This window comes from Harpia harpyja, chromosome 21, assembly GCF_026419915.1.
Source record: "Harpia harpyja isolate bHarHar1 chromosome 21, bHarHar1 primary haplotype, whole genome shotgun sequence".
Classification (NCBI taxonomy): Eukaryota; Metazoa; Chordata; class Aves; order Accipitriformes; family Accipitridae; genus Harpia; species Harpia harpyja.
The window spans coordinates 31,693-587,236 of NC_068960.1; the positions used below are offsets into that span (position 1 = coordinate 31,693).

At 45.0% G+C, this 555,544-nt stretch overlaps 12 protein-coding genes and 6 long non-coding RNA genes across 52 annotated transcripts; 5 read left to right on the top strand and 13 right to left on the bottom strand.

Moving 5' to 3' along the window:
• Positions 1 to 28,734: 28,734 nt before the first annotated feature.
• LOC128135008 (uncharacterized) lies at positions 28,735 to 39,199 on the bottom strand. The gene is made up of 3 exons (XR_008232891.1): positions 38,990 to 39,199; positions 38,190 to 38,224; positions 28,735 to 28,791 (listed from the first exon to the last, which is right to left on the bottom strand). It is a non-coding gene; the product is annotated as an uncharacterized LOC128135008 (long non-coding RNA).
• A 1,210-nt stretch (positions 39,200 to 40,409) lies between these two features.
• Positions 40,410 to 42,766, bottom strand: LOC128134863 (uncharacterized). Of its 2 annotated transcripts, none has more exons than XR_008232859.1 (4): positions 42,654 to 42,766; positions 41,901 to 42,171; positions 41,618 to 41,723; positions 40,410 to 40,502 (listed from the first exon to the last, which is right to left on the bottom strand). It is a non-coding gene; the product is annotated as an uncharacterized LOC128134863 (long non-coding RNA). The 2 variants fall into 2 exon arrangements; XR_008232860.1 differs by lacking the exon at positions 42,654 to 42,766 and adding an exon at positions 42,285 to 42,391.
• A 1,148-nt stretch (positions 42,767 to 43,914) lies between these two features.
• Positions 43,915 to 49,477, top strand: LOC128134864 (uncharacterized). Its single transcript, XR_008232861.1, has 3 exons — positions 43,915 to 44,287; positions 48,492 to 48,581; positions 49,446 to 49,477. It is a non-coding gene; the product is annotated as an uncharacterized LOC128134864 (long non-coding RNA).
• Positions 49,478 to 63,611: 14,134 nt separating this feature from the next.
• On the top strand, positions 63,612 to 69,115 carry LOC128134862 (uncharacterized). The gene is made up of 2 exons (XR_008232858.1): positions 63,612 to 63,943; positions 64,044 to 69,115. It is a non-coding gene; the product is annotated as an uncharacterized LOC128134862 (long non-coding RNA).
• On the bottom strand, positions 65,928 to 126,243 carry UNKL (unk like zinc finger). 18 transcript variants are annotated; one of them, XM_052773068.1, is made up of 16 exons: positions 126,125 to 126,243; positions 124,031 to 124,240; positions 117,617 to 117,793; positions 114,619 to 114,752; positions 112,527 to 112,662; positions 111,676 to 111,793; positions 105,959 to 106,043; positions 100,381 to 100,535; positions 90,356 to 90,544; positions 88,100 to 88,162; positions 83,168 to 83,333; positions 80,358 to 80,450; positions 74,205 to 74,435; positions 73,338 to 73,540; positions 72,250 to 72,504; positions 65,928 to 69,986 (listed from the first exon to the last, which is right to left on the bottom strand). In XM_052773068.1, the coding sequence occupies exons 1-16, from the start codon at positions 126,202 to 126,204 to the stop codon at positions 69,831 to 69,833; spliced, it is 2,451 nt and encodes an 816-aa protein (XP_052629028.1). In that variant the 5' UTR covers positions 126,205 to 126,243; the 3' UTR covers positions 65,928 to 69,830. The 18 variants fall into 18 exon arrangements, with proteins under 18 accessions (XP_052629028.1, XP_052629027.1, XP_052629026.1 ...); XM_052773067.1 differs by having other exon boundaries at positions 74,205 to 74,393; positions 100,381 to 100,625; XM_052773066.1 differs by having other exon boundaries at positions 100,381 to 100,625.
• A 2,703-nt stretch (positions 126,244 to 128,946) lies between these two features.
• Positions 128,947 to 129,306, bottom strand: LOC128134976 (protein CCSMST1). The gene has a single exon (XM_052773381.1). It carries the CDS (start codon positions 129,304 to 129,306, stop codon positions 128,947 to 128,949), a length of 360 nt encoding a protein of 119 aa, XP_052629341.1.
• A 336-nt stretch (positions 129,307 to 129,642) lies between these two features.
• GNPTG (N-acetylglucosamine-1-phosphate transferase subunit gamma) lies at positions 129,643 to 139,858 on the bottom strand. Of its 3 annotated transcripts, XM_052772670.1 has the most exons (11): positions 139,744 to 139,858; positions 139,601 to 139,655; positions 139,258 to 139,325; positions 137,073 to 137,127; positions 136,875 to 136,958; positions 135,726 to 135,819; positions 134,066 to 134,180; positions 133,404 to 133,486; positions 133,005 to 133,133; positions 131,515 to 131,596; positions 129,643 to 130,410 (listed from the first exon to the last, which is right to left on the bottom strand). In XM_052772670.1, the coding sequence occupies exons 1-11, from the start codon at positions 139,856 to 139,858 to the stop codon at positions 130,286 to 130,288; spliced, it is 1,005 nt and encodes a 334-aa protein (XP_052628630.1). In that variant the 3' UTR covers positions 129,643 to 130,285. The 3 variants fall into 3 exon arrangements, with proteins under 3 accessions (XP_052628630.1, XP_052628632.1, XP_052628633.1); XM_052772672.1 differs by lacking the exon at positions 136,875 to 136,958; XM_052772673.1 differs by lacking the exon at positions 131,515 to 131,596.
• Positions 139,839 to 144,297, top strand: TSR3 (TSR3 ribosome maturation factor). The gene is made up of 6 exons (XM_052772674.1): positions 139,839 to 139,953; positions 140,252 to 140,456; positions 141,308 to 141,501; positions 142,291 to 142,464; positions 143,884 to 143,947; positions 144,024 to 144,297. The coding sequence occupies exons 1-6, from the start codon at positions 139,857 to 139,859 to the stop codon at positions 144,169 to 144,171; spliced, it is 882 nt and encodes a 293-aa protein (XP_052628634.1). The 5' UTR covers positions 139,839 to 139,856; the 3' UTR covers positions 144,172 to 144,297.
• On the bottom strand, positions 141,675 to 161,062 carry UBE2I (ubiquitin conjugating enzyme E2 I). Of its 5 annotated transcripts, none has more exons than XM_052772681.1 (7): positions 160,919 to 161,062; positions 155,441 to 155,519; positions 155,117 to 155,200; positions 151,691 to 151,763; positions 149,996 to 150,105; positions 149,743 to 149,822; positions 141,675 to 141,771 (listed from the first exon to the last, which is right to left on the bottom strand). In XM_052772681.1, exons 2-7 carry the CDS (start codon positions 155,504 to 155,506, stop codon positions 141,702 to 141,704), a joined length of 483 nt encoding a protein of 160 aa, XP_052628641.1. In that variant the 5' UTR covers positions 155,507 to 155,519; positions 160,919 to 161,062; the 3' UTR covers positions 141,675 to 141,701. The 5 variants fall into 5 exon arrangements, with proteins under 5 accessions (XP_052628641.1, XP_052628642.1, XP_052628638.1 ...); XM_052772682.1 differs by lacking the exon at positions 160,919 to 161,062 and adding an exon at positions 160,536 to 160,724; XM_052772678.1 differs by lacking the exons at positions 141,675 to 141,771; positions 160,919 to 161,062 and adding an exon at positions 146,180 to 146,836.
• An 82-nt stretch (positions 161,063 to 161,144) lies between these two features.
• LOC128134667 (uncharacterized) lies at positions 161,145 to 175,355 on the top strand. The gene is made up of 3 exons (XR_008232805.1): positions 161,145 to 161,380; positions 162,491 to 162,872; positions 170,810 to 175,355. It is a non-coding gene; the product is annotated as an uncharacterized LOC128134667 (long non-coding RNA).
• Positions 165,028 to 204,358, bottom strand: LOC128134664 (BTB/POZ domain-containing protein KCTD5). 4 transcript variants are annotated; one of them, XR_008232804.1, is made up of 9 exons: positions 203,878 to 204,358; positions 191,439 to 191,547; positions 190,215 to 190,306; positions 188,961 to 189,056; positions 185,717 to 185,833; positions 179,230 to 179,355; positions 176,450 to 176,508; positions 166,993 to 170,914; positions 165,028 to 165,672 (listed from the first exon to the last, which is right to left on the bottom strand). XR_008232804.1 is itself a non-coding variant. In XM_052772675.1 (8 exons), the coding sequence occupies exons 1-7, from the start codon at positions 204,118 to 204,120 to the stop codon at positions 176,464 to 176,466; spliced, it is 828 nt and encodes a 275-aa protein (XP_052628635.1). In that variant the 5' UTR covers positions 204,121 to 204,358; the 3' UTR covers positions 165,028 to 170,914; positions 176,450 to 176,463. The 4 variants fall into 4 exon arrangements, 3 of the variants coding, with proteins under 3 accessions (XP_052628635.1, XP_052628636.1, XP_052628637.1); XM_052772675.1 differs by having other exon boundaries at positions 165,028 to 170,914; XM_052772676.1 differs by lacking the exon at positions 185,717 to 185,833 and having other exon boundaries at positions 165,028 to 170,914; positions 203,878 to 204,353.
• Positions 204,359 to 204,463: 105 nt separating this feature from the next.
• Positions 204,464 to 241,062, bottom strand: PDPK1 (3-phosphoinositide dependent protein kinase 1). Of its 4 annotated transcripts, XM_052772349.1 has the most exons (16): positions 240,843 to 240,948; positions 232,999 to 233,064; positions 232,755 to 232,902; positions 226,602 to 226,871; positions 221,285 to 221,327; positions 220,948 to 221,085; positions 219,546 to 219,690; positions 216,916 to 217,013; positions 216,068 to 216,143; positions 214,519 to 214,587; positions 213,934 to 214,030; positions 212,537 to 212,710; positions 211,868 to 212,085; positions 211,159 to 211,216; positions 210,093 to 210,245; positions 204,464 to 209,528 (listed from the first exon to the last, which is right to left on the bottom strand). In XM_052772349.1, exons 4-16 carry the CDS (start codon positions 226,812 to 226,814, stop codon positions 209,421 to 209,423), a joined length of 1,590 nt encoding a protein of 529 aa, XP_052628309.1. In that variant the 5' UTR covers positions 226,815 to 226,871; positions 232,755 to 232,902; positions 232,999 to 233,064; positions 240,843 to 240,948; the 3' UTR covers positions 204,464 to 209,420. The 4 variants fall into 4 exon arrangements, with proteins under 4 accessions (XP_052628309.1, XP_052628310.1, XP_052628311.1 ...); XM_052772350.1 differs by lacking the exon at positions 232,755 to 232,902; XM_052772351.1 differs by lacking the exons at positions 232,755 to 232,902; positions 232,999 to 233,064; positions 240,843 to 240,948 and adding an exon at positions 241,041 to 241,062.
• A 12,049-nt stretch (positions 241,063 to 253,111) lies between these two features.
• LOC128134930 (interleukin-9 receptor-like) lies at positions 253,112 to 267,004 on the bottom strand. 2 transcript variants are annotated; one of them, XM_052773252.1, is made up of 9 exons: positions 266,753 to 267,004; positions 259,616 to 259,706; positions 259,113 to 259,221; positions 257,497 to 257,690; positions 256,650 to 256,786; positions 256,123 to 256,297; positions 255,763 to 255,877; positions 254,618 to 254,702; positions 253,112 to 254,122 (listed from the first exon to the last, which is right to left on the bottom strand). In XM_052773252.1, the coding sequence occupies exons 1-9, from the start codon at positions 266,909 to 266,911 to the stop codon at positions 253,574 to 253,576; spliced, it is 1,614 nt and encodes a 537-aa protein (XP_052629212.1). In that variant the 5' UTR covers positions 266,912 to 267,004; the 3' UTR covers positions 253,112 to 253,573. The 2 variants fall into 2 exon arrangements, with proteins under 2 accessions (XP_052629212.1, XP_052629213.1); XM_052773253.1 differs by lacking the exon at positions 266,753 to 267,004 and adding an exon at positions 261,137 to 261,243.
• A 3,271-nt stretch (positions 267,005 to 270,275) lies between these two features.
• Positions 270,276 to 296,957, bottom strand: IL21R (interleukin 21 receptor). 2 transcript variants are annotated; one of them, XM_052773129.1, is made up of 10 exons: positions 293,914 to 296,957; positions 293,336 to 293,426; positions 283,955 to 284,029; positions 280,615 to 280,720; positions 279,762 to 279,958; positions 278,263 to 278,414; positions 277,671 to 277,848; positions 276,409 to 276,505; positions 275,486 to 275,567; positions 270,276 to 272,361 (listed from the first exon to the last, which is right to left on the bottom strand). In XM_052773129.1, exons 3-10 carry the CDS (start codon positions 284,007 to 284,009, stop codon positions 271,447 to 271,449), a joined length of 1,782 nt encoding a protein of 593 aa, XP_052629089.1. In that variant the 5' UTR covers positions 284,010 to 284,029; positions 293,336 to 293,426; positions 293,914 to 296,957; the 3' UTR covers positions 270,276 to 271,446. The 2 variants fall into 2 exon arrangements, with proteins under 2 accessions (XP_052629089.1, XP_052629088.1); XM_052773128.1 differs by lacking the exons at positions 293,336 to 293,426; positions 293,914 to 296,957 and adding an exon at positions 289,190 to 290,243.
• Positions 296,958 to 300,418: 3,461 nt separating this feature from the next.
• Positions 300,419 to 317,312, bottom strand: IL4R (interleukin 4 receptor). Of its 2 annotated transcripts, none has more exons than XM_052772915.1 (10): positions 317,183 to 317,312; positions 311,922 to 312,035; positions 308,145 to 308,289; positions 307,117 to 307,268; positions 305,878 to 306,032; positions 305,112 to 305,268; positions 304,214 to 304,313; positions 303,524 to 303,593; positions 303,310 to 303,386; positions 300,419 to 303,205 (listed from the first exon to the last, which is right to left on the bottom strand). In XM_052772915.1, exons 2-10 carry the CDS (start codon positions 311,989 to 311,991, stop codon positions 301,006 to 301,008), a joined length of 3,126 nt encoding a protein of 1,041 aa, XP_052628875.1. In that variant the 5' UTR covers positions 311,992 to 312,035; positions 317,183 to 317,312; the 3' UTR covers positions 300,419 to 301,005. The 2 variants fall into 2 exon arrangements, with proteins under 2 accessions (XP_052628875.1, XP_052628876.1); XM_052772916.1 differs by having other exon boundaries at positions 311,922 to 312,022; positions 317,183 to 317,305.
• A 464-nt stretch (positions 317,313 to 317,776) lies between these two features.
• On the top strand, positions 317,777 to 332,637 carry NSMCE1 (NSE1 homolog, SMC5-SMC6 complex component). Of its 2 annotated transcripts, XM_052772466.1 has the most exons (9): positions 317,777 to 317,897; positions 318,830 to 318,973; positions 326,156 to 326,170; positions 327,501 to 327,622; positions 328,861 to 328,938; positions 329,636 to 329,782; positions 330,730 to 330,846; positions 331,778 to 331,898; positions 332,386 to 332,637. In XM_052772466.1, exons 2-9 carry the CDS (start codon positions 318,856 to 318,858, stop codon positions 332,466 to 332,468), a joined length of 801 nt encoding a protein of 266 aa, XP_052628426.1. In that variant the 5' UTR covers positions 317,777 to 317,897; positions 318,830 to 318,855; the 3' UTR covers positions 332,469 to 332,637. The 2 variants fall into 2 exon arrangements, with proteins under 2 accessions (XP_052628426.1, XP_052628427.1); XM_052772467.1 differs by lacking the exon at positions 326,156 to 326,170 and having other exon boundaries at positions 317,777 to 317,901.
• On the bottom strand, positions 326,290 to 332,914 carry LOC128134589 (uncharacterized). The gene is made up of 2 exons (XR_008232789.1): positions 332,643 to 332,914; positions 326,290 to 331,910 (listed from the first exon to the last, which is right to left on the bottom strand). It is a non-coding gene; the product is annotated as an uncharacterized LOC128134589 (long non-coding RNA).
• Positions 332,915 to 334,878: 1,964 nt separating this feature from the next.
• KDM8 (lysine demethylase 8) lies at positions 334,879 to 340,576 on the bottom strand. The gene is made up of 7 exons (XM_052772465.1): positions 340,044 to 340,576; positions 339,556 to 339,722; positions 338,050 to 338,182; positions 337,108 to 337,149; positions 336,206 to 336,355; positions 335,304 to 335,396; positions 334,879 to 335,205 (listed from the first exon to the last, which is right to left on the bottom strand). The coding sequence occupies exons 1-7, from the start codon at positions 340,551 to 340,553 to the stop codon at positions 335,041 to 335,043; spliced, it is 1,260 nt and encodes a 419-aa protein (XP_052628425.1). The 5' UTR covers positions 340,554 to 340,576; the 3' UTR covers positions 334,879 to 335,040.
• Positions 340,577 to 555,544: the final 214,968 nt, after the last annotated feature.

Consider the following 555,544-nt stretch of genomic DNA (forward strand, 5'->3'; position numbering starts at 1 on the left):
TAGAGGGAGGCATAGAAAGAAAGTTTGACAAGAAATGAGGTAAAGAGCAGAGGGAGTTTCCTGGTTTTGGCTAGAATAGAGATAATTTTCTTCCTAGTAGCTGGTATAGTGCTGTAGTTTGCATTTAGCATGACAATAATGTTGATAAAACAGTGATGTTTTAGTTGTCACGAGGCAGTGTTTATACTAAGTTGAGGACGTTTCAGCTTCTCATACTGCCCTGCCAGTGGAGGCTGGGAGTCCACACAGCTGGGACAGCTGACGCAAACGAGCCAAAAGGGTATTCCATAGCATATGATGTCCTGCCCAGTATATCAACTGGGGAAGCTGGCCAGGGGATGCCGCAGCCAGGGGATTGGCTGGGCACCGGTCGGTGGGTGGTGAGAAAATGTTTATTTGTTAATGCGTGTAAGTCCTGGGAGTGAGTCTGCTCCGGGGCTCGGTGCCCGTACGCTCGCCCTTCCCCTGGGACAACTTGGCAGTTGTTACTGCGGCAGCAGATACAGAGAATGAAAATACAGCGTTGGGGAGCAAGAGAGAGGAACAGAAAGAGAAAAATAAAATGAGGGAGAAAGGCTGAGGAGCAGAGAAGGAAAAGTACAGGGAAAAGGACAGTGAGATGGAGAAATCAATAAAAAAGGGATGAGGAGCCCCGCAGGGACGTGGCAGAAGAAACACAGGGTCGGGGAGCATCACGCAGCCCCGCTCGCCTTCTCCCTCGGCGCAGTCGCGGCCCGGCAGAGCTCGGCAACTGCTCCGCTCCTCCCTCGGCCTCTCTGCAGCCAGCCAGGGCAGGGCAGTGCTGGCCCCTCTGCAGGCAGCCACCCCATTAGAGGGAGGGGCTGTCACCATCATCCTCACTGCCTGCACCTGAGGCTCCTCCAGCCCTGGCCCACAGCTGGAGCCCAGCAGGACCACCAGGGGGCCATCACCCGACCCCCACAATGCATCACCTCCTCCCCTGGACTCCCTCACAGCCCCTCGCTCTGTGCAAAGGGAGCACAAAGGAGACGGCGAGTGTTTATGCAGTCATGCGTGTAATAAGTTCTGGGAGCAAGTCTGCTCAGGGCCGCCAAAGCTCCCCCTGCCCCTGGGACTCCTTGGCAGTCAGTTGGTTGGCTCCTGGGCTGATGAGCTGGTGGGCAGAGGTGGAGGCTGCCAAAAATGACCGGGGTGCTGCACGCTAGATGAGAGGATAAAAGTGGCAGCCTGCTGGAGAGTGGGGGTGTAATCAGAAAGCATGAGGCAGAGAACGGGACAGCGAGCCCGACAGGGATGGAGAAAGACGCAGCAGGGAGAGGAGGAAGAGATAACGGGACAGTGACTGACAAGGAAGGATGGGGAGCAGGATGGAGATGCAGAAAAAAACTGGTGTAGGCAGCATGACAGAGAGGGAGTTAAAAAGAACAAGGGTGCGCAGCTGGACTGAGAGAGATGAGGAAAGAAAAATTGACAAGAAACAGGGCACAGACAGAGGAATGAAACAACAGGGACTCAGGACAGCAAATGATGGAGGGAAGGGGCAGGGGGGTGGGAAACAACACAAAACAAACAACATAGCTACACACACTACAGGGAAGAATTAAGAAGGGGTAACAGGGAGGAATTAAGGAAGAGGGACAGAGAGCTTGCCAGAGAGAGGTGAAGAAAGGCAAAAGATCGTACGTGTGACAGGGCAGACAGGGAGGAATTGAGAAACCAGGGACAGGGAGCTGGACAGAAAGAGAGGAAGAAATAAAACGGGAAAAAGCAACAGGCCACAGGGCAGAGAGAGAGGAATTGATAAATAAAGGACAGGGGACCAGACAGAGCATGATAGAGAACAGAAAAAACCAGCAGTGGGCTACAGGGAGGAGGAAGGAATTAAAGAACAGGGAGTGGGAGCCGGACAGAGACATAGAGAAAGCAGAGGGGGAAGCAATGGGCTAAAAGACATGTAGGGAGGAAGTAAAAACTAGTGTCAGGGAGCCAGGCAAGAGAGATGGGAAAAGACAAATACTGTGGGGCTATGAGACAGAGACTGTGGAGTTAAAATGCAGAGAGGGAGCCCAACAGAGAGAGGGGGAGCCCAACGGGGGGGGGGGGCAACAGAGAAGAGGGGACCAACAGGAGGCAGGGGGCAACGGGGAGGGGGGCAGCAGAGAGAGGGGGAGCCCAGCCGAGACAGGGGGAGCCAGGGGGAAGTCCAGACATGCTATGGGGGCCAGAGGGAGGAATTAAGAACTGGGGACAGGGAGCCAGACAGAGAGAGATGGAAATCGCGGGGAATAGCTCTGGGCGCAGGAAGGAGGAGGAATTAATAAATAGGGACAGGGAGCTGGACAGAGAGGGTTAGAGAAAGGCAAAAATATCGGCATGGTACAGGGCAGAAAGGAAGATTTTAAAAATGGGGGCAGTGAGACTGACGTAGAGAGATGGAGAAAAGAAAAAAGCGACGAGCTATGCGGAAGAGAGGGAGGAATTAAAAAACAGGGCCGGGAAGCAAGAAAGAGCAAGGTGGAGAGCAAGGTGGAGAAAGGCGAGGGGGAACCCGAGGGTCAACAGGACAGAGCGGGAGGAATTAAAAGTGAGGGACTGGGAAAGGAGAGTCAACGAAAGAAACAGAATCGCAACGTGCTGCAGAACCGAGAAGGAAGAAACTGAACAACAGGGACGGGGAGCCAGAGAAAGAAAGAATAGCGATGGGCTACAGGACAGAGAGGGAGGAATGAAAAAATAGAGATCGGGGGTTGGACAGAGAGAGATGGAGAAAGATAAAATAGCCAGGGGCAACAGGGCAGAGAGAGGGGAGGGAGGAAGGAAAAAACAGGGATCCAGAGCCAAACACAGAGAGAGACGGCACAAGAAAGTTATAGCGATGGGCTACAGGGAGGAGAGAGGAATGAAAAGATAGGGACAGGGGGCCAGATGCAGGGCGACACACACGGGATGTATAGCAACAGCCAGAGGGTGGAGAGGGAGGAATTAAAATGGCGACAGGGAAGCAGAGGTGGTGGTGGTGGGACAAATAAGGGGCAGGGGGAAGAAAGACAGGCTGCGGGGAAGAGAAGGAGGAATTAAAAAAATTGGTATCCAAAGCTGGACAGAGAGACAGAGAAAGAAAAAAATTGAAAAATAGTAAGAGGGAGCCAGCTAGAGATACGGAGAAAGGACAAAAACGCGATGAGCACCAAGACAGAGAGGGAGGGATTTCAAAACGGAAGGGACCGGGAGCCATGCAGAGAGAGACAAAGGGAAGATAGCGGCAGGCTGCAGGGCAGCGAGGGAAGAATTAAAAAGTAGGTACAGGGAGCTGGACAGAGAGCAACGGAGAAAGAAAGAAAAAAACCCCAAACCACCCTGCAACAGGCTACAGGGCAGAGAGGGAGCGATTAAAGACTCAAGCCAGGGAGCAGGATAGAGAATGCAAAAATAGCAACGGGCCGCAGGGCAGAGAGGGAGGAATTACAAAACAGGGGCGGGGAGCTGGACAAGAGAGAAATGAGGAAAGATCAATAACAACATTGTGCTACAAGCCGAGAGGGAGAAACTGAAAAATAGGGACCGAGAGCCAGAAAAAGGAGAGACAGAGAAAGAACAAATCACAGTAGGCCACAGGGCAGAGAAGGAGAACTTTAAAGAGCGATGTGTACAGGGCAAAGAAGGAGGGAATTTTTTTTTTTTAAGTAAAAACAGGGAGCTGGACAGAGAGACACCGAGAAAGAAAAAACAGCAATGGGCTACAAGACAGACAGGGAGGAATTAAAAAATCCTGGTAGTGAGCCAGAGAGAGAGAGCGCGCGCAAAAGAAATGAAATTGCAATGTGGCACAGGGCAAAGAAAGAGAAAATTGAAAAACAGGGCCTGGGAACTGGAAAGAGAGAGCCGGGGGGGGGGGGGGAAGCTGCTCTAGGGCAGAGAGGGAGGAATGAAAAAACAGGGGCAGGGAGCCAGAGAGAGAGAGATACGAAGAAAGACAACTTGAAAAGCGGTGCTCTGCAGGGCAGAGGGGGAGGAATTTTAAAAAAGAAATCAGGATCTTGAGCTGGACCGAGAGAGACAGAGAAAATTAAAATGTTGATGGGTACCAGGGCAGAGGTGGAGGAAACAAAAAACAGGGGCAGGGAGGCAGATGGAGAGACTGAAAGGGGCAAAAGTCCTGACAGGCTTCTAGAGAGAGAGAGAGGGCTGAAATAAAAATGAAAAAGAGGAGAGTTGGACAGAGAGAGACAGAGAAAGAAAAAAGGCTACAACGAGCTATCAGGCGTGTATCAGGCAGAGGAGAAGAGTTTAGAAATGGGGACAGTAAGATGGACAGAAAGGAAAGAAGCAACGGGCGATGTGGCAGATAGGGCGGAATGAAGAAAGAGGAATAGGGAGCCAGACAAACCGAGATGGGGATAGAAAAATATAGTGACGGTCTAGGGGGCAGAAAGAGAAGACTTAGAAAAACAGGAACAGGAAGCAAGAGAGAGTGACATGGAGAAAGGAAAAAATACTGATGGGCAACAAGACAAAGAGGAGGGAATTCAAAATGAGGGGCTGGGAGCAGGATAAAGACAGATGGAGAAAGAACAAGATGCGTGATGTGCTACAGAGCCAAGAAGGGAGACCTTGAACGACAGGGAGCCAGACAGAGTGAGCCAGAAACAGCAAAAATACCGATGAGCTGCAGGACAGAGAGGGAAGAATGCAAAAATAGTGGCTAGGAGCAAGACAGAGAAGGAAAGAGTTAGCTATGGGCTACAGGTCAGAGACAGAGAAGACCTAACACATGGGGACAGGGAACTGCTCAGAGAAAAACGGAAAAAGGAGGTACAGGGGAGGAAAAAATGGGGTAAGGGAGGGCCCGGGACGCCCAAGAGGAGTGACAGGGCCCTGAGGGCCCAGGCCTCACCGCAGCTTTCGCTCTTGACGCTGCCGGGAGAATTTGCCAGTTCAGCTGCTTCTTTCTCCTCCTCTCCTCCCTTCCTCTTCTGTTAACTCCGGTCACTTGGCTATCCTCCACCTAAGAGAATACGCGGGTGTCTGACAGCTGTTACGAGACAAAGCTTCCTAGACGCGTAGTCTCGCTCCCTCGTGCGGTACGCGCAGGAGTAGGACGGAGGGAGAGAGAGAAAGAAGGCAGGAAACAAGCCAGAAAGATTGAGGAAAAACGAGACGGCAATCATGACAAAGGGATGGAGAGATAAAAACCAGTTCCGGGATGAGAAAAAAAGCCAGGGAGCGGGACAGAGGGGTATAATGCAACAGCGAGCTGGGCAGGGGCATATAGCGAGAAACGATGGAACAGGCAGTATGGGCATGTGCAGACAAAAAGTTAGGGGGAGGATGGAAGACAGAGAGAATAAGAGAAAAGGGACAGGGCATAGATGGAGAAAGGAATATTAGAGACAGGGAGAGGCGGAGAGTGATAGGACCGAGGCAGAGAGATGGAGAAAGAAAAAAATTGGTGATGGGCAGCAGGCCAGAGGGACAAGGAAAGACAGGAGGAAGGACAGCTGGATATAGAAAATAGGTAAGAGACAGAGAGCCAGAAAGTGGGATACTGCAAAAGAGAGCGGGATGGGGATTGGGACGCTGGCATAGGGAGGCAACGAGAGCAACAGAGAAAATGGGGACGGAGAGTGGGACGGAAAGCGAAGCAACAAATAATAGGGCCGGGGAGCAGGATAGAGGGAGAGAGACAGTGAGGGGGGGACAGGTAAGACAACAGATCATTAGAGAAAGAAAATGAAAGGAACAGCACAGAGGGTCACAGAGAAAAAGAGAGGGAGAGCAAAAAGGAAAAAATAAGATGAGGGAGAAGGACTGAGCAGCAGAGAGAAAAAGGATGGAGACAGAGAAAACAAAGACTGGAGGCAGAACAAAGGGAAAGATTGACAAGGACAGGGAGCGGGATAAAGGGATGGAAAATGAAGAAATAGCGATGGGCAGCAGGATAGAGGAAGAGAGAAGAAAAGAGCAAGAAGAGCAAAATAAGGACTATGACAGAAAGATGTAGAGAGAAAGACCAGGGCACGTCATAAGGGTAGAAAGAAAAAAAGAGGGATGGGGAGCAAGACAGCGTGATAGGGAGGGAGAGGGATGCGAGGATACGGCACAACACAGGCACGGGGAAGAAGAAAGAATGACACGAGAGAAAGTGGGGGATAGGGAGCAGGAGAGATGGAGAACGAAAAAATGGCAACGTGCAGAAGAACAGAAATATAAAAAATTAAAAAATGCTTATAGGGAGCAGGACAAAAGGACAAAGCAAGAGGAAAAATCAACGGGGAGAAGGATGAATAACACACAGCAAGATACTGGGGGAGTGAGAGCAAGGGAACACGCAGCAGGACGCAGGGATGAAGAAAGAAAAAATAGGGAGAGGAAGAAAAGCTGAGTAATCAACAGAGAAGGGGGGAAAAAGGGAACTGGACAGACTTGGGCAGCAGGACAGAGACATGGAGAAAGAAAAAACAGAGACAAGGACAGAGGGATAGAGAGGCAAAGAGAGGGAGGGGACGGAGACAGCGGGGTGTAAACAGAGAGGAACGGCATGTGGTACGCAAGATAGCAGAGCGAGAAGTACAAGGAAGCAGAAAGAATAACAGAGAAGAAACAAGGGGGATGGGGACCAGGTCAGAGAGCTGGAGAAAGACAAAATACTGATGGGGAGCAGGATGGGAGAATGGAGCCAAAAGAGATGAATGGGAAACAGGGCAGTGGGATGCAGACAGCAAAAATAATGATACGTACCAGGACAGAGAAATGAGGGACAGGGAACAGGATAGAGGAATGGAAAGAAAAAATACTAATGAGCAACAGGACAAAGGATATAGAGCAAAAGGAGGAAAAAAGGAAGGGGGAAGGGAGAAAGTAATGGGGATAGAAAGCGCGATACACAGAGAGACAAAAAGCAGGACAAGCAACGGGACTGGCGGCAGTGGAGGGAACCAGATGCAGATTAAGAAAGAGATGGAGGGGGGAAAAAAACTGACAGAGATAGAGGAAGAAAAAGTAGGGGCAGAGTAGGGAAAAGAGAAAAGAAAAAAGGGACACCTAGCTGGACAGGCAGCTATAACTAGAAACAAGGAGACAGGCAGCGGGACAGAGGGATAAAGGCAGAAAAAACTGTGAGAGGAAGCAGGATGGACAGTGAAACAAAAAAAGGGGCAGGGAGCAGCACTGAGAAATGGAGAAGGAAGCATTAGGGGCAGAGGGAGGAAAAGGCAGGTTGGAGGAAGGACAGAGAGCAAAAGAGAACGACAGAACTTGGACAAAGAGTGGGAGAAAGAAATACCAGTGACGAGCAGCAGGCCAGAGGCAGAGGTGGCACAGGGAAGGAAGGACAAGAGGAAGGAGATAGGGATACCGAAAACAAGCGAGGGACAGACAAGCGAGGGACAGGGTGCAAGAAAATGGATACAGAGAAAAAGAGAGGGATGGGGAGAAGGACACTGGGATAGAGAGAGAACGACAGGAAGAATGATAGGGAGATGGAGCCAGAGGAAAAACAGGGACCAAAATCAGGACAGAGAAATGGAAACATAAAATGAGGAAAATTAGGGTTGGGGAGCGGGACAGAGGGGTGGAGAGACAACAAAGGACTCGAGGATAACAACAGAGAAAGAGGGAGGGAGAGAGGGAAGGAGGGACGGGCAGCAGCACGGTGGGATGGAGAAAGAGAGGCAGGGGGAGTGGGGCAGAGAAATGGAGAAAGAAAATACAGTGATGGGGAGCGAGATAGAGGAGTAGAAAGAGAAAAATAAGACAAGGGAGAAGACCGAGGAGCAAAGAGAGAGGAAAGGTCAAAAGAAAAGGTCAGAGAGGTAGAGAAATCAAGAAAGAGAGAGATGGAACAAGAAGATGTAGGGTCAGTAAACAGGACAGAGATGGGGGTAGAAAGAGAGAACAAACAAAGGAGGAATGACAACTATGACAGAGCACAGGGCATACAGACAGAGACAGAAAAAGGACAGGGAATGAGAAAGAAAGAAAGGTTCAGATCTGTACAAAGAGATTAAGAAGTGGGGGGGGGGGAAAGCAACGGGCTAGAGCAGAGAGAGGTGAGGAGGAGAAAAAAAGGGCCAGGGAGCGGGACAGAGGAGGAGAGAAAGGAGAAAAGGGAGAACCAGGTGGACAGGGAGATATAGCAAGAAACAACTGGGCAGGCAGCAGGATAGAGAAATAAAGATGGAAAAAGATGGGGACAGGAAGCGGGACAGAGGAACAGTGAGAGGAAACAAGGGGCAGGCAGCAGGACAGCGGTGGAGAAAGCAGCATTGGGGCAGAAGGCTAGAAAGAGAAAAAAGAAAGACAGAAAGCAGAATGCGGGATGGGGTGAGGGGGAAAGAAGGACAAGGAGCAGGACACAGCATCAGACAGGAACAGTGAGCGAGACAAGGTGATACAGAGAAGAAAAAAAGGGCCAGGGAAACAGGACAAAGTGAAAGACAGGCAAAATTAAAAGACATGGAGCAGGACAGAGACAGAGTGAGAAAAGATAGCGGCAAGGAACAGGACAGAGCATCAAAGAATAAGAAAAACTGCAGAGGGAATAAGACAGAGAAATGGAGAGGGGAGGCAAGGAGAAGGACACAGAAAAGGGCCAGGGTGGGTAGGATCCAGGGAACTACAGGCCTGTCAGCCTGACCTCAGTACCGGGGAAGATTATGGAGCGGTTCGTCTTGAGTGCGCTCACGTGGCACGTGCGGGACAACCAGGGGATCGGGCCCAGCCGGCGTGGGTTCATGAAAAGCGGGTCCTGCTTGACCAACCTGATCTCCTTCTATGACCAGGCGACACGCCTAGTGGATGAGGGAAAGGTTGTGGATGTTACCTACCTTGACTTCGGCAAGGCCTTTGACGCTGTCTCTCATGGCATACTCCTTGAGAGGCTGGCAGCTCATAGCTTAGACAGGTGTACTCTTCGCTGGGTAAAAAAAACTAGCTGGATGACTGAGCCTAGACAGTTGTGGTGAACAGGGTTAAATCTGGTTGACTAACGGTCACAAGTGGTGTTCCCCAGGGCTCGGTGTTGGGCCAGTTCTCTTTAGTATCTTTATCATCAATGATCTAGATAAGGGGCTTGAGTGTACCCTCAGTAAGTTTGCAGATGACACCAAGTTGGGAGGGAGGGCTGCTCTACTTGAGGGTAGGAAGGCTCTACAGAGGGATCTGGACAGGCTGGATCGATGGGCCAAGGCTAATCGCATGACGTTCAGCGACGCCAAGTACCCGTTCCCATGCTTCAGTCGCAACGACCCCGTGCGGCGCTACGGGCTTGGGGAAGAGCGGCTGGAAAGCTGCCCGGCGGAAAAAGACCTGGGGGTGCTGGTTAATAGCTGGCAGAATATGAGCCAGAAACAGTGTGGCCAGCAGGAGCAGAAAAGCGATTGTTCCCCTGTGTTCGGCACTGGTGAGGCCACACCTCGAGTACTGCGTTCGGTTTTGGGGCCCTCGCTATGGGAAAGACATTGAGGTGCTGGAACGTGTCCAGAGAAGGGCAACCGAGTTGGTGAGGGGCCTGGAGCATAAGTCTTATGAGGAGCGGCTAAGGGAACTGGGGTGGTTTAGTCTGGAGAAAAAGAGGCTGAAGGGAAACCTTATTGCTCTCTACAACTACCTAAAGGGGGGTTGAAGTGAGGCGGGTGCTGGTCTTTTCTATCAAGTAACTAGAGACAGGACGAGAGAAAATGGCCTGAAGTTGCGCCGGGGAGGTTTAGATTGGATATCAGAAAAAATTACTGAGAGGGTTGTCAGGAATTAGAACAGGCTGCCCAGGGTAGTGATGGAGTCACTATCCCTGGAGGTGTTCAAAAAACAGGTAGACGTGGCATTTTGGGACATGATTTAGTGGGCGTGGTCATGTTGGGTTGATGGTTGGACTTAATGATCTTAGAGGTCTTTTCCAAATTTCATTATTTGATTCAATTTGATTCTATTCTAGGGAGCAGAACAGAGATGTAGCAAGAAAGGAAAAAAGGAAGGGAAGGAGAACAAAGGGAGAGAGAGACAAGGACTGGAAGAAGGACAAAGGGATGGAAGAGGAAAAAAATAGTGATAGGCTGCAGGACAGAGATGGAGGAGTTAAAAAAAAGACACAGGGAACATGACAACGAGAGTGAGAAAAAAGGGACAGAGAGCAGGACAGCACTGGAGGAAAAAACAACTGTGGTTGATAGGCAGTGAGAGAGATATAGAGGAAGAGAGAAAAAGAGAGAAGGGACAGCTAGCTGGACAGGGGATACAGTTAGAAAGGATGTAAGAGGAAATAAAACAGAAATACAGAAAAGATAGCAAGAGGAAGCAGGGCAGAGGGACAGCAGTAGAAGAAAAAAGGGACAGGGATCTGGACAGATGGAGAGAAAAAAGCAGGAGGAACAGATACAACATGATACGATGGGACAGGAAGTAAGACAGAGTGACAGATGAGAATAATGACAAGAGATAGAGAGAGACTGTGAGAAACGCAGGAGGTTGGAGAAAGAGAGGTATTAGGACCCCTGCAGAGAAATAGAAGACATGAATAGAAAGAGTAGGGAGCACCACAAAGGGTTAGAGAAAGAGAAGAGCAGGAAGAAGAATGGGGACATGGAGATACAGAATGAAAAAAACCCCAGATATTATACACATATTATCCAGTAACCGAGCCCATTTTAGTGCCGCACCCGAGCCCATTTCAAAGTTACACACTGCCCGAGCCCATTTCGGCAATGCACACTACCCGAGTCCATTTCAAAGTTACACTGTAGCCGAGCCCATTTCGGCACCGCACCCGAGCGCATTTCGGCGACGCACACTACCCGAGCCCATTTCAAAGTTACACTGCAGCCGAGCCCATTTCGGCGCCGCACACTACCCGAGCCCATTTCAAAGTTGCACCGCGCCCGAGCCCATTTCGGCGACGCACACTACCCGAGCCCATTTCAAAGTTACACTGTAGCCCGAGCCCATTTCGGCGACGCACACTACCCGAGCCCATTTCAAAGTTACACTGTAGCCGAGCCCATTTCGGCGCCGCACCGCGCCCGAGCCCATTTCGGCGCCGCACACTACCCGAGCCCATTTCCGCAACGCACCGCACCCGAGCCCATTTCAAAGTTACACTGTAGCCGAGCCCATTTCGGCGACGCACCGCGCCCGAGCCCATTTCAAAGTTACACTGCAGCCGAGCCCATTTCGGCGACGCACCGCGCCCGAGCCCATTTCAAAGTTACACTGCAGCCGAGCCCATTTCGGCGACGCACCGCGCCCGAGCCCATTTCAAAGTTACACTGCAGCCGAGCCCATTTCGGCGACGCACCGCGCCCGAGCCCATTTCAAAGTTACACTGTAGCCGAGCCCATTTCAGCGACGCACCGCGCCCGAGCCCACTTCAAAGTTACACTGTAGCCGAGCCCATTTCGGCAGCGCACCGTGCCCGAGCAAATTTCAAAGTTACACAGTACCCGAGCCCATGTCACAGTGACATAGCTACAGCACCAGCTTCAAAGTTGTGCAATTACTAGAGCCAGTAATGCACACCCTTTCTATTAACCCATCCGCAGCTACATTTACCTCGAGGTATCTACAACTCTCCCTTGGATACCTAATTCTAATGAACACTTTCACTTACTTAAACAGCTAAGTTGACCTATGGGCACTAAACACACATGCTTCGCTCTGCACTTGCTTTTGTGATTGCCATTAGTACTGTGACTCTCACAAGGAGACCTAATTACCTGCCTTTTTTTCATTTTATTTTTGTTTCATTTGGTCCATTACTGACTCCACGTACATTCAGCTGTGTCAGTATTTACAGTCCAATTCTACAATGTACTTTTACTACAATGTATAGAAAAGAGTTATGGCCGCATTGGTCAAATATTTGCCACTATTAGTTTCATTCCTCTTTTAATCATTATTTTTACAAATACATTTAAACTCCAAAAATTTAGCATTACCTTAAGAAGAATTGCCACTATATAGTGCCTGCAATTCTCTACGGAGTGGTCTTTTCCACATTCCTCGCTCCCATTATGTCTGTCGCTTCACGTCCAGAGGTTTTCCTCCCCGAGGTGACGTTACTTCCACGATCCCTGTTCCCAAGCTGAAAACGAGTGAGCTCTGCTCATCTTGACAGACTGTCCACTTCCACACCTGGGCACAAAAATAAAAATTGAAAAATATCATTACATCACAAACTACAAAGACCACCCAAAGATTTGAGAAACCCACCACAGAAAAATACAGTTACACTCACCCACTTCACAACCCTGGCCTACTCAATGCTGGCTATCTACTCCAACTCCACCCCCCCCCCCCAAAATCCTCAGCTGTCTTCCAAAGACCATCTGCTGAACAAAATAATTCCCTGTGCTAAGTGGCAATTACCACATTCCAGGGCAGCGCTCCATGGGAACACTATTCCCGGGAGCCTTGAAAAAAATCGCCCTGCCTGTGAAAACCCTGGCCCGAGCCGGACCCCGGTCCGAACACTGGGGATCAGCATCGCCTCATGGAGCGGCTAGGACCAGGGGAAAAAAAAAGTGGGAGGGGGGGCCGGAACGGGATGGGACGACACCAAAAACCAACCTATATCGCAGCTGGGTTTTTTTAATTCTAATTTTTTTTTTCTCTAATTCCCTGAAAAACATCTCAACTCTACATCCAACCTGAAAGGAAAAAACATAAAAAGGCTAAACCACATAACCCTACAAGGTTACACATGTTCGCAACACACCACTCATTCAGATCGCATACATGCCAGCCCTCACTCTCAAATCATCCATGCAACTGCCCACCACCATCAAAGGGCCATCATCCTGTGCCTGCGGCACCGGGGGACTCAAAAATCGCCCTACCTGCAAAAACCCTGGCACGAGCCCACTCCCCTTCCAAACTACCCTTCCGTTACACAAATGTTTCAACACACACCATCATCTCCACCATCCGTGCATTTTCAACCCGATACTTAGCTTTCACAGTGCCACGTGTCACAGTCCAACCTCCATAGCAGCCATGTCACCTAAACACAAGGTTCATTCAAGCACCTTGTGCCCTGTCATCACCTGCAAAAACAACACACAAAGCTTTTTATTAAGACACTTCATCCTTGAGAGAGAAGTCCTCCACCGCTCCCCTCCCCTGCTTCCCACCTATTCCAAAAATAACACATTCTCACAGTCAGTGTCCTCCATGGCACTTGAAAAAACAGAGCATCACAAACACAGAGCTGTCCCAAAGTTACCGATCGCTCCGAGGCCCGTCACGCTGCTACTCGGACCTCGAGGCCTTGACCGTTTCTAGAGGCTTGCCACAAAGCATCCGCATAAACAATATGAACCATTGCCCAGTTACTGCCTTACTCTATGCTAGTTCACAGTCCAATTGCGATCCACTCAACTCCTTGCTTGCAAAGAACCCAAAGTCATTAAGCTTTCTATGCTGTCTCTACAATGACATACGATACACACACAAACATAGAGCCATGCAATTCGCGTGCAAATATAATGCCATACAAGGCAGTACTCTTATCTCAGTCAAGACAAAAAAACTCAGAGCACTGCCATACCAGACAAAACAGGACAGGGCCAATGCAAGAGACTCTCAGATGACAGTCAATACGAGTACAGACCAAAACAATACAAAACCAATACAGACCCATAGAATGCAAGGCAGTCTCAGATGACGCTCAATACAAGTACGGAGCACTGCAATACAAAACACAATGCAGGGCCATGCAAAGCGAGACAGTCTCAGATGGCAAACAATGCAAGTACAGAACACTACAACGCAAACCAATATCGAGCAATACAACGCAAGATAGTCTCAGATGATAGTCAATACAAGCACAGAGCACTACAATATCAGAAAAAAACACAATAAAGGTCATACAATGCGAGACAAGTCTCACGTGACAGTCAATACAAATACAGAGCAAAACAACGCAAGACAAAGGCAAATACGGATCAATACAAAGCAAAAAAACCCGCAAAGCACAGCAAAGCAAAGCAATCTCATAGAGCCACCGGCCGCATCTTCCCTCCGACTCCACTCCCGGACCCACCTCCTTACGGTGCTCCGCTGCCTTCCCCCGTTGCTCTGTGGCACACATCTTGTCCCTCCGCATCTGGAAAAAAACCCCATATTGAACAAGTCACCTGGATGCAGAGCAAGAGCTTAACCACTCCAGAGGTCTTGATTCCATCTACGAAGACCATCTGGAGTCCAACTACAGCCTGCCATTTTAAAAAAAAAAAAAAAAAAAAAAAAAAGAAACCCAACCAAAAAAAGACCAGCGCCAAACTTTAAGCTCATCACGTGCAAGACTTAACACCTTAGAGATTCAAATCCGCTTCACTGCCCCTCAACAGCCCCTGCCACACGGTTCCAATCGTCTCGGTAAAACACTATCGGCACGGCTGCCCACACAGCCCGCCGACGGCTACTCGAGCTGAGATGACTGTACAACCCTCACCTGGACGGTCTAGGCACATCAACATTTCACCCATAGACTCTTATCGCTGTTCCACCTACCCCTGACTCTACATCCCCGGGCAGAGCAGCTCCAAGCCAAACACGCCTGTGCGCAGAACCTCGCCACGTGGAACGCTACCAACGAGGCGATTCAAAGAGAGAGAAAACTCTCAGCAAAAAGAATGACCTCCAGACGGGAGGCGCCGTCGGGCAAGACGACCTACGGGGCCCGCAACCGTGAGGCCGGGAAGCAATACGGCAGACCCCGAGGAGTCAAACGTAACGGCCCTTACAACATGGCACTGTCAAAACCCAGACGATGGATGCGCCAGAAGCCAGGCGTTTTAGACGTAAGGACGTCAGGATGTGGGGAAGAAGTCCCAGTCCGAGAAAATGGATGGCAAGAGAGTGGAGCTGCCGACGCAGCCCGGAAGAACGCCGCAAGAGAGGACCGACCGGAAGCTGCCGAGACCAATCCACACTTTAGAGCTCCGAACGCAAGAAAAGAAGCACCTGATTGGCACCGGACTGATGAGTACGAGCATTCGAGACCCCAGGGACGGCGCCCAAAGCGCATGCCACGCTCCTCCGGCGCCAAGCGTGACGAGGACATCGAGACCCGAGGAAGGTCTAAGCACAGAAGACAGACTACACAAACTACACACCACCGCGGACACAGGCTGGAACTGCCCTGCCCGGCACACGCAGGTCTCGCGCTGAAAAGCAACCCGGTCCCTTCGCCTGCTCAGGGGGGACTGCTTTGGGACAGCCCTCTCTCCTGCACTAACTTTAAAACCCCTCCCTGCAATTCCCAGCTTCGTCCCTTCCTCCCAGCCTCTCCCCAGCCCTGGTCCCTCAACTTAGCTTGCAGAGGGCCAACGGTCTGAATCCATTATCCAGAAAAACCACACGGGCTAACTGGGATATTCCTGCAGTCGCCAGGCTCCTCTTCGTCATCTGCAGGTAAAAAAAAAAACCAAACAACCAAACCAACCAACCAACCCAGCCAAACCAAACCAGAAAAGGGAGTAAGCATCCCATCGGCCAACGCCAACTGCTTCCCTGACTTCCCGCTCCTCACAAGTGCCACCGCGTTACGCTTACTCGCTCATTGCGGAGTCGGACCCTGCAGCCGTCGTCGCTCGTGGTACCAAAGATACAGAGACACACGAACGTGAAGAGTCACCAGCCCCACGCTCCTCCTCCCTAATCCACAGCTCACCTCAAACGCTCATCCCATTCCAAAGGTGGCCTGCACAGCGCCTCCAAAACAAAAAGGAAAAGCTTAACCGAGGGGCCACGTAACACTTTGCTATTCAACACCGACCCGGACGACAACCGCCTCACCTTCTCGGACCGCTCGTCGGCCTGCGCCTTCGCCCCTCCGAGGCTGCGTGCGCCACCTGCAAAAACCAAAGCAGAAGACGCATGCCGAGACACCGCCCGAAACCTCAACCCGCCCGCACCGATTCCCATCTCCCTCTCCTTTCCCTCGCCCGCCCCGCCTCTGCCGTCGACAGCTTGCCACGTCGAGCCCTGCGTACCGCCTGCAAAAGGCAAACGACAAGGGACTCTTCCAACTCTGCCAACGATACCACACCTCAAAAGGAACTGTTGCTTCACCCCTTTAGTCATGGCTCAGCTTGTCCAAGTCACCTCTGGTGCCGAGATCCCGCTTCGCACCTTCAAAATAAAAGAAAAAAACCCCAAACCTATAAACTAGTCATAGAGCCACCGGCCACATCTTCCCTGCAACTCCACTCACAGACCCACCTTCTTGCAGTACTCTGCTTCCCTCCTCTGTCACTCTTTGGCATGCATCTTGTCCCTCCGCATCTGAAAAGGAAAATTACTGAACAAGTCACCTAGATGCAAAGCAAGAGCTTAACAATTCCAGAGGTCTCGATTCCATCTAGGAATACCATCTGGAATCCAACTATAGCCTACCATTAAAAAAAAAAAAAAAAAGGCCAAACTTTAAACCCATCACGTGCAAGACTTAACACCTTTAGAGATTCAAATCCCCTTCACTACTCCTCAACAACCCCTGCCACATGGCTCCAATCGTCTCCGTAAAACACTATCGGCACGGCTGCCCACACAGACCGCCAACGGCTACTCGAGCCAAGATGACTGTACAATCCATGCCTAAACGGTCTAGGCACATCAACATTTCACCCGTAGACACTTATTTCTATTCCACCTACATGACTCTACATCCCCAGGCAGAGCAACTCCAAGCCAAACACACTTGCCTACTCACACGCAGGGGGCAGGGAAGAATGGCCAGCGCTCGCCAAACAGGGGTTCAGGGAGGAAATGCCCACACCCACCGACTTGGGGGGGTATGGGTGAATATAAACCACTGCAGACAGGCAGGAGGAGCAGAAGAGAGGAGACACCGACCGACGGACACGCCGGAGCGGGGATCAGACACCGACCGATGGACACGCCGGAGCGGGGGTCAGACACCGACCGACGGACACGCCAGAGTGGGGTGGGGGGACATATGGACCAAGGGACAGGCGAGGCAGGGGGAGACACCGACTGATGGACAAGCAAGGGGGGGGGGAATTTAACAACTGACAGACACAAAAAGAGAGAGGAGAGACACTGACTGATGGAACACAAGGAATGGGGAGACACAGACCGACAGACAGGCGGGACGGGGCGAGACACTGACTGATGGACAAGCAAGGCAGGGCAAAACGCTCACCGATGGACACGCGAGGTGGGGTGAGACACCGACTGACGGACACACGGAGCAGGGATCGAGAGAAAACCACTGACAGAAACACTGGGGGAGAGGAAAGACACTCACGCACAGATGCATGGGGGAGGAAAGACACCAACCCACGGACAAGTGATACCGAAAAGCCGGTCAAAGAAACTCTCCAAGACTCGTTTTGGACTGCTAGAAAGCAGGCATTCTTTATTGCAGCGCTGGATACACGGGGGATAATTCCACCTAGCGTGCATACCACAGCTTTAGCACAAACAGGTTATATAGAATAACTAATTGCATAATAACCAGATTAGTATACATATTCATAGAAATGATTATAACTGATTATCATAGCACTGCCTACATCCGACCACACGTAACGAAGGATCCATTTGAGTCGAAGGGCTGCTTTTACAACCACTGACCCATTTGAAGTTCTCGTTGGCTGTCCTCCAAGTCTTTATTCTTGTCCTTGTTCTTTCAACATTGTTCTCATCTAGCGCACAGGAACATCTACTCCTAAGTGCAAAGAACGGCGAAACTTAGGAGTAACTACTTCTACTAGTTAATTGCTCAGCTATACTTTTGTCTATTGTTTCAATCATAGTGTTAGTATAAGATTTCTAATCATTATTTACCAAATCTCACTTTTACAGTCACCTAGCAGCAAACCAGTCTCCATGGCTGGTACAAAATATTAAAACCATCAAAATATTTAGACATACCATACAGAACGTACGGAAATATGCTACCAATTCCCCCCCCCCTTCCCGCTTGAGGCTACTAATTCTTTTAGTAGTCTCGCTTGAACAGAGATCGTGCCACAGCTCGTTTAAGACAGCTAAAAGCGACACAGATTATAACAATGATGATAACTACTTCTCTTGCTTCGTTGGGGCGACAAGGGAAAGCTTCAGGCTACCCGGTAAAGGTATCGACTAGAACTGGGATATATCAGTATCCCTCTTTTTGAAGCAATTCTGTAAAATCAATTTGCCAATATTTTCCTGGAGAATTTCCTTGCTTAGTCATTCCAAAAAGGATTTTATTATTGGTTTGGGGATTATTACATATACAAACCTACTTGTAATTATTCAGATACTTTTTATCATATCTCTATTCAAAATACACGTTTGTAAATGTTTAACAAGGTTTTCTGTTCCCCAATGTACCTTGCTATGTTCGGCCGGGGCAATTTCTCTCATTGTTGCGGGTGGGACGCTTATTTAACCTGTTGGTGTTAACGGCCCATCCTGTTTCATTTTTGTTAGCCTGCAATTTAATAATTAGTTCTTCACCTTTTTCATTATAACTTGGAGCACCTTTAGGTAAATTTACACTTGCTCTGGAACTAGTGCTAGGATGCCTTTTTCTGCAGCCTCTTTAGCAGCTCTAGCAGTCAACTGGTTACCTGTTTCAGGGACGGTCCTACCCGACCGATGTGCTTTACGGTGCATTATCACGACTGCTGTTTGCTTTGGAATGGCTTCGAACAATTTCGGCATTTGTTCTGCATGCTGAATGGTGGTTCCTTGTGCGGATAGCAGTCCTCTTTCTTTCCACGCTGCTCCACGCGCATGTACTACTCCAAAAGCATACTTTGAGTCTGTCCCAATGTTGATTTGCTTTCCTTGACTTAGTTCCAGTGCTCGAGTAAGAGCTATCAATTCAGCCTTTTGGGCAGATACATTTGAAGGCAAAGCTCGCGATTCAATTACCTTCTCGGTAGCGGTTACCGCGTATCCTGATAAACGTTTTCCTTCACGGATGAAACCGCTTCCGTCGGTATATACTTCCCAATCCATTTCTTCCGGTGGCGCATCTCAGAGATCCGGTCGGCCGGAGTAGACTTCTTCAGTTGTCTGCAGGCAGTCATGTTACGGTTCTCCTTCAACCTGATCGGTTGTTAAAAACACAGCAGGGTTAACGATAGGAGTACTTTTTAAGGAAACATCATCTTGCTCCAGCAACACCACTTGGTATTTCGGCATTCTACTAGGGGATAACCAATGCCCCCCTTTCTGTTCGAGCACAGCGATCAGCATGTGGGGAACATACGCTGCAATTCTCTGTCCTAGGGTGAACTTACGAGCTTCTTGGATCAATAGCGCAGTTGCAACGACGGCTCTCGGACGACCGGGCCATCCCAGACTCACGTTGTCTAATTGCTTTGAGAAGTAGGCCACAGCTCGCCGACTTGGTCCCAGGTGTTGGGCCGGGACACCCAGAGCTATACCTTTTCTTTCACGAGTAAAAAGTTCAAATGTCTTTGTGAGATCTGGCAGGCCTTGGGCTGGCGCCTCCACTAAAGCCCGTTTTACTTGTTTGAAAGCAGCTTTCCTGGCACCGGTCCAATCTATAAATCCGTTGTTTGAGGTTTTGAGCTGCTCCTATAAAGGTCGGACCAGCAAGCTGTAATTTGCAATCCACAGGCGACACCACCCGACCGTTCCCAGAAACGCTCGCAATTCTTTCAGAGTCTTGGCCTCGGGGAGATGACAAATTGTCTTCTTTCTCTCGGTTCCTAATTGTCTCTGTCCTTTCAGGATTTCCAAACCCAAATAAGTTACTTCTCTCTGGGTTATTTGGGCTTTTTCTTTTGACACTCGATAGCCACCGATTCCCAAAAACTTCAAAAGGCTAAGAGTTAACTGGGTGCATGGTTCTTCTGTCTCAGCTGCAATTAATAGATCACCCACATATTGCAACAAGATTCCTTGATTATTGTCTTTCTTCCAAATCTCTAATTCTCATGCCAATTGACTTCCAAAAATGGTAGGGCTGTTCTTAAAGCCTTGAGGCAAGACTGTCCATGTAAATTGGGGTGCTTCCTGACACCTCCTGCCCTCCATTTGCACCCCTGAACCCCCTTCAGTGGCTGCCCCTCAGGAGCCGCTCTTCTGAGCCACATCCCAAATTCCAGGGACACCTCCTAACTCACAACTTCCCAGAGAATCTGAGCTCTGCTACATGCCCACAAAGTCAAGTCCCGAGGCTTATAACCTACGAGAGGCCTGCCACAAGCTGCAAAGTTTCGAGGGACAACATGGCATTCTGTGGGCAATGAGGAAAGGCGACGAGGCATCCCAGACCCTAAAAGACACTATGCCTTATGGCCCTGCTGCCTTCTTGAGAACTACTAAAACTCCATAGACCCATGCATACAAGACGCTCACCCTAACCCCTACTAAATAATGTCACCGTCGGTCCTATTAAGAGAGATAGTATCAGCAACTTACACAGAATACAGCAAAGCTGGTGAAAAAACCAAGGTTCCATTTTCAATAAAGTCAGGAATTCCAGGAAAACACAATGCATCGAGAACTAAAAAAAAACCCAAAACAATGCATACTATTAAACCATCTCACCACCCCTGAACACTCAAAACAAAATTACTGACCTGAAAAAAAAAGAAATAAAAGCTGCATACAAGTGTTACTTTCTACCACACATGCTGCTGAACCTTGACTGGTCCTGAAGCTCTTACCTCAGGCAGACACCTCTTCCCAAAGAGCTGAGCCAGCTCAAAAGCTGCAAAGGACTCAAGAGCTGAGCACCAACACCAGAGAAACCCAGGAGCACAATGAACTCCCTCAGCAGAGGCTGTGGTTCATACACCCTGTGGCCCTGCCCACCACCCTTCCCACATTCACCTGGGAAAGGGGAAGGGCAAACCACCAGAACTTACAATGTCAGCTGGAGGAGCAGCAGGAGTGTTCTCACCTGCCTTAAATTTACAGCAAGCAAAGCCCTGAACAGAGAAAGCGATCCTTACTAGCAAAAACGATACCTGCTTTTGTACTACAGCTACAACTATGGCATCGGCAACGTGACCGGGTAGGGAATTAAACTTAATTTTTCTGGGGCGTAGATAGAAAAAGATAGATGTCCCTCTAAACGATGTAAGAAACTAGCTCATTAAATGCAATAACAATGCTGTTATCAAAATTGAAGTGCTTGAGTTTCCTATAAAAAAAGCCAAAATGCTGTAGGGTTACGCTTCATTTCTAGCAAGGCTGTGCATACCAATTTCTAGCAAGGCTGCACGTACAGCCTAACTTCTACCAGAACTACCTTCTGGATAGGACTGAATCACAAAGCAGAATTAGATTCCTTAAGAATCCCTTCTCAAAAATATCTCTGGTTGCAAAGTAAGTTATTTACGGTAAATCGCTGACATTTCAGAGTCGCTATGATCGTCTCTCTGACTGACTCCCTTAAGAGAACTAGATGATTCCCAAAGGACAGAAACCACCAAAAAAACAGGGAAATTCAAGATACGTACCAGGAACTGTATGAAGCAGCCTAATTAATACCTAACTAGCTAAAGCAAAACTAAATTGCAAAACACAATAAACACCACCACGGGAGATGTGTCGATAAAAATAGATGAAGGCTATTGCCTCCTCTGAAAAACTCAAGAGAAGATCTAAGCTGACCATAGACATCTTTGGGGTACCAGACACCAAACAGAAACATACTGTAAGGTGGGAAAAAAAAAAAGACTCCTTTGGACCACAAAGATGGCTTTGGAAAAGGCTCCAGTAGAGCAAGAGGCATCGTCGCAGGGATTAGAGAGATCCAGAAGGGGCCAGAGAGACCAAAGAAGCCTTGGGGGTGCAAGGAGCTCAAAAGGGAATTGAACAAAGAACAGGTGTCCTCAGGGGATCGGGGACCAAATGGAGGTGCACCAAACGGATGACAGGACAGAAAGACCCACCGGGGTACCGGATATGGACTCAGCAAGGGTTTTTTACAACACAGTTTTTTACAACACAGTTTTTTACAACACAGTTTTTTACAACACAGTTTTTTACAACACAGTTTTACAACAGCAACTTCCAGGTTTACAATAGGTTTACAATACAGTTTTACAACTCAGTTTTACAGTAGCTACCCTAAAGCTTCACAACACGCGTTTTTACACCACGTGTTTTTAAAACACATTTATTTTACAACACAGTTATTTCCAACACTGTTTTTTCAACACGTTTTTTACAACACTGGTTTTTACAACACAGTTTTACAACAGCAACTTCAAAGTTTTACAATAGTTTTACAATTCACTTTTACAGTAGCAACCCTAAACCTTCAGAATACGTTTTTTACAACACGGTTTTTCACAACACGGTTTTACAACAGCAACTTCAAAGTTTTACAATAGTTTTACAAAATGGTTTTACAATACAGTTTTACAGTAGCAACTCTGAAGTTTTACAATACAGTTTCACAATACAGTTTTAGAGTAGCAACCCTAAAGTTTCACAACATGTTTTTTCACAACACGTTTTTTTACCATACTTTTTTACAACACAGTTATTTACAACACTATTTTTGCAACAAGATTTTTTAGCAACAGGGGTTTTTTGCAACACGTTTTTCACAACACGTTTTTTCACACCACAGTGTTACACAACACAGTTTTACAACAGCAACTTCAAAGTTTTACAATAGTTTTACAATACGTTTTTAAGGTAGCAACCCTAAAGCTACACACCACACTTTTCCACACCACACTTTTCCACACCACACTTTTCCACACCACACTTTTCCACACCACACTTTTCCACACCACACTTTTCAAACAGCAACTTTAAAATTTTACAATACTTTTACAATACAGTTTTACAACTCGGTTTTACAGTAGAGTTTTACAGTAGCAACCCTAAAGCTTCACAACATGTATATTTACACCACATGTTTTAAAAACACAGTTTTTTACCACACAGTTTTTCAACACGTTTTTTACCACACAGTTTTTCCAACACGTTTTTTACACCACAGTTTGACAACAGCAACTTCAAAGTTTTACAATAGTTTTACAACACAGTTTTACAATACAGTTTTACAGTAGCAACCCTAAAGTTTTACAATACGGTGTTTCAATACAGTTTTAGAGTAGCAACTGAAGTTTAACAATACCGTTTTTCAACACGGTTTTAAGGTAGCAACCCTAAAGCTTCACAACACGTGTTTTTACACCACAGGTTTTTCAACACGTGTTTTTACACCACAGGTTTTTCAACACGTGTTTTTACACCACAGGTTTTTCAACACGTGTTTTTACACCACAGGTTTTTCAACACGTGTTTTACAACACAGCTTTACAACAGCAACTTCAAAGCTTTACAATAGTCTTACAGTACAGTTTTAGAGTAGCAACCCTAAACCTTCACAACACGTTTTTTTACAACATGTTTTTTACAACACGGTTTTACAACAGCAACTTCAATGTTTTACAATAGTTTTACAATACAGCTTCACAACGCGGTTTTACAATACCGTTTTAAGGTAGCAACCCTAAACTTCACAATGCGGTTTTACACCACGCGGTTTTACACCAGCAACTACAAAGTTTTACAATGCAGTTTTACACCACGCGGTTTTACACCAGCAACTACAAAGTTTTACAATGCAGTTTTACACCACGCGGTTTTACACCAGCAACTACAAAGTTTTACAATGCAGTTTTACACCACGCGGTTTTACACCAGCAACTACAAAGTTTTACAATGCAGTTTTACACCACGGTTTTACAACTCAGCTTTACAATACCGTTTTAAGGTAGCAACCCTAAAGCTTCACCACGCCGTTTCTTCACCACGCCGTTTCTTCACCACGCCGTTTCTTCACCACGCCGTTTCTTCACAACACAATTATTTACGACTCAGTTTTACAACAGCAACTCCAATGTTTTACAATACTTTTACAATACAGTTTTACAACTCGGTTTTACAATACAGTTTTACAGTAGCAACCCTAAAGTTTTACAATACCGTGTTGCAATGCAGTTTTAGAGTAGCTACCATAAAGCTTCACAACACTTGTTTTTACACCACGTGTTTTTAAAACACAGTTACTTACAACGCAGTTTTTTGTCAACACGTTTTCCACAACGCAGTTTTTTGTCAACACGTTTTCCACAACGCAGTTTTTTGTCAACACGTTTTCCACAACGCAGTTTTTTGTCAACACGTTTTCCACAACGCAGTTTTTTGTCAACACGTTTTCCACAACGCAGTTTTTTGTCAACACGTTTTCCACAACGCAGTTTTTTGTCAACACGTTTTCCACAACGCAGTTTTTTGTCAACACGTTTTCCACAACGCAGTTTTTTGTCAACACGTTTTCCACAACGCAGTTTTTTGTCAACACGTTTTCCACAACGCAGTTTTTTGTCAACACGTTTTCCACAACGCAGTTTTTTGTCAACACGTTTTCCACAACGCAGTTTTTTGTCAACACGTTTTCCACAACGCAGTTTTTTGTCAACACGTTTTCCACAACGCAGTTTTTTGTCAACACGTTTTCCACAACGCAGTTTTTTGTCAACACGTTTTCCACAACGCAGTTTTTTGTCAACACGTTTTCCACAACGCAGTTTTTTGTCAACACGTTTTCCACAACGCAGTTTTTTGTCAACACGTTTTCCACAACGCAGTTTTTTGTCAACACGTTTTCCACAACGCAGTTTTTTGTCAACACAGTTTTACAAGAGCAACTTCAAAGTTTTACAATACCATTTCTCAATACAGTTTTAGAGTAGCAACCCTAAAGTTTCACGTTTTTTTACAACACGTTTTTTTGCAACGCAGTTTTTTTACAACACGGTTTTTACAACACAGTTTTGCAACAGCAACTTCAAGGTTTTACAATAGGTTTGCAACACGGTTTTACAATACTGTTTTACAGTAGCTACCCTAAAGCTTCACAACGCAGTTGGTTGTTGTTTCCAACGCGGTTTTGCACAACGCGGTTTTGCAACAGCAACTTCAAGGTTTTACAATAGGTTTGCAACACGGTTTTACAATACTGTTTTACAGTAGCTACCCTAAAGCTTCACAACGCAGTTGGTTGTTGTTTCCAACGCGGTTTTGCACAACGCGGTTTTGCAACAGCAACTTCAAGGTTTTACAATAGGTTTGCAACACGGTTTTACAATACTGTTTTACAGTAGCTACCCTAAAGCTTCACAACGCAGTTGGTTGTTGTTTCCAAAGCGTTTTTCTACAACGCGTTTTTCTACAACGCCTTTTTCTACAACACAGTTTTAGAGTAGCAACTAAAGTTTTACAATACCGTGTTTCAATACAGTTTTACGGTAGCTACCCTAAAGCTTCACAACACGTTGTTTTTACAACGCAGTTATTTCCAACACGTTGTTTTTACAACGCAGTTATTTCCAACACGTTGTTTTTACAACGCAGTTATTTCCAACACGTTGTTTTTACAACGCAGTTATTTCCAACACGTTGTTTTTACAACGCAGTTATTTCCAACACGTTGTTTTTACAACGCAGTTATTTCCAACACGTTGTTTTTACAACGCAGTTATTTCCAACACGTTGTTTTTACAACGCAGTTATTTCCAACACGTTGTTTTTACAACGCAGTTATTTCCAACACGTTGTTTTTACAACGCAGTTATTTCCAACACGTTGTTTTTACAACGCAGTTATTTCCAACACGTTGTTTTTACAACGCAGTTATTTCCAACACGTTGTTTTTACAACGCAGTTATTTCCAACACGTTGTTTTTACAACGCAGTTATTTCCAACACGTTGTTTTTACAACGCAGTTATTTCCAACACGTTGTTTTTACAACGCAGTTATTTCCAACACGTTGTTTTTACAACGCAGTTATTTCCAACACGTTGTTTTTACAACGCAGTTATTTCCAACACGTTGTTTTTACAACGCAGTTATTTCCAACACGTTGTTTTTACAACGCGCGGTTCTTTTTACAACGCAGTTATTTCCAACACATTGTTTTTACAACAGCAACTTCAAAGTTTTACAATAGTTTTACAATTCAGTTTTACAGTAGCACCCCTAAACCTTCACAACACGGTTTTTTACAACACGGTTTTACAACAGCAACTTCAAAGTTTTATAATGGTTTTCGCAACACGGGTTTTAGAGTAGCAACCCTGAAGTTTTACAATAGCTTTACACAACAACAACTCAGCTTTACAGTAGCAACCCTAAAGCTTCACAACACGTTCCTCCACAACACACACGTTCCTCCACAACACACACGTTCCTCCACAACACGAACTACTTTCCCAACCCCCCACTTAATGACACATACCACAGTGTTATGCTTACCCGCTCATTCCAGAGTCAGAACCTACGACCATCATCACTCATGGTACCTGAGATAGCAAGACACACAAAATTAGCATAGCACTCGTGAGAAGTCACCAGCCCCATACTCCTCCTCCCTCATCCACAGCTCACCTCAAACGCTCATCCAATTCCAAAGGTGGCCCGCACAGCGCGTCCAAAACAAAAGGGAAAAGCTTAAACCAAACTGCCCCATCATACTTCGATATACAACACCAACCCAGCCCACAACCACCTCACCTTCTCAGACTGCTCATCGGCCTGCGGCTTCGCCCCTCCAAGGCTGCGTGCGCCACCTGCAAAAACCAAAGCAGAAGACGCATGCCGAGACATCGCCCGAAACCTCAGCCCGCCCGCACCGATTCCCAACTCCCTCTCCTTTACCTTGGCCGCTCAACCACCCCACCTCTGCCATCGACAGCTTGCCACATTGAAGCCTCCATACCACCTGCAAAAAACAAATAACAAGGGATGCTGCCAACTTCACCAACAATACACCACCTCCAAAGGAACCGTTGCTTCAACCCAGTAGTCACGGCTCAACTTGCCAAGTCACCTCCGATGCCGATAGCCCGCTCCGCTCATTCCTTCGCACCTTCAAAATATAAAAAAAGTAAAAACACTATCACCTAATCATAGAGCCACCGGCCACATCCTCCCTCTGACTCCACTCACAGACCCACCTCCTTACGGTGCTCCGCTGCCTTTCCCCGTCGCTCTCTGGCACGCATCTTGTCCCTCCGCACCTAAAAAAAAAAAAACCATATTGAACAAGTCACCTGGATGCAGAGCAAGAGCTTAACAACTCCAGAGGTCTTGATTCCATCTACAAAGACCATCTGGAGTCCAACTACAGCCTGCTATTTAAAAAGAAAACAAAACAAAAAAAACCCAAAACCACGCCAACCAAAAAAAAACCAGGGCAAAACTTTAAGCCCATCACGTGCAAAACTTAACACCTTAGAGATTCAAATCCGCTTCACTGCCCCTCAACAACCCCTGCCACACGGCTCCAATCGTCTCCGTAAAACACTATCGGCACAGCTGTCCACGCAGCCCGCTGACGCCTACTTGAGCTGAGATGACTGTACGACCCTCGCCTAAACAGTCTAGGCACATCGTTTCACCCAGACTCTTATCGCTGTTCCACCTACCCCTGACTCTACATCCCCGGGCAGAGCAGCTCCAAGCCAAACACACCCATGCGCAGAACCTCACCACGTGGAACGCTACCAACGAGGCGATTCAAAGAGAGAAAAAACTCTCAGCAAAAAGAATGACCCCCGGACGGGAGGTGCCGTCGGGCAAGACGACCTACGGGGCCGCCACCGTGAGGCCAGGAGGCTCTACGGCAGATCCCCAGGAGAGGAGTCGAACGTAACACCCCATTACAAGACGGCACTGTCAAAACCCAGATGACGGATGTGCCAGAAGCCTGGCGTCAAGACCTAAGGACGTCAGGATGCGGGGAAGAAGTCCCAGTCCGAGAAAACGGATGGCTAGAGAGCGGGGCTGCCGACGCAGCCCGGAAGAACGCCGCAAAAGAGGACCGACCGGAACCCGCCGAGACTGATCCACGCTTTAGAGCTCCGAACGCAAGAAAAGAAGCACCCGATTAGCACCGGGCCGATGAGTACGGGCATTCGAGACCCTAGGGACGGCGACCGAAGCGCATGCCACGCTCCTCCGGCGCAAAGCGCGACGAGGACATCGAGACCTGAGGAAGGTCGAAGGCCTAGAAGACAGACTACACAAACTACACACCACTGCGGACACAGGCTGGACCTGCCCTGCCCGGCACACGCAGGTCTCGCACTGAAAAGCAACCCGCTCCCTTTGCCTGCCTAAAGGGGACTGCTTTGGGACAGCCCTCTCTCCTGCTCTAACTTTAAAACCCCTCCCTGCAATTCCCAGCTTCGTCCCTTCCTCCCAGCCTCTCCCCAGCCCTGGTCCCTCAACGTAGCTTTCAGAGGGCCGAGGGGCTGAGTCCATCCTCCACAAAAACCACACAGGCTAACTGGGATGTTCCTCAAGGTGACGCATTGGTCTTCAACATCTGCAATAGAACAAGCACAGAAAAAAAATAAACCAGAAAAGGGAGTAAGCATCCCGCCAGCCAACGCCAACTACTTCCCCAACTCCCCCCTCCTCACAAACGCCACCGTGTTCACTTCCCTGCTCATTCCAGAATCAGACCCTGCAGCCATCGTCACTCGTGGTACCTAAGGTACCAAGACACACCAAATTAGCATGGCACTCGTGAGAAGTCATAAGCCCCACGCTCCTCCTCGCTAATCCACAGCTCTCCTCAAACGCTCATCCATTTCAAAGATAGCCCACACAGCGCCTCCAAAACAGAAGGTAAATGCTTAACCAAGCAGCCGCATAATACTTTGCTGTTCAACACTGACCCGACCGACAACCGCCTCACCTTCTCGGACCGCTCATTGGCATGCAGCTTTGCAGGAGACCTTATAGCAGACTTCATGGTATGTAAAGGGTGCCTATAAGAAACCTGGAGAGGCTCTTTTTACAAGGGCGTACAGCAATAGGACAAGGTGGTAACAACTTTAGTCCTAAAGAGGGTACATTTAGTTTAGGTGTTAGGAAGAAGTTTCTCACTATGGGTGGCGAGGCACTGGAACGGGTTGCCCAGAGAACCTGCGGATGCATCCTCCCTGGAAGCATTCGAGACCAGGTCAGATGGGGCTTTGAGCAACCTGGTCTTGCGGAAGGTGTCCCTACCCATTGCTGGGGGGGTTGGAACCAGAGGATCTTTATGGTCCCTTCCAACCCAAACCATTCTATGACATCCAAATTCAACTGCAAAACTCATCTGAGAAAAGCTGGTGAACCCTCCTCCCTTTCCCTATCAGTCCCAAAACTTTAGAAACCCCTTTTCTTCTTCTCAACTGTCAGGAAAGCAACCCCACTGCTTCCTGACACCTCCTGCCCTCCATTTGCACCCCTGAACCCCCTTCAGTGGCTACTCCTCAGGAGCCGCTCTTCTGAGCCACATCCCAAATTCTGGGGGCACCTCCTAACCTACAACTTCCCAGAGACTCTGAGCTCTGCCACACGTCCACAAAATAAAGTTAAGTCCTAAGGCTTATAATCCACGAGGGGCCTGCCACAAGCTGCAAAGGTTCTAGGGACAACATGGCATTCTGTGGGCAATGAGGAAAGGCGACGAGGCATCCCAGGGCCTGAAAGGCACTGTGCCTCCTGGCCCTTCTGCTTTCTTCAGAAATACTAAAACTCCATATACAGATGCATATAAGACGCTCACCCTAACCCCTGCTAAACAACGTCACCATCGGTCCTGTTAAGAGAGATATCAGCAACTTACACAGCATACAGCAGAACTGGTGAAAAAAACAAGGTTCCGTTTTCAATAAAGTTGGGAATTCCAGGAAAACACAATGCATGAAGAATTAAAAAAAAAAAAGCATACTATTAAACCCTCTTTCTACCCCTGAACACTCAAAACAAAATTACTGACCTGAAAAAAAGAGAGGAAAAAAAAAAAGCTGCATACAAGTGTTACTTTCTACTACACATGCTGCTGAACCTTGACTGGTCCTGAAGCTCTTACCTCAGGCAAACACCTCTTCCCAAAGGGCTGAGCCAGCTCAAAAGCTGCAAAGGACTCAAGGAAGAGCTGAGCACCAACACCAGAGAAACCCAGGAGCACAATGAGCTCCCTCAGCAGAGGCTGTGGCTCAAATACCCTGACCCTCCGCCCACCACCCTTAGCACAATCACCTGGGAAATGGGAAGGGCAAACCACCAGAAGTTATGAAGTCAGCTGGAGGAGCAGCAGCACTGTTCTCACCTGCCTTAAATTTACAGCAAGCAAAGCCCTGAACAGAGAAAGTAACCCCTGCGGGAAATGACACTACTTGCTCCTGTACTACAGCTACACCTATTGCATCAGCAATGTGACCGGGTAGAGAATTAAACTTAATTTTTCTGGGGTGTAGATAGAAAACAATAGATGTCCTTCTAAACTATGTAAGAAACTAGCTCATTAAACGCAATGACAATGTTGTTATCAAAATTGATGTGCTTTAGTTTCCTATAAAAAAGCCAAAACACTCTGGGGTTATGCTTCATTTCTAGCAAGACTGTGCATACCACCTAACTTCTACCAGAACTACCTTCTGGATAGGACTGAATCACAAAGCAGAATTAGATCCCTTAAGAATTCCATCTCCAAAATATCTCTGGTTGCAAAATAAATTATTTACTGTGAATAGCCAATGATTCAGAGTCCCTCTGAGCGTGTCTCCAACTGACTCCCTTAACAGAGGTACAAGAGTCCCAAAGCGCAAAAGACACCAAAAAAACATGGAAATACACGGGGGGGACCAGGCAGCAGCCATGCCCCACAGGGACAGGCTGGGGGGGGTGGGGCAACAACGCCCCCTGCAGTCATGCAGCAAAGGGTCGGCAGCAGCCACGCCCCCCGCAGTTTACGTGGGGACAGCAGCCGCAAATGACACCGAGAAAACATGGAACTTCAGGGATACACGGTGGGTGGGGGGAAGGGGGTGACGCCCCCACCAATCGGCATGGGAAAAAACTCGCATGGAAGGTGGGTTAGATGGATAGTTTGGGGTGGAAAGATATGTGCGCAAGAACATGCACAGGCTGGGGGGGGCATGCATGAGGTTTACCTTCACCAGGGGCTCCACCCACGTAATCCACAGTAGGTAAACTCGTCTGGGATAATCTGCAACAGCAATTCCACTCTGGGTTCTTGACCCAACGCCAGATAATCCACACTGCCTGCCCCATGGAGGGGGTGCTTCCCACAGGATGGGGCATCTGCTGAGCATCACCACACCCTTACGACAACACATCTGAAAAATTAAAATCACAAATTGTATTTCAGCATATTAAAAAAATAACACCAAATGAGTAGAAGAATGCCAGCAAAGGGAGAGGCTAGCAGGTGCCCTAATTAGGACTCGAGCTAAACAGGTCAGCTCACAATACGACACATCCTTTAGAAGGTAGACTGATGAAAACTGGTTTGCTGCTAGATAACTGTATAAGTGAGATTTGATAAATGATCATATATTAACATTATGGTTGAAACAGTAGACAACGGGTAGCTGGGGACATAGTTACAAAAGTGTAGTCAAGTGATTAACTAGTAATTATTCATAAGTTTTGCAGTTCTTTGCTCTTATGACTAGATGGTCCTGTACACTAGATGAGAACAATGCTGAAACTGACCACATGTGATTGAAACTGCATTAAGCTTCAAGATCAAAGAACAAGGACAAGAACAAAGACTTCAAGGACAGCCAACAGGAACTTCAAATGGGTCGGTGGTCGTAAAAGCAGCCCTTTGCCTCAAATGGATCCTTCATTGCGTATGATAGGATGTAGGCAGTACTAAGATAATCAGTTGCAATCATTTTTATGTATATGTATACTAATCTGATTAATATGCAATTAGTTATTCTATATAACCTGTTTGTGCTAAAGCTGTGGTATGCACGCTAGGTGGAAATATCCCCCGTGCATCCAGCGCTGCAATGAAGAATGCCTGCTTTCTAAAACTCCAAAACAAGTCTTAGAGAGTTTCTTTGACCGGCTTTTCAGTATCAGAGAGGTGCAATTGCAACAAAATGAGTCCAAAGGGGGCTTACAGAGCTAAAAGTGTGCTGCAGGGAAAATCTAAGACCTCGGGAGACATTGTGACAGTAGCAGAGGGCTTCTGAGAGGGACAGGCAAAAGAAGGCTCGAGGCCATGATGAAGAAGTCCAGAAGGGATTTGAACAGACTACAGATGTCCTCAGGGGACTAGGGACTGAACAGAGGTATGCTAGCTAGCATAGAGGACAACATGAGCATTCTGGAGATGAAAGATGGCATCAGGAAAGGTTCTCAGGGAGGGAGAAGGGTGCAAAGTGCACAACAGAGCCAAAAGAGGGCTGTGGGGCACAAGGACGGCCTCAGGAGGCATGATGATGGGAGAAGAAGGGTGCTGAGAGTGAAAGACAGAAGGCAGCTCTGGGACACAATGCAAAACTCAAGAAGGTGTCCCAGCAATGTACAGATGTCCTCAGCACATGAGCAACTGAATGGAGACATCCAAGATGGCAGTGAATAAGGTAAGAGTGCTCTGGGGCACAATGAAAGCCTCAGGAAGAATTGTCTCTGAATACGAAAGAAACAAAGCCTGCTACAGAACTCAAGGATAGCGATGGAACAGAAGGATGCTCGCAGGAAGCATTGTGACAGAAATAGAGGGGTGCCGAGGTAGACAGAGACACAGAAGAAGGCTCGAGGGCACAAAGATACTCGGGAGGAGATTTGAACACGGTACAGGTATCATGAGGGAGACTGACCCACTGGAGGCAAGCGAGATGGAAGAGAGGACAAAAAGACTGCTCTGAGGAAGAGGCAACGTTCTGACAAACCAAGGGGGGTGCAAATTACACCCAGAGATAAAAGCATGCCGAGGAGACCCTCTAAAGCCTGAGGATGAACCAAGAAAAGAGCCCCCCAAAAAATAAAAGTAGACATAGAAAGAAAATTTAAAAAAAATAAAAGGGTACAAGGCACAGGAGAAAAATTTAAAAATAGGGACAGAAAACTACATAAAAGTAGACATAGAAAAGAAATTCAAGAAGGAAGGCATTAAAGGAGGAAAAAAATTTAAAAATAGGGACAACAAACTAAGTAAATGGAGACATAAAGAAAATTCTAAAATTGACAACCTACCCAACTGTTGTGGTTTAACCCCAGCCAGCAACTAAGCAGCCGCTCGCTCACTCCCACCACCACCCAGTGGGTTAGGGGAGAGAATCGAGGGGAAAAAAAAAAAAAGTAAAACTTGTGGGTTGATATAAAGACAGTTTAATAGGACAGAAATGAAGATAATAATAAAATAATTGGAGATAATAATATACAAAACATAATACTTGGGAGATAATACACAAAACAAGCGATGTGCAATGCAATTGCTCACCGCTCACCTACCGATGCCCAGTTAGTTCCCAAGCAGCGATCTGGGGCCCCTGCTCCCCACCCCCAGCCAACTCCCCCCAGTTTATATACTGTGCATGACATCATAAGGTACGGAATATCCCTTTGGCCAGTTTAGGCCAGCTGTCCTGGCTGTGTCCCCTCCCAACTTCTTGTGCCCCTCCAGCCTTCTTGCTGGCTGGGCATGAGAAGCTGAAAAATACTTGACTTGTTTTAAATACTACTTAGCAACAACTGAAAACACCAGTGTGTTATTGTCGTGGTTTCAGCCCAGCCGGTAACAAAGGACCACGCAGCCGCTCGCTCACTCCTCCTACCCCCTGCGGTGGGATAGGGAGGAGATGGAGGAGAGAAAAGAAAAAAAACCTGGAACCTCGAGGGTTGAGATAAGGGCAGTTTACTGGGACAAACAACAACGGTACTAATGAAAGAATATACAAAAAGTGTGATGCACAGTGCAACTGCTCACCACCCGGAACGTGACGCTCCACCACTTCCCCCACCGAAAGTCCAGAGCGCTCCCCGCAGCCCGCTCCCCATTTATATACCAAGCATGATGTCACATGGTATGGAATAGCTCCTTGGCTAGTTCAGGTCAGCTGCCCCAGCTATGCCCCCCCACCTCCCAGGTTCCTGTAAAAATTAACTCTATCCCAGCTGAACCCAAGACAGTTATCAACATTCTTCTCAAAATAAATCCAAACCATAACACTATACCAGCTACTAGAAAGAAAATTAACTCTATCCCAGCCAAAATCAGGACACCAACAGACAAGAAAGAATTAAAAAGTAGGGACAGGAGGTAGATAAAAGCAGATGTAGAGAAAAAAAAAATTAAAGCGCAACAAGATTAAGAAAATAAAGGAAAAAAAAAACGGGAACATCAAACTAAAACAAAATTTTAAAGGTGACAGCATTTTTAAATTACACAGCACAGACTAGAATAAAATATAAAGACAGTGAACTGGATAAAAGTAGATAAAAAAATAAAAGCAACAGGACACAGGAAATAAAAAAATAGGGTTAGACATCTTGATAAAAGTAGACATAGAAAATTTTAAAAGTCATAACATAGAGAACAGATAGGAAAAAAGGAAACAATAGAGACAGAAAAATACATAAAAGTGAACAAAGAAACAAAATTTAAAAGTGAAGGCATTAAGAGAGGAAAAAATTTTAAAATAGCAAAAACCCCTAAATAGACGGTGTGAGAGGCTGAAAGAGTTAATGTCTCAAACATCATGGTGGGGCAAGTTCTGCTTAACAACAAACTCTGCATAACAAGGAACCCTGCATAGCAAGGAACCACAGGTGAAAAGCAGCAGATCAGCACCCATCAGCAACAGGAGGGGAAGGGCATGCCAGAGGGTACACAGCTCCCTGTTCCGATAATGCTGTTCTGATACGCTGAGCAGGACATCTCACCATGCATGACAAAAGATCACATCTGCAGGGAAGGGGAAGTTACCCCCCAAACGACCCCCAAGTCCCAAAGGCTCACACACCGCTCACTCATGACACCTAATTAACCTAACAAGTTTGAGTGCCTGCCCGAAGGAGGGGCAAGGACAATAAAAGGACACAAACTGAAGCCCCAGGTGTGCAAGTCCAGCAGGACTGGACCCCTCAGTTGACTGAACCAATGCTGCACCCAGGACTGGTGAAATCTTTCTCTTCTCTCTCTCTCTGTCTTGTTTCTCTCTTTCTTTTTCCTTTTCTATAATCCCTACATTTTATCCCTGTAAACATAAACCGTTGACCAAGTCTGGGACTAGGAGTGAATCCAGCTGCCCCAGGCTCCTCTGTGAGAAGGAGTCTAGAAAGCAAAGGGGTCCGCTCTGAACCTCGTGACTCGACCGGAGGGCTCTCCTTCTTGTCTTCCCTGAACCGATCCCAAAATAAGCAAGGCCTGTAGTATATGTTTGGTGATGTAGGGTTAGCACAGGTTACACAGTTTACTGATGTAGTTTCATGCCAATTTTTGTGGTGAGCGAATAAAGTTGAGTTTTGTGAGTTAAAGGATCCCTAGTGTCGTTTCACTTTAATCCTGACCTGGGAATGAGCAAACCTGAGTTGTCATCCTGAGAAAGTGAGATGTGACAGACAAAGGCATAGAAAGAAAATTTTAAAAGCAACTGGGTATGGGACATACTAGAATGGATTAAAAACTAAAGACAGCACACTGGCTAAAAATAGACGAGGAAAGAAAATTTAAAAGAGATGGGGTACAGGACAGACAGGAAAATTTAAAAAAAGGGAGTGACATCTTGATAAAAGTAGACATAGAACGGAAATTTTAAAAGTGACAAGATACAGTAAACAGGAAAAAATTAAAAATAGGGACAGAAAACAAGATAAAAGTACTCCTAGAAAAAAAGATTTGAAAAGTAAAAGAATTATGAGAGAAAAAATTGAAAAATAGGGACAGTGAACTACATAAAAGTAGACATAGAAAATTTTAAAAGCAATGCAGTTCATGACAGACAGGAAAGAATTAAAAAATAGAAACAGTTACTGGATAAAAGAAGACATAGAAAGACCATTTTAAAAGCACAGCATTAAGGAATTAAAGGGAAAAAAATAGGGACAGCAAACTAAAACAGAGACAGGAAATTTTAACAGCAATGGAGTCTAAGACAAAGGAAAAAATTTTAAAATATTGATAGGCTGAAAAAGAGAGAGATACATAGAAAGTAAATTTTTAAAGCGATGCGGTATAGGACAGACAGGAAAGAATTAAAAACCAGTAATATGCAGCATCATAAAAGTAGACATAGAAGGAAAATTTAAAAAGTGATGGGGTACAGGACAGGAAAGAATTAAAAAATAGGGACAGAACTGGTTAACAGAGATAGAAAATTTTAAAAAGTGATGGGAATAAGGAAAAATGGAAAAGAATGAAAAATAGGGACAGCGAACTAAAGAAATAAAGATGTAGAACCAAAATCTAAAAAGCAACAGGCTACAGGACAGACAAGAAAGTATTAAACAATAGTGACAGCACACTAAATAGAGAAATAGAAAGGAAATGTAAAAGTGATGGAGTGCAAGACAGCGGAAAAATTAAAAAACAAAGTGAACTGGATAAAAGGTGACACAGAAAGAAAATTGTAACAGTGACAGCATTAAAGAAAGGCTAGGAAAAAAAATAAAAAATAAGGATAGGGTGAATAATAGAGAGACACAGAGAAAGAAAATGTAAGAAGTGACAGGGTACACGACAGCCAGGAAAGAATCAAAAAGCTGTGATACACTGCTTGATAAAAGTAGACATAGAAGGAAAATTTAAAACATTATGGCATACAGGACAGGAAAGATATTTAAAAATAGGGAGAGAAAAATAGATAAATAGAGATATGGAAAGAAAATTTGTAAAACAATGAGGTGCAAGACAGATGAAAAAACTAAAAATATATAGACAGTGAACTGTATAAAACTAGCCATAGAAAGAAAATTTAAAAAGCAACTGCTTACAGGACATACAGGAAAGAATTAAAAAATAGGGACAGCAAACAAACAGACACAGAAAGAAAATGTTAAAAGTGAGATGGTACAGGACAGAGGATAAAATTAAAAAACAAAGACAGTGAATAGGTTAAAGTAGGCATAGAAAGCAAATTGGAAAAAAGTGACAGGTGTCATGGTTTAACCCCAGCTGGCAACTAAGCACCACCCAGCCGCTTGCTCGCTGCCCCCCTGCAGTGGGATGGGGGAGAAAAACCAGAAAAAAAGTAAAACTCACAGGTTGAAATAAAGCCAGTTTAATAGGTAAAGCAGAAGCCACGCGCACAAGCAAAGCAAGACAAGGAATTCATTCCTTGAAGCGTCCCGTCAGCAGGCGGGTGTTCAGCCATCTCCAGGAAAGCAGGGCTCCATCATGCGTAACGGTTATGTGGGAAGACAAATGCCATCGCTCTGAATGTCCCCCCTTCCTTCTCCTTCCCCCAGCTTTATATGCTGAGCATGACATCATATGGTCTGGAACAGCCCTTGGGTCAGTTGGGGTCAGCTGTCCCAGCTGTGTCCCCGCCCAGCTCCTTGTTCAGCCCCAGCCTGCTCACTGGTGGGGCAGGGTGGGAAGCAGAACAGCCCTTGACTCTGAGCAAGCACTGCTCAGCAATAACAAAAACATCCCTGTGTTATCAACACTGTTTTCAGCACAACTCCAAAACGTAGCCCCATACTAGCTACTGGAAGGAAAATCAACTCTATCCCAGCCCAAACCAGCACAACAGGGTACATGACAGAGACAAAAGAATTAAAAAATAGGGACAGCTAACTAAACAAACAGACATAGGAAGAAAATTTAAAAGGTGATGGGCTACATGACAGACAGGAATAACTTAAAGACAGTGAATAGGTTAAAGTAGACATAGAAAGAAAAAGTAAAAAGCAACGGGGTACACAATAGTGAGGAAAGAATTAAAAAACAGTGATACACAGCTCGATAGAAGTAGACATAGAAGGAAAATTTAAGAAGTGATTTGGTACAGGACAGAAAAAAATTTTAAAAATAGCCACAGTGAACTAAAACTGAGAAATATAAAGGAAATTTAAAAGTATCACAGGGGCACAGGACAGAGAGATAAAAAATAAAGACAGTAAACTGGATAAAAGTAGACATAGAAAGCAAATTTTCAAAGCAACAGGGTACATGACAGGAAATAATTAAAAAATAGCAATAGGCAGCTTCATAAATGTAGATGTAGCATCGTGGTTTAACCCTGGCTGGCAACTAAGTACCATACAGCTGCTCACTTACTCCCTCCTACAGTGGGATAGGGGGAGAATCAGGAGGGTAAATGTGAGAAACTCATGGGTTGATATAAAAAGTTTAATAATTAAAAAGACTTTTTTTTAAAAGTTGTAACAGAAAAAAAAAACCAGCAAATGAAAACATTTGCTTACCACCAACTGACCGATGCCCAGCCAGTCTCAAGCAACTGGGTACAGGACAAAGAGGGAAGAATTAAAATATAGGGTCAGGGAGACAGAGAGGGGAAAACATAGAAATTAAATTTTAAAAGTAATGGGGTACAAGGCGGTGCAGAAAAAATAAAAAACAGGGAGAAGCAGCTGGTTAGAGAGAGGCATATTAAACATTTAAAAGGCAACAGGGTACTGGGCAGAGTTGACAGAAGAATAATAAGTTTTGAGGAGCCATACACATAGGCGGGCAGGCAGAGAGGGAGACGGAGGAAGGGAGGCGGAGGTGGGCCAGGATGTAGAGGAGACGATGTGCGACTCACCACAGCTCCTGGTGCCGGCAGGAGACCTTCACTGCCCCGACGTTTCTCTCTCTGCCTCTGCCCCTTCCTCCTCCCCAGTGCCGGCTGCCTGACCCTCACCCACTCGGCAGCACGCAGCAGACGCCTCAATGCTCCTCATCCACAAGGCTTCCTTGATACACGGCAGCTCACGCGTGTAGCCAACAGAGGCCAGGAACAGAGGGATCCTTCCTTGCCACGGGGACTGGCCATTCCTTGCTGCAGGCACCTACCAGCCAGACCCCCTTGGACTCCCTCCTCAGCCAGTTCCCCTGCCCAGGCAGCCCCCTTTACAGCTGGAGCCCCTTCACACAGCAGGGCCAGCCCCATCCTCAACCTCACTGGCCACACCTGGGGCCATCCCAGCCCCAGCTGGAGCCCATCACGAACAGGGGCCATTGCCAAAGCCCCACAGCATATTATCCCTGCCCCTGCACCTACCCACATCCAGGGACACAGAGGAGGCAGGAAAAATTTATTCATTAATGCATATAAGAAATCCTGGCAATGAGTTGGCTACAAGGCTCAGTGCCCAAAGGCAGCAGGATGGGGTGATAAAAGGGAAGAGTAAAGCAGGAGGAAGGACAGAGGGACACAGAGGTGCAAGACAGGGAGCCAGAAAATGGGATGCTGGGAACAAGAGAGGGACGAGAAGCAGGAAAACAGTGTAGAGAGAGAAGCGCAGAGAGACTGAGCAAAACAACAGGGATGGAGATGTAGGAATAAATAATAGGAAGTGGGGGAGAGAAGGTGAAGGGACTGGCAGGACAACAAGATAAAGACAGGACAAGGCACAGGGAAACATTCTCAAGTGATACGGGAGAAGAAACATCAAGAACTAGAAAACAGAAACAGGGAGCCAGGTAGAGAGAAAATTTTCAAAAAGCAACAGCATACGAGAAACATAGGCAAGAACTAACAAATAGGCACAGGGAGATAGAAAGAGGGAGACGTAGAAAGAAAATCTAAGAAGTGACAGGGTACAGGACAGAGAGGGAAGAGTTAAGAACTAGAGACAGGGAGATGGATAGAAGGAAACAGAAAATTTTGAAAGCAACAGGGTACAAGAATCAAAAAGTAGGTACATGGAGCTGCATAGAGGGAGACATAAGAACGAAATTTGAAAAGCAACAGGGTACAAGAAACACAGGTGAGAAATTAAAATAAGGTCAGGGAGACAAAGAGAAGGAAAAGTAGCAAGAAAATTTAAAAAGCAACTGGGTTTAAGAAACATGCAAGAATTTAAATAAGGATGGAGAGGTAGAAAGTTTCAAAAGTGACGACATACAAGAAACATAGGCCAGATTTAAAAAATAGGGACAGGGAGCCTGAGAGAAGGAAACTGTGGTGGGTTGACCTTGGCTGGCTGACGAGCGTCCACCAAGCCACTCTACCATTCCCCCTCCTCAACAAGACCGGAGGGTAGAAAATACAACAAAAAAGCTTGTGGGTCAAGATAAGGACAGAGCAATCGCTCACCAATTACTGTCACAGGCAAAACAGACTCGACTTGGGGAAATTAATTTATTGTCAGTCAAAATCAGAGTACAATAATGAGAAATACGAACAAATCTGAAAAACACCTTCCCCCCACCCCTCTCTTTTTCCTGGGCTCATCTTCACTCCTGACTTCTCTACCTCCTCCTACCGAGCAGCACAGGGGGAGAAGGAGCGGGGGGTTGCAGTCAGTTCATCACAAGTTGTCTCTGCTGCTCCTTCCTTCTTTGTGCTCTTCTTCTGTTCCAGTGTGGTGTCACTCCCATGGGGCCGCAGGTCCTGCCAGAAAACCTGCTCCAGTGTGGGGCTCCTCTCCACAGCGTCACAGCCTCCTTCGGGTGAATCCGCCTGCTCTAGCGAGGGGTCCTCCATCGGCTGCAGGGTGCATATCTGCTCCGCCATGGACCTCCGTGGGCTGCAGGGGGACAGCCTGTGTCACCATGGTCTTCACTGCAGGCTGCAGGGGAATCTCTGCTTTAGGACCTGGATCACCACCTCCTTTTTCTTCTTCACTGACCTTGGTGTCTGCAGGACTGACAGCTTCTGCACAGCTTTTTTTTAGCCCTTCTTAAATGTCACAGAGGTGCTACCAGCGTTGCTGGTTGGCTCAGCTTTGACCAGTAGCAGCTCTATCTTGGAGCTGGAACTGGCTGTGCCCAACATGGGGGCAAGTCCTGGTGTCTTCTCACAGAACCCACCCCTGCAGCCCCTATCCACTCCCCTGCCCCAGTTTGCCACACAAACTCACTACAACAGTGATCGGCTACAGGGCAGAGAGGGGGGATTGAAAAGTAAGGAAAGGGAGACAGAGAGAGACAGGGTGGGGAAATAGCAATGGGCTACAGGACAGAGAGGAGGAACTAATAAAAAAGGAGAGGGTACCAGACAGAGAGATGGATAAAAACAAATATTAGTGATGAGCCACAGGGCAAAAGGAAGAATTAAAAAACGGGACAGTGAGGTAGATGAGAGAGACTGAGAAATATCAAAAACACTGATGATCTAAAGGGAAGAGAGAGGGGAAATAAAGAATAGGGACAGGGAACCAGACAGAGAGAGAATAATAAAGACAAAAATGGGCTATGGGACAGTGAGGGAAGAAGTTAAAACATAGGGACAGGGACCTGGAACAAGAGAATCTAAGAAAGTAAAAGTGTATCCAGAATACAGGGCAGAGAAAGGAATTTAAAAATAGAGACACAGCATCAGACAGGTGAGAGCGGTGGGAATTGTGAAGGGCTAAAGGGCAGACAGGGAGGAATTAACAAGATTGGGATAAGAAGACAGACGGATAGATGGAGAAAGACAAAGTAGTGATGGGCTGCAAGGCAGAGACAGAGGATAAAAAAAAAGAAGGATGGGACAGGTCAGAAGTGCAGAGAGAAAAAGAAAACAGAGAGGCAGAACAACAGAGAAAGAGGGGGACTTAGAGAACAAGAAAGGGAGAGGTACAGAAAAAAAAAAACAAACCAAAAAAATTAAAGCACTGAGAGAAAGAGAAGGTGGGGGCAGGGAGGGACTGGGATGCAGAAGACGGGTGACACAGCCCCAGGGGTCCAGGACTCACTGTACCTCCCGCTGTTGGAGCTGCTGGGAGAATTTGACAGTTCAGACATGTCTGTCTCTCTCTCCCTCTCCCTTCCTCCTCCGTAGCTGCACTCACTTGACTGTCATCCACCTAAGAGAATAGATTGGTGTCTTCCAGCTCTTACAATATGAGGCTTCCTAGAAACACAGCCTCACATGCACACACACTACATGCCTGTACTGTGGTTTTGGTTATGCATACAGACCCTGCCGTGCACACTGGTGATCGGACCTGCTGAGTACTACACTAGGAAGGATCCATCCTCACCTGGAGAGGCAGGCTATCTCCTGTCTGCAGCTGGTGGCTGGATCCTCTTTATTTTATTCTTCAGCAGCTTTACCATTCTGTGGCCTCTCCAGCTTCAACGTCAGCTTCAGCAGCTCCTGTCCACAGCCAGTAAGCGCTCCGCCTGTCCCTCTGTGCTCCCGCGCCGCAAGGAGAGGGAGGCCAGGCAGAGACAGCCCATGCAAGCCTGAGGCTGCTGCAGTCAACGGCATCCCCAGGGGACGAACGGACAACCGCACCCACAGCGTGGCCTCTGGGAGAAGGAAAGAGGCAGCAGTGACCGTTATTACCGCAGCTCGACCCTGGCCGGAGCCCCTCCTTCCGCAGACGCCGCTCATTCCCCACGCCGCTGCTAACGGCACCCACGTTAAGGGAGACTCGAGAACACCGCAGGACCAGCTTGCTGCCCTCGCGACAGGGCTCGGGGGCTGCCTGCGGCTACAGCGCAGGCTTCGGGGGAGGGGCTGGAGCTGGGGGCAGCCACACGGGCCGAGCGGGGCCGGGGGAGCTCTGGCGACTCGGGCAGGCGCCCGCTGGCCGCGCCTGGGGGTGCCCGCCTCCGTCCCCTCTTCCCTTCTACCGGCTCTCGAGGAACTCCCCGGCGCTGCCCTGGCCCGGCTCGCCTCCGGCGGACCGGCAGCCTGCCGCGGCGGCAGCTTCGCAGCTTCCCATCCCGCCAGCGGGCAGGAGGCACCCCCTACCCCCGCCCCCGCTGAAAGGGATCGCTCGTCTCACCCGCAGTCCCGGCGCTCGCCCGCTGCCGCCGAGACCCGCGCCCTGCGCGCCGCCACGCTGCTCCCGGGAACCGCGCATGCGCCGGAGCGGCCGGAGCCGGCGCGCGAACGCCGGGCTGCCCCACGCGCAGGACGGCGCATGCGCCCGGGAGGGCTGGTCGGGGAGCGGGCGCAGCGGGAAGCCCGCGGAAAACCACGCGAAACCGGCAACGCTCCTGCGTCTGACCTGGTCGGACTCCGGGGGCCGCGGCGGCAGCGAGGACTACGCCGCGCCCGAGAGCCACGGAGCTGCCCGGCCGCCGAGTCCGCGAAAACTACAGCTCGCGGCATGCCCCGGGAGGCAGCCTGCCCTGCTGCCTGACCCCGAGGGGACGCCGCTTCCGTTTCCGCCCACCCCCACGCCGGCGCAGCCGCAATCCCCGCCGGGCACCCAGCGCCGCTCCGGGCAGCTCCGGCGCGCTCCCGCCGCCGGCTCCGGACAGTCCCCGCCGCCGCCGCTCCGGCACGGCGCGGCACCCCCCGTCCGGCTCGGGGCAGCGCCCGCCGCCGCCGCTCCGGCACGGCGCGGCCCCGCCCCGCTGCCGCTCCGCGCGTCCGGCACGGACCCCGCCGTCCTCCTCGGGGCTTTCCCCGGGACCCGCCGGGCGATTGCGCAAGCCCCGCCACGGGGCCCGGGCCCCCCCCGGCCCACGTGCTCCCGGCCCCCCGCGAGCCCCCAGGGCCCCGGCCCCCCCCCGGCCTCGGCACAGGCGGCCCCCCACCTCCCCCGGGCCACCCCCGCCTGGGACGTTCGCGGTCCGAGGGGCGCCCGGCCCCGCTCACCTTCTCCCGAGGGGCAGCCGCAGCCCGGCCACCGCTCTGCTCCGCTCCGCTCCTGCCTGGGCTCCCACCGGCCCTGCCGCGGCCCCTCCCCCGGCAGCCCCCCCTTTCCAGGGAGGGGCCGTCGCCATCAGCCTCACTGCCCGCACCTGGGGCTCCTCCAGCCCCGGCCCGCAGCTGTGGTACCGAAATCCGGAATAAAACTCCAGAACACCCATGGGATGTTCAGAAGCAGGCGCTTCGTTTATGGAATGAAAGATGTCAAAGTAAGATGACTCTTGACGAGCTGTTCACTGGGGTAAAAATACAGATTTTAATACCCGTCTTATTTTAGTTCTAAGACTTGGCAATTGCCAGATATCATCTTTTCGATTTACCCAGGTCCACCGCCGAGGCCACAAAGGAGATTTCTTCCAGAGAGAGGATAGAGTTATCAAGTCTAAAGTCCATTATTTGCTTTTGTCCTTCAGGAAAAGGTGAGTGGATCGTATATCATCACTATTCACCCAAACAGTTAACCCTAAACTTTTCACCTGTCCTTTAATACAGTCAATTCCAAGCTAATTTTTTTCCATTATTAAGAGGGGACCCAGGATCATTTAAAATATTATTCTACTTTCTACAAATACATCCCCCATCTTAGAGCTTTAGCTACTAGAGAAAGTCTTTGGATTTTGGGGTCAGAGGAGTTGCAAGTCTAAACTTTCATACCCTTCTCTTTAGGATGTGTGATTTTTCTCTCTTTGTCTAAACCAATCTAAATTTCCATAGATGGTCCTGACTCTGGGTGGATCTAACAAGGATCCTGGAACTCCAGTAAATTCCAAACATCGTTTTATATTTTAAATAGGATCCCAAGTTCCTTTTCGCACTTGTCTCTACGGTTTTGCCAGCTGACAGCCCCAAGGGGTGTTTGTACAAGTCTCTCCCGAAGGGTGATAAATTAATTCTTTTGTCCGTGAGGTGGATGGTTTGGTAATGTTATAATTCAAAATGCTATAATTCCTTCTTTCAAATTTAAAAAAATAATTGCCTTTTAAATCCATCCAATTTAATTTGCTAAAATGATTCTCATTGTTCTATGTCTTTTCTCAAGTTTTGGTTAAATTCAATGTCAGTATTCTCCACGGAACTAGATTTTCATCTGACTTTGGAATCGGAAGGCAGGCTGTTATCGAGGTTAAATTTTGTGTCTTTACAAAACTTTGAATCAATTCCAAAACTAGAATTTTTTTTTTTAATCAAAATTACAGAAACGGTTAATATCAAGATTAATAGCTCAAACAATAATTGTTTCATTTTGTTTATCTTGTGTTTAGAACCGCTCAAAAAAAATACTTAAACCCTATAACACACAAAAAGATTACTGCCCTCGACAATATTCCTAATAGCAACCCCAATATTATAAACTTTACACAATTGTTTTCCCAAATAGATAACGTGAAACTTACTTACAGGTTTTCAGTTTCAAAGGGCCAGTTTCTTTAGACTTCCAATTTCCTGTTGGTGCTTTCTTTAGTCTTGAATAATGAAGCCAAGGTTCTTCTCCCAGACCTTTACTGCTGTAAGTGTTCTTAAAATGACTCGATACGGTCCTTTCCACTTCTCAGTGATTTTATATATATTCAATCTCCTGGTCGGAAGGGATGCGCTGCTACGTCCAATTCTAAGGGTCCAGCTGCGGAGACATACTGACGAAGTTCTTGAAAAGAATTTCTTCAAGAAATCATAACACCTTTTAAAAACATATCTCCAAAGCCACTCAAGATACTCAGAACATAGGTCTCTTGATACGGTCTTTCATATAACATTGCATAATGACTTAAATTTTCTTTCTCTTCTGGCTATACTCTGATTCTTAATAGAGCCATGGGTAAGGCTTTAACCCATGTGAGTGAGTGAGGTTTCCTGACAAATTTTACTCAACTGTTGCTTAAGGGTATAGTTCATTCTCTTTCTTCCCCCCCCCCCGCCCCCCCTTGCTTGTGGTCTATATGGGGTGTGATAGTCTCAATCTATAGATAATACTTTGCTCAACTTGTCTCATCATCTTTGCTATAAAATGAGGGCCATTGTCAGATGACATTCTTACAGGCACCCCATATTTTGGTATTATCTCTTTGAGCAAGACTTTAACTACTTCTCTTGCTTTGTTGGTGCGACAAGGGAAAGCCTCGGGCCACCCAGTAAAGATATCAACTAAAACTAGGATAGATCCTTCTTTTCAAGGCAATTCTATAAAATCAATTTGCTAGTATTCCCCTAAAAAATTTCCTTATTTAATAATTCCAAAGATAATCTTATTACTGATTTGGGGATCATTTTATATATAAATTTCACATCCGCTTATAAATGTTTAAACAATCTTTGTCATATTTTACTTTCTGTTCCCCGATAGCCTTTGTTATGCTCAGCTCGGGCAGTTTCTCTTATTATTGTGGGCGGGACTATTATTTGACCTGTCGGTGTTACAGCCTGTCCTGTTTCACTTTGTTAGCCTGCAATCTAACAATTAATTCTTCCATCTCTTTCATTATAATTTGGAGTTTCTTTAGGCAATTTTATACTTTTCTCTGGAACTATGGCTAGGATGCCTTTTTCTGCAGCCTCTTTAGCAGCTTTATCAGCCAGTCGGTTACCTGCGTTAGGAACAGTCTTACCTAACTGATGCGCTTTACAGCGCGTTATCGTGACTGCTGTTGGTTTTTGAACGGTTTCTAACAATTTCGGTATTTGTTCTGCATGCTGAATGGTGGTTCCTTGTGCAGATAACAGTCCTCTCTCTCTCCATATCGCTCCATGCGCACGTACTACTCCAAAAGCGTACTTTGAGTCTGTCCAAATGTTGACTCGCTTTCCTTGACTTAGTTCCAGAGCTCGAATAAGAGCTCTCAGTTCAGCCTTTTGGGCAGATATCATCGAAGGCAAAGTTCGCAACGCAATTACCTCCTCGGTTGTTATTGTCTATCTCGATAAACGTTTTCCTTCACAGATGAAACCGCTTCCGTCGGTATAGAGTTCCCAGTCTGTTTCTTCTAGCGGCACATCTCAGAGATCCAGTCAGCTGGGGTAAACTCTTTCGATTGTCTGCAAGCAGTCACGTTCCAGTTCTCCTTTAACTTGACCGGTTGTTGAAAACGCAACAGGGTTAACGGTGGTAGTAGTTCTTAAGTAAACATCATCTTGTTCCAGCAACACCACTCGGTATTTCAGCATTCTGCTAGGGGATAACCAATGCCCCCCTTTCTGTTTTAGCGCAACAGTTATCGTATGGGAAACGTACAGCGATCCTTTGTCCTCAGGTGAACTTACGAGCTTCCTGGATCAGTAGCGCAGTTGCAGCGACGGCTCTCAGACGACCGGAGCATCCCAGACTCACGTGATCTAATCGCTTCGAGAAGTAGGCCACAGCTCGCCCACTTGGCCCTAAATATTGGGCCAGGATGCCCGGAGCTATACCTCTTCTTTCGTGAGTGAAAAGTTCAAATGTCTTTGTGAGATCTGGCAGGCCTAGGGCTGGCACCCCTGTTACAGCCTGTTTCAATTCTTTGAAAGTAGCTTTCTCGGCATCAGTGACGTGCGGAAAACAGACTCCACAGTCAGTGAGATTGTAAAGTAGGTATGTTCATCCGGCGCTGGGCAGCACGGGGGGTAGTCCCACCAAAGTCATGCGCACCCGACTCGGCAGTTTGTCTCAAGTTTATACAGTCAAGTGTTACATAGTCACAATACGCCTATACATATGCATGACCTATCCCCGCTTCCTATTAAAATTAGCTCCGAGAGGTCATTGCCATAGTCTCCTCTCAACTGCGCTTGCGCAGTGCCTCTTTATGGTGGTCGTCTGGTGGTCGCCGAGATGAAGAGAGATGACTCCTCTTCGTCACCGCTAGTAACCTTTTTTCTTGCGCAGCCTCAGTGATTTCTTGGTATTCACCCAAGCCGCAAGACCGGTCTTAGCTGGCTCTTGGGGCCTGCTCCTGCTTCTTATCGGGAGCTGTCTCTACCTCATTGGCTGGTCCTTGGGACCAGCTCTTCTTATCAAAGACTGTCTTTGCCTCAGCTAATTTCAACAATGTAAGCGCTAAACATCATCTCTCATCCCCCTTTATTATGTCTACTGAGATTCTTTTGAATCCCCTTGTCTCATCAGTCCAATCCATTCTTTGAGGTTTTGAGCTGCTCCTATAAAGGTCGGACCAGCAAGCCACAACTGATAATCTACAGGTGACACCACGCAACCATTCCTGGAAATGCTCGTCATTAATTTGTTAGTCTTAGGTTCGGGGAGACGACAGATTGCCTCTTTGCTCTCAGTTCCTAATTGTCTCTGTCCTTTTAGGATTTTAAAACTCAAATAAGTTTCTTCTTTCTGGGTTATTTGGGTTTTTTCTTTTGACACTCGCTATCCACTGATTCCCAAAGAGTTCAAAAAGTTAATAGTTAACTTTGTGCATTGTTCTTCCATCTCGGCTACAATTAACAGATCATCCATACATTTCAACAAGATTTCTTGATTATTTTCTTTCTTCCAAATCTCTAATTCTCGTGCCAATGGATTTCCAAAGATGGTAAGACTATTCTTAAAGCCTTGAGGCAAGACTGTCCGTGTATATTGTGTTTTTCTCCCAGTCTCAGGATTTTCCCATTCAAAAGCAAAAAGCTCTTGACTGTTGGGATCCAAGGGAATACAGGAAAAGGCATCTTTTCAGTCTAACACTGTGAACCGTTCTCGTTTCTCTGTTAGGGTTGTTAACAAAGTATAAGGATTTGCTACTACCGGATGAATATCTTGTACTATTTGATTTATTGCTCTGAGGTGTTGAACTAATCTATATCTTTTTCATTAGCCTTTTAACAGGCAAGGTCGGGGTGTTATATTTGGATTCACATTCTGTTAACAATTTATATCTTAAAAATTTTTGTATTATCAATACTAACCCTTTCCGGCTTTCCAGTTTTAGGGGGTATGGCTTAATTCTTAGCGGATTCGATCCTGGCTTTACATCAAGTCTCACAGGTTCTGCTTTTTGGATTTACCGGGAACTTCCCAGTCCAGACGATTGGAATTACAGCATTATACTTTGACTGGTATGATCTTCTGCTTTCGGTAACCATCCTGTAACAACAAAGCCACTGCTTCGATACGTTTAGTTTCTGGAATTAAAATTTTAATCTCTCCATTTTTTAATTTAATTTCTGCCTCTACGTTCTCCAGTAGATCTCCCCTTAACAGGAGTTTAGGAGAATTTGGCACATAGAAAAACTGCCGAGTGACCCATTGCTTTCCTAATTTCATTGTTAAAGATTTAAAGAAGGGTCTAGTTTCTCATTCACTTGTTGCACCAACACCACCAATTTCTTCAAAACTTAACTCTCCCTCTAAGGTATTTAAAACTGAAAAGGTGACTCTAGCGTCAATTCATATTCAATTTTCTGTTCTCCCAGTTTAGCTGTAACCAGAGCTTCTGCTGGGAGACTCCCCTCCGGTCCCCGTCAGCTACGTTCACTTAAAAAGAACAAATCTACCTATGGCACTTCATTCCATTTACTCTCTCTCCTACAAAACAACAGTAATTGCAATATAGTATTATAACTCAAAGTTCTGTTTGTTTCCCATTTTTCCTGCAATTCACCCCAGTGTGCCAATAAACATCCCAACGGTGATGGTTTTGGTATCTTTTCATCAGCAGTTCTATTTCCTGCACTCTTATTCTTAAACAATTTTGCTAATGCCATTATACCTATATACATTCAAATCCCAAATGCCAAACAAACGCAAATGACAGTTGTCCCAAATAATACACAAAGTCCAACCCAGCAAGAGCTTTCGCTTACGACTTAGGGGCAGACGCCTAGGCTTCCACTGCAAACGGGTACCCTCCAAGCCCCAACCCTGCGAAGCTTTCGCCGCGCCTCACAGGCAGGCTTTCCAAACAAATTCCAAAGAAGCAGCGCCTTACCTTTTTTCCAGGGAACGCTGCGAGGAGCTTTGTGAGTCGAGGGCGGTGGTTCTCCCCGAGAATACCTCGGCGCCGGCCGGAGTTTGATCGACGCTCGATCTCGTCCGGTCTCACTCGCAAGGTCCCGTCTGGGTCGCCAAAACCGTTACCGAAATCCGGAATAGAACTCCTTAACACCAACGTGCAGTTAAGAAGCGGGCACTTCGTTTATCGCAGCGCTGGGGACACGGGGGATCGCTCCTCCAAAGGCGTGTCCCACTTGGTATCAAAATCCGTCAGTTTTTACAGACTTTTTCTGTTGGGTCATTGTTACATAAGCTCTTTCCATAAAAAGGCATACTATGCTCGTTCTTAAATTTAACCTTTCTAAGGATTGGTCCTTTGATTATATAACCTTATCAATATTCTTATTTAAAAACAATCGTTGGTCAGTTACACTTAGCTCTACTGACTGGAATCTTCGGTACTCAAATCAAGATGGGAAGGGTAAGGGGGTTTCCAAGCAGCAAACTGGCGTCCACGACAGTTTCCTTCGTTTCTTGAAACGGAACATAGAAAAACCTGTAACTTCCTGGTGAGGTTTCTTGGGTTAGCTATTTCCAACCTTAACAATATTAAGGTTCCGATAGTCACACGTAACGCAGTTCCTAAAGTTTCTATGGCTACGTTTCAAACGTAACGATCCTATACGTTACGCTTCACAATTTTACTTCTTAATCAAACCTAACTCTTCTATGTGATTAAATTTTGATTTCTTTACCAGAATATTTGCAACAGCTGGAGCCCAGCAGGAACAGGGGGGGCATGGCCCGACCCCCCCCCAGCGCCTCACCTCCTCCTCCCCTGGGCTCCCTCACGGCCCCTCGCCCCGTGCAAAGGGAGCGCAAACGCAGCCCGGAGGGCAACGGGGCCGGCCGGCCGGTGTCCGTTCGGTCAGTCGCGCGCCTAACGAGTCCTGCCAGCGAGTCCGCTCCGGGGCTCGGGGCCCCCCCCGACGCTCCCCCTGCCCCTGGGGCACCTCTGATAGCATATTTCCATACATTCTGTATGACACGTCTAAATATTTTTGGATGGTTTTAATATTTTGTACCAGCCGTGGAAACTGGTTTGCTGCTAGGTGACTGTAAAAGTGAGATTTAGTAAATACTTATTAGAAATCTTACACTAACACGATGATTGAAACAATAAAGTATAGCCAAGCAATTGACTAGCAGAGGTAGGTACTCCTAAGTTTTGCAGTTCTTTGCTCTTATGACTACATGTTCCTGTACGCTAGCTGAGAACAATGCTGAAACTGACCGCATGCGATTGAAACTGTGTTAAGCTTCAAGATCAAAGAACCAAGGACAAGAATAAAGACTTCAAGGACAGCCAGCAAGAACTTCAAATGGGTCAGTGGTCGCAAAAGCAGCCCTTCGTCTCAAATGGATCCTTCATTGCGCGTGATCGGATGTAGGCAGTGCTATGATAATCAGTTGCCATCGTTTTTATGTATACGTATACTAATCTGATTCATATGCAATTAGTTAGTCTATATGACCTGTTTGTGCTAAAGCTGTGGCACGCACGCTAGGTGGAACTATCCCCCGTGCATCCAGCGCTGCAATGAAGAATGCCTGCTTTCTAAAACTCCAAAACGAGCCTTCGAGAGTTTCTTGGACCGGCTTTTCAGTATCAGAGGTACAAGGGAGGAAAGGAAAAAAAAAAAGCAGCGGTGTGGGAAAGAGAGGGGGCCAGGGGAGGGGCAGGGAGGGACCGGAACGCAGAAGAGGGGAGAGACAGGGCCCCGAGGGCCCGGGGCTCACCACAGCTCTGTTTCTTGGCGCTGCCAGCAGACTTTGCCAGTTCAGACGCTTCTTTCGGCTCCTCTCCCGCTCCCCTCCTCTTCCGTAACTCCGGCTGCACGGCCGTCCTCCCCCTAGGAGAACACGCATCTCACAGGTCTTGCAAGACGAGGCTTCCTAGGCACGGAGCCTCGCTCGCCCGCACGCCACGCGGCCGTACCGCACCGTCGGTGCTGCATACGGACCCTGCGGTGCACCCTGGCGGTCTGACCTGCTGTGGACTACGAAGAGGGATCCTTCCACACGCGGAGAGGCAGGCTCTCTCTTGCCTGCAGTGGGAGGCAGCTGCCGGCCGGGCGGCCGGCCGGCCTTCCATTTCTTCTCTACCTTTCTCTGGCCTCTCCAGCTTCAGCCGCAGCAGCTCCTGCCCACAGCCGGTAAGTGCCCTGCCTGTCCCTTTGTGCTCCCGCGCCACGCCACACCGCGCCACGCCACGCCACGCCGCGCGGAGGAGGAGGCCAGGCAGAGACAGCCCATGCAAGCTTTCCTTTCCGGCGGCGTTTCCTTACCGGGAGGAAGCAACGAGCGCGGCGGCACCTCCCGCCGGCGCCGCATTGCCGTTACCGTCGGACGGCACGTGCGGGACGGGGGCAGCCCCGCGCACTCGCAGCCTCCGAGCTGCAGTACCGAACATTGGTCGCAGGGTGGCAGCGGCGAGCGCTTGGCACGATGCGCCAGCGCGGCTCCCCAGCGGCAGTACCGAACATTGGTCACGAGGTGGCGGAAGAGAGCGGCGGCGAAAGGCGCCGCCAGCGCGCATGCGCGGATCCCGAGCGCCTGTGCCGCGTTCTGGTTGCCAGGCAACAGCAGGAGGGCGGCAAAACGCGCCACCGCGCATGCGCGGCTCCCGAACGCCAGGACCGCCTTCTGGTTGCTAGGCAACAGCAGGAGCGCCGTAAACCGCGCCTCCGCGCATGCGCGGTTGCCGAGGCGTTATGTCGCGCTACGGTTGCTAGGCAACAGCGGCGAGCGCCGTAAAAGGCGCACCGCGCATGCGCGCCTCCAGCTGCCGTACAGCTTCTCGGTTGCTAGGCAACAGCACGAGCGCCGTAAACCGCGCCACCGCGCATGCGCGGTTGCAGAGGCGTCGTGTCGCGCTACGGTTGCTAGGCAACAGCGGCGAGCGCCGTAAAAGGCGCACCGCGCATGCGCCCCTGCCCATCTGCCGTACAGCCTCTCCGTTACCAGGCAACAGCGCGGGCCCAGCCACACGCGCCACCGCGCATGCGCGCCTCCCGAACGCCAGTTCCCACCTTCGCTCGCCGGGCACCAGCACCCCCGCAACGATCCTCTTCAGAGCATCAGCTGGATGAGATACCACTGACAGCTCAGCCCAGTAGAGACCAGCCACAGGCGGCAACTACTTACTGGGGGCACAGGGCTTACGTTTCCCTGCCCTTTCCCCACTCGCAGCCCGGGCAGTCCTCTTCATTGCCTCCGTTCCAAAAAGCACCCGAGTGGCTGGAGCCTTTACAGCAGTCAAGCGCAAACAACAGACAATGCGGGCGGTCGCTTCTGTCCCTGCCCCCCCACCCCATTATCTAGAGAGGAGAAGCAGCACAGGGAACCTGCAAACGGCAGGGGGCAGGGGGGGTTGCCCTGGACCAAGCCCCAGGGACTGCTGTATCCGTCTGCACGTGGCATCAGGGTTGTGGGAGGGACAGCAGCCAGTCAACAGATGCTGGCGAGAGATTTTAAAAAAAAAAAGAAAAATAACGCCTGGTTCAGGTGACAGCCTGAAGGCAGGCCACGAGAGACCCAAAGCTGCTTCGTGCCAGAGGGGCAGCTCTGTTCAGCAGGAAACGGCGCGTCCCAGCGGACCAGATGCGAGCGGCCGACCTGCAAGTGAGCGATACCCTGGCGATCCTGGGGCTCTCTTGGGGTGGGCGCACCTTTCCTCACCTCCGTGCTATCACAACTCTGCTCTCCTAATCCTGCACGCACGCAAGGCTTCTTGTGCGGGGCTCGTCTCTTATCGAAGAGACGCTGCACGGTGTTACTTACCGCCCTGCCCTCTGGCGTGCAAAGTAATTAGACGGGAAGCAGGGAAAGCAAAAGAGGCACGTCGGGATATTAGATGTCCTCAGCAGATGACCGTAGAGCCCTCGAGGTTCCATCTTTGCTCCCTACAGGAGCGTGGCTCCGCACTCCTTGCCGCTCCCGCCAGCAAGCGTCACAATTGCCCTTTGCTGCCTGCAACGCGCAGTACCTGCACGGCCCGAGTACTGCTGCTTACGGAGCAAGAGGCGCTCGCTATAAAGCGGCAATGAAGAACAAGGACGGCCCGTCAAGACGGCAGGAGGAACGCAGAGAGCCTCCAGCATTAGCCAGGCAGGGCTTCCAACTCACCTCGTGTCGTGGTTTAACGCCAGCCGGCAACAAAGCCCCACGCGACCGCTCACTCGCTCCCCCGCCCCCAGTGGGACGGGGAGACAATCGGAAGGGCGGAAGCGGAAAAACTCATGGCTTGAAACAAAAAAAGTTGAATCATTAAAAAGAAACAACAACAACAACTTGTAAGGAAAAGAAGAAAAAAAAATGACAGAGAATGGGGTGCAGGCAGCATGCCAGGGGTCTGAAGCCTGACGGATGATGGGGGGGTGGGGGGGGTGGAATACGGAGGAGGGAAAGGGGGGGGGGCAGGAGATAGGAGAGCAGGGGATGCGAGGGGAAACAACTCGTGTGGGTTAAAAACTCGCATGGGTGAAGGGGGCGGGCCGGAGCAACGGGGGGCATTTGGGGGAGAAACACACACGGGGGGAGGGTACAAAGGTGCACAGGGGGACACGGGTGGGGATGACCTACCCCAGGGAGTCCACCCGGGATGATCCACAGCAGGTAACTCACCTGGGATAACCCGCAACAGAGAATCCACACCGGGAGGACCCCCAGCAATGCCCCTCAAACTGCCTGTGCTTCACCCCCAATCTTCCCCAAACTGGGGAGTTTTCTGCTTTTTCAAAATACTCAGTTTGGGGTGTGTTTCAGTGCTTTTCCACAACATAAAAAGGGGAGATCTTTTGGTTGTGGTTTTGTGCATGAAAATGGGGTGGGTTTTTTGCTTTCCAGCTGCACAAATCCAGGCGGATTTGGCTTTCCCAGGAGTCCCAAATTCGTTTGGTTTTTTTCCGTTGCAGACCCAGAATCAGGCGGTTTGGGGTTGTCCTGGTTTCGGCTGGAATAAAGTTAATTTTCTTCTGAGTAGCTGGTACAGGGCCATTTTGGATTTAGGATGAGAACAATGCTGACAACACACCGACGCTTTAGTTGTTGCTAAGCAGTGTTTATACTAAGTCAAGGACCTTCCAGCTTCTCATACCGCCCTGCCAGCGGAGGCTGGGGGTGCACGAGAAGAGTCGCTGAGCTAAAGGAGGATTCCAGGTAAACAGGTCAGCTCGAAATACACCACCTCCTTTAAAAGTTAAGACTGATTTGAACACTTAAAATCAGCACTTAGGCTAACCCATACGATTTTGAACACCTTCTTAGCATACAAGCAAACACTCTTGCCGGTGCTGGAAAACGTCTCCTCCCTTCCTTACATCACTGCTGCAGGGAGATAACCCCAGGAGGCTGCGGGACGAGGTTGTACACAATCAGAATCTACACTTACGGATCCACCACAACAGCTACAGCCCTTGCGCTGCTGCTGCTGCTGCGCATCTTGCTCGTTTGGTGAATAAAGCTGAAAGTGAAGTGGAAAACTTCAAAGAGCAAAATGAAATATAAAGAATAATTCTCAATAATTCACTTTATACTAAAAAGGTGTGCCCACTTTTATATACATCCAGTAAAAATACTTATACTATAAAAGTATTTGATTCTCCTTTTGCATTACCTTAACTTGCACAGCTGTGAATTCATACCATAAAATTATCTATCTCCAAAATACACAGTTATATTTTGACTAGGGGGTTTTTGTGTGTGTTACATAATGAGGAGGGACACCTGGCCAGCTGCGCTGCCCAAGAGAGATGCTACTGAACTGCCAGGGAAACGCACCATTGAAAGCGAGACAGAAAGAAAGTACTTCAGAGCACTCCGTCAAAGTATCAGGAAAAAAACCCCATAACATTCAGTTGCCTCTCTTGTTAAATGTTTAGAAAAATACCTAACCGCTTACACACACCTAATAAATTATATACTACAGCTATTTGGCAGTTACAGTTTAAACAATGCAAGTCAATTTGTAAAATCCCCAGTGCTGCAATACCTCAGACTACCAAAAAGGACCGGCAGATTTCCTAATGCTTTTGGCTGTACTGAAGCATGCAGAGCAACACATTTTCATGTTATCTTGACTGTTACAACTGAGAAACCAAAGACCAGTGATGCCATCAACTTTAGGAAGATGGGCTGTGCTTGGGTCTTTGGAAGGAAATTGACTTTTTTTTTTTTCTTCTTTTTTTAAAGAGAGTGAAAAGTCTTGTTACTGATGACTTCTACTGTCAAGTCGATCACCTCTGAAGATCCACTCTGATGGGAATTTCATAAAACAAAATTTCTTTGAGTGAGAAAGACTTCCATTTTGGGAAATCTCTTTCCAACTGAAGTCAAAATGACACACTGTAGGTTAAAGGAAAAAATACATTACTGAAGCAGTAACTCATCAAAAACACCTCAGGACTCACCATCACTAGTTACAAGGCTGCTAATGCTTCCTGGGAAAGCCTGGAAAACACACAGATGCGACACCAATTTGTCCTGTTTTGCCCACATCTCTTCTTTGACCTTGATTACTTTTAGCACAGATGCTAATTATCTCACTAAGCTTTTTGAGTACTACTATATTTTAAAAAACTCATTGACTGCAAAAGCATAAAGCTTTTATCACGAAAACAAAGTCTGTTTCTTCTGAACAGCTGAACTCTTACGAACAGTTTCTTCCCTCTTTTAGTACAAAATTATTTTCACTGTATCATTTACTAGCAAGCGCACAGAAACAGAAGATTATGCTTTCAGGAAGAGAAAATAAACGGAGGGAAGTAAACTTTGCATAGGTATCACATGGCTCCAGAACAGAACTTATTTTTAGTATTTGTGTTAAAATATTTCATGTAAAAAAATGTAGAAGGAGAGTTGACACACTCTTAAAGTCCGTACTGCAAGTACGTTTGGAAAAATGCAGACACACATCATAGACGTACCTTGTATTTGCAGACCGCTATGGATTCTTTCCATCTGTCTCGTACCGTCATGGCAGAAGAAAGGGCAACCACGGCGAAACGGTGCCAGCTGACATCCAGCTGAGAGAAGAAAAAACCCGTTAGCATAAAGCTGGGTAGGAATCCAAAGCCACCTTTTTTTGTGAAGGTTTGTGAAGACAGTACGACTGAGCAGAGGAAAAAGTATTTTTGCATCATCTTTGGTACGGTTGTTGACACCGGCCACTAGAGCTTTTGCATTTTTAGACAACCGTGCCTTTTTTTTTTGTTTTGTTATTGACTCATTAGCAGGTTTAGTTTCACTAGAACTCACTTTCTTAGATACATGCAGAAGACAGACATAGGTGTATCTACATACATTTTCTCAAGCCTAAGTATAGCCAAGACTTCCTCACCCTATACGTCACAAGTTGAGTATTTCTGTTAAGAGCACAGCAATGCATCTGTCCTTGCAAACTCCCTCGTTGCAAAAAAGGAATGATTTTTTCCAGGCCGCTGCTGCAAACGGTCAAGATCTTTTAAAACCGCAGTTGTGCCACCAAACCTGCTCAGGGTCTCTCCTAGCTTTTGACTGCCCTGAGATTTCACAGGCACACACTCCATTCCATCTTCCAACAGCAAAAATATGTAACGCTCTCGGACCCAGAGCGCAACCCTACAGATGTCCACACACACACCTTGCCGTTTTGATGAGGAGCCACCGAGCATCCCTGCGAGCACAGCTGCACGTGCCAGATCAGCTTCACCTACGCTGTGAGTTACCATTTTCAGTGAATGTAGTTTCTGACACTTTAAACTAGAACGCTACAAAAATGCAGTAACACAAATTGCAAACCCACAGCAGCAACAGCTCCAGAAATATTTAGACCAGGAACAAGGGAGAAAAATAAAACAGCTTCATCTCACGCACAGGGGAGCAGCAGGCAGAGAAAAGGGTAGGCATTCTGAGCCCTTACAGAAAACGGGCATTCTCCTTCCACTCCTCAGCCCGTCCGTTAAGGTCTCAATACCGCAACGCTACTACAGCAACATCAAGAGTAGGGAACAGCAGCCCTGCCGCTGGACTTGCCATTGACCCATGCTATTTATGTGGCAGGACGCATACACAGAGGGACATGTTTTGCCACACACAACCCTGAACTTCCTGAAAATTTACGTTTACCAAAAAAAGCCATTTGGAATATATTGCCAAACAACATTTGGCAATAAAGCTTTGATGCGTTTGACACACATAAATTTTTGGTCACTTGCTATTTGCTTCCTGTTGCTGCTGCTGTTCTTCCTTCAGAAATTCTACTTGTAGCCAAGTTATTCACTACTGGTTCAAGCATTTGCCTTCCTAGTATTACCAGCACATTCACAGAGGCAAGTAACTTAATTGCTCTTCTACAATTATCCAAACGACAATTACAGCCATGAAAGAGGAGGAGAGGTCAGGCAGCAGAAGAGCTCTGCAGGCTGGCACCTGTCAATATTGCACTCTTTAAAAACAAACAACAACAAAACAAAACCGTGACCCTGTATCTTTTTTTTTTTCTTTCAGAGCTCATCCCTGCCTCAGCATTTTGTCTTGTCAGAGCATGAAGTGCAGGTGATCTGTACCCTAATGACTTTTGCGTGTGATGAATGCCTGTTCAGAAATAGTCCAGATCTGCAAGACTGGTGTCATTTTTATGGTTTTAATCATCATAACTCAAATTTTATTTACTCACGCATTTGTGAGGAAACTAATTAACTTTTAGACATTGCCTCTCCTTTTTGGGGGGAGGGGGGATGTGTTAGAGACTGAAAAAAATTACAATTCAGAGCTCCCAACCATGACAGAATGGTGGAGAAATCAATGAAAGCGAAGACCAACAGCAGCAACATTAAGTGAAAGTTGGCTTTAATTCCAAGCACGTACTTAAGCAACTCTCCAAGTCTATGCCTCAGTCCTATGAATGACTAGTCCTTTTTTGGAAGGACAAACTTTTTTACTTAAAAGTCCTAGACTGAAGACTCCACTGAACAGAATGGGGATTGTGCCACGGGACAACATGCCATCAACACTCTAATGAGGACAAAAAAATCAAATAAAAATGTAGTTTAAATACCAGTTTCCATCATGTTTCACTCATTACATTTCTACTGGTATCTAGGTGCTCAAAAAGCAACTACAGGGACACCACATATTCCTAAAAATTCAGTTATACATAAAAAAAAATAAAAGGCTATTTCCAACTTGCCCATAAAATCAGTATGAACAGAGGGAAGAGAAACACTTGACCCTAAAGAAGCTAACAGGCAGCTCTAAATTTACCACACATAAAATTTTGTTCTTTCACCTGAAAGAAAAACATATCAAGGGACCAGTTCAGGAACAGGGCACAATCTGTTAACAGCAATTTTTCCATCAGCTTTTCTGCACTAGCAGCAAATTTGCCTTTTCTGTGCATTTGATGTGGAGCATCTGTAGTGCCCTCGAACTCGCAAATGTTTCTCTCCGCTCCCCCAGCCCGATACGTGCGATTACCTGAGCAGCAAGCAGAATCAACCACGCAGGATTTTCTTCGTGTGACGCGGAAGGTGACACTGGGAAAAGAGGAGACAAAAAAAATGAACCTGTTTGTCACAGCCAGCCAACGGTGAAAAGACAGGGGAAGATTCTGCCGGAAGGGCTCTGCACCCCAGGAGCTCCCACCGGCCAGTTTCTCTCCCCTTTGCCCGGTACCGAGGGGACGATGACACCTCGCCCATGCCCCCTCGCAGGGGGGGCTGCCCCAGGAGAGCCGGGGAACCCCCACCTCGCTTCTGCCCACGGGAACAGACCGGGCGAGACCCTCCACGCAGAGAGAGGAGCGTGGCGTGGATTGCATCCCCGAGGGAAGAGGCCGGGCTCCCCGCTGGCAGAAGGACAACTCACCTCCCTGCCGCTCGGAGCTGCTTGCTGCGGACAGCCCTGCCTGCGCCCGGCCGCTCTTCGGCCGTGCTGGGAGCGCAGTCCGGCCGACGGACGCTCCAGCGAAAAGACGCTCCAGCTAATTGCAGGTCCTGCTCGTTACAGCCACAGGTAATTTTGCCTCTGGCTAATGCACGCTCCAGACAGCGGACACCCCACCTCGTTCCAGCTCCTGCTTGCTACAGTTCTGGCTCATTGAAGCCCCAGCTCCGCACTGAAGCTCCAGCTGATTTCAGCTTCTTCTCCTTACAAGCTCCAGCTATATGCAATGGTCTGGGCTTTTGATAAGGTTGTATATCAACTGCTGTCAAAACTGGAGCATTAGGATTAAACATCAGAGTTACACGCTGTATAAATATTCATTAGTTTGTGCAATTAATTACTTAACAACTATTCTGAGCAGCGTAGAAAGAAGAGCTGGACTCAAAGAGGGCACGTGGGGTCTGAAAAGCACCTTTCCCCCCACAGACCATCGCAGATGTTGAGTTCGGCCTGCTGCGTACCGGCCTCCCGAACTTAGGTGTCCGACACAACCAGACCCCCATCTCCGGGGAGGGTCCACGCACCCTGCCCACCCCCTGCTTTCCCCCACAGCCCCCAACACCCTCCCACCCGCCTGCCTCCTACCCGCCTGCAAAACCAGCCAAGCCGGCTTCCACTTTTGGCCCCCACACCAGCGGGCTTGGGGCCCATTTGGGAGCCAAAAAACCCGGCTGCCGAGCCTGTTCTCAAGGCCCAAAAACGCAGGGCCGGACCTCTGTTTCTGAGCCCAAAGCCGCGCAGCAGCTCGGTCTGTTTCCGAGCCCCAAAATCAGCCAGGCGAGCCTGTTGTCAAGCCCCAGGAACAGAAAACTCGTTCTCCATTTCTGACCCTGCAGCGCCCACGGGCGACGCCGAGCGTAGCCACCCCACAGCCCTGCACCCCCGGGGCCCCACGCGCAGTTTTGGGGAGTGCTCGGGACCTCGGAGGGCCCAGCCCCAGCACAGGCAGGGCGTCGCTTCACGATTGCCGTTTCAGGCTTTATTTCCCCGCCATCACCGGCACAGCCAGGCCCGCACCCCAAACCCCCCAGCCAAAGCACCCCCACGGGTAGCCAGGCCCAGCCACCCGGAAAACAATAAAACCAAAGAGGGAACAAGACAGAGAATGTGGAGAAAGGCAAGGAGAAGGACACAGAAACAGAGAGCGCGAGAGGGATAGGGAGCAGGACAGAGAGATGGAGCAAGAAAGGAAAAAGGGACAGGAGGCAGAACCAAGGGAAAGAGAGACAAGGACGGGGAGCAGGACAAAGGGACGGAAGAGAAAAAAAAATAGTGACGGGCTGCAGGACAGAGATGAAGGGATTAAATAGACACAGGGAGCATGACAGAAGGACAGAGAGAAAAAAGGGACAAAGAGCAGGCCAGCACTGGAGGGGAAAAAAAACAACTGTGATATGCAGTGGGAGAGAGATATGGAAAAAGAAAAAATACTGAGGAACAGAAAAAAAAAAGAATAGACAGCTAGCTGGACAGGGGGACACAGTTAGAAAGGACGGGAGAGGGAATGGGGCAGAGAAAGACAGACAGAAAAGGTAGCGAAAGAAAGCAAGGCAGAGGGACAGCAAGGTGGGGCAGGGGGGAAGGGACAGGGGTCTGGACAGAGATGGAGAAATAAGCAGCAGGGACAGAGGAAAAGAGACAGAAAGAGGGACAGGGAACATGGCAGAGAAGGAAAAATCAGGACAGCGGCAGGACGGAGATAAAAAACTGGGATGGTCCACAGGACAGAGAGGAATACGAATACAAGTAGGGAGTGGGACAAAGGGATACAGCGAGAAACCACGGGACAGGAAGCAAGACAGAGCGACAGACAAGAACAATGACAATGAGAGAGAGAGAAAGACAGAGACCATGAGAAGCACAGGGGGTTGGGGAATTTAGAAAGAGAGGTATCAGGAGCCCTGTAGAGAGAGGGAGGGTGAATAAAAAAGGGGCAGGATGCAGCACAAAGGGTTAGAGAGAGTAAGAGATGAACAGGAAGGAGGATGGGGACAGTGAGATCCAGAATAAAAAAATATACAGCAACAGTGAGCAAGACAAAGGGATAGAGAGAGAAAGAGAAAGTAGGAAGAAGAGAGATAGGAAGGCAGGGACACAGAGTGGCACATACAGGCGCAGAGAGGAAAAGAACGCCAGGGAGCAGGCCAGAGAAATTGCAGGGGGAAAAGAGGCAGAAGCAGATCAGGACAAGGAGATGGAAAAGGAAAAAACAGCGACTGGATGCAGGACAAAGACGGGGCGGGGGGAGGGCGGAGAGGGAGAGGGAGCAGGACAAGAACACAGAAAAACAAAAGGGGGCAGTCAAACAAGAGAGAGAAAGGGGGAGAGGAAGAGGGAGCAGGACAAGAGAATAGACAGAAGAGGAGAGGTACAGGGAAGAAAAAAAAAAAACAACAAAAAAAACCCAAACCCACAACCAAAAAAAAACCCTCACCAAAACCCAAACATCACAGCAGCATGGGAAAGAGAGGGGGCCAGGAGAGGGGGAGGGAGGGACCGGGACGCACAAGAGGAGCAACAGGGCCCCGAGGGCCCAGGACTCACCACAGCTCCCGCTCTTGGAGCTGCCAGGAGACCTTGCCAGCTCAGACACTTCTTTCTCCTTCTCTCCTCCCTTCCTCTTCTGTAACTCCAGTCGCTTGGCTGTCCTCCACGTAACGGAATACACGAGTGTCTCACAGCTCTTACGAGATGAGGCCTCCTAGACACGTAGCCTCGCTCACTCGCTCACTACGTGGCCGTACCGCGCTGCTGGTCATGCATACAGACCCTGGCGGTCTGACCTGCTGTGGACTACAAGGAGGGATGCTTCCGCACACAGAGAGGCAGGCTCTCTCTTGCCTGCAGCGGGAGGCAGCTGCCAGCCGGATGGCCTTCCATTTCTTCTTCTTTAACTTCCTCTAGCCTCTCCAGCTTCAGCAGCTCCTGTCCACAGCCAGTAAGCGCTCCGCCTGTCCCTTTGTGCTCCCGCGCCACGAGGACAGCGAGGCCAGGCAGAGACAGCCCACGCAAGCCTAAGGCTGCTGCAGTCAACGGCATCCCCAGGGGACGAACGGACAACCGCATCCACAGCGTGGCCTCTGGGAGAGGGAAAGAGGCAGCAGTGACAGTTATTACCGTAGCTTGACCCTGGCCGGAGCCCCTCCTTCCGCAGCAGCTTCCGCAGACACCGCTCGTTCCCCGCGCCGCTAACGGCACCCACGTTAAGGGAGACTCGAGAACATCGGAGGGCCAGCTTGCTGCCCTCACGACAGGGCTCGGGGGCTGCCTGTGGCTACAGCACAGGCTTCAGGGGAGGGGCTGGAGCTGGGGGCAGCCGCACCGGCCGAGCGGGGCCGGGGGAGGCTCCGGGGGAGCTCTGGCGACTCGGGGAGGCGCCCGGTGGCCGCGCCTGGGGGGTGCCCGCCTCCGTCCCCTCTTCCCTTCTATCGGCTCTTGGGGAACTCCCCGGGGCTGCCCTGGCCCGGCTCACCTCCAGCGGACCGGGAACCTGCCGCGGCGGCCGCTTCGCAGCTTCCCGTCCCGCCACCCCCGGGCGGCCAGCGGGCGGGAGGCACCCCCCGCCCCCGCCGGAGGGGATCGCTCGCCTCACCGGTGGTCCTGGCCCTCACCCACCGCCGAAGATCGCGCCTGGCACACTGCCGTGCTGCAGCAGCAGCGAAAGCGGCACCGGCGCTGCAGTTCCGCGCTTTGCGCTCCCAGCGTCCGCCGACACCGCGCACGTGCGTCGGCAGCGGCGTTTCCTTACCGGGAGGCAGCAGCGAGCGCGGCGGCACCATCCCGCGGGCACCCCGGCCTCGCATTGCCGCTACTGGAGGACAGTAGCGTGGACCGCAGCGGCACCTCCGCGCATGCGCGGCGCCCCACACACAGGACCGCGCTTCGGACGCTAGTCGGGGAGCGGGCGCAGCAGGAAGCCCGCAAAAAAAACACACGAAACCGGCAACAAAACTACACCTCGCGCCGCGCCGTACGCGCCTGAGAGCAACGCTGCTGCCCGGCAGCCGAGTCCGCGAAAACTACAGCTCCCGGCATGCACTGGTAAACACAGCCCAGCAGCCCGGAAGACTACGTCTCCCGGCATGCCCCGGGAGGAACAATGGCCGACAGGCAGCTCCGTGCCCCAGGACTACAGCTCCCGGCATGCCGCGGGAGGCAGCCTGCTCTGCTTCCTGACCCCGCGGGGACACCGTTTCCCTCCCCCCTGCCTCCCCCCGCCGACGCACCCGGAATCTCCGCCGAGCCCCCAGCACGGCTTCGCGCTCGGGGCCCCGATGCCCCTGGGGCACCTCGACAGTCTGTCCTGGCGCCGCGCTCGTCGGTCCGGCGGGGAATGGTTGGTCGGTCGGTCGGTCGCCTCCTAGGGCGATGGTCTGCAGGCCCCCTTTCAGGGGCACAGAAAGGCAGAGGAGGGCCCTGGGGCAAACCAAAAGGAAAAGAGCTGATGGTGGATGTCACGACCCGGGCTGGACAGACCAGGGAGTCGTGTTGCGTTCGGAATTCCCTCGGGCTAAACTAAGGTGAAACGACACCAAACGATCAGTTAAACATTTTATTCATGGCAGAAGCAAACTGAACTTCGAAGCCGTTAACAGTAGGTGGCGGGGTTTCTCTCTACAGGAACTGCCATGAAACTATCTCAGCGACCCGTGTAACCCATGGTAACCATATACCTCAATTCAGGGAATAAGGAAAGCCCTCCCGTTGCGTCACGAGGTTCAGAGCGGACAGCGGTCCCCCTCTGCTTTCTAGACTCCTTCTCCGAGAAGTGCCGTGGGACGGCTGGATCCGCTCCTAGTCCCAGACTTGGTCAGCGGTTTATGTCTAAAGGGATGAGGTGTAGGGATTATGAAAAAGGAGAGAGGAAGAGGAAATGAAAAGAGAAAGATCTCACCGCCCCTGGGCCCAGCGTTGCTCCAGTCTAAAGGTCCAGTTCCAGAAGGCGCGCGCGCGGGACTTCCGTTTGTGTCCTTTCATCATCTCCTTGCCCCTCCATCGGGCGGGCACTCTGACTCATTAGGCTAATTAGCTGTCATGCGCGGTTTGTGCTTTCAGAACCTTCAGGAAATGGGTCGGTGGGCTTGGGGGTCGTTTGAGGAGTAACTTCTCCCTCCCTGCAGGCGTGACCGTTGTTTGGTCCTTGGCCGCACAGGGTGAGCTGCCCCGCTCAGCGTATCGGGACACGGACGCCCTCCGCGTCCTGCCGCAGACGTCCTGTGCCGGTCTGTGCTGATCGGCTTCTCACCTGCGGTTCGTTGTTATGCCGGGTTAATTGTTATGCAGGGTTCGTCATTAAGCAGAACTTGCGCCACCCACAATGCTTGAGACGTTAACTCTTTCAGTCTCTCACAGTGGAGAACACCAAAAAGCACCCAGAAAACTGTGGGAGAGGGGAGAAAGCTGAACGGAGAATTTTGTTGCCCACTGCAGGACAAACAGGACCCTGAGGCTCACCAGAAGGCACATGGAGGGCTCGGGGGCAACCCAGACCGTGAACTGAGGGTTCTGGGGCACACCAACATGCAAACAGAGGCTGCAAGGTGCCTCAAAATGTCCTCAAAATCTGAGGACATCAGAAAGCAAACTGGGGACACAATGGCGTACCTAGGTGAAAAAGGTTGTTTCTGCCAGGCAAGTGCAAGGCCTTGGGGTGTATGGGAAGCCAAGTGGAAGACCGTAAGGCATGTGTCTCTACAGCTTTATTACCTAGTATACTTGGGAATAAGTCACCATGTAAGACTCTGTGTGTGTCTGTCTTTCCCTTCCACCTTGTTCGGATTGCTCCCACCACTCTATCCTCACCTTCATTATTGAATTTCTCATGCAAGGACAGCATGTAAGCTGAGACTTTTTAGTAACCGACTTTCATTTACTTGCCTTGCCAGATGTGCAGCAGCTGTGGGGGGGGGGGGGGGGGGGGTGTCTGAAAAAGTCCTGGGCATTACCAGGAGGGATACAGATGACAAGACAAAAAGCTCCAGAAAACCTTGGTGAATCCACATCCTCAGTACTGTATGCTGTCACATTCTCTGCATCTTATGAAGGACAAAGTTTTGAGTTGGAAAGGTACAAAGCTACCATCTCGTATAAGGTGAGCCTGAATAGGCTGCGGTTTCTAACATCCGCTAACACTGGCGGGGGTATGAGAGGCATGAGAGGCATGGACTGTGGAAAGAGGTGGGACTTACGTGCTCCTCCTAAACTGCATCTCCTGTTGCCCCTGTTAGGGACAGAATAACAGTATAGACTTACAACGATAGCTCCAGCCCAGCAGGACATTTTGTATGTTCTTAGGACATGTGGTACAGAGAAGAATGGAATGGAAAAGTGATTAGTAGACCACTGTGCTGCATCAGTTTCTTTGTATCAGTTAGACCTCTTTCTCCACTGAAAGAGTAAATGCCAATCCCAGTGGTTGAAACCCTGAAATTATTAGGAATGCCATAATTGGCTTGCAGAGGAAAACATATCTGTAAATTTTTGAGTCTCTAGACACAGTATAGCTCAGAAATAAAGATCAAAATTTTATTTCCATGTTGGTAATAAAAATAATTCCATGACTTCTGTAAACCATTGCATAAACGCTATAGTGTAGAAAAGTTTTAACAAGTGTTAACAATTTTAAACAGTTCACTACAAGTAAATGAGTATGCATTATAAATAATACGTTTTGTATTAAGAACAATTTCATTCACAAAATCATTTCTGTCTGTACACTCAAAACATTAACGGCTTCCATAAATTAATATGACTAAAAATTCCGTATTTATTTAGGGTCTGATGATGACCACAGTTACACAAGCATAGTGTGACAGTAATAATATTACTACCTATATTTAATACTAGGATACTCTGAATGGCAATATAGAACAAAACAAGTATGTCTTTAATAATCTGCTATTCAAAGAAGACTAATAATAAGCCTGTAACATGCAGCTTGGGATCTATCTGTAATTAGCATACTTCTGGTTAAATTACAGCTCCTAACTGTAAAAACCCTGAGAAATCACATTTTTAATCTATTATTCCCCAGGCTAAAATAATTGTGACAACATTATGGCATTCACATTTAAAATTATATTCTTACATAAATTAACACAGAACTTTGTCAAATACCAAAATGAATCTTGAAAATATATGTAGTTTGCTTTTATGTATTTTGTGAATTCAGCAAATTACCATATTGTAGTCTCGCTAAAATATAATTTTAATGTATCCAGTTTCTAGATAATGTATGTAGTACAAGGATGAATACTTACAAAGGTCAGGTTTCACTTCTGACTTCTTCCAAATAGTCGTCTCTAGTCAACTGCATGTATTTTATTATCCTCCATTTTAAAGTAGTGGTGTAAAAGTGCATACTTACTTGTTTTTGCAGTCAACTTGCTTAATAAGATACAGAAAACTTTGCTTGTAATTCCTCACAAAAAGAATTTTGTGAAGAACAACTGTATTATTTTCATATGACTGCTATGTTATGATGATGCATGGTTCAAGTGATTACCTAAGGATTCATCTATAATTATAGCAAGCCATCCAGTCTGAGAATTTCACATATAGGTATGTTTCTTTGGTATGTGTTTTTTCCTTCTCCACAAAATGGTTTGTTGACAGTTTTTAAATGTGTCTGTATTTCAGCACCAAAGAAACTTACAGGGAACACCTGCAAAATTTTCAGTACTGATATTACTACAGGACACACATAATTATTTTCAAGATTCATCATTGTAAAACAACAAAACATACAACTTAAAAAAGCAACAGACTAAATATATTAGTTAATTTCCTCTAAAAATGCAGCACACATAAACTATGAATGTCAATGTGATGATTCACACTGCAAGTGCTGTTTACATTCCTTTTTTGTTGGTGTCATGACATTACGAAAATCGCCTGTTAGTACCAAAAAAAGGGACCACAAAATAGCCCTAGGACATAGGCAAATGCACTAAAATACACATGAAGAACGATAAACTTTGACAAGACAGCACAAAACCAAGCTTCCATATCTCGTCGGTAACAAATGTCACATAGCTGCATATGGGCAGCACAACGTGGCCCGAAGCTGGTTTCTTCTAAAATACCAAAGCAAAAATTTTCACTAAGATATTTCTGAATGTTTTTGTGAGCACAATGGTTGCAGAATGCTGTTCCACACTAGATAAATATAGTAGACTGGTGTCCAAAACAAATGCTTGTTTGAAAAATATGTAACATAATTTCAAACTATAATTACATATTATTCTTTGATTTGCTCACTGTTTGAAAAAACAAAACCCTTACATAACTAAGTTTGCTTTAGTCCAAAATGCTGTTAAAGTTCAAAAATCAGTCTTTGTCATAGACTGCACAGATGCAAAAAATACATTAATACCTACAGCCAAACTTGGTGATACAAGTTCCTTTTTTTTAAAAGTCCAAAGCTGGCTACACCTTTAAAATGGCAATATCTTATTTTAGGACAGAAAAGTGTGTTGGAAAATGCAAATACAGTCCAATTTTATACTTTTCTCAGTACAAACATTTTAGAGAAACTGTGTTAAAGTCAACAAAATCACATTATTAAACCCAACTTTGGTCTTTAAAGTGATCTTCAGACAAAATTTTGAAACAGAATCAAGTAGAAATGTATTTAATATTTTATCCTACTTCTCCCTTCCCAAAAGGTCTCAAATGTTCCTGCAGATCAACATGTCTTAGGAAAGCAGTGACAAGCCTGTACATTTAGTTCTCACGGAAAACGTGTAATGATTTTTTGCTAACTCAAGCCTTTGTACAAAGAACGCTAAAACCCAAAGGAGATAGTTATTTCAGTACTATTGGCTTGGGCCCTTTATTTAACGCTGACACAGTTATAAAAGCTCCATCTTGACAATAATAATTTTAGTATACATCTTGTTTTTTGTTTTAGCATGACTGAACTTTAAATAGATTAACTCTTTGCTGCCTATGTGAACTCACTTTTTGTACTAAATACAGTAATACTGAGATAGAAATCATGTAACACAGTAGTAGGTCATTTCAATCTAAGTTGTACTAGTGTCACACCTTAATTTAACAGTAAAAGGAGTAATGCAGGCAATTATTCCATGTAAGAAAAGTAAAAATATACAGTGTTAACATGCCGTAATTAACTAACTACTCCTCCTGAACTGCATGTTCCCAACTACCAGGATGAAGTAAGGATATTACCACCTTTTAAAAGAATCACTGTGTCAAAGTGTCACTGCCTGATTACATAGTTAAATAATTTTGTAGTTTCTTTCAAACATGCATTACTTCATTACTGAAAAAAGTGTGGTTTTAAATATTTATAAAAGCAAGAGACATATTCTAGTTATTGTCAAATTGTTCAATACAAAATTAAGCAATAGAAATTATTTGCAAAATTCTTTTTTTATGTCTTCTGCCATTTTATAGGATATTGGGCATAGGCACTTGGTAATATTTTATATATCATATCCGTTCCCAATGAGTACCACACAGGTTAGATGTACAAAAACTTAAAGACTACAAACACCCAAACTGAGGGAAATATGCAAATGCACAGTTGTTTACTAAAACTGATCTGTTTCTCAAATTGAAAACATGTCTTTGAATATGAAAGCGTATGTGCCTCACTCGTTTTTTCTCCGCTGGTACATTTATAAATACTACAGTACGCAGTTAACTTATAAATTGTAAAAAAACTAGCTAAGTTGTCATTTCTATTTAATCATATTGTGATTTAACACTAAAATCATGTGAAATCTTTTAAATTCACAGTACACATATAACACGTCATATTATTGCATATTAAAAAATAAACGTAAGACCTAGAAAGCAGCTTGAAGCAATTTACAACATATCTTCTACCAAAACACAATAATTAAAAAGTGCTTTTATATTAATCAGAGTTTTTCAAACATCCAAGTAAACATAGTGTTAGACCGATTCCAAAATACTGGGTCTGGTGTTCTACAAACAACAGACATGGCAAAGGGACCATTTGTACTATGGAGTGTGTAGTTACTGTATCTATGTATCCATCTTCTGTTAATGAAAATAACAGGTATAAACACTTCATTCAGGCATTATGGTAAGATTTATACAAAGTGATTACAGTGCAAATGAACCAAGTAGCTTGTAAACTGGGAATGTAAGTGGAAGTCAGAAAAGGCTGCAATGGGATTGCGGGGGAATGAACGAACCTCAAGACTACAGAACCTTATCAAATGACTGAAGCTGATATGTAAAGGTGAGCAAGCTTTATTCTCTATCTTAAAGTAACTAAGTTTCTCACATCAAAATGGAAATCAGTCTAGCACTATTAAATGGATTAATTATGAGTGATATAATTCTTACACAAAATACAAACCCATAAAATTATTTAATTCATGAACATGATACGAGTACTATGCCTGTATGCTACCACAGATTTTTTTTTTTCTTGCAGCAGGGACATTCTTCTTGTGCAGCTGCACAGTGATCACAAAGTACATAATGTTGACATGGATTCAGGATAATGCTACGATCACCTTCCTGACAAACGATACACTTCTTTGACTGAAGCTGAAAAATCACCTGTAAAAAGATTATTGCACTCAGTAAAAACGATTCCAAAGTATACAGTTGCATTCTAGCAGCTTTACACTTAGCTGTCCTGAATAAACTTCTAATTTAACAACACAAAGGACAATGTTTTTGTATGACAGATGCTGAACTGAGGGTCATAAGATCAGAGCATGCGCAACCTTTAAAGCAGCAGCTGGAGGAGTATAGGTGCTTTTGGAAAGGAAAGTATCTAGGATTGAACCTCTGGACTGAAATTTTCCTGCAACATTGGGATGAGAGATGCAAACAAGCAAAACCAAAAAAACCCCAGGAAATGAGCCTTTTTCATTTTCATATACTCACTCATTTTGCCACTTCAAACCACCATTACATTTTCTCATGCCATGGGAGATGTTCGCATTAGGACAAAATGGAAGCATCCCAAATGTGCGATACTTTGCATAAAGCTACTGATACAGTCTTTGGGGAGTATGTTACAACTGCAAATAAATGTCTCCATGTGATAAGGCATATCAACCCTATTAAGGAACAGGAAGAATTGAAAAGCTAGATGCTTTTTGATGCGTGTTAATTTTTGAAGAGCAAGACATGGTTCGGACTAAGAGAAGAACCAAGAATGCTATGTGTGGCACTGCCTAAGATGGCAACTTTCTCTTGGAAGGAAGAGCTAGGTGAGAAGAGGCCACAGTGGTAAAGGAAAAATGAGAAACTGAGGAGCTGGAAAAGGTGGTAATGGTTCTGATCACTCCAGCCTGGCCAAGATGACTTCCATTCCAGGATGTAATGACTTTTTTGGTAGGAGAACCCAAGACTCTTTTGCTCCTCTTTAAAATCCCTTAGGAGAAAAACAACAGTGGTCCCTAATCCAATCAAGAGTCCTGTAAATGTACTTGATAACAGGAGCCTGGTAACTAGCAAGTCTCATCCTCATCCACCTACTTTATTGACAAAGACTTAAATTATGTTTTAAACTCTTCTAAAGAGAGCCTGGCTTTTTTTTCCAAGGCTGTAGTTCATACTGATACAGACAACACTGGACAGGAGGTGAACTGAGACAGAGAAGACACTGTGGAACTCAAACAGGTACTAGAATATGGCAGACTGTCCTGGTAGCGAAAGGAAATCTTTTTTTTGTCTGGACAGTCCCGTCACAGCCAAAACAAACCAGCAAGAATTGGTGTCATATGTGGTGTCATTGCCCTTTGACATTTCAGGGGAGAAAGCAATGGAAACAAAGTTGTGTCCAGCAAGGTTTGAAGTATGGTGCCTGGAGCAGTGCATGGTCACTATTATCTTCCTTGATGTGCTCAGAGGAGTGGCACGTGCTATTCTCGGCTTTGAAACCCCTGAGAAATGCCCTCAATCTGGCAGTGAAAGAGCATCCTAAATTTTGGCAGAAACTGAGTCTGGATTTGAGAGAAGGTGAAATACAGCAATATGCCACTAAGGTGATTAGGGGACTGAAGCATCTGACATACGAGGAGAGGCTGAAAGAGCTGGGATTGTTTAGCCTTGACAAGAGATGGCATCTTACTGGTGTTTATTAATACCTGATGGGAGGGTGTAAAACAGATAGGGACAGACTCTTCTCGGTGGTATCCAGTGAAAGAAGAGGCAAAGGGCACAAACTAAAATACAGAAAATTCCACAAAGACATAAGAAAAAACTTTTCTTCCTGTGAGGATGGTCAAAACACTGGAAAAGGTTGCCCTCAGAGGAGGTAGACTCGCCATCCTTGGAGATACTCAAAACACTACTGGGCAAGGCCCTGACCAACCTGCTCGAGTTGACCCTGCTTTGAGCAGTGGGTTGGACTGGATGATCTTCAGAGGACCCTTCTAACGTCAATGATTCTATGCTCCCAGTCTGTACTTGCCTCTCTGACAAAACAAACTCCTAGCAGGGAACCTCACCACCTACCTTCTAAACAAGTGAAAAGCATGTAACTATTTTCATTTATTGAGGGCAACTATTTTTATTTATTTAGGTAGTGCCCAAAACGTTGGGAGTAAAAGCTGACTTTAAATCTTTTTTATAATCACCCCAAGAATTCTTGTGAATCACTTGTAATTTGTTCTGATAGCTGATCAAAAACTTAGAAGAATCCATTAGGCTGAGAAATCTGAACCATCCTCTATTCCAGAAAAGAAAGAGTTAACACTGAGAGCAGTGTTGTTCTTTGAAGTGAAACCTGGCATAAATATGTCATTGAAGGTTATTGAGCTGCCAGTTTCAGTTAATCAAAAATAGTTATGCAGATGAAGAAACTCACCTCATCTATTGTTTCTAAGTCTAAGTGCAGCCGATTTTGTAAGGAACGAAGCTTTGGCAAAGATATCTTTTCTATATCTCCATAGTTTTTCGTGTAAGGTAACGTAGTAGATAAACAAGCAGCTAACTGCGCCTTCAGCTTTTTTAATTTATTTTCCACTTCCTCCTTCTTCTGAAGAGCGAGTTGTTTGTCCGCATCTGCGATGTTAGCACGTTCTTTTGCTTCTTGAGCCTCCTTCTGCCATGCATCACACGCCTGGGCGAAAGAGATTTCCAGAATATAAAAAACAGGTTTTTTAAATTAACAACAGAAGAGCAAATTCAAAAGCCTTCAAAGATGCAGGCAATCTCTAATTTTAGACATAACAATGCATTCACTGTCAATTTAACACTTCTCCCTACTTATCCTACCTTCTAATTAACAACTCTTCTTGTTTTGTCTTAATGTAATTTTTAGGTATGTCACTGTTACTGGTCTGTAAACAGCAAGAAGCCTTTTTGGAGCTCTATAAATGGAACACATTTCAAATGTTAAATTCATAATTTAATGTAGAGAGACATCAGAACCAACCAAATTTAGTACAGCTACTTAACTACTCCTCATCACAGAGAGAGCCACATGAGGGGAAGGAAAGGACCACAGAAAATGCACTAGACTGGCAGTTAACAACAGCCTCAGTTTGACTGCTGAGATGGCTAGATACTGTCCAGGTACACTAGACAACCACAGCTGCTGGCAAGCCTCTACCTTTTTTGTGTGTTTATTATCTGAAAGTGGTACAGGAGGAAATGTACATCTTTAGTTACTTAAACATCAAGATATGTTGCTGTTCAGCCCTATCCTGAACATGTGTAAGTCTCCCTGTCTAGAGAGGCAGATTAACTTTCAGAAAATTAATTGCTCTTTAAAAAGCTCAGTTTCCTTTATGCTGCTAGCTCATTTTGAGGATGGAAAAAATATTCGTTTGAGAGACTGCAATAAAACTCTGGGTCCAAGGATAAGAAGATATGTAAAAAGGAAAAGCAGTAGGAGCTGCTTGTTTGTTGAAAAAAATATATATAATTTAATATTACCATAAATTAGCATACCTGTTTTACTTGTTGCCAAGATTCTTCCCATTGTTTTAGTTTTCTCTTGGCATCATCAAGTTCTTGTCTAACTCGAGTTAGTTCGTTCCCACTGGTATTTGAACTTATTGAGGGGGTAGTGCCACCGCTTAGTACTGGGGATGGACTAGGAGAGAAACTCCCAGTTACAAAGTCCCAAATACTCCCTGTAACACCATTTAAACCTGTAAAACAAAGGCAGAAAAAAAAAAAAATTCTGCATACACTGCTGCAAAATGTTTCACATGCAGAACAAAACACGTGCCACATCGTAAAACTTACACTTTCATCTGCAAGACTCATTATTTCACTACCTTCAGAAGTGTGACAGTCTGGAAAATGTTTACAGTATTTAAAGCAATTCAGGAGACTTAACACATGGGTTTTTTCTTGCTGCTTTTAATAAAAGACAGTACAGTCCAAAAAAGGAGAAGGAAGAGTGGGAATTCACATATACAAAAAGCTTTGTTCCTAGCAGCTCATACATAATTTTAATTCTTCCTCTTTCTCTGTTTTGCATTTTCCTTTAGCAAAATGCTGCAGCTAAAATGCATTCCTGCTGACTGTATGCCAACTGCTCTATTTCATGCCTTTTAAACGCCTCTGTAAATATGTCCTCTTCCAAGAATTCTTTTTTTCCCTTCACTAGGAACAGAAGTTCACTCCTTGAACTTCCTCCCACATACCACACATATAACTCCATTATCAGTAGTGTTATTAATTACAATAGCTAGGCTTTGTTGTCCAGATTAAGTCATAAGAAACATGCAAAGCCTTGAACTGAACATTTCTTACCTGCCATTGAGTTCCCTCTTACCATACACAAAGTGCAGCCTTCAACTTACTTACCTAAAGAGTTGTGAGAAGAGGCTGAGGTGCCTAACATACTATGTTCTGTCTTCAAAAGCTGAGGCTGCTGGTGGTGAGGAGCCGTAGTGGATGAAACAAAAGACTGAGACAGTGATTGTGAAAGAGAACTGAGTGGAGAGGTCGAAAGGGATGATGATGAATGTAAAGATGAGGAACGAACAAGAGAACCTGGAATATTGACAGGTGCTGAACTTCCCAGTAATCTTTGACCTATGTATACATTAGGGGGGGAAAAAAAAAAATCATTCCAAAGCAGTACACAGCTCTCTCTAAGTATTTTTCTGAAAAATGTATCAAATGTAAATTAAATTATATATTCAAATACCTTCCATTAAAAAAGAAAACTTTATTTATCTCCTATTGCAAAAATATTTTTTTAAGTGAACACTTGAAAGTAGTTTTCCAAGTGCCTGAAAACAGAATTTGTAGCTTTATACAGCAGTGGCCTCATCTGCAGCTACAAAGAAAAACACTTTTCAGATCAAGTTATTCAACTTACTCATTTTTACAGCCAACAACTAATGCAAGTGGAGAAACTGACTGAAACTTAAAGGATTAAGAAAAATTTGGGTTTTATTTTAATATATAGAGTTAAGCAAGTGAGACTACATACCTTGAAAATCATACACAGCATAATAATCAGACATAGCTCAATGTCTTTCCTCTACATACTTTTGCTTCTGTTCAGTAGATTTTAAATGTCAACTGTACTTAACTCTCTATGAAAACTGAGTGTGAAACAAATTAAAAATTAACAATAATTTAGTCAAACAAATGCATTGTTCATAATTTCCCAAAATAATGATAATAATAAAAAATAGGTATTAAAAAAAGGATGTTCAATCATGCAATTACTTAAATAAACACGCACAGATGCAGTGCATTTTCCTGGTCAGGAAACAGTTCAATATTTACTGTGAAGATTTTAGTCATCAATATGTTTGAATAGCAACTAAAAATGACATCACTTTTTCTTTAAAAAAAATACAGCTGTCAAATGATGATACTTAAAGCAAGGGTCATGATTCTAGTTTTCTTGTTTTGCTTAAAACAGGTGAATTCATGTCATCAGAGAAAACATCATTCCTTTTGGAAGTATTTCAAAACAAAAGGACAGGGATGCTCATTATAAGCTGCATTGCCACAATGTCATCAAAAATTATATCTTGAAATACTCAGCAAACGTTATCACAGTCAGCCTCAAGACCCAACTGTATAGGGAAGATACAGGACAGACATATAACCACAGACATACATAATATACCAGACAATAAATGTACACTGCTCTTTGCAAGAGGAGCAAGGAAGCAACAAAGTAAAGGGAGTTTAGTTAAAAAATCTGGCCAAGTAAGAATTCTCTTAAAAATCGAGAGCCAAAGTAAAGCCCCCAAACAAACAATGTATGAAATGGTAGCAGAAGAACCATCTCTTTTCTGGTTCTTAATGCAGTCTTCAAATCCAGTTGAGTTTTGGCAAATACAATCTGCCTGCATGTCTTGAGTTTACGGGGCAAGGGTTTGGTAGCGGACGGGCAGGGCTGCAGGGGTGGCCAGGAGAGGCCAGGGGCTGTCCCGTGCCGGACACAGCCGGTTCCAGCAGACCCCCTGCAAGACACAGCTGTGCCCTTCAGCCACACAGGTGGTGCCTCTGGGAGAAAGTATTTTAAAAAGGGCAAAAAAATGCCACACAGGCAGAGGAGGAGGGAACAAAAAGTGTGAGAAACAGCCCTGTGAACACCAAGGTCAGGAAAGAAGGAAGGGGAAGAGGTGCTTCAGTCACCAGAGCAGAGATTTCCCTGAAGCAGAGATTCCCCTGAAGCAGAGATTCCCCTGCAGCCCATGGAAGGTTTGGAAGAGACCACGGTGGACCAGGTATTTCCGTGCACCCCGTGGAAGAGACTATGGTACAAGCAGGAATTTCCCTGCAGGCTGTGGACAGGACCAGGTCAGAGCAGGTGGATATTGCCTGAAGGAACTGCAGCCTGTGGAAAGCCCATGCTGGGGTAGGTTGTCCTGACAGGAACTGCAGCCCGTGGAAAGGACCCACACTGGAGCAGAGACAAGTGTGAGGAGGAAGGAGCAGGAGAGAGTTACTGTTATGAACTGATCACTACCCCCCATTCCCCATGCCCCTGTGCTACTCGGGACAGGAAGGGAAAGGTAGAAGAGTTGGGAATGAAGTCAAGCCTGGGAAAAAGGTGGTGGGGGGTTGTTTTAGTTTTTCTCTTTGTTTCTCACCATCCAACTCTATTTTAATTGGCAAGAAATTAATTTTCCCCAAATCAAGTCTGGTTTGCCCATGACAGCAACTGGTTAAGTGATTTCCCTGTCTTTATATTGACCTACGAGCTTTTTCATCTTATTTTCTCCCTCTGTCCTGTTGAGAAGGGGGAGCAAGAGAGCAGCTGGATGAGTGTCTGGCTACCCACCAAGTTCAACCTATTACACTGCATGAACTATCCTCCACATACAAATAAAATTGGTTACAGTATTTCCTTCCTGTTCCATACTTCATGGTACTTCCAATGAAGCATAATCACTCCTGCAGCATAGAACAAGGCAGTAAATGAAATACCAAACAAACTATAGCATCAGGAGAACTGTTGAGCCTGACATCACTAGCAGATAAATAAATTTGAAACTACACACATTATCAGTTTCTTTCCGGGTCTGTATGAAGGGGAATATCATGAACAATAATGGAAAATGTTAATAGATAACATATAAACTCTTCTGGTGAAGGAACAACCTTTTAGCATCATCACTGGACAGAAAATTGTAAGAAGTCAATCAACCAAAATAAATAGAAAGCCCTAAAACCTCTGAAGATATTCCCACTAATATTATTGACAAGAATCTACATAAAACTAGATGATTACCTATTGAGACTGTAACATTTTGGGTCATTCTGTATGGACCCCTTAATAACCTTAAGTATACAGGTACCACACTGTCCTGGTTTCAGCTGGGATAGAGTTGTCTTCCTAGTAGCTGGCATAGTGCTATGTTTTTGAGTTCGGTATGAGAGGAATGTTGATAACACACTGATGTTTTCAGTTGTTGCTAAGTAATGTTTAAACTAAGTCAAGGATTCTTCAACTTCTCGTGCCTAGCCAGCAAGAAGGCTGGAGGGGCACAAGAAGTTGGGAGGGGACACAGCCAGGGCAGCTGGCCCAAACTGGCCAATGGGGTATTCCATACCATGTGATGTCACATGTAGTATATAAACCGGAGGGAGCAGGGGAGGAGGGATTGCTGCTTGGGGACTAGCTGGGTTTCGGTCGACGAGTGGTGAGAAATTGCATTGTGCATCACTTGTTTATTCCAATCCTTTCATTATTACTATTGTCATTTCATTAGTGTTATCATTATCATTATTAGTTCTTTTTTTTTTTCCTCTGTTCTATTAAACTGTTTTGTCAAGTTCACAGGTTTTATAGACTAGCAGTTTGCACAGATACCAGTATTGCTATCGATTAGCTGAATGTCTAGTAGTACAGGAATCTAATGTTTTGGTTTTCCGCAGCATCTTTATCTTGCTATGAGCAAAGGTTTTATAAACACGAATCAGTTGCACTCTGTCATTTTCTGAATAGATAACTGAATATTCACTATTAATCTTACTAGAATGGGCCGCTTGTAGCATCCAAAACAGGCTGCAGTTATGGGGTTTGTCAGTTTTGGACCCCAGTCTTTGCTGGAGTTCCAGTAATGATGGTTAAATATCTGTATTTCTTTTTAAATTTTTTCCGATTCTCTCCCCCATCCCACTGGGTGGGGGGGAAGTAAGTGAGCAGCTGCGTGGTGCTTAGTTGCTGGCTGGGGTTAAACCACAACACACACATACAGCCCTAGTAACAAAGAACCACCTTGGGAGAAAACAGAGTCAAGGTGGGAGGGGCACTAGGACTTGTAGCACTGTTGTCAAGATCTCAGAAATTAATATTTGGTTTAAGAAACTTCTTAATCAGTGCGATCCAGAACTAGTTTCTTCTAGCTCTTGCTATCAATAACAAAGCCACTGCTACAATCTGCCTAGATCTACTTGATGCCAAAACATCACCACCACCGAACGTGAATTGTAAATTGCCTCCCCAAATGCTCTCCTCAGATCTGAAGACAGAAGCACGACACCAGTCACTTTATGTGAGGCGTCTTCTGCCCACCTTCAAACAACTGAGCTGATGAAGTGAAAAAGTCCATTTCAAACCAAGTGACTTTCCTGAATTCTCTGTTTGCTCTGAAGCTTCATGTATCCGCACACTACTGGGGTGATAAAATTAGTGATCTTGCCTAGAACTGTCCACTTGCACTGCAAAGGAAGCACCCAGAGGAGGAAAAGTTTCAAGCAGAATCTCTCTGGACATCTGTGTTATTTCTGAAAAGAAGCAACTTACAGTTGCTTGTAATATATGCTTTCCCAAGGGAGTGAGGGCACTTGATGTTCACTTGGGTCAAAACGATTTCCATGCCTTACGAAAAAGTCTTGAATCTGTAATACCTGGGTACTGTCCTATTGTCCTGGGTTCAGCTGGGATAGAGTTAATTTTCACAGGAACCTGGGAAGGGGCACAGCCGGGACAGCTGACCTGAACTAGCCAAGGAGCTATTCCATACCATGTGACATCATGCTCAGTATATAAATGGGGAGTGGGCTAGGGGCTGGGCTCTCGGCTTTCAGTGGGGGAAGTGGCGGAGCGTAGGGTTCCAGGTGGTGAGCAGTTGCACTGTGCATCACTCGTTTTGTATATTTCTTTTATTACTACCGTTGTTGTTGTAACTTCTCTTTTTGTGTTGTCCCAGTAAATTGTCCTTATCTCAACCCTCGAGGTTCCGGTTTTTTTTTTTCTATTCTCCTTTCTAATTCTCCTCCCCATCCCACCGGAGGGGGGCGGGGAAGAGTGAGCGAGCGGCTGCGTGGTCCTTTGTTACCGGCTGGGCTGAAACCACGACACCTATCCACTGCGATCCCAGTGACAGCTTACATATTCCAACAACATCAAATATATCTGTATATTTGTTAGAGCCAGTGGGCTAAGGATGTAATCATTAAATTGCATAATGTATAGACACCAAGTGCAAGCTTTTCTTCTTGGAGCAACAGTCAGCAATAATAAACTAGGGCATAGCTATAGGTGTTTTACCCTTTGCATCTAGAGCCACAGGGCAAGAAGGACATAGGAGGAACACGTTTGCCATCCAAGAATACAGTTTTATTCGCGCAAGTGGAAGCTTAACACATATGCACAACCAACTTAATAATCACTGTAGACCTCCTTCAAAGAAATGTTAGCAAAACAGGTATCAGAAAATAAATGAAAGTGCTGTAAAAACCTGTCTGTTCTCTTGCTCTATCACTCTCAAAGGAATATGATAACAAAATTATAGTTCCTCAGTTTTCACTTCCTATTTTTCTGGGTTTTTTCTCTCGATTATTTTCCCTTTTCTACTTTCACAAAGAAAAGGTGGCATTTTAATTTCTTGATGCCCCCTCCCCCCCATACTTCCTCTCTGCTGTCTCTTCCCTGCACTGCTCTCCTTTGCTATGTCTTCCTCTCCTGTCCTTTCCCAGAAGAGGTCAAATGGCTGAATACTTTCCAACAGACCTTCAACTAAATTGCTCCTTCCAGGTTAGATTTATAGAAAGATTAAGTCCCTAACTTGCAAGTATTAAAGTCCTAAAGGTTGCTAGCTCCTTCTCCTCAAGAATTGTCCCTGCTCCCCCTCTCAGCAACCACCTAACCATGGAAGTACTTGTCCGTCCCCACAGCACATACTGCCTGCTGTCAGACATTTGCAGCATTCAACATGCAGGCAGTCAAGCTCAAGCGTAATGCCTTCCTGTAAATGCATGTAAGTCCTTCCATCAGCTGTTATGCCCATGGGCCCAAGTCATGAAGCATGTTAAAAAAAACCCAAACCAAAATGTTTAACAGACTGATCCCTCGCAAAATACAGACAGTTTGATAGAGGTGCAATCCCTTTATGCCACAAAGTTAAACAGCTGGAACAAAACTGAGGACTTTTCTTCAAAGTCTTTGCTGTCTGTAACTATTTTGGTGAGTAAAAGTTTAGAAAGGTAAGAAAGAAAGATATTTTAAATTAGTATAATTTTACGAATTGGACCTCTTACTTGCTAATCCAAGGTCACTGCCTTCTTGATCTTCTAATTCTCTCTCTATGGACGCGACGTTCACATCATTAAAATGCAAATCTAGAGCAGAACCTGTTAAACAAAATATTGTATCAATGAATTATCCTTGAATTATCCATAAAACTATCATGATGGCTGAAATGAGGAAACTTTATTTGACTATTTTTGTTAGTGCTTCCATCATAGAACTCTTTTGCATCTAGGTCATAATCTTAAGCATACTACAGACACACAGTGAAGGATATCCTCTGTATTTTGTAAAAGGGAAAACTTTCATATATATGCCATTACAGCTCTTAAAGCTGGTGAGATGAACACCATGCTGAATACTAGTTCTAACTGATTGGTATGCTTATTCCCAACTCCCCTGCACCCTTCTCTTCCCCAGCTCTTGGGGACTATTACTCAGAGAGCAGACACAGAGGGCTTGGAGCTCCCTTTGAGATTGAGATAAAGGGCCACAGAAAGGGCTACAGACCCCACTGTCTGACTAAGCTTCCTCAGTCCTTGCTAACGTAACTCTCCTGCATTTCCCCTAATCCTTTATCCAAACCCATTCATCCCCTTTTCCCATAAACACCTAGCCCCTTCCCTCGCTGCAGCTCTTTTTCTATCCCTTTTTTTTATGATTCTTCAATCCACCACTTCCTACAAGAACACTATGTATTTATTTTCTGTTCTACAATAAGGTCTTAATTTTCTGCTCTATTCAGATTATGTGCAGCACTTTATTTTCAATGCCATCCTGTATATCCATGAAGCAGAACTCTGGAAAAAGGATTTATATATAGATGAAATTCTTTTAAGGAAAAAAAAAAACCAAAACAAATCTACACAGTTGCCATGAAGTACATTGACTTATGCATACATGACACAGGTATTTTAAGATTCATATTTTGTTAACAAACATAGCATACTGAAAACTTTTAGAAAACCATCCGTAGACAGCAGAGGCATATTCTAACTCAGAGGAATCAAGAGTCTCTTATGCTCAATAATATAATCACACTGGGACATGGGAAACATAGCGTATCACTGTTTAAACGACTTTGCAATACTTCTTCAGTATATCATGATTTAAACATACTGAATTAGCAACACATCTACTATACAGAAATTAGACCATGGTTTTTATTGTTGTATGAGTAACTTGTTACAGCCAACTAGCCTCTACTTATTCCAGAAGCAATGTTTATCCTGAGAAAAATGTGATTTCATTCCATAATGCACCTTAAAATATTAACTGTAAGCCGATGAAATTACATTATTTGCATAGAATCAAAACTAAAATTCTGCTCATTCTAATTCTGAAATTTAAAAATAATTTAAAATTTATTCTGTTCTAACACACAGATCATCAAACAAACCTTTAAGGAAAGCAAGCTATACACTTGTGAGACTGCAGAGAAAGATCCGTCATTTAATATTCTGCATAGATTTTTTTCCTAAAAAAATTAAAACAGTGAATGCCTAACTTACCATGCTGAAGTGCTGACTCACTCTCTGCAGTCTCCTCGTTGCTGCTACACATCGATTTAAACACAGAAAGCTTCAAGTACACCAGCTAATCACAGCAACTCCCTGATCATGTGACTTAGACCACAGAACGTGAAATACAGCACCTTTCAAATCACAACATTCCCTGCCATGGCCTCCTCAATAAACCACATTTAGTGTAAAAGTGCCACAAATTTCAATGAGTTTGTGAATAACACTAAATTAAGGGGAGCAGCTGATACACTCGATGGCAGGACTGCCATTTAGAGGGATCTCAAAAGGCTGGAGAACTGGGCTGATGGAAACTGCATGAAGTTCAACAAAGGCAAATACAATAATGCTGCACCTGGGACAGAATAATCCCTTGCAAGAGTACAGGCTGAGGGCCAAATGATCACAAAGCAGCATTGCAGAAAAAGATCTAGGAATTCTGATGAATGGCACATTCAGCATGTTCTGTGGCAATAAAAGCTAACAGCATATTGGCCTGCGTTAGTAAACGTGCAGCCAGCAGGTTGGGGGAAGCGATTATTCCTCTCTATCCAGCACCTGTCAGACCATAGCAGGAGTACCACGACCAGTTTTGAAGTTCCCAGTGTCTAATTATTATTGAAACATTTAACTCCTTTTATCATTTTTCACATAAACAACCTAGCTGGTTGGAAGCATGGGAAAGGCTCCGGGCTAACGACAGAAATTTCAGAAGTATTTCCCAGAATCTGTCTTGTGTACCCAGAAAGTAAGGGCTCCTCCTCTTTGTGTCCTTTCAGATCTGGTCCACAGACTGTGAACAAGATTTTGTCCTTGAACACACAAATAACCAGACTGGAGAATATGCAGTCAGCCAAAGAAAAATGTCCCATTTTCATGTGAGGATGGTAAGATCTGTAATCGCACCTGCTATGGCAACATCAAAAAAAAGAATCAAATCTCATCAGCCCATCAGAAGAAGTTGAGGAGACAGTACTTCTACTCCTAGCAATACAGTGAGTTGCATTATGAAGGTTTTACACATTTTTTAAATCACTGGCCAATACCAATGCCAAAATTCCAGTTTAAATTTCCCATTCACTCATTCCTATGCTCACATTGAAAACCTTGTGAAAAATAATGATTTGGGGTGAAAACATTTAAATTAAATTTCAGATATTGCTTTTAATTACATATAATAAAGCAGATGTGTACAACATTACTGTCTTCAGCAATAAGCTCTTTGAACCTATGCTGAAACAAGCAGAACTTGAATAATGCAACAAAACATGTACAATCAGAGATTAAACGTTAAGACTTACCTATTACCGATTCAACTGTGTTACTGCCAGAATAGAACGGGGGAGCTTTGGCACTGATAGCAGAGACAGTTGTAGGAGATGAAGTATCTGATCCAAGACTGGAGGCCAGACTGGAAGTTATACTTGAAGCAAGTGGGTTAACCGCTGAAAAAACACTGAGATGGTTCTGTTAAAAAAAACCAAACAACATATGCATACACACACAAACACACTTACATGGATGTATGTACAAACATATAAAATAAACAGAATGTATTTTTAAAAGTAGTTATTTTAAGTCAAACAGAAAGAAATCCAGAAGAACCCTCTGAATGAATAGATGAGGATAATTTTCCTTATCATTTACCAGCAAGTGCATTTCTCCAATGTGGCTGGACATCACTACCATACAAGGGAATTCTGCTTTCAGAAAAAAGGTATTTAAATACTTGCAAATAAGCTCTACAAACATAATTAGTTAGCTGAAGTCTGATGCTCCTTTTCAAAAGGAAAGTATCTATGGAGGAACTGTACCATTTCATTATGCATTCATACACAAATTATATTCTATATTATTTTTCTGACCTGCAAATTTTCTCATTTAATCTAAATGTAATTGGTACATAAACTGATCTTCGGTTTAGGTAACTGAGAAACATGACTGCACTGCACACACGTATCACATTATATAATGACCTGTACCTGTGCTACTTCTTTCTAGCTGAACATTTTTTTAATACAAATCACACATTTAAATTATAAAATGTAAGAAATGCAAACAATATGTAACTATGTAACATTCTAAACTGGAAAATAACTTTACAAAGTCTACAGGGACTTGGTGCAGAGTTTCCAGTGTATTAATTCCTTTTATTGTTTATTGTTTATTTATTCCCTCCAATCTTTTAGTTAATAAAAACAAGATTTAACTGTGAATCAATCCACACATCCTCTCATCGCCTTCTGTGTCACAAGCAGTGATTGTGCAGTATCTACTCTCCTGATTTCTACCAATACCACAGAAAATTTCTATTTCAAAGCCAGATAAAGCGCAAGATTGAGGGCGATAATGACCATGAGAATGAATAATTTTTTCTTTAAAAATGGGCACAAACTGAAATACAGAAAGTTTCACTTACACACAAAAAATTTTTTACTGCGATTGTGGACTAACACTGGAACGTGTTGCCCAAAAAGGCTGTGGAGTCTTCACTTTTGGAGATATTCAAAACACCACAATAGAAGGCACTGAGCAACCTGCTCTAGCTGACCCCACTTTGACAAGGGGACAGATGGACCACAGACCTCCAGAGAATCATAGAATGGTTTGGGTTGGAAGGAACCTTTAAAGATCATCTAGTCCAACCCCCCTGCCATGGGCTGGGACATCTTCCACTAGATGAGATGCTTGAAGTGATGCTCAAAGCCCCACCCAACCTAACCTTGAACACTTCCACGGATGGGGCATCCACAACTTCTCTGGGCAACCTGTTCCAGTGCCACACCACTCTCACAGAAAAGAATTTCATCATTATAGCCAATCTAAATCTACCCTCTTTCTGTCTAAAAACATTGCCCCTTGTCCTGTCACTATGGGCCCTGACAAAAAGTCTTTCTCGGTCTTTCTTATAAGCCCCTTTTAAGTATTGGAAAGCTGCAACAACATCTCCCCGGAGCCTTCCCTTCTGCAGGCTGAACGACCCCAACTCTCTCAGCCTCACTTCATAGCAGAGGTGTTCCAGCCCTCAGACCATTTTCATGTCCCTCCTCTGGACCCACTCTAACAGGTCCATGTCTTTCTTGTACTGGGAACCCCAGAGCTGATGCAGCACTCCAGGTAGGGTCTCACGAGAGTGGAGTAGAGGGGGAGAATCACTTCCTCGACCTGCTGGCCACGCTTCTTTTGACGCAGCCCCGGATAATTGGCTTTCTGGGCTGCAAGTGTACGTTGCTGGCTCACATCCAATTTTTCACCCACCAGTATCCCCAAGTCCATCTCTGCAGTGTTGCTCTCAATCCATTCATCACCCAGTCTGTACTGATACTGGGGACTGTCCTGACCCTGGTGCAGAACCTTGTGCTCAGACTTGTTGAACTTCAACAGAGGTCCCTTCCAAGCTCAACTCTTCTATGATTCTGTGATACGCTTTTCCAAACTTTGTTCCAATATTGTAAATTTACACTGAATTCAGAACACATTCTCTAATATCCCAATGCAATATGTTAAATGGAACATTTCTTTGCTGGTTTCTGTTTTCATAAATGTTTGAGCCGAAAAAAAAAGTAATCTCTGAACTAGCAATACATATAAAACCATAAAGAACAGCTGTATAATTAGAGAAGTAAAATGAAGAAATGACAAGGCATAGGATTCTTAGGTTATAAGCCCGATCATGATCCCTGTCATTGGAGAAACATCATGTCAAAGTCAACACAAGTAGGAGAGGCAATACAGGCTTTTCGTATTACTGAAAAATTATCAGACTCAAAATAAATCTCCTTTTGGCCTGTCCCATCTTAAGCTGAGGCCTCTTGGTGAGAGGGAAGTGAAGAAATTTCACATACCCACACAAAGCTGATGGATTTCTTCAGTTAGTTCTCTTTCTCCCCAGCATAAACACCTACATCTACTAGACTATTTAAGTCTCTTTTTCCTGCCTAACATACTTACGAACAGCAAGCTTCTTGTCCCACCCTATACCTACAGACAGAGGCACTCATGCAGCTCAAAGATTCCTTTCCTTCTTTTGTTTTGACAGACCAAGACTATCCCTATCTGTGGCTTCAAAACTCTGTTCTAGGGGATATCTAAACAGAACAGAGAGATAAAATAAACAGAAATGAGACAGGATAGAAAAGTTATTAAAAAAAGATGTCAACAGCTTTATAATTACATAGCAGAATTTCACACATTCTGCACTATTTAAATGGAGATTAAATAACACTTTTTTAAAAAAGAAGAGAATTAAAACAACTTGCTAAGTATTCTTAGGATCACCGGATAATAGGAAAATTCAGGTTGGAAGGAACTTCAGGAGGTCACCTAGTCCAACCTCCTAATCAGAGCTAGGTCAACTATGAAGTCAGATCAGGTTACTCAGTGTTTTAGCCAGTCTGGTCTTGAAAACTTCCAAGGATGGAGACTGCACAACCACACTCAGCAACCACTGCTTGACTCTTGCCATGGTGAAAAAAATTTTCTTATACCCAGTCAGAGCTTCTTGTTTCAATTTATGCCTGTTCTCTCTTGTCCACCCACTGTGCACCACTGCGAACAGGCCGGCTCCATCTTCTTGATGACCTCCTCATAGGTATTGGAAGGCTGCTACTAGGTCCTCCGGAAGCCTTCTTTTCTCCACGCAAGCTCTGCTTTCTCAGCCTCTCCTCGCAGGGCAAGCGCTCCAGTCCCCTCACCATCTTGGCAGCCATGTGCTAAGCTTGCACTAGTTTACTGATGTAATCCCAGTACTGTGAGCCCAAAACCAGATGCAGTATTCTAGACATAGTTTAGCAAGTGTTAAGCAGAAGGGTAACCCCTTCTGTTGATCTACTCCATGCTCCTGTTAATACAACCGGGGATAACGTTGGGCCTTCTTTACTGCTAGAGCACACTGTTGGCTCACATTTCAGCTTGCTGTCTATGAAGAATCTCAGGTCCTTTTCCGCAGAGCTGCCTTCCAGTTAGTTCTTGTTCTCAGCCTATATTGTTGCAAGAGGTTCTTGCTTCTCAGGTGCAGGACTTTGCACTTGTCCTTAATGAATTTCATAAAGATCTTGTTGGCCTATTCCTCTAGTCTGTCTACATCTCTCTGAATGGCAGCCCAGCCCTATTGACTGGTCCCGCCAATTTCATGTCATCTGCAAACTTGATTCCCCCACCAGGTCATTGATAAAGATGTTAAACTGGGTATGTCCTATTTACTCTGTTACAAACATTTAATAGCAGTAGAAAGTCATGCAAAAACTACTTTTTAGGGCAGATCACAAAAAATTAAAAGCATTTCCAAGGCTGCCACTCTCACTAATTTATAGATGTGTAAAGGAAAAAACCCAATGTATACTTTTAAACTGGTTCATGTCCTATCACTCTTTTACACAGAACTTATAGGATCCACCTCTAACTATCTTGTGTTTTCTCTCCTTACCTATTCTGCACCATTCCTCCTGCTTTTTAAACGTAAGATACATTTTAACCCTCCAGTGGTTTTTTTTTTTTACACTCCTGTGCAGCTGCATGAATGGCAAATGGTAACACTTCTGTTCTTGTTTATCTTGATCATTAAGATAGCATCAGAGTTCTTGTTCTAGCAGTGCAAAGCTGGCAGAGTTTTAAGCTCCTTTGCATATATAGAATGACCTCAAACACCTGATGGATTTATAGCTTCACGACAGGTCAAAGCTATGCCCTCTACCCTGTCACTTTAACTATTTTTCTAGTTTTGAGCATCTGACACTTGAACAACTGTATCGTTATCTTCATTCTGGCCATCCTTAAATTTTATCAACCCATCCCCAAATCAAGTTAATCCAAAATTTCACTGTGAAAACTCTGCCACAGAATTGCAATAATTAAAAGCATCCTCAAATTGCCTCACATTCTTCTCGTCCCTGGTACTCCCTGCAGCACACATCTATTGCACATATTCACAGAACCTAGAGCCAGCTGTCCAGAACCAGGTCCAGCCGGCTTTTGCATAACTCCAAGGAGGGAGACTCCACAACCTCCCTGGGCAACCTGTTCCAATGCTCAAGTCTAACACGTGCAGTAAAAAAGTATTTCCATACATTTAGATGGAACCTCCTGTGTTTCAGTTTGTGCCCGTTGCCTCTTGTCCTGTCACTGGGCACAAATTTTCCTTGGACTATGTTGTAAAGCACCACATAACTTTGATACTGCATAAATAAATTATCAAAAAGGGCAAAATATTTACAGCGTTTAGCTTTTGGCAATACCTGCTTGTTGTCTTGTTCATTTATTTTCTGCTGATTCTCAGCTGGGAAGCTTCGATGCTTTGCCTGAAAGAAGAAAAATCTCTGTAATATATGAACTTTATGAGTCATTGCTGTAAAATACATGATTAGTTTGTGAAGGGTCAGTGGTATCCCTATAATGGTATCTTCAACAGGCTGACTTCATTTCCCTCACTGCAGTCCCATATGGAGAATTACATTTCAATGATCATAGAGTAAATCTACATGGAAAAGGAGCAGCAGTTGCAATTGTTCCACTTATATGCATAATTGAGCACATGCAAGTTATTTCTGGTCCAAAAATTGAGTAGCCATGTTAGCATTATGCTGTGACACAAATAACATGTCCCAAATGCTCACCAGCTGGGGAATACTTCTCCAAGAGGCTGGTGGGATAGAAGCCTGAAGTAGCCAAAAGTTTTGAGTGGAACTGCCCAGATTTTCCCTTAAACTGATCATGCTACAAATAACAACAACAACAAAACAATAAAATCAAATATAAGGGCAGATTTTCTTTGAACACCATTTTATAATAAGGTAACTTTTGAAACAAGTGAGACATACTTAAATAAAAGGGAATTCTAAGCAATTTCTCTTTGCCCCCTGTGCTGTTGCAGAACAGGATCAAAGGATCTCTCTTCTTTTCAGGCCAGTACTTTTCAGTGACTTCCTGAGCTCCAGTAAACTCTGTAAGGTGCTCTCTGTCTCCTTAGGAAAAAGTGGTTCTTCCTGCTGCCTTAGAGCAGTCTTGTTGTGTCTGTTCTTTGTTTCCTTTGGGAGATTCCTAATATGTCTTGTAGTGAAAGCTCCCTAGCAGTAACAACTCTCCTCCTCTTTATATGCCTCCCACCACTCTAGATACTTTTTTATCAATTGCAAAATCCATCACTGCTTTCTCTCTAGACAGGTTCATTGTGGTCACTAAAAGGCAAGCACATGACGTTTTTGCTGCTGAGACACATTCTTTGTAGCACTACATTACTCACTAATTGTGACCAAAACAACAAAAGAGATCTTCACCAACAATTACATAATTTCTCAGTTATTGCTGCCTAATGTCCAGAGAGCAGCCGTTTGATACTGTAACTGCCTTGCTTCCATGACATTTGATCAATGATTACTTGATCCCCATATTGGGAGATGGAAATCCTTCCTGTCACAATGACCACCTCTCTAACCTATAGTCTGTCTGAACATCTACATGTAAGAAAGCAACCCTGCGTGGAGAACTTTACTCTAGAGTAATGACCTTGCCATCACCTATAACAAGTTACCATTTACAAAAACCACTTTCCTTCCTTTCATTATTTTTCTGTATTTTACTTCTGCACTTCTCTGTGCATCTCAGGTTATAGAACTTAATTCTGACAAGTCACAGGTTTGCAAGAAGACTGATCAGCTTGGCTGCAGCTTATTTAAATGTGCCATCGGAGTTCCTTTTTTTAAACAGTTCCTTTCTGACAATTTAGAACTGTAACCAGTATTATAATAGAGCAAGAAAAATTTAGCTTTAACAGGTAAATCCTGGGCTTTCAGCTTTTTTCTCACAGGCCAATAGACCTGCTTCATATCCCTGAAATATAGTCTTCCCTTCTCCCAACTGTCTCTAGCATTGCCTGTTTTCTCCCCACTCCCCGACTAAAGGATTGTAACTCCTCACCAACTTCTATTTCAACCACTTTCCTCTCACTGCTAATGCTACAGATCTCTCTCTCTTTCTTCAAGAGGCTTGTTATATTTTATCACCTATGTCTGTCTCAGCAATGAACTTGTCCAAGGAGAGAGGCAGCTGCACGTGGAAGAAGAAACAGTCTGAAATTAATCAAAGATTGGAACTGATAAATAGTATCAAGTCAGACATTAATGGCTCTTTTCACCATCAATTTTCAACAATAATTAAAACTGAATCCTACCACGTCTAGCTATGATTTTTTTTGCATTGTTATCTTGCTCTGTTCTTGGCAACATGGGCTCAAAATGACAATCACAACATTTCTGCAAAGTTACAATTTATCGCATGTCAGCTGAGCTGCAGTGACTGTTTGCGTGAGTGTTCTTGGCCTGTGACAACTGTAAAGTAATTTGACGCAGTTTAGCTCAGTAAAGAGGAGGGTCCAAACTCTTGTGTCCTAAATTATCAAAAACCAGTGCTGATACACAAGGCAGACAACATTTTCTGCTGAATCTAACTCAACTTAAGATTGCGTTTGTACTTCTAGACCCATGTTATGCACATACCTGATCTTCTCGTTCAAAGCCTGGTGCTTTTGGATAGCTAGATGTCGGTGAAGAAACACCTGACGTGCTAGACTCAGAACACAAAACGCCGTTTGCTAATGATCTCTGTCTACAAAGAGGTCCAAGGGGTGATAAAGAACTACTGCTACCAGAACTTGATGTTACAGTTGGACTTGAAGAACAGGAAATCTGTAGAAGACAGAAAACAGTGTCTAATATACTCTATGATTTTTTTTATGTTTACAGCTAGTCTCCCTCTGTAACACAATCAGTTGAAATTATAAATTAATTTCAGTCTTATGTAAATACAACACTAACTTTGTTTTTTTGGTATTAGCTTAAAAAAGTAGCTGATGACAAAAGTAACAGGGAGCTATTGTACATATACAGACTTCAAAAGGAGATGCATTTGTACACACCAGAATATAGCCTTGTTTGGTCCCTATGCACAAAATTAATCACAGGTGGAGATTACTCTACTTAATGGATATTAATTTACAATAAAGGAATACTTGCTTTCTGACAACCTGATTTCCACTCTTTCATATATTTCTTAATTTACAGTTTAATGCAAGCATTATACAACATTTCACTCTTTTAAAAGAGCTCATCTAGATCAAGCCAAGCAGTTCAAAAAGAGACATGTAGAATCTTGGCAAAAAGCATCTCAATGCTTGTTTGTAAATCTCAAAAGGCTGGTTTCTGAGATTCTTGAACATTAAAATGTTTATTGATTAATAAATTAACATTTCAATATTTAAAAACATTATTGAAATTATAATTTTTTAGTTCTGCTGTACATTTTCCAGAGAGTTTTAAACTTCTAAAGTAAAAGGCTTAGGATGAAGGTACAATCTGTAAGTAGATCTGGACAATTTTTTTGCTAAAAGTACAATTCTGATCAACCTGAAATTTATGAACTCAGGTGTCAGCATCCTACAATAACATGTTTGAGTGGAATTGTGGGCATTGCTTGTTTCTACATTTTTTAAGTAAACCGTTCAATTTTTGTAAACTAGATTTATAACTAGACTCACAAAGGCAGTATGGAAATAGTTGCATCCTAGATTTATGTCTAACAGCCCAGTGGTGAGAACACTCAGTGGTGATACACATTTCAATCCCTTCTGTGCTTGTTTCAGAACGGAATCTGCCAGCTCTCAAGGGAACTGAACCGGTTGATACAATAATGGAGTGAAATTCTGCTAAAGTTGTTTTGGATTGCTTAAATACAAAATACACACCGGATCAGACAGGCTAAGCAAGAATAACTATACAGTTTACTGTTAAACTTTCAAATTAGGGCTAAGCCTAACCCTTAATTTTACTTTATGCTCCAAAGAATGTGGAAGTATTTTAAGCAAATCAGGATTTTAGCAAGAGACACCTCTCTCCCCAGAATAGTATAAATGTCCCTCCTCAGCTGCAGGAACTTCAGATTCAAATTCCTGTGAATCAGGTAGAGGACAGGCATGACCCTAGATGAGGTCTTAACCCTAGACAGAAAAAAAACACTTCCAACACATGTAAGCCCTATACTTGCTGAAGATTATTACCTATGCATTCACTCACTCCTATCCCTCCAGAAAATGTCCCACCACGAACCTTACCGTGGAGGTCTGTAATTAGATTGCTTCTGAAATCCAAAGACAGCTTCTCTACACAACAGTCTGAAATGTATGTATACCCTGAGAGCTGACAGAAGTAGAAGAGTGGGCACCACAGCAAAAATAATTAAATTGATAGCCAAGGTTTACTCAGACAAAATTCCTTCTGAAGTCAAAGGCTGAAGAATTCATGTTTTGACCACAAGCTTGTTACAACATGCAAGGTTTCTCTTTCTGTTACCGTTTACTCTAAATCCAAAACTGAGGATTGCCCCTGTGCCTGGTGATGCTAAGTTTGCACATTTTTTCACCTCTAAAATACTGAAATCCTTTCTTTATGCTAAAGAGGAAAGGAAAATAAAAGGACACTGCCAGGAAAAAAACCCAAACATTGCTCTTTAAGTGAAATTTAATTTTTTTTTTTTTGTCAATAAAAATGTGCTAAGGTATTCAGTTCCATATCAAAATATTTTGAAAACTTTTTATGAATAACATAGTTACATCTTGTAAGTATACTTAAAAACATACTTCTGGTAGCACAAGGCTGCTTAATGCAGCAAATATGGAAGATAAAATGACTAGACAGTGAAGGCAGACTAACACCCGAAGTAAAATACTAATTTAGGTAAGCTACTGACTCAATTAAGGATGAGTTCCCTAATCTGCACAGAATGTTTCTCAGGTGTGTATTTCTTGTCCACTCTTTCAGCTAGGCAGGCAACACAGATTATTTTACCAACACAGGAAGATGTACATCATGGTTGCTCCCTACAATGTGACCTAATGAAGATCGGGGAAGAGCGAGGAATTAAGATAGCCATTATGGATTACTTGTCCTGGAGGGCTACCTGCAGACAACAGAGCCATAAATGGGGAACCCAGAAGGAACCCAGAACATAAATGTTCACCCAGAAGTACTGGGCTTGAGGTACAGAGTTACTGGTCAAGATCAGATGATACCAGGTATGTAGTCCATTACGTAAGACCATAAGGCGCTGCTCATGTGATCCTTCTGTTTACAGTAGGTATCAGTGGTAGCATTAACATATATATATAACTGTAAGCATCGAGAACTTACAATACAATTTTATGTAGTTTTGCTCTGAAAAACTAAACTAAACTAAAACAATTGCTCAACCCCCTAAGATGCAGGCAGCATTATCTGATTACATTAATGTTTAGGCTTTTGCTCTTAATTTCTGAAGAGTCCACCAGGATGACAATAGACATAGATAGCCTCTACTCTGTCTTTTGTATTTTTCAGAAAAGAAAAGTTAGTTAAGTTTTAATAACTGGATTACACACTACCACAAATTTTGTGTGACTCAACTTGCAAAGAAAATACAAAGAACTCATGCAAATGAAGCAGGAAAAGAAAATGGGTCACATAACATCCACGGTAGGTTAAATACACAAGCAAGAAAAAAAAAAAATTCAAACCTAGCCTGAATTTACAAGGCAACTACATCGAAAAATCACTCTTTTTGGTCTCAAGTTACTATTTAGAATTTATTCCTCCTGGCAGAAAAGTACCTGGGAGTATTGGTCGACAGCCAGCTGAATACAAGCCAGCTGTGTGCCCAGGCAGCCAAGAAGGCCAATGGCATCCTGGCTTGTGTCAGAAATATTGTGGCCAGCAGGACTAGGGAAGTGATTGTTCCCCTGTACTCAGCACTGCTGACGCTGCACCAAGAAAGACATTGAGGTGCTGGAGCACGTCCAAACAAGGGAAACGAAGCTGCTGAAGGGTCTAGAGAACAAGTCCTGTGAGGAGTGGCTGAGGGAACTGGGGTTGTTTAGCCTGGAGAAAAGGAGGTTGAGGGGAGACCTTATCACTCTCTATGACTACCTGAAAGGAGGTTGTAGCGAGGTGGGTGTCGGTCTTTTTTCCCAAGTAGCAGGTGATAGGATGAGAGGAAATGGCCTCAAATTGCGCCAGGGGAGGTTTAGATTGGCTATTAGGAAAAATCTCCTCACTGAAAGGGTTATCAAGCATTCGACAGGTTAAGTCACCATCCCTGAAGGTATTTAAAAGACTTGTGGATGTGGCACTTAGGGACATGGTTTCGTGGTGGACTTGGCAGTGTTAGGTTTAAGGTTGGACTCAATGATCTTAAAGGTCTTTTCCAACCTAAATGATTCGATGATTCTATCTCCTGTCTGCCCCTATACTGTATGTTTATCCCCCTAGTAAGAATGTAAGAAATGTCCTGTTGTGTTAGACCCAGACTAATATCCTGTTGCCAAAAGAGGCAAGAGGAGATGATATTCAGGGAGAATACCCAATCCTGGTTGTTATCTATGGCCATCAAAGATAATTCTTGAGGCAGAGAAAGTAAATGGAGGACTTTCTGGACCATCTCCCTCCCTCTGCGAGAGACTCCTCCAGGTCTGGTGAAGATACTCTGGCCAAAAATGTCAACATTGATCAGGACCCTCTTCCTTTTTGTCCAGGGTTGTAAGAAGCATCTCCTCTACAACTCAAGGCTAGGTGGACTCCACAGAGAAACCATGATACAGGTTACACTGCCACTCACGTGAGAAGAGAGAATTTATTCTCAAATATCAATTCATCCCTTATGGCTTGCTACACAATACCCGCAAGACCACTGCTCCTATATCTCTCATTTCTCATGCTCTTTGCACAGAGTAAGATACAAAGAACATCTGAGAAATGTCAAGAAACCTATCACTAGAAACAGCCATACAACTTAGTGCAGTATTGACGCCAAGATGGTGAGCTAACATGTATTTTGTATCTAGAGGGACGTGTGTTTCACAGTTAACATGAAGTCACATGTCAGTACTAACACAAAATGAGTGTGATATCAGTATTAGAGACAAAAAGAGTGCAAGAGGGGAGAAGGGAAACTATCAATGCTTACTTTTTGTTTCTCGATGCTGCAGAATTTACATTTTGGCATCAGTGTTGGCATGAATAGCAATGTCCTCAGCACTACTGATGCTAGGAAAATCTATTGCCAATTGTTAGTCTTTTTTTTTTTTTTTTTCAGGCTTTTTCTTCTTTATTAAGACAGAAACACAAACACCAGAAGCTAGAATTCATACAGTTGCCTCAACGCTGGAAGTCTCCAACATGATCTTTGGAAACCGCTCGACAAATGTAACTTAAGATTTGTGGCATTTGATTTCCTGTGTGTGGGATAAAGAGGCCAAACAGGTTTAAGTACTCTTCAGGAATGTGTCCCTCCTAAAAATGGAAATCTGCTGTGCTGTGTAGTCAAAGACATAAGCACAGCAAGGACACAGTTCAACCCCTAAGGATTTAGAGTCTGCTTTAAGACCAGGACTCGGTGACATTCCTTACTTTCCAGAGGCTCAGCTGTATATCTTCACAGGTTCATTTTTAAGCTTAAACACTGCAGCTGGATACATTTCAGATTACCTCTCACTTTCACAGAGGTTACAAAAGAACAACTTCTTCAATTTTGCGTCTTTGCTCAAGGTGATAGGAGGACGCCTGAACATTTCTGACACACCACAAGTCAAAAGATTCCAAGCTTGCCTTAACAAGGGTCACATACTCATATTGTTGTAACCACACAGACCTTGGCCTCTTACATTCTTACAAAGAAATAATTTGTCACTCTGACATTCTTACAAAGAAATAATTTGTCACTATTCGTCACTGCAGCTAAATTACTTAGAAAAAGAGCATGCAGAACAAGTGATACATTCTTTCCCTTGGTTCTTGCCTATGCTAGGTCTCTGCTTACAGCTGATCTTCTACAAAGAAAATGAGGAAATATATACCTACAAAACTAGTTGTATTTCCCGTGAAAATAGCAGCTTCTTGAGCTTCTTGATTTGTGTTATATTTTGTGGGTTTAAACGTACTGTTATATTGCCTACATTTGTGGGGGGTGGCAGGGAAGATGACAGGAAGAGGAAACATGTAGGTATTTTTAAGCTGTAAAACTAATTTTGCCTTCAAGTAACTTATTTCCTTCCTACATCCCTGTCTCAGAACACTAATTCCACAGTAAAGGAAGCATGATTCATCACCATTGTTCGCACTTAGATTATGCACACGTAATCAAACTCAGTTGCATGATCACAGCTTAATAAACTATTATTTACCAAATGAGTGTGGTAACTGATCATGTGCACGCAGTCAAGCCATCTCAGTTACAAAGTAAAAGAGAAAACTTGAGGCTTAACGAAGGCAGCAGAATATTAGCACTAAGTCTGCAATCAGGACGAGCTATGAAGGCACACAATCTTTGCCGCAACTGAGCTGACAAGCACTGACTTCTTAACTGTGCTAACTCAAACGTGATCAAGTACTTACACATCTTTGATAAACTTGATAAAACAAAGAAAGATGGTGCTGATTATCCTGTCTTCATCCATTGTGATCAACATATATCCTACGCAAATATTCAATCTTTTAAATACATCACGGACTCCGGGCATAATGACATCATGGCCAACATTTCTATCATTTTATTCTTCAAAAGGAAACTATGATTTATTGCTCTGAGCCTAGAATGGCTAACATAAATATTCTGTAATTGATAAATGCAATTAATCTTTGATGTATCTCCTATTTCATCTCCAGAATAAACAGCAAGTTTTCCTATTAATTTTGCAGTGCCACAAACTTGAACAATATTTACAGACAAATTTTATCATACAGCTAGGCCTTTGGTCTGTATCATCACCTAACTTAGGTACACTGCAGTTAGTTACCAGTAACAGAAAGACCTGATATATGGAGATCAGCAGCATAATCCTAAAGTGTGAGCTGAGCGTGTTTTAAGAAGTAATAAGATTCTTGACATTTTTTGGCTGAAAAGCTGCTCAAAGGAATATGCATTTTGTATTGATACAATAACACTGGAAAGCTAATCAACCAGCTAGAGAAAGCATATAAAGCAGCAACTATGACTATGGTTGCACACACTGAGACAGCCTAGTTAATCCAACTCTCATGGCACTATGAGAAAAATAAACAAGACATAGGAGAACACCATTTAGGTATGTTAAATTGCAATAAATGTGCAGGATATAAATGAGAACAGTTGAAATGAAGGGATGAAATTCAGGTGAGGCAGAAGCTCATGGCTGAGAACAATGCATATGTACGGGATGCAGGGGACTGCATGCCAGAGAGATTATTTTAGCAAAGGTGACTGAGGAAAGAGTTAGATAGCAAAAGTGTCTGAGGAAAAGGGGTGCATAGCATACTGGATGATGAAACAATACATAGCTGAAGATTCATGGAAAGACATGCAAGGAGTAATGGAAATCTGACTAAACACGAAGATGTGGTAACATAACCAACTTCATTAATGAAGTAGGGCATCAAAGTTTAAACAGTGCAAGCAATGTATCTGAAACATGGATCAAGCTATTTCAAGACTTGTATGCACAGAAATATTCAAGAAACCTTGTCTACTATAATTTCCCATAATTGAGGAGTTCAGACACCTGAATGTTACCAGTGCAACAGAAGAAACAATAAGGAAGACCCTCTTAAAGTTAAATAAAGAGTGAAAGAAAATAAATTTATGTCATAAAAAAAAGAGCAGTAGGAGAATGAGTAAAAAGGAGCGTTCCTTCTGGCAATTAGATGACACTGAACAGAGCACAAAAGAGTAGTAATGGTTAAGAACCAGCATAAGAGCTAAAAGTAAAAGTTGCTGGTGTAAATGCAGCTCCTAAAGAAGACACATAGGGCTGGGAAAAGGATGAGTGAATTTGTTGCTACAATGCATATGAAGACTCTGAATCTTACTTAAGGCACTTCACACCTCTGATGCAGTATGAGAAAAAATGGGTATGCCAAGAAAGCCAATCTAGGACTTGCTAGAGCAACACAACAAAAACAAAGATAAGAGGTGATGGTAAGTGTGGAGAAACAAGTAGTACTAACTGAAATGAAAAATTACAATCAAGGGAAATACTGTACCACATTGGGTAAACTGCATTGTGGAGGTTAAGTACCTTTAGATGATACAACTGGTGGAGTATAAAGCAAAGGGAACTGCAAAGACAGACTGGAGAAAAACAGTGCTATCCCGGATCAGGTGAAGGGACTGACAAAAGTATAATGTTAGATGCTTCAAACCAGAAGGCAGAACATGGAGGTAAAGAAACATAAATGTAGAAGCTCTCCATGGAAACTGAACTCACCAAAAAAGGCTGAAGAGTAGATTATTTTCTGACTGAAATGTTACGGAAAGATACAGCAGAGGAATGACTGATGACAGTCCAATTGACAAGACAACTTAGATAAAGACATAAGAACACAGTATAGGCGAGATAAGAAGGTATATATTTAAAAGTTATGCAGTCTCCCTCACTATCAACCTGGATCATACAGAATCTTAATGGACTCATTCTTCCAGTAACATTTATAGATAGGGCAATAGTATTACCACATTCTAGAAATGGGGACCTAAGAAACTTGCTCTCAGAGAGGAATTTTATGATCGAGCAGAGAACTGAGTTTAGGTCTCTCAAGTACTACATCATCCTTTTCCTCTAGAAGCAAACGGAACAGTAGGATACTCTCCCAGCGTACTATAACAGGATACGTGAAAGAAGTTTTGGAAGATGAATAGGGAGATTTTGTTTTGAAGACACAAAGGAAGATAGCTTTAGAAAGCCTAATTTCATCATGATAAAACCCACTAAAATTAAGTTTACTCAGGGCCAGTGTCTAACAGTGATGAGAACAAAGATGAAGGAGGGGATAAAGACAGAGAGCTTATTAGAACAGAGAGAAAAACACAAAACACAAATGTAAATAAGTTGCTGCGATACAGAAAATGGGGGGAGTCAGCGAAACAGACTGACTACTTAAATACTAAAAGTAAGCAGTTTACAGCAGATGGAGAAGGTGAAAGCAAGCAAGCAACAAAATTCAAGAATTAAACACGGAAAAACAGAAGACCAACCTGCTAATGAAAAATCAGGAACTGGATATTCAAAAAAACCAAATAGTGGCAGTGCATCAAACAATGCTGCAGGTAAGTAGTCCAGTGAAAGAAAGACAGAACATTTTGCCAGACATCAGAAAAAAGGTGGCTACTTGCAATGAAACTTCAAGTACAGGGAAGGGAGTGGGGTCACCTTTTCCATTTTCACACTTGAACAGTAATACAGGCAGAGACTCAGTGAGCAAGGAATGGAAAATGTACACAATGTTCATCAGATTCTTAATGACTAACAGAAAAATGCATGTATATGGAAGAAGATTCCACATAGCTGGAAGGCATATCAGAATTGTTAGGGTTTTCAGCTGTACCTAAATCATTCAGGAAAGGCTAAGAAGCTTCTGGGAGAAGAGGTGCTTTTACGGGTCTCTCCTGAAAGCTTCAGAACCTTATCAACAACAAAATCAGCTTCCTAAATAAAAAGGCAGAACCTCTCTGAGAACCTCTCATATACAGAAGCAGACTTCTGCACTGGGAACCTAAGATAAAATGTAGGCATATTGGTATCTTTATCCTCAATCTACAGTACAGCAATATGAAGCTACATGAAAGAAACCCAGGAGTTTCAATAACTGCACTATTTATTAGCAATTCTTTTTAAACATTATTTAAAATATGTCCTTTTACCTGGTTTCTAACCAAACAGCATAGATAAACAGTGCTGGAAAGTCAGAAGTGAAAATTCTGGGGATAAATGTGTATATACTTTTGACTCTGCACTGCAAATGAGGTAAGAAAAACGCAAGTCAGGAGAGAACAAGAGAGATGTCACTATCTTTATATAGTATTTTACAACAAACATAAAACCTAACAAAAGGATCTGTTCCAACTGGTACTAAAAGGAAGATAATAAAAGCTCTGCAATATATCTTTCTCCCTCCTCTCCCCCATCTTTAACTGATCAAAATTGCTAATATGAACTACATTTATCACCCTCATAATCAAACACCTCTCCACTACCAAACACACTGCATGTACTGCACCACTGTAAGAAGCCTTAAGTATAAAGCGTGTTCAGGTAGGACATCAATTCATTCCTAATGTTAACAAATTAGGGCAGAGAAGAGGGCTGGGATCAAGCAAGATCTTCCATGAATGAAACCTTTCCTATAGAAAAAAGAGACATATGTAAATTAAGCTGTCCTGTAGTTGTGTATTTGATTAAAAATTATGTTCCTCACTGTAGCATTCAAAATATCGCATCTAAAGACAAAAAAAAAAAGAACAGAAAACACAAATAATACATAGTTAAATCTGGTGCTAAGGGCAGACATTCCATTTAGGCTTACAGTAACAGTTTAATATTACTGCCTGACATTACCATAGCTGTGGTTTTTTTCTCTTTTGCTGAAGTACAAAGAAATAAAAAACAGACGTTTAAGAAATAAAATAAACATTGTATATTGGTACAGTAATTATTATTAGTAACTTTTCCAGAATTATTTACACTTACATTTCCAGACTGCCCACTGCTATTTGTAATGCTGTTTGTGGAGTTAAGACTGCTGCTCCATTCATTTGCAATTCCTATGCTGTCTGTTGAAAACAGGTGAGCGCCTGGCTTTGATTGACAACCAGTTTGCAGTATGACTACATTCATGGTGTCCTCTGTTGAAGGAATCCCCAACAAATTACACACAGATTTGATACTTAGCTGTGTGAATTTAACAATTACATACCTAGTACCAAACACAGCACCTGTCACATGGAAACATCAATCACACACAAGAAATCTCTCTCTTTTTCTTTAAATATAAGCACAAAGGCAAGGTAAGAATAATATAATTCACCATTATGTATTTGTGGCTACTAACAAATGCGATACTCTTATTTACTTGCTCCATCAAAAAATGGTGGGAGGTAGATTGAAATTCATATATTTAAAGTATTCTAGATTTTGCTTTATTTTCCAGAATCTCTATCACACCAGGGTTTAAAGGCAACATTTTTAGAACTCCTGACTGGAAAGGTAACAATGGTATCGTAATTACAGGGTTCTTTGTTCTCTTTTTCCAGTCTAGAACCAATTGACTTAACCATAAAACAATTTGAAGAGAATATGGGACTTGTACTATTTAACTTAAAAGGAACAATAACCTTTGAGAAAGTTCATTATTAACTTACACGTAAATTGTGACCAATGACTTGTTAATTTTCATACCAGAAAATTCAGCTCAAGGTGACTGAACAATTACTTCGCAATTCCCCAAGGGCTACTTTGTTAAACTATTAAACATCTTAGATATTTGATTCTTTACATGTGCGATGTATTAAGGAGATTTAGACTTCTAGCTTTATAGGCAAACGATGAGTTAACAAAAAATGTCTACTTCAGTAAGCAATTACAGTTAATAACATTCCTCACCTCATAATCCATGCACACAAGACATCAAAGTAAGGAAGTCAGGACTGAAAACAAAATCTCTTAATAAATTCTATAGGTATGGCAAGATTTTTTTCATGTCTAGCCACTAGTGCATTTCTGAAGGTGTAGTGAAAAACTACAGTTAAAAATCAAATTTAAACCTTTCTCTCTACTAGAAACAGTAAGTAGCTCTGATAGAGTGTATGAAAGTACAAGCCATAGTAGGAAAGAGAATGAGTATGAGATACGTAGACACCTCTCTTCAGTGGAGATTGCATAGCTGAAGATTGTTTCTAATGATGTGGGGTTTTTCTACCTAGCATTTGATCTATCACAACTCTGCGGCCTTCTTACTATATGGTCCAATGCTTTACCAAATATTTCCACTATTGTACAAGTTACAAAAATAGGGACGTGGCTCACAAAAGAGAGAGGAAAAAAGCTACTAGTAAGTACCACTATACACACAAGTCCAGTCCAGCCACACCCAAAGAAAAGAAAAGGAAAAAGAAACCATAGGGATGGCAAAGATGATGTCACTAGACCCTTGCTGTTCCTCCTACAGAATGAGAGTGCAAAGAACAGTTGGGAAGACAGAAACAGATGCACTGACTTTTTGTAATTTACTCTTACTTTCACTATGTATCATCTCATTGTATAGCTGCTTGCCCAGAGCAAGTCCAGTCAGCCATCTTATGTCCAGTCAACCCTCACACTGTCATAGGAAAAGCACTATCTGATTCATGCTCTCTCTTAAATCTTCATTACCTTTTTTCCCCTGACACAACCACATACTCATCCAACGTTCTACAAATGAGTGTAAGTAATCATACCACCCTAAAAGGGTAGTATAAGACTGCTTTCCAAACACTTCAAAGAGAAATAATCTCTCCTTTCTCTTTCCAAGGTATTTAGGGAGAATAATAACACGACTAGTTCTTGCTATTCTGCTTATTAAGTCAAACAGGCACATTAAATTCAGAATGTGTTCTTCTACATCATTCTAATTTCTTCCAAGAGTGAACATCATAGTTTGAGGCCAGCTGCACAAAAGTTACAAATTCTACAGTGTAAGCCTGCCCTAGTCTAACCATGTTTTCTCAAAGACGGTTGCAACTGGCAGAAAAGCAACAGTCTCATGTGGTGGCTTCTCTCATGGTCATCACTGAAGCTTGTGGAGATTAGGATAGAGCCCTCAAAAAGAACTTCAACTACCTAATGCCAGTGCAGTGGTGCTTCAGGGATTATGTATCAGTAGCCTAGGATGTTATGTAGAAATAGGGTTGCACTCTTTATGAGATACAACTTTTTCAGCTACATAGCCTCCTTAGAATTTGCACTAACAAGGCTTGGGTATTACAAATGTAAGAGTTACCACAGTCAGGCTAGGTCTGGCCTGGGGAATCCCATCTTTCATGAAGTCAGAAGTAAGTTTCTTCACTATTGCAATCTTGGCACCAGTAGAAGAGAACAGTCTTGGACAAACAATCTGAAGACAAATGCCTTCGGTAACAGAAGCTGTTATACAGGAGATGTGTTCTTTGAAGTGTTTCCAAATTCTTGCCAGCAGAATTTCAGCCTGCCCATGTTTGTGTTTAAAAAAAATCTATTTTTGTTAAGGTGCCAGTTGTAGTCAGGCAGTCAGTGGACAAATGAGTGCCACAGAGAGGTGTTATTTTAAGAGAGTCCTTTACCGAAGTGTCCCAACATACCCTGGCTACTCTCTGTTTTGCAGAGGGTGTCAGGGAGATATGCCAGATCCCACTACTTCTCCACTTTTCAGGATCAGGTGCTCTCCCTCCTGTCATCACAAAGTGTCTTTGGGACTACAGTGGACCTAGGGCTTCAGCCAGTGGGGTAAAAAACGAGTGACATTTATAAGACAATACTGTCTGTAGCCAGGGCCTCAAGGGAAATGCAGTCTTGGAGGAACAGTAATATTCCTCATGATCTTCACAAAGAAGGGAAAAAATGGGAAAAAAACGGCCAGCTGTTTCTGAGGGAAGACCGGGAACGCTATTATAGAGAATGTGTGCTTCCACAAATTATTTCACATAGAATGATAAAAATTGCTGACATACATGTATGAATGGTGGAAAATCTTCCTCTACCTGTTCCACATAGCTAGGGTTTCACTGAAGTTAGGTGGGGAACACGCATAATTTGTGATTCAAAGAGATCCATGAACCAAGAGTTTCAGGCTTTTCATACAGATGATATCTACAGCCCTGAAACCATTCTCTCCTCCTTCCCTAATATATGGAAGGGACAGAAACCATTTTATTCTATGGACATAGGAGGCAGAATTTCAGAGCTGCTGAACTAAGCTTAAAGCTGTTGCTAACAACAGAAAGGCACTCTTGCTGACAGTAACCAAACATCTAACTTTCGATGGACTGTTCAGACTACCAGAGACAGAGGGTAGGTACTGTTGCAAGATTTGAAGTTCATGTGTTGAGACTTCCTGCTTACACAGTCTTCATTCCAGATGATACAAGCCGAAGAGTTCCAGAGCATGCTGGCTGAGCCACATAAGTCTATTCTGATGGACATAAAATTATTTCTAATGCAACTATGTGGAGAAAATTAAGCTGCTGCTTCTCAATTAGCACTGCTAACATGTTCAAAGTCTCAGGAATTCTCTCAGAGCTCTGGAGATTTTTAAAGAGTACAAGAATTCATCCTACAAAGTAGAAGAAAGAACAGGTCTGGGGTAGAAGGATTAGCAACAGATTAGAAAGATATCTCTTAGGGAGAATAACATCAGCAAATTGTTAAAGTTTGGACTTCTCTTCAGCCCTCTTTATCTTCAGCCTGGGCAATGCTTAACTTTTCTTTAGAGATGGAAATCTTGTTTATTGCCAATGACAGCTTCCTGCGAGAATGATTCCTCTCAGGAATCAAGCGTCAACTGGACTGTTAAAGATACTAATGATCAAGACACACAGAAGTAGATCATAATGGGGTCTCAAAAGAACTCCAATCTCCAAGAGCTCTGCTGAGTTTATCGTGTACACTCTCCATGCTGGAGAGGCAAGAAGGGAGGCAGCATTCAGTATGCTCTAAGGAAGAAAACAGAGAAAATGTAGTCTTCTCCCACAGAAGTTTTGTAGCATGTCACAATTATACCACGCTGCATGTATGCAATTAATTTGTTTAAATCATACTCTTTCAGCTGTTTCAGGACCGAAAAAACTTATATCAGATAAACAGAACAGTAAACCCAGTGCCATAAATCACTTCTGTAACAAAATGTGTATTTTCAGACTTTCCTGAGTCAAAGAAGTACTTGCCAACACTGACAAACAGTGAAGGACTTGATTTAGGAGATAGCCTCAACAGCACAAAAGCAAAGGCAGTGAGCTACTTTTGATGTGAAGAAACAGTCAATACTGATGTCACTGCCATAATGTTTTGAAGAATTGCTAGGTCTTAGAATAATGGGCTTCTTGAAATAAATACAGGAGGTTATTTATCCTTCCTCCTCTTTGAGTAACAAAACCATGGAAAAGTAAAATGGATCATCCCACAGAAGTTAAAAGACAAGTTGACCATACCACAGATTCTCAGAAACAAGAGCTGTGGGCAGCAAGAATGACTCTATTCACTGGAAGTCTTCTAGGTAAGCAAGTGACACAATAAATGGTTGTATAGAACATCACATTTGCCTAGACAGGTTGGACAGAGAGAGGAGACTGCCATTACTTATCATTAGAGAATCATAAGATAAATAGTACTGGATTGCAGAACTTTGGAGGTTTCCAAAATTGGTAGGGTCTCTCATTTCTTTCCAGCTGTAGAAGCAGAAGGCAAAAAGTAAGATAGGAGGAGACCTTTTTTTTTTTAATTTTTGAAGAATAAATATGAGGTTTTACTGATTACATAATCAAGCAAAAACTACATAATCAAAAAAGAAAAGATTTATCACCTATAAGAAACCAGTTACACAGAAACGCTTCAAGTTCTGCCTTGCATCACAACTGAAAAGAAGGCATGAATAGTTGCAGCAACTGCATGCTTCACATTCTGGAGTGCAGGAAGCGTGTAGGGGTAGCCTAAGTTGACACTACTATTAAAAAGAATCTGATGATGCATACCCAGAATTAATCTGTGTAGATGCATACCAAAGAATTGAGTGCTCTCTTGGAAAAAGTGGTCCCTCTTCCCTTTTTCTGTATATAACAGTTTGAGCTCAGTGAAGATGTAAGTGGGCTACGGAGGAAAAAGGACAGGTGACGTAATTTTCTCTGTGTTCTTTTTCAGTTTAGCTAAGGCCCTAGTTCTGCAAATACTTGCAAGGATGTTTACGTTTTACCTGAGATGTTTACTATAGGTTTCAATAGGACATCTAATATATTTTAAAAAATCAAGTGTGTGTGTGTGTAGCAAATTGCCAAATCAAGTTCAAAAAGTTACAGGGACAAGCTGCGTTTGTAAAGAAAAGCACCTCCTGTTTTACTGCTGATGCAAATTTGATGCAAATGCAGCAAGGTCCCATAGCAATGTACGGTATTAGAAAACATGAAATAAATTTCTAAAAACAAGTGACATCAAATGCCATTCATGCATTAAAATTAACGATGTTAAGTCACTTCTGTTACTGATGCTTAGAAATTATGGTTCATTTTTGTGAACACTGATACAAAATAACAGTTCTCTTACTTACTTTCAACATGTGCAAAGGCACAAAATGGACCACGAGGGCAGTAACCTGTTTGGCGCATGTCATTGCACTTTGTAGATTTATATATCTAAACGAAACAGAAGGGTGGTTAACCTAAACATTGTTATGTAACGACAAAATAGTTGGAAAATTTTAAAACCTTTAAATGAAAATTTCTTTATCTTTACTAACAATATGTATTACACAGTTTCCTCAGAAAATCCAGTTCTTACGATCATTTTTAAAAATCAAATAGAAGAGCAGAATTTTAAGAAAAGCAAACCCGAGACAAGAGCATCTTAACCTTCTTCTGTGTAATAATAAATAGTAAGTAACAATAGTATTTAAAAAAAGCAGTGTTTAAACTACTTTGGTTTTCCATGTCGTACAGAAACAAGTCAAACATTGGGAATAAAATTTTCAGTCTTTTACACCACTTTTAAGAAATCTCGCAGGAGAAATGATGTATGTAGTAGAGCAGCTTACACAGCCAAAAAAAAAAAAAACCCAGTATGTTTTTTTCAACACAGTTCCTTCATTAGGACACCTCTAATACTCAAATCATCCTAACATTCAAATGTCTTTCTCTAATCTGACTGGGTGTGTGAGAACCAAAGTAATACAGATTGCTCATGACAGTAATGATTATATAAGTAAGCTGCTAGTAAGATCCAGACTCAGTTTATTGCTCTGCCAGGATCTTGATGATCTTTGGATCTCACAAGGCTGGGAAGAGGGGCTGACATACTATCATATTAGAACAATATTAAGAAACTATTTAAAAGCACGTAAGTTCTTTAGAAAACTAATCCTGGTGATTTGCAAGTCTGTGGCAAATAGCAGAGGGATCTTTTTGGTTCCCCAAGCCTTGGTACTGTGGTCTTTGGCTTTCAGTGTCAGTCGAGAGATTCATGGCTCGATACGTAATAATTCTTAGTTCAGAATGCTACTTCTTGGGCACTTTTCCATATGCTGTGTAAAAAAATGTTTACCTTGGACTCCTACCTTAGAGCAAACATGAAAAATGAAACTATATATTTAAAAAAATCAACAACTAGTTCTGTAAGCTCTTTAATTTAGAGCCATTTCAAGCATTTAGATAAATTTCCCTCTCATACATGATTTTGAATTGAGGCTGAAAATTTGGTTGCTATATTCACTACTAGTTCATGCATAACCCAAAGATCATCCAAGAAACCACAGCAAAACGCTAAATCACAAAATTATTACTGATGCTTAGCACTCTACAAAGAATTTATTTTTCCTAGAACACTGAAAAAGCAACAAAACGTCCATGCTGTAGACAAGTATTCACCCAAATGACACACTTAACAAACAAAACAGCGGGACTGATCTTGCCACCAATTTCACCAGGAGCTAACACAGACATTGCAAAAAATGAAGGAGTCATTTGTGGATACCATACCCTGTCCTGGTTTCAGCTGCAATAGAGTTAATTGTCTTCCTAGTAGCTGGTATAGTGTTATGTTTTGGATTCAGTATGAGAAGAATGTTGATAACACACTGATGTTTTCAGTTGTTGCTAAGTGATGTTTAAACTAAGTCAAGGATTTTCCAGCTTCTCATGCCCAGCCACCAAGAAAGCTGGAGGGGCACAAGAAGTTGGGAGGGGACACAGCTGGGACAGCTGACCCAAACTGGCCAAAGGGGTATTCCCACCTACCATGTGATGTCATGCCTAGTATATAAACTGGGGGCAGTTGGCCTGGCGGGGATCGCTGCTCGGGAACTAACTGGGCATCGGTCGGCAAGTGGTGAGCAATTGCACTGTGCATCACTTGTTTTGTACATTCCAATCCTTTTATTATTATTGTCATTTTATTATTGTTATTATTATCATTATTAGTTTCTTCCTTTCTGTTCTATTAAACTGCTCTTATCTTAACCCACGAGTTTTGCCTTTTTCCTTCCGATTCTCTCCCCCATCCCACTGGGTGGGGGGGAAGTGAGCGGCAGTGTGGTGCTTAGTTGCTGGCTGGGGTTAAACCACAACACACCCAAACTAGGAAATGAAGCTGGGCCCATCTCCTTTCTTTCCTGTTCTCTGTATATTGGTTAAATATAAAACCCCAATGCTGTATTGTTGTGGTTTAAGCCCAGCCGGTAACAAAGATCCACAAAGCCGCTTGCTCACTCCTCCCTCCCCTGGGCCCAGTGGGATGATGAGAAAATATAAAGAAAAGCTCATGGGTCGAGACAAGGACAGGGAGAGATCACTCACCACTTATGGTCACAGGCAAAAGGCAGCCTCAGCTTGGGGAAGAAACAAAATAAATTTAATTTACTACAAATCAAATCAAAACAAGGATAATGAGAAGTAAAATCAAACCTCAGAACACCTTCCCCCCACCCCTCCCCTTCTTCCCGGCTCAACTCCACTCCCAGTTTTCTCTACCTCCTCCCCGCAGTGGCACAGGGGGACAGGGTTTGCAATGAGGACTCCTCACACTCTTGCCCTGCTCCAGCGTGGGGTGTCTCCCACGGGAGACAATCCTCCATGAACTTCTCCAGCGTGAGTCCTTCTCACGGGCTGCAGTCCTCCACAAACTTCCCTGGCGTGGATCCTTTGCGCGGGCCAATCTTCTGTCACAGACTGCTCCAGCACGGGCTTTCCCATGGAGTCACGGCCATCTTCGGGGGCACCCACCCCCTCCGGCATGGGGTCCTCCATGGTCTGCAGGTGGGCATCTGCTCCCCCGCTCACCTCCATGGGCTGCAGGGGGACAGCCTGCCGTCTCACCACAGGCTGCAGGGGCATCAACCTCCTCCGGCGCACCACCTCCCCCTCCTTCACTGACCTTGCGGTCTGCATAGCTGTTTCTCTCACATTCCAATCTCCTCCCCCGCTGCAGGTTCCCCTTCTTAAATCTTTTATCCCAGAGGCGCTACTACCGTCGCTGATGGGGTCGGCCTTGGTCAGAGGCGGGTCCGACTTGGGAGCTGGGGAAGCTTCTAGCAGCTTCTCACAGGAGCCACCCCTGCAGCCCCTCCCCCACTACCAAAACCCCACCACACAAACCCAAAACATGTATACACGATGCTAACGATGCAGAAGAAAACAAATGAGAAGAGCTGACTTCCAGATGGTTTAAACAGAAGAAAGTGGAAGTTCGGTCTTAGTTTGAGGTCCTAACCAAAAAACAGCCTTCCTGATCCTATGAGCTACCCAGATGGTGCAGAGTGCCTTCTGGTAAATGCTACAGCTACAAGAAGTGATAATATAGATAATATCAAAATACTACTGGGGCAGAGCTCGCACCTCAAAGACTGATTTGGGAGATGGCCACGTCATCTATACATACTGATATTACAAGACAGACAGCAAACTCAAAGAACTAAATCATTACAGAAGACTAACTTCCCAGCTACAGACAAGAACACGGCTGCTATCTATTAACAGTATAATCAAGCAATTCCTGAATGTGATAACCAAGAGATTTCTTAAAAAAATAGTCACTGAGCCAAGAGGCAATGACAATATTCTTTATTTTAATTTGGTAAAGAACAAGTACATGAAAACATCCAATAAGAGAAGATAATGTTGGATAAAGTGAGTATTAATTCAACTTAAATTAAACGACATAAAAAAGGAAGGCTGAACTAATGTTAATGACATCAAATAAGTTGACTGAGGAATGAAGGCAACTGATGACCACCATTAAATAGACTGAATTTCATTGTGAACTGAATAAAATGAGTGCTTTGAATCCTCAAGTCAGAGGTACAAAAGCTGTATGGAATTTCCATTCTAACCACACAACTGGATGAAGTCAGAGCTGGAGCAAAGGAGGGAAAGGATCACAGGGTATGATGTTGAATGAAAACTCCCTTTTTGGTGCAGGGACATTGCTAGTTTCTGTGAAATTAAATACTAGACCAAAAATTAGGTGAGGCGATAACACTATGCCCACCTTGATTATCAGTAGGAATTATGGTCAACACTACAACAAAGGCAGCACAGCTAATGGAAGCAAGTAGACAAAGACTGAGGTGACTACAGCTGATGTGGAAGCAAAACACCATCAGTTCAGGAACAGGAAATGCATTAGGCAATTGTTATGTCATAATTTTTAAAAAACTGGCAAATAAGACAGATGCAGTTAGCAAGTACTTTTAATAAAGCCATCACATCAGAAGTAGCACATATAACTGAGGTATATTAAGTATAGCTCACATATGTTTGAGAAGAGCAAAAGTAGCTGATTCAGGCCACTGCATGTCCACTAATTATTCTGTCTGTCACCATTTAAAGACAGAAAAAAATGGGATAAAATTAGAAGTACATTTGGCAAAAGCACATCATGGTAGACTCACTGTATAACTTCGATAAATCAAAGGTCATTCTCTAAAATGGAAATGCAGTCTTTCTAGTAAGGACTTCAATAAAGGATGTGGTAAGATTCATTAATTAAGATAATGAAGAACATAACTCTTCCCAATGTCACATATCTGCTGTTAAATTGACTAATGGAGAGATGACAATGGATGGTATGAAAGAGGAAGGCAGCAGACAAAATGAGTAGCAGAACTCAAGGCTCAGCCTTGTGACTTATTTCAGCACTTTCATTTATAGCTTTGTCATAAATAAAAGTATGGTAGCAATACCAAGCAGGAAGACACCTTTACTACAGAAAAGGGCTGGAATACGATGCAGAAGAAATTAGATGATCTGAAATAAAACTGGACTGTAAAACCTCTAGTCATCAGGACAGTGAAATTCTGGAGCAGCATCTCAAGAGTAGAGATAGGTGACACCTATTTAGTATAAAGATGTAGCTGGTCAACTTATGATAGAGAATGTATGATATGAAGCTTTCAACAATCCTGGAGTCAGTATTCTACGAATTCCTTTCCCAGTATAGTCTTGAGATGCCTTCAATAATCTTCGTAATTGGAAGAGAAATTAGCAATTGCTTGAATGGTCTTTGCTTATACCTCACTAAGTATTGAGCTTTTTAATACAAGAAATTACATCCTGCTGTGAATTCTTCATGTCCATTCAAAGGTCCCCAAATGAAAACAGATATCCAATGTTGTACAGGCAGCTTCTAGCATAACATGTCTTTTCAGCATCATGTTTGTTTCCATTAACTGGCACATTTAATATTTTCATAGTGTCGCATAAGAATTAAATCTCAGCAGATTGCATGGCACTGCTCTCTTCCCTAGCACTTCACCGTTACCCTCAACCATCCAACAAAATTACAGTGACTGCCTACAGAGGAATATAAAATCACCTTGTTTTTTCTGGAGTGTCTTACTTCAGCCGCTAGGAGAGTATTCTGCTCTTTCCACCTCTTCCCGACCTATTCAGTTTCTCTTAATTATTTGCAATAAAGCTTTTTCAACTCTACTTAAAATAGAAATTTGTCCCAAGTTACTGAGTATCAATTACTACTGTGACTTCACTACCAATCCAAGAAGTTAGGTAAAAAAGAGAACATATTTATTTATGCCCGAATCCAGATAATATTACTTAATTTTTCATAAGCAGTACAACAAAAACGCCTATCAGTGAAAACCACAGCAGTACAAATAACTATTTCTTAACAAATTTTTTTTTGCTTAAGCAAATACCTCAACGACTAGAAGTGTTGAATGGAATGTCACATGTTTTTTCATAAATAATATCTTCAATCAATAATCTAATCCATAATAAATTTGAAATTGCTAAAAATAAGTAGAAACGTAGTTCTTACCTCTGGATGAAACTGCTGCTCTGTACGAGAATGACAATATTGACAGCTATCCCCACTTTCACACCTTGAAGGTTCACCCCATTCATCTGCATGTTTTACATTGGGGCAAGGAGTGGACCTAGAAAAAAGTGATGTCCAGAGCATGTTTGTATCTACTTCCTAGCAGAAGTCTCAAACAATTTCCCACTAAATCTCAGAATCTTAAGATTCTGGGACCTATTAAGTTGCAAAATCTGCGAGACTGACTTTTTGGAAATTCTTTGACAGAAAGATGAGCTAGTAGGATTCTATCTATCTTCTGTCTAATGACATTTATTCACAGTCCTGAGGCTGTCAAGCAAAGCCCATCAATTCTAAACCTTGTATCGCTGCACAAAAACCACCAGAAACAATGAAGAAACCACAGTGTATGAGAATGATGTAGAATGATGTAATGATGAAAAGTAGGAGAGGACATGCATTGAATTTAGGTCCTAAAAATACTGCTCAGAAATGGAAAATTATAGAACAAAATCAGAAAAAAAAGACAGAAATTATAATTGATCTTTTCATAATGAAGAAGGTTTGACCTAGTGATTCCAATTTTTGCTAAGAATTATAGAAATAGTTTTCATTCTTCACAAGAAAGAAGGATATTTCCATTACAGCTTCATATTTTTTGTCTTCAGAACTGTCTGATCATTCTGAACAGATGCTTCCCCCCCCACCAAATTTCAGCAAGGCTATTGGGAAAGATGTGGTTTTATTCCATTAGGAATATGCAAGTGCATTATAGAAGAACCCAAACAGATCAGTCCATTAACAACTGTCTGACTGACCAAAAAGTCTATTCTTAGTATGTATTTATGTACCTGTATTTGAATTTTCTGGGATTTCGTCTTCTATCTCGACTATTGTGATAGTGTGGACATGCATAACCCTGGCGGCAGAGCCTGGGTGGCTTGGTACATTGTTCTGTCTTGTAGCCAGCTAATACAAAATTTGTGTCTGTAAAGAGGTCAACAATTAAGAGAAATAAACAACTAATTTTTGCATTCAGAGTGTCTTTAGTGAGCTTAGGCATCACACTGCTTTTTGTAAAAAAATTATGATTCACAGACCCCTCCATTCTTACAAACTTAGACTGACTCCTGCATTTTTTTTAAATAAAAGTCTAACACATTTACATGCAAGGCAATCTTCATTGCTTTTATATCCAATAGCAATATTACAATAAAGTACACAAATAAAGCACTAGCAATCTACTGGTACAGAAACTATCTGGAAATTCTCATTATATACATCTAACATTTTGAAAATGAATACCTGAAAATACATTATTCATTTTAGTAAAACAAACAGTAAAAACTTATACAATTTTATATCTGGATTTCTCCTAAGTTTAGTGTTGAAAGTCCTCATTTCACCAAAACTGCTTTCATGTTAAGGCATGTTAAGGCTGTCCAGTAAAATCTTCCTGGACAAATTCTAGAGCCTCTTCTCTACCTTTGCCTCTGTCTCTACATCTTTGGTTCCAGGAAGGAGGAACTAGGAGATGACAAACAAGGTTCTGTCTAGAAACAGAAAAATTCAGAAGAACAATGAGGCAAGTAAATAAATTAGAATGTACAATTTAGCTAATGGCAAGCATGGGTTTGTGAGGAGTAAATCACGTCAAACCAATCTAACTTCCTCCTAAGGTGGGAAAATGGATGTAGGTAAAACAGAAGCAGTCGATGTCATGTATCTTGACTTCAGCAAACCTTTTAGCCTGAGGTGTTCTCAAAAATGGACTGCACAATACTACAAGACTCCTGTAGGATTTGTGGAAAACTAGCTGAAGAAACATTAATTATTTACTTTCAAATAGCCAAAGATTATTAATCAGAGTATCACATGGAGCCTATTCTTTGTTCAGTCCTTTTCAATAGTTTCATTAAAGGCTTAGGAAAATAAGGCTGAAATCACTAGTTGGATGATTTTCAATCCCCAGAAACTATGTGCAATCCCACCATATTTACAGGGATTGACAGAAGCCATACAACATTATATAACACAGACCTGTCACAATGCAAGGAATGCAATAAAAGTGCTTGTAGTTGGTCAATTTTGTTGTCTTTTTACGTCAAACATTCAATATTTTTTCATCTAGAGCTGACAGTTAAGCCCTACACATTATTAGTACTTAAATACTCACCCTATAGTACATTTAAAAAATATAGAGGGGAAAAGTATCATACAATTATCTCCCCTTGAATTCCTTAGAGACAGCACCTTCACGTGACCTCTTCCTGTGTTACTGTCCCCACATGAATTTTGTGGAAGTAATTGTACCCAGCAGTCTTTTCTAAAGAAAAATTTGGGCAAGGGCTCTAACAATATCCAATTGATACTAACATCTTTGGCTACATAACAAGCAAGTCTAAACCAAAAACATAAGAACCAACTTTGAAAGCCTTAACAAAACTAGGGCAATTGGATTTTCTTTAAGAGATCTAATATAATGCTTTCAAGACATTCTTGTATTTTAATATTCTGCTCCAATTTTCTGTTTAAAATTCTACTTCATTCCTGTTCGTTAAGCTCAGCAAAGAATAACAGTCCATTAAACAGACTATTAATGACTCAAAAAATGAAGACTCTAGTCATTACTACTTAGCACAAGACAGAGCTCCTACTGACTTTTAAGAACATTTATTCAACTGACACAGATTAGCACTTGTATCAAGTAAACTGAAAAAGACGTATTAAAAGTTTTCAAAACAAAACATTTTCAAAATGCAATCTGAATATAGATGTGACAGACAGTGCAACTTGTTCACAAATATCCATACTACTTATATAAACCAATTCTTTACTCTGTTAAAAAAGGCTTTTGAACTTCTCCCAGATGAAGACCCAGGATCAACAAATCAGGTCAAACACCAATAAAGAAACGGAGAAAGGAGACCAGGGTAACATTACCCTGCCATCTTGGATCTTCACTAAGGATCTTCTCAATCATTGCCTGGCTTGCTAAAATTCCTGGTTGCAGATCTGGAATGCCTTCACCACATCCTAGCTGCCCATTCTGTAAGGTTTCCTGTGCCTGAAGTTCTCTGGAATGGGGAAAAGAAAATAACACTGCTAAACTGTATAGTTTCAGTAACCCTACCTGTCGCAGGTATAATCCTGTCCAACTCTATCAAAATTCTGTCATTTAATCCAGCTCTTAACAAGCCTAAATTGTAAAAAAAAATTAAATTGACTGTATTTCAAAACAATACTCGCGCTGAAGCTGGCAATCGTAAGGAACAACCATGCCACACAAACCAAACAGAACACATGAAGGAATGCTGGCATTATACACACAGACAATGTTTGTACCAGCAATGCCCATCTGTACCTCTGTATGCTGGTGTGCTGACATTTTGAATAAGCTATTAATTTCTGATATTCCACTGCCACATAGGACATGGTAGAATTAAAAAAGATATAGAAAGGGCAATAAGAAATACAGAACTCCTCCTCTATAACAGAGAATTAAATACCATAAGACTCTTTGCCTTGGAAAACTTATCACTGAAGGCAGGTACAAAATGCAGCTATTGAATACTACGTCATATAAAAGTAGCCAAACTACTTTTGGTTCACTGTAAGATTTTGCAAGAAAAGTTTGTCAAGACATTCGGGAGACCTAGTAACAAACAACAATCATTATGAGGAAATGGAATCTCTTCTGCAAGAATTTACAACTGCTTTGCAAGTAAGCAACCACAAGCTTGCTGAAAGATCAGAACGACTACTACCAACCTAAAAGGTATCGTATCAGTGGTATGAAATCTCCACCAAAAATCTGCAACAATTTTATTACACCATTTTAGTAAAACTAAGCTGTACAGAGATTCAACAATGGCAAACCAGTACAAAAGATTAAAAAAAAAAAATACTATAGCATAATTATATTAGGCAGACTTTGAAGCAATGGAGAAACAAGGTGAGGAATCAAACACCAGAGGTGGATGTATAGTACTCTATGAGAATCAAAGGCCTCTACCTTCAATTGGCACTTTCTCTAGACACAAATATTCAAGGACCTTACCTCCTATACCAAAATATTCCTACTCAGGATCTTTGAAGAGGAGTTTGAAAGGTGTGGTCGTTTATAATGTAACTAGTTATGATATCATTTACATAGTATTTCAAGAACTTCCCAGACCCCAAGTATCCTCCAAGAAAGAAAATCTCAAAGGGAAAGGAGGAAAAGACTGAGCCAAAGACAAGTCTAAAACCTTTCAAACAGTCAAAATATTTCTTTTACAGATTCAGAAAAGGTGCAGGCAATGAGAAGGAAAACAGACGGGTCCTAGAGAGTGCTTTTTCTTTAAGGTGGATATGTAGAAGAACAAGGCTATTAAGGAGAATACAGTTAATGCCTGTATCAGGGATTGTACTGTTATTTATCTGCTCTTTACTTAAAATGAAGAAACCCTAATATCTGTGTCCATCGTAGAGCAAAAAGACCATCAAAGAAAAAATAAGACCTGATTGTTTGCACTTCCCTATGAATGCTGGATGCCTGAAATCAGGAGAAGCAATGGCACACGACTGTTTTTCACAAACACCAAAGAAGTTTGAGGCAGCCTACTTGTAGGTCCAAGCTGTTAAACATAGACTCCTACCACAAATGCCTTCAGCTCTTCCTGATGCTTTATATGTAGCCAATCACCAATAAACAATCATGTAACACATTAAAAGACATTTAGAGAACGGAGCGTGGTTTCAGTCTTGCTATACATTGGTTCCTCATTCTAATACAATACGGAAGATTACAAAGATACTACACATTCTGTATTCAGACTGACATGGCATCATGCTGCATATGCTAAATGAGGAAAGTTAAAAAGAAGAAAAAGAAAATGGACAGATGTGTTGCAGAAGAAGCATCAGCTAGCTAACTGAAGAAAGTCTTCTGGAAAGAAAAGCTATAAATAACTAAACAGTATGTGACCAGGCAATGCAGCAGTGAATTCTGTGGCAAAATGTGGATTTAAATAATTATGAAATTACTGAAAAGGCACTAACTTTACTAAAATTACTGTGAAGGGAGAGCTATCATAACCCAACAGATGGTTGGGAATAAGGGATAACAAAGGTAAGAATGTAAGATAGCAGCCATACCAGCTCAGATCAAAGGTTCATCTAGCCTGGAGTCCTGTCTCCAACAGTGGCCAATAGCAGATGCCTAGGGAAGAGTATAAGAATAGGGCAAGCGTATAGTGATACTTCCCCAGAATGCTCTTCCAGTGTCCAGTAAGAGATACTTGTGACCCTCCAAGGCTTCAAAGCTCTCTAGGAACTGGTATCCTTTCCTACTGAGTATACAGACCACTTTCTGTGGCAAGAGCTCCCCTTCCACCCATTTATAATACCTCCCAACAACATGCTTATCTCCCAGCTTTGGCCACAGGTAAAACTCATACCCACCACTACCCTGATTCACAAAGCACCTTCTTTCGACAGTAACTCGATTATACATTACAGAGGCAGAAAATAATACTGACATCTTATATAGGAAAAAATATAACATAATTTAAAAAAACACAATGTCAGCAGGCAAAATGTCAAACATACAAGCTGAGAACCTGGAAGATGGCTTAACAAAATCATAAATTTGTGAACGTAAAACCCACCTACAAATTTACAAGGCATAAATGACAAAAGGCAGGGTATCTGCTCTTCTATCAGTCATAAGGACTACCTACATGGCTCTTGAAATTGCAGGTTACAAAACCTTAGTATTTTTACTTCCCAGTGTGCTTCTATCGGCTACTGTGATGCACGGTGAATTGCATTCTTATGTTTACAGTTACAGAAGCAAGTATATTTTTCATGCAAAGCACACTGCATTTTCTGGTATGTGCTGATAACAGACATGTGGTATTTCCTGCTAATTAGGCTGAAGAATTTGAAACAAGACTACCTTATATCATATACTGGTGGTCTAAGGTCATGCTGACCATGAGCAAAGGCACAGTGAATTCCATTCTTCACACAGTGACCCCGGGCATCTGTTTCATGAATGCATGTTCCAGTCTTGTAATATCTGAGATGATACTTCCTTTCTGTATCCCCTGTTGTTCGATGCAGGTAAGGGCAACTACATAATAGAAAGAGGAAAGTTAGAGCACCGCTTTGAGTTTTGTTTTTAATAATTTAATTCTGAATTATACTATATCTCTTATTACCTTATAACAAGTAACTTTGTAGGATTCTTCAAATAAAAATTGTCCCAAACAAACCACCATCACAGATCAGCTTCAAAATGAAGAACATTAATCTATTTCTTAGTCTCTGCTAAAGTTATAAGAATTCATAGCAGGCTGGCTCACAAAGATATTATTAATAAATCTAGTAAGCACCCCTGTAAGCAACAACATCATCTGAGCTAAGGAATGACATCTTCCATACTGATACAAGCTCAAATAATTTCTACACTAAGAGGTACAAGAATTTTTTTTTTTTTTAATGTTATCAACATCTAAAATCAAGGGGTACTTGAAGCACAGTGATTTTTTTGTCCAGCCTGCTCTTTATAGACATGGAACTTATTGAACAATCTCAGGGGAAATCTAAACTGACTCTTCTATTAAAAGGAAGAGAACAATTTTTACATCAGCAGTACATCTTTGTACATATACTAACAATTTTTCAGACACAGCTATGTGAGTTACGGTCTGTACTTTAAAATGGCTAGCATCATGTATGGATTATAATTCCAACTACCAACAGTAAACAAATTTAAAAAAAACCCACAAAAACATATACACAGGGATGTCTGTTCTCTGCCAGTTTATTTCAGTGTAATTATTTTTGGTCTCTGCTGGTTTTGAAAAAATACTAATCTCCAAAAACTACTTTCCCCCATCCCAAAGTAAAAAGAAACTGCACCAAAAAGCTTAGAGAGTGATACAGAACAACAAATGAAAAGTCCCACAGAAATGTTTTACTTTGAATGGAGGGAGAATAGTGAAGCACTAAGTCGACTTTGACACTCATAAGAATTCATGCTGGCTTAAGCTTTATTTACTATATTCTAAAAGGGTTATTTGGAAACTAGACTAAACAAGTACAATTGTTTGCAAACATTTACATCAAATTCATACATTTTTCCTGCTGTGTTAAACACCTGCAATTTGTGCTGACTTCCAGGAATTGATACTGTTTATGATTTCTGAGAATCAAGTTGCTTCCTTGTAGGAATTTGAAACTAGCATTCTGTCAAACAAGATAAATGGGCTGCAGCCAGTGATTTGTACCTATCTCTTTAAATCCCAGCAGAATTAATTAGTGGGAAGACTAGGTATACCAAATTCAGTGCTACATCTCATTTTGTCAGTGTAAGATGGAGCACAGTCTACACTCAGGATTTGAAAGTAGTTCTTTCACACTCCTTGGCTCTACACAGAAAGACAGACAGGATGCAGTCTTTGTTGGACCCATTACAGTGCCTCAGCTGAAGTTTGTAAGAAATTCTTTGTGATGTATGAACAGCACTGATGCAGCCCTCCTGTTCTGCTAGAATTGCTACAGATACGGAAAAATAAGAAAACCCACAAGAGTCAATCACTTTTGCCAGCACTAGTCCTGTACAGAACTCTAAACAAGAGGAAATGCAGTCTGAGGCTATATTTTTGTTATTGGTGTCCCACCACTACCAGAATCTTTGCAGGGGTCAAATGTTTCCATTTTCCCAGCAGACTGTTCATTACAAACTCTCAATCTTTCACTCATATATGGGCACCTCACAAAGGTGAGAATACTCTGTCATATTCTTATGCATAATGTTCACGCCTCCATTTTCATCTACTTGAGCTTGCTCGTTCCTGGTGGAAACAAGAATCAAATGTCTTCCATGCAGGAAGTGTACAGGTGTTTACATCTCGTTGCTTGTCTCTAAGCCCACGGCTCCTTATCAGAGGCAAATGTTTTGCTTAAATATCTGCAGTTTTTCCCTAGCAAAATCACCTTATCAGTGGAGGTCCCCCCCAAAATGTTAAAGCCTTCAATTATTTTTAAATTACTGTTTAAAAAAAAAAGGTGAGAATTCAATGAAATATTTAGACACAGCTTGTCAGACAAGCGAGGCACAACTTGTTGTATGCAATGTGAGAGAGGGATAAATACTCAGGTCACAATTTTTTCCCACAAAAAGACAACATGGATTCCAAACACAAGCTGGGAAAGAAATACAAACTGTGTCACAAGACTCTTATTTCTGATAAATTAAACCTAGATTTGTTTGCCCTAAGACTCAATACTCGTGCCACCAATAGCTAATGAAATCTGAACTTCATTGAAAACACAGCTTTCCTACTGCACATTTTGCTAGCTGCCTAAAGAGTCCTATAACAGGTGAAGTCCTCCTCCAGAAACTAACAGAATGCTTTAATGAGGCTATCCAGTGTGACTGGGACAGTTTGTTGTCTAAGACTTGTAAAGAACTCGATAAGGGCTAGTTCTTAAGGTGACTCAGGGGGACTAAACAGCATGCAAACCTTAAAGAGCAAAAACGATGGCATCAATTTTGCATGTGTATGTTTTGCATAAAAATATGTTATTCATACAATACCACAATAATACATATGCTATTAACCACAGACATCTTGATCAGCTGTAGTTCATCGTGGTATCATTAGTCAGAAAGGCAAAAACCCCTAATAAAAGCAGCTTTTAGATGGCAGATAGTACTTATTCACACTTAGTATCAAACTAAGCCAATGCACTGAAAAATGCACAGAACAGATGTTCTACCCAACCTTTAATGAACTAAAGGGATGGTAGATCTTACCTTCACCTTATTAATGAAATATTTTAATGGAGCATAAACCATTGTAATACATAGCTTTAAACAAGACTAGTATTTTGATTTAAAATGGCTGATTTTAATTATCATGGGTTTACATGGCTGCAAAGTGATAAACTTGTTCTTATGTACCATAGTTTGGTACTAAGGTCGTTCAGACATCACTTATTCCTTAGCAACAACGTTTTTATTCTTAAAAAAAAAAAAAAAAAAAAAAAGTTGTTCCCAGGTAGAATAACAAATCTATTTCATGGCCCATATTTCTACAGCCATCTGCCAGCTTAAAATAACTGTACTGAATCCAAACTTAGTAATCATGAATCAGTAAAGAACATTACTCTGTATCTTTAAGTTCTATTGGAGTCTACACACAACATTTAACTATTTAAATCAGCTTTGTTTTCTGCATCCGGATCTGACAAAGTAAAACTGTCATTACATTATTCAAAGTAAGTAGATGTATATACCATGAAACAGAACATACATTCACAAAAACTTAAAAGGTTAACTGATTACTGAAGTGTATATTTCCTTTTCACATGCTTCTTAATTCATATCATAAACATTCCAAAGATATCCTTTAAGAATAAAACAATTCCAGTTTAAAGGGTAATGCTAAATGTTCTTAAGTGTATGAGAACAACTACATAGTTGTACTTCTGTTCAACCTTGAGGCACTGACATATTTTTTGCTATGATTACTTGAAGTGCTCTTCTGTAGTACGCTTCTGTAATTCATTCACTCTTAGAGCAGTCTTACGTTACAGATACTAATATATCCAAAATGATCTTTTTTAGAACCTGACATCAGTTGACTACAATGGTTGAAAAACACATCAGATTAAAAAAAAAAAGTATCACTTCTATACTCCCTTGTGAAATTGGGAGAAACACTGTTCCTGCTCAAAATAAATGCCTCTAACTCCGCAAGTAATCTAGTCTTTCTCACAGGCCCTTCCTTAGAACAGACTATCTTAATTTGCTACCCTTAGAAAAGACCTTTTCTAAACAGCTTTAAAATTTTGGGCTTTCATTCCAAGTTGAACTTTGGAAAGAAATAGCACAGTCAAGCCTGGGTGAGACCAACAATTTCTACTTCAATTCTCCTGAAAGTATGTTCCCGAGAACAATTATGGGTGTCATCACTCTACCTTTCTTGCTAGTTCTCTACCAACTCACAAACTGCATTAAACTAACCGTGTATTCAGATGAGCAGAACAGAGAAACAGAGACATAGATAAAACCCAAAAAAGTGTACCAATGTATTGTCACAGATAGCTTAAAATGAAGGGGTCCTGGCACTACTGTTTATAACCTATTTCTATAAGAAATTGAAGTTGCTCCAAATAAAAGGCTATTTTTTAGGCAGAAGACAAAACAGGGTCAAAAACCCACTCTTTTGCTGGGTTCTGAAACAGGAATGCTGCCACACTGTAAGCATGTCCTCAGAAATGTTGGTGTTTTCCTCCATTTTTTTTCTCCTGCCACTACAGACATGCTCTGGCGTTGTCTATCTTTAAGAAAGTTACCTTTGACTCCTCTTGCTTTTCCCAACTATTTGCCCTGTTTGCCTTTTCTCTTCTACCTTAACTTCAATCAGCTATTAACTTACAACAGTTGACTGCCATTTCTAGCCACCAGTTCTCATGTTCAGATCTAAAATAAGGCCTCCACAGTTCAGCTGAAAGTTCTCTCACAGATGTCTCCAACAATCTCGCCTTACAACTGAGTCAAAGAAAACAGACTCCGTTTTCCCTACTCACATCTATCTTCATTTTTTAAATTTACTGTCTCCTTTACTCAATTTTCCTCCCCTTGAAACATTGTTCTCCTTTGTTCATGGGAATTCGGTTACGTTCACATTTTCCTCCCAATCCCTCCTGCAGCATATCTTCCAACTTCAACATTCTCTTACGCCTCTGGTGAGGGGTCTCACAGGACTCCAACCTTGGTCCCTCCTCCTATCCTTACTACATCTGGGCAATTTCACTGCAAAACACAAACTTGAAAACCACCACCTCTTTGCTGGTAACTCCTTAACCTATCCGTTTAATTCAAACTGTAAGCGCAACATGCTAAACTAGAGGTATGAATCTCACTACTGGTCTTATTTCTGGCAAGTCCTCTGCACTTCCATTATACCACACAATATAATCACCCTGTTTGTCATTTAGGCTCCTAACCAAGGAGTAGTCTCCAGCAACTGTAGGGGACAACCTTTCCAATCCAATTGCAGCAAAAAGATTTCAATCTCACATCTCAGTTATTGAAACATCTCCTCTTATTTGCTTCTAACAATTCAGTCTTGCCCAGCTAATAGCCTTTTAAAACATTGCTTCCTTTTTCCTCCTTTAGAATCAGTATCTATTACTCAATAATGAAAGGTCAATTTTTGTCCCCAACCAATCCATGACATGAGCATCCATTATCCTCATTTGCTGATTTTCAAAGAACTGCCCATGCTGCCCCAGGACTGGCAGGAGTGCTCTGCAAACACCTGAAAAGGTAGTTAATTGTTCTCTTTTAAATCATCCCTCAGAGACATTTTTTTGCTGTTCATATCGCTTAGGCACGGTACTTAATATTGTCACGCTGCCTAGTGCATTTTTGTTGTTTACCTTATCTCTGTCATTTAGTTTGTAAAGCCTCTGGGAAAAATCCACTTTTTTCTTCTGTGACTACAGCCTATAACACAAAAGATACCTGATCCATGACAAGTGCTGCTATACGCTACAGTAACCAAATAATTAGTCTTCAATTTTTAATACAGGTGACCAGCACAACTACATATTTCCTGGCTGTTTTCCTGCAATAATTTTTTTTTTTTGTCAGAAGTTCTTCCTTGCTTCCATCACTGCAGATGAAGGTAGCTCCTCTGACATATGACCACAATATAGCCAGCTCCTCTACATATGCCTGCCTGCCCTACTGTACCATTTGTTCATTCTCATCTCCGCAAAGCTTCTACCCCTCCCCAAGTTCACTGAAGACTCTCTGTAGCCTTTATCTAGAAGAGACACTTGTCCATGGAAATGGAAACACTAACAGGCTAGCCAGACAACTAACAGTGAACTCCTTCCTTTGCTTTTTCTCACTGGAAACATCATGAAACTGTCATTCTCCTCTACTACTCATCAATCTTCACAAAACTTATGTAAGTTTAAAATCTTGAAGCCACCTCTATACAGTAAGGTTTGCACCTACTGGTGAATTTCAAAGTTGTCAGGAGAAAAAGGAAGCACAACTGGGGAAAAAAAAAAAGGTGCAGCAACAATACTAGCAGAAAACGAGTTTCTTATGCTATGCTTTAAAGATCATCACAATGCAAAATCATAATTCTCTGTGATAGCCTAAAGAATACATGCTTATATAAAAGTATATGTGCCCAAAATTGACAAATCACTTATAGAAATGTTTTCAAGTAAACTGCAGCAGGATTCTATCGATCATTTTCACTAAGGAGAAATTAGCATCTTTCCTTAATGTCATTGATAATACTATAAACACCTAGGACTGAAAGAAAACACTTACTCATCTCCATCTGGGCAGATTCCTGTAGTCTCATCATATTTTGTACAATAAACATCTGGACTGTAGTTAAAAGTCCCATCACGCCTTCGTATAGGTCTACGACGACGCTGATTTAGGAAATGCCAATGAAAACAGGTAAATGGTCTGTGCTGGGTACACTTGTGCTGCAAAAATAGGGGGCACTGCTCTGTCCTAAATTCCTTTAGATACCTAAAAAAATTAAACTGTGTTACAAGTTTATCTTCTTGGAGGCACATTTTTACAGTATTAACAGGGCACTTGACAATTCAGTGCACACAGCCCATGAAAAATTGTACAAATGTACCTGCATACAGTTTTAGTTCCTGTGCACAATTTACTGTTTAGCTGAATACAAGTGACTTCATTTTTTATGACAGATGCATTACTAATAAAATACAGTGGAATACCTGGCAAATTATACTATGTTTTGTAACTAAACTAAAATCAAACACATTAATTTAAAAAGCACAGTATTTAGAATATTGTCCTAAGTAACCACCAAACAGAGATTACAAATCCAACAAATTACTTGAATGAGCATTCATATTGCTTGCTACCATACAAAATAGTCCTACGAAGGCTGTTTTAGCTAAATACCACATCTAATTCAAACATTAGTCCTTAACCAGAACATTCCCAGAATGTGGACACAATATATAGAAAGCTAGAGGGTTAAAAGAGCTTTATGAAGGTTATCAGGGGCTATGAGAGGAGTTCAGCAAACTTACTTCAGCAACTGTTACATTTGTGTTGAGACAGTATGGGGTCTTTGAAGGTTACTTAGGTGTTAGTAAGACGGTCCTTCATTAGCATGCAGGGCACAGAAGCTACTTAGGAAGTCTGATACCTCTTTCCATTGGATATCAAGATCATACCAGTCTGGGCACTACTATGGCATTTGTCAAAGGATGCAAGACAGCACTTCTTCCTGTCTCAATTTATATATCTATTAGGCAATTTAGCAAGCTCATTACATCGCTAAGATTATGGAGTATTTGCAGAGGAAGGGGTATATGGGGGCTTTGCAGAAGAACCTTAGAGTTCCCAGAGGTCTCTAAAAGGGTGCAGGATATATAACAGGCTACAGGGGAACTGAAGATATAGGGAAAGGAAAGGATTAGAAAGAGGAATAAAGGGCATCTTTTCATTCTCAGTTGCTTAAATTGGCACATGGGGGATGTAATGACAGAGTTATGAAGCATGTCTTTAACTTCAGAGAAGAATCTCTAAACTATCCAGGATTGTGGGTAGAAGGAACAAAAAAAAAAAAAGGAACACAATTTTTGGACGTTAAGGGCTGGAGAACAGGCTGTAGCAGTATCTAGGTAAGTGGCCACATTCCTGTGGTCTTTCTGAGAGTGGTGGAAATGTGACATTATAGAAGCCGCAATATGGGGGATGGGAGCAAATGCAACAATTAGGTGAAAAATTATTATGCCTTTGTGGGGAGCACATGGTTCTACATGAGGTGAGCTGTCAGTAGTGCTAGAGGGCTGCAGCGACTTTATAGACCGTATCAGAAAAAAACAGATAGGCTTGCAGAGAGGACGGCGAGCACACGGGACCCGTCTTTCACTACAGGAAGGTCTGCAAAAACTGTCACGGAAACGTCCCAAGGACTCGAGCTGAAGCTGGCTACGCAACGCTTAGGAGAAGCAGAAGGACTACTGCCATAGCTTGCAGAGGGCGGGCTCGGAGTGCGAGAGGGTGCTGCGGGGCTCGGGATGCCGGAGAATGCCAGCGGGTCACAGTGCGGACCAGAGAGGCACGACCGTGGTAGCAGACGCAAGGCGCGGAGAACCGCCACAGGCGCTCTGCGGCCAGCCGCGCCCGGGCCGCCTCTATCTGGCCGGCACAGAACGCAGCTTCCTCCGCGCGGCGCCTGGAGCTGGAAAAGGTGCGCGGCGAAGGCCGGCCAGGGCCAGGCGGACTCCTCACAGACCAGCCGCCAGCGCGGGAGGCCGCGCGGAGCAGGCCTGACACACGACCGGGCCCTCCGCCTCGGGTCCTGAGGCCCTTCCCGCGCGGCGCTGGGGCCCCGGGAGCAGGGCGCCTCCAGGACGCGGTACCTACGTATAATGCGTTGGCTGCTCGGTCTGCGGGGACCCACCGGACCCGCCACCCCGCGACACCGCCTTCGAAACCGACGGCATCTTCCCCGGTAGTCAACAGAGCGCAGGCGCAGCCCCGTCCTGCCGGTCCCGGCCCCGCCCCCCTGCAACGCGACCCCGCCGGCCCCGCCCCACCAGCGCGCGCGCCCCGAGTGCCTGCCAGCTGCCCCGCGCGCAGCCCGGGCGCCCAGGCCGCGGCCGCGGGCGGCGCGCGCGAGCAGCCAGCGCGGGCCGAGCCGCCGCGCGCTGCCCGGGCAAGGCCCCGCCGGCTGCCGGGGCTCCAGCGCAGCCTTGGCCGAGCGCCAGTCCTCGAGCACGGTGCACCTGCGAGAGGCGTCCGACTGCAGCGCCAGCGCCCTCCCACGCCTCGGAGAAGGCGGGCTGCCGAAAGAGCGCGCAGAGCTTCTCCAGCGCGCTTCAGCCGATGGCCTCGTGCTCTGTGCTTTTAACAACAAAATGCTGCAGACAAATAGCTCGCAAGTTTTCCAACACCTTAGAAGCCAGAGACCACGAGAAGAGTTTTGCAGGTAGAGGTTCTTTATTAAACACCTATCACATCACTCGAAAAGAAGGCACACGCAAAGGGGCAGCTTTTTATTTCCTTAAACAAAGCAGTACGTTGCTGGGATCATTGTTTTAATAGAACGCGGAGAAAGCAAGCTAGTCAGAGAAACAAGCATTATAGACCTTAGGTCAATATAAATAAAATCCAGGATCACTCTTTTATTCACCAGGATGCCCCCATGCGTGTATCTCACTTGCAACATTCTGCGGTAGCGAAAGTTGAATCCCAAGACAAACTAAACCTTGGGACAGTACCAGACCAACTGTACTCACTAGGCATCATCTGGTTAAACTACAGGGACTCTACAGCAAAATCAAAAGCCACGGGGGTGCATGTTTTTCGGAGACTAACCAGCAGTGTCAGACAAACATGATGCTAAGGCAGTTCTCTCTGTAGCTCCAATCTGTCTTACCACCTGCTGCCATGTTTGGTTTTTTGGTTTGTTTGGGGGTTTTTGTTTTGGTTTGGTTTTGAATTAGAAATTTTAATGGCACAAAAACAGTTTTGCATTTTTTACATGTGAAAGCTTAAAAAAAAAAAAAAAAAGCCTCTAATTTTTAAGGGAACTAAGCTGTATGACACCCAAGTTGGGAGGCAGGGTCGATCTGCTTGAGGGTAGGGAGGCTCTACAGAGAGATCTGGACAGGCTGGATCGATGGGCTGAGGCCAATCGCATGACGTTCAACAAGGCCAAGTGCCGGGTCCTGCACTTCGGTCACAGCAACTCCATACAGCGCTACAGGCTTGGGGAAGCGTGGCTGGAAAGCTGCCTGGCAGAGAAAGACCTGGGCGTGCTGGTTTATAGCCGGCTGAATATGAGCCAGTAGTGTGGCCAGGAAGGCCAACAGCATCCTAGCCTGCATCAGAAATAGTGTGGCCAGCAGGAGCAGGGAGGCGATTGTCCCCAGTACTCGGCACTGCTGAGGCCGCACCTCGAGTACTGTGTTCAGTTTTGGGCCCCTCACTACAAGAAAGATATTGAGTTGCTGGAGCGTGTCCGGAGAAGGGCAACCAAGTTGGTGAGGGGCCTGGAGCACAAGTCTTATGAGGAGTGGCTGAGGGAGCTGGGGCTGTTTAGTCTACAGAAGAGGAGGCTGAGGGGAGACCTTATCACTCTCTACAACTACCTGAAGGGGGGTTGTAGTGAGGTGTGTGATGGTCTCTTCTGTCAGGTGGCTGGGGATAGAACGAGAGGAAATGGCCTCAAGCTGCAGCAAGGGAGATTTAGGTTAGCTATTAGGAAAAATTTCTTTACTGAGAGGGTTGTCAGACATTGGAATAGGCTGCCCAGGGAAGCAGTTGAGTCACCGTCCCTGGAGATATCCAAAAAGTGCGTAGACAGGGTACTCCAGAACATGGTTTAGTAACATGGTTTAGTGGGCATGGATGATGGTTGGACTTGATGATCCTGAAGGTCTTTTCCAACCTAAATGATTCTATGATTCTATTCTGTATTAGTAGCTGAGACTCCTCCTCTCCAAGAAAAGTCTCCCAAGTGTGCATGTTTCAGTATCTATGAATCTGTAGGAAAAACTAGAGACTACATTGTTCAATGAAACTAGGGGGTTCCTCCCCAGTATAATGCAAGCCAATCACTTAGATTCCCTGCAAAACCCTCTCTTACTAGTAATGATCACCTAAATCAGGCACTTGTAAAAAGTTCTAGTCCAGAAAGCAAGCACCGACTATGCATTAAGGGTTGAAGAAGGTAATTTCTATGTTACTTAGTAGAATTACAAAAAAATCAGAACACAAAGAATCACATATATTAATGAATCATACACTTACAGTTGCCTTCGGTGCAAGTTGAACATATTCTGTGACTAGCAAATTGTCAAATGAAGGTCACCTTCAGCAGCAATTTTACAGACTTACAGCTTTGATATTTTAATACACTGTGCATCTAAGAAAAATGATCCATGGAAAAGGAATGGGTTGCATAAAACATTATCTTCAAATGCAAGTTGATTTGCAATACATCCTGTTCATCCCTACTGTTCAATGCTGGAAGAAACCACTCCTTGCCATACCAGTATAAATTACTAAGCTAAGACCAGCGCAGAAAGCAGCGCGATACATGAAGGAATCAAGCTTGCAAGATAAGGCTGCCGAGAGTGCTGGAAAAACACGTTTTCCCATTAAAGTGTCAGTACAGCTTTTAACCAGGTGAATGCCAGCAAGCTTTCGGCAGCTCCTTCACTGCAGCCGCACTCCCGTCCTCATTCGTCCTTCCGCGGTTGCAGGGGAGCGTTGCTTTTTTGGGCCACATCTGAAGAGTCCGCGATCCGACCGGAGAAAACCGCCTCCAGTCGCTCATCGATCTCCGTTTTCTCCCTGAAGACGCACCAGAGCAACAGCCCAGCGCACAGCAGACTGAGAGGCAGCACCTTCGCCCACGGCCTCTCGTGGTCGCTCCCCATGGAACGGCTGACGCTCCACACCCGCGGACTGGCCTTGCTAGCGGAGAAGGGGATGGCCCCCGCGCCCTCCAGATCCGCGCCCGCCGGGCCTCGCCGCCGCGCCAGCCACCTCCGGGGGCCAGGCAGGGGCAGGGAGCGCCGTGCCCTGCAAAGACACATGCGTCAGAAGCGCGGGGCGCGCAGCCCGCGGCCCCGGCCCCGCGCCCGCCACCTCACCGCCAGCGGCCCAGCGCCCCGCTCATCCCGCCGCGCCGCCCTGCCCGTTCCTCCCCGCGCCGCCCGGAAGCGGAAGCGCGCCGGCGGCCGCGGGGCCCCGCAGGCTCTCGGATGGCGGGCCCGGGCCGAGCCGGCGCCGGTTGCCGCCGAGGAGCTAGGCGGCAGAAGCGGTGGAGCGCGGCGGGGGCTGCGCGCTGGCCGCCCGGCGAGCTCACCAACCGGACGAGAGGAGGCAGCGCTCCCGGCCTCCACCGACTCCCACAGTAACGGCTCCACCGCTTGCGTTGGAAAAGTGCACTTTATTGCACGTTACGTACAGAGAACGGCCACGTGCTCCCTCAACGCAGCTGTTCGTTTAGAACAGTTTTGGTGCTTTCATAGCACCTTTCCGTCAGAGCCTGAAGAGCTTTCGTTTTACCCACCCACTCTCCCAGGATGACATCAACCTCTCAGCACGGGTGGAGTGGGGCGTTATGCACTGCTGCAGCAGAAAACGATTCTTTTTCTGCTAAAGCCTGCACAGAAAACCTTTCGGCACAGAGATGAGGCAATGTGTTCTTAATAGTGTACTTGCTACCTTTCATGCATGCAACATCTTACAGCACTGGTCGTGAACTATTTTGTATTTACACCACCTGTTGCCGTGCTTGATCAAAGAAAATAACAGCTGGGACTGGAGATGCGCAATCTGTAAACCTATGCCCAATACCGGCCTTAGCAAAGAAGTTTTACAAATGATCTTGGAGACTAGCCAACTGTTCTCAGCAATGGCGAGCCCGCACTCCATTATGTTCCCTTTGCTTTACGGCAGAAATACAGAAAGTCAAGAATCCTCACAGAAGGTCAATCATCTTGGTGCCACGATACACGTTCAACTTGCTTGACGTTCCATATGAACTTGCTGTTTACCAGCCAAATTTCTTCATACAGTGTCATTCCAAATTCCTGTGTCGCCACGCAGGTGCTCATCATCCTTTGACCCGTTAAAAACAGTTGTCACTGCAGTTGCCAGTTTGTGACTTACATGTTCAACACTGGTATTTTCAGCTGTAATATTTAGTTTAAGACATCAGTTAGTTCCGCTTTTAAACACCAAAACATTTTTGTCACAGAATTTACTCAATAGTTTTGAAATACTAAGTCATCTAGAGTAAGCTGTGAATTCTGCTTTTGATTGTACAGTTCTAATCTGCAATAATTATATGAACTAACAAACTGGCAGAAATACTGTGCAAGTTACATAGTTAATAGTTTAAACATGCAGATAAAATGTTCTATGAAAATTCCAGTATGATCAGTTTTCCCTAGAAAAGAGTCACCAATTTAAAAAAAAAAACAAAAAAACCAGAGAAGAAAGTTTCTCAAAACAAAAAGAAGAAAAAATTAAGTATGTCACTAATTTTAAGCTAATTTAATTAGCTCAAAGGTTCATTGTTTTCTTCAGGTGCCAATTCTGAACATAAAAGGTGTAAATATATATTCAGGGAGATTAAATCCTCCTTAGACAAATAGTTCATGTAATAATGGGCATGATGGACTGGAAGGCGGGGTGGGGAACGACAAAAAAAAACCCCAAACCCCAACAACAACAAAACCAAAAAAACAACTTGTCTGGAATTAATCCAGATAAGCCTTGTTTCTTCATAGCCAGCACCAAACAGTCTTTCCTTCTAAAAAGTGCATGTGATATGGTACTTAGAAATCAAAGAGAGGAAAAAAAGCTGACTAAGGAAGGATAAAACCAATTCAAACAGATACAGAGAACATTTCAAGTGTTCTTGAAGAAGTCAGGCCTTGTGGTTCACTATGCAGAAAATGGAGTTACTTAAAAGATGCTTATGTGCTATGAATGCTGTAACACCGATTTCCTTTTTCTTTGGCACCTTAAGTACCAGAGACAAACTTCAAATACAACAGCAGTCAAAATTTTTCTATAAAGCTAAAATTTCAAGTCATCAACACATTTTTGGGGGGCAAAATAAGTCCTCTTGCACAGGAATCAAGACCTAAGTACTTATTAAAAACTTTGTCTACTGAATTTTACCTCCATATATGTCAGATTATTTAATCCTTGCTGTAACCAAAACCAACATTTGGGTATTCACATTCTGAATAGACAATAATGAAAACGAATGATACCAAAAAACTCACCAGAATTTCCTTTGTATGCAATACCATGCTGACTTAATAAATCTTTAAGTTTTTTTATTTCTTTAGAAAGTTGCTTGTATTCCTAAGAAAGGAAATACATTTAAAATGGCTCTCCCACTCTCCAAATGCATACATAAAATGGGAATTTATAAAAAATAATGGGTCTGTGCACAGCTGTTACAGCTTTTGACTTAGAAGATCTTAAAAGATAAACTGCTTATTCCAAGAACAAGGTACAAATTTTATAAAAAGATATATTCCTATGTTGCCAAAACAGGAGCCAGCTTTTTCCAAGCCCAAGAGTAAAAATTAGGAGTGCTTTCTGTAACTATTTCGGATCTATCCTCTAACTAGCATTTTATCATAGTACAAAATTGCATTCATAAAGTTTGCCACAGGACCAGGCTTATTTTATTTTATATTATAATGCTACAGTCTGGAAGTTTGTCACCTCCTCAACTCTTGACCTTCACATTCTTGCTTTCGGCAGTTTCTGTTAACTTACAGAGCCAGGGATTGCTTAGTACTTTTGAGACTGGAATCTCGAAGAAGCCCTAATTTTTTTATTGTGTTTTGGTTTTTACATCAATCAAGAAAGAGCAAAAGATTAACTATTTAAGATTCCGTGGTTACCAAAACAGCCAACTTTATGTCAATTGAGCTATGATGAAGCGGAAAAAGAAGTACAAATTATTAAAAATTGTATTGTTAACTATTGGGGAAAAAAAAAAAATAGGTGAATACTCCAGCTCCTAGCAGTACCACATCAAAATGGTGATCTTTATATAAGTATATTCAGCTTAACCCCAGTTTATTTGGTTATATTCAGGAATTACTACGTGGTGTTTTGTCTTTGCTACATTTTCAAATAAAATTACAACAGCAGCTTCTTCTCTGCATTATAATGAATTAATTCCCTTCCATGCTCTTTTTTTGATGTTCAGCTTGCACTCCTTGAGGTGGAGCACACTGTCTACCTCTATTTTCCCTATTTCAATTCTGTTGCAGAAGGACTGTTCACACACATGAAAGTTATTCAGAAATGGACACAGCATAGATCATTCTGCCTTTTGCTTGTGCAACAGCCAATGCATTCTGACACGAGTCTGGATAATTATCCATGTCAACATTCCCAAGGCTGGTTACACATTTATTTTCACTAGCAAATCCTTCCTATTTCCAGACTGATACTCCCCAGAAAGAGTACTTACAAGGTGTTCATAACGCAAGTGCCTACTCTAATTCCTATACACACACCCATCTTCTTATTGGGCATTCAGTTGTGCTGCTTTGTTTTTTACTTAAGGGCTAGAATAAAGATATCAAAACGCTCTGTATGCAGACTGCTACATATTGAAACCAGATGAGATAATCCCATGAACAGATTTCAGCTGAATCCAAAGAGTGTTTACATAATGCTGTCACACTGATACTGTCATACAGTAAAAACTGGCAATATAATTCCACACTGTAAATATTACACTCTATACCTTACTGCACTTCTCCACTGTTTCAAATTCCACACTTATTTTCTTATTCTGTTTCTCAACTTCCTCTTCTTCTGTTGCTTTTAGAAGTCCTGCTTCCTCAAAAATCTCTTTCAGTATTTTTTTGTATCCCTGAAAAAGAAAGTTTCTAAAAGACAATAGATCAATCCACCCGACTCTCATCTCTGCTTGTAATTTGCACTGGCCATTCCAATTCCTCAAGCTTCACTGTAGCAAACATTACAATTATCAGTTGATACAGCAGTTACAGAGCACAAAAATTACTATTTGCCAACTGCAGAATAAATGCATCCATTCAGAAAGGAGAAACTGCAGAAGCCAGGTTTGGCTATTTGACAATAATTGTTCTTTACCAAATAGGGTTGGAAGAAGTTAACAAACCTGGTCAGTTATTAGTTCATCATATAGAAGCTGCTCTGCTTCATCCCACTTCCTTTGTAGTGCTTCAGTCAGAGTTGGATAAACTGGAAGATGGAAGTCAAACCATGTAAAAACCAACACCATTATCCTGCATTAGTTAAATGCTCCTCAAGTAGCATGCAAGTGTATTTGTTTTAAGAAGTCAAGGTTTCTATACAGTACAGAGTCTCTACTGCTTTCAAGAGTTGGGGTTAAACTTAAAATCCGCTTCACACATTGAAAGTTGCTGGAGAATGCCACCAACCAAAAATTTTTCTCTTATTTCCAGCTAGAAGGCCTCATATTTCTTTGTTGAATGTAATTCTCACTGACCTCTCCCTTTTTGTAATGTAAGTAAATGTGCAAATACTGCAGGGCTGATTCCTACGACCAGTCCAAGAGAAAAGACAAAGAGAAAAAAAAAAAAAACAAAAAACCCCACTCACTGAGTCTATACTAGCAATGACAATTTGAGAAATACCTATGTGTTATAATGATTGGGATTTAAAATACACTTGATATTATATGTTACATTTAATACTCATTTATAACAAGTTACAAACTCAAAGAACCTAAAAATTTACACTCTGAGGTTGGTGTAATATGCCAGCTGCTCCACACACAAATGATTTTCTAAATCTTACCTAAAAGAGAGTGGGGATGGCACACGAGAGGAGTCTCAAATGTCAGAGAGTAAACACAAGTACTCGGCTCAGACACATATGCCAATTTATTGCTCTTTCCACAAACAAGATGAACCTAAACACCAGTAAAAACAAAGATGAGTGAATCACCTCCACATAAAACAGGACCAGCATTGATGATCCATTTGCTGTCTTCCAATGCTAGCAGATGCATTTCTGTACATACTGTCATGTCAAAGCTTCCAGTGCTGTCACCCACAGAAAAAGAATCATAGCTAGCACATCTTCAAATTATTTTATCAAATGTGAAAATTGCTTGCTCTAATGGGAAATGGTCCCCCAACCTATCACTATTCCTTGGACTTCCAAGCACTGTATTTCCAGCAAGAATTAGAGTAAAAAGGAGGGTGAATAGGACACCCTTTAGAACCTCACCTGACATAAGCATAATTCACTTGACAAATTTTAGTTCTGTCCAATGTGCTAAATAAAGAGAACAATACACATCTAGCCTGTAGAAATTTGTTTCTGTCTTTAAACTTGCAGCACCAGTATTTTCTGTCTGTTCGAAACTAAATGCCAGTGAAAGATTTGAATCACAATATCAAAGATGATACAAGAATAGTAATTCTTTCTGCAGCCCCTATGGGAGATAAAGATGTTAACAAGGCACCTCCATCACAGTATAGAGTATTTTCACCTTGGCCAAGACATTTTGTCACTTATCCCATCTTCACATTAGTTATTATTCCAACTATATATCCCTCTCTCAAGTATTGTATTGTCACCCATCATCGTAATAGCTAAGCATCTTCTACATGGAAAGCAGCCTGTTGTGAACTACACAGTATCTTTAACTCTTCTTCACAACAGCTACCTACCTTACCAGGGAATGTGAGATTTAATTCATTGTATCTGTAAAACTGTGTAACATACTGAAACAGGAGGTGGAAAAAGGAAAACATTAATGAATGGATACACAATGTATGCAAATCATGTGCCACACATTGGGCAAGTCTCAGACACCCTTCCTTACCCTTGGCACAGAGACTACTTGAACGTGAAAAAGAACATTTTTAACCACTCCACAAAATAAGAATTTTTACTTTTTCTTTAAAATGTACTCACACCAGAATCTGTTTATCTTGAGTTGGTTCCTCTGCCACTCGCATATATTTGATTCCTTCCTCAATTCTCCTTGCATGCCCTCTGCTCTTGTTTTAACACCTTACTTAGCTTCTCAGCATGCTGTTAACGCCTAATTCTCTTCCCTCCTTTTTCCTGGATGTTCTTAGCACAATACACTGGCATCCCGCATTCAACAAATAGCTCATTTTCTTTATTTTTCCTGACACAAATTACAAAGCACTGTATGTTTCTACAGTAGTGATAATACCAGAATATTCCACTCTATCAAGGAAAAAAAAAAAGTTAAAAGTAACCAATGAGAATACATAAGTAAACTTCTTCAAAAATTTATCCTGATTTTAGCTTCCCTCCTCCATCCATTCACCTAGCTCCTACAGGAATTCATCTTCATGTTTTATATCACATCTTAAATTATGACTTCTTCAAGGTAGGAACGTTTCAGTCTGTAGAGTGTCATGAGTGTGTGTAGAGAGTCATGCTGTCTGAATTAGCATAGTCTAGGTTATTATACCTTTGTCTGTCTGCTCTTAGTTTCACATGAGTCTCCTTCCCTCATCCACATTCCAACAAATGTGTTGTTGTCAATTTCCCATTCATGCCAGATTCTGAAAGAAAACAAACCCAAAACAGGACATCATTTTATTTTAAGTTACTGGAAAGAAAAAGGTGAACACTCAGGAGGAAAAGCAGGAATACCCTTATACCATGTTCAATTTAACTGTATATACTTCATTTCGTTGTCTTAGTATTTCCAGCCAAGACCTTATAAACAGTGTAGTTTGTTATCTAGGCTGCTACACAGGGCACATCAACATTACTTTGAGAGCACAGTTTTGGATCAGCTTTCAGTTCGCAAACCATTTGCACTTACAAATCCATGTTTAAATCCAATAAAATACAGCTTATAGATCATCCCACAACAAATTCCGTGAAGCTATGTACCCTGTGCAACTCAGATTGTTTGCAGGATTTTCAGTGCTGATGAGAGCACCTACAAAAACCAGTCACTACTTCTGCTAGTCTTAAAGCCAATGATACTCTCAGCATCTCAATGTACCCTTTTCCTCTCATATTGGCTCACTAATTATTGTGCACACAGGAAAAAAAAGAGACATCTATATACAAAATATTTAGAAAGGCAGTAATTTTAAAGCAGTGCTCTGGTTTATAATTAAGTTTATTTTAGGTCTTATGATTTGGATACTCTGGGGTCTTTGAATACTTTGGGATACTTTTTCGGGTCTACATTGAGTCTTTTATTACCTTTTGTTAAATATGTTTAACACAACGACTAGGCATAAAGCACTCATTTCATTTTGTAAGGTCACATTCAACTCAAAGTGAAAATAGTTAACAGACATGAAATCTTTGTTAATATAAGCTGTAGTTATACATTATTGAATTTCTCACATGAACATATCACACCTGCAGTTGGCACTGGTTATTAATCAGCCTCCAGCTAAAACAGGAAGTTAGTATTTATCAACAAAAAAATCTGAATTTTTCAAGATGGGGTATTTTTATGCATAACGCCTTGGGAACTACAATGACCTAACCTGACTCATAAAAGAATCTTAATTTTAAACCTGCCTCCTTTTTGACAATCTATAAAACAATCTACTAACAACACAGGTAAAACTTAAAGGTCTAAAAGCCTCACCCTAAAATCCCACTATAGGCATTCCATCGAAAAGTCTGCTCGTGCTGAGTGACATTATGGAAAGGACAAAACTCATACTTGTACCTTAAAAGAAAAAAAAAAAAAAGAAAAGAAAAGAAGAAATGTTTTAGACTGAAATAAAAACCTAGTTTGTTCCTAATAAATATATAAAATCAAATATCCAAATCCATTACTCACGTGGATTCCACAAAACTGAAACACTTGCCAGCAAGCCTAAAGAGATGTGCAGGGCCTAAAAACACCACAAAATGACATCAAGGAAGAATAACATTTTGGTTAAATTTAAGCAAGTTACTGTGGTGACAAAACTGCAAGGAGTATGTGACAAATTTAGTTTTCTGCTGTACATAAGGAAATTTCTATCTTCCATATAGATTACTGTAAGTTCCCACTAGTACTATATTGGTTTGCATCATGATCTTTAACATTTTTCATATTCAACACTCATTGAAACAGATCAGCCTCTTTCTATGACAGAAATAAGATGACTGTATACAAACAAATATTTGGAGGCCAGATCCATAAAAGGAATCATCAGTGCAGATCTTGCCAAAATCTGACAATGAAATGACTAGAAGTCTTGCTTGGCAGCTGTCTGTCCCCAAAGTCATCCAAACTCCTCAAGTTTATACTAGTAAAGCCCATTTGCTCAGAATGTTGACAGTGCTGCATATTTAAGTTTCACTGAGATTCTCGAACTAGATATTCCTTTTCACAGTTTGCCTTCATGGTCTGATCCAGGTAGTATTCAGCAAGATAAACCTTTTACTGTCAGACAGGTCAGCAGTTACAATTCTACTCTTGTAGAATTGACCACTCCAGCCTTGCTGTCAAAGGAATCCAAGACAGGTAACTTGTCATTCAAAAAAGGGCCCAGAGTTCTGAACTAGGTGATACAGGGCTATTTCAGTGTCCCTTGTTTAAGGTAATTTTGCACGGGATGATTAAATATTTGTGAGGAAAGGAGAAGAAAAGAGATTACAAAGCAAGTAAAATAAAACCCCATCCTGGATTCCAATTCCTCACTGCCAGGATTGCCTATGTACTTTTTCCAAAGATGTAGACAAGCAATCCTAGAAACAAAGATCAGACCACCAGAATCATGCCCTCCGGAATGCCCTAACCACTGGGATACAGGCAGGTTCTCTTTCCCATTTGATTTTTCTGACTGTACGATCTTGCACTTCATTCTACAGGTTATCATAGGCTTGGCCAAAGGGTTTGCCCCTCTACTACATGCAACCTGTGCTTTAGTGATTAGGATGCTCTCCCCACAGAGGAAGAACAAGCAAATTCGAATGTCCCTGAGGAATGCATTAAACTCATGTCTCCATTTCCTGGGCAGATGCTCTGAAAGAGAAATTATAGTAAATATTACCCCAGCTGTCTTGTAAAAGAAAAGAACGAGTAAGGTTTCCATGCTAAAGAAATAATTGTGAAGACAGGGTTCCACGCCTTAGATTCCAATTCCATAGACATTCCCAATTTTTGGCCACACATAAGTTCCCACATCCAGGAAAGAAGGATTTCTAGCATACTGTCCTTTTCACTTTTTTCCTGCTATTTTTGGCATCTTTCCATTCAGCATTCTATTACTAATTGTATTTCTAACTATTTCACTTTTCACATGCAGTACCTGCAGAATTTATACATTTGATTTGGATTTATAAAACATGACAGAAGACATTAAGCATCATCACATTCAGTGTCACCATACCAAGATGCCTTTATTGAACCTGAAAAGGTTTAAGCCTGTGCCTAAGGTTAGCAGAGAGACAAGAGATTTCCTTTTGCTTACTCCTTGCATTCAGGGTTTATTTTATCTACTCTCCTCCACATATCGTCTAGAATTTTTTAGATTCCTGTTTATTTTGCTAAAGTGGTGGATTTTTATTACAGCACCCAGGCTTTGTCTGTGAAACTGAACCTCTGTGACTTGTTCCAAGACTACTTTTAGGACTTTTTTAAAAATAATTTTTGAGTATTAGGTACCATCAGATGATGGGATGGCTTTTATATGACAATCTCAAGGATGCTAGGGATTGTTTCAAGAAGAAAGTAAGTTTTTAGTAAGGATCAGAAGGATCTGTGACTGCCTCAATAAACATAGAATAAAACATACGGATAGCACTGTGACACCACCAGTCCAAACAGCACTGGGACATGGAACACAGAAGAGGTTAATCCAGGTTTTAATCTGTCAGAAGCACAATAAAATATATTTGCCCATCCTTATTTCCCCCGATGCTCATAAAACGACAAGTAAAATCGGTCTTTGTCTGCATAAAGTCAGGTTAGACTATTTTGCAAGTGACTGTCACTAAATGATGAAAACTACAAAAAAGGTAACGCTTGCGTATACCTGATACTGCAGAGGGGGACATCTTTGGCTGCAGCCTGTTTGGCTGAGGCAAGAACGGGTTATTCAACCTTTCAAAAGAAGGAGAGTGAAGCGTTTAAGACCGAGTTACGCATCTGGCTCCGGCTGTATCCTCCCCTACCCGAGCGTCCCAACACCTACAGCCGCGCAGGACGCGCGGAGAGCGGCGACGCTGCCCGCGGGCCCACCAGCGGAGGCGGCAGAGGCGCCCGGGCCCGCCCTTCCCCGGAGGACGGAACGGTCTGGAGCGGGCGCAGCGGCAGAGGAACCCGAGCCCGCCAAGGCCGGGTGGGTCGCGGGACGCGGCGAGCGGGCGGCCACGTACCCGAACGTGTTCGGCTCCTCCACAATCTTCATCTTCCCCGCCGAGGCGAAGAGACCTGCCGAGCAGAGAGCAGTTGGCTGCGGCGGGCGGGCGGACCAACCCACCGCCGCACCCGCTCGCCCCCCGCCTGCCCCCGCGCTCACCCAGCGCCGCGCCCAGCGCCGCCAGCAGCAGCCGGGCGGCCGCCATCGCCTCTTCCGCTGGAAACGGAAGGGCGCGGGGCCACGGGGCGGCCGCTCCGCCTAGGCGCGGCACCATGGAGCGCGGCCGGCGCGCTGCCTTGCGGAGGGGCGGCCGGCGCGGGGCTCGCAGCCTCGACACCTTCGCGGCGGAGGCGGAGACCGCGCTGAGAGGTGCGGGAGCGTGCCGCGGCCGCTGGGCCGCGCCGAGCGGGACCGCGGGTCCTGCCCTGGGTCCTGCCGAGGCGGGCCGGGCCGCGGGTCCTGCCCAGGGTCCTGCCGGGCGCGGCCGGGCCGCGGGTCCTGCCCAGGGTCCTGCCGGGCGCGGCCGGGCCGCGGGTCCTGCCCAGGGTCCTGCCGGGCCCGGCCGGGCCGCGGGTCCTGCCCAGGGTCCTGCCGGGCCCGGCTGGGCCGCGGGTCCTGCCCTGGGCCGGGCGGCCGCCGGGCAGTAATGCGCGCCTGCTGTTTTCAGCTTGCCTGGAGGGCGAGGGGGCCGCCCCGGAGGCGAAGTTCCCGTGCCCTCTTGCCATGTGGGAGCTCGGACACTGCGATCCCAAGAAATGCACCGGGAGGAAACTGGCCCGAAAAGGGTTGCTCCGAACCCTGCGCCTCCGCCAGAGATTCCCGGGCCTCGTCCTCAGTCCTCTGGCTACCGAGTACGTCTCTCCAGCTGACAGGCAAGTGCCCGGTGAGGCCCGTGCACAGGTGACCTCGCTGCCTGTTGGCAAAGCCCGTGGAGGTGCAGGCTGTGGGGAAGAGCACTTGGTTCAAATGCTGTAGCGATGGTATATTAGGGTGAGCATTTTAACCACTGATCCATGGCCACAGCTGTGCTGCGGAATGAATTTGACCTTGCTGTTACACTACATTGATGCGTAAACATGAGAAATGGAGCCGTTTTATTAAATCAGGTTAACATTTTTACACAGCTGGTATCAGGTGAAAAAAGCATCTGTAGATCCCAATGAGAAATCAAAGTATGTGGTTTGTAGGTTAATTTGTTCAGAATCACGGGCCTATAGCTACTGCATCTTTTAGGATTCCATATTCAAGTTCTTTGGCTAGGCAACACAATGCATTAACTAGAAAATGTACTTGGGGGAAACACTGAGAATTTTCTTCAGATGTGCCTGCAAAATTTTTATAAAAATGTATTTACTCAGAGAAAAGATTAGTCTTTAGAAGCTGGTGGAGAACCTAAATCTGAACTTTGGTGTACTTTTAAGAATGCAAATGTTACTATTGACCACACTCTTCTGTCACATTTTCTAAACCTAGAATTTTTCACTTTCAGTTTGAAACGTACGGATAAACCTTTTTAGCCACATGCGTGTTCAGACAAAAAGCATGTTATTATTCTTTCTCATTGCATCTGTATTTTAGATCATTGTAAAATGCATGCTTTTTGATTGACAAAAGGGGGGGTTGTATGCAAATTTGTTGCCAGTATCAAGTGGCAATTGTAGTTCCCACTAACATCAATACAATGATAACAGTTTTTCAAATACAGTGATGTTTCTTTTTTTAGGCATGTCATTGCTCAGAGTGGAATGGCAGTCATAGATTGCTCATGGGCCAAATTAGAAGAAACTCCCTTTAGGAGAATGAGAGGAGGTCATCTACGGCTGCTGCCTTACTTGGTGGCTGCAAATCCTGTAAACTATGGTCGGCCATGCAAGCTGTCCTGTGTGGAAGCTTTTGCTGCAGCTTTTTGCATTGTCGGTAGGCTGTAATATGTCTGATGTGAAATACGTTACCACCAATTCTTACATCCTTAATAAATCAGAAGAGATGATCTGCGACAGACTAAACTGTAATGCAGTCTGACTGGTCATCACTTTGTTGAGATTGGAATCGGATTGCCTAGCTTTCTTCCAAGTGCTTGTATCTGGTAGCATCGAGGTATCTCTGGGGTGTTCATGTCAGCTACTATACAGGACACATAAACTGATGATCCTGGTTTTGTCAGGATGGCACTTAATGTTAGAAAAACTGTTAAAAAAAAAAAAAAGCCAGAAAAGACAGAGCATGAATCCTTAAGCAACTTTGTCTTAATGAGAGATAACAGCTGTCTGTTAATAGGGTGGGTTCTAGTTAAGAACAAAAGAAATTGCTCCCTCTTGTGATGTTTTGCAAACTCATCACAGAAGTTTCTTGACAATTGAAGAGACATGCTCTACTATACTGCAGACAAATCTTATCTTCTGAAAATATCATATGTACAATTGCTGTCTTGCTGAAGGACTGTGGGAGCTAGACTTTGAATCATTCATTACCTGTACAAAATATTTTTGTATAACACTAAAAGACTATGAAATTTTCTTGGATTCAGTTAAGTATTTCAAGTTAAACTGAAATTTGAAAAGATTTTTAATCTTTTTAAAAGTCTGAATCCCTGAACGCTGAAAAAATGCTGGCAAACATCTATCATAGTGATACATAGGTATGTACTGTAAGGTGAGTGAAATCTTACAATGAAAAAGAAAACTGATCATTTATCTTCTGTTCTAGGATTCCCAGACCTAGCCACTATTCTTCTAAGGAAATTTAAATGGGGTAAGGCATTTATTGACTTGAACAAAAATCTCTTGGAAAAGTATGCAGCCTGTCATTGCCAGGAAGAAGTGCTGAGAGTTGAAAAGGACTTTTTAGCTAGTGTCCAAGAAACAAAAGATGAAGAAATAGGTAAGAAAAACCACAGACACACCACATACACCCTTTTCCTAACTAAATTCCTTACAATCTTTTCCTTTACTCTCATGAAAATATTGGCAAGGTAGAAGAGCTTTGTTGAGATGTGTTGTTCTGTCTTTATACTGTGTATTCTTCTAAGCAAGTTTGCCTATTTTTTTTAACTCAAAAAGATGAAAACGACTAAAGTAATTTAATGCATGTATTAGTGTATTCACAGCTGAACTGTGGAGCAGCCACCCTGATTAAATTAAGGATATTGGAGTAAAAAGAAAATATGATGCTTCCTCATTTTATCTACAGATGTTAAAAGCAGAGTATGAGTAAAAAGACTAGTAATTCAGGACTGTAAGAGAAATATAGGCATACAGTCTGACAGCAAGGTAGTTGCACATAAACCTAAGAAAGACCTTTAATGGATACATTTATATAGTCCCTAATCAGGACATTTAAAATCAGACCTATAAAGATAATGAAAATAGCTTATAATACGTACAGTAGTTTATTCCCAAATTCTTCCAGTAACTTACTGGTATCCCAGTATTTCAGGCTATATTCACAGGTGAGCGCTTGGTCTCATTCAAGACAGCACAAAAAAAAGCCACATCAAGTGATCGAGAACATATGAGGAGAGGTGCTCCTAATTAATGTTTTCCTTTCACAGTGGTTAAGTCCCATAAAAACAGGCCAGGGGGTCACACTGTAAGATGGTAGACAGCCTTTAGTTTCACTGAACTTCGATGTCTTTGCCATGACATGCTAGGCTGAATGAAATGATCCTGTTGTTTGCTGGAAGCCTAACTACTGTTACATTAAACTGAAGACAGTTCTTGAGGGGCAACACTACTATGCCAAACAAAGCATGCTTCCACCCACAATCATATGTATTTTCTGGATGGACTGTAGTACCAAAGCTGTCATGCCTTGTTTGACTTTTCTGAGGTAACAGTTCTCTCCAACTGTGTAAGTCAAAGTAAATCTAGCCCTACCCTTACTAAGCAAGAGCTAAGCCTGGACAGCTATACTTCATTTCTCAATAGAGATGAACTAACTAGATCACCCTTTTAGAACTAAACCATTCTGAGAACATCCATGTTTTCTTACTAAAAGCCTTAGAAACCTATCTGTACAGTTTGACTACCCCTAAAGAGCTACTGAACCCCTTGGGGGGGGAGGGGCACAAAGGGCATGGAAAAGAGTGAAAAGACTAGAATGGGGGGCAGGACTTGGTAGTTGTTTCTCACCTCCCCTGGTTTCTGACCAAATGACTACAGTAAACTTTACAGAAAGCTGAACCGGACTTCCTGTGCCTTCCCCTCCATGCCAAAAATCTTCTCTTAAAATGAAAATTAAGGCAGACCATTAAAATATGTCTTCTTCATCAACGGGTATGTTTTTTCCTTCTTTTTCCAGATCCATTTGATGTTGAATCAGGAGAAGAATTTTCTAATCCCAACAGACCAATCAATTCCCTAGGGTAATGAATTTAATTTAAATACTATTTTTCCTATTATAAGTTGTTTTGCATTTATAATCCTGAAAAATGTTTCCAGACAAGCACGAAGTAACGAAGAATCTGAGGAAGACAGCGTGAGCACTCCAGATGATGCCACTGAAAGCAGTGATGAAAGCAGTCCAGAAGATCATGGTACTGTAAAGTTGCTGCAACAACAGCCAATAAATCAACTATTTGAAAAGTAAAAAACAGAACAAAACAAAACAAAAAAACAAACCACAACAAAACCCACAACAAACAAACAAAAAACCCCCAACAATCCCGAAGAGTTGTAACATCCCGTATAAAGAAATTTTCTTGTGAACGGTTAACAGTGTGGCTTGTTCACCTGTGATTTGATGCCTAGCAAATGCCTTCCTTTAGGTGAACCTCAGGCGATATGTGGGCTTATAGGTCTATTTGTTATGCACATAAAGGCTTTAGGTTATTTAATTTTTAGATAATTGTTACCACCCTCTTCAGAGTACCTACCACATAAAGAGCCTCTGACTTTTTGCAGGCTTGAGCCTACCATATGTATTTCAACTACTTCATCTGGTTTAGGGTAAACTGAATACCTAAGCTTAAAAGGAAAAAATGCTTCCTGGAATTGTTTTAACATCTCAGTATGTCTTTTCAGTAACTTTACATGCTTGCTTTTTTTTTTTTTTTTTTTTTTTTTTTATTTACTCTGATCAATAGTCCTAAGCAACATACAATGTTTTGGTACTTTATATTCACAACTGTACCATAACATTTCAGGTAACAGGTTCAGCAATGCTATCTGCCTGCATTCTCATTACGTGAAGCGGCACTCTACCAAGTCAGAAATACACATTGTCCAGCCCTTAAGGATCTGAGTCGGAGACTCTCATCAGCACTAGTTATCTTAGTTCACTTTTTTCCATATGCCTGCCAGCTTGTGTAGTGAAAGTGCAGCTGTTACCAGTTGTCTTCTGTACATTTAACTAGAATGCTCTACTGAGTTTCCAGCACCCAAGTGGAACTTATTTAAACCTAAACTTCAGCAACCCTTCAGTAGAATTGGAGATACTGAGGACAATTCATAGTGTTACCTTCATATATACAAGTTCTTCAAGTCACAGCAAGATTTTCACCTCTTAACCCTCATCTACTGGAAACAGTAAATGCTAGCCCTACTGGAGCTAAAATTGGCAGTCACAGCAGCAGTTTTAGTGGTACAAATACGCCATTTCCCTTTAAAAAGAAAAAAAAGAAGCCCAAGTAAATGACTTTGACAGGGAATCTTTTCCTTTAGCTCAGTTTCTCAGTTACTTTCCCAGCCCAAGCATATGAAGTCTTTTCCAAATCAGCTGCTGAAGGATTTCTAGAGATAGTGACAAGGAAGCAATCCTACACAAACAATTTTTAGGAGACAGAGTAACATGAGGGTGTTAGCTATTCTAATTTGGGGGAACGCTTTTATGTTACAAAGCTGTCGTAATCAAATGCAGACAAGCAGAACAGATCTGGGAACAGAGCTGTATCACACTTAGAATAACTTGTCTCTAGCGATAGCCATTTTTTAATAACAAAAGCACTGAAGAAGCTACAGCTCAGATGGAACAAAACTTCTCACACTTCGTTTTGCAGAATGATTTTGACTAAAAATACAATAAAAAAAAGCAGTTAAAGTTTAATAGAGGGCATATCAGCTTGACATACATGAAAATAACTTACATAATTTAACTGATTTCCTTTACAGAAGGAAACTAATTGCATAGAGCACGTCCTTTTCCTAAAAGCTATATACATTGACATATGGAAGAAGGCACAGAAGTATTTCTGATAAACAAGTACCATTTAAAATCCCCAGTTGCTGTAGGTCCCCTTTCATTCCATGGACAGCTTCTATAATTGTTCATATCAGTCTAATGCTTGTGTTATTTTATGTTAACATGGTCACACCAGTATGTTGATCCCATTATACACAGTAAGCAATTGGTCTCTAGCTAGTCAGAATTCCTAAGGAACTGATCAAAGTTTAATAGCTGCAATTACCACTTGGGGCCCAAAGAAGGGCTGCTTTCATGCTGGGGGCGGGGGCAGGGAAAAGAAACGAAGGCAACATCTAAACAAAAGGTAAGTGCAGCATCACAGGCCTTAAAAACAGGACTTGCACTGAATTGTGTTCAGAGCCATTTAAATGGCAGTCTTTTAATCATTTTAATGAAGATAAATGAAACAAAGCCCTTTATATAAACAGTTTATTTACTCTAAACAGCAACACAGACAGAACGCCATATAAACACAAAGGAAGTGATGCAGAATAAGGATGCTGGCTGACTTTGGATCTCAGAGGCTCTTAAGCAATAACAACCTAGTTTCTGAAAGATAGAAAAACAAATTCAGGGAGGGAAGGGGGTGGAGGGCATGATTTTTTTTTCATACAGCCAGCTAGAGGCTAAATATAGTTCTAACATTTTAAAGCATGCCTGCATCAGATAGCAAAGTAACTAGAGATACTAGTGAATTTATAGAAGTATAAAAGTTTATAATTTTACAGCAGTTGAAATACTGACATCAATATTAAAATAAAAGCAAGTTTTACATAACAATCAAAAATACAAAAGACTGAAGGAAGAGACCCTGTATGAAAAAACTGGGGGCAATTCAGCAAATTTAGAACTGTATACAAGTGGCGAATATGGAAAATGGCACACATACAACCCCCTCCCCTAAGTGGATATTAATTGTACATAGCAACATTAGATTTTGCAAAAGTTTTGTAAACAAGTTCTTGCCAAACCAATCCCTTCCTTTTTAAGATGCTGCATGACAGATGCTTATGATGGTGCAAACTTCTTGGCTTGTGCTCGAACCCTCTTTTCGTATTCCACTCTGTTTTGGCTGAATAGAGGAGAGAGAAAGAGTAATTACAGCTTGAGAAATCAGAGGCCATGTTATAGAGTTATTCTTCTATTTCTCTTCAATATGAAACTAAGTCATTGCTGAAGGCAAAACCATTAGATAGGAATTCACCAAACACTACAATATATTACAGGCTTTTCTGGACCATTACTCTGATAATTTCCTTCGGAGGGAAGTAAGGTACTGTTTAACTAGTTTCTTTCCAAACTTCATCTGCTGTCAAATGATTGTACTATCTGACTTCATACCATACCAGTCTCTATAAACAGGTTTGTGCCTGCTTTTTTTCAAGGCCAGCTGTACCTTGCATGCAAGCATTCTTGCTCATCAGAACACAAGTTTTCCACTCCCCATGTTAAGACCTGAGGTCATTAACAATAAATTCCAGTATCCTAACAGCACAAAGTGGTTGATGAGAGCAGTTCACTAACAGCTGGTGAACTTCATATGATTTTTGAAGTGTCATCTTTACTGCTTTGAGAGAGGGCAAGTACTCTTTTAAGAAATGGGAAAATGGTAACAGTATGGTAGTTTCAGCCTTTATCTCTGCAGACCCTGACTCACAGCATTAGGTTTATCCTAACCTCAGTTGGAAAAAAAAGCTAGCTCAACGTTTTGAAAAAAACACTATAGTTCACTAAGTCTAGCATACTTGCTACAGATTAATTAAACAAGCAAGTACTACTTCAGGAAACTATGACCAGTCATTAAGCCTCAGACTCGACACATAAAAGGGCAAGTTCTTTGTTTTCTATTCTTGGGCCAACAAGGGATGGTAGTAGCTTAGTAGAGCATCCATTTACATTCAACACCATATTGTGTATTAGCTGTCAGAAGTGTCAGTCAAGAGCTAAACAAAAATTTGTTACCATTACTCTTGTGCCAAAGGTAGTTTACAGTGACTAGATTTTGCAGACAGCTTTGCAGTAAACTTAACTTACTTTCAGCTATGAAGGCTTGCTGCAGTAAAAAAAAAAAAAAAAAAAAAAAAAAAAGAGGCAGCAAATTATATCCTCAGAAGTTGACAGTTTGGGGGGGGGAGAAGAAATGAAGCCAATTTTGGTCACATCCAATGAACAATTACCAGCAAGCAGACTGAAAATACTCTAGTTTCTTCTCAAATAAATTTACAAACTTTATTCTAAAATTTTTCTTTAAGTTATATTGCTTTGTCACATGAGAACACAACCTAGCTGTTAAGTCTCACACCCTCAGAATCCACACAAAAGAATGCCTGCCATAGTAGACTCTGCATGCCTACAGTAGAGAGGAGGAAGTAGGTTAGCCCATTAGGAGTGCTAAAGTTAGAGTGACAGTAAAGCAATCCTGAGAATGAGAACAAGTATTCTTATTTTGAATACAAAGTTTATTCTTGAATTTTAACAATTTGACTACAAGACATCTATTTAAATAACACTGCATCTTCCCCAGTATTTATCACCTATGCCAAATTACAGATGCATACGCAATCCTGCTCTGTTGAACTTCTGCTACCAGTTACTCATCAAGCAGTAAGAGAGACACACTCTCAGACTGCAGAAATATAGTAACCCATCTGGAATACTATGCATATCCACAAGACATGAAGAAGATAAATGGGAGACTACATATCTGAAGTAACAAAAAATGTGTAATAGTTTATTCTCAATAGATTTTTTTTTTTTCTAGAAGCACTTACAATAAAGCAGAAACAAGACTAGCAAAGACTGGTTTAGTACATACATGTGTGTGGGAGGTGATAAATAAAACACACAGACTATTTATACATGTATGAAAAAATATTATTCCTGCCCTATATTCTCTCAGAGTGGCTTTTAATAAAAAGTAAAAATAAAAATGGGGGGAGGCCTGCCTCATCATTACTGGCTCCCAAAGGTGCTGCCTACAACTGTGGCCATCTAACTGTCCTCCATATGCACACAGTCCCACCCAGTCTTCTGTAGATACTTAAAAAAAAATAACAGAGTGAAGCCCTTAATTAAATCCAAGATGCACTACCCATCCCTATGTTTCCTTTTCACTAGGATCTTATAATAGACTTTCCTGACGTAGCTTGCATGTGAAATCTCAAAATGCCATTTTTCAAACTTGGCACTCTCCTGGATACTTGTTTTTCTACCCAGAATGGTAATTCTACATTTCCATCTTGGTCATTTCAGTAGCTGTCAGTGCCAAAAGCATTTGTTTAAAGTGTTTTGCTCCCCTAAAGATTATAGATTTTACCATCCATTTTTAATGCTGGGAAAAATTTAAGATTAAGATTAAGCAAAAAAAAAAAAAAAAAAAGAGAGAGAGAAGTACTTTTTAGCTCATAAATTATCACCTTTCCTAACCAATGCAAACTTCATTCTGCTAAAGCTACAAGCTTTCTGTACTTTTTAACCTATTCTTTTGGAAGATCCAGTTTCCACACAACGCTCCGTATTTCCTACGGCAATCACAGCAGCTCTCCTTTATCCTTCAGGCACAAGTGCTTATAGGTACCCACTGCTGGACAGAAGTAAGTTACTCCTATACTGATGAATGGGACTTGTTACCTAATTCAGTCTCCTCTATCACTGTCTCATGAAATCATTATGCCTCATCACTACTACTCAGCCTTTAGGGGAAAGGATTCTATGTTGGGCTAGAACCAGGATGAGAATCATAGTCTAACTGAAGGAGTCTTCACACTTTATTGCTGTTGCAATGCTATTAAAAGCTCCACTAGCCTATTAACCCTGAAGTTACCGTTCAAGTTTAGCACAAGCTAGGCATCTCTATAGGATACAGCCATGAAGGTAGGAAAATTCCCCTGATCATTCCTAAAAACATTTGCATGTTATAGCATTAACCGACAGCTGTAGGCAATACAACAGCTTTCAAGCTGATATGCAGATACTTACCAGTAAATTGTGTAAGCCTCTGCTTGAGCTGGGTCTTGAATATTTGGTTCATTTAGAAGTTCTTGTATTCCTAACAAGATCTGTAGAAGAAGGAATAGAAGTAACATAGACACAGATATTACTAAGAGACATTCAATTAAAAAACCCGTAGAAACCAACTGTAGAAACACACAGTGAACATCTTATATTCACATCAGATAAGCAAGCAAAGCAAATAAAAGGGCTAAGAAGAAGGCTAAGTACAATTAATGACCTGTTTAATTGTGATTGCTGGCCTCCAGTCCTTATCCTCCTCTAAGATGGAGAGACACACTGTGCCTGAAGGATACACGTTTGGATGGAATAATGGTGGTTCAAATTTACCTGATGAAGAAGAGAGAATTACTTGCATGCAGCACTAAGACTAAGATCAGAGAGTTGGTTTAGATTAGTGGGGACAAAAAGAAAAAAAGGCTAAAGACAGCCTCCACCCACCCCCCCAAAAAAAAACCCCGCACAGACTTCTGGAGCTATTAATACTGGTTTTCTTCTTGGCTCAGTCTGCACCTAAAGCAGGAACTCCATCACATCTGTGCTATCCATCCAGGCAACATAACACTATCATTGTGACCAGAAATCTTTTGGTTTAGGAATGGAAACTGACAAAAATAGTTTGTAGTAGCTTTGCGGTAAAGACCTTTTTAAACCAATCCTGTCTTTACAGCCTCACATACTACTATATAAGGGAAAGCTACTGCCCTTCACTCTTCTCTCTTCACTTTAAAATACTGAAAGTTCCATACAAAGAAGAGTAAGTTTCTAGCATTTTTTTCAGGTATAATCAAGATGCACTGAACAAGAGGAATCAAGTTTAAGTTGCAAGACTGACTGAAGGAGTAGGCTTGTGCAGCTCTCCCTCTGCCACAATCTATATTCTGGCATTTCTTTAATCTTTACAGGACTTAAATGCAACAGCCACCATCTTGAGTAATGTAATGAACACTTGTTTAGCACTATATGAAATATCTACATGTTAGTGCAGTTTTCAAATCCATCTGACATCACAAGTAAGTCTTGCTTATGAGCTGCTCAATGAAGTTCAGCAGGAACTCAGAAGCTGCATTGGTAAGAAGTCTTACCAGTCACATATACATCTTATTTAAGGCATGACAGTTCATTTAACACTTGCAGATGTGCTAGTTGGTATTTCTCAAGATACTCTTGTTAAATATTTTCTAGTTAAAAGATATGTTTCCCCTTGTGTCACATGTATTTAGGTGGTAACAAATACCACCTAACAAAAGGAGTAGCCAAGACAACTGATACAGCTGAAACACCAAAATGAAATGAGAAATGAACTGCTGTCAAAAGAGCCATTTGTAATCAGTCATTGATTTGAGATGGTAGCCAATTCAAGAACCAGGAAATTAGGCAAGGCAATAGATGTTTTCAAATTTCTAAAGTAGGTAAGTTTGAAATGGGATAAGGAAAATTCAACAACTTAGCAAGGAAACTAGGTATCTGAAGATATCTGTTGTACATAGTATCAGGAAAAGAATAGATCCATGTTCTAGAGCAAGTCAATTAAAAGGTTAAAGTTGATGGAACTTTTGGGGTTTTAATTATTTTTTCTAAGTTCTTGCCTTAGAAGACCAACTTAACAGTAAGAACACGCAAAGGGATTTGGTCTAACCATGCCTACCTATTAGTTTCCTAAGAGTGCTGATCAAGTAGTAAACCCTTCAAGCACTGCTTCTGTCAAACTTTGAGGAAACCCATACAGCAATCCCCCTCCCCTCCCAATTTTGTTCTATTGAGCACTTAACTCATTTCATCACAACTTTCTAAATGCAAAGTGGTGGGTGGGGAAAAAAAAAATCTGTAAGAAAAGTAATAAGCATTCATAGAACCTCATGGACTAGTTTAACATTTTTCTAATAAACCCATGTTTTTTAGTCATTTTACTTACATTTTGGGGGTGAAGAAGGGTAGTCATCCTTGAAAAGCATCCGTAGTTTAAATAAGCCTCCTTCCCATGGTGTCTATAAAAAGTTAAGGTAAAGTTTAGATTACAGCAAGGAAAAGTCAAACTTGTGGAAAAAAGCTTATCAAGAATACAGTTTCTCAGGCAAAGCACAAGACATCCTTCTGCTACGCAGTAGAAAATAGCTGTCCTATGTTGTAGCATGCTGTCTAGACTGAGACAAGTTATCCCACTTATATAAGGAGTTGAAGAAAGAAAACTCTGCTTTTCCACTTCATTACAGCTAGTAAGTGTTGCTGAGTCATCAATAGTTGGGCTCATCGCCAACAGTTCCATATACAAGTAAAGTTTTCACAGTACACAGAAGAACGGAATACTTCAAGTTTTACATGATACACATGCCATGAGGAAGGGGCCATTATAGCCCCACTTAAAGTGAGTCTGAGAAGATAGGATATGGATACACTCCTTAAGCATGTGGATGTAAATGGCTTCTATTTTGCATCATGAGAACGTGGCTAAGAAAACCACAAGTGAACAAAAAATTTGCACAGCACTGTAGTACTGCTACAGTTAATGAGATTCACTAGTCTAAACTAACGCTGTCTGGATTTGGTAGCAGGTAGTCTCACACGTTCCATCTTTTTGTGTAACAAATTCTAAGATGCTTTTTATCCCCATCAGAAACTGGGAAGAGCACTGATAAGAGCAGCTCCCATGCTACAGAGCAGACCAAATAAGACAGCACTACGCAGAAGGGTCATATAAACACAGGAAAACATCTAGCAAAGCACAAAAAGCCTGTCTCAAATATATACTTCCTTGTCATCTTACTTCAAAATAAGGAAAAAAGCCCATCTTCTGACAAACTGATTTCTGGCAAGTGTAGAAATACAGAAAAGTTTATTATATATGTAAAATTCAGACCACTTCTCTGTAACTTGCCCTTGCTATGGAAACACTGCAATGAAAATAAGTGCTGGGTTCATTCTTTAAAACAAACTGGAGTAAAGATGGTCTCACACCTTATCAACATAAATGTTATCCTCAGGGACAGACAGGTATGTTTGAAGACCACCTTAGGAGGAAATCCCTAATTCTTTCCTACCTGAATTATGTGACTTTTTTTAGCAGAAGGAAAAAGAAAAAAAGGAAAAAAAAACCCACCAAAAAACCCCCACCCCCAAAAAGCAGCAGCACTCCATTGTCACTGGTATTTATTGTGCAGTCTCAAGCTAGAATAGGAAAAAAAATGTGCTACGGAATACTAAGATAACATTGTTTTAAAAAGCAAATGAGTTTCATTACATTTGCTATAGTGCACTTAAAGAACTTGTTCTTAACAGCTGTAGTCAGTTGTCAACAACTAGAAATATCTATTCTCCATACCTTCTCGGAAGAGACGTGTCCATTTTTAGAAGAGAGGAGCCTTTTGACAGAATAAACTTTTCCTATTTTGTTTGCTTCCAGTCATAGGTGAAGACAAATAGCTTTTAAGAATTTCTTTGAGTAGAACACCAGAACAATCAACAAAAAGTTTTTACTGTCTTTCTGATAGAGCAACATACCTTACGGATCAAAGACAGCAGACACTCAAAAGCCTTACTAAGATAATAGTTTGACAGCAGTATCGTCAAGACTGTATTGCGTTACTGGATGGGTTGCAGATATTGAGTCAAATTCTACGTAGTTAATAAGTGATTTGCTGTCAAAAAAGTGAATGGAGATATCCAACCCAGGACTAACACGACTTTACTTCAATTTTGGATCTGGCTGACAAGAAAGCATTTTGGTGTTTTCAACTACTCATCTGTTTCACAGGAAGCAGCTGTAGTACAGCATGCCTCCAAACACAAAGGCAATAGAGGGCAACTGGTTTGTCGGGTAGACACGAGCCAGACATGCTGCTTCTTGTTAAAGACACAGCATTTTTACTCGAGTAAAAACCCTGATTTTTTAGATAAATCTCTACCAGGAATCACATGAGCATAACTGATCTTTTCCTGGTGTGATAAGTTTTCTAGGAGGCAAGAAGCTGGCTTTAAGGGTCTTGTTTGCTTGATTTTGTGGTTTACAAAACTTTAAAGCAGTAACATGAAGATTTTGTATGGCCTGAAGATTTTATGTAAGTATTTAAAGGCGACATCTTGAAATGGTACATAACTGGCTATTATGAGGGATAATCTTATTTTGGCAGAACACGAGGGGATGAGTTTTCCCTTACACAGTTAAATTATTTTTAGGTGCTTCTTTAAGAACTACCTTGAGCTGTGCAGACAACTACTAAAATACTGAGCTAAGTTATAACCGTAACAGCAATGCCATATTCAGCGTTAAACTGAGGTAGTAGTACAGAATGTGCAGGTTTTGCCTACACACCTTGTCTTCTCAGAATCTAAGAAACAAGATCTTAACGGGACTTAAGCAAGTTGGCAAGAGGCAGTAGAACAGGCAAAGCAACAAAAGAAGTCCCACATCCAATGCAAAACGCTGAAGACCCAAAAGAATGAAAACCACCAAGTAATTAATAGTAGTATCTCAGAAGAAACAACAGCATCCAATAGATTCAAGAATAATCTCTACATGCTAAGTAACATCTTGAAAAATAGAAAGAAGAGTCGGCTCAGAATGAGGTGTTATAATGGCAGTGTACAAAATCAAAGTTTCGTGCATTAATGATTATTTCCACTTGAAAGTTTGCATTTGTCCTGTCCCCTAGAACCAGATCAAGCTGATAAAAATAAACAATTCTGGTCTCTACAGACTTTTTCCTTTCCCTTGTTATTTTAAGGAAAGGGACACAGAAGCACAAGTAATATCAGATAAAAAGAAACAATGTTAGAGAGTTCTATTCTTCTTTCCCTAATACAAAAAGGGAAAATTCCATAAAATGGAAGGCAATGAGATTCCATGTTGATAGCATAGAATTTTCTTCCATTAAATCTAAGAACTTAAAACCAGCGCTACAGCACTTCTCTAGGACTGCAGGGTCTCACTATTTAGTGGAAAAAAAAAAAAGGTACTGGCAGTTAACCAGCAGAGGCAACATTTTGGTAGTATTAATTTTCAAGCTTTAGGGCTTAAACCAGCATTTAGTAAGAACAAAAGTCACAATAAACCCTGGCATGAAGTAGAAGACAATCTCAAGTTTGCTCAATGCAGGATTCTCATACACTCCTCTGAAAACTTTTATTCTTAAGGTGGTCAGTGACAACAGTTGAACAGGCTCATGGTGTATTTTGTCCAGTATCATTGCTAGCCCACTACACCTAGATTCTAAAGTAGCAGCAGGATCCAAGCATTTCTATTAAAGTACATGTAAGTCATACTCTCAGTTGTCAGTGTAATGCACGTGCAGGTTTATGTTACTTTTCACCATAAGTGAGATGTTAGGACAACAGTAAGTCTTACCCCTTTCTTTCCCGGAATAGCACACTCCCAGTTCATTAGATTCATTGTGCCATCTGGATTTTTTGTAGGTACTGCTACAAATCCCTGAATTAAGGCAAAAAGCCAAACGGTAAGGATTTCAGAAGATGTACTTAGAATTCTTCATGACATACTTTATCTTTACACGGAGTTATCTCTTTTTACACTACATAGTTTTACGCAGCTTTTTTATTTAAAAAAATTAATTTAATTTAAAAAAAAATCACATCAGGGTAAAGAAGAAAAAAATCATCATCACAACACCAAAATAACTGCAATCAGAAATTTGACAGTTCTCATACTTACAAATGGATGATCTTTTCTCCAGGCTTTTCTCTCCTGTGCAAGTCTGCTAAGAGCTATGCCAGACATATTCAGAGTCCCTCTAAAAGAAAAATAATTGCTTTTAGTATAAACTTTTACTTACAGTGTGAACAACACATTATATTATCTGTTTATAAGCCCTGCTCACTCAGGAAATATTCTGGCCTCTGATTTCCACTACTATAGCCAAGACACACATTTTTGCACACCCTGCAGAAGTTAACATTCAGGAATAACATCAAGTTTGCCCTTGTCAACAACCTCTTAGTTACAGGACTTGACCTACAAAATACTATCCCCAACTTGTGTTTTATATTTGAACCACATCTTAGAAACAACTTTGACAGCAGCTTGACAACTGAAACGCTATTAGTAATGGGAAAAGTACGCAGACTTCTTACTTGTGCAACTGATAAACACACATCGATCTCCTTACTACAACACAAAAGGTATGGCTTTCTTCTGTAGGCAAACACCTGTACTGCTCCTGTTTCTGGCAAACAGGGGAATAAGAAATGTTATTTTCAGACTGTAAATTCCCGTTGAAAGCCAGTATTCTACACAAAAGCAACACGGGCACAGAACTTAACAAAATCACCTCAGTTTTGCAGTGGTGCCACTATACAACTTCTAGACAGCAGCAGGAACAGACAGCAATACAGAACTGAGCAAAGGAAGAGCCACTGACCCACTCGTTCCACAAGACAGGTTTTCAATTCCGCTATAAACAGAATGATCTTTCTGCACCTTCACTGCCTTAGTAACAGCCAAGCGGGGTGTCTGAGACTGCAGAAGAAACACGTACAGCACAGGCCACTACTGCGTATGATGCAAGAACAGTTCTAGACGCAATGGTTGCCAACAGAATGGTGCTTTGAAATTCAGAGGAGGATTCTCCATTCACCCAGAACAGTAGTCAAAGTGAGAGTTTATTTTTCATTGTCAAACTGTATCTAAACTCAGGGCTTCATTAGCCACATGGTCAAAACAAAGTCCAGTGAAGGCTTTTAATCCTCTTCCCTACTGCACTTCTACCCATTTTAAATAAGAGCTGATACTTGGCAGTTGGGGAAGTCAGGCCAATTTGTTCGCAACTCCACACATAGCCAACAAGCCTTTATGACAGCCAGGAGAGTAGAATTCTTCCACTAAACAAGGTCACAGAATTAATGAAAGGAGTGTTACCACTCTGTTAAAACAAACACTTAAACACTGGTTAAGAACTATGCAAATTCACATTCTATTAATATGTAGGTTACTTGTAAGAGTATTGCAGTCTACTACTATAACCATAGGAATTGTAGCTCACAAAGATGCATGTTTTAAAAATTTCACACTATGCGCTTTAGCATGATGTTCATGCTGAAAATATGTACGAGGAACTGACCTATTCCATGTAGGATATGTAGATATGTTCATCTCATGTTCATCTGCTATACCCTTTAAAGATTAGAAGACAGTATGCTTCCAATTTAAATATTTACACATCATCAAAGTGGCTTAGCAGTGCAGACACCTTAACTAGAAGTCTTTAAAAGGACCAGATTAAGAGTTTTATGCAGTTCCTAGGACAGCCAGTATTTCAAATCCCTCCTTCTAGCGTTTTTTCAAAATCAGTTTTGCATGGATGGCCATAATCCATAATTTCAACTCCAAACTAGCAATTAAATTCATGTCAGATCAAGCTTCTTAAATCACAGAATCACAGAATGGTTTGGGTTGGAAGGGACCTTAAAGATCATCTAGTTCCAACCACCCTGCCATGGGCAGGGACACCTTCTACTAGACCAGGTTGCTCAAAGCCCCATGCAACCTGGCCTTGAACACTTCCAGGGATGGGGCATCCACAACTTCTCTGGGCAACCTCTTCCAGTGTCACACCACCCTCGCAGTAAAGAACTTCTTCCTTACATCTAATCTAAATCTACCCTCTTTCGGTTTAAAGCTATTACCCCTTGTCCTATCACTACATGCCCTTGTAAAAAGTCCTTCCCCACCTTTCCTGTAGGCCCCCTTTAGGTACTGGAAGGCTGCTATAAGGTCTCACTGGAGCCTTCTCTTCTCCAGGCTAAACAACCCCAACTCTCTCAGCCTTTCCTCATAGGGGAGGTGCTCCAGCCCCCTGATCATCTTTGCAGCCTCCTCTGGACCCGCTCCAACAGGTCCGTGTCCTTCTTATGCTGGGGGCCCCAGAGCTGAATGCAGTACTGCAGGTGGGGTCTCACAAGAGCAGAGTAGAGGGACCACTAACACTCAGTAAACACACACACACAAAGACTATATTCAGTCCAATATTCCTCTAGTATTCCCAACACATCCATCTGTATCTTGGTTGTATGTCTGAAGATTTGAAGGACTTAGTCTACATGAACTGTACATACCACTTCAGATCTACCATATGCAGGAGATGTGGAGCCACTGAAAAGATACCATCAGAACAAAAAGACTCTCCCTTAACCAAATTATACAGGGAGTAATTTTAAATATTTTGTGAGCCCATGCCCTTGCAACAGATGTAAATGAGCTACTGAATATATGGCAGAATTTCAGTTGTGCTGTTAGTAGCTGGTGGTCCACTGTAATAATACCAACCTTCCCATAATAATTTGAGAAAATTTTTTGTGCTTATAAACCACTCAAATATTCTTAGGTAGTTTAGCAGCTCAGCTACCTTTTCTGCCAAGAAACATATTACAGGATGCTTTCAAATACACGAATTTTATTTCCTGTGGCTAACAGCCAATTAACTACATGCACCTCAAGGGAAATGCCAACTTCTCAGAGGGCATATAAATGACATATGTCCTACAAAACATTGCCAATCAAATAACTTTTCAACAGAAAACCCCTAAGTTTTCAGGCTCTGTATCCTGATTGCTTTTGCAACTGGTTATGCACTATACTGTGCCCCAGTAAATTAAAGATTTTCTTATGTTTTATAAATACCTTTTCAAATCTTGAGGCATTTGACTTAGTTAAGCACTGACAAGCTACACCCAAAATTTCAGCGTATATGAGAGACCACAGGCTTCAGTTACCCTGATGAGTGCAGACAAGCATCTAAAACCTCATCACAAACTACTACCAAGTAGAGATTAGCGACGAAGACGACTGAAAGCCCGTTTCAAAAATTAAGATCCTGTTAGGTAAGCATCCCCTCAAAAGTAAGTCAATCTATTGACAAATTGCCAATATACACTCTCTAGCAGGTCTTCAGTAAAAGAATTTAACTTTAGTCCTGCTGGAGCTTGAGATAGGACAAACAGAGATTGATCATCTCAGTATATATTTTGGTCTCAGAAATTATGGAGTAGCAGGAAGGAGTGAGATACTAAGTGGGTATTAAACCTGAAGATGCGATATTCTCACTGCTACTTTTATCTTCTTCAATAATTTATGTGCATGGTTTGTTTGGTTGTTGGGGTTTTTTTCCTCTCTCCTTTGGAATAGTAGTTTGCCCAAATATCTATAAGTTAAGTTTAGCTCTTGTAAGCTTTTGAAATACCTTGCAAGTGCAAGATATGTCTATTAACCTGAAATAGTTAAATTAAAGAAAACCACCAAAAAAACCCAAAACCAAAACAAAACACAAACACCACAGACACCACCAAAACCACACACAAAACAAAAAAACCCCGAACACCCCAGTTCTTAGGAATTTTTTTTTTTAAATATCACATCTAATTTGTTTTCTTCACCTGAGAAATTTACTGCTGATTAACAGAATCTAAGTCCCAACACATTTACGTGCTACATCACTGGAAAGAACACAAACTTTCACACCAGAGGAAGTATATCAACCCTACCTTGCAGGGGCCACACAATTGTGCCTAAGAGACCAGTCTTCACGTTGTGTTTGGGTTTAATTCCCCCAAGCACACCCTGGCATTAAGAGGTAGCAATGTCCCTTTTACTGCTATCAACTCATTAGAAAATTAACAGAAACTTCCAAATTTACTCAGCAGTTTGCCTCTGCCGCTGTTACTACTACCTATTTTGGAAAAAAGGACAAAGCAAATCCAACACACTCATCACAGGCACAAACTTTGTGTTCTATTACAAATCATCTTACCCATCTATACCCTCTGATGGGGGGGAGGATGGAACCTACTTCCAAACACAAAAGGCAAGTCTTGCAAAGAAGCTTTCACATGCCACCGGAACGGCAATCGCACCCACAATTCTGACCCGTGACAAGTCTCTAAATACATCAACAACATGCTCTTTAAGTCTGAAGAGCTTTCAACAGCTCTTATTAATTCCAAACAGCAAAGAAAAAAAAAAAAGAAAAAAAAGAAAAAAACCGTTAAGATCGCTAGCCTCACATTTTTACTTTGCAGGTTAAATACTGACAGAGGAAGACATTATCAATCGGCGTAGTCTGCCCCCAAACTATACAAACTTTACTTTTCGGAAGGGTGGAGAAAGCCAAGGGGGCTGAGATTTAATCAGAGCAGGCTAAGTCCCGACCGGAACAGAAAGTCTCCTCCCGCCTGGGGCACGGAAAAGGTGGAAGAGGCGGCACTAAGCCGAACAGCTACCAGAGTCGCGAGGAGAACAACAAAAGGAGCCGCGCGGCAACAGCTCTCGATGCCTGACCGGCCGAGCAGCTTCGCCCGGAGCAGCCGCGGCAGGGCCCAGCACCGCCCGCCTCCGCCGAAGGCCGCTGCTCCCGCGGGCCCTGCGCGGGGGCCGGGTCAGCCTCCGAGGCCTGCACAGGGCACCCCGGCGCCCGCCCGCCGGCTCCCGGGCAAGCACTCCTCGGGGCGGGGACCACTTCGCACAGAGCCCGGCGGTGCCCGGACCTCCTCGGTGAACTGCGCCCGCGGCGAACCAGGACCTCCGGGGGCGGGCCGCGGGAGACGCGGAGCCCGCCTCAGGCGGGCAACGACGCGCTGGCGGGCCAGGCCGCGCGGCCGCGGCAGGAACCGCCAGGCCCACACGCCCCGCCGCTGGCCCGCCCCTTCGCGCCGCAGGCGGCGAGCGCCAGCCCAGGCCCCGCTCTCCCAGGGCCCGGGCCGCCTGCACGCCGCGCCAGGCCCCGCCGTGCCAGGCCCCTCGCCCGGCCAGGCCTCACCGTGATCGGCCGCAGCAGCCGCGCGTGTCCCGGATTGAAGCGGCAGCAAATGACCCGGATGTTCCCGACTCGGCTCCCCCCCCCCTTTGTCTTTGGTCCGGAGTTTCCCTCCCTCTTTCCTCGGTGCGGCGCGAGGCAGTGCTGCGTGTCCCTCAGCCCGACCCGTCCGCGCCGCTGCGCCGGCGCGGTGTGACCCCGAGCGCCATCCGTCCGCCACGCTTTACGCATCCTCGCGACACAGGACCCAGAGGCGACCGGAACAATGCCTGAGCACGGAGCGCAGGAAGGAATCCCAGCGGGGCTCTCCCAAGCCCGAGCCCGACCGCGTCCTCGTGCCCCTCGGCTCCCACAAGGCCCCGTCGAGAAACCGAGTGAACGTTTACCTCGGGCGCCGAGAGAGTCACCTGCGCCCTGAAAAGGGTCTGCTCCCTCGAAGGGCGCTAGCGCGGGTCTCGCAGGCCGCGCCTGCCCCGGGACGCGCTCGAGCCTGGCCGAGCCCCACCCACTGTGCTCAGCCAGGCCTCTGATTGGAGGGCGGGGGCTCTGCCCCTGGCGGGGCTTTTGCAGGTGATGGGCAGGTGGGAGAGCCTGTCAGAGGGAGCGGGGGGCGGGGACGGCCCCCGCCTCGGCTCGCCGTTCGACGGCTCCGGCCGCCGGTGCCGCCGCAGTCACTCGGTTCCCCGCCGTTCTGAGGCGGCAGGAAGCCCGGGGCTGGTTGAGGAGCCGCAGCGGAATGCCGCTGCCGGCCGTGCCACAGGCGACCGTCCCTCTTGGCCGTCGGTCTGGGGCTGTCCCCACGTCCGTGGGGTGCTGGAAAGCGCAGAGACTTGCTGAGGCTTCCTCTGGTCAGTCTTTAGTTGTGTGTTTGGCCGAAGTCTGCTTTTGTTTTACCTAATTTTTAAGAAGCTTTATGCTCTGTGGCTGTTGTTTTCCACTGGAGATTGTTCTTGCGGGGGGAGGGGCGTCTAAGAATGCATTTTTGGTGGCATATAGGGTATGAATCACATTCTGTTCTTGTCTTTGACTTATTTTTGTAATTTTAATGAAACGGGAAATTTCGGTCCTGAAACCTCTGCTTAGCCATGCCTTGCACTGGTCTGCATTTGTTAACGTTTCTTGAACTATGTTCTATGTGGTATTAAAGTTCAAAATGGTTTTTCTTCTTGGGAACTCTAGAATTAACTATTTCAATAAATAATCACTTAAATTTGAATCGGTCCTAATCAAAATACATGCTGAAGTTAGGAACCTTGTTGCCCAACATCTCACCTAGTGAGCAGGCACCTGCAAGAGTGATTCATCTTAGGCACATTAAAACACCCGCTGGAGGAATTCTGTTTCTTCATAACCCCAGGCAGCTGGAATTCAGTTACAACTGGCACCTAAAGCTGGCAGAATAAATCTAGGCATTGCTGGACATTTTTTTGTTTATACTTTGTTCTATCTGGCTTTTAAAATTCCCACTTAAAATTTTGTTAATTTTTTTGCCTATTGTATCACCTCAAACATGATGTACACAATACAGAGCTTTAAACCGTCTTTGAGAAAACAAAAGGCTGTTGCACAGGGTAAGGCAACAATCTACGATTCACATCCATAACAGAGGGGGCAAGATGTCATCAGTTTAAACTACAGTAAGAAAAATGGAGGTGAAGTATTAAAAAAAATCCTTCTACTGGCAAAGATACTACAACACTAGGCTGCCTAATGGGGAGAGCATGGGTATGAAGTCTTCATTACTTGGGGCTTTAAAGTCAAGTTAGACAACATGTGTTTTAATTGTAGCCGCTCCTGCCTTTAGCCAAGGGGATGAGCTGAGTGGCCTGTTATAGCTCTTTTCAGGTTTTTTTTTTTTCCACTGAACAATTCATATTCTCGTTTAAATTTATTTTGGTTTTGACTCCTACAGAAAGGATAAAAAAGGTGAGCATTCTTTCTGTTTTGTATCTCTCTAGGCTCGTCTCAAGAAAATCATTGAGCTGTCAAAGAAATGGGTATTGCCTGACATAGCAAGATCTTTGTTTTAAATCTCAAAGTTGTGTCAACTAGCTAATGTTTTTAAGAGACCTTATTGCCAGCAGAGATGGAAAAGGACAAAGTGCTTCCAAAGCTTCCACAGGCATACTTGTAACAGCTATACATCATCAAAGAAACCTCTCATTCCAGGATGGGTCTGAGTTTGTGCTTGGAATCACACATCTACCAGGTTGATGTCTCAGTTGAAACTAACTTTTCAGTCTTTGGATTCACCTCCACTGGTGAAGGCTGGCCTTAGGCTCGAATTCCTCCCATGCAGGTGGGCAGTTTCAACATCTTCCTATTGCAGTGAGAAATATGGTAAGTGACATATCACAGAAAAGTTTAAGAATGCAAAATAATGATTGCACCTTCATAAAAGCAAACCAAATCCTTGGACCACTTGCCCTGTTCTCATCAAGTCCTCATTTAGCTTCTCTCCATAAATGAGTTACTTAACAGTAATTACATTCTATTAGAATGAACAGTTCCTGTTCACATTTGTGCTTTAGCCAATTACATATCATAAGGATGTAAAATAGGATACCCGCTTTCCTGTGGGCCCTTGCTCCTGCCCAGCTTTCTCTTTTCCCAATGCACGGATACCTATGGCAGCATCTGCCTTAATTTCTTTATTCCTTTTAACCACTAAGTGCTGGAGAAGAGATGGAGGACAGTTAGCAGCTGGGTGTACAGAAAAATATCCTGACAGTCACAAATGACTTGGGGAAAGAAGGGAGTTTCAAAGATCTTAATGAAAACAGCAGTTGCAGGCTGATTCACTAAGCAGTTACTGGATGCCATCTCAGTAGCATGTTACTTGGTGAAAATTTATTTGTAATGTCTGGTGGTGTCTTTGCACTAATTTGGAATAGAGACTTTCAGCAGGCTGTTGAAGTGCAACAATGGCTATGCCAAATCAGACTAAAGATCACTCTAGCTAAGAAATCTTTCGCCAGTAGCAAATGCCCACAGTGGAACCACGACAAACATGTACACTCCCCTGTTTACCTTTTCCAGTGATTCCAGTGACATTACCAAAAGCAGCGGGTTATAGGGGAAACTTAACACACTGCTCACAAGATTTATCTCATGAAATTGTGCAGATTGCAGTCTCAGAGAACATCACATAAATATGGACTACGTGTTTATGACTGCCAGGCAAGACTTCAGCACACTGAAACGTGAATTTGCAGGGTCATTTTCATGTTTCTGAAGTGAAACTTCCCACTGAAAGGAAAGCTAGCTCCAAATAAACTCTAAATGTTACAAAAGATCCAAACAGGATGTTAATGACTTACTCATTTATGTTGCCTTTATTAACTGGTTTCTCGTTTAGTGTACACAGTTGTCCCTTTTATGCTCTCACTTTTGCTAACTGGTGAAGACACTTGAAGCTACAGATACGTATAGTAGGAATTTGGATTGAAAGTAGTGCTGGTTGACTGTAAAGTGCAAATACTTTTAGTAAGACAGTCTGATAAAAATATAGATGCACATGATTAGTTAATTTCTACTAAAGCAATGTTTGTACTTAGGACTTATTTTAGTAAAATTCAAATGCAATTAAAATGCAGGAAATCAGTTTAGTAAAATGACACCACTTTACTGAAGTTGCTGGATATATAAGGAAAGATTAGAATATGTTTTGCATTTAAAACTGTTAAGATGAAATTCACCTCATACGTAACTGTACAGCCTCTAAGATTGTAGAACTCACAGGTCTTAGCTTCTCACACTTAATTCTTACTACCAGTTTGGAAAATACGCAGTCCAGTGGTCTTCTCAATACTAATACTGAATTATGAAGTTTTCTATACTTGTAGAGGGCACAGCTGTCAAACTGCCTGAATAATTTCAGCAACCTGTACTTGGTACTTAATCAGTTACTTGCTTCAGCCATTTCTATCTTTAAAACTTTTGCAGCAAACATGTACTAAGTGGCTTCTTATTTACATTTCTAATACTATATGTTGGCCTTATTATGAAGTGTCAATTTCAGTTACCTTAATTTTTCAGATGAAAGAAGCATTTATACTAAAAAGCAAAGTACTGGATTCCAAAATAAATCCGTGATATTAAGCAGGGTGATTTGTGAGTCGTGTGAAAGAAAATATATGCAAAGTGATTAGTTAAAACTTCCTACATGTGTTTTTGTGTGATTATATATCCATACCAGAAGGGACTATGTCTTACTATAATGATCAGCAACAGTCATAGCAAACGCCAAGGAAAACACCTTCATTTCCCAGCAGATATATATCTGAATAAACATGACTTTTTTGTGACAAAGCCTTTGGGGCAGCAGAAAAGGATACGTCTCCTTTACAAAGGAAAAAGTATTACTGCTTTGAATCACTGCAGAAAAATGCAACTACATTTTATATCTGAAGTGCTATAATAGGAGTATCAGTCATATTACACTGTTAACGTCAACATCAACAGATTTAGAAAAGAAAAATTTAAGACATCACAGTTTAAAAGGGAAAAAACAGGTTTATTTCATGCAGTTTACAATACACTAGTGTTATGAAAAGGAGGTTAAAAAAATACCCACACACATTTTAATTGTATGTTTTTAAGAATGATGGTTAACTGTAACCATCTTCAAATGATTTGGGAAGCCCTAGCTGATTTTTATCCAGGGAAATTCCATGGATTCAGTTTCTTGTCTATGTCTGTGCTAAGAGTTTTGGCTAATGCAAAACCATTAAAACCAGATCAAAACTCAAACTTTGCTGCAGTAAGAACACTTCAGAGATAACGAATTGGCACAAAATAAAGTGTTCTTGCTAATCCACTATCCAGGAAATAACATGGTGCAAGTATGGCCGCTTGGATATTAACATAAACAGCTGATGCACGACTGATTTTGAGACCAGTGATTTGGGGGGGGGGCAGGAAAAAAAGAGCATCTGTTGAATTGGGTAGGTGGGCCTAGAGAGTCCATAGGAACAGATTTTTCATAGCTAGGCTCAGATGAGGCTCAGTACAGGAGCAGCTGGAAATTTGATTTGATTGAGCAGTTGCCATTTGATACTCCTTCAGTTGGGTGATCTTTCAGTTCCAGGTGGACAGGTTGGCAACATTTCTCCTACAGTGCCTTGGCACTTGCTTCATCCTAGCAAGTATACATAAGCCAAGTTAAGTTTGAGTAAAGTTGTGCATAAGCTTTTGGAAAATCTTCAAAAGGAGCAAGAATCATGTACATAAATACATTAACTCTTACATTTCAGATGACCAGGCCTGGAAATCTCAACATGTGTTAAGTCAGCTCAAAATTTAGGCTCAGCTTTCTAAGGCAAGCAGAGGAGCACTGTCGCAGAACCTCCTCCCCTTCCACCCACCCCAAAGTAGCAAAATAACTTTCTAAAAGGGTTCTCTCATTATAGTAGTTATTAACACACAACATCCTAAAGAGAACCCTTTGATAGGCCCAGAAAGCTATGTTTGCAGCAGTATCCATTCACTGAACTTTTGAGAAGTTTATGCCTTGGTAAGCCTTGCTAAAGTAAAGGACAGCTAAATTGCAATGAAATACTCAGCGACAATTTCCTGCGGCAGAATCTTCCTCAAAGTCTCTCTATTGCCAGTGCTATTCATAAAAGTTGTTAGATTTCAACACAGGCAATAATAAAGTGGTGGGCAAGTGTACTGTCTTCTCTCATGTATTCCTTACAAAGCTGCATACTCAAATTCCAAGCCACATACTGAAATTCCAAGCCATATATGAACACTTATATCTGCAATTGGTTCAGCCATTTGTAACAATTATTTTAGAGTCCATGAGTTGAAAGAAAAACAGACTAGCTGCTTTTTAAACATTGTATGTCTCCAGAACTTCAAATTAGCCCCGGAAAGGATTTTAGCCCTTAGTATTTCTGCACTGAAAATGGAAAGAGTTCCTTCTGTCTGACACTCATCTAGGCAAACTGAACAGTAAGATCTGTTTAGCCCTTGAAAGCCTCAGTTCAGTAAGAAGCCTTTAAAGACACCTCCTAATTGTTGTGAGCCAAAAGAAACAAAAGTTATATGACACTGAGTTCAGACAGCCTTCCACTTTTTTTTTAAACTGAATATTTAGACTATTTTAAGAATCAGTAATTTTACACACAAACTCAGGTAAAATCCTGCGATTGTCCTTAAAGCTGGTGATAACTGCAGTCTAAACTATAATGAAGTAACAGGCAGCATCCTCAGACCGTATGTATTTCAAAATTGTTGTCTTAGAAAAGACACTTCTCCAATGACTGCTAGAAGTTTTAATCCTACTGTCCTGAGCTAACAGGTACTGTTAAAGGCATAACAAAATCTCACCTCTTTTCAAGGGCCCCACCTTTCAGGGCTGATGGAAGAAGTTAATTTGAAAAACCTGAAAGATTCTTTTGATGTGGTCAGAGAGAATAAAATAGGAGAATGACACTTTTTGAGTTTATCACACCTCAAGTGAACAAAACCCCAGGCTGCTTCTCCAGACTCTCTTTCACTTGACTTTGATCTCCAAGAAAACCCCAGTACTTCACTTTTCTCTCAGTACTTCTCAAGGAATGTATTCCAGTATACCTGAATGATTGGACAACACACATTATAATTCAGTTTCTAGGTAATTTCATTCAATCAGATACTACTGCATTTTTGCATTCCAAGTTCATTTTTGTAATACTAATAAAAATAGTAATTTGTAATTAATGTGTGTTAATTTGCTGGTGGTCGTTCTCTACTGCTCAAAAAGAGACTGACAACTCTCAACAACCTCAACAGACATTCACAGAATACAGTGTTCTGTTCTGAGAAGCAGTTTTCTGAAAACACCATCATCCTACTCAACAGACCTGTTCCCTAAGCATACCTACAATCAAGTTTTCTTTTGTTTAATCTGCTAGAACTTTTCCTTTTTCTCCTGAAAAAGAAAACCAACCCTCTCTCAGAGAAAGAGGAGATGGATTCAATTTTGGTATCTTCAGGAAACAGTCCTGGTTCTAATCAATCATAACTGTGCATTCACATTGCTAGAAATTTAATATAAAAATGTCATCTCCGATACAGAAATTAGCCTCCAACAAAACTTAAGGACAACAGTATGCTGTATGTTTCCTAACTCAAAGCAAGAAGTTGCTATGGCAAATTTGAACTTCTCAGTTTTTAAACAAGTTTTGCAAGAAGTTTGTCATCTAAAAGCCTTTAAAGAATTTCACTGAAAATCCACTAATCATCTGCTGAATGAACCTCCTGTTCCATGGACAACAAGCCAAACAACTTCACTAAATATTCATATAGCAAAAGGGTAGAAAGTTAAATCTTCCATAGAATTTACATTTTCATGAGAGGTCACCTTGATTAACTGTTATGTTCCGGTATCTCTCCCTTCCTGCTTTATTTTCTTCTGCTATGATCTCCTTAAATTCTAACCTGCCATACTGGTTTGATTTAAGAACAGAGGAGCTGTGTAAATCTAGAGTTCACGTCAAAGGCTTTTGTAGTATAGCTTTTCAACTACAGCCCCCTAGTGAACCCATCAGCTTTACATAGTCATAGGCAGTTCTCTTGAGGTAAATACTCTCCAAACGACAGAAAAGAAACAGACAAAGGACTCTGGTTTAAACTGTATCGGTACATTACCTCATCCTGCAAGATCTTAACAGACGAAGCAATGTTTGCAAAACCTGGTGATGTAGATTGGACTCTAATGCAATTACCTTGTTACCGTAGCTAACTTTATTTGAAATTACAAGAGTCAAATAAAAAGAAACCACACTTATTTACGGATCAATTCTTAATGCCTTTTTCAAAAGGCATACGGTAGCACTTCCATCTATCTGAAAGCCTCACATGCTCACAAAAATTAAAGCAAAAATTAAAGCAATAATGACATTAGCAAGAACAGGAAAGTAGTTAGTTCAGGTGGTGTCAAACAACAGCATATTTAAAATAATTTACAAGGTACCTGCCTACTAAAGTTCTCTTCTTTTTTTCTTTGTTCTTTCTTTCTTAAAATGTTTGTGAGGTATTGGAAACAAAGTGCAAAATGATTAACCACTCATTTCCCCCAAATTTGCTACAACAGGGATACAATGTAAACTAGATTGCAGGTAATCTCACCATAAAAGCATGTTTTTAAACTGAAAATACTCCAGTGAAAAAAACATACTTAAAAACCCCCACTCTTTTACATATTCTAAATTTGTTCAGTTTGCTCGGTTTGTTACTTATGCTTTGCTGCTGTCATTCTTGAAAATGTCACTTTATGAAATAAAATATTCTGTCTTTTTTGGGTTAAATAAGAGAGACAGCAGAAATGCTGATTCAGAAGGATCATTGTAAAACAGATATTTTAGGCATTAAAATCCACTTAGGCCAATGCCAAATTACTCTGTAGAGCACATCAAGAAAACGACAAGAAACATGGTTGGCTGCAATTCCAATGAGCTAGGGAGCTCAGAGAATTCGGTGGAGTCATACTGTTTAAAAACACAGTAACTACTGCAGCAGAGGAAATGTTTTAATATGCAATTAACACAGACAACTGTTATGCTTATTTTCAGATACACAAGATAATCTGTTACTATTTAGGGGAAATTTGGGTGCTAAATTTAAACTGATAAAATATGGGTGCCTAAAAAAGTACAAAAGTATAAACACTTCCCCTTACACAATTACATTTTTAGTAAATTCAATTCAGTTTTAACATCTTAAAAAAAGACAAACATTTTATGTGTTGTTGTGGAGGGGCCAGCAGCTTCCTGTGCAGACCACATCCAAGTTGCAAAATGCATTACAAACCCTTTCAAGCATTAGACGCATGGACAAAACATTTAGCCCATTGCTTAACCTGCTTAGTAGAAATGGTTTTTACAAATTGTTTCTGCCAAACTTTTATCAATGTACAGCAAGTCCTTTTTTTTAAAAAAAAAAAAGTAGACCCTGGGTATTTGAAAATCACACTTTTGTGTAAAGGATTATATGCATGAATTCTGAAGTTATTGAGAATGAAAACGTAATGTCTTTAGAATTCAAAACAATCTTGTAGCTTTTTGAAACTCCCTTCCACTGTTTTCATAAATCAATGAAGCAGAGTTTTATACCATCAATTTCATTAAGTGTTTTAAAGATGTGCTAAAGATTTTCCTCAAAACATAGTGTATTAAAAAGCTCCAGTCTTGTATATTAGCCTTCATCAAGGACAAACTAATAAAGCTGCTCCAGATGTTTTCAAACATTGTTCTTCAACTGCATAGTTGAAACAGTACAGAAAGAGAAAGATTGATTACAGCTATCCTGAATGTCTGAAGTAATTAAGTTTTTCAACTGGATGAGCTTGTGTTCACACTCAAAGTTGATTTTAATCCCAGTCATAGAGATAGGGACCTAGGACTAGCCAGCCGTATTTCTGTACAACCTCCAGCTCTTGAAAAATCTCTACCATAATCCACAGTTCAATGCTTATAGGCATTTTATAAAAGCACAAACACACATATGAGCACAAACATCTCAAAAGAAACAGAATGTTCAGTTGTTCATTTTAAGTGAATTTTTTGATTCTCCTTCCAAACATCTGGCTAAGACTGGAGCATAACTTTTGCAGGAGGAGACTGTTTTAACAGAAGGAACATCAAGAACAACTCAGATGAAATTCTCAGAGATGATTTTCTCCGAGTTTAGTCTTCCCTTTGGGTATTAAAATATGCTATAAATCCAATCAATATATACACCCTTCCTTTAGAGAAACCTTTTGACTGTTGTGTAACTTTTTATGTGCTAGTTTCAGTTATCTCCTAGGCTGTTATTACATAATAGAGTATGTCACAGAGCCGTAAGGAATGTGCAGTATAACACAGTCAGTTGGGGCTGCCACTGATTCTGAAACAATGTAGACCCAAATATTTGCATTTGTGGGCTGTAATGTGTGTGTGTGTGTGTGTAGCACCAATTACATTGTCCTTTAAATGTTTACAATGATTAGTAGGAAAATGTCTCCGAACTGATCAACATTGGGTCATCCAGCACCAGACATTAAGTGCTACATGTCTCAGAGTTAAATATGAGTGCGTGGTCATTTCTTTTCAAATGACCAGCATCAGTCAGCCCACAAGAGATTACAACCATGCACTACAACCAAAACTTAACACACACTCCCACACCGTCTATTCCCACTATGTAGTCTTTCAATGCTTTCAGCCAGTTGACACCAGCTTATAGGCAAAAATGGTTGAACCCAGATCAACAGAAAATTGTCTAAATCAGATTTTTTTCTTTTGCAGCTGAGCCTCTTCAGTGTGACAATTCACTGCGTCTTGGAATAAAAGAGAAAAAATTGTCACCGTTCAATACTGTCTTCACATCCTGGAACCTCGTTCTTGCAAAATCTGAAACAGACCAGTAAAAATTCTATGAATGAAAATTCGTTCAACGTCATTCCTAAAGCATGGTCAAAGGAGGTCAAAGAGCAATATAATGACTATTTCAAATAACTGATAAAGTGTCAGGGAGCTGGCTCATGGACATTCCTGCAGTCTGTGCTTTAAGGCTGAAAAAAGACAGATTGATACATACAATGTCTACCATCAAACATAATGAAAACAGATGTAAATCACTGCTAGTAATTGAGTATGATTAATATAACCAAAGATAAGGGTTGGTAGATATAAAAAGTAAGCCATTTCACCTCATCCTAATTCTGAAGATACTTAGGTCCTGTGTGGTAAATGAACTTGGGTGCTTATTAGAGATTGAATTTAAGCTTCATTTTTCCTGTTCCAGTAAAACATCCTTAAGTCTCTGAAGTTTCAGCTGCAAATTGTGTCCCACAAATTAGTAATGAAAACATGAACTAGCAACTCAAAATGTGCACAAATGACACACTGGGTGAGATGACGCAGGAAGTTTTCAAAGGCCAAGAGTACAAGCTGGCAAGATTTAAATCAACAGACTGATTTAAAATCTGAAATAGATGCCCAGGCTTGGTCTTTTGCATGAACTAAAGTCAACCAACTTCATTTCTTCACAGATTTTTACTATGCTGTTCAGACACACAAAGCTTATCAGTTGGACTGACCGGCTATATGAACTCTGACAGCAGTTTAAAAATATTTTTACATTAATATTATTTGCTCATGCAAGATCTCGCAAGTTTTTTAGGCATCCTTGTCCACATGAAAATTGTTTCTGTGGACACAGGACATAGCACATTGAACTTTTCATGCGTTACCTTGTCCATCATTATCCTCTGAAACGCTCAAGGCAGGCAGCTGACAGGCAATGCAGGCTCTGACTTCATGAGGAGGAATATATTTCTAAAAAATTCTGTCTAAGGAATTTGATTATCCCACTGTTACCAAGGAACTGAGATTCCCATGACAGTGAGTAAAAGGATTTTTTTTTTCCCTAAAAGCAGTTGGTTTGTTTAATATTCACTTTAAAAGGTATATATTAAACATAGGGACTGAAGTCTAATGGAAACAAAATATCTACCCCTGAAAAACCTAGCAATCCTTGTCTATAGTATCTTACAACTTGAAGACCACCTATTCTACTTCCAATTTGACTATTTTTTCCCTTTTCTATTTCAATTCTCTTTGGCTCCTCCAGTGAGGAAAGGATCCAAGTCTTAGGATTGACTGTCCAAGCAACAACATTTCTCATGTTGCTACTCTAAACTGAATGGCAATCAGCAATAATGAGGTCAACTCTCCGGCTGCATAATACTGCAGGGAAGCCTTTAAGCAAACTGTAGAACCAGTCATGACAGTAGCCAAACAAAGCACTAAGCAAAGCTTCAAAGGTACTGAGCACAAGTACTTAACAATGTTAATCTGTAAGTAAAAGTATCTCTAATGATACTTCATTTTCTTTTGCTTCTTGACAGTTTTCCTAGTGCTGGGAAGGGCTCTTGATTTCAAAAGCTGAAAGAAAGCAAAGGCACCATCCCTGGACAATGGCATAGCTGTCTTCAATGTAGAATTTCCTTCAGTGTAGTCTGATATTAAGACAAACACCTGATGCTAGTACTCAGTAGCACATTCCATCCCAGATAACCCACAGAATCTGACAGCACACACAAACACTTCAATCTTTGTGCATGTAGGGTAAATGTTGGCAGCCACTTAACACAGCACAGCAGTTTCATGTATGGTCTTAAATAAAAAAAGTCCAGCTATTTGGTTTATTTTTAATATTGTTAAAACATTGATAGTTTAACCTATCAGCCTCTCTCAGTTGTCAAGCCTAATATGTCTTTCATAGTGACTATAGTCAAGTAGGGTTTCACCTGCTTTGCACAACTCCATGGGATTTTTTAAGGACTGGAGTTCATAAAGAACCCATCACCATTTGTGTGCCTCAGGGTCAGTTCAGAGACAGTTCAGTGTTAGCTTAATTAAAAAAAAAAAAAAAAAATCCACTTTGTCACTTGCTTACTGCACTTACTGCAGTACCTGGAACTCGCTTTGTGCATACAGAGTTCTTTTTCATTTCAAATTCAGTATTATTATTTTGAAGTTATCAAGCCAGATGTCACTGCAGCTACTTTGATAAATTTCCAAAATACAGAAAGATGTTTCCCATGGGCCATGACATACATGCTTTAGGGTATAGTTTAGATGCAAACATTGCTTAGTTCATGAAAATAATTTACTATGTGTACTAAGCAAAAAGCATGTCATATGAAACTGTAAGAAAGATACAAGTGAATTCTGTGAAGAAAAGCCAGGCCCCAAAAATTGCTCAGCAACTGCTAGTGTAATATATTCAAAAGAGATTAGATAAACTTACAGAAGATAGTGCCATTGATACCCGCTCAAGGTACCACAGTGTCATTGTAGCTTTCATACAATGATCTGGATGCAGGCTTGAAGCCAAAATTCCTAAGCTGAGGCTTACTGGAAGGTGGGGAAATATATCAGGAGTTAATTTTATAAATGCGTCATACTTAAACTCTTTCCTTGACTATCTGCTGTTGGTCACAGCTGTCACAAAGTGCTGGAGTAGATGGCCACATAGTGGATAACAGTCTGACCCAGCAAATGTAGTCAGTAAGTGAAACAATCTCTAACAGAAAAAAAAACATGGCTGAAATAAGCACCTGTGCAGTTAGAAAATAATATCGGATCTATTCATTTTGTGAATCTCTCCAATTTAAAATGAAACATTTCAGTTTATTCTAGAAGATAAAAAGTAATTCTAAGAGTAGTAGTCTTAGAACCATTTTCTGTAGCTTCAGGAACACATACAATAAGATAAGACTAAGTCAGATCTGGATGCTTTGCATACTTCACCGAGCCAGTAAACCTAACGTAAAGCAGAAAATTCTATCAGATCAGGCAATATTTTACACATTTTGCTTGGTACTTCTTCTGTAACCCCTACCTTTACTAAAGGGGAAATTATTTCTGATCAGCAAGCTCTCATGAGAGGTGTTCCATCCACCTCTGTTCAGAAACTGTGTGAAAGAGGATCTTTTGTAGTCATGGGCAGTGACTTCGTCCAAAGAAGAAATTGAATTTGACTTATCAGGAATTCTATCAAAATTGTACTTACTAAATACTGAAAGGATCACTGACTCTGTTCCACAATTCGAAATTCTTCCTTTTCTTTTTTTCTCCTGAAAAACTCTTTAATAAGCCTAGTCCTAAAAATTTTAGTGGCTTACTGGGCAAAAATGCCGAGAGAAGATGTCTCAACACTAACAGAGGTCAATAAAATTTGAAAACAATTATGGCAGGTCTTCTCCAAAACTGCTAATAGCTAGGATTAGGGAGTATGTCTGGAGCAGAACCAGGCATGGAAGAAGTTTTCATTTGAGAACATGCTCTACTACCTTAACAGGTGACTTCACTGATAATGCTCCTCTGTCCAGACACTTTAGATCACAGAATCACGAAATGGTTTGGGCTGGAAGGGACCTTTAAAGATCATCTAGTCCAACCCCCCTGCCATGGGCCGGGACATCTTTCACTAGATGAGATGCTTGAAGTGATGCTCAAAGCCCCACCCAACCTAACCTTGAACACTTCCACGGATGGGGCATCCACAACTTCTCTGGGCAACCTGTTCCAGTGCCACACCACTCTCACAGAAAAGAATTTCATCATTATAGCCAATCTAAATCTACCCTCTTTCTGTCTGAAAACATTGCCCCTTGTCCTGTCACTATGGGCCCTGACAAAAAGTCTTTCTCGGTCTTTCTTATAAGCCCCTTTTAAGTATTGGAAAGCTGCAATGACATCTTCCTGGAGCCTTCTCTCCTCCAGGCCGAACAACCCCAAGTCTCTCAGCCTCTCTTCATAGCAGAGGTGTTCCAGCCCTCAGACCATTTTTGTCTCCCTCCTCCGGACCCACTCTAACAGGTCCACGTCTTTCTTGTACTGGGAACCCCAGAGCTGATGCAGCACTCCAGGTAGGGTCTCACGAGAGCGGAGTAGAGGGGGAGAATCACTTCCTCGACCTGCTGGCCACGCTTCTTTTGACGCAGCCCCGGATAATTGGCTTTCTGGGCTGCAAGTGTACGTTGCTGGCTCACATCCAATTTTTCACCCACCAGTATCCCCAAGTCCATCTCTGCAGTGTTGCTCTCAATCCATTCATCACCCAGTCTGTACTGATACTGGGGACTGTCCTGACCTTGATGCAGATCTGCTGTGTTCTGTTCTGTTTTTCCTCCAGGTGCACCAGATCCAAAGTTGACTTATAAACTCTAAACAATGCTGAATGAACTCTCATATCCTAGGGGCTTCAGTATGATTGCATCTTAGGGAAGCAGAACATGAGAATTGTTTCCTCCCACTCAAAATAAATCTGCTGCAGACAGAATAGTGTTTTAAGGACTATTTGTCTCTCAGGCAGCTTAAGAATCTTGCATTCAATTCCAGCACAGTGCCAGTTTATTTTTTTCAATAAAGCTTCAGATTTGATCCACTCCTTGCAGCCATTCCTGAAGACTAGGCAAAAAATCTTATTCTACCTCAGCAGTAGTTTCTGTTAGCATCAGTTAAGAAAATAATGTAGGTTCTTCTTCAGCCATGTGGAAGCAACACTTCAGAGATAAGTATAAGGCTGCTTTACAGCTAAAAAATTCAGGTGTATAGGTGAGAAGCTGGAGCTCAATCTCATGCAATGGTAAAAATCTTCAATTTATACAGGCTCAAGTGACTACCCGCATACTGTACCACTGAATATTCAATGATAAGTTATCTTCTAGAAATTGGATAGCAGAAGAAATATGAGCAGTGCTTGCAGACACATTAGGAAAAGGTTGCAAAAGTTGTTCTTTCTGACGCAACTTTTGTGTTCTTCCACTTGTGACTTTGACAGTACCTTGATCTTCAGTAAGATGTCAAACTACAGTGGAAATGACCTGATCCCTCCCCGGAGAGAGTTGTTTCCTGTGATAAATATAACTGTAGCATCGGTATCACACTATTTACTTATATTTGCCAGGTCTTGATTCAAAAATTATTAGTTTCAAAATAATCAGGTAAGACCATCTTTACACTATGTTGTACTTCAGTCAAGTTTGCTAATTTATTGCCAAATCAGACATTTACTTAAAGTGTATACTTAAGTTTGTATCATATGCCTCTACACCTACAAAAATTTGACAGAAAAGCTGGTGCACAGAAAATAAAAATGAAAAGTAATTCTGACCCTAGAATCTACATGAAGAACTTTTCTTCTCAGCAAAGCTTTAAAGGAACCAGTCACAATACAGCTTATAACACCAACACTAATTATTCTGTCAAAGAAGCAAGATCCAGAACAGGAATTCTATCTTTGCTAACCATGCCACAACTATAATCACAAACACACACACCACCAGGACTAGCCAAAGGACAGCACTAGTGGGGGTAGGAATTGGATGGGGCAGAAAAGCATCTGGGTAAAATCCTAGGGCAGCTAGTGCTCACCATGACATTTACACTTAATCTGAGTCATTCATATCGTAATCCGTTTCTTCATCCTCACTCTGAGTGGCATGCAGCATGCAGCAAGTATAGAGAAAGGAAGGGAAAAGAAGAGATTGCAAGTGAGTCAGAGCTGCAACAAAGTACAGTCCACTTACACTTGAAGCATCTGGGAATGACATTTATTTACTTTTTTCTGGGACCCCCACTCTTTGTAAGAAAGTATGATGGCAGACAATTTCAAGGAGGAACATTACAGATTTCATAAAAATTTCCTTTTTCAAACGTCCTAAAGTCGGCAGATAGAAGCCAATAGTGCCATCCAACATAACAATAGGGACCATAAGTATGGAAAAAATTTTAATAAAACTGTAAAGCTAGTACCTTAACTCCGTGTACTCTTCACCACGGATGGGAAAGGATAGTACTTGAGAATCTAACTTTGGATGCAAACATTATGAACAAGTTTTGGTCATTTGTCCCAAGAGTGACAGCTCAATAAAGTAGTATGAAAGAGAAGAATGCTCGTGGGAATACAGGTTATCTTTCAGCAGTGCCATGACAACCAGTAAAAGCACTGGAACCATTTAAGTCAATGTCCCAAATGCCATTAATTTCCTTCACTTAGGTGTATTAGAAGGTTACACAGAAGTCAACTACTAACTTACTATGCAAACTGTTTTCCAAAAAAAGAAAACACAAGAAGAAAAGTCTCTAAGAAGGAATGAAGGTGAAGCTTGATTAGATGCCTATCAGAAAATGCTTTTTCCTATTCTGAAAGTCCAGTACTATTAATTAAAGTGCTTGTCAATAAAAATTACATATTGGCAGTTTTTTGATTTCTCTAACCCAATCTGCTGTAAAAGTACTAGGAAGACTTTCTCATGGCTTCTAAAAGTCAGTCCCAGTACATGAACAGATTATTCTGTATATATCACTGGATACCAGAATTTCAATCACATGAACTTCAAATTGCAGACTAGAGGATTAATGCTGGCTAAGAGGGAACTATTGAGACAAAAGCTCCCAAGGTCCAGTCAAGATTCCTGAATGCAGCTGTCAGAAACCTCTCAACTAAAAAGGAATTTGTTTTTTCTTCTCCCCCGGCACAACATATACCTATTAAAAAAAAATATATATATTGATCTATTAGAAGCACAATCTATAAAAAATGATTCTTCAAGTATTGCCATTAATTGCTAGCAACAGATCAACTCTTCCAGGACAAAAGGAGTGAAAGTTTGTATCTCCAACTAAAATTAACAGTAATTCTTATTCATCACCCTGGTCAAATTATGCTTTGCTCTCTTCTCTGAAACAATGACCAAGAAGCACTTCAATGGAGAGGTCTAAGATTTAGCTTCTCTCAGAGCTGCTGAATTTACAGAGTTGTACTTCACTCTGAACTAGCTTTTCTATTTAGGGTTTAATAGTTTCATTTGATCCATATTTTTCTTTTACATTAAGAATGCAATGTAACTCTGGCAACTTCTGAAGTTCCCTAAAGATGCACTACCATTCGTTATAAAGATGTTTATTAGGTTCTAGAATTCCACATTTTATTTCAGGTATATATCTCCACCCTAAATTATTACCACGCACCTCTTTAACTTGTCAGCTTTTAAAGTTCTCCTGAAGCATCCTGGCAAAAGCAGACCTTGACTAGGGTTTTGGAAAGAGTGAGCCATGGCTTAGAGCCAGGTTCACTGTTTACCCTTGACTACATTAATCCCTTACAACTCTTTGGAAGTTTTATCTCAACAGTGACAAAAGAGCATAAATTAGTAATTTCACTAAGAATCCAACATATTTCTATAGTGCAATTTACAAAAACGTCTCCATATGCATAGCTGCATAACCAAGTTACAAGGCACAGAAAGCAGAGAAGTTTATCTGAGGCCTCAGTGCCAAGACCCAGAGCAATTCTTGGCATTATTTCAAAATTAATTTCTTTGAAGGTGATTCTTGAAAAAGCAACCTTTGACATTTTACCAATTGTCTCCCATCTACACATACTAAATGAAAAGCTTTTAAGCCAACTACAGAAATATCCAGTTTGTCTGTAGTCATCTCCTCATACAAAGCAATAATACAATGATAAAAACTTCAATACGCATGGAAGAGAAGAATACACTTACATACACCACTGGTCTGCCTTATTACTATTCAGTTGTGGTTTTAAATTTTCCCTTGTACAAACTCTGAAAGACAACTGAATAAAATGCTAAGATATTGTGCCCATTACAATCTTTTTGTAAAGCTGGTTACAGAAAGTAAAGAGAACTAGGTAGAAACCTGACAATATTAAGCTAACAAATACCTTCATTTTATAACATATTGCACATGACTCTTTTTCAGAGACAGCATATTACAATCTCCATTCTTGACAGTAAGATTTCTTCAGTTGAACTCAAGCAAGAAAAACAGTTTTCAACTGAACTAGTGGCAGAATAAGGAAGCATTCAAATGTGTAAGAAACAAAACCTAGATTCTTAACTGTAAACAGCAAATATCAGCCAATACTCAAAAAACCAGGACAGGCATCAGGAACAGTACAGAGTATTGCATTTAAAGAACTCACTTGGTATAACAAATGCATGCTAATTGTACCATTTACAGTTAGTTACAGTCTCTCATACAATGGACACAGAATCATTAGTAGTCATGAGTGAGGGGAAAAAAGGCAACTGAATAATGGTCCAGAACAGAGGTGGGCCTAGCACAACTTAGTGAAGCCCACCCAATTTGACACCATTTCTTTAGTCCAATGTCTAGTAACTTACCTTTGCTTTTTCACTGGGTTCACTGGTTGTGCCATAGGGAGTGTTATGCAATTCCTTTGAGACAACACACAGAAATTCAGCCTGGTCTTCATTGCCATAGTTATAGGAAGAACCAATACTGACTAGCTGAAAGATAAAAAAAAAAAAGTCAATTGCATTTCCACATAAAACAAATTCCAAACAAATTCCTCAAATTCTCTTCATTAGTACAAACACTCCTCACTCTTCAGACTGTTGGTAGTGCCTGAAGCATGATTCTCCACTTCACTGCAAATACATTTTGATGTTGACAAATACACTGACACTCTGATGATAAGATAAACATAGCTTTGCTTTTTAAACACTTACAGAATTAATGATTTATGGTTATGACTATACTGTGAAAGAAAAGGCTACAGAGGCAGGCCAGTGGAGAAGCAGCCTGTTCCCCGTTTCTGTTATTTAGTGGAAACCTTCCCATCCTCCAAAGTTAATTTTTAAAAGTTTGTATGCAGTATCTTAATGTGGCATGATTTAATATGTAAAAGGCTGCATGCAGGAAGCACTTTGGCCTGAAGGGATACCCACCACTTTACTTACAGAATAACAATACTTCTATTAAAACATAGTTGAGTGGACAAAGACAAAATTTGCATTTGATTGGAAAACAGCAAGACACAGCATGGTGGGACACCAAGATTAACATCTGAAATTCATATGTACTACTACAAGTAAGTTAATTAAGGAAGCATGACAAGCAGAAGCCATGTATAATGAAATGTGACATATTTACAAGTTTCTGCAAGTCTCGATATTGAATGATAAATGACAATTTATTGAGAAGGAGGGATATACTCAACATCAGTACTACCTCATATGCAGCATGTTTATCAAATGGCAGAAATTTCACATAACTTGTCTTACCTTACACACAGTACACTTACCTAATCCTAGAAGCTTTACATAGCCTGCCTTTCCAAGCCAGAATCAATTCAGATGTAGCTGGTTCATTTATTTTAAAGGTTTATTTCAAAAGCATGACAAGATAACATATGGTGCTATTACTACTGACACAGATCAAAGTCCTAAAAATCAACCTGTTGCACAGATACACTGTATCTAAACGTTATTACCAAAACTGTATTAAATCTACCTACCAAATCACCACACACATGTGATAAGGCTGTCCTATTCCCCAATCTCTATTATATCATTAAAATGTCCTGGTAATGGCCCCAAAGAAAAGGCTTGACTTGTTTTTTCAGGCAACAGCACTTAAAACACTGTAGTTATCTGTCTAAAAACAAATTGTGTAATGCCATTACTCTAGCAGAGCACCAAAGACAGTAAAAGCCTTGTTAAAGCAGGGAAGATGCAGCCAAGACGAAATCTTGGTCTAGAATCTGTACTTGCGGGATAAGATTATTCCCCCAACAAAAGTGGAAGGTAGACCAAGGTTAAAAGCAGCTTCCAGATAGCACTGTCAGGAGAAAATAAAGCCTCATTGTACTTTTAAGGAGAGAGAGGAGAGATGCTCAGATGTTCTAGCACCGTGGTAAGACAGCCAAGCAAGCACCTCCACAGACAGACAGAGCCAATGTCTACAAAGAGCAGCAGGCAGTATGTCTGCACAATGAACCAACTTGATGCCAGGCTTAGGTGATGTCAAAATTTTTGGACCCTGATGGTATTACAGCATACAAGGTTCAGCCTCCGATGAACAGTACTGGCAATCAAAATTCAGCACTCTCTAACCACCTACTTTAACTACACTGTCTGGATGTGATCACCAGAAACCTTTCCCTCCTTCCTCTACTCCTAACATCACTCTAGTTCTGCAAAATACATATATAGTCTGTAATGAACATAGGCTGATCAAAAATGAATGCGATAAAGACATTTTTTCCACCAAAACCACATAATGAAGTTACAAAAACCCAGGTTTTTTAGAAGGACCAATACATTCTCACTGGAATACAAAGGCACCATTTATCTTGAGATGTTAAGTCAGCTAATGTTTCACAACGGATACTCTGCAGTCTGGACTGTAACACATTTGTGCAATGTAGAATCACAAAACCCATAAAGTAACTAGTTGCTTACTTGCACAAAATGGACTAAGAAAGTCCACTGAAAAGCTGGAAAATCAACCCAGATTTGCTTCGTATATAGAGGTGATTTGTCGATTCTCTTCCCTATCAGCAAAAAATATCATGCACAAATTTTCAAGAGAAAAAAAGCGGTTAAGTTGGCTCTTAAGCCTGTTGAAGTGGTATAAAGTTTATTCTATATATTATATAGCAATTACAAGCTATATACTGCAAATACAGTAACTGCTTCAACTACTGAGGTAAAATGTAGGACTATTTTAAACAGTATTTTAAACCCACTTAAAGGCTAGAAAACATTCAAAAAGTTGGATACATGTTTAAATAAAGCCATGGATAATTCACCTTCTCTGAAGAGAAATTGGAAGAATAAAATTCAAGCATATGATTTGATTTAGTATACAGTCAACTTTTCTTCTTGCAAAACGGCAAGAACTTGATATCAGATAAACTATGATAACAGCTACCAGAAGGAAAAAGACTTCTTTACTCCTTGACACTCAAAAGAAATAAATGACCTCTCTGAAAGGAGACATGATACAAGATCAAATATCAGCCAAATCATCAGTCCTGGTTCAACAAGGTTGTTAGGTCCTCAGTTGATAGCTACTTACATCCCCCACTAATGCTTCCTAATCCAAGTAAGTTGACCTTTTGCACATAAGTCTTTTTAGCAGACATGGCAGACTGACTACTTATTAGCTAGTTGGATAGGACTATTGATTTAGCTGACTGCAAAACATCTGGATGACTTTTTGCAATTATTAATCAGCTGGTGCATTTCAAGATAAAGTCACTTTAGCAACATTAAACACGAGTTCTTCAAAACTTCAACACATGATACTCTTGTAAGCAGTTCCATATTTGTGCAACTAAGAATGTATTATTTGCGTAGTATCAATAGCATGCTAGAAACTTCATCATAGCTTTTTGAGATGCATCAGCAGCAATAAGGGTGATGGCAGGAAAAGAAACAATGGAAAATGATTGCAGATTAGAACTGAAGCGTTGTGTCAGAAAGCATGATCAGAAATAAAGCAATATTTTAGCACTTGTATTCCAAAAGTCACCCCATTGTTCCCAGTGTTGGTGGCAACACTTTAAGAAGGATGCTGATAAACTGGAAGGAACTGCTAAACTCTCCTGCCCCGTGTCCATCTGTCCCTGCCCACCCCCAAAGAAGAAAAAAAAAAACAAAAAAAACCCCACACAACAAATCAGAGTAATCCGAGGTCTGCAAAACATGTGTTACAATGCATAGGAAAAGCATTTCAGATTATCCAGCCTACTGTTTCTCAGACTTTCTGAAAGGACAAACTCTTTTTGGCTCATGGGGCTTTAACAGTAGAGAGAGTTGTAATGACCAAGAACTTAAGGAAGGAAAAAAAGAACATTTTCAAACTCCGAATTTCATAGATTTGTATGATTATATATACATATGTAAACATGCAGGCATGTATTTTTCCTCATCGTTTTTTTTTCCTTCCATTACTTGTTTCATTATACTCCTTACTAAAGCAGTGTGATCCTGCTTGAGAGGCCCTGTGAGCTCCAACAGTGTCATAACTGAGCATAGGAAAATGCCAATGTTACTTATCACAGAAAATTCATTAGACCATGATCCATTCACTGTTTGCATGGAATAAGGGTGCTGACACTAGCAGGCTTTCAGCTGTAACTAAAAAAGGCAGGAATGGAAAGCATTATTATTTTTATTGTTTAATCAACAGAAATACAATTATTTGTATTATATTGCTTGATGTGCCAATACAGGTCAGGATTTCCCATGTCTCATAAAGCCTGAACTTTTAAGTAAGATAGAAGATGACAATCATAAAGGGCAAAGTTAAAAAAACCCAAAAACCAACAGTTTGGCATAAGTAAAGGTAGACAGAGACTACCCAATGCCTAGCTATGGTCAGGTTTGTTTTCAAAGAGGAATGATTTAAGAATGATTTCAGGGACAATGATGAAGTAACTTCCTGAAGAACTTTTCCTAAGTCTGCAGCCTTGCAAGAGGGTAACTGTGTATTTCAAAAAAAGACTATTTAAGAAAAACAGATGATAAAAGTGGTATAGCTGAGAGAATAGGTCAAATGATTCCTGCACCAAGTTATTTAATGGCAGCACAATGCATGAATCTCTTCCTGTCTTAAATCAATGACTGTACACCTAAAAATATCCCTATGAACAAGCAAAATGGGTGGTGCATCACTTATAGGAACCTAATTTTTGAAGTGAACAAATCTCACACCTAACTGAATTGAGACAGATCTCAAAACCAGTCACATTTCAATAACTTGCCTACACAGATTTGCTATACTGGTTTAACAATATTGATTCAGAATCTATACAGTACATTTACAGGACAAATTAGCAATAGCATTACCATCACAGATAACCACTCCAACTTGCACAAACAGCATCCCTGTCTTTCTCTGCTTCACAATGGAGTTACTCAAACTTACTAACTTTTCTACTTCATGACTACCAATTTCCTTCTCTTTCTGTGATGGTCTGATTCTCAAAACTGAGTAAATTTTCTAACAAGTACTCTCAAATTCTATTTTAAATATTCTTATACTTTGAATATTACTGCTTCTATTTCAGAGGTCGTGAACTTGTACACTAGAAAGCTTGTCTTGGAAAGCTTATCTTTTTTTTTTTTTTTTTTTAATTACACTAACAGTCGGTAGAATAAAACAAAGTCCTCCCCTCAATTTTTTTTTTACAGAATCAAGCTGTATGAATGTAAGAATGGCCTCTATGCCTTTTAGAGTTATAATGCATTTATTCTACTGCCTTCTCAAAGGATTTGCCAAAGGCTATATAAAGCCTTTAAGGCTATCAGCCATTAAACTCAGCACTGATAACTGACACGAGGACCACAAGCATATTTATTTCAGGTCTCTCAATGCAATTGTCAGACTTCTAATCTAGGAGGAAGGAAAATTCATTCCCTTCTAGATTTATTTTTTTTTCTTTTAAATTTTATACCTGCCTTCATTTCTTCATTGCCTTCCCCCATGTCCCATTTTATTATGTTGAATTTTACTTTAAGCTATCTAGGACATGAACACATGAATAACATCATGCTGCCTGTACTCTACACATCCTTAACAACAAGCCACATTTCCTATTCAGTTCCAGAAAGTCTGCAAACCCAATGCATTAATTCCACATTCCAAATGTTACCTATACAACTGCAAGAAAGAGATAGTGCTTGGTACATTGAAAGCAGATTCTGGAACATAGCTAGGCAACAGTCCAGGTTTAAAATCTAGAACTGCATGGCTAAGTGTCCACGTAAATTCATATGCAAGGTTCTGCTCATATCAAGTCACTTTACTGTCATGTTATCTTCATGATGTTATACTGATCTTTCAGACTGAATAACCACATATAAAGCAAGGAAAAGAACAAGTACTCTGAGTCTGAGTATTTTATTGTTGAAAAATACTACAGAACACCAGGTTCCCAAATCAATTCACATAAGACACTTCAAAATGAAGCACAGCTATGTAAAGAACTGGAAACTGCTTCCAATGTTACTGGTTAGCAAAAAAATCCCTTCCCAAACTCTTGAACACTGGCAAGTAACACAGCAATTAAAAAAGCAGTGACTTGATGGCAAGAGGAGCAGGAAGGATGAGACAGCCTAAAAAGCCAATGAGTGAAGCTACGATTCTTCATTTGGGTTTCAAGAAAATTTCCCAAGGGGGAAAAAAACCCAAAACAACAAAAAAATAAAGCCAAAAAATCCCAGGATGTTCTTTCCACTTGAGACAAGATTTAAAACTCCTGGTTTTGTTCTCCCCTCACTCCATATTTTATTTCTGAAAAATTCTGTTATTCATTGTTCCAGCTTGAATACATTTCATCCACCTAAAAAAAAGGTTAAGTTCCGAGTTACCAGAAATAAAGGGTTCGAACTCAGAACTTAACTGGCTATTAGGTGGATGAAATACGCTCAACTGGAACAACGATTAACACAAAAATGTCCCTTTCTAAACCCAGTGAACTCAAAGCTTTATTTAGAGGGCTCCTATCGTTAAGTAAAAGTGGTACAATTTAAACAAGTATAGATCAAAGGCTGTTAACTTTGGAGGAAGATTTAAGGAAAAGAAGTTACCTATTGAGAACATAAGAACCCTTCTTGGGAAAAACCTTTAACTAAATAACTAGGGGGTTTTTGTTTGTCTGTTTGTTTATTATTTTTACAATATGAACAATCATAATGTATAATGAAATACCGTGAATATAAATAAAAGCCAGTCACAAATACACACAAATTACTATGTGCTGTACATCCAGGAATAAAGTGGAATGATTTGAAAGCAGCAGAAACGCAAGGAGGCCAAGCATATCAGTGTGAGGGCAAAAAGAATGGTGTGACACACCTCACTGCAGCATTTCTGGAAGCATCTCTCTTCCCCTTTCACTTCCCGTGACACTATCAGCAGATACTCTGACTGCTGGGCCCGGCCACAGCTGTACTGGGAACCTATACTGACAAGCTGAAATAACCAATCAAAGCAAAACACAAAAAGAAACCTTTGTAAAGCTGAAGCACATACCATTATCCAAATCGTACAAATAACAGATGAGCTCAAACGTTCAGGTAACATTTACTTGCCACTAGAACAGGTTGCTATCAAGCTACAACCTTCATTTCAACATACTTAAAATTTATGGAGGCAGTTGCAAAGCCCTTCGTAATTTCAAGGGAAGTTAAGAGTTACTGATAGTAAGTCAGAAAACTTCCCATATCACTGTGGTGTAGTCAACTACTCTGAAAAATATAAACAAAGTTCGGTGCATTATGAAAGTGAACATTATTTTCCTGTCACACTTGCCAAGTGCAGAAGGTAACGTCGATATAAGACTGGAAGGTGTTATGTAAAGCAATATATCAAGCCTGGGTATGAAAGAGCTTCATCTTGTTCCAGCTGTTGATAAACAAAATATAGCTAAGAAAACATATGAAGGCAACTAAAGGAAAAAAAGTCGAGTGCTCTAAATTGGTTTTAGAAGGGGTAATTTACAGAAGATCCAAGAAAATAACTGGAATGGAAAAAATTGTGTCTTGTTCCCATAAAAATCAGTACCAAGAACTCTGTTCACACTTGCCTAACATCTAATAATTCAGAAGTTCAGAACAACCTCAGCTAAATTTCTCAACTTGTCATTACAGAAAATGTTTTAACTTAATAATGCATGGCAATTCCTAGCCCATTTAAATTAAAGCATAGCCTGTCAGTGCACTTGAGAAAGATTAGAGCTTTAAATTAAGTGTGAAGAACTAGACAATAACTGCCTATTCTGAGTAAACTGGAGATTACTAGTGATGAGAAGGCTCATGAACAGTAAATTTATTTTTATCCTGCTATTGTTATGTGAATAATTTTGAAGGCAGCAGCTAAATACCATCCTCCTCATACAGTGAACGTATTTAAGACAGCATTATGGTGACAGACTCAGGTTACATTAATCATTAAAATTTACATAACTGACAGACCACTGCTGTCTAAAGCCTTTGTATGTAGCAATTTTGTATAGCCCAAAGTTTCCCATTATGGAGTATTGCCAAAATATTGTTTTTTCTGATTGCCTGAAGAGGTAACAATTGAAGCTAAAAATCATCTCCAAAATAACCCACTGAAATCACAAAAGTGGGGTAGCACAACTATTGGCAGTAGTTTTTGGACTGGAATCGATTGCAGTATTCTACCAGCACTTCCACTGGTATTCTTTGGAAAAGTGCATCAACACATCCGCGTAAGTGCACCAGAAGTTTAACACCTTCCACTCCTATTTAATCACCACATTCAATTGTATTTTACAAGAAAATTTTGAAATGTTAAGGGGAAAGTAATATTTTTTTATCAAAAACAACCACTTAAACATGTTATATGGGGCACAGAGCACAAGGACTCTCAACCCATAGGAATAGTACTCCTCTGAAAAAGCTGATGATTCTTATCCCACCAATGATAATACGTACAAAGCATGGTAGGTGCCACCCCAAAGACAGCTTCTGAAGGAAGCATGCTGCTGACCAACACAGGTTTAGAAAAGATAAAAAATTACAGAAATGCTACAGTGTTCTCAAATCTTAACAATAAAACCGTTTAGATTATACAGAATATTCTAATCACGTTTCAAGCGAACGATGTCTGCTAAAAGCAGGTCTGCAATACAACCAAAGGAGAGAATGGCCTAGTCTGAGGTAATGAGAAGCTGAGTATTATGAGACCATACAGCTGTTGTGTTTATCTGCTTCAAACTATGTGTCCAAGAGAGAGACACATGGTGGAGAGAGGAAATAGGGAGAAAGCTGGATGAAACAAGGACATAACATTCAAGAAAACCACTGGAATTTTCCAGTTCTAAAAGAGATTCTAATAGTTCTTTCAGCAGTTGCACTGTCAAAGCAGTATTACTCCCAAATACGATACCCCAAAGAATACAAGGCTTTAAGACAGGTAAAAGCCATAGTATTATTTAATCTGTCAAAAAGTAAAGAATCTCTGTTTGTAATGAAAGCTAGTTTCTTATGACAAAGAAGAATATCAAAGAAACTTTGCCAATGCACTGGTCAAAAACCAGTCACGTGCATTAAGTGAGAGCTTTTTTCAGGGACTTAAACACTCAGCTTCTGGCATGCCAAACAGACTTGGTAATACTTGAGCCAGAGAACTGAAGCACAAGAAGCTTTCTCTGTGCTGGTTTAGTTTATTCGATCACAGCTGTCTCCATGACACCAGCACCTTACACATTTCATCAAATATAAACAAAACTTTCTCTTTTACCTTTGTGTGCTGTACTTTTTTAAAATGTTGCTTTGTTGTGTTATTAGAGTGAGACTGCACAGGTTAAGAGGCTTGTGCTTATTCCAGTCTCTCCTACAGTTGGCACCAGACACTGAAAAAGATGCTGGCGGCTAAGCACTTTGTCTCACTCCTGAGTTAACAGATTCATTGCTCCAATGCAGTTTAAATATTCTGGTAGGTTAGGAACATGAAGGATGAAGAGGCCACATAGTTAGTTTCTTATTTACAGAGATTAGCAAAGATAACAGAAAGATCATCTTGCAATTTTACAATGTATTCTTGAATGTACACACAAAGCTATTTTTACGCAGCGCAAAGAATGAAAAGGTTCACATAGCTCACACCTATCCAGCTTCACATCCGCACTGGTTAAGTTCACCCTCCTATGCCTATCAATCCTTTATCTGAAGAAGCATTGTTTGGGCCTGACAAACATTTATCTCCCAAGCTCATCTCTTTTACCCGGAGCTCTTTGTATCTGACCTACCATTCGTATAAACTTGTATTAGTTAATTTTGGTTTATTCACCCTTCAAATGCTAGTGTATAGGCACTGAAGAATTACATTTCAAGCATGATGTAGATGTTTTTATAGAAAGTCAGCATAATTTACCTCCTGGAAAGCTAGTTTTTTGTCCTCTGACAAATAAGAATACAAATACCAAATTTTAACTTAACTGTGTATCTTTATCTATCCAATTTCTGAAAATTACTGAACTTAAAAAGATGCACAGAATTGACTTTATACTCCTCTTCAACATAACTGAAATTTTAGAAGACTTTGTAATTATATCCCATACGGTTTTTTTTACCTGTTCAAATTTCCAGCCATCGGACATTGTGGAAACCATTTGAGTGAGTTCCTCTTCCTGGCACTGCAGCACCCTGTACACATGTTTGACTGGCACCTTCAAGAAGAAATATAAGTTGCTCAATGCAGCATGGAATTCACTATGCTTGTGACTTGTCTAAAGTTGTCCTTATTCTTTAGAAATGGTAAGAAACACCACCTTGAACAGCTTTTTTTTTTTTTAAAGAAATCTCACCTGTTCAGAATCACCTTGCAGAAGACTCAATGCTTCATGAATGTTTCAGGGACCAAAAGTGCTACTTAACATTTATAACAAAATAACCTTAAGACTTACCTATCGGTCCATGTGGTGGCAAACCACATTATTCAAAATCCAGGTTGAGGTTCTGCAGAGGCCTACCTAACTTTAAGGAATGTCTGACCATATTCAAAAATGTCTTTATCTCCCTGTCAAAGTTTCCCATCCAGAGCAACGAATAACTAGGACCATTTCAGCTGAAACCCTTTAGAAAATGCTATCAGAGCAAAACTCTGCTATCCCACAACCCGGCTTCAAGAGAAATTTGGCAATATGAGTTTGTAATATCTCCATGAAGACTCAGTTATCAGGGAAGGCCAGAGTAGCAGAGTTAAAGAACAAACTTGAATACTTTCTTTACTTAACAGTTTCTCTATCATATTCACTTCCATAAAGAAATATCCATGAGCTGCTATGAGAAGAGGCAGAGTCTTCTCAACTACTGAGCACTACAAATAAAGAAACTACTTTGCTACAAAAGCATATGACAGGAGTTAAACAGCATCTGTATGTACGCTGCATAAACATACTGTATAAACAGCAGTTATATCGTAGTTAGGCAATCTCATCATATTCAGAGTATTTAAATGCATATGAGAAAAATATATTCTACAAAAGCTGTTTTCTAAAATAACTATTTCCAGAAATGATATTATAACAAATTCTACTATTACCAGACATTTTTGAACAATTCTTTAGAATGTTTTCAGTTTCTGAACAAGAACTGGAACCATAGGAACCATATGCCTGTGCCCTTTGTAAGCAGACTGGCAGGTACTGGCAATTAAGAATATTAATCTTTGCGTACTAATGGTTCCAGCTCAACCAGTGATGGAGGCAGCCATTGAGTATCTTACTGGGGAAGTGAGCAATTAAGGAAAAAAAAAAAAAAAATCAAACCCACCCACTACTTGCCCTAGAACAAATAATCAAAACCACACTAGAAAACAGCCTCACCTGTGAGATTTTGCTGTCTCTTTCTCTTATTTTGTCCTTTACCAGTTTTATTAGTGATGTGATATTGTAGAATTCAGCTTCTTCCAGTACACCTAGTATGAGAACATTTTTCGGAAAGAGAATGTAACCAAAGATTCCAGGCCAAACCCACCAACCAGTTCCTAAGATTATCTTCTCTACAGCTATAGAAAATGATTTATTTTGCCCTAGGAAAAGTTCATTTACCAACCTAACGATTCTGGCTTCCTTCAGGCACATGTAGTTCAAAGTTTAGCTCATTCTGAAAAACTGTCCAAAAAAAAAAAAACCTGAAGAAAACTGATCACATTTCACATACAGAATGAGAGGCAGGAAACAAAAAAAAGGGGCTCAAATGCCATTCTATAGCAGACTGATGGACCACCATAGCTCAGGCCCTGCCTAAGGCTGGAATACGAAAGAGAAATTCAAATAGTCCTACTGAAAAGCTCTGCAGCTGCTAGTGTGCAGAAAATTTTTCTTCTTGCCAGTTAAGATCTTAGACCCTGAAACAAAAGCTTAAAGATACATACTACAGACTGCTCCCACTCACATGTTCAAGCCTTACCTGTTCTCCACGCATACTCTGTTTAACAATGCACATGGAAATTATATTTCACATTATTTCCTGCTAATATTGTTAGACTGTATTTCTCTTTGATCAATTTCTTCAATACCTTATCAATACAGTTTTAGTACTGTATGGTTTAAAAGAGTCATCCTCTATTAGGGTAAAACTGATATGAATTGGGGACAGGGAGGGAGAAGCTGGGCAGAATTTACTCTTCAAGAGCATATTCCACACATCTGAACATCCCAGAACTTCACTCTTATTTTGCTTTACATCTAAAGTTTGTTTCACAGTCAGTATTATTTTGCTTGAAGAGGACTAAACCCAAGTATTTCACACAGTCATACAGGAAAGATAGAAAATTATATGATAAAAGGCATCTCCCCTCATGTTTGAATATTTATGTTCTATTTCTAACTAGGGATGGGGGTTGTGAAATCAGGAATCATACTCAAAACACTCAAATAACAGCATATACTATAACTGCACAATAACTATCACCCTCACTTGAAACAGATTGAAATGCTAACACTGATTAAGATTTACCATCTAATTTTAAGTTACTTTTGGTGACTCAAAATCAGTGAAAATAATAAGCAAGTGGCAAGAAAGCAAGAGATTTAGTAACATCTTACCTTCCTCAGCTAGGTCCTTGTTAATAACCAGTTTCCCATGTCTGAGATAGTTCAGCACTGGCCCAAAGTAGGTCGGGTCTCTGTCTATTAAATAGGCACCTGTTTCATCCTAGATTAGAAAACAAACAAACAGAAACAAAAAAAACCCCAAAAACACCACAAAAAAACCCCCAAACCAAAACAAAAATCCCAAAACACCACAAAAAAATCCCAAACAAATAAACAAACAAAAAAGCCAAAAAACCCCACAATGATTTAAACATCCAATCAGGAATTGCAGGCTAATATTCAGCTTGGCATCTGAATAGCAAGCAGGTATTCAGACATAGCCACATCCCTTGAAGCCAAATTTACTGAAGACATTAAAAGGAATTCAACAATGTAGTTGTAATTATATCAAACTGATCACTCAACTCAATCATGTACTGTGTAACTTCTCTTACCTGATCAATTCTCCCCAACCCTTTATCAAAAGCTTATCAACATTGCTAGCATGAAAGATCTAAGCAGTAAGTGAGAACACCGAAAATTAAGGTTAAAAATAACACTTAAAACCACAAAACTATCATTTTGTTTGGAAACCTGAAGAATCAGAACAAAGGCTACATTTCAGTGAGGTTCAAATACCAGCTTGCTTTTTTTGTTTGGTCGTTGTTGGGTTTTTCTGTTGGGGGGGGTGTGTGGTTTCTTTTGTTAAATTAAAGGCAAACAAACCTACCTTCTCTTTAACCTCAACACTTTGTTCTAAAACTTTTGGTTTTGTCTTAGCTCAGAGAACAGCTGTGTACCAAGGCAGGGTTGTATGTGCATCTTCTAAAAAAAAAAAAAAAAGTACACTGAAGATGCAGTTCCTACCTACCTCATGCCAACAAAGAAGGGATAGATCAAACTAACTGATGCTCAGTTTACAGAACACAGCACAGCACTTTGTGGAGTGCAAAACACAGTTCAAGAAATTCACCTGCACAGATATTCTTGACAAAGAGATGAAGGAGCAAAATTGGTCTTTCCTACATAATTTAGAGTCTATGTGTGAACACCTGTGATCAACGCAGTACTGACATACTTTGTGCTGGCCAGAGGTCTAAGGAAGACTGATAAGACACGTCTAATAGATCCACTGCTCCTTTCTACTATCAAGTGGATCACCAACAGTATTAATCCTTTAGTACCTAAAGTTTTGGTGCAATAGATATCCTACAGATATATACTAGAGAGATGTGGCAGCACCCCAAATACTTTTTTCATTTTTTCTTATCTTTAATATTCTAGTAGTTTACAGGAGATACTAACAAAGCATCGCTACCAACAGTCCTAGCTAAATGAGTCATTCTCTCCCAAAATTACATGTGACAGTCATACATGTTGTACCACCTGAAAAAAATTCTACTGACCCAATCCTTTGCATTTGGACATTACTGCTGATATGTAAAGGTTTGATTACTGAACTGTGACACCTGAAAATTCTCTCTACTTAACAGTATCTGAAGTTCCTAAAATGTTTCATTGGAAGAAAGATGGTGGATTTATTTTCAGGTACATGGATTTAGTTTCTGAATAACTGTGCTCGTCTAACCAGGGTTGGTAGAATGTAGAAAGACCACAGCCTGAACTACAAAAAACATAAACATCTTCCTGTAATTACAAGCTAAATGCTTTACACACTTAGACACACTGTCATGTTAGAAGTGAAGGGGTGTTATATTTTATATAAAATTAACTGTTCAAAAAAATGCTGATATATTAAAATGTGCTGTCAGTTAACCTACACTCAGAGCAGACAGTGCTTGGTGAAGTCTAATCACAAGTTCTTCTGACCTAAACTCATGGTCTCACAGAAGATAGATGAGGTGCATAAAATGGTATATTTTTAATGTTTCACATTTAAATATATTTACATTACCAAAACACTTCAAGAATGAACAATCTACAGATACAACCCAAAGAAATTAAATTAGCTGACAACTGTATGAATTATAAGCTGAAAAGTATTATTTAATACAGGAACAGAAACCAGTGAAGTTGGAAAGGAAGACCTAAAATAGATAAAGAAACGCTGTTTAAAAGAAAAAACCACAGCCTTTGGTCATCAGTTGAACTGAATTAAGAAACATATGGGCTTAGAAAACTAGAAGTCCTCCCATTTAAGGGAATTAAGTCTCTAGAAGCAAGCTTCTTCAACGATTATTGTATTCTTTTACCCTACAGTGTTTTCTCACATTGCCTTCCCCTCTGAAGCAATACTGGCCACCAGCTCTACACCATTACAGAGAAAGACAGGTGGGTCACAGAAGCAAAATAACTAGAAGCTCTAAATGAAATCTCAAGTAACAATGGTTACTTCACTCCTTACACAAAAGGCCTCAAAAAAATTAATTTTCCTTTTTTATTTTTTTATGGACTACAGTATCTGAAATTACTCTTACCTGAGTAGATTTCTATATACTAAACAAGCTTCCAGCAAAAACACAAAGGGAACAAGCTGTCAGGCCTTCTCTTTCAACTTCCACCTAATAAGAGGTCACCAGCAACCTGCATTACCTGAATTCAGTAGCCTAGCATGCACGTCAGAGCTTATTATTAGCACTTGCACCACACGTGCTTTACACATACTGACAGCATCCACTCTGTGAAACATATGATAGAATTGCTTTTATCTTCTACCTGTTTTTAACCATTTTCCTTATCACCCACAAACTTTTTTCCATTCTATAATTTCTCATCCCACTTTTTTCCTGTTACACTCATTCCTTTCATAACCACTATCAAGTTTTCTTCATTACCAAATTACCATCTAAAATCTATAAAAATGCTTAATCTTCACACTGATAAATACAAATACCATACCAAACATATGTATAATATACCACATATGAATAAAGCCCATCAGCTCAGACATCAGCAACAGGAGGGGGAGGGCGTGCTGGAGGGTGCGCAGCTCCCTGTTCTGATAAGCTGTTCTGATACAAAGATCAAACAATGGCCCTGTCTGCAGGGAAGGAGAAGTTACTCCCCAAAGGACCCCCAAGCCCAAAGGCTCACAAATTGCTCATTAACCTGAGGAGTTTGGGTGCCCGCCCAAAGGAGGGGCAAGGATGATAAAAGGACACAAACTGAAGCTCCATGTACGCAAGCCCACCAGAACTGGACCCGTCGGCTGACTGGACCAACGCTGGACCCAGGACCGGTGAAATCTTTCTCTCTTCCCTTCCCTCTCTCTCTGTCTTCTTCTCTCTTCCCTTTTACTTTTTCACAATCCCTACACCTCATCCGTTTCAAGATATGAACCGTTGACCAAGTCTAAGAGTGGATCCAGCTGCCCCTGGGCCCTTCTCTGAGGAGGAGTCTGGAAAGCAAGGGAGTCTGCTCTGAACCTCGTGACTCAATGGGAGGGATCTCCTTATTCCCTGAATTGATGTATATGGTTACACGGTTTACAGAAGTAGTCTTATGCCAATTCCTGTTGTGAGAAACCCGGCCACCTACTACCACGCCTCCCCAGTTCAGTTTGCTTTTGTCATGAATAAAATCTTTAACTGATCGTTTGGTGTCGTTTCACCTTAATTTAGCCCGAGGGAATTTCGAATTAAACACAACTCCCTGGTCTGTCCAGTCTGGGTCGTGACACCCAGCTATGCTATTTCCTCTGCTAACTAGTTAATTAGGTTTCTACAAGCTTTGAGCAACTTTGAATCTTCACTGACACAACTAATGTGGGTATTTCAAAGCCATTTCCCAAGTTTCAGGTGAATACCACAAATGCCAGACAAATATATATTCTAACAAGGTCTCAGTTTTCTCTCTTGTAGATATATTTTATACAAACAGGTGTTAATGTTTACCAGAACAGCAGCTGAAACTCAAGTTTCCTCTTTATTCAATATAGTCACATCACCCCACATTTTGATCCCACAGGTGTTCTGTACAAATCTTCCCACTCTTTGTAAGGATACTCAAAGAAAATGCTCCAGTTCTTTGTGCATCCAACACAAAAGTGCTAATTAACCACACAGGTGTTTTTATCTTTACCCAGTTCTATTTCTGCATTACATTCTTCTCTCTACCAAGGGTTTTTCCTTCCTTGTCCGTAAGTCCTAGACCTTTTCCATATCTGCTCCTTTTTATGAGGACACCATTTAAAAGACAACATTGCTGAGGTACAGTGAAGGCTGCATTTGCTTATTATCACTCTCCCACACCGAAGTTTAGTCCCAAGTTACAAATACCATGGAATTTTAGAGGAAGCCTAATAACTTGCTCTTAATTTTCGATCACCTGGTTCAACGTACCAATGAAAAGTCAGTGTAGCTCACAGTCATATTCCTTCTTTCTTAAGAATTAACCCTAAAGCTTATCTACAATCCAGCATTCATAGAGACAGGAGACTCAAAACGCACATGTATTTTCAAAGAATTTGAAAAACATTGCCCAAAACATTTAAATGATCATGTATTCCAGTCTAAAACATTTCCACTTCAATTTTCATAGAGACTGAGGCTCAAAGGAATCATAATGAATACTTAGCCTGATCTTCATTTAAAACATACATAGGACTAAATTTATTTACAGTGAAATTTAACCTTTAGAAAGTACTGGTGAAACCTAACTGTTTTGTGCAAGCCATTCTAAAAACTAATCACCGTCACAGCTTTAAAATATGTACTTTCTAGCCTGGATATCTATAGTTTCACACTTCCCTAGCTGGATCTCACAATACCTTTGCTAGACTGAACAGGCTTCACTATTAGATTTCTATTCTCCATGTACATACTTCTGGACTGAGAAGTCTCCTTAAACTCCTTGCCAAAAACCCAGTTTTTCTTTATAACCTTCCACCAAATCATATTTCATCTTGTGACTACTGTCCAAGTTCTCCAATTTTTGAAGTGACCTTGCATTGTGGATACCAGAATCAGGTAGAGGATACCAGTAGGACTAAAAAGTAAGACCAAATACATACATCTCCCTAATCCCATTTAACATTCTCCCCAAGAATTGCATTAATACACTAGTTGAAATGTCAGAAATTTATTTCCAGTTAATTATCTTCATTGAGGTCAAAACTAGACCGAAGACTTCTCCTCAAATACTTTTCCAGAATGGACACACTCAGAATCTACACTGCCAAGCTCTTGGCTCAAAGCTGTGCACTCTAACACGGACATAGGATCATAGAATCATTTAGGTTGGAAAAGACCTTCAAGATCATCGTGTCCAACTACCATCCATGCCCACTAAACCATGTTATGGAGTACCCTGTCTACGCGCTTTCTGAATACCTCCAGGGATGGTGACTCAATCACTTCCCTGGGCAGCCTGTTCCAATGTCTGACAACCCTCTCAGTAAAGAAATTTTTCCTAATATCTAACCTAAATCTCCCTTGCCACAACTTGAGGCCATTTCCTCTCGTCCTATCTCCAGCCACCTGACAGAAGAGACCAGCACCCACCTCACTACAACCCCCCTTCAGGTAGTTGTAGAGAGCAAATAAGGTCTCCCCTCAGCCTCCTTTTCTCCAGACGAAACCGCCCCAGCTCCCTCAGCCGCTCCTCATAAGACTTACGCTCCAGGCCCCTCACCAACTTGGTTGCCCTTCTCTGGACACGTTCCAGCAACTCAACGTCTTTCCCGTAGCAAGGGGCCCAAAACTGAACGCAGTACTCGAGGTGCGGCCTCACCAGTGCCGAATACAGGGGGACAATCACCTCCCTGCTCCTGCTGGCTACACTATTTCTGATGCAGGCTAGGATGCTGTTGGCCTTCTTGGCCACCTGGGCACACTGCTGGCTCATATTCAGCTGGCTGTCAACCAGCACGCCCAGGTCCTTCTCTGCCGGGCAGCTTTCCAGCCACGCTTCCCCAAGCCTGTAGCGCTGTATGGGGTTGCTGTGACCGAAGTGCAGGACCCGGCACTCGGCCTCGTTGAACTTCATACGATTGGCCTCAGCCCATCGATCCAGCCTGTCCAGATCTCTCTGTAGAGCCTCCCTACCCTCAAGCAGATCGACTCTGCCTCCCCACTTGGTGTCGTCTGCAAACTTGCTGAGGGTGCACTCGATCCCCTCATCCAAATCATCGATAAAGATATTAAACAGAACTGGGCCCAACACCGAGCCCTGGGGAACACCACTTGTGACCCGCCACCAACTGGATGTAACTCCATTCACCACAACCCTCTGGGCTCGTCCATCCAGACAGTTTTTCACCCAGCGAAGAGTACGCTTGTCCAAGCCACGAGACGCCAGCTTCTCAAGGAGTATGCCATGAGAGACAGTGTCAAAGGCCTTGCTGAAGTCAAGGTAGACAACATCCACAGCCTTCCCCTCATCCACTAGGCGGGTCACCTGGTCATAGAAGGAGATCAGGTTGGTCAAGCAAGACCTGCCTTTCATAAACCCATGCTGACTGGGCCCAATCCCCTGCTTGTTCTGGACTTGCCATGTGAGTGTTCTCAAGACAAACCGTTCCATAATCTTCCCCGGTACCGAGGTCAGGCTGACAGGCCTGTAGTTCCCCAGATCCTTTCTCTGACCCTTCTTGTAAATGGGAGTTACATTGGCAAGCCTCCAGTCCTCTGGGACCTCCCCCGCTGACCAGGATCGCCGATAGATGATGGAGAGCGGCTTGGCAAGCACCTCCTCAGTACTCTTGGATGGATCCCATCTGGTCCCATAGATTTGTGAGTGTCCAGATGGCGTAGTAGGTCACTAACTATTTCCTCCTGGATTAAGGGGGGTATATTCTGCTCTTCATCCTCAACCTTCCAGCTCAGGAGACAGAGTACCCTGAGGATAATTGGTCTCCCTATTAAAGACTGAGGCAAAGGCGGCATTAAGTACCTCAGCGTTTTCCTCATCTCTGGTGGCTACATTCCCCTCTGTAACCATTAAAGGATAGATATTCTCCTTGGGATTCTTTTTACTGTTAACATATCTGTAAAAACATTTTTTGTTGTCCCTTACAATAGTGGCCAGATTTAGTTCTAGCTGAGCTTTTGCCTTTCTAATTTCCTCTCTGTATGATCTAACAAGATCCCTGTACTCCTCCCAAGTTGCCCACCCTTTCTTCCAGAGATGATAAACTCTCCTTTTTTTCTTGAGTCCTAGCAAAAGATCCCTGTTCAGCCAGGCCGGTCGTTTTCCTCAGCAGTTCGACTTGCGGCACATGGGAATAGCCTGGTCCTGAGCCATTAAGATTTCCTTCTTAAAGAGTGTCCATCCCTCCTGGACCCCTTTGCCCTTCAGGACCGTCTCCCAAGGGACTCTCTCAACTAGTGCCTCGAAGAGGCCAAAGTTTGCCCTCCGGAAGTTCATAGTGGTGGTTTTGCTGACCACCTTCCTTGCCTCACCAAGAATTGAGAATTCTATCATTTCACAGTCGCTAAGCCCAAGACGGCCTCCGACCATCACACCTCCCACCAGTCCTTCCCTGTTCGTAAACAACAGATCTAGCAAGGCTCCTCCCCTGGTTGGCTCACCTACCAGCTGTGTCAGGAAGTTATCTTCCACACACTCCAGGAACATCTAAAGAACTGACATCATTTACATATACTGAGCAAGCAGAAGTTCTGTTAAAGGCAGCAATATGCACAGAAATACAATAATATTTGGCACTAAATCTGGATTTAGAAATAATTGTCTCCCCTACCCCCTGTGCTTTTTAAATCTTGAGCTAGATGCCCAGAACACATTTTTCTCAAACTATGTGACCTAAAAACTTTGAGCATCAGCAGGCTGCCAGTACTAATCAAAACTACATTAATAACACAAGCCACCTAACTAGTCAGAAATCTCATGGACAAATAAAGTTTATCTCAGTTATATCTTAGAACAATGACTACAGTTAAGATACTTTTTAGTGCTGACAGTTAAGGATGTGCTGCCAGGAAGATTTTGATTTTTCTAAAACATTCAGTGCTTGCTTGCTTCCTTCCTTAAGAGATTCTACCTCAGTACAATTACGCTTAACTTTAGAAAGGCATTAAAAATCAAGCATGAATACTGTTGCCAAAAAACTTATGAAGAAAGGCTGACAATCTTCTCGCTTAGGGGAAAGTTTAAAGAATGATAGAACAGTTCATAAAAGAAAAACTGGTATATAGATAAAATAGGAAGGTGCTGAAATCAGGAAATATCTGGCAGTAAAACTTAACAATACAAGCATTAAGTAAGTTAAACAAGGATGAAAAAGTGAGCAAGAAGCAATACTCTGCTTGTCTATTTTTATGTATTCATCTCTAAAGAAAGATTTAAATACTCTGGAAAACAAATCCTATTGTGAACAGTAGGTATGACCACTACCACTCATTCATTTGCTGAAATGATTCTCAAATAGTCTTAAATACAAAGACGCACAGCGCATTGTGAAACTTACTAAATTCAGAGAATCAATGTCACTATCTCATTCCATTCAACACTACTTTAGCCACAGGGTGCGCCAAGGTTAATCTTTCTGCTGCTGCAACTGGAAACATATCTGATACCAAGAGATAAGCTGCACCGCCTCGTTCAACATTAGCACCTGACAATAATTTGAAGGTAAACATGCTACCTTTCTTGAAGCCTTTCAATTTTTTTTAGTAGCAATCATTAAGGAAATCTTGTATTTTATGTAGTTAAATAACAAAAAAACATGTTGGTGTAGAAATTACAGTGGAAAAAAATCGCTATGTATGCAACTGATATTTGTAAACTGCAACCTATGAACTATTTCATTGTCTTATTCTCATTTCTAATAAACTCATCTGGTTAACCTCTTTCAGAATTTCTTAACATATCAACATGATTAATTTTGATATGCCTCACTTGTTGAGTTTAGCAGAAACAGCTCTATTATTGATTTTGGGGTTTGCTTATACGTGTGTTCTCATCTGAGATAAGCATTTCTTACGCCTTCATTTTCTAAAGATTCTGATTTGGCAATCTTGCAAAGCAAAAAAGAATGTGAACTAAACTTTTTTCTTCAAAGATATATTTACTGGTATACAAGGTAATTTCATTATTGGCTCTTCTGCTTGGTCTTGCTTCTAGATGTGCAATCTGCCGCCCTCCCTTTTGTCAGTTGGGACAACATTAGAGCGTTCCACAAGCCAGATTAACTCACTGAAGTTATAAAAAAAACATACCTCCTCCTCCATTTTTGCTGAGTTACATACTTATCAAATGGAACATTATCAGAGGAATATGAAATGCGCCTATGAACTATAAAACATGTTTTGCATTATAAGCACAATTCAGTATTAATCTGTTGAAAATACATCTAAAATTTCACAAAGTGAGTTACTGAAGTGCATCCCAGACAAATTCCCCATACTGGAAACATGATATACCTTGTTAAGGCTAGATTTTTCATAGTTCTTTCAAACAGAGGGCTGTGGCTATCAATTTTGATAATCTCATCTGCTGGCTCATCCCTCAGGATTCTCCCCGCCCCACCTCCCCCACATCCTCATCTGGTGGTAGGCACAAGTATGTCTGGGATGGGTCTAACAGGCATCAGCCTACATATAAGCTCGAATACACATTCTCTCTCACTTTAAAGTTTAAAACTAGGTGTTTAAAACCCATGTGACTTTTAGGAAGAATACACAATGGAATCAAACCCAGGGAATTATGGGTCAAAGACCAGCTCCAATGCTCCAGGCTTTTAAGAGGGCAGTATCTTTACCTATTAGCTGCACCTTGTAAGAACTACTGTTTTATGAGCACAAAATTGTGCTGCATAGTAGTCATTGTAAATAATCTTTACTGTATGATTAACAAAAATATATTAACTCAGTATCTGGTTACAGCTCATAACAGGACTCCAAAGAGTAAAACCATGAGGGAAAAAACAAATCTATTACTATCAGATTTTGATTTACATATATGTGGCAAAGGAGAAGAACCAGAGTCCAGGATGATAACACAAATATTACCAATTATTCCCATGAATTATCTGTGCTCATCATTTAAAGGCATCTGATATTTCAAAACTAAGCCATACATTATATTGATGTGCTCTTGTATCAAGACAGTACACTCACAAACTGGTGAGACGTCAGGGACGGATTTTTTTTCTCTTGAAAGGACATCTATGATATCTTATCATTCAGAGGAAAAAAAAGGAACTGTTTGGATTATGTTTTGCTGTTTACAGGAGATGAAAAAATCTAAAGATTCCAAATCAAATCCTTGGAAGAAAGGCTCTATGTGTTTAAGTAATCTTAGGTACTGTAATTAATACACTATGATGGGTAATCTAAGAGGTAGGCCACTTCTGCAAAATCCAAGATGACAGTTGACTGCAGGCTCTGAATGGTTGAAGTGAAAATCAATGACTACATATGATCAAGACAACAGGACATGAAACTCTGTCAAACATCCTGAAAAGAAGACCATAGTGCATATTTAACCAGGAAAGGCTTTGCTTTTTGTACATCAAATTGAAGACATCCAGCTTCACAAGCCGAGACAATGCATCTCTGAATAACAAGATTTTCTCTAAATCCAGTTTTTCCTCAACAATCTGTAGTTCCCTCTATACCTACTGCTTGCCTCACGTTACTGATTTGCACAATAATCTGTTAAAGATAACTATACCAGCTACTATTTTATAAAAAAGGCTACTCACAATAACAGGACAATGCAATTTGTTTGCATCTTGCTAAAGTGGTTTCCATTAGACTTCTACACTAGCAAAAAAGGATGACAGTAATATCTAAGCAGCTTAAATAATGTATAGGCATGTTCCTTGTAAGCAAAGGATATCCTTCTATAGCTGTGACTGCAGCTAGCTTTAAGTTGTCACGTACGCTATTGACAACTATAACTACATAAGTCTAAAAACGTGAACAAATTCATCAAGTCTCTCCATATCCTACCAAACAGCTAAATAACCATAGCATAAATTTATGATTTGCTTCTACAACCCAAAAACGTAAGCACAGTAAAAAAGAAAATGTTTAGATTAGTAGCCTCAAGAAATGTTACAAGACAGCAACACCTCACTGATTGTGCTTGTGAAAGATGACTGATTTCATCAATTGGTGAAAAAAGGCAGCCAAATACCGTAGTTAGAACTAAAGCATTTCTTCTAAAAATGTGACTTCTCTCTCTTTCCCTGATGGCATTGAGAGATAGCAAATGAGCACCTTTTTGCAGTGGAACACAAGACAGGTGCCTTAATTATTAAGTGTGCCTTATCTTTTATTTAAGAAACCTTAGAAGAAAGGTTTCCTGTTCCATCCCAAGTAAAGACAGTTTCTGACCTATAAGCATGCCACTGACATTTTTAAATTTATTTTTGTCAGTTTAAGCTAATCCTCTCCAAAAAACCCCAAACCAAACCAAAGACAACAAAATACAATCCCCACGTGGCCATACTTTAACATATTTTTTCTCTAACTCTGGAACACTACTCAGGTTCTGTTCCCTACCTTCTTAAACATTTAAACATCCTTTCTGGAAGATATGCATGAGAAAATTGATAAATTTACTACTAGTCTCACTGGGAAAAAAAAAAAGGAATGAAAAATTGACATATAAAAATCAACTCTTTATTTTCAACCTGTTGGTTATATATTCAAGGGTTATAAGCTGTTCCCTTCTTTTCCCTAAGCGTGCTGTACTGGAAGTCCATTTCTGTCCATTATGCTCCAAAATCTTTCAGAGCCAGCACTCTATACGAAGACTTTACATCCATTACTACATACCACTCCATAAATAAAATCTTAATCAGTAACTTTTCTTTCCCTACTAAAAACGAGTCAGAACGAATACCCAAATATTATCACCCACCATTTGCAGTCCGTGCAGAGTAAGTAATATTTTACTCAAACAATTGCTGAAACGTGTAATACTATGGCTAAGTGATAGAGGTTATTACCAGAAGTAGTTTGATCTGGTTCTTCAACAAGAGGGTGATGACAGTGCAGAAATAACACGGCATCAGTGCAGGCTGACACCCCATTAAAACGCTAAAACTAACCCGGTCGGACAACGTAAAAACGTATACGAAGGACCCTGCCCTCCCTCTGCTGGATTTATAAGCCGTGGCGTTACTCACGAACCCCCTCGCTTCGCACGAAATCAGCCCACCCTCACCCTCAACTAAAGCCCCTGACGTACACGCACTCGCGAAGCAACACAACCCCCGAGAGACTCCCCCGACGGCGGCGGAACCTGCCGCCGCTCCTGCAGCCTCTCACCGCAGCATCGAGCCCCGCGCTCCCCTTCGGCTCTGCCTTACCGCCAGCGGCAACGCCGCCCGCCCCGCCCCGCAGCAAGGCCCGGCAGCACACCGAGCCCCGGCAGCGCCGGCTCCCAGGCGGGACCGAGGCACCCGCCGCAACGGCGCGGCGGGGGGGGGGGGGGGGGGGGGGGGGGGGGGGGCGGCGCGAAGAGGGGGCCCGGCGGAGCGCGCCCGCGGGGGCAGCGGCGCGGCGGGGCCCGCGCTCACCTTGTCCGAGTCCAGGTCGGGGTCGGCCTGGCACAGGCGGAAGAGGAAGGACTTGGGGTCCCTGCAGAGCGTCTGCCGAGTGGTCAGGAAGCAGGTGCCCCCCACGTTCAGCCGGACCCACTTGCCGGGCACCGCGCCGGGCGGCGGCGCTGAGCTGCACCGGCGGCAGGGCCCGCCCGGGCCTCCCAGGCCGAGGCCGCCGATCGGATGAACCGGCAAATCGCAGTGGTTCTCCGCCGCCATCCTCGCCGCCGTAAGGGCCCGCCCCAGCCACAGGTCCTCGGGTGCACCTCCCACCGGAAGCGTCCCGCTCGGAACCGCTTCCCTTCCCCCTTCTCGCCCGGCGCCTGCACTGGAGCAGCCTCGTCCGCCGGGGCCGTTCACGACGACGCGATGACGGGCAGCCGCGCCCGAGCGGCGAACGACGGCCTCAGCGGGCGGCCCGGGGCGGCCCGCCCGCCGCGCCAAGGCCGCGGCCCCGGAAGCGGCGCGCGTGCGTGCGACAGCGCCGCCGCTGGGCCGGAGGTCCTGCCCCCCCCCCCCCCCCCCCCCCCCCCGCGACGGAAGGAAGAGGCGGAGGCCGGGCCAGGACCCTACATGCCTTTATTACAGACTACCAAGCATAAGTGAAATCCGTCATCCAGTCACTAACTACACATCTACAGCACAGAGATCTGTCGAGAGGAGAATAAACAGTCATTAAATTATGAGATATGATTAAATCATCGACCAATAGAAAATTTATATAATAAAGCCAGAAAAAAGGTGTAAAATATAGTTTACAATAATTATTCACATTCAAGGCTGTACATCAATACATACAACACCATGGCCCCGAACATGAATTCAATCCAAATAATTCATATATTAGAATTTAAATAACACAGACTGAACTAGAGGCCAACAAGAGCCAGCAAATAACCTTAGAAGAATAAAAATACAAAAGTGTGTATCTTATATCATTGCATTATTTGCTTCTGTTTTCACAAGTTCTTGGAGAAGGGGAGATTCTTTTGTGGTGCTTGTTGAGGGGGTTGGGGATTTTTTTTGTTGTTTGGTTTGGTTGTGGGGTTTTTGGTTTTTTTTTCTTTGTTTGTTTTTGTTGGTTTTTTTTTTTCTTTTATCTGTACATCACAGTTACAGCTACAAACCAGGTAGAGAATATTACGCACATAACTGACTGCCACCAACCTGAAAACAGCTAGCATACAACTATCAAAACTGATTATGGTTCCTGGTTCCTATTTTTCTCTTTTGTCAGATATAGTAATTGCAAGTTCTGCTACAATTTAGAACATATGCCACATCCAGTCAGAGTTAGTACATGGTCATAGGAAGCTTTGTCAAATGACAACCATCTACATTCACTACCATGCTGACAGACAGTCCAGGTTATTGGGTGCTTAAGAACCCCTCCAATTGTTTACGGTATGAAAGTCATATTTCTTCTAAGAAAGAGGAAACATTTTTAAATTACCAGTGTTAACTGAAAGCATACCATGTTGGGTCAGAGAATTACTTGTCTGTAAGCTCACTTGATCAGCTGATGGACTATCTGTGTCATGAAGCTTTGCAGGAGCACTTCTGTTTGATTAATTAAACTATTTGCATAAAATATTACAGGCATTCACCAAAATTTCAGGTATAAATACCACACCTATTCATGTAATTCACTAGTAGAAAGAATGATCACAATCCACAGACGGCATCTTTAGGCAACTATTAATACACAAGTTCTCTCCTCAGCAAGGTGTTGAAAATCAAATGTTTTGTCCACAGGCCAAATGAAGTAATTGTGTTGACTTTACTAAATAATTCAAAAGAAACTGTTAAATGTACATGTGGGAAATCCTCAGGATTATTCCAAGTTCCCAGCACAAAATGTAATTATATCAAGCACATTAAATTAAACATCTTGAACTATGAAAATGGATTACAATTATCACATCTTTGTTTCAACCTACAGAGTTTTTTTCTGGGCTTATATATAGCAGATACTTCACAACTAAATCACATCAGAAGGAGAAAAGTAAGTGGAGCACAGTACTACCTGATAGTTTGAGGTGCTCACCATCTAAGTGCTTAGCAAATGAGATCTTGATAGGTAATATCAGTCTGCTCACAATGCCTCACCATCACATCTGAAGCAAGTCTTCCTTAGTTTAAGTCCTTCTCAAAACTGGACTTTAAGGCCAACAGTAATAAACTCATCTCTCCAGCTTATCAAAGTAGTTTTAAACTTCCTGTGAGTGGGCTGGACACTAAATAGAACATTGCAATTCAAAAATCCTTTCTTAAGCTCCACCCCACAGAAAACAGATGCAATAAACACCTTCCTGAAGTTCAAAGCCCAAGCAAAACAAAATTACAACATTACTGACCAGATTCTTTATAAATGATTGGCAATTGTTCAAAATGCAAAAGATGGAATGAATCAATCATTAGATTTGGTTTTCAGTAGGTTTGCAGTGAGGAATCTGAAGAAGAGTCTTCAAGTGCCTAACAACCCTTTTTGCGCTTTGAAGACCTCGGATAAAGAGCAGAGAAATTAACTGGCTTATCTGCAGCTCTGAAGAATCTCCCTTGTACATTTCATTCCATAAACTCCCATAAACCACAGGAGTGATATTCAGGACAAAGATCTGAAGCTACCCCATTTCAGGTGTAAGCATTTAAAATAGGAACCAGCCCTTCATAGTATGCAGCACCTGCCAATACACATTTAAGTGGACAAACTGGTGAAACATACTTAAATCTGCATGATTGCTTTGTCTTGCCTCACTCTATTCTTTTGCCATCTTTCAAAACCACAGATTTCACTTACAGTCCAAGACAGACAAATACCTCTCCCAGAAAAGTTCTACTCCCTTCCCAAAAAAGCAGCAGCTAAGGAAGATTTGATTTGGAACACTGAAGTTCTAAGGGGAGGGATGCCTGTAAGAGGTGCTCACAGTTTTCTAATGACAGCATTGTCAAAAGAGAAAAGGAATACTAGAATGCAGACATCAGCCTTCCAGACACCTTCTTGATAGCTTACTGCTATCAAGATTTCTTTGGCTGAAAGTTTTTGGTGGGCAAGATGGAAGTCTACCAAGAAAGGATTTTCAAGGTGTGAAAAAGCAGAGTAATTACTTTGTTATGGCAAAATGACTACAAGTCTAAATATTACAGAAAACATGTTTACGCATTCCTAGATTTCCACCTAGTGAACAAGCCAATGGAGATCACTCCATCTCCTAATGAAGCTAAGGTATTCACTATCAGCAGAACAACTTTGCCAGACTTTTTATGTGAGGCCAAGTTTTGTCACACTGAACAGCAGTGGCACCGTGAATTTCCATCACCGCGAAACTCTCCTGTATAAAGTTGGGAATACATCTACATCTCTAAACCAAAGACTAAATCCAAAAGCAGTAAGGTTGCCTCCAGAGGATCCAACATACAGCTGGAATTAGACAGTCGGAGAACAAATGGATAGCACTACAAACTTACAATACACATCATCTTGGTTAGAATGGTAAATCCAGGATTAATAGAGGCACAGACAGGAGGTGTACTGTGCTATTCAAATTTCAGTGACAAGGAGTGAGTGTACCTTGTATGTGATGAAAATTCTCACAGTGCAAAGGGAATGGTGGTCTCTCTCTCTCTCATCTCAGCCATTTACAGGACACCTTAGCTCCCTTAACACCAGGCACTGTAAGCCAGTGATTTACTTTTGTCAAGTCTGTGTACATTGTGGGATAACAGAAGACTACAAGAATGTAGTCTCTCCAAAAGAAAAGGCAACTGCATTCTCTTCTTTAAAGACTGAAAGGTAGCGGAAAAGCTGCACTGTCATCAAGTTCAACCACATAACAGTTTTTAAAGAGATCAATAATAAATCTCCTTCACCCTGTACAACAACAAAATATCCAACATTCATCTGTTTTCTGAGAAATCCTGATAAGCCACTGCTTTTACAACACTGCTTCTAGAACAGTAGCCCATGAGTTTTTTCAGCATTGCAGTGGAACATTTCTTTCTTTGGTGGAAGGAAAAGCACATCATAGTATGAGACCTCAAAATGCTAAGAGATTGTATGCGTAGAAGGTGAATAAATAGGTGTGATGTTTATACTGCTTTTAAAAAAAGGGAAGGAATGCCTTTGTCCAGACCTAGGTCATTCCTCTCTGCAAGGTTCAGGAACACAGGCATGTTGAAAATAACATTAGGGAAGTTGTTTTTAGCACATAGAAAGTTATATCTTTGCAATGTTACAAGAAATGTTTGACCACAAGAAAGCCTTAATTTGAAGAGGATAAAGGAGATCGATATGAAAAATATTTTCATTTTATAGATATGCCTTATGTACCATATATTTTCCCCTTTGTATCAGTATTTTCCTTTGAATTTTTAACCATATTACTTTATGGATCTAATATTTCAATTGCTTGAATTTTTTCAGAGTTGCTAAATATTTAGCCAAGGACCAAAAATAGTATTATTTGTACATCTCATTACACAATGAGACAAAAAAAGTCAAGTAATCAATTGTACAAAGCTTTCACACTTCCTTCTCTACCCAGGTAAATAGGTTGGCCCCACTAAAATGCACAATACATGCACACCCTGGAAAGAAAGCTTCTAGCCCTCATCTCCTGAAAAGGTGAAAAACTATTTACTACTTCAATAGTGACATTTTTTCCCCCATACTAACTAGTTAATTTTTTAGTTAGCATTAGTTAAAAGCATGCTGGTAAGTTTACTGTCCCTTGATTAAATACATATATGATTCATATTAAAATTTAAATTGAATGTTTAAAATCTTATATGCTTCAGAAGCCAACATTTCAATTTTAGAAAACTTTCAGTGCCGTGTTCAGCATTTTACTCTCTCAAAACCTGTATCATTGGAGCCTGTCTGCCAGACACATACATCTGACTCATTCACATAATTACTAAAGTACCACATAAATCCTGCAACCAGAACTATATTAGGAATTACAAAAGGGTGCAACTGACCTGGCTACAAATGCCATATACCAATAAGCTGGGGGACTGTGAGGAAAGGAAAACAAAGAGGTGGTGCTTAGGAGAGGCATATAAAAGCTCCCTGATGAAATACAATTTAATGATAATCTGAAAGTCACAGAAAACCCCAGCCCTATAAAATGCAAGGCTGGTACATGATTTGGCATGTGTGCGTGTGGATTGGTTTTAACTCATCTTAAGTGAAGCTGGTAACACAAGGTCTATCCACTAGCCTGCAGCAGAAATTGAGCTGAAGTGCACAAAAGCAAGATCTTCACTGCAATGATATGCATGTGGAAGCCTCAACAGAAGCACAAAGAACAAGCAAAGCGACCCTGAATTCCATTAGGTTTTTGCTTTTCTTTTTTTTTCTTTCTTTAAAAAAAAAAAAAACCAAAACAAAACAGAACATTTCAGACATATGCTTCCCCTTGAGATGGTAATAGGTGGGTTGAAAAGATTCCTCTGATCGGCTGCACACGGAGTTCTAGCAGCAAGTAGGGAAACTGGGAAATTTTGGATGAGCATTACTATTTAGCAGCATTCTGGTGGTATCTGTGCCGCCAAACTTCATGTATCTTTTTGCACCATTTATGAGCATTCCCACTTGGGTCCATCAGGTAGTATGTCCTGTTTGGCTATAAGTAAACAACATTTTAATGAGTATTCCAAACACAGTTTAACCAAAGCAGTAATTATTCTGCACCTACCAATAAAATAATTATTCAGAATCAGTTCATAAACTTCCCAAAGGTTAAATCCAATTACAGTTATATAACATTACATATTACTGAATAACCATACATCTGGCATCTCAGTATTGTTTAAGCAGTCAACTGACAATATATTGTTGGTACACTCCCTGTAATCCATTATATAAAAATAGGGCTAAATTTTAAAAGTTCTTAAGAACTTACTTCAAATCCCCAAATCTACTTATAGTTTATTTACACACAAATAATAAAAAATACACTTGTATTTTTGTGGGAGATGTGTATGTCAGAGTTTTTGTTGTTGTTGTTTTGGTTTGTTTTTCAGGAAGGGTTGGTGGTGGTGTTTTGTTTTTGTTCTTTTTTAAATTAAGGCTATCAACACTTGTATTTAAGGAATTGTATTTTGTCTGGAAAAATTTCTTTGTTAACAACTTACAATAATTGTCCAAGGATCTTAGTGCAACTTTTAAGGAAATTAAAGTCACTTACTGTGTGAACAAAAAATGTCTTAAAATTCTTGGCTTCTGGCCGCAACTCTAAAGACCATGGAATTTCTCCTTTTAGAACTTTGTTGACAGGATCCACATAATACAGGTGGGGCCCCTCTGTGAGCAGCAATTGGCGCCGACGTGCAAACAATCCCTAACAAGAAAAGCAGAAGCAGCAATGCAAAAAAAGCATGAGGGGGGAGGGAAACGTAAATGTGTAGATCTCTGAATTTAAAAACAGAGGTAGAATTAAAACAGCTCAGTGATAGGATAGTATGTTTGCATTTGGGGGACTTTTTTTTGTTTTCCTTTTGCTTTACCTATTTGACTTCACTCCTTTTTTAGGAGGTTACAATGCATTCCTACTACATGGCAAAACACAAGTACTATTTTAAGAAAACATCTTCAAGTTCTAACAAAACATAAAATAACTAGCTGTACTGAGTGAAGCAAAATTTATTTGTCAAAGACTCCAGCACAGAAATCAATACTCATGATTTTGTGGAGAAAATTAGGAACAAGCAGGTAGTAACTTAGATGAAAGAGAACCTACATTCCTGTAAAGCTGACACAGACTATCATTGCTCATCTGTAGCATGTTAAACTTAAAAATCTGTTCTAATGTCAGCTCTGCCTCTCAGCATACAGGCAATAGTTGGATCCAGGAAAAACACCACAGTTAAGGACACTATGGGCTTTATTTTATTTTCCAATATTTGTGGCTCAATCCACATGCAGGCAATGCATCAAGACAAAGCGTTTAGTGGGCTATATCAGATTGGGAGGAGGAGGAGGGGGACCAAAAACTCATTTACTACTCTCTCAAAATGAAAGCATCAATAGCACATTTACTTTTAGCCTTTTCAAAAATCAAGGGCACACCACTAAATTAAGAAAAAACAATCTATTCACAAGAAAATGCTGCATTTTAGAAAATAAACAAAACAATTTTACACTTGCAAGTAAGTTAAACAAGGAAGCTCTAAAACCAGTTCCTTATCTATGCTGCAACTGTGCAAAAATGCGACAGCTGAATCTTGTTACAGGGAACTAAGAAAAGCCCTTACCTTTCTTTTGTCCACTGGACCCATTTTTAGGATTAAGTTGTTTTCTACAAACTGATGCCTTAAAAAAAAAAGAAAAGTAACTATTACTCCAGAAGTAATTCTTCCACAGAAACAGCTTTTTACTATTCTTATCAAGCAATTTTCCATGTCTCTCCCTAGTGTCTCCTTTTCTTCCAAAGTCCTGAACAACTTTACTAGATGAGTTTTGGACTCTTCCTCATTCCAAGACAAAGAGTTTTTTCTAAAATCTGACAGGGAGGGGAAGGAAAAAAAAAAAAAATCGCAAATGAGAAACCTCTCTCAAAAGTGAAGAGAAATGCTAATAAGTACATGGTCTAGAGGTATTTTGGTTAGATATCAACCAAATATTACCATTCAAAGAAACCCCAACAACTTATGGCAACTGTAAGAAAGAAGGAACTTTTTCTAGTTCTAGGACTCTGTGGAGTCCTAGCACTGGTATAGCGTCATTTCTGCTTATCTTACAAACATACTCCACAACAACTTCCAGACCTTGTAAATTTTAGAAATGGAGTATTAGGTTTTCGCTGCTATTGCTTTAAATATAGAAGTCAAGAAAAATCTAGTTGCTAATTGTTTGCTTGAAGAGATTAAGACTGACAAATATTAATTTGAATCAAAATAACTTATTTTTCTGGATTCCTTACTGCTGTGCAAGTAACAGATCAGCTATATTCAAAGATCTTACCAAGGATTTCCACCAGCTTGTTTTGCCAGAAGTAACCTCTTTTCATCTTCAGAAAACTGTAAGTCCAGCTCAAAGGAATTGTTGTCAAGATCATGAATATACTGTTCAATATTTCCTCCTGATGTCTGTGGTGTACTTGTCTCTGGGGCAGACAGTGAATGGGAAGAGGCAGAACCAGAAACTTGCATGCAACCAAACTGACTCAGGAGATTGTCATACTACAGGAGGAAACATAATGAAGTAAAGAAATTTCTATGATTAAAAAAAGCTTATTTTGCACTAACTGTGGCTTTTAATTTAAGCATGCTTTTGTTTATCATGCTTTGGGCAAAAAGACAGCCTACTCTCTATAGATTAAGGGGCACTTATCCAAAAAAGTTCGCTTGGTCAAAAGCAAGCCAACCAGTATTTTTTCCAAACTCTCACTTCATCAAAAAAAAACAAAAACAAAAAAAAAACACAAACCCCAACCCTCCCCCCCCAAAACACCTGACTAGTTCAAATTTTAACCAGCTAACCAACAATTTTATATTAGGTTCTTAATAATTGAGCCTTCATTAAAATATAACTAATCAGTAGTTTCAATAAAAATATTTAATATGCAATAATTATGCTTTAATGAAAGTCTCGGGCAGCATCAGAGCTGAATAGAGCAATAGACAAACATACATTTCCGTAACAGTCTTCATCATCCTCTGACATAGCAGGTAAATACGCTGTAAGTTTTGGGGGTGTCTGAAGATGTAGGTTCTCCCACACAATGGATTCAAAGAAGGGGTGAGCCTTAAGAGGTCCGTATCCTCCCATTTCTTCACAACCTAATCGGTTAGTAGCATCTAGAACCTGAGCAAATTACAGTTAAGTTAACACACATAAAATAATGACAAGGAAAGGGCGAGCACCATTCACATTTGCATAGCAGCATGCGAAAACTTAAAATCAGTTGGTCTCACTGACCTAAGCATACATATCTAGAATATAAGGAGACTGCTTATAATACAAGATGTTATTTGCCAATATGTCTCAGCAGCAACATTTTTACATTACACCAGCTCACAGATCTAGAGAAAGGAGCACTTCTTTGGATCCACACAATTTTTTGGCTTTGTTTCTTCATAAAGACAGAAACAAAACCAAGTAAACATACAGAGAAGGCCTGATGGAGCATAACTCATTTAAGTATAGCCCAGCATCACATTCTAGTGATGCAAGAAGCTGTGGGAGGTATAGTTGGTGTCAAACATCAACGTCTCAAGCACCCTAAAACTACACAGTTCTCAGGATGTTGATACAACCTGGACCTTACCATTCAGCAGGCACTGGCTTGGCCATAGAGCTGGCCTGGACACAGGAACATGCTGCTAGGCCCTTTACAATGGTTGCACTCATCATCATCCACAAACGTAAGACAGAATTTCCTCATCACCCCCTGCCCCATGCTAATATGCTAGACTATTGAACTTCAAAAAGCTTATACCACCCAAAATGTTCTCTGCATATTCATTTTATTGTCACAGCTATCTCGCTGATGAGACACAACGATTTTTTTCTTCCTATCTGTCAAACATTCACATGCAGAGTAATTCTTTGGCTGATACTATTGAGCCATGTATTAAGTGCAAGGTAAGTGCATGTTAAAATGCAAGGTAAGTTGATTTTTACTGTGATGAATATATCTCCCCATGATGTACAGAACATTGTTTCCAACTAAACGATTCGTTATACAACTCAACAAGAATTAATCTAAGTACTATGTAAACCTAAGTATTTGACTTTTAACTTCTGTGTGTAATGCACAGTATTTAGAATCATTTACTTCCATTTCACTGAGAGACATTCCTTGTCCACACCTTAGAATTCAGATTTAAAAAAAAAATTACAATCTAAGTGCTGTTTAATAATGGCTGTTGATTTTCAAGACACTCCCCTATGCAGTCAATAATGCTCACAGTCGTTCTTATTATAAGGTTTGCAATAGAGTGCATAGAAACTTTAGGGAAAAAAAACCCTACATAAGCTGAATGTTTCCAATGTCATCAAATCATTGAACAGCAGCATATATTTACCAATAGCTTTTCAACAAGGTCTTTTGCCTTGGGAAAAAATTTTTCTGGAAAGTCATATTCCAACTTTATTATCTTCTGGAATATAAGATACTCATTTCTGCAAAAGAGAAAAACATAGCTCTTGTTATTAGTTCTCCATGGTTCTTTCACCTTAACAGTGCATAACCTGGACAAATATTAAACGGGAGATCTACAAGTTAAGTCAAATTCCCATAAACCTTTCCAGGGTGAAGGGGTACAGTCTTCCAAGTATCTATGATCCTGTAAGCACCAGATACTTGAAGAATAAGGAAAGTTCAAATGGCTCAATGCAGAGGTGCCTCATACCCTCTTCATGTAGGCATAGTTATCTTTATGGTATAAATTACATGTGAAATCCTAGGATAAATTAAGGAATCTCTCTCAGAAACTCTAGTTATAGCTGTCTAAGCATCTTCATGACATCAGAAAGGACAAATAAAAGCAGGCATGACATTAACACCAACATTGCACCATGAAAAGTTGTAGTCCAGAATAGGTAGTAAGGTAAAAGCCAAAACCAAGTCAACATATTTATGATCCACATAATTAGCTTAAATCTCTTACCCAGCTCTAAATGGAGGCAATCCAGCTACAAGCTGATATATTATACATCCCAGAGCCCAGAGGTCAGAGCTTCAAAAGAAAGAGGAAAAAACATATAGTATGTTTTCCTATAAAAAGTCTTTAAACTGTAACTTTAAAAGAATTCTTAAACTTCTGCTAGTTAGAACATAGCATGAACACATTGGACAAACCGGCCTAGCACAACTTCCACACCATTTTCATTTCATTCATTGACAGAAGAGCAGGCTAGCAATGCAACTTTAAAAAAAAAAAAAGTATACAGTAACCATCCCACAACAACTGACTACAAGCACATGTGCAAGACAGCTGAATTCTCAAAGTAATTAATGGGTATGTAATGAGACTAAAAAGAATATTTATTATCCACTACCACAATTCAAAGATGCATTAAACTGCATGCAATATATGCTCCTTCAGAATTAAAATCCTTTCCTCTAAATATTTTAGGCAAAAAAAAAAAGTCACAATACAGCTTTTTCACTTAAAGCTTTTCTGAAGACACAAACAAACTGGCAGGCTATATGGTACATGGATGAGGGAAAGTCTTAAGTTTTAGTGTGTTGGCCTGAAAGAGTATTTTTAAATTATTTTACCTTGAGGTAAACTATACATAGATTTGATTAAAGCTTAGAATTCCTCACGGAAGACCAAAATACTAACAAACACTCAAAACTACTCAAATTAAGAGTTTTCTGTAAAGATGAAGCATTATGTAACTTCTAAAAAGAGTTCATAGCCTGATGAAGTCTTTCCATTAGCCAAACCAGTCAAAACCTCTTTACTAGTAGCAAAAGTGGAAAGTCTAATGGTATTTCTATCATTTCAAGAAATGCTACCACAAGTTACCACAGTTATTCATATAAGAGATCTCTTTTCCCTATGATGTCAATGATTACTTTGATTATTCTTCCACGGTTGTAATAAAATACATATACAACAGTCTGTAGGTTACCATCAAGAACCAATTTAAATTAGGTAAGAAATTTCTTAAGGGTATCACTCATACCAGGTACAGAGATGAACTTTAAACCTTTGCAAACCCCAAGTAGAGCTTAGCAAAGATAACCGCAAGTTGATGTAAGTACAAGTCAAAGCAAGCTGTAGCCTTTCCCCTAACTGACAGAACATGACATTCTGTTGCTTTTACAGCAGGAATTACCATATTAGAGCAAGCTTATATAAACCAGAATTAAAATAGTTATATTATTTGGATAACAGAAGAAGTTTTTCTGATTTATTTATGGGTAAGAGAAATCCAACTTCACATTACACACCTTCTCCTGACAACACCTAATCCTGTCTGTAGAACTCCAGAAGGTAGATGAACTGAGGAAACCAGCACTCAGACAAGAAGCAATACTTGTTAAGAAAAAAAATATTTCAAACTCTCTTAAAAAAATCTTTATACTCAAGCATTTTGTTTCTCTGAAATACTAAGCTCGCTGGCTTGCTTTATTTATCCCCTCCCCACCATTTGACAATATCCTGACAGAGTCAGTAAAGTTCTGAGATACAAGAGAATCCTCACCTTTTACAGGCAGATTTCTCTGTCAGCAGTTCTGGAGAAACATACTGTGCTGTCCCTACAAATGAGTTTGCCCGTGCTGGTAAGAAAATGGAAAAAAATAAGCAAATACATACTGATGGAGAAGCCAACCTCCCTCTTACCCCCCTACCCCCACCCAATAAAAAATACCCCAAAGGCAATCTATTGCAATTTATGTAATGTTACAAAGAACTCACGGGAATTTCATTTCTCTACCCATCCACAAAACCTACTTGCAAGAGACAAATCAATCTCAGTGATATCTATTTGGTTCAAGAAGCTAGGCATTTAGGCACTTTGTTAGGTATAAAATCTACCAACACAAGCTTACTACATTCAAGTAAAAAATTAAGTTTATCAAATTCAGTTCAGCCTAGTGCTTTTTTTCAGGCATTGTTTGCAGCATCATTGATTCACAGGTTAATACTAAGCAACTAATGACACAAGAATTCTGTAACCTTCACATTTGAGCAACTCTGATAATCACCGTGGTTAGATACATAAGCAGAGTAAAAACTTACTGTTTCAGCTGAGCCACAGTAACTATTTGTTTGTATTCTAGTCTTGCAGATGAAAAGTAATTTGAAGTAGTTTAACTTCCCACTATATTAGGTGATCTAACTGGCTATACCACTACACCAAATATTACCTCTTCTGACATAATCTAAGCAGCCACAGTCAAAACTGTTTCAAGATCTCTCAGTGGTTTTGTTAGATAAGAGGTAATGATATTTAAAGGTTAAAATTTGGTAAATACAACATATGTACATTTTCAAAGGGCCACTTGCTATAGTTATCTGTGTCACATTATGAAGTAAATAATGGCATACCTTGTCTGCTATCTGCAGATAATACTTTTGCTGTTCCAAAGTCTGTTATTTGAATGTGCATATCTTCATTTAGCAAGATGTTCTCTGGCTTAAGGTCCCTGGAAAAGGCAGATTTTTATATTTAAGCAGCACACAAATTAAAGTTGCAAAACTGTCTAGTGACTTGCGTATATAATACTATCATAAATGATGCAGATATTCTATAAACATTGTTATGTCAACTTTCCTCTAACTTGTACCTCTTTCAAAATTTCAGGCACTGCTAGAGCTATGGACTTTTAATTAAATAAACTTTATACTAAGTTCTCTAATTGCACAACATGCAGACTGCTAACAGATTTTGAAAAGCCCGTTAACTAAAATTTTTTCTAAAAAGACCTGAAGTAACGAATAATCTCAAAACTAAGCTATTGTGTATCTCCCTTGTTCAACAAAAATGGAAAAAAAAACCAAAACAAAAAAACCCCAACAACAACAAGAAAACCAACAAAAAAACCCCCCAAAACCCAAAGAAACACAAAACCAAAAAACCCCAACCTTCACTCCCAAGTCTTAACTTAAATAATATCTGACAGACTGGTATGGCAGTAAGATCTTCTAGGTCTGTTTACTCAGCACAAAACTCCAGTTAGTGAAACAATGGCAACTCCCCAGCCCCAGCTAAATGTCCAGAACAGGTAAGAACTGTAAACCACCAAATGTTTACATTTGTCACATACAAATCCATGTATAAACCATATTTCAAATATGTGCGTACCATTCGTATGGACACTGCCTCTGATTCTAAATAAAACCAGACCTCACAGTATCACACACACACAATATATAGCAATATAGAGTTAGATGTCAAGAGGTTCATTAGCAACAACATAAAAAATAGCCTTGGGTTACACTGTTATGATAGTATTTACTTTGCACCAAGTTTCCTCAGCTGACAAGAAAAGACGACATACTTCCCTCCTAAGAAGTATCTTTGGATGCTCATGAAATCTAGAAGCATGGGAGTTGTTTTGGTTGACTGGTAAGAAAAATCAGTGCAAATTCAAAGCTGCTTCCATCAACCACTGTGCAGCATTATTTTCCTCAGATTACAGTCCTCTATTATTGAAAAGCATGGGTTGTGCAGTTGTACAGTTTAAAGTCTGTGGACTAGCACAGAGAGCCATTGGAATGAAGTGATTATGACACACAAGCCATAAAAATCCTGTTCATTTTCCTGTAACTGTTCTCAGAGAGAAGTAGAAAGCACATTAATAGAATGGACCTTTTTAACAGTTCTGTGTGGGTTTTTTTACATATACATACATATGTATATATATTGTACTCTGTACACACATACATATACAGTTTATATAATGTATCCTATACCTATATTAATATATTAATATTATGGATCTAGGATATAGCTATATATCTAGATATATAGAGAGATATATCTGTAGTAAGTTTTCCAGAGTAGCCTGGCATCTTAAAATGTTTCTATCTCATGTCATAGTTCTTAGGCAGCAGAAAATCCAGAAAATTTCAGGCACTGCTAGAGCTATGGACTTTTAATTAAATAAACTTTATACTAAGTTCTCTAATTGCACAATTTCAGTGTCTTTTGAGTTTCTCATAGTGGCCTTCATATGAAGACAAAAACTTAAAGCAGCTCTTTTATAATACAAGATTTCCAATATAGGCTTAGTAATGCTGACAATCATGCTGCATTCATTTTATAAGCATTCTCCCAGTGTAACACATGGGCTATATAACCAAAGTGAAAATGGGACTTCTTGAACTTTTATTTCCCCTGTACAAAATTTTACGCTTTTAGTACTCTCCACATCCAGCCCCCTTAGATTCTATTCCCAATTACTTCAGAGAAAAGTATTAGGAAAACACTTTGTCCTTTTAGTAGTATTACTTTCAGTTATATTTATCAGAATCATAATCATCCAGCTTTTTCCTAAGTAGCATCTACTGTTCCATGAACAGCTGCTTCAGAACCTACAGACACAATAGATTTCTTACCCAAAAATAAGTTCTGCAGCTCAGATTTCTCACATTTACAGCTTTAATTTCTTTAATACACATGAATGACAAAACATGCTTATCCAGACAATATAATTGCATTCAAGAACAACTGCAAAGGTCCTATCAAAAACTTCACTAAATTTCACCATTTACCTAGTTATTGTTCAGCTTTGTGGAAACTGTTTACTCAGTAAAAACTGACATACATTAATTTTACTTTTCTTGATGACGTTGCACACTAATTCACACACCAGCAGAATTCTAGTTACTTTCGGTACATATCACCACAAAAAAAAAAAAGTCAGTTTCTGTTTTTAGACCAACTGATCAACCTTGAAAAAGACAAGCTTTTGGTAATGTTAATTGTAGGCCAAAAAGTCTTCTTACTTCTTCTGGCTAAAACAGTTGGTCTAATAACAGAGATTCACTCTCCTCCTCCTAAAGTTTTCTGTTTAGCTCCCTATCTTAACAACAGTACTAATGCTAATGAAACGCTATTATGCTCTCATTAGCTTTCCACAAAATCCAGATTTGCTTTAGACTTCACAAAGAACATTTCTAGAAAAAACACCTTGTGCAGAATCAAACGCATGTTGGTCTCAACTTCGTATTACCTGTGAATTATTCCTTTCCCATGCAAATACTCCAGGGCTGATACAATTTCAGCGGTATAAAACCTGGTACAGGTCTCATCAAATGAGCCAATTTTGCGTATATACTTTAGCAGCTCTCCATTTTTGGCATAGCTAAGTCCAAAATCTGAATGTAAGTATAGTTAAGGTCTATCACTAAACCATTCTAAAACAAAAATCCCCACACCTCATTCCGAAGACAAGAATAATACTAAAAATACATGAACAACAGGGAAGAAGTGAAGTTGGTCAATCTGAAACTTTACATGGTAGCAACCCAAAACAACTTCTTAAATATATTAACAACCTAGGGGACAGGTCCCAATTTCTTAGCATAGCAAAGACTACATAAAGGGTTAAATTTGTAGTTTTTCCAGTTAGTTACGTGAATAATTAATTTAAACTGTATACATAACTGCCCTCGAAAAGAACTATTTACAGTCATAACTAGCATTCAGCCCAGGTTTAAAATTGCCCCATCATCTGGAAAGTTCCAAAGTCAGCATAGTGTTCAATGAGCAAATGTGTACATTACAAATGAGAGCCTCTAAGTTCTGTTAGTGCATGTGTGTACATATGTATGTACGTACACACACGATATAGAGCCTGTTAGCACTGCTAGCAGCCTCTGTGAAAAACGCAACTACTTACTGACCCCAGAAACAGACTGATCTATCCTTTTACCCTTGGTACAGCCAATTCAAAGTGGGAAGTTTAGAAGGAAAGTCACATGATTAACACTTTCTTCACACGAACCAAAAAAAAAAAAAGCCGAGTGCAAACCAATGAGCTTTCCAGATGTAACTGCACTTTGCAATTACTGCTAGAGAGAGAACCTGGGAAATAGTGGCCCAAACAGAAGTTTCAGCTTTCTATCATTCAGATTATTCTGTAAGCACTTCTACATAAGAAAAATTTTAATAGATCTAATTGTTCAAATACAAAATAGTAGTAAATATAGCTGGCTACCCCTATTTTAAACACAGGAATTGGGGTGTTTTACTGTATATAATCAGAAATAAACCATTTCTAAGACATTTCTCATACACCCTCCAATTTTTTTATGTTTTTTAATTATTTTAAACTTAGATTGTTGCAAGTTGCCCTTCAGCATTTACCACATTGACAATATTTAAGTTATTGTTTTATTAATCTTCCCTGACCCACAAGTCACCCACTCTTCTCTCTCATGGGGCACACTCATTCTATTTGCTTAATTTCTATTAAAAGCATTACTGCAAAAATTGCATCGCAAACATTAAGCTATTTTAAATACCTCAAGGTATTTTCATCATTCCTGTTAGACAATGTTTCAAATGAACCAAAACTGGTGCTTGTTACGCTTAAGAAAATGTTATGGCAAGTTTTAAAACACAAAGGATACATAGCTTTTCATCATCCTGAAAGGTGAAGTAGAGTTTAACAAAAAAAGGGTGATCCAGGCGGGACATTACATCTCTCTCTCGTGTCACATATGGCACCTTGTTTTCTTTTATGATATGACGTTTTTCTAGAATTTTAACTTGATGAGAAAAAGACAGAGTGAAAATGCAGGAGGTACAACCAAATGAAGTCCATCTAAGTAATTTGTTTGGGGTTTTTTTTGGTTAGGTAAAATTATCATAAAACCACTAATTCTGTCTTTTGAACGGGTGTTTTGTAACAGGACTACATTGATATTGTGGTTTTTAAAAGTTCATTTTGAAGGAGTCAATACTTACTGGCATATTCTCTAGAACTAGCCAATTCTCGAGCCAAGACAACCTGTTGCCAGAGGAGAGAAAATATATTGTAACCATTCATTAAAGATATACGCTAACATTGGTTTTGATCGTCCCGTAGGTATTTAGAATACTGATTGTCCAAAATAAGCTACCACAACTGCAATCAGCAAAATATTTAAGCTGTGTTCATATTATGCTGGCTTCAGCAAGACCACTGCAGAAATTCAGTTCAGCATAACAAAACTTGTTTTGCTAAAAGACTTATACACCTGACTGGGTAATCACCGATTTACTTCCCCCCCCCCCCCCCCCCCCGAAAAATTCTGAAGATTGTAACATAAGTCACCGTAAATTGCCAAATCTTCTTAAAGGTGAAAAAAGCAACAAGTGTGCTGAGGAGTATTTATAAAAATCTAACTGTCACAGTAAGTTTTCTTAACATAAATGGCAAAGATTGAAAGACAAATTTTATCTGAAAGATCAAAAGTAAGAAGTGAGACAGAGCTTTCAACTATTTACAGTTGGTTAGGAAAAAGATTTAAAGAAAGGAAATGAGAGATTTCCAATTAGCAGAAGCAAGGGATAAATTTCAGGCAAGCAGTTCTACATTTTTTAAAGAGAAAAGCTTTTGGAGGAACACAAAGCTCGCCCTCAAGAAAGAACTATAAAAGGCAACTTTTAAGACAATCTGAAAAGTTCTCTTGCATAAATCTGAGCAATGACTTTGTAACAATAGATGACTACAAGTTGTGTTTTTCTCATTTTAAGTTTATATCCATGCTACTACCTTGCTAGAATCTCAACATTATACTGATTTTTTTTTTTTAATCACTGCACCAGACTTGCTTCTAATCTACTTCTCATTATATTCTAACCCCTTGCAAAATCAGTTATATCGGAGTACTCTGAAGTATTATTACATACACCTGATACTAAATGTTATGCATTTAGGAAAAAGAACTTCTAAATAGGGCAGTTTTTCAGGTGAAAGAAGTGCATGCAGTTGCACTCTTTCAGTATTAGAAAACTGAAGTCTCAGTTCAGTAGTAAAAGACACCTTTAATTTTCTAAAAAAAGTTCATCATCTACAAACACACTGAAGTTCACAGCATTTGATCAAGGAAAAATTCCACTAGAAACAACCAGTCTGTTACAAGGTGCATCTCTGCCTAAGGAATTTTTGAGACCCTTCTGTGTACACAGGTAACGTTATTTAAAGTTGTGCAATCAAATGAGAATATTCTTAACTTTTCTAATTTTTGCTGCCAGATTTCATGAATCAAGTCTACAAATAAAGCTACTGAAAGCAGGTCACTTTAAAAGTCAGTTGCTAAATAAATACCCAGGTATATAGTGCTAACTTTGTGCATTTTGGAAATTGATACTTCTACATTTTCATAAAGCAATTCCGTGCCATCAGTAAAACAAAAATCCAATAGGCACTCTTGCCTATATATACACACAGAGTCCATAGTCAGATGGCAGAAGTGATCAACTGACACAGGTGAAAATATAACTTGGCTAATAGCTCTCAAACCTGAATTAAGCCATATAGCTCCAAAGACTGACTCTCCTCCAGTCCTGCACAGTATCAATTTTTTTACCATTAGATTTCAGATGTATTACCCACATACTTACATTGATATTGAGCAGCTGTGTTCAAAGTGCACAGGACTGAGTATTTTCCTCCTAGCATGAGTACCTGGGTACCTTCAAGTCCCTTCCTCACTGAACAAATCTGAGTATACCACATATCCTAAATATATCCTAATTTCCTCCTAACTAATAATCCACAAAAAAAAAAACCCAAACCAAAAAAACCCCAGTAGAATCACAAAAAAAAAAGAAAAAGAAAAAACCCACAGAGGTACATGTTAATACCACATCTCTGCTATTAGGGGCCTGAATCCTATCCACACTATGGGAAGAAGTAATATCAATAAGGAATGTAAATTCTACAGAAAGGAATTAGACCTTAGACAGGTAGCTTAAAAAAAAAAAAACCACCAAAAAACCAACAAACTAACCAAAACCACCAAAACACAAACACAAAACCAAAAGCATTAACATAACATGTAAATGTGTCAGTTGCAAATTCAGAAAACAGCAAGGCAAGAAATGTAGTTAAACATCTCAAACTGGAGGAAGGTGAGATAAGAGCAGAGAACCCTCAACAGAGTCTACAAAGCAGAAATAATTGCCAACGTAATTGGCTGACATCATGGCCAATCCCAACTCTAAACTTGAACAAATACTTCAGACTGTCAGACATTATGTCTGCATTTAAGAACTGGTTTCGGTTAGACACTCACCCTTCCTTAAAGCTCCTCCTCTTTTTAAGAGAATGAAGCCTCATTTATAGGTGGAGACAAAACCAAGGAAGGGGGTGGGGTGGGAAATATACCAGCAATATAGAAGGAGGTGAGCAGGACAACATGCTTACCCAAACATGAGAATTATAATTCTGCCACCACATAACAGGTATTATTCTGAGAAGAGCTTGAAGCTGTCTACACATCAAGTAGATTTTTATTACTTTAAAGGAGCAGAGCAACAACTAGAAGGCCCTGCATTTGTGTATCTGTCAATATCAAACATGGGTCCAAGAACAGTTAACAGCTGCCGAAGAAGGTCCCACAAAATTGCAGAATGCTCTGAAGAAAAATGCCCTGAGGCCAGATCATGTGCATCACTGCTGAATTTGAAATACAGCACTGGCAGCAGGTAGAGTTTGTGGTAGTTTAATAGAAGTCCAAGAAAACGGAATATATTATGACCCTGAGTAAATGATTTTTTTTTTTAATTATTTTTTTTTAATCTGAAGCTGTCTTCGGAGGCATGGTAATATTAATGCCCATGGTTTTTGAGATGAACACTTTTCAGTCAGAATATTGGTGAAGATCTTGGGGAGTACAATCAGACCTCTGAATCTACAACCATGTTTAATAAGAACAAAGCATATGTTTTTAACAAGATGTTTTGATAAGAACGTGAAGATGCATGCCCCACAGATCAAGAGCTCTGATGTTGATACATCAGAGGGTTGTGCTGCCATCCAGAGGAACCTCAACAGACTGGAGAAATGGGCAGGCAGTAATCTCATGCAGTTCCCTTTTCTGAACTGCAAACTCCTCCTCCCGGGGAAGAACAATCTCAAGAACCAGTATATGCCGGGGGCTGATGGGCTGGAAAGCAGCTTTGCAGAAAAGGACCTAGGCAGCGGATGAGTCAGCAATGTGCCCCTGTCACAAAGGCAGCTGCATTAGGAGGAATGTTGCCAGTATGCTGATGGAGGTGATCCTTCCCTTCTATTTAGCACTGGGAAGATCACACCTGGAGTACTGTGTCCTGTTCTGGGCTCCCCAGTAAAACAGAGTGAAGAATCTCGCATTTGAGGAAAGGCTGAGAGAGATGGGATTGTTCAGCCTAGAGAAGAAAAGGCGCAGAGGAAACCTCAACAATGTATATAAATATCCGAAGGGGAAGTGTAAAGAAGATGGAGTCAGGCTCTTTTCAGCAGTGGGCCAAACTGAAACACAGGAGGTTCCATTTGAACATCAAGAAACACTTTTTTTACTGTGAGGGTGACCAAGCACTGGCACAGGTTGCCCAGGGAGGTTGTAGAATCTCCATCCTTGGAGATACTCAAAAGCTGTCCCGATGCAGTCCTGGCCAACTGGCTCTAGGTGGTCCTGCTTGAGCAGGGGTTGGATGAGCTCACCTCCAGAGGTCCCTTGCAACCTCAATCCTTCTGTGATTCTGTAAGAGCAGCAAGCAAGTTTCCTTCTTGAAGGATGCAGTCTATAGGCCGAAGGCTACAGTCATTATTCCAAGCTTAATGTTTTTAAATTAAAAAAATTCAGCTGCTGAAGATAGGACTGGACATTACTTTTTAAAAATAATAATAAGCGAGTACTGTTAAGTCCCCTCCAGCAACAGTTTGTAACCTGTTCAGTGGCCATGGAAAGAGCATAAGCAAGCACCTCCTGTGGAACATTATGAAAGGCATCCCTAAAACTATTGATCAGTTTCTAAAGTCATAGCACTGCAATAATGGACCAGAACTGCTAAGGTTGACAAAGGAGGTGACTGGTGGGAAGAACTAACTCCCAAACATGCTCTCTCTAGCACTATCTGAGGCCCAGATGATTATGGTAACTGAATTTTTTCTTGTAAAACTCAAAAGAATAAGGCTACGTATGGATTAACGTTTTCACAGTATTCAGTCTCTCTCCTGTTGCCCACCTAAATGCATTTAGTCCCTAGACTTGGGACCAAAAAAACATCTACCAGTGAACAGGTAGCAGAATGCTGGAACAGAAGTTTATTCAAAGTCTGGGCTAGGCCCTATGAATTTCTCTGTTTACAAGGAACATGGTGCTAACTTTCAGAGACCACAACCAGAAATTAAAAGTGTCTCACTGAAGCAGAGTATTCTGCTATACCCAAGAGGCAGCAACTCTGCTGCATTCTTTAGGGAAACTTGCAAGTTGCAAGCTATATATTTAAGTGCAAATTACTCCTGATGACTACAGGGGCCTGCTTCCTAAACACCACAGGAGATCCTATAGGAAGAACCAGAAAAACCCAACATTTAGAGATCAACAACCAAAAGGTATATACAATAAATGACAAGTGAAAGATGTGAAAAACATACAGAAATACTACTTATTGTCTTACAGTGGGGCAACTACAAAAGCATCAAATGGAATTATTAATTGCTTCATGGGTTCTTTAAGATAACACTTAAGTAATTAATTCTTGTGCAAGGCCATGGATGTGAGAAGTTAGAAAGAATCCATTTAAGGCTACTAAATACAGAGACACTAACTGTGGCTCATGAAGTCCTTGAGGGCCATGACACTAGAGGCTGAGAAAGAATATTGGAAAAGTGTCACTGTTCTTACTTTCTTCCCTAAGCATCTGGCAGTAGCTCCTGCCACAGACAGGACATTGCACAGAAGTTCTTACCATGACAAACTCCTAGCCCAGTTCCAATCCTTTATATCATAAAATTTTAACATAAGCCATTATGCTATCAGACTTAAATTAGAAAGCAATACCTCCTAAAAATCCAAGTATCAAGTCATCAGGATGTAATGGAACTTCTGATGAGTTTAAAAGGTACTTGAAAAATCAGCACCCGTATTTAGTGCCACACTTACTTTTAATAGTTAAACTTAAAACTACTATGTCCCGCTCATTTACTCTTCAAGCTGTTCTCTCCAGATTTAAGTCTCAGCAATATTACTTGCACAACAAATTTTGAAGTTTATCTAAGATATTTGGCACTTGTTACAAAAAGTAAAGTTACCGTTGAAAAAGATCCTTCACCCAGAATTTTCCCAAATTTGAAGTCATCGGGTCGTTTCTTTCGAGGCTGTGGAGGCTGCTGTCCTGTATGTTGCTGCAAGGAGTTTGAACTAGATCTTGATTCAGCAGCAGTGCCCTCCATGTTAGATCCCTGTCTGCTGCCACAGGTGGAAATGACAGATGGAGTGCTGGAATCTGCTTGGTTCCTCACCATTGATGGGGATGAACAGGAGCACAACACCACGCTAGACTGGATTGGAACAGCATCATACTGAAAAGAGAAATGAAACCATACCTTCAAACCACATGCATCTGCACTTTATTTCTATAGAAGCATCAGACAAAGTCCTATTTGAAAGGGTTATCATTAAAATGTCTTTAGGAGGGAATGTTAGTTTTTATTTTGGAAATGGCAGCTCTTAATTTGTTTAACAACTCTGTTTTAGGTCATGCTGCACACACATGTATAGCCATAAGTCAAAAGTCTGGACACTTTAAATTCAAGAATGCTTTTTTCCAAACTCAAAAAAATGCTCCCTAACACCAAGGTATCAAATTTCACGGTATATTCTCCTATGAATAACATGATCTTTAAACTTTATTTTGTGCTTATAGACAGAGCCATCCATCCAATCTTAACAAGTAGTAGTTTCCCTGAAACTAAAAGAATTATCCAGTTATGCAAGAAAACTTTTAATGGAGACAAAGGATACATTCCTACATTTTTACTTGGAAATTTATTTTCTCCAGTAGTATTTCTCTTTAATACACATTGGGGAAGGACAGGAAGAAAAGAGAGAACAACATACAAAAGACAGATCAGCTGGAGGGTTTAATAATCAGCAATATCTAATACTTTTTTGAAGAATGCTCTGGTCCATGCCCTTTTAAAATAAGGGAGATTACACTATTTAAATTGTACATATGGTCACTTAAAGAGATCCCAATTCCAGACCAAAGAACCAGATACAGCCCAGAAAACAGCAAGTACAAGAAGATACACTCCAAATACTGATTCTTGTAATATACAAAGTGAATCATCATTTGGTATCCTTTTATCAATTTTTCCAAGTAAGAGCAAAGAAACTTGTCAAGCTGCTTTCTCTCCCTGTTGGCAATATACCTCCATTAGTCTGTCAGGTGTCTGCTCCAAACATTTTACTTGAAAGTGGCCAGAAAACACAGACAACAGGAGAGCTCTGCTGAACTACTTCTGATAATAAAAAATTAAATGGTATGCAAACAGAGGGAATATTTAAGAAAATTAACACCATGCCTGAACATTATTTTTTAATGTCAGTGTTCTAACATACCTGCAGCAGAATGAACCTATGACTTAAGGAAAATCTCCTAACCTCAAAACAAATGTATTGTACAACCCCGACCTAGTCTGTAACATACCTCATGTTGACATTCAAATAAACATTACTTCTGACAAAAATAATTTTTTATCTCATGAATTTCAATTTGATTCAGAACAATTTTCTGCATTTCTATCAGAAACCACTTTAAAAGGGAATTGGACTTGCATTCAATCATGCATATGGGCTTAAAGCACCTAGCTCCCCAATTAGCAATTACTCACTTGGCCGTGCTCTATGCAGTAGGGAAAAGCAGCAGCCTTTATTTACTGCTAAACTTCTTTCAAAACTAAGATACAATTCAGAAATACACTTTACTTACACATTTAGTGGCATTGCAGAACAACGTGACACCAACATATTTCTAAGCATGCAAATGTATACTTTCTAAATTGAGACAAAGGTAACAAGGTCAAAAAGAGTACAGCTAAAAACTCCATTTTCTCCACTCTCCATAATTCATGTATAAATATAAATTTCCACAAGATTGAAAATTAACTATTATTAAGCAACTACTCTAAACAATATCTTCCAAGAAGCATAAGGGAAGATTCCCTTTCCAGTCTGAGTGCAGCCTACTTGCCCCAGGATCTCTATTGCTTCTTAGGGCTTTTTCCAAGAACTATGACTACACCAATAAGGCAGCAAATCAAGAACAGGTAACACCTTCTTCTATTAGACCTTTGTCTGAGCTTTGTGATACAGCAGAGACTGATGAGGAATCTGCCTATAATGATAGCCATTTGCTACATTTTGTACAGCTTTTGTGAGGACAGAAGGGGGGTGAGCCTGGGGGAAGACTTGGGAGACAGATGGGAGAACTTTGCTTTTTGAAAAGTTCACTAACTCCCTGAAGGAGCAGTATATACCCTTACTCAGAATCAGTTATGCAGCATTCCTCCCTTTGAAGAGGAGAAACTATATTGATGCTATTATGAAAACAGCACATACACACTGAAGTGTTATGTGTGCTGTAGGTCACAGTTCCTTTTACGCCTTCCATGCAGATATTTTAGCTTCCCCAGACTAGTTACTGTCCCTAACATTCTCATAGCCCAGCTGAATCACCTTTCCTTCAGACAGCTATGCAAACAGCAGCCTGTATAAAGATACATAGTAGCTAGAATTAAAAAAAGCTTGTACTCTTTCTTATCAAGAGGGCAGCAAGGCTGACACAAGCATGACTGCTCAACAACCTAAGTGATGCCAATATAAGAAATATCCCATTAATTGAAATATAGTAAATAAAAAACACATGCACACAGACTAAGTATCAGGATCTAAATGATGAACTGGTGGTTCCAGTCAGGCTATTCTAGAGCAACTGAGGGTTTACAGGTAAATAAAGCAGCAACACTGCAGGGGATCTGATTAGATTCTGCAGCTAGCAAGATCACCTTGAAAAAACAAACAAACAAGAAAAAAAAACACACCACAAAAGCACCAGAGAGCACTGAGAAAATGGGGGGAAAAGGTGTTGGACCCAGTGTATTTCCTTGCACAGTATCTGAAACTAAGTCACAATGAATATCAAGTACAGAAAAGTCCTAAGGGAAGAAGAGACAGGAGTAAAGGACTTTGTAGGAAGAGACCGTTATTTCCAGCCAAGGTATAACATCAGTTAGTCCCCTGACTTTCTCAAAGGAAAGTCAAGATTAAGAACAAGACACACAGAGGAAGATGCAAGAGATTTAAAGTATCAGTTACCTAAGAAATGACAGAACTATGCAACTAGGTGTGTTGCACCTCAACATTTATAGAGAAGGTCACTCCTACACTTGTCTTTCCACACTCCACATTCTTGTATAGTATTTTGTGTCCTGTACGATTTACCTCCTCAGTTTTATTTTGAAAGACTCCAAAAAACACATCTGCAGAGACTATGCATGTTTCTACATATATGTCTTCACATACACCAGAGACAGGATACAGGCTAGTTCATCCAGTTTAACCTTGTATAGCCACTCTTGCAAAAATCAGGTTTAAGATTCTGCTTCTGCTAGATACAGACTTTTTTAGTGAGATATGAAGTCAATCACCAAAGAATTCAAAAACCTTCTAAACTGCATCTGCAGTTCTCAGAAGCGTGAGGATGCTCTCCTTCCAGCAATTACTAACATTTCTCAGCTGGCAAGCCAGTGAAAGCACAGACCCTCACATAGTGACAACACACTTACCTACTGCACATCATGGATCACCACGGACCACACTGGTAACCACTAATCTAATCATTCTACCTCTGCTTTTAAAAAACTAGTCTCTAACACTACCTACTTTACCAAGCTCTTCAGGGTGCTGTTTCTAATTTACTTCCAAATAGAAATTGTTTCCTTCTTAGTGCAACATACTGTGAGTTTGAAAACCCTAGTAAGGAAGAAAATAACAAATCTGCTGAAGGTTAAGTGGAATTATAGATCAACAGACATATTAAAATCTTCATTAACTAATTTTCACTAAATCACTAGAAACAGGCTTCCTTTTATTTACATGCCATATGAAACCAGTCCTTATATTGTTCTTTCCCCCTCTTGCCTGCAAACAGTAGAAATAAACCTTAAGAGAAGAAAATTTGAATCGGTGCAAAAAGCCCATTAGATATCACTACATTTTTCCTTTTATACTTTCCTCACTCCCCTTTTTCTGAAAAGCCAGTCACAGACAAAGCTCCCAGCTATCTAAAAGGACCTATACTTTTTGGAATCCTTTTTGCAATTCAGCATTTTGACAACAGCACTACCACAACTTTTAATATACCTAAGCACATCGTATGCATCAAACAAATACCACACTGCTCTAAAGCAAGTACAACCACAACAACTGCATCTCTACTAGCTTTTTCCCACTGCAAAATCTGCAACACTGCTTTGCTGATACAATTCTACAGTATTGCAAGTATGCTGATACAGTACTGCAAAAAATACTTGTAGAGACTGGGCCTTCTGAAGCTTCCAGTATCTTTTACTTCTATCCTAACTGACATGATACTGAACCCTGAAGATGACTGAGAATATATTTGCTATCACTGAAACTCTACTACCAAGATCTCATTTCTGTTACGAAGAAAATCAGTGAACAGGGTCCTAACCTATCACTTGCCTGATAACACTGAGTCTGCTGACTGTATTACTAACTGCTGACTGTGTTATTGAATCTCTAGCTGCATTAAGACATAGTGCAGACACAATCAGAAAAGCTCTTCTTCCATCCACTTACCTATAAGGCCAATTTTTTTGGAAGCATACCTTGCTAACAGAGAGTATTATTTACACAAAGCAACACGAGGTCTACACCTCAACTGGTATATTTGTTTTGATTATAAACAATGCTGATGAGACTGCATAAGCTAGAACATTGGCACAACCCTCTTATGAATGTTTTTTATGGTAAAATGCATCACAGGTCTACTAAATGAAATAATGCAGATAGACATCCATAAAACATTTGACTTGGCATTATATAACGTCTGAAATATAGACTACTGTTGAGGAAAACGAATATAGGACACGTTTTAAGTAAAACTGGTTAAATTCTTAAACAACTTATAATTAATAGTCATCCCCAAAGAAGGATCTCTTCCAGTTCACAACTGAATTGACTCTTAAACCAAAAGGGTTGAAAGAAAAAGAATAACTGCATAAATTTAAAGACTGGGGCGGGGGGGGAAGCCACACACCATTTGGCAAAAAAGTATATCTCTTACTCAAAGCAATCCACGGCTTTTGGTAAATTAGACAAACAGTGAGACTTTGTTTTTGTTTCTACCAAAACACTACTACAAATTAAAACATGGTCCAAGAACTTAGGCATAACAGTGGGAAACAAGTGGACAAAGAACTTAAGCTAGTCCATACCTGAATATACAGAACTAAAAAGCATCAAATAGGAGAAGCAAAGCCTTTCCGCCACTAGTACTGTGCAAACATTAAGGAGAAAACCAAAACAAACCAGTTTCAGGAGAAAATCAAGACACTGAACTCCTGGAAAAACATCTAATCACCTGACTAGATTAAGCTCCTGAAATCTGTGTTCATTAAAGGATCTGACTCTTTTAGCCTTGTGGTATCAGAGAACACAGAACTCCGAAAATTATGATCACCTGCAATTCAACACAAGTCTTACTGGATATAAGAACTACTGCATGGTGTATGTCCTAAGTGCTAAGACTAAATTATGATAAGAATTTCACAGACCATCATGAAGATAAATCAATACAAACATGTATGTCCTACATCAGCAAAGTCTGCTTAAGAAATGATAGGATTCAGAAAGCAACATAGCAGCACTCTAGGATACCTATGAATTAACCTTTTCACTTGCAAATGGAATTTGACAGGCTTTCAAAACAGATACTACATGATACAGTATAAGATACCCTCCCCGCATGTCATAGTATCCAACCACAGCTTTTACATCTCTGCCAAACATAGCCCTTTGATACGGAAACAGAAAGATCTTCCAAAATCTATGAATCTAAGATTCAATGTCCGAATTAATATACTTGTCTTCAAGTAAAAATATGGAGTCCATCTATTTATCTGTGCTATTAAGGAGGAATAAAGGCCTTTATTCCACATTGAAAGAAGGTAATTGCTTTCATTGGACAGGTGTTTTGTAGTTTTAGAGACAAAGCTGACTTGCTACTATTTATCAATACTGACATTCTGCTAAAGACAGTTTAAGATAGATAGGCTTGACCTGAGAAGTTTTATAAATTATTTTGATATTGTCATACAAGCCAAAAATTCTGAAATTGAAATTTATTTTGTATTGCTTATAACTTAAACATTGACAACCTGGGGTCTCCTAAGGATTTATCTGAAAAATGCAAAGGGAACAAATTAACATCTAGACAGTTATATTTAATATATTCTTTTCATGGCACACTGGTGTTTCAGAGGTTTGACAAAGATGCAGCAACTGCATCTGACACACATCTTGTATCTGTAAAAGAGCATAAGACAGGGCAATTAACAGATATTACGCACAGCTTTCCCATTGGCCTCCTCCCCCCTCATATCCCACAATGAAAATGTTTACCTTCTCCAGGTTCGCCAATACCTATTTGTGCCAGCCTCCACTTCAAAGGCTAGAGTGTGGTACACCCTGGAAGTTCCAGCATATTCCAAAAGAAAAAAAGCAACTCATCAGGTCATATACTAAGATGGGCCTGAATATATGTCCTCAAACTATTCCTCATAGTACCTAAAAAGAGAATGCAGGCAAAAGCAGGGTAGCTCAGCTACAAGAAACATAAGATACAAAGAAACACTGATTCAGAATAACAAAATCCAACTAAAAGCCTCACCTTGCAGGGCAGAGAGCACAGCACAGGTGGCACTTCCCATTACATACCAATCCCATCCAGGAGTGGTTTGCAGGAAGCGTAATGACTATCACATGATCCCTGTCAATATTCAACACTGGTTTCCCTTTCATAAACTGTGTACTCTGCTACATCAAAGCGACTGCTGTGAATGAAGGCAACCCAGAAAAATAATAGATGGTGTGCTTTCATAAACTGCAGTAAACATCAATTCTCATACCTTATATGCTCATGTCTACTTATGCTCTGGACTTCTGTCAAAAAATGGACTGCCAGACTTTCTGCTAAGTGACCAACAGCATCCCCTTTCTATTAACCAGTTGTACATGTGTGTGTATACAGGGAGAAACAATATACTGAATAATTTATGAAACTCCGTTGCATGCCAGTTTCCATTTATATATGCTTAGAAGTTTGTCAGATAACTTAAAGAATTTAATAATACATCTATTTGCCAACATTATTATTACTTTAAGGAATTAAAATATTTGCCTAAAGAAAAAGAGAAAATCCATTCATATGCCTTAAAAAGTGTCAATAGATGCTGCCAGACTGTCTCATCATTATAACATAAAATCAAGCATGTAATGGACGAGACAAAACTCAGATTAAGCCGAGCCTCAGCAGTACTCCTGAATGCATTACACAACTAGTAAACTGTTCACTCACCTAACAGGTTAACTTTGACACTCAAATACATACAGCCATATTAAAAAAAATTAACACACCATAGTAATTGGGAGGTATTTAAAAATATGTACTCTGCTCACACTTTCAGCTTGATAGAAGATTACATATCTCCCCAGTCAAGAAGGAATACCACTACACCGGAACAGTAAGGAAACCAGACTTGGAAGTATGCTTTCAGATTCTGAAATCTGAGGAAAAAATTGTCAGAGGTTTTAAAGAACCACACTCAACATTCATTCATTGAAAAGAAGGAATATATTAAAAAAAAAAAAATTGTAACTGAACACTACATTGGCAAATACCTAGTCTTCTCTGGGATGAAAACATTAAGTCATACTTTAACGACTTATCTCTGTGCAGCAGAGTGCAAAACATAGCATTAAAAAACCTAGTAAAAAAAAATATGATCAAAAGGGGTGGTATTAAGGCATTTGTAAAAAAAACCTCCTGTTTTTAGGTACTATACAAAGCAGTTAATTAAACAAGCTGGTTAATCTTCAACATATCACAAGTGAAGTTTATATTGAAATGACAGATCCTGTTCAACCTTTCATAAGGCAGATAATTCAAATTTCTAACACAAAATCATAACAAATAAAAGCAACAGGCATTTCTAAGAACAAACACTCCTCTCCAAAAAGCAAACGAGGCACTTATTAAAAACTGTACTAGGTTACAAAGATGCCAAAGATATTTTCCCAGGACAACAGGATGTTATTTTTCTACAGAGAAGTTCTCTGAAGATCATAGTAAACCATTTTCTTCAAACTGCAGTAAACAAACTCTACTCCAAGTATTAGTTATTTGTACATATTAAAAAAGCATTAACGTCAAACATTAATCTTCTGTAGCACAGTGGTTTGCGTTTTGTTGTCTAGAGCTGCATCAGTACTCTTTCAAACCTCATCATCAAATGGTATGCAAAGATTACTGTAGAGAACTTAAGATCTAGCTCATAACTCAACAAATTGCCCATCAACTCCACATGTCTTGAAGAAACTGACCATTACAGTCAGCAAAATGGTCTGAAGCCAAACAATTTGTCAAAATCTATACTTTGATCAAGGTTCAAAAATGGTTACTGATTACAAGATTTAAAAGAGCAGATTGAAATCTCGTATTTCAATTATAAAAGCTATTTTAACACAACTTGGTTTTGCAAAAAAGTCATACATCTATGTGTAGTGAAATTTTTTTATCTCAAAAGTTGCTACATGAAAAATCTGTTGCTTAATAGACCATTTTTATGAATAAACCATGCAAGTTTCAAAAGCCTTCAGTCATATAAAAGGAGGACTTTGTTGTTGTTTGAACAGGCTGCGATGCTAACTGATATAAAGAAGTCTAGGTTCTGATCCACCAAAACAACTATACTCACTTTCATGTGCAGCATCATTTGAAACCTCTCAAATGCTGGAAGGTAAGCATTCGTTGAAGCACTGCATAAAACTGTCATCCCCCCCCCCCCAAAAAAAAAAATCTCTTAAAGTATCTTGATAGAAATGACCATCATTTAAAAGAAAAGAAAGACTTCTTTAAAAATAATGTCCTGGTAATACATTTCAAGAATAAAGATTGTGTTAATGGAAGAGGAAAGCTTGGAGCAGATAACCGTTCAAAGACACTATTCTACCTAAACTGGCTGGGACCTTTGCAATAGTGGGAAACAGAAGTATGAAAAGAACTCAAGTTAATGTAGTCTGCTTGATATGTTAACAGTCCTAATACAATTTAAAGAGAAATTACAGTAATATGAAGGTAATGTTGAAAATACTTGTAATAAATCATCATAAGATACAGTTATTATTTCAGAGGAAATTTATATAAAGCCCTGGCTAAGCCTGACATAACGCCATGCTCTAATAACCTGTGAGAATCTGATCAGTAAGATAGTTTTTTTCAGGGACTTTTCTTTGTACTACTGTAAGGCACAAGCAGGTGGTTAAAAAAGACTCTAGTATCTAGCTGGCAGTTGTTTGCCTCATGTTCAAAATCAATTTTGGTAGATACAAGTCCTACCTTCAAAACATAATCAAGAAGATTAACTTTGAAGAAGAATCAAAATTAATTGTCCCTTCTTCTTAAGCTTTCTGGATGTACAAGTTCACAAAGTTCATGGTATACAAAGAAGTGTTTTAGAGTTTGGGGAGACACACTGTATTGTTCATATAAAATAATCTCAAAACACTAGAAACAAAGCTCAGCTCTGACACTCCACCCCCTTCATAACCGAACTGATCACCTACCACCAGTTCCTTACTTTCTGCAATAAATCTACAACACAGTTTATCCATAATGAGTAATTAGGAAATCAGATTCATGTTATATCAGCAAAAATAGAACCAATAGGCTCAAGGATTTGGAAGCACAGAGAACACCTCTACATTGTTAGATTGTTTTGATTCTTCATTTAGCGAATAAAGGTATTTTATACACATGACTGATTTTGTTTCTACAGAAATTAATTTCTCACATACAGAGCAATGTTGACCCAAACATTTTAGTTAATGCAAATGCCTTTTTCTAAATTTGACAGCCTTACACATAGGGGGTGGTATGTCCTGCCACTAACTTCCAGGATTCTAATTCCAAATTCAGGTAGGGATTAAAGCTAATGAAGATTTGTAAGAACCTGCGTATCGGCCAGTTACCCTCTAACCTCCTCTACTGCTAAGCAAAGCACGTAAGTTCCAAGCACCCTCAGGGGCAGACTATTTAAGGCCTCTTTCCACCACCTTCTTCCCCCCGCCCCAAGCCTCAAAACAGATCAGAAACAGGAAACCACAAAAATCTTTAAGAACCTAAAGTCAGCCTATGGCCCAAATAGCTATATATGTAAACAAGCCATTGAGAATTCATTTCACACAAACAGATCCAGGCTAGCTCACAGGAAAACAAAAGCCATCTGTAATCGCAATAGTCTAGATCACATTCTACACCATCAGTTATCTCATGAAGCACACCAATATTAAGAGGTGTTGCGCAGCATGGATGGGGGCTCATGCTAACAAACACAAAAGGACTTCCTATACTACGCTCCTTGCTAGCAATTCTAGGAGGTAAAGAGAACAGCTTGGGGTGAAGAGCAGAGAAGCAGCCACACAGAGGTGGCAGCAACGTACAAAGGTTGGACAGCACAGTCAAGAACTGTAAATTAGATTCTTGCAGGATTGCTAAAGAGCTAAACATCAAATGTAACACTTTCTTTTCAGAAGAATGTGCTAAGCAAGTTAATCCTTGCAACTTTTCACCATAAAGAGTTACAGAATATTGGCCAGGTGAAGCATTTACAGCTTGTGTTTTAAAGCAGAAAGCAAGTCTCAACTTCAATATTTAGTCACACAACAAACCAGTGATTTCCTACAGCACTGAGTAGAATCCATAAGGTGTGAAAAATAAGGTTCTAGACTGAACAACTAACTTTGTGCATGTTGTGTTCAGCCCTTTCATACGCTTTAGTTAGACCTTAGTAACTTTCCACAAGCTTACCTGCAAATAAGACATCAGAAAGGGAAGTGGGGAGGGAGAAAAATTAGCTCCTTCCCCTTTTTTGCTTCTTTATTGCATATACATAATCTAACTTGGCCACCTGCAAAAAAGTTTCCCCATTTGAAATACCAGAAACAATAATTCCTTGGCTTCATACAAATTCTTCAGAAAGTTCCAATATGAGGAACTTGGAGAAGGATTTTATCTTTCAAACATAATATTTTCTGAATTAAGTTTTTATCTTTCTATATTAAAAAGTAATTTCTCACTTGCATATTTTCTGATGTGATAAATGTGCTAGTTCTACAGCAATCCACACAGCTTTTCTAGAAAAAAAAATTTAGGTAAAATACAAGTTTACTGTTAAAAAACAGGGTTTACTAAAATATTTCACCTCTTCATGTATCAAACCTATTTTTATTACTTTGCCAGTTTATTACTTTTTTCAGTCTAACAAAGTGACTGTGCCTTTGTTTCATGCCTTCTGTACCAAAATTCCTGCAAGTACTTCAATAGTCAGCACCCCTTTCCAAGTTTTTCCTGCAATGCTGCCTTCCAACTGATCCGCTTTAGGGAAGTAAAATGAGCCTGAGTCTACAGGGTGTCTTACAATGTCCAGCTACAGCAATCTACTTGTAGAGTTTCAAGAGCTATATGAAACAGACATTACTTCTAGCACTGTAAGTAACAGACCAGTAACCCAAAGAATAATTTGCTTTTAAAAAAAAAAAAAAGCCTAACCACACAGTGGATTCATTGTTTAGTTGAACATCACTATTATATCCAGATTATTCTCTGGATTGTCTCCTTTCCGCTAACTACCAGCACTTCCTATGTTAGAAATATGAATGCATACAGAATTGCTCCTCTTAAGCTTCTTCCATTTTTTCACCTTTGAGCACCTTCTCAACATCTGTATCTTTTACTGTCTTCTATTCCTGCAGCCTGCTTCAGTAAAAGATTTACAGAAAACTTATCCCAGTTAAAAGCCTATGCACAAGTGGTAAAGACTAGTCACAGCCTTATGCTGAAAGCCCAAGAGAAGAGAATATTAAGTAGACAGGTATGTAGGGAAAACCCCTCAAGCCTGTCTGAAAGTTTTATAGCTACAAATAACTACAAACAGAACTCTTACCATAGCCTAGTCTAATTCCTAGCATAGATGCAGAACTTACTCTATTAAGAAACCAGTTCTTTGAAAAGTGTAGTTTATATTGGTTCCGGGGGCGGGAAAGCTAGCAGTTTTGTTCAGACATACCCAAGACCATAGGTTTTACCAGGTCAGAAACACTGGTGGAATCTAATAATCACTAGAGCAGCTGATCCTTCCAGTGAAGATGTTGCTGAAAATCAAGATGTAAATAACCATTCTTCCAGACTCTTCATTTTGAGAGGAAGAGCACTTCTTGATATGAGACCCAATATGCTTATAATGAAGGCATTAACAGCAAATAATTAAGACCATACCGACACCTAAAACTAAAGCAGCACTAAAGTTGTTTCCTTCTTAAAAGTGCAATTCTCTCCTTGGTACCACATCTTCAGAAAATAGTAGAATGTTTTAGGAATTGTCCCCACATACACGAATACAAAAATTAACTGTTTTGGCAGAGGAATGCTGAAATATTCCTTTCAAAGCTGTGCTCTATTCCTCACCCCCCCACCCCGAGTCTTTTGCGTTCATAGTAAAATAATCACAGAACTTATTAATGTCATTAATTCCATCATACAAACATTAACAGTAACTTGCTCAGAGTCTCAGAAATACTGAATTTCCCATATTTGATATAATCTGAATTACAAAAAGGTAAGCTGAATCAAGCCACCTCTGTCTGCTACTGCCAGTCAATACGCTCCCCTGACCAGAGAAATATTAAACAGGATGGAAGAGAAGGAATTAAAAATAAGTTACCCTGAAAAAACACTTTAGTTTTAACAAAAACGGTTGTCAGCTTTGCTCTTCATTCATTCTCTCTCTGTATGTTTCTCTTACACGCAGGGACCTAAACCATATATAGAAAACAAACAGCAATGGAAGTATTTTGGAGAGAAAAACCTGGAAAGAGAGGCAACAAGCAAGGACAGAAGCACAAAAGGAAGCATACTCCCTGTTTAAAAGAGTCCAAGCAAACAGAAGTCATCTCTGATGCTGAGAAGCCGCCATATGGAGCTCTATCAAGTGGCAGAAAAGCAAAACTAATTCCTTTAATAATCAAACATTACTTTATTTCATAATCCTCGATGCAGTACTCCATGTCCTCCCCTGTAGGGCTATTCCACATAATAATTCTCATCTTCAGACAACAAATATGATTATGTGTAACACCCTGATGAAACAAGCACTGAGCAGGAAGAGGAGAGCACACTGAAACAGGACTTCAAGCATCAATGCAGTTATGCCAGTCTCCACGCAGAAGACCCTCCTTAGCCAATTCCAACCTATGAAAAAGTTTTAAGCGCTACAGAGTGGAGCTTTGCAGCTTGCAACTGACAGAAAGAACACGAGACCCAAAAGCACAGCAGCACGCACACAAGGATAAGGAACATATCGCTGCCAGTTAATTACACTGACATCAACGAAAGCTGGCAGTTATTTTTGTAAAAAACACTTTTTCGATACAGGAATTTCTACACTAACTAAACTGTATAATCTACAACGTAAACTACTATTTACCATTACCAGTTCTGTGTATCAGCTACAACTCCATCATACATTAGTCAGTGCTCACAAAACGTTAAGAGTTTTACGCCGTCGGACTAACGTAAACAACCGTGTTTGAAACGGCGTCCCACTGCGACCCTCACGACCTTCCTCACGCGTTTGCTCCCACTACAAGAAAAATCCCTTACAGAGTGACAGGTGGCTGCCCCAGGGCAACAACGCCGGCTCTCCCGCTGGGAGACGGCCCGGCAAAGCCACGCCAACGCCCCGTACCCGGAACCGAGAACGAAGCTCCACGAGAGGCCGCGGGGCGGCCTCTCCAGCCTCGGCCCCAGCCTCGCTTCCTCCCGCGGAGGGGCCGAGCTCGGGGCGCCCGCCGCCGCGCTCGCTCGCCTCAGGGCCCCGCCGGCGCCCGGGGCGGGAGCGGGGCCCTCCCGCGCCAGGCCCGCGGCGACCCAGGAGGCGGAACGAGGACAGCAGCAGCGCCGAGGCCGGCCCCACGGAGGGCAGGGCTTTGCCCGGCCGCCCTCCCTGTCCGAGCGGGCGGCAGGCGGCGGGGCCGCCCGCGAAGCCCCACCGCGACCCCGCCGCCGGGCGGCGCGTAGGGCACGGCTGGCCACCCCCTCACGGGCCGGCCCGGGCCTACTCCTCTCCCCCGGCGCACCGCCAGCAGTCCCGGGCGGCCGCAGCGCCGTGCCCCGCAAATCCCGGACTCACCAAGTGGCTGCTGGTGCTGGCCATGGGCCCCGCCCGGCCAGCGCGGCCCGCGCTCCGGTCGCCCTTTAAGATCCCAGCGCACGGCGGCCGAGCCCGAGCCAATGGGGCGCCCGCATCCTCCGCCCGTGACGTCACCCACAACAATCCCCCCCCTCCCCTCCGCCGCGGGCAGGACTTCCGCGCGGTCCGCTCGCTCACTGGTGGCGCCGTCTGCTACTCGCGTGCGCGGCCGGGCGGAGCGTCCTCCGTCAGCCTCCGCGTCCCCCGCCAAGGTGAGCATGCGTGGTGGTGGGGCTGACGCTGCCGACTGCAGTTCCTGTCGGGAGGCCTGCGCAGGGTGAGGGCGGAAGGCGGCAGGCAGCCTGGCAGCGCGGCCGCCCCGGCCTCCGCCTCGCGCTCGCATCCGGGTTCGTGCCACGACGCAAGAGTGCTGTGGGAGCGACGACGTGGTGACGTCAGGAGCGGGCGGGGGATGCCGGGGCGGTGCCCTGGCGGCGGTTGCGGGCGCGGGGCCTTGCTGTTGGCTGCGCAGGCGGTGGTGGCCGGTGCCTGCCCGCGCGAAGGTGCGCTGAGAGCGCCGAGTCCTCATAAATGCGTGTTTCAGTACAGATGTTCGCTCCTAAAAATCTGCCTTCTCTGGGAAAAATACACCTTCCTGTGCCCCTTGGGTATGAATTCACCGGTTCTGACGCGCAGTTTTCATTCCAGGGCTTTCCTCTGCAGCCTGGGAACCGAACCATTTTTACCCGTAGTGTAACAAACGTTCTTTCAGGTAGGTGTGCGGAAGGGATGGTCTCGCCTGCCTGCGCTCACCCGCACGGGAAGAGTTTCCTCCCGGGAGCCAGCCGGAGCCGATTCCAACCACCAGCAGGGCCACAGGCGTGCTGGGAGGGATGGGCCGCTTGCACACTACGCTCTGTAGCAAACAAGTTGCGTTTGTCAAGGGATCATTGAGTTGTGAGGGATTTCTCAAAAGGGTGATGCAGGAAAGGACCATCTGGTTTACTGAACTGTATCGGAATCTACAAAATACAGATGCTTAGCTTCAAATGGGGGATGGGGTGGAGGGCCAGGGCAGCCGCAGCGTCCCAGAGTTGAACTACTTTCTTTAGAAAGATTTTTGCAATAGCCAGCCTAAATCAACTTTTCTGTATGATGATTTTCTCTTCCTTTTCTTCAGCAGACAAGTAGAACAACTGATTATAATCTTCTAAGAGGTTGGGCGGGGGGGGGGGGCATCTTTCAAGTACACCTTCACTCTTTTTCAGACTGTATCCAAATTCTTGGCCTCTCTCACAGGCAGTGTTTTCTTCCCCGGATTCTTTCCAACTGATCTACATCGTCCTGAAGGTATCATTCCTAGACTTGGATATACTATTCAACTGCGGCCTCGTTTCTTACAAGTAGAATGAAATAAGTACTTGCTACCATTCTCAAATTACATGTCTCTTATGTGCTATAATAGTATTTGTCTGTTTGCAGTAACATCTCACTATTTATTCATTATTTGTATTATGGTACGCTGCAGCTCTCTCATCCTATTTCAATATATTGCTATTAACCTATTATTTCCCAATTTATATTAATACATTTGCTTTCTCTTTCAAAGTGCAATACTTTGCACTTTATGGAATTTCATGTTATTTAGACTGTACTTAAAATTTGTCAGAATATTTTTTCTCCTCATTTTCGTCTCCCAAAATGACTAAAATCCTCCCAGAACAGTGTCACAAATCTTGTATGCATACTTTCTATTTTGTCACCAAAATTGATGAAAATACTGAATCAGACCAAGATTGAGCCAGGATAGACTCCTGGAATACCACTTGAAATGCTATTTCAGTTTAATGGGAAACTATTAATGATTAGACTCAAATGCATTTTCAAGAACTGTAATCATTCATTCATAAGTCTAGGTGGTATCATTTAGGCCAACTAGCTTCCTTAGTATTCCTTTAAAATTGAGCTGTGTCAGAAATCCTACCAGAGTCAAATTGTATAATATCTACTTCTTGCCCATCATCAGCAAGTAAACTCTTTTGTCAAAGATGAAAGTTGATGTATCAATTTATATTGTTTTGCACTTTTTAATCCTCTAAATATTTTTTTAAAATATTTTTTAGTAATTTATTCCAGAATCCTTTTAAAGAATGAAGTTAGGCTAGTTGCTTTATCATTATTTTGGGCCCTATTTTTCCTACATTTAAAGATGAGACTGTTTATCTTTCAAAAGTCTTCTAGGTTTCTCGTCCTGCATGGCTTCTCAGAAATAATTTTCAGCGTTGCAGAGACTGCTTCAGGTAGTTATTTATGGTTCGCTTGGGGTTTTTTTGTTTTTGCAAAAAATACTTTAGGGCAAATTCTGTCTGGCATTGCAGAATTTAACGCACCTGTTAAGGGGTTTAACTCAGATTTTGTGTGTGCTACTGTCATCATATTAAAATGAATCATATTAATTATGTCCATTGTTAAACTATATTGTTCTACTGAAATGGAAAGGGGATGCTGTATCCTTCAATCCATTACACATCATCTGTTACTCACTCCTTTTCCTGCTCAGTAACGGGCCTCTACTCTCCCTTTTTCCTCAGACTGCTGACAAACTTGTAGATTTTGTTGTTGCCCCTTTTCTATTTAATTTTAGTTTCTCAGTTTGTTTTCAACTGAGCAAGAGATAAAAATCTCTACTGTACAAGTTTTCCAGCAGGTCTGGTACTCTAAACCTCTGCAAGATGAAGCCATTGGACTCTGCAGCATTGTCTTCATCTCAAAGGATGACACAGCAATGCTTCTCTCTACGGCACCAATGAATGCTTTCCATGCTGAAAGGCTTTAATTGATACGATATACTGGTATTTCATGAAACAGCTTTAGATGCTACTGTGTGCTTTACCACCTCTGTTCTGAAGGCACCGTACTTTGTTTTTCTATAAAGGAAAATGCTACAGTTTGTCTGATGTTAAGCAGCAGAACCTAGCAACTTGCCTATAGTGATGCTGTTGCCAGATTTGTGTTTGCCTCAGCTCACATGTGGTGAGATACATGTATAGGCTGTATGGCTGATCCGCAGCCCAGATAAGCAGGGATACAAATGAATCAGAATATCCTGTCAGCCTAAGATAGCCCTACTGGAATAGGAAGTGAGTCTGAACAGGACTGTCATGATGCATAAGTTTAATTGAATAGTCATGTAATGTTATTATGAGTCTGCCCTTCTTCATTCCTTCCTTTTTTTTGTGCTCACAGCTCTGGGCTGTGTAACATTTGAAATAATAGCTGTAAACTTTGCTCTGTGCGATCCATAAATTTTACTAGTTCTGTGATGGGCTTGATGCTTTTTGAGCCTTATAAAAATATGCAAGGACATAAAAAAACATAAATGCGACTGTTCAATCAGCTGTGTGGACCATTATCATACTGTCTAGGTACAGAGCCAAAACTGTGAACAGATGATAGAAAAATTTTGCCAGATCAAATGGAAAAGAGCCTGCCTTTTGGCCAGGAGGGTCTGTTTGAATTTGCGTATGTAAAAACCAGCAGAGTGACAAAACATTCAGCAGCCACGAACACTGTTACAGCATTAATGCCCTAAGCTACACAAAAGCTTTTTGCTACTTGGCAGAGTTTTTCCTACTTGCCATACCATAATTCAGCATTGATGTTTTCCCAGAAGTCTCTATTTTCCATGATCCCAGTTTATTTACAAAATTTTAAAAATAATACAACAAATCTTCTGCCTACCCTTCCTTGCTAAGAGTATCTTATGCTTTTGCCTACTGAAGTTACAAGTCTCTTACTCTGCAAGGCTATATGACGTCAACAGCATCATTCAGAAAATGTCTTTGTAATTTTTCCAAGAACCACATTCAAGTGCAGATACATTCCTCTGCAGTCCTGGGTGCTAATCTTCTGCTGTCACATGACCTCTAAACTGAGACAGCTTGGAAAAAGCCTAATCTAGTTTTAGGTATGCCCAAACCATTGCTCCTGTCAAAAAAGTAAACTGGTGTTTTACAACTGCAGTTAATTGCTGCTGTAGCATTTTTGCTATGTGGTGCATGTGTTTGCATTTCACAGTGCAAGCAGTAGAAGCTGTGGAGGCCATGTTAACAGATAATCTCTCTACTACCTACCGAATGTAGTTTTATTTTAAGAAAAAACATTATCTTTGGAAAATAAAAAGTGTGTAGCAATCCATATAAAGAGAATTAAAATAGGAGGGTAGTCCTATGCAAAATGCAGGAAAAAATGAAATCAACAGAAGTAACAGCAGTAGTATAAACATAATTCACAAAGCAGGTGTAACTGATGTAGCCTTTCACCAATAACAGTGACATGAGAGAACTCTTTGGCACTTGTAAAATCTAGACAATTAAATTAGGTGTCTAAATTATCTTTCCTTTTCTGCCTCTGACTGTAGACATCCTATTTTAAGCATAATTTAAATCCCATTTCCATGGTCCCCAAACATGAATGTGGAGACAGCATTCCCTTCATACACTGATCCATACTTGGAAGCTGCTTAGGTGTTTTGCTCCAGCTACTTTTAGTACAAAATGCTTTGAGAACCTCATTTCTGTGTTGGCTCAGGAGCATTCATCTACGTTGAGTTTAATCAATTTATGGAAGACATGTTCTGTGAATCTTTCTGAACTACTTATTTAGTATATGGTGGCTTGTGATTAAGCTGAAGTTTACACAATGACCACATTTAAACTTCTAAACCTGCCGTTCTGTTCAAGTAGCTCTACCCCTTTGCATTTCTTATCAGTGCGTAAAAGCAGTCACACCTCTTCTCTTCCAGTACTTAGTGCGGCCTTAGTTAATTTCCTGAACAGGATTGACGGGATTTGTTGAATACACACTATTGCAGAAGAATACAGATAGAAGGAAGAACTCCTTTCCTGGAGGAAATAATGTGTTGTCTTGAGTAAGATAGTTCACTGCAGTATTCAGAGAGGTGAACTGCACCTCCCCTACCCTGCTGAGTCAATTGCAATGGTGATTTTTTAAGAATTGTCTGCATCTTTGCCATCCGCCTGATGACAGACATTTAATTACCAAGCTGAGGGAAAACGTAGAAGTAATTTAGTAGGTTAGAGTGGACCAAAAGAACCATTTTAGAAACACTACGGGATCTCAGTGTTGTTTTACAGGCAGGAAGCCTGTGAAAACGGGGCTCTTCCAGCAGGTGGCAATGGCGTGCTGCGGGACGGAGCGCTGCCTTCAAGGGCACCCATACCGAGCCGGGGAGCCGCGAGAGACTGGCCGGGCTGCCCTGCAGCTGCAGGGGGAGCCGGCCAGGCGACCCCAGCACAGGCAGTCCCCCACCACCCAGCGGGCAGTTCCGCAGGCTCTGAAGAAAGTGGGCAGAGCCCGATGCTGGTAACAAGGTTCATTGACACTCCAGACAAGGTGAGGTGGTGACCCAGGTCCAGGCTCCAACCAGGGAGTCCAGGAGCAGCAGGGATGCTCTGACACAGGTCCGAGGTCTCTCTAGCAGGTAGGGCTAGAAACAAGGCTACAACATCGGTCCAGGGTCCATCCAGGAGTCAGGAACAGAGAGAAGACTGGAGACAAGCTACAACATCCACCCAAGGGGTCCGTCCAAAATATAACCTACTTAAAGCCTAGGTCCAGAGGCCATCCGGGAAATGACACAGAAACAGAACTAAAGACAAATGATGTCACTGTCATGGTTTAACCCCAGCCAGCAACTAAGCAGCATGCAGCCGCCCACTTACCCCTCCCCCCCCCACAATGGGATGGGGGAGAGAATCAGGAAAAAAAGTAAAACTTGTGGGTTGAGATAAAGACAGTTTAATAAGACAGAAAGGAAGAAATAATAATGATAATTATGATGATGATAATAATAATATGACAATAATAAAAGATTTGGAATATACAAAACAAGTGATGCACAATGCAATTGCTCACCACTTGCTGAGCAATGCCCAGTTAGTTCCCGAGCAGCAATCCACCCCACCTTGGCCAACTGCCCCCAGTTTATATACTGGGCATGATGCCATATGCTCTGGAATATCCCTTTGGCCAGTTTAGGTCAGCTGTCCCGGCTGTGTCCCCTCCCAACTTCTTGTGCCCCTCCAGCCTTCTTGCTGGCAGGGCGTGAGAAGCTGAAAAATCCTTGACTTAGTCTTAAACACTACTTAGCAACAACTGAAAACATCAGTGTGTTACCTATGTTATTCTCATACTGAATCCAAGACATAACACTATACCAGCTACTAGAAAGAAAATTATCTCAGCCAAAACCAGGATAGTCACTCAGGCCTAAATGAAGGTAAAATGGAGCTCCCAGGCCCTGGGCAGAGGATGCGAGTCCCAGGTGAGACTGGTCAGGCCAGTTAAGGCCTATTGTTGCACTTTAAGCCGTGACACTAAGACAGACTAGACACAGCAGTTCTCTCCATAGAGACATGTATTCCAGCTGTGTTCTCACTTAAGTCTCTGAATCATATGGCTATGGAAAGCATTTCTGTAACTTACCGTACAGGTACAAAATCACATGTAGCTCTTTGGGTATTAGACCCAGAGAGATAAATTAATTTTTAATACACAGTTTGCAAATGCAAGCAACTATATTGCAGCAATAGGAAAACTTTGACTATAACAAACATAAGAAGATCAGAGACAGGCATATTGTAAACAAACCCTAGACTTCTCAGTTCATGTACACAAGTTCCATTCAGATTGGCAAGTGACTTTCATGTCACTGGACTATCTAGCCTCAGAAATATTGCTGAGCTGACTCCATTTATTTCCTTAGAGCTGGTCCAAGATTTCCCAGCCAGGGAAGAGTGCATCCTGTGTTCTCCCTCCCACAGAATGCTGATTAAATAACTAACTTCATCCTTATTTCCAGCAGACAAAAAACCTCATTTTGATGGTAGCAGCAGTGCAGATTTTAGGGCATGAAGGTAAGGGAAGGTGATGGGAGGGACCATTAGTCTTTAAATGGCATATATGATCTTTAGCTATGTAAAGAAGAAACTGGTATTAGGAGTCAAAAGGTTGTATTACCTGTGTGTTTGGCAGTGGTGCACCTCCTACTGCAATATATTGAGCTGTCAGAACCACTGTGCAAGCTATTGAAAACTAATCTCATAAAGTTGGGGTAACCAGTTCTGCACGCTGAAACCAGGTGAGGCATGCTGCTGATCTATGTGAAAGCATTCTTAATTTTTTTCTCTAGTACTGTGGATCTCATTCTGAATACATCTATTGTCTGGTTTTGAATGTAAAAGTATGTTATGAAAAAGTCTTCACTGAGCTGTCCACATTGATGCCCTGACTCCTTTCTTAAACTAATGCTTTATTTAGACTTGCCTATGGCTTACAACTTTTTCAGCATTTGGCAGACCACGTTAGAAAAAGGTAATACAAAAGACAACTCAGTACTTGCATTTAGACTGTAATGACTGTTACTTCTGCGCTCTGGCACTGCCTATATTAGGCTTCATGTGAATCAGCTTGGCTCAAAAAGCCATATTGTGTTGGGCCTGCAGTACTATATGAATATAAACATGCTACTTCTAGACAGAGGCAAATACTGCATAATACTGGGCTGTTGTACATGCACATGATATCTAGAGCTGATGCTGTCACAGCATTTTGTGTGCCGCACTCCAATACGCACTGAAAATAGGAAGTGTGTTGATTAGATCAATCTGTTCACCAGCCCTAAAATGATAAGATTTGACACGGGGATTTTGTATTTTGTCAATTAATTTGGCTTCATAAGCATCAAAGAAGCAGCAATCCAAGTGCTGTAGTTTTGTGTTGTGATATAGAGAACGAACTGCTTATTGCTTAATGATTGTCTCTCTGTAACTTTACATACCAAGGACTGGTGTTTGTCAAGGATTAAGCCTGTCAGAGACTGGTACTTGGGAGTGATGAGCAAGAAGGAACCATGAGCAATCACAAAACTTAATTAAATGTTTGATGAATTTACAATCTTGTTAAGAAGGCACAAGTAGAGGCCTTGCCTGAATAGATAGGGCCGGAAAAGATAACAACTCCTACCTTTGTTCTCGTCCTTGTAGATAATTTAGCTTAAACTAGCCATATGGTTCTATACTACTAATGAAAACTTAGATAATAAGAGCACTAACAAGCACTGATGTATCAAAACATGTGCAGAATCACCTGAGGAGGGTCAAATAGCGGACAAGTGAGGAAGACTATGGAAGACCACCAGAGGACTCCTGAAGACCACCAGAGACCTTCAATGCACCTGCGTAAAGGACATTTGCATATGCTAATAGTTTCCCAGAAAACTAATGAATATGTATAACATTTCTCGGAAATCTAGTGAATATGTATGTAGAACATGTACTTAACCTGCACAATTAGGCCCAACGGTGTGCACGATAGGTGGAGTGATCCCCTGTGCATCCAGCGCTGCCAATAAAGAATACCTACTTAATAGTTAATCAAACTATTGTGTTAGTTTCTTTGAATCAGTTGCAACTTAATCCTTGGCTTGCATGTTGTTAAAACCAGACAAACAAAAGCCCCTGTCTGTTCATTCCCTTTCCTAGCATAAAAAGAACTTTTTTCCAGTTATGATCACCAGTACATAAACATGTATGTTGTCAAATATTACAGTTCTTGCTTTAGAACTAATAGTTTAGATCTCTGTACTTGATTAGCACCTCTGTCTTCAGAATTGCTATGCCTCTAGCAGGAACAGATCTGCAGATTAGATTAAATTACTGAAGATTAAACAGATTATTTTCAATTTTGGGTGTTTTTACTGGGTAGATGAGTGAACATGTGGATGGCTCTGTGAAAGAGCATACACTCTGCTGAGGGATGCTGGGAGACTCAAGAGACTATGCTTGTCTGGAAAGGCCTGTGCTAATAGAGAAAGACTTCTGCAGCACAGGATTTATGACTCAGAGGAGCACAGCAATACAGGAAAGATGGAGTGATAGGGCTGTGGAGCTGGAACTGACAGAGTTCACACTGGGCAGTTTGTAAGATGGTGCTGCTCCGAGTCTAACCAACATTCTCTGTCCTTTATTTACACAATAACCAAATTTAACAAAAGTAAACTAAAAAGAGCAAGTTTGTTTCTCTTGTCTTCGGAATTACTCTCCTCCTATCTGCTTACTTAACCAGGAAAAGATTTATGGCTTTGTGGCTTTATTTGGCCATTGACTAATGGCAGTCTCAGGAAAAAAGATTGCTTTCACAGGCTAGGCTTCTGCACCTTTGAGCAGGCATTTGCAGATCAGTGATCTTGAGCCCTGAAGCTCAGGGCTGCGGGGCATGTTTCAGCATGCTAAACACCACTATTTGACGCTTGCGTTTTGCTTTGATGCATTAGAAGCCACACTGTGAAGACAAGTCATCCTAACTGTGAGGGCACAACAGGTTGAGTGCTGTGTCTTAATGTTTGTGACTTGTTTGCTGCTCTTTCAAAATGAGTTTGTGTCAGTGCTGATACCTATACTGTTGAGAAACATGCAGTCTGATCTTCTTACCCCCTCAAAATGAGCATGCAGATGACTAAACAACAGAATGTCTGACAGAGATACAGCTGCTATCACTCAGTACTGGGAACACCAACACTTCACCAGAGGTATAGCTATTGGGTGGGCACTAGCAGAACTATGCTGGTACTCACATGCCGTGGGATAGCTCACCATGCTGGTCCCCCTTGGCTTTATGAGCTGTAAAATATATCTTCACTCAGGAGCCGCCTTATCCCTTTTTCTGTTGATAGTGGTAGGAGCAGCGCTGGCTTAGTGCTTTGGTCTGCGAACTAGGAAGAGCATTTAGTTCTTCCCTCTCCTAGTTCTTCTGTAATGTTTTCAAACCAGCTTTTCCTAATGATTCATATAGTCAGTGTTTTCTAAACTAAAGTTCTTTCCAAAGTTCTCAGGCACTAACTTCTGAAAAATCAAAGTTGCATTAATTCCTCTGCTTTATTTACTTCTGAATAATCATAGCATTAGTTCTTCTACTTTATTCACTTTAAGGAGAAAAAAAAAAAACAAAACAAACCCACAACTAAAAATCTTTGTCACAGCATTTTCAAGTCCTTAGTGGCTTACAAGCATTACTTAAATATCTTCTGAAATTGTTTCCTCTGACAAAACTCAACAGGAAGAAAAGAAAGGGGAAAATACTGGCCACTTTGTTCTGGTTGCAGATGATACATATAGCATACACTCCGTAGTCACAGGAAATGAAAGGCTTCAGAGGCTTGACCAGAGCCCACATTATGTCTCCTTACCAGATGGTAGTTCTCTGTCTTCCACTATATATATTTTTATATATAAATATATAGAGAGATATAGATATATATCTCACACTTAGAAGGAAAACTCAGCCTTAGAATAGTTCAGAGATTCTGGAAGAAGCTGTGAAAAACCATAGCTTGAACCTAATACCAGCCTCAAGCATGACACAAAAAAGCCCCGAACAAAAACCCTAAACAACAAAACCCAAAACCAAAAACACAAAGCAAAAGGACAGAACAGTGGGCTTTTATGCACTGCTTTTCTAGAAAAAATGTAGTTTTTCATTGGCTGAATAAAAATGAGGCTTTTATTGTTCCAAAGACCTAATTGTAAAGCAGAGGCATTTTGTTCTTTTTTTTCTGGCTACAACAACATTTTCTATGGTACCTTTCCTCTTGGCACTTTTCCCATTTTATAAGTAGCTGCATAAAAGCAGAAGCAGCTCAAAGTTGTTAGAGTTTCACCTGGATAACCACTGATGCTGCAATATCATTTCAGCCCTTTAACCATCAGCCTGTCATCATCTCCAGACTCAGTTCTTACAGTCTTCCTGTCCTGGCCTGATGGACACAGACAGCAGTATCTTTGACTTTTCATTTCTCTCAAGTAATTTCCTACTACATTCAATCTCTCTATTTCCTTTTGCTTCTCTGTCTCATTAAGTTTTGTGGTCTCCATTCCATAGCCTTACCTGCAGCTCCTTACTCACATCTGAATATAATTGTTCCCATTCTCCTTTTACTAATATTACCGGTACAGAATACGTTGTTAGCTGAACAAGATTGTATGAAACTGGTTCAATTTCTGTGCAAACATGTTCATAAGCAAGGGCTGTCAAGATCTGAGAGATTTAAGATACAACTGATCTGACAATTTCAGGAAGCATCACTCTAATTCCGAAGATTTGAAATTTGGGACACCAAATCAAGCCACAGTAGGGGGTCTAAAAGTTTGGCATCACCAAAATCCTTCAAGCATGTAGTTTTGTTTTACAGATTTTCTTCTCCAGAGGAAATTATAACAACTGTTAATGACAATAACACCACATTCTTCTCCCGCCATTAGGTTGTGGTATAGTATAAAAAGCACCCTTGATTATAGTTTTTACAAGATAAAAAGCACAAAGGACTAGAAAGGGGATATTTTTTCAGATATGAGAAAAGCCCTTTGCTTACAACACTGAAAACAAATCACTGCTGGCACCTCCTGTGGCTGTCACACAAGTTGGGTGTAAACTCCCTATTCTTTTGCTGCTTTTCTCCCAGATGGAAGGCTTCCCCCACTAGTTCTCTGGCTTAGCACATGTATTTCGGAAGGGTGTCTTGATCTACTTTGTTACTTATAACTGAAATCTTTCTTTGCATTGTCAAAACTGATCAGTGCTAACAGTCACTAGAGAGACAAGGGAAGCACTCCCAAAGCGGAGGGAATGAATGTGACTTGTATGCATGCACGAGCCAGCTAGTGTAGATGCACTTGCACACATTTCAGTATGCTTGCTAAAACTGTTGAGCCCTTTACATCTAGGAGATGTAACTAAGACTCCAGGAATCTGCTTGGTGGGTAATCAATCACATATAGGATATTCTGTGTCTAGGGCAGAAAGTAAACCTCCAGAGATTCAGCTCAGAAAGTTTGTACCTGTTGAGCAGATAGGCAAAGGACTTGTCAATTCTGGAGAAATAATAAAAGCCCTGGAAAGGCAGTGGGCCTGGCCTGTTTTGTAATTAAATAAAGCTTATTTGTGCTATTTTTGCTTTTCCCCTTTCTCCATTAGATCAGCCCAGCCACTTAACCTTGGAATAAATTTTTGTTAAAATCAAAGCAGTACATGGGGCTTAGTTACTGCAAAATAAAAAGTTACAGCCATTCAGGATAATAAAGAACAAGGCCCACTGCCTGATTATCTTTAAATAGTGCAATTATAAATTCTGATGAAATAAGGAACTATTTGAAGTCATCAATATCATATTAAAAAGCAAAATTACACTCTTTAGCAAAAATTGTTTATCATGGTTTTATAAAAAAACATACATAGTTTTAAAATAACAATGGAGTTTAAATCATGGTTCAGCACATTGCAAATATTGCTGCTTTTGAGAGGCACAGAATTCCAATAACTCTTTCTGAGGAAAAACAGCAGGTCTGCTGCTGCTTCCTTAGACTAGGGGGTTGCTGGACTTCTGCTACTGCCAGGAGGTTAATATAGGGAAGGGCATGGTCAAGTGTCTCCTGAGACAGCTGATGTTGCTAGAGTCAGGCCTTGCCATGCCTGTAGGGGTAGTATTTGCTAGCCAGAGGAGTTGGTCACAATCTTCTTCTGAAGTACAGAAATTGAGGATTTACCTAAAAATGATACATGTGTGTAATTGTCTGCACAGTCACCGTTTAAGCCACTTGGGAAGACAGTGTTGGGAGGTGAGAGGACAGCACAAAAACCTTTGCAGGCAGTATTCCTCAGGGAAGGTCACTCTGATCATTCTGATGTTTGACAAGACTATTACCATTGGAGAGCTTCAGTAGTTCAGCAGAAATCAAACCTGTAGTATCATTGTCACACAAGGTACAATAGTCACTACTGCTGAAGGACACATTTGCTATCTCTAAAGATTCCTGAAGCATAAGGAAGTCACCCTTTCCATACTGTGAGTGAGAGGGATAATTCCTTCCCATGCTAGGCGTCTCAAGGTTGGCTTTAATTATTTCAGAGATTTTCAGGCCAACTGTATCATCAGCATGGTTTTGTGCAAACAATATTCCCAGCCTCACTTCTGTCTCCTCTGCTCTTACATACCTGCTGGGAACATACTGCTGGCTTGGACTTGAGGCAAATACAAAGTTTTCTTCTGCAGCAACCAGATTTGTGCTTTCCATAGTTTTCAAGGAGATCTGGGAAATCAGTTCTTGGGCGTTTAGCTCAGAAACTCCATCTGCAGTCACTTTGTTTGAGTTCCTGGCCTCTTCTCTTCCAAGTTGGCTACAAGCCTCATTAGGTCCAACCCAGTCCTAGTGAAAGGATCAATAATTTCAGGACATTTTGCTTAGAGTTGGAGTTTGCAGAATAACTCTTCTTTCTACATGGCTTTGGCACAATAATCCAGAGATTTAGTGCAAATCTACTGGGCAAAGTTAGAGTAATAGGGTAGAGAATCTAGTTTCACAAGATGTCACAAGAAATTTTCAAGATTTTACCTCCAGAATAAACTGCAAGCTGCTTGTATTGCTTTGTCTTTGCAAAGACAGGGTGCACCTTTCATGTTCAGCATGGATAGGGATTGAGTGACTGGAGGGTTTTTTTTTCTGAGGACAGAGAAACTGGACAGAAGCTCTGGTGGTGTAGCTAGTATGTGGAGGCAGGAAACTGAGAAACTATAAACTCCCAGGAAGACTGGAACCATGTGTCAGTAATCCTGCTCAGGAGCTAGAATGATTAATCCCAGAAAAAAAGTCTTCCCCTCATGAACTGAGGGTCATAAGAAAGAAATGAAACTTATTTCTTACCTTAAAATTCCCATTGTGCAAATTATAGAGTGGCTGAAAGAAAGCAGCTGGCGTGGGAATGTTAAAGCAGGAGAGGCTTTTTGCCCTGAAGTGAGAAAACAACACTTAAAATAAAAAAAACAGACAATTTTTTCTGTATTCTGTCTTGATGATACAGCACACTGATTAGATGAAAGCCCCACACTTACGCTAGAAAGATTGCACGAGAAGCCCATTTTGCATGGTTTCTGACATCTCATGCAATTGTTTGTCTGCCTCCTGTGCATGCATTTAAAGTTTCTAGCCTGAAGCATAGTCTTAAAAGTTTCTGAGGAATGCCGTATGCTGCAAACTCAGTACTAGTCTATTACACATTATATGCACCGAGCTATTTCTACATTTGTTTAGCAACTTATTCGAGCTAAACCACTGTTTCTGGAAATGTTTTAAAGAGTTCTAGTTTCAGTACATTTAGACAGAGAAATTCTGCCAGACATCCTAGTCCCTTTGTTATCGAGTCTATCCTGTAAAAATATTTTATCGTGTATTCTGTTTCTCTAAGAGTGATATGTATATGGAGCATAATAATGTATGTCAAGGCAGAAAAGGAAGAGGTAGGAGATTTACCTTTGCTCTGCCAGCATAAAAAATTGCAGAGGATGGTTGAACCAAGGTTCTAGAAACACTTTTTTCTCCATACAACTTGGTCCCAGAACCTAAGAAACACTGAATCTGAGTCAGTGTAGTTTGCCTATATTGGTATTTTATATACTGACTACTGCCAGGTACGTCACAAGTAGCTTCAAATTGACATCAGTTTAAACAGCTTTACGGATTGCTGTGTGCTTGCACTTTTGATTTATCTACACAGAACTTAACAAAAAATTTCCATTGGTTTAAATTTCTTTAACTCCAAGACACCCTCAACCTTGAGCTTTAGCTGAGTTTGGGTGCTACAAAAGCACTTGGTCTCCTTAAGGATCATGTAGTGGGTCATTAACTATCATCAGCCAAGGAACGTCATGTCCCAAGACTGTCAAAAGAGCTTTTGAAGACGGTTGAATCTGTGCAGCAGAAACAGGAAGCATAAGGGATATAAGGACACTTGATTTACCCTCTTCAGGCTATAAAGATCACGGGGAACTTAATGAAAAACTGTAACATACCTTGAAGAAAGCTTGCAGTTCCAACATAAATAGAGTAGAGTGCCAAAACTCAGAGGAATGAACAAGAACTGCATAGTTCTGGTATTTAGGATCTTTTCAGACAGTTTTGGTACACCTAGGAAAAGAATCAGCACAAAAATAATTGAGCAAATGTCTGGAAGTCTAGATAGAAACCCAAAGAACTGAGCAATGCAAATGAAACAGGCTGCTAAAGACCTCAAGGAAAGTGATTTGACTATGAAGAAAACTTGAAGGAAGCTAGTTCTGATTTGAAAAGCTTCATTTTACCAGGTATCTTCCCTTTTTTGGACCATGGACATGAAAAGACATTAATTAAGGAAAAAATAACAATCTTTGTACCTGCTCTTTGAAACACTGTTGTCTTGCTCCACTCACTCCACTGACTATGGTACGAATCCTCATTTTCAGAAATTTTGCAGCGAACTCGTGCAATGTAAGCAATGCCACTGCGAAGCTCTGTGGCTTCAATTTCTATCTGTGGCAGTGAACTGGGTGGTGTCTTGTTCAATGCGATCTGCAAAATATTACAAAGAATTTCTCTTAACAAGGCCAGGCAAAGGGATGGTCTTTTAAATACTCCTGTCCCCCCCCACACACCCCGGCCCCCCTTTTCTTTTCCAAATCCTCTTTTCTTGGATGCGAGAAGAGGGCCTACATGACGATGGATGACTTCTGAATGCAGGGTTCAGGAGAAGAAGATTGAGCAATCTTCAGTATTGATGTTTTATATAAAATCTTTCAGCCTTGATGTGGGAAACCAGGAAGGCCAGCTTAAAACAGCCAGCTCCCAGAAGGCCCTGAGCTGAGTGGCAAGGCCACTGCACCCAAAGAGCAAGGCAGTATCAGTGTGTGCCTCATCCAGTTACCTCCCAGGACATGCTGTACTCCTTATACTGCAACTCATACTGAAGAATGTCAACGAGATACCAAGGCACACTCCACCATATCTGACACTTGCTGGCAGTGGCGTTGCTTTGGATGTTCAAAGGTGGATCAAGTTTTACTGCAAACAGAGAAGCAGGTTTTTTCACAATATTTGGGACATGAACACCACAGAAGGAGATGCATGATACTAGGCTGACTAAAGTCTTTGAAGATAAAGCTGGGTCTAAAGAGTGATACCAAGACCAGCAGTAGACCAAATTAGCTTATGGGGTAGGTCAGAACAGCTACGTAACTGACATAAATTAATGATAACTCAAATAGACCCGGGGATAGTCCTGCAAGCAAAGAACCACTCCAGATGTCATGGTCTGCTTTTCCAACATACCACTAATATAGACAGGCTCTGAGATTTCAAATACTAGAGCATTTCTCTGAAGTACCAGGCCATGGGACATTGAATTAGATCCATGACTTTGATTCCTCGTGACTTCATTTCTTAGGAAAAAACCCCAACAATAGAGGCAATCCAGTTGTACATTATCCACGGCACAAGAAAACATGATGCAGATGAGAAGTATACTTGAAAGGTGCTCCAGAGCCAGCCCTCTCTGAAGTCCTGGAAAAGTCAGAATGGAGAGACACTGGGACTGCATCCTTATGGATGAAGTCCACATAGTGCACTCTCCAGGGATGGGCAGTGGGGCTTGTTTCCATTACTTTCCCTCGCTGTCTTTGAGAGCGAGTAACCCTTTGTTAGAGAGCATATCAGACCTACCCCAAAGCTGCTAGGCAGAGCCTCAGCTCTCAGCTGCCCTGGTTCATACTTACTGTGCTTGCGGGGATTGTACTCTGGAAAGGTAATGTACGTGTGATTATGTCCAAAGAAGTTGCCTTGAAGGGAGACTCTGTAACCATCTGTTTCCAAGATCTGGCTGGCTAAATGGATTGTGCAGTGGTACTGATTCTGCATGCTCTCTGTGGCAGTCAGTTTGCAGCTGGCATTGTGGCCCTTTGACCAGAGGCTGGAAGAATAAAAGGGCTGAAAGTTTCTTTAAAGTCACATGATTAAGTGCTTTTCAGTTTATGAAAGACGGGTAGCAGCTTAGCACAGCACCGCATTCTGGAAGAACATGAACCTCTTTAGTGCAGACAGCAGAGAAAGCAATGCTGAAGCTGGCTGGGCAGCAGTGTTGAAGAGGGAGGAGGGAGATGCCTTTCATAACCTCACTGCTGAGACCACCAAACCTCCCAGGAGCTGCCCCCCCGCTCCCTCTGAAAGTGAAAGCACTGCTGTGTGCTGCTGCCAGGAAAGCAGCTGGTGTAGGGTGGTAGGAGTGGGTAGACAGTTAAGTTACAAGTGCAGGGCACAGAGCTAACAAGTTGTACATTAAAGCCTCTTTTGCTACGAACAAACCAGTACTGACAGCAAAACATGTCAGAGGTTGGTTTGTTGTTTGTGTTGTTTTTTTTTTTAATAGTCACAAGCTTCAGCACAGCATAACAGGACAAATGGCAGAGAACATCATCTTGGGGAAATAGCTCCAAAGAACAGTCTTCTATTACTAAATTATCTAATGTAACCATTTATTAGCAAGTATTTCATGTTGCATGTGACCCCACGATAAACCGGGATACCACAGTTTATCAGCTTGGCATTTTTTCATAGATGCAAAATCCAATGTCATTAAGAGTTAGGCTATTTTTGACTTAACCTTACCAGAACATATGAAGCAGCTAATGTCAGCGTGGCTTACCCTCGTGTAATAGTTCACTAGTTATTGGTAGTCAAGACAACATTATTACATAATCTAAAACACATTCATCTCAAGTTAGCATATCACAATGCTTATTATCCTATCACCTAGCAAACTATTCACCCGATTTCTTCTCTTAGAGGAAAAATTATTCACATAATACTCTAAACCTGTTATTAAAGGTTATATCTCACTGGACTTTCAAAATCCTTTTGTACGTGTATATATATATTAATTTAGATTAAACCACTAGGGTTTAATTTCTAGGCAACAAGACAAGAAGTGGTTAGAAATTGATTAGGCAGCTTCCTGTGGGACGGGCTCTGGAAGTCCCCAGATCATGGGGAGCGGAGGCTGGGATGGGAATGCTCTCTGTGCTGAGAGGCCCCTGCCTGAAGGGGACACTGGACAGATAGACAGACTGCCCTGAGCCAGCATGAGATCACACAGTCGTGTGTGCTGGACCTCTGCTGCACCCCCAAGGCTGTGGGCCCACAAAAGGGTGCAGAGGGAGCAGCTTCCGAGGCATCCCCTCTATGGGGCGATGAGGTGGCAGAGCTAGCTGTGCCACAGGTCTCCGCTGCAGAGGGGACAAAGCCCACAGCCAGGCCCCATCTCTGCTCCTCTGCGCTCTCCTGCCCATGCCAGGGCCAGGGCTGCCACAGACAGCTCTTGGTGTGCATCTCTTACTTGGTGAAATGCAGGTGGAAAGGTCCATTGCCTACGGGCTCCTCCATTGCCCACGTGCAGCTCACAGTAGTCACGTAGTTATTCAGGCAGCTCAGGCTGCCGGGGAACTCTGCAGAGGAAGGAAACCAGAGCTGCATTCGTGTATCACCTGATGAAGCCTTGCTCGGTATATCAAATGCATTATGTGCTAGTGCTTTCTTTACTGACACCTCATCTATCCTTCCTCATGACATTCTTCCTCTCTTGTACTGCACTTCACTGCATGAGATGAGTGTAAGATACAAGGGCAGGGACCTTGGGCAGTGGCTACATTTTTTCTGCTGCCCAGCTTGTCCAGTATGTGCCCAGTTCCCTAGGCCTGGCATTGCCAGCCAGCTGTCCTGGTTCCTAGGAAAGGGCAGTGACAAGATCTTGCATTGCATACTTTAGGGTCTGTGAATGAAAAATGAGCACATTCATGTGCCTCTCTTCCCACAGTGGACCTGTTCCAGATCTCCTCTTACCTCTCCCTCTTCCTCCACCAAAGAGCAGCACAGCAGTAATGCACAGCTGGAGGCCCAGCTGCCACACATCTCCCCCCATTCCAGACAGTATCTAAAACAGAACAATTGTTAGAAGCAGTTTTGTCAGTATTTGTACCAGCAGGTTGAAGCTTTAGCTACATGCTTCTGCCAGCCCTGACATAAGCTGACCTTGACTCTGTCAGAGAGGGCACCAGCTCAGCTATATTATTTCTTCTATAGGAACTCTTCTTCTCATGGCAGTAAATAGTACTTTGCACAGGAATCTAAAGCACCAGCTGCCTGAAAGGAAATCTTTAATTCCTGCGATTTTATCAGGGGCAGGGGGGTGGGGGTGGGGGTGGTGTTCTATCTTTCCTTCTTCCTGCATTTTTTGGCATCTGATTTATGACATTTTAAGAGCAGTAGAGAGCCACAGTGGGTTGGAACAAATGTTTATATTTCCCCGTATCATGTTTCTTACTGTAACCAAAACCAGATGCTTAGAGAAAACCGTAGCAATAGAGGAAGCATAGATATTCTTCCCTGAGAACATTCTCAGCCTCCAGATACTTGCAGCTCAGGGGCCTCCCAGACCAGACAAAACTTCTGCATATTCAAGGCTTCAGTAGTTTTTTCTGTCATGAGCTTGTCCACCACCAGTAGTCACCTGCTGAAAGCCACCTACACCACAAACACTGCTGCCTGCCTTTAATGATGGTTCTTTTTTATCTTGAGGGAGTTGAGTAACTGGTCTTCTGCACCTCCCTTTTCTCTTCACTAGAGGAACACTTGCTTGTCCTGCTGGTGTCACAAAACTTTTGAGGGAGCCTTTCTTCAAGCCACTTGGACTTGTCCTGAGCTAATGTAAAAGGGTGTGAGGTCAGGAACAAAAACTGTTCTAGCCTACAGATTTTTGTTTTAGAAATTCACCCATTTCGTATCTGAACAAAATAAAGACCTAACATAATTTTCTCTCTCTCTCAGACACACAAACACACATACACAAGAAGGTAAAATTTCAGGCAGATAACCTAGTTGCTCATCTGCAGTGTGGGAATCTTGGGGTCATATTTCCTTCTCATAAGTATTTCCTTGCTGAAAAAAAAAAAAAAAACAAAAAACCACCAAAAACCCCCCAACAACCTCCAAAAGACAGAAACAGAGGGAATAGCTGATATGCTCCTGGTCAAAGCACTCATTTAGGATATAGAATACTTAGGGCCTAGTCGTTACTTAATTTACTGAAGGATGGTGTAAGGATATTTGAAGTGTATCTTCTGCAATATGGAACACTATCTCTCTACAAGGTTATGCTGGACTCCTCTTTCTTTTTAACCAGAAATTCCATTCTGTGAAGTCTTTCCTGATAAAGTTTTCATTTTAAATGATATTTTCATTAAAATTCTCTGATTTTATGATTTTCCAGCAAACAAAGTTTAATATGAAGAATCCTGACCTGATCTACTCAGCAATATACAGTGTTTTTTAAAGATGCTTTCAGTTTGCAATATTTGCTGTTACCTTAACGGAGCAAACGAGCCCAGCACCTCTGCAGGTAGTGTGCTGCTCTAAGGAACCCATGACTCAGCCTGGAACTCAGAAAAGATGGAGCGAGTTTGTAGACAGAGACCACTAATAAATATAGACAAAAACTATTACTTGAAAAACTCAAAAAATGTTGGAGGAACACTGTTTGCACTGCTTGACAAGCATGGACACGGAACTGAGCTCTAGGGCTGGGGTAACAAGAGACTGTGAGAATGATCTGTCTTGAAAGAGCTTGGCTTAGTTATTGCAAAAAAGAAAAAAAAAACCCCAACCAAAATTTGCCAGGGGTTATGATCCCTCTTTCAGAAGAAGCTGGAGAAAAGCGAGGGAGAAGTGTCAGGATAGGAGAACCACTAAGTACAGCATTAGCACAAGACCAAATGAGTATAGCCTGGCTATAGAATAAGATTGTGGTTTCTAACCAACAAAGGGTCTGAAGTAGTCTTGAATAGGAGTCAGTGAGAAAAAGCCTACGCTTAGCAAGGATTGTGGTATTTCAATTATTAGGATTGTTTTACTGAAGGGATTACATGATCTGATGTAATCAACAGTAGCAGGAGCTGGACTCCATGCCCAAGTGTATCCTTCCAGTCCCAGATTTCACAAAGCAAGACAGCAGCATCCACATATCAACATCTTTCCTATAATTATGCCTGCTTATGGTGTCCCTTTTCTGAATTAAATAGTAAAATAATTACAATGTTTCAAAAACTGGTAAAGAGAAAAGGAATCTTTCTGGGTTCCACTTCACCACCTCTTCATTTTTTTTTTTTTTTTTTGCAAATATCCTGTTTTGCTGCAGACCTTCTTCAGAGTAGGGGTTGAGAGGAAGTGTCACCATTAGCTGATTTTAGCTGAGGGAGGCTGGGAGGCATGAAGTCTCTCCTGCTTATCATTCTAATCAGGGTTGCATACGATCCCTGTGATAAACACAGTAAGACTGACTAAATATGAAATAGAGAGAGCTGCATTAAGTAGAATTATACATGTGCTTACAAGAACTTGTTCAGGCACACAAACAAACAAACATAGAACAAGACGTATTTCCAGAATATTTCCAGGTAATTGCTACTAATTAGAGAAACTCCCCCCCCCCCTCCCCGCAAGAAGTTCTTTGTCCAGTTCTGCAATGTTTGAAACATGACAGATATTTCCTGGCTCTCCAGCTCACCTGGAAACAAATACAGCATGTTTAAATGCAAATTTGTGTGTTAGAAGCCATGAATGTTAGTCATAAGTAGGCTGTGGAAAACTGAGTTCTGAAAGGCTTATCAGAAAATGATTTGGGGAAATAGCACATAACCAGCTGAATGAAAGTCTGCTGTACATTAATACAATTAGAGGAGCTAACGCACAGACTGTGGATCTATATAAATTAAAAGAAGTGTTATTGCGGCTACATGTAGCATTCATAACACCATTATTAGTTCATTTCTCCTGTTGGGATCCACGCTTTAAACAAAAGTTGCTGGAAAGATGAAAATAGTTCTGAAAAGGGCTATAAGAATGATTTAATCCTGGATAACTTTCCTCAGAAATGAGCAACTAAAGACCAACTAAATCTCTTTAACTTAACCAAAGGAAAGGCTAAGTAGTAACTTCACACCAGCCATAAGTATCTTACATGGGAAGATTATTTCAGGTAGGAAAAAAGTCTGTTTTGTTTTGGGTTTTTTAAAATCTACTAGAGAAAGATGGAAAGAATCCAGTAGTTGGGCACTGAAGGTAGATACAATTAGACAGAAACAAAGTGCAGAATTTGTATAAAGGGGAACTATCTTTATTGCTGAAACTGTTTGCCTAAACATATGATCCAAGACTTGTAGACTATAAATCTTGGTTAGGTACCTTAAAAAAATAATAATAAAAAAGGCTTAGCTCAGATGGAAGTTATGAAATTGGTGCAGGACTTAGTTATAATTGTCCATCCTAAAGTGACCACGGTAGTGTTCTCCTCTTAACATCAGCAGTCCTCAGCCTTGCAAAGGTAAACCTATAGTACCACATCCTAAAAACCTGGTTCACGAACAGGCCCTATCACTTCTCAGTAACTGCCAGACACTTCCCACTTATGAAGAAAGGAAATAATTGTACATTTTGTAGTGTTCAGGGGAAATGCTAAGTGCAGGCATAGAGACATATTAATGAGGTCATTTGAATAATGTCTGCTGATGCTTGCAATAAGTTTGGCCTTACAAGAAAATAGCTGCTAACTTTGTTTGCTAGAATCCTAGAGATGCTCCGATGCCTTTTCTCATCTTTCACACTCACTGTGCTTCCCACCTGGTTCAAGTCACTCAGCTGTGGGAAAAGACTTGCGACATTACCCTAAGGCAGGTTGAGCTGATGATAGCCCAGCCTGACCACAGATGAACTGTCTTAGCAAGTCCCAGAAGAAAATGACTGCTTTGGTGAAATTCTCTTCCTCTTATGTAGGTCAATATGAAGGTTCTGATAGGCCATGTAGCAAAATTTAAATTGCATATTAGAAAAAAAATTCTTTACTGAAAGGGTTGTCAGGCATTGGAACAGGCTACCTAGGGAAGTGATGGAGTCACCATCCCTGGAGGTGTTCAAAAAACTTGTAGATGTGGCACTTCGGGACATGGTTTAGTGGGCACGGTGGTGTTGGGTTGGTGGTTGGACTCGACCTTAAAGGTCTTTTCCAACCTAAACAATTCTATGATTCTATGAAAATGGACATGGTCAATTCAGACCTCAGCTCCTCTTGGTGCTGGACAGCAGACAGCCACAGAATGGGACAAAAATGAGGCAAGTGCAAAAGCACTTTTCAATTTCAGTGAGAATGGATGGGTGAAGGGCTTCTTGGTGACATGGCAGGCATTCATCATTTTCCCAGTGACCATCATCTCTGAACAGTGCCTGTTCTTTCTGCAGGAGGAGGAAAGCAAGAAGCTGATTACCAAGCCAGGAAACAAGCAGAAACTAATAAGGTACCAGCACCATTGCAAGGCAACATCTCGTTGGCATGCCCTATATCCAGTGCTAGCAGCAAAGGCACTATTACAGCAGCTGGGGGACTGGAAGACAAATCAAATCACTAGCCAGGCTGCTTGATGCTTTTTTGTTGTTGTTCTAACACCCAGTTTCTGCAACACAGCTGAGTTGTGGGTGAAGGCAGAAAAGCCCTGTGAAAACTGTAGGTGTGGGAGGTGTCAGAGGAAGGGAGAAGAACCACCTTCACTCTGCAGGAAAGAAAGAGACCACATGTCTGAGAGAAAGCCCTGAACTGATACACCAGGTATGCTGCCACCAGTCCAGGTGTTGGTTCAGCACCAGAAACTGATTGGTGACATCAAGTTCCCAGGTGGTCTCAAGCAGGTTGCAATGGTGTTTCCGTCCTTTCTGTATGTTTCCAGGGCAGAGTTCTTCTGTCTGTTATCTGCTTAAGGAAATGAGGCCTTACAGCCATGCCTTTCCCCTCCCCTCCTGTGGTTCCATCAGCTGCCTCCATGTCCCAAAAGTCATTTCAAGTCATTTTAACAAGAATTTGTACAACACAGATTTTCCAAATGCTCTCAACTGCTTATCAACAGAAAGACAAGTGATTGACTGTTATTGCTGTATCTGTTTGTATTACCAGAAATCCATATTCAAAGTTCTGGCTAACCCCCACATTCGGGGTCCAGTAGAACACACAATAAAGGTGGCCTTTGCTTTTAAGAATTTATAGGGTAAAATAAATTATTTGGTAGATACCACTGAGCAACAAAGTAATACAAGAAGGTGTCAGCACAGTCTCAGCATGTGAGATATCATCTGGGTTTTGGCAACTTGGCAAAGCAGAGCTTTAAGAGGAGACTTGAGCTACCTCAACCTCATTCTTCAAGACAATTGTAGGCAGCACCTTCAGTATGTAAGCAGTAGCATGGAGGAAGGTTAGGAGGAGTTGATTTGATGATCTAGTGGGAAGTGGAATCATAGAGAGAGTTGACTTCTTGATACAGAAGTGAGAGACGGCAAGAGGACAAGGAGAGGCTGTCAGTGACTTTGAAAGTGGGGACAAGAAGACATGTTTGATGTGATAGAGAAAGGGAGATAGAAAAATTGTGTAGAGAAATGTAATGGGTTCAGTGACAGACACAAAAAAGGACCTTTGGATGACTACAAGACAGACAAGATCAGCTTCACAAAGGCCTGATAAAACATGAAATTGAGGTGTCATACAAGAGCACGAGCAAGAATTTCATGTGGAGATGTGTGCGTAAGATTCTTCAACATGCTTGAGTACCCTTTGATACATGTAGTGATATTATATGCCAGCCCACAGCAGACAGCCAGCACTCCTAGGTTCTATTCCACCTCTGCCATCAACTTTTATATAGATTGTTTTGTCAGTGCAATTTTTCTTCTTGCAGCTCACTCATATGGTCTGCTATGCTCACCTAAATCTCAGAGGAAGTCAGAAGCTTCAGGCTCTGATTTTTTCCAAAACATGGTCTGCTCGCTCTCCGTCCAATAGCAAGATACAAGTGGTGCACGGTGGGAACAGACACAGCAGACCTGAAGCCTTGAACACTCTGTTTCCACTCCTTACATCTTAGCAATTAGTCATAGATGACCTGCCCCTCCCTTGGCCATAATCCCTTCCTTTGCTTCAACCTCTTCCAGAGGCAGCACCAAAATGCACTAAAGAAAGGCAGGACACTGACTCGCACCTATGAAGTAAACCAGCGACAGCAACAGCGTGTCTGTACCAACATGCACATCCCCCCCTCCGTTAAGGTTAGCTGCAAGTGCACATTCTCCAGAGTGATCCATTGTGCTACTAAGTGTGGTTGTTTATTGTGGGCACTCCTTCAATCATCCCTGCCTACAAGAAAATATTTTGTATGTCCTTTAAGAAAAATTAATGATAGATTATGTACCTCCTGAATACCTAGTCCTCTAAGCACATGTCTGACAGAAACATGTCAAGTGCACATAGCAGACTCACACGATCAGCACGTGAACTGCTGGAGAATAAGGAAGTAGTAGTAGGATTTCCTCATCTGCACAGATTATCAGAGAGAACCCCATATAACCAGTCTTTTTCTCTCTTCATCTTTGGAAAGCCATTTTTCCACAATTTGATGCTCGTGAACAGCTATGTACCTTTAGATTTGACAGACTTGGATCCCAGAGGCTGAAAAAAAGCTGCTACAAAGGATGACTATTGGAATAAAGCAATATTCATACACAGACATATATATACATACATTTAAAAAAGCAGATTTTTGTCTGCAAATGCCCAAATATTAAGGGCTATTTTGGCTGGATTCATTTACATTCACCCGTTTCAATCAGAGAAGAGTACCTAAAAATCATTTGTTCAAGATGGTGTGTCTTTCTAGCACAATCCATATCAGACTTAACACAATAGTGTCATTTTGTGCTCAGCAAGCTACCAGAACAGAAGTGCAAAGACCCTTCTGGTGATTTTCTTGTTCTGGGTTCCTAATACAAGAAACAGCATAGAATTTCACATTTAAGTAAAAAGAAATTATTTTTCAATATCTTGGCTCAGTAGATGTATCCTATCATTGTTTACTGGCAGGCATAGCACATAAGTATGTTAAACTGTCTTACCAGCTCAAAGGAAACTTCACTTTTCGTTCTGCTTCTGTCCCTTGATAGTTTAGGCTGTGTGGTTTGATGATCAGACAGTAGCAGCAGTGGCATAATAAAGCAGAGCTTACTGTGCCTGATTTTAAAGATAATCTCAAGAACCAGTAAAAAACTGCTCATATTATCAGATTGAGGTAAAGTAGCTGCATCTGCAATTACTCATCAGTGATGGAGAAACTGAGGAATTTCTGTTAAAGGGTTAACATTTAAAAGCCCAAGTAATTTGCTGAATATAAAAGTACCTTCTTGCAACATTTGTATAAAAAAAGGCCAACAGAAGAGCTCTCTAAGTGACCTAAAGCTGTTTCTTAGCCCTGTCTAGATGTGAGATGAGACTGCTTCCATCCAAGGCCTCTGCCCAACTGTGCTCAGATGCCTGAGGCATCCCTGAGCTGCCCTGTCCTGTACTTCTTCCATAGCATCTTGCTGCACTGTACTAAAAAGGGCAACTCTAGAAGCAAAGGCAAACAAGCATTGCAGTGCTTCCATGTCCAAATCCTAGAGTGTGTAAGGAACAGATCTTTCCATACCCAGCTGCAATGCTGCAGTGGTAGCATTACAGCCAGGATCCATCAAGTCAGTCATGTACATGGGTCTAGTGCCAGAGAAGGGGAAGAGAGAAGCAGGCAAAGCACAGACTGAATAACAGTCTGCCAGTATTAGCTTTAGGGGCCAAGAGACAGGAAGGCAGGGGCCGTGCAGAAATGGAGACAGACGTTTCCAAATGGGTACTACAGGTTGAGTTATGGTGCTTCTCTCAATACCTGCTTTTGGGCCTTCCCCATCCAATAGGGCTCTGCCAACTCCCAAGAGGCCCCATGGTTACCCATCTAAATGTATATTATGCTTTTTACAGTTACAACAATCCTGAACAGGAGCAGAAACCCCCTAAATTGCAAGCAGCCTTCAGCATGTCATTTAAGCACGTAACACCCGCTGCCTCAGAACTGCCCAGATGCCTGGAGTTCACCTGCTGCAGCAGAAAACTTCTTGTCTCTTGTAGAGACAAATTGTACCCCTGCATCTTCCCAGCCTACTGCTGCAGGTCACCATAAAGATGCTACAGCCATGTAAGACCCACAGCTTTTACCACATTCTGCCTACATGGCCAAACAGAAAAATCGGTACAAGAGTGCAGCAGCAGTTTGTCTCAAACAGCAAAGCACAAACTTCTTTTCCCAGTTTCCTTTCCTATTACTATTCCACAATACAGAGCAGCATTTCTGACAAGAACATCACACTTCTCTACGAGTTGCCTTTTTTCATACTTCCCCCATATCCCAAGTGCCATTCAGCCCAAAGACCACTAACTGAACTCCTGCTCTCTAAAGGCCCCTCAGACCCTTGTTTCATGTTTTCCAGGACCCATTTACACCTGTCCCACAATTAGCTTTCATCAGGTGAACAGTGTTTCTCACCAGGTGATTTGTTTCAAGTTGCATCTACCTTGAAGTTCTTTTTTGTTTGTTTGTTTTTGTTCAAAGTGCTCCATTTGGATAGACATCCACTGTTTGCCTACTGTGAACGCAGTACCAAATGCATATGTTTTGCTATCTCCTCTGGTTTTGGATCACTATAGAGGCAAACGTAGTAAATAGGAGAAGCATCACATTACAGTGGAAGCTACTGGGACACACAGCACTTGCTCTATCTGTGCCGCAGTCCTTGGCTTCTGCAGTAATGCACATTTTTGAGCCTGAGGTAGCCTCAGACTCAGATAAACTGGGATTTCTGTGTCTACCTGGTTCTATGCTTGGCTAGTGAACACACTGCTAGTCTATCAGAGCAGATGGTCAGTACTATAGTCCAGGACCACTTCTGTATGCCAAGCATACTGTCACTCAAGAATCTGTGAGATTTGACCTCCCTTCTATCCTCTGCTCATCAAGTCACCCAGTAAAAGGACACTGTTCTGGTCAGTGCAACATCTTAACTCTGCTATCATGTCCCTGATGGTTGTGAATACTGTGCAAAGTGCAGCAGACCACAGCCATCTAAGGGCTTTGTCTACATGGGTGGTGTTGCTGGCATCTTCTTACTACCACATCTCACTGCTCAGTGCATAACTAACCTCACCTTTGCAAGGTAGGCTAAGGTTAGATCACCCGCTTACCTGAGCTTGGCAGGAGCGGCTAAGCAGATTCCCCTGCAGTGAAGGGCTTAGGCAGCCCATCGCAAACTCTGTTCTTTTAAGCAGGCCTGCTTGGCCAAGCACTTAAACGTCAAATGCCTTTACCACACTATTATCATAACTCTTTCCTGTGCTTCACCCTGCTGTTCAGGAATCTGCCACTGTGGGTTACTGAGGTCACAGAAGGAGTGAGACCTGTTAGAGGCAGCTTGTTTGAGAGCAGGGGAGGCCTCCCAAAAACTAACAAAACATGGACTTGCAATTCTAACAATGGCCCTGGCATTCCTGGGGAAACACAGTTTTTCCAAATTAGATATTGCTAGGTCAGGGACATTTGCAGTTTGCTGCTAGGAGCTACAGAAAAAAAAAAACAAACCCACCTCAAAACCCTCTACATCCTCAGTGTCAACAACTCATTGGCCAAAAGCTTAGTTGTTACAGCTTACTTCAAAGGGAATAGTCTCCCTTATTTTAATAACCTTATGCTGCATATCAAAGCAAGCTTTTCTCTGCCCATGAAGTCTTGCCTCCTAGGGTGACCAGAGGCAACTTCTAGCCCAACACAGCACCAAACCACCACCTTCTCCAGATGTGCAGCTAGATAACGTAGCAGTGACAGAAACAGCTCCTTCAGCAGTTCTGAGGCCAATGATGCTAACAGAAACAAGAAGCGCAATAAACCGAGATGTGAAAGGGCCCTAGGAAGATAGGCAAGTTTCCCCTCCTCCCTTAAGCAGCCTGGGGCCAGTTTCCACAACGTAGTTTCTGAAGGTCAAATAGCTGCAGGACGAAGCTGCAGAAGACTGTGTTACAGGCCATCGGCGATGCTTCTGCCCAGTACACATTCGCATAGACATAAACACGATGCAAGCAGACCTTGTAGCCCAGTACGGGGCGGGCTCAGCTCAACGAGGTAGTGGAGCGAGCTCGATCCTCTGCTGCCTCATGGAGGGCATGCAGGGTACTTGCAGCACAGCAGGGAGGGTGCATAAGCACGCAAAGACAATACCTCCCAGGACTTATCACAGAAGATGACAAGAAAAATGGAAAATAAGAAGGGAAGAAACAAAAAAAAGTGGTATCTTGGAGCAGTGCCCAGGAAGCCGCCGAGTTAGGGATATATTGAGGGAGTAATAACAACATGGGCAGAGCTAAGCCCTGCAGGTTGAAAAGCAGCATAGTAGAGACCTTGGCTGTTCTGAACAATCAAACCAGGGATGTGGATGCATAGAAAAACTCTCCCAGCACTCACCTGTGAAAGAAACAGCTTCTCTTCATTATAGTGCTCCCTCTTGTTTAGGGGGCTGTAGGGTTGGCTAAAGTCTTGGGTAAGAGATGGGGGAGAGGGAAGAGAGTTTATTGGTATCGCAGCAACAACAGATTATTACCACACTGGAAACATACACCATGCACCATAAAGGTTCTCTCATTATAAGATCTTCTGGAGCCAAGCAGCCCAGGGTTAGTAGCACTATGCCTACACAAGATGTAGGTCTCTACATTCAATATCAGTATTACAGTAACTTTTAAAGACAATTATCCTAAAAAACACAGAGATACAGAGACATCAGATAGAAACATATTCACAGTTACAGTGTAAATAGCAGTTTCATGGTTGTCTTTATTCGCTAGCAGAAATTGCTCAGACTTTGTGTTACTGACCTGTTAACTGCAGCAGACCGGGTCCAAGGCAGAAGATGGAGTTGCAGGCACATCCAGGTAGGACATTTCTGAAATTTCTGCATAGTTCTGAAAGCTGCTCAATGTTTCAGTTAATGTGCTTGGAAAATGCTGGGAGAGATGCTGATTCAGTAGAAAGCCCTGGTAGCAAGAGTTTCTCTGGAATTATGTGTGTTTTAAAGACTTTTCATTTGCAGACTCCACCTGGAAAGGCAAAGTCTTTCTGAAACCTTAGTTGTGTTTGGTCTCTTGGACACACAGTACTGTGATGATCATATGAGAATTGTTTTTGATCATGCCCCATGGACAGGGCTGGGACCCTCCAAAATTAACAAACTATTACAGCTGGGTTTAAAGAGCCAAAAATATTAGTAGGAACAATAACACCATCTGTGTTGTTTGGAAAGGGTAGGGGAACTTTAATGTAACAAACACACTTGCCATGGGTTATGCTTTCAAGATTCCATGTACATCCAAACTCTCAAATCATGTAAGAATACCAGGGAAAATAATTTAAAGTTTTGTACTCTTCATAAGGTTACTGTCAAAAAAATTTACACATCTACATACAGTTGCTTTTTCTGCCATTATAAGGGGGTTTGACCTAGGATTCTTAAAAAAAAAAAAAAAAAAAAGGAAAAAATCAATCATATCCAGTTTGAGACATTAACAAGATAAGTGGCAATAGAAATAGGCATATATTTCTACAGACCTAACAGTTTTCAGTTTTGTGCAATAGAGCTTACGCAAAGTATACTTTGTTTCTCTTCTGAATTTTGCTAAGGCTTTGCTCCTGGCACTGTATGGAAAAAGGCCCTACACTCTGCAAGGCAATATCAGGTCCTTAGTTTGTCTGTGTCCCATTGACAGGGCCATCAGAGCGACAGGAGACCCACTGCTTGACGTAGCTCCGTGGAAAGTCCTCCCCCTCCCTCTCAAGAGGGATGGATCCACAGTTGGTCTGACTGTTTTGCTCAAATTCACAGTCAACTGGACTCCCACAATCTGAGTCCACAAAGCCACTGTCGATAGTGTCCAAGTCTACGCAGATCATAGGGTAACTGTCACCAGGCCTTGCAATGTGAGGGAAGAAGTCATAGGAGCCTTCACTGTAGGAAACACTTTCGCCATCAGGAGAAGGTAGAGAACCTGGATTTTCCAAATCCCACTGATTAGGCTGCAAGCAAAGGGCTTCTAGGATGCTCCCCATCCCTCCTTCTAAAGCCCTTTCTACTTGCTGGTGGGCTGGGACACTTGTACTCCTCAGGTGGTCTGTGGACACAGAGCCCGAAGCAAGTATTTTGTCCTGCGTGCTCAGGTCAGCCAGATGCAAGTCACTGGATATCTTTCCATCTTCATCATCAACATTAACCTTGGGGTAACCAGTTTCTCCAGCACTATTATCTTCCTCGATGGTATGCTCATGTCCCCTGTACACACGGTTACAGTTGCACTGGCAGTTACAAGGTGTAAATTCATCAGCCACAGTCACAGTATCAATGGACAAATGCCCATATGACCGGTCCTGAGTCCCACTGCTGCTGTTCACACTAGACAGCAGAGACTGGCTATCCTGACCTGGGGCAGTCAGGCAAGACACACAGGGCCTGCAAGGCAGATCTTTTCTCAGCTCATGCAGCTCTTCCCGTGAGGTGCTGTTGGAAGGACGCATGGTGTAAACTTCTAGGACTTCTGGAAGGACTATTCCCCATTCAAATAAATCAAGGGTCATTTTCTTATGGGATGCACCAACCCACTTCTGCATAAAAGGATATACGGGGGTGGGGTGGGGGGGGGTGGGGAGGAGAGAGAGAGGTTAGTATCGTCAGGTTTGAGGTTCCACAGAAATGACCAAAGTTCTTATGCTTTTAGAGGCAAAGTCAAACTCCAAAATCACTGACTCCTCCAAAATAGCAGGGTATGAGATGCTGTTATTACCAGACACAGGCAGCTGCAGGCGAACTGACTCAAGTAGTTGAAAATAATTAGCTCTGAGAGGTTTGCACGACTTTGCAGTGTTCTCTGTGCTGCAAAGAATACCACTGCCCATAGCAGCATTTCTTTCTGCATCAGCCAGAGGTCCAAACCAAAGCCAGCAAGTGTCCCCTGCCCTCTTGTCCTGGACACTGCTTCTCTCAGGAAGGATGGTCAGCCTCTCCCTCTATGTGCTGCATCTGCATCCAACACACACGTAGTCCTGCTCTGTCCCTTCCCTCACCTCAGTTCCCTGGGAAGGGGGTCAGGGCAAGGCTTCTCCCAATCTCCTGTATGCAACCATGCCCCAGATGAGCCTTTCCTATCACAGTGAGAAGGAAGCAGGGAATGGAGACTTCAAAGAGCTGTAGCCACCACCTGCTGCAGATAACACTTACTCAGATGATTAGGGAGTGCCACACACTGAATCTTGCCCTTCTGTATCACCGTTAGTATTACATTCTGCCCTGTGCCATGCATTATCTCTAGATCACAAGCCCCTTGCATTCAGTCACATCTGGGAATAAAGGCACCTCTGGTTTCTCTGATCTAAGAACAGAGTAAAAGTTTTTTCTTTTTGAAGAAGTCACTGAATCAGACACTCAGATCACAGCAAACTTTAGGCATGTGCCACTAGTGAATGCCAGTAAGTCCTACTAGAGGATTCCGCAGTCCAGAGGGTGGGCACAGCACAGACTCAAGATTTGGTTCTGCTCCATCTGACACTTGCCTGATGGCTGAGCTGTGTCAAGGCTTTTCTAAGTGCACCGCTTTCTGCTGTGTATGAAATAGGTAACAATGATGAACTTCATAAACACTGTGAAGGCTTCTGACAGAGTGCTGCATGAGAGCTGGGTGTTGCCACAGCCTTCAGATTGCCTTAACTGTATCAGACTCCTGTCCCAAACTGCACTCACTGTAACTAGACATGAGCAAAGTATTTGGGAAGAGAACAGCTTGACACAGATTATTACCCTCTGACACAGAGCGTGGAAGAGTCTTCATTATGGCAGGAAGCACCACTATTTTAATTTATTTTTAACCTAAGCTACAAAGAACTAATTAAAGCTGTAACAGACAGAAAGGCACCTCAGGTGCAAAAGGCTATTTGAAGAAACAGCAGGAAATCTCTTTCTTAGAATTAAGCAGGCAGAATATTTCCTATTCCCTCTTGACAGTTCTTTGCAAATTCCCACCCAACATGAACCAAAAGACTCATGTACACACAAGAGTAAACAATGTTCCTCTGCTTTCCCTTCTCTTTTTATGTCTCAACTTTTCTTCTAACATTTTCACTGCTTCCTACTCAATCCAGGACTGTTGTCTGCAGAGCGTTACTGTTGTAATTTGCTGATCATTATTCACACACATAACGTAGCCACTTGCTTTGATGCTGACAGGATGCAACTGAATGAGCCCTACATCAATTAGTTTCTTGCCAGCCAAAAATGACAAGTCTGTTCACCTATTAGTGATGTCACCACATCCTCTTGACACCCCCTGCCTGTGCATGTTTTTCTGTGGCTGTGCGGGCAACTGCTGCTTTAATCTGCAAATTTATTAAGAACTCACTCAGCTTTAGCAACTGACACTCATTCCCTTCCCAGCAGCACTGAACAGCCTAACTAGAAACTACTGAGAATGTAATTCCCACAGAACAGAGAACCCCATGGCTTCACCCAGAGAGGAGCATGCCTCTCGGCATGCAGGGTGCTTTCCCTTCTGCTGTGAGCTCTAGCCCATGACTCTCAGGAATTCCCACACTGAGTCCACCTGGTCCTGGTTCCTTTTCCTGAGAGAAACCAGGGCCACCTGCCTCACAAGAGGATGCAAGTACCCCTCTGGTGGAGATATGGGAAGCCATAATAGGGCTGAAAGAGGAAGGCAGGGAGGGAGACAGTCACTGCAGGCTTCAGCTAGAACAGCACCCATCCAAGACTACTTGCTTAACCTAATTGCAAACATCAGCTATGCAGCAGTGGGAAAGTACATGAAGATCAGTAGGGCCCAGCTGGTGTCCCTCTCCCAGAGGGTCTAAGAAAAAGCAGAAACAAAAAGCAGACACTGAAGTGTCTCCAATCAGTGCTGCTGTAACAACAGGAACTTGTTCAAGAAAGAGGCAGTGATGTCTGCACTCACATGCCAGCAATTTTACAGTATGATAATGGCATTGTGAGTTGCTCTTCAGCTTAATACAATGATTATTTATGGATGCTCAATAGTCTTTTACTTTTGTATCCTGAGAACTCCAGCAAACTTTGCCATCTTTGCAAATCATTTTGTTACATGAGCAAATTTGACTGGTGTTAAATGGGAAGAGAATTTGGGAGGGCTAGGTAAAGTTACTCAAAGCCACTTCCTTCATAGTGAGGCAGCTGCACTGTACTATCACACAGCAGTTATTTGCCCCCAAAACTCTAGCCACCTTTCCAGGATGATACACCTAGCTATCGTCTGTAAGAGTGACTCTTCAGAGAGAACTACAAGGCTTAATGTTGAGCTCATGTCACTGCAGAGGCTGGAGTGAGAGATCTGGCTCTACACTGAAGTCTGCTCCATGGCCTTGATGGCAGCATGGGACTGGAGCTTTGGAAAAATCCCAGTTATTGTCCTGGCATCCCTTTGTCCACTCCCTTCAGGTTCCCAGGCTTCACAGATCACACATGAGCTCAGCTTGCCCACTGAGACAGCACCTACAGGGAATAAGCAGCACAAACATGACAAATGCCTTTGTGGCACAGAACAGACACTGGAGAGCTCTGGTCCTTATATGTGGAGCCATTTGGCATTCCATTGAGATAGATTCCCCCTCCCACTGCCCTGATGAGAATCCCTTGCCCAGGATAGCATGATGGACCGTTTAGTTTAACTTTGTCATGTGTTCCACTCGCTTGTGTAGCCATTTATACCTTGAAATCTCCATTATGCACCAGGTAAAGAGGTTTGAAAAAGGCAGCAGGGTCTGGGATGCAAGCCATCTTCTTCCACAAGCTGGAAGAGAAAAGAGAAAGGCTTTGGGGTTAAGCACACATTACAGATGCAAAGCAAGGCACCTCCAGATCCAATTCAAGCAGCTGAAACCACCTGCCCAGCCTCACAAGTTAGCAAGTGACTGAGGATCCAAGAATGCCTTGCACTGTCAGAGCCATCTAATGGCCTTTCTTGTGAGCCTCACAGGAGGTGGGGCCTCAGCCCTCAGGACTTGTGTGCACAATACTCACACTAAGGAAAGAGGTTCCAATTTTTTCCTTCCTGGAAAAGCACCAAGTGCTGGAAATGCTTTTTCCCCTCAAGATGGGCTGGCTCATGGCCTGCACCTACAGGCTAGAACTCTGCCCTATGCACTTTTTCTGTGGCCATGGGCTGTGCCAGCCCTGTTGCTGCACCAGCCCAGCACCCTCCTCTATGGCAGCATGCACCCCATCCCTCTACAAGGGCATGTAACACTCAAAAAAGGAAAGATGCCCCCAGATCTCATTGAGGGGCCTGCATCAGCTTTGGCAAGGGGCAGCCCAGCCCTGGCTACTGCTCCCATCTGGCAACCACAGAGCACAGACAGGACCAGGAGAACAGCCCAGGAGGCTGCGTGGCCCCTGCTCAGTCCCCATGTGCCATTGTCTTGTCCAAACCGGCTGAATGGCAGCAGAGCCCCAGAGAAAACAAAGCGCTCTTGGCAGTACACCAGCTGGAGACCATAGTTTGCTGGCCCTCACAGGTCCATAGCTGTGTCCATGAACGGATATACAAGATGCAAAGAAGGCTGCATGTGAACACCCCATCTTTAGTGAGACAGAATAGGTGCATTTACTCCAGCTTCCTGAAGCATTCTTACCTCCGCTGTTTGGCCAGAAAGGTTGTGATTGAGGCAGTGATGGCCACAACAACACCAAACAGCAGCAGCCATCCCATGCCTGCTGTTTGTGTCACTGCTGGAGAAAGAGACAGAGTCATTCACGCTCACCTTGCATTTCTATCCTGGTCAATAAGCAGGAGATGGTGAGGAGACACCCTCAATTTCTACCCCAGACTTTCTTAGGGACACTGAGGCTGTCACCTGAGGCCCAGCACTCCAGACATGAGGTCTGAATGAGGATGCTCAGACAATACTGCATCAATGAAAGGAGCAGTGCATCAGCTGCCCTATGGCCTAGGTGTACCACAGACTGACAGCCAACATGCTTGCGGCAGGACAACTCCCTGCTACAAAGACCCCTGCTGTTTGTGACGACTCCTGGTTTAAGAACACCTCCACAGATGATCCGTGAAGTGAAAACAGAGTGCAGCTGGCCAGAGACATGTGAAGAAAAGGTGTTGACTATACGAGTGTTTGTTGGCTGCTCTCCACCTGTGATGGAAAGGAGCACCTTTGAGACCCAGAACTCGGATAACCCTTAGCAAACAGATCCTGACCCTGCTGCCACAGCACCATGTAATGCTTCAGTTCAAGCTGCAGATCAGTGAGAGGAGGGGAGCTCAGTACATGCTGCTGACAACACAGTCATCCTGCCCTGCTCTATTTGAACAAAGACTCCCTATTTGCATAGTCTCTGTTGCACCACAACAAGCACCAGTGTACTTCTGTGCATACCTTACTGTGCACTAATAATGGCTACCAAACAAAACACCCATGCCCAGCACTGCCAAACATCAGAGTCCAGACATGGAACTTAGCCCTGAGAGCAGGATCCATTCTCCTCTCAGCTGAAGGCAATACTAAGCCCCAGTGGTGGAGGCATCTCTACTAGATCTCCCCCACTTCCAAAAGCTGCAAGCAGGACCCTGGACATTTGACACTGGAAAAGAAGCTAGAGGCTGCATTCCTGCTGTGGCACCCAAACCTACAGCCAGCCCCAACAAACCCTTTCCCCATGGGCCATGCTGTAAGGTGGGCTTTGCACCACTATGAGAAGGTCAATACAGACAGCACATATCAGCCCAGGCCTGGGGTTCATGTACTCAGTAAGCAAGCCAAACATGCCTGTCTTTACTAGACTATTTAGAGTTTGTTCCAATTAATTAGATTTGATTAGAATTCTGGAAGCATTCTCTGACACTGGAGCAACTGGAAGGGCAAGGAGAGCTGGTAGTGTGTACCAGCAGGGCTGGTTTTCAACATCAGCGGAGGACTCCATTCACTCCAAAATCCATGGTAGCCAGTGTCTTCTCGAGGTCTGGCTCTCACTTGGAACTCATACTCAGTGTTCATCTGGAGTTCCCATGGCAGGATCACCAGTGTCCGTTTATCTTCATGGACAGCTTTAGTCTTCCGAGTCTGTGAACGATTAAACACCAAATACTCAGGCCTGGACAGAACTGCTCCCACCTTAACCTCACTGCTGCACAGTGAGGAGCCCTGCAAAGTAAATCTCCTCTGCTTTCATGTTGTTTCCATAAGGCCATGCTCTGGCTGGCCAGTAGATGCATGGGGCCCTGGGGGATCCTTCCATGCGGGACAGCATGAGAAGCAAATGAACTATCAGCCTTCCCCACAGGTCTAGTACTTCTCAAACAGCTTCTGCTTCTCAATTCTTCTTTCAGTTTTGCCTCTATTCAGTCCAGACAAGCAAAGAGACACCTTTTCTAAACCATGAAAACCCTCCTTCCACACCATCACTCCTGTTCTGGTCACGCTGGCCTCCTCTTTGCTGGTACATGATAGTTGACAGTAAACGGACATCTCACTTACCTCCCAAGTGTCGGTCCTTCTCTTATAACGCAGCTGATATTCCAACTCCTCGTTCAAAAAGTAAAAAGGAGAGTTCTGGTAGATGGTTTCCCAGGAAATATTGTAACCCTCTGAGAACACAGCAGTCAGATTGAATGGAGGCTGTGGTTTGACTGGAAGACAGGATGGTGTTACGCTTCATAACATTACTGCAGACAAGAGGTGGCCCAGCATGGTATCAGTAATGCAGAGTGAGTAGGGAGCAAAACTGCCCCGGTAGGGGTGAGCCCTCCTACACAGGACATCATCAACAACATTCCTGCTTCTCAGGCTGAGCAGTCCTGAGCCACACACAGAACGTCACACCTCAGCACCATAGTGAAGTCAGACCCACATTTCTCTGAATATGTCTTCTGTCTGTCTCTGAACATCCTCATCACCTAAGGAGCAGGAGATAGCACAAGGGGCTAATACCTCCTGGGAGAGGTAAAGAATAGAGCACCTTGTTCTTCTCATGACATTGGAGGACTCTGTGTAGTCACGGTCACTTGCACAGTTAGGGAAATCCCCCTCAATGTGACAGAGACATCATGAAAAGCTGAGGCTAGTGGACACTGCATAAACCCAGTGCAAATCCCTGTGTCATAAGTGCCTAAAAAGCAAGCTTTTGCACCCCCTGCAGGGTGTTTTCTTATATTGAAAAGCAGTAATGCACAGACTCCAGCACTAGTCTGCAGGGTCTGTCACTGAGCTATGATCCTCTGTATGGAGACATCTAGGAGACATGAAAAGCACCAGCATCTATAGTCTGTCAGTGGGGGCAAGGGGCTTTCCTGAAATGTTATGGCATTTGTCAAAAAGATGACACTTCTTATGTAAAGTTTATTTTCATATGCCTGCATGGTACCTGTCTGCCTAGCTAACTGCCCCTTTTCTTCACAGTTTGCTGCACAACTCAGCACACACCAGCATTACACCAAATCAACTATATGATTGCACCCAGTCTTCCTGTCATGCAGAAGAGATGGTTAGAAATTGCCCCAGAAAGGGGAAGTGCCACCTCCATTGTGCCTGGGACACCTTGTGCCACCTACAATAATGTCATGTTAGTTCAGGTGTCTACTGCAAGAACCTCCTGGGACTCCTGTGATGACATTTGTGGTATCTGCAATTAAAGCAATTCCTTCCACCCTTTAGATTCTAGACAAGAGCAAACACTTGCATAGTCTAGGTATGAGGCTGGTCTAAGGTGGAAATTTATCACCTACTGCTTCACGGGTAAAAGGAATTTCCCCACAAAAAGGCTAGGGCCAAGCCAGCTCTAAGCTCAGCCTCAAGCATAAGTGTTTCTGTAGTTTACAATAGCAACAATAAGAGCACAGTGCTCTGTGTCGATGAGTGCACACCAAACACAGCCCCCCACCACTGGCTGCCACGCTTACTACTCCTTGCCCAGACTATCCTAGCAGATAGACATAAGGTCAGACAGCATTTATCAAATCCACCATTTTTGTACTTACTGTTCTCTGCCATATAAAAGCCTTTGGAAATCACATGCTGCCTATGAGCTATCTCTGTAACATCCACCTGGACTTTGATATCTGCCAGGAGTTCAGTCATGTCCACAGTGCACATGTACTGTGTGTGGCTGGTGTTCCTGGACAATTGCAGGAGACTGCAGGCAGCCACAGTATTTTCTGGATCTTCCTCAGGAACCCTAAAACCACCAAAACAAACAAACAAACAAGTCCACATCTACCACATGCTGTAGCTGGACTAATCTGTTGCTGAACCACCAGGCACAGGCATTAATAAGAAAAAAAGAGGCAACATGGTCAAATAAAAATTTAGCTTTGAACTTTGACAGATTTTTTTTTTTTTCCCCCCATTCTATTTGCTCAGCTTAACATCTTTGAGAGAAGTAGGAAAATGATGCTGAAGTGTTTGTGGAAAGGAAAGGTGCTCATCAGGGCTGTACAGCCCAGGATTGCACCCACTTCCTCACTGGGGCAGAACAGCAGCCATACGGGGCTTGGACAAGCTGTGTGAGCCCTGCCAGCACATGAGTGAAAGTCTATTGTTAACAGCAGCAAAGGGCAAGATATTCCCAGCGCAGGAGAGAAAACAATGCCAAGGAAGGCAGAGTCAGTGTAGCAGTCAGTGGCAAGCAGTACAGTCATTGGACAGAGGAACCAGGGATCCTTTGCTAGGGGAGAAGCCAGTTGATAACTGGAGTGTGAAGTACCAAGTAAAAAACAGCACGGCAGCAAGAACAAGAATTCTGCCTAACAAAGAGGACAGAAGGACACCGCTGTGCTATGGCCACGTTAAAAGTTCCTGCTGCTGCATTTTGCTCATCCTACTGAGACATACCATGTTGCAGTGAGGTTATATGAACTGGCATCCCAGTCATTTCTCAGGATACAGGACAGGGTCTGTACATAGTCCACAAAACAAGTGAGGTTTTCACAACACGTAGCTGTAGGTTTGGAAAGAGAAAACACAATATCAGCTTCATGATGAAGCAAGCGGGACCTTATATCAACACACACAGTCCTCAGGGCTCCCACTAAATCTGAAGGGAACAGACCACTCTGTGCCAGCCCCCTGCAAAGTCTCCAGTCTTGGAGCATAAGGTGTGTTTCATCTCTACAGGGAGGCAAGTCACTGACAGCAAGATAAGCGTCAAACAAAAACCTATTAAAAAAATGCTGTGGCAGCAAATGGCATGCCAAAATACCAGGAAACGCCCAAATTGTGACTGAGTTTTCAAACTTATCTCTGTCCCCTCTTACACAGTCACTACAGCAGAGTCACATATTATTTCTGCAAGAGTCCTAGCTTATGTCTCACATAAAAAGAGGCATGATTACCCAATCAGAAACAGCAGCATATTCAAACATTTTAATGATACCACTTCCTAAATTGAGTGCTGTTCTTTGCTAGTCGTTTTCTTTATGACATCTACACAGCACTTTGCACATGTAAAAAAAAAAAAGTGGTATTTTAGTAATTCTTCCTCTACCATTCTCTCTGCATACTATTTTCTACAGCTTGATATCTGCAGCATCAATACTTTTCATGTCCTGCTCCAGAGGCTCAGAATACGCTTTCATGGAATTTTGGCAAAAAAAATATTGCAGGTTTGTAGTTACTATAATTTCCATAAATCGTTCTCATACTAAAGTGATAGGCACAATTTATTAATCACTTAAACTGAAACAGACTTCTAAAGAGAACTTGAGAGGCAATTGTAGACTTTACGCTGGTCATTAAGAAAATTAGCTAATTTGAAAGTGGTGACAAAGCAGCATTTATGCTCTTCTAATTGTTCTGCAGAAGCTCTGCTCACGTATTAGGATCTGATATGTACTGTACAAAAGCACTGTTGTTCTGTGCATAACACACTTAAGTTATCTCCCTGGATTTCAAGGCAGGGAAGATGGCAGTACAGTGAGAAATGTCTGCATTTGCGAGTCCTCTTCTGACAGCATCTCAGGCTGACAAGAGCCACTGCTACTACACTAGGAGTAACTGAGTGAGGAAAGGCCTGTAGGAGATGCAGCATGCCATGCTGGTGCAAACCATGCCTACTGTAGCAACTATTCATCTCTTGCATGGACAGTATCACCCCTTTTTGATGGGAATAAAATTGTCATCATCTAGGGGAAGATCTCAAGGTTGTTACATCTATTTAAATCAAGCATGGGTCCTCCCCTACCAGCAGGGCTGCCCCCAGCCTGATGGGAACATGTTACTTCACAGCCATCAGGCACCCAAATCCTCTGATGCTAAGAGTTTTGCAAGTTCACCTCCCTTTTGTCATTCTGCTGCTTGCCTGGTTAGAGAAGCTGCACTCCCTGCTTCCTACCTTCCCTTTGTTGAACATGCTTTGCGTTCAGAAGAGTTGCTTGCCTAAGATGAAAGCAGACATACTTGATACGCTCAACAACCACAAAGCCCGATTTTACAGTTGAAGAGAATGCTGTAGAGAACAATCAAAATGGAATGCAGCCAAAGTGTGTATTGATGAACCAGAAACATCTGTTCCACCCTCCAGATCAAATGACAGCCCTCGCAAGCAAGTTGTCTCTGCATGTACAGTCACAATGCACAGCAGGCATGTCCAGTGGAGGGTGCAGCCTAATTCTAGGCCAGAGTAAGTTCAATTTTTCCCACTGACTTCACTCATCGCAAAAGTTTCTTCCTAGTCCTGTTGCATCAGAAGACACACTGCTCTCCCTACATGAACTCCGGGCAGCACTCTGATTTGCGTCCAAGACCCAGTGCTGCCGTGCCGCACCCCCCACCCCCCCCCCAAAGAGTGAGGATGGCAACAGAAGAAATTTGGGGATGCTTGCAACAGACCAGCCCCAAGCATGTACATATGCTTTATTAAACTGTGATTCAAATTATGTGGTTGTCACTTTGTTTCATTTTGACTTTTTCATTTCACACTGACTTCAGAATTTTGTTCTAAAATTTTTATTAAGTTTTAACTTTTCATTTTGAGCCCTCAGTAGGGTCTTCTAGAGGGCCCTGGTACAAACACTGTTTGTTCCAGAGTCCTGAACAACATACTTTTTCTCCCTTAGCCTAACTTTACTCTCCTACAAAAACAGGGTTATAAACCCCTTGCTTTCCTTTAGATAGGGCAGCAAGTATTAATAAGCATTGCTAACTAGCATTCTCCTGCACTACTATGTTAATCAGTCAAATGGACTACTATTCCTAGGTAGTTGGTAAGCTGCAAGTGTATCTTTGGGCAAGAACCTGTTAACAAAAAATTAAGAAGAGGACACCTTTTTTCTGGGAAGGGAATAATTAAGTGTCCTAAACCTAGTTAGATCTAGGATGAATTGTACATCCTTGGCAGCTTCAGAAACAAAAATCAAATACTTTTAACAGTAAGATCTAGTTTGGTCCAAACTGAAATTAGTACAGGGTAATTCCCTGTCTTGTGTTACACAAAATTCAGATCAGACATCACAATGGTCCTGTATGGCAGGAAGATATAACTCTGAATTTATCTTTTCTGCTAATTTAGGTTTGGAGCAGGTCCAATGCTCTGCCTAAAAGCAGCATCTAAAATGATAAACTTGCACCTGTTCCCTGCAGACACTGTCGTCACTGTCTTTTTCTGTCTAGCTGACCTGTTCAGAAAGTCAGCTCTGAGTCAGCTGAAGCTTACGTGGTGGGTAGGAACCAGCAAGAAAGGGGGACTGACTGTCTGCACAGTGCCATCCTGAGCAAAGGGGCTTAGACCAGGAGAGGTTCACTCCAATGTCCCTGGCTGGCCTGCCAACAGTGACCATAAGCCCTGGGGATATCCTGGTCTTGGCCACCAGAACCTTTCCTTTGGCAAAGTTTTTTTTTTTGGGGGGGTGGGAAATCCTACTCTAATGTCAACAGGAGATATTTCAATGCAAGGCAGGCACTACCTCTGCACTCTCCCCACTGTGGCTGCTCCCTGGAGTGGTATGCAGTCTGGCTGAGCTCTGCCCAGCTCTGCACCTTCTTGTGTCTGTCCTCCACTGCCCATGGAGCCTCTTCTGTAACTCGTTATCCCAGGGAACCGTCTCCGCGGTACCCTATCTTGTGCTTGTTGTCCCATGGCAACCTTGTGCCATGCACTCTCCGCAGAGCCTGCGTCAATGGCCACCAAGATAAATCCTGTGGGTGTACAGCCCAAAAGAGATATCTGGGAACTTACTGTACTGGAATAAAAGGAAGAAGGAAATACTCTGGAGCCACAGTTTGTTCCTCATGTTGGTTCTGACTGGATGTCCTGGGCAGGGGGGGGAAAAAACAAAACAAAACACAAACAACAAACCCAAACATTAAGAAAAAAATAAACAAACAATTGAAAATTCAGCTCAGTCATCTACTCATATGTTGAGGGTTGAGGTAGAATTAATCTTGCTTTCATTTAAACGTCTAAAAGTAAAGTGCCTAATTTAGGCAAGTCATCTCAGCTCTCCTGTGTGTACCTACTCCATGGGCTAAGGGGGGGATGACTAACAGCCCTGCCAGCTGGCCATAAACCAGGTCAGCGAAATCTCCGCTCCTTGCCAGCAGCATGTGCACAGAGAAAGCAAAGTGACTGCAGCCTCAGTCCATCCATGCAACAGGAAGACACTTGGGGTAAGTGCTAACCCATTTTTTATTCATGAGTTTCCTGCAACCAGAAATGGCTTGCAACTAGGAGAAGTAACATTGCCGTGGCTTAGACATCTGTACAGTGAGTTAGTCAAATAGAGTCTGAATGTCACTGTGGGTCTGTATGAGCAAGGCTTGTGAGAACTCATTGATTTGGCCTACCCATGGTTAATTAAGTATGGAATATAGTTAAGGGACTCCAGGAAGGCAGACCAGACAAAAAATAACAGCCTCCCACATGGCACAGAAGAGAATGATGTACAGCAGTCACTTCTGGGGAAGGCTGTACTGATGCAGCTTGGTGAAGAGAACCTACAGGAAAGCCTTCAGAGAAGAGGACAGCAGGATGTTTACAACAATATGAGGAAACAGCATGACATACAAATGACTGCTCAGCCCACAGCCCCTGCTCCAAGACCAGGACCTCAAGGCACATAACACATTAAGTCTGTGTTTTCACAGTATTTGACATTTGTAGAAACACACAGATGTGCACAGAAAGACTTAAAATGAGCTCCCTGCAGAGTATTGGCTGTTGATACCTGTTGGTACAGATTTCAGCACTGTTTTCTCAAGCTATTCTGAAATGGCCTAGGCTGCCTGGGGACAAGGCTTTGGAGAAACAACCTGTATTATTTTTGGGACATACTTGTGTTGGCAGTAAGTTGCAAGGAGGCACAGAGAGCAGGGAAGGCCCGTATACCATACTACAGAGCAGCAGCATTGTCAGTGACTGGACACAGAGGAGTGTCTCTGTAGAGACCCAGAACTCTGCAAACGCCCCTGCACTAGATTGCAGAGACACCTGTGAAAGTGATATGGGTGAAGACTGGGCAACAAGCTGCAGCCACCAAAAGATACCCAGAGCTCCTGGGAGGGCCTGGTGCAGGTCATAGAATCATTTGGGTTGGAGGGGACCTTTAAAGGTCTTCTAGTCCAACCCCCCCCCCCCCGCAATGAGCAGGAACATCTTCAACTAGATCAGGTTGCTCAGAGCCCCATCCAGCCTCCACGGATGGGGCACCTACCACATCTCTGGGCAACCTATGCCAGTGTCTCACCACCCTCACAGTAAAGAATTTCTTCCTTATACCTGGTCTGAGTCTACCCTCTTCTAGTTTAAAACCATTACCCCTTGTCCTATTGCTACAGGCCCTACTAAAAACTTTGTCCTCATCTTTCTTATGAGACCGCTTTAAGTACTGAAAGGCCACAATAAGGTCTCCCCAGAGCTTTCTCTTCTCCAGGCTGAACAACCGCAACTCTCAGCCTTTCTTCATAGCAGAGGTGTTCCAGCCCTCTGATCATTTTTGTGTCCCTCCTCTGGACCTGCTCCAACAGGTCCATGTCTTTCTTGTGCTGAGGACCCCAGAGCTGGATGCAGTACTGCAGGTGGGCTCTCACCAGAGCGGACTAAAGGGGCAGAATCCCCACCCTTGACCTGCTGGCCACGCTGCTTTTGATGCTGCCCAGGATATGGTTGGCTTTCTGGGCTGCGAGTACACATTGCCAGCTCACATCCAGCTTTTCATCCACCAGTACCCCCAAGTCCTTCTTGGCAGGGCTACTCTTAATCCCTTCATCCCCCAGTCTATAGTGATACTGGGGGTTGCCCTGACCCAGAGGCAGGACCCAGGTCCTGGAGTACCTGTGCCTCCCCTCCCCCCCACCAGCAGCAAACAGTCAGTCAGCAGAGAGAATGCCAGTGAGGCCTCTCCCACTTGGGGAACATTTGTGGTATTTAAAAATTTCCCAGGTTTACTCAAATAATGAAAGCAAAATAAATTTAGCAGCCACCAAAAAGCCCCTGCAGCCCCACATGAGCTCAGAGACTTGCTCTCAAGGCACCACAGTGTGCAGATGAGATCAGCAAGGTTCACTCAGGAGGTGCCACAAGCACTTCATGGCTGCAGCACCTCAGCCCTGGGGTGAGAGCAGCCATGTTGCTGCTGCCCCTCCTTTCCTGCCAAACGTATCCTGCAGATGAAGCACATGCTCCAGCTCATTAAGGAGCCCCAGGCTTATTACTTACCCTGCTAGTATCCCTTGCCTGCTGCGAGTGGCAGGAAGAAACTCTTTCCCCACACTCCAGCCCTTCTTTCTGCATCATACATTTCCTCGAGGAAACATCTTTTCTTGACCTCTCTGGTCCCAGTTCTCCAAGTTTTCTCTGTATAATAAATATTGTCATTACCACTATTTCTGGTGGTGCAGTCCCTGATTACTAAGACACAGCCCACTGTCTAACCCTACCTTGTGGTCCCACTCATCCTTCCACTGCTCTGCTCCAAATTCTCCTTCCTTTGAGGAAGGCACCCTGTTATCCTGCCATCTGAAGCCTGCTCACCTGACTTCATGCTAAGACTGGCTGCACCATGAAGACAGATGCCCTCAAGATGGGCAGTCTCCTGATGCAGCATCTGCTCGTGACTTCCTAGCAGAGGCACCTGTTCCTTCCAGCACATTTAATAAAAGAGCTGTGCCAAATGAACTGGCCACCAGCCCTAGAGACATGATACATGTGATGGTCCACTGCCTTTTTAAATTGTCCTTCTCCCTGCGAAATACCTAGAACCTGTTGTTGCTGGGCTCAGAATATTCAGGGGTCCCCCAGCTTAGCATGCCAACAACCTGCCCAAACGGGCCTGTTCCCGCTCTGAGAGAGCGCACAGTCCCCAGGGTTGTTGCTGTTCTTCCTCAGGCCTTCATGCCCTCTCACTGACTGTAACCCAGCACACACCCTGAACCTGCAGGACAGACTAGTGCCATCTAGTACTGTGCCCAGCTGCAGAAGCCCATCTCAGCATCACTTTGCTTTGTGACTGTCACACTCCACAGTCTTGGCCACCCTGTAAGGCCAAAAAAGGCAACTTGCTGCCTCTTCTTCAGCAGAGAAAGGAAGGGTTGGGCCCTCAGAGAGCTCTGCAGACCCACTGCTTGTTTCAGAATCCAACTGGCAATGCCCCCAATGTTTTATGTTCATGATATTTCTGTAGCTCCCTCATTTTACCCCCATTCCTGCCTAAATGGACAGAGCAATGCAAGGGAAGTCTTCGCTGCTTTTAGCTACTGGACTGTGGTTTCTTTACAGTGCCTTCCCTATTTTCCTTCCTCTGCTCAGAGAACAGTACCATCAATCCAATGGGACAGGAAGGACTGAAAAGGAAAAAGTCAAAGCAACAAGCCCAAGCAGCTCATCAGGAAGATGTCTTATGGAGGTATCAGAGGCTCCCATTACACACTGGAGAGAGGTTAACATACAAGGTTGTAATCTAGAAGGAAGCTTCCTGAATAAAAGCACAGTAGCAAAAATAAGACAGAAAAGCAGTAGGATCTGCTAACACAGGTGAAGCAACGAGACAATACTTCCTCACTTGGGACTCCACTGCCCCATCTCTTACCCTTGCCAGTCCCCACAGATTAGTCCAATGCTTACCTCCTTCACTCCTTACACAGTTCTCCTACCTCAGTGTCATGGGGAAGGACTGCTACCTTTGAGAGCATCAGTGCTACGTGTGTGGCTGTGCTTCAGGTTGTTATGACAAGACATGGATGTGTGTGCAGAAGAGCTAGGAAAGATGCAGCTCTGCAGCAGTGTCTCTGTGGTCTTTGATGGCTGGAAGACCTCATGGCTTCACAGAGATGTACAGCAGCCCCTGTTCTGAAGCTTCCTCCAGTCAAGCCCTCTGCAAGCTTCAAACCCAGTCTATGATTAAGACCCCCACCTTTCCTACATCCCTCCATTTGTTACACCCCTCCCATTTGCTTCCATCTGTCAGCACCCTGCTCATGTGATTGTTCACTTGGAGGGAAGAATGGCAGCAGGCAATGAGCAGAGGCAGGAACTTATTCCCTGTCTGGCAGTAGAAAAGTCATAGAATGGTTTGGGTTGGAAGTGACCATAAAGATCATCTAGTTCCAACCCCCCTGCCATGGGCAGGGACACCTTCCACTAGACCAGGTTGCTCAAAGCCCCATCCAACCTGGCCTTGAGTCCTTTCTACCACCTCATTTCAATTTCTCTGTCTGTGAAATGGGGACTCTGAGACAGCTTCATGCATCCTTGAAACACAGGTACTTAATTCTTAAAAAATGTCAAGCATTGTACAGCTGCTAAGCACCATTGCTGCAAACTCTGTAGTATCCTAGGGAACAGTGTGCAAGAGCGCAGTAATAAAGCTGATTAGCCATTCATATAGGTGTGCACATGTAAATGATGCTACAAGGTTTTAATATACAGAGAATAGGAAATAGGACCAATACAGACACAGACATTTACAAAGATTATTTCTGTTAATGATCTGAAAATATGGTGCTATATGCTGCCAAAGATGGATGCAGTCTAAGCTCACAATTTGCAGTGTCTCCAGGAAATACATGCACTTACAAAACTTCCACAAAAAAAAAAAAACAAACCACCAAAACTAATTAAAGAACTCAGTTTAATAAAAAAAAATATCTGGTATTTCCAAGCATGAGAAAATAAATGTCATAGCTACACCCAAGCTAAGAAGAGTGGAAGTCTCTCAGTCTACCAGTTATATGCAAACACAAGCTTTCTTCTTGAAAAAAAAAAAAAAAATCATTATCAATGTACACTGCCATCTAATAACAAAGCTAAAGCAACAGGGAGACAGAATGATTCTCTAGCTGTCTGGTAGAGGCCAACAGCAATGACAGCAGGGGCACAAGGGCCACGTCAGCTATAAAAAAGATTTACAGTGAAGTTGCAGATATCAAGCAGTAACAAACTAGCAGCAGGGAAAATTAGTGGAAACAGAGATATTACCTTGCCCCATCCTTTCAGCTGTCCATTTCAGCCCTCCACTTCCATGGCCAGCCTGGCTAAATCATTACTGTGACTGCAGACACTGCATGCACAGGAGCTGGAAAGCAGGTGGATCCTGTAGGCACTGAGTAAGAGTAAAGCCCACTTGTGCACAACCAAGGGCTGTAGTGTATTGGAATACACAGTGATAAATGGTGGTTGACGTCACCACTGTATCAGTATTACTGTGCCGATAGAAGGATGTGGTGAGCAGAGGAGGCAACGAATTCGGGTCCAGACACCCACGCAACATTTATTACTGTATTGCTCTGCTCTCTTACTCTTATGTGAGAAAAAGGTGGGAGAGCAGATAAAAACTCAAAAGCCTCAGATCTAAAGGTCATAGTGGGGCTGGTGGAGTTAGAGCCTTGAAGTGGGGAGACATCAATGTCAAGGCATTAAATGGTTAAGCCTAACTATATAGTACAGCGTGTACCACATCGGAGACAGCCAAGTACCACTGCACTCTGCTTCCACCTGTCCCCAAAACAGTCCCTGGGACCAGGGCAACAGCACCAATCCTCAGACCACAGGCAGGGAGGTGGTCTGGCTCCTGCATAAGTGGAGGGGCTCACCCCTACCCTGATCTCATGCCTACAGCTTGTGTCTGGGCTGGGGCTCTGCAGATTGAAAGGCTGACACTGAGGGAGGGTAGGTCAACTCACCTCCACATACCTTAAAAGGGGCTGCAAGGAGCCCAATTAATGCTCCTTGTGTCCTTGGGCAAGAGGGAAAGGAGCAGCACTACGAAGGGGACTTGGCACACACAGCGTAGCTTGGCAGTAGGAGGGTCAAGAACAAGGAGGTGGAATAACCCAAGGAGACTGCAGCAGTGAAGCAGGCACAAAGCAGCTGGGTGCAGGGTAGGCAGCCTCTATGTTCAGCCCCAAGACCTGCTGAGCTGAAGAGCCCACTGCCCCTACTGCACAGCAAGAAGAGAGGCGAAGGCTTGGCACAGCACAGCACAACCCAGCCAGCCTGCCTGGGGCAGCAGATGCACAGCCAGTAGGGGCCAGCTCTTACCCAGACCTCAGGGCTCTTCAGATAGCTCTAAGGGAAATTACAGATATGGGAGAGCCATGGCTGGTCAGTATAAGTACAATACATTTTTACAGTAGCTAAAGAACAAAGTAAATCTCATCCCTCATCTAGGCAAGGATGCAGCAATTGCAGGCCACAGAGGGCATAAGATTGTCAGAAGATGCTCAAGGCAGTAGGTCCCAGCTCCATATTCAGTAGCATCTCTCTCTCTCATGTATGGGTAAGACATTTGAAAAATAATCAGGAGCTTACTGCTTCCAGCATACGTAACATCTGTTTGAAAAGTAGAAATCCAGACTTAAAAGGCTGCTGATCCCAGTCTGGAGCGATGAATACACAGCCATGAGGAAACTGCTAATAACAGTGCAAAAAAGTGCAGCTCTGGTTTCTCTGCTGATATATAAGCAGGAACAAGGTGAGGTGTCGCTATGTCAGGGGATGTTCCCAGGAGATTGTAAGGATGTTAACAACATGCCGGAGTTTTTATGAAAGGAAGTCGAGTATTCTGGGCCATAAAGCAGGCCAGCAGGTCTAAACCAAAATTATTAGAAAAGCTAACATGGGATTCAGTTAATATACAGCAAAAGGCTAATAACACAGGGTAAACGCACCCTAAGCAGTTATACAGAAAATAGTGCAACAAATGATTTTTCATTTTTCATGAGTTAAGTTTGAGAAAAACAGGCATTTAGGTGCAATATGTTTAAATTTATAAAGCAGTTGGTCTTAGAGTACCACCAGCATTCTTGTTTTAAAAATTAGCTCTGTAATACCAAATGCATATTATTATATGTTTTAAAAGTGGTGTGACCTGTGCCTGCCAGACTATCACTCTTTGGACTGATCACACATGCTCTCCCTTCCCTCCTTCCTCTGCACAAATAATGGTGCTAGCACAACTTGGTGAGTCCTGTGTAACCATGGAGCAAAAGCTGCACCGCTGTCCTGGTCTGCTATCCTCACAAGAGAAAGGTATTACTAACTGCCTGGGAAATGCCTAGCTTAGCTGCTGAGCCTAATTGACCCTGTGCTATCCCAGCACCCAGCAGGGACAATCTCCACAACCCATAGGCAGCATCAGCTGAGACAAGTCTTTTCGAGAAGCTTGGGCCTGACACCATGCCTGTAAGTGACCACAAAGCATGCAGAAGGAAGAGCTGGTCTCTCTTACAGGGACTCCACTCCAAACACAACAAGGAACCGCTGTTGGGCTAAGTAATGGGATCTTCTCCATGCATGTTACAACAGTGCACGACCAGCACATGGGCCAGTCCAGTTACCAGAAACTACCTGGCAAGCATAGTCAATAGCCACCTGTCCTGGCCTGAATGGTCCAAAACATCTGTATTTCGCAGGGTGAGTCAGGGGCATGGAGGTATTTACTGTAGAGACAAGGAAAGAGAGGTAGGACTGCAGGTATGTAATGAGCCCTAGGAAAGGGCATCAGTGGCAGTTGGAACTTCCTTTTCTAAGACAGTTTATTTTAATTTAAGTAATTTTATCCTTCACTGACTGCCAGAATTCAGATGTGTACAGTTTCCCTTCTGTGATGCTCACTGCTGGTAAAGCATAAAGCCAAGAGAAGCATTAAGGGCCTGGCAGAAGGCTGAAATAGCTCATCATGCATGGATGTGTTGAAACTTAAAGACTGACTCTTCTGTCATCTAGCACTGCGCCTATACATGTGTGTATGTGCAAGTACATGCATGTGCACATGTGAAACTGTGCTAGTGCTGCAATGTGAAGAGCAATAAGTAGCCTTGCCCCTGCAGAGCAAAAGCTTAACATATGCCTAGCTCTTCAATCCTGGTAAGCCCAGCACAGTGTGACCCACCAGATCTCTCTCAGTGACCAAGAGGGACTGTATCCACCATATCCAGCCTGGGAGGAGCCATGATGTAGGTAGGACACACATGCAAGATCTCTAGGAGCCCTGATACTTGTTGCCACCTGGAGCACAGTACGTATATACACCTCCTGCATGGAACAGAGCAAGTCAGTGTGCAGTGACCATCTCCAAGAGCACGCAGTTCTAGAGCTACTCTGTGCTGCTCAGTGGGCACTGACTCCTCTACACCTGAGGTTCCACAGCACTTCAGGGCAGCTGAATCCAGCAACCAAGATAAAGCACTTGGAGACCTGAAGCAGTTAAATTGCCATGGATTTATGTTGATTCGATGTAAGAGGCAACTACTTTCATCCAGCTGTAATCTCAGCCCAGCCTGCAGTGGCAATATTCACCAAGAAGCATGACGGGCACACCAGGGAAGGCTTCATAGATTCTGCTATCGATGATCCAAAAGCATTTTGCGATGACTGGAAGAAGGTCAACATCTGTATGTATTTATCAGCCAGAATAAATATACACAGAGGAAATAACAATCAGTGCTGACAATTCCTTTCTCTAGAAGGGAGAATTAGTGATACTTGCAGTTATCAAGTTCACGATGTGGGGAAAAATCCCCACACAAACAATACTACCTCTATATTTTCTTCCTGTCACAATGGAATTGAAACAATACCCTCAGCATCGTCAAAGATACAGACCTGGTGTAACTCTAAGGTCAAAGGCACCTTTACTGGCTGGTGACATTTAGGAGGAAGATAATCATACATTACGATAAGTAATGAGTAAAAAATGGCAGAACAGCTGAGATATGAGTAACAGTGTTCTACTGGAAGAGAAAGCAATAGAAGAAACCACCTCAAAGCTCAGGAAATGGGTAAAACATGAATGAGCCAAGCAGAAAGCAGAGGTGTTAGTCAGCAAAGCAGCAGGTTGAAAAACAAGCCCCCCAGCTAGCAGCCTGTGAGCTGACACAGGATACTGCACAGAGGAGGAAGGAGTGCATTGCTTTTGGTCTGGGGAATGCTGAGTGCCACATACAGAGACCCCAGCGCCCTGCCCTCCTGCCTCCCTTTTGCCTTTGCCAGTTGCCTCTTTGTAGCCACCAACATTGGTCTCAGCCTCGTTTTCCCCAGTATACATCAAGTCTGAACCCATTCTGCATGAAGGCTGTAGCAGAAGGACATTGTTTTGGCTCCTGCCAGAGGAAAAGGGCTTACCTTCACAGAGCTCTGACTGTGTACGTCTTGCTCACACAGAGGGGATCGCACAGAGGTTCATATCTTCTCTTGGGAAATCACCAGACACATGCTGGTAAGCAGAAACAGGAATGACTGTGCCTGTGAACTCACCCTGACCATCTGGAACAGAAACCTACAGCTCTGCTCAGGCTCAAGCCCACCACCCTCATCTGCACCATGCAAAATGTGCCCAGAGCATCTCCCCAGATGCCTTACTACACTGTAAATACTCAGCCCACAGGAAAGCATGCTCTCCCCAAGACAGCCTCCACACCACACCCCTCTGAGAGCCTAGAATCCTTTGGATAGCCCACAGGCAGTACTCTCCCTCCATAGACTTGTCAAAGCCCTGCCCCACAGCTGGTTTCCTGCAGCTTTACAAACTAAGCATCAGCCTTTTCTTGTCTGTTCAGCTGATGTCCCCCATTCTCTTCACCCTTCCTGGTGATAGCAGCCATTCTCAGACTGGTCCCAGGTCACTCCTACGTTTGTGCTTCCAAAGAGCACTGAGTCTGCATGGGTTCAGCAAGTCCATCACACATTCCCACAGCACTCACCTGAGTCAGCAGTGCTAGCAGAACTCACGGCTCCTTTCATGCAGGTTGGCAGAAACTGACCCATCTAGAGCCAACATCCATCAGCTCACCCCCAGATCTCTGCTCACAAGGATGCACAAAGACCAGAACTCTGCTGCTGGCATACAACTATTTATGGCAAGAGCGTCACCTGAGCCTCTTGGATCCTTGTTTTACCACAGCTGTCAAAAATCAGCATGCCCCACCCATGCTGCCCGGCCACAAGCTTTTACAGCAGGCCTTCCACACCTGGGGCTGGGTGCAGCAATTGAGTGTGCCTTGGACAGCTTCTGGCATCTCTAATAGGGTGAGAAAACACACTAGCTATTTTCAACTTCTGACCGTGGAAGTATTTTCAAAGCAAAAGCTAATGGCTCACATTGCATGCTGCCTCCACGTGGCAAGCGGTGAGCTGCAGGAGATGATCGCATGGCAGACCACAGACTCCAGCAGCACTGCTGGCTCCATCCCAAACCCACAGAACATGCAGTGCTAACGCAGTTAGTGGCTTCTCACATCACTGGCAGGGATGTACCGTGTCTTCAGGAGAAAAGGCGGGATGGTGGTGCAGGATGGACAAACAGGCAGAGTTATGAGAAGCACCTTGAAACATGTTGGGGCATATTAGCAACATTGGAGATAAACAGGATTTTCACAGAAACAGATTGCTCCAAAGTAACCAATGTTTCCAAAAATTCAAAATACATTTCTGCATAGAGAAGCCAAAAGGTTTTGTGAGAGTTTCTTGGGGCGGTCCAAGTTTTGTGAAGCTGTGGCTTTGCTATGATGCTGGTAGGAGTTCATTGTAAGGTGGCAGAAGGCAGGAGCCTGTTTTGTTTGAGGCTAAAAAGGCCAAAAGGTGGGGTTATTGGCTCTACTAGAGCACAGGGACTAATGTGATGAAATTGTGTCGCATCGGCGTATCTGCATCCAAATCAGCACTGGTAAATATTTACAGTGCTCAGCAAGAAGAGAAGGATTCTGAAGGTTGTTCCTACAAAATGTCGGGCCGGGGGATTCCATGCTCCACAGTGGCTTTGGTTGTGGTGTGAGGCTCTTGCTCGAACAAGGAAGCTGCTTGGATCCCCTGGTTGTTGTTCTGTGACCAGCTCTGCATAGCCTAGTTTCCACACTCCCTACCCTGCCACTGTGCATGTGCGGATGTTGGAAAGTGATGTGCTAGGAGCAGCAAGAAGCTAAAACAATGGCAGATAACATGCAAAAGAGAGACAATATGGACAGCAGTTGAATGTGTTGGTCCTTCACACTCGGGAGCACAGCTGGAGGTTTTTAAGACAAGTCATAAGAACAGCAAAGGTGGCCTGACCAGAAGTGGGAAGAATCCCTGATCCTTCCGGACGAGTGTCTGTTGCAGGACCCCAGCACCGCTCAGAACGAAGCCAGGGAATAGGCAGCACATGCTAAACTATGGGTCCTAATTCCTGCCCTTGTGGAGGAAAGAAGGCACTTGATGGCTTTGTTGCCTCCCTCATGTTGTGGAGGAGCATACTGTGTGCTTCTGGAGCACCTCGGCTAGGCAGCGGGGGAGCACCCCACCCAGCAATGAACAGCTCTGCATAACCTTCAAGTCCAGAGCCTGCCAGACAGCCTCTGCTGGCTACTCACCAAGGGCCAAGAGCACTAACTCCAGGGCCAACCACGGCCAGTGCAGGCCTGGTTCTCACAGCAGCTCTCTACAGCATCAAGACATAAACTGGGGACTGGTTACAACCCTGAGCCAGGTGTGGAAATTCTACCCCCAGAAGGCAGTCCAGTGCTTTCTCACCCTGTTACAATTCTTGTTGCTGTGTGGGTGGCTCACTGCAAGTGAAACCAGCAGTGGCTGAGCTGGGGAGAAGCAGCCAACCTCAAACTCTTCAGCTTATGGCAAATTCCCCCATGTCTAAGAGCTGGGGAAACAGCAGCAAGTAGGAAAGTCCCAGTGCTGCGTTAGTCACCGACGTGGTAACCTTCAAGCAGAGGACAAACACCACACTGCTGCGAATACCCTGCTCTTATACAATGGAGCACAGACAGGACCATGGAAGCAACTGATCCATCACTGAACTGGGACAGGATCTTCTTAGGATGCCTGCCACACTCTACGGACTGGGGCAGGTCTAGCACAGTCATCCCTCTATCAAAGACAGGCTGTCGGTCACAGGCTGGTACTATACCAACTCTTGTCATTACAATTGCCTCTCTGCATTCAGAATACAGAATTTTATGTCTCCTGCACAGATGGTCAGTTTTGTAGAAAGTATTCTAAGAGCAAAAGAAGAAGAAAACAGCTGCTCCTTCCCCCTGTGCAGCTGAATGTGCCACAGCAGTCAGTTCCCCACTCTGTTCATCTAGGGCTGCAGCCAGTTTTTCTTCTCTTTTCATCTTGCAGTCTTGCTGGAGGGGTAGAAGGCGACTGTGTGGAAATTTCCATGTTGTAGAAAGCCACAGAAGGGACACGGTGGAAGCAGGACAGCACAAGGGACAAACAGAGCAAAGCACCTTTGGCCAGAGTACAGCAGAGATGTGAAGTTCCTCTCAACATTGCTTTCTCAGCTTGTCAAAGGAATGAGAATAGTCAGGACTTAGCAAACCAGTGGTGCTGCTGATGGCTATTACTAGGTACTCCAGGAAAACACACCGAGGTACAGCAATTTAGTAAGCTTTAACATTGGTTATGTGTGTTAGTGAGGTACCTGGAAAGTGCCCTCTTCCTCACTTGGCTGGTTTTTTCCTTTGTTTTGGAGCAACCTGGTTTGACAGACAATAGTCCTGCAGCTGAAAACCAGACCAGTTCATTGGTCTCATTGCTCTCATTGTCAGCAAGTTCATACTGAGCTGTTGCTTGGCTTCCGACCTCATCACCACAGTTTAGTCAGAGGGGCCTTGAGGGTTGCGTGCCGTGGCTGTAACATCTGATGAAAAGCTGACAGCATGACATGGCTGCCTCAGTCATAGCAGTGTGGTGAAAAAAATTAAAATTCTGGGTAACGCGTGATTGTGATACATCACCATGTGGGAGCCTGGGGCTGACCTTGTACTCAGCAATCTGCAAGGGGGGGGGGGAAATGATCTGTGTGCACGTGCACACATGCCTACATTGCACGGGCACAGATCCCCTGAGAATTAGTCAAAACCACCTATTCTTTGTGAAAGCAACTGTATGCAAAATTACACACTTTGGAAGCACCTCTGTCAGAGCTAGGATACAAACTGCACAAATCATGCTCCCTAAGGAGTTTTCTACAGAAGAGGAGAGACCAAACTGTCCTCTCAGTCTCTATTCACTAAGGAGTTTTGCCACATAATTCCATAGTCAGAGGTAAACACTAGGGAGCAGGGTTTTGGAAGTCACAACCCCCTCATTTGGTTCTCTCACCCTTTGTGCCTTTGGCCATGTCACTGCTAGAATGCAAAACCTAAAAGAATTTGTTTTCTTAGATAAAGTTTGTAGCTCATGATGGATAAGCACTTGGACATCCTTGCACCTTTGCCTGAACAATGCAGGGTCCCAAAGCAAGAAGCAGAAACAAGTTATTTGAAAAGCTGACTTCTCCTTCACCCTAAATTAACTTATCCCTAACCCCAAGAACTTGACCCCACATCCTCAAGCCCCTGCTCCATAATACTCTCACCCTTGTCTTGTGGTTATTGTTAGTTTGCCACAGGCAATGACAAACCTTGTGATTGATAGGAATTTGCCAACAGCTGTTCTGTAGAGATGCATATTTCCAAGGAGCTAACACTGTTCAGAAAGAAGAGCAAGAAAAAAAAGGCAAGGCTGTGGCATTCTCTGTAAAGGAAAAGCACTGTTATCAGAACTAGTTTCTCCTGAACTGGGAATACACCTGCTTTTCTCAGGAACCCATTTCACTCAGGGTGAGTCAGGTTGCTAATACTTGGTAGGCAGCCAGGTGAGAAAGATGTGGAGGTGGAGCGATTGTGAGTAATAAATAGCATTATAACTAGGCTAATGCTCAGCACAAGCCTCCACTTGCACTGCAGTCTTACAAAACAAACTGAAAAAACACTGAAAATACACTTCCTACAATCAGTAATTCTCTGTCCTGGTAGGAGCCCTCCACTAGCTAAAAAGGACATGCTTGGAGGGTCCCAGCCTTCAGGAATTAAGTTCCTCTCTCAGGAGGGTAAGCTGTCTTTGCAAGCACAGGCTGGTCCCCGGGAGGTTTGGCTCAGGCCAGTACACCTCGCTGGCAGTCCTGGGAGCCAGCCCAAAGTCAGAACTCCCCCACACTCTGGGCAGATCATCATCTTAGGCCAGAAACCTGTCATCCGAAACCTACCTGTGTTTTATAGCCCAGCAATAGCTCCAGATGGCAAAAGTGGAGGCAGCGGAGGACAGAACATGAACTTGGCTCCTGCTGCAGTCATTCACTGTGCGTATCACAGGACAGGGGGCGAGCTGGCCAGCCCCCCAGCCAGCCCCTGTGTTTATCACCAGTTCTGGGTTATGCAAAGGCATAGGAACAGGGCTCCCCCTTTTCAAAGAGTTACAGTTTGATTTCACCAGAGAAATACTGAGGGGAGAGAAAGGGAAGAATACCCGTGCACAGAAAGCCACCCAACAGAAATAAGCAGGCAGGAGGGCATAGCTATGTAGATGAAAAAAAGCCAGGGAAAGGCAGAATGAAGCTGGGGCTCAGCAGAGAAGTGCTGCCGCAAACAGCTTTCCAATCCTAGCCTGCGCAGACTTCTCCTGGCTGCTCCAGCCAAGTGCAAGCCTTCCAGGAGGATTTCACAAAGAGCACACAAGGGAGAGTGCAGGAGCAGAAGGGGAAGAAAGCACCACTGGTGTCCCTGCGTCTCCCTTAACAGCCCTGTGCTACTACAGTAAACAGTGAGTAACCCATTCTGGGTAGCTGCAGTAACTAGCTGTGGGATTTTGCTTAAACCTGACTTTGCCTGGATTTAGGGAAGTGAGTCAGCTTACCCATGAAGCAGACCACAGCCTCTATGCATCCTCCTGTTCCACCATTTCAGTGCTGGTTTGGTTGATGGGTCCTGGAAAGCCTCTTCATCTGTCTGCCTACCAGCCCTCCCATTTGTGCTGATGTTAACTACAGCAGTGACTGCCCTCAGGCAAAGAAAGAGTATTTCTGATAGAATTAAACCTCACCTAAGTGAAAATAAAATTCAACCTGATATTTTCAGTAAAGACAAATAAATAACATGTTCATCAGCACCTTAGCTACAAGCAGTAAGATCTTTCACTAACCACCACCTTAGTGAAAGTGTGCTACAAACCAGTGCCTATACAAATATTAACTATCACATCTAAATACAGACACTTCACTGCTGGTCTCCTTCCAGGGCTTACATACCCTTACATACCCCAAATTGATGCATAGATACCTCGACTACCTGGCCAACCTGAACTTTGAAGAGAGATCTGCAGTACAAAAATCTTACTTACAAAACATGTTAAACCAGTTTCTGTGCTTAGCATTATTGTTTCCTTCCTTATGAAGGGCAATGCAAATAGGGTTCTCTAAATAATGAGAATACACATGTATATTTTAATACACATAAAATTACTTAATGGTTCTTAACTATTTTGTGCCACTGCTGGCATACTAGGGTGGAATTTACCATAACAAAATAAATGATAATGCCCTAGTTCAGTTGTGTGTAAAACTTTTGGAACAATTATCCAACAGGAAGTATATGCTGCCTTAAAGCTGCAGGCGTAATTCCCATTCTGACTGGACAAGAATAAGAAGCCAAAAAAATGTTCCATCAGTTTAGGGAGTCTGACCATAAACTGGATAAACTTTCTGGGAAAACACTGCTTAGAAATGTCTGCTTCCATTTACAGCTGTAGAAGTATGAAATAACTCTGCTTGCTTCTTGTCGTGGTTTAACCCCAGCCAGCAACTAAACACCACGCAGCCACTCACTCACTCCCCTCCACCCAGTGGGATGGGGGAGAAAATCGGGAAAAGAAGCAAAACCCGTGGGTTGAGATAAGAACGGTTTAACAGAACAGAAAAGAAGAAACTAATAATGATAATGATAACACTAATAAAATGACAACAGCAATAATGAAAGGATTGGAATGTACAAATGATGCGCAGTGCAATTGCTCACCACCCGCCGACCGACACCCAGCCAGTCCCCGAGCGGCGAATCCCCGCCCCCCACTTCCCCGTTCCTATACTGGATGGGACGTCCCATGGTATGGAATACACCGTTGGCCAGTTTGGGTCAGGTGCCCTGGCTGTGTCCTGTGCCAACTTCTTGTGCCCCTCCAGCTTTCTCACTGGCTGGGCATGAGAAGCTGAAAAATCCTTGACATTAGTCTAAACACTACTAAGCAACAACTGAAAACATCAGTGTTATCAACATTCTTCGCTCTGAACTCAAAACATAGCACTGTACCAGCTACTAGGAAGACAGTTAACTCTATCCCAGCTGAAACCAGGACACTTCTACAGAATAAGAAACTAATCATCAACAATAGCATTGCTTAAGCCCAAATGACAGTAATCTTTATTTCAGGTCTTGACTGAACAAGTATACAAACATATAACCCATGCTGGGGCTAGGCACACAGGACCTCCCTCCTCCTCTCCCTCAAATAAATTATGGGAGCTGTGTGATGCTGTCAGTGCAAGTCAGTCACTTCCCCTTTGACCTGCACCTACGTCCCACTTCCAGGCATGTCAGCATCCTCCGCATCACCTTTGTGTGCTTCCCAAGCAACTTACAGAGCCAGGGCAATAACCGCAGGAGGTGTACTAAGAACTCCTCCTTTATGCAGCTGCTGCTTACTTTTAGAGAATAATCGCGGCCAGAGAAACTTTAGCTCCGGCTTTGCCCCCCTGATAGAGTTGTAGCTGCAATTGTTTGGTGCTAACCCCTACTGTCCCCCAGCGGCCTGCATCACATACCGACTGCCAGCCCTGCAGCAGGCATGAGTGTTACAACCCAATGAATCCATGTCTGAACTGCAGCAGCCCTCACTTCAGGCAAGACGGGAAGAACAAGCAGCATTTCAATTTGCCATACAGTTTATTTCCCATGACACATTTGGTTCAGTCTTGGCAAGTGTGGCTAGGCTACCTTCATGTAGCAGTTGTCCTCCTGGGCAAGGGCTTGTACAAGTTTCATTTTTTTCTCATTCTTCCTGTTGTTTTCCCTCAATAGTTCTACTGGTCTTTTTTTAACTGCAGGTGCCAGTCTGGAACCCTCACTGTGAATGCTGTGAGAATCAGAAGGACAGGAGTTATCCACAAAAAGAGGAGGTGACAACTTGCCTGAGACCAGGAGCTCCAGGGGCTCTGCAGTTTTTCTTTCTAAGTTTAGCCCAATGCTGTCCAGTGATTCTTCTGGTAAGCTAGCTGCTGAGCCACACCTCCTGCCTACCACATGCTTTATCACCTCTTTATTTTCCCCTGCATTTCCAGGTTTCCTCAAGTGGTTGTACGTGTGGCAGTGACAGTCAGTATTTAGTCTGTTACTGCTGCTCTCTTGCATTCCTTTACCAGTATAGTTAAAGCTGTTGGGTTTTGTGCCCTTTATAGTTCTTTCTCTGCTGCTAAAATCTTGACACCTCAGTTCTAACAAATGCAATAGCTGTTTGTCCCTGCTGGTATTTTCATCTTTGCTATCACTAAACAGCTCATTAGAGTTGATGATCCAAAGGCTGCCATCACTGGTCTGTGTGACATTCTCACTAGAGGCCAAACCTGGAACAATGCTGCAGTCAAAACCCTGTACAATCAAACATATGTGGTTATCTGTCCTCTGGTCAGGTTCACAGATTATGGTATCTGGAGGTGTTTCTCTCAGGTTGTTGCACAAAAGACAAATAAAGGGTTCATACAGTGACCTAGAGATAACCTCACTGTCATTGTCACAGTATGTACCATTACATTTAACTACATTATCAAAAGGTTGATAACCAGATGGTTGAGGTCCAATGGGGCAAGAAATTATATTGGCTTTCTTTTGAACATTTTGGTATGTTACTTGCTTATGTATTTCTTCCTCTGGTAGGAAACCTGAAGCACTATCATTTGCATGTATGGAGAAAGATGGAAAATCAGTATGTTCTGAACAGGTGTTTTGAAAATCAAGCTCAGTGCAGGGAGATCTGTAGTTGGTGTAACGTGTCTGATTGCTAGGGGGTCCAAAAATTCGATCTCTGCAGCTAAGTTCTGGTGTCTCTGCAAACTGTGTCAAAGGTGGTGAGGAGCACACATTTTCAAAACACAGAGTCAGGCTACTGTTAGCCATAGACTGAGACATAAGGGTATCAAAGCTCTTATATGCAGAGCTACTTGGTTCCTTGAATGCAGACACAAGAATATCAAAGCTCTTGTATGCAGAACTACAGGGCTCTACAGATGGAGACATAAGGCTGTCACAGCTCTTGTAGGGAGAACCACAGGGCTCCACCACTGGAGACATAAGGGTGTCACAGCTCTTATAGGCAGAACCACAGGGCTCCACGGATGGAGACATAAGGGTGTCACAGCTCTTGTATGCAGAGCTACACAGCCCTGTGGATGGAGACATAAGGGTATCAAAACTCTTGTGTGCAGGGTTGCTTATTCTGTCTTTTTTGGTCCCAAAGGATGGTTTATTTGGAGACTCCTGGGTCAGGGCACATGAGTCATGCTGACTTTCAGAACTGCATGGAAAAAGGCTTTGATGAATCATATGTTGAAGATCTCTTGCATCCAGAGAAGCAGAATTTATGCTGGAGCTCCGATAGCCAGATTCAAAGGATTCTTCTGATTGTTCTGACTTCTTGCTGGCTGTACTACAATTGTAGTCATCTTGAAAGGCTTTGGTGAAAAGGGAGACTGTATGACATGGCTGCTGACTCTGGGCTGCACTTTCCTTTGGGTTTTGCTGTGATGGATTTTCTGACTCAAGTTTCTCAAAGGTTTTATTCTCACCTGTGATGATGTCTGGGTCTTTATTGTCTTGCACGTTGTTTTCATCTGCCAGGAGCTCAATAAACATGCTAGCTAGTGCATCATTGTGTTCAGTGTGCTCTCTGAAAGCACTGACACTGCTCTCACAAGGCTCAAACATGGTGATCTGGTCACTAGTCTCTTCCTGGCTCTCAGCCTCAATGTCTGTTAAACATTCACAGATTTCTACAGACTCTTCAACCAGAATTGTCTCAGGGGTTAAAACTGCACTGCTGCCTTTTGGAAACCAGTCTCCAGGCTTGCTGTGGCAACTGGAAGATTTCTCAACATTTCTGATGTTACTTTGAGCCAGACAGTTCTTGCAACTTCTGTTTTTGGAAGTCAAAAGGAAAGGACAGTTAATGTTTATGTAATAGGAAACTATTCTGTACTGTAAAGAGGACGGGGGGGTGTTTCCCTTTATCTTACTTACATTTGATTTTCCATATGACTCTGCTTTAAGTCATGGAAAGGGAACTTAATTTCATCAATGTAGCACAAAACTGAAAACTAATAAAGATACAAATGAGATTTAGGACACGTGAATTGTGTTTAGTATCCCCTGCACTAGCCAGACAATAGCACTTATTACATATTCTACTTCCAGTGATCAGGAAAAGGTATTTTTTGCAAAGCCTTTAAATTACCTTGACATTTTTTACGACCAAATGGCTCTTTGCTGGATTTGGGATTTGATCCCACCATTCTTTCTTCACTCTGCAAGGGAAGCATTAAAATTGTTTGCTTTGACTGCATTTTGGCTTCACCAGTGTACACTTCCCTCTTCTGCTCTTCTCTCCCTCTCAGCCATCTGCATTGCAGCAACAGGAAGTGCTTGTTCTGTGCATCTCCAAGGGCTGCTTTTCATTAAACTAGTGCTAAGATGTTTATATGTTTGGTGCATGACTGCTCCACACAACCACAGTCACATGTTCTTCTAATTATGTTTGAAACAGTGTGCAAACCAGACAGGATCTCACTTTCACATTACCACTAAAAAAAATTTAAAAAGAAATACAGATATTTAACCATCATTACTGGAACTCCAGCAAAGACTGGGGTCCAAAACTGACAAACCCCGTAACTGCAGCCTGTTTTGGATGCTACAAGCAGCCCATTCTAGTAAGATTAATAGTGAATATTCAGTTATCTATTCAGAAAATGACAGAGTGCAACTGATTCGTGTTTATAAAACCTCTGCTCATAGCAAGATAAAGATGCTGCGGAAAACCAAAACATTAGATTCCTGTACTACTAGACATTCAGCTAATCAATAGCAATACTGGTATCTGTGCAAACTGCTAGTCTATAAAACCTGCGAACAGTATGATACATACTTGGTAAAACAGAAGTAACAAGTTACAGATACTGCCATGATCAGTATGCAGGATACAGGAACAGCCATCTGCAGAATGTCTTCAGCTGTTACTTGGTAATCTGTTAAATAAACATACACATTTACATGCGTATGTGCATATAAATACAAATACTGGCAATACCAAATTCATTGCTCTTCTTTTGCACCTTAAAAAAATACTCCTTTAGAGAATGTAAAATAAAGCCTCCAGCAGACAAACAACAGAACATATACAGCTACCAGTGGTGATGGTGTGTGGCGTGTCTGAAAGATCAACGCAGGTACTGCAGTCTGTTGCTGTGAGTATTAGGAGCTGGGAGAGCCAACATGTACTGTGAAGCCATTTGTCAGCTCTTGGGGACAAACCTGTCACACAGTCCCTAGAATGGCATTATCATCCCCACCGTAGTACAGCTATGCTTCTTGTCCTCTCTGTTGCTCTTCAGAGATTTTTATAAACCCTCAGCCCTCTGACGGTTAAAGTATTGCTTAATTTGCAGCCTAAATAGCTCTTGTTCACTTACACCCACTTGCTCTTACATCAATGTTGTTCTTTAGTTTAAATATCTCTTCTCCTTCCCTGGTGTCTACTTCATGAAATATTTATAGAGAATAAACACATCCCCTTTCAGCCTTTTTTTCACAAGGCTAAACAATCCAACTTCCTTGGTCTTATCTTCCTTAATTTGCCCAGGAGTTGCTTTTTATGTTTAGTCTCTTTGGAAGCCATTACAGATGTATTCACAATATATTCAAAAGGATGCAGATGATGATTCCATAACTCTCCTCTGAGAGGAGAGCAGTGGGGATATATCCATGATATGGTTTATAAAACTGTACCATCCTTTTATCAAGCTGCTATTTGTTACAATACTTACCATAGTGAAATTCAACTTCTTCACTCCATTCACTCCAGTTGGCCGGGTAGTCTGTATAGTTACACCTTACACTTGCGACATAATCATAGCCTCTCCTCAAGGAGCTTGCAGTAATTTCAAAGCTTTTTGCCTGGTAGTTAATTGCTTTTACAGAAACCTGAAAGGAAGTGAGAAAGTTCACTTTGATTTCTTTATGAGGTGAAGGGTTAGTGACAGCAATTAAATAACAATAGTTTTATGTGTTTCAGCAACCTTTCACAAATGAGCAAAGGAACGACTGTATACCTAAACTGGTGTGTGTGATACTGCATTTTGTTGTCATAAGCGGGTGGTATTTGCAACACGCCAGCATGCATGTTCTTCCCCTTCCAGAAGAAGCCCAGCTCTGAAGTGCTGGATTGTTCAAAAGGGTGTCTGAAATGCCTCAAGTGTGCCAGAGTCATGAACTGCCTCCAGCTTTCTGATGTCTAAGGAGCAAATGAAGTTCAGGGAACAGAAGCATTTTATTTTCAATCTCTGCCCTGTCTACTGTGAAGAGCAGAGCATTTTGGGGTGGCAGTCAGAAGAGTTTCAATCCTTTAAAGCCCAGCTGAAGCACCCTGGGGCAATGTGACCTGTGGCGACTGTGTGATCAAGAACATTGTGGGACTTGCCCTTGCTGGCCCTTACACCATTATTCATGAAATGGTTTCAAGACTTTTCAGAGGACTTTTTAAACCTGAAAGCTCCAGAGAGACAGAAAATGAAGAGACTAACTGTCTCTTACCTCTGTCGGGTGCTGCTTCCTCCAGTATTTCACTTCATAGATGACCGGCTGTCCAGAGAGCATGGAAGGAGGAGAGTAGCTCTCCTCCCAGCTCAGAATGAAATTACCATTTTCAACTTTCTCAATGGCAAGATTTTGGGGGGCCCTTGGCTTAACTGTATGTTAAAAAATACAATTAAGGAGAACAAGGCAATGGGAAAGCACTGATGGAGAGAAGCAGAGACACAAACATTCACCAGACACCAGAATCTCATCGCAGTCAATGCATTTAGCCCTTTTCACTATGCTGTAGCACAAGCATATAGAGGCCAAAACAGAGCAACTGCAAGGTATTCATTAACAAGCACTGAATCTTCAAGCTGGCTGAACAAACTGCAAGTTCAACCTTTTGGTGCACTGGATGCAGCTTTCAGCCTGGAAAAATGGGCACAACCTGTGCCCTCACAATAGCATGCTGTGCCATGGGGCAGGCACAGAGCTTCTGACAACTTTGCAGCCAGGCTGTCCTGGCTACCCGTCTCTTAGAAACTGAAGCAGGCTCCTGCTTATTCTGCTGATAAGCAGCAGCGACAATCAAGTATTCTGAAAAGAACCAGCTCAACGATGCAGATGAATGCCTGCCTAAGGTATGTGAATGATTTCTGCGAGTGTTTGAGGTGACAAGTGTTATGAACAAGCACATTGCTCTAAACAAACTAGGTGCCTATAGAGAGACATAAACTGTATCTACGCTCTGTCCTGTGAAAGAGCAGTCTCGTTAAGTTTTTATCACTGGTTGTTATAACCGAACACCAATTACCATAAAAATCTCTGTTTAGGGGGGATGATTCAACTAGTATGAAAAATCGGAGTATGACAGAGACAGGAATGGAAGAAATTTCAGTAGGAATAGCCTAGTGTCTTTCTAGAAACTGGAAGCAGCACATTCCTCTTCATCCTTGAATTCTACAGCCAAAAGTAAAACGCACTAAGGACACATCTAAGCCCCCAAACTGCTGCTGGCTGGCAGCTGAGAGGGTATAGCTAGAAGAAGAATCAGCCTCTGCTTGCCCCATTGTTTATACTCTTTCCTTAAGAATCTACTCCAGAATCAGATTTCCAAGCCAAACAGATTTTGCATTTAAGCCAGCATGGCACTTCTGATAAGGAAAAACTGTTCCAGTGACATGAATGAGGAGTTAGCTAGGATTGCAAAGCCTGGAACCAGATATCCTGGTGACAAAGTAAACACTTTCTTACCAACTAGGGCTGGTGTAACACTGTAATTCCACGTATCAGTCCCATTGAACTGTAGAACTAGAATATAGGTGAGGCCTGATACAAAATAATCTGGCCAGATTGTGCAAGTGCACCTTGAACTGTCCTTCCCGTTCTCAGGGACACATGTATTTCTGAAACACAGACAGAAAATTATGTGATATTTAGAGAGTATGGCACACTATTTCTTGAAAAGGTGAAATCAAGCTTCCCAATGTGTAGAGCTCATCAAATCTGAGACAAACAAGCTTAGTTCCTAGAAATGTCTGGCCCAAATAAATCCAAACCAAAACCAAGCTCCCCCAAACTTGCAAACAACCCACCCTCCCCAAACACCCCTTGGATATCTGTATCGCACAAATGAAAAACTTGACAGAAAGGCTAAGGATTGATCCCAAGAGGAAAAATTAACACTCTTCATCACACTTCAACCTCTGAAGAAGCAGGCTTACAGCTTGCTAGTATAGGAACAGGTTTACTACAAAGTGAGGTTATTTGGATATCTGGGTGGAGAAATCATATGGAGAGGAACAGGAGAGCCCAGATGCATCTTCCTTTGTAGGAGATGATGACTGGCCCTGCTGCACAACAGGGACAACAGTCTGTGCTTGAACACAGAGTTAAACTGTGTGCAGAGATAATCAGTCACCTGTGCTCCAGGGCAGAGCACCTTTCACACAGGCTACACACTGGCAAATCAGGTAGGATTTCTCCTGAAGGTAAAATTTCGCATGAAATGAAGGTTGGTAAACTTATGAGAGCCCTACCACCCCTACAAATAGGACTTGATCACTCCTCCGTACTAAGAGTGCAGAGAGGTCTGCAGAAGAGTAGACCACTGAACAGAGCGTGCTGTTAATTGCAGCAACCCGTTTTCCTCCTCGCAAGAACAATCTGGATTATGTTTTGTCCCAGAAACCCATGGTAGAGGGAGGGAATCAAAGCTGATAATGGCTACAGGATATATGAGGTTCCAACAATGATAATGTAACATCTTATTAAACACTTACATTGGATGAAGAAAAAGTTCCTGCCTGTAGTAGAGCAGGAATTCTTTGGAGCAATTCGTCTGTGCAGTCACTTCCCAGTGACAAACCAGCTCTTTATCATAGTCACTGAAGCATGCAAACTGCCGTACACGTTCTGCAGCCATAACTAGGGAGCAGCAGCACACAATGAGAAGCAAGAGAATCAAAAGAATAAATTGGACTAGAGCAGAAATATTAACTTTTCCACCTAAACAGAGCTACCAACCCCCTATAAATTAAGTGAAAGCATTGTTATTTTTCACATTCTGGGTAAATGGAAAGAGATGCATGTCACCAAATGTCTCTACCTTTCTGGAGACAACATCTACAGTCTTGAAGAGGAAGCAGGTCTGCAGTAGTAATATTGAAATAGAAAGGCACAACTCATCCAACACAGTCTTCCAAGCACAGAAAATCTGATTCTGATAGCTCTATGTAAAACTCAACAACATTTAATTATAAAACAGCATCATGTGTTAATACAAAAGGTTCAAAAGCCAAAATGCAGGTAATTAACAGAGTCAGACTAAGATCACTGCCTACAGGGGTGTACTCATGCTTTATCTACAATGGTTCTAAGCTTCCCAAATGCATGCCCTCTGCCTCCCCAGAGCAGTTCCCCATTGTCTAGAAGATCGTCCTGTCACAGGCTTCCTTCTAGTATACATCTTTTCTTAATTTCACTCAGTATTTCCTATTCCGTCTTCTTTTCATTGTTATGATAGTGTTCAGAGACCTGGAGAGATTGAGAGTCACATTGTTCCAGGCACTGAGAGGGTACAGAAAAGCCCAAAGTCTCTGCACTCCCAGTGCTTGTGTTACAGTCTCTTTCACTGGCAGTATTTAAGAAAAAAACCAGAAAACATTGGTCAAAATATCTTTGTTAAAACTGGAAAGGGAAATGGAATACACAAGCCTCGGTATCCCTTCCAGCCACATTTTCCATTATTTCAATGCACCCCACAGGAGTGAAACAAGGAACAGAAGAGGAGGAGCTTTGTGACAGTAATGTCATGCTGTTATTAGGACTAACAGTGTGCCAAACGTGGTACTGGAATGTGATAATTTCTAAATGAAGCAGTCAGAAGTAGCTAATACTTTTATCATCTCAGACAATTCTTTGCTGCCTTTGATGTTTGTTACTGGTAAATATTAACAGTAACTCCCTTTTCTTGTACAAGTTGTACAGATCTAAATCCTTCTCTCCTGCTCTACATCTCAATTCCCCGTAAAAATTTTGCATAGCTTTGGCTGGTTTTAAGAATCCTATTAATTGATATTTTTCCGATAGTTTCACAAGGGATTCTGCTAGAAGGTTCCTCTGGCAATTATACAGGGGCCAATTTTGTCTACATGGCCCAGCACATTACTAACTCCCCATTCTTGTCATTTACAGTGCAAATTCAAGATTAAGTTGCCAACAATTCACATCCTGTGAGGTCCTTGTCCTTCAGCTACAGCTGCTTCACAGGCTTATTCTTTCCAATGGGTACCTAAGTTTCAGATTATTCCTCCCAAGCAAAACTTTTGTTGTCAAGAACACGTAATTTTGTTTTATCCTTCCTACATTTCCACTTTTCTGTAGGCCACTTGTTATTTATTCTGATATAACTTCTGCATACTCTGATACAGTACAGTATCTGCAAATGTAATAAACATGATGGTCAGATGCCTTTTAGTGGACATGATACATAACATACAACGGGACCTACCGTACCCTCTGGTACTTCAGTAAAAACCCAACTCAAAGAAACACTTAATTGTTTAGTACTGTCAGTGTATGGTCTTTCACCCTCATTAAAATCCACACATCACTTTCACTTGCCTTTCTAAAAGGCCTCCCACAAAACTTGACTACCAAGCAGTCCTGAATCACTTGAGTAAGCTCAATAACCTTAGTGAGGCTCACTTATGCAAATGAGGATGCACAGCAATGTCAAGGAACCATTTTAAAATTCTGTAAAAATTATAATTGAAATTGTCTGCTATATTGACTGGTTATAAACCTAGAACTGACTGCAGCTCACGGTTTCATTAGTGTTCAAATATTTAGAAAAAATGTTTTGCTTTGTTTAGTTACTAAGGCTAGCTATTTATCTTGTAGATAAGAACTATCACTCTTATGTCCTTTCTGGATGGCAGCACCACATTTAGTTCCCCTTTGTTCTGCATAGTCCTGGATTCTTCAAAAAAACCCAAGAATTAAACTTCTGCAATACTGTAACAGTCACACTGCTCATTTATTTTAAAAGAAACATTACCTATTTATCCTGTTGCTGCTGTTTATATTTGGTTGCCATTTGTATTTTTATTGTTTCTTTTTTTTTTCCACTTTAAGATGCACTTTTAAAAGAAGTATTAACATTTTAAGCCCTTTAAAGATGAATGTCATTATTTTTCAACGTGTTAATGATCTTACACTTTCAAGAATACTTCAATTAAATGAAGGTCTTCCTGCTGTGTTAAGCTCTGATGATTAGCAGCTTTACTTTATCTTGCCTTTCAGCATCCTCATGTCTTTCTAAAGTCTAAATGATCTTCTGCATTCTCTTCCTGTGACCTTCTCTCTTTTCCATCTCTGCTACACTGTATTTTTTTAAAACCTCAGATATTTGAGAATTTCCTTTTGAAACCACACACAGCACAGAGTTTGTTTTCAGTTCATGTAGTTAAAAAAGGGAACTGAAATACTGGACTTCTTTTTTTAATCCTCAATGCTGAAGAAACTTAAAACATGCAGTTAACTAGGGGGAAAAAAACCCCAAACTGTAAAATTAAACCTTGATAAAGATCATTTACAGAACGTGGGATTACCGAGATCAGATGACCCAGCCAATGCACTCTTGCAAACCTTGATCCTTCTCATTAATTCAATTGTACTATTTCATAGTACATAAGAAAGTAGCTAATAAACCTTCTTTTTTAGAGACAGGCTATTTTTAATTTTCTTTCAACTATTTTGGTTTGCTTTTAAAAAACCAAAACTGTAGACTACTGTGGAACAACTTAAAAAATACAGAAAGCAAAATGTAAGATTCATTTTCCAGAGAATAAAAATGCATTGTCAGAAAACATGATTTTATGTATCTTAACTTGTCTCGTCTGCAGCTATGCATCCTGCCAGACCAAAAGAAGGGTGTATGAAGAACATATAGGACATCACATGTCAGTCATCTGCCCCTGTACAGGCACAAGTCAGGGCACCTAATGTCTGACAGCAAGTGCCTGCAAGATTTGTTCAAATCCCGTCAACTACATTTTCCAACTCAATAACTCTGCATACTTCGGAGAACGCAAATTGACAGATGCCCTTTAACAGTTGATCTACAGGCTCCATGTCATGACCATAGCTCCCTCCAGGTCCCGCATGGTCCAATAGCGGCGTTTATGAAAATAAACAAATGAGAGACTAGTGCTTTCTACTCTTATGGGATTTCTACAGAGATGTCCCTGGGTCATTGCTGACCACCCTGTTTGCAGCAAGGTGTCCAACAGAGGCTAGATAATGGGGAAGCAGGGAGATGACTTTCCAAACCTCAGTTTCTCCTTCCTGCAAATTCCTATTTTTAATTGCTCATATGGAAAAGGTCAATAAAAAGAAAAAAATCTAAGAATTTATTCTAGTATATGGATATTTCTGACGTTTGAAGTTACACATTTTATATTAGTTAATTAACAATAATAGTGTTGCCTACTAGTCATGGGAAAATGCTGTCAATAAAACTTCAGTATAATAATTTAAAACATTGACAAGCGTACCTTCATTTGTTGTATATGAAAAGAAAAGGGTCCACAGGGTATGCAGTGCAGCACTTAAGAGTCTTGCCATCACTGACACTGGCCAGGTTCAGTAAGACAAGCTATGCTGAAATTCTGCCAACAGAAAACATTATTATAAGTTTACATCAGTGCCCCAGTTAAGGTAAGGGTGTAGTTCTTCCTACCACGCTGCTAGATGTTAGGATTCACATCCCCTGCAGTGCCTGATCCCCCTAAAGCTTGCTCATGGAACAAGAAGTATAGAAGAATAAGGATAATACAAATGAGCCAGAAGATTTTTCTGCAAAGTTTTAATTACAGAGGATACTAAACTGACATTGGCAGCAGACCCACTCTTTTAGCCACTAGAAAAGCAAAGCTGCTAGTATGTGAGATATTAAAAGGGTAAGCAATAGACCAAATCGTTGACTATCAACATGTCACCAAAGCCCTATGATTCCACTCAGATGACTGAAAGAATTTAAGAATGAAGTGCCTGATCTGTTGACTAAAACATTTTCCGAGTCCTATCACCAATACCCTAGATAATAACAATATCATCCTCTTGAAAAAATTCTTTGCAAAGACCTCTGACCCTTGCTTCAACAGAACGCAGATTCATTAAAACGGTAAATAATTAGAAAGAAGTTGTAAACCACATACCTAATCATGACATAACCAGCACAACTTCAGAGAAGGAAAACTGGGCAGCTTTTACATATTAGAATTCTTTAAGCATAGCGAAGCTGCGCAGGTAAACTGAAAACAGATGAAATAACTAATTTAAGACTTCCCAAAAACTTATTTCCCCAAGATTCTTTTGCTGATGCAATGTAGCCACTTCATGGAAGATCATATTCTGGATCAGATATGGCTACCAGCTTTCATATCACTAGAAATGTATGTGATGCATTTAAAATTCTGGTAAATTTGTAGGTAAAGTCATGCTAACTAATACGGAACCACCATGACTTTGCATTCAGCATAAAGAGGGACAAAACTTGTTCAGCAGCCCATTGTCTGTTAATACACAACCCTTTTGTCCCTCCCTCTCATGCTCTTGCTATTTTCTAATCTCCAAATCTGGACACAGTGTTCTTACTACCTGTGTGCTACAGTTGCTCTGCTTACATCTGCGAAGGTCCCAAGTGGCATGTTATTTTTTATTTCAGAACCTCACGATTCTCTCTGTGTGATGGAGTGAAGAGGACAGAACTTCTCAGATCTCCTTTAGCAGGAGAGTGGTGTTGGGCTTTCTGCAGAAGTTTTGTTAGATTTTGAAGTAGAAGGGACCATTGAAACATATTTGTTGATGGTGGTTCAATATCCTCTGCTCCAGCTACAGAAGTAGAACAACCTTTGACACTTCTAACAGATTTGAGTTTCACCAGCATGCTAGACAAAAGGAACTGGCGAGGGATCAGCAACTCTGCCGTGGTATAAACTTGTTAAGTGACTAGCTTAGGAAAAATTTAATGACCTTTTGGAAGTATGCATGTGGGCACTGTATACATGTAAGGCTGTGCAGCCTCAAAGGCATGCTATCAAAGCCATATCCCCTGAAATAATTCCTCTCAAACTGTGAAGATTCTCAAGCACAGCTGCTGAATATTTGTTGTCAAATACAAATAGAATAAACACAAGGTAGGCAACAGCCAGACACTCTCTCAGTTGATTAAGGGACAGAAAAATAACTTTTTTTTTTAAATAAGGACCACCACACCTTTTATTGATAAATACTATCTACATAAATCAAAACTATTGTGAAATGTAGCAATAGAAACTTTTTTTTCCCGATATACTTAGAAGTACTAGCGCTTTCCTTATGATCAATCTTTACTTCCATATGTCAGATTCAGCTCCAAGGCAATTACCTCATAATCCAAGTTTCTGAACTTGTCAGAAAAGTCATGTTTAACGATACTGTATTTCTTCCATTCTCACATGCACGATTGACCACTCTTTAAAACAAGCTTCTAAAGATTAAACATGGAAAATTTCAATCCTAGAGGTTAAGGGATAAGAACATTGCTAGTGAAAATAGATTAGACTGAAAACTCTTTTGTGACTTTCTCTGAGGCAGTTACTGCTCATCTAGTAATAAAGGACATACTTGAAAGATTTATTTCTCATGAATGCTCAAGAAAACTATTACTCAAGAACTGAGCTTTTCACATTTTGAGCTCTTCACCTTTTGGAAACAGACAAAATGTGACTGAGCACAGTAATAAATTTTTTGAAAAGAACACAAGTGCCTTTGCTGCTGCTCAGAAAAAAAAAGAGCAAACTGCTCCAACATAAAAAGATCGTTCTTCTTTTCCTCCTCTTTCCTGGAATTCTCAAGAGAGGTGGCGTTTGCTTTCCAGCCCATTGTTAAGTAATACTGTCGCATGACGGGAGTTCCAAGAAACTCTTAAAACTTTGGCAGAGAATCCTGTATCACATAAGCATGTATGAATCAGCAGATGGCAGAGCAAAAATAACTCCCCCATAGGAGAAAAGATCTGTACATGTTGATGAAAATGGAGTTAACCCATCCTCTAATGAAACTGCAAACTTTTTTTTTTTTTTAATAATAGTGGACTATAAATCCAATGCAAAGGGAGAAAATTAAAATGACAGTAGCTTTCCTGTCTGTTAAGTTTTTCTTTATATCAGATAACGAAATACCAATCTTAAAAAAGTATAAAACACGTATAGAGAAAACTAAAATCACAGCAAACCTAGTAATCCCAATATATTTGAGGACAGTAAGGTGTAAAAGATATCAGTGACTTCCCCAAAACTATGAAAGAAATCTCTATCAGGGCTAGAAGCAGGTCTGTGTGATTACTGGCACAAGTTACGTGCTTTGATCATTTATCATTTCTGTCTCTTGAAAAAAAATATGATTTGATTGAAGATATTTCATTTACCAGCAAGAAAAACAATAATGACTTCTGGTCTGGTCTTCTAAATAAACTAGGGTCACATTTAATCTACAGGCGTAATTTGCAGAACTGTTATGCTCAAAGAGTAACTCATGCCCAAAAGACAGGCGACAGAAATTTCTATGTAAGACTGCTTATTTTACCTTTGCTGCAATTGTACAGGTAAAGGACCACTCCCTATTTTAAAACTGGCTCTTTTAAAAATTAAAATACATCTTGTCTTATTCCTTCTGGTTTAAAACATTGGCTGTAACTGCAGACTAAAATGAGATAAGCCGTATATAGCAAAGCAAAGCAAAAGTTCATCAACTGATTTTGTATCAAAATTTGAAAAGAAAAAAAGTGAGGGAGTAATTTCCATCTTTTTTTCTTGCTGCTTTTATTTCTTTTTCTGTAAGTGCCTATACAAAGTGGCAGACCTACAGGAACATAAATCATAATACCTATTCTTTGACATGCAACATGACTGTCAGAGGCAACTGCACAAAATATGTGTATGGTGAAAAGTGTAGGCGTCTCATACAAAGTGGGTTTTCACAAGAATTTGGAAGCTGAGGAAAGAGTCCTGTACACTGCGTTAAGGAGTAAATTAAAGGGTAGACTGGAAGATATTTCCAAGTTCCAATAATTAAGGATGGCAACTTTGGTCAATGAAGGGCCAAAAGATAAAATTCAATAGTTCCCACTTTGTGTTATCTCAACTGAAGAGTAAACCACTCCCATATGCTTCTTTGCCATTCAATTAATACACCACTGTGTTAACGTGGTCTCTTCTTACTGAGACTGCTACAGTGGAAAGCACTAGGTAAGCAGAAACTCAAACCCATGCCCAGGTCCTTAGATTACGGATTCGTTAGTTGGGAGGCTTTGTCCCATTTTTTTATCTTAAAGGGCATAACACACATATTATTGCTTATCTAGCACAGTATTTCCTGCACCATTGTATGACTGCTAAAGAAGGAATTTAACTTCAGAATAGTGGATTTTAAAGAAGAAAGACATTCTTTTTAATTCTTTTTAAATGAGTAATTTTACTAATATTTTAATGTCATTCTCATTCCACAAGTTCCTTCGTGTAGTTTGAGATACTTTCCATTAATGTCATTTTACACAACAACATGCAACAACATACAAATGATATCTGCATTTCTGGAGCAGGACAGGGCACATCTGGATAAACCTCTCCTCATAAATATGAAAAGAGCGTCTCAAAATGAGCAGACAGGTTCTCTCTAAAACACTTGAAACTGGTCAATTTTTATTTTTTACTTCAGCTGAGGTTTCTGCATTCCAATGTATTTTCATATTGAGATGACAGAAGCCAGCAAAGGGCGTAATAACATGTCATTTGGGCCTATAAGGAATACAGTACTTTCACGTAATTTGAGAAACTGCAAATCTAAGTCTGCAAGCAGCAAGATAACTTCAGGTATTTTCTAATTCAGAACCGACAGAAACTATGGAAACTGCTGAATTGGGACACGTTGACAAAAACCGCCGAAAATACAAAGCGTCCGGACTAAAACGACTAACTACAACAGCTCACTTCTGATCCCCCATTTCTGAACCCCGGATTCTGAGAGTTTAGCACAAACTGGTCTGAAGCGCTCTCAGAACCCACACACGCTGGCAGTCGTTTTTGAAGAAGGAGACCCGACAGCGGGGCGCAGCTCTGCGGTTCAGCCCGTTCCCGTCTCCCGGCTAAGGCGGCTTTTCCAAGGGAGCGCGGGAAGAGCTCCGGTGCCCCCGCGCCCGTCGGCCAGGGCCTCGCTGCCCGCGGGACGGGACGTTCCGGGAATTAAACCCGTTCTGCCTTCGCTTATTTCTAAAGCAGCGCCCCAGTTCAGCGGCCTCAAGGAAGGAAAAGCACTTCTCTCGGCGACAACGCCCCGAGAGAGCCCTTCCCCCTCGGGGGGAGCCGCAGCCGAGCGGCACCGGCACCCGCGAGATGTCCAGGGACCGGCCCTGGGGCGAGCGCTCCCCGCCGCCCCCCGGCAGCCCGCGCGCCCCGGGGACCTCCCGCTCCCCCCCCGCCCCGGACTCCGACAAGGCCAAGGGACATTCGGATCAGTAATTGCAATTCCGCCCAACCCGTCCCGCGCCAGCCGGCGCAAGCCCGGCGCCTTCCCGGAACCGCTCAGGCTGCCGCCCCGGCCGCCGGCGGCACGGAAAAGCCAGCTCGTTTTCAGCATCGGTGCGGAGAACGGCAGACACCGCGTCAGCCACAAAGCGTAAACCGCGCAAATTCCGCTTCAGCCACAGGTAACGAGAAGGAGACCGTCCTTCCGCCGGGCGGGGAGGGGAAGGGGCAGCCGCCGGAGGTACACTTGCCTGGTCGGTGCTCTCCCGCGCCCGGGCTTCGGTTCGGTGCGGACCGGGTGGTCCCGGCCCCAGCGGCACCCGCGCGTCCGCCCCGACACGGGCGCCGCGCTCCCCGGACCCGCGTCCTCCGCCCCACCGCAGAGCGCGGCCCCGCCCGGCGGAAACGCCTGCCTGCCGCGCGGGCACGGCACGCCCCGCCCCGCCTCTCCTCTCCCCTCCCTCTCCCCGCGCGGCACCGCCTACGCGGGGCGGAGGCGGCCGAGCAGGCGCGACGGCCCCGCGCGGGACAGCGGGCAGGCGGGGCCCAGCCCGGCTGCTCGCGAAGCCGTGGCGGGGAGGAGCAGCCGCCGCACCGCCGGAGCTTTCGGCGGGACCGCGGGGGCACGAACGCCACGGCGCCCGGCCGGGGCTCAGCCAGGCCCACCTCCGCCGGAGCCGTGGGGAGCGCCCGTCTCTGCCGCCACCCCGGCACCAGGCGCGCCGGCCGCCTCGGGACGGTGCAAAACAGGCGGGGGGGCGGGGCGTGTGTCCCGTTCCCCGCCCCCCGCCAGGGGGCGGGTCTGCCCCACCCCCGCCCCCTCGGCCGCGGGGCGGGGCCGCCGCACTAGCGAGGGGCGGGCACTGCCGGGCCCCGGCCCGGCCCGCTGCCGAGCCGATCGATAGCAGGCGGTCGCAGCGATCGCCGAGCTGTCGAGCAGCGGGGTTGCAGCGGCGCCGGAGGCCGGCGGGTGAGGCGGCCTGGGGGGGCGAAGCGGGGCGGGGGGGCCCGAGCGGCCGGAGGCCGAGGGGTACGTAGGCCTTGGCGGGGCGGCGGGGAGAGGGCCGTTTCTCGGACGGCTGCCCGTGGCTTCGCCGGCGGGTCTGCGGCCCAAGGGTGGAGCGAGCGGCGGCGGCGGCCGCCGGGGCAGGCCGGAGCCCGGCCGGAGGCCGCCGGTCGCTCTGTCGCGAGTTCAGCGCGCTGACGCGGGAGCCGCTTCACGTTTTCCCGTGGGCAGCTCCCAGCGCGCTGCGGCCCGGCGGCGCGCCCGCCTCGGCACGTCCCCCACGCCGGCGGCGGCCTGGGCGGGCGGGAGCGGCGGAGGGCGGCGGCCCCGGGGCGGGCTGGCCGGCTCGGGCCTGCTGGTCGGCGACCGCCGGCGTGCGGGGCGGAGGCGGGGTGCGAGGCGTCGAGAACGTCAGCGCACGGCGGCGTTTCTTGGTTTGGTCCGTCATGCGGTCCTTTGGCCTGGATGAGTTTGGGAGCCTGGAAACCTCTTTTTTCTCGTGGACGGTTAAGGATTGTTTGGCTGCAGTGGCCAAGGAATTTCCTGAGATGCCTTTCTTTGGTTCTAATGCTCTTCAGAACGTTTGGAGGAGGATTTTGTTCTGTCGATTGTTACACGTACAACCCTACTATTTTCTGTTTGGGGGTACGATAGCACAATGCCTTCGTTGTTTTATTCTGTAGCTGAAATTAGTTGGAGTTTTATCTTTTGCATCCTTCTCCTAGAACCTTGGAGTTAGTCACTGTCCGTATTCTGAGCACAACCTGGGGGATCTGCCTTTTTTTCCCTGATGCAATGTTAGAGAGTTTAATTGAAATCTTACGTATGCTTGGACAGTGTATTTTTAATTTGCGTGAACACGTGTGTTAATTCCAGCTTGCACCTCTTGCAGCATTTGAAGCCTGGTGGAATACTGCAATGGCAGCTCAGATGACTGATGCTCATCGGCGGTTCTTGCAGGTCCTGATGTCTCATGGGATAATGGAAGGATCAGAGGCTAGGAAATTACACAGGCGCTGCTGTGAAATCCATAAAGGTGTGTGTCTTTTTCAGAGAAAAAGCAGGGAGATGGAAGAACTACTTTTTTTTTTCCTGCTGCAGCTTACAAACAATTAGATTTCTGAAGACCATACACCATGTAAAAAAAAGTTTAAAAACTGAATGATGTGACTGTTCTCTCTCTTTCCTAAAGATAAAATAACACAGCAATGAGGAAGCTTAAGTTTTAATCAGGTCAGACTCATACAGAGCACTTTTTATTTTAGCAAAGATGTTTTTTATAGGTTATACATTTAAAAAAAAAAACCAAACTTTTGACACGGATAGTGCTGAAATTTCCAGAATGTTTTTCTTCATACCTAATTGGAAAGATTTCCTTTGGAATATATGAAGCATATGCTGTTACCTATCTTGAGTAAATCTGTCACATCTGACCGATTACACGGTCAGCTGGTTAGTTTTAATATGTGCTATACCAAGCTGAATTTTAGGGCACATGTAACAAAAATTTGGTTGCATACTATCAAATCTGTTTGAAGTTGATGTTCAAACTTAAATAGTACAGACATGTGTACTCAACTCGATAAGGATTTTTCCGAGATCTGCTTACAGATCAGAGATCTGAATTTCATCTTCACTAATTTTGCAAATGTGCTGGGCACAAACCCAAATAAAGCTGTAATGAACAATGTGTTTAGCACTAGTTAATCAGTAGGTATTAGATGTGCCAGTTGCTGGTTCCCTGAAGATAGTAAAAGAATAAAATTCCTCTATTTTCATCTTTCCCTCATTTATGAACAAAATTGAAAAGGACAAGGAATGTGTAAGAACAAAAAGTGTCACTTAAAAGGAAATACCCAAATGCTGTTCAAATCAGTGATTTTAAACCATTACTATTGGAAGGCAGATAACTCCAGCAAATGTTGTTTAAAGTACACGTTCTGAGATCTAATATGCGCTGAATGTATGTCTCGAGTTATTTTCTAGTTCTCTAGTATTTACGACTTTAACAATAAAAGCCACCTTAACAGTTACTTGAAGGGTTTAGTCAGTTCAGGATATCTGTGTGACTGTTGAGAGCTGAAGCAGTAACTGCAGGGGAACAGAACTATTCAGTTGCCGGTGGCTAACCGGGATGATAACTTTAGCATCAGCATTGCTAACTATTCTTTCTCTGTGTTAAGAGAGAGGGGACCGTAGTCGCTGATGCACACAACCTGTTGTGAACTCCATCTTGCTTTGTTGCCACAAGTGGAGTCTTTTCTGGGTGATGGCACTATTTATGTATTTTCCTTAGTTAAAAGGAGTCAAACAGACTCCATAGGTTTGCAAACTCTCCAGAGCCAAAGGAGCTTATTTCATCACCTGCCCAAATTTCCAACTGAAAAAATGGAAGCGTGGAAAAATAACGTTGCTTTTTACAGGTTGACTCCTGTATTTGTGAGAACCAAGCCGCTGTGATTTGTAAAAGAATTTATCATAAATGCTAGAGATGGCCTAAGCCAATAGCATGACTAGAATGAGTTTATTGTGTGTTAAGAACAAAGAACCTTAAGGAAAAAAAACTTCACAGCTAGATTGTGTTTTCAGTATGCAGGATCAGTGAGCGGTACTGCAGTAAGAACTGACAGAGTTACTATTCATTAGGAACGTTTATTTAATAGAAGGATTTAGAAAAAAATGGCTCCGTTGCAACTGCTGCCTACCTACCAAGTACTTGATATTTTTTCTGCATAGTGACCGTTGATGTGCAGTGGAAAAGTTTGTGAAATTACACAGATACAGTGTGGGAGTTTTAACTGTTAAAGTTTTATCAAATGCTCTACCTAGGAAAGCTTTTTGTCATGTTGGGAGGCAAAAGGATGTTGAACTTGACTCACTGAATGGAACACATTTGTTTTATGAGCAAAAGAACTGGCGATTTGACAACCCCGTTCTTGTTAGGGGCAAAGTTAACAGTATCACAATTTACGAGATCGTGGCAATAGCATTTTTATGCTCAGCCTGACTGGACTGTTTCTAGATGAAGTTCTGATTTTGATGTAGTTTTCTTCAGATACATCTTAATACTGCTTACTGTAATCTGAACAATAATTTTCAAATCAGATCAAAGCTAATGCTACTAAAACTAGCTTATTTGAATTAATCCCTTTCTCTTGCAGGTTGTAAGCATTACATAACAAGGCTGTCTCCTATCCATGACATTGGTTTCCTTAAATACAAAAGGATAAAAGAGCTGCATCAAGTGAAGTCAAGTCATATAGTAACCAGCCTGTGCAGCCTCTGAGCAAAGTGATCTGAAAACTTTTCCCTCCTGGTGTTTGGCATATTCTCTTGTTCTGGTTTATTTCAAAATCCTAAGCCTTTTGGCCAGGAGGTACCTTTTTACTTTTCGTGTATCACCTGCATGCTTCATGTTAGCAGACAAGTGTCTAGGCTAAAATCTGCATGCAGCTCTGAAGGAGAAGCTCCAAACGTCTATCAAAGTGCTGTGTAGGACCACTAGAAAGTGTACAATTCAGTTAGGATACAAATTGCAGGCTTGTCAAGGAAGGTTCTTACAATTGCTAATACTTTTTTACTGGAATCCCTTAGTGCATGCTGTTTCTGTCTGCATTGTGTTATGGCTTCTCCAGTTATGAAACACATTATAGTAAAAACTTAAGTGCAAAGTTAAAGACATCTTGCAGATCTCTAGCATTATAGAATAGCTAAGGTGCCACAACATTCTCAGCATCCTTTCTGGGGTGGCTTTGTGTGTTGTCTGTGGGTGCAAGCTGGCTTCTCCTTTGTTTGTGTAGTCAGGGAAATGGTAGTATCTGAGTTGGCTATTGTTGGATCCCTTTACAAGACAATACATAGACTATTATTCTGACCCTGACCCCAGCCTGAAATCAGGAAACAGTAAAAATAGGAGAGTTTGTAGTTATTTTTCCTGCTGTCTTCCAAGCCAGCTGAAGTTCTTTAATAACTGAAGCTCTGGGTTTACATTACTCTAAATAGTACAGCTGGAAATACAGTGCCCCTCTCCTGGAAAACACATTTCTCTCTCTAATAGAATGACTTTTTTTTTTTTTTTTTTTTAAACAGATCACGGCATAAATATTGAGATTCATGTGCTCTCTATCCTTTGATAGATTTCCGAGTTTATCTATTTTTTCTTGGATTCAGCACATCTTAATTTGATGAGTATTTAAATATAACAATATTGGGTATTTTCGTGACCAGCATTTTATTTTCCAAAGACATGGTCGTTCACAAGTGTTTTCCTTGCAACGTTCTTCAAGGCCAGAAGATTAACAGAAAAACACAGATATATTTTCTTTTGCTGTATTTTTGATGAACCTAAGGATGATTTGGAAGGACAAAATCAGGTTGCCTTTCAAACCAATGGCCGTATTTACTGAAGGACTATATTAGGTAATATTTATAAAATTAATTATAAAATGTAACTCTATGTTAAGTAACAGTGCAGTTCATGAGAAAAATGGCTGATACAGTCCATATATGAAAGGATGTTTAGAAAAATAGAAGAATGTGAGAAAACTGCTTTTTTCCTGCCTATTTGGATGTACAGAAGGAGTGTACTGGTTAACCATTCATTAATGTTCATTGTATCAGACTGGCTTTTGACTAACTATGTTTTGTATTTTGTTTCACTGGTTTGGTATCTGAACTCAGAAGAAAATAACCATTAGTGCCACTTTAGTCTACAGTCATACCAATTTCTTAAGCATAATACATTTCATGCTTGGCTGTTGAAAGACGCACTAAATAAACTATATAAGAGAAACAGGGATTCATAGAATAGACAAGTATTTTTGCTTTACATCTTTTGTATGTCTTTTAATATTTAGTATTCTAGGAAGAGCCCCAGCAGCTGCTCCTGTGTGTGACCCAGTGTGCTCATTATGCTTATATCTTGTCTGCAAAGTTCAGCTAGAGCTTAGGGGAATTTTTCTTATCTGTGGTGGAATTTGCAGATAACCATCTGTTTTATCATAGAAGTGTTTGCATTGCAAAACAACAGAAAAATCCACTGTACTGTTGTTTTGGTATTTCGCTTTGTAGTGCATCAAATATGTCAAAACTAGAAAAATAAAACATGGCTCTTGGCTCCTCAAGCTAGGCATTTTTGTGTAGACAATGAAGAATATCACAAAGCACTGACAGAAAAGGGACTGGGGAAGATCAGTGGGAGTATAGACAGTGAGATCACACAATTCCTCAGCAGTACTTTGCTATAGTGTAGTGAACGCTTTTAAGTAAATGCACTTCAGTTATTTTTCTTGCATGTTGTGGGAGAAGTGAATGCTGAGGAAACGTTTTGGTGAGGATGAGATGAGGTTTTCTGGTCGATGGCTGTACTTCCTCCCATCTCACCTGCATCATATTGCCTATTAGTAGTTCTGGAAGCCATGCTCCTGCCAGGCTTAGTAGTATTCTTGTTTCTTGTCAATGCTACCCACTCTACAGGGACTCTGCTGTTTTTACTGTGGATTTGTATCTAATTATCCATAGAATTTAAGGTCAGAACGAAGTAATCTATTTTTGTGTCCCATGTAATGCAGCCCATATTTTCTGCTAAATATTTTTTGCTGCATATCAGATGCCTTGTAGCTGGATTGAAACATAAAATGTACTCATTTAGATGTTCTGGTAATGAAGACTGACTATATGCCTTGGGTCAAAATTCAGTACTCCCTGTGTTAAGAAGACTGCAAAAAGATGGGATATGTCAGTCTCAAGTTGTACTGAACCAGCATTATAGCAGAGTGTCGGTGTTGGTGGCCTAGTGGTTACACTTTAAAACTGAAGTCTTGGCTGTGAGTCCTCATTGAAGTTCATTAGAACTTTTCAAATGTATCAACACTGCAGTGCTGGTGAAAATCCACCTGTGCTGTTTGAGTAACTATTTTCCTTGCCTAAACTCCTTTGTAGTCTGATTGGTTTTGGTCTAGATTGTTGTGTTGCAGTATGCTACTATAAGCAGCAACTTTATTTTCTTCCCAGTGATTCTGTTTTTCATGGGAAGGCTGAAACAGCTGTCATAGATGTACGTGTAGAAAGAGGGTTAATGTGAATGGTTTCATGAGAGTTTAAAATAATGTAAAGCAGGATACATATAAAAAATTCAACAGTGAATGACGTAGTCTAGTCCATAGTTCAAACATCATTAAGCTCCCCGAGACAGGGATTGCCTGGTTTTATGTATTTATGTATAATACCTTGTGCTAATACAAGGAAGTGTTCTGGCTTGGTTTTGATGTTGTTAAACAGAAAAAAAAAAAAAAAGGTATTGTACAACATGTTGCTGCGAAGTGTAATTAAGAATGTTTCATTTTTAAAGAACTTTGTAAAACAAGCTTTTAGATTCTCTTACCAGTAATGGTCCTGTTGCTTCAGTTTTTTCTAGCTATAATAAAGTTAGATGGCAGCATTTTCAAATCCTGATAGGGAGCTTCTTATTATATTAATCGTCATGGTACTAGGAGAGTAACTGAAGAAAATGGGGGACACCCCCCCCCAAACTCCACCACGTTTTTTTCCTTAAAGAAATAAACTTTTCTGAATGTTTTACTCTTCTTTTATTCTTCTGTGAAATGAAAACTGAGCACCAGTGACTTAAAATCCAAAGTAATTTGTCATGTTATTCTTCATGATTTGTTCTAGTTTTTTGTTGAATTCTGAAGTTTGCAAACTTATTAACTCTATGCCAAAAGCTGTTGTATAGTTACTAGTTTTTTAAATACAGTTTGGTCTTGAAAATCAGCCATAAATATCAACACCGGTCGTCAGTAGCTTATATTACATCTGCTCAGTGTCATCAAAGTAGAAGAAAAACATGACATTTTCATAATGCTGCCTTGCAGACTAGAATTGTACTTAATCTTCTGTTTACAGAGAACATGGAAGCTGAAATACATAGATAAAACTATGTGTTTAGGTTTTATATGAGTAAAGGTCCAATCTCTTCTATTTTAAAGCAAGCATTCACTCAGCTTATTTGTAGGCTTTTGCTGTAAACATGGGAGCTAGAATTTTATAATGGTGCTAGTATATTTTTAAATTTATCATGAAGCTGTGGCATCTCAGGCTAATCTAAGTAATAAAGATTCCTGTTGTTCGCTTGTCTTTAAGCAAGAAAATTTAAAACAGTGCCTATTGAAAAGGGATAGTTAACCAAGAGTGTAAGTTTGTTTGTTATGCAATCTGCTGTTCGTAGTTTGCATACAGGCACATTCAGAAAAGTTTCCGGTTTCTCTGAACACCTCTGCTTTATCTTCAGTGAGGGATTTGTTCAGCTTTTCTGTGGAAAATATTTATTATTAAGAATTTGTTTAAATTTAGGGGAAAAAACCCCACCCCAAACCCCAGAGTATTTGTGTTCCATTTATTTACTGTTCACTGTTTCCTATTTGCTCATCTGCTATCTGTCATTGAACTGAAAGAATTTATTCTAAAAGAAAAGGCTCCCAAGCAGTGTTCTCAGGGTAACACATAATGAGCTCTCTTTCTAATGCTGTCACACGCTATCTTTATTAAGTGTTCAAGGCTGAGAATTGTTTATTGACAGAATAATACCTGGTTCCTGCATATACTTGGTTTTAAATGCTATGAAGAACTTCGTTGTGTTCATAATTGGGTACTGGAATAGCAATTTGCTTTAATTTTTATTTGACTGAAAACACATTACAGTAAGTAGATCTGTGATACAGTACAGTATTAGTTGAGATTGCATTTTATGCCCTAGAGAAGGAAATTATTTATTTTCTGTTACAAAAAATAATTTACAGAAATTGTAACTAAGTCTTAGTTTTTTGAGGTTTTTGGTTTTGTTTTTTTTTTTTTTTAAGGTACTACATTTTACAGGGGAAGTTATTGAAAATTAAGACTTTTCAAACAGTTTAATCCAGTATTTTGGAAGTAGGGTAGTCCTGGCTCTAGAATGCATCTCACATACTGATGTTACAACAAGGTCTTCTTAAATACAGTCTTTCAAAGTAGTATTGACACCTCTGAGAGATTTTTACCAGAAGAAAAAAGGACAAAGAGATTCCTGTACCTACAAAGATTGTGGATACCTACTGAATGAAGATCACATTAGTTTATCTAATTTCTCATCAAATCTGTTGACAGTAAATAACTTGTTTTTCAGTAGTAATGTATTTGAATAACCTGTTTCTATCCGATCATTTGCTATGGCTGCCTGTACAAGAACTGTTTCAGAGAGGTAAGTTAAATCTTTTGCAAATAGTAAAGGGCATTTATCATTTCTTCTGAGTCTGGAATTGTAAATTGACCAACTTTTTAGATGTTAAAATTGTTAAGTGCAGCTTTTGGTGTGGTCTGTCCCCCGTTCTTTTTTTATGGAGAGTTTATATCCCTTTTTTTCACAGGATCTACTAGAGCAGCCATTCATCTCACATTAAAATGTTAGAGCTGTTGTACAAAAGAATATTCTTCTGTTGCCCTCTTTGAGATTTGTCACTAATGCTCACTGGCTTTGATGTGTGTGGAGTGTTTCCTGCTGACAGGTGCCAGGCAGGTGGCATGACAATTTGACAAAATTATACTTACTTTAATATTATACTTACTTTATTATTGCTATTGCTGTTTGTTGTTTTTTTTTTCACTTAAGGAGTCTTACATATCAGAATCACAAACTTTCTGGGCAGGAGCCTCCTGTGACTTATGTTTTTGCATTGTGCTACGCTATAAAGTATAGTGGGGTTTTGAGAGTGGGACCTCTGTCTGATGCTGTTACACAAGTGATTGCCTTTTGTAACTGAGAATAGTATTAAGTTAGTGATAACTGGTAGTATTTTTGAGTATTTTGAGTATTATTTTTCTAAAGTTATAAGCTGTTACTTAACACTAGCCTGCTGAAGTCAACGGGAGTTTTGCCACTGACATCATTTTGGTTTGGATGGAAACTCCTGAGGGCGTGTGCTGTTGCTGTGCAAGCAAAAGCCATAGCACATGCTTCTACAGAATGACTCCAAAGTCCATCTTGATTATGCCTATGATAGAACTTCTGCTAGTATTTGTTTGTAGAACATGACACAAGATATTACCTGTATTTCTACAATGCTAGAATTTAAGTTTTCTGGTATGTAACTTGATCATTTACATGCCATTAATTTGTGAAACAGAACACAAAGAAACAAGGAATCCCTTGTGTGTAAACAAAAGCATGCAAGTATATTTTTGTATTGTGCATAATAATTTTTCCTGGTCATGTTTTATTTTCAGTTAAACTTAGTTCAAGTCACTGTAATTAATGGATTAATGCGGTGGGTTCCATACAGCGAGGCAGAATGTCTGGACTCTCTCTCTCTAAACTCTGACTTTGAAGGAGCAGAGCTTCTCTGAAGGCTAGTAGTCAGCAGCACAAGAAAATTATATGTCTGCTGAATGTAGCAGATCTATTTGAATTCTGCCTCACTAACATTTAGCTCTTTTACCTAGGAAAAAAATGTTTCAGCAGATAAAACATAAAAAGATCTGCCTGATCTGTAGTTGTTTGGGTTTTCTGAGTATGTGCTTTTTCTTATCTTCAGTCTACTACGCACATGATAAACTGGATGATTTCATCAGTACCATTAACAGCCATCTACAGCCTTTGTTTATGCAGATCCGGAAAGGAATGTCAGAAGGTGATGGGAGAGCACATTATGCTTTAGTAAGTATGTGATGTGCTGCCATCGCGTGGTTTGGCTTCTCATGACCAGCGCATGGATGGCAGAGGGAGCCTCAGCCTCCCTGTCTCCAACTTAAAATTAACCTTTGAATAACGTGCCCGTAAAAGGTCTGCACACCTTCCAGTTGTAAATGGGCAAAAAAAATCTAGCTGTATGTGTGCATAATAAACATAAGGCTGCCCTAACTGCCATCGTTGGATGTTAGATTGACTTACCTTAGGGTCCTTTTCCTACAGTATAATAGAACTGATATTTAGAGAAAACAGAGAGAATCTAGAACTGAAGGCTGCATGTGCCAGTAGGCTTCTTACTCTTAGCAGTGTCTTGTGTGGTTTATGTGGGGCTGTTCCACTGTTATGCTGACAGCTGCTGTAGAAGCTACTTGTAGAATAGGGAAGTGGGAGGATAAACTGCCAGCAGCCTAGGTGTGTGGACATGGAACATGGCAGCAAGGACTACAGCAGCATCTGATTTATTTAGCATAAACATTGCTTAAGTGCTGAAGTGAGATTTCTTTTTCACAGGAGACTTTCTCAAGATGCATTTTTAAACTAGAAAACACAGAGAGCCCTCCAACATTAGTTTTCTTTTTCTCTTACTCAAAAATCAACCTAGCATAAAACAGTTGCTAAGGAATGGCCCATAAAACATTTACCTAGATGTTCTGCAATGTGCATGTCAGAGACGGAAGGTCATATAGTAATTTCAAAAGACCATACAGGAAGTATTCTAACATTAGCTGCTGCTTTTAACCTTTCTGGGTCATTTTGCCAATTAACTTAAGCTAATAATAAATAGCAGCAGCATGTGCAATAAGAATATGAAATATAGGTGACTGTTCTTCACAGAAACAAAAAAGTGTATTATGACATAGTTAGTGCTACTGTCCAGCACAGTATCCTGGTGTAATATATTAGTTCTACTATATAGAACTAATATTCTATATAATTCTGTAGCGGGGAGGCCGAGTTGTTTAAGAGCTTGGACTGGGCAGAGGCAGCTATGGAGAACATGTGGCTGGAAGATCAGGGGTTATAAAGAAGGGACTTGAGAACCATTGAGTGCCATCTTTAAGGAACAGCTACTTTCATGCTACTTAAAGAAATGATGTTTCTGTTAATTGTAAGATGATGTATTCTTTAGCCCAGAGGATCTTTTACAATTTATGGTGTAGAAATACAAAGGCACTTTGATTTCAGTTTAAGTATTTTTTTTGTAGGTGAATTTGGCAGAAACTGAAATAACTAAAATGGCATCGGACTATACAGAAAATGAATTAGAATTGTTCAGAAAAACAGTAAGTATGTCAGTAATTAGTTAGTAAATCACATTATTTGTGAAGGTACCATCTTAAAATGAATGGAAATGGAAATGAAGGGAGATGTTGTTTAGGAACTAGTTGCCATCTTACCTAAGTTTATCCTAAATCGAATGGGAGGGTGGGGATGGGAGTATATGCAAGTAATGATTCCCTGTTGAAAGTCAGTTATTGGTAAACTGAAATCAGCAATAAGGGAGTGCTCCTTGGAGTTAGTGACTTGACATATCTGCTTTTAGTTAAACAATCACCTTCAGGATTTTCAGTTGTGATTGCTACAACCTTCAAGTGCCAGGTAGGTTCCGTAGTACTAATGACTCCACAGTGGACAAACTTACTTTAGTAGTCAGAGATTTTTCCTCAAAAGAACCTTGACAAAAAGCAGGTAAAAAGCAACAGAACTGTCACCCCCAAGTATGCTCAAGGGTCCCTGAATGCAGCTTCATTTAGGCAGCACTGTTCAGTTCTATTTGTGGAAATGTTTTCTTGGCAAAGATTAAAACTGTCAAGCTAACAATGACTGTTTCAACTTTTGGCCTTTGTTCTACAATCCTGGTTCAAGCCATATACTGTAGTGTATCTCATGTATGGATGGTAAAAAAGCTGCACTGTACTATAAGATGTGTCTATCTAATAGCATGGTTTTTTTAATAGTTGAAAATGTTTCTTTCTGTAGATGGACCTAATCATCTTATCAGAAAATGGCTTTGCCTCTTCTACAGATATTTTAAACTTGACTGACCAACTGAAGACAAAGAAAATGAAGAAAAAGGAAGCGGAACAAGTGCTGAAAGTTTTTGTGGAGGATAAGTGGCTCTCTGAGGTAACTGCTGTGTCTTTTCAAGTGTTCATATTTTAATAGGTCCAGCTATTATTTTGTTATGGATGTGATGGCTGAAACTGGAGCTGTTCTTTAATGAACGATGGCAAAAATGTTTTTGTGGGGCCTGTGCTTATTGCTGCTGCAGTGATTTTTGCAGAAGAGGTAGTACATTTACAAGAAGTCCTTGGGTAGGTCTATACAGGTCAATGTGGTTTCAGTTTCTTGTACCTGAGCTAGGTGGGTATGTGTGTACAGCCCTGCATTGCAAGGTACAGACGTCCTTTGTACGCAACAGCATGGCATACTTAAACTTGGAACAAGAGCTGTAGGGCGATCAGTGCTGGTAGTTACATTTAGAATATCCTGGAAAGCAGCGAGGGCAAACATGTTGAAAACTCCTGTACCAGAAATGCATGGGCCACTGTGCCTGTTTCTAAATCTCCTTTACTTCACGAGGGAGAAATTGAGATTAGCTTGCTGCATGGACACTGCAGTTGCTTGCCAAGAGAAGCGAGACCTCAATCCCTTTTCTCCAGGATTCATTCCATCATAGATAGAACTCCAACCTGCTGCCACATGTTTACTTACGTTAGAGTGATTTAACAGAAATTTTCAAAGATACCTCAAGCAGTAAATGCCTAGATTTTGCTGAAAGCCAGTAGAATTTCTGCTAACATGCAAATGGAGGGTCCCAAAACTGCATGTCTTTAAGGAGAGCATGCTTGCTCATCTGTACCTTCTAAGGACTAGGCCTCTTAAAGGTGTGAGATCTTGATTCTCATCCTCTAAACAAGTGAATTCTGCTACTTCAAAAGTATTTCAGTTTTGCCTTATATTGGTGTCAGCATGTTAGTTTCATGATGGCAGAAAAAAGTGGATGTCAAATGGTTAGAAAAGTCAAAAAAGGTAAAAGGAATTAAATTAAGTCTTGCCACTGGTTTCCTTAGAGAAATGGAGAATATACTCTGCATACTCGCTGCATAATTGAGATGGAACAATACATTCTCAGCAACTACCAAGATGTGGCAAGGAAGTGTAACATCTGTCACAGCCTTGCCATCCAGGTAACGTTTGTTTTATTACCTCAGTAGGTATCTGCCAATGTACTTATGTGGTCATAGCTGAAGTTTGTGATACTTTACTCTGAGTAATTAGGCAGGCACTGAAAAATTCTGGTCTTGTAATCTGGTAATGGTGCCCATGTATATAAACATGCCTCCCCTCCCTTTTTTTTTTTTCAGTGTAGGTATTTTATCTTCTGTCTTTGGAAGAAAACTTGTCTTGGAGCAGTATCTCCAAGTATAAACTTGGAGAAAGCAAACTCACCCAATGAGGAACATGATTGTGCTGTCTTGCTTTCCAAAGCCAGCAGGCTAGAGATGAACCCCTTATCCTTAAATAGGCGTAACAGTTAAGAGTTAGCTATCTTACATTTGGACCTTACAAACAACAGTCTTCATGTGACACACATTCATCTTTGGTCCTGGAATTTTGGTTCGGGAATTGTTTGTGTCTTGGACTTCAGAATGAACATGTATGCTTATATATAGCATGCTAAAGCACTGTATTTTGACAGCTGGTAAGTTACCAGTTTAGTCTTGCATAAGTGGTTACAGCCTGAACTCCTATTCCAAAACTACAGCATTCTCTTGCTCCTTGACCCTGCATCTTCTCGTCTTCCCAACTAACATACTTCCATGTTACTTTTTCCATCCCAATTGGTTTCCTTTATTGCACCCAAATAGCTCAGTGTTGTTTGTCTTTCAAGGTAAATTTTGTCCATATAGGGAAATAGTATTTCCTAGCTTCCAGGAAAATGCCTCCTTTTATCATTTATCACCTTTCACTTTTGAGTATCCACCAACTGTACTGTGTGAACCATTCTTTGCAATAAAGCACTGCACATCTGCTGCCCTTTGTAACAACTTTACGTTAAGCTGAAGGACAGGTTAGAAAGATTTTTTTTTTTTTTTTTATCAACACTTCTGATTTCAGAGCCAAGTATGTGAATCCTGTGGAATTGGAATGCATTTACCTTGTGTCAGAAAGTACTTCAGAGCTCAGACTGAACCACGCTGTCCGCAGTGTAATGATTTCTGGTCTTGTGACATTCCAGGTACCAAGCAACCTATTTGAAAAAAAAAAAAAAGTTGAGTGTAATAATACTAGAGAATGGACTGATATTCAGTAGCACTGCCTGTATTATTTATAACTGTAGCTGAATATCAGTTATTTCTGACTTCAGTTGTATGTTTCAGACAGTAAACCATACATGGGCAACACTGAGCCCTGAAAGTGCAAGGATTATGCCTTATGGTCACTAGCAGATCCTGTGCAGATTGTTTCTAACATCATTAAAGTGTGTTGCAGGGGATGGGGTGGGGCAGGTAGGGGACAGACACAACACGTGACACTAAAACTTCTGCAAATACTGAGTTTCCAAGAGGAGCACAATCTCTTTGGAACTCCTCTATTTAGCCAGGGAAATTGGACATTCTGAACAGGAACATAGGAATATATAAAGCATTTTAAAAATCTGGAGGTTATACAATATCATCCTTTTTTTGTGTCATTCATTAACCTTCCTTTTGTTTTGTTTACAGGTATGAGTCGGATAGACACCCAGTCACCATCAAAAACAGGGAGAGCAGAGAAGAGCTTCATTCTTGGCACTAGACGATGCTAGTAAAACTCGCTTTCAGTGAAAACTTTTTTCCCCACTCGCAGAATAGCTGGACTGTATTGTATTCATTAGTAACAGTGCGTTTTTCAGTGTACTTATTTTTTCCTGAAGTTTTAAGGATTTTACAATAAAACCAACATCCTGAATGAAAGAATCTTACAAAAAAAAATCATTGACCTTCCTGTTCTCCTTCTTCACAGTTATGCCTGCACAGCTCTCTTGGAGGCTGTTTTGTTTATGTAGTTCTCCATATTCTTGGGTTCTGACTCTCAGTGCATGTTTGGGAATGAAAGATGCAAGTGTTTTTAGTCAGTCCTGCAAGCTGATCTATGCAGGAGTGCTATTAGCAGAAGCCTTTCTCAGCAACAGTGTTCCCTATTCATACAGTTTCAGTTACACAAATGAAAATGCAACAGGGCTTCAAGTAGGTGAAAAATCCATGCAGCACTTGAGGTGCCCACCAAAGCCGTTCTATCACTCCCCCTCCTCCGCTGGACAGGGGAGAGAAAATATAACAAAGAGCTCGTGGGTCAAGATAAGGACAGGAGAGATCACTCACCAATTACCGTCACGGGCAAAACAGATTCAGCTTGGGAAAAATTAATTTATTTACAAATCAACCAGAGTAGGGTAATGAGAAATAAAACCAAATCTCAGAACACCTTCCCTCCACCCCTCCCTTCTTCCCAGGCACAACTTCCCTCCCGGATTCTCTACCAACCCCCCAGCGGCACAGGGGGACGGGGATGGGGTTTACAGTCAGTTCATCACACATTATTTTCTGCTGCTTCATCCTCCTCAGGGGGAGGACTCAACACACTTCCCCTGCTCCAGCATGGGGTCCCACCCACGGGAGACAGTCCTCCACAAACTTTTCCAACGTGGGTCCTTCCCACGGGCTGCAGTTCTTCACGAACTGCTCCAGCATGGGTCCTTTCCACAGTGTGCGGTCCTTCAGGCACAGACTGCTCCAGCGTGGGTCCCCCACGGGGTCACAAGTCCTGCCAGAAAACCTGCTCCATGGGCTCCTCTCTCCGCAGGTCCTGCCAGGAGCCTGCTCCAGCGCAGGGTTCCCATGGGGTCACAGCCCCCTTCGGGAACCCACCTGCTCCAGCGTGGGGTCCTCCACGGGATGCAGGTGGATATCTGCTCCACCGTGGACCTCCATGGGCTGCAGGGGGACAGCCTGCCTCACCATGGTCTTCACCACGGGCTGCAGGGGAATCTCTGCTCCAGTGCCTGGAGCATCTCCTCCCCCTCCTTCTCCACTGACCTTGGTGTCCGCAGGGTTATTTCTCTTACATGTTCTCACTCCTCTCTCCGGCTGCCATTTTTTGTCTGTCCCAACTTTTTTTCCTTCTTAAAAATGTTATCACAGAGGCGTTACCACTATCGCTGATTGGCTCGGCCTTGGCCAGCGGTGGGTCCGTCTTAGAGCCGGCTGGTATGGGCTCTCTCGAACACAGGGGAAGCTTCCAGCAGCTTCTTACAGAAGCCACCCCTGTAACCCCCCCCACTACCAAACCTTGCCACACAAAGCCAATACATCTCCTCACTGAGGCAGCTGGCTGAATATCTGATCTAGGGCTAGAGCCTGAACACTTTCAGTTAGCACTTTTGCTTGGTTTTTGTCCCCCCTTAGACACAGAAGAGTTCATCTGACATAAGGCCAGGTCATGAGCAGCTGTGTTCAATAAGAGAAGGAATATTCCCATAGTCAAAATGATTGGGAAGGAGTAGAACAAGACTTTAGGGGCAATGCCAGCTTCTGCCTGCAAAGTGGTGAAAAAAACTACCATCTTCAGATTCTTTTAGTTTTTAGTGTTAGCACTTCCCTTGCCAGTTTTATGTAAGGATGCTTTTTCCTTTAAGAGTGACTTGAAAAAAAGACAAGGACTAGATACTGCCAGTTACCAGAATGGAATGGTAGCATATCTTTTCCTTGGTAGAAATGTGTGACGCTGCACAAGGCAGAGTATCAGCAGTTCAGCTCATGGTTAAGCAAAGTATGATTAAGCTTCAGTTTATTTAACTGCAATTAAACTATGGATTAACTACAATTACGTTCCTAGGCCTTAACACCAGTAACTTTCTCCATATAGGAGATTAGTATCTTTCACATTGAATGTTTGGGTAACACCATCCCTCATTGTTTACATAACTCCCAAATTTTACTCTTATTAAATCCAAATAGAAGATAACACCAACCTGATGTTCCAAATACAGTTTGAAGCAGAGTCCTGGCAGTGCCCGTAGATAGAGCTGTTTCAGATGTACACACACATACAAGATGATGGCCTAACAGATGCTCTTTATGAGGAGTTCATGTTAGAAGCATCCACAAAAATAAAGTGGCTGTAGCATCTTCTTTCCATTTACCCATCCAGATTCTTTCACCATGCTGAAGCAAGAGTGTGTTGTTTTTTGGGTTTTTTTTAATCCACCTCAAACCCCTGGACAGGGAAGAACATTCTCATGCTTAAAAAGAATTCTCTTGTGAGAAGATACCAGATGCTACTTTTTCTGATTTTTAATTCCTATTACAAAGCTCACAGACTTTATGCGTGCTTCAGAGCTATGACCACCAGAAACTGACAGAGAAGCTGATATCAAGCGATCGTACATAGTGCCAATATTTAACTGGAATAAACAGAACCTGTCCTGGCATCAGAATACAGGACTGAAATGCGGCCTTTCTGAAATTGGGAAACTTAACTAAGTCAGGATCTTCCACGTCAACCTATAAAAAACAAAACCAATCATCAGTAGAATGTCTTTACTTAAATATGATTTGATAAAGTAACATTACTGATATTAAAATTTCAGGCAACTATTTACCTGACTAGTGTTGTGAAGAATTTGGCTTTCATGTGGGTACAGGTTTTCTGAATCTTGTGGAGAACATAGACGGATATACTTTCTTCCAAATACCTGTACACATTACAATAAATGTTTTCCATCTGTCATTAACCTGCACATGACTGGGAACTGTGAGCCATAGCTGGCATTTAACAGTAAAATATACCCAATTACCAGAAACATTGTTATCTTTGTTAGTAATAAACAGAGACTGGTATAGTAAAAAGTTAAATCAGACTATTGGAATTCAAGTACCTGTTCCCTTGGAGCAGGTAAGAATTCAAAGTACCAGGAAATGCCTTTAACCAAATTATTTTAAATTCGAAGTTTAAGGCACCCAATTGATGCAATGTTATTTGGGCTCTAGGTAGCTAGAAAGTAGTTAGAAGAACTAAGGAGGAGGTTGAGTCTTCAGTGCAGTTCACACCAGCAAGCAGAGGCACCCACACAGAGTGACTGCTCAGCTTCCATATACTCCTTTAGCTCTTATTTCTGTGTCATTGTCATGGTTTAACCCCAGCCAGCAACTAAGCACCACGCAGCCGCTCACTCACTTCCCTTCCCACCCAGTGGGATGGGGGAGAAAATCGGGAAAAGAAGTAAAACTCGTGGGTTGAGATAAGAACAGCTTAATAGAACAGAAAAGAAGAAACTAGTAATGATAACACTAATAAAATGTGCTTGTGGCCTAGAAGATTACATTGAGCATTAAGTTGCAGTAGTGACACATGCAATAGAATAGCAAAATAATACCTGCATAGTCTCTATCCTTCAATGGTTCATCAAGTTGCCTGCTACCCTTGTCTCCAATGCTTACATACCGTAACCATTTTTTTGAGCTATAGCATTAATGGCATGTGTAGAGCAAGTAGAATACAGACCTGGGCTAAAAAATTTTGCTGGGGATCCTGATGAAGAGGTGAGATAGTGCCTTCTGGACCAAACCAAGCATTAATGGTGATGTCATCTTCTTCCCCTTCCCCCAGGCAGCAGTAGTCAGGGATACTGATATCCTCTTTCAATTCTGGGATCTACTCCCATAAAGAAATAAAACATTAAAAAAGGCATGTGCTGACTTGCCAAAGGTATGTAATTCATAGAACAGAGGAACAAGGCTTGACATAAAGAAAGCAAATGACCTGCTTGTCCAGCAAAGGCAGGAGGGAAGCAGCTGAACTGCTAGGAATCTGCAGGAAATGTCCTCACACTTTCTGTCCTAGCTAGCAGATTCTGCTGGAAGGAGAGGTGGGAGAAATGGGTTTCTCATTCTTCAGAGACCCTTTCCTTTAGCAGAAACCAGAGAAACCCCCAAGAATAAGCAGGTTTGCTCTTCATGGAAAAGGAGTAGATGATCTTTTATACACTGAGCTTGCTTCTCCGTGAGATTCCTTTTTACGTCTCCCAGCAGCCTAATCTCTGGTTAACTGGAACAACGTTTCAGAATACGGTGAACATATCACCACCGGAGACTGTTTCCTGTCCAAATCTCTTCCCTGACTTACATATTCTTTGGGGAAATGCTGCTTTCCAGGTGATATCCCTATAAGTATATGCTACATTGTACCGAAACAGCACCAAGAGAAAGGGTTTTGTTTCCATGCCTTTCAGCCAATGGAATAAACCCCTCCCCCTGTTCCTTCAAATCATGGGAATAGAAGCTTAAGAAATACTGTGAATTCTCCCTATGCCCTTCCATCTAGTAAAGTTGACATCCTCAGAGATGACTTGTGCTACAAAGGGAACGCTTGACTGCAGAAAGATAAAGACATTAACTCAGTTTTACCTGATCAAAAAGCTGGTGCTGGGCAAGGTATCCCACACTGTTCTGAAATTACAGCAGAGAAAGAAAAAAAATGCATAGTGACATAAAGGGTAAGACTTCTCAGTCAGTTAATTTACTTATAGGTAACATCCATTTCCAATGTCCTATTTCATAGTACTAGAATTGTTTTAACAGTTAACTAGTATAAGGGGTCTTCTGAAATAGTAACTTAGAGCTACACTGAAATTTTAAGAGTGTAGATATATCCCCACGATCAACAAATTATCTAGCTTAAATTACTGGAAGAAGCCTAGCTATAATCCTATGGAATCTCGACAGTTCTATTGTCAATCCTGTGACAACGCTGTGCATCTTTATAGCTAGACCCTGCTGGTACACAGGCTAATTCACCGTCACTCCCTGCAAGTATCTTGACATTCTGTTCCAGGCTGCACCGTGGACCAATTTGCAATGGCACATGGTCCTTCCTGCCAGAAGACTAGGAAACAGAAATGAGGGCTTCAGACCCTCACCTGTGAAAGTAAAAGGACATTCAATTGCTAATCAACTTTCTATTTTTTTTACCTGGTGGCATGTGAATTTGGGTCTTGATCCTAGATGTCACTAAGCAGCTTAATAATCAAGAGGAACAAAACTCCTGGCTGAGGATCCCTTATCCTTAGTCTCCACCATTCTGGCTTTTGCTGCAGAAGCTATCTATCTATTCATCAAATTCCAGCTGCTGTACATTTGATTATATATAAAAATCAAACCTAGCTATTGTTGCAGTAACTATTTGTAGCTTCAGGTCTTGAAAATGTCAAACCTTTTAATTCAGAGTTGAGCTTATAGCATACCCCTCTCCCTTGACATCAGCTCTAGGCATGTTTGTTCTAAGCAGAAATTCTGTACCAGTAACACACTGCTGTATTTGGAGATGCAAAAAAACAAGAATCAACAGACCTCATTCACAATATACTGGTTGATGAAGTCACTAACAGTCATGAGCTTCTGAGACCATTCCTCATCTGTGTATCGGGTACCCAGTTCCACAGGGACTGTGCGGCACCCTGCGACTTGACAAAAATAGTCCACGCTGAAATAAAGAAAGTTCCATTACCCTTTTATACTGCTCTTCTTACTAATTTTGAATGTAAGGCAATCAATCAAAATCGATCTTTTAGAGTAATAAAACCCTACTACCACGAGATTCTTCTCTCTAAAACCAACCAACCAGAGACAAAAGGCAGCAGAAAAGGATGCAAGCAGCAAGGAAACATGCAGTCAAGCTTGTGTTTATATTATGCCACAATTGTCTGTTTTGTTTTAAACCCCTGTTTACCTCAGCTAACTATTGTTTCCTAATGAGCTGAGCAGATTTAAGCTGTTGGTCTCTCTTGCCGAGGGATAGCTAATCTTTTTGCTGCCTACCGCCACATTTGCTAAATAAAATGTTTTATCTTTTCCTCATTAATGCTAGATCGGCTCTCTGTCAGTGCCAAATTCTGTGTACAGGTGCCAGTAATATCCATCCTGGTTAGAGTCAGAGGAATTACTTTGACAGGTGGTATACGTCTCTCCATTGATGATGATATTAACTAAATGGACAAGTTCATCTTTTTAAGGGTCTGAAGTTAAGCAGTGGCGTACCTTCCCTCAAAAAAGAATAAAACCCCTATGAAATAACAAGTGTCTTCAGTTAATGTCAATTTTACCCTTGGCTGTAGAACAAAAGCAGTTGCTCAAACTAAGCGTGAGGGTTTTTTCCCCTTCTCTAAGGAATCATGAGCTTTATCTCACAAATGTTCACTTCTCAGTATTGGAAATGCTGGCTCCATTGCTTACATTACACAAGCGGCACAACGCTATTAGTTGCTTCTGAATGGCAGCGTCTGAAACTCAACGCTCAAACACAACACTGAACAAACATCAATGCTTGTACTTGTGAATGAAAAAGCCGATCACACTTACGCATCTCTGAAACCCACTTTCCATTGCACTAATTATTAGCAAGTTCCGAGCTACAAAAATCGCTGATCTGTGTCTGACAGACCCACTTCAGATGTGAGCAGCTCACCGGAACAGTTAGCAACGCGAGCTCGTCTCTAGTTTCCAGCTGAGCAACGCAGTGTCAGTCAGCAATTCGCCAGAGCGCTCCCCGGCACGGCCCCAGGAAGCAGGGCTGCGGGCTGCCTGCCAGCGCCGTCCCGGCCAGCTCGGGGTTTCCCCGGTGCACCGGAGCACTTACCGTGCAATGCTCTGGACGGTTTGATGCGCTGCCCTCATTTATGGAGCAACTTCTACAGAGCAAAGACAACACCGCAGCAGGAAGGTGCTGCCAACAAAAGTCACTGCCGATGGCACCTATCTTCTGTGAAGGTTTCTGCTGCTCTACTAAGCATCAAGATACCTGACACAGAAAACAATCCTCGCCCTTACTAGGAGGGGGCAGAAACTCTTCGTTCTCACCTCCACTTCTTCATACACTGCCAGTGGTCCATAATCCCCTCTAAGACCACAGGCTTCTGTGGAATGAGGTAGTTGTCTCTGAAATGCTCCAGCGAAGGGCAGTGAAGGTGCGGAAGCTCATCTTCTGGCTGCACAACTGGCACTGGAGGGGGGTCAATCCGGACCCTCTGGAACACAGACATCCTCCTTCCACAGCTGCTAGCGAAGGCCCCCGCGGCCGCCCCCCCCCGCCGGGCCGCGCACTCCCGGAGGGGAAGGGAGGGACGACAGGGAACGCCGGCCCCGGGGCGGCGGTGGTGGGGGAACAGGCGACGGGGACGGGGGAGCCCGGGGGACCCCCGGCGGCGGGAGAATGAGAGGAAGGGGGGAAAAACGGGGGGGGGGGGGGGGGGGGAGGCTCGCGGGGAGCCCGCGGGGGCGGGGCCGCGAGGGCAAGGGGGGCGGGGGGGCCGGCGCGGGCCAGGTCGCCTCAGGGCCGCGGGCGGTACCTTGGCGCTCCCCTCGGCCGCGGCGCGGCGCTTCCCGCGGGGCAGGCGCGCCTGCAGGACGCGGACGAGGCGGGCGAGGACGTTGTCCAGGACGGAGGCGCCCATGAGCAGCCCCATGTCGCAGAGGCGGACGGCGGGCGCCAGCGGGCGGCCGGCGGCGACCTCGGCCAGCGCCCCGAAGAGACAGCCGTAGGCGTAGACCTGCCGCCAGGCCTTGCTGACCTCTCGCCACGGCCCCGCGTTCAGCTTCTCCCAGGAGTAGTCGCGCAGGACGTCGCCCAGGCGCCGCAGGGCCGCCGCCGCCGCCGCCGCGCCGGGCCGGCCCGCCGCGCCGTAGAGCAGCCCGCGGGCCCGCCGCAGCAGCGGCAGGATGCAGTCCTCCACCTCGCCGCTCAGCGCCAAGGTCAGCCCCTCCTCGGTGCCCGGCAGCAGCGCCCGCACCTCCGCCCACAGCGCGCCGTCCGCCGCGGGGCCGGCGGCCGGGCCCTCCCTGCCGCCGGGCGCCGCCATAGCAGCGCACCGCCGCCGGGCCTAGGCGGGCCTCGGGGGCGGGCCGCGGAGGGGGCGTGGCGGGGCGGTGCCGATCCCGCCCGCGTCCCCGCCTCAGCGGCTGAGGAAGCGGCGTTGGCGGGAGAGGCGAGGTGCTCCCGCCCCACCGCGCGCGCGCTCCCTTCCTCCGCCGCGGTGGGCCTGGCGGGGCTGGCGGCTGCGCGGCAGAGGGGCCGGGGCCGCGGCCGGGTGGCGTCGGCGCGTTGGTGTCGGGCGTCGTTACTTCGTCCTGAGAGCTGCGGCTCCTCGGGTGGTGCCGGGTTTTCTTCGCACTGCTCTTCGTGGGTTTTTCAGAGCACGTTGTCGTAGTTGGGAGTTTCTTGGCTGCCGTAAGCCGGCGCTCCGGGCAGCCGCGGACGGAAGGAGCAGTTCCGCTCATGCCGGGCCGATCTGTCTGGCGTTCGCGCTCTTATGCTGCTGCACGTCTTCCTGCAGCCGCGTAACGAACCGGAACGGGGACCTCTGCTAGATTAAAAAACAGCCATTTTCTCAGCTTAGTTTTGGCCCAGATCAGCCTCATCGCCTGGTTCGTCACGTAACTGCGTGTGGTTTGGCAGGTGTGAAGAAGGGGGCGATGGGGGATTTAGGCGGGCGAAGGAAGTGGAGCCATTCCTGTCGGTGGCATTGCTGGTTTTTTGCTGGGTTAAAGGCTCTGTGAAACCGTAGCCCAGGTCTCCGTGAGCAGTGTAATACCACCAAAAGTCAGTCTAGGTAGTGTCATTTGGGCGCTTCACCAGGGAGTCTGCTGGAATTCAGTAACTGTATGATTGGTACAGCTGTTTGCATTAAAGGGGAATGTGTAAATCCAACGTAGTTTTCTTTCTACTGTAGTTTACACGTCAACCATACAGTGATGGTATGAGGAAGATAGCTGGTTTCACTTTGGAAATCTCTCTGTTCCAAAAGTGGGACAGCTATTAAGTCGATGACTCCTGGAAGACAGGGAGATACTCTTAGCAATGCTGATCTTAAGCATTAGAAAGAAAGCCTGTCTGAGACCTTGCATGCTGATCTGAGTAACCTGAGAGGAGCCTGGAAGCATCAGGGATGAACACTGCTGTCAGGCGACATTCTTTTGGTGGTTTATGCTGCATGCTTTTAGTCTGTGCTTGAGACATGCTTCCTGTATGGAATGTGCATGTCAATCTTGTAACACGCTTTGCGTGGCATCTTTCAGCCCCAGCTTGCTTTGATAATGTGCCCTGAACGTGTTCTCGGTACTTAATACTTGACTGCAAAGAAAATACTATTTTACTTAAAATTCAGCAACTCGGAGGAATGTCTTAACATCATGAAACAAAATTTAAAGCAACATAACAAGAAATGAGGAATTTGTAACTCCTGAAAAAGTGTCGCTTGTTTGGGGTTGAAATCTTCAGACTTGATGCAAAAGCTTACGTTTACAGAAAAAGTTAAAATCATCACCTTTTGTACTGAGAGAATGCTCATTCCTCTTTGTCCCATGCTCAGTCACTAGGTGCTTTTGGAAAAAAAAGAGTTGAGTCCTCCTGTTGCTGCTGCTGCTTGTGACTCTTCTCTGCCCCATTCCCCAGCTGTCTTGTTTGAATGACTTCCTCCTCCTCTGTCACACTTTAGACTTGATGCATTGGCTTATCATGCTGGCCCATCAATTCTCTGTCTTCTAACTGCCTTTCTCTTGGCACCTGAAATTTGTCCTGTGACTGTGTGATTTTAGCACCTTCATTTAGAATTTTCTGCTCCTTGATTGCTAAATGTTAATGTATGCTGCTTTAGGAGAAAGTATTTAACTGGCAAGGGAAAACTTCTTGTTAGACCTTGTGTTCAGTGTTTGTAATTTATGATGCTAGCAGGTGTTGCTAGTCTTGCGCTTATGGACTGGCCAGTTTTATTGCCATTTATATTAACTTCTATTCATTTTTAAGTTGGTTAATACAATTCTCACTAAATCCTAGTTTTCCTAGTTTAAATATTAGGAATATTTTCACAAATTACATTTTGAAGATTTGGATTTTCTTTCTGGTATTTTAAATAACACCAAGTTCTGAACACGTAATCTCTAGCGCAGTGGTGGGGCATTAAGGCTGTGATGAGCTTTATCAGTTTTACTGTAGGTGAAGAACCAATTGGGAGTAGATTTTAGGTTTTGGGTATTCGGGGAGGTTCAGTGTTTCTCTTTGAGCATACGCTGGAAGACAATTATTTCTAGTCAGTCATATTTTGGTACAACGGTTTGAATGCTGATACAGCATCAATAGTCTTGAAAGGGCTGAGCTGTATATCTGCTAAGCTAATAAAGATAGGTTTTCAGGTGTGTATTAAGTCTTGTTGTAGTGTGTTTGGCCTTTAGTCTAGGAGGAAAATCCACTAAAAGCTCCTAATATCATACCACATCTTAGCAATTTGGTTGAAATTGTCTTTATTGGAAAAAACCGTAAAAGATCTGCAAAAGACGAATTGGGAAGTTTTGCTGTCAGAGTAATTAACCTTGCAGTACATGTGTACTAGTTTTGAAATGTCTGTAAACTAATGCAGATACTCTTTTTTGTGAGCTGTCTGACCATGAAGTGGATGACTTCAGCGCTAGACATTTCCATTTTAAGTCAACAAGAAATAATTTAATTCCTGCTGGCAATGAGCAAAGATTATTGTCATCCGTGTAACCTGCAGAAATTGATGTGAAAATGAGTTTCATTTCCCTGTGGATTATGCCACCATCGCTGAAACTTGTGCTGTTTTCATCAGAAGTAAATTTTTTAAAGATTGTAGAAGCCAAATTGCCTAACCTTGCAGAAAGATGTCCCTTTTAAAACATGGAGGAAAAGATTTTTTCCTCCAAGATTTTTTCCCTGCTGCTTCCTGCGGTATAGTCTGCAAAGCACTTTTTGTTCTCTTTCATATTCTGTGTATTTTTTAAACATGCTCCAGGCAGCTCACTTTCTCCTAGCACTGACATTCAGAAAGAAATCACCTATTTAAAAAAACGCAAATAAACAGGCACACAATTAAGAGAGATAATAAAGTCTGATAAACCATCTGTATTTCTCTCTTCTGTTTACAGTCATAGATTCCAGGACCCACTCTTACTTGATGTTACCTTGTCTGCCACCGGTGGAAAAGAGATTAGTTACACCAAATATAAAAAAAAAAAAAAAAAATGCTCTGTATCTTATCTTGCCCTTGTCTTCATTGGAAAGAGCAGGTGTTTGGCCTGTTCGGAATTTAATTATTTACTTGTAGTAATATTTTCTTTTATAACACTCTGTCCTCATTTACTAATTTGAATTAATGAACAAAGTCCTGCAGTTGTTTTTGGATTTTATTAAAATGACATCAAGATACATGCTCAGTGATTCACCACTTGAGTCCTAAGTAGGACATTTTTACTAGGTGGATCAATTTTTAAAATGACAGCATCTGCTTGCTTGTACACATTTATTTATGATTCTTCCCCAGGCGAGTATAGCAGGAATCTGGTGAGTAATAACCAGCTGTTGGAATTAGCAAATAGGGAAAGCAGTTATTTGATCTGTGAAGGAGTGTGGGAGCCAGGGCCAGAAGTAATAAAAACTAAACAGATGCCCCAAATATATAAACCCAAGTAGGGACGTGTAAATTACTTGCACTGCTGATGGGCAAAATAGTGTCAGATGGGTTGACTTTTTCTGGAGTTTTTATTAAAGATGAAACCCTCTCCACCACCACGTCACATACAGCAATCTGGAGAGCATCCTGGGTCTAATTCTAGCATCTCTGCAGTGCTCGGCCAGTGTGAGGAATGGCATGCAAGCATGGCAGCTCTCTGGTGGCTTCTGTCACTTGCCTGTCCAATATATTAGCAGAATGGGCAAAAAGGGATCCGAGCATGAGGAAACTCTGCTGTTGGACCACGTTGTCTCAAATCCCACATGCGCTGTGACTCAGGTCATTTCTGTTGCTCTTAAGAGGTGTGTTCTTATACTGAGTAATTTCTTGGACAATTGCTGCAGGAGCACAACAGCAGCACCAAAGATTTTCCATCTCCTCAGGACTTCAGGCTGCCACTCAGCTCCTCAGGAGCTCCATGTCCATTTTGGCAGCCTGGCATTCTGGAATTACCAAGGGAGGTGGTCTGTTTCCTCGTTACCTGTCCTTTGCGAAAGAGTCATCGGAAGACACTTTCTGTGGGACTTCTGCCCTTATCCTGACAGTTGATGAGACCGGTCCTGAAGTGATTGTTGCAGCTTGATGGGGAGACCTCTCCCAAGAATTAGTGTTTCCTTCCACTGTGACTTTTGGCAGTGATGGCTTCCTAAGATGGAGTTTACATTGTGCTCATCAGAGTTACTGCAGTTGCTCTTAAATAAAAACAAATTTATGGCAACAAGTGAAAAATTTATGTTCTTGATATATCTCCTTCACATTTTGTAAAGAAGAATGTAAACCAAGGTGAAACTATGGAAGTTACATTGAAACTTTTGCAACATTTCATAACATTTTGATGGTCGTCACAATATTTTATAAATCCTCTCTCTTCAGAAATATTAATTTTATATACATCTTACTAAGCTTACACTCTATCTTGCCATTAGGTTGGCATAAATTGTGTCTCTATGGTATGTAAAGGTGGGACCCGAAAACACATTAGCCTCTAAATGGTATTATTTGGCCAATTATTTGTACAAAGGAAAGAGGGTCTAGCAGTAACTGTAGTGGGCTGTTAAAGAACAGGACTCTCTAGTCATGTCAGGTGAGCAAAGGTCCAGAATTTCATGATGCCTTTGCAGGCGGAAAGCATAAAAGTTCAAAAACAAGCTGCAAGATAAAGCCTATCCAGTTCAGGGAATGAGGAGTGAGGTGGACCTTGCAGACATCCAAGGTTTGCAGTCACATTTTTAACAACCAGGTGTTTTTATAATGAATAATAATTGCAGTTGTGAGTTGGAGTTAGGAGCTGTCAGGTTTCTGGTATAAATTAACTTCTCCATTTCTCAAACTATCGTAGGATTCATTCCCTTCGTGTATTAGTGTAGGCAGTTGTGTTTAAGATCAGCGTTGCCACCTTCCATGGGAAGTGCCAAGTTCTGAGTGCTGCAGGAGTGAGATGGGGCAGCTGAATATCATCTTCTGATAATTTATACTTCATAACTGTCTTTTGGGGTTCCAACTCTTGTCAGCTCTGCTCTCTTTATTAGGCTTATATACAGTTACATAAAACAAACAAGTTAGATGCTAGTTTTTAAACTATTTGTTTCCTAAGCTAACTGAAATTTTTGAAATTGTATCAGGATATAATGTATAACTTGCACAGTAAACCACACAAGATTTAAATGTAATAGTATAGCCAATCTTAGATAAGAATTTCAGGTAGAATATTTTAACAGGTTATTATCAGGCTTACTATCTTTTGTTCTAGTAGAAGCAAAATGAGTGACAGATATAAACACTGCTTCCTCTGAGTATGGAAAGGTTTAAAACCTGCTAATCTCTATTCCTAACTATTTCAATTATACATGCATTTAGCTGTATCTATTGGTTGTGTATCAGCCATCTTATATTTTGTCATGTTAATTACCAGTACATTAGTCTTACATTGCATATAATTAATTATTATGTTGTTAGAAATTAATTTTTGTTTATCTTGGAAAATACAAGTAGTCTCCACTAATGTCTTGTAAGAACATATATAGTACTAAAAACACTCGTTTATTTTAAAGACATCTCAAAACTACTGCACGGTTAATTACTCTGATTAGTTAATAAGCAAGGATGGAATCAACATTAAAAAAGTATCATGGTTGGAGGTCATACATTAAAGTAAATGTTATACATGCATTTTATGTTTGTGCCCCACGTCTAGATTCTCTGTTAGAAAAGCTAACAGATTTTCAGCTAGACCTTAAAATTCTAGTTGATTTCATTAGTTTGCCCATTTAAAAAGAAAGCCTTACTATAAACAAGTGTCTTAATGGAGTTAACAGGCTATGAATATTGTTTAGCATCCTTGTTCTCTGAATCAGTACTTCCAGTGGTTGATCTAAGCCAAACTGGCTTAGAATCTGTAGATTCTTCATTCTGCAAAGTGAGAGAAAGCTGTTTAGTTTCATGTTGGTGCTCTGACGGTCTCCCTGCAGGACTGATATCCAGCCGCTGTGCTGCTGAGGGCACCTGAAGCTCTGCCACCTCAGGGTTACTGGCTCCATGCTGGTAGTGACTGCTGCTTATGATTGTGGTGCTTCTATGAGGTGATGGCAATCAATTCCCCTCCAGCCATCTGCATCAGGAAGATGCTCTCATGGTGGGCCTGGGTGGTATATGCCTTTACTGGCCATCACAGCAGAGAAGTGCCTGTCAGTGTTAGCAGTGGCCTTCTCTGCCTGGGGCAGGGATGAAGGGGAGGAAAGGCTGGTACTGCTGCTGCCCTGCCATGGGTGCCTTAGGGTAAGTAGACTGTTTCTGCTTCCAGGAGTGGTTGGCTGGTACCTTCCATAAGCAATATACTCATTTAACACCACCACCCCACCACCACCCCCAAAAAAGAAAAAAAAAGTTAAAATGGGAGGCAAGGTGCCCTCTGGTCCTTAGATGGGAGTGTAAATTGATGATTGCCATGACAGTGTTTGTTATCATGGCTGACTCTGATTTTCTGTTATATGGGATGAATGGTTGTTTCTCCCCCTGTGAGAACGAAAGTATGAACACATAAGACTTTAAAGACTTTGCATGTCTTTCCTGGCTGCTTTTTCTGCTCCTGTGGACAGGAGATGAATGATTCTGATTAATAATATGTATAGAATTAATTGTTATACAAGAGTTATTTTCCTCAGGTAGGCAAGGTCTTCCTGCTCAAGAGTGACACAGCCATGCATTTCGATTGTATCTTGGAGTTGAGTGTAATTGTACAGCGAAAGTGTAATGACGGATATGTCTTTATCAACCTGTTCCCTGCATTGTGTTTTTATCACTGCCATCTGCTTTGCTGAGAGTGGCAGCTGCCAGGTCTCACAAATAGCGCTGTCATGTGCTTTCATGTAGAACAACATATTGTCGTAATTTCTCTGATATTACTAGATGGAATAACTTTAAGCGAGATAAGGTGACATTTTACATGGCATTTTGGAATGCATTTCATTGCAGCATGTGTAGGACACACAGTGTTCTTTCTGTAGCAGGCTATAACAGCACACTCAGTTCTACTTTCAGAAATCACTGGAAAACGCTTATTTTTCCAAAAACATTATGTAACATCCATCTGGGACATATGTGTCAGTGCTCAGATGCAACTGGGACATAGTCAGTATTAGTATTGCTTACATATGTAGCCTTAGTTACCTTTGCTGTATGGAAATTATGTAAGTTAGACTATTTTTAAAATTCAGTTACTTCTTTTTTTTGCTTATATCAACTTGAATCTCCTTCATATTTGCAAACATGCTCAGACAGCTCCTTCAACATTAAGAGAAACAAAAAATCTCTACAACAAATCTTTAAAAAAATCTTTACGGCAATAAGTATTCTTTCTGTTGTCTCAGCTGGACCCTAGGTAGGTGATTTAATTTTAGACTAGGCCAGATTCCACTAGGTGTCCAGCCTAAGCCAATCCTCTGGGCTTTCTTGAGAGAGAGGTATCCATCCCAGCCCAAGATGGGATACTTAGAGTAGGCAAGCAAGTGGAACAAATTGCTCTCTGTGGGCATCTGTTTCTCTCCTCAGGCTCAGAAGGAAGCTAAAAGACTAGCTTAGATGACCTTCTTGCCTTTTTGGCAGATAAATGTAGGTGAGGTGAATCACATACTGAATATATGCCAACACGTCCTCTTGTTCTGAGTGCCTGCCAAAATCTTGCTTGTGCACCAAGTGTAGGAAAATATTTGGTGTAATCCACCTTCACAGAGATGCCTCTCCTTAAAAATAATGAGGTACATCCTCTTTCACATATTCATCTCATTGTTTTGGATGTGTACTTAGTGCAGTTTTTACTACACAAGTAGTCCTACTGATTTCTAGAGCAAGTGACTGGCTAATCTCTGCTTTCTGTCATAGTCCTTATTGCTGCTTGCAAGGGACAAACAGCGAGGAAGGAAGGAAAATGGTATGTAACTCAGAGAATATACCTGTCTGTTGCAATATACCTGTCTCATACACGTGTGTTGTAAAACTGTGATGCCAAATCTATCTGCCTACTGGAAAGATGTACAAGGAACACTGATTTGGGATATTTCTTCTTGCTAACGAGCATTGATGAGAAACAGCCTTTCTGATATGGCACAAAAACCCAGTTGTGATAAAGAAGGTGGAATATGTATTCTTGATTCTTATGTCATTTTCTTTTTCAAGTGCAATAGGATGTAAAATGCTGAACAGCTCATCAACAATATAAAGGATGGAGGCAAAGAGACAGCTTGCTTGCTAGTCAGCCTGTTTGGAACAGTGCTGTAGGTGGAAAGCTTTTCTGACAGGAGTGTGGAAGAAAGCCAGGGCATGGCTCCTTTACGTTTCTCTGCCTCATCCGAATGGATGTGTAGCTTTGGCACTTCATCACTAGCCAAGCAGAGGCCATTTGAATTGTGAATAGTGTTCTCCCAATGGCAAACAGAAGATCGGGCCAGAGAAAAGTCTCTTGGCATTTAAATGAAGTCATACACTCTAGAAATATAAGTCTTGCCTGTCGTTCCAGTAGTGCATTTCATGAGCTGATAAAGGCTCCTAGCATTGTACTGATCTTGAGCACACACCAGATCACCTTTTTATCCTAAGGGCAGGGACATGTCATTTTCATTAACCACACTTCATATATATGTATGTGCCTTAAGAGGAAGAATATATATATATATAAACTTTTTTTTTTCTTCCCCCCAAGATTTACAAATCTCATTTGAAACTTTTGTTTGATTTATCCCCCAGACTAGGGCTATAAAGGCTGCATGAATTTGTTTTTGTGCTCTAAGTATAGTTAGAAGTGTACACAGTGATTTGTGTTTATACATCACATTCTTATTAATGAGCACAGTATAATTGTTGCTTGTATTGACTTTTGTTTCTGTGGATGTTTTTAAAAGATATTTTAAAGGCTTTGCTGGAGTTTGCATGTGCTTCAGAAATTAAATTTAGTCTGTGATTTTATTACCCTTTTTATTTAATTTATCTTAACTGTTGCTTTCAAGCTGTGAACCAGCTGTTGACTTTGAAAAAACATTGTTCAATTTGAAAGGAGCATTTTAAAGCTTAATGTAATGGCTGTAAGTAATCACTACAGCAATTATATTCTCTGGTGTTGTGCGTCACTATAATAATATTGGAGGTTGTGAGAAAATACAGGAGAGAAACACATCGAGCTCAGACTTCTCAGTTTTGCCTATGATGCCCGGCATCAATCTGTTTCGTATATAGCTTGGTGTCACTGCTTGAATCGTGACAGAAAAACTGAAGCTCCACTCTCTTGTGGCTCTGTGTGTGCCCAGCAGGAATCAGAGGCTGCTTCTGAGCATTGTTCTCTGTCGTTCTTCCCAGACTGGACAGGTTTTTTTCTTTCTCTGTACAAGCAGATTGTAGCAGGACGCTTGGTGCAGTGGCAGAATCCCCTGCTGCTCTGCTGGCTCCTCCTGGCTAGTTCCAAGATGTTGCACTTGACACAGAGTGGAATTTTGGTTTTGGCTCTTCTTGAGCAGCTGCATACCCACCTTGTCTGGTGCCGGTAGTAGCAAAGCTCCACACAGAGCGTACAGAGAGTCTGGGCAGGGTGGGAGTGCTTGGCATCCTGCAAAGTCAGGTCATGCTCCTGTTGTGCTCTGGAAGTGAGCAGCTACTTGCCATGGTGAGGAGAATTAATAGAAATGAGTGTATTGTCATCCACATTCTGAGAAGGAACATCCTCCCTTTATTTGTGAGCAACTCTCCACTTCAAGCAGGCTGGAGCTCTTGGGTAGGAGAACTTTCTGGGTCACTGCAAAGAAGATAAGAGAAGGAGCATGGCCTCTGGATCCCTTCACGTTGTAACAATCCATGAAAATGCTGTGCAGCTTCCTCTGCCCTGGAAATTCTCTCCATAATGATTATAAAAGGAATGTAATATGCATCATCATGGGAGTGGGCTACATTTCATGATGAGTCACCTAGTTAGTCCCAAGCTTGACACACAGCTTGTGTTTGGAAACTGTGGACTCTAGTGCTGCTCTAAAAAGGTAGTCCAGCAGATCGCACAGCTGTGCAGGACCTAGCCCCTTCTCTGCTTTTGCCAGTGTGTGTCGCACAGCAGGTTGAAGTCACCTACCAAGCCAAACCATCAGTTCCCATTAACAGCTTTGTGAAGCAATAATGCAGCTGGGGAAGACCCAGTAGGAAGCTTAGATTCAGCAATATACTAAGCCTTTCCCAAATTTCTTTGTAGCAAGATCCTTCAGAATACGGATCTAATGACAGCAAGATCTGAGGCAATGCAATATAGTGACAATAACAGGAAGGGCAAGTGTGCAGGGACCTAGAGACATTGAGAGCTTGGGACAAATGGGAGACCAGGCTTACTGCTGAGGCAAAATTGCTGGTGTTTGGTTGCCGTGGTTTTAAAGGAAGGATAGATGATGCATTTGGAAGTGGGTTTTGTGATGTGACTTGTAATGGATGGTAGTCATGGTGCTACAATTGGGATGATCCTCTACAAAGAGGTAGTCCTGTTTTGGCATGGTAACGCTCGGCAAGAATGGCCTGTACTTTACCTTAAAAGAAAAAAGTAAGAGTAACATGAGAGTGGAAGCATACCCACATGTGTCCATGTGTGCAGTATGCACCTCTGTGACATCTGCAGCAAAGTGAACTTGGATGTAGTTTCCCCTTTCTCCACCTGTGCATAGCGCACAGAAAAGCAAAAGCACCGATACAGATCTAAGTGTGCTTCAGAGATCAGGTGTATCCCTTCCAGACAAGTATGGTTGAAGCTGGGCTGGTGACCATGGATTTGGCACAATGGGATAGAGACAGGATCGTCATTGTCACAAAGGCAATATGACATGTGAATTACATTATATACATATATGTACGGATGTATAAATTAGACACTCAAAGAAGGTAACTGCTGGGATGGAGACAGACATGGAACAGCGTGTTCTGGAAAGTTAAAAGCTTAGCCAGCATCCTAAGGTATTTTTTAATGTAGCAGAATGAAATTCCTTTGGGTGCAGCAAATGAGACACATAAAGTGTAATGCCCTGTGAAATCACAAAGAGCCACTTTCAACAGATGGAAAAAAACAACTTTAATACAAAACCAAAAATTGATAGACTCCGCTTTTGATAATCCAAATACCAGGTTACACTTTAACAGTATCCATGACTGTCTATAAAGTATATTTCGGTTGTTAAATGCACTTGCTGGTTTGTCACTATATAGAATTTAAAGTGATGAATCCTATATTCTTCTGTCTTCTTCACTCTAAGAAATTAAACAAAGTCTGTGAGAAATGGCTCCCAAGTTACACATGCTATTTCACTCCGCTGTCTGCTGCACTTGTGCCGCTATTCTGAGTGTGGAACCGAACCCCTTGTTTTGAAGCTGGTTTTAGGAGTCCCCATGGCAGGAGATGTTAAGAGCTGTGAGTGGACACAGATGAACAGCCCATTGCCAGTGGCAGAGCTGCAGACTGGCACCCTAGAGCCAAGGAGCTTTCCTGTGCCCTTGGAGAAGGAGCACCATCATGCAGGTGGGATGAGAGTGCTCACCTTCCGCTCATTGCACCACCTCTGACCTTTCTGATATACACCTCTGCAGAGAGGAATAGGGGCACCTCTCCCAGTTGTCCTGTGCTGCTCAGTGCAGCTTCAGACAGGATTTCATGGGAACATTTGGCTGAATGTTCCCAGGGTATGTCAAAGCTAGCACTTGGGAAGACTCCCTGTGCACCAGTCATTGTAACCTAATCGGGGAAAACCCGGAGACAGTATGGGGCAGGGGAGGAATTGGTGCCTTGTTCTTTTCGGAACGCATGAAGTCAGTAGCACGTGAGTAAATGTGACACACTGAAGACTTAGGACTCCTGTAGAGAAAGGCATGTCTCACAAATCTCTTGGAGTTCTCTGGAGGAGGCAGCAAACATGTGGGACAGAAGAACTGGATTTATATATTCTGCTTGGATTTCCAAAAAGAATTCAGCAAGGTCCCTTGTGAAAGACTTCTAAATAAAGCAAGCAGTTATGTGATGAGAGGACAGGTCCCCAGATGGACACACAACTTAAAAAGCGTATAGGAGTAAATGGCCAGTTTTCACAGTGAAGGGAGGTCACCAGAGGAATCCTGTGGGGATCCGAGCTTCAGCTGTTCGACATGCTCATACATGGTCTGGAGGAAAGGACGAACGATGACTGTGTGTTTGCTGACAATTCTCAGCTATTCAAGGTAGTAAAAACAGGTGTTCGCTGCAGAGCACTGTGGAAACTCTCCTATATAGTGAGTGACTGACCTGATGTAATTCAGTGTAGAGAAATAGAAAGTGATGAGCAGAAGGAGGAGCAATCCTAATTTTGTGTATACAGCGATGAGTACAGAGGTGATTGTTAAGTCATGAATGAGACCTGGGATTGTAATAAATATTTATATGGAAATGCTGGCGTAGCACTCAGTCATAAAAGTAAATCACATATTAGGAGTTCTTAGAGAAGGAACAAAACAGGTAACAGGATTATGTCCTTGCATAAATTCCTGGTGTTGCGCTCCTTGAATACTTTATGCGGTGCTGTTCCCCCATTTCAGAAAGCAAAGAATTGAACTAGAAAACATTAGACAAGAGAGACAAATATGATCAAAGATTTGGAATGGCTTCTTTATGAGGAAAGATCTGCCTTGGAAAAGAGATGATTAAATGGAATATATGTGTATAAAATCATGCAGAATAGGAAGGATGAGGAAGGAATGATTGTTCACTGCCTCTGTTCATGAAGGAGCTGGGGATGGAGGGAAGGACATGACACTACATATGTCAAACTCAAAGGAAAAAAAAAGGGAGATACTTATTCACACTGTACATACTGGAGCTGTGGAATTCCTTGTGCCAGGATGTTGTAGGTGCTAAAAGTTTCAAAAAATGAAAGCACGAAATTGTGGAAGAAAAATCCACCTGTGAATATTAAATACCAAAGACCCACCCTACTCTGGCTCAGAAAGTTTCCAAACTGTATGCACTTCACCAGAGGTTGGGGCTGTGCTGCTATGTGCTTTTCTAATTCTTATATTCTTCTCTAGACATTTTCTCATGTCTGTTGCCAAAAGCAGGATATTGGGCTGAATGGACTTTAGGTCTGAACTCATGTGGCCACTCTTACATGTCTATGTTATCCTAAATTTGATACGGTTTAGGTAAGAAATTGCATATGACGTAGGTTTACATGTGGGGCCAATATTTTTTTACTGTTCTTTTTTTTACCTCTAAAATTTGCCTCTGACTCGTCAGAGAGCACTGCAACCTTAGGCTGTGATGCATTTGGTTCTTGCAGTGAAAGTTATATTGCCAGCAGTGGAAGTCAGATCTAAAGACAGGAGACAAGTGCCTTGTTGTGGGGATGTCAGATTCCACTGGAGATAGGTCGGCGAGCCCCTGATCTGGTGATGTTTTGCTGATTGATGGGAGTGGAGGAAGAAAGGGGAAGAAGAGGTTCAGTCAGCATCTAGGATCCATTCCGAGTTCTCTATGAGACAGTGAGGGCCTGGGAGTGTTTTTGAAGGCTTTTGTGCAGTGGATGGTGATCTAAGTCTACGCACTTTTTGGTGAGTGTTCTTAATGCCTGTGCAAGGGCATAGCAGCCTGCTAGCGTGGAGGAACCCAGATGGTCAGGAAGTTATGGCCTTTCTAGATGGAAATTTTGAATGAGTTAAGCAGACACTGACTCCAGTCTCCACCATTCCCATTCCTTTGCACGCTTTGTTGCTCCCTGTGTAGCAGAAGAGTTGTGGGGGTAATTTGAGGGCTTCCTCTCACTCCATGGCTGTGTTGCTGTCAGGATGGAGCCAGCTCCCCAGCTTTTCCTCTCCAGGAATCTTCCCATTTACATGCCTCAGCAATAATTCCTGTGAATTTAATTAATCACAGTTTACATGGTAATAACCCTTGGAATGTTTTTTATGGGTAAATAATGTGTATCCCCTGCTGTGGGGGGAGAGCTGCTGGTTCCAACATTCAATTATTGCATAATCTACTTCCCATTAAATGATCAGAGAGTGAGACCAAAGGAAACTAACAGCAGCGGGAATAATTGGCAGCTACTTTGTGTTTGGGGCACAGACATACCTTCTTAATGCTCGTTCAGAAGCCCCTACAGTTAAGGAGAATGCAGGTTTTTTGGTGCTGCCAAGCAAGTGCCATAGAGGGAGTGTCCGGTTGGCAGCGTGATGCTGTGCACAGGGACCTGGCTAGTTCTCTGTACAAGGAGCCTTATGCCTAGAGAATTCCCATGCGAATGAGGCTGCTCAGCCCCTGGTACCTGACCAAGTCCAGTCCCTTTCCTTGCTGCATCTCTGGCTGCGAGCTGTATTGCGAGGGGGCCTGAGAATGCCTGGCTACAAGATTTTGTTCAGTCCCTCTTCTCCTAGCAGGCAGGCTCAGAGCAGCTCCAGAGGGTCACAAGTATATCACTTTCTTGTGAGACAGTGAGGAGTGTCATTGTCACCCAGCACCTTTGACAGAAGAGAAGGTGAAGGGGCCTGCCCAGGGCTGCACAGTGTGTCTGCAACAGAGCAGAGTCAGGCAGAGTCAGGACTTCATGTGTCTGTTGCTGGGAGTTACCAGCGCCATGCTCCGCTGCAGCCAGACAAGCCCTTCTGCTGAACAGTGGTCCAGGAGCCATCCCCTCAGTGCAGGCCTGACTGATAGCCTCTGAAAAGGTGACATGCCAGCCCCGCTAGCAGCCACATACACGATCACAACACGTGCAGGGAGAGATACTCTGAAATGAGGTGATGTCTGGCTGGGAAGTGCTTGCTCAGGAGCCTACTCCAGTCCCTGCACTGTGATTATCCTAAGCACCAGTGTATTTTTCCAATTTTATGTTTCCTTTTCCTCCCTTGTCTTTGGTATTTTTGCTTTTATTTATTGTTGTATTCTCTGTTGTAATTACTTCTTTAATCTGTAATGTTGCTGCCTGCCTGACTCCCCCAGCTCCTGGCCGCCTTCAGGACCAGCGCTGTAAACAAGCCGTGGTGTCCCTCAACAGCAAGGTTCCTGCTGAAATAGCTCCCTAAATAAATAAAAGGCAAATTGGATATTGGAAAAGAACTTTAAATAACATTTGAATTCCTAGGGAACTACATCTTACATCTCTGTTAGGGGGACAAATGGGTTCAACATACGTAATAATCCTCTGGAATGAAAAATAAAGAAACACTGTTCACCAGCCTCTGTGGGCTGGAATGAGAATAGAGTTTGGTGATAAATAAAAGCAAAATGCAAAGATGTCCCTGGGTGGCAGATGGGAGCAAAAGATTTAAACATCATTGGACTATAAACACACGATCTCTGAAATGTGCCATAGCTTGCCTCCAGATAGCTGCTTTGGATACGATGGGTCTAGCTTTTTCCTCCTGTGTAATGGGAAGAAGCTAAAAGCCGTTTACTGAGACAGCATTACTGGCAGGCCTTTGCGGCACATGCTAGGCCATGACCTTCCCAGATGGAGTTGCACCTTTCAAACACAGCCTCACTGTGATGAATTCTAGCTCCTTAATGAAACGTAACTAGTTGAAATTCTCTCAATGACTTTCTTTCTGGTCTTTCTCCATACGGATATAATGCTAAAATCCTCCCTTGTTCCCACTTCATGTGATCTATTAATGTTTGCATTTTGATTGCTATGTCCCTGTTGTTTGATACTCACCCCTTCTCCACACCTACTTCAGGAGTTTGTGACTGGACAAGCTCCAGAGAAGTGTGCACGTTGGCTCCTGGCATTCTTCCTCTGCTGTGTATGACATGCCCATCCTTTTGATTCTGGGGCAACATACTCCTGTCGCTGTGTGGACCAACTGCTTTGTCACTGGATGCTTTGCTTCCTGAGCTATAAAGTCCTCTGTTGAAGTAGTACGGCGCCAGTGTTTCAAGTCTGTGACCGTCATCAAGCAGCTGAGCTCACTGTGGTGTGGGTGTGACGGCATGTGCCATCAGGGAATCCCCATCCCCGTCCTATCCGTTGCATCAGAACGTGAAGCAGGGAGTATGGGTTTTGCTACCCTTCATCTCCTTCCATCTGTTTGTTCCCCCAGTTACAGGCAGTGGGTATAGCTACTGCCACTGCTGCCCTGCTCTTCATCTTCCTTTGCATCTCCTGGGTGCGTGTTCTTCCTGAAGAAAAGCTGATTCTTGCTCCTATGAGCCTGAGCCAAAGACGAGCACGTTTAGTGCTATAGAAAAAGCCTTTCCTTTTGAGAAGCGCTTCACCTTTGCTAAAATGCAGTTCTTGATGTGCCTGTTTATGAAAACCAGTCGAGGTTGTTGTTCCCTGCCCGGCAGGGTTGTGCTGCACCCCGGTAATGATTTAATAGCAGCTCCTGAAGAGGGCAGCATGGATTAGCTGATGCTCCTTCACGTGGAATTCTGCTTTGTATTCCAGCCATGTCTTAAGACAGAGCTAGTGAAATGTAAAAGAGCATTGAAGGAATTGGTAGTAAAACTCCTGGCTCTGTGATAAGATCCTGGGCTGAGCAGAGTTATCCCCATGCCTTTCACCAGCAGTTGTGCTACCTGCCACAGGCTGACATGAAATGTCTGGTGCCTGTGGGACCTGCCTGCAGGCTGGTCCCACTCCGCTGTCAGGGGGAGAGCACAGACACAGAAGAGCACATGTAGGAAACCCCAGCTGCTCCCTTCTCTTCAAAAGACTGACCCTACATGTGGATGGAATTTGAGACTCCAGAGTTGTGGACGGGTTGTTTTTGAGTGTTGAGCACTGATGTTGCACTCAGCTCTGTGGAATGTACACAAAATAACAAAATGAAAACACAAATCCTTTACACCAAGGAGCTTGCACAATGGTGGGGTATGAAGTACTTTTTTCACTGCGAGGAAGACACTGGGAGACCTAAGGGAAGGGATCAGCTTAGTTAATGAATCCTGGGAGTTTGGTGCCTGACTGTCTTACAGGTGATGAATGAAAAACTTGTTTCCTTGAAGCAGAAACCAGGATGGTCTTAAGCACACAACAAACCTGGAAAATCACGTGGAAGTACTTGTGACATCCACATTAATACCAGATGAACTAATCAGGATTAATGTTAGTGGGGAGTAATGCTAGTGGATATCACAATGATTAGACTATTATAATAATGAGTTTTCCAGGGAGGATGATGACAGGTGATTTATATACTGTACAGGTATTTCTTCTGTGTATCCAGATGATAACCAACTCTGGCACTTTGCTGCAAGAAGTTGGGACTTTTCCTTATCCATGAAATTGCCCAGAATGTGGCTCTCTTCTAACTAGTAGTTGGCCAAAAGGATCCTGGACAGAAAGGGAGGGAGGGCTGAGTAGAGAAAAAGGATGCTGGTGTTTCATTCCTTAACTGCTTGGAGAGAGCTCTTGTGAACCTAGCCCTGAGACGTTTTCTGGCCTCACTGGGAAAAATGAGCAGAACTCTGTCTGGAGATGTGGTGCAGGGACAGTTTTACAAGCACCAAAGTACTCATAGGCAGTAAAGTGATGAAGATCTGGCTGCTGTTTTGTTACAAGCTCTACCTTTCTAATATAGAAGCATCAGCTGCTGTTTTCTGTTCTGGTATTCAGAAGAAATATGACCGGTGGAATATAAACCTCCAGTGGTAAAGACAGTTTCACATGGTGTATGTGCGTACAGTGTTTGGCCACAGAAGGCCATGATCTAACTGTGCTAGGAGTCACTGTCACATGTAATAGTGATTGCACAGAAAACAATGAGGAACCTAAGGTAGTAAGAAAAGGTAGTTGCAATTTTCCATGCATGGCATTTCATCCTTCACCATTTTTTCTGTGCCTTTGCTAAGCACTGAGTGTAGTTGTTGCCATCTAGGATGCACAGTCACTTCTCTATAGACTTTACACCATCTCTGTAGTCTGGCAAGAGATAAGGAGTTACGGTGTTCTTGTGCAAAGCCTATTCTGCCACTGTGTTATCACATTGTTTGGAAGAAATTTATTCTTCTCTGGAACTGAAATCAGAGGACAGAGAAGCTATCTAGTAGCTTGTTGAGGATGGAGAAATGATGCAGCATTTGAAGCTCTCATGGTAGATATTGAAGCTCTTCCATTGATTTGTTGACAGAGTGACCAGGGCAGTAACAGCTGAAATTCTTTTTCTCCTCTCAAGTTGAGGGATAGCTGGATCCTTTCCAGAGTCCCATTTTAGACTTCAGGAGCTAGGTGGGTACCTGCATCCCATCTGCACCCTCATTAGTTAAATACATAACCTTCTGCCTTTCATGCTCACCTTGGGGAAGGCAACACAATATCATCATTATTCTCAGTTTTATAATCACATTTAAAAATTAAGTCAAATGTTTGGTAATAATAATAATAATAACAATAATAATAATGATTTTCAATGTAAGCCTGAAAAAATGAAAATAAGTTCAGAGCATTTTCAACATTGAATTTTCATTATGGGTATTTCAGCTGCATCCCTCTCAGGGAGGATTGTTCATTTGTTCCTACGGCTTTGTGCTTTGCACGCTAAGACCTAGGCAGCTAATAAGTGGGAGAGTGTCACAGATGCTGAGCAAGCCTTGTTCATTCTGATTCCTGCAGCAGGTTAAGGTTGAACAGTGAGTTAAAAAGCCAAGACTGACACTGCTGCCTAAAACTTAAGTGTCATATATTTCAACTGTACTTGTTCTGGGGTAGAATGAGATCCGAGGCAGCATCTTTCAGTGATAAAAGTCCTGTGTGTCCTTTTGGTTTTGCATTGAGAAATGACTTTGGGACAAGTTTCCAGGTGAAAGCAGCAAAACATTCCTGGGATTTTTCCATTGATTTTGTGACTCCTAAGCAGGGACAGCACTGTCTGCCACAGGAAAAAGCTCAGTGCTCGGCAGCAGGTTAATAGGCTCTTTTTTCTTTGGAAATGCTGTAATTCCTTTCCTATCACCATAATCCTTAACCCTCAAGTGACAATGTGGGCTTGTTAGAGCCCTGTCCAGAAGAGATGATGTGTTCAGATTGTAATCTGGCAGAGAGGTAGTGCCCTGAGCCAGTGCTGCTTGCCCACCCACCGCTCCATCCAGGAACCGATGATACATGCAGGAGGACTGAGCATGAGGGGATGGGGCGGGTGTGACCCTGCACTGGTTGTGCTTCTTATTTCAGTGAATTCAAAACAATTTACATGAAGTGTTGTTTTGGAACTGTTAGTTTGGAAATGTAACCCTAGGCACATACACTTAGGGTTAATGTGTTATCAGTGTTATACCAGAGAACGTTATTACATGCCATTTAGATACACAAACATATTTTTATGAAAAGTGCCCCCCATTGGTACTTCTGTTTTATTTTAAACAACCCAAATCATGAAGGGCAGCTGGTAATCTATATTAAAACAAGACTGTGCTGTGCTACGTTGCCACTTGAATGCTTAAATACCCCAGAGGTTCTTTTGCAGATTTGCTCAGGTGACCATGTCATCTTTACATGCAGCTCTGAGGGTCTCTTTGCCAGGTCCAGAATGGGATGGAATGCAGGCCAGACTTGATTACTAATTATCTGCATTCTGAACTTACTCTATTTGATGCTTGAATTCATCTATTTTTAAAACTGTGATTAGACTTTGCAGATATCTCACTGATATGCAGATGTCAGGCTGGGAAGTAGCCTCACGTCCAAGGAGAGCTTCTATGAGGTGGTTGTTCCTGGCAGAAGCACGCCTGCTGTGACCACAGGGTGTTCTGAATAGACAACACTCGGTCTTGACAGGCTTGAGGCTTGATACTGCCTGTTCAGAGAGATTCTGTCTTTGCTTAACCTCCTTCCTAGTGCTTTCTGATCTGTATTGCTGTATTGCAGAATGAAATGCCTGATTCAGTTCTAGATTAACTTGGTCTCTGCTTCACAATGTAGATTTACCAAGGATCTCTGCTGGGGAAATCAAATGGAGTGCCCTGGCGGGTGATAAAGACATCTGGGAACTCTTTGTGTCATCCTGTGAAGCATGTTAGATCTCTTGTCACCAGCTAAAGATCAAGATGCTGCATTCAGCTCATCTGTTTTGGAAGTGAAATAGGAATACATGAACACTGCAAAGGCCTTTTCGTGGTGCTGGGCTAGCTCCACAGTGAGCAACCCCACAGACAAGAGTGGACCTAGTAAGATTTACAGCAGCTGTGAATCAAGTTCCCTGCACTCACTTTTTTTGTGCTCTGCACACTGGTAAGATGAGCAGTTGAACTTTTGCTAAGGAGTATATCAAACTTCCTAATTTTGCCCAGTCTTGGATCAAGAGAGCAGTGGTACTGCCTAGAAGCTGGAACTGGAGAGTTCAGTAATTTTGCCACCAGAACCCCATTAACTAGAAAGGGGATAAAGTGATCTGTAAAGCAAGCTCTTGTCATGTTTGTCTTCTGTGCTGTCAGTTTGTCAGGCAAGGACATTAGACTGTTCATACAAGAATAAGTTACACTTGTCTCCCTGGTTTGTGCCCCTGGGATGCAATGACAATACAGCATAGCTGGACTAACTGTGACACTGACAATATTTCTAGTTTGGTAGATTAAAGAAGAGGAAAGGAAGGGCATGTACAGTGATCATCTTAAAAGCAGTTGAGAAGGGTGTGATGGATACTGGGAGCACCAGAGTGTGCACTAGGGTCTCCAGGAGCTATGCAGGCTCTGCCTTTGGAGGCCAACAAAGGAATTGCTGCCTGCCAGGGAAGAGGTTTTCCTCAGTCAGGACCTGCATAGAGTTTTGGTTCCACTTCTCTGCATGGATTCACATTTTCTTCCAGATAGTTGACTACATCCAATGTCTTTGGGAGCAGCTTTTGTAGCCTGTTTGCATAGGAGGGCTCAGCTCCTGAATTACCAGCAGCTGCCTAAGTCACCAGGGACCCAGGGAGGAGAGGTTCTGCAGCCGGCAGAGCAGGTCAGGACCACATGAGCAGGGCAGCCACATGCACCTCCTAAGAGGCAGAGGTAGTAAAGGCCATGGCTCTGATCACAATGGCCGAGTCAGGCTGCGAGGCAAGATGAGACCATCCAGCCAGTGAACAGTGAATGTCTTTGCTATGTGTAATTGGCTTGTGGCTCCAAAGAGCCTCTTCTCTTCCCTAACTGCTTATGCTCTCGTCTGCCCTCGACTCCTGATCCTTGCATCTGCCCTTGCTGGCCTTCTGCTTTTGTTCTCTTTTTCAGCTAATCACTCTCTGTCTTCTGTCTCTTGATCCTCCCATGTAAAACACTGGCTGTACGTAATAAAATCAATGAAAATTCTGCTCAGACATGACATGTCAGACCAACCAGTGGAGTCTGAGTGAGGCAAAGGCAGCCTATAATTAACACCTCTTATGGAAGTGCAGAGAGGTTGTCTCACTGCATAGAGGCACAAGGGCATGCCCTGTCCAGACAGGCTGGCTCCCTGGCTCTTGGCTTGGCTTGCAGGAGCCAGAGTTTCATTGGTTGCATATCTTTCTTTGTAAGGAGATGCAGGGTAACAACTTCAGCTTGGTGTCACCTGGCTGTTTTAAGCCACACTACACTGCAGGCTGCTTCCAGGTGTCCTCGGGAAGAGGCTGGGCTTAGTCACTTAAGCCACCTACTTTTCAGAATCAGACTAATCTTGTCCTATATGCTCCAAGCAGACTCTTCCCAGTGCATTCTGACCCATGTGACTTTCTATGCTGAAGACCTTGGTCTATTTTCTGTCGTTATTTTCTAATATGTTTTTTCTGTAGATACGGCATTATGCTAAGATAATTAAAGCAAATAGTGGTTCTTGATACAAAAATGAGTCTTTGCACACCAAAATTATTCTGATATAGAAGCTTTGAGAATTTATTAACCATTAACATTCATGTGCAATCAAAACATAACGTTTTTCCTACTAGTTTGATGTTCAGAGTTGTTAAATTTGACTTTCCAGAAATGGTTGCCAGTAGCATAATTGAACAGTTAGCTAAATATATTAATGCAGTTTGCTACAGTGTAATTAGAGACCTATAAAGTATGTTTTAGCAAGTTGAAAGTGTTAATAACAGACCAACACATTTGTACATTTTCAGCTTTGTAACATTACCTAGGCTGCTGGAGTGTGAAGACCAGGGCTAAACATCCCAGTGCTCTTAGAACAAATGAAGGAATCACACCTGTTTTGTGGGGCTTGGTGGGGCAAATTGTGCTTTAACATAGCAAATAAAGTACCAGATGATTTAAGCTGTGCAGGTTCCAATCACTTTGTAATCCATGTTGGAGAACTGTTGATGGGTTTACAAGATGAACCCACCCATGGGCCTAACTCATGGTTGGTGCAAGCACTGCGTGCTCCCAGAGTGCAGTTGGCTGAAGTTGTGCCTGGCCATGGCAGTGATGTGAAGCCAGTTTTGCATCAGAAGTAATTAGGCAGCAAGTTGCACGGCTGCTTCACATGTGTTCCCCCAGCAGGGACTCACCTTCCCCAGTCTGGGGTAGTGCCATGTGAGCCGTGGTGTTCTCCTGCAGACTGTTAAATGTGTTTGCTTTACATTGCGTTTCGTCTGCAAGAACAGATGAGCTCTAGATATACTGTAATGATAAACATATGTTCAGGCTACTGCAGAAAATAAGACCACAGGAACTGTGAGCACTGTTAGTTTTCCTTATCTTGTAATTCAGCTGAAACTTGAAAAAAGTATTAGTGTTCATTATGGGGCTGGGTCCGCCTGCACGGTCAGCACTCTGTGCAACCTCAGGCACGGCACATCTGTTCAGTGTCTCTGTGTGTGGGATGTGAGGGCCAGTTAGTTAGTAGGCCAGTTAGTTAGCTGGTTGGCCCTGACTGGTTGTTACCATCTCGGGTAAGAACTACTCGCAGACTTGAGAGCAAACCAGCACTTCTGTTGTGAGATTGTGTAGGAGAGACAGAGGATAACAGGGCTTAGGGTGGCAAGGTGACGGCACTTCTGCTTTTCAGACTCAGCCTGCTAAAACTGGCCGACTTTTACATGAGATGCTTTTACAGCAGCAGGGGCTCTCCCTGAGACTCCGGGCTGAGGGATGTGGTGCAGTTCGGCAGTGAGTGTCTGCCTGGCAGGGCTGGAGGTCCCTCTCCAGAAGATGTTCCAGCACAGCCAGGGGCTCTAGGCTATGCACAGGAGTCTGGTGGGAGAGGCTCTCTGGTTTTTCCCCTGCAGGTGTGTCACAGTCACTTCTTCCCAAAGTGTAGTTTTATCTTCATCTCCATGAAAAACATCCACTCCTGTCACAGCTTGCGCAGAAGAGCAAGCCATCCCCAGGGCATCTGTGGGAGATTGGCCACGCAGCCACAACTGCACAGTAGGTGTCCAGGCTGCCAGTGTACCCTACCTGTGCTCACTGGGGTAGCAGTGCACATCTCTCTGCAGGCCATAATTCTGCACAGTCTAATCAGGGTACTGGAGAAGGTGTTCATTAAAGCGTCTCCTTCTTAGTGACTCCTACAATGTGAATGTCAGACTGCTCCCTGCCTAGAGACGTTCATGCTTGGAAATGCAGCTTTCTGCACTGTGTGGTACTGGCCTGACAAACTGTCCTGAACTCCTCTGCTACTGGTGCATCACAGTCTTTTGGGACTCCAACTTTCTCCCTTTGCCTCCTGCACCAGAAAGATTCTCCAGGGTCTGTTTCTTCTGTCATAATCCAGTGGCTGCTTCTTTCTCTGCACTGGTCCCCAGGTCATCACAGGCTGCTGCCACTGACCATTTTGGCTTTTGTTGTTGCAAAGATGGTCCCCAAAAAGCTAAAGAAGCAGCCAAAGAGTAAGAAGAGTTTCCAGGAGAACAGAAATGAACTTTTTGATGCAATTCATGAGAAACCTTAACTCCACTGCAGCATATCAAAGCTAGGTCAAGGCATCTTTTAAACTTTACAAACTTGACATTTGTTCCTCCACACCCAAAATTTATGCACAAGTAGCGAACTTCTCTGGGGATTTTCACTTTCTCCTCATGCCCATGTTCCTGTGTATCTGTGCAGGACAGGCAGTTCTGGTTAAATGTCAATGTGTGAAAGCAACTAGACCAAGAGAGGTGCTGTTTGACTCGCACTGCTTTGCAGCCCTCATGAAAAACACTCATGACAACTCCCCAGTTAACAATCTCTCCAGCCCCAGGTTTCATGGCAGGGCAGTGGAGAGCTCCAGGGAACTTCCAGCTGTTCTGCTTAGCCAGGTCTGGAAACCATGGTTTGAATGAATGCCAGGCTCCTGAATGCCAGTGACACACTGCACAGATAAAATTACTCAGAGCCCTAGGTGCAGGAGTTGCCTGAAACATGCCATATGGCTGAGTTCAGGGTCAAGCATCAAGAGCAGATTGTTGGAATGTGGAATCTGGAGACCCCAGGGCTCAATTTCCTAGAGCTGTTCACTGTGCACAGAGACGAGAGCATACATTGCATCACCTTCCTGCTCTCTGAGCCCTTGCATTCATCATAGTCAGTGCCTCACTGAAGGTTACAGGATGTCATTTTACACATGTTTCAGAGGTTTACCAACAGGAAATTTCCAGCCTTGGTGTGGACTGGTTGCTTCCATCTTCTGTTAGCTGTAGACTTACAAAGAGATGTTCATATTTTAAATATGGTGCAATGACATCAATAGTAATAATTATTGCATGCATCAAAGCTTTGGAGATTAGCCACGGATCATGCATCTAAATGGCAAATGGTTATAATAGCTCCATACGTGAAACATCAAAGTATGAGGAAACATTGCTCTGTTATAAAAAATACATCAGAGTGATCATTCCACTCTAAGCAAAGTGCAGAACTGTAGACGTGCATGGAACAAATGCAACACATTTCATACTCATTTGGGTGTTTCAAGTATGGGAAAAATTGATTCCACAGTTCCAATTGCCAATCCACATCAAGTGAAGACTGCATTGAAATTATGAGATTTCACACAATATTAGGCTTAAGTTGACTCCTCCTTGTGAAAATGTATTTATAATTAGGGCCTAGAAAAGCAAGAAGCAGTATTTGGGGTTTTAATTTTTTATATGCTCCCTGGCAGAGAGAGAAGTGGCTGAGATTGCGTAAAATTCTTAAAACCATGATGTTTCAAGTATCCTTTTGCTGAATTGAAATGGCTTTCTTGTAGATTGAAGGAACTGCACTGTTGTTTTCTTTGTTAGGAGAAAAGTATTCCAAACTGAGAAAAGCACAGGCTCTCTTTACTGAGCCTGGGGACAGCTGCTGGAATAAGAAAATGCAAAACAGTCACTAGAACAACAGAACCTCTGAACTCAGCAAACGAAATTCCCAATTACAGACGTGCTGCTGTTTCTCCTCCCTCATCACAGCTGTTTAGCTTGATCACTTCCCCAGCCCCAGTGGGATGAACAGTGTGAAGGATGCGGTGCCATGCATGCTCCGACAGCCAAATCAAAGGCCCAGCCAAGTCTGTGCCTCAGCTATGAGTCTGGAGGAAATCACAGACCCTCATTAAAGTTTCAGAAAACCCTAACTGGTATGAGGACAGCATTCCAAAATGTATTTGGGGAAAACAAATATTGTTTTAACTCTATTAATAATTGATGCGTTGCCAGCAGAGATCCTCATAGCATTAGGGGAATTGAAAATTAAAGGCACAAAGACACTACTTTAAGAAAACATCTTGATAAATAATTAATATGGCATAGGCCTACTGGAATCTGAAGAGTGTAGGTTTTAGCTTGTCTTGTCAAACCTATGCTTTCTAATACCACAGTTTCTTCCAGAATGAGCGCATGGTCATTTTCATTTTACATTGACAAAAGCTTCAGTTGTTTATGCTGCTCAGTTGCTTGTGCTGAGCCCCTAGGATCCTAAGTAGCACATACCCAAAGATCACGGCTTTCTTAAATCAAGAAGGAAAAAAGGTTGATGATTATTTAGAAGACAGAAGAGAACATGTCTGTTTCAGGGAAACTACTGTTTGTCAGGGTCAAACTGGATCAGAAGAAGAAACCCTGGCAATGCCCGTTTAGCAGTATGATGTATAAATAACTGGGAGAGATGTCTTGGTATGTGTAACACCCAGGAACAGCTACTGCTTTAGTTTGTGTGTCTCTAGAGAGATGCATTTTCAATGGTGAGGCCAATCTTGGGGACCACACTGAATAATTCAGTGGCTGGCACTTCCCCTGTTCATTCTGTCTGATGGGGATCTTAAGGACAAGAAATAGCGGCACCAGCATTCCACAGAATACAAGCCCGTCGGTATGACTAAAGAAAGGCTGAACATAGAATGTGTTAAGGGAAGTAAATATGGAATTTCTACATTTCCCTCCAAAGCAGCTTTCTACCACTGCTGTGAGCAGAGCCTGTGAGAAGCAGTGTTCAGAGATGTGGCTGAAGAGTTTGGCTGATGCACAGTTCCTGACATGGAGCGACACTGCAGTTTCAAAACAGAATACTTAGCACTGTGTTAACTAATAGAGCTTCTGCCATCTCTGAAAACCTGTGTATTGCTGAAGGGCATGCGAGCTCTTTAAAGTCCCGATTTATTCCAGTCCACTCCTATCTTTTAGATTGTTATAATGAAGCAGCTTGTAAGTCAGGCATAATTGCTGGCAGGCATTCAAATTTAAGAAACGGTGCAAGAGCATCCATAGAACTATATTTGTCATTTCATTCCTTTAAATAAAGCAAAAGTGAATGCTGCTTCTTCATTACAAATGTCTCAGTGCTTTACAAGCAAAAAGGTTTGTTGAGATTGATGGAATTCATAAACACCCCTTATTTACTACAGCAATGTTAATAATTAAGCAGAAGAGAGAATATCCATGAATGCTATTATAAAAATAATTCTTGCCCAAGTTCCAAGCAAAAAGCCCATGTAAATTAGTGATTGAGAACATAAGAGTGATCCACTAGAACTGTAAAGGGGAGTTCATTTTTTTCATTGTGTAAATACAGTGGTCAGACATTGGTGAGTGCAAAACTATCCAGATTGCAGCTGAGTGTGTTCTGGCTCAGGTAGATGCCCCCTTCACCACCACCCTGTACACAGACCCATTCATTGCATCTGCCCCATGCTGAGCGGAGCTCACCGTTCCTGCTTGCTGCTGTGACCACTGGCAGCAAAGTCAGGCCCTTGTTGAAACTGGAACGTAAAGCGCATGGGCTGGCACCCACTGGGAAGGTCAAGCCTGACATGCCAGAGAAAGGGTTGTGGAAAATCCCCTCTTTCCCACAGTCCAAAGGAGTGGATTCCCTTGAAGAAGAATCCTTTGGTTTCAGTGCCATTATTTCCTCTTGACCGCATTGCCGTTCCTCTCTCCAGTATGGCTCCCCCGGCCCCTGTTGGGGCTCAGCTGGGAAGATGGGCAGCGCAGTGCTTAGAGCACAGCAACAGAGAGGCCACAGGGAAGACCCATGCTCGGCCGGCTGTGGTGGTCAGGATGGGGTGTGGGTGCCGGGCGGGAGGGCTGCTGTGCGGGCAGCCTTGGCAGCTCTTCTGCCTGAGCGCCATGAAGGCCAGAGCTGCTGCCCTGCAAGGAGAGGCTGGCTGCAGGACTGTACCTTCCCATAGCCATTCCTCCCCATCCTGCAGCTGCAGCTGTTCCTCAGTTCTTCGGTGTGTCCTTGCCTGTGGCTCTCTACTTCTGCTTCCACACCTGCCTTGTGCTGCATTCCTCCACCTCTCCCTGCTCCTGTCTGGGGCTGCCTGCCCCACCTCCCAGCATTGCTTCTGCTGTGTCCCTCCCTCTTGCTGCTTTGCTTTCCTGGTGTAGAGGCCTTCTATCCATCCTGCTGCTGGCTGGCAGGATGAGCTTCCATGCCTGCCAGACAGCCCTATTGTTATTTAAAGATGCTGACTCTGGGAGCCGCATCCCCATTGGGCAAAGCTGAGAGTCTGTCTGATTAACAAAGCAGGGAAACAAGCCAGTCAGAGTTATCTCGATCTGAAGCATATTCTAGGAGTGATTAGCTGCCTGAATTTACACTGTAATTATCTGTGCTGAGTGGCTTCTGCACATCATTGCCCATTTTTCTGAGTGTTTTTATATAAGTTGATAATGGAAAATGAATAAAGCCTTAGTTCCACTCTGATTTTGGCACTTGTGCCAGAAAATATCTGAAGATGAACATTTTTGTGTTCACAATAGTTAGATTAATATTTAATTTGCTGGCATCCAGCAAGCTGATTAGTTTTCCTCTGATATGGCTCAACTTTGTAATTGCAGGAACTGGCTCCTCCTGGTTTGTGCCTGGGGTAAGAGGCTCAGAGACATCCTGACATCACTGTGACCACGATTTCACCAGGCTGACGCACTGCGAGGTTATCATCTGAAATCTCTGCTCCTGGAAAGAGGTACAGACTAGGACCTGCTCCATATCTTCTGAGGGCAGAGAAGATCTGTCCTTGATTGCATTTAAACCGAAGGGAATGAGGGTGGAAACAAGATGCGGCCATGTCAAGTCTCAAGGAACGCATGATATTTGCCTGCTGCTGCAAGCCAAGCCTTCCTTGGTGGCACAGCCCATCTGGTGCTGCAGGCGTAGGGGAGATCCCGCAGCACTATGGTTTGTCTTACACTGGGGATGGGCAGAGCTAACCGAGACACAGGAGATTCCCCCTTGACGGTGATGCTCTGCTGAGCCTAGGGAATGCTGCAGGTGGGTGCTGCCAGGGACAAGCCATTGAACCAGCCCCAGCACCACCATAGAGGCAATCTGAGAGAAAGCTGTGTGGCATGGGGGACTGGCTAGCTCAGGGCCTCTCTTTTGCTACAGCCATTAGCAGATGTTTGTGAAAAGCCTATAGCAGACAGAGTGTGGATTACATTATTACTTGCTTGCGGTCCTCAGAGATGCTGCTCGCAGTCCTTCTGGAGTAGTGGTTATGTCTGACCATTGCCCTGAACTAGCAGGTGGGGCTGTGTTCCAGGAGTGTCTCTGAAGCCTCTTGAAACCCATGAATACACCTGGGCTTCACAGTGTTCAGGGCAAAGAGCAACATTCAATTCTGGGGTCATAATGCCCTTCCTCTTTCAGCCTGTATTGAATAATTTCACTGGCACCTCGTGATTCCTGCGTTGTGAAAACAGGGGCTAGTGCACATTTGGTGTGCTCTGGTGATCCCTCCTGCTAGGGACAGTCCTGCCTTCCTGACTGCATTTGTAGGTGAGTCATCTGCCTGAGTTTTGCTGGACCCTCCCAAAGTGGGCAGAGGGCTCTGCCTGCTCTTGGGGAGGCAGAGGCAACAGGCAAACTCACATCCTTTGTTCCCAGTACCGCGCTCCCAGTGTTTCCTTCACAAATGGGACTACCACCTTCGACTCAGTTGTCCAAGTGATTAAGCCTTCCCTATTTGCTCAGAGAGCAACTATGGCTCAGAATCAAGTTCAGCCTTTAGAATTAACCCATCTGTAATGTCCATTAAGTCTGGATTCCCCTGACCAGCCATGCAAAGTAACATCTCGTCTTAGTGCCATATTCATCTTGCACTGTCAGTTTTACCCAACTCCTAAGCACTCAGTAATAGCAAGACTGTCAGGGTGTTAGTTATTCATTAGTTTTCACTCACTTGAAGAATATATCGTTGTCATAATATGGCACATTGCACTGGGAACAAACTCCCCATGCAGACAGGGATTAGGGCCATTTTTCAAATGCTGCTCACTGTTAATTTGTACATTGTTTGAAGGGAAAAGGTCTTGTTAGAACTCCATTTTGAACATTACTTTGACAGAGCATAGCGGGCAGTTTTTGCATCCTCTCTGGTAGCTAGGGGACAAATGGGTCCCAGTGACAGGGATGCAGAGCACTAACCCCTATGACAGCATGTGCCCAGCGCCGCATCCACAGTTCTCGTTCGTGCACCCAAAGCTAATCAGGTGAACCTCATCAAAATCCACTTGTTCAGCAGCTGACTGTACAATAGCTGCTGGCTGCTCAGCCTCCATCCCTCATCACTGTCCTCCAGAACTGTCTGCCAAAGCTTGATCAATGAGAAGTTCAGATATTTTGTTTAGCTGCAGTACAATCCTGGCTGGGTGAGAAAAGCACCAGGCCAGTGAACTAAGCACTGGTAGCAGCCAGTCCATGGGCAGCTGGTCTGCTCAGGAGAGGGATGGGGGATAAGAGGGCTAAGTCTGATAAAATTGGGAAGGAAAAGTTGATCTTCTTATATGGAAAAGGTGAAAATAGCCACAAGTCTGCAGGCTGGTGTGGAGGGAACATGTCTGTGGTGAGAAGGGGAGACCATTTCGGTCCAACTATAAGGTTCCTGTTGTATCCCCACCACTGAGGACTGCTGGGACAAGGACCTTCTGCAGTAATATTCTTGCTGAGACACAGTGCACCTCAATTCGTGTGTGTAAGGGGTGAAGTGGGAGGTGTGCCGTGCCTGTGCAGAGCTGGCTTCTTGTGGAGCTCAAGGAAAGCAGGTCAGGCAGCACCCTCAGGTCTGTCACCTCGTGTGTCCTCGGGCCAGAGGACTGCTGGGTTCAAGGGCAGCTTAATGATGGAAAGAAGAATTGATTAACGTTCAGAACTGCTCCATTATTGAGCAACTAGAGCAGATCTTTGTATTAAACCTGGATAATCTGGGGGGGGGGGGGGTAGGGCTGTACATCTGAGCCAGGGCACTTGCTGTTCTCAGCTCTTCTGAGTTACTTTTCATCATCTGAACAGCTGCCCCCAGAGAGAGCTGGGAAGGAGGGATGGCAGATACTGTAGAGCTCACAGTTCAGCCACCAGCTCCCACAAGCTGAGTATCCTGTTTGCTTCTAGACCAAAGCAGCAAGTGGAACAGCTGCTGCTGCTGGGGTGTTACGAGCTGCGACGTGTCCCTGGACTTCCTTCACAAAAGGCAGAAAAATGAAAAAGGAAAATTAATTTCTCAGGGGCAAACAAATCAAACCAGCAACCTCTGCTACAGCTTGTAGCCTGCTTAAAGACAGGTCTGGACTAGAACATTTGTTGCAACCGTTTAGTGACCCATGCGCTTCCCAGATTCATCTTATGAACTGGAAAAAGCAATTTGTCTGCCCATGTGCCCTGAAGTACTGATATTTGTTAAATCCACATGCTTTGAAAGCCCTAGAATTGAACTACTGGATATGTAGAGAGAAAAGCAAGTAAAGCTGGCCGTGATATGTCTGTTTCATCTAGATAATATTCTGATAAGGCCTGATTTATTACCTTTATGTCTTAAGGCCAGGCAAGCCTCATGGGTTCTCACCTTCGTCCCAGTCATAAAGTACAATGAGACAGGGGAAGGAGAGTTTGAGAAAGGAGAGCCAGAAATCCTATTTGCCTGTGGAGGTCTCCGAGTGCTTCCTTTCCAAGCTTTCCAATTCACACACTGCCGTTCAGTTCATCAGTTAGCTGGCAATTCAGCTGTCCCTCTCTGTCCTGGTGCCAGGCTCATGCACACTGCCTTCGGCACGGCTGCAGTGGGCCCTGCTGCCTTGGCTCTGGGGTGCCAGCATCTCCAGGTCGTGGTGCCCATGGCTGCCCAGGGTGGCTACAGCACTCGCCCTTGCGCTCTGTTCTCCTTTGCAGAATCTGACCTTCCTTCTTTGAAAAATTATTACAGTAAGAAAGCCCAGGCTGGAACCAAGTTATCAATGACAAGAACAATATGAGTATCACCTGTGAAGTGGGGATAAATAATAAGCCAAGACACAAGGCACACAGAGGGTAATTCAAACCACAATACCTAGGGATATTTCTAAATGAAAAAAATTATCTTCACACTGAAATTGCAAAATGATGCATCTCAGTATATTAATTCTGCCCAAATTAGCAGTGCCTAAAGAACTGCTGACATTACCTCTTAGCTTCAGGGAGTCTGATGGGGTGAGCAGAGCAACAGAATGTTGGTCTCCCCATTTGGCGTGGCTTGGTCTTTGGGACCACGGGTGGGGAGGAGGTGCTGCATTTCTGCATCTGGCTTCCCTGCTGGCCTGCAGCTCATTGCGTCGGGTCCTGAGCGACAGCACGGGGCCTGAGCTGTCTGTGCAGGCAGGAAGGGAGCAGACGGGTGCAGGATTTCCCCAGCACAGTGCCTGCTCTTTCAGCCAGCTGCTGCTGCTGTGGCTGCCATTTTGTCACATTATTCCTTCATGTTTTGAAGCAGGGGAAAAAACTGGAGCAGATGAGGATCAAAATCTTTGTGGCGTCCAGCACCTTTTGTGGGGAACTTGGAGCGAAATCACAGAAATCTTCCAGGAGACTGGTTCATTTTTAATGATATAGGATTATAGTTTGTTTAATTCAACCTGAGTGACATAATATCTTTCATTTGGACTTATTACCAGCAGAGCAGTTAGTCAGTTGGAAGCAGACCTAGGGCAGGGCATTTTGTCATTATTTTAAATTTTCTCTATCTGACAAAACTGAAGGCCTTGAAAAGACTAGAGCCATTGTAAAGGATGGAGCATCAGAGAATAGGTCACACAGTGTATTAAAGAATGAAAATTGATTCATTCTTTCCTCTGTTGAATAAGCAGCCGTACTTTGGTCCCTGTGATCCATGAAATAAGCTGTCAGGGAAATAGGAAATGTGCCACATTTGAACTTCACTCATTGATTCCATTCTGATCCGAGGTGCAGTATTAAAATGCATTATGGTGAGTGCAGAATCTACAGCAGTGACGGCAGCTAGGCCTAGCTTGCTAGTCAGTTGTCTGGGCTATTTGTTATTAAATTAATCAGTGCTTTACAATTCTGAGACTCATTTACTTAGGTCATCTGGTCAGAGCCAGCTAACAGGAGGAATTTCACAAACGCGACATTTGTTAGTTTTAAATAAAATCAAAGGCGACAGAGGAGGCTCAGGAGGAGTGGTTCTAACAAGATCTATTGGCCCTTTTATCTGGAGAAACAATTTTCAGGCAATTCAGAGATTCTGACAGTAATCAATGTAAGAAGGGGTAGCAGAGACTTCTAGAATATGGGACTATTAGCTGTAGCACGTTAGGCCAATTAATGCCTGCAACTCTAATAGACTGCTTAGCTGCAAAATTAAATGGAGGACATTCCCGTTATTGCATAAAAGCCATACCCAGTTTCATTTTTTATAAAAGAACACACCTTCCTTTACACACCTTTTCCCAAGTAAAAAATTAACCTTGTTGTGCTGTCCTTCAGTAGTGCACAGAGGACTGTCTACAACTATTATTTGCTATAGTAAGTCTATTTTATCCATACTGAAGTGTCTTTTGCTTCTTTTGTGAGTTCTTACAAGTTTTATTAAATAAAACATCATTTTTGCTGCCTTTGCTTTATTTGCCTCAAAATTGTGATTCATAAAGATGGATTTTTATAATTAAGGTAGAAAGGAGAAATAACCCCCTATATATAATTTAAAATGTTGAAATTATAGACACTATCTAACTTCTGCTTTAAATCACAGGAACAAACTGTTCCCCATTAGCAGCCCTAATTAAATCCATTTTTCTATGAGTCTTTGGCAAATTCCATTTTAGTAAAGCTGTATTAAGCTCTCTTTTATTTCCTCTTGCTTTGCAGAATTCTCTGTTTGAGATGAATAATAGGTCGAATATGGTATGTGACGGCTCTGTAGACTCTGAAGATATAACATGGACAAATATATTGTTCTGGAAAGCTGGCATAAGAATGCTACTGAGGATTTAGAAGCATCTCTACCAGACAGGTAGGAGCACTACCATGTTGGCCTGGGGAATTTATATGTGGTGCAAGAATTGGCAAACATCATGTAGCAAAGAGGCTGTGGAGAGGTGGAGGAGGCTTGGAGAAGGGTAAGAGAGGGAGAGTACTGGAGCAAGCAGTGTGCTGTTCCCCCTCTACACAGCACGTTCAGGTGTTGCACTCCTGAGCTCTGGTCTACCACCTGCTGTGCCCTGCTCGTGTTGTCCTAGGCCTTTTAGGAGGATTGAGCAGTTGCAGAGTGGAGAGGAGAAAACTTTCTGAGGATAGCCAACTCTGCTTTTCTTCAGTATGTGCAGTCATATGGAGATGTGTTTTCTGCAAGGCTGTGCTGAGTTGCCTGTAGCATCTGTCTGAGTCTTTGTGTTGAACCCACCTGGCAGGGGCCATGCTCCTGCTGAACTCAGACCTGTTTCTGCATGTAGATCAAAACTGGGCCTCGTTTTGTCACTGGTCCTGTGCACAGACAGCTTTGTTAGGGTGATGCTCACTGATGACTTGACTGAGGAAGCAGTACATAGACCAGAGAACCCACCTGAAACAGCCTCTCATTTTGCAGTCCTTGTGTGTGAAGATTAACTTACTCCCAATAACCTGCAACAGTCCCAGAGCAGCAGGCTTACTCCTATCCTCAAGCGGCTCCATCATTCATTTACTGTAACAATTGGCTTCAGCCTTCGATTTCCTCTGCGGAGCATATTGGAAAGAGAGAGGCTGAGCTGTGAACATTAATAACAATGAATAATAACAGTACGAGTTCCACAAGCTTTAACAATCAAATGAATCAACAATCAAGAGAGTTTCATTAATAAATACTTCCTGGAGTTAGATGACAAGGCAGCTAGTGCCAGAGGTGTGTGTATCAGTTAGAGGCACTTATCCTGTGTGATCTACCTCTCAGCCCCTTTACTTACCTGGTGGGTCTCGTATTCTCCATGATCTGCCATGGAGGGAGCAGGGGCCAAAAGGAGCAAAGGAGTGATGCTGGGACCATGCTGCTCTGTTGGTATCTGTATTGGGTTTACGTGGCAAGGTTTTGGTAGCGGGGGGGCTGTGAGGGTGGCTTCTGTGAGAAGATGCCAGAAGCTGCTCCCATGTTGGACAGAGACAGTTCCAGCTGGCTCCAAGACAGACCCACTACTGCCCAAAGCTGAGCCCATCGGTGGCAGTGGTAGTGCCTCTGTGATAACATATTTAAGAAGGGGTAAAAACTGCTGTGCAACAGCAGCCAGGAGAGATGAGTGAGAAAATGTGAGAGAAACAACTCTGCAGACCCCAACGTCAGTGAAGAAGGAGGGGGACGCAGTGGTCCAGGTGCCGGAGCAGAGATTCCCCTGCAGCCTGTGGTGAAGACCATGGTGAGGGAGGCTGTCCCCCTGCAGCCCATGGAGGTCCATGGTGGAGCAGATGTCCACCTGCAGCCCCTGAAGGACCCCGCGCCGGAGCAGGTGGATGCCCAAAGGAGGCTGTGACCCCAGGGGAAGCCTGCGCTGGAGCAGGCTCCTGGCAGGACCTGCCAATCCATGGAGAGAGGAGCCCACAGTGGAGCATGTTTGCTGGCAGGACTTGTGACCCTGAGGGGGACCTATGCTGGAGCAGCCTGTTCCTGAAGGACTGCAGCCCATGGAAGGGACCCACACTGGAGCAGTTAGTGAAGAACTGCAGCCCATGGGAAGGACTCACATTGGAGAAGTTCGTGGAGGACTGTCTCCTGTAGGAGGGATCCCACACTGGAGCAGGGGAAGAGGGTGAGGACTCCTGGCCCTGAGGAGGAAGGAGCGGCAGAGACAACGTGTGATGAACTGATTGTAATCCCCATTCCCCATCCCCCTGCACCACTGAGGGGGTAAGGTAGAGAATTTGGGAGTGAAGCTGTGCCCAGGAAGAAGGGTGGGGTGGGGGGCAGGTGTTTTAAGATTTGTTCTTATTTCTCATTATCCTGCTTTTATTTTGATTGGCAATAAATTAAATTAAATTAATCTTCCCCAAGTGGAATCTGTTTTGCCTGTGATGGTAATTGCTGAGTGATCTCCCTGTCCTTATCTTGATCCATCAGCCTTTAGTCATATTTTCTGCCCTGTTCCTGTTGAGGAGGGGGAGTGATGGAGCGGCTGGGTGGGCATCTGGTGGCCAGCCAAAGTCAACACACCACAGTGTCATGCTGCAGGAAGGCATATGCCCTTCAGTGCCAGGGAGGTGGGTGCTGCTTCCTCTCAGCCTCTGGCTCACACCCAGAAATCCCTGCTGGGTGTAGCAACTCCGTGTGCCACCCCTGGTTCACTGCCTTCATCTTCGCATGGTACTGTTGGGAACTTGTTACACTGCAAAGGTAGTGGTGCAGAGTCTGGGGTGACTTGTACTCCCTGAAAACACAGGCAGGAGTGGGTAAACAGAAGTTGGTATAATGTTCGGCCATTTTACTTACAGAAATGGAGTAGCTTCTTTGTGACTCAGGGTAAAATATTCCCCTTACAAAGCCACCAAAGTAAAAGCTGGGAAAGACTTCTTAAGTTACAGTATATTCCCCTCAGGACAGAGTGAGAGGTGCAGGGCAGGGCTGTCTAGCTCATCTTTTGCAGCTTTTTCTTTGGGTGAGCTGAACCTGGGCTGGTTTATAACCTCTTACACAGAGCAAATTCCTGTGCCGAGAGGAGCAGCCCTGGTCATTAGACTTTTACTATAGCAACAACAAAAAGGAAATGCAGGCTTTGTTCGTTCTGGTTTGAAATCCAGTATAGAGCAATTTTAATTCAGCTAAGGAGGGTTTGAGGGCCAACTACCAATGTGTTCATTCATTACAGGAAAAGAGAATGACATCTTCTGTAATCATGATTAAAGGAGCTGTTAATGTCTCTTTCAGGTTTTCCTGTTACCATAAAAGCAGGAGATGTGGTTTTCTCTCTTTGGAATTTGCAGCAAATATGTCATTTGCCTTTTTTCTCTGGGCTGTTTGAAGTAAATTTTGTGAACTTCCATGTTTTAAATAACACAAACTATTTTCTACTAGAAGCCCTGCCCCAAGGCACATGATGCTAACAGAAAGGACATTTGGTTTCAAGAGAAATCACAGAGTTCAGGGGTAAAACAGAGCTCTCTAAAGTTACAAGGGGTAAAACTGGGAGCTGTTGTGCTGAGGATCTACGCAAGAGTTAGGCTGCCTTCCAGGAAAAGATGCCTCCCTTATGAAGGCATGGGGTTTCACCTCAAAGACAGGGACTCTGAGCCTCATTCCAGCATGTCATCTCACCATTTCCTGCTGCTTTTATGCATTCAAGTGACTCTGCTCCAGTCTCTGAACCTTTTCCACCCTGCTATGCCTGGCATGTAGGAGCTTTCATAAAGTTGATTATACAGCACGCTGCAGGTGCTTGTGGTAAGCAGGCTTTAACGTGGGTTTTTTGGCCAGGGCAAGCGCGTTATGCTGCCGGGCTAGCAGACCTGGGCTACCCCTGGGTAAGTGTGGAGAACTTCACAGCCCTAGTAACAGACCTAAGCCCTTTGCATACCTGTGCCCATGATGAATTGTGTGCACATCTGGGCCCTGCATGGCAGTAATGGAAGTGGTGCTGGCTCAGATGAATCTTCACAGTAAAGGAAGAGTCTAGATTGGCACTCGATTTCTGAGAGCTTGGTGCCTTCTTTTCCTGCTCCAAAAGGGGTGTGTCTGCGCTTCTCTCCTGATGTGTCTGTCCTCTGTGATCAAAGATTTTGGAATGCAGAGGTGCTATAAGGTCACAGTGTGTGTGTGCCCAGAGAGAGCAGTGATGGGGCTTCAGGCTCTCAATGGTTTTTAAGTCCCTTTTCTCTTTGATGGTGTCAGTTCGGCCAGCCAGCACCTGGCCAGGTCAGCACTGCTGAGCACATCTGCTGACACCCAGTGCAGTCCATACTTCTGACCTCTGAGGTTCAGACACCCCTTTGGGCTTCATTCCCAGACTGCTCTCATCTCACAGACCTAACAGGGCTTGTAGTGGTAACACACAAAAACACAAGACTGACTTGCAAAATGAACAAACAGATCACGAGAGAAAGCACTCTGGACTCTGGTGGCTTCTTGTGCTATTCATGTGTGCATGCAATGTGGCCAGAATTGTCACTGGGAAAACCCCCAAAGCCAGTGGAGTGAGCCACCCCACAGACATGTATTGAGTTCTGTGGCCTTCTGTAGTTTTTGCCTTTGGACTAATTAATGCTGTGCAGCCGTTGAAGCTATTTTCTCTTAATGCTGTTGCTTTTAATCTTGTATCTGTGTTTTGGTATGCTTGTTGCCTAATTCCACTGAATCCTCCTCTTGGCATCAGGAGTCTCTTTGTCAAGTGGACAGGGTTCTTGGCAGCCTCAGAGCTCTCCATCTTGTTCCTCTGTAGCCTTTGGGCCTCTTTGCCTTTTGGGGTTTCAGAGACTATGGAAAGGTGCTGAAGAACAACTTGTAAAGTACCATGTGATGGTTTGTCTTTGTGGAAGTGCTATACCTGAGATGCAAACGACACCCAGTGCTCTCATTCTTGTCCTTGATCATACATGGATGTCCTTATTTCTTGAGGACCACTGGGACCCCTTTGAATTGCGCCGTTAATTCAAGTCCACCTGACAGTTGATATCCAAACTTCTCATACAACATGAAAGTGCATCTCCTTCCCTGATAAAGCACTGGCCATTGCTATTTGAGTGCCATGCTGGCATATGCTCTCAGCATGTGCAAGGGCACTGCGTCTACAGCACTGGCAGCTTGGGGCTTTGTTGCCTTAGCTCTGCAATTGCTCTGACCTCACAAGCTGGACAGCTGGGTACACTTACCCAGTGGAGATCTGTGATCAGAAACCCCGCGAGTGCTCCTTGTGTGTGCACTGCAGCAGCAGAAGCTCCAGGCTCTGGATGGAGCTGATTTGCAAAATGCTGACCAGTCACAGCCATTAGGGCTTCTTGGTTCACTTTCTAGACGAGTCAGGCTGTGAGGTGTGGTGTCCAGGCTGGGTGCCAAGACAGTGCTTTACATTCTGTCTGAAGCTCTACTGTAGTTTTGATGGATAGGATATCCCTTCTCAGTGCCTCCCTAATCTACTAGCTGCATACAGCTGCTTCTTCCTGTTTCAGATGTGGGTAAAGTGATCCCGCACCAACAGTAATGCTGTAAAGGCTGTCAGACTTGCAGAAAATGTTATACAAATCAAATAATAGTAACGATTTAATAAAGATGCTGTTAACAATTATGAACTCAGCCAGAATATAGCCTGTGCAGTCTGTTCTGAGGGTGGGACTTGCATTTGCCTCTTCTGCCGCGATGAGCTACTGTCAGGATTACTGTTGTTTTTTCAGCAGAAGGCCCTGCAGTGTGCCATGCTGAACATATCTAAGGACTCAGCAGATGCATTGTAGCTATGCTGCTCTGGCACAGCACTGTCTGTGCTCCTGACATGTCTGTGCGCTTTATTGCTTGATTATGTTGGTAGGTCTGTTACGTCTTGCTCTAGCAGTCTGTTCGATTTCACTCTACCTACAGTCTGTTTTCTAATGCTCTCAAGATCAGTGTAAGGAGATCTTCATTCTTTTTCCAGGCCACATTTGGAGTCTTGACAGATGCAGTCCCTGGGTGTTGGTAAGACAATGGGAGATCACTGGGGAAGGCCAAAGCTGTTACTGGTTCACAAGAACATAGTCATGAAGCAGCCCTGAAATGTGTAATATCAGTTAAAAGTGACCAATGCAGATCTGAATTATTAAGTCTATTAGCATGGGGTTGCCATAATGAAGTGTCAAATTCTTCACAAAACCAATTCCTATTAAAAAGACCTAAGATTAAAAGCAGAGAAGATTCTAAAATGATGTGAATTGAGAGGAATGAGAGAACACAGTATTGATCATGCACACTAGTCATGTCTGTTTCTATTTAGAAATATGAAAAACAGATTAATGAATTAATGATTCAGTGTCAAAAAGGAGCCCAGAGGCAGCAAGTCTATTTAACTCATGTGACTGTGACTGACTGTAAAAACCTTAGCAGCGTCGGGAGCTGGTAAGAAGACAGCGATGGGAGAGGGGCTGAGTGGCAGTGATTACAAAACCCCAGCGCAGACAGGACAGGGAAGGGATGTATCAGATTTTAACTCCATGACAGTGAGCGGGCATTGAAGGTCTGAGTTCTTGGGGCACGCAGCAGGCAGCACAGAGGTAAGAGAGAAGCAGCTGTATCATCCACTGGGTTGAGGTTCCAGTTTTCCAGCTCAGCCATTAACAGTTGTGGTGGGTTAACCCTGGCTGGCTGCTAGGTGCCCACCAAGCTGCTCTCTCACTCCCCCCTCTCAGCAAGACAGGGGGAGAAAATAAGATGAAAAAGCTCCTGTGTGAAGATAAGGACAGGAAGATCACTCACCAATTACCATCACAGGCAAAACAGACTTGACTTGGGGAAGATTAATTTAATTTATTGTGAATTAAAAATAGAATAAGATAGTGAGAAAGAAAAACAACACTAAAACCACCTCCCTCCTGCCCTCCCTTTTTCCCAGGCTCAACTTCACTCCTTCACTCCCAACTCCTCTCTCTCCTCCCTCCAAGTGGTGTAGGGGGACGGGGAATGGGGGTGGCGGTCAGTTCATCCCGTCTCTGCTGCTCCTTCCTCCTCACACTCTTCCCTGGCTCCAGCGTGGGGTTCCTCCCATGGGAGACAGTCCTTCAGGAACAGCAAACCTGCTCCAGTGTGGGTCCCCCATAGCCCCAGGTCCTGCCAGGAGCCTGTTCCACCATGGGCTCTCCACGGGACACAGCTTCCCTCAAGCACGTCCCCGTGCTCCAGTGTGGGGTCCTCCACAGGCTGCAGGTGGACATCTGCTCCAGCATGGACCTCCATGGGCTGCAGGGGGACAGCCTCCCTCACCATGGTCTTCACCACAGAGCACCGCCTCCCCCTCCTCCTTCACTGACGTTGGGGTCTGCAGAGTTGTTTCTCTCACATTTTCTCACTCATCTCTCCTGGCTGCTGTTGCACAGCAGTTTTTACCCCTTCTTAAATATGTTATCACAGAGGCACTACCACTGTCACTGATGAGCTCAGCTTTGGGCAGGTCTGTCTCGGAGCGGGCTGGAAGTGGCTCTGTCTGACGCGGGGGCAGCTCCTGGTCTCTTCTCATCGAGGCCACCCCTGCAGCCCCTCCACTACCAAAACCTTGCCACATAAACCCAATACAACAGTGGCAGCAAGTCATAAAGAAGGAACTGCACAGACACTGCCACACCTGGAAAGAATTTGTGTTTGCTCTGAAACCTGTGCAGGTGTTCTGGCTTTTCCTCACTGAAGCTGAGCAGCTTTTCCTTTCTTCAGCCTGAATCCATGTCCAGGAATTCAGAAAGTGCTTTGCAGAACATTAGAAAAATGAAACCAAGGTGTGAGGCAGAAGCTTACACCCTGAGTTCACCTTTTGAGACTGAGGCTTATGATAGGAACTGGTAAAAGATGTAGAAACAATGTTAAAGAGAGACTTTTGATGGAACGTTGTGTTTCCAGGAATAACAGCTATCAGCATTTCTTAGCATATAGTGTAAATTTACATGTCTGACTTTTTTGATCAACTCTCATATTTATACCTGTGAGCATCTGTGGGTTTGTGCTCCTGAATAGAGGGTTAGAAGGCTGGGGAGACCTACATTTCAGTTCAAGCCTTTTCTCCAGTTACCAGCTGATTTCAGAGAATGTCTCACAGTCATACAGCTCTTGGGAAATGTATTTCAGTTGCCCATAAATTCATTTCTAAAGCTTCAGAAATTACTTTTCCTTTAACATTTTCAGTGTTCCAAAATGCAACATGTGTGATCTGTGAAGAAGGGGATGCTTTCTGTCCCTACAAATGCAGACATAATGGTGTTTGAGAACATCTGAGCTTATTCATTATTCATCTAGGCACACACATGTGTAATTCTGGCAATGCGTGAGTAACTTTCCCTGATACTGTTGCCTAGGGGGATGCACTGCGAGGCAGGGAGCTTAGGTTTTATTCGGTTACTGGCTGCTGATTGAATGCATGGCCTTGGGAAAGTTATTTGACCTCTTTGTGGATCATTTTCTCAAAAAACAAAATGGGCACAAGGAAAATTGTCCACTTACATATCTGCTAAAAATCTAAATTCAAGTAGAAAGGCAGTCAAGATATTCTGAGAGGAAACATAGAAAATATTTGAGAATTTGGTGTCCGAGTGACAGGGAGGCATTTGGAAAAATTCCTGTTGAAAATCCCCTATATGGCATAGAACCACAGCGCTTGTTTGCTACCAGCATTAATGTATCAAGTGTATAAAAGGTCCTTCTCCATTAGCTGCATGTATTGCCGTTGTGTGGGGTACTGGTACATCTTCCATGTCACCCTTGCCATGGGGTGATAGAACCATCTTGTAGATGCTACTTGTTTTAGGGTGATAATGCTTTGTTTTGTGTATGCGCACACTCCCTTCTCTCATTGCTGTGCAGTATTCTACATAAAGCTCCTTGAAACATTTTCAGTGAGATCAAGTGACTTGTAAAAGCATGATTTACTCAAGCAGGATTCTTGTCTACATGTAGCTAGCTGGTTTGTTGCACCTCTTTTCAACTTGTGTCGGGCTGGTGTAATCTTTTACTGGCAAGTATTTTGTACACACGGCCTCTTTCTGGTTGTGCGTTAGGTAATGGCGCTGCTGTTCACACCTTCCTGTGCATGTATTGCAACACCTTCGCACACATATGATTAAAAGGCAAAACTTAATTTTGCAGAAATTAATTGTGTTAGAAAAATGGTTTTTAAAACACTCTGGAGAATGTTCTGTCAGCTTGACAGATGAAGGTAATGCTACAAAATGAATTTTGTTGACAAAATAATTTCAGGGTGTTGATAAAATGCGTTTTGTCTTTAGAGTGAAAAATACCAGACTGACAAATACTATTGTCCTTAGAAGTGTTTTTTCAGCTGTCAGTCAATTATTCCCTTTTTAAGCCAGCCAATGATAGTTCTTCGTATCTGAAAAAGCTTTCGTGAAAGATAGCATAAAGCTCTGAAGGACAAAATAATTAAACTTTGATTTGTTGCTTTCAAATTGAAAACAGCTTTGTTACTTTGATGAACAAGGATTGGTTGCTTGTGAAGTGGAAACAGGTGGCAAGCATTTGATGGAGATTTGACACGCGTTGGGGAGAAGAGAGGGTGGATTCGGAGCCGGGTTTCTTGAAACAGCTGTTTGTTTGAAAACTTACTGCTAGGCTATTTGAATACGTTGCAAGCTTTTAGAACGGGTTTCCTGCAGGTCGCACAAGTCCCATTCCAGCTGTCCGTTATCTTGCGCTCCTGGAGCAGGCGAGGAAGGAGGAGCGGCCGGCGCTGGGGCTGGCACCGCCCGGCCAGGAGCCCGGGGCCGGGGGCTCTGCCGCTCCTCCCCGCCTCCCCGCTTGCGGCCGGCGGCGGGGCCGGGGCTCGGCGGGCGGCAGGCGGAGGACGGCTGGAGGGCGCGGGGGGGGGGCGCGCTCCGGGCCGGCCGCGCTCCTCCCGGTGGCTCCGTCTGGCCGGCGGTTGCCCGCCTGCGGGGCTGGGCTGCCTCACCGCCGGTGAGGTCCCGCCTGCCCCTTGCCGCCCCGGCGTACTGGGCTGACTCTTCCCGCCACGGGCAGAAGGCCCGGGGCTGGGCTTTCGTCTCGCCCGCTCGTAGGAGGGAAAGCCTGTCCAGGGTGGCAGCCCAGAGGCCGCTGGCTCTGTGCAGACCGGCGCGGGACAGGCAGAGGCTTCCTGGCTCTGCCGCTCGGGGTGCTGCTGCAGGGCAGAGGCTGCGAAGGGGCGAAGAGGGGGTGAGGCTGCCGCAGCACGCTGTGGGGGAGGCCGCGCTCGGCAGCTGCCTGGCTGCACGGTCTGCAGGTGTTGAGGCTCTGCATCGGTGTTTCCTACGGTGACCTGGTGATATCAACAAAAGCGTGCCTCTGGAGCATAGGCTGGCACGGCTTCTGGTTCAACCTTAGTAATACGTGTGTAGAAAAAAATCTGTGTCCTTTCAGCAGCTCCCAGGAACACGAGGCCCCTTGATCGTGACAGCTGTATCGGGTCGAGCCCAGAAAACCAGTGCCAAATCTGATGAGGCTTTATTTTGTAGTTACTGGACCAAAGTCCCGCCTGGTGCACCAGCCCAAGGAAAAGTTAACCAAGTTACAGTAGGGGTAATTGGAGTCAATATCATTTCAGTCACTAAGTGGATGGAGCTGTTTCTCCCAGATGCTGTTTTGGGTAAGGATCTCTTGGGCTCTCTAGCCATTCTGCTGCTTCCCAGGACATTTTTTCTGAAACCCTCTGGTTTCTTACTGGGATCTCGGGTTCAACAGACACATCCCCGTTTGTCCTGCAGCACAGAAAAGGAAGGAAGAAAATCTTGTGTTATATGCGAGCTGGACTCTACTGGGATTTTTGAGAAAGCTTGAACTCAAGGAGATAGTCTTGTGATGAGGTAATGATGCTTCATTGCCAGGTTGTATTTTTTCTTCTTTATCAATACTGGCATAACTAATTACATTAAAGCATAAATGACCTTGTTGGAACAGCTAATCTTAGTCAAATGAGTGTGCCACTCCCACAAGTCACTGGAATGATACTTAGCATAATAGCTCTTTAATATGTGGAACATCTGTTCTTCGTTTTTGAAATAATCAGTGACTCTTCCTCATTACCTTCACTTAGCGGTGCCAAAGTGATCCAGCCATCCCTGGCATAACATGTAAACTTTTTCACTTCTGCTTGGATGAGATTTTGAAACCACTGACAAGAAAATAAGCAATCAAAACTATAAATCATCTGAAATCCCAGTTACAATTAATGTGTGATAATTAACTAATGGTAGTTAATGGCACTGGCTAATAAATTAAGAAAAGCACAGTTTCTCTTTTGGAATTAGAGTAATGGGGATACTAGTAGCATCAATTATGCCTTCAGTCTTGCTTTTAAGGGGGACTGTGTTTTGCTTTAGGAACAGTAGGATTGAAACCCCTTCAGCAAGCTGAGCACAGTGAATAGTCTTTTAAAACATGCTAATAAATACGAGAGCCCTCGGTGACCATCCAGTCAAGCCATGCCACAAGCAGAGCTAGCTGTCTGCATAAATAGTTGCTCTCATTGCAGCAGTGCACAGGCTATTCCAACGCTGTTTTGGGAGAGCCAGGGGAAGAGATGGGCTTCCCAAGGCCCTGGAGGGTGGTGAGGTCTGGTTGTTTCCCTGCTGAAGAACAGCCCCAGCACTGTCTGCCCAGGCACTTCTGTGGCTTGTGCCAGGGATGCTGTCATGGGCAGAATGTGCCTCAGGTGACAGAAGAGCTGTGTTTGGCTTGTTGGGCTCAGACCAATCCCTCTGGCTTCATTCAGGATGGCAGGGAAATATGATATGGCCATTCCCTGAGGGAGCTGGGATGTCTGAATATTATATGCTGATTGAGCTTCAACAGAGCTGTGCTTTCCCCTTCCACACTGTCTGTCTTTAGCAGGCAGATAGCAGCCTGGCTTCTCCCTGCTGGGGTGTGGAGGACAGGGAGAGTCAATGCATGCCTACTAATCTGCCTTCATTTCACATCTGCCTTTTAGGCTGCTTGGTCTCATGGTACAATCACAACAATGCCAGAATAACACCTTAAAACCAATCATTTTTATGGGAACACATAGTATAAAAGGTCTGACTGTCTGTGCACGCATATACCATCAGTGGCTATTACCCAATAAAGCTGTCAGATAGAGAAACATCGCAGCAAGTCCTTGAACAGCATCTCCTCAAGTTTAAACAGAGAAAAAGCTCCTCACAATTCATTTCTCGTAAAAATAAAGAAAAGGGGATCAATACAAGCTGAACGAATGAATCAGGGTTGCTTCCTACAGACAAGGAGAGAAATAAGGTTTGCCACCACAGGTCGGGCTTTGGGAGGGCAGCCCACTGGCCATGCAAATCACCCTGACAGACTTGGCAAGAGCACTCAGCTGCTAAATGCCAGTGTTGGTTGACTGCATGCATTGCCTTCTCCCAGAATTTTACTTTTATTCCAGAGAGGAGCAGGAGCCCAGGGTCCTTCCTGAGAGCTGACAGGTCAGGGACTGCCAGGCAACCCTCTTTTCTCTGCTTCCTCCACAGTGAGAACAGTCTTGGCACAATGACAAACCTGGAATAACGAGCAGGGTGTAAACAAGCTGCTCTGCTGCACTGGTGTCCTCGTGTCTGTAAATGCTGCCAGTGCCCTCCTCCACTCAGCACAGGTGCACCCAGGAATTCTAGGCTTCATCATCTCAATTTTGCAGCAGTTCTTGGCCCCAAAAGGAGCTGTAGAAAGTGCTTTAATTCCTCTGTAGTGATTAGGAACATAGTGTCTCCTGCATGACATACTGTCTGTGCTTCTGAGGATCCTGCACACTGAGCCCTTTGTATTTCTCTCTTCACAGTGTGAGTCCTACAATGCTCCATTTAATGGATGTTATTTAGGTTGAAAGGTAAGCAGCTTAAATGCTTTGCTTTCTAGCATCTGTGTCCTGTTAGAGCCATTTCTCACTCACTCTCAACTGCACATTTTGTTACATGAACATGTTTAGATAGAACAAGGGTTTTTCTCTCCTTCAAATATTTATAGTGATGACTTGTGGTGTAATCAATAGGGTTTGCAGAATCTCACCCTGCACCATCACATCTTTGTTCTTCAGAATGATGCTTGCTGCAATATTATAGCTAGGACTGACAAGATAAAGCTGAGTTAAAACAAATTGCACATTATCTGCTTCCATCCTGCTGTTGAGATTGCAGAAGAGAACAGATGAAATTCTATCAAAGAGAAGCTCTTCTCCCTCCTCCCAAGCAGAGGAGTGGCAGCTACTGAGGCAGACCAAGAACAGCTCTGACAGAAGCTGTGCTGAGATGGAGCTCCTATGCCCTCACCCCCAGCTGATGACCAAAGTGCTCTGCACCAGGCTTCCAGATCCACATCCATCTCTTCTCCATGCTAGATCCTGAGCACATCTTTCGCAACCCCTCTTCAGTCTTTGCTCAGTCAGCTCCTGGGGGATGTCCAGAATTCAGCATGCCATTACAGGCCATGCAGAAGTATGGTCTGAGCTCTCCTACTCCTGCAGCACACCCCAGGAGGTGTAGCAATAGCTCACACCCGCTGTTGCCTGGTATCCTTGTCTCCTTCCCCCAAGAACCACTGCAAGGAGAAACACTTTCAGGGAACTGGGATCGTTATGACAGCTTTTTCCTCCCTGTCACAGCCAGCAGTGAGCCGGTTTTCATGGTCCCAAAGAACACTGATGTCCCACACGGTCTCAGCAAGAGGTGCTGGCAGGATCCCTTTGTGAGCCAGTCTGAATGCTGGCCCTCTGCTCTACCAGGCCTGCATCACGAAGTCTGAGTATTTGATGCTGCAGGCCTGCTGTGAACCTGCCTCTTGCCAGCACGTGCTGGAAGCATTTTTTGAAAGACTTTGGGAAAGCAGGCAGGCTATAGGGAGGTTTGGCTGACGTAGCATTTGAGCAAAGTGCTGTTCAATATGGATATGTGTACTCTGTGCTGAACTAAGAGACAACAGGAGCTCTTCATGTAGTGAGGAATGAAATGCAGCCTTTTCAGGAAGCCACATGCTCCTGTAGTTGATGAGGAGTTGAGAGCATCTTGCCGCAGAGCTGCCCAACTAGGGGACTCAGCACAAAGTCATTGGGCAGTGTTTAATAATGTCCACGTGGCTCCTTTGTGCCATGGAATTTTCTGACTTTTTGTCTCAGTCAGTGGGAGTGGGATGCTCTTTTGGGCACAAAAACTGCATTAAAGAATGTTATGGTATCATTGCTCTGGATGGAGCTGCCAGGAATTGCTGCTTCTTGCTCTTGGCTGGAAGGTGGCTTCACTCTTTTTGTTGTATGAGGTAGGTATATTTAGGTTCACTTGATAGGAAGCCTCTTGACTTCAGCAAGAAGGCACTGCAGACAACTCTGGCTTAGAGGCCAAAGAACTTCCCACTCCTGTTGCTACTCCTATGAAAAAGAAAAAAAGAATTTCTCAAAAATAAACCACATTTGACCTGTAAGCAGAGAGCATAGCTTGGCAGATGGCAAGGGAGGAAATCAGGGATCAGGCACTGGGAAAGATACAAGCAAAATACCACCTGATTTCTGTCTACTTAAAAGCCAGTTCTTTACTTGGAAAAGTCGCAGACTCTGCCTCTGCACAGCTCCCTGCCTCAGTCTGTGAGTGCTGAACCAGGGACGACTCCAGTCTGAGACTGAGAGCTGCAGAGGAATGCTTAATTATGTGACTGCTACCCCAAAGGATAATTACTGATCTGACAACTACCTGCAATGCCCCTGGAAAGCTGTTTAGCATCAAAGATGTTATTTAGCTAGCCAATAGCAAAGAGTAATTTTCAAATATTCTAGGAAGTAAATTTCTACAGATTTTGAAGATACTAAAAGTGATAGATCATTATTACCTGGTATTAGGAGTTATTTTTCCTAATTTTGTGTAGAAAAGTCAGGCACATGCTGGTGGGTGGAAGGAGCAGCAATCCTATGTGGCCTTAGTGCCTTGGTTCAGAGTATTCTGGGCTTGGTGGAGTCAGGAGAGACTCTTCCTCCTTCTTTTTAGGGGGACACAGGCATTATCTCCAAGCCCATCATTCCTGAAATGCCTTTTAATTGCTGAAGGGTCAGTTCTGTCTGGGACAAGTCGCTGAGCAGTGTCCTCTTGGGCACTGGGGCACGATGAGCTCTGCTGGCACCCAGGTCCCGGACAGCCCCAGGCTCTACCCGGTGGCTTGGTCAGGACCTCAGTGGCAACAGCCCACGGTTCCATGGCTGGGGGGGGCTTTAATGGCCACACCAGCCAGCCACCTGCTTTTACATCTAGCCAGAAGGACATGAAGTATGTATCACCCTTGGCACTGGACCACCCTACCTTGGGAGATGTGTCTGGCAAAGCAGTTGAGCTGCCCTTGGCATTGCAGTCCAACACCAGTTAATGCAACTCAGCAGGGAGTGCACCACATGCACATACAGCGAGTGCAAGATGTGGCATTTGTGCAAAGACGTGTCAATGCCATGCCAGTGTGCTTGCCTGTGGCCACGGTCATCTTTGCCTTATTGCCGATAGAGATCAATTAGTATTTTATAGTGTACATGTGGTGGGCCACCCCGTTTCTGTTTTAAGGGAATATAGCTAACTACCCTGGGTCAGCTGTTGGTGCGCACCATGGGACTCATTCTGCCCATGACTGCCCTGTCAACAGAGGTCCACAGCAGTGGAGCCGGGCGCCTGTGTCCATCTCCTGGCCTCCTTCAGATGCACACAGAACCTTGTGAAAAGCAGGTGCAGCCAGCCTCCTTGTTGATGCTGGGAGTGTCTTGCACCTGCAGTACTATCCCATTCTAGTAAGGATGCTGTTAATAAAGGTAGGGCTTGAAAGTGCCAGTCAGGACCAAAATAGTAATGAAATTACATCATAAATGCAGTAGCAAAGCTGATGTGGTTCCCTGTTAAACAACTTAGCTGTATATCCCATTTCATAGAGCTCTGAGGAGGCACCACAGATTCTCTCCCCCATCCCATTCAAAGGAGCCCTGCCTGCATTGAAAGCCTGTATTTTTTCCAGAATATCAAGGTTTTGGTTTCTTTGGACCTGACTGCAAATCCAGGAGGCCTTTGTGTGTATTTCACAGGGCTCTGTCCCTGCAAACAGACTCCTTTCGTTTTCAAGCTAATCAGGCCCAGGACCTGCTCCATGTTCTCTCCCTTTATATTTGTATCGCTGTTCTATTACAGCAAGGTGCTGCAAAGAGGAGATGAAAAGCAGCTTGGAAGTCTGTTTCTATGAAAGTGTGAATTTATTTTTAAATCTCTTGAATTATTTACTTTGTCTGCCTTTTTTTAGTGACAGGTGAATACGTTTATGACTTGTTCTCTTTCCCAAGGTAGCACTTGGTATGAAGGGAATTAATTACATGTATAGTAAATGCAGCTGATGTTAATTTTCAAGTCAAGTTTCGGCTTTGCTGAAATTTCAGAAAGAAAGTAGTGTTTTATAAATTAAACTCTGCTTTGTGTGCTTTCTGTCTAAAGAAGGCTTGGCATTTGGAAAGGCAGCAGGAAGAGAAAACAAACATACTAGATGAGGGAAACTTGTCTTTAAGGATGTACTCCGTCAGCTATCAGTAGACAGCTGTGAGAGATCAGTGTGGCAGCCCATCAGCTGTATGTGGAGACTGTAATAGACTCCAGCAGCATACCAACACCTTTGGCAGGAATTGGTTTCAGTAGCAAATTGCTGGTCTGTGGCACAAGCCGCTGCTTTGAACTGACAGGGTGATTAAACTAGTTATTCCTTTCTGTGAGAGAGCGCATGCCCTGTGCACTACCAGGAAAACCTCTTCTGCTTCAAAGCAGTTTAGATACTGATGCCATCAGAGCTTAACTGAAAAGGATCCTGCGCTGCCATGTCTGTACTGTCTGTGCAGAGGCACTACCAGCAGGACAGGCGAGGCTGTGGTTCCTGGGAAAATCAAACTACCGTCAGCATACATTGGCAAACTGGTCCCCTTTGTTGTTCCATCTGAGGCTATAGTTAGCATTTCAGTTCCTCGCTCCATAAGGTTGGAATGATCTTACATTAGTTCTTGTGCTATGAGAACTCTCGGGAGCACAACCCCAGAGCTGGATAGGTGCAGTGGGCTGGAGTGGTGGTGCTGGGTCTGGCTGGGCTGAGGGCAGGGAATGCTGTGCTGCTCTCCAGCAGACAGGCTGGGCGTGAGAGCAGTGACCCTGGCAGCTGCTTGCCGGCCCTCAGTAACTTACCCCTGCAGGCAGCTAACAGGGAAAGGGTCATAATTAATTTAACTCTCCATCCGTCAAGCCCATTTTCCGCCCCTGGAATGACAACTCGTACGTGATGCTTTGGAAAAGAGCAGTTACTTCCAGCCTCCAGTGCTGCTTATAGGCAGTGGTGCCCTGTGCAGCTTAGCAAAGAGCAGATCTGTTTTAAATCTGGTCCTCCGATTTTTATGTGCTGTAGTATTTACTGTCCAAGTTCTTATGTCACAGATTTCCAGCTGTTGTGTTTAAATCTGATGGAGATGACCCTGGGAGCAGAGGGAGAATCTCTGCTGGGGTGAAACTGCTTGGCTGTACACTGCCAGTGAAGCACTCTGAGCTGAGATGGGTGAGTTGCAGTATAATCCATGTCTCATCTGCATCATTTCATTGTCTTTTAACAAGTGGACAACAGTTTAGTGTGTCTGAGTGAATTTATTGCTCTGGGTCTTGTTCTGAGGAGCAATGACCACTGGGTGCCCCATTATCTTTTAGCTCGTGTATATGAAACCGTCATCTCATGTTTCCTGTAGCTTATGGCCCATATCTGATAGTGGAATGTAAAATGAGTTTATGCTTTAGAAGTAGAAAAGGTTAACTCTAAATAATAATAAAAAGTAAAATGCAGAATAGAAATGTTGCTTTATTTTTTATGGTTTCTACATAATTTTGGCTCCTTCCCCGAAGGATTTAGTATAACTCAATGAGAAAATTGCATTCAAATCCTGTGGGCTGCTCTGCCGTGACTAAACTGAAATTAGGGCAGATATACAAAGTAGTTTTATAGAAACCGTTTGGATGGTTGCCTGCTGGGGGAAGCGCTTGGTGCCTAGGCTGTGCTGTCTCTTGAACAGGACAGAGGTGGGATAACAGCAGGTTTGTGGTAAAAAGGGAGGGCACAGCTGCATGCTCCTGGGGTCATAACGCTGCACTGATGAGGGGACCTGGGTGCACAAGGGCCTCTGCTTGCTGTTCCTGCCCCTGGGATGTTTGCTGAGAGCTACTGGGAGGGAGCAGCTCATCCGATGGCTTCTTGCTTGGAGCATGGTTCTCATTTTAAATGTGTTGTTGGCTTGTTGATGGCAACTGTGCCTTCCAAGGCCTGCTCAGGATCCAGTGCCATGGTCTGAGGCCTCCCAGAAGGAAGGAGTATCAGTGAGAGATTTTGCCATCCAGCCCAGATCCATGGGCATTTCTTCTGTCCCCCTCCTTAGCCTTGCTTGAACTGTTTGCTGAGCTGCAAAACTTCCTGGAGCACTCCCATGAGCACATGCACAACCAAGTTGTGGCTTTGCCTGTCCCACACACGGTTCAGAACACCACAGAAGGATCCTCCTGTACACAGGCAAGGTGCTCTGCCTCGTACTCTTGTGAATGCTGCGTGGCACACAGCTGGAAAAAGGCTTCCTGAAACTTGGGACAGTCTTAGCTCCTGGTTTTTGGGAACAGAGAGATTAAAATCACAAAGTAACTGTGGGTCTCTGCCCATGAAGGGCCCTTGGGAAGGGCTCCTGAGTGAGAAGGACCGCTATGACTCTCTTTGCACAAGCTGTGCTTTGCAGGGTGTGCTGCAGAGCTCAGTGCTCTGCAAGGCTTGCCTGATGCCCATAGCAGGAGCACTTGGGTGTGTGAGGATGCAAAGGGCCTGGGTTGTTACTCAGTGCTGACATTCCAGACATGACTAAGCCATTTTGATGAAAGAGATGGAATCTGACAGTTTTACTATTCAATTGTTTCTTATAGATTTCAAATAAAAATAAATTGGCTTCTTTTAAAAGAACAAACTGTGGAAAAGCTTTTGTAAGCAGAAGTGAGTGGTCTCTGAAGCATGGCAGACAGCTCTGTATTCACAGCCAGCTAACAAGCTCTTCAAGGCCCAGTGCAGAGGGGGCTGGACTGAAAAGCAAATGCCTCTTCTCAGCTCTAGCTTTGCCTTGAGGCACTTGAGGAAAGAAATGCACAGGAGGAAGGGGAGGAGGTTTTAGAGTCTGAGCATCCCCCAGGAGGCAGGCTCATCCCCAACACCATCACAACAGCATTGCAGACAGCACGCTGCTGGCACTGGTGAGCTCCTGCCAATGCCTCCCGGCCCCAGTGGCAGGGCGTTTCTTGCAGAAGCAGCAATGAAAACCTGTGTGAGGCTGCCACAGTCTCTGTTTGCTGTTTCTGTTCCAGTGGGTGCAGGAGGCCAAACAAGATCAAGCATAGCTGCTGCCCAAACATTCTGGTATACATGGTTCCTGCCCTGTGGGGCTGACAGGCTCGGGGTGAGACTGCAAGGAACAGGGAAGGAGGCAGTGGCCGTGCCTGCGTGAGAGGGATGAACTCCTTGGCCCTTCCAAGGGTGGGTTCTTTGTTGCTGGGGTGCCTCCCTCTCGAGGGCAGGCATGGGGCTGTGTGAGCTGTCTGTCTCTGGAGGGGCTCTAAGTGGGTGCTGGCATTCCCGCGGCTGCCTGTGGCAGACTTGCTTTTTCCAGGGGGCTGGAGTTGGTGGCAGAGTGGGTCTGTTTGGATGCCTCCTGAACCCCCATCCCCTTTGTGAGACTGCTTTCCACAGAGGCTGCTGCAAGGCATCTGGGGAGCAGCACATCCACAGGTGCTGTGATGCGTTCGGTTTGCATTTAGAAGGAACTGCTGGCTTAGGAGGTTTATCTGCTGCTTTTATAAATCACGGACCTGTCATTGCCCTCCAGGCAGCGTCCTGCTGACATGTCCTCTGCAGGACCGCAGGTCCGGTAGCCTCTGCAGACTGCCAACCCCGGGGTGGTGATGGGGGATGCTGCGCCCAAGCTGGGGTTGGCAGTGGGTGCTGGGGAAGGGCAGAGTGACTGCCAGGCCCCCGGGTGGAGTCTGCCTGCAAGGGAAGAGTTTCGTGCACGTCCCCAGAAGCTGCTTGCTGGCAGACCGTTCCCGAGGAATTAACCTTGGTGCAGACAGAAGAGCCAGGAGAGCAATTGCACTGATATTAAACAGGCTGACAGAAAGTGCAGGGGCTGCATCTGGAGCAGTGATGGTAAGGACCGTGTCGGTCAGGGTGGGGTTCAGAGGGCTGGATGCCTTGCTGTGCCCCCAGGGTGGGAAGAGGGAGCTCCCTGGGGCCAGGCAGCCCCCACTGCCCCTTGCATACATCTCTTGGATATGCCTGTGGTGAGAGCAGCAGGCTCCATACCCTCAGGGTGCTGTTGACAAGAAGGGCTCTGTGCCCTGGGCTGAGAGGTCACCCTGGCCTTTTGGCACTGAGCTGGGCTTCCCTGGGGCAAGCGTTGGCCAGGGCCAGGACTGCAGAGCCTGTGGCAGCTGAGGTCCTGGATCCTCCTGCTTTCCTTAGCGCCTTCGTTCAAGTGGCAGGCTAGAAAGTGTGGCGGTTCTTCTAAGGCAATTTGCACCTTTTAGCTTTACTCCTAAGGACTGGTGTGTGCTGGGCTATCTGTTTATCAGCTGGAGTTTGCTAATGAAGGTATAAGCCTTCTGGATTCTTTGGAGGACTTTGTTTGCAAAGACCCTGGGATACAGGAGCAAATGGCTGTAAGGAAAATGCCTTTCATCATTCAAGATAAAGAACATCACAAAGCCTTGGAGACATCACTTCATTCAGGAATTAAATTGCAAGAGTCATCTGGTGTCAAATAAGTTTCATTTAATAGGTCACTCACTTAAATAAAGTTTCTGTAGAAATCAATATCACTTTCTCCTGCAATTGACAGCTCAAGACATTGAAAATGGCATTTTTCACATAAGGTTTATTTAATTTTAGGAGGAAGAATCCCTCCCACACCTTCTGCTTGGTCTAGGCAGCGCTGGTACAAGGTTAACAGTCTGCTGCGGTGGAAACCTGCCCTGTCCTTTCCCATGGGGATAATGTGAGGTCATTTTAGCACAGGCTTGCCAGTCTCATGTGCAGTCAGGATGCCATTGTCACAGGGCTGTATCAGAGGTGAGTCCACAGCTCACAGAAGGAAACAGGGACAAGTCATTGTGTTCTCTCTTACAGATGAGTTTGGCAGGGCAAAATGCCTCATTATATATCTTAGCAGAACTAGACTTTCTGTAGAGGCAGATATCTGTGGGCTGTGAAGACTGGAGGTTGCAACAGGGATGCTTCTGTGTCCAGGGTAGGTGAATCTTGCAGTTTCAGCCTCCCTTAAGAAAATGGCACACCTTTACTCTGTGTTTTTATTTCAGTCTCATAGTATCCCATGGGTAAGGGAGGAGACTTTGGCAGCTTTCTGCACCATCTCCCAGGAGAACTGTGTGTAGGAAATGAGAGCTGTTATTATTCCTACTATAGTGAAATAATTGTTTCTGAACACTTGATGTTTTCTCCACTTGCTTTTCAGTCTTAAGCAATTTCTGAGGTTGACACGCTATCTCCAGTCACATTTGTCTTGTTGTGTGGCATGACTGATGCAATTACAGCTGACATTGTCACAGCATTTTACACAAAAGCCTTCAATTGCAGGCTAGCAGATGACCCCTGAAATGAGCAGCAGGAGACATCAATGCCCTGAACTTCTTCCATAAGAAAGAGTTGCTGGCTGTCGGGGTAACATGTAGCCAGTGTCAAGTTTTTAAAGCCAACACTTTTCTGCTGGTTGTGTGCAAGAAGCAGTGTTATTACTCTTGCACAGCCTGCACGTGGACTTTCCCTGTCAGCATTTTTGGCCACAAGACACCACCTGCAACCAATGAGAGTAACTGCATTGGCAGCAGACACGGGAGTTTGAGAGGACTGAGGAGCGATGCAGTGCTTTTCCTCCTGTCTGCTCCTCGATACAAGTGCCAGCAGCCACTGTGAGGTGCAGAGGGTAAGGGATTAGGGACTGGCCCAGCGGTCAAAGCCAGGCTCTGCAGAGGTACATGTCCTTGCAGAAAAGGAAAACTCTGTCAGTCCCTGGGTATTTACTGTGCGACAGTGGCAGGCTGTCAGGGCGCTTGCAAACACTTCTCTATGAAGGGGGATGACAGCACCTCAGGTGTGGTGCTATGCAGGGAGAGGAAACGCCTCGGATGCGGATTAAGCAGTGGGAAGAGCAGCGGAGGCGTTGGGGACAGGCGTGCTTGCTTACGGCACAGGCACAGGGGACGCTCACCGGGCCTGACATGTAAAACTGGGGTGGAAAGTTTTTCTCCTTGGAGTGTACAGCTCCAGGAGGCAAGACGTCCATCAGACAGCAAATGCCGGCTCTGACGCTGAGAAGCAGGCGGCAGCTGGCAGGAACGCTCGGCGGGGCCCCAGCCGGCTCTGGAGCCGCGGCGGGGGCTTGCGGCGGGGCTGGCCACTGAGCATGCTGCGCTCCCCCCACGCAAGGACGGCTGCTGGGATGCAGGGTCAGCTCCTGCTTTCCTGACAGCTCCTTGCTGTGGGTGGGAGAGGCCAGTTAGTCTGAGAGGGACAGGAATGGCTATGCACTCGGGCGGCATGCTGGCTGTGTGCAGTCTCCCTCCTCTGAGAGGGGAGGAAGGCACTTTTAGGACTTGGTCGGAGCAACTTGGAGCAGCTAACCCAGAGCTGATGGCAGTTCCCCACTCCCTGCCTGTCCGACAGAATTAGGTGATATGTAAAACCACCCAAGCTTTTAATGACCTCTTTCAGACACAAACTGACCATCTAACTTTGCACGATTCACTGAGATTCCATTTTACTCAGAGAAATAAAAATAATAGTTTAAACCATTTCAAATATAGCTGTAAATCCCGAACAACATTAACCTTTTCCAAAGCATTAAACTGATCCCTGGTGGATTCTCAAAATTGCTATTAGGAGGAGGCACCAGATACTCTCTCCTGAACTTCATGTTCCCAAAGTAAATAACCAGCCACACTGAGTGTGGGGTTTATTAGCTTTCTGACTGGTGCCTGCCTGTCTCCTCACCCTATTCTGAGTCATCAAACATTAGCACTTGCTGCATTATAGAGACAAGAGTTCATGCACAGAATCACAGATGTGAGGAGGGGGACTAAGGTGATGTCTGGGTTCAACGAGGGAACAGCAGCTGCCGCAGAGAGCGTGGGAACAGAGGAGAGCTGTCTGGCTTGTACAGCCGTGCATCTTCCTTTGAAGAGATCTGAGGCTCTGGTGTTCGATTGTCGGAAGGACTTGGTTGGAGACAGCAATAGCGAGAGAGGTTTAATTAGGCTTCTGGGTCCAACTCATTCATTATACAAGACCAGATCCAGATCCGGTATTTCATTTTGGTGCACTGGCTGCAGGAAGGGCATGGGGACCACTGACCTCTCCGGGGCCACAGAGGATTGCCCCTAAAAGGGTGAAGTGGCCTAAAGGAAACACCTTTTTGATAATAACACCACAGTCTTGCCCAGGCAGGGAAAAACAGATCAGGGCCTTTTGACTAAGAATATATTCCTGGTGTGGCACATGCATCAGGGGCAGTCTTGCAAGATGAATACTATCATAAGAATACTGCAGGAAAGGAAGAATGTAAACATAAACAGGAATGAACACTGGGATTGTTTAAGGTATTTTAGCAGATACCCCCAATGTTCATAATCTCACAGTCATGAAGAAGGCATCTCCAGTTAAAAAGCCTCTTGATCAAGAGAGAGCTTGTGAAAGTAGCAATTAAAACATAAAAAGATACAAATATGTATCTCATTGGGAAAATGAGAAACTCAGTAAATGAAACCTAATTGGCCGTTCATCTGAGAGAAGGCACTAGTATCAATGAAGAATCTTTGGGTTAGGGCCAGGGTTAAACATACCAGGAACAAATGAAATATTAGCCACAATTATGTTGAGGACTGGGTTCTGATCGGCAGTCACAGTGTAGGAAAGGCTGAAATACTCCTAATCTGTATTTGGAAATAAATGGGTGAACCACTTGTATCCTGCAGTAAACACGGAATACTTTATTCTACTGGAAACTAGAGGGGATGATAAACTGGGACTGTTAAATGTTTAAATTTGGAATATGGTATGAAAGAGTTGTTTGAACCATTAATGTTGTTTTTGAACAAAATGGGGAGCACTAGAGAAGTTTGAGAGGCCAGTAACAGTGACTGTTACCAGCGTATGGGGGAGGTAAAGGAAGAGGCCAGGAGCTGTGGGCTGGTGAGGCTGATAGTGTTCCCAGAAAAATATGCAGAAAAAGAAGTTGCTTCCCCACAGATTGTGTGTTTAAGAACTCCTTCTTCCTTGCATGTTTGGGCTGCATCTCAAGGGAATGCTGCATTTAGTCTCATCTGGAGCTGAAGAAATCCTCTCTGGGCGGCAGCCCAAGGCCATGGGATGGGAGCAGGGGAGCAGGAGCCAGGTCTGAGGGGGTGTAAGGGGAGGCTGATGCCAGCAGGAGGGTTTGCAGCAGAAGTGGTGCAGACATGGGGCAGGCAGTGTGGAGCAATATTTCCTAAACATTGCCTGCCGTGGGGCAAGAGAGCAGGAGCAGAACGGGCTAAGGAGAGATACAGGAATACATACCAGCAGGGACTGGTCTGAGATTGGGAAAGGAGGGGAGGTGAGCTGCGCCTGGGAACCAGAGCAGCGAGTGGAAGAAGTTTGCAGAAGGCCTCGCTGTAACCTTCTGGAGCCTGCAGCAGGGGATTTTGTGTGCCATCAAGAAGAGGAGGAAGCAAGGGCCTCTGGGTGAGGGAGTGCTAAGCCTTTGAGATGCCTTTCTCTTGTTGAAAGAATCTGTACTGGCTATGCAGCACACTGGGATGGGAATCTTGTTTGGGTAGCCCAGCTGCAGCCCAACCGTGCTGGTAGAGATAAGAGCTGTCATAGCTCATCCCTGCTTGGTCCTGCCATGAAGGTGCTTGTTGTCCTGCTAGCAGTAGTCCCCAGAGAAGATACAGGTGCTAGCTGCTGATGGTGATGTAGCAAACTGCATCTCCTCTGATACGGCTCAGCACCGTCTCTGCTTTGCTTTGTCCCTGTGGAGCCTGGCTCTGCGTTAGACTCTAAGAGACGGAGCTCCTTTTCTCTGGCTTCCTTTGGTCACATCTGCACCTGCCCTGCTGCCATGCCACTTCTGAAGTGCTGGTTCTGCTATCCATTCATAGCGTGCTGGGAGAGCAGCTGCAGTTGTATATCCAATAAGGGCAGATTACTTCTAGGCTGCTTCAAGTGCCATTAAAAGACATTTAGTTCTAAGTAAGGACAAGTTCACATTCTATCTAACATCCTTAATGCTTGTAATTTCTATGAGCAGTAATATTGATTCCTAGGGCTGTGCTGACTATAACACAAATGGACAGCAACTGGTAGGAGGCATTTCCTAACCCTGCTATATTGGGTTCCCTGAAGATGCCGAGTGATTTGTATGTTCCCAGCAGGTGTAATCTGGTAATGACAAAGGCTTGTGACCTGCATGCTATCAGATACATCCCGGCTGCAATTTCCATGGCAGAAGCTGGGCAGAGAAGCAGCTTTGTACAATCAGTGCTCTCTAGTTTTCCTCTGTTGTAACCCTCAGGCTTTTATGGCATTCCCGGTTCTCTAATGCAGGGACAGCCCCTGGATGTTTCCTGTCTCCCGGCATGGTTCAGTGCGGAGGCAGGAGGTGGGAGGTGGGAGGCAGGAGCCTGCGCAGAGCAGTGGCAGGAGATGTGCTGATGCCTGAGCCAGCCACGGGTGAGCCAGTGAGGGTCAGCTCAGCTCCTCAGGGCCCCGTTCTCACGGGCTGTGCTCGCGGCACTACTCCGTGGCATGGCCTTGCAGGGGGTGGGAAGACTTTTGGCAGTGAGAGGCAGGCTGGAGGCACTGGGTGTCACCCCACCATGAGCAAATGGGGATGGGACCCTGCCTCTGGTAATGACGTTCTGCCCTGAATGGCAGATACTGTGTTCATAACTTCTTTTAACTAGCTCCCCACACTGTTTGTAGACTAAACAGCTGAAAATTAACAAGCTTGTTACTACATTCATCCCAGGCACTTCACATTGAATTACTGATACGTTAAATATCTGATTACCTTTGAAGCTAACTGGCTTACAATAGATCCAGCACAACAAAAGCATTCTCAGCTCTGAGAAGGTGACAATCAAATTTGGTGCCATCTGTTTTTCATTGGTAAGGAGTAGAAAACTCCTTTATGCTCAGAGAAGATATCACAATCGGAAAGCTATGATACCTAGCTAAAATAAGACTTCATGTTTCCCATCTTTTCATAGCTACAGAGCTTTCAATAGTGCAAAGTCGATTTTTATTTGAACATATTTGTGAGATTAACCTAAACCATGGGCCTGGGCTGCAGTTTGCCCTTCTGATAAACAAGGATAAACATAACTGGTACTAGCTGAGAAAGGAGATCTGGCAGTAAACAGAGCATTATTGAAGAATGTTATTTTCAGAGGTGCAGCTGCTTGTCTCTGACAAATTAAAGAGGGAAGCATCTGCAAGGCACGATGGGAAGAAAATACTCCAGGAGAGGTTTTATCAAGATGGTAGTCCCGTGGAGACAGTCTTCTGGTGCTCTGTGAAGTATTGTGATGCTAGATGTTAGCATTCAGAGAGCCAAAGTAGGCATTTGTATGCGTTGTGCAAGGAATGGTATGTTATTTAAACATGCTTTCCTCTAAGAGTCTGTATTCTCTAATTCTGTGTCAGTAAATACGTGTCTTAGAAGGGTTTCTTCCAAACAAGGAGGGAGTTCACCTTTCAGTGTTTCTGGTAGGAGAGAGGATATGTGGACCACCTCTCTGTGCCTTCTCCAGGCTGACACCAGTCCCTCTCACTCCTTGTTTTTGTCTGGACTTTTTAATAATGGGCGAAGACAAGCACAGGAAAGCTCCTGCCAAGTAGCATGCCCTGTGCTCTTGCTCCCTGTAGCACACCTAGCAACCACCTCCTGTGTCTTGCTCTCCCCAGCAGCTGCCCTGCCTTGCATGGGGGTATCGCCTGAGACCACTCTCAGGTTCTGCAGTGGGTTGGGAGCCTGTGGCTGCTCCGTTCTCACACCGGCAGCCTGTGCCTCGGCAGGTGCATTTTGTTTGCACCACGGCTGTGGGTTAACACCGTTAGACTGTGGGAGGAGGAAAGGAGTTTATGTGTGAAGTGTGTGCATGCCATTCCAAGAATTGCCTGAAAGAAAGTGGAAATAATATTTACAGTTGGCCAGGAGAACAGCCTCTTAATTTGACTTGACGTTTATAATTTCCCACACATTTCTGAAAGAGGCATCTTTTCCTGCTGTGTTTAAGTTCACTGTGGTCCATCCAGTCTCCATGTTGTGTCCTACCTGAGGCACTACCACAGGTCCATGAACCTGCTGGATGCTTGGGTACCCCAAGCATGGGTGAGCTCTCTGTGCCTCCTTTCCTGCAGCCCAGCAGTGGGAATCCCTGCCCGAGCCTCTGCTTGGAGCTGCCTAGGACAGGGTGGTGACTCAGCAGAGTTGGTGCCCCGTGGGAAGAGGAGGACATGGGAGGGCAGGACCCAAAGACAGAAGCTGCCCATGTGGGGTGTGGGAAGCACCCGCCTGGAGCCCTGAACAGGTTCACCTGCACTCCATGTGTAGTGTCTGTCTGTCTTCCAAGCCTTCTCTAGGACTGTCATTTAACCTGGCTTCTGTAAACTAGAGTGTGCCAATATTTCAGAATATGCAGACTCAGGCAAGTCTTCTCTTTACTACACCGGTAGTCAAGACTGTATTAAAGAAGCAGCTACAGCTCTGTAGCAAAGACCTATGGGGAGACAGTGTTGGCCTTGCAACACTGGCTTTCAAAGCGTTTGGAAAAGCGTTCGGAGGTGTGTACCCCAGAGAGAGCTGTCCTGAACGGCACAGGGCACTACTCCAGGCACTACTGCCTGGGCTGATAAAGCAAATTCCCGAGGGAGCTGGGACAGCCCGATCTGAAGCAAATCTGGGACAGGAATTCAGGAGACATCTGCCACATTCAGACAAGAGACCAAACCCTCTGCTGCTGACACTGGCTGAACAGTGTTAGGGCTGGAGGGGAAGGTGGCAAGGAGGTAACCACCTGAACAAGGGCAGGGAGGGCACTGTGGCAGGTACTGTCTCTTCCCTCGCTACAGCACAGGTTCATCCACAGTGCAGAGTGAGCCCATCCAGACTGCCTGGCTGCTCAGCATGGGCCACTCCGCCGGGACTTTGCAGGACCATTACGGGGGACTGCAGAGAAAATGTGGCAGGCTCAGCTAATGGTTAGAGCAGGTGACTGCAAATCAAGGACTGTCTCCTGCTGTCACACACATGTAGTGGACACGTCTGTTACTTATTTGAAAGGAGTATTCGTGCTTTGTAATGCAGATGTATTCTCTCATGGAGATGATCTATAATGTATCAGAGGGGAACACGTTTGGAGAGGTGTGACAGAGGTACAGTACTCCTCCTGCTGTCTCACATCTTTCCTTAACAAAGTGAGTTTCAGAGATTTACAGTCAAACAAAAGGTGGAGATGAGCCCTTTGTAAATGGTAACACTTAAAATTCCTGCTGCTTTGAAGCTGGAGGCTGAGCAGATGCTGCATGCTACAGCCATTGCCCTCCTGAGATCGTGGGTTTAAATTCACCTCCGTTTATGTCATCTGTTCCCTGTGTGCTGGTGTGACACCGTAAAATGTGCTCAGCTCCCAAGGTGCCTATGGACCAAATGAGTTCTTGTTCCAGCTCTTGCTGCTCATGTGCCGCTCATCCTTTTACAGTGTGTTGGGCAGCACCATCTGCAGTCAGGTTGAGCCCCTCTATAGACCAGTACCTTTCCTTGAGAGAACCAGATGTTCCAAACCATTTCCACAAAGCTGTCACCTGAGAGGAAAATCTGGGTCATCTAGCCGTGTTCTTACACCTCCCACAGCATAAGCTGTGGGGGTCATTGGGGAAGTTATCAACAAGTTTTCAGAGAAAAGGAGCCTTTCTGGGGGGCAGACTCCCTTCCTGTGTGATGAAAGCACTGACTTCAGTAATGCCTCTTCCTGGGAATCCATTTGCATGGGGAACAGACTGCATGCTCTGAGGACTTTCATGTGTTTGTGCTGGAGCTAGCACTGGGGATGACACAACTAGGTCCTTAAGTCAAGTTAGGCTTGGGTCTGCCACTTTGCTGAGTGCCAGCCATCTCCTTGAAGGAGGAAGAAAAATGTGGGGAGCAGGCAGGAATGCAAGCTCCCAGGTGGCCCTTGCAGAGGTCTTGTCATCCGAGGACCAGAGCAGTGTGCTACACAAATAGGTTGTCCAACTCTAGGGTAAATGTTAAGCCTGGAGACGGATGTGGTTGTGGGTACCCAAGGAGCTTCTTCTCCAGAACTGCATTAAGCATCACCTGTGGGACTCCAGAGAGCCTGCAGAGGGGAGCTGGAGTGCCTCACAGACTTGCTATAGCTGATTCTTGGCATGATTTTTAATGACAGTAGAGCAGAGGAGGCTCTTAAATCTGCTTATTGCCCCAGGGAAGTGTCTTGCACTTCTTGTGTTGGAAGACTGTTGCTCATGAGCACCAGGCTGCATCTACAGCAACAGGCTGCTTGGTTCTGAGAAAAAGAAAGCCATATGCTCTCACTTGTGTACCTGTGGCAAGCAGAGAAAGGATATTTTATAGAATTAATTCTAATAGCACTTAGATGCTTTCTCCAGTGTCCATGACTTGTTCAAAGAGCCAGTGAAAGAATGGCACAAGCCCATATTCCAGGGCAATGCTGCGGGGTGTCTCATGCTGGCTGGGCTAGAGCTCTGACCCTTGTCCGCAGGACCTCAGTCCTCTACATTAATTATGTTTCCCTGGACAAATCCAGTGAGATGTAGATGAACCTGAGATAAATACGGTTTCTATAGTCTTTGGCGCTTCCTTAGCAGAAGAAAGTTAACTGATATAGTTTATTAAATGTCTTACAGCTCTTGTTTGGTCATGTTTATCCACAGGTGACCATCTATTTTCAATATGATTATACTGGAGGGAACTGGCAGGGTTTGCTGCAGCAAATTCCTCCAACTGCCCAAAGCCCAGTCTAGGGCTTGGTGCTTAACATGCTGCTGCGGTACAGATATGTCCTTTAAGCATCAAGAAAGAGATGTGGATCGGGGGTTTTTTTCTTCAAAAAATGACATTTTGAAGTAGGTTAAATCTACCACTTTTCCACATTTTCTCAGAGAGAGATTTTGTCTGGCTAGTGTACGTGCTTTCCATGAGAAATTATTTATGAGCTCCTCAGTCCCTTGTCTACTCTTCTTGATGTAACAATAGTAGATCTGGAGGAATGACCAAGGTTAGGTTTATAGTCTCACTTCAGATGTAGTGCCAAGTTATTCAGTGCTTCGTTTTGTTAGTGCCTGAACCAAAGGGCAATTTATCTCAGCAATGTCCTTCAGATTATACCTATATACCATTTTACCAATAAGGCATGCACCTGCTGCTCCAATCCCAGAAGAAATCAGTGTTTCATTTCAGAGATGCCAATTCTTTGCTCTCCCTCCTTTTGCCATTCTTATGAAGACAAACTTTTTTAGGAGGCATGGGAAGAAATACAGAAGGATTGTGGAAAAACCTTGTCTACTTCAGCTACTGCATCCTGTTCAATTATGAATAATAGACCAGCTCACTGTAGGGCATGGTTGTCAGGGTGTAAGTGATCAATATATATGAATGGGATAGGGCATATTCTTTGTTGGAGTCCCCTCCAAATAATTGGCCTAGACTTCTGCAGTCCTAGTGGGAAGGGTAAGATGTGACCATGTAATTACTGTCTTTGCTGGGCAAATGCAAAACTGTAGCTCAGCTCCTTGCTCACAGCCAGTTATCTATCCTGGCACTTGTATAATTATAATACATGTTTATTTCTTGTCAATATTTTAACCTTTCTGACACATTATCCCCTAGGGCAACTGAGCAACCTTAATAATATAGCTGATAATTATCCTCCACATGAATAAAGTTATCACTAGGGTCCTGTATAAATCATATGGAAAAGATGACAGATTTCACTGGCTGGTCATCACAAAAATGGGAAGAGACACAGATTGTGACAGCTTAATGGGGAAGGTAATAAAACCAACAATAAAGTCATTTATAATATAAGCAGTGATTCTCAGTCCCTTCTATTTGTTTTCATGCTAATAGAAGATAAATGTCAGATTAGGAACAAGACCTGAAATTTCTATTAAAAATATTTGGAAAATGTCATTAAATATCAGCAATTCACAGCTAAAGTGGCAGCATGGGTCTTAATTACCTGTATGAGGTCCTTGGAAGCAAAGTGGGGGTAATAGTATTTGCTTTGCTGTTTCCTGGGGGGCTGTGAGGAGTAATGATTCTACAGTGCTGAGGGTATCAGGACCCTGTGCTGTCTCTGCAGGCGGCAACTACCTCTCACTTCTGGAAGGAGCAAGATGTTGTGTGGTGCCTCAGCAAGAGGAAGCCTCCTGGCCACTGGCGGAGAGTGGGACAGAGACCCTGTCAGGGATCCTGAACTGGGTACATCATGACTGTTTTTGCAGGCTGCAGGTTTCACAAGGAACCCAAGCTGTCATTATAAACAAAAAAAAAGACTTCAGTGCAGGTGTGAAAAAGCCCTGCAGCAGTAATGGAGTGGTGAGAAAGGGGAGGGTGCATTATAATGTATAGGAAGGTATAATGAAGGACTGGTGTTTGCATCTTTAAGTTATATGTCAGTATTGCTGGTTAGTCATCTGGAATGTACGCTGCGAAAATGCATACGTGCAGCCCTTAACATTTATGCTTTGCACTAACAAAAGGTTTGGGAGTGCGAGTGAGCAGTGGTGGGAACATGGAGTGAGCAGAAGTGTCCCAGGGAATGGCTGAGACTCCCTGTGTGAGACCAGGGTAACAGCCGAAAGAGCGGTGGAGCAGGAGGCTGCTGCCCCAGCTCTCCTGGGAAAAAGCCTGGGTGGCCTGGGGACGGTGTGGGGCAGGAGGTGCCACGGGCACTGCCCTGTGCCGTGCAGGTGCTGGGGAGCTGGAGCAGATTGGGATTGGTGTGGTGCTCCCGAGCAGAAAAGCATGGGTGCTGCCTGGGCATCACCCCCTGTGCCCCAGCTGCCAGTGAAGCCAACGCTGCTGTGGCTGGAAAAGCAGGAATGGGTCTTCCCAGCAAACAGCCTGGCCTGAGCCGTCCTGGCTCTGGATGGTCTCTTGGCAGAGGGATTAATCTGAGGATGTGTCTAGGATGCAGGCTGGGGAAGGGGTGGGGAAGGGAGAGTGATAGAAATTGTATTTGTGCCTGTGCTTAACATTCGTGGTACGTTCTCTCGCTTGCATTTCTTCTAAACAAGCACTTTGAGGTCTGAGCCCTGGTGCCTCTAATCTAGTGAGCACCTTATTGATCAAGTCTTGCCATTTGATCCCCTGAGCTGCCTAGTGTTACACAAAAGGGGTAAATTGCTCCTTATACTTTAAAACAATCAGAATGTTTTTAGTGCATGTAGACCCGTATGATAAATACAGAGGCACAGCTGGGATAAGAATAGCAAAAAGCAGAGGGATAATTAACAGCTGGAACACCACAAACCAGTTCCCTAGCCCAAGCCCCGGAGAAACACGATACATTCATCATGTTGCTCTCTGAGCTGATGCTACAAGGCTGGGGTGTGAGGTATTGAATTACAGTCTCTAGAAAATATTGTTTGGGGAGTGTTGAGGAGAGCTGGTAAACAATGTGCTGGAAGGTGACAGATATGTTTGCAGCTTCATATAGTGCTTTCACAATAAAAAGAGCCATCCGGGGTTTTCCCATCACTGCCCTGCCTGTCAGAACTGGCAGGCAGTAGGCTGTCTGCCAGGCCTTGGTGGGGGAAGTCAAACCCAGCAGCCAGTGGGCTTGCTTAGTCCTGATGACTATTTTCTTTAAACGATTATTTTATTACTAAGCGCAACACTAACAATGGCTGATGAATCTCAAGCTTAATGAAGCACCATCTGTGATTCAGCTGTTGTAGAAAACAACATATAGAGAGCTCGTAACAGTGGCTTTGGACATAGTCTCTCCTGACACCCCTTCTGGGCTCTCCTGTCCTTGGTGTGGTATCACAGAGGATGCCACAGAGGCTCCTAGCTCAGAGCCACTATCCACATGATCTGTGCATAGCTGGCAATCTCCCGTGTGCTTGCAGCAGGAGCTGCACCACAGCCACACAAAGGTGGGGATGGTGAAGGCAGCTGGGATCTTCTTTGTAAGATGCTTTCCTTTCTATCCTCCTTATTCACAGGGAATCATTCAGAAGACTTTGATCTAGGATGACACTTCACTCCTACAAACCTGCCAGCAAGTCATGGCAGTCTCCGCCTGAGTCAAGCTTATGGCTTGCTCCAGTGCTGCCTACCTCTTGAGCATCCTGCGTAACCTCGTCAGTGGCCCATGATGCAGTGCCCACCCATGAGTCACGCAGTAAAGCACACATCAAGGTAAAGAAGGGTGAATTCTAGGTTCTCTGTCAAATGCTACATTCCTCTGGCAGCAGAAAATAAGCGCTTGCTTACTTCATTAATTAAATGGGTGACTCCCACAGCCACTGTAATGAGTGGTGTCTGTACACAGGGGGTGAGCAGGAGATTAATGGTCAGATTTTCTGTGTGTGTTGATGAAAGGGGGAGTTTTAAGGTGGTCTGCTACCTGTTAAAAAACCCCACGAGAATCTCAGAGAGAAAAAGACACACCAGAGCTGTTTAAGTGGGAAAATCTACAAACAGCAGTATGTTTCTTCTAGAGGGATTTTCCTGCACATGTAGTGAACACTCCCAGCCGTACTTGAGCATATGGTGCCCACCTGGATGGCTGGTGAGGATGCATCAGATGCTTTCTGTAGAAGATGTGGGATTTAAGGTTATTTCATCCTTGCTTATGTGCCACCTCCAAGGGGGATGGGTTGTAACTGGTATGGCATTACAAATACTGCTCCAGAATTCTTGACTGCATGGGAGGCCCTGAACCAGAGAGCTCCGAGCCACCTGCTCCTTGCAGGAATCCTGAGGATCACAGCATGTCTCTTTGCAGTGCCATGATTATGAAAATCCATGAGGTCTGGATTATGGAGTTTGAGGCCAGAAGAAGACACAGCAATTGCCTGGCCTGTTGTCTTGCATAGGCCTGGTGATAGGTCTCCCTGCAAAAATTGGAGAGCTTTATAGCCAAAGGGAAAAAATTGTCCAGTGTTGGAGCGGTCCCTGCCTTCCTGGGGAAACTCTTCCCATGATGAACTGCCCCTGCTGTTGAACTGTTACTTTTCAGGCTCTTGCCCTTGTGCACTCCAGGACTGCCCAGGTACTGCATGGGAAAATAGGATATTCTCAGGTGGGCAGCTGTTGTTGAGCTGCAGGGTGGACAGAGATCAGGGTGCTTGTTACAGAGCATCTCTCACGTCAATAGCCCCAGGGAAGAACTGTGGTTCTCAGGGAAGTACAGTGCATGGTTTCACTGGTCCTCAAGTGTTTGCCTTGCAGTGCAATCTCAGTGTAAATTTCTACCCTGTCCCTGCAGCTTGAGGAGCAGAAAATACTGTTAAGTGTAGCAGTGGAGAAAGACAGGTGAAGGAAGAGCAAATGCATTTAGCAAGTCCATTCCTGGCAGACCTCCAATGTGAGAGAAAGGGATGAGATGTCACAGATGAGGTGGGAAGTGAGATGTTAGACAGGAGGGAGCATTGTGGAAAAGCAGGCAAGAGCTATTTGGTTTTATTTTAAGACCTGCCACTATCTAGCTGTATTTCTTCACGTTTCTAGGGAAGCACCTAGAGAGCTCAGGGGTGGGAGGTTTTCTAAAAACAGACAAAATTTCTGCTAAACATCAACATGTGCTTCCTCAGTGCTTTGGTGATGCCATGCAGGTGCTTGTTTCCCAGGGCATGCTGCATGAGCAGAGGACTGAATCCTGCTTTTGCTGGGATCAGGTGCCAGATTTTCAGTGTCCTCCTTGTGCCTGCATATGAAGTGCATGTGCGCATTTCCATGTTTGTACCTCTTGCTTTGCCTTGGCTGTTGCCCTCGGCTGTGGTGAGCCTTCTTCCCCAGTGGGGAGCTCTGCCTTCTGAGGAGGTGCTGGCTTGAGATGCTTCCATAGGAATTTTGCAAGTACTTCTCTTCACAACTCCTTTCATTGTCATGTGGAAGAAAGAGGTGGTGGATGGCAGCAGTGATGGGAGGGCCTAGGGAGATAGGTTTGTTTGCTCCATGCCTCCAGCAGAAGGGCTACAAATCCTCCCTGCGGTATGTGCAGTGAATGGCCTGAGGCTACAGGTGGCATGTCTCGAGGTGGACCAGGAGGGGCTGAGGTAACCCTGAGCATCAGCTGCGTTACACTCCAAGGCATTGGAGAATTGCCCCTAGCAGAGATGCTGCAGCCCAAAGCGCAGCTGCAGCCAGCAGAGCCGTGCAAGGCTCCCTGGGAGAGTGGTGCCCACGGGCATTGGCCTCCTGACGTTTGCTTCGCTTGGGGCTGGCTCGGCCAAGGGGCTCCTGGCTGGCTGGTGTGGCTGCCCTGAAGCTGTGCAGAAGTGGTGGTGATGCTACAACTCTCACTCATGTTTTGGCACAGTGTGTTTTAAAAATGACCTGTTGTGCATGCTGTTTCTGTGGGACAGGTTGGCCCTTGGGGAACTCGGAGAGGTTTTATTCTGCTGTCAAGGATAGGGAAATTAAAATAACCTTGAATGAAGTAAGTAAATAAACAAAGCTGATGACTCTTTATCCCCTTTTTGCTCCTTGCTGCCTCAGCTCTCCCTCCTCTTTGTCTGCATTTCTCTCTCTCTCTTTTTCTTTCTACCTCATTTCCCCTGAAAGGTTTTCAACTTGTGAGTCAGGTTTCCCGGCATGGATTCACCTGCAGAGTCTCCTGTAGCAGGTGTCAGAAAGGTCATTGTGAAAGCTGCAGTTCTCCCCAAGCTTCTTGCTTGAAGGAGCAGAGCGCAACATGGGGAAGATGAACCTTTCTCAGAGAAAAATCTGAGTGTGATGGGAGCCCAGTTGCTTGTCCCTGGCAGCTCAGCTTGAGAACAAGGCAGAGAATGGTTTTTGAAGGGCAGTATGTTTCCAGGTATCCCTGGCCGATGGGTGTGCTCTGCAGCCGGGGCTGGGCCGTGAGAGTTACCCAGGGCTATGGTGGGGGCATGCGCAGCTGCGTGGGGCAGAGCAGAGGTCATCTCTTGGGCTGCCTCCCACCGGGCGCTGCGCTGGCAGCACTGGCCAGCCCCTCGCCGCGGTGGTGGAGCACACCCTCTGCTCCTCAGGGTGCCATTCAGGGTGGGCTCGGCGCCCTGCCGGCGGTACTGCTGGGGTGTGGATGTTGTGGCCTGCTGTATCCCGTGTCTCCGGGGCCTGGGTTGGACATGGCCTCTCCGGGCTGTGGCACGAGGCTGGTTCAGACGAGCCAGGGAGTCGACAGGAATGTTTCCCGATGCCGCTTGCCACCGGTCAGGATGGGTCTCAGGTTTCTTCTCTCTTGCGCGTGGCTCATAAGGGCCTCAAATCCTGTGGCAGGTTGTTGAGCTTGGTGTGCCCCTACATGGGGAGGGACCTCTTGGTGGAGACGAGGAAGGATGGGTTCTGACTTCTGCTCTGAACTGGGAGCCTGCAGTGCTCCGTGTCGGCCTCGGCAGCCCTGTCCTGGGAAAGCTCCAGCCTGCCTGCCTGCTCTTGCGTGGACCTCTGCCACTCCGAACTAAGAGTGGTGTCACACCAGCAACAAAAAGCTGAAACAGCCACATCTTCTCTGTGACTTTTTTGCCTGATCATGAAGTCTTTTCACTTCCACACTCGTGGGTGCATTCCAGAGCGGCTGCCTTGGGCTCTCTGCCACATCCCCCGCTCGCAGGGCTGCTCAGTGTCTCTGTCCATCTCTGTCCATGCTCTGTCTGCGCTTTGTTTTCTCTAGAGCCACCAGCTCTCTTAGCAGGTAGTTCTGGGTTAGTTAATTGCATTCGTGGGCTGAGCTCTGTAATGATCCTCAGTCCATCTCAGCTCCCACCAGCTCGGCACCAGCCAGAAAGCACTGGTGTAGGTGGTCATTTTTAGATCCTTAAAAGAGAGGTGGACTCTTCTGTTAGCCCTAATAAAGGTGCTGATCCCCCAAGTCAACTGGCCTGTGAAGCAAGGGACCTGGAGGTAAAAGAGAAAGAAAGCGTGAGGAAAGGAACTCTGCTGTGTTTCATTCAAGAGAGAAATAGCTTTTCTTATCCCAATTTTTCAAGCAATAAAAGCCACACAACTGAATAGCAAAGATAGATCTGCTCTGGGTATTTGCATGTGGAAGTCTAGAAAACATATTTCTTTAGTTCTGTTCTTATTGGAGATTTCTGGTTAGGGAGAAAACCTCTAAGTGCTGCCTGCACTGGAGCTGCAGGGGCCCCGGGCAAGTGAAGGCCTGGGCTCCTCTTACCTGCACATGGTATGGTCTGTTGTACCCTTTCCTTCTTCACCCCCAGTGATTGCTCAGGATGTTTGGACCCTGGGATCCACTCTGCCCTGGCCGAGGTCCGTTCAGCTGCAGCTCCGTAGGGCGTGCGTGGAAATCAGCTTTGCAGAGGGCTGGGCTGGTTGGAGCCTTCCTGGCTGGTGGGGGAGCTGAATGAATGCTCTGTACGCTGGCTCCTGAAGAGCAGCGAGGTTGCCTCTGCCTGCTGAGGAAGGCCGAGCTCATCCAGCAGACTCTGTCGGAAGCAGAGCAGCTGCGTGGTGCTTCCTGTGCAAAGCTGTGGATGCAGAGGCTACTGGCTGGTGCATCTTTCGTGAGCACAGCTGAGCTGGAAGGAAGCAGCATGCCCAGAGCTGAGAAAATGAATGTGTCCTACTTCCTGACAGCCCAGTCCTTTCCCACCCTGGACTGCTGCTCCGCTTACAGCTCCCAGGGTCCCCGTGGCATCAGGAGCAGCATAGTGTGGGTCCACCTGCCCAGGCTGGACTGCTGCCAGAGGAGAGCAAACTGTATTCAAGAGCCAGCCACCCCTGCCACACGTGGTGCCTGAGCAGAGGACAGCCGGAGCAGCTTCAGAGCGGCTGCAGCAGGGCATCTGCTTCCCTTCCAGGATGGAGCTGGCTAAGCCAGCAGCTTTTATGGGCTCTGTTCCTGCTCTAGAGTAGTACTGTGATTCCAGGACAAACATAAAGTCACAGAATCACTGTCAAAACCTAAAGTAAAGAATTTAGCTCATAAAAAATGTGTCACTCGAACAAACAGAAGAAGAGTTATGACTTTCCATTCTCCCTTCCTGGAGCCAAGGGGAGAGCGTGCCACTACAGCACACGCCTGAGGAGCCGATAGCGGCCAAAGCGGAGCATTTCACTGCCCCTGGAGAGGCCCTTTCAGAGTTATTAGTCATAAGTTTCTATTTAATGTACTGATTAGGGCCAAGACTTGTAGACAGCCACTGACTGTGCATGTGAATCGACTTAAGCATTATTATGTACGACCATCGTCAGCTTTTCTACCCAGGAAGATTGATACACAGAATGAATCTTCTCAAGCTGTTTCTGAAAAGATTCACGACACTGCAGTGAAAGTGGCTTCCAATGGGAACCTCTGTGTACTGATGTCAGCATATATTTTATTCCCCTCGACTACAAGGGCTAGTTAGGTTATGAGCCTCCCACTGAAATGGACTGCATACAATTGCCAGATAATTGGTTCTTTTCCTTGTAGGCTGGTGAAGTTGTGATTCACCCCTGACTCCCCCAAGAGCAGCAGTCACAGCACCATGGGTTGCTTATCTCTCATCCAGCTGTGCTTGCTTGCTTTGCTTTCCACCTGGCATGGGCAGAAGGGAAGCCCCAAGAACAGAGGGCAGGGAGCAGCTGCCGAACATGGTTTTAACCCTGGGATTGCTGCATGAGCAAGCATGGGACTGCAGGACTGCACAGGTTCATAGGGTGCTGGTCCAGGCAAGCAGGCTGGGGATGATGTAGCAGATTCAGCTGCTGAGTGATGCTGAAAAGGGGCTGCTGTGAGCATCAGTTCTTGGCAGGTGCTGCAGCCCAGCTGTCCTGCATTTGTCCCCGGGACTACATAGTAGTTTTCTGCTGTGGCATGTCACAGCTGCTGATCATGCTGCCGCTGCTCAGGGCAGAGGACATGTGGACCCCTTCAAATCTTTTGCTGATTGTATCCAGCTGTGGTGAAGGCTCAGGAGGCCTTGGGAAAGAGTGTGTCTCTGCCCCTCGCTTGCCTCCCTGTCTGGTTTGATCTTACCAAGGGGCTGTGACTGATCCTGACAATCTCCCCGACTCCCAACCAAGCAGACACATAGAGAAGCACAGGATGACCCTCTTCCTCCTTTGGCCTTGTCCTTCTTCGGACACTGACCCTCACCCCAACACAGCTCCTCCTCTGCTAGACCTACTCGATTCTGCAAACATGTGGCTCTCCTCTGTGCTGGCATTTTACAGTGGGACTGAGCAGTGTTGCTGCTTGGAGTCACCCTGCTTCTTGCTCCCCCACTCCTTCTTGCAGGCTTGTACAGTGTCTTCGCCCTGCGTAAGTGGAGTCTGGGGGTGAAGTGGGGTAGGGTGGTGGGGATGCTGCTGCTGGGAAGACTGCGCGTGACAGGGAGCAAATCCCTCTGTGAATGCTGCCACCCTGCACTGCTGTTTGATAATGTCAGCACCTTTTTTGTCGTCTGTTTACACTTGCTGGTTAAAATGTCCTCTTAGGTCTTCCTCTGGGAACCAAGTTTTCTCTAAAATCTGTTTACTTATCCTGTGTCCTGAGTGCTTTTCCCTGCTATGGGGAGAGCAATGCTGAGATGCTCTGGAGGTCTGTGGCACTAGTGTCCTGCTAGCTGGTGCTTCCCAGCCAGAGCTGCAGCCAGCCACATTCTGTTGCCTTTCTCCTTTTTCAATCTCTTGCTCTAAGTAGGATAGTATGACAAATAAGGGTTCCTTGTCCCAGCCCCCCCTCACCCCACTTGCTCCCTTCTGCAGAGTTCCCATGCCCTAGTTCCCCAGGGATGGATGTGAATGCAGCTATTGGAAGAGTTGGGGCAACTGGGTGCTTGTCTGCCTGGCTTGCATGCTGGTCTGAGAGCAACACTGCTGTCACTTGTGGGACAGAGTCAAGATGCAAATGAATACTTATTATTCTTCAGAATAAGTCCGTGGTTTGCAAGTACAAGCATAGGTAAATGTTTCATGAACATATTAAAGTTTTGGTTTTTTCCTCCCAGACACAAAATCTCCTAATAAATGCAAATTTAAAAAACGGTTATTAATTGGTGTTAAAATGCCAATGCAAACCATCAGAATTCCAATTACCAGTGACCATGGGCAGTGTTTGTTTGCTGTATCAGTCAAAATAACTATCTTTTCAGGTAAACAGAAACAGGTTGCTGAATGCCTGATTTTTGTCCCTTTGAGTAGCTGTATTTAAATCAGCTTTTCAGAAATGTTTCTTCTATTACAGCAACTTGAGAGAATCCATCTTTAATAGATGATAATGAAAATTTAAATGTTATGTATATTAAGCAGTCTGCTAGATCTGTTTGTTAATGTAGCTATAAATGATTGCTAGATACATGGGCAAGGTACTTACCTTGCTTACTGGCATGAGGTCCTCTGTCAGGCACAAAGCAGGCAAAGGGAATGAAGTCACAGGAGATCCATGTGAATGAAACCACCTTAAATTGTAACACGGTTGCCATAACTTCTCTCATGGTACTCTGGCAGGGCATGTGCACGTTTGCTGCAGTGATCACCACCTGGGAGCCCCCATCAAGGCTGGCAAGTCCCTCTGAGGGTTCCCAGCAGCTCAAAGTACATAGGCTGTAAATAGCCATTTTCTGGCCATCATGTCTCCTCACCTACACAATCCTCCTTGTCCCCAGTTTTTGGCAATTAACCCTAGATCTGCAGCCCTGCCCACAAGTTTCGCATGATGGTGCGGCAGTCTGTGTTGGTTTCACCTGGAGCTTGTGAGCTCTGCTCTGTGGGGGCGGGCAACACTGATTTATGCCACTGCAATCTGGCCCTCCAGTTACTGTGGTGACGAGACCCTTGAGTTAATTGGGGCAAGGTCAGCCAGTTGCAAAGAAATGCCTGTCTGCACGGAGAACTGCAAAACCCAGATGTGAACTCCTGCCAGCCTGCCACATGGGCTGCAGCAGTCCGAAGCCTCCAGTGCCGCATGTCTCCAACAGTGGCAGTGACTGGACTGGGAAGAATGCTGGTAATGTGGCCCTAGTGCCTGCCTGTGTGCTGACTTGGTACCCTGTGCTGCTTCATGTCGGGGGTGCAACAGTGCAGGGTCCCTTGACTGTCCTGGGCTTAGCTCACCAGCATAGCACTGGGGCTGTTCACCAGTGGCATAGCTTGTGTGATTAGCTCCTTCCTCACTGTGTTCCTTGGGTAGCTGGCCTGGGCTGGACTGCCCGTGGAGTGTGGGGCTGTCCCTGCTCACAGGGAAGCACCCCCAGCACTGCATGTACTTCTAGCAGGACCTGGCTCACTGGAGAAAAATCCCTGCAGCCCACTGGGGAGTTCAGCTGCATGCATGCTTTGGCTCTAAGTTCCTAAATGGTGCGTGCCCTTATGTTCTGTGCAATTTAAAAATGCATTTCACCAAGAAATGGCAGAAGTAAATAAGAAAACACAGGTAAGCTTAAGAACAAGGCTGCTGTCCATACACCCGTGAGCACCTGGTACAGTCCAGGCCTTGGGCCATGCTTTGTCCTGCTCATGAGGAGCACAGCAGGCCCAGACAGCATTGCAGTGTTTTGCTTCAGGGGAACATGGAAGAAGCTAAGGTTTTTAATGGTTTCCATTTTTCTAACTAATTAATTTGCAAGAGACATAGACATGAAGCTGAATTAATCAAGACTGCACAGAAAAGCAATATTAAAAAAGCGACGTGGACGAGGGCAGGATTTCCTTCTTTGGCCCATGACGGCTTCACTGGTGAGCCAGACACCCCATGCTGGACACACAGCTCTTCCTGCAAAGCTGGGAGTGTTTCATGTGCATCTGAGGTGATTTTTGATCACTTATATGACGGTTATGACAGGTGCTCCCTTCAGACTAAGGCCAGTATAGAGAGGGGCTGCTGCTCCACTGTCCAGAGATGTGCCTAGACCTGCCCGTGACACCGCGTGCTCAGGGTACTGTGCTCAGGTTGGGTTGCCTGGGGCAGGCAGCTTGTGGTCACGGCCTCCAGCAGCCCCCCACCTCCCTCACCTAGCCACAAGTGTTTGAGTGGCTGCCTGCTTCTCGTGAGGTCTCAAGCTCTGCTGGCTTACCATGGCTGTGTTGCATGTGGAGGTCCTCAGCTTTACAATGGGATACTTGCAGTGTTCCCAGAGGACTGGTTTTGGAAGGGCCAAGCTGCCGGGACAGGATGGCACAGCATGGTGATGTGGCTGGCTGGCACCCCAGGAAAAAAATAGAAACCTAGGGCCAGCCCTCCTGGACATGCTCTGGGAGGAAGGGGCATGCGTGCTGCCAGTCTTCAGGCAGAAAGGCGAGAACAGGACTATTAAAACATTTTCCCATTGAATGGAGATAAAAAACATTGTCTAAGTGTTTATGGAGTAGATTAGATGCTTGGTTTAGCAGCTTATAGAGGTCAAGTTTGTGGTGCTCAGGGGCTTGCTCCCCACCCCATACTTTTTTCCAAGGAGAGAGGAGCCCTTCATCATGGAAAAGCCTGCTCAGAAAGAAGCAGCAACAGTTCAGTGCCTCGTGCGGCAGCTGGTGGGGGGTGACCTCGTCTGCAGTGGAACAATCTGAGACACATGAGAAGGTGATTCAGTGATCCAGGCTGGTGCAGACCATCTGAAAATGGGATAACATTTGAATTGCAAGACACATACCCTGCTTCCTTTGCTGGCTATCCATCTCCTGGAGTGTCAGTCTGAGAAGCGATGCATGGTGAGGGTCACCCCAACAAAGCCAGTGCATCCAGCAATGGATAAATATGTGCAGCAGAGACTTCAGCTAGGAGTTTGTGTATGTAGTTCTCCTTGTGGTAGTGGCAGCTGAGAGCAACGTGGAGTGTTATCCACTACTGACAAATGTAGAGCAAGGCACACTGGAACGAACAATCTGAATTATTCATGTATCTTACAGGTTCTGAATTAAGTGCAGCATTGTTGCAGGCAGGCCAAGGAAACTCTCTGTTCAATGTGTACCAGTAGTCAAAATATAAAACATTATGTAAGAATTCACAGGAAATGTGATAAGAAACAATATTCGGTGCATCACACCTTCATGTAAATGGTTCTTCTGCTCTTGCTTTGCATACTGTCTGAGTCCTTGATCATTTCTCTCTCCAAAAGGCACTGCAGGTAGAGCGAAGAGGGAGAGATGGACATCAAAATTGATGCAAGATAAATGTGTTTTGGCTGACTTAGGCAGGGACAAGTATAAAAGGGGACATGAGAGAAGAGACAAACATCTCTGTTCAGAGGATATAATGTCCTAGCATCACAATACCACACGACATAGATGGTGTATTTAGCAGGTTTTTCGTAGATACGCTGTCTAAAGAGAAATTGGCTTCTGGAAGGCACTAGTTATTTTTAAGCAATGAAATCTGCTCTAGGAACATAAAGCTTTTGTAAACTGCTGTCCAAACATTGTCTCATCCATCATGACATGTAGCCAGTTTATCTGATGCTCTTCGTTCTTCTCCTCTGCTATCAAACTGAAAACTTCTCATAGCCAGGGGAAAATGCACCAACACCTTCTATACGTGGAATCCATGATTCCTCCAAGAAAACTGGAGCAAATTGTAATATCCTATTCAAGACCAGACTTGTAGGAAGTTGTTGCCATTTACTTTGTCACAGCAAGATGCCTCATTTTCAGTATTATCAATCATTTTTATGACATCACCAGCAAAATATTGCACTCATTTTTCACCATCTTACATGATGAACACAGGAAATCCCTTTCAGGAATGCTGGCAGAGTCCTAATCTCAGTCTGCTTCCCAGTGAATATAGCAAGCACATCTTGATTAAAGAGGGGAACCTTACTGTTTTCCTTTCCACCTGAGGATGCTGTTTGATAGTAGATATTGTCACTGCAATGCTCCGTTGGTTTGCATATTCAGAGAGCGTATGTGTGCTTTCAACAGCTAATGAAGGAAGTAAAGTTACCTCTGTTGCAGTACAAGATGTGTTTCGCTAGAAGCAAATATGTATGTGGAGCTCTTCAGGATTATTCTGCAGAAGATTTGGAGTTCATTTGTACTGCATGCCCTTTTTTTATAGAGAAACAATGTTTTTTCTGGCCAAATTACATTTTTTAATAATTATGCATATATGCCTGTGTGACAGTGCCGTAAAGAAGCACCATTAGGAAACAACTAGTTCATGAGCTACTATAACATGTCTGCTCCCAGCATACAGAGTTGCCCTATCAGTATGGATGAGGGTTAAACAGGATTTCTGTATTGCTGTGTGTTCTTGCACCCAAGGGTTGCACTATGCTACCTGCGGGAGGAGCGTTGAGCAGGTGGAGGAAGAGAAAGGATGAATTTCCAGGAGTGTGCACCCTGCGGTGTCCAAACTGATGTCCAGAGACAGGACTTGGGCTGATCTGGTCTGCTAATCCTTGTGAAGACAGTTTTGAGACTGAAAGCGGGCCTTGTCCATTTACAAATGGATGTAGGTGAGCATGTAATGAGGGGCTCCTCAGTGCCCAGTTAACCAGAGTGTGAAGGCTCAGGGAGTTCAAGGCAGAGAGGAGGGAGCTCCTGTCTTCTTCGAGTGTGGCAGGTTTCCAGACCTCCTAGAAAGGTCTCTAACAAGAAAGGGGAGAAGGGAGCAGGGGGAGGGATTCCTCAGTGGACATTTGGAAAGCTTTCAGTGCTCTGTCATTGGCATTTAATTAATAGACAGTCTGTAATCCTTCAACGGAGAGGTGTCTTCTCCTGCAATCTTGTCAAAATAGACTGTTTTAAATAAATCAAGAATTAATAATGTTCCTTAATATTAAAGGTCACCAAGAAAGTACAGCTGAATGCTCTGAACAGCAAATCCCCCCAGGAGACTCAGAACAAGGGATTGTAAAAGAACTGGAAGAACAAAAAACCAGTGCTAACCAGTGCAAGAGAGATCCTTGGTTCATTGTGGGGTTGCTGGAGGTGGGCAAATGGGGGCTCAAGCCCCAGCCCCAGTGGATCTCTGTTCCCATGAAGTTCTCCTGAGCGGCAGAGGCCATGTCTCCCCAGGGCTTGCCTGTGTGTGGTTTCCCAGGCTGGGCTTCCCTCTCTCAGCTCTGCTCACAGTCCTGTTGCAGGATGGTATAGGCAGGACCCTCCATGGCTCTTTTCTTCCTTGCCTACCTCTTTCCACTTTGGTGACCCATTGACTTCTTGTGCCAGGAGGGAAGGCTCTTTTTCTTCCTTGCCTACCTCTTTCCGTTTTGGCGACCCATTGACTTCTTGTGCCGGGAGGGAAGTCTGGTAGCTCAAAGTCAGCCCTGCCAGGGCTCAGCCTTGCGGAGAAGCTGGTGTTTCTGGGCAGGACAGCGCATGCTGGGAATCCATGCAGGAGCGGGGCGAGGGTCTTCCCTGCAGTCCCATGGTGTTGCCTGAGCAGGAGATTGAGGAGGCAGACAGGTGGGGATGCTCTGTGCAACCTTGCCATTGCATCTGTAGAGCTTTCCATTTCTTGGGGAAGACAGAGAGGAAACCAGTGGTAAGATTTCTCTTTGAATTGCTGTAACGGGTTCAGTTCTTTTATTACATTACATCTAGCTGAGGATTTTCTGAGAGAGGAAAGGCAAGTAGGGGGTTGGGTCTCTGAAAGTCTTGTTCGTCTTGTTCACCTGTTCATAATCCCATTAATACTTAGTGCATATTTCCTGCACTGCATTTGACAGAAAGTATCAAAAATGATCACAACTTGCTTTGCTGGAGAGTTTATCATTTATCCATCTAGAAACACCAGTAAGCCCTGCATTGTCCCCACAGTCTCCCTTCCCTGTGGTCATATGCAGAATCGCTTGACCTCTGCCATCCTGTAACTCGACAATGATTACAATGCAGTCACCTGTATTTTGCCAGCTGGAGATATCTGTTGTCATGAACTCAGGGTTATGCAAGTGCTCCCTAGGGGCGATCACTGGAAAACAGAGATTTATTTGTGTGGCAATAATTGAGAAGCTCGTTTTATTCCAGTAAGGATCTTTCAACCACAATCAATTTCACATGCCATCATAAATAATGGAGGTCAGCAGAGCACTGTGAGTGCTTCAGCAAGCTCTGTTGACAATGTTAAAATGCAATAAACAGCAGAGAGATGCAGCTCTGCATGAGTGGGTGTACATTAATACTTGTTTAGAGAGTGTTTGATTGGCAGACCTAGTTCTTTTAGGATCTTTCTGATGGAAAATGCTCTGTATTTCTGTAGTTTGGCTATTGGGGTGGCTTGTCTAATTTCCTGGACACCCTGTGGCAGCAGGACAGTCCAGCTCCCTGGTCAGTGCAGGGGGAGAGGCAGCGGCTGCTGCCACCCATGCTGTGTGGCTGGGGATCGGCCCTCGCTTCCCCAGGAGGCTAATGCTTCATACCTGCGCATGTCTTTTTTTAAACCTGGGTGTTTTACCTCAATCAGTGTGTGTTCTGTAAGTGGTCAACCCTGAGGCAACAGCAAAGCCCACAGAAATTAGAGAAGTACACCGAATTACAATTCCCAAATTTCATTCCAGCTACCCCTCGGCATGGTCTTTCCTGACCAGGTATTGCTCATAGTCACTTTTAGAAAAGTGAATTTAGTTTCTAGTTCTCTTACCTTTCTCTTCCAGGTGTCAAATCTAACTAGACTTTATTTGAATATCTCATGTGTTGTCCCTGTACGGGGGGGGCTTATGGGCTGTGATCAAGTCACCTCTTAAATTTCCCTTTGATGTGCTAATCTGTGGAGTAACTTTAGTCTTTCACTGCACAGCAGGTTTTGTAGATGTGAAATCATTCTTGCTGTTCACTGAACCCCTTTCAGTTTTAAACATCTGGAGAAGGCTCTGCCTCTGCTCCCTGGAGGCTTTCTGTATCCTTGGCCCAGCTGGCAGTATTTGCACCTGCTGGAGGTGTCTCCCCAAAACGTGGCAGGCACTGCAAACGCTGAGAGTACAGAAGAGCCACTGAGGAGTATCCCTACGAAGGCCTCCTCTTTGTGCTGCCGGTATGCAGGGCTCTGGAATATGAAACATGGAAATAATTAAGTAGATTAATTAGCTAATGTTTGCACAGGACCTGGAAAATATAAAGCACTATATAATTGCTAAGTACAGTAGATTAATTAGTTAATGTTTACACAGTGCTTTGTAAACATAAAGGCAGCATGGCAGTGCTAAGTGTTATTATTAATTAAGTTTTCAGCATTTGTAAGATGCATTACGGGCAACACCACCACCAAGCATTTAGTTTTCCAGTTTTGCTGAATGCATCCTGGCTCACAAGCTCCATAGGAGCGAATGACATGCGGGTCCCACCACGGGCTTCGGGGGACGGCGGTGGGGAGTGATGTGACCGTGCCTTGTCTTCCGAGGATGCTACCGCAAACCGGACAGGCTGCGGAGAGCGTGAGCAACACTGTCACGACCACAGAGCAGGTCAGCGGCAGGGCTGACCGCAGAGCTGAGGTCTGAAAGTGCATGTTGCCTGGCCTTGCTGTGCGTCGCCGTCGGCGGGTGGGTGGGAGCCGGTCCCTCTGCAGCACGTCTCCTGCACCTGCAGCACCCGGTGCGGGATGGTGCCCAGCCTGCACGGGGTGGTGTGGAGCCCTGCTACGGGAGGCTTTGGAGAGCCTGCTCCTATCCACAGTTCAGACCTGGCTGCACTATCGAGTCAGATCGGGACTCCAGGGCTCCAGCTGCTGCTGTTGGGAAGAGCTGCTGTGGCCTACAGAAGGACACCGCACCAGGCGACACAGCCCTTGACTGTGGCCTGCTGCTTCTGTGACAATGGTAACACAGTGGCAGTGCTGTGTGATATACAGGTATTTATCTTGCCGTTCAGTGTGAACAGCCTACTTACAGCTTGGAGCAAACCACAGGAAACTGGTGACCTGTGTGGAAGATCCCTGAACAATCTTAGCCGGAAATTCCAGGGGAACAAAAGTCTTTGCATTGTGTTGGTGCCTATTACTGCTTCTTTGTTTCCTCCAAACCCATCTGGATGCTGCGAAGGGTGGTTCTCAGCACAGCTATGGGCTGGGATGAATGCATCCTGGTTTAGACGCTCAGAGGGGGCATGCTAGGCCTGGGGGGGGCACAGAGCAGGAGGATGGGGTGTAATGGCACCAGCCTTGCAGCAGACTCCACTGGCTTGCTACACAGTAGTCCCGTTGCTGCTCTCATGCTTATTGCCTGGAAGACCACATGAGTTCTGTCCTTGGGGCTCCAGGAAACCCTGCTTTTGGCTTGCATCCTAGGGTGATTTGTGTATGTACTTGGGCTATTTGGGCATAGAAGACTTAGGATTATTGCCTGATGCAGTCAACTATATATAAATGTAAACACATATTGCGCTGTGACAGGGCCCAACATGAAAACGGCAATTGCTGTCTCATTTGTCTCTTTTAGCTGTCTGTGGCAGCTGTTAAGAAGGGCACATGTGGATTCTACACTTGGGTGTCATTTACATGCAGTAGTTCCTGTGCAAATCTGCAGTATGTGAAACCCTTTAATACATGTATTTCCTGTGGACCAATGTGAATACCTTGAAAAGGCTGAAGCAACTCCTAGGAACTACGATGACCTCTTTGTTTACATACAGTTTACTGCAATAAGAAATTTATACCACCCCCTGTGACTAATAAATTCTGCAAAGAATTAAAAGCTGCCTTTCATCTTTATAATTTCCTCTACCCTCTCTTGTCTGGGGAGCTCAAAACCAACTCAGCAGTTCCTGTATTATGCTTAGAATAACTTCTCCAGTTTCTTATTTTTTTTAAACAGCAAAGGAGGCAAATTACTAGCCATCCATTCATTAAAAAGCTGGTATTTTACTATTCCCCTGTCTTCTACATATGTCTGGTATTTCCTGCAGGATCCCACGGGTTTTTTAAAACCTGGCAGGCCTGTGAGCTTGCCACACAACCACTTCCAACAAGGACATTGCAACCTCAGTGTACTCCTGCTCTGCAAAAGAGGAGGGAGATAGGAAGCTAACTCTGTATTAGCAGATAGAAACTCCTCTGGTCTGTACATTTATTTGGGTAAACAATGAGAGCAGGATGTCCCATGCTTGTTCAACAAGTTAATTCAATTTGAATTCTGTCTCCCAGACATATGCTCCTGCAGTGTTTATAATGCTCTGGGTCAGTAAGCGGAAGGCACTCTTCTTCCCAGGCTTATGAACTTGGGGGAGGAGGTGATGACATGGTATTTGTCAGTACTGGAGACCTCCTCACAAACACTGCAAACCTGATGCTTTTCTGCAGAAGCAACTGGGAGAGTGTGTGTTAATCACACCCAACCTTTAATGGGCTGAAGTGGCAGGCAAGCCAGGAGATGCAGGGAAGGTGAAGCTTGGAGCGTTGAGCCAGCGGCCATGTAAGGGAACAGCTTTAGAGGAGGAACACCGGGGCTGCATCATATCACCACAGACTGCCATGTGAGCGCAGGAGCATAAAACCAAAGAATAATAATTCTGGCCCTAGATTAACAGGAAATTTGGAGCCTCCCAAGGTTCACTGCCCACCCTGCTCCATTCCCAGTTTACTCTGATCATCTTCTCCCTTTCTTGCTCTGCATTGTCTAGGTCCTGATGTGTAGGACTACAGCTCTCTGCAGAGCAGGGCGTGCAGAGACCCTGGGATGCCCTGCTCCAGCTCTGGAGGTAGACCTCGGTCTTCTGTTCATCTGGAAACCATGTGCTGCCATTGCTCTGACTGGTTCCCTCCCAGCACTGCATGCCCAGGCATCAGTCTGTATATGGAGGCATGCCAAAAGCCATTCTTGGCTTTTAGTCACTGATGTTCTGGGTGGTAAATGGCAGAGAACAATGTTACTTTGCTGAGCATGTGAGGAACATTTAACACCCAGGCAATGCTGAGCTAATCTGTGCTGCAGGGATGTCATCTGGCCCCACAGTGGTGCATCCTTCCCAAGGAGGTGAGGAGCTGCCCTTGCAGGCTGTGCCAGTGCCAGTGCATGCAGCTTTGTGGGAGAAGGCGAAAGGACGTGCTGTGTCGCCAGGAGATCCAAGTCCAATGGGGGTTGGCAGCTCTGGGAGCTAAGGCAGCCAGGCAGGCTGCTGCTAATGACATTGCCTTTGACACATACATTACTGATTGCTTCATCTGTCATAGAGCAGCGCCTCTACCATCTGCTGTCACTTAACACTTGGAGATGGGCTTCCCAGTGCCTTTCCCCCACTTCTGTTCATTTCTCTTTTTGCATTTTGGTCTTTGCAGAGAGTAGAAGAGCTGGAGGCTTATGGGAAGGGAATGCGAAGGGAATGCAGTCCTTCCCTGAATGGCAGCCAGCACCTCACAGCTGGCATCAAGGGTGCTCCTATCTATGCCTATGCCCTGCCCTGTACCAGGGACCTGTGCTGATGTGCCCATGGACTCATAACTGACAGGGTGTGGGGGCAGAGATCTGAGAGGAACTTTGTGTACTGAGAAAATAGGTCTTTCTTCAGCTGCTCTTTTAGATGCTTTAGGGGCTGTGGCTTATTGCAAGTATGGGCAGAGGTCCTTGCCACATGGTGGTCTGTGCTTGTTTATTGACTCTGTGCTTGCAGGACCATTACGTTTTCTGTCCGTCAACACCTCTGTGAAAATAGGCTTTGTGAAATAGCCAGGAGGTGAAAGCACAGAATTTGCCTGTTAACTATATTCTTGTCTTATGCCAACAATTTCTTCCTCAGATTCAGTGGCAAAGATTTACAGGTGGTCTGAAGCAGCCGCAATTCAGCAGGGAGGGAAGAAGAGTGCCAGTGCATGGGGAGGCATGGAGTAGGCAGGCAGTCCCATTGCAGTGGGGATGCTCTGTAACTCCTGGTTGCCAGGCAAGAGGGAACGGCTTTAAAGAACATCTTTATTAGGGTACGCTACTTAGCATCAGAGAAATGTCAGGGCTGCTCTATTCTGAGTCCCTGCCTAAGGCACTAGCCTGTCATTCAGCAGTCTGAGTACAAACCAGAAGAACCACTGGCAGAGTCCTGGAAAGATTTATTTTTTCCACATTTAATTGCCCTTTTTGCTTTGTAAACATAAAGGTTGAAGCTTAAACTCTGACAGCTCCAGTAGCCTTTTTCTTATCTCCTTAGAAAAAAATGACATTCAGCTTGTTAGATTTTTCTTTTACTGCAGTCCAAAATCTCACAAAATCTGCACAACTTTTTTTTAAAGATCATTGAAGCATTTCAGTACTCACTTTGGGAAAAACCCTTCAGCTCACAAAAAGACAAAAGCTGGAGCCTGAAGAGCCAAGACCTTTCCCCATAGCAATGCAGGATAAAAATGCTTGGCCAGAAGAGGCAGAGCAAGCAATCAGCATTCCACCTTTTCACTGGGAGCAGATTAAAGCATGCTTATCTGCTCCTGTTATTATTCCAGAAAGAAATGAAAGACCAAAGACAGGAGAAAAAGAAAAGCAAACATTAAAAAGCAAAACTGGATATATCATAGCAGCCTGAAAACTTCCTGGGTTTAGTTCCTTCTCTGAAATGGGCTCCCTGCACCTGGAAGAAGGTCTTCCCTGGGGTGGTGGAGCTGCTGGCTCTGCTGCCCTGCGGACTGCGCATTTCCTCATCTGTGAGCACTGTGACTATGGGAGCACCTGTCCAGGGTCAGGGCTTTGAGCTGCTCCCATTCTGCAGTTATTCATGGTTAAAGAGATGCATGTCCTGGATTGTTCCAACTGCAGAGAAGTGTTTTTGGAGCTATAGGTCTTGAAGAAAGCGCCTCAGTTTTGGGGGAGGGGCTGCCCGTTCCCTCCATCTGACATGAAACGGGGCTGTCACCTCGCCACCGCCTTCTCTGTGGAGTGCCCTCCTGGCCTGGGCTCCGCTTCCATCTGCCTGCAAGAGATGGGGAGCAGGGACTGGCCCTGCCTCTGGCCCCCAGAACGGACCCCCTGCTCCTTGCACTCTGCTGCACAGACGCTGTGCGCGTCCTCTTCCATGTACCCAGCCTTGACTGCGCTCAGCTACCTTTGGCTTACTGAGTTGTTTCGATTAACAAGTGACAGGGCAATCAATATTGTCTTGTATTTCAGACCCTAAGCACACATGCAGTCTGCAGGAATGGCAGCTCTAACAGGCTGTGGGTCTGGGCCAGATGAAGAGGGATTTTTCCTGCCTGTCCTCCCTGGTACTCTTTCCCATTTGCTGTGGGTGCATGTGGGATGTTCTGTGATCCTGGAGTTAGCCTTTCATCTTAATCAAATGCAACATGCTTTCTGTTTCTATAAGGACAGGCTGCTTCAGACTGTGCCTAAAAGAAGGTCTTAATCAAGACCAGTGCGGGAGATTCATGAGTTTGCTGGTAGGATGCTGTAGGTGTGATCCAGCACCAATTATTTTATGGCATCTGTGTTGCTGCACTTTGCTGTGTGCTGAAGACTACTGAAACAAGGCCATTTCAGAAACAATTCAAGCTTTTTACATATAGAATAGAAATGTAGAAAAATCCTTGAAACACATTTTGAGCAAATTCTTTGATTCAAACTGCAAGCTTGAAATGACAAATGGCAGAGAGAAGCTTCAGGAGAATCTATGTCTATCACAGATCCTTCATCTCCCCATTGTCATCAATAAAGAAGCAACAATGATTGGCAAACTCTAATTACCATTTACTCTGCAGAGCTAAGCACAGGCAGGGCTGTGCTTTGTGGTGCTTGAGGAATAGCTGTCACAGCTGTTACAGTGAATATGTCTCTGTTAAGTTTTTCACCTTCTTTATCTTCCAGTTTGCCCAAAATTAAATATTGGTGTTACTCAGGTGGGGCTTTCAACAAGGTGTTGAAACAGGACAGCTCTGCAGCAGGTCAATTTATCATTCCCCTTTCCACAACATCCCTGTCCATGGGTACTATAGTCATTAGGCCCCATGGTTTTTGTAATAATCACATAATTCTTCCTCTTCCTTTGTACATCCATGTTGGTGGGCTGGACATGTTCCAAAACTCCTGCCTCGTCCCTCCTCTCACGGCCGATAGTGATAGCTTGCTGCAGCTCACAGGGAAAGCCAGTGGAGTGTTGCTGTTTCTGAAGACTTAGTGTCTGCCCCTGAGTGTGCTTTATTGAAGGATAAGTCTGGTGTTCTTTGCTTTCATTTTTTTTTCAGGCTGCTGAGTGGTTTGTCCATGCAAAATCCTTTGATGTTTCTTCATATAAACAATTATGGACTGCTGGTTTGGATGCACAGAGTGTGAATGGGTGTGTGCTCCCTAGTGACTGTCAATTGGCTGGAAATTCAGACAGGTTGGTGAGGATGAGACTCTCTCTCATTGCTGACTGATTTAAAATTTGGCATCTCCTTGGGTTCAAATGCATTTGCTGTGTTTATCTCCTTCCAGAGCCTTGTTATCCCAGGAACATCTGTTCACCCACCAGCCCTTAGTGGTGTAGAAGCTCCGGACATACTGGGGAACTGACCCCAGAACAGTTCTCTGAGTGAAGATTTAACTCCTTAATGAATTTGTCACTTCCTTATTGGGCTAAATAGAGAATGCCAAGCAACAATGCATTATTACTAGTTACTGTGACATCCCTCTTGGGGTCAAGCAGACCAGCAACCCAACATGAGCTGTCAGTGTCCTTTTTCACAGAACATCTTATGTACTTTCCCATAGATTAAGCTTTTCTATCCAGTGCATATTTTAGTTCCTGTGCTTCATGGTTCACATGTAGTACTAAGCTCCCGTCTCTGTTTTAGGCTTTAGTTTTGTTCATGCAGATATATTTGACTGGTTCCTGGCCTACATATTTTCCCTACTGTTTAATAGTGGATATGAATTTAACTGGAGGTGTACAAGTGCAAGTAGAGGAACCTTGTGTAGCTAGTCCCTAGTTTTCATTGGACTACATGACTCCCCTCTTTAATTAGCCTTGTTTTAGCTGCCTGCTCTTGTTGTATTTCTCCCTCAGCCCATCAGATACTTCATTTCTCTCTTGCAAGATCCTTAGCTGATAAGCATCTTAGCTCTTCGCCAGACAGCGTGTACGCTTGTTAGCTGCCAGCCAGCTGATTATGATTAGACTGTAGTTTTGATAGTTGTTTCCTGTCTTTCAAGCCTGAACAGATGGCATGCTACTCCCAGTGCAAGCTTTGACTTTCATAGTACTTCATGGCTTGGCCAAATGGCAGTTGTGTAGTCTGCACATGTGAAGCTTTTCAAGAGGATCCTTGCAAAGGAACAGGAGCAACTGTGTCCTCTAAGGACCTTTCAAAGTTAGTATCTACTTTAGAGGAGTGCTGGGATTGCTTTGTTTGTTGGGTGCAGCCTCCAGACTACAGTTTCGTTCCCCAGGTTGTAAGTCCATTGCTGATATGCTGTCAGTATCATATTTAGGCTCTGTATTTTAGAGAACGAATAGTTTTAAGTCTGATAAGAGATGCTACTTTCAGGTTTTATGGTATAGGATCTACACACTATATGTTTGCAGAACGGACAACCACAAGACCTTTGTAAGAACCAGACAAGGAGATCTTTTTCTATCATGAAGAGAATAATCATTCTATGTTTGCCAACAAATGCTAGACTATGTTGGTGTCTGTCTGCATGGATTTAGCAAGGGACTAGACTTGGTTAGAGGTTGTGAGCAAAAGGGCAAAGGAGTGGGGAGACTACAGAGGCCTGATAATGGATTTGCTCCCTGGATTTCCAGATCTCCTTTTTCCTGGGACAGTTTTCAGTTCTACCATATCAGGTTTTCATATCTATCTGTGTTGGACCCGCAGCCCTAAGTGGATCGCTAGCTACTGTACAGGGTAGCTTGACTGGGCTCCTTCTGTCCCAGCTGTATGTGAGGTGTGCATCAGTGACAGGAGCCCTCCGTGCCCTCCTGGCTGAGGATGGCAAGGGGTGTGGGGGGGTCTGGTGGCAACAGAGCTGTCAGGAAGGGGCTCCCCCTTGACAGTTCAGCGGACTTGTGAAGCACCCTGACTGCCTTGTGAAGATCCTTGAAATGAATGATCATCAAACACAGCCACTGTCTGCCAAAAAATAACATCTCTCCAGCACCTAGTCCTGTAAGAAAACAGCTCATTCTTATGAAATAATAAGCTTTCATCTCTTCATTTATTGCATTGCATGAGAACAACTGGCAGCCTCTCACATGAGCCAATTTAATAACTAAATCTCATTTACTAACTGGGAACAAATTCTTTTACTTGTAGCTGCCGAATACAAATGAGGTTGGGCTTCAGAGCTGCCCAGGTGCCAGGCAGTTTCTTTGGCCCATTTGTTCTTGTGTCAATGGCAGTGTCACTCTGCCAGTAATAAACCTCCTTTCTGATGGGACCTGCTAGACATGATCATGTTGCCGAGCCCAACCTAATGAATGCTTACACAAGAGGAAGACAGACTCACTAGGAGACCCATCTCTATGTGTTGAGTTGGAAGCAGCCTGTTCCAGCTCGGAGGAACACATTACCAGCACTGGCAATCATTTCTTCCAAACTGTGTGCCCTGCCCAAATAGCAGAGAGAGAAGGGACAGCCCTGGAGTGGGCAACTTCGTAAGGGCAGCCGTCAGCCATGCCCTGTGCCTGATCCTGACAGGCATATCTATAATGACATAGCAATGGAAAAGAGCGATGCACTTTGAGCTGTGTGCTGGGTGCAGCAAGGATTGCCCCAATTACACATGCTTCCGATGAGGGCCATCCACTCTACTACTCCTGATCCAAGCAACAGCACTTCCATCCCTTTCTCAGGAGAGGTTTTTCACAGTTTTTGGCCACTTATTCCTGCTCCTGCAGCACTCACAGCTATGTCTCCCCGCGCTCCCCCACCTGCTTTGGGAGCCCTTCCCTGGTACAGGGGTATCAGGAGGAAGCAGGATTCTTGCTGCGGTGCTGGGGTTGTGCTAAGCGTCCATCCTGGTGTCCAGGTCTGCCAGTGCCCAGGCTAGTGAAGCCAGCTGCCCACGCAGCCAGAGGAGGGCTGCTCAGGTCATTTGTAGCCAGAGCTGGCTTGCCCTTGACGGGTCAGCCTGCTAAGTGCAGCGTGTAGGGGATGGGAAAGAGCTGCCAGTGTCCCCTCTGACACCAGCTGCCCACTTGGAGCAGGGCGGTGAGCCCCACGGCTCTGCTGGCTCTGCCCTGGGCGCCAAGCTGTGGCACAGTGACTGCTGCAGCAGCGGGGACAGGTCCAGTCCTCAGGACAGACCACAGGTTGGCCAGGACAGGCAGACCCCAGGTGGAAGCTGAGGGGGAAGGGGTGTCTATCAGCAGGTCTCCATCCTTGGCAGGTCTAGGCAGGGTGCCCAGACTGCTCACTTTCCTGAAGCCTCTCCGCTAGCTCTCCTCTTGGTAATTTTCCGTGGGTAGCACCCTCTTAGCTCAGCATTTCCAGCTGCTCCCCTGGGGCAGCAGCTTGGACACCCACTCCTCTGTTATGTCCTGTGCCTATGTACAATTCCATGATGGTGGGTAAAGCAGCCTTTCTAAAACAGACCAGCACTCATTCCTCAAGAGAAAGTCACTGTGTCGGCACTCGCTCTCTGCCAAGAGACAGTCACTCTGCTCTTGCAGACAGTCACACTGCACAGACAGTGCAGAGCATGGTGGTGCCTCTCGGCAAAAGCCCTGTCAGGAGGCAAACAGGCGTGTTTGGTTTTGAAATCTCCAGACAAGGCCAGTCTGCTCACAGTGTTTGCTTCCTCTTCATACCTGCCTCCAGGTTTAATGGTTTCTCCCAAGCAGGAAAAATAACAATAAAGATAATTCTTTTAAAACTGATTATCTGAGAGTACAGATTGTCAAGCTTTATGCTGTTGGATAAATCAAGCTAACTGCTGAGAGTTAATTTGTCTGACCATAAAGTGGATTCAATAAGTGTAAAACAAAACTAATTGGTTCTCTTCCATACAAATTTAATCATACTATAAAATGTGATCAATGCAAATAAAAAGCATTGAGTAGGTTAAGTGTCAAGAATCTATAAAGGAAAAAATGGCTTATGTGCTTTCTTGCAGGAATTGAAAACTGGATGGGTTTCCATCTCTGTACTAATCACCTCACGATGCAGTCCCAGTCCGAACGTACTGCGTGCTGGCGTCTGTGCTGTGTGTGTCAGAAGTAAGTTGTCCGTCAGTCTTTGTAGTTTCTTCTTTTTCATGGGTTGAAGCTGTTGGTGGAATGATACGTGACTCTTGTGGATGCTATGCTTAGACTCACAAACCAGATGAAAAACACTGAGCAAAATGCAGGCCAACGGCCCTTGCCTGTGCAGGCTTTCCTACAGCAAAGGGGCAACTGGCACCTCCAAGAGGCCCAAACACGGACCCTGTCCCAGAGCTGATGCCAGGCTTGGGGGTGCATGCAAAGCACCAGGACTCTGCTGCTTGGGCTCTGCTGCGCCCCTGTGTGGGAGCAGCTCAGAACACCTGGCATTTGTTTTCAAGAGTGACCGTTAGAATTTGTTGTGCTGCATGTTTGCCAAGCCTTTGAAGAACTAGTTTTACAAGGTCAGGTTGGAGGATGGCCTTGTGTAGGCCTGGGAAGATGTGGCTGAAGACAGTCACAAGTATGTCTATGGAATGTTTTTATTTTTAACTGTTCTGAGGACTGGCAAATATCCCAGCTGGGCCAGATATGCTGTCCTGTGTTGGTAGTATTGGCTGTATGCCGTTAGTACTTTCTAGATCTTTGTTGAAACATATATAAGTTGGATTCGTTTGTGAAATAAAGGGAATCTTGCACAGAGAGCTTGAGCGCTTGATTGAGTCACCGCACCCCTGCATCCTTCCCTTCCCGCCAGGGAGTGGTGGCACTGCTGGGACCCGGTATCCTCACCCACGTGAGCCCCCTCCTCTGGGCTCTCCATACCTTTCTGATCCCAGAACAGCCACCTGCTGATGATTTCTCCAGAAGAGCTGACTTCATGGCCCTGCCAGGCCTCATCAGGGAGCTGAGGCACTGCCCAGAACTCCCCGACTCCTTCCATACAGACCAAAGCTTCAGCTAAGGATGGGAAGGAGCACTGTGCCATCTCCTGGGGCTCGCCTGGTGTGCACCCTATGTGTTCAGCCTCTTCAGTTGATGTGCAATTGCCAAGGCAGCCATCTGGTGAAGTGAGAAGAGGCTGCCAGGACAAGAGCTACAGCTCTGCCACAGCATCCTGACAGTGGTTCAAAGCAAATTAGGTGCAATCAGCCAAACTGAAACCTTTTAAATTAATCCGTTGAAAGACCTGCTGTGAGAGGCTAACATAGGCTGTAGTTATGGTGATGGCTGGCATGCGGCTGGGGTTGCTGCAGTTGCTGCTCATGCGGAGAGCTGCTAAATCCCTTGAATATGCAGGTTGCCAAGAGCTGACATCTTTTCTAAAAAGCATCTCCTCAGTTTCCCCATGTGGTTGTCCAGCTTGGACAAGACACGGAGGAAGGCACCTACAGCTCGGCAGAGAGGAGAGATGGGGAGGGAGGGAAAGCAAAGGAGCAGCCTGAGCCTTCTGGGAAATTAAAGGATGCAGCTTCCAGCAAGCAGGGTTCCTGCTGTGGAAATTGTCAGAGTTGGGGTGGGAGGGAGAAATGCCGAAGCTGGAGGTGAGGAAGAGGAGCTGTTGCAGCACTTCTCCCAGCCCAGGCCTCTTCACTGGCCTTCCTGGGGCTTCAGGGGGCACGCTCAGGAGGGCAGGAGTGGCTGCCACTGCACACAGTCTCCCTCCCCATTTTGGCTCCCGAGTCAGGAGTGTTGGAGCGCCCTACGGGAACACCGAACAGCAGCGGGGCCGGGGCCCTCTGGGGCGGGCACGCACTATCCCTGCCTGGGGGGTTTGGTGACCCAGGACCTCCCGTCCTGCCCTGCGAGTGGGGGCTGTGGGCTGGACCCTGCTCGGCTTGCAGTGAGCTTTGAGTTCACTGCTGCCACGCCGCTGTGGAGATCCCAGGAGAGATGGCGGGTGGCAGCGCCGGGGTTGGTGTGGGGATGACTCCTGCACAGGCCTGCACAGGAGGGAGGAGCGGAGGAGCCCTGCGGAGTCACATTCAGTGCCCTTAACGCGGGGCGGCAGTTGCACTGGTTTGTCTGCTGCTGCCCCACCATCAGCTGCTGCCCCTGAGTTTCTAGGAGAAGCACAGCTGGGAGCCCCTCACTATGCCAGGCAACCTGGCGAGCCTGGTTCCCCTCACCTCCTTTCTCCCCCCCCCCCCCCCCCCCCAATTGTGAGGTTAAGTTCTAGTATCTCATAAAACATCATGTTCATATAATTTCAGCCTGCAGAAAGCCCTTTCCATGCAAGGGCCAGAATGCATACAAATTGCTGCTCTCAATCTCCAGCTACAATAAGGAAACTTCAGATGCTGACAGTTTACTTGATAAATACCTAATATAGCTTAAATAATTATTTAATGCAGACAAATGGAAAAAGAGAGCATCCATATGCTGTGTTGTAATAAATTACAGCTTGCAACTTGCTGGGCAATAGCAGCAGCAGCTCTAATGAAGGGCTCCACCATGGCCTGGGAAGGAGGGCTCGGGCTGAGGATTTAATGCGGGAAGGCCCTGCCAGGAGCTAATGGACTTTGAGTGGCAGACTAATGAGAGACAAGAACCCTCTGCAAGCCCAATTAATACAGTGCTGATGACCTTGGTGGACAGGCTGGTGCCTCCAGGAGCTGGCTGGGGGCTGTGGGCAGAGGGGGGCTTCCAGCAGCATCGCCCAGGCAGGATCGGTGGGGAGCGGAGCGGGTGGTCTCCACACAGGCTCTCTGTGCAGCACCTTTCCCCTCTCCAGCCGGCAGCCACGTCCCAGAGCTTCTGCGCCGCGTGCAAGCACTGCTCGGGGCCTCTGCCTGCCACACAAAGCTGCGCGGGGCTTCCAGAGTGGACTGCGTGAGCTTGGGCTGACCGGGAGCCGGCAGTGAGCATCTGTCCTTGCAGGCAGGTGCAGAAGTCGGGTTGTTGCTGTAGCCTGGAGGGAAGCGTGAAAGAGCGTTACTAGGCAAATGGCTCCCTGTAAGCTGAACGAGCTCCCAATGCCAAGGGCGTTGCTCTGCCAGCAGCAAAGCATGTTCCCTTCTGGAGCTGCTCATGCACTGCATTCCCAGGCTAATTTTGTGGTTTTCACGAGCGTAGCTCTCAGTCTTTGCCTCCTTTGAGCTCCATGGTCAATGATCGCTTATGGGTTTTTGCTTTGCTTTATATTCTCAGTGGTATTTTGGAAAGTGTGTGGATCTCCTCCATGAGCGTTCTGACAGATTACAAGGGCTGCACTTGACTGAGCTCCCGGTGTTCTGCCGTGTCAGCCTTACAGCAACAGAGGGCTGTGGATATGCGCCTTTGCATAGGAGAGAATAAACACAGTGGCAGAGAAGGAAGATAAGTGGCAATAAAAAGTAAAATGTGGAGTGCCTGCCCTTTAAAATATATTAGGCGGTTTATAAATAAAGCTCTGTATTTTTAGGATGTATGTGGAATTGTTCAGCCTGTAGCCCTTAAGAAATCTATCTGACCTTGAAGAGAAGAAATACAGCTGTGAGCAGCTTTTGAAATGTTCTGGGAATGGACAGACAGGACAAGTACTGTTGCTTATTATTTCGGCAGTAGATGAGCCTTGTTAGGCTGGTGTGGTTTGGGGAAGCAACTCAAGCTCCAGCACTCCTCTCGCTATCAGATAACCTGAGTGTGCAGTCAGAGGCAGAGAACTTGGGGGTAAAAATACCAAGTGTCTGGTGAGATTTCCAGGGATCCTTAACTTCTGGCAGTCGGGACAGTCTCAGCTAGGTTGTTTCATGTCCTGGTCCCAGACAGACAAGCTCTGGTGGTATGAAACTGAACCAGACCGAAGCATGCATCCTGGTACCCACCACCTTGCTTGGCCCTCGTGTGCTGCAAAGCTCTTGTCTGGCAAGCTCCACTGTGCGGGTGCGCAGTGCCAGCAAGGCTCCTTCCTTCACCCCTCATTCTGTCTGGTGGAGCATCTTCGAGGATGGGAAGGGGCTGGGCTGTGCTTTACCTCCCCTCCAAGGGCAGTTGAACACGTATCTTCCACCTCCTGTGTCAGTGCCCTCTCTGCAGTAGCAGCCTATTTGGGGCGAGATGGGCTTTGTTCTGTTACTGGAGCTGTTCCACTTTGTGTAGGGTAGTCAGCTTTTTGGTGCACAGAAGGAAAGAGCTCATAAGCAGGGGATGCGGTCGGGAGTGGGGAGAGGTGGGTTTCAGGTTTTGTTTTGGTGAATGCTGAGGAGTCAGGTGCTTTCTCTGGACCGGCAGAAGTTGTGGCCCAAGGCAAAAGTAGCTGCTGATTTGGGATGCTTCTGTTTTCAGGCAGCCCAGGGTGAGATACAGGTCTTGCCTTCTGCTGGAATAGTTCAGTCCTTGTAAAGGACGAATGGCACCCTCCCAGCCTCTGTTTTCTGGACAATATGAAAAATAGTGGCCCTGCAGATTCCTGTAAGTGTACTGAGCGAGTGGAGACAGCTGTGACGTGAGCCTAGGGATCTGAGCCATAGCCACCTCATTTTAAATTTGTTCTTAGAGAAAACACAGATGATTCCCTATGTGGGGGAATAACCAGTAAATCGATCTCTGCACGTGCTGATGCTGATAATCCATGTTGTTGATGCAGGGAGCCAGAATCTCCATGTGCTCTGGGCTCTGGCAGAGAAAATGTAAACAAACTCCAGTTTTATGTCGGACCAAGGAGATGTAAATCAAACACGTGTGTTGAAGTCTTTTAAATGTTTTGACATTTTCCAATCCATCAAGGCCTTTAATTGTATTTTGAGTGAGTTGTTCTATATGTAAATACCAGTTAATGTTGAAATTGTTTATAGCCAAATTGTCTGTTTATGCAAATTGTGTTCCAAGATCACAGAGCTTCTATTGCAGAATAAAAACATCTCTTTTATTTAATGCTAGAAATGTTTCCTTTGGCTGCTCTGGCTTTCACAGACAGTGTGGCTCTTCTGTGCTGTTGGAGCGTGGTGGAGAGTGCCAGCCTTCATGGGAGGGCAGTTACGGCAGCAGGCAGGGGAACAGCCAGGCTTGGGGTGTGATGGCTAGTCCAACTGCTCATGCTGCAGAGTTAACTCCCTGAAGCCGGTTCCCTGGGATTGTGTCAGTGCCTTGTTTCAGCCTGCCTTGTCCGCAGGCTCTGGTACCCTCCACGGACCTTGGGGAGCCTGACGGCTCACTCCACTCGGCTCCAGCAGGTGTATCAGTGGTGCCCAGCATGCTGCAAACGCCAGCCAGGCTTTCCTCTGCCTCCCTGCCCAGCTTGGGCTCAGGCAGAGCCTCACACTGGCTCAGAGCAATGTTGTGCTCAGGTGAGGACCCATCAGCTGGTGGATGGTGTTCTCTGGAATTCCTCTGTCTGGCTCATGCATTAATTCGAGATTCTGGTGCAGAAGGCAGCAGGCATTAAAAACGGTTCCTGCTGGGTGAAAAATGAAGAGAAATCAACATGCTGCTCTCGCTTGTGCTGTGCCTAAGCAGTAATCAAGATCATCACCTGGAGATAAATCTCTTCCTGCCATCACACAGAAGAAGAGGAGCAGTTACTATGGGCTTTGCCTCCAGGTTTTTAATCATGGGGGAACACATGCAAATTAATGGCTCACCCATGATAAGAATCAATAGTGCTGGAGTGTTTGCAGGCTGCGACTTAGATCCTCAATATCTCTGATACATAGCCAAGGGAGCAGAGTTCACATCGGATGTATGTGTGCCTGTACGGCTGCATGCAGAGGCTGTCATTGAATCCAGCCACCTCTAGAGCTGGCCTCTGTGCCCCAGGACCACGCTCCCTTTCTCCTGGATTTTTCAGTCAAACAGCACTGTTGATCTGGCCTTTGTGTTTGCCTGATGTCAGCGTTCCTTGGGGAATACTGTAGAGTAATAGCAAGCTGCACAGCCTGAAGTTGGGCTCCCGTATTATTTCTTCATTAATATTTGTTGTTCATAAATATATATTCACTCTTATTTATCACAAGAACACCAATTACCAGCCATAAATTCTAACTGTGGGGAATATTTCAGTCCAGTTTTATTAAGAAGTGATTTTTAAAAATGTTGCTGAGGCTTTTAGCCAGTTATGTGCTGCTAAATATTTAAATCTGTATCTCTTGCTGCATGCTGAATTACAGCAAGGGGATATTTAATGCTCCCATTTCTCCAGCATAAATCTATGAAAGATTGACTGGAAGAAAAATGCAGTCATGAACAGCCCACATACATGCTGAGTGCTCGCTCGCGCCATACACCCACTTGTGTGTACCCGCTACAGGCAGTGATCCAGCCTGGAGGGGGGTGAATGCCCCCCCAGTCATTCTGGGGGTTGCCCCGCTGCGCCATGCCAGCAGGAGCAGGGCCGGCATGGGGGTCATGGCAGAGCGGCTCTCAGGCTGCGCGAAGCAGCCGGCTGTCCTGGTCCGGCATGTGGCGTTGCTGCTGTCAGCTGTTAGAAGCTATGAGTGCCAGGAGGCCTGTTACCCACCAATTAAACTGTGAGTTTTATTGTTCGACTGTGAGCCTGGTTTACGATATGAAAAGCTTTCGACAGTTAAATAGTACTAATATTAACCACTCCCGCATGGGCTCTAACAGTCTCCCCCATTAAAAGTGTGATTAAGAAATTAATTCATCTGGAAGGGATTGGCATGCGGTGCTATACAATGGAATAATGATTTTTTTTTATTAAGGCTGAACCCCTGGCTGCATGGAGAGAGAAAGCCCCGTAGCTCTTGCATGATGGCTACAGTGACAGCTAAATGTGGTGGGAGGACGGAGCTCCGGTATGGTGCCGGTTGCGGGTTCACAGGGCGGGGAGGAGGCAGGTCAGGACAACATAGACTTTGCAGAGGCTGGTGAGGAGGACAGGCTGCCCCAGCCTGCTGCGGTGTTGCAGGGCTGCCTGCGGCAGGTCCATGCTGAGCTGAGGGCTCTCTCTGCCCTCCATGCTCTCCAGCTGCTGCAGAGACTCTGCCAGCCCTGCAGGGCTTAGGTCGCCAACCGGTCATCTCTCTGCTTTGTGGCCCCATATAATGCTTGTAACATCCAAAGAGGCTTGAAAAAAGTGGCACTTCAGGAGGCTGCAGAGCAGTGGTGCAGTGTCTGCTCTCGGCAGGGGAAGAACACCTGGGTGCCCTCATCAAATCTCCTGCCCAGCGCTGCCACTGGGCACAGGATCAGGGCTGCCCCGGCTGTCCTGCTATGTTCCGGGGCAGCCGCTCTGCTGGCACAGCCTGGTGCCTCCCTGGCCCTGGAGGGTCTGAGGGCTGGCGGGTGCTGTGGTCGCTGATGCGGGGCTGTGGAGCCCAGCGAGTCCAGAGTAAGGCACTCCTGGCACTGCATTAACCCACTGGAGAGCTTAGCATACTACAAATGGCAATTAAATTCTGACAGACATGGTAAAAGCTTTAAAGTCCATCAACGTCTGCTGGCAGGTGGCTCTGAAAAGCTGTTATTTGCTTCAGAAAAGCAATCGGAGATTACCCTTAAACAGCCCATTTGGGAATGAGCAGGGTGCTGGGTCTGGCAGTTTCCCTCCCGGCATCCCCTCTTCCTGATGCTCCTCTCCCCTGTTCTTTTGCTCCCATTTTCTGACCTGTGATGGTTCATGTTCTGTGATGGGTCTCACAAAAGCTGAACCGCCATGGGGAGCAGCCCCTCTTCTGCCCCTGCCATTTGTGTCCCAGGCTTCTCCCCAGCTCTTGCTCTGCAGCAGGGAGGCCCTGGGCACTGCAGGTAGAGTGAAGGATGATGCTCTATGTTGCTGTGGGAAGCACACACTTCCAAACTAAGTTTCCTGGTTGAGAAAAAGAATCAGACAACTCCCCTTCACCCCTGGAAAATGCCAAAACCAGAACAAAAGGAAAAATGTCTTGTGAGACTGCCTCCACGGTGGAGCTGGGGTCTGTCAGGCAGGGGTTGGTACCCCTCTGCATAGGGACAGTGCTGGCCAGCGAGGGAGGACTGGCTCTGCCAGCCCGGGCTGCGGCAGTGCCTGCCTGGGGGGCTGCCCAGGCAACACGCTGTTTGCCCAGGACGGCACACGCCAGCAGGCTCTGCGGAAGCGTCTTCCTGGCTGCTTCCAACCATCTCCCATCCTGGCAAAGGGCGAGCAAGGGAGGGAGGAAGCAGCCTCCCAAGTGGACCTGCAATGCTCTGAAGAGCTGCTGTTGTTGGAGGCAATGGAGGGCAGGGAGGCTCCTCCGTGCCTTGAAGGAATTGCTGGTTTTGAATGCCGGCAGGAGCTGTGTGCTGCACTTGCATACAGGCACTGAGAATATTCATATTGTGATTTATCCCATTCTTTTTCTCCTTTGATTTTAATTAAGTTCACTCTCTCCTGCCAAGCGTGGGGAACACAAGCAAAAATTAAAAATACTGAAAGTCAGCTTGCTTTGCACTGGAGTCTTCCCAGGCTTCCAGAGAACTGAGGGAAAGGGGGCCTGCACCACCACACAGGCATTTCCTGTGCTTTGCTAGTCCCCAAATAATAAACATAAAATTAAAATCCTGTTAGGAGAATCACAAAAGCTATTATAGCTCAGCAGCTGATATTGAGTCTGATCAAATCTTTTATGTGATTTCACAGCATTCTGGGCTACTCACCGTGCACACCCTGATCATGTTAGCTGTGGCTTGATTTTTTTTTTCTCTCCCCCACTGAAACAGAGCAAAAAGAATGGCAAGAAAAACTAATCTAATCTTGCGATATAAGTTTGTGTCACACTTTTAAAATGAGCAGCAGAGTAGCTGGTGCTGCTGTATCGCTTTTGCAGACAGGGTCCTCCTGGGAGCAGATGCTCACTCTTGCATTGAACGTGCTGTCCTCATCCTGCACACTGCATGAGCTGCTGGCTTGGGAAACCCCCATGGGGACACTGGCCAATGAGTATTTTATTTCCTGAATCGTGTCCATCGCTCAGAGCACATCCGTCATGCTACTGCTGTCCAAAGGTGGTAGCAGGGTTGCTCTGTAGTGTCCCTTGCATGAAGTAACGCATGATGTTGTACTGGTGCAATGTACAACTTTTTAAACGATCTTGACTTTCGTCCGCCAGCAGCTGGTGCCTGTGGCGAGGCAGGGGTATCACTGGATCACAGACAGTGGACTGGGCTAACCCTGCTAGAGGCAGGGCAGGACGGGCCCAGCTCTGTAGAGTGGCACGTTGCGGCAGGAGCTGGGCAGTACGCTTCCCCCATCTCTGATGGGCCTGCCTGGGGGTGGGTGGCAGCGGGATGCTGGCTCTCCAAGCTTGAGGGAGTTTCCTCAGTACCTTTGCTTAAAAGGATCTCGTTGTTTGCATTGCTTTTATTCTTACAATAAATATTGTGATAGACGCTGGGAGTACCAGAAATGAGATGAAGGTATCCCAGACCTGCATCTCTGCATATTTATATAGCCTCAGCTTGTGCAGCTACAAACAGAGAAAGCAAAAACATGGAAACTTTTTGCATGTCTCTTTCAAATATCGCAGGCAAGCAGTAGTCCCCAAAAGTAACTTGCCTTAGATGAGAAACTGGTTTAAAAAACCTGTGTTATACAGGTTTCTGTCTTCATGCTATTTTTCAACAGTTAGACTAATTCTTCATATCAGATCGGGTGATAAGAGGATAAAGGTACCTCTTACTCAACTGTAATTTTAATTAATATGGTCATCAAATTGGATATGAAAAATTAGGAAACCTCAGCAAAAATTCCGAAGGGATATAAAACAGGACAATTTACTGTTTGCCTATCTATGCTCTTCTCTAGTCATAGGCAGTCATGGTGACTTAGTTTTTGATAGATGTCTGGAAATACCTAGAGCAATGTCTTTACAAAAGTTTAATGACCTTGGGTCATTTAGTTTTTGAAATATTTCAACTACTAGGGAATAAAAATGGCAAGATTGTTACAATTACACTCCAGAAGGTCATCTCGATCTACCCTTGGCTACAGGTCTGAATTCCCTCAAAGCTACCACCATCCAGCGGAAGATAAGCCCAGCTTGTTTAACCTGCTGCATGCCTTGCCCAGATGGATAATTGGTGAAATACCAGGAAGTGTATTATGTTTTGTGGTACTGCCCATTGGCTGGTGTGTATCAGCTTGCCCTGAGGGGACAGAAACTGAGCACACTCCATTTTCTCACGTCTGAATCCACTGGTTATTTCAACAGAGCAGGAATTTAATGGCTACCAAGGACAGGGTTAAATACACAAGGAGAGTGGGGACAGGGGAAGCTCAAGTGGCCCCACAGCCAGAACGATTCACTCCATGTTAGTGGAAACTTCCAGAAGTCTCCTGCAGACTGTCCCCCCACCTCATCCCTGCAGCTCCCCAGGGGCCAGTGCCCAGCTCTGCGCCCCATGTCTCTGTGCCTTGCCCCAGAGCAGCCGCTCAGGCTGCGATTTCACAGCCCAGCTGGGCTTCCTGGGAGCTTCTTTTGGAGTTGGAAGGTGCTTTTTCTCTGCCTCTCCTTCTTTAGCAATATCCTTGTCTTGCTAGCGCTCCCAGGACGCAGCTGGGTGGTGGGACTAGGGAATACCAGGCATACGAACAGTGGTTTTGTAAGAGGTCTGGTTGCTTCTGTCATGGCTTGAGCAAGACAGAAAGTGGGTGCACTTGTCTCTTCCCCAGGGAAGTGCTGTTTTGAATGGTTGTATTTTTGGCAGTATGTTCCCAGCTAGAAATCGAGGTTAGTCCCAGTTCAAAAGCCTTGGGAACTGCTCTCCCCTTGTGACCATGTAACCCACCATACCTATGGCAAAAGAGAGCCAGTCCAGGTGCTGGAGCCTCTCACACATTTTCTGGGTGGAGGCGATCTCTGCAGTGCCCTCCTGATGCTGCAGTCAGAAAACACCATGCTGCTGCAGTGCTGGCAGTGGGCTCCGTCGCCTACCGACCCTTCCTCAGCTGCGGCACCCGCTGGGCACAGTGACGTGTCCCAGGCATGAGGAGAGGAGCTGACAAGTGTCACAGAGATGGAGGGACTGGAAAGCAAGTGTCACTGGGTCCGGCTGTGACACTTCGCGCCCTGGCACGCTTACTGCATGCATGTTGGAGGGCACAGCTGTGCCAGGGACTGGCTCCTGCTGCTCACACCATACCCCCTGCTAATGCAGGGGTGAGCACATGGGGGGCCACTGCTGTGCTCCTGCTCGTGATGCTGGGGGACAGCCACAGCTGGGGGAGCAGGCTCACGGCAGGCCTGAAATGGCGGGCTGGGGACACCCTTCCCTTCTGGCAAAAAAGCCAGGAAGAGAGAGAAGCCCACAGAAACAGGCTAGGAGTGGTGCCGTAGGCAGGGTGACAGGGCGCATGGCAAGGGGCTCTTCTCCCCTGCCTATGTGTCACCCACGGTCAGAGCTGGCCCCGTGGGCTGTGACACCCTGGTTCACCACTGCAGGAATTAGACAAAGCTGCTAGAGAAAAGCTGCCCAGGGCAGCTACCGTGGCAGAGCTCAGGGACACCAAAGGTGCCAGCACCCACAGGAAAGTAGGAGAAAAGTTGTGGTTGCTGCAGGCAGCCCTGTCAGTCCTCGGCAGGCTGAGGAGTCTCCAGACTCGCTGGGACAGAGCAGATGCAGGCAAAGAGCAGGGGGCTGGATAACAGCCAGATCCTTTCCATGTACGAGCTTGGCATTGGCGAGAGTGAAGTGTGGGTCTGAGACTGCTTGCATTTTCTCCTGGATGTGACTTCCCAAAGTGCCTGCCATGTGGCTTGGCACAGAGAGCTGGGACAAGATAGGAGAAGTGAGGGGCACTGGCAGCCCCCGGCTGGCAGCGCTGGCGGGTGCAGGCTGGGCTGGCTGGTGCCAAGCAGCTGAGCCCGCTCGAGGCAGAGGAGAGGGGGCACAGCGAGACGGTGCTGATGGTCCCGGACGGGAGTTGTGGTGGGGATGCCGGGATCAGTGGGGACAGACACACTGGTAACAGACACCAGGGCAGGCAATACGCTGCCCACTTAGATGAGCGTGTCCTGTGCAGCTCTGTCTTATTACATAAAAAATCGACTTTGGCATAAATGTCAGCTGATTCTGAGCTGGTGTTACACAAACAAGCTTCTGAGTGACAGAAGGAGTCTTCATTAAGCACATTTCTGGAGTCCTCTGGCTGGCTCTTGTGCAATGTCCACGATGATCATTGCAGACAGACAATTTGGGGCCCAGCCTTTGGATTAACCCGTGAAAATCGATTAATTAATCTTCACTTAAGCCCAGCCCTTGTATCATGTATCAATTACGTTATTCAAAAAGGGTATGACAACAAATCAGTCACTTCTGGAGGGAGGTAGGTAACATGGCTCCTCCCGGCCGAGGGAGATGCCCTCAGAGAGAGCCCCTGTCCCTCATCACCACAAACCCACACTGCTCTCCAGCCGTTCTCCTCTCTGGATGTAGGGGCTGGTAGGTGGTGCTCCAGATGAGGGGGCTTGGTCTGCCTCCCTCAGACCGCAGGATTCTGCATCAGGAAGCATTGGTGGGAGCCACTTCCACCCCCCAGCAGCCAGGCAGGAGGAAACCTCTTCCAGGGGTGCCTGGACTCCAGACGAGGCAGCAGTGCCAGTGTGCGAGTCCTTGAGAGGAGCCAGAAGGGCCAGGCTGGGGGATTTGTGCAGGAGCTGTGTTGCAATGAGGCAACAAGGGTTCAGAGTCTTTCAGGTGAGTGTTTGCTAAATGCAAATGCATGTGTAAAAAGCAGATAAGTGTGTCTTAAACTTATCCCAGCCCTCTCAGCAGTGTGGAGTGCCTGGAGCCTGTTTGCTTTGCTGCAGCTCCTTTACTTGCTAAGTGTTGAGCTCTGCTAATCTCAGAGGTAGCTGTTGTGGGGACAGTCAGACCCTCTAACCAAGGGTGACTGACTTAATGGGAACCTCTTAGAGCTGCCAGGAAAGGGAACGTGTGCTGAGGGTTGCTATGTTTGATCCTTTTCTCTCTGTGGTGATGGTCTGCTGGAGGGATGTCCCTTGTGGGCTTTGCACAGGCTGTTCTCTTGCTGCATTTCGTGTTTGTGTTGGCTGTAAGACAACGCTTCAAAACCAGGGCAAAGCCCAGCCAGTCTAGCTCATGCCGGCATGCTGTTGTCTCTTGTACTGTTGTCACTGATGAAAGTGGGCCAAGAAGCAGGGTGTACCTGGACTGTGACAGTCCGACCAAATGCTGAGTGCTTTTAGGGGAGAGCTGGCTGTTCTGCGTGCTGCCCAACACCTTCCTGGCTACAGGGCCCAGCGATGGCACCCACAGCTCGGGATCTGGGTTGCACCAGGGCACGGTGGCCACGTCAGCCTGTCCCAGCATGCCTGAAGCACTGAGCTCACCCTGCCATCATGCCGAACTATTATTTATGCTTTCAGATACTGCTAACTCAGAGATAATTAATGTCAGAAAGCTGCCATGGTGCCGTTGCTAATAGCTCAGCAAAAGTAGACACATTGGTCAATTAGCAACTATTTGATCTGACAGTACCAGCAAAGGGCAGATCCAGCTGCCAGCCCCCTTGGCTAATATTGTTAAGATTAGAGATTTGTCAAGGCTCAGGGTGGGGAGATGGTGGGGACCATCCGAGGAGAGGAAGGACCTGCAGGCAGAGCCTTTGCCCCGTGCTTGCTGCGGCTTCCTTTGGGGCTGGACCAGGCACGGACTGCCTGGCCCAGGTGCTAAGGTATGCGCTGGCCTCCCAGTCATCACCCTGCTGTCCTGACGTGGGAACGTGGCAGAATAGGCAGAGAATCAGCTGCAATGACAGACTGCCCTTTCCTAGGAGATAAGCTGCATTCCTCTGGAGAAGCCCATGTTATGAATTTTGCAATATTGGGCAAGTATTAAATTAGAAAGAGACCTCTGAGCAAAGGAGAAGTAATATCTGCATAGGTGAAGGCCTCCAACTGTAGGCAGAGCAATATTAGAGGATTTGTGAAGTTTAACGCTATTCCTTCATCCAGGGGCTGATGCCATAAAATGAGACACCATGACTCACTTGGAAATAAAAATACATGGAGGATGCAGGTAGATCTGTTGTATCCCCTCCCGAGGGGGATCTTCAGCTACCTGAACTCCTGTTGGTTGCTGCAGCTCTGACGCTGGGATCTTTCTCCAGCACAGCATCTGGTAGCGTAGGGTGCAGCAGGGCTGGGGAGGTGCCTGATTTGCTTTTAGCAGCCTGTGCTGCTCTCACTTGCCAGCTCTCAGGGCGGTCTGGGACCCCAGCAAAGGGGGGAGAGCAGCAGGGGGGAGCTGCAGGGAGCAGTGGCTCGAGTGCCAGCAGAATGGAAAAGCAACTGTCAGCCATTGTCAGCAAGGCCATGGGAGAAGCTCGGAGTGCCTGGCTGGGTGCAGACAGCAGATAGATCAGAGTGAGGGTGCATGTTACTTCATGTCTGCATACGGGCACCAGTCTGTGGACACAGCCTAGAGGCTGTGTTTCTGCCAGACTGGGGCTGGCACATCTGCAGAAGAGGGACTGATCCCCCCTTCCTTCAGCACCGGGTGGGCAGAGATTTCCCATGCCCATGAGGAGCCTCAGAACTGCCCGAAACCATACAATCGCCTGAAAACCAGCTCCCGGGAGCTTAGGAGCCCCCCGAGCTGCACCGGGGGACTGGTCCGTGCCGCCAGGAGGAGGAACGCTTTCAGAGCCACCATCTCCTGCAGGACTTGGGCTGGCAAGCAGAGTGTGCCCGTGGGACCTCACAAGGAGCTGCTGTCTCTGTGGGGCAGCTCTGTCCTTTGCAGCTGCGTGCGTTTCCATGGCCGTGGGACTTTTTTCCGCCATTGTCTGAGGGATGGTGGTGTCAGTAGCGGGGATTATTTTTGCTTTCCCATAGCAGGAGACTCTGATTGCAGCCGGTCTCCTTCAGGAAATTGATGCTTTAATATTCAGTCTCGTCCGATGAGGGCTAAATTTTATTCCTAGAATAACATTTAATTAAGCGCTCTGGCTCTCTGTCTGTGATGCACCAGTGATCTGCACAGATGCACTTACCTTCATCAGCTCTTTTAAAGCCAGCTGGAACTGAAGTTAGAATAAACTGCAAAATTTATGGGCTGTTCCCTCCCTTTTTAATTAGCACCGTAAGTGTGTGACAAGAGGCCTCGGGCCAGGGGAAGGAGCCATTTACTTGTTTACTGGTACCTATCTTGCTCTGCAGCTTTGTCCAGCAACATCACCCCCTAGATGGAGCTCTGCAAAAACATTTGAAAGCAAGAAAGCAGATGTCTCCTGTTGCCCTGCAGCCCACCCCCCCAGCCCCGGTCCTCAGAAAAATCTTGGGTTTGACCTTTGTGCTGGGGTGAGAATTAGCTGATCCCATGGTCAGCAGGCAAGAGTGGGATGGAACACCCAGGCCCCCTCGGTGGGGTGAGCACCGGGTGGGTGCTGCGGGACGGCTGCCTCCATGGGTAACGGCTGTGTGGCACCTGCTGCGGAGTGGCATCGGCAAAGAGGAGCTGGCGCTGGAAGCGGCTGGAACTGGGCTGTGCTCTACCCGCAGACCACCCCTGCAGGCCAGCGCTGTGCGCTCTGCTCTGGCCGTGCCTCTCGGCTCTTGCCCTGGCCCTGGGGACTTGGGGGCAGTTCCTCAGTGGTGCCACCCTGCTTCATGCCTCCCCTCTTCCTCCCCTTGGCTTACAGAACGAGCAGGAGGCTGATCGGCTTTTGCTTTGTTCAGGGTCAGCTCCTCAGCACCAGGGTCTCCCCTCATCCTTTCTGTGAGTGCCCTCCAGCACACCAGTCTCTTTCTGGCATCAGGGGGTTGTGCGCTGGAGACGATGGGATGATGGCGTCAGAAGAAAAATGTATGTTTGCTGTAGACTGGTGGTGCCTTTGTGCCTCAGCAGTTTCTGCCTTGCTGTGCCATGACCATCTCTCCTGGCCTCACAGCTCGGCTGGCCCCTTGCCTTCCCCCATGGGCTCTGTGCAGCCCCACTCAGCCTGTACTGCTAGCTAATGGATGGTTGATCAGGAAGCCGAGCTTGGATGCAAAATCTGGCATTTCACAGGTTCCAGACCAGAGGGGGTGGCTCTGCTTATCCAATCTGACCTCCTGCCAAAGACCTGCCAGAGCAGGAGGGGCAAGAGGAAGCAGCTGCCCAGGAGGGTCTGCAGCAGAAAGAGCTAGAAGGTAAAGTGCGGCTGGTTCTTTGAGTGCACCCTAGATATTCAAAAGCCCAGCAGATGCAAGAGGCAGTCAGTTGAGCAAAGTGATGGGGATGTCCCTCCTGATGATCCTTTTGTTATCAGCCAGAAAATCTTAGTCTGTAAGTAGCAAAAATGTGTAAATGACTGGAAAAAAAAATCTGCCTGTGTCATTGCATGAAAGGGAGATGAAGAGAGATGAAGACTGAGCATCAGTGCAGCTGATAAGGCAGTCAAGAATGCAGGAGAGAAGCTGAGTAAAGCAAGAGGGGTGGGGGCCCAGGGCTGAGGCAGCGCATTTTCATACAGCAGGGGAAAGTACACATTGCAACAACATGGTCATCACTGGTTGTACAGATCATGAGACGTTACAAAAGGCCTGGGCAGTTTTGCAGTTTGGCATTAATGTATAAAAAGACAGTGGAGGCTGAGGACAGGGTTGGAAGCAGGGAGTGATGCTGTGGGGAGGGGTGGTGTGCCTGAGATGCTTCAGAGTTTGAAGCAGGGAGAGATGCTGTGGGAAGGGATGGTGTGCCTGAGATGCTTCCCAGGGCTCCCTGGTACTGGACCCTTGCTGGAAATGAGGAGCAGTGGGAGGAGAGAGACCACAGCAGGGAAGGTGCTCTGTAGTGCAGGACAAGGAGAAGCTCAGCTTTTCTTATGCCTGACTTGGAGGGAAATTAGATGAGTTACCCCTTTCTCTTTTGTTGCCTCTTGGGACATTTTGGGTAACCACTCTGGAGACGACCAGTATGAATCTCTGGCAGGCAGAGCTGCACGAAGCTTTGTTGGTATCACTTGCACTACACAAGGACTGGCACAAGCAACTTCTGCTTTCGTGAGTATCACGCTGAGATGGGTCGAGATTTTCCTCCTGAGGGACTGAGCACTTGAATCCCAGGAAATGACTGGTGTCTGGTCTGGAGATCTGGAAGAGCAGGACAGCTGCCTTCCTGAGTGTGGTACAAGTGGTATCACGCACGGTGCTGTGCTGCTTCATGACCACAGGATGCTGGCCTATCTTTCCACCTTATCCCTGGTTCTTGCCAGTGCTATTACTCCTTTGGTTTCATAAGCACTAAATTCACTCACAAATTTTATATATATATAAAAAAGACATACTGTCATAAAATCAGCTAGCTGAGCATTCCCCAATGAAAATGAAATGCTGCTGCTCCTCAGAAGTGCTGGTTCTGGATCATTTGTCTATTAAATGTTTGGCAAAGTCTGACTGCAGCCCTAGTGTCCTCCTCTCACTGCTCAGCCCTTTCGAGTCCCTGGGTGCAGCCTTGTTCCTGCACCTGTGAAGGCAAAACATCCCATGCTAGAGGTCTGTGCCGCCAGTTATTGATCGATCTCTCTTGCCACTAGAGCTGGGCAGTTTGAATTTGTGCTGGCAGATGTGTTTGCCTCTGTAGGGGCAGAGCTGTGGGTTGTTTCATCAAAGCAGGGAGTCTGCAGAGCCGGCCTAGCATGGGGCAGGGCAGCCGGGTTCTCGTTGTCCATTGGGATCTGGGCTGGAAGTCTGTACAGCAGAGATCCCATCAGTGGCCCTGTCATCTTGACTGCAGTCCATCCTGTAATGACACTACTCAGAGAGAGCATGGACCTCCTGTGCCTGGGCTTGGGGGCTCTGGAGTGTTTATAAACCCAAGGAAAATGCTGTGAATTCTGCTGCCCTGACAGATAGTCAGAAAGATGTTGGATCAGCTGCTGACCCCTGGGGAAGCAGCAGAGGTAGGTACAGTGCTCAGAGACTCCCTGGAGGGTTGGAGTTAATATGTTTGACTCATACCGCAGGAGCCAAATGTTCTGCTGTCTCAAAGCAGTGCTGGAGGAGCGAGGGCAAGAGAGCTGTGTCTGGCCTGTTTAACAGGCAGGAGCAGGAATGTGGATGTCACTTCAGACAGCCGCTCCTGCTGCTGCTGTGCTCTCGCAGAGCACGACCGTTCCCTTTCCTGCCTGCCCCCACCGTGAGCTCCCAGTGCTGCAGGGGTGAGTCTGGTCTCCCTGCCCTGTGTGCCCCTGCTCTTAACGGGGCATGTAGCATTGCTTATCCCCATGCTGTTGCTGTTGCAACTCAGCAGAGGCTCTTCTCAGGGAAGCTTGAAGCTGCGATTGCTGCCGGCGGTCCTCCAAGAGGCGGCTGGGGACAGCTTTTGCTCCTGGACCCCATTGCCATGGAGACAACGGTGCACCGCAGTGGCATGGGTGGCCGATACCATCACCCTCCTCATGGTCTGACTTTCATGCTGATGTGTCTTCAAAGATAAAATGCTTTGATTCTACCTAAACTTATGAAGGGTTCTCGTACACAGCTGGGACGGCGCACCGCAGAGAAGCTCTGTTTGGCCAAGACTCCATAGTTCCCTCATTTCTGATGCAGGGCTGATGAGAGGGAAGGAGGGTACTGCCAGCAGTCCCAGCTCACACAGCCATCTGGCCGTCTGAAGATGCAACCTGACATGAAACCAGGAGCCAAATGGCAGCTCCGGGGCGAGGTAGGTGCGTCCTGGAAGCGCTTGACAAAAGCTCCTGCTGCCTGAGCGAGCGGTGAACCAGCACAGCGAGAAACCTGGACTGGCTGCGAACAGGAGCTGGTGCACAGCCCAGATCCCTGTAACAGCTTTCCCAGCACTCCCTCGTGGACTATGCTGATTTTGATGGGCACGTAACACAGTTTGAGGCTTATTATATTCCTAGAAAGAATGAAGCTTTGAAAGATCCCCCCCCCGAACCAAAGCCAAACTGCAGAATGGTCAACTCTTGTCAACGTTAATGCCACTGAGCAGCCACTAGCAAGGACAAAGGGGACAGGGTTTGCAAGTTCAGCTCTTGGCCTTTTTGGGGCACCTTGGCTGCTGTGCCAGCAGGTAGAGGAATGTTATAGCTGAGCCTGGAACATTTTGCAGAGGCATTTCTCTTGGCAGGTTTATGATCTTTTCTGCCTCAGCTGGGAAGCCAGCAGGACTGAATAAATCTCCAGGCCAACAAAAGCCCAGGATGTTTTCACAATTGCCAGGATTTTATTAATTTACAAGTACATTATTGAATTTCTTCCTTCCTAACAACAGCTTTCACTTAGCTGGGGAGTCCTTTAGCGTGGTTGGGTGTGCACGGTAGGCAAAGCTAGTAAAACTCTGCAAGGAAGTCACCTGCCAAATATTTGTGCCATTAATGCCAGTAAACTGCAAATGTGATAAGACGGATTTGGTGCTTTCATTTGTCAGCTCTTGCAGCACTTTTTAGAAGGGGGACTGCCTGCCTCCCCCTGTACGCCGGGAGGACCCGGCCCTGGGAGGGGAGCTGGCCCACGCCACCCAGCTTGTGGGGCACGAGGCTCTCACACAGACTGCAAGTTCTGCCGACGCTTAGGGCAAAAAGAGGCTCTTCCTTCATACCATTCTCTTTAAGTTCTTTGTGTTTCTGGCCACTAGAGAAGTTAATTTGGCATCTTTGCCTTTTCCAGCTCAATAGTATGACCTGCTTTAAATACATACTGGCACCTCCATTGAAAGGACCCGAGCGTCCCCAGAACCTGAGCAAGCTGATACATTACTACGACATTTCCCACTGCTTCTGGGGTGAAACACTACTATTTTTATCTATGTTTTGGGACCTGCCAACCCATTCCATAACAAGAGTTAAATGAGCTACTGAGACCAAAGCAAAAGAGCAGGGGTGTTTTAGACTGGCAGATGGTGTGTGTGGGCTGACTGTCAGGATTACAGTCCCTGCCTGTGCAGGTGCACCTCTGCCTTAAGGAGGGTGAAAAGCCAGGAGCTGAGCTTTCCCCTCAGAGGTGGGCATCACATAAAACAGCGCCTGCAATAACCTGTGGTGACAGTGGCTCTGTCTGACTCACAGAGAGCAGAATCTTCACCACCCACATTTTCAAACCCATCTTCGGTGGGTTGCTGCATCCCTTGCGGTGAGCAGCACTGCAGTTTTGCACCTATGCTCCAAGCATGCTCTTTGCTAGCGGCTTTACCCAGCCCCTTAATTGAGTTTCTTTCCATTGCCCACTTAGTCAAGGCGGGCAATAATATTGCCCAAATTTAGCTTGTATCTATATTCCCATTTGGGGCCCCTCAGCCGTGACAGGTATCTCCTCTGTGCACAGCTGGAAGAAGACTGTTCAGACCCAGCTGCTCCTTGGTCATGGGCGTTGTGTCAGCTGCAGCTCCCGCTGCTGTGCATCTGCAGGAGAGCAAGGGGTGGCAGATGCAGCTCAACAACTTTCTCTGCAAAAGTGATGGGCCAAGTGCAATTTTTAAGCTGTTTTCTATCCATCAAGAGCTGCTGTCCCAGACACACCTTTTTCATTCTTAGCATCTAATTTACCTTCTCTTGTCCTTAAAGAATACCTTCTCCAGATCTCACTTTTTCCTGGTCTCCACCACTGCTGTCTTTTCCTGGCCCACATTTTTTACAGCACGTCCATCTTTAGTGGTGCTCTCAGTCAGATTCCTTGTTCTGCAACAAGCCTGCAAGGACAGTTAGTGCCTTCACAGGCTGCCTCACTCTGCGTACACAGTGTCCTCTCCATGCTGCAGCCAAGGGCAGTGGTCCATCCTGCTGTGATGTGTGTTCAGGAGTACATGTCCCATCCCCTGAGGGGGCTCTCTGTAGAGATGTTTGTTAATCCTAAGTGTTGTTTTCTGCTACTGGTTGATGCTGCGATGTGCTGGGGCAACTGGCTGGGGCCAGCCCTTGGTGCCGAGCACCTGAGCATCAGTGTCTGGGTAAGGAGGAATGGCTGACAGGACGTGCTGCGACCTGGCCCCCTCCCAGCCTGGGGACATCTCTCAGCACAAATCTCCCTTCCCATCGGGCAGCCAAGCAACAGTCATTGACTGGAGCTGAGCTAGGACTCGAGAGGGCTCCTGCGCTGTCATTACTGTTGCTGTTCTGATTAGGGACAGGGTTACTAAGATAGTGTGGTTTTCCTTTTTCCTTCTTAAATGTCACGGGGGTTTTAGCAATATTTAGCAATATTTTCCTCCTGTATTTTCCTCCCCATTGTGCAATGTGCTCCCCACTGGAGCAGGCTACCAGGCATTATCACAGACTGCAGGCTGCACATCCCAGCTCACATTTATGGCAAGAATAACGTTCCCAGTGCTTCTCACTGGTACTCCTGAACAGCCAGGCTGGGTCTGCTCAGCGTCTCCCAGCCAGCTGTGGAGGAGCAGGTGACAGAGAGAGGCAACCCAGTTCCTGTGCTGGGTGTGAACAAACAACCATGCACTGGGGACGGGTGGAGCAGAGCCGAGCCAGCAGCAATGGGGCCAAAGAGACCCATTTCCACTCTGCTTTGGTCCCAGAGGGCTCCGCTGCCCTTCACCCCCTACCTGCCTGCGCTCAGGGGCTCTGGAGGGGCAGGAAGGTTGGCTTCTGCCAGCTGCTCCCGACTGCTTCTGCTGTGCTCGCGGCATGGCCACCCGACCTGCCCGGCTCCCGCTGGCACCGCTCCAGCCGCAGGGCTCGGGGTCTGCTGTGGTGGTGGACAGCCCTGCTTTGGGGGGAAGAAAACGGGATGCAAGCCAATGCAGAACAGCCTCAGTGATAAGAACCTGTGAAAGGAGGGAGGCGATGCGAGTACAAGCTGACACGTACAAATAAGGGGACCAGTCCTGTTCTTTAGAGCCTCTTCTCCTTGTGGACAGGCTGGCGTGGCAGATACCACTCAGGGAATGCTGCAGGAAGCTGGGGTGTGAGGGTCTGGCCCAGCGGTGGAGTGTGGCCACGAGGTTTCCCACAGCCAGTTCCTCCCTTTGGAGTCTCCCACAAGCTGGTGGGCTTGTGTGGCAGGCAGGACCCCTCCCCTCCAGGTAACAATTAACAGGAAAGATCTTCAAGTGATTAAAAACTTTAAACAGATTAATTATTTCCAAAAAGAGAAAAGAAGAATTAAAATGGTTTCTGTGGGTACATTTAAAATACAATCAATAATTTATCAGACAATTTTCATTCAACAATGAGGAATTAGGAGGCTTGAAACCCTCCAAAATTTTATCTGCAAGGGAAAATGTTTAAATTATTTATTTTCCTTCCTGTGGCTCATGCTGGGGGAGCAGCCCCACCAGCCAGCCCTGCACGCCTGTGCGTGTTTCCCAGCAGCTCTAGGAGCAGGGCTGGGGGGCTGGCCGAGGCGTGGGTGCTGCTGCAGGTGTGGGTGCAGGGCACAGAGGGTGCTGCTGGGCAGGGTTCACCTGGGAATTGGCTGGCCAGCCCCGACACATCCTGCAAGAGCTCCAGAGATGGGCAGCCTCGACCCACCCATGTGCCACTGGGGACCTCCTGGCCCGGGCAGGGTTCTGTCCCTCCGCCCACACCTTGGCATGGGTTTGGGTTTGCAGCGGGGGCTCGGACCAGGGCTCTTGGGGGAGGACTTGGTGCCGTTCCCAGGGCACCAAGTGGCTTTGGGCAGGCTGGATGCCAACAGCAGCAAAGTGGCAGGAGCCCAGCCCTGGGATAGAATTAACCCTTAGGGAATACGGCAAAGTTGGATACGAAAGAGAAGCCAGCTGGAGTTCATTGTCCACCCCATGGAAAAATCTGTGTACCATAAATAACGAAAGGGGCATATGAGCTGCTGTGAAAATCCTTCATCATCTGTGAAAATATGCTTGGTTTTAGAGAAAAAACAAATATAATGAATTGAAAATAAATGGCATTATTAGCAGAAAGGGAGTCCCTAATTAACCAGATATAGTCCATTACTGTAGCCTTCAATTCATTAAATTGCATAATTACATAAAAACACTGTTGATGTACTATTCAGTATATCTGGTATTGTCTTCCTAATAATTAGCTCTATAATTGTCATTTTGACAGGGTAATTAAAAATGTTTAAAGATGTTGTGTCAGCCTTTTCTCCTTTGCTGAGCTCAGTTGGATGTCTCTGGAAGATGATTTTCTACCTGACTCGACCACAATTTTGTTTTGATTTATACCCATGTGTTACAGGAATGACCAGACTCATGGATTACTTTGATGTTCCTGCTAGGCTGATTTTTAAAAGTAGGAGAAAAATAACTCCTGATGTCATTTTCATTTACTTTTAGGAAATCTGTAGTCCCATCCCCCGGTTCATGCTATTGATGACGTGACTCTTCCGAGCAGGTTTATGGATGGAGCGTTGTGAAATCTGACATTTGTAACCCTAAATCTCAGTTCTGTTTGCTGTGTAAAACCTTTCATCCCACATGCATTTTTTATGAATGGATTGAAAAACGCAAGAAATAAAGCCTGTAGCTCCAAGTCGTGTGGCTGTGTGCAGAGCAGGGCAGCTCAGCCAGCACGGACAGCCCCGGGGAGCAGGGCAGTGCCCCTGCACACAAGGCCACTCCGGTTTGTGAGGGGCACACATGCAGAGATGCTTCCAGCTGTGCCAGGCTCAGGCACAGGCATGACGGTGGTAAAACGCTGCAGAGAAGTGCAAGACCGGTGAGTCTGCACACCACTGGAGTGGTACAGGTGGCATGATGCCCTGGGCACGGTGGCGGGGAGCAGGACAGGAGCCTGGATGTGCTGGGGAGCCCGGGACCGATCAGCTGACGGCTGGAGACAGCCCGAGAACGGTCCGTCCGAGCCCTGTGTTGGGAACGTGCTGTAAAGGAGGCAGTTTCTGGAGCCCTTCATGGCAATCACTCTCGGTTCTGTTCTTTCAGGGCAGCAATTGCCACTTTGGATGGTCAAAACCCTGACTTATTGCCCTTTTTAACAAAATAAACCCAAATATTCACTGCTGAGAAGTGATAAATAAATCTGTCCTCACACCCAGGAGCTTTGCCAGCTGGATTTTGGCTGGATGGGAGTCTGTTTGTGAAAGCTTTCAAGGATTTTTGAAAATAATCTGTTTTGAATCATTAAACGAACGAAGTGATCTGGTCTTCTGGAATAAACAGTAATCATGTGGAAGTGAAGTCTGAACTTCTTTCTTGGCAAAACAATTGCCAACAATTCTCTCTCATTCTTATTTTTACATTCGTATTTGTATTTATGTTTATTTTTGTTCTTGGACACTGTTTCTTACACCGCATCTTTTCTGCTACAGTAGGCTCCATGAAGATCGCACACTTATCCAAGTACTTACGGCATTCAGCTGAAGGAGTCCCTTCCCCGCACTCCTTCCCCTCATAGCCAGAAGTGTGTCTCCAAGTCCAGATGGCCCCGTTCCACCACTCTCTAGCCATTAGTTTGTATTCAGTATTCATAATTGCTTTGCTAACTGAGAAACTTTACAATCTGTTGCAGGCCATTATATGCAAAACCATGCCCAAATAATTGATCCCCTGCCATCCAAATTGCAGAAGTGCTCGAGCGTTTTGTAATCTTACAGAAAAGGTTTGTATTCTGAGTATTTCAAACGTATATTAAAATAAAATTGACAATGAGATAACAAGGCATAATTTTACAGAGGCTCTGTCATTAAGCGATCACGCACCCATACCTGTGCACTGAGGCAGTGTCCTGCTGGGAGTGTTATCTCTCTAATGCGATGTCTGAAGCTGAACCGATGCAATTTACTCCTCTGATGTTCCACATTTGCCAGCCTCGTCTCGCCACCGCCACGGCACACTCACCTGTTCGCCGCAAAGCCGGCAGAATATCTAATGCTCGGGCAGGAGAAGGGGGCCCGCAGCCCCCCCGCGGGGCAGCTCCCTGGAGGAGGCACGCGAACCGCGCAGCCCCAGCCCCGCGGGTTTCAGCCCGCTCTCTTGAGCCCGGGTGGGAAGCCAGCTCTGTTGTACCCTGCAACGCTGCGGCCGCCGACTTCGGGAGGGGGAGGAGGCTGTGGCACTACCGAGGGCTGGTGCTGGAGCGGGGGCGAAGCTTTGTTAGCACGTGCCGTGACTGCCCAACGCCGGCCCTGGCTGGGGTGTGGGGCCAGCGCCAGTGGCTTCAGTCCGCGCTCGGGAGGTGAGCCATGTGTCCCCAGAAAGCGAGTGATTTCCCAGAAGGGCAAAACAACGTGGTCTCTGCCCGCAGTCCCGTCTTTCAGGGGCGGTGATGCCTCAGCGGGCGCAGGGAGGCAGCCTGAGCCTGGTCCCAGCTGCACGGCCCAGTCCCTGAGGGGCTGCGGGGACCCAGCTGCGCAGTGTGGCACCGGCAACTCCACACCCCTCCGGGCTGGGCAGAGGCAGCCCCCGCTGCGGGCAGGGTGCCTTGCAGCACACGGGGGTCTGGTTCCGGGCTCTGGCATCTGGGTTGTGCTTCTCGGGCTGGAGGTCTCTGCCCAGCGGGTCTGGACAGCCCATGCTGTCATGCGACGCTGGCAGAGCTGAGGGCATCCAGCTTTCCTCCGGCGAGCGGGTCTGGGAGGCGGCGTGCAGCGGTGGAGGAGGGCACGGGGAGAGGCAGGGTGCAGGCCTGGGAGGGTTTAGGAGAAGGGGGCAGAGATGATGCTCTTTGCATTTTTCCAGGGGCTTCCTCCCTGGAGCTGATCAGGCCCTGAAGAATGGCTGCGGCTGCAGCTGAGCTCCTCTCCTCAGGCTGCTTGAGGGTGGTGGATGGTGAAGTCTGGCAGGTCTACCTGTCCTCAGGTCGCAGTGTGACAAGACAGGGGTTGTGTGACCCCTTCCCACGGCCATCACCACGGCCAAAGATTCCTTGCAGCAAGAAGTGAGATTTTTCTCTGCTTTTGGGCTTTGTCCTAAGCAAGTCTCTGGGAGCACGAGTCCCGTGTGGCAGGGCCTGGACACGCAGGGCCGTGTGTACCTGGGAAATCCACTCTGTGCTGCCCGGATCGCTCCCTCGGGAGTGGAGGGACTGTGCAGGCTCTGCCCTGCCGAGGGCTCTTGCCACCTCTCAGCCATTCCAAGTGCAGTGGTTGGGAGCGCTGGGGGAAGAGCGTTGGTGGACAACTGAGTCACCCACCATGGCAGGCAGTCTGTGCAGGAGCGCTGTTGGCACAGCTGGCCCCGGTAGTGCTGACGCCTGGTTTCAGAATGCATTGTTTATAATGAGTGATTCATGTGGAATGAATCCTTAGGACATGAAGGCAGGAAATGCGACATAAAGCCTTATAAAGGTTTCCAAACAGAGAACCAGCAAGGACTCCCGTAGGATGATAGATCTCTCCTTAAGTCATAGGAGGAAAGGCTCCTACAAGGAGTAATAAATTCATAAATTCCTCTAGTCACCAGGGTTATTTCCCACAAAAGAATTTATTGCATGGCATACATTTCTCTGCTCACAATAATGAGATCTGGGCTCCAACACGTGACATTTATGACTGGCATTATTAAAAAAAAAAAAGACATACAGTCTTTGAGGAAAATATGTGGGACAAATCTCCAGTTCACATATACAGTATATTCACACTCCAGAACAGGGCAGGCTGGGCTGGGTTTCAACGAGGGAACCAGAAATATTTTTGTGAATGCTTACCTGGGGAAATGAGCTGCAGTGGGAGCACTCATCCTGGATGCTTTCCAGTCTGCTGCAATCCCTGTCACCACCCAAGGTTTTGGAGGTTTCCTGGGCTCAGCCGTGCCACCAGCCGACATCCAGGTTATATGTGTAGTTGCTCAGTCTCCTGGGCCACCCTCAGACATAGGGCTAGCATCCTTCCTTCAGAGCAATGCAGATGCCACCGAGCTCTGTTTGGGACCAGAGGCAGAGACGGCAGTTGCCTCCTTGCTCCAGCAGTCCCGTCTTGATCCCTGCAGGCCAGCACTCCCCCAAGGCATGGACTCTCCGAGTGCCTGCAGGACAGGGCAGGCTGGCAGCTCAGTGCGGGAAGGTAGGGGGCATCCCTGGCTTCTTCCAGGCCAGCAGAATGGGTGATCTGGTAAGGAGGACTTTAAATCTCCGACGTGCTGAGACCGTGGCCCAGCACACCCCTGGCGCTGCAGGAGAAGGCCCTTGTGCTCTGCACTCCAGAGCTCCCCATGCATCTCCCTGACATCACACGGAAGGACACTTTGAGCTGCTCTTTGCCTAATGGGGTAGTTTGGATGTTACAGCCTAAAATTAAAGAGCTCATTAATTACTAAGCTGAAAGCCAGGCTCTCTTTAAGCCTGTTCTTTATCATGATTAATGAGCCAGCACCATCTTCTTCCCCCTTTATGCAATCTTCTGTCCTGCCAGAGTGGGATCCACAGTCCTGCCTCCCGCTGCTCCTCTCCTCCCTGCTTGGCAGTAACGGCACAAGCAGAGTTCAGGGCTGAGCGTTGCCCCAAACTCCACGTTGCTCACACTTCCAGAGCTGGAGTTGCTCCTTGCTTGTGCCAGTGCCCTTTGATCCTCCCACTTGGCATTTGCTTCCTGCTGGAACATTACCCTGCTGTCTGCCCTGGCCCGGGCACAGGGACAGGCACCCACCCTGCAGTGCCGATGGGGCTACCAGAGTACCCTCAGGTGCATGCCGGCTCCTGTGTCAGGCTGGGCTGGAGCAGATCTCAGCCTGCTGGTGCTAACATATTTTCTTGGCTCCATCTCATCTGGGACTCACGTGCAGCTCATTTCCTTGTGGGAACTGGTGCTTGCCACCAGGGCACGTGTATGCAGTCACCTGTGTGGGAGAGTTGTACCCGCCTCACTTCTGGCGACTCTCCTGTGCTCAGCAAACACAGTGCTGGCATGGCTTGGGAGCATGGGGTATGACTGCAGTCTGCCATGGAGCTGGAATCCCCCTCCTGCCATCATGTTGCCTGTTCCTGAGGTTTCCCGGTTTTGCAGAAAAGGCGGTGGCAGAAGATGGGCATCCCTGTCTGCAGGATGGTCACTTACTACCTGGGAGTTTCCAGTTAGATTCGTCTGCAGAAAGAAAGCAAAGATATTACTGCGCAGCAGGGCTTGTTATGCAGCTTAAACCTTGGATAGTGTTTTTTTAATAAAATAGATGAAAACAATATCGATGGTAGCAGCATGCACAGCGCAGTGCAGCTGCAGGAGCCCAGGCTGGATTATGCAGATGTGTCTGCTGGAGAAAGAAACCAGCCTACCTTTGTGTCTTGTAATAAAACTTTACGCTTGCTCAGTGCATTTTAATTAACTCTCTCTGCCCCGCCTGCCTGTGGGAGGCATCCAAACCCTCTGCATGGTGCTGGCAGGCTCCTGGCTTTTCACAGCCTGCAGCAGCTGCATCAAATGCTTTCAGAACTGCAAGTGAAAAACATCTGCCCTAGCCCCTCTCTGCCGTGCACCCTGCACTGGGGAAGGTGCCTGCCCCGCTGCAGGGCTGCCTCTGCAGCAAACCGTCCCCACAGCAGCAGAGGGCCAGCAGAGCATCCCCACCTGGGGAAACCGCTGCTTAGAAATTGCCCTTTATGAGCAGGATGCCCAGCAGTGTTTGGGAAAGGTCATGCAGGGAGAACCAGGTTTATGGGAGAAGATTAAAATTTGACTCCTGCTCTGCTCAGATGGAGTATGCAACTGTCCATTTTTGGGCTGGGGGAAGGGAAACAAGAGGCTGGCAGAGCACATGGTTACCCTAACGTGTCATACGGGCTGCCCCATCTCAAATTCCACTGTGTGCAAAAGATGTGACCCTTCTTGATATGGTGTGTGTACGCAGAGAGGCTAAGCCCATGGGACACTCCAGAAATGTCTGTATAAGTAATTGTCAAATGTGCTCTCTGTGTTAATCTCTTAAATTCATGTACCTTCGTTATATGGACCTTGGTAATGTCAGCAAAAAAACCTAGGAATTATACCGCAAAGTTGTTTGCAGGATAAATGCATCTCGTAGTACAGGATTTATAAAATGCAGTGATGGAATTTGGTGCGATGAAGCCTCTCCAAGAGCACTTTGACTAGTAGAGGTAATACCTCCCAGGGGAGCACTGCGTGTTCCACTTGCGTTCAGAAGGGATATGTTCTTGGGTGTTAATCCACTGATGGTAAGGCTGTCAATAATTGATACTTCATGTATAGCTTTTATTCAGAGCTGGAGGTCTTCTGGAAGCCTTGAGATTAGCAGAATGATTGAATAATTGATATTACATTATTTATATGATTTTGAAAAATTAACAGTGTATGTTGTCTGGGGAGGAGTCCAATTAAGGTTGTAATTCAGCCAACCCACCTTCCTCCTTGTTCTCCACCTCCTAAATCTGGGAGGCAGGCAGGTACAGAGGGAACACACACATCATTTGCATTGCAGAAAGAATGAATTTAATGACAACACTTCATTTGCATTTTTACTGAGCAGAAAAGAGGTAGGGAGAGAAACAAGGTAAGCATCCCCTCAGAAGCCTAAGGACATCTTCTGTACGTTCACATGTGTGCCAGGTAACCCAGACCATAGCGTGACATGCTTTCCTACACCAGGGTGGGGGGCTTCCTGGAGCAGACCCCCTCACACACTGCCAGGGAGATGCGATCCTGCTGTGCAGATGGTGGGAGGCTGTGCCCTGGACCAGGCTGTGTGCAAGCAGTGCTTTGAGGATGGGATCACCATTCAAACCGGCTTTTATATGGACAAGAGTGCACTCTGAGAACTGTGTCTCTGCACCCACTCTGGAAAGAGGTCTGCTGCACTGGCACCAGCTGTTCAGCACTGTGCATGCCAGAGGGCAGCCCAGAGGTCAGCTGGCAGCGACCGGAGTGTCCAATACTGGCAATGCACATCACTGTTCCTTCTTTTCATGCTTCTGATCCTGGTATCAATTGCTTGATCCTTTCATTCAGCTCAGAAAACAAGATAAGTGTGGTTTACTTTTCACTCTTACCTTGTGACGTGCACGGTCTCTCTGTGAGCACCCATGCCGGAGGTGGCACTGCTCAGGATGGATGGGGCACTTGCACAGCACCCACCTGCCAACACTCCTCCGGGGCTCAGGGACTGAGACACACGGGCTCTGCCAAGGTGCCAGGGCTGTTCGAGTTCTTGCCAAAAGCCACGTGTGCCGGAGGAAATCTGCTTTGCAGGACCATGCCAGATCCCCTTGTTCAGGGTAGGGCCCTGCGAAAGCCCCAATGGGTGGGCAGTATGGCCCCTCCCGGGGGATTCCCTATTCCCAAGGTGCTGGGGCAGACTGCCGGCACTGTGGGAACGCTTCCGCTGCAGTCGGAGAGGCGGGAGCTGCCTGGTGTTTGCAGAATCCCCGTGCCAGGGCCTGGAGGTGGTAGCCGGCAGCCCAGGATGGTGCAGCAGGGGCAGGGAAGGTGGGGTGCTCCGAGGTGACCCGCAGTGCATCCCAGGGCAGAGCCCAGGAGGCATCAGCCCCCCGAGCACCCCCAGCCCCAGGCGCAGCTGCATCGGCTTTGAAGAGGGGGAGCCCAGAGCACTGTTACTATAGTTACTGCAGGGCTGAGGGTAACAGGCAGAGAGATATTTAAAAATTGATTGTTCTAGCAACAGCTCATCCGTGTTTGGCAACATCAGGCACATGATGTCAGCTTGCTGAGCCAGGGTCCCCCAGCCTCTGAGAAGCCCTTGTCCAAGAAGCACCGGTGTACAGGAGGTGTACAGGGAGTGCCTGGCTCCTTAGAGATGTGCATAAGGGCTGTGAGCTGTCGTAAGCGGGGGGGTGCTGGAAGGTGCTGTTGAGGCTGCGCTGGTGGGAGTGCTGTGCTGCAGCTCTGAGCCCAGTGCAGAGATGGTAACTGCTGCCAGCTGGTGCATAAGGAAAGGGCTTTTTTGATCCTCTCTTAACGGGTCGCCAGCACTGACTCTGAACGGATACTCCAGCTGCTCTCGTGGCTTTGCAAGGCAGCTGCCTCCTGCAGATGTGGCCTCATGCTCTCCTCAGACCCTGCGGGGCCCTGACTAGAAGAGGAGAGCAGGGGCCAGAGAGCCAGGCTGGGGCAGGGAGGCTGGAGCTCCCTGGAGCTGCCTCCCCAGTCGGGACCCATCCTGCGAGACCCGACCGGGAGGAACGTGCAGCTGGCAGGAGCCTCTGGCCGGCTTCTCCCCCGGTGGGCAGGTGACGTGCTGCCTCGCTGCACCCCGTGGAGCCAGCAGCACCCCGTGTCTGCCTGGTCACAGCTCTGCCCAGGATGCTGAAGCGGCGTCTCAGGGGAGTCTGCTGGCTGGGGCTTGCAGTCGCCAGGAGTGGCTGTTGAGGCTCAGGAGGAACATGGGTGCTGCATGGTGCCATGAGGATGGCACCTCATGTGTGTCCTGGCCAGCCCCCTGCCCACCTGGTCAGGGAGCGCCACTTAAATGTCCCTGTGGAGGGGACGCTTCAGCAGCCACAAGTAATTTAGCAGCACAGGGGATACTTAAGAGCACTTCAGAACTGTTTCTAGGGCAGGAAAAGCCTGGCTGAAAGAACAACAAATATTGGATTTGTTTTGTGTAGAGAAAATGGCTGCCACAGTGTCAGGACATTGTGTAGAAAGTGTTTTCATTCCTTGTAAATTAGCCCAAGGGCTTGTCCTCCTCCTGTACTTCCTGCAGAGCTCCGGGCTGGTTTTATTCACAGCACCGAGCGCTGTTGCTAGGTACCAGAGAAAAGCACGAGTATTTTGTGTGTTTTCTTCTCCAGACACCCAAACTGAAACCTGACCATGTAGGCTGACCTCTAGGTAGGTGTCACCTGGAAACAAATAGCTTTCACTAGGCAGATTCAGAGTTAATTTTCTCCACATCATGTGGCAGTCTTGGTGCCTTGGTCTGGGATGAAAAAAAGAAATCACGTTTCTGTCTCTCTTTCTTCCTCGGTGGTTCTCTCTGGGGTTATCCACCATCCCACGCTAAGGACAGCATTCCCAGGGGAAAGCAAAGCAGCATCAGCCAGCAAAAATCTTTGGGATATCTGGATAAGCATGGCTCAGAGTAACCTCAGGAGGTATCATGCCAAAGGGGAGCTTTATCAAAAGCACAGAGGCAAAAGGGGAGATGTGCTTTGCCCCCTGGCAAACCCTGCCCACAGCAAGGTGTGGGTAGCACCCATCGGCAGGGTGCACAGCCATCCCTTTGCACTTGGGTCTGCCCCAGAGCAGCTCTTGGGCTTCACCTGGCTTGTGCCCATTCTGCAGGCTTCATTGGGGGCAGGTGATGCTGCTGTTGTCCTCATCATTGGCCTCACCAGTGTGCTCTCCCCACCCCTCTTAAGACCAGTGGCCAATTGTTTGTGAGGGGTTGTGGGTTAGGCTTTTTTGGGAAGGGTGGGTTTGGTTTTTTCCTTTTCCTTTCTTCCATAGGAAGAGATAAAAGGCAGGGCAGGAGATATTAGGCTTAGGTGGTACTGGTGATCAGCTGGTGCACATGGAGAGGAGGTGAATGCAAGAAGACTCTCCTGCTAGAGCCAGGAGAAGATACGGAAACATCCAGCAGCAGGGATGGACCTGCCACCACTTTTCTCAGATGAGCGAGTCACAAAGAGCCCTGGAGAAGAGAAACATTTTGATCATTTGCATTTTATGTGTGAGGAGGTTAATTACAATGATGGTAAAGACAGTCATTGGCATGACAATTTGATTAGAAGGGAACTTTGGTTCTCAAAGAGATCTAGCTAGGGGCAATGTCTCTCAAGCGGCGGTTTTTTATCCCCAAGGCTGCAGTAGCCTGTTGTGGGGGGACTGGAGAGAGCTTTGGTATGATTTCATGCACCAGTTGGAATATCTTTATCTGACTTACTGCCTGTACTTATAAATCCCTGACTGTGAGCAGGGGTGATAAGATCTTAAGGCGTTCCTGTCTGTGCAGTAAGGAATTAGGAAAGATATATTAACAAAGTTCTTTAATTGCTATGCATCAGTGCCAGGAGCTTGGGTAATAAACAAGAAGATTCAGAATTGTTCATTTATGAGAGCCTATTTGAACTATTTGTTGTTGCTGAGACCTGCTGGGAAAGATAACTGGAAAGTTAACATTGGAAAACCCATAACCAGAAAACTGTTGGGCTATACCTCTCTGGGAGACATCGGAGGGTAAAGGTGGTAGAATGTCAGTCTCTGTCATAAGTGGCACTTCTGCTGCTGACAACTCAGCAGCAAGTGATCTCAGATATGCAGCGATGGATGTCCTGGTATGTAGAGCATGAGGTGGGATGGTAGCGGTCGTTTGCTGTGAAAAATGGAACATGGGATAGAAGAGGAGGATCAGCTCCATGCGAATCCACAGAAAGAGGCAGAAAAGACCAGGTTTGCATGGGATATCTTGCTTGGAGTGATGTGTGCTGGGGGTCCCATGCTACTAGAACTAAAATTGCCTTGACATTTCCAAAAACCATACATGATTGTTCCCTGACTCAGGAGTTGCATCCAAGAGTTCTGCATTAGCCCTTCTTTGGACAGAAGGGACTGATCACTGAATGAAACCTTTGAGGTAGCTTTGATGCAGCGCGCTGTGACTCAACTATGTTTCTTATGTACGAATGCAATTAAGTCCAAATCCATATATGGATGTACACTTAGTGTTTTAAAAGGGCTAATTTTGTGAAGTTGAAAATAATAATGAAGCATATCATTTGGGAGCGAGGATTTTAGGAGAAAGATGTAAACAAGTGAAAGAAAATGAAAACGTAAATGTAAAGAGAATGTAAATGAGAAGCCAAGTCTTACAGAATGTTGATAAAGGGAGGAGAAAGCTTTGCTGGGAACTGGTGACTCTGTGAGGGAGGAAGGGGTGCTTCCAGCTGGTCTGGAAGGGCTAACTCCTTTCATGGATGCAGTAGAGAATAGGTAGAAGTCGGAGGCTATCTCCTACTGGTGTGGCTGGAGCAATGTGCCTGGTTCTGCTAGCTATGCTAAGGTGGAAGCTGAGATCTAAGAGAAGAGTTAGGAAGAGCTGTGGGATGATTACAAAGAATGAAATCATGCTGTAAGGTGAGAGCCTGCAGGAGAGAGATCTCTTATTTTCTATCAGAGGCAGGCTGCGGAAGCAACTTACTTCTGCCCAAAAGTACTTATGTAGGGAATGGAGCTCTGATAGCAGACAGCTCTGTTGTCTGGCAGACAAAGGTCTGTCTAACTAGATGCAGCTGAAGACAGACAAGTTCAGATTAGAAGCTACACAATGGAAGCTGTGAGTGTAATTAAGCACTGGAGCAATGCACCTAGGATCTCTTCCTCACTAGAAACGCTGCTGTGAAGATCAAATGTTTTCTTTCTAAAAAGACTTCTGGTTGTTCAAACTGGAATTAATCCAGGGCAGTGTGACGGCCTGTGCTTGGCACAAGGTCAGGCTGGGTGATCATCATGTCCCTCCTGGCCTTATTACCCACAAATGTATATGCAGATAGGATACAGATGGTTCTCTAAAAAATCAGCTTGGCCAGCCTGAGCACAGGGGAAGCTTCAGACAGACAGCTGGAAAAGGGCTGTGTCAGAATGAAATGGCTCAGACACACAGCAGAGAGCTGCTCCAGTCCTGGTGGTGTGCTTAGCAGGGATGGAGGGGTCTCTGCGGAAGCAGGGAGGGCAGAGGACAGCACAAGGTCAAGACCAGGTGTGAGGGTCTTTAAGCAGTGCAGAGAGGGGGAGAGCAGCGCGCTCTGCCCATGCAGCGTGTCTGGGGTGGTGCAGAGCGCGTGCTCTCGGGGCGATGCGTGGGGGCAGCTTGTCTGGCTGCGGGGTGCCTGCTGGGAAGGCAGCTCTGCCTTGGGAAAAATGTGCACTTAAAGAGCTCCTCTCTGAGAAGACTCTAACTTTGCTTCAGGTGGCATCCCTTGTTGATTTTATTTTTCCTCTGGCAACCCCTTTTTAAGTGGAGAAGCTAAAGTGCCAACACTCTGACCTGTTCACTGAGTCCTAGACCTGTGCAGGTGAGTCACCTTTTCATTTACCTTTGTGTGCCCAGGAGGACTTTCCCCATCTGTTTTCAGGGCTGACTATTGGTGCATTTCACTTTGCATTTAAGTATTGTTATCTGTGTTCGTCATGCCCATGGCAGACTCCCCCAGTTTTTAGTAGCTGTCAGTTTAAGTTATGGCTGCCTAGAATGGATTATATAGAGTCTTATTTGCATGGAAGAAATATTTGAATACATCAACATGCCTTGAATGCTTAAGATTTAAACCACATGAGTATGCAGGTTCAATGTATGGGAATAAGGAGGAATGAAAGCAGTGTTATTGCCACGCAGCTCTTTCAGTCATGTTCAGCAGAGTCGAGCCTCAGGGACTTCTGAACGGAAGGTTCCCACGTGTGCTCTCACTGCCTCTTGCCTGCTCCCCGGGACCACTGAAGCTCTGGGCATCCTGTTGGCTGTGCTTACCTTGGCAGGTCCCAGAAGTGGAAACGCAGGAGTTTTCTCTAATGCAGTAGGAAGCAGAGGCCAGGTTTGCAAAGGGGGGATGCTGGAGCAGGGGCTCTCCTGCTCTCAGCTGTGCTTCTCTGGTGGCTTGTCACTGTCCTGTGTTGTGCCTTGCTCCCTGAAAGCCCTGCAGGCTCTTGCTCTCTCTGTCCTGGCAGTCCCTTCATGCATCAGAAAGACCACGAAGGACAATTGTTTCAGCGTTGGTCTTAACTTTGCAAAGCAGTACTTTCCTGCTCCTGTGACCTTTCTGCTTGCTGTGATCATGCGTACTAAATAAATGGCACCCTGGCCTTGTCCTCTGGGTCAGGACATGCCTTGACCCAGGATTCCCCTTGTCCCAGCACCATGAAGCTGAGCTCTCTAGAGCAGCCTGTGGGGAGCTGGGTTTGGCACTTGGGTGTCTGCATAGCTAGCGCTTCCCAGGGAGCGGTCCAGCACCTTCCCTTGTCTCCGTCAGTGCCAGTTGCTGACAGTCTTTTTTGATAGTTCTCTTGTACTTCTTTGTCAGTATTTGCAGTCTGCCATTTCACTCACCTTGGACTATACTCACCTTGGTTTGTACAAACCTTTCAGACAGAGGCTCAGTACCAGCCTGTGGCACTGTCCTCTGAACTTGCGCACCCTGTGCATGCTTCTCCTCTTGCTTTGGCAGGAGCAGAGGCAATGGGGCTTACAGGGCCGTTAAACAAATTTGCCATTACTCTAGAGCCCTGTTTAGTTCTTTGTGCATTTTCCTTCCCTGTACATAAATGCACAGACATCTGGGTCAGTCAGTGCCATCCTTCTGTTCCAGCTACTGAACAGCATCTGCTTGCTTTCTTACCACTTAATAAAAACTTCCTCTCCTTTTGTCTCCTACATGCAGCTCTTCATCCAGAAGCAGCTTGTGGACTTGTTAGTTCTGGAAATGCTTGGCACCTGCTCCATGCTCTTGTCTCTGCCCAGGTTTCTGGGTGGTTACACCTATGATATGCTAAACTTTTGAACTCTAAAAGTACAGTTGCTCTAGAGGATAAATCAACCCTATAGCAATGCCAAGGGACAGAAAGTGGTTCTTTTCTGAATACTTCTCTTGCTGTAATGTAGCAGTTAATTTTGTTGACCTGCAGCACTGTTGTCTGAAAAGTGGATTCGTTACCCGGTGTGCAATGAGACAATAATCACACACTCAGGAGAGACATTATTTATTTCATGTTTGCGCAAAGATGGGTGCTAGGTGGTAATTCCACAATGCTAGCACACCCTGCAGTTAAACAAACAAGCAATTTATACAGGCTTAGATTCACCCATTTAGTTTCCAAAGTCCTTCCCCAAAATCGTTATTGGTAGTTGCTTATCAGTCACCATTTCTATTGGTCTAAGGATTTCTCCGCTTCACATTAAAGGTACAATGTTCTTCTGTTCTACAGCGCATGCTCCATGAGTAAGGGTCTTTGCCTGGGCTGGGGTCTCCTGTCCAGTGGGTGTGATTTTTAGTATTCTAATGAGGGTAGTTCACTTAAAGATGCAGTTTAGCTAACTATCCAAAGTCAAGTGTAAACATGATAATTAGAATATGTATAGTTGACATACTTCCCAGGATGTTTCTCCTTCAAGGATAGCCAACTCTTGATTAGGAGTTCTCTAACTCATCGCTTCTGACAACCTCAAGGACGGTCATCCTGATCCTAGACATTGTGTACAGATTTGGCTTTCTTAATATGTGGAACATTTAAGTTCACTAAATTCTTCATAAATTTTTAACCCTCTACTTGCTTAGATAACAGCACCATCATGCCTGGCTGCTGTGGTTGCAGCCTTGTTGCACAGGGTAGGACAAGGAGCACTGAGCACACACACAGCCCTATGCCCTGGAGAGCTGATGGGGCACATTCCTCCTTCACTTGAGCTGCTGACCTTTAGCATGGGCCTGTCTAGAGACATCCGATAGATCAGCAAGGATCGCTTTACACTGACAAACACAAAATATGGTACCTTGTGTAAATGGCTTTTCTCCAGATTAAATAACTCCTTTTGTCAGATTTTCCTGCTGTATAATCCCTTCCCCCTTCCATTCTCTTTTTGTTTGACCTGTATTATTCAAGATCCAATTCAATTCTACCGTTGTGCAAATCAGGTGACCAGATACTCTGCTGATTCATAGCTGGCACCACAACACCCTCTGACATATGTAAAATGCTCCTCTTTGTATGAGCCAGCATCTCGCTAACCTTCTAAGCAGTGCTTGCGGATGAGAATACAAACAGAGGTGCCGAGTCTGACACATGCAGCTATTCCTTCTACACTGTGCTAGCTTCTGCAGTGGCATTTAAGCTGTTCTTAGTATAAATATTATTTGTACCCACATGTACAACTTCTTATTGCTGATAAATTGCAATGCATTCACAGCTCTTTGCCTTTTTCTGGAGCTGTTAAGGCTGGAGAAGTGGATCTAGACAGCAAAGTTTTCATCCAGAAAGCCTGCTAGTATGGGGGTTGGAGCAAGCACACAGCTATCAGACTCCTGTGACAGTGCCTCCTCTTAGGCTGTTTGGCTGCCCTGCAAAGGTCTCTCCTGGTCTGGTGAGGCTGGTCCCCCTCCTGCCTCCCTGGAGAGGAGCTGTTGCTGCCTGCACTGAGCAGGACCACCCCCCCACCCCCAAATGCTAAAGATGCTCTAAACATGAATAAGCTCTGTGAAAACTTTGTGTGGGGGCTTTGGGTGCTATAAACTGAGGAGCTGTATAGAGACCTGAGACATGGAGGGTGCCGCACGTTATCTGAGCACCTGGTGGTGCCAGGACCTTGGGCATTCAGATACAGCCAGATGGTGCAGCTAGTCAGTAACTTCTGCCATGCACTGAGCAAAGACACTCGGTGCCAAGTCCCCCAGCCTGGTGGGAGAAGGACCCTCCAGACAAGGGAAGCGGTGGTGAGGAACCCTCTCTGCTGGGTGAGGGGCTGGCTGCCAAGTACATGGAGCTTTGTCTCATTGTGGGTAGGTGGCCATCAGAGAGGTGTGGCCTGGCAGATTGGAGAAAGGGTGTCCCAGCTGCTGTGGGGAAGGCTGCATTTCCCCCACCCACCGAGAGCTCTGCCCATTGCCGGACCCCCTGGCAGGGGACTGGGCAGAGCCCAGGCTTTGTGGGAAGGAGACACCCCAGGAGTGACTGGGAGAGCAGGCAGCAGCAATCAGCTGCGTGGCCAGCCAGGATGGTGTGCAGGGACTTCTGCTCACGGGCTCCTTGCAAGGGCTTGGGTCTGATCCTTCAGAAAGGTTTCTCTTCCTCAAGGGCTGGTCTTGCACATCACCCTGCTGCTCAGCTGGGAGCTGAGGAGAGTCACTTGTGGAGTGCTGGGTTTCTTCTGCAGTCTATATGAAGTAATGTCTGGAGGGTTTTCAGTTTGTGTTGTCGTTAGGACTTACAGGAAAAAAACTTGTGCCTGTAACTGGGAGGTGAAAGCTAACAGCTTGTCTCAGCTATTATTATACATGCCAGAAGCAGTAATGATTAAAGGGACTGCACTGTAAGGTAAAGAGATGCCATCCTGGAACCAGATGACTGGGTGATACAATTAAGATAAAGAAATCACATATTGTTGGCAATAGGGAAGCAGAAGTGATGAAATGTGTGATCGGGAAGTGTGGGAACAAGATGAAATTAGAGAAAAATCACAATAAGGAGCAGAAAATGAGCAGGACTTGGAACAAGAGATGCAGTTGTTGAGAAGATAAGAAGAGCAGAAATAAATTGAGAGCAAACATCCTTGGAGTAGAAGTGAAGACATACAAAAACATCTTTCCAAACTCTATTAAAAATAAGTTGCTGTGCTAAAATGAGAGCATTACAATCGAAAAGAAATGACAATATTAAACCATTGGCCTCTACAGTCAGTGCTCAGGGAAGGAGAGGGTAAAAACCCTCACAGGTTGAGCTATGCTAGTGTGAGACTTTCTGCAGGGACCCAAACCTGTGTAATTATTGCACCTTTCAGGAATAGAGCACTTGGGATTTGTAAACAGGGGTATTGTAGTCGCTTACCCTCCAATAAGGGCTCGGTGACCACAAATAAACCAGAGCCAAAAGCATTCTGTGGAAATGAGTGAGGAGCTCCTGGTGAGGTGACCAGGACCAAGAGCACAGGGTGGCACTCGGTCGGTGCAGTGTGTCCGTGTGTGGATGCACGCTGCTGGCAGTGTACAGGCTCCCACAAGGATGGGGCCACCAGAGGTTTGAGGAAGAGCCTCAGGCAAGGTGGGATGGGGCACTCCTGAGCTGTACTGGAGAGGCTGATGCCTGCTGGTGGAGCAATGCCCAGTGTGTGCACCTGTGAGTGTGTGCTGTGTTATAGCCCTGCGAAAGCAGGGGAAGGCCTGACCAGTCTCAGGAGACAAACATGCCATCAGAGTTCCTGCTTTTGACTAAAACAGGCAATGGCAAGTGGTGTAGCTACCTAGTATGTGCTGCCAGGAAAGGACTGAACAGTGCCACGGAGTGTCCAAGAGCAGACTGAAAACCTCAAGGGTGTGATGGCACCTGGGGTGGCAGGTGGGCAGGAGTGAAGTGCCCATCCTCTGGTAGGACTGCTCATCTGCGCAGCTCCTCCTCCGGGGCTCCCTTCTGATGCTCCCAGACACCAGTGGCAGGGGCCCCAGCTTGCTGACAGCTCACCAGCTACATCTTCCCAGGAACAGCAGCACTAATGCAGCTGGCGGGACTCTGCCGCATGCAGGGGTCGGAGCTGTCACTGGACTGGAGTCAGGGCTGTGCTCAGAAGTAGATGTAAAACATCCTCAGCACAATTTCCCCCCAGCAAGATATTCACGTATATGTGTGCACAGTCTCAGGAAGCTCTGTACAAGAGGAAGAAAAAGTACAAGGCCTTGTGATTGCTATTTCTAAATCCTGGGGAGGCTCTAGGACATGCTGGTGACAGGGCTGCATAAGCAGGTCGGTAGCACTGAAATGTGTGAAAGGAATTCTGTCCTTGTGCCGAGTACGAGATGTCTGTGCTGAGCTGCAGCTCTGAAACCTGTCACAGCCGATGGGAAAATTGGCTGTCTCCAGAAGGCAGAAGGGAGCTGCCGCTGGTAACAGCTTCCAGCGGGCAACTGAGCAGAGAAACGCATTTGCTTTCCAAGAGTCCACATGGCTCCGAGCCATACCAGCGCAGGGCAAGATGGGGCCAGTGGGCACTCATGGCCATGACGAGCCCAGGACCTCTCCGGGGATGCAGCACCTGATGTATGCGAGCACCATTAGCGTGGTCCTCCCCAGCATCTCTCCTTTGGACAACCCCAATGGTGGCATCACCCTTCTCAGGGTCAGGATGCCTCTGTTTAGGCTTCAGGACACACTAACCCCATGGCCTCAGTGACATGCTCCCTCCTTGTATTTGTCAAGGGGTGTATCTACCTGTTCAGCAGGTATGTGACACAGTGGCTTGAGAGCCTCCTGCTCTTTCTGCCACAGGAAAGGGTCTGGGGCATTTCCAGATGAAAAGTGATAGTGTTATCAGCTCCAGGGTGCTGGGGCAGACCTGGGGGCCATGTGAATTTACCCTGGGTGGTCTGCAGGCCTGGCAAGCCAGGTCCTTTAATGTATCTTTGCTGTATCGGAGGAGTCTTCCCTGTGCTGTCTGGCTTTCGTGAGGCACGGGTCCCTCAGGGTTCCCTCCCGCAGATCTGCATGGGAGGTCAGCATGCCATGTCCTCCTTGAAATTATCAAAGGGCTGGCAGTCTGCTCCCAAGATGGCAGTGTGGGCTGGCTCCCTGCGCTTCCTCCCCTTACAAATTGCTGATTTAGAGATGGTGATTACAGAGCAACAACAATACGTTTGCATAGGTAAATCCTAAATCTTGTTCGTGTGGGGGAATGATTGGTTGCTGCTGTCCTCCTTTCATGATGCTTTCAGTGACATCTCGTTTGTTTTGAGGAAATTCTATTAATATACACAGCCCACAGTCCTGTGCAGGGAGAAAGTTTTATCTAATTACTGAAATTAAAACTTTTGAGCTTGGTAAATCTCTGAGATGGATGACAAGTGAATTCAAGTTTATTTACAGTTCCTGGAACCTGAACTGCAAAATACTGCTCTGTTCACCCAGAAAATGAATGTCACCTGGGTGCCAGGCTGCACAAGGAGTGCTCTTGGAGCAGCCCTGCGGCACAGCTCAGCTGCCCCGGCACCTCTGCCTGGACATCCTCCAGCCCGGGTACTCTGGAGCAGAGAGCAGGTCCCAGTGTGGCCCTGGACAGACCATCTGTAGGGACAGTGGGTGAGCCCTGGGCTGCTACAGGGCTGAGTTTTGCCTTGGACGCTGCTCCCTGGGATGGTCTGTTTGGACAATGAAATGGAACTTTCTCCATAATGTTAAAAAGCAGGTTTAAAACAGTATTTTCAGCCTTGAAGTAGGAGTGCTGTGCCACCCGCTCCCATCCTGGCAGGCTGTGCTTGCAGTTCGTATCCTGTGCTATCGATCCAGACGGTAAGCCCTGCTCTTCTCCTCTCGCTGTCTGCAGTAACGCGCTTTGGAAATGAATCTTCTTAAACCTCCAGTTGGTGATTCCAAGATACATTTTTCCACCTGTCATTTTCTCCTTGACCTCTGCAAAGAGTTATGGGATAGAAGTGAAATTCAAATCAGGCAACTGCTTTATCTGCTCACCCTGCATTTTCTTCCTCTCCAAACTAAAAATGAGTAAGTACTATGACACCTGCACAGATGGATTGAGTCAGGGTGAAGATTTTAAACTTTATTCAATAAAGTGTTGGAGCTAACCAGGAAAATATTATTTTATCTCTTTAACACATGTTCTCTGAGCTGCTCAGGGCCTCCAAGTGATAGATCTTCCTCGAGACTTGCAGGCATTTGCCATTACACCTCGCGGAAGGAGCAGTGCTAACATCTGCTCTGTGGTGGTTGGAGCTGTGCAGGCATAGTGATGCTGTTAGCACTGGGTCCTGGATGTGTGGACCAGCTTGGCTCCATGGCCTTTTGCTTCTGAACCTTTTGCCTCTAATCAGCAGAAATGTGTAAGGATGGAAGTGTCCCAGGTAGGATGGATGCAATCTTTCTCTCTTTTAATGATCTCCAGCAGTTCCTCCCAGTGACTGATGTTTTGTGTGGTGCACAGAATAGCCTCTTGCATATTAGGATCTAAACCTAAAGCTTGGCTGTGGTCAAGAAGCCATTTCTTTTCTGTGATGGGCCCAGGGTGAGGACAGGACCATCCCTGTGCATTCTAGGAATCCTGTGCCATTATCCTGTGCATTTTGCCCCCACAAAAACTCACAGGCAGATGACTGCACTGTTAATAGCACAATTGCAAACACACAGGGCTTGTCTAATTCTCCTTTTTTTCTTAGTTGTGGTTTACTACATTTTCTGGCACTGATTTTTGGGAATCCCCCTTGTCTCCTAGGTGACCACATATAGTTAGTACTCATTATCTGGCACTTTAAATCTGTTTTTAAGGACAACAGTACAGTCTGTCAAGCAGTGGAGACTGGAAATGCAATGACCCTCATTCAAGGACGATGTGTTTAAATTGGGAAATTCATAGCGATGCTGAATGAGGAAACGTAAACACCAGAGCAAGGACTTCCACTTCTTTGGGGTTTTTGCTGAGGGAGGAAGTCACGAGTATAGCATGAGTCCAGCAAAGTCAAGTGTGCCCAAAACTGCTGTGGCTGAGCTGCCTTCTTATGACTTTGTCCTGCCAGTGCCTCAGGTTCAAATCATTACAATTAGTGAGCTGCTGCAAAGTGCCAGAGTTCAATTTTATTTTTTTGGTAGTGTCTGAATTACTAAGCAAACTTCTGTGGATCACAAGGCTGCAGCATTGACCCAGACTGAGGTCACCCTGGGAAAGGATGGCTTTTGTCAGGGTCCCTGACCTGTTGGCTCATGCAGGTGGCTCCAGAGCCCTGCAGGAGCTGCAGCCCTTTGAAAAGCTGAGCAAGAAGAACCTTTCCTCCCTGTGTGGTTCTGCATGCAGATGGTCTCAGATCTGCACATATTGGTACGTCAGTCTCGCTGCTGATGATACAGGGGCATACTGGCACAGGGGAGCTACCACCAGTTCTTGCCATCTCAGTGTGCAGCCCAATGACTACGGGGGTGAAGGTGCAGATCCCCATGTCCCCCCATCTCCAGAGGTTCAGAGTACGGCAGCGTTACCCAAGCCCAGTGCTGTCCACATCCTTCTGTGTGGGTTGAGGACCTGTTGCCCCTCTGCCCTGCATGCTGCTCTGCTTGTGGGAGAGATGAGGCAAGAAGTGCTCCTGGGCACCTGCTCCTCCGTGGCACTGGAGCTGCCCCTCACAGCCCTGCCACTGGAGCTGCCTGCCCTCCTTGGTCTGCTTCCAACACGCTGCTGCTGGTGCCCAGGGAGGGGATGCAGTCAGGCGCCATGGAAAGACTTGTGTCCAAGGTGTTGCGAGTTTTGGTGGTTGGGGTCTGTGCGGGAGGGACAGGGAGTGGGCTGTCCCTAGCCAAATAGCTGCTGGAGGGACTCAGGGCACCCTGGGCACTGGTGCTGCTCCCTGGGCTGCCAGCTCTTGCAGGCACTGGACTCTCCGACGCCATTACAGACCCATTAATGTCAGCAGCTCAGACCCACAGATCGCCTCCAAATCATTTGGAGATCGGCAGAGTGGGTCAAGTGTTGTGTGAGGCACTGGTAGGTGGGAATGATGCAGCCCCTACAAGGAGCTTCTTTCCCAGGCAGAGGTGTTGGGGTGGCCGGGGGCAGCTTGCCTGCAGGTGCCTGGCATCCTCCAAACCCTCCCCAGCAGCTGTTTCCTTTTCTGTCCTTTCTGAGCCTTTCTGCAGGTTTTGTGGCTGCTGTTCTCTGAAGTCAGCACTGAGTTTCCCTTCTCAGAATAATGGAATTTAATGGAATTGAATTCCTGCTGGGCTAATTTCTGTGCAGTAAAAATAGCTGCAGTGATGATGCATGTAATGTATGTCCACTTCCACCTTCGCAAGGGGAAATATGACTTAGTGGTGGCAGAAACAAGGGACACGGTGACAATTTTTGGCTCATCTTGGTCCTTCAGCTCTGCAGAAGTGCTCATGAGTCTGATTCCTGCTGGGGCAAAAGCCCCGGTGTGACTGCCCAGGGTGTGGAGCATCCCCAGGGCTGCGTGGGCTGGAATGTGCCTTGCCCCTGCCTCATTGCCTGGGCAGGGCAGGGCCCTTCCCAGGGTGGTTTGGTCCAGCCACAGCTGAGGAGCATCACCGTGGCAGCATTTCAGAGAGGTGTTAAACCACAGCAGTAAATGGGTGGGAGTTGCAGTGAGGAAGCCGATGGATGCTGTTATCAGAGTGTTGCTGCATGGAGCCGTCCTTCACATCTCCCTCCAGCCGTGGAGTTTCCCACAGCACTCAGCCACATGGCAGTGAAATAAAGCTGCGCTCCACAAAGATAATGCTACTTCTGCCCTGCTCAGTGGACTACTTTACACAAGTGGAGATGAGACAAAGATAGGAAAAGCAAATTATTGGAAAATTGGTTTGTTTAATACAGGAAATTGGGGGGTCTACCAAACACTGATGTGGATGAGGGCAGAGCCGATATGCTTATAAATCGTATAACTCTGGCCCATGTCATGTAGGTGAGAGTCTAAGCAGTCCCCAGGGCACAATTAGAATTGGAAAGGGGGCCTACACCAGCAGAAAGTCAATACAGAAAAGTCCACATTCTGCTCAGGAAGGAGAAATCAAAAGCAGAAATACATACACATATATATTAAAAAAAAAAAATAGAAGTATTTGTGCTTTTGATATATGAAATACCTGGCAAGGCAACATTTTTGCAGAAAAGGATGTGCGTGTGATAATGTCCTGCTGTTGCTAAAAGCAAAGCGTTATCATTTTAGGATGCCTTAACATGAGTGTTGTCTGTACGGGCCTGGGTATAATTGTTCCCCCTGCATGCGATGTCAGGGAATAAAAATACTTTATTTTTAAAAATAATGAAATATATATTTCTTTAAAGAAAAATATAGAGAAATTGGTGAAGCACTGGAGAATTTCAAGAGAGATGCTGAGAGATCCAAAAAACGTGGCTCACAAAGAAAGGCTGAAAGAATTGGATCTCGTCAGTCTGAAATGGAACAACCAGAGCGGGGAATGTGACAGTCTTCAAATACAGGAAGGGTTATTACACAAAGGATAACACTTAGTTGTCTTCTGTCCTTTACAGTCTTAAATTTCTATGATTTTGAAAAACTAGGCTACTGGTTTCTTGCAAATGAGGTTATAGATGAGGACAAACAATAATCAATTTTTCTGCAAGTCTGCTGTGGGAAAAACCTGTTCGTTCTGAAGGCATTTGTTACAACATAGGAAACAAGAAGAAAAAAGCCTAGGAGATCTGCAGATGATGTCAGCAGACCAAAGCCAGACATGGTTGTACAGCACTGTGAGATACACTGCAGGGCTAAGGGCAAGATGAAATTATAACTGGATTTGGGGGGGACTAAGACTACCAGCAGATTCTTTATTTGAAGTGTCTGGGGATGCCAGCTGGATAGGTAGGTTTGGCATTAGCATGTTCAGGGTCTGTCTACGCTAGCAAGCAATAGTGCATGTCAGGAGTGGGTCAGTAGGTTGCAGCAGTTGTTGCTGAGGCCCCTACACCTCCTGTGTGTGCAGGCTGGAGGTTTTACTTGGGACTAGGCTTAGCCTTGCCTCCCCTCCCTAATATGCCCTGGCCAGGTGTGTGTTTTGAAGCTGACTAGTGATTTGTTTGGTCCATTGTGCCATGATTATGGGTTGGAAATACCTGATGTGCAGCTGGAAAAGAGCTTCTGGTTTGGTTTTCTCTGAAAGAAACCTTTTCTCTTGTACTAAAGCTGCTCTGTGAATAAAGCCAATGCATTGGATTGGGGAACTTGCTTCAAAACCGTTCTGCTGCTCTCTGCCAAAATGCTAAAGACAACTGCTGGCAGAGGGAGCTCTGCTTGGCCCAAGGGCAGCAGACCCAGCAGCTACAGTGAAAATGTATGAGGTTTGCTATTATGGATGAGCAAAGGCATGTAAAGACATCCACAGACAGAGGCCTCCGCACCGGAGGGGGAACTTCTTGTGTCCTAGTCCTTGTACATAACATGTCCGGGGATCACAGACATCGGACAGCTCAATGCTTTGGCTGTGAATGCTCGAATGGAGCTGCAAAGTTTGCGGCTACAGATCTATGCCCCAAGCAAATCACACAAGAGCAGCCATGTATACAAGCAAGTAGGCTTGTATTTTGGAAACGGGCATCTAACAGTATGGCAGCTTTGGCCCTGATTTGTCTGGGAATAGTTCTGTTCCTCTGCCCTGCTCTCTGTCACTGTTAAGGGGCTGCATCATTTGTGTGGGCTTCTTTTTTCTTTGTTAACCAGGACAGGTTGGTTTGATACAGGTTTTTCAGTGTGTCTGTGACCATAGTCACAAGCCTCACAACCTCCCTCTCCACCAGCCTGTGGGGGAGAGAGAAATTCCTCATTATTTCAAGATTCTGTCCAGCCTGTGAATCAAGGGAGGGAGAGGTGCAGTAAGATGCTCGGTGGGAGTTAAGAGTTACCCAGAGAGTTGTTAGCTGGAGCTGTGCTTCCCCTGGCTTCCCAACTCCTGTTGGGTGAGCGAGTGTCTGTTTCCCCTTCTCCTGCCCTGGCATGGATCCCAGGGTGGCTGTGGTGCTGATGAAGCGGCAGCTGGTTGCTGCCCACCACCCCGAGGAGCAGGCATCGCTGTCCTTGCAGTGACAAGGTGCGTGTCTCGCAGGATGTCGTGCTCCTCAGTCCCTTGTAGCTCTGACATCAGCTAGTGGAACTCCTCCAGCTCTGTTCGTTGTTGCCAGGGAGGACCTCAGCAGTTTATAATCAACGCAGGCACCTTCTTTACCCACCTAGCTAAAGGCTGCTGTATTGTTGGCTATTCTCCCATCCTGAGGAAGGAGGAGCTGCTTTGATAATGAATTATGCTTGCTTGTTAGCTGCCAAGTTATTTTCACTATTCTCCAGAGCTCCTGAGTGGTGCTATCTGCTCCTGAGAGCCTCATGCAATTGCAGTTTGCAATTTGCTCAGTCACCTCATGCTGTTGTTATTGTTACCTGTGTGTCCTGGAAAACAGGGCCCATGTGTTTGTTCCAGGAGAAGCCTTAGTGATGTGTGGCGAACGGGGAAATATTAAATTACATGTGCATGTTCAGTGCTATGACTTGGTTTCCCTGCTTTCTGAGTGTTGTTCCTAGGGGAAGGCACAGGTTAAAGCTGGGCCTTGGAGTGAAAGACACAGGTTTGGGAATTGGTACTTGTGCCTGGTTGCCTTGCCTCGCATTGCATAGGTGTCATTCATTAAGACAATGTGTCTTTAGCCCCTTCATGGGACATGAAGACAAATTCCTTTCCTCCAATCATGTGTTTGGGGTTTCAGATAGATAGACTCCTATCTTTGTGACCCGCTCACTGACTAAGGTTTTGCTATATGCATCCTCCCTGAGGTACTTTGCTTCTGGGCCCTAGTTTTCTTGGAAATGTTACTTTTCCTGTCTATGGCCAGTTCAGGTTGCAGGGCTGTCCTTCATTTCAGGGCAGATTTGAACTTTCTCCACAGTGGCTGGGGAGCATGGTCTGTGCTTTGCAGGCCAGGTTTTTTGCTGGAGAAAACACTGACTCATGCTGCATGGTTCAGGGCTTGCCCTAAGGCAGGAGATGTGGGAAGCGTGGCAGAGGAGATCAGAAAGGTGCTGCTATCAACAAGCTCCAAAACGTGACCAAGAGGAGATGACAGGAGGCACAGGTGTGTGGGCATCTCATAGCCTCAGAGCAGAGGGTGCAGCCAGGAGCGACGAGCCTCCAACCCCCCATCCACCGGTCCACAGTGCCCTGCTCCGGAGCCGCAGCCCAGGAGAGCCCTCAATGCATCATCTCCAGAGATGTGGAAGCAGTTCCACCACCGCAGAGCCACAACCACATGTCAGATGAGACAAGCCTATCTCAGAGCAAGGACCCACAGCGGCTGCTATAAGGGACTGTCCACTGTGGAGGGATGCAGCACACCTCTGCTGAGGGCCCAGCGGGGAGGAACGGAGATGTCCTGTGGTCGGTGGGAGGTTTCTGCTGGCAAAGCCATTGGCTGAGCCAGCAGTGGCTGCTGCGGTGCCGATGTCCAGAAGCAGACACTGAGCAGGGGGTGGCAGACACCTGCACGGTAGCCTTAGTAGCCAAAGCTAGAATGAAGGTCTGCTGGAGAAGTTTTTGCTTCAGATGACTTTAAAGCTCTTTATGCAATATCCTCATGCTTTTTGTAGGTACAGATATAATTATTTCATTATGCTTTCCTGTGAAGTGTGAAAACTATCTTTACCAATCCTCTTAAATTAAATATAATATTCAGTCAGACAGGAGATAGAGAAATGTTAATTGAAACTGGAGAGGTGTTTATAGGGTGATACAGTGTGGCCAACTGTGACTAAAATTAATGTTCAGGGTCCTTGATAGTGATTCATATTCCAGAGTTTATTAAATATTTTCAACAGCAGCCAAAGCCACATGGAGTAGTCCACTACATTTGTGAAAATCATCTGTGCAGATATATGGCACTCACTAGGAGCAGGCCAGCCAAAATCGTTTTTAATTGGATCAGGTTCTCCCTGGGCTGCTGCAAGGATGCTTTCGAGCAGTTTCTGTATTAGTGGGCTCACAGGCCTGTCACATCCTATATGCCTTGTGGGGCCAGACCAAGTCCTTCACAAACCATCCGCTCCATGGGTGGGGTTTCCATGGGCTCTTTACATACAAACGGAGGCTGACCTATTCCCCAGAAAAATGAACCCCATTTTGATGCCACAGTGCAGCGAGGACCTGGTTCCCCCTTGGCCCTGCTGCAAGGGCTCAGCTGTCCTGCCCTCAGCAGAAACCTCATTTATAATGTGCCACGGGGGCAGATCCTCGTCTTGGAGAGCCCACCCCCCCATCCCTGCTCTGCCACTTGCCCTCCTCTGGGGGGAGGACCTGGGGACAGACCAGCATCCCCCCCCCCGCCTTGGCCTCTGGCATCTGGGGACGCTGCACTAGATGGAAGATTGTGTCCCCTGGACAGAAGATGCTTCCCAGCCCGGCGCCCCTCCTCCGAGGCATGACTGCACTGCTCAAGGGGCTGCTGAGCTGAGCTTGGCAAGTAGAGTCATAGAAATGCAATCTGTGACTCATTAGCAGCTGCTCATTAGTAATGAAGACCTGAGCCTTCACCTCTGCTTTCCCATGCAGCCACAGAGTAAAGGGGCTCTGGACGTGGCTGCAGGGCACATCATTGCTTGGGGACATGTGACTCTTCAAGTGGAGCAGGGACCCTCTTGTCCCCTGGCAGGTTGGGGAGGTCTACATGTGGGCTGGCAGGTCACCTCGCCTGTAAAGATGTCTGATTCTTTTAGGGTAATTAGTGATTCTTTAATCTAAGTATGTCCCTTTCTTTGCACCCAGGTCTTTGTTGCTTTCACCCATCTGTCTCTGAACAGCAGAAATGAGACTGTCCTCCCGACACTTAGTCACCAGGCAGCCCGTGCTAGCCTAGAGATATCATCTCTCTAATTCACTGCTGCGGCTGTTCAGAGTTACACATGCTGCATGGAAAGGAAGACGAAATGCAACTTAGCAGCTGATGAGTGACAATGATACATCACAGGCAACGGGCTCAGCATTTCTGCAAATCTTCTGCTTGCCTAAGGCACCAGAAAACATTTTAAACTATTGAATACTGCAGCCAATAAGAGGCTGCAGTAATTTATTGATGTTCCCAGCTTGCCTTATTCCTTTCATCTATCTTTATGCCTGCCCTGGAAGGCTGAAATAACTAATGTTGCTATTTTTTTAATGAAGTTAGGTGAGCTGTTCACCTTTCACTAGGAGGGCCTGAGCTCTTTTTTTAGGGTCCTGACAGTAGTGAAGATCAAGAAGCGACCTTCCTTTGCTTTTTCTTGGTGTGTGGTGTGGTGCAGACACATGTCTTTGCAGGAGGGAGCACGGTGTTTGATGCAGGTGGGCTGACCAGCCTGCCAGAGGTGCTGCTACAGCAGTTAGTTTCTGTTATGCATGCTGCTAAAAATCCTTCCCTGTCCTAGAAAGCTGAGCTGCTCCAGGGATGCCCACCTTCTGCAGAAGCTAGACTTTCCCACTCTGAAATATTGAAGATGTTCAGGCTTTGTGTGTCTTTTCCTCTTTAGCATAAGGCCTTGGGGCTCAGATCTCATTGGCTTTTCAGTTAGGTCTATGCAGACTTGTGTTTCCAGCAAATGCCATTTCACACATCTACTGAAAACTGGTGAAATGATTCTGCATAATCCCATCGGCAGCTTGTTAAACTGATCAGCACATCCCATCACCATGGAGAGAGCCAGCTTCCATTGGAGGAGAATGTACTAAAGAAGAAATCAATTTCCCGTATAGCACCATCACAGCTGACACTGAACAAACTCATGTTAGATCGATGCCCTTCTATGAACTTGTAACTGGCGGGAGCTGCCACGGTATGAAAACTCATTGCTATTTGTGCTGTTTTTCCATCTTTGCAACGGAATGCCATTGTGCCACTTGCACTGCTCAAGCCGTCTGGTCTTCGTTATTGTTCTGGTGTTAGCTTCTCTGATTTTGGACTGTCCTGTTTGTGTGAGGCTAGTTCATTTGCTTAAAAACAGTGGAATTAATTATCCTTGTTGTCACTCCAGTAAATCAGGAGATCCACGGTGGAAAGAGGTAGCATGAGCTTGGTGTGCCAGGGATTCCTGTCCTTCCAAATTCACAGGCACATATTAAGTGTCTGCCTCCCTGGGGAATGTCAGTACCCCGGACCTTTGACAGTAGAGATGCAATGGGATTGTTTTTTCTTTCATGAGTGTCGTGGTTTAACCCCAGCCAGCAACTAAACACCACGCAGCCACTCACTCACTCCCCCCCCACCCAGTGGGATGGGGGAGAAAATCAGGAAAAGAAGCAAAACCCGTGGGTTGAGATAAGAACGGTTTAACAGAACAGAAAAGAAGAAACTAATAATGATAATGATAACACTAATAAAATGACAACAGTAATAATGAAAGGATTGGAATGTACAAATGATGCGCAGTGCAATTGCTCACCACCCGCTGACCGACACCCAGCCAGTCCCCAAGCCGCGATTCCCCGCCCCCACTTCCCCGTTCCTATACTGGACGGGACGTCCCATGGTATGGAATACCCCGTTGGCCAGTTTGGGTCAGGTGCCCTGGCTGTGTCCTGTGCCAACTTCTTGTGCCCCTCCAGCTTTCTCGCTGGCTGGGCATGAGAAGCTGAAAAATCCTTGACATTAGTCTAAACACTACTGAGCAACAACTGAAAACATCAGTATCAACATTCTTCGCATACTGAACTCAAAACATAGCACTGTACCAGCTACTAGGAAGACAGTTAACTCTATCCCAGCTGAAACCAGGACAATGAGGCATTTAAATTATCTGAATTTGAATTATTTTGCTACTAATATTATGATAGCAAGCACTGACAAAAGGAACCATCAGCGATCCTTAAATTCCAAAGCACTTGTCACTGACTGGAATATTTACAAATTAGCTAATGATAGTCCTCAGAAATCAGTAATTATTTTCAGTGTTTCTTTTTAACTTGCAAATAAGTTTTTGCCTGGTCCTAAGAGTGCCAGGAAGCACAGAAATGTCTCCACTGCTGTCTTACAGAGTGAATGGGGAGTCTCCCCCAAGTTTATTGTAAAGACAACTGTCTGCAAGAAGCCTTGAGGCATTAAATGCTGTGACATATGGCTTTTGCCCATCATACTGTCTTCTGAGTTCTTTGCATTAATGCACTGGTGGTAAAGGAGAAGAATCCCTTTGTTACAGTGCAATGCTCTGGCACATGAAACACGCTTGCGCCTCTCCTGTTTTTGCAGGTGAAGATCATAGCCTTGACGCAAAAGGAGGAAGGCATGACTTTTTCTAGGCTATAAGAGGTTAAAAAAAAAAAAAAATCAAGTCCTTCAGCACACAGACAAAATTCTCACCAGATAAATTAATTTTCAAGCTTTCATGGCAGAACAAACAGCAACTTTGGATTTTCAACCTTGCTGCTTTTCTCTTAGAAAAACCTTGTCATTCAATAGGTTGAGAGTTGGATGAATCTGTTTTGTCTGGAAAAATGTTTCAGTGCAGGAATGAAATGCCATTTCCCCACTGGAACATAAATCAGTAGAGCAGATGGGTTGTTACTTTGACCATTGTGTTACTGCCCTCAAATTTCTGGATCCCATATCTTGAATCTTGACATGTGCCTCTTCCTGAAGATATGTAGGGCAGCGCCTATCCCTCTCCAGTCCCACAGCCCATCCTGTGGCATGCAAGTGTTCAATGACTGGTGTGATCTCCACTGACAGCTCTGCCGAGCTTCTGCCTTTGCTAGGACCTTCCCTGGGCATCTGTAGGACAGAGGCTGGAGATTCAGGCTATAGGTCTGTATGCCAGCAGGAGGAAGAATGGCTGGAACTGAGGCCAAGAAGGGGGACCCTCCCAGTCCTTGGATCTGGGTGTTCCGGCCAGGTACTGCATTGAAGATGCAGGGGGACAAGCACGTTTGGGTCACTTACAGCTGTCCAGTTAGCCTGTGTGCAACAGAAATTCCCATAGATCTTTACAATTCTTAACTCTTGCTGCATATTGTGGTGCTCAGTGTTTTATAGACATACAATTTTACAGATAAAGCGTCAAGGCTTTGCTTTTGCTACAAGACAGACTTCTGAAAATGTAACTTTGCAAATTTGTGCAAATGAGGTCTACTGATTATATCATGGCAGAGAATGGGAGACATTTAAACTACTTTCAGGAAAAGTCTTAGTCTGAATCTGAGTGCTGCCTTATGAATCAAGGTCAGCTGGCGTAAGCCGTGCAAATGTTCCAAGCCTCTGGAGCTTAGGAAGGAATTTAGGAGGCTTTGAAGTGCTCTTGATCTTCAGAAGGACATCTGCAGCTAATGGTCTGTACTAGCACGCCAAGAGCTGTAAGGTTACACTGCTACTGTCTTGAGCCTTCTCAGTCCCAACAGGTTTCCAGGGCCCTTTAATGCAAGTTCAGAGAAAAGCAAGTTGTAAAAAATGCACTCTTGGGCCAACAACTGATAATCTAGTGCTGGTTAAGTCAGGTGTAAAATGTCATACTGGGGTTTTAACTATGGTGTTTAAACGCCTGATAAAGTATGGCACACAGTATTATAAGGATTTCAGTGAAAAGTTAAGTAAGCAGAGACTCTAGAATCTCTGCTATATGACTAAAGGTTCATTTTGTAATTGTATCTGAACAGACAAATATCTGTTTATTAGATACACGAAGCAGCACAGTAGTTGGCCAGATTGTTCTAGTTCCCACCCTAATAAGCAGGAAAAAAAACCTTTGCTGTGAATTCAGGATAGATCCAGGTTTTCAGGAATAGGTTTTTCATCTGGCTCCCTACTCTCATTAGCTGATGGTGTCAGGAAGTTCTTTGCTAATGAATGCCTGCAAAGTTCTGTGAGGCCTTCAGATGAAAACACCCACAGAAGTATATAGCACAGGGTATAGTCACCCCTCAAAGCATGCTGCATGATATGAGCCAAAACGTAAAAAGGTTTTGCTCTGTTGGATTCAGCTCAGATCTGGAGCTGTGATCACCTCCTGGGGGTGGGGGAAGGTTCTGCCTTCCAGTCCTAGAAGTTACAGGTCTAGCACCTGATGAAGCTACACTGAGGTCCTGGACACGGTTTCTGGGGCACAGATGCATCTATGCGACACAAATACCACCTTCATGCTCCATCACAGTATCGGGACGGGAGGAGAAGCCTCTGATCAGACATAATGCACCCTCCAAGTCCCCGTTTGCAGTATGCCTCTTCTCCTGCTGAAGCTGTCACTGGAGCTGGTCTATGTCCCCATTGCCTCCCTCCATCCACGCAGCTGGCAGTGCTTGGCTGCATTTGTGTTTCTCAGGCAGGACTTACCTGCAACCCCCCCTCTCTTTGCAGCTTAGAAGTGAAGCAAAAGGTATGAAAACCAAGCTGGGGTCTGTCTAGCTCTGGACCTTCTGCTCTGCCCTTGATGTGGTGGAGACCATGCCCAGCTCTGGCCGAGGCAGAGGAGGTGCCTTTGCGTCTGGCCTCAGCAGGTCTCTTGAGCAGGCTGGAAGATGGGTTTTTGCATGGCAGCCCCATCAAGGCTGTGGCTGCCGTGTTCCTGTCCCATGGGGTAGCTCTGGTGAGGTGCCACAGCATGGTGTGGGACATGCTGGGTGCTGAGAAGGGAGATGTGCTGTGACAGAGATGACTTCTCAACCCCTAAATTCCAAAGTGGTGCTTTATTAACTAACGAGAGCATTAAAAATGCACAGAGTCACTGGGCTGAGCATCAAGGTCCATGACAGAAAGACAAATTGGACAACTAATAGGTTATGTGAGTGGCAAGTTTTGGTGACAAGCTGACAGCGTGACACAGCAGAGCTGGAGCAAACAGATTACTCAGTGGTTCCTGAAAGGTCATATTGTCAATGTCTCTGTCAGCGGGAGAGTGGCTGTTCATCGCTGCCAAATGGGAAATGACAAGGGGCTTCGCTGCCTCAGATGTTAATGATGGGCTCCCTTACATGCTCCAAGCACTCATGTGAATTACAAAGTTTCTTGGTGACATTTCCAAATGGCTGCTTCTGGGTCAGAGCTGCAGCAAGTGCCCCTGTGCTGGTGTGAGGAGGGGGCTTCTGCCAGGTCCCAGGCACATGCTCACCACCTGCATGAGACAGGCAAGCCCAGCTGGCTCTTTGGGAATGGAGGGAGGGTTTCTGCAAGCAGTGATGAGTGCCATATACTTGCACCTGCTCTTCAGCTGCCACTTTCTGCCTGATGTGCCAGCAAGCTGATGCTTTTTACTCGCGCTGCGGCATCGGCCATGAGCAGCTGGGCAGGAGCTGGAGTGCCTGGCTGGCTGCAGGGAGGAGAGGGACAGCAGGTCTCCGTACATGGGCTGCCTCATCTGCCAGGACTGCACCACAAGAGGCACTGAGCAGAGCATGCAGAGCCTTGCCTCTGCCCCAAAGAGCTCACATGTACCATTCACCCCAAATCCTAACCTGTGAGACCGTGTCTGGCTGTCACTCACCACATCCAGGCAGCTGGTTTTTGGCTGTGACCCTGCATCGTTGAGGGAACAGATGATGGACAGGGGAGCAGGAGGCAGAGAGGGTTTTGTGCTGGTGTTGGCAGAGCAGAGGGAACAAGGGGAGGCTGGTTGGTTGGAAACAAGAACAGTTTGTGAAGAATAAGGTGCTGGAGGCCAGGATTTGGAGCATGGCCAAAATCCTGCAGAAAGAGACAGATGCAATGCCTTGGTTATCTGGCACTTCATGGCTGGTTTTCACTGGGAATTGTAAGCGAGGACAGCAACGATCTAGCCACCCTTCAGAAACAGTGCAACGAGGGAATGGAATAATTTCCTGTAGGCAAGAGGCAGTTACAAAAATAGTGGCTTTCTGAGATGCATCTTGGGAGCCTCCCCAGCATCCCTGGGCTGTGCTTGGGTCTCTATGGGACATGGAGCATCTGGGGGAAGCCTGGCTCCATGTCTCTTCACTGCAGAGCCAGCAAGACCCATAATTAGACTGTTTGCTTTGAGTCATCAAGATTTAAAAATGGTTGTCTTATATCTCTTGGTAAATGCTCATTTCCATCCCGTCTGGCCTGTTCATCTCACTGGCAAACTGATTTTCTCTTGGGAGGTACCAGTGCCATGCTAGCACAGGGTGATCACCAGGTGTGACTCCGGTCAGCGCTGTTTGCCCTGGAGCCTTGGGGAACCACCAGCTTTGCCACGGTTCCCTGGGTCCGGGGGAGGAGAAGTCAGCTCAGTGGCCTCACAGCAGAGATCTATCTGCAGTGTCATGCCCGTGGCAATGGCAGAGCCGCCCCTTGGCCGATGGGCTGTATCCTGCTTGGCACTGCTCGAGTGCCATGGGAATGCTTGTGCAGGACAGTCACCAAGGCTCAGAGAGCCAGGTCCTCTTAGTGCCAGAAGAACGAACCTTCAAGCCACCTTTGTTTTCCCAGACAGAGCAGGGACCTGACTTTCTTGGTATTTGAATGTTATGAATGAGGACAATCTTTCTTCAAGCCACCATCCAAATGAAAGTGGGGTGTGCAGGCATATGCGAAAGCTAAATCGAGCACACCAAGAATAATCTGGCTGGGCATGAGAGCTCAGAGAACTCTCTAGACTCTTAATTTTTTGTCAAATGGTCACTGGAGGGTTAATGTAATTTTGGTTTTAATTACATTGCTGGAGGGCACACTTACCCAAGGGAAAAGACATAATTACCAAGACATTTTATTAAGATATTATTTAATTTTATTGATGTGTCATAAGCAAAGGCATGGGAATGTTCACATCAATATATACTTACATCAATGTTTAATCTACTTTCAGCATTTTTGCCTGTTCTATTTATGCAGTTACTAGTTGATAAATTAACTTCCTGGGAATATGTGGAAAATTAATGAATTTCCAGCAAAATCACGCCCTGTGTATTTGTTTCGACAGGAAACCAGAATATGAACAGGCTTTCATCTTCTTTCAACAGCATTTTTTGACCCCTCTTCCTTGCAGTTCACCAGTACTAGGTCATGTGTGTTCCATTTTTTAATTCATCATCTTTTTCAGAGCAGGTTTTTAGACCTTGCAGGTCAGGAGCCCCTGTGTGGAGGGCAGATTAGAGCTAGGCAGCATGTCATCCTGGTCCAGTCCACCAGCGAGACCCCTGCCCCGAAGGCCACCTGCAGAGCGGGGTTTATCCTCTGATCATGCAGGTGGAAGCACCGAGCACCTCTGCTCTGCTGGGTGGGAAGCTCGCTCAGGCTGGGCTGCCTGGCTGGTGGCCCTCTCCCAGCAGTATGGTACAATAAACACAGTTCTGGATATTTTGTGGAGCACCTGGGACTGCACTTTGCTAGTAGCAGAGAGGCATTTATGGGATGTGAGTATACAACTCCATTTTTCACTCATTCCAGGAGGCAAAATCTGCTTAGATCTTACAGAAAAAAACCAACCAGTCTAGGGGTGTTGCACAGGACTTGGGCTCTGAGCATCCCGTGTTGTTGTCTCTGTAGCGAGAGTGACGGGAACACGAAGCCATGCAACCTGGCAGTGACAGAGGAGGAAAATGGAGCTCCTGGACAGCTTACGGTCCAGGGTCTGATACTGAATCCTGTTTGCTGTGCTCTTGATGGTGAGGCTGATGCAGCACAAGGTTACTTTCAGATACAGACAAATTCAAGTTCATGATGGATTACAAAGCAGTGAAATAAGAGCTTATTTTCACGCCATGTTTGCAGCTGGGAGAAGAGTAAAAATAACCTGAGTGGTAGAGATACATAGTCAGAAAGAAATGGATGTCTTCATCCCCATGTGGTTTCTGATCTTTTTCTCCAGCTTTTCCTTTTTTTTTTTTTTTTTTTCTGCTTGGGAAGTCTGTCTTGCTTTCTCCAGCCCTAAGGTACGGGTTAAGGACAGCCAGCCCAAAGAAGGGACTCACTATGTGGTGGGTCTGTCTGCCTTTCCTCTCCTTGCAAAGGCAATTGCCTTTCCATCTCTCCAGTCTTCTGGGTCCTCACTCGTGGTTTTCCTGGGGCTGCGCTGCTCCTGTGCATGGTACTTTTCACTCTTGTACCCTTCGGCAGGTCTCCACTGCCATTTGCATCCAATTGCCTTGTGGGTGAGAAATCTCTGATGTAATCTCTGATCCAGCCAGCTGCTGAATTACCCTGACTCCAAATGATTTGTCACCAGTAGAAGGATTGATGTTGGGAAGCGCTTTTCGAGATGCCTTTTATCTTCCCACATGCACGGTGCTGCAGCACAATTCCTCCGTTGTCTTCATCTATCAGCTACCCCAAGTATATATATTATCTACTGGTTCAGCTGCTCCTGCTACCTGCATGAGAGTCTCTTGCTCCCTTCTGCTCTCAGAGACATGCAAATGACACTTGCAGTGACAGACTCGGTTCAGCTTCCCCATGCATAGGTGGGTGGGCACTAGTGGGGCTGATTTTCATTAACGCTTCCCAGATGCTGCCTCATATGGTCAGTTTTGCAGGAATCCTGGCCGTGGCCCTTCCCTTGCTTCCCTGCTGAATTGAGGCATCTTTTTTCCCAGGCAGTAGCTGCCATCTGCACCAGAAGGTTAATTTGTTCCTCTTCCCTGTAAGTGCATTTATCACATGGAAGTGGCTGTTGTGGAAAATATTGATCAAACACCGTCTGTTCCCTGGCTGGACTGAAACTGAGTGTTAAAGTTACTCAATTGCTTGGCATTTTGCTTTGTGTGGTGCAGACAGCTATGAAGAGTGTGTCTGCGTGTGCATGTGTGTACACATGTGCATTTATGTGTATGACACGTGGGGGGGGAGCGAGCAGTGGCTGCTGCAGTCTCTGTTTCACCCTCCAGCATTCGGCAGCGATTTTTCTGGAGTTGAATGTATGGCTGATCCCTTTGTATGGAGCAGGTTTTCTCCTGCATCCAGCCCAAGCTGCTGGGCCGGTGGCGGCTGTGGCTGCAGAGCCCCTGGGCACGGCCGGGAGGTGGGAGGGAGGCACATGTGTTTTGAGAGGAAACTGTGTCTGGTGTTTGGGAGCAGAGGGCTGGGGTAGCTGTAACTCAGCAGTGCACCCTGCCACGTTCGGAGCCATGCATTTCCAAAGCCATTTGGACCTCTGACTTGGCCAGCAGGAATGCTCTGGCTTACTCTGCTTTAGACCTGAAACTCCGCCCTTTGTTTCTGTCTAGTGCCTGTGGCAACCCTGGGCCATCGTTCTCTCCAAGCTCCCTCTCGCTTCCCAGCACCGCCACAGACGATTGCTACCAGTCTGTGCACCGGAGCACACTTGTCTCTCTATTAAAGAAAAATACAATAATAACAACTCCTTGTGGCAGCTGCACAAATATATGCTGTTTTGACAGCACCTTATTTCAGCACAGTGCTCTGGAAAGCTTGTGTGAACATTTCTTGCAGGCAGCTTCACGGTGGGAGAGCTCTGGCACAATGAAAACATATGAGTCACCCATTTAAAAATCATAGCGTTTTTAGCACCAGGACCTGTCTCTGGTCCTGGCCATCTGTCAGTGACTACTCTCACCAGGGTGCTTTTCAGGCATTTATTTACCAAGGAAATAATGGCTGGGGACCCTGGCCCTTTGGCACCCACAGCAGTGTGCAAGCGGTCCCAGCCACTGGCTTGCCATAGGATATCTGTGCAGTGGGCTGCATCCAGGCTGGGATGGCACTTGGCTCCTGGTCCCCATCATGTCACAAGGAGTCGAGGGCATTCAGACAAGGGCTGAGGTCATGGCAGAAATAACAAGGGGCATCCAGGAGCAGTGAGTTTGTCTGCTGGGCTCCCAGTTTGTGTTGTGGTGTATGAAGCAGCAGAGCAGACACTGGGAGAGGTAGGAACAGGTTTTCTTAGGAAGGCTCAGCCCAACGCGGAGCTCTGGCTTGGCAAAGCAGGGACAGGCAAGGGACTGCCCCAGCTGTGTGGGTCACGGGTGGAGGGAGGGCACATGCTGCACAGCAGATGCTGCTGGGGCCAAAATGGGAGCATGAGGAGAGCAACTTCCTAGCACGTGCCCAGGACACTGAAAGCTGGTGCAAGGTGCGAACCTCTCCCTGGAGCAGGGTCAGCCCTTTTGACAGCCATCTGCCCGTTAAGCAGAGAAGCCCAGAGAGGAGACCTCAGTTAGCAAGCAAAAAAGAGCAGCACTACTAGCAAGAGACAGCCACTTGGCTTCAGATGTAGCCTATTAGCAAGCAATGGAGAATAAATAACAAACTCAAGTGCAAACCTACTGCATGTGTGTGCACATGGTAGACCAGTGTGCTGCTAAACATCAGCCAGGTCGCTGGCTCCATCTCCTCTGTCCTTCAGATCTGCTCAGGAAAGCATCGTCTCTCTACCATGCTGCCAGGGTCACAGTCTTCTCCTCCAGCATCACAGTGCTTGTGTCTTTTTTCCTGATTGCCCTTTTGCAGTGGAGAGATTCAAACTCCCTGGGTGGTGCATCTGTGCGTGGAAGCACATGGCAGCTCTGGGGATCTGACAACGTGACCGCTGCGCTCCCTGCGATGCTGTGCTGTAGGACCCTGCCACGCCAGCCGGGAGCAGGCACCGGTGGCCACAGGCAGCTCGAGCCTGCTTTTTTGCTGCACAATCTGGCATACTGTCCAATACAGATTCACAAGAGCTGTACTCTGCCAGTATATTAAAATTTAATTAGGCAGTAAATGCTTCATGCTTCCAAGCCCTGAGGCTGAAGAAAGCCAGAATGTCTTTTGGTTTCTTAATGGGACAACTGTCCCCTCCAATAGGCTGTAAATGGTTTTAGTGACATTGGGCAAAAGCCTGCCTTCTGTTTTACAATTGTGTAATTGCTGACACGCCCAGTTCATCTCTGCATTGCCTCTCAATGCACCAGGGTGTGCTGGGAGGGACTGGCTGGGTGGAGGAAAGGCTGCCAAGCCTAAGCCTTCTCCAGCCGTTGCTGGAAGACACTGGGGCTGCTGTGTGTGATGAGGAGGAGCTTACAGTGGTACCAGCTCCAGGGGCTTCTAGACTAGCTTCTCTTTCTGAGGGTCTGTGAAGGAGACATGAAGGCTCAGAGCCAGGACAAGGGCAGCAAACCCCTTTTCTCCACTGTGGCACCCCTTCTTGCTAGCACAATGCCACCCTCTCTGTAGCTCTCACTGTGAGAACCCTGCATGTTAATATTTGCCATTACACTAATAATTATTTCTTCACTATTTCTTCACTCAGCACCATAGCAGGAGTTCATGGCTTCAGCAGGCACAGATTTTCTGTCCTGGGTGCTGTATACTCTACCCACGCTGAATTAGATACAGTCCCTTCCTCAGAAAACTTGAAGTCTAAAATAAATTATAATGCAAAATAACAGACTCCTGTGATACGGAGAGCACGGGTCTGCCAGAGTCACAGCTGAAACTGCCCAGTGCTGCAGGCTGGATGGAAAGCTTCTACTGCCAGGTCTCCTTGAGAGCTAAGCTCTGCTATTGAGTCTCCTTACCTGGAGAGCTGTTTGTAAATTCCGAGTATTGATTTTGAAAAATGCAGTTCCTTCTTGTAATTTAAAGAAATGAAGAGATTCTTAAGCACCGAGAAAGTTCCCAGTTATTTAAAACCCTTTCAGCTTAAAGTATTAAAAAATGAAGCATTTTTTACACATCTTGGTGTCCCTTTGGGTGAGGACAAGGGAGGATTGTGTAAGGCCTTTCCATGGGAACCCAAGGGATATATATATGTATTGCGGGAAATTCATTAAAACACATTTCCAGTATCAAAGGGCTGTTCTTAATCACTCTGTGGCAAACTGCTGCTTCAAACAGCGTTTCCAGCCTCCCAGCCTGCGTGTTCACTTCTGGGACAGCTTCTGCCCGGTTCAGTACTTGTTCTCCTCCCTCTTTCTGGGGCAACACGTCATTCACATCTTGATCTGAAGTGCAGGAAAAACTTCAGAAAGAGACGTTGAGCAAAAGGCTAATTGCGAGCAGCAGGGGAGCTGCCGCTATGGGCTGCACGAGTGCAGCAGCACTTCTGTGCGGGGACGCGCCGGCTGCTGCTGCGGGCTGGCTGTTTCTGCAGGCTGTCTGCTGCAGGCTGTCTGGCTGCTGCTGCAGGCTGTCTGTCTGTGTGCTGCAGGCTGTCGGGTTGTCTGCTGCAGGCTGTCTGCTGTGGGCTGTTTCAGCAGGCTGGCTGTTTCTGGCCGCACTGCCAGGCCACCTAGCATGAGCAGCCAGCGGCCTCATGCTTGGCTGGCCTGGATGGAGGGTTCTCTCCTCCGAGGCCTCTCCCTGGTGGGAGGCTTGGCCTCCTCCAGCACAGGCTGATGCCTCAGGGCCCTGCTTACCCTTGGGGTAGCTGATCTGGCCCAAACTGTGCCGCTTGGCTCTTGTGCAGCTGCCTGTCCTCTGCCAGCAGCCCGGAAGGGACAGCAGCATCAGGTGCTGTGCGGGTTCCTTCCCTCCAACCGGGACGAGGTTACAGCAGCATTCTCGCAAGCTTTGGGAGACTGAGAGGAAGAAGCAGAGCCACCCTGAGCCCAGCCTTGAGTCCTGCGCCCAGATGACGAATAAAAATTCCTGTTTCCTTCCAACTTCATCCTATCTGAGATGAAAGGAAACGATGCAGAACTGTTTGGTGCAGCCAGCAGCGGCCACTGGTACCTTCCCTTCGCTATGTGTTATCCACCACCTGGCAACCGTCTCACCAGCCACCCTGGAGGGTGAAGCACTCTGGGCTTGGAGATGATCACTGAAATCCTACTGGTGTTGGTGGGACTGTGCAGGTATTGCACCCTCACAGACTGGCCTGGGTAGGGAATCAGAGTAAGAGATGGGAGCTGACACATGCCAGATTGGCAGCTAGAAAATTGGCACAATTGTCTTCTTTCATTGTAATGCAGAAAATACTTTGACCTTGGGGTAGCTGGCGTGCGTGGGGAGGTCTACCAGTGAGGGGATGTTGGAGGCAAGCACTGCTCTTCATTCTGAGCACAGGCAGGACCGGTTCCAAGTGGCCATGCTCCCTGGACAATGGCATCTGCTCATGAACCTTCATTCATCTTTGAATTTGGGGCCCATGAGGAGCATCTGGAAAAGCCTGTGATCACTCTGCTTGGCTCTGACTAATCCTGGGCTCCTGAGGCTGTGCAGGTTGCTGCTGAGATCTCACTACTCGCATCTGTTCCCGAGACTTCAAAAAGAGCCTCCCCCAGCTTTTACTATCATCATTTGAGACACTTGTCACTTTACGAAATGTCTTCATTATTTTAAAATGAGGTTTTTGAGAGAAGCTGTTGTTATTTATAGATTTCTATCTGCTGTCAAAGCACTTATCACTGTCATATCCCAGAGCCTCCTAGCAAATGCCATGCTGATGTCCACTTTGGAGATGCAGCTAGACAGAGAGGGTAATCGCTCTGTGCCCCCCACTGCTGGGCTGCAGCTCCTGCCGGGGCGGGTTAGTAACACCCTGGGCTTTGGAGCTGCTTGCTGGGAGACAGGGATGCAGCCAGCGGTGCTTCAGTCAGGGTGAGTTCCCTGAGAGGCATCGTTGCCACATCACCGGTGCTTATGTTTGGGACAGCTGCTGTGATGCAGCCCAGGACACCCATGCAGCACCGTGCGGTGCGGCGCGCGGTGCAGACGCTGCTCTGGCACCCAGGCGTGCTGCAGGGTGGGTGGCTGTGGGCGCTGAGCCTGCAGTGCCGGTAATGCTGCTGGGGACCCGTGTGCCTGTGTCTGTGCCTGGTGCCCTGAGCTGGGTCCAGCTGCTGGCAGGACGCGGGGGGGCACCTTGGGTGTAGCCTGGGACTGAGCTGGAGCCTGCGAGGGTGCAGGGAGCTGTGCTGGAGCAGCTGTTTTTCATCCAGGGACAATCAATTCTCCTCATGAAACAGCCTGTTAGTCACTCATGGCTCTGACTGGCACTCTGAAATTAACTGCCATGAGAGCAACTTGGAGGGGTTTTGCTGCTGTGGTGCCTCTTTAGAGCGGGAGCCTTTGCCCACATCTCATGGCCAAGTCTCCCCAGGGAATCCTTGCCTGACCATGTCAGCCCTATGCGAAGTGTTAACATATAATATGGAGCAATAGGCATCCACTGGCTATTATTTTCCATTTGCATGGTCAGCTGGAACAGACAGCAGCTTGGAGTAGGGTTTGATATGCCTATATTGATTTTCTTTATAGATTAGAGTGATTCAAGCAGTTATAAGGTTAATTTCAGATGATTAACTTCACCATATTGTAATATTTGATTTAGATTGGCTTTCAAACACTTTCCACTTATTGATTTTCAATATCGTACTTTTAGCACTGCAGCCAAATGTCATTTAAATAAAAGGTTGACAGAGTAGAAAATATTCACAGCAGACCGGAAAATTCCGCTACATGCCAGCCTCGACCTGCTCCGACACAGCCAGGGAGAGGACCAAAGTGTAGAGCAGCACACTCGTGTCCAAACCTGGCCTTTGCTGAATTCACGCTGGGCTGATGCAGCCCCTGGGGTGAGGGTGACTCTGGTCCTGCAGGGTCCCCTCCAGACAGATGGGTCCCTCCGCTGCATTGCTGCAGCGCTGGTCCTCGCCAGCACCAGGGTTAGCCATCGCTTCCCAGCACAGTCGCCACCTGCATCCCCTGTCACACGAGCTGTGGGGACCGTGGCGTCACTGTTATTGGCAGGGTTGTTGCTGTTTTGTTTGTGACATTAAAACTCCTTCTTGATAAAAATCAAATCATGAAGTTGTTGGATATGAGGAGAAGTTTGACCTGCCAATTTCTCCTCCTGGCTTCAGATAATCCTCCTGTCCTGGGGGGGAGGTGCCAGAGTCTTCTGGTGTAAGCTGAATAACAAGATTTTATTTGCATCAGCTGGAAGCGGCTGGGGATTTGGAGACTGTAGGAAAATTACATTTACGTGATTTCATAGGGAGCTTCCTCCTAAAATATGCAAATGAGGCATTAACATCTTTTCTTGTCAAGGGATCCTCACTTCCTCGCAAACCTCCCAGCCCAAGAGGAGTTCACAGAGTTAATGTTTCTGATAAAGGCGCCAGAGATGTGAAATATGAACAAGTAGGACCCTGTTCTCAGCACCCCTGTTTGGCAGATATTTCTGCTGGTTTTACAGGCTGCAGAGCTGCTGTGGGGCTGGTCCCTTCTCCCTGCAGAGAGCAGGTGCCAGCCGTCCCCCGGTGGGACTGTGCTTTGCCTGGGGGCAGCAGCGTCTGGAAAATGTTAATTTTTTTGTGATAATCTCATGATCTAACGATCCTGCAGTTTTACAGTGGTGGTGTCCACCTTACCCGCCAATGTCACATGGATCTAGGGTCCTACCAGGCAGCGATCTCACCACTGAGATATAACACTCTCACAACAGGTTGCCCCGTTCGCCATGGCTACATTCCTCATCCTTGGCATTTACAAGTCTTCCAGCCACTCTGGTTAAACAAAGAGGCTATTTGATGGGAAACGTCATCCTTGTGTCTTGGAGGATCTTCATCATCCCATTCGTACTAACTTGAGTTCTTGCTCCAACCTGCGGTCATGGGGAAAGGGTGGGAAAGGCGTTATTTCCAACTGTCTTGGATGATGCTTCTCATTCTGCCATCACGTAAAGGAAAAGCTCTGTGATTCTTCACTGTTGAGTGCAATGTGCCCTTTATATCCCTCGAGACCAGACCATAAAAATAATAGAAAACTGACATTTAAGCTACTGGAGGCAAGCATTGGGGTTTTTTTTATATTAGATTGTTCTGAGCTAAAATGCACAAAGGAAAAAAATCACCAAAAATATGCTGCTTCTTGCCTATTTCGCATGTCCGTATGGACAATATGTGCACATCTCAGACCAGATTATATTAATGTTTCTGAACACTGATGAGTCCAAAGCCACTAAGAGCTGTGCACACCAGCTCAGAGGGTGTGGGAGTGACAGAGGCGCTGGGAAGCCAGAATACAGGCGGGGAGCTGTTTGCTTTTTTCATGGCTCGTGTCTCCTCCTATCTCTCACTTTTATTTTCAGGGGCTATTTTCTTCTTCACATTTTGGTGATGTGCTGAATACAGATGAGACACAATGTACACAGAACTATTAGACTGACACACACTCATTTTGTGGTTTTGGAGAAAAAATAAACCCCTGATCAGGTTAGCCTGGCATAGTCTGAAAATGATGTGAGACACCTGGCTGGCAATAGTCCCTTAAGTGGCTGAAATCCTGGGTCTGCTGGCAAGTGCCCTGTGCAGGGAAATGCCAGTGCAGGGATAGGGCATACCTGTTGGGTCCGCGGGTGCTGCAGGATGGAGCTGTGCCCGCGCACCTTTGGCTGCTCTCGCTTCTGCCCCTGGGGCTGGGGCTGCCTTCGCTCCGGCAGCCTTCTGCAATCTGTCTGGTCTGAAGTGCAAGAGTCTGACAATTTATGATCTGGCCACTTCTCTCTATGCCTGCATGTCCTGAGGTGAAGTGATATTTCTTTCCATAAATTTCAGGGATTCTTTACAGAGTGCCTTGCTGGCCACTGTGGTTCAGGCAGAGCTGATCAAATACTTATTTGTCAAATGAATTGTCTGATTAAGTTTGTCATTTCAAATGATTTATTTATAAGTCATCTGCAATAACAAATATTTATATTGCCTCCTGACCAGCAATTATTTGCCCTTCCTGATTATAAACTACTATACACCTGCGGCAGCTGATGCCCGTGGTCTAAACTTTGGAACAATAATACAAGAACGTGAAGAAGCACTCTGTAATTCCCTCAGCAGTCTGCAGAACATTTGTATTATCTTCAACTCTTTTCCAGAATTCTTCCCCATACACTTTTTGACAAAAGGAGACTGCACAGACCCAACGAAGGTCAAAGCTATTAAAAATCTTTTCAGTGAACAGCACTGCAGATCTCCAAACACTTGCAGCTCTCCAGGGAAAGTCTGAACTTGCATTTTTCACCTCTAGTTGTTCCAGTCCCATCCGGCACCCACCAAATGAAGCCGGTGTGGAAAATAACTTTCTGAAGCACCTGGGTGCGTCAGAGCAGGCTTGAGGAAATAGCCGTTGTATTCTACCTGTAGAACCTAGAGAGATAAATACAGCTATTCAAGTAATTCATGTGACTGGAAAAATATAGGGCATGCTAGATGCAAGACATTTTAAAATACAAAGGAACATTTGTTCAATATTTTTTCAGGTATCTGTTGAATCTGTATTAATAAAGAAAATGATGTGGCTTAAATAGACCTTGCAGTGGCTGCTCTTAAGACTGCACGTATGTGGCAAGATTTTGTTGCTCACTATCTTTACCTGCTTTCACCTCACTTTGTAAGATGCCTCGGAAGCTCCCTTCAGGCACTTCTGGATTTGAATGATGTAAATAGTGGTGTCATCTGTGTGTTGTGCTGAATTCTCATTCTACCTGCTGTCTCACTTGTTGGCATGTATGTTAAATGAAAGCAGTTCCCATACAAGCCAGGATGGCACCCTGCTAATAGCCTTTGTCCTGCAAACATCTATGATTTATATCTGCTCTCTGTTCCTGCCTCAGTCCCAGCTGGGGGTGGATCTGTAGGGATGCTGCAGAACTTCGCTGCATATGACCAATAATGTCACCCTCATGCCTGCGACGTTTCTGAGAGATGATGTGAGAATGACATTGCCTGCAGCCTCTCTGTCTGAGCCAATTAAACAGAGAAATTAAACAATGTCTGAGTCAATTAAAAAGAAAAATTAAACAATGTGACAAACAGGAGACAATGGAGACAAAGCTCACTGCTGAAGTACATCTGAGGAAGGACACCAAGTACGTGTACAGCAGCCAGTGTCAGGCCACAGTGCTGCGGTGCCTTCCCCGGTCTTTGCGATTGTCTCACCAGAGAGTGGGAATCATCTCATGGTGGGGCTGGCAGCTGTAACTGCTCTGAACCCACTTCTCAGGAGACATTGCCTCCTTGGTCTGGCCTTTCTTCCTGGCGCCTTCTCTCCTGTGCTGGCAGTGGAGTCCAGCAAAGCCCCTTCCTTCTGGGGCACTTGAGCAGATGTTTTCTCGCCTCACAGGCTGGAAGCTTGGTGAGGAGTGCAGGGACTGCGAGGGACTCACGGAGCTGGCTCCCGCAAGGCCAGCATCCCTCAGACTTGCAGCAGTGCAGTGTCTCAATCTGGAGCTCAGTGATGATACAGACCAGCTCTGCAATCCGGAGACACTGTTTATGGTCACAAACATGGCGTCCAGCTTAATGTATGCCAGGAATCAATTAGTAATTCCTCCAGTGAGCTCATATGTTTGGTTAAGCTACAGTATTTCTCTCTGAAAGATAGTAATCCAAGACCAAAAACTTTTAAAAATCCACAGTGTTCCTCACTGCTCCCCTCACACTGCTAGTGGAAGGGAGAGTCTGTCTACAGAGCAGGACAAGCTCCTTCTGGAGGCTGGAATGTATTTTCCTAATAACTTTAGGGAAAATTATAAATCAGCACCATAAATTTAGCTGTGCTTGCCTAAGTCAGCACAGAGCAGTTAGTACAGGTGCTTAGTAGTGCACTAGCAGGAGGGAAATCTGTATTTCTAAAACCCTGACACTTTGTCCACCTTGGGAAACAGTTACTGGAGTGTCAAGAGCTCAGGCACTGTCACCAGTGTCACTTACACATTTGCTCATGTGCTGGGTGCGGGGTGGACGCGAGCCCCGGGAAATCTCTCTGTCCGTCGGTGCAGCCGGTGGCACTCTGCCTCTGCGTGCAGGAGCACGGCTCAGCAACATGCGCTGCCGCTGCAGCTCCCGGCGGGCAGACGACGGGCAGGGGGCATCCACCCCCCGCCCCCCCAGCAGAGGCTGCACCGTCTGCTGGGCCGGGCAGCTGGGCTCCTGCTCTAGGCTCTCCTGGGGCTCTTGGGACCTGCTTGAGGGGGCCTTTGGGTCTGCAAAACCACACAAGCAAACGGGACTTACCCAGCTCATTTCAGTACAGCCCAGGTGTGAATAGTGTCAAGAGTGTAATAGGCACAGAGAGGTGTTTAGCACCCTTGGAAAGGAAAAGTCAGTGGACAGACCATTGCGACTTCTCTCTCTGTCCACACTGTAAGCAGTCAGGCTTGCCTGATTTTTTTTCTGCAGTCTGAGTGACTTTTCTCTTCCAGAGCTGTTAATAGAAGCAACTAAGCCAGACTGCGTCTTTGCTGTATCTAATTGGCACTTTCAACTGTAAGTAAAGTGATCTACTAATCATTTTGATCTCTGCTCAGGTCTTTGATCTAGCTGTTGTTCTCAGGTGCATATAGTGACAGCACAATTAATTAATTGCAAGTTTATAACTGTGCAGCTGCAGCATGCTCTAGTTCACGCTTGGAGTTTTACTAGTTGAGTTGCCAGGGTTTGTCATTAATTCTGGCAAACAACAGTGATGCAAAATACCATTCCTTGACCTTTTAAATTTCCCTGAGTCCACAAGCAGACAGTACGCACCAGGGACGAGCTCCAGCTTCCTGCAAGGGCTCCCTATGGCAGCGGTGCTGCCACACTTGGCACCTCCACCTGGCTGGGGGGCAAGGAGCCCAGCTGCCGATCGGCATTTCCTAGAGCTGTTTGATTATTTATTGGTAAGTGCTGTGTGAAGCACACAATGCAGCTTACAGAAAAAGAGGAGAGAGCAGCAGAGCACTTAGGGGAATAACCCAAAGACCTTTGCTAGCATTAACTATTCTGTATCCTTCAGTTGGAAAGGGAATTAATTAAACCTCCTGCTGCAGGGTTTTGATCAGTCCCTGCTACAGGACAAGATGAGACCTAGAAGAGGAGCAGAATATCCTCCATTGAATACTCTCCTCTGAAACGGCTGGCAGGAAAGTAAAGCAGATGCATCACAAATGTGATTTGTTTGTGCTGCTCCTTTTGCTCACGTTTTCCACACCAAAGAGGTGATGTTGCTTTTCTAACTCAGCACCAGAGTGGTTGATGTGACCTTGCATTGTGGGCAGAAATCTACACCGAACCTGTGGATGAGGTAGGTTGTGTTGTGGGAAAGGGCAGGAGAACCTGTTTGCTAACACTGGTGGCTGAGGGACCTGCAAGGAGCAAGCTGCAGCCCTTTGGGGTCGGGCATGCTCCTGTCAGAGCCAGTTCTGCCACTGTTTCGTTCTCTGACAGGGCTTGTTCAGCTTCGATAGGCTCATGCTCCGTGAGCTGTCAAATCTCTTTGCCAGGAGAGCCAGTGGACAAAAGAGCCTCATCTATATATTTTTGCCTCCCTTAGAACAAGGCAAATATTTCAGTATCTGTTGAAGAGTATTTGCATTTTTATGGATAAATTCAAGAAAAAAGGCACCACGCAATCCCAATTTGCATCCCTTATTTCCATAGAAACTACAGGAGTCTTGATTGCTTTCATGTGCTTTTGATGAAAATTGAGTGGGGTATCTTTATCCTGCCATAAGGTGGGAAGAAAAATTGGCATTCACAGTAATATCTAATGGTTCAAAGGATACTTTTGCAAAACAACTTGCTGTGATTTATTAAATGACTTGGTGTTTTTCAAATAATTGGAAAAAAAACTTTCCAGAAAACTTGTTGCAAGCCTTTGCTAAACCGCCATAGATTAACATCTGCTTGTGTGGAACGAGGATTGTTTACTGGTACATGACTGCCGCTTGTGAAATTGAGGTCATTCGGCTCCTAATCAAAGTTCAGACACTAGCAGGGAGCAATAAAGAATTTAGATACGGTAATCTATACAAGTGCTTTTAAACTGTAGGGGGAAAAAAAAAAAGAGGCAGTAAATGCCGTACCGGTGCAAGCAGGCACCTTTGCTGTAGGAGCGGAGGTAATCGGAGGACTGGGGCCGGCAGAGCCGGGCGCGGGCTCCTGCTGCGGCGCGGGGGGCCGTGGGTGTCCGTGTCCGTCCCGGGGGGGGCCGTGCGTGTGTCCCCGTCCCGGGGCGGGCGGGAGCCGTTCCAGCCGCGGCGGGGGCGGCAGCGCCGGCAGTCGCGGAGCCGCCCCCCCCCCCCCCGGCTCACTTCGCCCGCGGCTTGTAAATACCGGTGGGGCTTTACACAGAACTGTTTTCCTCTTCTTTTTTCCCCTCTCTCCCTCGAGACGACAGAGCCGGGCCGACAGCTCTCCGCCTTCGGCCGTTCCCCGGCACCGGCGGGGGGGCTGGGGGCTGCTCAGCGGGCCGGGGCCGGGCCCGGGGGGTCGCGGGGAGCGGGGGCTGCTCGCACGCGGCCCGATCCGATGATCGCGTCCCGGTTAGGAGCCTCTTGGAGGCACTCGGGTGCCCGATCTCATTGATGCGGTGAGAGGCTGCTTTGCAGGTTCCGTCTCCTGCAGCAGGTTGGGTTTGCCGCGCCCGTACTGCTCATCCTGACACGAGGCCATTTATATTTGATGGTGTTTGGATGAATTATGCACATAGCCACTAAGAGAAATTTAATGATGGGTTTCGTCGTCTTTTTTATAGATTTCAGCCTTTGAATTAAGCACCAGTTCACTCTCAGTGCTACGGGGGATAAAGGGAATATTCCAGTCCCTGCATCCATCACAGCTGCTCTGCCAAGCAAAGTTAACAAGTAAACAGTAATCGCCCACAATTATTGCCCATTACGTGCTCTCTTCACCTGAGATCACACAACAAAGTGTGAGTGTAGAGTCACAGGAGGAGCTGGGTGGCAAGGAGCTGTCAAGATGAAATAACGGCAAAAAGACCTGTCAAACGCTGGCTCTGTGAAAGACCTAAATCCTCTCCTGATGGCCCCTCGGTGCAATGTACAAGAGCTACTTCTGTGTAATTATAAATTGTCTGCAGGGCTTATCTGAGAGGTTCAGAGTTGACATTACAATAATAGGGTGGGTGAGCTTTATTTAAGGGATAATGCTCCTGGCAGTGGTGTATACATGGCAATAAATGAGCGTGGCGGGTGATTAACACCAGCACGGAGCCGACGTGGTCCCTGCTGCGTGGCCAGAGGAGAAGGAGCCCAGCAGGTCCCTGAGCAGCAGGGAGGTCCCACGGGTCCAGCGGGGCTACACGTGTGACGGCTTGAGGGTGGCACGGAGCTCTGCGTATGGCCTTGGGGCTCGTGTGTGACTGTGGGGCTGCGTGTACAGCCATGGGGCTCCACGTCCAACGCGGGACTCTGCGCTGGGAGGGCTGAGGTGGATGCACGTGCGGTGGGCAGGGTCCCACTGAGAGAGGTGAGAGGGAGGATTCATGTTGCCTAACTCTGGACATGTACCGGTGCCACGTCTCTGTGAAAGCTGTCTGCCTGGACTCTCTTTACAGCAGAGAGAGAAGGGCAATTTTTTTGGTGTGGTTTACCTGACCTACTTTAGATGGTTACTTCAGGATGAACTGAATTATTCTCAGAATTGCCTTTTATCTCCATTTGCTATAAAAAAGCAGAAGGTGATGAGTTCAAATGTGGCCCTGCAAGTCAGGAGAAACTGACCCCGTTGGAAATGCCTTACTCACTCTGTCCAACATTTTCTCAGTGTGCTTCTCTGGTGCTACTCTATTTTAAGGATGCATTTTCTAAGGATGAATTTTCTACAGTGTTTCCGTAGAAGTCTAAGTTAGAAAGGGAAGGTGCAAGAGAACAAGCTTTGCACCTGTGCATTCAAGGTAATTTTTTGTTTTCTTGAGCCAGATTTGCCCTGAAGGTAGGTAGACCTGAGAAATATTTGACCCCCTGCCAGCCTTGGGCAAGGCGCTTTCTCCTGCCTCTCTGCTCCCACCCGGCAGAAAAGGCACAGTACCACTGAGGATGGAGGGGCTGCTGTGAATCCAGTTGCTTGGAGGGAGGATCTGTGCAGTGGCTCAGCTGTCAGCAAGCATGACAGCAGTGAGATGGGGCTGGCTGCCAGCCCTTTGTTAGGGACAGCCCCACAGCGTGCATGCAGAACGTTTTGGCTTTGGAGTCAATACCTGAATCTGGCACTTTGTACTGGGGCAAAAAGAAAAAAAAAAAAAAATTGTGGATCCACAGTCTCTGGCTCAAATATGTCCAAAGCCTCCACGGGTACTCAGTGCCTGGAGGCAGCTGTGCTGTTATTCCAGCTGAACATTGGGGGAGGGCAGCTCGTCACTGGAGCTCTGTTTTAGGGTAGCAACCCCCATAGTCTTCATGTGAACTGTTGGGTTGCAGTAAGTTACAGGGATCCGTTACTGTTTTAAGGGGAAAGGAAATTTCCCTGCTCTTGAATGCACCAGCTGTGAGGGGGCAGGCAGATACCTGCAGGATGAGTTTCCTGCAGAGGAGGCAGGCTTCCCAACTGCCCCAGGAACTGGGAAGCAGTAAAAAGGCAATGTGCCTGTTTGGTGAGCTCTGATCCCATCACCAGTCAAAGAGACTGATTTAGATCGGTGGAGCTGCCAGGCTGGTCCCACTCGGGAGAGTTAGTGGTGATATTAACTGGAGGAAATTCTACAGAGTAAGTATTAGCCTTGTATTATGTAGAAGTTTTAAGTGCTTCATTAATTTACAATTCCAGTTTTTATTAAATTAATTTGCATTTTAATGGAAAAAAATAAGTGGATCCAGCTCTCTTCTTGGAGTAGCAGTAACATGCAGCCTGTATGTGAATGAGTGTGCCTGAGCAGAGGGCAAGGCAGCTCTGCATTCCCAGGAGCTTCCACCCCTGCAAGGGGGTTACGGTGCTCCCTCCCAGCGAGAGGTATCCCCTCCCCTCTCTGCATCCTTGAGGAACCCTCTGTGGTTGGTCTGGCTCCTTGTGCAGGGGCGTGTGCGGGGGACTGTAAGGCAGATCAGGGCCTCCACCAAAGCATGGGGTAAAAGGCTCTAGGAAAATGCAGGAGCAGGATGCAATGATCCTGTCTCACCGTGGAAAATGCTTCTTGCTGTGGCCAACATGAGTCTTGCCCTCCTTGACAGAGCCAACAGAGCCATCATGCATCTCTATTGTCAGGCTCTTTTCTTCTTCTCCAGGAAATAAGGTCTGTGACAGTAAAATGCATCAGGACTGAAAAGCCTCTGCACCCTCTCCTCTGGGCATGCTGGACAAATTAAAGAGTTTAGCTGAAGGTTAAAAAAAAAAAAAGAAAAGAAAAAAAAAATCTCGCTGACAGGCACCCTTTGAAATGTGCAGCCAGTGCTCCCCTCTGACATGTGTCAGCCAACGGCTCTGACAAATGCCCTCAAAACTCTGCACCTGTTCCTAATTGGGGATCATTGCTCTTCAGGGAGACCAACCTCATGACACCCGTTGACTGGCAGGTATCAGTTCTGGGGGGAGGCAGAGCCAATTCTGAAATCACTGATGTTGAGCAGCTTGGCTAGTATTTACAGTGTGACAAAGGTGATGTTTTTCTCTGCAAGTTTTTGTTTTGGTTTGGGTTTTTTTTCTAGAGAGAATTTCAGACATGGTGACAGCCAGGCAAAGTAAAAAAAAAAAAAAAAAAAAATCCACCAGCCTCTTTGCCCCCTGGCCCTCAGATCAATAGGTAACATCTCTGGTGCCTCCACAGACTCCTAAACCCTTTACTGTCGTACAAGCATTTCCTTCAACGTCCTTCTGCACTGCTTCAGAGAGTAATAATTCAATGATTCTATTCTTCAGGGCTTTACTAATATAAGTTGACTGAAAACGAGATGCTCTCCACCAAACAGTCTTTACTTCCAATCTCTTTTATCATCAGATTTGCTGTTAATGTCACAGGCAGCAATTCCACACATTCCTTTTCCTTTTTAGACAGGTTAATTTAATAAGCCTTTTAATTTCTTTTCTTTTTTTTTTTTTTTTTCCCCAATAGCATCCACATGTCTGCTAAGAGAACTTTGACTCTATTACCTCACAGCTGATGTGCTGCAATGACTTCAGTAACTGTAAGCCACAAATGTGGATCTTCTTCTGACCTATGCAGCTGGTAGATGGCAGGAGCTTCTGGACTCCAGGAGCACACAAACTGTAGTTCCTTGCAACTTAGCAGAAGAACACCAGGGGCATTGTGTGTGTGTAGGGTTTTTTTTAGAAAGGAAAATTGAGCAATAAACATCCAGAGAAATGAGACATTTAAACATTCAAAGTAATTGATACCAGGAAAAAAATATGATAGGATGAAATCTATTCCTGCAATAAACTGTCCATTAGTTGGGCCATCAGCATAACCCTAATCTAAAGTTACGAGGATCCATTACAGATATAATCAAATACAATTTTCTATATTCCATGAATCAAAAGCACCATATGTATTAAGAGCCTAGTTTGTCTTTTTGTTCCTGCCTTCTCCTAGAACAGTATATATCTGATTTCTTGTGTTATATTGCTCTGATGTCTGCTAAGGGCACCATGCCCTAGAAATTCACATTAAATAACTGAGAGCGAGCACTAGAAATGAAAAAAGTGAAATACTATCTAGACAGCTGGAAGTAAAAATATGAAAAGTGTTGCACTTACAGAAGGAAAAAAAGCCTATTTTTATGAGTTGAATAGACAGTTTGGTATAAAGAGAAATTCCTCACCCAAGATCAGACATACAGCTGAGCTGCAGCAGGCAGCCTGAAATGTTGTAATATGCCAAGCTGCAGTACAGATGCTGGCTTCAAAGAGTGGGCTATGATGTGGATACGGATGTAGAGGATGGAAAAGCACAGAGGTTCCCAAACTTGCTGGGCTAATGATCACTGCCATCCCAGGACAAGCTTTGGCTTCATAAGCATGTGTGCATTGGGCTTTTAATGGAGACACTGCAGACGGGATGAGTCTGCAGCCAGATGTGGTCTGCAGGCTGTAGATGTGTGCTCTCTGACACCGAAGGATGCTCCTTTCATTCTCAGGTGCCTGACTTCCAGCTTGTCCTTTCTTTCCCTTTGTTTTGTAAATTTTTCCATTTCTCGCGATCGACCAGATTGCCCTTCTGCAGCAGCCAGCTCCCAGGTCTCTGCCTTACTGTCCTAGCCTCCACTCAGCGAGGGATGTGTGTGTTTGGGCACGTGACAGATCCCATCCCGTCCAGCTCACGGACATGTCCTAGGTCTGACTGAAGTCTCTGGCTCTCAGTACCCACATCACACCAGCTGTCATCTTTGAAACACAGAGAAATCCATAGCTGGGGTGGCTTCTCCAGGTTTCAGGAAGACCTGCACTGTCCATGGCTTTAGCATTGCCCTTGGCCCTGGACCTCTTTCCTTCAGCTCTGCATGCAACAAGGCGACCCACTGGACAAACCATGCACCCTGCATTTTTTGTTTCCAGGCAATTATCAGGGGCTTTGCTTTGACATGAAATGCCTTTGCTGATGACAGAGAAACCAGTGGCCAGGGAACACTATCAGAAGAGCCTAGAGGGAACTGTCTTGGTTTGTAAAGGCTCACACTTCCCATCAGAAGTTCCCCACATCTGTGAACACAATTTTCCAGAAAGGTGTGTGTGACCTGCATGTGGGCCCCAACACAGGGGTTTCGGGGTGGACAGCAGCATCAGCAGGAGCCTGCCGTCTGGAGCGGTCTCCTGTCCTTGCCACCTCATCAATTCTCCAGCTGTTCTCTAATCCCATCTGGAAAAAAAATAAATCTCTTCTGTCTCCCTAGCCTATCCCATTGATTTATCTGACTCAGTTCTTCTCCGTAGGTGCTTGTCCATAAGAAGGGATGCTTTAATTTATTCATCGCACAGGACTTTTATGCCATTTCCTCCAGTATTATATACATACTTCCACTGCTGACCTGCATTATTTGGCTCTACACAACCTTTTGGGCAATACTCCGCAGGGAAGACACCCTCCAGAAGAGTGCTCTGACACTGTGGTATTGCTGGTGCTCTGAATCTGTTCCTTGGCTCCATCAGCCTGACAGACTCCGGTCAGTGTCCTCGCTCCTGGGAGCCGTCACGCACCTTGGCTCTTGGTTCTTGCCCTCTGCGATGTTTCACCTTGCAACACACTGCGGGCGGCTGTGGGCTGCCCGAGGGCAAGCTCCCCCTGCATGGGCTGACCCTGCTCAGAGAACGAGGGTGAGACCTGGCAGAGGTTTTCCTGACTGAAACAGGAGTAGCTGTGGGTCTTTCACGCCAGCACAGGGGTCAGCTTTCAGGGCATGTTGCAGGCTTGCTGCTAAATTCTAGGGTGAGGAGCAAAAGGTTATAAAAGGGTAATATTCTGTTGGTAATTAGGACACAAGTTAGTGGCCCTGTAATCAGCCCAAGTCAATTAATGGATGTGAGATGCTGAGAGAATCCCATTGCAGGGGATGGGAAGTGAAAGCCCTCTGAGGGCATGGAGTGGGAGAGGGATCGCATCCCTTGGCTGAGTGGGATGCTGCCAGCAGCTGAGATGAGAGAAGGACAGGCAAGAAGGAATGAAACCTGGTTTTGGATTTCTTTGCCTGAGAGCTGGAGATCAGCCAGATAATGAGGCAGCAAGTTCTGAGGGCAAGGGAAGAGCTCAGGACATGGTTAGCTGCTCATTAGCAGCCAGAGATGTATGAGCTCTCAGCACAGTTGCTAGCTCTTTGCTCTGGCCAAGCCTTTGAATGTCCCTGGAAGGAGGGCTTGCACGTTGCTCCCAGCGGCAGCGGCTCCCAGCAGCCGCCGACCGCTCCTGAGCAGCAGAACAGCAGCTCTGAAGCTGCTGTGCTAAAGGCTTGAGAAATTAATTTTGCCTGTCAGAAATTCAAATGTAAGTGTGTGAACTGAGGTTCAGCAAGGTAAGCTAACCCACCTGGCTGCACTCCAGCTCCGGGAATGCTGCTCACCGCAGGGAAGGGAAGGCCAGCAAGTACCTGCCTGTGTAAGCTGGTATTGTCTTCCACATAAAACATGCCCTTAATTAATAGCTAGCATGAACCTAAGCCACTATCTCTGTTATCAATTTGTGGATGTGGTTGGATTGTCTGTCTCCCAGGACAGTAATATCCCTTCATCTTATTGCAAATTGCTCGCAGCATCCTGCTATTACACAGGCTTAATGCTTGAAAAATAGAGATTTAATACTCCACGATATCAGACTAAGTGAGGTCAAAGCACTTCATAGTCACGATCCCACAAAGCTCCTTGATAGCCTTTCCTGTGAGAAATGCGGATGTGGAGGTAGCAAACCGGGGAGGTCTCGCCCCTGGTCCCAGCTGTGCTGCACCAACCGGGACCACAACAGCCACCCACTGTGGTGTTGGGTCCGTTCCCAGGGAGGAGAGCGGATGCACCGGGTGCATGGCCACGGCAGACGGGGGGGCTGGTGGGGCCCCACTGCCAGGCTGTGCCAGCCCCCCGCATTGCACCCTTGCCCGTCCCCACGCTGCTGCAGCCCCTTCCTGCGTTCTGCTGGTTTGCTGTGTTTTTCTAGACCAGAACGGCAGCAGCACGTGTATTTTCTGTGTGTGATACGATCAGAGCATGCCGTGCGTGTTTCCAGGGTGCTGACTATTCCCCAGGTGTTGGATGGTTGATGTGCTTTTAATAAGCTCTTTGTAAGTAAGTTGCATGCAAGTTTCCTACGAACTGCCAGTTGTCACCTTGCCTCCTGAACAGAAAGCCTGGGAGTAACGCATCCTGTATTTACATGTTTATTTTTGTCCTGAAATGTATATATTTTGAGACAAATTAATAGCTGGTGTGTGTGTGAGCCTTGAGAGTTTCCTCCCCAGAAAAGATTTATCTCCAGGGATGATGCATATATTGCCAGGACACATTCCTTCTGCATTTGCTTTTATGTGTGTGCCAGGACATGGATTTCACCTGCAACTCATGAGGAAATATCTAAGCACATAAAATAAATGGGAGGTTTAGGTTCAGAGGGATTTATGTGCAGAAATTAAACACGGGTTAGGAGAAATATCCCTTTGCCTTGCACAAAACCCACGTAACAGACATAATTCTCCTGGTGTGAGCTGAATAGACCTGGAGCTACCTCCTTCCCCAAACTGCAAGACTAATCCTAGGCTGATAAACAGCCTTGCTGGTTGTACCGCACGGTTAGGAGGATCTTGCCTGGAGGCTTGGGTACAGGAAACAGCCTTTACAGGCACAAACCAGGGTGGTCTCTGAAATGTGTGAAGGCTGTCTATGACCATTCAGGGGAGCTGAGTGCAGGGGTTGCTCCCTGGCTTTTGGGCCAAGGTGGCCAGTCAGGATATAAAACATCAGCCTCCTGAGAGGGGACTAGAGGCAAAGCCCAGAGATACCCAGGAGCAGGTGCAGCAGAGGAGGTGAAGGACTGTCCTGGCGGACAGGAGGATTTTGTTTGCCTTTCTCCATTGCTGTGTGTAAGGATTGTTGCAAGTCAGGGGCTTCTGATGACTGGACCCATCCCAAGGCTGTGACTGTCCACGGAACACTGCGTGCTCTGCCAGAGGGTCATTTGCACAGGTCCTGGGAGCTGCCACTGGTAGCTGGCTCCACTGTGGCTCATCCCATCCGCTGGCTTCAGCGCTGTTGCATGATGCTAGAGGTGGTACTGCAAAGGTTCTGTGCATCTTTCCTGGCCTTAAGAAGCTCCCTCTAAGGGAATTTGCCTCAGACTTTGGGAAAGGGGACCTCTGATGTGTATCTCTTTGTTAGTGGGCAACAGAGGGAAGGTTTAATATCCCTGTCTTCAAGACCTGCAGGATTTCCAAAAATCCTTTAAGAGAAAGAGACTGAAGATGATCTGTATCATAGACTATATTTTGCTTGGACAAAAACTACAGGCTGCGTAGAAAGACTCTATTTTACTTCAACACTGAAAATGTAAGATTTTGGAATCTTGGAGATAATGAGACTGTGTTAAGGCTGCACTGGAGGACTATCACAAGAAGAGGAGACCTGAACGTTTGTCAGCAAGATGCCATACGGGGAGCACGGCTATCTCCGCTCCAGCCTCAGAGGAACATGTCCCACTGGGAAGCATCAGTGCTGCCATGCCAGAGCAGGCTGCCTTTCTGCTGGCTTCTTCACAGACAGTGCTCAGCAGCAGCACTGTCACTGAAAACACTACTGGTCACAAAAAAAGGGTTGTTTCCAAGTTTGAGGAATTCTTAGAATGAAACTGCTGCACTAAAATTAACTGGCTCAGCTCACGGTGACGCCTACAAAAATACCTTGATTACAGAAGGAGAGGTGGCTGCAGAGAGCCACTGAGGTTTTCCCTGCTGGGACCAATCTGCTGGTGACCATGGCTCACACCAACACAATGGTGAATGGCACCTCTGCAGCAAACGTTTCCAGTAAGGGAGCTAGCTGTCAGGAGTGTGTGGTGTCTTCTGTGGCACTGTGACATGCTGATGAGCTTTGACGGATGGCTAATTGCTCAGGGTAGTCTGACATAATGGAGCAGTTCTGAGAGCACCTCAGCTGCGGAGGTCAGCAGTGATGCAGAAGGCATAATTTTTCATAGTGTGCTCCTTGTATCCTACAACTCCTTCTGTAATGGACTAGCAAATTACCACACTATTTAAAAGGTAGCAATTTATAACATTTTGATAACTGCATGCTCCTGAGGCTGTATCATCTGTGCCTGCGGAGAGAATGAATGAGAACACTCCCCTCCCTACAACATGGGCATGGCCATTTAGAAACACAAACGTACGTGTGCCTCTGCCATCCTGCCACCTTCCTCTCAGTGCAGATCAGAGGTTCATCAGGCGGGGTCCTGGAAAAGACCTCTCCCTCTCAGGCATGGGTTGTCTCCCATTCCTGCTCATTTCAATGTGTTTCTGGTCTGGGGACCCTGGTGAGGTTCCAGTGCTCACCCAGTCTTACCATTTCCTAACTCAGCTCCTTGGTGTCCCTGTGGGCATTGCTACTCTGGGTGCACTTGGCAGTTCTCCTGTGTGCACTGTCTCCTGTCACAAGGGAATTACTTTATATCCCCAAGAGGTGTCCGGGTGGTTGCTCACACAGAGGAAGTGCAATCGTGATGAAGTGGCAGGGCTCACTGAACCAGAATGACCCTATTTACAAAGCCCCAGGGTCAGCAGGCAATTTTTTTTAAGATGTCTCCTTACTTCTTGTTGGGAATGCACCTTAGGGCTCCATCCTACATGCAGCTGCCATTGTGTCTGTGCGCTGTTTGCAAACGCACTCTGACCACCATGCACACATCTAGATGTCCCGTTCACTGTATTTTAAATACATGCTGCCTCTCTACTTCTGCTGTTCTGCACTGATGTCTCCTTTGCTGCATGGGAGAAATCTCCCTTCATTTCTTGCCAAGAGGAATCTGAAGAATTGAATGCCTGAGAATTTGCATGGAAACATTCATGCCTCTCAAGTAAATAAAATCTCACCCCCAGGTCATGGCAGCAGGTCAGCTCTTCCCGCACAAATTGGGTCCTGTGCAATTTCCTTCACTGAAGCTGTTGCCTTCAGCAGAACTGCCCGGCACTGTGTCCTAGGAGGAAGGGAGCAGCAGAATCGGAGCACACGGGTGTGGAGTCTGGCCAACTGGCGAGTGTCCCCATCACACAGCAGTGATAAGCAGAGCAGAGGAAAGTGCACATCCAGCTGCACAAGGCTGCTGCAGTGCTCGGGATGGATGGAGGGATGTCGGTTCACTGGCTCCAGCCCGAGCAATGGGAATTTTTATCCCCCACTGAGCAGGCTGGGAGCTAAGGGAGGTGGGAGTGAAGTCCCAGGAAGCCAGGAAAAATTGATGATAGTACTGGACTTGGAGGATGCGTCTTCTGGAGGTGTTGATGCTGTAAAATGTGCAAGCCTACAGCAATTAATTCTTTCCAAGTGCAGATGCGTGTTTGCCTGCAAAGTATGCTTGACTGCATGTGTGCAGGTAAAGCCATGCACCTGTGTTTGAGTAGACAATTTGCAGCAAGTGTGCATGTGAGCGTATGTGTTTGATGGCAAAGTGTTCCTGCATTAGTACCACAGCAACATTTTTTATTAACTGTCTGCTTTCCCTGTGGAGTGATGTAACTCTGCTCCATGCAGCAGAGATGGGTCCAATTAATCGGATGGATAAAAGTGGTTAATGCACCTTGGAGAAGCGTAATTTAATTGGAAATGATTATTATGTGCCGCTCCTATGTAAAGAGTGTGAGAATCAGCACTAATGACTGTTATGAACATGACTTTTAATTGCTATATGGTTCTGCGATTTGAGTCTTTTTCTGGGTATGGTTTTGTTTCCCAGAGATTTCAGGTGGGATGCTGATTGCAATGACACACTGGGGAGGAACAAGGCACATTCCAGTGAGTTGGGGCTGTCAGTCTTGTTTGTGCTGATTCGTGGGTGGAACTAGAATCTATGATTTGCCTTTGAAATCTGCAGAGATCGGCTCTGTTTGCAGTGTGCCAAGGACTCCTAGGCAGCAGCATTCCTGGCTGGTGGCATCAGCCCACACCCTGCCTCCTTGCTCACTGCTGATTCCCCATTTGCCTGAAGTTTCCTTTCAGCAGTTATGCCCACTGAGGCAAAAGCTGTTCTCTTCTGCATTGTTTGCCTTGCAGCTTGGCATTGCCTTTCTCACCACGTCTCTGCCGATTCAAATGTAATCTGTAGGACATTGCTCCTTCCCTTGCTGTGTGCAAACCGCGTTAGAGGCAGCACACGCAGGTAGGTTGTGCTGAATGGCATGTGCACTGCAGGCAGCTCTTTGTTGCTCCCACATAGGCCGTGGATGCTGTGGGATTAAAGCTGGTGACATTGGTAGTAGTAACTAAGCCCCTGTACATCCCCCTGCTATAGTACGGGTTGTGTACAGGGATGTTCGCCCGTGGAGCTAATGAGCAACAACTGGATGAGAGATGGAAAATTAAGCCTGTATAATGTGCAAAGAAGACAGCAAACTAAGGAGGGGAAACTTTCTCCCCCACAGAGCTGTGAAACACTCCCAGTTCACAGGCCACTTGTGGCATCTTTTACAGCCCCTTGGGTTTTGCTGCAACACAGGAATGGTGCTTACACAGATGGTGAAGGTATGTTTTTGTAAAGGCATGGAAAATATCTGTGAATAGACAAGATATCAGGCTGTCATCGGCACAAATATATCTGTGCATTGTTTTCCAGGCTCCTGGACAAGTGCCACTACAACCAACAATTTTCCTGTCCTTTTTTCCTTTGCTTTTACAAGCATCTTAAACCAGACCCCTCCTTCCCAGCAGGAACAGAATGCACTGCTGGGTGTAGAATAAAAAAAATCAGGATTTTGAATCCATCAAGGAGAAACAGAGGAAAAAATTTCTGTTGGGTGTAAACCCAACCAGTGCCCACTCAGCTCCCTGCGTCCCCCTGACCGGCTCCTGCCCGTGCCGGGGAGCCAGGGGTGGCCGTTCCCCCTTCCCGTGGAGAAGGAGCTCAGCAGCGCCCTGGACCTACAGTGCTGTGCCCCCCAGCCGGTGCCAGCTCCACCGTGCCAAGCTCTGGGCAAAAGTGAAGGGGGGAAAGCAAGGTGTGATACAACCCTCACTGCCTTTTCTCTCTTGAGTGGCACGGAGTCCTGTGCAGGGATTAAGTTAGCCCTGACTGCTGCAGGCTGAGCGTGGGTCGTGGCTGGAGCACGCAGCCAGTGCTGGGAACTGTCTGATGACTTTGTCCTTTCCCTCGTTATGCCTCCTCCTCCCACATGGAGCAGAAAAGAGGTACATCTATTTGCTGGAGCCAGAGGAGTGAGACTGGATTGCCTGTCCCCGGGGTGAGCGTGCAGGGTGGACTTGTCTGGCAGTGACAGCAGGGTGATAGGTTTTACCTGGTTGTCTGGTTGGCCCATTTATTTGGAACAGAACACATTCAGAAATGTGTCTGTGTCAGCAGCGCTGCAATAAACAAATATCCCTGAGCAAGGAACGACTCAGGGAGATTTTCGTATGGGTCAGATGTTTATCAAAGAGCAATAGAAAACATAGAAAAGTTAGCTGGTCAGTGTGTGGGCTCTTTGGACCCCGGGAGCATGGGGCTGAGCCATGCCAGCAGCAGGTCTCCTCTCCTTGCCCTGGCAGCAAGGGTTTTCCCGGCGTTTTCATGCCTGCCTGCTTTCAGGAGCTGCCGTCAGCGGCTGGTGTCCCCATTGCCTGCCAGGAGCACCTGTGACAACAGCATCCCAGACAGCTCCTGCACATCACCCCAGCCATGCCACCGTGGCCAAAACCCTCCCTCCTCCTTGGGCAGAGGGAGCTGCCCTGTGTCCCTCTCCCACGGGTGGTGAAGGCGGCACCAGAGAGGCAGCAGTTTCCCTTGTCGTGCTGCGTGTCGGGGGCTCCAAAAGGAGGGTAAGAGCATGCCAGTGCTCTTGCAGGTTTTCCCTGTAGGAAAGTTGTAGTATTTCACTGGAATAAAACACACATTTTAGAGAGAGAAGAGAAATTCAATTTTTAAGTAGTTTTACAGGGGAAGGAGGAGGAAACAGAAGAATGTGGTTTTATTTCACAGTCTTACGGTCGCCGTGCTTGCTGGCAGTACAGCAAGCGAGGTCGAGCCAGTGCTGGCTGGGCACCAGGCACAGCTGGGGAGTGACCCTTTGTGCCTGCCCAGGGAGAACGGTGCAAGTGCTGAGACGTCCCAGCACGGCGCCGGGGTACCCCATCCCCAGGTGATCTGTACCCCTCCTGTGGGGTTAGCCTGGCGCTGCAGAGCCCGTGGATCCTGTGCTCCGACCGTGCTTGTATGACGTTACTCAGTAGCCAGAGTGTGCACACAGCAACCCAGCTGGCAGCTTTCTGCAGCCCAACCACCGGGACACCCTGGTCTCACTTTTTACTTCCAGAGCTGATGGAGCACGAGGGACTGCGCCCACCGGGGCTGGGCATCGTTCTGCTGGCAGGGAGCGGTGCAGGCAGAGAGAAGAGTTTGAAGAGGGATTTAAACTAAAGTTGCTGGGGGAGGGGATCTTCAATCCATCCCACGCCTACCAGTTTGATGCCAGTACCAGCAATAGATGCCCAGAGCCTGGACAGGGATCACAGGTCAGCAGGAGAGCACCTGAAGAACAGCACAAAGGAATTCCAGCCAGTAAGTTAGCTTCATCAGGGCCCAACTTAAATGCCTCTATGCAAACTCACGTAGTATGGGGAATAAACAGGAGGAGTTAGAGACGTGCACACGCCTGCAGGGCTCTGATCTTATTGGCATCACAGAGATGTGGTGGGATGGCTCCTATGACTGGAGTGCTGGAATGGAAGGGTACAGGCTCTTTAGGAAGGACAGGCAAGGGAGATGAGGAGGGGGTGTTGCCTTCTACATCAATGACCAGCTGGGGTGCATGAAGCTCCACCTGGGGATGGATGAGGAGCTGATGGAGAGCCTATGGGCCAGGATTAAAGGGAGGGCAGGGACAGGTGACATTATAGTGGGGGTCTGCTACAGGCCACCTGACCAGGAAGACCAAGCGGATGAGGCCTCTATAGACAGATAGGAGCAGCCTCATGTTCACAAGCCCTGGTCCTCATGGGGGACTTCAACTACCCCAGTACCTGTCGGAGGGACAACATGGCAGGGCATAAGCAATCCAGGAGGTTCCTGGAATGCATTGATGACAACTTCCTTCTCCAAGTGATAGAGCAGCCAACGAGGAGAGGTGCTATGCTGGACCTTCTTCTCACCAACAAGGAGGAGCTGGTGGGGAATGTGAAGCTCAAGAGCAGCCTTGGCTGCAGTGACCATGAAATGGTGGAGTTCAAGATCCTTAGGGCAGCGAGGAGGGTGCACAGCAAGCTCGCTACCCTCGACTTCAGGAGAGCAGACTTTGGCCTCTTCAGGGATCTGCTTGGTTGAGTACCATGGGATACAGCCCTGGAGGGAAGAGGGGCCCAGGTTAATATTCAAGGATCACCTCCTCCAAGCTCAGGAGCGATGCATCCCGACAAAGAGGAAGTCAGGCAAAACCACCAGGAGGCCTGCGTGGATGAACAAGGAGCTCCTGGACAAACTCAAACACAAAAAGGAAGCCTACAGAGGGTGGAAGCAAGGACAAATAGCCTGGGAGGAATACAGAGAAATTGTCTGAGCAGCCAGAGATCAGGTTAGGAAAGCCAAAGCCCTGATAGAATTAAATCTGGCCAGGGACGTCAAGGGCAACAAGAAAAGCTTCTATAGGTACGTCGGTGATAAAAGGAAGACTAGGGAAAATGTGGGCCCTTTCTGGGAGGAAACAGGAGACCTGGTTACCCAGGACATGGAGAAGGCTGAGGTACTCAATGACTTTTTTACCTCAGTCTTCACTGATGAGTGCTCCAGCCACACTGCCCAAGTCACAGAAGGCAAAGGCAGGGACTGGGAGAATGAAGAACCGCCTGCAGTAGGAGAAGATCAGGTTTGAGACCAGCTAAGGAACCTGAAGGTGCAAAAGTCCATGGGACCTGATGAGATGCATCCGTGGGTCCTGAAGAAACTGGTAGATTAAGTGGCTAAGCCACTATCCATCATATTTGAGAAGTCATGGCAGTCTGGGGAAGTTCCCACTGACTGGAAAAGGGGAAACATAACCCCCATTTTTAAAAAGGGAAAAAAGGAAGACCCGGGGAACTACAGGCCAGTCAGTCTCGCCTCTGTGCCCGGCAAGATCATGGAGTGGATCCTCCTGGAAACTATGCCAGGGCACATGAAAAATAAGTAGGTGATTGGTGACAGCCAACATGGCTTCCCTAAGGGCAAATAGTGCCTGACAAATTTTGTGGCCTTCTACGACAGGGTTACAGCATTGGTGGATAAGGGAAGAGCAACTGACATCATCTACCTGGACTTCTGCAAAGCGTTTGACGCTGTCCCATGCTGCATCCTTGTCTCTAAATTGGAGAGACATGGATTTGATGGATGGACCACTTGGTGGATAAGGAATTGGCTGGATGGTCACACTCAAAGAATTGCGGTCAATGGCTCAATATCTGAGTGGAGATCAGTGACGAGCGGTGTTCCTCAGGGGTCGGTATTGGGACCGGTGCTGTTTTTTGGCAACATGGACAGCGGGGTTGAGTGCACCCTCAGCAGGTTTGCCAATGACACCAAACTGTGTGGTGAGGTCGACACACCGGAGGGAAGGGATGCCATCCGGAGGGACCTTGACAAGCTTCAGTTCAACAAGGCCAAGTGCAAGGTCCTGCACATGGGTCAGGGCAATCCCAAACACAAATACAGGCTGGGCATTGAGTGGATTGGGAGCAGCCCTGCAGAGAAGGACTTGGGGGTATTAGTTGATGAAAAACTGAATATGAGCTGGCAATGTGTGCTCAAAGCCCAGAAAGCCAACCATATCCTGGGCTGCATCAAAAGAAGTGTGGCCAGCAGGTCGAGGGAGGGGATTCCCCCCTTCTACTCTGCTCTTGTGAGACCCCACCTGGAGTACTGTGTTCAGCTCTGGGGCCCACAACATAAGAAGGACAGGGACCTGTTGGAGTGAGTCCAGAGGAGGGCCACGAAGATGATCAGGGGGCTGGAGCATCTCCCCTATGAGGAAAGGCTGAGAGAGTTGGGGTTGTTTAGCCTGGGGAAGAGAAGGCTCTGGGAGACCTTATAGTGGCCTTCCAGTACCTAAAGGGGGCCTACAGGAAAGGTGGGGAGGGACTCTTTAACAGGGAGTGTACTGATAGGTTGAGGGGTAATGGTTTTAAACTGAAAGAGGTCAGATTTAGGTTAGGTATTAGGAAGAAATTCTTCACTATGAGGGTGGTGTGACACTGGAACAGGTTGCCCAGAGAAGTTGTGGATGCCCCATCCCTGGAAGTGTTCAAGGCCAGGTTGGATGGGGCTTTGAGCAACCTGGTCTAGTGGAAGGTGTCCCTGCCCATGGCAGGGTGGTTGGAACTAGATGATCTTTAAGGTCCCTTCCAACCCAAACAATTCTATGATTCTAAGAGGCGGCAGGAGAGAACAAGGTGACCAGGCTGATGGCTGCCTGTTGGGATGCAGGTGCGTCAGCAGAGCTGCTGGGAGCCTTGCGTGTTCCCTGGCTGCACTGCAGATGCTTAAGTCTAGTGCTATTATGCCCCTGTTTAGGAGTGCTAAATTTGTTCACAAATCTGAAATGAAACAAAAGGTGCTCTTTTAAAGTAAAAATGCCACTCACAAGTTTTATAATACGTATTCTATTTGAACTTACTTTAAAAAGTGACCTTTAAGCATTTAGTTCACTCACTTTGATGTTAGATACAATTTTCTCCAATAAATCTCATTTTAACTGTTGCTTTAAATTAAGTAAATTCTCCACCTGCAGGGCTGGTAACCAGCGGTCACATCTTCCAGAGATTTTCTAGTTGTTCAGTAGAACAGTGGTGTGCAGATCTGTGAATCTCATTCGCCAGCTCTGAGCTTAGCTGTGCCATGAACCCCAACGTCCTGCTGTGTTTGCTATGTTTTTTCAACACGGAGCCATCTTCCCAGGGAAGGTGGTTTGCTCCAGCTGTGTGGGAAGTGTTTAGCATTGTATCCTAACTATGTGCAAATGTTCCTCTGTAACTGATTTTAAATTGTTAAAAAATCATAATCGATAGTGGAGCTGTGGTCCTTATAAACATGATCTCAGCAAGCAGGCAGTGCCTTTGCTACTGAGTCCAGAAACATTGAGGCTTTGCAAGAAGTGTTTCCTGCCTTGTTTCTTAAAGGTGGAGTTGTGTATTGCTGAAAAGACACAGAACACAGCTCATCTGTTCCCTGTACCTAAAAGTGAGAAATACAGAGTATGGAGCGCCAGTGCTGCTTAAGTGCTATGAGACTTGGCCAGAGGCACTAAACTTGGAAAGGCGCTCAAGGGAGGATCCTGCCGCAGCCGAAATCGGATCAGAGACACGGGGTTTGTGTAAGCAGAAACTGGAGAGGCTGAGGCTGAAGAGCGTGCAGACCGCAGGCCAGGGCATCTCAGATTCCTGCTGCAGGATGCTCATCCTGTGAGCTTGCTGGGTTCCTCCTGGATCTCCAGATCATTATCCCAAAGGCTTGTTTCTAGTCCTTTGGCAACACTGTAGAGATCTGAAGTTCATGTATTGGCTCTGACTCAGGGGTCTTTTCTGACTCTAAGGTGCTTGGGGCAGCTCCCCCCTTGGCCAGACTCCCTGCGGTGACATTGCCCTCTTCGCCCACATCTGTTGGTGACAGCACACAGATGATCAGTGAAGAAAGAGCTGGACATTAAGTGGAGCTGAGATGCGTGAACGCCTGTTACCACCCTGCCCCGAGTGGCAGGACCGGGGAAAGGGAGGAGGAGGCTCCTGTTCTGGGAAAGGGCTCTCCTCCTCCACCAGCACAGTGGCACCATGCCGTGGGCACTCCTGCTGCCACCTGCAAGCAGCCTCCGACCCTCTGAGGCAGGAAAGTAGCATCTTCTCTGTTTCCTAGGTAGCTCAGGACGCACAGAGGAGCTGGGTGGCCCGTCAGGCCATGCTGAAATGGTGTGAGCCGGCACAGCAGCATGCAGGGCACAGCCAGGTGCTGGAGTGACCGAGGAGGAGACACTCTGACAATGACAAAAGCAGAAACCTCACTGCCATCCAACAGGTAACAGCCTGAGGAGGGGACCGGCACCAGCGCAGTAGTTCTGCTTTTACGTTTCAAATGTGTGCATTGCAGATGATTCAGTGTAGAGGGGAGAGGGAGGGACAGAGGGGGCAGTGGATCTGAAACAGTCTGTGGCTTTGTGTTTGTACCACCTCTTGGGCCATTCCCAGGCTGGCATGTCCCTGCCACTGCTCAAGGACCTGTCAAAGGAATTAGGAAAGACACTGTAAATAATGAAGCCCAAGACACCCTACATAAATTTAAGCACAAAAGGAAAAAGCCCATGGGGGCTCACCGTTTTCCTTGACAGTCTCCACTTTGCACCTTGAATTTCATAAGCCATTATTTTCCTCTCTAGTAGTGATGTACAACAAAGGCAGAGCGAGCAGGCTCCGAGGGATCACAGACAGCCCTCAAAGCAGCATCTTTGCCATGCAGAATCAAAACCCAGCTCTTGTTATTTATTCACCGCAGAGAAAAAGGAACTCTTGAACCACTGTGAGGAGGAAGAAAGGGGGGGAGGTGTGTGTGGGGGTGTGTGCGCACGTGTACACGTGTGTGTGTGCACAAAAGGTGGGAGGCACCCCACAGCCGTGCTCCCCACGCTGCTGAGCAGGACCCTCGCATGTCAGTCCAAGAGTGTGCTGAGCCCACCAGCCCAATGGGGAGCCCAGGCAGCCCCGGGAGCTCTGCCTTTCTCTCTGTGCAGCCTGTGCTCCAGCCCACGGAGCTGATTTTTTATTTAAGTGCATTCGAAATGCACACAGAAGATTCCCCCAGACCTGAGGCATCTTGGCAGGCTGGTGCCTGGGGGAGCCCAGGCGAGGACGGCGGGGGGGCTCTGCCCCCCTGCCAGGACACGCTGGGGCCGAGGCTGTGGGTCAGCTCACCCGGGGCCGGTGAGGGTGTGTGGGGTGGTTGTGCCTCCAGGCAGGGCACTGCCCTTGCCCGCTCCCGCCGGTGGGGCACGGGTGATGCTGTGACAGGCATGTCCTCCCTCCGGGCAGCCCTCCCTTCCAGCATGCTCCAGAGAGCTCCGGGCTGGGCCGGGCTGTGGTGCTGCTGACACATCCTCTGCCCCGTACTTCCATATTTTAGCTTTTGGCTTAGGCTGAAGCTAGGGATTGATGATACACGTGAAAACCAAAGGAGCCGGCCCACAAAGGCACTGCAGCCCCTGCTGAAGCTTTCACTTGGGCGCAGCAGATCCCGTCTTTCAGGTGCGCCTTTTAATTGTGCTCTCCACCTGCCGTGTGAGAACTGAGCAGCTTCTGGAGCCACCCTCAGTGCGAGGGAGAGCTTCGGGCTCCTTCGTCGTGCTCGTGGCAGGAGACTTGGGTGCTGCTGGTCTCTGGCTGTGGTCCGCAGGCTGAGCCTTGCAGATGCCCGCTTTCCTCGTGCCTCTGATGATGGAAAGCTGGCGGAGAGGGCCCCGGTCTGTGTGGTTCGATTTGTTTCCCGTGGCAGGTCAAAGCAAGCGTTAGTCTCCCGGCTGCAGGCGCATCGATCTGCCTCCCTCGGGACCATGTGCAAATACAGACGGGAGGGAAGGAGGTGGCTGCGGAGCATGTTTTCATTCTGTCCTCGTGGCCGCTGTGGGAGAAAGGCAGGCAGGCTAGATAGGCACAGCGGTGTGGAGTTTACCGAGGGACACGGCTGATTGTGTCTCCAGGTCTGCCTCTTCCCCAGCAGGTGCCCAGAGCTTTCCAACCACAGTCTGTTAGCAGAGATTCCTTTTAAAACCTATGCCAGGAGCCCACACAGGGAAGCTGTAACCCTGGGCTCTGCAAGCCCAAGGGAGCGAGAAAAGTCTGTCCTGCAGCCAGGGAGACTTGGACCCGGGGCAGGACGGGGGTGGCAGTGGTCCGCAGGGGTCCCACCCCAGCCCTGCCAGCAAACAGGGCAGGGCACTTGAGGTGCTGCTCCTCTGAGCGCACTTACAAACTGAGCTGATTTAATAAACAACAGGAGTGTTTTCCCAGGCCACATGCTGAGCTGTATTCAAAATACATTTGTACGAACATCAATTTTTAATGCAATTTATGCCAAATGTTGTTGCAAAAAGCAGCCGTTAACATGACATTAATTCAATCACTGGAAATACAGTACGTGCTGCTAAATGAAAACATGTTATTAGTCAATTAGATTAACTGGATGTAACTCTTCCAGACACAATGTATTATGGTTTCTACATGGTTAATTACGTTGTACAAATTACATGGCAATAAGGCTTAGCACTGGACACACACATACCATTAATACATAAGCAGAAAAAACAGCTTGCAATTCACAGTTGAACCCTGTAAAAATTATTTGAAATATAAATATCTTGCAAGCTCAAAATAAAGACAGAATTATGCTGGTGTTATGATGGGAACAGGGCAATTTCTAAAAGAGCCAGGAAAGCCTTTGTTGTGAGATCACAGATGTTCATGGTTGCTTTCATAACAAGTTTTAATCTGCTTTAAAAAGACCATTTTAATTTTAAACAGAAATACTCCTGGCCCTGGTGAAGTCCCTCCCTGTGCAGGAATCTCTCAGCACCCACGCCAGCGACGACTTTGCTACCTCCTCCTTTGTTTGTGTTTTAGGATGAATTTGTGCCCACTTGTAGGGAATCGTGCCAGACTTTGGCACCAGCAGCGGGCATTGTGCCTGACAGCCATGCGACATGCCGCAGGCACCACAAACCCTCTGCACAGCATATGTGCCACCGCAAACACCACCGGGGGTGGCAGCAGGCGGGCCGGCACCGGCTTCAGCGCCCTGCTTGGGTAGGGAGCCCCGCAGCTCCGCCGCCTCTGGGGATCCCCAGTGAGGGGTGTCCCCAGGTGCCCAAGCCAAGAGGTCCCTGGAAAGAGGAGGGTGCTGTTCCTGGGAAGGACTCGGTTCCCTGTGGCCGGGAGGGCAGCTGCAGCCCAGCAAGCTGGACGTCCCAGGAGGCAGCCCCCTGCTGTCCCCCATCAGCGGGGAGGGGGCTGCACCACCCAGCCGGAGCTACCTGGGGACCCCCTGCGCAGCCCGGGCAGCGGCTCTGCACCACTCAGGTCCCAGCACAAAGTGGCTAGCATCCTTGGAAGAGCAGAGTGCCTTCAGACCCCCAGATTCACCAGGGTCAGCCTTGAACCCCGGAGAAACCCCAAGTGAAGAGGAGAGCTGGTTCTGGCAGAGCAGCGCGTGAAGCAGAGCTAACCCGGAGCACTGCAAACCGAGCAGAATGCCATTGCGGCTCACGTGCGGTAACAAGTGGTGTCCGTACCTGCTTGGTACCTCTGCTGGGTGGGGAGTGAGCCCTTGACTTCCCAGCCGGGGCTGGAGCGTGCCTCTCCTCCAGTCCCATCCCAGATGCTCTCCTGCATTTCTCTTGCTGCTCCCCAGCGCTGCCCCTCTCCTCCCTCTTACCCAGCGAGGCTGTAGCTTAACTCACAATGTGCTCTTTGCCAAAGCCGTCCGCGGTGGCCCAGTCACCCCTCGTCTGTTGTCACGAGGGAGGTGCCCCTATCTGCCACATTGCCGGCCCTTTCCAGCCCTCAGGGGGGTCCTTTGCACTTGCAGGGGGCTGGTAAACCTGCTCCAGGCCCTTGTCCTGCAGGGATCTGGGACGTGGGCTGGTGGCTCCCCCTCCCCTGGGACCCTGCGCTACAGAAACACCCAACTGCACATCATCCTGCAAACAGGGCATAAACAAGCTGGTGGTGGAGCTCTGGAAATGCGTTTTTGTTGCTATTGTTGCAATAATTATCACAGTTCATGGAAACGTGACTCTCAGATATTCAATCAGTAATCTCAACAGCACACCAGCAGTGCTGTGAGGCTCAGAAGGGCCGGCGAGCAAGGGTGAGGCGAGCTGCACCAGGAGCATGCTCTGCCCGGTGCTTGTCCCTCTGTGTCTCTGAAACAACTCCAGCGCCGCAGGGCTGAGGAGGATGTGACCAGGAGTGTAAGTAAGGGGAAAAAGAAACAGCAGAGTGATGGATAAGTGTCCTGGTGAGTGGCTGTGTGGTGCTTAGTTGCTGGCTGGGGTTAAACTATGACAATAAGTAAAACACAAGGTGCAACATGGGCAGGCTATGCTCGTAGGCTGCTAGAGGTGTGCAGTGCTAGCTGGGGAGGACGAGCCAGCCCTCGCTTACAGGTCGTGGTACTGGTGCAGAGATGAGGCGCTTGGGCAAAGCCAAGGAGGAGCTGTGTAGAGCACAGTGCAGGGGGAGATGGTGGGATGCTATCAGACGTGACAGGGACAGTCTTCCAGCAGTGCCTGCGCAGACAGGCCCATGCCAAGAGCGGTTTTTGCATTGTGGTGCGTGGCCAGGTGGCACAGAGCTGGGAGGTGAGCAGAGAAACTGCTTCACCTTCACAAGCGCTAGTCCATGCCCGTGCAGGCAGCTCCCCAAGTGACAGCGCCTGTGCTTCTCAGATCCCTGCACCGGCGCTGGTGGAGGTGGCTGCGTTGGGAGGCGAGACATGCCAGCGGTCGGCACCCTGGTGACCTGTGGCTCCCTGCGGCCCCTGGCCCCGCTGGTGCGGAGGTGGGTGCTGCACCAGCAGCTGCAGCCCCAGCTCCCGGGACGCCCACCCTCAGATACCCCCGCCCTGGGGGGTGCCCAGGGATGTGCACTGATATTGGCAATCTGTTGGTGATGGGCTGAGATTTAATTTGACATAACCAGGGGGCACGGTTCAGGAACCGAGTCGATGCGGTGGAGTATAGCTTATTGGTTTCACCGGGAGCAGAGAACGATTTGAGCAACCTCTGTACCGCTGGTCCAGACACACACCACCGCACTGTTGACTTAGCAGCTGCTGCTGTCAGAGAGAAGTGATAAAGCTCTTGGAGATATTCCTGTCTCATCTGTCTCAGGTAAATCAGAGGAAGGCTGGAAACATCAGAGGAGGCAAAATGCAAAAGCAATAAAAAACTCCTGACTCTGAAGACAGAAGCTGGTCCGACATGACCACTGGCAACAGAAAGATTTCACGTCATCAGGGCGTTGCTTACTTGAGGAATTGTTGATTATTTAGTGGCTGCTTAAGGGGCTGGGGGAAAAAGAAATCAAAGCTCCTGCTGTTTGCAGGTTGATGAAAGGACTGCATGCTGCCCCTCTGCAGCCCTTGTTTACCACCAGCCTTACCTGCTCGGAGTAGTTGGAGAGATTTCTGACTGCTTGCTCAGAAATAAAAGGAGCCCGAGAATCAATCATTTGTTTACATTGTATAACTTGTTGAAAATCAATTGGCTCCACATGTTGCAGATCTGATTGCATTTTGTTAGCGGTCACAGGGAATGGTTTTCCCTTGACATGCCTGTGTTCGTGGTTTCTCCAATGCATCAATTGTACCAAGCTTTTAGGGTAATTGAGACTGAGCAACAATCCCCTTTATAAATATTAACTCTGATATGCTTGGGAAACTCTGCCTCTCTTGGATGAATTTTTAACTAGCTTTTTAATCTATCGCTTCTTGTTAGAACAGCAGGAGCGTTTCTTGGTGCCTGTTTCTGTCTCCCCGGCTCCAAGAGAGCAGCATCCCTGCCGACCCCTGCGCCCGGGGCAGGGAGCCCGCTCCTGCCCTGCCTGGATGCGACGACCCCCCCAGAGCCGGCAGCTGCTGCTGCGGGCAGGGGAGGGCTCTGCCGGCCCCGGGGGGCCACGGGGATGGGAGAAGCTCCGGCTCAGCGGGGCCCCTCGGGCACCCGCTGCCCGCTCGTGTGGCGGCCATCCTCCGCACGCGGCACCGCAGAGCCTCCCGCCGAGGTTCGCCGGGGAGCATCCGTGCGCCGGGCCGGCCGCGGGGGTGGCGGAGACGGGGTGAGGAGAGGAGGCCCCAGGCCAGCAGGGAGCAGGCGCCACGCCACTGGCCTCTGGCAGGGCGCGGGCGACGGCGGGACGTGGCACGGGCTGCCCGCGCAGGCTTCGGCCGATGGATTGGCTTCAGCTGCGGTTCCCCGGCAGCGCTGCGGAGCAGAGACACGGGCCCAGCCCTCGCCTCAGCAGTCATCCGTCCCCTGCCAACGTGTCCTGGAGAGGCATACCCCAGCCTGCAACGTGACTGACTCCCAGTGCCTGTCTGTATGCGATTTTTCTGTTAGAAATTCACTGGTGAGAAACTGGTGTGTTTGAAGGCTGCCAGGACCAGTGGAGACTGAAACAAGGAACATGTCTTCCGAAAGAGAAGGGCTTTGTTACAGGGAACTCCAGCTACATGCTTAGAGATCCCCTTCCCTTCCCTTCCCTTCCCTTCCCTTCCCTTCCCTTCCCTTCCCTTCCCTTCCCTTCCCTTCCCTTCCCTTCCCTTCCCTTCCCTTCCCTTCCCTTCCCTTCCCTTCCCTTCCCTTCCCTTCCCTTCCCTTCCCTTCCCTTCCCGAGACACGGGCACTGCCCTGGCACAGGCTGGGAGGCAGCAGGGACACAGGACCGAGAGCAGTCACATGAGGGCTGAGGAGAAGCTCTGGTTTGTCCCAAGGTGACTGGCACAGGGATGAGTTTCCACATGGATCTTTGGAAATTCCCAAGCAATGCCTGGGAAAAGCAGAGCCCAGCGATGGGGCAATCTCTGGAAGCAGGTACCCATCCCTGTGCCCAGCCCATCGCAAACTCTCTCTCGAGTGATGCAGCCTCAGCACGCAGTGCGTGGCCAAATCAAAGCCATCGGAGGGCGTGGCAGACAGGGACCAGCTCTCTGCTGGCCAGGGCTGCTGCACGGCTGGTGCTTCGGTTAATCACACACTGTGCTGGGTTCCTCTTCTCCCTTCTGGCTCCAGCGCAAGCCCTGGCCCCTGGGCTCTGCTGGGAGAGGCTGCCCGAGCTCCAGCGCAAGTGTCCCCGGCTCAGCACCCGTCACTGCCCTGGCAGCACCGTCCTCCCTGCTCCATCAATGGCAAACCTGGGGCTGGTCTGATTGTGCCATTGCTGCATATTTTCTGTACTCTTGAATCTGCTGTTCAAGATCCCCTGTGGGGAACTGAAGGTTTAGGAGCAAAGAGTGCTCTGGTTACTACCCATATCGGCAGCACAGCTGTGCCCAGGTCTGGATGTGGCAACAGGCAATTTCCAAGAGTGGCACATGCAGGGCTGGCCGGCAAGTCCCTTCCCTCTGCTCGCTGCACCCTCGCTCCCCTTGCATGCGTTGTCTGCAGAGCAGCGTGGCCCCTGTGCAACTTCGCGTGTTTGTGTTCCCTATCTAGCACTAGCAGACGGTGGCACTCTGCTGCAAAGGGGTTGGCAGTCATCCCGAATGCTGAACTCAGGCCTGGGAGAAGTGCTGCTGGGCCCCGCTACCCTGTCTGCACCCTCTTGTGGGATGTGTTCCCCCCCTCCCCATCTCGGTTCAGGGCTCCTGCAGAGCAGTGACCACAGAGGGGACAAGGGCTCGTCCGGCTGCAGACTTCGGGGGGGGGAGCTACAAGCAACCCCTTCCCTTGGAAAAAGTGGGGAGACAGTGCTGTCTCAGCCATGGGACACTGTAGAGGTGGGGGACCCCCCCAGTCAGACCCGGACACCCCACACCTGTGGGGCCCAGGACACGCTGATGGAGGGACGTCCACTGGCAGGGGAGAGAAGGGTGATGAGGAGGGGAAAGGGCTGATGCTCACAGCTCTCACCGCCTCCCTGTCCTACACCCTGGGCCAGGGGTCCCCCAGAGGGGAAGCATTGCCTTTGGCATGGGCACACGCCTGCGCCCATGCTGTGCCTGCTGTCATCCCTCTGTGTGGCCCTCTCCCATTCCTCCCCATCTCCCGCATGGCAAGCCAGGATGCCTTTGCGCAGACCTGCCATGCTGCAGGCAAAGGGTGAGTAGCAAGAAGCATCTCCTGGCCAGCGCTGACCCAATTGCTGGGACTGGGGAAGGCTGCGTGTGTGTGATGGGCTCTCTCTCTGGCAGAGGTTGCAGCTGCAGCACGGTACCAGGACCCTCTTAGTCTTTCCTTTCCATCGGCATGTATCTGGCTGGTTCTGCAAAGCAGCAGGTCAGAGTCCAACAGTCAGAGTCCAACAGCTCTAGCCCATTTCAGTTAAACTGTTTCTTTTCCCCCCAATCAGATGTTGCCTTCTTTAATATCATCTGAAAGTCTGTCAAACTGTGTATATTCTTGTGAAACCTCTGTACAGAAAGAGACAAAAGGAATCAGGGATGCTGTTAAAATGAAAGCCCTACTTTACATTTCAAATACGTTAACAGATTTTTCTCTTCTTTTTTTCTTGGATCTTTAATAAAAGCTTTTAAAAGACTTTTTTTTAATGGTGATTGCTTGCCAAGGGATGTGTCTATGAGGATGTGAGAAAGACATTGCAGTCAGAGGTTGCCCCAAACTAGGCTCGACTTTCTGGGCTGGTGCTCGCCTGTTCCAGCTGAGTGGCTGCCTGCGTTGCTGTGGGGGAGGCAGGATGGATCGCCTGGAGAACCCAGGCATCGCGGCTGTGAGCATTTGCCTAATAGGCGCCTCGGAAATGCATCCTGGGAGCCATGCCTCTTCTCTGAGCAGCAGCTGTTTCTCTCCAGTAAGTATGTAAATCCCAGCACATTCCCAAGTGCAGGAGGTTTCTGTCAGGCTCCAGAGGCTGCGCACTGGTACGGAGGCTGGGAGACCCCAGGGTAAACTCCAGTGCATCACAATATGAGCAGCATCGGGTGAAAGAACTTGTGTTACAGGGTAATACATTTTTTTTAACAGTCTGTACCATGCCATGAATATTATTAAAATGTTCTACGACTCAGAAAAAGTGCAGCTTACTCTGAAGAGTACGCAGAAATTTAAGTACAAGAAATACATTTAATGATCTTGTAGACCGGGCTGGGGAGAGTGGCATTTATTCCATGCAGAGAGACAGACCCTGGCACAGCTTTGCCCCAGTCCGTGCTGTCTGCCACTGCCCTGGGGACACAAGCGGTGGCTGGGAGCGGGCAGATGCCGTGTGAAGGGCACTCACACCACGTCCCATTGCATTTGCTTGACTCCCAGTGTGGTGGTAGCTCGCTGCTGCGTGTCTGCCCCATAGCTGTCCCCTGCACACTGTGGGCTGGAAACCGCGCCTGCTGCCTCGGGGATGCTCCCAGCCCCTCCGCCCATTACCCTGGCTGGCAGGAACTGGGGGGCACCTCCTTCGCAAGGAGGAAAATTAAATTCCTGATGAAACGGTGACTGCAGAGCTGTCTGCGAGCCATTCCTCGGCTCAACGATGGCCAGGCAGGCCGGGGGAGCTGCTCGCTGGCTGTCAGGCTGGCCAGCCTTATCCATATTTCAGCACTTGGGGAGTGCAGGTTATTTCCCAGCTACTTGGCATGGTTGCAAAATTTAGTGGAAAAGCTAAAACAGACTGCGGAGTGTCACATTTTGTTAGTGCTATGCAGAGAAGGGTTGTCAAACCCGCAAACAAGACACGGGAGAAGTATGGAATCGACACAAACACTGATGTCTGTCTCTACTGAAAGTGCTCTGCTGCGAGCGGACATCGAAGCAGGGGCTGGGACACCTTCGCTTGCTGCCAAACTTAGTGTTAGAATCTGCAGCACTAACCAAGGCTGATGGAAGTGTATTTATTTAAATTGCCAGGATAAATTAACTTTTAAAGCCACAGCGAAAAAGTCTTAAAGTCTGCGCTGCGAATCAGGGGCATGAATATTCAGGCACATGCACTCATTGAATTAGTTTGTTGCAAACATATTTGGAGGCAGCTGTTCATTTAATAATCAGGGATAATCACAGAAATAGACGACCGGTTACTCCATCTAAATTACATGGTTAAAATTATAATTTTATAACTCTATCTCAGCAATTAGATTTAATAGCTATGAAAATCCAGCAAAACCCAGTTGAGGGAAAGCTGTTATTCTTTTAATGCAGAAAAGCCAAGGTCAGATTCGGGCTGCCCCTACACGTAACCAGCAGTGTCTCCAGTGTCTGCATTGTTTCTGACACCCCCCGAAGTGCAGGCGCGAGACTTCTGGGCCAAACAGTCCGATGCTAAAACCAGCCCAGGCAGGGGTTAATTTTCTTGGCATTTCTTGTCTTCATTACAATATTTGTCCCAAGAACAGATTAATTCCTCTCATTCTTTCTGCTTTCCAGCCTTTTGTCACGGGAATGCATTTCACAGGACTGTAATGTTTGATACTTGCTCTGAGTTATAGCTGTGCCGTACGCTGTAAAAGTTTGACTCTCTCAGTATTGTACATTTTGATTCTACCCCTGCAGGCTATAAACAACCCAAATTACCTCTTTCTTTAGCTTCCAAGAGGACTAATCCCCTGTCTAGTGCTTTATCAGTCAGTTGAGAAAGAGTGAGACCAACCTGCCAATCCAAACAGAATATATTGAAAAAATCATATTACCACAATGCAGAACCTTGCCGTAATTCACCGAACAGCTCAGCCGGTAAAAGCCTGACGCTGCGGCGGCCTCCGTTACTGTAATGAGACCAGCAGCAGATGCACCATCCATCCACCCATCCATCCTTCATGCCCCGTCAGCCTCTCCTAAGGCACCGCACGGAGCAGGGAGGGGCGGTGGATGGCAGGGGCGGTGGCAGACTGATGGCTAGGACCCTTTTTAACATAATAAACCCCATTTCGATGATGGATGCTGTGCTGCTGGTGGGCTCTTGTGGTCCCTCCGCCTCTGGCCGGCCGGGGTTGAGCCCGCTGTGCATGGCAGGAGTGTGGGCTGGAGCGGGCGGTGGGTCCGCGCTGGGGAGGCACCATCCGCAGGGTGGGGAGCTCCCCGAGCCGCTTCCCGCTTGTCACTCCATCGTGGTCAGGTCTCACTGGGTGGATCTGGGGGCTTCTCCTGCATTTCGTCCCTGATGCCTTCGAGCACTCCTCCAGCTTGCAGGTGGCCTGTTTCTGAACGGCGTCACGCAATGTCTCCTGCTTGGCAGCATCCTCAATTTTACTCGGGCTGCTTTTGCCGTCCCTGCCCCGATGAGCTGATCACCCCCAGCCCCTCGGTGAGCAGGGGAGGGTGACTAGAGCAGCATTGCGGGGCCTGGCCTGCTTTTCCCTAAATCGCCACCCCAGCATCCCTGACAGCCCAGCTGGGGTGCAGTGCTGCTGGGGACGGGCAGGATGTGGCCTCTGGCTGGGAGGGGCAGGGGGTGCCTCTGCCTGGGGAGGGGGCTCTCCTTGGAAAGGGAAGCCAGAATTCATCAGAGCTGCTGCAGGAAGAGCCGCACTGGCCGATAATGGTGCCCTCCAGCCCGCGGCAAGTGGCTCATTGGCTCAGCTGAAACTCCTCTCCTCTCAAGCACCGAGGCCAGTGCGGGTTGCTTCAAGGTTTAACGCTTTATTAGAAAATGAGAGGTTAGAGCATGTTCCAGAGGAGAAGGAAATTTATTGTTGCCCTGGCCCTGCAGCAAAGCAAAACTCAAATAACCCAGATGCAGGGAGGACTATAAATCCCCCACTGGCAATCACACTGCTAAAAGGATGGTGACAGCCACAGCAAAGTTTGGCCAGTTAATATTTCTCATATCTGAGAGAGAAAAATAGCAATATTTAAAATGATATCTCTGCCGAATTATGCAAGGAAAAAAAAAGCAAGCTGTAAGCCCTTCTCGACGCTCGGCCAGAGGAGGTGCAGGTTTGCAGAGGGCTCCCTGGGAGCAGTGGAGAGTCCCGGGGGTCTCCTCCCCATTGCCCTCCTCTGCTGAGGGACCCCTTTGCTGCCTCCAGGCAATCCTGGGCAGGTGACAGCTTTCTGCCCAGCCAACCCTGGTGCGATTTCCTACCTTGTGCTGGGTGAATCTGACTCAGCCTGGGCTGATCGTTTAGTGAAAGAGAGAGCAAGATGGGGAGAGAGAAATGGGGAAGGAACGAGTGCTCCAGCAGACACCAGGCAGGTGGTTAAAGCACTTGAGGGATGCGAGAAGGTGGTGTCACACCGGTGTGTGTCCAGATCGCTGTCCAGGTGAGGCTGCACGACCGCAGCCAGCTCACCGCAGGGACAGGTATGAAGAGAGGTACGTTTCTTTCCAGCTCTGGCTGGTACCTCTGCAGTGGGATGGAGAGGGTCATCATCATCCTAAGAGCTCTAAGTCTTTTTTCCATTTAAAAATGTAATTATGAGAAACTTTTACTTTCTAATTTTTATTTTTAGGCGGTTGTTGTTTTGAAGTCATACTTGTCCACAGATTAAAGGTCCTTGGCTGATGGTCCTGGGAACAGCAGGGAACAGGTAGCAAAGGAAGAATTTCAGCTTGATAGACCCTATAAATTTCCAGTGTATGTTTTTGTTTTATGCTCCAGGTGAAGGGACAAGAAGTCATCAATCCTCCCTCCTGGCTGACCCTGAACTGCTCACGCACAGGCAGGCCAGGCAGCATCTGTCTGGGACACCCCTGATGGGGATGAAGGTCGGCGAAGATCCTGGGCTGTTCTGGTCTAACAGGTTTGCCTTTAAAAAACGATTTTCCATGGGCAGAAAATGCAAGCCGCTGAGGGCATGCCAGGAGGGGATATTTGGATCTTTCTGGTCTGACATCTGAAATAACTCACCATTAGCCTTAGCAACGCTCCGGCGTTGGCGTGGGCTCCCCCCAGCACAGCCACCCGCTCTCCCCGCAGACGTGCAATTCGTGAGCTTTCACATCTCTGTCATTAGCCCGTTAATCCAACACCTTGCTCCAGCCTCGCACCACGGTGAGGATTTATGGTTCTTACAGACCAATTTCATTATCCCGGGGGGAAAATCAGCATCTTGTTATGGATAAAATGACAATAAATGAAACGGCCATTAATTTACGATCTTGCCACACAGTGGCACTCAAACAGATTCCCATTAATGGCTTGTTATTATCACCTCCCATACAGGGCTAGTAACAGTTCATGGGAAAAACCGCACCTGAGCCCAGGGAAGGTGCTGGCTGCCGGGTGTGCGGGACCCCCGGCCCCGTCCCGCAGCAGCAGGGCAACCCCAGCCCTGCTCTGGGGCTGGCAGGAGCCGGGGAGAGGTCGGACACCCATCGCGCTGGCCCCAGTGGGAAAGCAGCAGCCAGGCCCTGCTTTGGGGCCTTGGGACCCGCTGGCTTTCTGGAGGAAGAGGCATCTCAGTAACAGATGCTGACGCTGTACCTCCATGGGATTTTTAATTCAGAGCCTTCTTTTGCAAACGCAAAGTGAAAAGCGAGGCTGGGCCGGCTATGTCCTCCTGGGAACAAAGGGACCAGGGGCACATTCACAGAGGGATGTGCTGGGCAGCGGGGAGCCTCATCCTGCTTTCCGCTCCTTCCCTTTGCACTGTGGACAGTCCCAGGGGGTTATCACCTGATAACGAGCAGCTCCGTTAGGCAGCAATTTGATTTTTGATGCATGTTAATCCCACCCATGGCAAATGAATTTGCGGACTGAGGCAGGCAGGATCCCTGCCCGGCTGAAGGATGCGGCAGCGGGGTCCCCACGGTCCCCTGGGACCCCAGCCCTGCCTGTTGGCATCAGGCAGCGGGAGGGGAGCCGGAGCCATGCCACAGCGGGCGCAGTGCTGGGGAGCTGCACTAGCAGAGATTGATCGGCCGGGGATGGAAGTTGCCATACAGAAAGGGGAGGAAAAGCTGCCAGCTGGGAGATCGTCCAGGGAGTGGTGTAAAAAGCTGATTTTTCTGTTTGCTTGCAGCTCAAAAAGCCTGGAAACATTGGCTTGACATTAAACAACTTTTCAAAAACTTCAGCAAAGCAAAAAGCACTGTAAAACATGAAACAAAGGCTAACCTTTCTATGTGGTCAAAGTACTTAATTTGTTCCAGAATGAAGAGCCTAATTTCCTTACTGAATTTGTACTTTTTAAGAACATGAAGTGGTGTCAGATGGAAAAGCTTCAAAACTTCTGCTTAAAATACTGTCCTTTTTAAAGCCAAATAAACTGGCAAAACCCAACTTAATCTGTAAGAAGTTTCAGTCATCAAATTTGCTTCTTTGCCACAAAATGTTTCATTTGAAGAACTTCTGGCTGCTTTGTCATGCCTGTGTGGATCCACGTACTCAGAGCTTGCTGGGGACTGCACCATCCCAAGCCTGGACGCGATGCTGCAAGAGCCGCAGACCTCCCACCAGGCAATGCGAGCATCTCCTCGTGCGCTGCCCGCACACCCTCCAAACTCTGCTGCAACTCCCACTCCCGCTGCCAAGAGAGGGAGAGTGGAGGGTGCATTGCCAGGGACAAGAGAGCCCTGCGCCCGGGCAGAGTGCTGTGCCTGGGGCTGAGGGCAGCCGGCACCAGGGCTCTGTACCGCCATGCTCTGAACAGCCGAATCCACTCCTTCTGCTCTGGGTAAATTATGTTTAATGTGCATTTTGCTAAACACATTTTTTGCTTGATGAGTGAACATGCCAGGAAGTGGCCTTCATAAACACTTTTTTACAGTAATATAACAGTATAAATAAATGCTCCGGCATATCTCCCAGTGTCACCTTTATTTACATTTTAAGTGACCTGTTATTATTGACCCCTCTGCCATAAATGCCTAATTGAGAGGAGGCCACTGAGCAAGCAGAGCCAATGTGAAAGTGCATTATGCTAAATAATTCATAACGAGCACTGTGGTTGTTGCAGTGATATATGTAAATAGGGGATCCTTATTTTTTAACTTACAGTCTGTGTTGGTTTATGAATTTTAAAAGGAGAAAGTCTTCATTCTCTAGTACAGAACTGAAGAGTTTCTTTTTCCCTGAAGTCCCGTCCCCAGTAGTCAGCTTCACAGGACTGACTGTGAGACTGAAAAAATGTGCTCATGGACCTCTTTCTGCGTTAGCACATTTTATATCTATTTATTCCTATGTTTTACCTGTGGCTTGGTGACAGTCTTTGTGGGTGCCACCTTCAGATCCAGAGGGTGGAAACTGGCACCTGGGGGTGGGGGTGCAGCATCTGCATGTTGGGGCGTCAGCAGAGCATCCTTCCCTGATGTCTGGCTGCAGAGACCTCAGCCCTAAAAACCCAAGTCCGAGAGTCTCTCCAGCTCGGTGAAGACACCTCTTCTGCAGGGAGGGACTTGTAAGTAAGCCAGTTTGCAGCCTGGACAAAAGCCATGCAAGGTTCCCAGGCTCTTCCTCTGCAGCCCTGGGGTTGAAGCACTTTGCACTTGTCAGGCAGAGCAGAGCACCCTGGTCCCCGGGGAGCACACCTGGGCTTGTGCAGTGCTGAGATTCACCCACTTGTTACAGCTCACATGAGAAAAGTACTTCCCCTTTATTCCACCTTTTAATTCAATATCATGTTTTCTCTTCCTTTGTTATGAGAGTGGGATGAGAGGAGCTCCCAGACTGTCTCTTCAAGACAATTTATTATTTATTCATTCTGTTTCTACCTTGTTTTTCTGTCTCTCCTTATTTGAGAATTTTTCCAGTCCTTGATATTATTCTTGTCCTTCTCTAGTTTTCATCTATTCCTACAATACCCTCTAGAGATAGGGTAATCACACCAAGAAAATTGACTTACTTTCAATGGCAAAAAAGCTTCATTAAAACCCAGTTAAGGTTCCCAAAGGTACCTTCTGTTCCTCAGAAATATTCAGCAAAACTCATACTTCCAACAACACAAACTGAGGAGTTTTGGTACTGCCCAGGCAAGGCTGCAATAGCGAGTGAGCTCCTCTGCCCTCTTGCACTGGCGTGCAGGTGAAGGCAGGCTCTGCAGTCAAGCGCTGCTTGGGGAATCACCCTCCATAACGCACATGGGCAGTGATTTTACTTCCCCAGAGTTTAGGGTGCTGCCTGCAAGCCTGGCGACTTCACTCTGGGGCTGGGAGCTCTCAGGACCACCCCCCCTGACTTCCACAGGCCATCTGGAGGGGCTTTTAGCAATCCTGCCTTCTGGCCAGAAAGGCTTTGCAGACTCGGGTACAGTGCCGCTGGGGTGCACCTTGCTGTCCTCTGCGTGGGGCTCACCCTGCCTGTGCTCGTGTCGTGGTGGGGCACAGAGGTGCCCATGGGGCCTGCTGCCCTGAACCCTGACCCACCTGCAGGAGCCAGGGCAGTTTCTTCAGAGCTTTGCAGGGTGTGAGTGGTGGTCAGGCCTCCCTCCCCTGTTCGTGGCTTTGCATTTGCAGTGCCCATGTGCGCCCCGTCCCTGTGGCCACTGCGGTTGCCCCTGAAGTGCTGCTCTGCTCCTGCTCGCCTAAATTGGTGTCATATTGGCACATTTTGTAAATCACTGCTCACCCTCCCTGCCCTTTCCAGCTCATTAACATGTCTGTTAACAAGCAGGACCAACTGCAGAGGCTTTACACCACTGCCGCTAACACGTAGTGACACAGAAATGGATGCTGCCTTCTGCCACAGCAGAAGCCTTAGGGTGGGCAGGGCATGACTGCCTTCTGGTTGCCTCATCAGCACCAGTTAACCAGGCTGGTGGCATTAGTGGGGTGAGCACTGCTGGTGCATTCCGCATGGGGAAGCAGTGGTGTGGAGCAACTTGTCCACAGCAGTGCAAGACAAGTCAGTGGTACTGGGGGCACAGAGAGTGCATCTCTGGTGCTGGGCTTTGTGCTTTAACCATTCAGGCCTGCCTTTTGTCCAGCAAAATCCCTCTGCGCTTGCAGGGCAGCTGAAGGAGGGGAGCCGTGTGGCCCAGTGCTGTGCGAGGCTGGTGGGATGGGAGCCGGGGCAGCTCCGGGCTGGGGTCGAGGAGCTCCCGGGTGCCTGCACATCCCCCCTCTGTCTCAGCCCGGGGCAATACGGAGCTGCTGCGTGGGGGAAAGTAAGGGGGAACTGGGAATTTCCCCTCTGCCGTAGCTGTTCTTAATGGAGCCTGAAAGTTTTCCTGGGGTTGAAGTAACACCAAACCAGGTGTCTGCGCAGTGCTCCCCGCAAGCACGACAAAGAAGAGGTGATGATGGTCAGGGCGCAAGTCATTTGGATACAGCAAAAGCCTTAAAAGCGTCGTTAACAGCGTGGTCCAAGCCTCCAGCCTGGCCTCTCCAGGTTCTGCTCGGCTTTTTGAGGGCAGGGGAGGACGCAGCAGCCGGAGCGGAGGGGGCAGCGCGGCAGGAGCCGGGGGCTGCCCGCCGCGGGGGCGGCGGCTGCTGGAACGGGGGAGGGAGCCCTGCCCGGCTGCTGGGCTCGCCCCGGTGGCCAGCGGTGCTGGGGACTCGCTCGCCAGGTAGGGTGCTGTCGTGCGTGGGCTCCCGCCGGGCTGTTCGTGGGTGGGGTGAAGGGGTCCCGCTCGCTGGGGGGGCTCAGCAGGAGCAGTGTCCTGCAAGGGCCTCTGGCTGCTCCTGGCATCACAAAACAAAGTTAAAGCTGATAGCGCCGGCTCTGCAGGCGACGCTTCCCAAACCCCGACCTGAGGGGTGCTTCAGGAAGAATAAATTATGCTTGTGTAGTATTGCCCAAGAAGGGCGAGGCTGGAAAACTTGCCTTAAAATAACTTAGAAAGTCGGTCTCTTTCCTCCTGCAGCAGAGGAGTAATTACCACTTTGTAAAGCTTTTAATTTTTTTAACATTGCATATAAATACTGCTGCTCAAGAGTTCAGAGGCAGGGATTTTAAATCTAATCCACATTTAACAAGGCTATTAAAGAAAATGTTTAAGCTGCCAGAATTTAACTGATTACAATATTTAATAAATCTTACCCGAAAAAAGATGTCTTTAAAAAAAGAAAAAAGGAGCCAAGATCACATGGCTCTTATATATGCACTACTGAGAATGCTTTAATGGGAAACGGAAACCCAAAAGATGCCATAATCCTGCCAAAAAGGCCCAAATGTATTATAAAAATGTTTAAAGCTCCATTTGAGTTTTTCTAATTAACTTGATAATGACACCAGCATCCTCTCTCTATCAGTCTCCTGGAAGATCAGATGCTTCTCGATTGTTAGAGCAATCTTAACAGTGGCAGGAAAAGCAAGGGTTTTTTTCCCTTCCCCAGGAGGCCACGGCGTTGCTTTTGAAGCTATCCTGTGGCTCTGGGGCTGTGTGTGGCTGTAGCATGCTTGGATCAGGGTGGAAATGTGCACTCCAGCGAGGAGCTGGCCACTGACGTCCACAAGCCCCCTCTGTGGAGCATGTGCCCTGCCTGCCCCGGGCCCACCCACAGCCGGGAGCACTGCAGGCAGCGGGGTCTTTCTGCTGGCAGTCAGATAAAGGCAACGGGCAAAAGCTGCTTCTTCCCAGAAGGTCTGGGCAGGGGCCAGCAGCGCTCGGTGCTGTTTCCCGTGTCCCCGAGAAGCTACCGTGTGCCAAGAGCTCTGCTGATGCGAGTGTGCGACCACCCTCCCCTCATGCATAGAAGTGCCTGCTGGACACCTGCAGCCAAGGCACTGCGCTTGCTCCGCCTGGGCAGGGGGCAGCTGGGGGGCTCTTTCTTGGCTCTTCTCTCTCCCCCTGGCTGGTGAGAGGGGCATCAGGTTGCTGGTACAGAGGTGCCCATGGAGAGCATACTGGTGTGAAGTGGCGCATTGCCCAGCCAAACATGCCCTTGGAGCTTTCTGACAGCCCTTTGAAGCCCAGTCCCTGGGTGCAGGCCTGCAGCTCCTCACCTCCCCTTGCTCTGCAACACACAGAGATTTTTGTTCGTTTTAAGACATGAGTCTCTTAAATCCTCTGGAAGAAGGTAGGCAAATGAGGGCAGCTGCTTGGGCTCCTGGCAGATGCTCAGCCTGTGTTTGGATGGGTGTCTGTCTGCAGCGCCTGTTTCTGCAGGCACAACAGGAGGAAGAGCCATGTATGGAGCCACAAGGATGCTGGTGTGACCTGGGAGTGAGGGCAGCTGAGCTTTGGGTTCAGCCTTTACTGGAGCAATCTGGGACTGAGTGCGTAGTGAGTGCAATGTCTGCAACATCACCTGTGGCTTGTGGTACAAGTCCCAGGGGGTTCTCTAAAAGGGACGGGACTCCACCAGGCAGCCCCACGTCAGCTGGACCTTCTTGTCCTTTTTCTGCAGGTCCTCTCCTGTTCTCACAGACAGTGCAGCATTCCTCCAGGGCAGGCATAGACTTTGACAGAGCATCAGTGCCTGGATGGGCTGGTGGGGACAAGCCCAGCAGGCAAATGGGGACAAGGGGAACTGGGTGTCTGCAGGGAGGTGTCAGTCCGTCATGTTCTTCAAACACAAAGGCATGCAAACAGGCCCTGGTGTTAGGTGCAGGAGAGGACCCTTGTTGGAGCCCTCGCTGTAGCAAGCAAGCTTCTGGTCTTGGTGCTGAGGCTGCTCTGAAAAGGGGGAAAGGCATCCCAGTGAATTAGCAGAGATCCACATTTTGAGGCTGCATTTCTTGTTGGCTGAGTCAGAGAAAGGCCCCCGAGCTGCAGTGTATATCCCGTAGGAGATATTAACTCGAAAATGTGAGGTCAAGGTAGAGTCATATCATTTCATGGTTGAAGATTCTGGGCTGCAGCAGACACCTTACTGATAAGGTGCTTGGTATTGTAGCAGAAATGCCACCGAAGGAGTGCTGAATGCATTTGGGGCAGAGGCTCAGCCCCAAACACCTGGGTGTGTGTCCTGAGCTCTGGGAGCGGCAGGAACCCGTCTGGAGCTCCAAGGATCCCGTTTTGGGGGGCTCACAGCTCTCTGTGTCCTGGCTGGCCCATGTAGGGTGCCTGCCTCTCCTGACACCAGCACCTGGGGAGTTCTGCTCTTGCTCCCAGCCTGGGCAGAAAAGGATAGTGCTGAAGCAGTACTGAATCTCCAGATGTCCACCAGAATGGACCTGAGATCATGAGTTGATTTCCAGGGCAGCTGCTGCCATTCACTTCCCTTTGCTAATCTGGTCCAGGCTTTGCTGTTCAATAGCAGGCATCTTCTTGAGCCTTTCAACTGTGTTTTGTGGCTCTTGTTCCCTCCCTACAACTTTCACACCTCGTTGTAGCATGGGAGTGGAAGAGATGTGATATTCCTGCTGTGTCTCCCCAAAGCTGCATGAAGAAGTCCTCCTCCCTGCTCCTAATTGGCGCCTCTGTTTGCACGTCAGCCTGTTTGGCCACCACCTCACGCTGGGACCTTACGCTGTGTGGCTTGTCAGCACATCTCGACTGCTTCGCAAGGTCAGTGCTGTAGAGGAGGCAGCTCCTCGTGCAGGAGCTGGCTCGGTGCCCGGCTCCCGGTGCCCAGGTCCCGTGCAGCAGGGCTGCCTGGTGTGCCCATGTTGGTGTCAAGGCTGAGCAGCGTCCAACCCCTGCTTGTCCCCAAGAGGTAACTCCTTGATGGGGATTCCTCATTCACAGATGCTTCAGCTGCTGCTTAATCCATTTAGCACGGGCTCTGGTGTGGAGTGCGATATTTCACTCAGGATGGCATGTGATGCAGTGCCAAACACCTCACAGAAGCCTGTTACATCAGTGTAATTGCCTTAATCAGACCAACTTGTAATCTCGTCGAAGGAGGAGGTGTGGATTGTTTGACAAGGCCAATTTTCCGTTGCTCCATGCCAGCTGGACTTATCCCTGCTTGTTAAATCTTCATGGGTCCCCCAGTGAGCTGTCCCGTTGTTTTCCCTTGAGGCTGCAGTCACTCCCCAGCGGAGTCTTTAACTCCCCTGTGGGAAGCTCTTCTCTTCAGCCTTTTTAAATATCAAGCTCCTCGTTTGTCCCCTTATAGTTTTCCGGGACACTGCATTTCCCCTCCAAGCCCAAGCCTGAATAGAAATGAGCAATGGGCCGGATGCTTTTTCCTTCTGCCCGTTCCCAGGTTTCATGGACGTGAATTTTTCAGGCATGGGACACTGTGAGAATTGTTATAGTCACTGTCATTGTGACATCCTCAGCTAGTCACTGATTGAGAGCACTTACCCATGTGTGACAAACGGGCACAATGGTTCTGAGTGCAGAACAAACATACCTGCTGAATATATGTGGAAAAGGTACATACAAATTGGCATCTTTGCTATCCCCCTAGAAATAGAATCTGCCACTGTTGAAATTTGTCACCAAAAATCTATCATCTCCTTTTTCTTACCCCTGTCAGAGTATGCTCTGCTGTCCTGTAACTTTTGTCTGCTCCCGAGAGCTCCTGACTTTGCCTAGTCAGCTATTGCCTTCCTCCTATCTGTGTGGGCACCTGTATTTCCAGTTGCTTCCTCTGCTTCCCCAGGAGATAGTAGAAGCCCTTTAACCAAAGTTGTGGTTTTGTGCCTCTCCAGTCACCTGCGAGGTGCTCAAGCACAGCCAGACCAGGGCTGCAGAGGGATGCGTGCGGGGCATTGGGACCAGACATCCTCACTGCGCTGGCTGCAGTGGCAGCAGCGCATGGCTTGCATACTTCAGCTATTTACATAATGTGCCTGCAGAACGTGATGGATGTGCCTGTAATAGATGTGGGGCATGCCCGGTGCGTGGTCACAGCACTCCTTTACAAGTCTTTAGTGACAAGTGTTCAGACACATTCTTGTACTGTACAAATTGTCTAACACTTGAAGCTGTCAGACACAAATTCATTAGCCAGGTATATTTTGAAGATATAATCTCCAGGACCCAACAGTGCTGCCTGCAGTCACTCTGACAGCAGTGACATGGGCTCCTTGGGACTCTGCCGACCATCGTGCCATCACCCTGTACCCTGCTCGCCCACCTTGGGGCTCCTGTGCGGCAGCCCCGCCCCAGCCCGGTGCTGTTGCCCCGTGATGGGGTTTCATTTCTCCTTTGGCTCAGTGAAATTTGATTTGCTGTGCCACATCTCTCAGCAGTGTTAATCTGCATTATTAAAACTGAGATTTACTAGTGCTTAAAGTTCTAATTCTGAAGCCTTTTCTAGGGCTATAGATCTGTTTCCTTGCCGTGGTTCAGCACTTCAATCCTGCAGCACAGTGTGCCTGGCTTAGGGCTGTTGTGGGAAGACTTTACAGTGCCACGCACCTGCGCCCGGGACGGATTTGGTCCTAATCAGGCTCTCCTTGCTCGGCATTTTGTTCCTCAAAGACCAGCTTTGTGTGCGATGTGCAGGCTATCTTGACTCTGTGTCAGGAAGGGTCTGCTGGCCAGGCAGCGTCCAGGTGCTGGGTGTTTCTAACGTGGCTTGGGAGGCATCTCTGCAGCATCTCTGCAGCCATTTGACAAGTGCCCCCAAAGAGAGCCCAGGAAAATGGATCTGGGTCTGCAGCATGTGTTGCTATAGGCTTTGGGTGAGATGCAAAGGCAGTGCAGGGTTAGTGCTGAAAGCAGTGGAGAAAATGACTGCTATTTATGAGCATCTGCTGTCTCTGGTCTGGGCAATGTAAAGCAGCTCTGACAGCACGTGGCTGACTTGACAACCATTGAGGTATTCGCCTAATGCAGCAATTCCACAGCTTCAGTGGAATTCATAAAATGTGCCTTGACAGATTCCCTGAATCATCGCAGCAGGATGCCTAACCCCTGCGGAGACTGGGAGCGGAGCGTTCCCCTTACAATAATAATTGTATTTCTGAAGCGTGTCTCTGCTGCCACGCTGCATGGGGCCCAGCGGAGACAGTTTCAAAACCAAAATCTGTCGAGGAGCGTGCTGCACCCACCGTGCCCAGCGCCCGCTAAGCCCCAGGGGAGCAGGGCACGGGGGCACCCGGCTGCAGCAGGAGCTGCTGGAGGACAGCTCGTCCCACGGCAGCTGCCCCTGTTCCCTGAGCAGGACCGTGCGTGGCGGCAGGGTGGCAAGTGACGGGAGGGGGGCGGGAGCCGAGGGGAGAACAGCTCCTGTGTGCAGGGGGGTCCCTGCCTGGCACCCCCTCCCCGACCGCCTACCGGAGCTGAAGGGGTCATTGCCCCCAGGGAGCAAACCAGGCCTGTGGTGGCAGGGGTGAGGACAACACTTCTGCAACAGGCTCTCCTGTGTTGGCTGCTGCAGCCCATCAAGTAGGAAAAAGCTCTGTTAACTGTTCCTCCTGGAGGAGAAATAAGCCTTTTTAGAGATCCATAAAACGCTGTCATTTTGTAAAGAGTGGATGGTGAAGCTGCTGTGTACTGTCTCTCCCTACACTGGTACCGATGCCCTGGAAGCAGCAAGTCATGGCACGAGAGGGCTTCTTTTTGCTGGGGGTCAGCATGTGAGTTGGGAAATGAATGGACAGTGTTCCTTTTGTGGGGATATGTGAGATCCGCTGCTGATGGCTCTCCTGTCACTGCTGTGGGTTAATCATTCAGCAGCAGCATCTTGCTGCGCTGAGACAAAGATTTCACTTGTGCTGAAAAACAATAAAAGACCAACGGAGGAGAGCATCTTTGAGAACAGTAGGCAAAGAAAAATGCTAGCAATTTTGCATTTTAAAAAAAACAAACAGTTTTTAACTGAGTTCTGATACCTCTCTGTGGAAAATGGCTGTGGGAACTGTGTTTCCTTGTTCTGAATTTTGCCTTGAATAAAATAAGACAAATATTACAGGAAGTTTAAAAACAAACAACCTTTTCTAAAAAGCAGAGTTTTTTAAACCACAACATCCCCTCCATTGCTGCTGGCTGCGCAGGGGTGGCCGGGACCCGTGGCTGGCAGGAGCTGTGCTCCCAGCGCAGGGAACCAGTGGCTGGATGCGGGTCCTGCTCCCTCTGCTACTGCACATCTGCACCTGGGGGAACAGCCGTGTCTCAAGCTCCGTGTCCAGATGAGCTCCGCGGGGCCAGCTTCTCTGCTGGGCTGAGCACCCCCAGGGGTTTCCCTGGGCCCTGCGGCTGTGGGGGGAGCGGGGTGCTCCCCTCGCTGTGGCATGGTCTGCAGGCTCTCCAGCCCCCCTGGACCTGGTGGTGAACTGTAGCCTCCTAGACCTCATCCGTGGCATTCCCTGCCTCAGCATTACCTCCTGGGGGGTTTCAAACTGCGTTTGCATGCGTTAAAGAGGCTTCACATATTGTACAGGGATAGATATTTTGAAAAACAAGATATTGATGCAAGTGTTGAGCCACTTTATTGTCTCATTCACTTATTAGTGGATGTGGCTCCCTTCCTGCTGTTTGTGCTCAGAATGGATTTTTATTGCTTAATTCCCTGTAAGTGAAGTGGTAGCAAATTGTAAAATCCTATTGCTTAACATGTAGCATTAAGTATTGAACTTGCAAAAGAATCAATTACAGGTTTGGTCACTGATTAGCTTGACTTTTTATGGAATTTAACGTCAAGTCTCATTATAATTCTGCTCTTTAATTCCGGAAATAAAGCACGTGTGAGGGGGATAATGGCTGTGAGTGGCTCTGTTCCAGCTTTCCCGCTGGTGGGATGCTCAGTAGCGTGCTGCTGGGAGAACCCGCAGAGCCAGCGGCGGGGAGGTGACATCCAAACTGTGCTGCCTCTGGAGCCTGCTCCCCATCTCCCCATCAGGACAGGGCCAGCCCTGGGGCTCTTTCGGGGTCCCATGTCCTGCAGGAGACATGCCTGAGAGTCTGGCTCTTTGTTTCTCTGCCCTGCTTTTCTTGCCTGTGAAGGGACGAGGGGCTGGCTGCGTGGTTCAGGACAGGGGCTGCTTCGTGAGCCTGATGCATCTTTATGCATGTCCTTCCCATTTGCCTTGCAATTCCCTGCAGGCTGGTGAGAGGCAGAGCTGCCGAGCTAGCACCTTCCTTGGTGGGAGGCCTTGTAACCTGCTCCCCAAGTACAGGGCAGCATCCCACCTTGCAACCCAGGGAACAGCCCACAGCATGGGCATTGCAATCAGACTTTATTTCATTACTACCAAAGCCTGGGTGCAAAGTAACTTACATTTGGCATCTGAAATACTGATGGGCCCTCAAAGCCTCCTCACTTGGGGGAAATGGGGTAGGAAATGGCTCCAAGTGGTTTGCAGGAGCCTTTCAGCAAAGGGCTGAGCCAGAGCCATGCAGCAGAAGACTTGAGCCTTGGTCGGATCACTGGAGTCCATCAAGGACCTTGAAAAGCTCTGTCTGGCTTCTGGTAAAATATCAATGTAATGACTGAGGGCAAGTGAAATATGAGGAGGTATCTGAGCCCGAGTTAAAAATCCTAGCAGAAACATTTAAATCAAACCTTCAAGGAAGGCGGTGCAGAGAAAGCTATGCTTTTCTCTTGGGGACAGGGTATCAGTGCAGCACCCCAGCAGACCCAACAGGGATGAGCCGTGCTGGCGGCAGCCTGCATTTCCCTCTTGGCATCTCTCGGTGCTGCCAGCGAAGGTGGGGAGGGCTTCTGCCAAGCTGCTTTCCCCCTCCTGCTTCTCTCTGACTTGCAGCAGCGCTTGTCCTGCACGTGGCTGCCGTTGTCAGTGCCAGTCTGTAAAACCCCTCTGGGAAAAGGGCTGTGGACTGTAGCAGGGCAAAGAGGCTTTGCAGCATCTTGGGCCTCCTACTTCCCCGTGTGGGCTGGGGTCCCATGGGGCTGAGCCCCCCACCTCCCCTGCCCTGCTGCTGTGGGCTCGGATCGCCCGCAGCCTCCTGGCTCCCCTTGCCAGTTGCTGCCTTTGCTGATGGACAAGTGCAATTGGATTTCCAAATTACACCAGCCCGGATTAGATTCAATATCCCTTTTCTCTAGCCAGACAACGCTTTAATTCCTTTTCTTTCGATTGCATGGGGACCCTTCCGTGCATTTCAGACCCTTCGGCAGGAAATCTTCGCTGCACGGAGGCTGCCATGTGCTGCCACTGCAATAAACCGGAGACATGGAGCTCCAGCACAAATAGCGGGAGACCAGCAACTTTTCCCTTCCAGCACTGAGATTTCTGGAGACTCCTTCTTGTCTGGCTGAGCTTATGCCCCTTCCAGGAGAAGCTCTGCTAGCATACTAATTTATAGCGTACTTGAGCAGTCCCCCTACATCCTGAGCGAGGATGGTTTGGGAAATTAAAGTTTGTAGGAAATACATCAAAATTCTGATGTCCTCAAGCAAGACATCTGTTTTTCCAGCCACCAAAAGGGAGGCTGTAACTAACTGCAGCGACTTGGGGGTCAGCAGAGAGAGGAGGGAGGGACAAGCATGCTGCCTGGGCTCCGGGTGGAGGGGGATGCAGTGCTTGCATCTCAGCAAGGGGGAGGTTTGGTCAGTGCCTGTGGTCTGTTGGCACTGGGAGCATGGTGCCTGCCGGGGAGTCACGTTACACTGTGCCTGCGCTGTGCTGGGCACGTTCCTGGTGCTGCCAAATAATAAATAACGATAATGATTATGAAAGCACTGTGCATGTGCCCCTAGGGCTCTGCAAAAAAACTTTTACATCAAAATCCAACCGGAACATTTTCCCCCTTGTCTAATTCACAAAATATGCCCATAAAACCAATAATTTATCTGTACAAGGGTAATTCCCTAGGTATTTAAACAAAGATTGATAGCTGCTGACTGTATCCCGTCCTAGCAGAGAGTGAGACCCAGTGGAATTCCTAGGACTTTGTGCAAATGCAGAAGCATTTTGGTTTTGCATATTCAAAAATCATTACATGACATGATATTTACTACTTGGGATTAAACTCTGGGGTAGGTCTGGTCCTACCCCCAGCCGCGTCTCTGAACTTGCTCATGACATCCCTAGGCTCGGGGCCTGGCTCAGCTCCCGATTTTCAGGAAAGGAGCTGAGAGCAAGTGCTTCTCCCTGTCTGCAGGTTTGACTTTCATATCATGGCTTTTCAATGTACTTAAATCTGCGTGGTGTTTAAAATTCAGCTATGTTTGTCGGAATTCAATTACCCCTGAAGATTACACAAAGATTATCAAAGTTGTAAACAGCAGAATATGCTCAGAGATCAATGAAGCGCAACAAAGACCATATTTAACAGGAGAAATAAAAGTAAGAGCATGCTGGCAAACTCTGACAGTGGAGCGTAATGTCGCATCATCACGCTGAAGGTTGGAAAGTAATTGAAATCTATGTTATAGCACAATATATCCCTTCACAGATTTGCAGTCATGGAACACAATTTCAGCTCTAATATCCGAGCAATTCATTTGGTTTAAGCAGACCCAGGCTCTGAGGTGTTCTTATTAAGCATCGGTGCCGAGCACCCGCACAGGTTGCACGGCGGCTGCAGAGCTGCTGCCCATGCACATCCCGGCTTCCCCCCCTGCTGTACACCCTCCCCTGGCAGCCTGCCAGCAGCGGAAACGGTTCACCGGAGGAAATTCAGGATTTGGGGCAACAGGATGATTATCCTTAATACAAATGAAGCATCTTGCCGTTTTTGTGGGGGTTTTTTTTGGTAGGAAGGTATTTTCAGCTCTGCAGGCATGCCCACAGCATCGCTGTGTCAGGCGCTGGGGTCAGAGGTGTGCCAGCTGCCTCCGCGGCCGCAGTGTGCGGGCACGGCTGATCCCTGTGCCAGCAGAGCTGCCCTGCTTGGGGCAGTGCCCTGTCCCGGGGGCAATCCCCTGCCCTGGCACGGTGCCCTGCCCTGGCAGAGGAGCTGCTGCCTGAAGAGCTTGAGGTGTCTGAGGAGCAGCAGGAGGGACTGAGGGTGCCGGGTCCCAACTGCCAGCCCTGTTCGGGAGCACGGCTGTCCCCTCTGCCCAGAAGGTGTCTGTTTGCCACGGCCCGTGGGACACCGTGCTCCGTGGGACTCCTTCCCCGCGAGCACCCTTCCTGGCAGCACCCCGGCAGAGATCTCCTCCGGCCAGCTGCACCTCCATCACGTTTTGTGGCTTTCCATTGTCATTCTGGAGGCAACGCAGCCAGCTGATTTTTCTTCTCTGTAATATATTGCCACTATAATACCAAGTCTAGCAGAACAATGAACTCCGGAGGATGGAGATACCTTCCTCCTGTTTTGCAAACTAAACATAATTTTTATTTGTGCTCAGATTTGTGGCTGCTGCAGGGTGGAGCGTGGGGCAGGGAGGAGGGACGGCGCGGGCCAGGGGCCGGTGCTCCATCCCCGGGTCCTGCCCCACAGACCAAGTGCTCCTGCTCTTTGTGTCCCCAGCAGCATTGAGATTCAGAGGAGGATGCCTCCTTTTGTCAAACACCGCGGGGTTTCAGAAGAAACCCTTCAACCCAGATTAATTACTGTTATCTGTACCCACTGGGGCCGGGTCCACCTGCCTGTCTGCTGCAGCCAGAATGTGCTGAAATTCTCATTCCCTTTTTCCCTTTCTTTCTCTCTTTTTTTTTCTTTTCCTATTTACTTCTGCTTTAATCTGCATATTATCATCAGTGCAAAGACCTCTGAAATAACATCTGACAAATGATGCCTATTAAAAAAAAACTCTGCACTGTCCTCTTTCACCGCCTTCCAATTTGGACTAGCACTATAACTATGCATCAATAGACAAGCAATATTATGTTAAGAACATGATAAAATACCAGCAGCTTCATAATGGCAGCAGCCAAATGGTAATTTCTGCTTCAGAAATTGGTCATTTATTTTGCTGGTCTGTTCTTACGTTCAAATTAGATGAAGTTTAATATACTGTAAAATTGAATGTATTCTATCCTTTTCAACAAATATGGCATGTATGAAATGATTTATGGGTCTTACAAACCTTAAAATGTTAAATAATCTCCTTTTTCCTGTGCCTTAAGTCAGTGATGCCAAATAGTTTAAGTACAGAGAAGCAAAACTTTATTAGCTCCCATCCTGATCATCACTTTATTTTGCTGCATTTACAGAGGCAGGAACAGTATTTAACATATTAGACTGAGTTTTAGAAGCAGCCATATTAATTGGTACATTAATTTTACCCTATTAACTGTAATTGGTAGGAAAGCGATTCTTCCCCGGTGAATGTTGTAATTTGTGGTTTAAATTTTTAATAAAGTCATGATGGCACTGCAGATGCCTAAATGAGGGTGCTCCTCTCGGCTCGAGCCTCCGGCCACCACTGGGCTCCCCCTGGCCAGTGCATCACGGGGCTGCCCCATGGCATCCGGGAGCACCGGCCCACGGCTTCGTCTCTGCCCAGCATCCTCCCTGGCCTCCGGCTCTGTCTCCCTGCCCACGGTACCCCTCGGCGTGCCCCTTGTGGGGATCTCAGGTCAGTCTTGTCTGAATCCGTGCCTCCTCCTGTGCTTCCCCTACAAGGGGGTCACAGCGTCGGGTGCGATGGGCTGGGTGGGCGTGAAGATACTGCAGGTCTGTGTCCCTTGACCTGCTGCTCGCGAGTCTTTCCGAGGTGTGCACTGGTGGGACAGTGAGGGTGCTAAGGCTTTGGTAACCTCCAGCCCTGACCAAAGGTAGGTGTGCCAGCTGCTCCTTGCACATACAAAGCCTTTTCTCTGGCCCCTGCTGTCACCCTTGTGCAGGATCTGTCCCAGCATCGTAACTGTGCATGCTCTGGGTTGCTCCGAGGGCTGACAGAGCTTCTTGCAACACCTTCCAGCTTTGTACACACGAGCGTGCCACATGGCAGAGCAGGCAATGAGATACTCCTGTAGTGATTTGGATGCAGCAGCCCTTAGAGAAATCCCTGCTTTCCCTTGAGGTGAGAAGCTTGTCTGAGTTTGAGCTGAATCTGATCTACAGGTTGCTTCCCATGCAGACAAGGATATCAGCTCCTTAATGGCATAAGGAGAAGGGAGACAACCTCACCCCGGCTGACATTGCCCTTCACAAGTGCCGTCCCTGGGCTTCCTGCCAGCCCACGGGCGAAGCCGGCTTGCATGGTCCGGTGTCTCTGATGCATCTTGGAGCCGACAGCATGAGGTCCCTCTGTCCCCGTGGAGCCGAAACAAGCAGGGCTCTGACCCTCCCAGCTGGTGAGCGAGCTGCTCTGCTTGGGAGATGCAGAGCAAGGATTAGCATTCTAGATGGGTTCACTAAAAATTACTAACAATGTGCAAATCCCACTTTGATTTGAAAATAGGCATTTATACCTGTTAAATTCAAAGTTTTTGAGTGTCTTGTGGCATCCAAAGCTTGCAGCAGTAGCTTATGTATATTCAGCTTCCTACAAGGCTGGTGACAGCAGCTTCTCCAAAGCGTGGGGAGGTTGTTTTGATGGAGGCTGCCCTCCCCTGCAGGGTATCTGCTCGGCTACGGGTCAGGAAACAATTCCCCTTCCCCAGCCTGACAGCACTTTAAACCCTCTCCTAAGGTCTGGCCCCACATCCCAGGGAAATTGCTGGGGCGACTGCCCTGGCTGTGGGGTGGGGTGATGGATGATGCAGAATCAGCCAAGGAGCAGAATGAGAGTGACTCCCTCCTGGCTTGTAGTTATTTAAAAACAACTTGTCTCCTTGCCCTTAGCCCTTTCTCTGTTTCCTGATCAGCAGCTTGTCCCTGAGGATAAGCCTCAGAGCAGCACAATCTCCTGCAGTCCTCTGGAGCTGCAGCCCTGTGCACCAGGATAATAGAGAAGCCTTTTATTCTGTTTATTTGCTCTATATAATTTTTCCTGCTCTTGCTGACCCTTCTGGGAAGCGTTCCACCCTTCAGTCTCTCTGCTGGGTGCCAGAATTGTTGAGCTTAGGCTATATTTGCATTTCATATCCTAGTTAAACCAACATCATCAAGGTCAGAACACACTGTTGAATTGGAATAGGCTACAAGACAGCATCCCCCTTCATGGCACAGGGGCAGCACAGAAACCAGCCCTCCACTCCTGGGGACCACCCGTCGTTGCCCCAGCCCGCTCCCAGAAAAGAGGAAGGGGGCTTCTGCCCCAGGTACTGCCCACCTGAGGCCAGGCAGGGGCTGCTTCGCTTTGCATCCTCAGGGTCTGCTCGCAGGCAGGCACTTGCAGAGGCAGGGGCTCAGCTCTGGGGTTTGCAGCCCTGGCTCACAGGTCTAAGGGCAGAGCCCTTCAGTCAGCCCCTGTTCTGGACAAGGTGCAGGGGGAACGTGGGGGTTTTTAAGGAAGCGCTGAGGGACAGACTGCCTCGCTCTCCCCTGGGCAAGACTGGCTGCTCCAGCAACGTTCCCGCTCTCTGGGGGCCTCCAGGGCTCTCGGGGCACAGTCGGATGCCTGCTCCCCGCCAGCTCCGAGCTCTGCTCAAGGCAGCACGTGTGCCTCGCACCCTCCTCTCTGCCCCGCTGCTGTGCCATCCCTGTTCCCCTTCCCATCAGCCAGGGAGGTTTCTCCGCTTGGGCTGCCCTCGCTTGGACCAACCCATCCTGCAAACCCTCAGCACAGTGCAGCCATGGCCATGGATGACAGTCCCCGCAGAGGAGGCACGGAGCCCACTTCTGTAAAAGCATAGGAGGAGAAATCGGCAGAATGAGACAGAAAATTCAAGAAACATAAGAAGTAACCCTCCTGCTCCCTAAAGGTAGCTGGAATTTATGCCCCATTTCAGAGCATAACCTCAACACAGAGATGCTACTGTGCATCTCCACATGTGCATGTGTGTTCATACAAACAGGCTTTAAAAGACAGCAGCTGTACAGAAAACAGAGCTACACTATAATGATTTTTACATCCGTGCACACAGTCTGTCTTTCCTTTCATTAAGAAACATTTCTTATGGAAAAGTAGCTGGATTTCTAATGTGAAAAAACAATTCTGCTCAAGACTGAGAGCTGTTTAGAATAAGCGCCAGACACTGTGTGATGGAGACATTGCATGGAGACTTAATGCTGGTCACATCTCTCTTCTCTGCCAGTAAGTCAAGGATGTGTCTTTGCTATTGTATTTGGTGACTCATCTTTCAAATAATCATCTCTGGAAGAATTTCATGCCAAGATGAAAAAATGCCCGGATCCCAGAGGGGGGTGTGTGTGTCCTTCTGTGAGCACAGCCTAGGAGGGAGCTGCGGGGCAGTTCCTCTTGTTCTCCCCCACAGGGGGCTGGGGTGGTGGGGCATGGGCTGGCATGGTCCGCTTGCCGGGACAGCACCTGCTTTGGGCACAGGGTGGAGAGGGAATGAACACAAATTCTGGCAGGAGGTAGTGCTGCCTTGTGCAGGTCCCACTGGCCGCTATTTGGCTGGAGAGCAGGGTCAGGCAGGCACCCCCAGGCCACCAGCAAGCCCACGGCATGGGGCAGCCAGCGGCACTCTGCCACGTCTGCCCGTGCCCACCTGCCTCAGGGCTGGAGCCATGACCGCGTGAGCATCCTTCCAGCACCTGGAGGTTTCCCTCACCCTTGGAGCAAAATATGCAGATTAGTGGAATAAGTGAAGTGCTCTATGCTAATTAATTCAACAGACTCACTGTTCCATAACATCAAACCTACACAAGGAGGATGTGCTGGAATTAGCTTCCCCTGGAAAACACTTCCTCACCACTTAACAAAAAGTTGCACAAACTTTTAAACACTTAACAAGAAGGTGAATACCAGAGAAGCTGTAGGTGCTGTGTGGGCTAAATCCAAGCAGCTGTGCCTACAGGGAGAGCAGGATTCCTCAGTGGCAGGGGAGGGCTCCAGCAGCAGATGTGTGCCTGGTGATGCTGAAATGTGCCAACAGCTTTTTATTTGTAACCCATAAGAAACCAGTAGTGTAAATGGCCCAGAAACCAGCATAGCCAGGCACCATGGGCTGCAAGTACCACCTCCATCTGCTCCATATCTCATCGGGGCAGCAGCCACATGCATGGTACCGTCAGCACGCTCACAGGGGTGACAGAGTTGTCCTTCTCCAGGAAGCTTTAAAAGCAAGTCCGCAACCTGCCGACTGTCAGGGGTAAGTACACCTGAAATGAAATCCAGTCCTGAATCATGTCTGTCTGGGCTGCTCTGTGATTTAGCAGGGATAAAACAGCCCTTAATGTGAGAGAGGATATAACATTGTGAGTCTTCGTTAATAGTGGGAGCACACTCAAATGCAGAAGTGTGCAAGAACCATCCTGGGACACTGCTTCTCTCTGCTGCCTTCCAGCTGTGTGGCTCCTTCTCCTTCTCCTGCTCCTTCTCTGCTGGGATACAAGGCTGACACCTCCAGTGCACACGGGTCTGTCTGGACCTCGACTGTCCAGTGCTTGCCAAGGGAATCTGAAGGGAACTGCAAATACCACCTGAGAGCCCTACCAGAATGACTGATGGGACTGTGGGTGCTCTCCAGAACACAAAACAGTAAAGCCCCGCAGCAGGAGCATTTGCTATCACCTGGGAAGAGTGGATGGAAAAGACTGCTTCAAAAGCATGGAGAAAAAGGCTTTAGCAGAAACAATTTGACAGTTGCAATCAGGCCAAGAACTGAAGGAGCTAAGGAAAGAAAGATGCAGTTGCGTAGAGGAGGAAAGGTAGCAGGCGGTACACAGCTCCTAAGATATCCTCTGTACGAGCACACACATTTAAATCTCCAGAAGTCCTACATTCCTGCAAAGATCACTAGGCCAGCACGAGCACAGGGCTGTGCGTCTATTATTTGGCCTGGCTCTTTGATTATATATTCAAAATGCAGAAAACCTTTCCCACCTGAAAATGGGAATTCCACCTGACTGAGGCCAATGGTGCAACGCTATGCAGAGGGGCGACAGAAAGCTGCAGTTCCCAAACTGGCTGTGCGGCACACGAAGTGCATGGGCACGCAAGAATGTCCTAAAAATGCCCATGCTCTTGCAAGGCATGGGCTTTAATGGGAAGGCTGCATCTCTATCTATAATGTCCTCCAAGAAGGTGCAGTTCAGCTTGTTCACGGCACAGGAGGAAGAGTCTCCTCTGCTGCAGGGTTTGAGTCAACACTGAGTCTGTCTCTTCTTCTCCAGCGCTGTGTGCTCGTTTGTACCTAGCACCCTCACGAATGCCTGACCTGTGCGTGTTACAGTCATGACTCCAGCTCATATTGCTGTGTAGCTCTTGTTTTCTGTGTTTACAATAATAAAGTGGATGCTGCAATTTTTGACAGGACCAATGGCTGCCTTTCTGGTTTGAGAGCTCTGCTGCTGCAAACAGAGCAAGACAGATGGACAAGCCAGTGGCATATGCCATTCCCTCTCTGAGTGCATGAAAAGACATTTTCCCTAATAGAATGGGGATAAAACTCAGAGTTCTCAGGGCATTAGAGTATTTCTAATGTATGTCTCTGGGAACACGGCTTGGGTTTTTTTTTTTTTCCTTTTTGAGAGTAATGCTCATATTGTAAATCTAACAAATCTACTTTGCCACAGAAGTTGTCATACCTGGAAGGAAAACACTAGACTTACAATTTTATTATTAAATCTTGCTAGAAGAAAATGTTAGTTAAACTGTTTTTCTATCATCTTACACTGTAGAGCTGGCCCCTGACCAAATGGATAAGCTGAGTATTTGCTGCTGTGTATGCACTCCAGTTTAGGAGCTGTAGCTCTCCAGAAACTGCAAAGTCCCTCTCAGCAGGACCTCCTCTTCTGTGAACTCTGACAGATTGTGTGAACTGGAAAGCGGCCAAATTGCAGCCTGGATAAAGAGAGCCTTTTTGCATAGTCACTAATGAACTGTCTTTGCAGACTGGTATCACGCTGGGCGGAGGCTGTTGTGGTGCCAGTGTTTAGGATTAAGAAATTGCCACAGTTGGCTCAGGAGATGCAGTGGGCTTTTAAGACAAAGCAAACTTCTAAACAGTAAACCTTTGCTAGACAAACAGGTCAGCCCACAAAGGGCAGCCAAAATCATTGGTGCTTGGGCAAAACAACGTAAATTGCTCAACCTCCTTCAAGGAGATCATCTGCTGAGAGTGGCTCATCTTCATCTGCCAGGCCTTGTAGTCACAGTTCTCCAGCGGCGCCCATTGCCCACAAGTGGTTTCGAAGCCATGGGGCAGCGTGGAGCAGACAGTCATAGTGTTGAGAAATCGGATTAAATTAGCAGGAATTAACTGTGATGAGACACTTCTTCCCAGGGAGACTGGGAACACTGAGGAAATGGAGCACTTCTCCATCCTCCACTGCGGTGCTTGACCAGGGGAGAGATTTCTGAGGCAGGCATATCCTCCAGCCCTCCAGCGTGGAGCCAGCTGAAGTCCAACCCCTTCCTGGGTTTTACCCCCGGCTCCTGGCCTGCTGAGCAGGGAGAAGCTTGGAGGCAGCGCAGCCTCTGGTGCTTTCTCAGCTTCTGCAGCTGGCCTCCCTCGGGGCCTGTCCATGCAGGGCTTGTCTGTGCAGGGCTTGTCCATGCGGGTCCTGCCCGTGCAGGGTTTGTCTGTGCGGGGTCTGTCTGTGCAGGTCCTGCCTGTGCAGGTCCTGCCCATGCAGAGTCTGTCCGTGCAGGGTCTGTCTGTGCGGGTCCTGTCCGTGCGGGGTCTGTCCGTGCGGGGTCTGTCTGTGCAGGTGCTGTCCATGCAGGGTCTGTCTGTGCGGGTCCTGTCCGTGCGGGGTCCGGCTGGCAAGGTCTCCGCAGCAGCCCCGCTCTGCCGCTGAGGCAGGGCACAGCCCGGGCTGGCCGGAGCAGAGCCCCTTTGGCCGGCGGGTGGGGTGGGCTGCCCCGGGCTGGGCCGTGCTCCGGGTCAGCCCTGGGGTTGGGGTCGAGCACAGGGAAGATGCTGACCCCCTCGTTCCCTCCCTGCTCTGC

Coding starts and splice junctions, on each gene's coding strand:
- UNKL (XM_052773066.1), bottom strand. CDS start 126,204: ATGCCGTCGGTTTCGAAGGCGGTGTCGCGGGGTGGCGGGTCCGGTGGG. Junction 112,663..114,618: donor TGAAGATCCAAGATGGCAGG/GTAATGTTACCC, acceptor ACCTCTTTACAG/ACACAAATTTTGTATTAGCT. Junction 74,436..80,357: donor CAGTGACCTTGGATTAGCAA/GTAAGAGGTCCA, acceptor ATGTATACATAG/GTCAAAGATTACTGGGAAGT.
- LOC128134976 (XM_052773381.1), bottom strand. CDS start 129,306: ATGTGTCTTTGCAGGGCACGGCGCTCCCTGCCCCTGCCTGGCCCCCGG.
- TSR3 (XM_052772674.1), top strand. CDS start 139,857: ATGGAGCGCGGCCGGCGCGCTGCCTTGCGGAGGGGCGGCCGGCGCGGG. Junction 139,954..140,251: donor GGCGGAGACCGCGCTGAGAG/GTGCGGGAGCGT, acceptor TGCTGTTTTCAG/CTTGCCTGGAGGGCGAGGGG. Junction 143,948..144,023: donor AGACCAATCAATTCCCTAGG/GTAATGAATTTA, acceptor AAATGTTTCCAG/ACAAGCACGAAGTAACGAAG.
- GNPTG (XM_052772670.1), bottom strand. CDS start 139,858: ATGGTGCCGCGCCTAGGCGGAGCGGCCGCCCCGTGGCCCCGCGCCCTT. Junction 139,326..139,600: donor GAGGAGCCGAACACGTTCGG/GTACGTGGCCGC, acceptor TTCTTTTGAAAG/GTTGAATAACCCGTTCTTGC. Junction 131,597..133,004: donor CAGTGGAGAAGTGCAGTAAG/GTATAGAGTGTA, acceptor TTCCTTTCTTAG/GAATACAAGCAACTTTCTAA.
- UBE2I (XM_052772681.1), bottom strand. CDS start 155,506: ATGTCTGGCATAGCTCTTAGCAGACTTGCACAGGAGAGAAAAGCCTGG. Junction 150,106..151,690: donor CCCTTCTTCACCCCCAAAAT/GTAAGTAAAATG, acceptor CTTCTTCATCAG/GTAAATTTGAACCACCATTA. Junction 149,823..149,995: donor CAGCAATCACAATTAAACAG/GTCATTAATTGT, acceptor CTTCTTCTACAG/ATCTTGTTAGGAATACAAGA.
- LOC128134664 (XM_052772675.1), bottom strand. CDS start 204,120: ATGGCGGCGGAGAACCACTGCGATTTGCCGGTTCATCCGATCGGCGGC. Junction 189,057..190,214: donor GAGACAGCAAAATCTCACAG/GTGAGGCTGTTT, acceptor TTCTTCTTGAAG/GTGCCAGTCAAACATGTGTA. Junction 179,356..185,716: donor TCCAGAAATGCTGCAGTGAG/GTGTGTCACACC, acceptor TTTATCTTTCAG/CTAGTCAGTATTGGTTCTTC.
- PDPK1 (XM_052772348.1), bottom strand. CDS start 240,866: ATGGCCAGCACCAGCAGCCACTTG. Junction 214,031..214,518: donor TTGCCTCCATTTAGAGCTGG/GTAAGAGATTTA, acceptor TCTCTTTTGCAG/AAATGAGTATCTTATATTCC. Junction 212,086..212,536: donor ATGAAGACTGTTACGGAAAT/GTATGTTTGTCT, acceptor TTCCTCCTGTAG/TATGACAATCTCCTGAGTCA.
- LOC128134930 (XM_052773252.1), bottom strand. CDS start 266,911: ATGAGCAGTTTTTTACTGGTTCTTGAGATTATCTTTAAAATCAGGCAC. Junction 259,222..259,615: donor TGGTGGAGGAAGAGGGAGAG/GTAAGAGGAGAT, acceptor CTTCCTCTGCAG/AGTTCCCCGGCAGCCTGAGC. Junction 256,787..257,496: donor GTACAATCCCCGCAAGCACA/GTAAGTATGAAC, acceptor CTCTGTTTGCAG/TAAAACTTGATCCACCTTTG.
- IL21R (XM_052773128.1), bottom strand. Junction 276,506..277,670: donor GTTGAAAACCAGCCCTGCTG/GTACACACTACC, acceptor CTCTTTCTCCAG/CAGTGACACAAACAGCAGGC. Junction 275,568..276,408: donor TTTCTGGCCAAACAGCGGAG/GTAAGAATGCTT, acceptor TTTCTCTTCCAG/CTTGTGGAAGAAGATGGCTT.
- IL4R (XM_052772915.1), bottom strand. CDS start 311,991: ATGGCAAGACTCTTAAGTGCTGCACTGCATACCCTGTGGACCCTTTTC. Junction 305,269..305,877: donor GGAAGCAGCACCCGACAGAG/GTAAGAGACAGT, acceptor ACTTCCTTTCAG/GTTTCTGTAAAAGCAATTAA. Junction 303,387..303,523: donor TGGTCGTAAAAAATGTCAAG/GTAATTTAAAGG, acceptor TATCTTTATTAG/TTTTCAGTTTTGTGCTACAT.
- NSMCE1 (XM_052772466.1), top strand. CDS start 318,856: ATGGCAGCTCAGATGACTGATGCTCATCGGCGGTTCTTGCAGGTCCTG. Junction 327,623..328,860: donor GGAGAGCACATTATGCTTTA/GTAAGTATGTGA, acceptor TTTTTTTTGTAG/GTGAATTTGGCAGAAACTGA. Junction 330,847..331,777: donor GTCACAGCCTTGCCATCCAG/GTAACGTTTGTT, acceptor TTCTGATTTCAG/AGCCAAGTATGTGAATCCTG.
- KDM8 (XM_052772465.1), bottom strand. CDS start 340,553: ATGGCGGCGCCCGGCGGCAGGGAGGGCCCGGCCGCCGGCCCCGCGGCG. Junction 337,150..338,049: donor ACCAGTATATTGTGAATGAG/GTCTGTTGATTC, acceptor CTGTAATTTCAG/AACAGTGTGGGATACCTTGC. Junction 335,397..336,205: donor AGCAAAATTTTTTAGCCCAG/GTCTGTATTCTA, acceptor TAATGTGTACAG/GTATTTGGAAGAAAGTATAT.